Below are 498,944 nucleotides of genomic sequence, written 5' to 3'. Positions count from 1 at the left end.
GACAATTTGTAAATAAAACTCTAGTATTTTACAACATTTATGTTCTATAGTATATTTGTCCTTATGCTTCAGCCACTTAGCTGTGACAATAAAAATTGCATGAAGCTTCATTACCATAATAGTGTAAATTTGCCAGGTGTTCGACAAGAATTCCAAGGCTTGTGTCTGCAGACTGCAAGTCTTCATGGAGGTCACCAGGTGTGAGAAGATTTGGATGCTGAGATCAGTTGAGATTAGTGCATGGAATGTATCAGGTCTGGGAGAATCTGTGCTATCAAATACATTTTCCATTAATGATATTACCTCTGTGCTCTCTCAGACAAGGGGGCTGCTCATTATTAACCTTTAGGTATTCACATGATTAATTTAAGGCTTATACATTTTTCCCCACACTGATAATAAAGATTGTGGTCATACCAGTGCTTTAATTTTGCCTTTTGGCATTGTCTTCTTGTGGGTTTTTTTGAAGGCTTTCAAGAGGCAATATTCTGAAATACTGTGCATGGAAACAATAAAGTGCTGGTTGTGACTTTACTTTGAACAAGTTCTCCTGCAGAGTATCATATTTAAGTAAATTGCCATCAAGTACAGCAAGCAACACAATCATTCACATTCAAACAGAGCCTTTTGATCATGTTCTACAATGCAATCAAGAATCACATGAGAATTCAAGTACACACCAACCTCATTCAATGCTAACTAGGTGACAGAGAAAGAAGAATTAATTGTGGATGTCAACTAATTGGCTGGTGTATTACCATAAAGAAACAGGCATTAGTTGTATGTAAAAACTGCATATAATTTTAACAGGCTCATATGTTCACCGTGGTCTGCAAATGTATGGTTACTCACAGCTGGAATATTATTAATAGTGTTTCATGTGGGTACACACATGCTCCTGCTCCCCCCATTTTTCTCAGATCAGAAAAAAGTTTTGGAGCTTTTTATCCACAAGGCACATCAAGGTCACCAATTGGAAATTGTTAACTGATAGTTTAATTGGGGAAATGAATAGACTCTGTTGAACTTCAGCCAATAATTTAGCAGATAGATTTATGCAGAACAACAGATGTGGAGGTGGAATCTCTGAAGGAACACATGGTACTGGCATAGAACTATCTCAGCCCCTATTTAAATTACAAGTGGAACAGAAATGTGACAAGGTGGTGAGAATTGATATGATCTGAAAATATCCCTTGGTTAAAAAAAACCAAACCAAACCAAAACAAAAAAAAACCCAACAAAACAAACAAACAAACAAAAGCAAAAAAACCCAAACAGCATCCTGGAAAATAAATCTTTTTCGGAGACAATATTCATCCCAAATTTACACAGACATAGGAGCAGACTGCAGCTATAACCTTAACCATTGCTAGCACCACTCATTTGCAAATAGTATTGTACACTACTCCATTAAGTCACTTCTTCAAATGCTTTTTCTGAAAATTTTTGGAAGGTAATGCTCTTCTTTCAACCCCAATGTCCAACTTGCCTTTTTCAAGTAGCATTGCTGGAAATAATAATGCTATTTTTGTTAAAGTGCATTGTGAAATTACAGTTGTGTTTGATGCTCAAAATAAGTTCTTTGAGACTATGTGGTTCTATTTTACCAGCTCTTTACTTGACTTCTCCAGCAGGCTATGAATGAAATCCTGAACTAATAAGAGTCATAACTGGACTCCCATCAACTCCCAAACTCCCACTGCTGATAGAATGATAGAAGCACTGATTAATTGATGAATAGTGCAAGAATGTAGTGTTGCTGGACCTTATTCTTTCTTTTTTTTTTTTTTTTTTTTACTCTTGGACAGTGTTTGAGCCAGTTTGGAAGCACATGCTTTGAGCTCCATCCTTCAAAGTATAGGAAGGCAGTTTCTACCATCCTGAATCCTACCTGGAAATGACCATGAATGAGGGATACCCTTCATTCTTTCTACTGGGCAGTGAAATAAGTTTGTAAAGGAAACTACCCATTTACGCTGTGCTGAAGTGCATCACTCCTTGAAATCTGCTGGAGCAGCCAGTTCCTATGATTTAGTGAGTTACCTGAAAGAAACCTATCCATCACTGCTCTCCTCAGTAGTTCTTTGCTTGTTGGTGTACTTGTTTGATTTAAAACTCCTTACAGTGGAATTTGCCTACAGGCACAAGTCAGCATGGCCTGAAAACACCACAAGTTTTATTCTTCACTTCCTCCTGTTGTTGGGAGAAGAAATTGATGTGGAATGAACAGCCTGTGGTAGCCTGACTCTTGTTGTCCATCTCTAAATGAGATTGGGAACATTGAGTCTGTGCATATAGAAGATAACTTCTTAAGAAGTTCCAGGACTCCCTTGTAGCAATGCAAAATCAGCTCTGACTATGGGGATAGGAGTGGCTCTGCTTTTGTGGAACAAGAATAAAACATTTTTTTAGGATGACTATACATTCCTTTGCCATTTAGGAATGACAGGTATGATGTGGAAGATAGAGTTTTCTAGTAGTTTAGATATCTAGTTTAGATTGCAGTTCTTCTTGGCTTTACTTTATTATGTTTGATGTAGGCTTGTTTTGGTGAGGAAAGGAACGAAGTGGGCTCTATTCAGGTTGCACTGAGATAGGCATTTCTCATCACAGCTGAGCTTAGTCACAGGCTACCTCTTCCCTGTTCATCTTCATCCACTTCCCTCAGTTCTTAGCCTACCATCCTTTAATTCTTTGCTCTCTCATTGCACTTGGAGGAGGCAAAAAATGACTGGGGTTAAAAAAATTAATGGATCAAAATTGTCCAAGTGAATTGATAACTTTATGATAGACACATCAGAAAGACTTTATACACCGTTGTGGGAGTAGATTTTAGGTAGCAATACCCATAGGAAATGGAAGGAGGAGAAGCTGAGCATAGACTCAGGAACAGCTGTAGTAGCAGGCTTGACTACAGCTTAATTTCTGGTTCAATGGGTTATAGAAGACACATCACATCTCACATTGGCACTGGATGTAATCCCACTGACATTGAAGGGAAGAGGACCTGATCTGTGAATGATGCTGACTTCACATTAAACCCTGTAAAAAGTTAGGGCAAACCAGATGTTTCCTTGGAAATAAATGTAAATATGAATTTAGCTGACATTTCAAGATTCAGTGATGAGAACTTGTTAAAGAACAGAATAGCATGTTTCACATTAGATCTGAAGTGTATCTGGGTGTGTCTGCAAGTATATATGCAGCCGAAGGAAATGGGGACATAACCGTACTTTCTGTTGGGTGCTGCAGAAAGAGAAAAAGGTCTTGATTGTTCTGTTATCTTACTTTTTGGCAATTTCAAATATTGCAAACCTTGATGTGTGTTTGGCTCCCACCCTTGGCCATCACACTTGATTTTGAGATTGGATGAATTTGACATTTTATACACCTTTCCTTAATTGTGCAAAAAAGTTTTTACCAATGTTTAGTTAAACATTTTGTTCCTTATTTCCAGGAACAAAAATACCTTATTTTTAACAGTACATTTTTTTTTTTTTAATGTATTTGAACCCTATCTCTCTTTTTGTTGTGATGAAAAGTTACATTTCTTGCTTCTGAACTGAGTGTCAGCTAAAGCAGGCCACTTATGAATAGTCCATCTATTTGCTCATCATATTGGTGAGCATCCTAGATCCTTTGTGGAACTGCTGTCTGTTTTTCTGTATGAGGAAACCGAATCAGAAGAGTTATTAGACATCAAAGGAATATCTATAAAATATCTGAACTGGTTACATATGTAGAACATTCAGAATCTGTCATCTTCAGGTAATAACAGTGACCTAGCCTTGGATGTCTGTGGCAGAGAGAGAAGCCAAACAGCTGAATACAGTGCTGGAGACATTTCCTGTCTGGACACAAGTTGGTACAACTTTGATCCCACGTTCCAAAAGGTGGTTTGGATGCAACCTCTCTCATGCAGATTCTCTGTAGGTACACAGCAGGAATCCTTTGTGATGGTGGCCAGTCTGTGACACCGCTACTGAAGGGGGAGGAAATCTCTGGGTAAGGCAGAACCAGTGCAGAGGACTGGATGTATTTTAAAGTGGTAGAATGAGCTGGTCAAAACATTAGAAAGATTTGCTACATCTCTTTCTTCAGCCAACCTGGGAAAGGGTTCAACATCCCAGATGTGAAGCATTGGACTTCTGTCATTCTCAGAACATAATTTTTCAAGTATCCCAGGTTCAGTGCTGTTTCCCCAAAGGGTAACACTAGCTAGGGTAAAGCCTTGCATTCCCTGCAGAGATAGAATTTAGTACCCTGGATCTATACACAAGAAGCTTAAAGAAATGAATGAACTTTATTGACTTTGCTTTTTCCTGGTTTTGTTTAATTTAGTTTTAGGAATGTTTTCTTGAAGAATTACTTTGCATTGCTGTAGCTTATATGCTGCCCTGTTAACTGTATTCTGAACCTCTGTAAGCATGATGGATATCAAAGAAATCTGCCCAAATATACTTAATTTTGAACATATAGAAAATTCAGAATTTCCATAAAAAAAAACAAACCACACCCCAACCTGTTTACACAGACATGAGACTATTTATTCTAGTGGGCATTTGAATTCCTTGGCACCAGCACCAATCCCATGCACTGAGGATGCTCTTCCTCAACTCCTCAAATAGGAGGAGTATGTTAAACTTAGCTCTGAGGATCATGAATAGATTTTCCTTGCAGCACCCTTCTCTTTGCAGTTTCAGTTCTAGCTTCAGAGGCAGATGGAGACATAGAAAGAATGAAATCCCCTTCAGTTATAAGAGACTATATGAGATGGTAGAAACAAACAGAGCTTTGATGAGCATGGCAGCAGAACTCATATGAGATGAAGTACATAGCACATCCTAAATAGAAACTGGAATAATAGATCTCCTTCCCTTCCCTTCCCTTCCCTTCCCTTCCCTTCCCTTCCCTTCCCTTCCCTTCCCTTCCCTTCCCTTCCCTTCCCTTCCCTTCCCTTCCCTTCCCTTCCCTTCCCTTCCCTTCCCTTCCCTTCCCTTCCCTTCCCTTCCCTTCCCTTCCCTTCCCTTCCCTTCCCTTCCCTTCCCTTCCCTTCCCTTCCCTTCCCTTCCCTTCCCCACACAAAAAGGACAGGAATATTGATGTGTGTCTCAGTAAGAGGTTGAGCATGGACCTTTCACACTTTGCATAACCTGACAGAACAGAGAGTGAAAGATTAAAATCTCCCCCAAGCAAGGAATGCCCTTAGGAAGGAAGGGATGCAGGGCTAACAGCTATCAGCTGTCACACATCCCCACATCCTTAACTATTGAACCCTGGTATCCTGCAACTTTTCTCTCATACAGCCTTCAGCCTTAATCTTAGCTCCTGCACCCCTGGTTGCCACAAGTCCTCTTCAAGTGCATTTTCTCTTGTTCACTCTACTTTTTAACTTGCTCAAGAGCAGTCATGGGTATCATTGATTTTCATTCATCCTCTGAGTTTTTCCTGGATTTAGGTTATTTTGCTATTGTAACTAATGCCTTCTTTTGTCCCAACACTCAAACAGAAGATGAATAGGTAGTAAGAGTAAGCACTGTGTGAAAGCAAGCAGACTACAGCTTGTTGCTATCTCAGTTTATACAGATGCAAGGTAAGACTCACAGCTCAATCCATAGCAGGACCCAATGTTTCTGCAACACTCTTTTCCATCACTCTTTTCCATTTCTTTCCCCAATGAAGCTGTAGGACCAAGGTACATTAGTAGTGGATGACCTCAAATTTTTTCAGAGTAGTCAGTGTGACTCTCACTCACCTTAGCATGAGAGGAAGTTGAGTGGCGATTTGATGTAACTGATTTGATTTCAGTATTATTTTTCTTTAAACACCTGAAGAGCACATCTCACAACTCCTTGAGTTTACACTAGAATTCACAGTGGTCAGATATAGATGTTAAAACTGTGAGAAAAACAGAAATAATTGCCTAACCCTGGGGTATTTCCGTAATATACCCACTTAATATACTTCACTGTCTTCTTTGTAATATGGAAAATATCTTGTAGAGAAAAGCACCAAGCATATACTGAAGAGTTCATTTGAAATATTTATCTTCAATATCCAGGGTATCATTGGTGGTCTAATGCAGAGGAAAATGAGAAAAACCTTTTCATTATTTTCAGCTAAAGTGGTGACATAAAACAATATGAGCACAATACATAGAAATAGAGTAAAATGTAAGCTTATACAGCATGGCAGTTTTACATTTTCCCCAGCAATTCAGGTAAGAAAAGCACATTTCCAGCTCTGGGGTCCACTTTTGTTGGATGTTGCTGCAGCAACCTCACTCATGCATCTGGGGCTGAATTTGGAAGTTACAATAATCTTCTTTTCCCCATTGATACCAGATATGCTAGAATCATTCTAGAGGCCCACTTTAAGCAAAGGAATCCCTTAAATGAACCAGGTGTTGAAGAGAAATAATTTCACTTCACAATCTATATCTCTGTATCCCTGACTGTAAAAGCTGTATCAAACTGAAAACTAATAAAATTTTACATTCTTTTTATTGTATTATTTAATTGATCACTGTCTTATAGGACTATTAGTTAATAAATCTGACGGTTTCGCTGTTGAAAGAGGATGCTCTGACAAAACATTTCTGTTCATCATAGACAGTGGAAATTTCAATTGAAACTGTTCCTTCCTTTCTTTAAAGTTGCCATCTCTTCATTCCATCTCTGATCAGTCTCAAGAGCCCTCCTCCTTGGCCTGCTCAGAACTGCTGCCAGTGCTTTAATTTCCTCTCACTACTGTAAACACAAACCCAGAGTAGAAGGTTGCAATTTCCTTTGACATTAAAGTCGCACCCCAGCTTTTTAGCCAAAGAAGCTGATTGCCTGTAGGCCTGTGGTCTCACCCTGTGAGGATGTCCAGTACTGAAGGGCCAGTGTGCTTCTGAACAACCCAGTCTCCCACCCCAGCATGGACAGAGTCCAGGCACTGGCTGGGAGCAGAGGGGAAGCCAAGATGAGCCCTGCTGGGGAAGTTGGATAGGACCATCACTGATCCCCTCCACCTCTGCGTCACACAGCTGGTGTGAGGGAGAACAACCTGAAGCACAGAAGGCTGGCATGAGCAGACAAGCTGTGGCTGTTACAGGGAACAGTGTGATGAAGCCCTCACCAGGATCCAGTGCCTAAATGTGAGCCAGGCAGATGCGTGTTTAAGAGACCTGCGGACCTTACAAATTTTCTTTCTACAATCCTCCTGAAGAAGCCAATGCTTTTCCAGCTAGACAAGGGGCATGACCTTACATTAGATCCCACCCAAAATTTCTTTGATTTGGCCTGTGTCAAGAGCCTGGCCACTGTGTTGTGCAGTAAAGCAGCAAGGGCTTTGATCTACTGCTTGCATGGGAAAGAATTTGAAGGCATTGAACTCTTTGTATAAGTGAAGTTTTCTTGGACCAGCCTGAAGGTTTGCTGGGCATAGCTTCTTCCCAGGGGGTTTTCTCTGATGTGAACCAGAACCATCCCAGCTCTAGTTCTAATAACCTAGCATATTTTACTCCCTTTTGCACTTTGACTTTTAACACAATCACCTTTCTAGGTCCCAAAGCAGCAGTGGTATCCCTGCTCAGTAACCCTTGGGGCATTTTCAATAGATGAGGTGTCCTTGAGGAAGAGCAGACCATCCTATTGCCCTCTGGGCTATGTCTAATCTAGAAAAGCTTCAAAAACAAGTTTTGAAACTCTTCTACTGGGCTGGTTTTGGAGATGCTGAAACCATCTCACAGATGCCTTAACTACTGCTAAAATTCTGACTAATTTTTAGTGTCCTACGAAAAAAGTACTTTTCATTCAAGCAAACACTGAAGAAATACATAAAACAGATTTAAGTAAATGGGATAAATGTAGTATTGAACTACAAACTTCATTAAATTTTCATTGTGTTTCCAGGTGTCATATAAAAAAAGTATAACATAAGAAATGGACTCAAGACACTGTGCCTGAAATTGAAACTTTAATTTGCATTTTTAAATTAACTTTAATATTTTTAAAGATTAAAGGCTACTTACAGTTTATTCTTTCTGTCTTTTAAAGGGATTTATGGACCTCCAGGGATTCTTATAAAAGTACAGAGAATATCGAAATTACTAAATTATGGAAACTTCCACTACAATGAAGTAGAAAAGACAGTCCATTCCAGCTTTTGAAAAAAGTAAGGATACTTCTGGTGAGATACAGGATAAAGTTTCTCCAAAACTCTTTAACTTGCATTTGGAAGTGAACTTTGATTGGAGAAGAAATTAAAGAATTAATCAACACATTTTTCTGTACCAATGGCAGTCTGAAACTTTGAGAAGTCTATGTAAATGTTTAATCTCACAATAAGAATATTTTAGCATTTTCAGAGAGGCTGAGGCAGGTTAGGAAAGAAGAGTGTTTGGATCTTAGGTTTTCACATTATTCCGATGAAAAGAGAACTTGAGCTATTTCTCTTTATCATATAAAATATATTTATTTTACTATATGACATCCCAAGATGCTTAGAAGGTGTGTGAAGGGAGTACAACTAGTGAGAAGAGGTCAGGAAAGGCATCTAAAGGGATGAAAGCTGTCAAATGAAAAAACTGCATGTGTTTTCCTCTGTGCGGTAAGTGCATATGCTTAAGAAACCATGCAAAGAAAGAAAATCTTCCTGCAAGCTTTGCTTCTCATATTTGGCTCCAAAGCCAGATTCAAATGTCAGCCAAAGAAAGTACATAAATTCTGGGGCCTGTTCAATGGGAGGTAGAGATCCTTTTCAAAATCATAGCTTTGTAACAGAAATCCATCACTCATGGAATGTACTCCTTATGGTGATAAACATTCTTTCCAGCTCTTTTGTAAAAAAAGACAACTCAAAGAGAGAGGATTCAGCCACTGCACTCTCATACATGGAGCTATACCAAAAGTGGAACTCACAACTTTAGCTTCATAGCTAAAGGGTAACACACTAGCCAAGGTTATCTTGTTTTGGGTTATTGCTTGGTTGGGGCATCCTGATAGATTTGCATAAGTAAATTTAAAATATTGTGTTATATTTATTTTGGAATTCCATGTTGAATAAAATAAATTTCTCTAAAAGGAGTGCATTTTGGGAACTATTGTTTTAATCAGATAAGGTTTTTCTTGGCTAAGCCAGTGTAACACAATAAGCATGGTAACAATGGCTATCACTACCTATCCTGGTTAGCACCATTGCCACTGTATTTATTTAATTGTTCTTGCTACTTTATGGACTTTTCAGTATTGCTAGCAGTGAGAAAAATCACTACCCTGCTGCCAGGGTCAACATTCTTTATGAAAACTTGCTCGGCTTCTGTGAGCTAGTACTTGGCATGTGTTTAAGAGTGTTTTTTCCCTGTCTTTACCCTAATGTTTTAACATTTCTATTGCAAGATCCTTCTAAGAAAACTCATTTTCATTGGGTATTGTTTATCTCAGAAAGTATCCTGAAACTGAAGTTTTAAAGAGGTGTGTGAAATGCAGGTTAATCAGTTGTGAAGATGGACCCAAGAGTTAGCTATAGACAAAGGTATGAAGAATTCACAAATCTTCCCAGCCGGCTCACACATGCTTGCAAAATACAAAACCTTTTATAATTTTGGAATGTTTCACTTCATAAAATAAATGGATTAGAGACTGGATTAAAAAAATGCAATGCTGAGGTGTGAAGTGACGGCCTCTGTGCTGATGGCTATTTGCTGGAAAGCCCACGGGGGATCATCAGATTGCTGTTCTTCACACCTGCCTGCCCCTGAGCAGCCTCGTGGTGTTGGTGCCATGCTGAACTGCCCAGAGTGCTTGAGCAAAGAGCTCTCTTCATGGTGCAGCCACAGCACGGCTATGCCTCAGCTGAGGCTTCCTGGACCAAGGGCACACCCCAAGAGTGTGGCTGGACCTTCCCAGGACTGGTGCATACAATTACTGAAGTCTAAATTCAGAGGGGGCAAGATGTTCCCTGGAGGAAAACCATCATCAGACTTTACATTCAGTGGAGCTAAAATGCTAAATACAGCTAAGAATTAGCTCCCCTATTGTTTCAATTTCATGATGGTACATATATTCATAGCTGTGGTATGTATGTACAGTGCTAGAGATAGACATATATGGTACATTATAATGCTTTATGCTCACATAATTTGGATGAGTAGCCAACCTAAATACAGCCATGGTAGTTTGGTAGATAGTCATCTAATCTGGCTCAAAATACAATTTTGGTCTTAAAACTACTTCATTAAAGTGGCATCTTCTGACTCAATGAGCTCATCTTCTGTGGGTGTTTGGTAGCTTAGCTAGTTACTTTAATGACTGGAGTTGATTTTTGCCAATCATGCTATTGACAGTTCTGCCTGCACTCTGAAGAAATAGGTCTGTAGAAGTGGCCCTTTGGGAAGATCTCTGTAGCTAGCTCAGTAATTTTTAGGTAAATTCACAAGTGATTGGAAACCCCTCCATGCACCTCATTATCTCTGCAGGTTCAGCTATGCAAAAAATAAAACTGTTATTTCTTACAAATGGATCATATGCATGGTAGTCTGTTATTTTACCATTTGCTCTTCTGTAGTAGGTTTTAATATTCCTTGTTAAAAATTTGTAATGGTTCAGTCTATGTACCTCATATGGCTTCCCTAATGGTTCAGTCCTGAGCTGTTTACCACAGTTTTCCCTGCCAAAATGTATGTCGATCCACATGTCAATCCACCTGCATACTTCCCTCGTTCCCTTGTCTCACCCCGTCTGTCAAAGGTAGCACACTGCTTTGGTTCTGGAGTGTTCCTGTCTCTCATCCCTTCTCGGAGCAGAATTGGGTTGTGAGGTTTGCTCCCTCCCCGTGTTGGTTTCTCTTGGGGAGCTCTTACCCTGCACCCCTCCCCTGATGCCTCCTGTTGGTCACAGGCTGTGTCCTCCCCGTGTTCCCTCTACTCTTTAAAAGGATCCCCCTCAGGTTCAGATTTGTCACTTGCTGTGGCCCCCCTGGGGATTAAATCCTGGGAGACTCAGCCAAGTGTCCTTCCCCGTTGCTGTGCCTCGGTTTCCCGTGCTCTGTGCCCGCTGCGCTCCCCACGGCAGCGATCCGCGCCCCGCTCCGGGCTGGGCTCAGCCTCGGGGCGGCCGCTCGGGGTCTGCGCTGGGCCAAGAGGGACAGCCAGGGAGCCTCCGGCCCGGGACAAGGAGAGACAGGCGCACATACGTAAGAAAAAAGCCAAATCAGAACAAAAAATGAAGAAAAGAACAAAAAAAATGTTATAATAAATTATTCACACAAGTAAATGACTTAACACTCTTGTTCTCTTCAATGACATTTTCATTTGAGAAGCTACTCCTCATCAGGAATGAAGTGATCGCAGCCTGTCCTCCGGCTAAAACCCTTACAGAACTGTGTCCTCTGCTGAGCACCATGAACAACATTTAAACAGTGCTCAAAGGTGGAGAACGCTGCTCCATAACTCACAGGTGTGCTTGCCACAAGTGACAGTGGTAAGCAGTTTCTGAGTAAAACTGATTTTCAAACACAATGAGCAGTCTCCTCACACCTGCAGAACAACACACATTGGTTTAATTATCAGAAAGGACAAAGAAAATAACCTTTTTATATTAAAGCACAGAACACTTTCCAGTGCATCTCCATGAGTTACCATCTCTGAACCATTCCCTGGCCTCACAGTATGCATTGTATTCCCATATTTATTTCACATTGTCAAAACAATTTCAAAACAATTTCAATGGAGCAATAACATTTGACCAAATGTAACAGTGGATGAAATCTGCTCTTCACATTTTCTGCACGAGATCACTGTAGATATTGTAAACACATTTTGGGGCAAAATGATTCACAGAAATATAAACAATAAAAACACAAACCTAGAATATATAGAAATATTTTATTATAGGGGATAGGGGTAGATCATAATTAGATAAAATTAAAAAAGCAGACAGAGAAGTGGGCCAGTAATGATGCTAACAGTGCAACTGAATGTATAATCCAGGTGATGGCATGACAGAAATAGACCAAGAAACAGATACATACCTAGAAATGCAAGCATCACTGTTGTGCAACCAGGTTTGTTAGGTTCCCATGGAGACTTGTGTTTCCCCTGTTAAAAGTCACTACTCACTCCTCTCCTGCAGGCATTAAAAACACCTATTACAGACATACGAACACTCAATCAAACACCTTTGGTAATAACTCAAGCATATTAACATGCCAGTGATAGCTGCCTTCAGTAGCATGCTTTTGTTTCAATAATAAGTCCCTGTGGGAGAGGTAGGCATCCTCAGAGTTTTGACACTTAAATTCTGAGTCCTCTGGATGTCTTATTCACAGATGAGTGCAATAAATAGAGAACTATTTCTGTTTCAGTAGGTTTTGGTCAAGCTCCTGACATGCTGCATACTTCATGAACAATAATTCTAACTAAAAGTCATGAACACTTATTCTAACTAAAACTTTGCTCTTGTAAAAGCTATTTCCAGTCCACTAGCCCATGGAATGTAAAGGAGCTGTTTGGATATGAGTCTCCTACAAAGCTAAGGGATTTTTGTTGATCATAGTAAAAGCCCTTAAGAACATGTATGCAGACAGGATGGGATGATGTGCTGTAGAGGTACTGCAGAAGGCAGCAGTTTAATTAAGGTTCTTTTCCAGAAGCTTTCATTCTGCTCGTGTTGATTGGTTTACCTTGTCTGTGTGTTCCCATTTTGAAGATCAGTTTATATAGTTGCTTTCTTCTTGTTCCCTTTTACTGTTCACAACATTTTTCACTAGCTTTGAGTCAACTTTCTTTCCTCCTTGTCATTAATTGAATCAACAGACTTCTTTAAGGTTCTATCCCTCTATCCAAACTTGGTACAAAATATGATTTGAGATTTAGATTAATTAGCACCTTCTGCAACAAAATAAATAGTAGCATTAGGCAAAGCTGCTCTGATGAAAACAGATTTTTACTCCAGTTCTTTTAACTGCTATTTCACTGTCTGTGCAAAAGTTTGATTGTCTCTTTTGGTAGATTTCAAAACAGAATAAAAGTAAGAAAAAATTACCTCTATTCCAGGACTATAAAAATTGACAGAAGATTTATCTATAAGCAGCTTGTTTTTGTAGGTAAAATTCACACAGATGAGCTCTTAACTTAAATTCATAAGGTCTGCTTATTTCTTTAAGCCACAACTTATATGAATTATTATTGGTGCCAGGTACCTAGAGAGAAAATGGAACTTTCCCCTCATGATTGTTTTAAAGGCAGAATAACAGACTAGGAGCAAACCACTCCAGCTCTACTGCCACAGAGCTTCTGGGTTTTTGGAGGAATAATTTTGGAGCAGTTCACATAGTCATCCACAGTGGAAAAAGAAACATACTCATAAATCCAAAAAACCAGGGCAGCTCTCCTAGTCTCAACGGGTGGTAGCAGGAGGTGGTTCTAAAAGGAAGTAAAATGCTTTAGTTTATTGCAAGAGTCCTTTTAATTTCATGCTAAACTGGGATGGAGATGTATACCTAACTGAGGCTGCAGGGATCTACATTTAGAACAATCTTTGATGAAAGGAAACCAAATCCCAAGCTCAGTGAAGTCAATGGCAACATTCCCGCTGACTTCAATGGGAACAGGAGGTAGCCCAAAATCATTAGAGAATTACTAAGAAGCTAAATTTATTTAAATGCAGATATTACAAACTTCTGTTTGAGATGGCTTTTCATAGAAGAGATTCCAGTAATGGTAAGAGCTGACTTTGATATTTCCATTCTAGCAAAAGTATTAGACAGCTATTCAGCTCAAAATGTGCTTAAGTCATTAAAAAAACCAGGATACCACACCCAGTTTATAAAGCACAGATTCTTAATGAAGCCACTTTTTTAAGAGCTCAGACTGATTTTCACAGACAGGACTAGTTGCTAGAAAGCACAGGCTTGAATCTAGAGAGGTTTTTCTTGCAAAATGTATATTGAAAAATCAGAAAACAGGAGTTTGTTGTTGCTGTTTCCACACAATAGTCCATAAATAGTTCAATAGATAGTAACACTCTTGGAAGAGTAGGACTGCTTCTGAAAAGATGTCACAAGGACGTCTACACAGCCCCCAGAAATAACTCCTTTCTGGGCTTCAGGGTTTTTGTTTAGCTTTTCAAGTTTTCATATATTTCCCCAGCCAAAGCATAGATTAAAGTAATTTCAGGACTGCAATTTGAGGGATGCCATAACACTAAATTACACCCACTTAAATAGTTACGTCTCTTTAGCTACAAATGATAAAATAAACGTATCATGTTTAGTGTGTGCACTTAGCATGAAGTCATACAGCAGTTTACATGCAGAGCCTTTCCCAAAGTAGCAGAGGGAAAAAAGTCCTTCTGGAAATCTTTACTATTACACTAACATATTTGATTGTGGGAAACAATAACTCAAATGAGCCAAAGGTTATAGTAGTAAAATAAATGTAGTCAAATGGGAATAAAAGCTGCATCTCGAAGGACAAGTTTCAATCTGCATACTTTATTTTAATTCTTAATATCAATTAATTGTTAAGAGGAACATGGTACTTAAATTATTGTCTTGTGTTAGCTCAACAAACTTCTTTTTTATACTTGGCCTCTCAGAACATATACACCTAATGAAACTTTATTTTTAGTGTCCTTATTCAAGTGGGCTACAACAAAACAAAAAACAAGTGAGATAAGGGGGAAGTAGACACTGTAGCAGGGGATAAGAAAGAGAACAATTGGGCAGCCAAAAAAAGGTTACTCAACAACAGACAGTGAGGACTTCCTCACACTTTACTATTTGGTCCAAGGATAGCAAAGAATATTTTTACTCTTATAAGAACTAACCAAAACACCATCAGAAGTCCCACCTGCTGTTGTTTTAATCTACAGCACAGAATATATTTGTCCCTGGCTCTCCTGTGTCTCCAGTCCATGGAAGATATCAGCTGTAGTTGTATCTATCCCTGAAGCCAGAGCCTTTTTGTCGAGCTCGCTGTTGCTCACACTTTGGGGTTTGCCTGACCAGGTGGCTGCACATATCATCACAAATAACTCTTGCTCCTCTCTGGCTGCTGCTCTCCTGTCTGCTTTGTAAAACATATTTGAAGATATATCAGAAAAAAAAGGGAAGAGAACATTGGAAGAGGATTGATTGATCCTTGGGAACAGTTCACTCCCCTGGCATACTGCAGTGTTAGAGATATATCAGAGTTTAAATGTGGCTCTGAATCTGGATCTGGGTCCCAATTGGGCCAAATTCAAGTTTACATAAGTATTTGTGTTGGGTCATTTTAGTGATAGACTTTTTTGCTGAAATTTAGGAGAAAAACTTGAGTCCATTTCCTCAAGACTGCCCTTGGCTTTTACAGCACTAGTCTGGAGCAACATCCTGATTCAGCACCCATAGCCCCAGGTAGCTGACTGAAACCTATGCCAATCCACAGGGTCCATTATGCCAGATTTTCTCCAAGCATATCTCCAGGATCAGGCCATGCAGAAAACCAGCTGGAGCAACATGCTTCTATCTTTTCTCCTAGATCAGCAAGGGTTTGAGAAAAATACAGCTCTGTTCCTTGCCTGGAGGGGAATAACAAGTCAAAGCAGACGTGAGAAAACTGAAATTTGGGGGCACTAAGGGTAGCTTCAATTTACATGTTGCTTAAATGCATGCTGCTTAATTATCATCGGGAGAGTGAGAGAGGGCTCAGGCATGGCCGTGTGGCTCAGTGGTTACACACTGCCCCAGGAGGCAGGGGTGCAGTGCCCCAGCAAGCAGGGTACGGCTATTAGCAGCAGCTGCGGAGCTGACAGGACTATCGGACACCATCAGCAGCTGACAGGGCACTGGGGAATGCATTTCATCCTGGGAATAACCACATGGCCATGTTTCCCAAACCAAGTGAAAAAACAATAAGAACAAAAAAAAAGGCTAAATATTTCCCTTTGTTCCCTTTCCATGACGTTATAAACTCTTGGATTTGAAAAAGAAAAGATAAAGAAATTTGTTCTGAAGAAGAATGAAAACAGCTTTTCAAAAAAGTCTGCCCAGCTCTGCTTAATGTCCTGGAGACAAGGTTCTCTGCAGGAATGGGAGTGACTGGGCTGGAGAAGAAGGGACACATCTACCAAACCAAGCAGATTGCAGGTGAACATGCCTAAAATTGCCACTTTCATGCCTTCCCAGGAAAATGGGAATGTCCAAACCATGGGTACAGAGGGGAGAGATGCAGACTCAGAGGAAAACCCTTTATGGTGCATGAGCAAGGTGACATTCTCTGAAAATACCTCCCCTGATGATCATAAGAGAGCTTGGGCAGCAGAGGACCCCAGGAGCTGGCAGCCAGCAGGGATTCAGGCAATGGTGATACTGGATTCAAGGAGGAAGGTCTTTGCAATGCTGATGTCCTGCAACTAATTAAAACATAATCTAAAATCATGGTCTTAAAGAAAATGTCATAAATGCCTGAAGTATAGTTAACATAAGATTTTAAAGAAGATAGTGTTGTAGTTATACAAATCTATATTTTCCACATAATTCAGGGCATATTATCTGTTCTCTTCAGTGAACTTCACAGAGTCTTCTGTAATTAACAGCATCTCCAGGTACAGGGAAATTATTAGTATATTTTGTTATTGGTTAACAAGGAGCAGAGAAATATTAATAATATTTTTTTTTTAATGCAGTTCATCACCAGCAAAGGGATATAATGAATCCTTATTTTAACAATAGCCTGACTGTTTTTACAGGTAGTATCCCTCAATAATCATCATTAGTTACATTTTTAGATTCATTACTTCAGTCAGCTTAATACCATTATATCTACTGTAAAAAAGTATCTTGGATAATATATAGACACCCTCCAGACCTCACACAGGTTTGCTTCTGCTGTGAGTCAGGGATATAGATGCTGGAAATAGATGCTAGATACAGATAGTATAGGCATGGACACAACTGAAAACAGAAGCTTGAGGAAATATATACCAGCATCAGAAAACATACTGCATGTGTTTCAAATCTTATCTTTCTTATGAAGTCAGTCTACTGTCCCTCATATGTACATTAATTTGGTCTAAAAGCCTGCAAAGAGAAGAGACGTGCTGTTGCCAGCATTCCTGACAGGGTCCCAGCCATGTCAGGATTGCCTGACTTCCTGCATAGTAACTCCCACAGGCTGCTGCCAGGAAGGTCAGCATTAGCACACTGCTATGGGGAGTTTGCACAGTTATTACTGTGTGCAAAGGAAAAGGGATAGCCAGTGTGATCAATGTGTCCTTCCCCTATGACACGTTTGCCTGACCTAGCACACCTCCTTTAGCAAAGGTTGTGTCACCTATGAAGTCAGGTTGTGAATTCCATTAAGTCAGGCATGGAATTGCCATCATAATGGGTAGTATCCCCTGGAGCATATTTTCCTTTCAATTTCTAGACATAGTTTACAATGTCCTTGAAATACCTTTCATGGAGATGTATACAGAATACCTGGAGGTGATAGGCAATACATAGCTGGGTTAATTCCTCCTATATCATGCCTTGCTTCATTCTGTTTGAACCAAAGATGGGTATATAAGGTTGGAGCTCAGCAGGCATATTTTGCTGTGATCTGATTTTAAAATTTCTTTTGAGCTGTTCAGATACTAGCTGCTGTTCATATCACAGTTCATGATCCATTAGTAGGGGCAACTGTGGAGTTTTCTGGTCCTTTCCCACTCACATCTAGGATTTACAGTGTGTGAGGCTGGGCTTAGAAATTTTTTCTTAGCTTTTTTTGGAGGGTTCTCTCCAGCAGTTTATTCTAATTCTGCAAAGGGATGAAGGATGTCCCAGACCATTTTGAAACATGTTCTGCTGCTCTATAAAGTTTGATGGTCCTATCACCATGGATCCTATGGGGACACAGTGCATAGCATCCATGCAAGTCTCATTATGCTTGAAATATGGCCACACTTGTCTTCATCTTCTTGGTTTCCAATAGGTAAGAGCATGTATTCTGAGCAGAACACCTTAGACTTCCTAAGAGAGTTTTAAACAAAGATGAAATCTAAATTTACAGCTAAACAACAGATATTCTGTGATACATACCGCCTTCTTCCTTCATGTATTCATGAAGATTAAACAATTGTATATAGGAAGATGTAACAAAATGTACCTTAGAAAGTCATTAACACTGCTCGGAGGAATTGTAAGTAGGCAGAAAAATTAAGCAGATTTGAGAACCCACTTGTTGAAGCAGGTTTTTACAACTCAACTTGAAATGTGGCATAGGGCTTTGCTTTATATTTATTTGTGAGGGCTTGGTGAATGCTGTTCTCACCTGTCCATTCACTGAATCCCTGCTGCTTGGTACTAAGAACCACAACATCTTATGTTTACAAACATTGCAAGTCTTGAGATAATTTTCTTCCAGATTCCACGAAGCTTCATCTAAAATGGTTCAGTTGTTATCCCTTACACAAGTACAGTATTTATTGACTATTTTTTGTTCTTTGAAATCTACATTCAAAATCACACCAGCCAGCACATTTAGTAGGGTAAAGAAAAGATGTAGTTCCTGTGCATGGATTGTTCTACAACCCAAGCAGTTCTCTGTTTTTTGAAGGTCATTTAAAAATGAGGAGTGAATAAGAGAAGTAAAAACACAAAGAAACTACAGGATGTGATTCATAAAAATCCCACATCTCCTCTATATGCTCATACAGTCTTCTCTGAAAAAATAAATAAAAGGTTTTGTTGTTTAGTGATGTTCCAGTAAGTAACACACATGCCAGAGAACAAGCAAGCTCAAAACAATGAGCTAAAATTAGAAGAGGCAGATTCAGCATCTGAAGTCACAAATACACACTAACTTTATAATGTGAAGGCATCTGGAAGAAATATAGTCACATGGACAGTCTGGGTGCTGGCATAAGGACTGTAACTCTGGAGATTTTTCCGTCAGCTACAAGCTCTTTGTGGGTCCTCAAAAAACACTTTTAAACCTATCTGTGAAAAGAGGCAATGACTGGCCTGCTTCTGTGGCTGTTGTGAGTATGAAACCCTGGGTGTTTACAAGGATCTTGGATTTTTGTGTTGAGTGCCACTGAAATAAAATTATTTCTTCAAACCACTCAGCTGTAAAAGTGCTCAAAAGTAATTCACTTTGAGCCATTCTGCTATTCAGAGTAGGTCTATTTCCGACTGAAATGGAAGACAATGAGACATGGCATACACTAGTACTGACCATTTGTCAGTACTTCAGTATCAATAAAACTTCTTTTATCACAGATTTTTTTCCTAACTTAAAAAAAAGAAAAAGTTCTGCACAGCAGATGCTTGCTAGCCATGGTCAATTCTCAGCAGACCTTACCAGTTCAATCAATAAACCACTTACACTCCCACAGAAATCATGGAAGACATGTTCAGAAGCAGCAAGGAGCAGCAAGTTCTGCTAAGAGCCTGTGACCAGGACTGCTCTTCCATGATGTGCCATCAAGCAGTAGTAATCAGAGAAGGAGTTACTTACACCTGCAGTGGAGAAAAGGAGAGCAACCATGGCTACTGACAAATCTTGGTATTACAAAGGGGATTCAGGAGGAGCTGTGTGATGCCACTCTAGATTTACCTTTCTGGTTCAGATACAGGCTCTAAAGGAGATAACATGAGCTATCATAGATCAATGAAACTGGGAAAGATTTCATTGCAAGACAACCCCCTACACTGTGATGATGCTTCTTATGAAATAATTTGCTGGACATTTTTAAGGAGAATTGGAGTACACATATTCATTTTTGAAGTTTTTCAGCACTTCTTGCTTTTTACAGATGTTGCTGCAGCTGTTAAATTATGTACTCAACTTCCAGTACAAATACCCACTCCAGGCAGTAGCTCAAAAGGAGCCAGCACTGGTTCCTTCTGGCTCAGGTGGCAGAGACAGAACTGCTACACATCAGATGTAGTGACAGACAATACACATTTACATTTCAGCTAACATAATATATATTTCTATAACACGGTTTTGAAGGGAGAAGGAGATGCAGCTGAGAATTAGAGAAATTAAGTGCAGGATTATTTATGGGTTTGTTTTCTAAGAATCAGTTGCTAGTTTTCCTGCCATATTCAGTAGGTAGAATAAAGAATTGTCTAATTTATCCCTGCTTGTAGGTCAAATTTAACAAGTCTAGATTAATTATAGACTAGACTCTAGATTATCTACAGATGTTCCAATAAGGTTTTAAGACTAGATTACCCAAACTACAGAGAAAAATATTAGACTTTCAGTGGTTGTGTTGCTTAACCCAGCCAAAGTTGAAGAGCAGAATTCAGACAATGAATAGAAAGTTGAGAAGAGAGTATTACAAGTTATGGCAATTATCCTCCTACTCTTTGTTCCTGTGTAAAGTCTGGTAGAATTGCATGCAGTTAGGCTGGGCCTCTGTCACCGCTAGTGTAGATACTCTGAATATGGAAATATGGAATATGCTTTTACCTTGATTGATTGATTGATTGATTGATTGGTATTTTGTTGTTAATAACTAATAAATTTATCACAGATTACTCTTTAATTAAATTAGATAGCTAAAGAATGATGCAGTCAAATGCTATAACCATCTGAATGGTGTAAAATTATGTTGTTTGTATATAAAATATACCACAGGAGAGGTAATTTAGGATCTTACCAGGGTTGTTCTATTCAGTTATTAACAATCTATGAAGACATTCTTGTGACAGCCATTAACAGGTTGGGTATTTTTCAGCGATATGTGGACAGAGAAGTTCAGCCAGAAGCAACATACAAGCTAAGAATATAAATTTTGCACAAAATCTTGGATCCATGCCCTTATTCAGCTTCTAGTAAAGTACAGAATATAATTTTGGGTTTTTGTTGAACCTGTTCCCTTTTACAGGCAATCCCAGAAAAGGAATTATGAACAAGAATTGTGAAACCCTACTTTACAAGTCTCCAGGAGGCCTGTATGAATAAAGTACTGTACCTGCACACTGTGTCAGCAAAGGTAAAAACTAAAATTTCCTCTTTAAAAAGAAACAAACAAAAAGTATTTCTAGCACACTGAGACCAAACTCCATAATTTTAATATCCTTCTCCTTTCTCCAAGGAAAGAGAAGGAAACAAGAGAGAAGAGCAGTGGCACAGCACATACTCACTCAGATTTATCTCACTATTTACCCCTTCTGACAAAGAGCCATCCAACTCTTGCTACTCCTTTTAAAGCTTCCAGTGGAAAGAAATATTTTTCCTGGGGAGGAGGGTCTCCAGGGGAAACAGGGAAAAAACATGAGAGGAGGAATCTCAAAGAATTCACTCCCACCCATCTACAGGAGATTCCTAGAAGCATTTTTAGTATGAAAGTTTATAAAAAAAACCCACTCCACTTCTCAAAGGCAAGGTCAAATCTGGCAGGTTGATTTTAAAGCAGCAATGGTGTCTAACTGGAATCTCTCACAAGGTTGGAATGTTAGAAGTAGACCCAGGAGAGAGGTTTTAATGTACAAAATGCAGGTGAGGCAGCCAGAAAGACATAATGAATGCAATTTATCCCAGGGTTCTGCAATTTATCACAATGGAATCACAGGAAACAAGCAAAACAGAGAAGTAGATAGACTGGATAGATTGAGATTCTCTGTGCATGGAACTTCTTTGAAATAGGCCAAGGAGATTACATATTACATCTTCAGATTTTCAAACAGTATTTTATTGATGGAATAGAGCTGTGTGTTTGTAGGTTTGGGGTCCTTTTCCCCAGAAAAGGAAAAGATGTCTTATTCTGAAGAATTAAAAAAAAGCTAAAATTATAGGATGCTGGTTTTCTTCACTTTGGTTTTAATCCCCTTCTGGAGCAGCGCTGGATACGTGCCAGGAGGTAGGGGTTTCCATGTGCAAACAAAGAGCCTGTACTTCCCAGCTAGCCTCCTCTCTGCTCAGTTTTCAAGTTCAGGTGCATGAAGTTCCAGGCACAGAAGCAACTTCAATCTGTGAGCTGCTTTTGACAATGTGCAAGTGATCAAAATATGCTCACAGCAAACACACTCCTTGCTCACTCTCCTGCTGTTGTGGGTGCCTTTCCCAAAACAGGTCTGTTCTATCAAGGTAACAGCTCTGAGTTTTACAGCAGCAGCACTGCAGCAATACCACGACCCAGAGCATTGCTGCAGAGTGCTGGGTATTCCCCACCGCCCACAAAGTAGGGGCCTTGCAGCTTTCCAAACAGTGCATGTACTATTTAAAGTGCTTCACTGGGAGGAGAATTATGTGTTCTGCAACGCCTCAGGACAATGAGCCAAAGGAACTATAGAATATGAGCTTGGTGTTAGAGCTGGAGCTCTGCAATGCTCTGCTTTGTGTGTGTTTTAGCCTGCTATGTAACATTACTTTTACATTAACATTTGTGGTTCCTTTTTTATGCGCTCCAGCTTCACCATGCTTCACCCTTTATATTTTAACAGTCAGAATCCTATGATCCAACCAGGGTGGCATGTTCAAAGCTCCTCTTCTTTTTGACACTGATTAAAAAATAAAACAGGCAAAAAAAAAACTCCTCAGAGTATTGAACTAGCTTACTTCAAATAGCTTTTATTAACACTAGGACAAGACTATAGCCAAAGAATTATACAAAACACAAAACAAAAAAGATTTTAACAACTTGGTTGAAGACTATTTCACGCCAATCCAATGCTCATATATCTACAATCAACAAAGTTCTGGAGCACAATATTACTTAACATTACTCGTTGGATACTTGCAGATACAAAAATGTATCGGGAGTAATAACAATGGTTCCTTTTACTCTTATGGAAGTTTTACTATTGACCTTTAAAAATGTTGCCCTTTGGGTCAGTCTCACTGATGCTTTATCCCTTAGAATCTGCTCTGCTTGGAAAGACAAATTACAGATAAACTTTCACAACTCTGAGCAAAAGGACTGGTTTTTATCATGGAAACAGATAGCAACATCAATTTCCTATGAAAAAAATAGACATTTCAGCTGTGTATCCCTAGACCAAAAATTCAGTCTTGTAAAAACCCATGGCAGTAAGCTTGCTTTGAAAGCCTTAGTTATGACTTCACCAGGTATTGCTTTATGCTTTCCTACTGCATCCTAACTTGGAATAGTAAGCCAATCATGACATTTAAAATAGCAGTAAACTAAGCAGCAAGAGACATGAGTATGAACCTGTTCCCCTCACATGTGACGTATACATGCTCAGGAAGCCAGTAGTACAGATCCAGCAGAGTCAATTTTCTTCCACACAGACTTTTCTAGGGGCAGAACTGGAACTTTGAAAAAGGTATGTGAGGGCATGTTCAGATCTTTTACCTGGGCAAAATATACAGTTTTGTGCAGCTGAGTGCAGAGTTTGGGTTCCTCCTCTAGCTGCCTCCCAATTACCTACAGCCTGTTAGAGGGATTTAAGTGGTCTTTGAATCAGGACATCCCATGGCTCTGTTACTGCATATGTGCCTCTGGCCATGCAGGCATACCATCAAAAGGGGGAATGTGTAGTGATCTTGGCATAGAATTCCTCTGCCCACATAGTACCACACAGTGCCACTGCTTGCATGCATCACTTGTCTTTAGACCATATCCACAGAAGCTTGTCTTTGTCACAAATCACAGCCCCAATAAATGACAGCCCAGCTCACAGTGTGCTAATTGATATCCAAAGAGCAGCATCTTTGATGGTGCAGAACAATTTATATTTTGCTGTAAACTATGCTAACATGCTGAACCACACAGAGCATGGCACTGGAGCTGGGTGAAGGATTGTGCAGAAGAGACATAACTGAGAGTTTTTGAACATTCATCCTTTTTGGTCTTCACTTTTTGGAGTGTGGGATTTACTAGTGATTAGAACTGAGCTAGTAACAAGATCTCATGGGACAAAACCCTTTCGGATCAAGTGAAAAAATGGCATTGTTAAAATCAAAATGGGCTTCTTTTGAGGTTAGAGAGGAATGTAAGTTTCACAATTTCTTTTTTTAACAGTCAGCAGACAGCCAGCTAAATAGTACTCTTAAAATACTGCTGCAGTTTGGATCTGTTACAAAAATGAAGCATTTAATTGCTGCGGGAAGTGACAAAGATAAGCTATTCTCATTCCCACACCAAGGGCAGGGGAATCTGTCAGAAAACAGACTTCTTTCAGATAGTTACAAGGGTGTTACAAGGGTGAATTCAATTACAGGTACAAAAACAAAGCAAGTGACAAAGAAAGACCTTAAATGATAATTTAGAACCCAAACTCCTTCAAATCCAGGAAAAAAGCAAGTAGCAGAAACTTGATTTAAGAGAGAACCTTTTCTGTGGCAGGTTCCACACACCACATCCCCCCTCCCCAGGTACATATTCTGTTTTACTTCCACATGGAGTCTGTAAAAAAAAAGTACAATGGTTCACAAAGCTCTATTGTGACCTTTAAAAATAAAACAACCATGGACTGCTATGCTTCTGGAAAGGCCACTGCTGAGGAAAAGAAAAATTCCCCTATCAGTCATGTTATGAAGTGTCTGTGGGCAAAACATTTCTTGGGCAAATGCACAGTAAACACATCAGCACACATGGTGGCTGCTGCTGCTGCTGCTGCTGCTGCTGTTACTTTGGAGAAAAAATAGCCAAGTCAGGTTCACATCTGCATGAGTTTGGGCATGCTGGTGGGACAGGGGTGGCATTTCCCAAAGAATAAGTGCTTGCTGAGCACCTCCTTGCCCCTGCAAGCTAAGAGGAGTTTGTTGTTTCACAGCCATCAGTGCCTTTGGAAAAGTGCCCTCTAATTCTTTGTCCCAGACACATTGCCCTGAAAGTGTCCCGCTGTCTGTCTACAAAAATTAGTCAGTCTCTACATTCTTGTTCTCTACAGGACCTCTGGTGTTGGCTGCAGCAAAACCTTTCTAATATTTCATCTCCGGTTATGACTCTCAGCTTTTCATAGAGACTGCATTTAGATAAGACACCAACTAAAATACCACATGCTCCAGAGAAGAGTTTGTTTTGCCACTTATATTCAGCCTGCAGCATGTTGTTGACTTTTTTGCAAAGTAAAGGCATAGCCATCTTTATTTGCATAACATTTTCCATTTCTTTTATGATATTTATTTAAGATAGCTAAATGATTTTACTTTTCTCAGATTCACTTAGTTGGAATTAGTTGCTTCATTTGCACTGAAAGAAAAATTATGAAGGTTAAAAAAAGGGAATAATTCTGTCATCTTTATGCTGGCAAAATTCCCATGAACTTTGATTACCCACTAGAAATGTTGCCTGAAAAGAGATCATATAATCAAGCTGCAAATTATATTAAAACCAAATGAGCATAAGCAGAATTCCTCCACAGAGTCCAAAATGAAGTGCAAGACACTTGTGAAAATTTCAGCAGTTCTGAGATGTGCTGTTCAATGCTGTTCTTACTCCAGCCGAGGTAAGAGCCTTAAGCTAGATAAAAATCATTATTTTCTTGATCTCCCTTGTCTCTTTTTAGGTTTCAGTTTGTACTATGAACTGAAGGACCTAAGAATACAAGAAAAGTACAAGAAAAGCATAATACAATAAAAACTCAATCGAGCTTAATACTTTGTTCCTAATGCTAGACAAGAAAGTGAACTGGAGCAAGCATGTCACTGGGAGCTGCTGCTGAGGCATCTCTTTCTGGTGGTTGGTGACTGGTGCAGGGGCAGAGTGCAAATTACTTCAGGCTTCCCCCATGAGGCAAAGATGTGCTGCCAATGGCAATGGCAGCCTGGGGTGGAGGACCGTGGGATGTGCTTCTGCCTGCCTGCAGCCCTCCCAGCACCGGGAGCAGGCAGAGGGTCACCCTGGCTCTGAGTGCTCCCTGCTGCCTCCTCAGCTTCACCTTCCCCATGGAATCACACACAGAAACCACCCTTATCCCATCTTGTTTATGCATTTCAGCTCAGCTTTAGATGTAATCTAAGCCAGACATATTTTGGCAGCAAACTTGAAATATCTGGGACTGAATTTTCAGAGTTGTCAATCTCTCTAGCCTAGTGGGAAAGGTCTGTGGGAGACATGAGACTTTGATGTTTCCTCAAAAATCGGAATTTTTACATTTGAAACACGCAATTTGCGCATCTTTCTGAAATTCTTGCAATCAGTTGTTGAATCCAGTTAAAACTGGGCATTTTTAACAGTGTCTACGTGAATATTTCTCTAGAACTATGACTAAAATTGCTGGAAAATATTTTAACTCCAGTCCATGGGGAGCTATTGACAGTAATAAAAAATACTGTGAGAAGAAAACAGCAGCAAGTGAAACTGCCCTCTCAGAAAGCCCAGGTCTGCTTTGAAGGAAGTGTTGATATTCACCATAAGCCTCAATCATTTCCCAGAGGGCTGTGAGATGCCTAGGAATGACATAATCAAAAAGCAATGGCGTTCTTGACTTAAAGGGGAAAAGAAAAACAGGGCCTGATCCATCTCCCATCAAAATCAAAGAGGACTTTGCTATTGACTTCAGTCAGAACAGAGTTCTGGACACAATCTGTGTGCAGATTATTAGCACACTTGTTTATCCAAATGATCCTAACTTCAACCAGCAGCATGTCTAGATATCTGCCAGGGACTACATCTGTACAAATGTAAAAGTGTGAGTTTATCATGTGGTTTAATTCAAATTATTCTGGTATTTTAAAAGCATTTTTAGCTAAAAAAGACAGCTTTAGCTGATTTGCACCCCAGAAGACATACTTTGATTGGAAAGGCTTGTAACTCACATTTCAGGTTGCAATTCATATACATAAGTTCATGCAAGCTAAGGACACAAACAGATTTTAGGGTTAATTTTAAAACAATGTTACTATGCACTCAATTAAAATTTTGCAGCCATGATTTCAAAATGTGAAAAGCTCTACAAATTACCCAACTCATCAGCTATAGCCCTTGGTTTCCTTGAAGGGAAATTTCTTTGATGACCATAACAAAATTGCAGTAAATGGCAAGTAAGATTGCCATCAGGAGTCTGCTGAAAATGCAGGAGGAACTCCTGATTGCTTTAGTCATGTGAACAACCCCTTCAGAACAGCCCAGAGTCAGGCAGGCAAGGTGGCTTACACCAGGAGTTAATTTAGCCTGATGGGACTCTTTGCATTACTAAAACGAGCATGGTTTTGGCTTGTAAATGGGGGGTAGAATTTTATTTCACTTTCTGAGGGTAAGAATTTTATTTCCCTTTCTAAGGGGCATACATTCATTTCAGAGTAAACCTTTCAGAATAAAAGTTTACTCCACATTATAGGAAATGACATCCCTTTTTTTAGATTTCCCTTTTCAAAGCATGCCTCAGATTTCTAACTTGTAGCGGAGAGCTTTGGTATAAGTAATAAAAGTCTTTAAAATTAAAATGCTAATCGTAAACAAACCCAAATGCATGAAAGATATAGTCTGACTGCGTAACAAAAGAGAATTATATAATTCTATTTGAGTGAAATCTTTCATCTTTGATTTACAGGTTTGAGTCTGCCTATAACTGAAACCATATTGTTCCATATCTTTCATATCATGGCCTTCCCCAAAATCTTGTTTTAATTAAGGTTCCTTTCAGATTTCAGAATAAAAAGCATGACAGTCTTCACTTATGGCTTTAATATATATCCTTTTTTTTCTTTTTTGAATTTGGCAAATACATGAAAAATGAACATCCCTTGCTTTTAAAAGCTGAGCAAGCTATCAAATACTGCAAGCTGAATACTTCAATGTATCTCCTGGGGTTCATTAGGTGAGAAGGTTGTAAACAAAATAAAAGATACTGTAGCAGAGTTTTGTTCATTTGAAATACTCTTACATACATGCCCCATCTCTCTCTCGCTCTCTCTGACAGTAAGGCAACACGTGTAACAGTTTAAGCGTTCATTTTCAGCTAAAGGCACAACTCTATGTTACGTTCTCAAACATGGAATTAAACAGCTAAAGTCACATTGCAGGGAGATCTTGCTGCACTTCGGGGATCTTAAATAAAGCCTAAACCCTTTGAAGCTTCTTAAGCAACATCAGTTCTCTTGGTGCAGGACTACGTAAAAGAATCAGTTTGTATTCACATCGTGACCTGTAAAAAACACTCCCACACAGCCTCCACAGAAACACCTGAGCTTCAAATGAGCTGCACGCAGTTACTGAAGGTCGCTGCTTTGGAGTCAGAACGCAGAAACATTTCAGAACAAACTAAAAACACGTTTGAAAAACTATCCATACTTGATCTCTGCTGCACATATGGTGAGCGCTACTGTCAACTACAGAGGGTACAGCACTTTTTCTTAAAGGCAAAAGATCATTTTAGAGAATCGTGAATGTGTGTTTATGATAGAAAAGATTACATGAAATGGGGAGGGATGGCCAGGAATACGGAAGAGAAAATAAAGCACCACCAAGCACAGTACTTCAGGGGATTTATAGTACAATAAGAAGTGCTTTCCCTTTAGCTAAAATCCCTCATCATAATTTAAACGCTTTTCACTTATTCAGCTAAGAATTCATTACAGGAGGTTAAAAAATGGCACATAAAATAAGGGTGGGTTTTTTTCCTTCATTACACGGAGCAAAGAAAACAAATTCTATTAACAATTTAACACGGTATGAAAAAAATTATCCAGTAAAAAGTGTCAGAAAGTGATTCACGGAGTTCACAGAGTATGTTGCTGGCTGTTGCATTTCTCATATCTATAATCTATCATGTAGAATTTTGCAATACTCTATTTCACAATTTGTGTTGGTGAGTGGGTCAAACAGCATTAAAAAAGCATGCTCTGGGCTCTTTCTCCCAAGTCCGTTTTACTGTAACTCTAGAATTGTGGCAGTTACATTTAAGGAATCTTTCAGGCTCTTTCAAGTCCATCCAAAGAACAAGTGAAGCTGCTACTCCGAGTTTTGTGCCCAGTGTTTATGTTCCATCGGATCTGTGCCACCCAAGAAGCAGACAAGACATGTCTGAGGGTGCTTTGGGGGATACACAATGATGTCACCCACAGGAAATATCAGGGAGGACTTGGCACTTCACAAGGCTGGCTCTTCTTCCATGGGCTCACCAGCAGCTCTGTAAAAATAAACAGGCAATCAGAATACGGCACAAGAGTACACAATGACATTGTAGATTTCCATGCATAATCAAAGCTGATTTTTCAGCTCTCTCAGATGTTTATTTGTGTTATTCAGCTATCCATAAATAGAGTTTCTTTCCTAGGAAGTATAAACAAATGTCAAGTGGAAAAACATTTTAGATCCAAGCAATCACTGAAAATGTTCCTGTTTATATTAAAATATGTCAGAATATTTTATAACATTTTGCCCAGAAATGTACATGCTTTGTGTCAACAGAATCAAATAATTTAATGAAAAAAATAGCTGTGATACTTTTATTTTGCAACCTTTTGCAACTAAAAATACATGCATTTATTTTTTTTCAAGCAGGCCCACACCATTAAAGTAAAATTGTTCACTAGTAGCCAAGTAGCATTCCCTTTGAGGTTCTTCTTCAGTCCCCTAGTTTTTGATTTTGTGTTTTCATAAGCACATTGCCTGACTGCCTGCAACTTTTGGGACTAAATCCTGAACCTGATCAGCAGATTACTATCAAAGAAAAAGGATCTAATAATTATATCAAATCAGGTTATATCTGTACCTTTTATATGGAAACCTTTAGGAAATTATTATCTTAGGCAAGATGAGCTCTCTAAGACAACAAATAACAAAATGATGAGGACACATATGCTGAGCTGATGTCAGGTCTTGCAATTCCTCATATCTGTCAAGCTACTACACCTGAAGACTATGATGGCAATTATAAAACAAGAAGCTTCTGAGATCGTGGAGAGACTTCCCTGTTGAAGGGCAAAGAATTTGGACATAAACCATTTTTCATCTCAGTCTGTCAGCCTTAAGAACTACTTTAAAATAGTAACTTCAAACAATTTTGAAATCAGGGGAGAAAAGTAAATGTAAATTAATAAATTAAATGTTTACCAGTTAATTCTTGTAAGCCAGTATAATAACTGGCTTCAGTAAAACATTCCTCAGAAAGTACAAATTCATGAGATCCTATGGAAAAAAAAAAAAAAAATAATGGGGACTTGCTTGGGCTTTGACAGTTTATTCAGCAAGGAAGCCAGAGAATTTTAAATGAATCTAGAATTTATTAAAGTTTTTCCCAATGAAAAAAATCAGCAGTATGTCTTTAAATTATTTTATACAGAAGGCAAGGTTATTGCTTTCTGATTTGGAATGAATTTGGAAGTATGTTGAAAAATATGTCAGGTGAATGACACGTGAAAAAGATGATTTTTTTCAGACTAATCACTTTCCAAAGCATATAGACTCTAAAAGATGATTAATCTATAAATCTACAATCTTTAGTTCCTCGCCACATGGTGGAGGATGTTTCCTATGTACGGCAACCACTGTGGCTCCCTCATTCCTGAGCAGTGAGGTGAAGCCCCCTTGCACTCCCTCTTTTCCCCCTTTTCCTTTGTTCTGGCTTGCAGCACAGAGCACACAGTGGCAGCCAGGGTGAGATGGAGCCCTGCCTGCTGCTGAGGGCTCAGGTGCAATGAAAGATCCCACACCAGGTGAGGAATTCACACCGATGGGGTGTGCTGCTGTTGTGCCGACCACACGCTTCCACTTTCTCCAGCCACTTGTGGGAGACCTGAAAGTCCTCTGGCATAACACAGAGGGTCAATAAGCCTTGGTAAACATCCAGAACCTTATGGGTCTGTCTGGTAAGAAGATAATCTGGAAGCAGATGACAGCTCAGTTTTTAGGTTCTGCAAATGAGAAAAAATATGTGTCAATAGACTTCAGGTGGTGATTGGCAGATCAGAAGGAGTGAAGCTCTGGAAAACCTCTGGAAGTGAGAGCAGGGGTTTGGACTATTCATAAGAACCTAGGGAAGCAGTACATGCAACAGTCTGTTCATGTGTTTAACTTCTGGGATTGACATTCTTATGAGTATAGTACAATTGAGGATCTTATTTAGGACTTCTTTCACAGGAAAATTTTTCACTGACAAAGGTGCTTCTGAGGGCCAGGAGTGGCATTTACTGATCTTGAGTGCTATATTCTAATATATTCAAATATATTCCAACAACAGGCCAAAATTTTTCACCAACCAGAGCATAAGCACCAATAATAATTTTTATATATAAGTGCCAGATGCATTAGGAAAGGGAGATAAAGTTAGATTGCCATGGCAATCCAGCTGTTTTCTCACAGTGTGGGTACTCTCACACTCTTCTTCAGTCTCCTTTTGAAGACTTAGGTGCATACTTTAACTTCATTTTATTACTGTCAGAGAATCCACTGTATTAATCCAATGGTTTATCATTAAAAACATTTATTTTTTATGAGATAATGGCTCAGGCTAGCGTCTTGTGTGAGAGCCAGTATTGTTTTGGGGCCAAAGGACAGAGAGAAAAAACACTGTAAATCCCATAGCACTGAGCAGAGAATCAATATATACCCAATCTGACAAAATCAAAAGTTGTCAAAAGAAAAACCGAGGGGGCAGAGTCTGACAGGCCAAATTTGTGTTACTTCAGCTTTGTCACTGTGAGTTAGGTCAGTTCAGTCAGTCCTCCTGTAGCTGACAGGAAGTTGGCATGAAAACATAAACCAGGCAGAACCCCCATCCCACACTGTATGCTCGGAGCACTTCCTCGAGATGCAGCTGTGAGCTCAGGTCTGATCTAAACCAATTCCATGCAGTCAGCAAATTCAGAAGGACACCAATTGAGATTGTAATGATTATAGAGCCACAACTGTGATTTTTCTCTAAGGCTTCACTGTGGCTCATTTAAACTGCGAGTTCTTAGGAGCTGAGCCCTCCTGCATTCACTTTAGTGTGGTGTGCTGTGAAGAGTGCTCATCTTTAGCTCTCTGTATGTAGAATTCTGACTATGGCAGAATTAAATAATCTTTTAGCAGTTAATGCTAAACAAAATGATGCTGTTTAAACCTTCAAAGAAAATGAATAGATGAGGCAAAAATCCTACCATATGGATAGAATCTAGCAAAACGCGACATCTTAAATATTGTTCTGTGGCAATTAAGAATAAATGTTATTTATGAGAAAATTATTAAAAGTAACTTATACTTACAATTTTTCAAAAAGTAGGATTTAAGAATATAGATAAACTCTGTACATCACCCAAAAAAAGGAAATCTTCCTCTTAGCTTATTTTTTTAAATGAGCATTACAGAGAGTCCTCTTAGCTAAATTATCACACACACAAAAATAAAAATTCAAGGTATGTTTCTAAGGTATAAACTGAACAAAAGATAGATTTTTCTGGCATGGTATGGCTATTTTATGCCATAATCTGTTCCTAATTTAACTCAGCTGTCTTGGGGAAGATCATAGTCATTGAAAAGTGATCCTCTGGTAGCAAAGAGCTGGGGAAAAATAGGTACATTTCTATATCATGAAGGTGATTTGGGGAGTGTCTAAAGACATTATATAAGACATCCTGAGTAAGTGTATATCCTAGTAAAAATGGACTTAGTATGGATCAAAGAGAAAGGAATTGAAAGTAAAAAACTGTCCTAGCTTAAGAGCAAAATAAGGTAACTACATATACAGCCTCAAAAGAGGAAGTAACATCCAAGCAAGGAAAATGAAATAAAATATAAACTCTGGCAAGTTAAATGTAAACCCTCAATGAAGCAAACTAAAGGAAAGTCTGAAAAGCAACATATTAAAAGCATAAAAGCTAATAATAAAAAGATCTTTCAAAATACATCAGAGAAAATGATCAAAGCATAAAAGGAGCATCAAGGAAGGTAGACCACAAAAGTAAAATGAACTATTTATATCTGGGTTCACTAGAGATGTGTCAGTGAGATTTTATTACTTGCAGATGAGCTATCCTAAACTGAATGAGTGTTAGAACAAACTGATACACCAAACATTTCCAAATTTCTAAGTGCAGATGATATTTGTCTGCTAAGTTCCAGGGAAATATGATTAAGATGTTGTTAAAGAAATAGCTATTGAGCATATTCTACAGCTTAACTCAGCAAGAGGTAGAGAAGGCAAGGAAAGCAATTCCCCTTTTGGAAACCACAGGAGGTACAGTAAGCCTGTATGGCAAAATTGAAAGCAGCTACAATCAGTGATGCAATTAGTAGGCATTTAGGTAACAGTCATTTGGGTAAGAGTTAGGTCTTAACACTTATAAAGATGGCAATCCTTCCAAATTTATTAAAAGTTTCTGAAGGAAATTAGGGAAGGGGGATCAAGTGATTTTCCTCTGCAAAGAAGGTCTTCTGACAATTTTATCCAAGTGCTTAGAAGAACTCTGGTTGTTGAAAGAAAGTCCTTTCACAGATTAACAGTACATCAAAAGCAGGAATCACAGAATAATATTGGTAAATTTTCGCTATGGAGGAATTCTCCAGAGCATTTAAAAAAGAGTAGGCAGACAACAAGTAGATTTAGGTGATAATGTTTGCTGATGACACCAAATTGCCAATACCACTCAGCTCCAAGGCCCATAGCAGCATTTCTGTATGGAGAAGAAGGCAAACAACACAAACACAGAATACACAAAATGAGGGAGGACAGCTTTAACTGTTGTAACAGTGATGGCTATGACTGAGAGCTTGGAGTTAATGGTAGAGGAGCAGAAAGCCACAGAAACAAAACATCCCCAGTATTAGCTACTGTGCAAGTTCACAATGTGTGAAAGCATGCAGATTTTACTCCATCTCAAAGAAACTACAAAAAGCACAGAGAAGAGCAAAAATCATCAAAGGTAAGAAGTTATTTCCATACCAGCAGGAATACAGAGTCTTGAGAAGCTCAAGCCTTTAAAACCAGATACGGGTCAAAGATTATGAGTAAGAACAGAGGTGGTTTTCTTTCTCCCAGTACAAGACCTAGGGGCTTCCCAGTGATTTTATTGGTTAATAAGTAAAAGCAGTGTGATGCCTGATGAGGTTGTGGGGTTCACTACCCAAGTGCTTACCCAGAGGTGTAAGCTGGTTCAAAAAGGTTTTGAAAAGTTTATGCTTGTGTTTGTATCCTTAAGGCTTTTACACAGCATGGGTCAGATAGAGCAGTTAAGGTCTATCAACTCACCAGGGCAAGGCTGGCTCTCAGCCTCCTCTACTCCTCGTTCTCTTCCTTAGGAACCCACCATCAAAAGATGAGAAGGGGATCAAGATAAGGGTTAGGCTGACCTGGGAAAGCTGCTCTGCAGCTCCTGAGCCTGGAGGAAATTGTAAGTCCTGTGGGGTATGGGCAGGTATGTGCTGTGTACTCAGCACAGCTGAAGTAGATATCCAAACAGTGAAATGCCAAGTGAAGCTTTATGAATTGATAGACAAATATGGCAAGTGACCCTAAATGGTAGCTAGATGTACCCCATGATTCAACCATTTGCTCTAGTATATCATACAATGCAATTTGACTGAAACTGCAACTGGTAGCTCTGTAACCTTAAGAATAAAACTTATGCTTTGTTTTCATTACCATTTGAGTAAAATCTATGCTCAGCTGAACCAGAGCCATAAAGTAAAATTCTGATAAATGTCATTCTCAAGATTTACTGCTTCCTTTAAAAATAGTAAGTGTAAAAGACGTCCCTTTTCTTTTTCAATTTTAAGAAGAAACATACAGAAGACGCTCCAAGGTATCAGGGACAGTAGCATACTGAATATTTCACAGCATGATTTCTGAAAAAGATGTCTGGCCAAAGAAAAATTCTAATCGGCTAAATCTGTATCTCACATAGGGAATAAACAGTTATCAACACACAAAAGTTCTGGTACTTAGAAATGTTTTATAGGGCATGCCTGTTCCTCTAATTGCATCTCTATTTAAATCCCTGTTAGCACCATACATGTTTCCTATCCTATCCACAAACTTTTTTTTCTGTATCTTTACTCTTCCAAAGGCTATAATTGAGATCCAATTGGACCTTAAGATGCAGAGTTCTGTTTTGGTAAAATAAAACACCAAAAGCATAGAAGCTTTACATGTTTTTCTTAATTTACTCTGCCAGAGAAAATCAAGTAAAAAAATAATCGGCACTGTCACTTGAAGAAAAGAAAGAAAGAGAGAAGAAAGAAATAAAAATACTTTATATGGGCCTTAGCCAGGAGCATTTTATCCATCAGTGGTAAATGAGTCAGATATGAGTTGGCCAGGAAAAGAACTGCTTTGCCCAAAATCTGAGTTTAAAGTGAGTCATCTCACTCCAACACCAATATATCCTCCAACATGACTGGCCAGAGTTTCCCACAAAGAGACTCTTGCTGCTGCTCTTCATCTGGAAGCCTGACCATCTAGAGCTGAAGTTGACGGGATCTCTGCCATCGAATCAGTGAAACAGGCTTAGAGTTGCAGGCGAGAACTATCAGCCTGCTGACCGTGGTGGGAATTAAGAGAAAGCAAATTGACTCGTGGTAGAACCTTTCAGGCTGCCCTGACAGCCACATGCTTCCTGTTCTGCTCCCACCCTACCTGTCACAAGCAACTTTCCCAAATGAGCACTCAGTGCAAAAGCTTGCAGCAAGCCTTCAGAAGGTGACCCCATCTATACCAGCAGGAGGAAGGGAACAGCTTCTAACAGAGCTTGAGACCCCACATGACTCCTCACATCCCTGCTGCCCTCTGTTTGCTGTAGGAAATGGCTGGAGAAGGTGCGTTGCACACAGGGTCCTTTATTACAGCAAACATTAAAAAACATTAAAAAACAAAGCTGAACTCGTCTCTACATTACTGCTGTTTGTGTTGGTATGTACCTGACACCTATGATGGTGTGCTTATGTGAAATGAATTAAATTATATAGAACGCAAAGCATGCAATGTCACAGACTCCCTCCCTGGACATTCCAGGATGGATTTTCATTCACACTCAAAGTACAGGCAGCTCCTCTCAGGTTCCCTCACAGCTGAGGACCCTCAAAATTCAACTTTCAGGGGGATTACTTTTGATTCTATATTGTTCCTTACATTCAGGAAGAAAACAAAGATAATGATGCTCAGAGGCCTCAGAAAACCTAACGATCAATTTTGGTCCAGTGGGACAGCATTTTTCTTGTCTTGTCACACTCTAATGGCATCTTGGCTTCATGTGACTTCTTTGAGGGTTACAAGTGTAGAAAGAGATTTCAGGACACATGTGTGTGAAGGCTTTATTTTTTTTTTTTTTTTTGTGCTGCTGACAAATGTCTGCAGCACCACAGAAGATATTCCAAACAAAGTCATTTTTCCACGAAACAATTCACCACAATGGATTCATCCCTAGAAGAGTCCAGAACTGATGAAGTGTAATGAATCTGGCAGCCACATGAATTCCACTTGTGCACGTTTCAGTATATTTTTGCCACGTTTCTCAGCACTGCCCTGAAATTCTGCTTTCAGAATGGGTAGAAACTGTTGCAGGTTATCAGTTGGTAGGTAATAATTACAGTAATTAAGTGTGGTGTTAGTCAAAGGGTTATTTTGTTCAAAGCATGTAGGAGTAACAGTTGCTCTTGGTAGTCTTGTGTGGAGGCACATAGCAAATAAAATTTTTGGTTATTCTCAGCAATGCAAAAATACACAAAATTAACCATGGCCTTTTCCAGACAATTTATAGCTTTATTTCCAATACTTAACTAAAATGATTTATATTTCATAGTGATGCACACACAAGTGGGAATTTTCCTGTCCCTAGCTAGCAGAAGTGTCTTGTAACTGTCAGAAACTTATATGAAAAACTACATTATTCCTTAGTTGAGCACTGATTACCACAGGCACACATCTAAAGTACATCTTGTGTTCATCATGGATTCTTCTCTAAGCTTTAATGAAGTTGTCTGCAATAATCCTAGCACAAGAATAGCCATGGCATATTAAAATATAATTACAATTGGAAAGGTAATTATGAAAATACTGTGAACTTTACTAGCTAGCTCTACTCTCTGTGTGTCTCTTTGAGCCATGCCTCAGTTCTTTTGTCAGATGAGTGTTGCCACTGTTGTGAGGGATGTTCACTGCCAAACACATCCATAGCTCTGTGCATTGCACTATTCCCCTGGGTGCCTATCAGTTTAGTTCTGATTAAAAGTCACAACGCAGGAGGAGAGAACTGAAGCAACTAAGAAGCAGTCACAATGTAGGAGCCATGGATCCTTCTGGCTCCACTCCCACCACTGCTGTCCCTACCCACAGCTCCCTCTTTTCTACTGCTGTTCCACAGCCTGAGGAGCTGATGAGTCTCCTTATAAGGCATTTTAAATCTTTCCTCCCCGCTCCCCTGTTTTCTGTGTATAATGGAACCAAGTGGTTCCACTACATTTTGTGTCTTTCTCTACTGGCGAAGACCAGGACTGTTTGTCCTGAAAAGAAAAAAATAGGAAACTCCAGAAACTTCTGCAGTGGCTTTTCTGATTAGAGATGACACAATATTTGATGGTTAGTGTGTTTTTTTTCATGTGTAATTGGCAAAACATACAATAGCATTTACTGCATAATTTTCTTAATTTGCAAGTTGAAAGCAATCTTCATTAATGTAAAAAGCAGATGACGAGCTGGAAAAACCAGCATTCTCATTCTTTGCTGGTGTGCCTTCATATCAGTACATAGAAAATGTTGCCTCTAATCCTGGTCAGGATAGCTTTAAATTTTACACTGGCACTGTTCACATTTCTTCCACGGAAGTAACTTCTAATGCCTGTCTAATATCACTTAATAATGATTTAAGTCCATCATTATTAAATTTATCTGACTGTTTGTTGAATGCCTTCCTAGAAAATTGAAACTGAAAGAGATTTTAAAAGCTTCTAATGAGAAGAATATGGTTGATTACACGTGACCATGTCTATTTACCTCATATGGATATTGTACTTTTTATGAAGTAGCAAGAATTAGAAATGGGAAGAAAACAAGGTTCTTGTAATAATCATGAACTTCAGTACAGAAATAGAGATACCAAAGCCAAAAAACTGCTAACATCTCTGCTTCCAGTGCTAAGTGAGAGAACGGAAACCCAGTGATGAAAAATTCCAGGTATCTCAATTAGCAGGTAATTTTGAAACAACCCTTAGTCCTCCTTTTCTTCTTCATTTTACTTGGCTGGAGGGAAAACCTTGTTGTCCATAATAATTTCATCCACTTACCTGCTGCCTTCCTGAGGAATACACTGCTCAACATCCACTGACAGAGAGGCCATAGCTGATACTGTTTCTGTCTCCTCCCTTTCTTGCTTCTGAGACTCAGCCAGAGCACAATCCACTGGCACAGAGTATGGTTCCACTGACTTCCAGTACTTGCCTAAGGAAAACACACATAATAATTTATGGGAATTTTAGCTAGCATGGTGGTACAAGAACAGTAATCACTTAGTTCAACACTGAGTGATTATAGTTTAAAATCTCTGTGGTGTAAGCAGTACAGTTGAAATTTCAGACTGCAGTGAAGAGGTCTATTTCTGAACCTAAGAATGCCAAGTTGGAAAGTGCTTTCGTTCCAAGAGCTGTGTCACACCCTTCCCCAGAAGGTAATAAACTGGAGGAGTAACACACACAGTCTAATGAACACAGATTGTCAGGAAGGCTATTGGCTTTGTCTACACAAGGTGGTGGGAGTTCAGAGCAGGGTTAATGACTAGAAGCTCTGATAGAGCACACAGTTGATGCAGAGACAGCAAAATGTAGAAAAATGTACATTGCTGTACAAAGTGCTCACACAGCACTGTCTTGAAAAGGAAAGAAGTCAGAAATGCCAGCTCAGACTGAAGTGGTGTTGCCAGAACAATCAGGTTTGTTAGTCCTGGATGTTCTTTCTCCTCCAACCTCAGGGCGTGTACTAGAACAATAATTTAGTTAAAACTTTCATATATGAACTGGCTGTTGCTGGAAGGCTGCCAGGTATCATAAGGGATAGAGCTTTCTGGTCTGCTATATAAAAATACAGCAGTGGATTAAAAGCATGAGTATTTTCATATTTCTGCCTGCAACAGAAGAAGCTCATCAAGCTATGCAAAAAATAATGGTAAGTGACTCATCCTAAGCATATAAAATATCTGCTATAAAGAAATAGCAGCACGGCTATTAAGAAACTGTTTGATTATTGGAAACCACATGAACGAGTATGAATTTACATACATATTTCTTAACAGTCCAGTAAAACACTGAGCACTCACTAATTGCCAGGTGGATGACACCTGGGGATTAGGAGCTTTGGGAAGTCTGGGAGCTCTGGACCAGAGCTTACTCAGTGTTTAGCAAGAAGCTTTCAGCAGCTGCTGCAGAGGTTGGATCAGGGTACTTATCTGAGAATTAGACAGAGGGTTTCAACAGCTGTGAAAGAGAGGGGATCAAGCAGGGGACCTTTCCAAGGACTAAAAGGAGGATTTTGGCAGCTGGGCAGCAGGCTGAGCTGAGGTGCTTATCCAGAGGGTAGCTGGAGGCTATGACAGCTGGGAGGCCAGGCCAGCAGTGGTGCTGCCTGTGCTGCAGAAAGGCTGCTGAAAACTCCCTCTTTGGTAACACAGCTCTCTACACAGTTTCAGGCTTTTGGAAGGATGAACTTTTCCCTCCAGTGAGAAAGCAGCTGTCAATAAAGTCTGAAAATGTCTTTATTCAAAAACATCATTGCAAGATGAAAGCCCAAGTCAATCTTCAAGAACAACAAGTGAGCATGGCCAGAGTGTTTCTTTGAACTCTAATAGTGTGCACGTTTGAGTAGTTAGCAGAATCTTTAAATAACAGGGACCTTCTGGGGATAAAATGTAAAGTGTATTAAGTATCCTACAAAGTTGAGATTAAGTGTTAGGAGGTTGGCTTTGCTCCAAAAACATGAAAGACAGAGCTAAAAAGTTATGTACATAACAGTAGGCTCAATGATTGGAGCCTGGCAAATTTTATAAAAACAAGACAAAAATATTCTCTATTATTACTGTGCTCAGAGACCATATTCTCTATTCATTAAAAAATACACTAAAAACAAACAAAAAAGTTATATGAGCATTCCACAGTGTTCTCACAGATCCTATGTACAAAAGTCAGTCTTTGCAATATACACCCAATTCAAACCCTATAATTTATGAGCTAAATGTTCACAGAGTGGGTGGGGCTTTTGTTGCAGAAACAGATGTGCAAGAAAATCAAATCTGTTGGCATGGGAATAATACCCCCTCTTGCCTATAAAAGAAATGAACCCATGTTCACTGCTGGAGTTTTCAAGGGCTTTTATTCATAAAATAAAATATTAGTACCCAGCTACCACTGTGTTGCTCTCCTGCAGCAACAATAAAACAGCATCAGTGAGGATTGCTACATCACATTTGTTCATTCACACACAAGCTTGCACACCAGCTGCCCCAGAATCCTGACTTTCTTGTAACATTAAAACTCAGGGCCAATTCAAGCATATTACTGGGCTCTCTGCACCCATTTAACTGCCCTTCACTCCCAAGTGGTTGGTGGTGCTCTTTGTTTCACCACATTGAGAGCTGTGTTATGAGAGGGGCTTCAGCGATAGAGAGAGCAGAGTCAGGCCAGGAGGCAGGTGGCAGCCCATATACTGCAGTGGAGGGTCCTGGAGAAAGGAACTACCTGGCAGGGTGCTTGTGGGGGAAAAGTTTAAGCAGTCACAATTAGAAATAGCATCCAGGTAGCAGCAGGTACCTAGTGAAAACAGGGCTCTGTGGTGCTTCTGAAAAAGCAGGTTTTGATATGTTGATAGGTTTTTCATTAAAATCAGAAAAATGTACTTAACAAACACCTTGGGTAAGCAGAAGACCTTTGCGAGCTTCTTTTTATCCAAGACAACATTTATTTGCTGCACACAAAAAAATACAGGCCTTGAACGTGTGTTCAGCCAAAAGATTTGCAGGCAAAGAGTTATGGAATGGGGAGCTGATCACAGCACACAGCTGCCAAGGAACTTTGTTAGGAGGTATGCTGTGGATTGACAATTAAAAGAAGTCAAAAAGCATTGGCCTCAAACCAGTCTCTGGAAATGCCATTTCTACTGTGCTCTACTGGAATGTGAAACTCTACCAGCGCTGTTACATTCATTGAGAAGAACTTGGTGGAGCTCAAGGGAAAGAATGAAGCATACTGCTGGTTTCATTCATACAAAACTTGAGCAATCATGGATTGCAAGGAAAATCAATGAAACCAAAACAGTCTTCTAGGTATGCTTTGGCTTTCAGCATGAAATTGTGCTTAAGCCCCCCTCAAAGATTTGTGTGAGGACTGACTATTACCAGGAAATAATAAAGGGAATATTTCTGTAACTCCTATAGGCATTTGTAATTGCCTTTCAAAGGTTTGGACATGCTGTACCGTGGCTTGCTTGAAAAACAATGTTTGGGGTTTGTATTCTGCTATTGAACAGGATTGTTTAGAAGTAGCCTATTACATGGGTGTGGAAACTACTAATTCCAAATTTGTTACATTTTCAAAGGAGCTTTGGATCATTGTCAATACAAAGCATTTATACAAATTATATTCTAGTTAGAGAAAAAAGTTGTCTCTTAGTTTCTAAGTATTGTAGCTTCAAGGTTTTGCGAAAAGCACAGAGGAGGGGCTTATTTGGTATGAAATGTTGATAAGATTCATTATTAAAGTTGGGTCACAGAAACACAAACCCAATATCCAAAGGCATTGCCATGATCCAAACAACTCCAGCTTTCTCAGTACCTCTTGAGCTGCTAACAGCCTAGTGCTCTCCAGCCTGCCTAACTCTCTAAAATATTGAACAGATACTTCTCTTAGATCTAAGTATGCATCACAAAGCTGCACTGAACTTCCTCAGGGCTCCTTTCTGTCATCCAAACATACCCCTTTCTAATACTTGGTCTCTCTCCAGACAAAATGAGGTAAATATAACTTTTTAGGTAGTTGCAAGAAAAGGCAGAATGTTGTGTTTAAATAAGTCCAAACTCTGAGCAGCCTGATTAAGGTTTCAGAACAGCTCATTGGACTGCATGACTGTATCAGTTCAGCTGAAACCTAATTGTGTTAGAATTGAGTCATTCTGCAGAGCTCTGGACTATGTTCTCAGATTTACACTGTGTATTTCTTCCTAAATCCACAACTTCTCTCTCAAGAGCCATCATTTGTGTGTATTCCTACTCTTCTCTTTGTCTGTTTCTCAATTCATCCTTTTTTTGGTTTGAGACCCAGTTTCTATTACATACATATTTTATTTCAAGCAGAATTGCATCTCTGTTCTTTGTGTCTGTGGTCTGTGTGTAGCATTCTACCCTTATTATAATTTGCAAATCTATTCTATCTTGCACAGTACAGGAATCTCCTTAACCTGCTGACTTCTTCCAGACCATTAACAGATTATTAACTGTTAATTAGGGGAATTTCAACTCATGAGCTACCCAGGGACATACCACTCAGTACAAAGTACTTATTGGAATATATTATATACAGCTGATTTAATTAGAGCTTTTCCATATCTAGGTGTCTACGGGATATGCATGATGAATTATACACCTACAATATTTGTCACCTTGCAACTAAAATCAGATGGAGAAGTACTACATGAACTGAATTGGGCATGGTGTCCCTTTTGAAAACTGCATTTATTTTACGTAGATGAATCCCAACCACTTGTGGTTCATCTCAAATGAAGGAAAGCATTTGTTATTCATTTGTTATTCTAAAGGAGACAGCAAACAGTAGAACTCAGGAAGCTCCCACTGGCTCAGTAAAATGGCAAAGACTAGAAGATTAGAGAATTTAAGGGATGTGTGCTCAGTTGGACTAAAGCAATTGATGGCGTGAAGTTCTTCAGTGAGCAAATGCCTTAAAGCATCTGGGTAGTTAAGGGTTGGGGTCAAAGCCCACAAGTGAAGAAATAACGTACCCTCGGTCTCAGAAACAATAAAATTATGTATTTTTTAGCACTGTTCCATAGATCAGTGCCCATTTGGATCTTTTTAACTTTATCTCAAGCTCATGTGAATCTCAAAGTAAGTACCTTGTAAAGGGCTGCAAAAACAGAATTTGACAAACTATTTGTTAGAGCTCTGATTTACCTGTCTGTTCCTGTCCCTCACTGACAAACATCTATTTCATCCAAGCTGCTCTGGAATGAAAAGATTTGGGAATATTCAAGAATAGGAAATGTTTAAATAATTTTAATGGGTTACTTTTTCAAGGCTAAATGTGTGGCAGAAACAAAGAGATGCTAAAAAACAAAATAAAATCATATATACATATATATATATATATAAATATTAGACACAGCATGTCAATTTATACATTAAACATTCTCCCATGCTTTTCTCTGAAACAGTAATGTCTATGACTTTAATAATAAAAAATGACCCCAAACCCATTAACCCACCAACTCAAACTGAGGAACATACTTTGAATTTCAGTGGTCTTTTTTAAAGAAGCTATTGCATTCATATTGGGGATTTGGTGCACAATATCTTCCGGGAGAGGCTCCAGCTGAAAGAATAGAATAGAATAATATAAATATTCAATAAGCCACAGGGATATAAAACAAACTGAAATGATCTAATCCTCAGGAAAAGCTCAGCCCAAGAACTGGTTAATATGTTGCTGGTATCAGTTCTAAATGTATAGTCATGATTTTGTTTTCTGTTTTCCAGCCATGTAATTGAATTCCAAGGGGCTTTTCTATTGGCTGCAAGACTAATCTACGGAGTCTCTGAAGCAGGTGCATGTCTGTGTATTATTCATTAAAAAATGCTAGTTATTTGTGTAATTTTTGTAGGTTCCTTACAAACCAAATTCCACTGCGTCTGTATACACAGCTGGGCACTCCAAACAAAACCTTGCTGAAGCCACACTGGAACCAAAGTGTGCACTCTATTATCTTTATTTTTCTAGTGTTATTTCACCTAACCATCTTTAACATTTAAAGGTTTATAGGGGAAAACCATAAAACACAGCTGCTTTTACTAGCTTAACATTAATTTCAAATAAAGTAGTAAATAAAAAATTGGTTATGCAGATTAGAAGTAAGTTTCCATAAGTAAGTGTTTTACAGAATCAGCTGCATTTTAATTTCCTAGTTTTAATTGTATATTCTTTGAGTAGGACTGTACTAGCAGAAAGAAGTGTTTAGTTACTGCATACTTAATTTTGCCCTGCAGTGGATAAATATAAAAAATATACTGTATTTTGAATGTTACCCACATCTGCTTTTTTGTTCACCCTCCACACATTTTCTCCTAGGAAAAAAAGGTAAAAACTTGTTTGGGCTAAATGCTTCTCCTTGCAGTGTAACAACAATATTCTCCTTGAACTATGCTAAGAGTCATGAAACTCTTCTGCTTCTCACATGAACTGCCATGTCTGGGTGTGCAGGCTTGTGGCCTGAGAAGTAGCAACTGTGCCAAGGTGGACAAAACCCAGCAAATATCAATACCAATCTCTCCTCTCTAAAGCTAAGGAAGTTCAACCACCGTTGACAGGAGACATCTGTATTGCAGACAAAACTCCTTTCTTAAGTATGCCTGGGTCTATTTTAAACTAGGTCAAGTGAAGCCCACCCAAGGAGTTTCCCTTGCAAAGTTAATAGCTCAGTAGCCATCATATACTGTCCTCCAGGTTGCTACCACTGCATCGCTACTCACCAGCTAGATAAAATCAACTTTGATCCAAGCACACACAGTGGGAAGTAACTGCAGTGTGGATACTCCCTCAGTGGTGCTATTTTAAGCAAACTCAGCTACAAATCCCAAAACTTCTGGGATCCTGCCACTACAATCAGCAACGAATGCCTGTCAGCAATAAAGACATTGCAAATATCACCAGTCCTTTGGAGTCTTGGTAACTATAATGAATAGGGCTGTTCATGTCATTATTTCCTTAGAAGCCCATATGGGATTGCAGCTGGAAGATTTTCTTCTGGCTAGAAACAATAGCACTATGTTTTGTTTTCACATAGCATAAATCAGTCCATTCTGCTCAGTGAGCAAGCATGCAGAGAACTGCTGGTTGGACCTGACTGGGTCCCAGCGCTGCTTGGTTAACAAAGAGAGCAAAGTGCAAAGACAGATTCTTCCTATCTAGTACGTATTGTGGATTAGCACAAAAACAGCAATTACAATGCAAATAATATTTCAGATACTTCTGCAATCCTTGAACCACATCTACTTTATCATCTTCATAGGTGGCTCTATTTGGTAACTCTTTCAGGTGCCTGGGGGGAAACTGCGTACTTACAAAAATGCCAACCAACAGATCAAGCTTTACAAATTTTAGAGCAACAATCTATATAATAAACTTAATATTCCATACCTTGACTTCTGCACATAAATAGCATTTGCTTTATCTCTAGTCATTTTCTGTTTAAAGTAATCTACCATTTGGCAGAAAGAATAAAAAACCCTGAAGTTCTGTCTGGTCATGCTGGGTGCAGGAACACATAAGGGGCAGCAAAGAGTAGTTTAAGGTTTCATTGATTCATTCTGTTTCATTGATTTCTGAATTCCTAAGGCTTTGATGACCAATTCACTTGCCTAAACAGAACAAAATAGCTCCAGGCCATAGCAGTAGGAATAATAGTAAAAGGTATGGAATTGCCAGACTGCAATATGTGAGAGCTGTGTCTTGGTTAGACCCTGGAATACAAGATTTTTTAGGCAGACCTTTTGTACTAATTATATGCAGACACTTTGTACTAATTATTATGATGGGAACAACTGATGTAAAGACAGATGAGATTTTCTATTAAAAGGTGGATATTTTGTTGCACTTCATAAAGCTGGAGTTTTGCAAGAGTCAAAACCCAAAAGGTTTTATTTTCCCTAATACATCAAAATCACCTCTTTATTTATCAGTATAGTTGTTTTTTAAAAACAAGTAGGCTGTATTTGAATATCTAGGTATATCAGCTGAGTATTCAGAAATGGAAGATGTATTTTTAGAAATCAGAATAAGCTGATGAATCCTGAAAAGAAGAAAAAGGTAAAACATCCAATACCTATCCCAATCATTACTCCATCTGCTAGCACTACTAACAATTTTGTAGGTGATGTGAAAATGATGGGCATGTTTGATCATTTCCTTAACTCTTTTTTTCCACAAAACTTTCATTTTATATTCCAAGCTCGGCTGAGGCAGGCTCCTAAGCCTTTCTGTCTCATCCTTAAGTACAGCCCAACAGACCTTGTACCCTCTCTCATATCAGGGAAATTTTATCAGGCTCCACAAGTGAGTTCATTACATCATATACCCTGCATAGCCCAAAATGAAGCTCTATTACTAAATCACTGCAGAAATAAAAACAGTGGGTTATGGCAGCTATTTCTATACCCTTTGAAATGAGACTGCCTGCATTCAAAAGGAGGATTCTGTTGGCAGTTATCCACTGGTTGCATACAGCTGTATAGACACAGAGGTGTCCCTGGAAAATATCAGCAGTTAGACCCAATACTGAACAAAAGAAATTACTCTACATCATCATCTTCCCTCCTACACTTACTGGCATTCAGATCATGAAGGCTATTAAATCTGGAGGCTAACAGAAAAGAAGCTGAAAAGAGCACTGGAAATATACCATAAGGAAAGAAATCTTTCAGAGAAGAACAGCTCCAGTCTGCAGAAATAACCAAACCACTGGAGAGACAGTTTGGACCAAACACAAAGGGTCACATTTTCAAAGCTTTTACATGGCTGAATCGGGCATTTGTGTCCAAGGCAGAAGATTAATGTAGAAACTGAGTCTACTAATAATTTTCAAAATAGGAAAAACTTAATGGGCAAAAAATCACTTGGTATGCCAAAATTTGCCAGAGGCATATCAACAAATGTTTGAAGAAGGAATTAATGATGGAAATTTAATGGAAAGGGATCTGAATTGATCCTTGGGAACGTGGTGAGAATCTGAAACTACAGCAGTCTGTATTGAGCTGAAAATTCCAAAATTAGCTGTGTTGTCTTTAGCACTGTCATGTTTTAAAGTACCAAGATTAGCTTCACTGAAGAATGTTCCGGAGTGCAGTTAGAGATTACTGATAAGTGAGGCAAGTGCAAGCAGAAGGAAAGAAGCACTGACAGCCTGCCAGAAGCAGAGGAAGGGGAGGAGGCAGGCAGGCTCCTCAGGGATCCCAGGGCTGCAGGGGGAAGAATCACAACCCCCCTTTCTTGGTTACACTATGTAAAAAACCTATCAGCATAAAGACTGAGCTTTGTGGCTCTTAATGTTGCCTATGACTCCAGAAGAGCAAGTTCCAAGATGTCACAGGTCCTCTTATATTATAGTATTCTTATAGTATAGTGTTATCTTATTATTATTATAATATTCTTATATTGTTCTAATAGTGTTCTTATTGTAGCAATTTCTGCACTCTCTATTTACATATAAGAACTTCAGCCGGTATTTTTGTGATCAAGGGTTACAATGCAGTAGGTAAACGAATCAGATTTCATCCAGGAATAAGTTCAGACACAAAGGGTAATTAGGGTCATTAGCACCTGTCAGTCCCTGAAAACCAAGTAATATCTTGGAATTATGTAACTTTGGAATCAGAATATTCTCCGATTCCTTGGCCAAACTACTACCTGACTAGCACTGCTACCCTTGGGAACTTTGTTGTCACCATGCTGACCTCTGGCACACACATTGCTCCAGTTTCCTATCCCATTCAGATCCCTATTTCTAGACTCTGAGTTTATGCAAGCAGCAGTTGACAGGTGTTTTAGACTGTGTGTTAATTTTTTTCTACTATTAGAGTCAGATTAACAATGAGGATATGAAATTGTGAGCAAGTTTACCATGCAATTTAAAATTGATCCCAGGCCATATTCAATTTAAAATTGATCCCAGGCCATATACACTTCTATGAATATTTTCATTTTGGAGAGAGAAATGTTTACCTGTTCCGGTAAATAACCCCTTTTAATGCCCTCTTGGCAGAGCTCACTGCCTAGCTGGCAAACAGCCCCAGATTGACACTGAATTCCACAAAGGAGAAAATGCCAACTTTTCATCATCAGCAGGAAAGCTGTAAAGTACAAGCTTTCCACTTAAATTACCATCCCCTCCTAAATGCCAGCTCAACAGATTGCAAGAAAGAAGCACATACTTCACACTCTGCAAGAAAATTGTCCGGTGTAAGTTTTCAAGCATGCTTGGGAGCCAACCAATCACAGTGCTTTGTCAAATTCTGCTTCAGACTGAAATTCAAGCCAGAAGAATATTTACTAGAAGATGTTAAATTTAGTCACTTAAAAATGTTTTCACACTTGGGGCCAAATTCAGCCTTGGCCCCAGAGCAAATGAGAACAGACGTGCATCCTCTCTGCGCCTTGGTTGCAGGGTCCTGCTGGGCAGAGGCACTGTGGACTGCACTTCTCTGCTTCCTCTGGGCAAAGAAGAGCCTGACCCCATCTGTGACTAATTATCACTTGTTACAGACCACAGAAAACTGCTGTGCCATGGGGAGCTAAGAGACACTGTCCAAACCTGTAGGCAGATCAGAGGGACCATGATGTTAGACTGGCTTCTGTGTCCCGTGGTGATATCACACCTGGCTGCTTTAAAAGGGATGGGATGAAGGAAGAGCTAAATCCTCAGGTTTTGACTCAAAGGGTTTTGTGCTTGAAGACTACTTCCCTACTCTTTCTGGCTGAAGAAGAATCCCTATACGAATGCAGTTATACTGGAAATAAAACTTAGGATTTAGCATACTGGACTATACAGGATTTAGCATACTGCACATGGAGAGCCCATGCCCAAGGACTTCTTAAATCCAAGTAGTGCCTCTTCAAAAGTAATGTGGAGGAAAGAAAGCAGAACATGTACCCGTACATGTCTCGAGCAGCATTACTCGCCACCACCAGGGACCAAAAGTCATAGCAGAGCTATTTATAGCACCAAAGCTAAGATAGGCAAAATAGGGTGGAATTTCCATACTACACAATGGTGATTTTGGGGGAAAAATCTCAATATTCAACCGAATTTGCACAGAATTCTTAAAATAAAATATAAATATTTATATTCAATGGCTTTCTTAATTGAAGTAATAGGTATATATCTATATACAGTTTGAAAATGAGGTTTAAATCTATATAATCAATGTGTGAAAAACTGTAGAATCTTTTAAAGAATGTCACAATAAGTGAAAGAATTTAATTTTCAGCACACATATCATAATCTCAAAAAGGCTTAAAAGCAATGATTCTTTTGGAATTATCTGAATCCATCTTTTCCTTTGTTTTGACAGATGCTCTTTTAATGGACCAGTTCTCAAATCATCTTGAGAAAATTCAAGCATATTTTAAGGCAACTGATGGTCATCTTGGATTTTCACCTTCCAGAAGGTTTTCCATGTTTACATTTTGGATTTCAAGGGAACCCAGCTGCTTAATCTCTTCTCACCTCTTAGGAAGATTTCCTTCCAAAGAGATAACCTACAGTGCTTCTAATTAGGTCTGCAAATGGTCAAATGGATTTTTCTCAAAGTGACATGAAAACTTTCTGCTTGTAAACAGAAGCATGGAGCAGAAAACCTAAGATATCAAAAGAATTTAAAAGTAATTTTTCATGTGAACTTTTGAATTAAAAATAGATCTTTATGAAGTTTATCCTTACTTCTATAATTCCTTTCTTAGTTTAATTATTATTTAAGAATATATTCACAAACCAAACCAAACTGAGCCATTTCAGATACTATAGAGCGCCTTCTTTCCAGTTGCTGTCAGAAAGGGTGTGGATCTCCTCAAAATTCTGTATTATTTATACCAGTCTTTCCATGCTCAAATTATTTAAAGGAAATTAATTTGATAGAGGATTATTTTCCTAGTGTATTCGTTCACTTTCTTCTAAGAGAAGAGTGAGAAGTTATCTTACTTAACAAATCACTAAGCTATAAGCCATATATAAATTAAAATATATCTCTTTTGGATGTCAACCTGTTTTCCTTCTTGGTTCTCTGAGAGAAACTACGAAAGAAGCCATTTTGCACTTGTAAATTTAATGTCACCTCTTAGGTAACATATCAGACCAGCACTCCCTGCAAGTTGGAAGTTGTAAGTTGCGGCTAGTTTTAGAATTTTTTTTTAAGTGTTATTCTGTTGGTAATAGAACACATGAAGCAGTGAATTTCTGTATTGAAAAGTCCTGGCCAAAAACAACAAAAGAAAAGAAAAAGTTTTCAAAAAGCTCTGCAAAATGTTTATGAATTCTAATCCTCAGCACATGAATAAATACATCTGACAAACTGCAGGGTACCTCACAAAGGCCTTTCCCAACCTTTCTAATTTGAGTTCAAATGCAAGTGTAGTATTTAGAACTGAAGTTAATCTTGCCAATGTTTTTTAACTAGGGGTGCAGCATATACCATTATTTGTAAAATGAAAGGCAGATAATAAGTTAAAATTATCCTATTAATCGCCTGTAAAGAATTGCATTCAGAGAAGAAGTAATTTGTTGTTTAAAGAAAAAAAAAAATCTGTCCTTGGCAGAACACGCTTGGACTTTGCTGTGCAAGTTCAGGAATAGTATGCTGAAATCAAGCAGCACATGTGCTGTGGGCCATGTGGTGCATACTGCCATAAATCTATTTCTAACTGCTAATGCGGTATCAGACTTTCTCATTAGGGTCTCCTTCTTGGCAACATCTTTACTTATTCTTTTTAGCTGATGTCGGTTTCTTGTGGTACTCTTGGTAGCAACATCCTCTCTGGAATACTTTTCTTCACAGCCATAACACATTTTGTCTTTGAAATTCTGCTGCACCAAACCACTTGATGCACATCCCAGAGGACAATGTTGTTAGCAAAAGGACATGAGAAAAATGCTTATTGCTTGAGATGTTTTAAGTTATTAAGGACTATGTTCTTTTACAAGTGAATTAAAAATGATTGCATGTAGGTTTTTGTAATCATTCTCATTCAGTGAGAGCAGAAATAGTAGTTGGGTTTGATACAGTGATAAAACAAAATAAGGCAGTTTCCATAAATGGGTAGCACCACCAAATGGTCATAACAGGATAGAGGGACCCAGGCACCTGCACAGAGGAGGATACATCACACCATCAGCATAGAACCATTCAAATTAGTCCCACAAAGGTGAAAACTTCAGAAAATGGGTTTAGAAATGCTATGAAAAGCCATTGGTGTTGTTACTATCACAGGGAAGATGACAACAGAAATATCAATGAAATATCAATGAGAGTGCTCTGGAATGGCAGCTGATCAGGAATGCAATGCTATATTACTAAGATTTTCAAATGCCTCAAGCTGGGTTATGTAATTTATATTTCAGTACCAAAATAAAAGATCTAACACTGAGCTGAACAGCTTTTTTAGTAGTATATACCACCATACTGGAAAACATTCCTTATGGATTTTGTCAAAGGTGACAGTAGATAAAACCCATTGAAACCTTTATATATTTTTTTCTGATGTCTGTTTAACATTTCTGAGAATATTTTTTAAAAAGCTAACACTATATTCATTATATGTATAATGTAAAAAAATAAGCATTGTTGATGTGTCATAAAGATGAAAGGCAAAGGTTTAAAAGAACACTTAAAAAATTCTTCTTCCCAACATCCATCAGAAGACATGTTACTTCACCTTATTCACATAGGTAGGAAGCCTTGAAGTGGAAGGGAACTGGCAACTAGCCTGCAATTTGGCACTAATGCATTTGATTGGAGAGATTATATAGCTATTAAGACTTTCCCTGAGGGAAACAAAGTAGCACACTCCACTTTATAACAAGATCTTGCAAAATTCACAATTTATGGTAAAGGCTTTTGTCCCTTTGTAAATTACTTTGTCTGCACCTTCAGCAATTTTTTTCCTTCTCGCTGTATTTATAGGATAAAAGATATTTTTTAATGGACAGAAGAAATATTTTCACTAATAGGAATCCTTATCTTGCATTTGTATACATAAATAGCACATATGCATATTTACTTAATCTTACAGTCTCCTCTCAAAAATTGTTAGCATATACAGTGTTTGATAACTCTTGGAAACTCCATTTCAACTGCATACAGATCAACCTGAATCTTCCTTCATATATATTTTTTAATCCTATACACATTTTTATTAATGTTTCAGAAGTGAAGTGTCAAAATACTGCAAAATGTGTGCCTTTGGAATATACAGTTTCTGAGATTACCAGTTACCTTGAAAAAGTATTTTTTTCCCCATGAGAGCTACTTAAAAGGTCCATTCCTAGTAGTTGATATGTGTACCAGTGACTACCAGTGATGCCAAGTCACAAGACATTCATCACATCACTAAAAGCAATTTGGAGGTTTTAAATATTACTCAGAACTGGGAATAATTTAGGCATAAACTAAAGAATTTGTATAACCATCTCATTTAGAGGTATTTATGCAACCAGGCCTGTTCATTTCTAAGACATATTCAAATTTCATGGTTTTTATACCAAACAAAAAAAGGACTGACACTATTGTAACAATATGTACTAAAAGAATAGCAAAGATAGCAGCTTCAGCAAAATTTGCTCATTCTCTCCACCTGCTATGATTTATGTTTTACCTCATTTCCTAGGAGGGCATTTATACAGGCTTCAGAGGCGTCACAGATGGCAGTAAGGTCATGGCCTCCCTCCAGTGCCAGCACCACGCGGCCGTCCGCCAGCTTCAGCAATTGCTTGGTTAGGTGACCAAAACCTGGAATTCAAATACAGGAGTGCAAATAATTAAAGCAGAACAGGAATTGCAGGCATGTTTCATATCTGCTGCACAAGAATGTCGAAAGCTCTGGAATACTGTACAAGGAGCATCACATATACTTAGTCCAGTATCCTGTTTCCGACCATGGCCCTCACCAGATGATTTGGAGTTAGTATACTGTATTTTTTATGAGGCACATGTGAGATAATATCCCTTATGCTTATCCCTCATTGCTGGAAATTAGTTGAAACACAGGGATGTCTCTCCTCTTACCTTTGTTAATCATAGTCACCTTGGATTCTCTTCCTATTTACATAGTAGTGTGACATATAGTCATGTTATTTAGAGAGATTTGATGTAATCCTGGTCACTTATGGCATTGATATGACAAATAACATTTGCAGTTAAACTACGGTGCTATAATTAAAAATAATTGTGCTTTCCAAATGGGATGATGAAGGGTTTTTTATTTAAAAATTACTTCTTCCTTTGTATTTGAGGTTTGAGAATAATATAAAATCATGGACAGAGAGATAGTGGAAACATATGTTACCTCTTAGCTGCATCTTGAAGTGTTTTTAGAAGCAGTACTAACAACTTTAATTCAGGGTTTTGGAATAGGTCGAAACTGTCTAGAACTTTGTAGCTATCTCTACCAGTATCGCTCACTCCTGACCAACAGTACTCTAAGAAATTCTGCACCATAGCCAAAAATGATGGTACTCCATTTTCTGTGGTGATCTGTAACTACACAGACATTACCACAAAGTTTTCATCTGTGATTCAAGTAAAGTTAATTTATTATATTTTTGAAGACAAGAAAAATTGCATGAAATATGTCAATTTAGACTGAAGATTTTTGGAAAAGTTTTTGTAGTAGTTTCCTAGGACAGCTATTGTTTTTGTTTAACCTCTTTCAAGTAAGAAATTATAAATAAAGATTTGAAACTATTGATGTTAAATAAACATCACATCTTATTCTTTTTCACTTCATCTGTACTAGTTGCTCCATTGATGGTCATCACTATTCATTCCAGTGCATTTCATTTCCTTAAATAAAGCATTAGAAGGTACCTCCTAAACCCTGGAGTTCTATAAAGACAGGAAAATCAACATTTTCACTGTTCCAGTGAAGAAGATCACCAAAAATTAAAACTGAAAATTACATTCATATTTTCCAGAGAAATTTTTCAAACTCATGTTTAGCTTTGTTTTCATCTCAGGACATAAAATGGACATCTTTGTTAAGCATATATCCAACTGGTTTTAGAATAGGAACTTTAAATATATCAAATTGGGGTTAGCTGTACAGACATGATAACCCCAAAACAAATAAATCCTCTGGTTCCTATACTTAACATATAGATGATCATAGAAACATCTGAGGTGTTTCCCTGAGCCACTGCCCAATCTTCTGCACCCTAAAAGTGCCGCAGTTTTGATTCTAGCAAAGTAACTGCACCATGGTTAAAATTATATAAAGGGCTGACTAACAAACAAAACCTTAAACTCCCATTTAAACTCAGCCTTCCCTCATGAAAAAAAAAAAAAAAAAAAACCAACAACTCCTCCCCCGCCACCCCCCACAAAAGACCAAATTTAGACAGGATGATAAAAGTGAAGGAAGGAGTGGAATGAGGGTAACCTTTGATCTTTAGCCAATTTCTGTTCTCTTTTACCTACAGAAATTATTTCTGTCTGCATGTTACACATGAGATCTTTAGGTCTATAAGAAGAGAGTGCCAACAGTGTAAAGTGAATAAAAGATAGAACATTTACAGGAAATGAAGAAGAATGAACAGGCACAGGCTCCCCACATCTATCTATAATTCACCCTTGGAGTGTGTGAGGAATCCAACAGCACTTTTAAGATGACATTATCCTTTGTGTTATACAGATTCTGTACAGGAAAAGCTGTACCATGTTTCCCCTGCACATTGAATTTTGTATTACTGCAAATATTGCTATCTCCACATCATAATCTTCTGAGGTTTGTAGGGCAATAAATGTAAAGACTCTTGCTCTGCCTTTTCTTCATTTAGACAACCATACATACTATAACCCATATCATTGTTACAATATTAGTTTGTCTGCCTGGTTTCCTGATGATTTTCCTAGTATCAGTGCTATAAGAGTCACCCCTGACTTGAATCAGGCTACAATGAGCTACACAGAAAGCATCTTTCCAAACAGTGATCATGGTAACAGGGTAAACTGTTTCAACCCAAATTAACATGATGGGGCTTTTCTTCAGTATAACTACCATGAGAAAGTAAAGGTGACTTGCTAGAAAGTGAAAAAATAACTTTAGTCAACAATACCAACATCACCAGTGACTGAATGAGTTATGGAAATGCTTAACAAAGAAACTTGGATGCCGTGTCACTGCAGCAACCTAGGAAAGATGTTAGCTTCCTCAAGGAAATCCCCTGGAGTGCAGAAATAAGAAAATAGAAAGAAAGGAATCCCAGTGAAGTAATAGTTTTAAGATGGGCTGTAGTTCATGCCAGATAATTAATGAAAACAAGAAGAAAATAGTAACAAGCACCATTAAAAGAATCCTTCATCTCCCCTGATATAAGGAGATCAAGCACTGGCCAACTTAAGGTGAGAAAGGAGTCAGACAAGTATTTAGAATCCTGGGCCTTCCAACTCACATGAATATTTAGAAATCAGCATCAGTTCTTGGCCCTTCTACTGTACCTGCTGTAATCTTCTTGTAAATGTGCTCAGTGATTTGCATTTCAGAGAAGTGCAGTATTTTTTAAATTAGGTTCATGCAGTGTGCCAGGAAATTGTGAGAATGGTTTTGTGCCAACTATTATGTTCATAATTTCTGTAATTTAAACATTAAAAGTTTCATCAACAGATGAAACAACTTGCTTCATCAACAGATCCAGCATTTCGGTATCCTGGGTAGAACTTGCAATATCATTTATTATATTTATAATAAATTATATATATTATTATTTATTATATTTATTACTTGCATAATATTAATTTGCTATCATCCTATTAAATATTATTATTAACCTTTGATATCTACAAGAAGCAAAACTACTAATTCTGAAATTCCTACTCACCAAGTGTTCTATACTTTCTTCACCAAAAAAAAAAATAGGGTGCATAATGTACATCTAAGTAGAGAAAACTAGATTAAGACTGTAACCATTATAAACCATATTATGCATTGGAGAGCTAATCTGTATACAAGCTGTTATTAGCCAGCCTTTGAAGAAAAAATACAAAATTTCAAACTAAAAACATAACGTGAAATTTTTAATTATACATTTTCCCCTCCTGCAGTACTATTATTGGAGGAGGAGATACAATACTAAGACTTTTGTAAGAAATTGTTCTAGTGTAGGAAAGTGGAAAGAGAGAAAATTATTATTCTATTATATTAATGAGCAAGCAGTTAGGCTGTTATTGAAGGACACAGTGTGTCACCTGAATTACCATCTAAGTAAGTAATTAATCTTTTAGTGGACTGATGGACTGATGCCCCAGTAAGGATCCTGGCAGTTTTTTCTGTTTGTAACACACAAGCTCCCCCCACACTCTTTTTAGTTCTGCTAAGCACCAAGGAATGGCACGGGTGAGATTTCTGAAGCCTCATTTGACCAAAGTCAGTGAAGTAACTGTATTCTACTTGGACTTACTGAAAACCAAAAAAAAAAAAAAAACAATCACTTTTCTTTTGTTGTTTTTGAGATCTCCTTACTCTGATAACCTGAAATGGACAGTGGCAAGCAGAAGGCAGGTAGAACACCTCTTATGGAGGTCAGCTCCCCTCAGACAGGCTCCTTACACAACCGTGTGTTGTGTTACGTGTGCTTGAAGTAAAGCTAACCAGTTAGGTTCATATGGACAACTTTCCATTTTGCAAAAAAAGCATTTGAGAATGAAGACAACTTGTGAATATTATTCTTTTTGCATCCTTTCCTCAGCAGACAGGGAAAGGAACCATATGGATGGAGTGAACTCCCCACCAGCACCACAGCACCTCTTGTTTGTATAAACAGGCTTGTATGCAGCTCAATTTTCCAGTAAATGTGCAAACATACAGTTAGTGGGGACTAAACCTGCCTCAGCACAAGAGAGACCCCTTCCCCGTCCCCCATGTGCATAAGGAGAGCAGATGTCTCCTGTGCAGTCATTTTTGGGGGATGTTAAGCTGAACAAAGGCATGGTGCTGGCCCTTGCTCACTGGAGATGGCTGGTGAAGGAACAGGAACACATCAACAACTGAAAGGTTGGAGAAGCTGTAGAGTTATCATAAGGAAAAACCATCGGCTTTTTCAGCGTCAGCAGTGGGCCCCAACAGCTCTTTTGGCTTCAGTGTCTTAAAAGCTACAACCCAACCCTAAATTACAGGCAGAGCTCTGGTGAGCTCCTCTGGATACTAAGAGCAGCCTGGAGAGGAATACATGCAAAACACAAAACCTCCACAGTCTCTGTCCTGGACCTCCAAGCATGTATTTAACTATTATTTACCATTGAATCGTGTCATTACTCTCTAATTTACTTGACAATGTGTTTTCCTCTCATTAAAACTGTTGCAATGATCACTGCCAAAATTCAACCCACCAGTGTTCCGTGCTCCTTCCCTGTGGCTCCTTCGTGACTATTTGATTAATTTTCATTGATATTTTTCCAACAATAGCATCTAAAATTAACTGGGTCAGTTTTTACATAACTTCCTGAGTCACCAGGCTACGTGTCCTAAATAAATATGTCCATGCAGAAGTCAAATGATTATTTACCCTTACAGCGCTAGCAGGAGCTGAGATATTGTACAAAGCTTGTGTTCTATGATAAGAGAACATATTTTATTCTCAGCTCTTAATTCAGGACCTTTTATTCAATCAAAACTTCATTTGGATGAAGTCAGAGACTTGACTCAGTTGGCAGGACATGGCCGCGAGTGAGGGGGAAAAGGAAATTTTAACGCCAAATACATTCTTATGAAAAACATTTTCCAAATGGCTAAAATTACAAATGTTAGTGTTGAGGTACCTGAATTTAAATGGTACATTTGGCCTCCAGGCATTAGCTGCTGATTTTTGCTTTTAATACAGGACGAGGAAGCTCAGTAACACTTCAAATTACATGTCTCAAGCAGGTATTTAATTTATATTAAATTAGACAGTAATTGTATGTTAAATAAATACCAATAGTCTCAGGAACACATTTTTATGGAATAACAATTTATGTAATAGATGTTTTTATTGCATGCCTGTTAGGTCTACAGTAATATGTTTTTCTTAATTAGCTGCTCTTTAGCTATTACACAGAACATAACTTACTAAATCTCTATATATATTCAAGGATACATAGGATACCTCTTTGAAAGTCAAAAACTGCAAACCTGTTTTGCTACAGGAAGAGGTGACCTTGCAATGTTCAGTAAGATGGTATTTTCAACTCCCTTGAGATATGAATTCATCCAAGTGTGTCATACAGTCCATAGCATTTTCTTAGTCCTTCACGAGGGAGGAACTTTTATACCTTCACCACACAAGGCAGCACTGTCCACCAGGCAAAATGTTTCTTAGAGAAAACATATGGAGGAAGAACACTCCCTCAAACTTTTCTCCCAGTTAATTAATGGTAAAAATAAAAGGATGGCATTTCTTTTGTAACTTGTATTATCAAGTTTTAGGGATTCCTCACCCTCCAGAAAAGGTCATGGTAATGTACAAAATAATTATGAAGCTTTTAGAATTGCTTAAGTGCTGTTATGTGGATTCAGAGGGAAAATATTTAACCACAAATTTCAGCTGCCAAAGTCAAAGCGGGGACCTTTGAATATTCCCAAAACACGCTGTTTGGGAGGATCTTTTTTAGCCCTGTTCTCACTAGCTCTTTGCTCTGTGTCTTTCTTTCTTCTGTTTCCTTACACTCCCTTAATATCTGCCCCTTCTTATAGCTGGCCCATGTAATAATTTTTTCACTGTCCTGCTATCCTTCCTCTCTTTTTTTATTTGCTTCCTATTTAGAAAATCGTCTACTAAGTGAAGCCAGACAGGATGCAAGATGATCCAGTCAACAGAGATCTTCCCACTTTTTTCAAGAAGCAGTAGTTGCTCAGCATCAGAAAGCAGAAGTCAGAAGAGGGAAGGTATAGGACTTCATATAGCAAGGTGGTATTTCAGAGTCTTGGATTCAGATCTCCCTGAAAAAGGCTGTTGCTTCATCTGTGAGGTGAGGGGTTTCTCCATGGAGTTTGGAGAGCTTTTCTTTTTTCCTGAAGACTAAAAACACTTTAAAAGGGTTCTGTGGAGATAGACTAATCAGACTAATAATTATCTGTGAAAATCTGTCCCACATACTGTGAAATCTGCCAAGCTGATAGAGCATGTGGTATTACTGTTATCATAATAACTTCTTCCAAATCTGATCAAGTTGCCTGATTAAACTGATATACAATATATGCATCTGATGTTACAAATTACAGATGATTATATCTCCAAATCTGAGTCCAGACTCAGTAAGGGGTTGGCTAAAAAACAAGACATCTGATAAAAAAATAATTCAAAGTATGAGGAATTTATTTCTAATCCATGCTGGAATGAAAATCAGATACTACTATTGACTATCCAAATAAATCAGTAAGCTTGATTAAGTTTGGAGAAGTTTATTATAATGCTACTGCCTATAAAATCAACTTGACACATTTTTAAAATATGTGGGGAAATGTTTCTGTTGTTATACATGAATAGCTGAAATGTGGACACTGAGTTATAACTGAAAACAATCTGATGGGAAGATCTAGTATTATTTCTTTTTTTCACTGATGAAAAGTCAAGTCAGTTATTGCTGAATTGACCCAGGAGGATAACACAAAGGATCTGATTTAAACCCCATCACTCAGAAACTAAGAACTGACTGCCATTTTCTGAAGATGGTCTAATATATTCTTCCAAGAAAATCAACATGGACTATAGGATCTTTCCAACTTACACAGTTTCTCAGGGCATACAAATTAAGGCCCTCACTTTATTTTCAGTCATTTACTGACCCTACCACATCAACATATCAGATTAAATTAAAAGCTCATTCCTTAGCCAGTGTTAATCAGCATATACCATTATCTAAAGACCCAGCCTCCAGATGTGGACCATTCATCATTCCAAGGCGAGTGACACACTTACAATGAGCACATCAGGGAGAGGTTCTTGTAGGTGGATAGACTTGAAGTATACACTCTATTTCCTGACCAATTTGGCAACAAATTTCCTGGTGAACTCAGTATTAGTATCAGAGGTCTGGTGCCCCTCAGGATTTGGATCACATTGTTTAATAAACATCATTTTATGAAATCAGAAGGGAATAAGGCACTGTGTTTCTAAGGGATTACTGTACATCTCATATAGTTATTCACTCTCCCTCTGGCCCTGTGCCTGTTAACCCCACCTGACACATGCTATAATCACCCAGAAATGCACTGCCTGTCACCACTTATTGAAAAGGTAATGTGTAAAACTCGCTAGAGGAAATGGTATTGAAACTAGATTTGGGGCCTGACTCCTTACAGTCTTCTGTTTAATTACAATTTCCAAGTAAAATACATTGAGCAGCTTTCTATTATATTGTTCTGTTACAAAAACATGTAAGAATTAAGGATGTGATTTCAACCCAGACAACAGCCCCTATGTACCTTTTCATACTATTAAAAGGACACAAAAAAGCCATGAAATGGTAGAATTGTAAAAGCAGCTGTAGCTACCATTGGAATGACATAGGTGACTCTATCCAGCCTTCTCCATGAATAGAGAAGTTATGTCAGAACTTTGTCAGTCATGTTATTACACAGCAGAGCTTGCAGGAGCCTTAACTTGCTGGGAGTACAAGAAAAGGTGGCAGGGAGCTGCACAAGCTTCAGGTGAAGGCAGGAGTGATGACACTTTGCTGTCATGCACAGCACGTGGAAATACGTAGAAGACATTTTTATTTTCTGGTCTCTTTGTTTCCACAGAAATTCTACCACACCACCCCTCTCTGCTCTGCCCTGACCCCCCCTCCCACAAATCCCCCCAAAATACATATGAGAATAAAAGATTTTCTTAGAATTTTGAATATATCATCCCTGTCTTTCCAGTTGTCTAACATACAGTTATCTGAAAGAGTCTTTCTGTGAGATTCTGCAGCCAAGTTGTGACCCACCAATTACTACTTGAGAATTAGTGGTTCAGAAGCCTTATGGAGTTCTTTACTCAGTGGTTTTCTACATTTTCTTAGAGATCTTAGAGTAAGTTAAAGCAATAAGCTGATATGGATGACATATGCCTTCAGGTGGTTGAGCAGTCAAGGAGTACAACTTTCTGGATTTTCTCAGAAAGAGGAGCACAATCACTCCTGATTCTGCAGGATCCATATATAAGCAAATTACCACTATCTCTGTTGTTACCATAGCATGACAGCAGTATTAAGGGAAGCTGGAAAACCTAAAATAAATTGTAATCTTCATTGAACAATAGAAACATCAAAACAAACAATGGTATTTCTGTGCTATACCCAGACCTAAATCTAGCTAACTAGTGTCAGGGTAATTTGAGGACTCCAGATGTTGTTGCAGCTGCAACAGTCACCTTAGTCATTCTCCTTAAAAGTGGGAAGTTCACAACAGGGCAAGAATCAGCCATTCCACATTGAGATACTGTTTCTTCAGCAGCAACAGTTATTTCTTCTTCAAGGGAAAACAGTACATCAGCTTTTTTAGCTGGAGACACTGAAAATCTACTACCAGAATGGCTACTGTTTCTCCCTCCAGAGTTTTTACAGCTAGAAGTAAAATAACCTGCTGCAGTGGCTCAAAGCTCTCTTGGGCTCTAGAATCTTAGCAAATAAAATATATCAAATTGCAACATCAGGATTGAATTTACTCTTTGCTCTCATGAAAGCTGAAGATCCACAGTAGCTGAGAGTTTGGGCAAAAATTATCCAAACTTCATAGCAAAGCCACTTATAAACCCTAGAAAAGAAAGACATTCAAATGTCTTACTACAAATAAATAGAGATAAACAGGGAGAAATATCAAATTCAGAACAGTTCCACTTATTATGACATGAAGTGGTCACCCCAGCAGAGGATAAACTTTTTAGTCATTCTCAGTTTTGGCCAAATTGCTGATTTAATTTCATAAAATAAGTGGCCATGGACCAAAATTTCCTCACTGTTTTTTAACCTAGATTTTAGTGGTAAAATTTATGTTGGGGGAAATTAATTAATTAGTAATATTAATTACTCATGAGAGATAAAGATGAAAGAAAAAAGGGACATAAGAGAATTGGGAAAATGATAAAAGTGTTTGGTTAATAAAAGAGACTGTTATTACATAAGAGGATAAATAAATATACTTGTGGCTAATAGACAATAAACATATGGAAGGATGAGCAAGAGAAAAATGAATGTGAGTATGAAACTAAATACTGTCAAGGAAACAGATTTTCTTATAACCATCAGAAAGAGTCAGAAAGTAAAGAGAGCAGAGTAAGTTTATGATCTTATTTTTACAAGGGGATGCAGAGTATTTCTGAATTTCTCCCACAGATATACTTTTGTATCCTTTATTTGAAGAGAAAGGTGAGAGAGTGCCCCAGTAATATGAACATGGAAATCATTAAGTGAACTCTGGACTCCTCAGTGATAAGTTGCTAACTAAAAAGAGGTCAAAACACAGGCAGCTGGCACACTGCTGGGTGGCAGGTTTGTATATGTGGGCAAAAGTGTTTGTGATCACACTCAAAGCATTGAAAACATTTAAATAAGCAGGTACTTGACAACAGGCTGGCCTCCCTAGGAGCAATCATATGCCATTCATTCAGACATACTACCATACTCTCACAGACACAAAATTTCCTGAACTTATCTGGACTTGAGGAACCAATAGCTATTGCCCTTTCTAACCTTTTAGCTACCTATATATCTTCCCAGATCATGCCTTTTCCTAATGGGTCACCACAAATAAACTGAAACTACCTTTCCACAAATACAAATCCTTAGAAGCAGTGGAAAAGGTGGCTTCTCTTTCCCAGATTATGTATAATTCCATCACAAGCTGATGAGCCTTGGCATATACCTAGTCCAACCTGGAATAGCTCAAAGATGGCCTATAAGTCTCTTTAAAAAAGATAAAAAACAAAGAAATTGTTTTAGTTTCCTTGTTCCCAATGTGAACACAAAGAATAAATCTTTGCATTTATTATAACACTTGCAAGGACTGAATGCTCATATCTCAGAAGAAAATATGTCTGAAGACAAGTGCTTGCATATAGATAAACAAAAAGCAATTTCCAAATTTAAGATTATTTTTGGCAGTGATAGCTATTAATAAAAACCATTTCTTTAGAGCTAAAATCTATACAAATCAGTGCAAGATCTGGATGTTGCCTATTCAAAAGGTGTGAAATCCAACACATGCAGCCAGCAGGGCTGATACAGGTGTGATTGAGCAGGTGTGTGGTTGCAGGCAGAGAAGGTTGTAAAAAAACAATTTTTTTTTTCTTCCTATCCTGTTTCAGATGCCAAAAAACCAGGCAGGAATAGTCCTTGTGACCCCTTCAGGCTACGATTTTTTACTTCTTGCATTCTGTACTGGGTCTTCCTGTACTCTCACTAGGTCTGGAAATGCTCAAGAGAAATTTGCTTTGACATGACTATTACCTGTTCTGTATGACAGAACATATAATGCACATAAATATTTATGCATATAATGCAAACAAGTAAATATTTATATCAGTTTGGCTCAAATTTCTCATTGTGTGTTTTCATGGGCAGTTGCAATGCATAAGTGACTTGATAGCTGATGTTACACATTCAAAGATAGAAAATAAACCATTCATTTAATGTGAAATTAAGATTTAAGAAACAAGAAATTTAGGGTACCACAATGCCAGTTTTTTCAACCACAGAACTTGGGTTTTAAGGTTGCTTCTTGGGTTTTAAGGTTGCTTTTAATTATTGGAATGTGGATAGCAGAAAAAACCCTGATATACAAAGGACAGGTAGAGGAGCATTTATTTCCTATAGATTTTAGCTTTAGGCAGAAATTAAAAAGCTAGCATTTACTGCTGGCTTATAGTTAAAACCCAAACTTTGCCCTCTCTAGGTAGAGGAAAGCAAAGGTCCAGAACAGTAGATGTTCATTTAATTAGCATCTCTATCTTACAGCATATGCAAAAGGGGTCCATTGTGCAAGCAATCATAAATCTCTCTTGGTCTAACTTCAGAGCAATTGACCTTACAACCCAAATTATGTTCCTTTGTGCACAGTTTTTGGATGCATTTTCTGGATTTACTGTTCCAAAGAAGGAGTGGGTAAACAATTTCAGGAAAGACTGAAGTGAGAAACTCATTCATCCTGCATATGGATAAATGCTTGTGCCAAACTGGAAAATTTGTTCTGGAAAGAGTCTCTACTGATGCTACTTTCAGTGGTTCCAGATTCAAATTTTTCATTTATTTGATTTTATGTGCTGTTACTATCTTAAATAGGAATAAAATGAGGAGAAATGTCAGCTTTTAGCAGTTCATTGGACAGCAGAGAGTATTATAGGGAAAGGTAGTGACACTTTTCCAGTCCAAGAGTATTCCCTTGTCAGTCATCAAATGACTGCCACCAATAAAACATTCTGCAGACCTCTTCAAGAAAAAGGCAGAAGCAGAAACATAGACAACATAAATGTAACTTCTATGTGTTCCCACTATAACTGTGGAGTGTCTTAAATTCTTGATATTTCTTCTTTCTATAAACAAAATTTCAGGCCACATCCTGAAAAGTTCAATATAAAAAGCACACATATCACTTCCATACATGTGCTCGAGGTGGTGTTATATGGAAACAGTGATGAACCCTTTCCTTGATGAAACACTATAAAGCCTTTATCACAACATTTATCAAAAAAATGTTATCTATATGAGCAGTGGTCATTAAAAATCTCAGAGTAACTGGCTCCAAGATGAATTTTGGCAAACTGAATTCCGCATGTTGGAGAGGCAACTTTAGTACTTAGTATACACCAAAAAATCTGCAATTAACCCTGAAAAATTCTTTTGGGGTTAGCCACTCCTGGAGGGCTCTGGAGGCACCACTAACAATCTCAGGGACCTGGGCTTTCCATTGAGATATCAGGATCAGCTGGTTAAAGCTGGGGCAGCCCAGAGTACCTCAAACTCCCTAGGATGTTATCCCTGTCCTTCTGTAACATCTAAGTATGGTCAATATTTTATACAGTAATGGAACTGATCAAAGTAATAGGAAATTAATAGGTCAGGGAGTGTAGCCCTGTTTCATGTTTGTAACACTGTTTGTAAATATATGTTAGTATTTTGCCAGATTTCATCTTAGAGACTCCCAGCACACTTTGCCTTCCTAAACTTAATTATCTATTTCTTACTAGTGCTCATGAAATGACATCCTATACTATCTGTTCTCTTAATGTGTAATTGAAGCAACTGAAAAGGAGTAGGGATTAAATAAGATAAAATGATAATAAGTAAATAACCAGTTCTCTTGATCGCACAAATATCCAGGAACCTTTGCCATGAAATGCCACTCCTCAGACATAAAAACATAATAAAATAGGAGACATAAGAACATAAATTAGAGCCAGTGACTATTTCTTAATAAGAATTCAAAAAAGGACACTAGCAGGGATGGGATGAATGAGTCCTAAAAGTCAAAGAAATGTTTATGAAAAAGAACAGCATTTGCATTCCTATTTGCTTGGGCCACTTGCCCCTTTTGTAACCCGATAAAATAAGTGAGTCAATACAAATCAAGATGACTTAGTGGAAGAACAGCAAATGGCCATTGTAAAAGTAGAGGCCAGAGGAAAAGGGACGCCACAAAGACCCCAGTCATGCAATTTTTTTTGCAAGCAGATTTAATGGGTGTGCTGTGGCCAGACACCTTTAGAGTCAGACATGCCATTTCTAAGAGAAAACAGCAAGTTCCTACGCAAAGTATATTAAAAGGGAATGCTAACTCAACATGTTACAAAGTTTATATTTTGAAAAGAAAATAGTAAAAGACTTGCACAAACTATTTTTCATGAGAATACATCTGTTCTACAACCACTTTTTATGTGATAGACCAGAAATGCTATTCCTTTCTTCACAGATATACTACCTTGTTTTTATCAATTTACCCCGAATGTAAAGGAGCCTTCCAGAAAACAGCAAATAAACTGAAAGATTATGCAGTCCATATAGACTATCTGACAAATCACTGGAAAGTTTCATTTTCCCTCTCGCCTGTCTGACAAAACTGCAAGACAGCCAAATACAGGTGTTCAGATATGTTCAGACAACACTCTTTTTTCTTTCTCTCTTTTTAATATAATATTTTGTCCTTTACTCTGGTGAAAACATTATGGTTTGTAAAGTAAGATCAATCAATAATTCTAATTTTTTAAAGCCTTTAAAGTAATTTTTTGAGAAATATGGTAGTTTAGACAGCACATTTATTTAGTTTTAATTTTTGTGCTGTCATACATCAGCACTGAAGTCCTGATTTAGAACACATGCAGCGTGCCTTTGAAGTTTTGGCTGTTTTTTAACAATGGCAAAAAAAGATATAAAAAAATTAAACAGCACCAGAAAAAAAAAAATCATAAAACAGGGCTTTTGTGCTCTTGATTTATATATTGTTTTTTATGTCTGTTTAAAAAAAAAAAGCTTTTTCTCAATAATCTTTCATGGGAAGCTTTGCTCTGACATACTTTCATCTAAGCCTTTTCTTCTGTGCTGACCTTTCTTATTTCTATCCCCCCAAGTCTCTGAATCTTTCTAATATCTTTCCCATTCAGTAGCAAAATGAGTTTATTGGAATTCTTATGAAAACCAAAAGAGTAGAAATTGTGCAAGTGATATGCTAAACTGATATTTTTTTGATGAAAGTAATAAATATTCCAAGTAAACAGGACCTCCAAATAAAACAGCTATTTTCTTCTGGCGCTCGTTTGACTCCCCTTCTGGGCTGTATATGTGCACTGGTACATGTCGTTGTCTTTTTGGCCAAGTTACACAACACTGTTTTTTTTCTAAGGAAGTGCATGAAAGCTGATAGTTGCCATTGTTCATTTTTATCCAATGTGTTGTAATGAATATGAGCCAATGCCATATTTATTTGTTCTGTGGCCAGCTTCTTTCTGATTTTTTCTCTCTCCCTTTCAGCTCCAGGACCAAATTGTTGAAAGAACAAAAAGACACCACAAGTCACTTTATAGTCTTTCTTCTCCTTAGGGTCTTCTATTCCTTGGAAAACTTTAGTGCATTAGTTGTGTCATCTAAATGCACCAACACTAGGTGCTGTAAAGAAGGATTTTAATTGCAGTTTACCTGAGAAACAGTTTCTAGATGGACCTAGTCCTGGAGGTGTCCAGAGGTTTGAAGAGTATTAACCCCATCCCAACCATAATTCTTAATTGTCAGCTCAAGTATATGTGTGTACATTACCAATCTGTATGTGCAGAAGGGTAAGTGCAGGGTATTTATGATAGCTGAAAGAGCTGCAGGAGCAAGGACTAGCAAGGCAGCTAGACTTGGAGAAAGCTTCACACCTACATGTTGGGAGTTTGCTGAGGATCTCCTCACTGTGTATCCACTTCCCTTACATTGAATATTGCATATCCCTATCTGCACCCCTTCTAAACTACTTCTTACTGCTAACAGTGAAATGACAACTGCACCTGAGGTGAAAGTCCTTTTTTTATTACAGATCATTCATGTTAGTGCAAAATAACAAAACCAACAGAATCTCCTATCACCAACATTGACAGCTGAAGTTATGTCAAAGTGGTTGCTCCCAGTGAAGTGCAGTGGTAAGCTTACTGCAAAGACACCTCTGAGTTCCACAATACCATTCTTAAAATTCATGTAAAGAACTTGTGTAGAAGTTTCTGTTAATATTGGAGATTCTGCAGTTCATTTTATTTTTAGGGGATTTAACTACCCATTTTAGCATCCTGATCTGTATTAAAAGAAGTCTAATAATTTCATTTAATTTCATATGCAATTTATGATATTTTTACATATTGAAACAGGATGGGGAAAACTCCTTGATTTTAATATTTGTCAAGATTCTTCTTTCCTACCTTTAAGTAAGGAAAAGTTAGCTGTCTTGCCTCTGCTACCCCTCCAGTCTATTTACTACTCAGTAGGAAAAGAGAAATATCCCCAGGAAGATCTGTTGCACCAATTTTCCTAAAAGATGGTCTTTTTGGAATTAAACACCTCTTTACACTGCCTGTCACAGACAAATCTGGACTTAATAACATGTTTAATGTCCAGAAAGCCAAACTTTGAAAGAGAAAGCTCATTTATGGATCCAAAAGACTATTTACACCCAGGAAGATAAAATATGCTTTCATCTACCAAGGTCATGCATGCATACAGCATGCTCAGTGAGAAGCTTCTCAGGTAAATATGAAATTAAAGATGAATGCATTTTAGCTAAGTAATCTATGCTTCTGTTAGTGCCTCAATAAAAATTACTCCAGATGGAGATTTTGTAGGTTATGGAGGCCTACTTTCAAATCCTTGTGTTATTTTAGCAAATTATAATACTAATATTATCATACAGTATATTAGTATATTAATTATATTTTCTATATAAGAATACTACCTAATATATTTCTAATAATCATTCAGATTTCAAGCTAACAGGGGTATTTTTAGACAGAAACCATGGAAATTATATAGAAGTTATGTTAGCTCTACTTACAGTACATATAATCATATTCGTTAATAATAATCTGCTTAGCTTTAGAGCCTATTCATCTGTGAATGTCTAGTATCATTTCCTGATTCATAAAAGTTGAAAATAATTATATGCACAGAGAATTTCTATGTGAAATTTGTTCCATTAAACCCAGTGATACTTCCTCAAACTACACAAAATATTTGCTATCCTACCAACCCACTGTACACCTTGCTTTCTTTGTCTATGATATAAATAATTTGCTCTTTAAAGCTCTGCTCAGTACTTAGTTCAATCTCTCCTAACACCCTTTTAGTTCAGTCTCCTGTCCCTTGGATATACTGGCACTTCTCTGTTAATAACATGACAAAAACTTGGTAAGTAGTATGCATTTACCAGGGTGGCTATTAGATATCCCAGAAAAAGAAGGGAATTTGACCATTTGTCCTGGTGTTTTCGAAGTTAAACAACTTGGTCAAAAGAATCATTCCAGCTCACATGTCTGATGTCCAGCCTTCCCATTCTCACACCTGGGATTTCCCAGGCTGAAACACTGGAAAATATCCTCCTCCAACATGAATTAATTTGTGCTCTCAAGCCTTTTCTTTCAGATTAGCAGTTGATGTATGACTAAACAGTGCTGCCATAAATATCTATATTGCTTCAAAAACGAGACATTTGAAAGAGGGAAATTATTCCCTCCTTTAGAGAGATAAACTGAAGCAAATGAAAATCAAATCTCAAGATTCATTCTTCAGTAATGAAACCTCCACGGATCAATCTCCCAAAGGCAGTAAGTGGTAAAAGTCACTGAGCTGAAGCTAAGACAGAAGGAAGAGTTCAATGACATAGCAATATAATTATAATAAAATTGGTCAGAAAATATTCCTATAGTAATGAGAGGCTTTTTAACTGAACTTATTTCATTATTTCTGAGTTACTAATTTTGGATCAGTTTTCTTAAAAGCTAAGGAAACATACAGAGGAAATCAAAATATTTTATAGATACTCTTTCTTTCACTACTTTTAATAAAGTAAAAACAGGTACTGAGAAAGGAGAGTATTAGCCAATGGACTAAATTAGATACTTGAGCCATGATGACAAGAGGAATGGGCAAATTCTGAAGAAAAAAGTTGCTCAAGACATAATGTTTGACATCTGGTTTATGATGCTCTAATTGTCAGTAGTCAGCCAAAGCCAAAAGACTGCTAATTGTCTTCCAGATGGAATATATCTAGAACAGTGCTGACTGTTTACTGAACTAAATATATTCTCTGTTTCTTCTTGAACTATACATCCCACCTAGGAATAGAAGATTTTTTTTTTTCTATTTTCTCTCTTAAAAGTACTGAGTTTAAGTCTGACAGGTTCTGATGGTCAGTGTACACCATACTAAAGTGGTTATGCTGTAAGTACCCTTGTTATGGGATAAGATGGAGAATTCCATTAAAATAAATTTAAAAATTTTCTTCCAGTATAATGAAACATAATAAAAAAGCAGGTAAATAATTTAAAAGTATTGTAGAAAATTTTATGCAAAAACACAAATCAATAGTATCTTTCTTACTTTTCCTTTCTTTTACTTATATAATGCAAATTAGAATAAGGAAAATTTTATTTTGTCTGAATGAAAGACACTTCTTATTTTATGTTCTAGATTTTAATATATCTTCTCTTCTCCTTTTTTGCTCTTTGTCCTGCCTTTTTGTTTTTCTTTTCCTTTTTTTTCCTTCTTTTTCTCTTTCTTTTTCTTTTTCTTTTTCTTTTTCTTTTTCTTTTTCTTTTTCTTTTTCTTTTTCTTTTTCTTTTTCTTTTTCTTTTTCTTTTTCTTTTTCTTCTTTTTCTTTTTCTTTTTCTTTTTCTTTTCTCTTTCTCTTTCTCTTTCTTTTTCTTTTTCTTTTTCTTCTTTTTCTTTTTCTTTTTCTTTTTCTTTTTCTTTTTCTTTTTCTTTTTCTTTTTCTTTTTCTTTTTCTTTTTCTTTTTCTTTTTCTTTTTCTTTTTCTTTTTCTTTTTCTTTTTCTTTTTCTTTCTTTTTTATTTTTCTTTTTTTTCTTTTTCTCTTTTTCTTCTTTTTCTTTTCTTCCTTTCTTTTCTCTTGATTTCCCAACTTTATTATGTCTGTGATAGAGTACTAAATTTGGTCAGACTCAATTTCCAATTCTTTTTTGAAAGCACTACATAAAAACTTATTTTCATTAAGTGCCACTGGGATTCCAGCACCACATAACTAATGAGAGAATTCAGTAGCTTCATGTCAATGTGATGCCTCAAGTTCAAAGGGGACAAGGACATCCTGTTTGGTGTTTTGTTTCACTCAAGCCATTAAAACTGCACAGACCCTTTTAAGTGTTTTTTAAAGTAATCTTCTTTACTCCCAATCAGTAACCTAAATCATTATAAAAATAGTGTTCATTTAGGTAATCTTCAAATTTGTAATGTGATTTGGAAAAAATCCTTCAGCAATTCTCAGTGAATTGGAAGGAAACTGCTGGTGGATGTAAACATTTCAGAACTATTACTTTTTTCCCTTAAAGATCCCTTAAAGATCTTCAGCTTTTGTGACTTCGATGTTTTTCTTCAAAAAGCATGCTGGGAAAATCCCAGAGGTGTCCACTGCATGTGGGAAAAGATGCACCCAAAAAGAGCCAAAATAAAAAAATGGCACATTTCAGGACATGTGCACTGTCTTCATGTATGTTCTACAATGCTACCATTGGTGCAGTTAACGTCACTAGAAAAATAATGTTTTATTCACACAGTGACATAAATGCCACAATTTTTTTTGATAACTAATTCCTTTGATGTAACATATTTATTAATTAAATTACAATTTTGAAACAGCATCACATCACTTGATAAATGGATTTTCTTTACTGTTTTCGCCAGGGTTTGATTCAGGTTTAAGAATGCTGCTGACTCAAATATTTAAGTGAATGAAAAATTATTTTGATTTGCTCATGTTGGCTTTGGACAAACAAAAAACAGAACAGATTCCACTCTGCCATTTTACTTCTGTGGTAACATGCTTCAAAACATTGGAGTTAATTATGCAACTATTTCAAAGATGATTTGACAAAATTTCTTGAAATTCCTGGTAAATTTGTTAGGATACAGCCCAATCATATTGAAAAGCAATTTTACTGCAAAGCTGTTTCTGTAGGAATCAAAAAGATGCTACTATAACTTTCAGTGAAAACAAAGGATTTCTAAGACTACAGATACTACCTTCTTAAAAAGAAATAAAAATAGATACAAATAATAACAACTTCATTTGATCTTTTAGTCAATGCCTCTTCTCTACAAGTAAAAAAGAAACCCAAACCAATTAGATATTCTGTAATTTTTTCTAATGTTTTGGATAAATGAAACTCTTTAACAGGAAAAACAATAATTTTGTTTATTTTGAAAGGAAATCTATTATATGAAAAATTTTAAAACAAAACAAACTTGGGAAGATATATCAATTTTTATTTATATTTATTTATATCTCAAATTTTAAACTGGTAATTTCTCTTGACAAAAAATACTAGGCAAAGCATAATATTTTAATACATAAAAATATTATGCAAAGCAATATAAGTTATTCTTTGCAAACCAACTTTGCTTAATAAGAAGAAAATTATTAACAAGAACAAACAAATTATGCTTGGCTGCAATCATAAATACAAACAGAAATTATATGGCAATATATGTCAGTCATCTGGTTCCTATACAAATAAATTACTGAATTCATATCTGATGTTAATGAATCATATCAGAAAAATAATTTTGAAAGCTAGCACATTTAAAACCCGGGTATTTCATTAAAGGACATATTCCACTATTAAATGAAACTGCTCTGTTTTATTTTTCTTTTAGAGAATGCTAATCTGTTTAAAGTAAGTAAAAAACATTTAGAAAACAGCTCTCACAAAAAAATTACTTCTGAATGGAAGCAATGTCAGATACTGAGAGGAATTTAAGGAAAAGGGATAAGACTGTGGATCAAAGGAAACAAATATGTGATTAATTTGCCATCATAAACAGAAAATATTAAGTAAGTGAATTTTTTTATTAACTAACAATACTTTGTTGTTCTGGACAGTTATCTTATTTTAGTTTCTTCTTCCAAAGAAGATCTTTCAAGATCTTTCCATTAGTCCATTTCAGTGTACATGAATCATAACTGATGATGGGGAGAAAATAATGAATCTGAAGTAAATAAGTTATTAGTAAATTCACTTCAAATGGACATATTTTACAATAGAACAATTCTTATTCATTTTCAATTTAATTCTATAAGATTTCAGGAAGATTTAAATAACAGTGTTCTAATGTAAATATGCTTTTGAAGAGTTTTTAGTACGTCTTTTGTACCATAATTATATTTACAATCTCTGTCCCTGTAAACATTACTTATTTTAGTAAATCTTAATCAGGTTTGCGGGGTAATTTTAATCAACAATAGACTGCTTAAAGGGAGTAAAAGCTTGTGGGATTAGGATCTACATTCTAGCATTTCCAGAAATTTTATGGCAATTAGTTGTTATAAGCAAGAACAATTTCTTTAGAGACAGTTACCACCCCCACCCCACAAAACAACAAATGAAGGTAATAAAGTGCTGAAAAAAAATAGGGATTGTTTTTCATGTGCCAGTGTTGGCAATTTGCATCATTTTCTTGCCGATTTCATAGTAGTTAGTGTTTGCATATGCAGCTATTATAATCAGGAGATTGCAATTGAATACGAATGTTTCATTGATAAAAAAATGGCTGCAGAGAAAAGCTTAAAAGATGAAGGAAGATATTCTGGGAGTTCCACAATAAAAGAAATCTGAGAAGCATTTTACTAACTCTTATAATAGTTATGAGGCTTGAAGCAGAGTTTTTTAACTTCTAAAAATGGTAGTACTGATATTCTATTTCAACAATTAATAAGGTGTGGTGATGTGACTTTTTGAAATTACCACCATGAATTAATGTTTTAGTTTAGTCACATAGGTTAAGCACAAAAATTTCCCTTTACCCAGAAGTAATTCACATACATTTTATAACATCTATTTCAATAACTTATTTTCTTTGTGACAATGGTACCTTGAACATAATGTTTTAAATCTTATTTTATATATTTGCCTAGGTAAATTACCCCAACACAACAGCAACTAAGACAATTGCTGGGATCAAAGCTAAAATACCAAGAAAATCTCTTCAGATTACTGAAGAATTGCTGGTGCTGATACCAGTCAGACCTAAAGTGTACTTGGTACTGGGATAGTGTGAAAAAGATGAGTTTGCAGACTGAAAAAACAGATGGCCCCTTATCACCCCATGGGGCTAAACACACAAGAGCAAACTTCAGAGACGCCTTACCTTTACCTTGTCTATCCCTATCAGGAGAGACTGTTATATTAAGGGTTATTGCCTCTCAAGCCCTCCCTGTGATCAGCTTTTGAAGTCCATGGCCAAGAGGCCAGTGTGAGAATATCACCTCAGATAAGAGGTGTTTGCTCTGTGAAATATTCAGGACAGGAATCCATGGAGCCCGTGATAGTTCAGCAGGGAACCACAAACTCCAGCTAATATCATTTAATCCCCTGTTGGTTTGAGAACTGCCCGCCATAAAAAGCATAACTGGCTGTTTATTTGTGTAGGCAACAGATAACATCTTAAAGTTACAGTCTGCCTTAAGTAGTGGGGATGTGAAGCCCAAAGAAATGAACCATCCAAGCTCATAACCAAAATTGTGTGTGCTCTCTTCTTCTCTGCCTAATGAGATGTAAACATTTTGGCTGCTGTCACTTTTGGAAGACATTAATCAATCTATTGGTTAGAAATCACAAAGGATAGTCGGTCTTTAAATTACATGCCTTCTTTTATAGCATTTTGAAGCTGTGAACAATATGTTAAAAATTTTCCCATGGCGCAACCAAGTAAATACTTGTGGCACATTTCTATTTATTACAGAGAATGGTTAAATTCTAAGACATAAATCATGCTCTTCTACTAAAGACTACAAATTCCCAAAGACAAGACTAATTCCCAATGCAACGATGCTATAAAAGATCAGACACTTTGTCATGCAGAAATCCACATTTGGAGATGTCTTTCATCAATGTTCTCTCAGGATCCAATCCTGTAAAAGGCATGGGCAAGTTACTGAACACTGTGTCAAGCTCCACTAGTTTCAAAATGGCCCTAAAAACTTATATTTAATTTGCCCTATTTAAATTGTCATTTGGCATGATTAATACTGCCCAAGTGAGAAAAAATACTTTGTTCTTTCCTTTATTCTACTAAATGACAGCCTCTTCATCTGAATAAGGAAAAAAAGATTTCATAAGCTTAATTTCAAAACCTAGTGAAGGTATGACCAATTTTGCCTTTTTTGCATCCCTCACATAAGTTATTATCATTAGCCAATGTTGTTACTGTAGCATGGAAGAAAAAACATCAAGAGGTAGGTGAAGAGATAAGGGAAGATGACCAAAAAGGGAAAATAATTATTAATGGTTCTGTGGATTCTCTTTCTTTTCCATTGTAATCTATCCTCTGCCCTGTCCCCAACAACTGCCCTAAATCAAGGAATAAAAGGAATGGGCACCTGATGCATTCTGCAGCTGGATTGACACTGCATAGCTGAACATGCTGTACAGGTGTTTTTTCACTTGTACCAATTAGTTAACTAGCCAGCAGACAGATCTCTTTGAGACAGGAGTGGGAATGGAAACGGAAATATTTCCTGGCTTATTTGCAGAAAGGAAGGACAAGTAAAAGTGAATAAGCAGGTCAAATCAAACCTTATCTACTAATATTTCTAATTTCACTCCCTTTCTGCTTAGGTGGACCCTTTCTGGAAGATTTACAATTAGCCAGACAGTGTTAAAAGTACCGGGCAATAACAAAATCAGTACTAAGATTTCTGAATCCTTCAGATGAGTTTTATGTGTACAGCTAGACATTTTCACATGGCTCAAGCCCATAGTCCACATCACTGACATATGAGCACTTGCCAGCATGTGAAAGGTCCTTCAACTAAACACCAGAATTTTTCTGAATTTCTCCAAGCACTAATCCCTTTTTAAACGAAATAATAAAAAAATAACTTTTCCTCTTATATCTTCACATTTGCCTTTTTATGCTGTGTCCTAAAGAAGACACTAATTTTATACAGTGAACTCCAATCTCTCTTCCACAGGAGCCAACGGACTACTCTTCCTCAACGAGCGCAATTTCTGAAATTTTCTAATTTCATACCTATAATGTAAATGTAGTGTACAAGCCAATAATGTACCAGATCCTGGATTCACTGACAAATAAATCAGCAACATCTGTATTACTAGAGCAAATTTAAGGAGTACAAATGCAGGAATAAATAAACCTAATCTGATTTAGGAGGCTGAGCAACCCAATGGCTATGTTCAAATCATAGGATATGATACAGCAATGACTGCTGTGGGTTACAAGGAAAAGGGAACTAAAATACTTAGAGCAAATCCTGTGAAAATAATAATGTCTAAGGGTTGGTCACCAATTAATTTATCATCTATTTTGATGTCTTTTGGATCATACCAAACTACCATTTAATTAGTATTCAAGAAATCACCCTATAGAAAACCCAAACTTCGTTTTTAGAAGCAAACAATGGAAAGCAAAGTCTTGAATGCTGCATTTTCTTGCTGCCAGCCACTGGGTATCATGTAGTTACCAAAAGACAAAAGGGACAGAAAGAAAATATCTGATACCAATGAGGACACTCTCCAGTGAAAAACTATCAATGATCAGTGCTCCAATTCATCTCCAATGCTGTTAGCTCTGAGTCAAAAGATGAAGATCTATCCTGCTGGATAATCATTCTACAACCTCAAGTACCAGAAAGATAACTAAATTATGTTAAAAAAAAAATAAATCTCTGAACTCAGGAGAATTCAGAAAAGAAGGCAGCTGTGGCAACTGAAGTAATTTGTTTACTGCTACCATAAATTATGCTGTGTAATCTCTTCCTTTCTCTGCTGTCTTTGGAACACATTGGTCCTTCCATAATCAGATTCAGCTTCAGCCCAATAGAAGTCTCTTCATTTTCGACTTTGTTTTTTGATGGGTTGATGAGTTAATGCTCCATGTGTTTACAGAGAGATTGACAAGAAGCTGACCTGGTGCGTGGTAAACAATGGACAACTCAGAAGGGGAAGTGGTGTGGAACCACCTTCTTGTATGGCAGGGACCTGCTTGAGCAGCTATACCAGCTATAAAAGTGCAGTCAGAGGCAGTCAGTGCCAGGCCTACCAACATCACAGCTTCTCGTAGCTGAGTCAAAAAAGACTTTCTCACTTGTGAAGAGATTAGACATGACATTATAAAATACTGCAATTTTTTAGGAAATCAAACTGTGTTGAAACAGCTACCAAGCTACTACTATTCTCTTTAGTCAGCCGTCAATTTGCAGGGACTCCTTTTTCCTGCCTTCCTTTAACATATACCTATTACATTACCCCCAGTAGTCCCAGTCAGCACTCTTGGAGTCAAAAGTCAAGGAAGACTTTCAGACAATTGCAAGAAAGTGAAGCTCCTACCCAAAGACATTCTACCCAAAAAATTCACAGCCAGTCCAAAGCTGTCCAAGTCCAGTAGATATTAACAATATTATCTGGGGACTCCTTTAGAAATGAAGTACTTCCAAGAAAAGAGCAAACAAACAAAACCCCATAACAATGAACATATATAGCCTTTTAAAATACTTTTAAAATACTTTAAATACTTTTAAAAGTAAGGGATCTTTAAATACTTTTAAATATTCAGAATAGTCAGATAGAATGTTTTAGAAACACTGAAGCTGGCACATGGGAAACTTTATCTCTGAAACATATCTGAAGTACCAGGCTTCGACCCTGAGGAGTTCTGCATTTGAATTCAGTGATATGCAGTTCTAGCATTAGCCTTTGGTCTGTTTCTAACCCATATACTATGAACAAAACACAGTGGGAAATTGAGAAGAATTCCAAGATACAGTAGGACAGTTGTGAAGACTCAAGAAAAGATGAGTCATTGAAGAAAAACTTCTGCATGAAGCCTTTGGTGTCTGAGTGTGCTATGGCATACCTAATTGGTCTCCTTTAAAGCCTTCCAGTGACAGCTGGTACACCATGCTAAATCATTTGTTTCAGCAGTCACCTCTTTATTACAACTGTGTCCATTACTTCTGAATCTGCTTGTGCCAAGATGCTAGGTATTTTAGCTTTTTATAGCATTTCATGTTACATTTAGAGATCTTTTTATCAAAACTCATTACTGCCAGTGGAACTGGAACTGAAATGTGAAGGGCAAAGCAACAGGAAACCAACAGGCCTCCAAGTTCAACCTGGTCGCTCTTACTAGTATCCTGCAAAGTATCAGTTCCAGCCATGAGAAGAGAGTCCTCACAGAAGAGCTGCTGGCTATGTGCAAGTTAGCAGTCTCTCTTATACATTAATTTCTACCATTTATGCTGACATATCCTTTGGAAATAACCTGGGCTCATGAGAAGGGAAACTGCCAAGAACTTCAGTACTTTTTACTTTGGTCCCACTTGAATGGAGTGTAGTACAAGACAATGCAGCTTTTGATAGGTTAAGGGAGTTATTGCAATTTTCTCAAATAAAAACATTAAAAGTTGCAAATCAGCTTAGATAGAATCAGTTATATTCCAGGCACTGGATCAACTTTTCATTACAGCTTTGGCACAATGAAAGACAAATATCCCAACAGACAAAATATCATTTACTCTTTAAATGCCCATAGTAGTATCCTTTCCTACTGCTAATTGCTGATTCTATTTTGCACTTTGGTGTCAAATAGCATCTTTGGAATAGGAGAGTAAAACAACAGGAAAACTCCAGTAAATCATCATAGCCCTTAACAAACGCAGTGCTTCAGGAGTTAAGTACCTTGAAAAAGGTCTTCATTCTTGTTTGACACTTCTCTATTTACCTTATTCTTTTTATGATCGCGATTTAATGAGCAATTATGTAGAATATTTACTTGAACAGTAAATTGATCTCAGTGGCTTTAGTGCAAGCATTATTCTAAGGGCTGATCTCTAAAACAAAGAGAAAGTACTTCATCTCAGGATAATGTTACATGGAGATATTCACTCAGCAGAGCTAAATTTAAAAACAGTTCACTTACAAGATCTAACAACTTGCAAATTTATGATCAGATCTGACAGATACTCTTGTTCACTACACAAAATTCAACTACTTGTGTGATAATACTATATATTTTAGCAGACAATGTAAAAATTAACTGTAAAATAAAGCACAAAATGTATAAGTTCTATCTTCAGTAGTCCTATCTAAGGATCATCATAACAGGGAAGACTAGATTCATATTCTTTAATCATCTCATCACTATTCTAAATATAAAATTTCTTTATTCCCTTTACTTCTTCTACCATTATTTTTCCTATATTTTATTGTCAATACAACTTTTATTGCTCCAGTAAAAAAAGTGAATTTTATAAAAATATGTTTTGATAATACATGTTACATGGTGCTGATATTTTGTGTTATCTTACTGAAAAAAAAAAAAAATCTAGTAAGAAAAAGAAACCATTGGTCTAGTCAGGAACTGAGACATATTTTTCTCTCACCTGATTATACTTTACAATAAAATCAAAGGACTTTTACAGTCTCTGACCTAAACAAAGAGATTCCACACACTTCAATAGTTACTCAGCATAAGAGCTGTATATGAGAGTTCCAGCTGCAGCACCCACCTTCACCTCACATTTTGGGGAACCACTTAGCCAAGCAACAGGGACTATTATACATGCTAGTACTGACGGTGGACTTGACATTGCAAAAGGTATTCCTCTATTTCAGCTAATGAAGTTAAACTTGAGTCATTACAGAAGGGGCACAGAAAACAAAATCTGAGATAAGTTGCCTGAATATTCCTGACAGAATGTACCAGGTATTAGAGAAGCTCCTGAGCAAGAGTTGGCACCTTTAACTGATGCAAGACCCTGGGCCAAGAAGACTACCAGAGAAGTTTAAAATGATATTTGCCTCACTTTCTTCTCTTTGCTTTTTGATGTTAAACTTGGTGCAGTTTCCATAGCATAATGCCACAGGCAAGGCAGTGTCTGTGAATAAAGATAATATTTTTAGCAGACAAAAAGTTTTTATTTGGAAAAACAAAGTCTTTTTCTGACACAAACCCTTCTGAGGGGGGAAGACCTTCTTCAGGGCAAAGCGATTGTGAATTCAAAGGTCTACCTGTTTCTAATTATGCTAGGTGGCCTTTCATCAGTGTTGTCAATAAAGCTTGCCTTTCCTTACTAAGATATTAGGAATGTAGCTTGTACCAAAGGACTGAGAACTTCCCAGCAGCAACAAGTTCTGCCATATGCCATTAGTCATATCAAATCTTTGAAGCCCTTTTTGTTCTTAAAAGAATAAAAAATCCATCACAAAGTTTATGCACATGGGTTGAGTACATATTTCAAGATGTGTATGTGTATGTAGGTGTATTATGCAAGCACCTTTTGAAATCATAGCACTTCATTAAGAGAGAGAATTGGCACAAAGAGCTAGCATCAAGAAAAATGTGCTTGTGAAATCCTCAAAGTTGGGGTTGAAACAAATGTTTTATTTCATGTTCATTCTGAATTCTACATTGCACCAAACAAATCTGTTTTGCAGACAGGTAAAACGTAGTTAAATATTGCTTAGTTTAATGAAAACTAATCAACAGATGAGGAGGAATTGCAAAGCCACTGAAAAAATAGGGAAAGTGATTTTAAAATTGCAATAAGATAGGGAAGATTTAAACTTCCCTTACAATTTTTTTTTAAACACTATCTCTTTTTAATTTTTTTTAATGGGAAAAAGACCATTAATGATTTCATTACTTAATACAACTAGAGATAATTAGGAAGTGAGATATTTCCAAGATCTGCTATCATCACTGATCTCAGTTGGCCAGATTCTACTCCACAGCCTTCTAGAGGAGTTGAGAGTCACCTCACTGTGAGAAATCCTAATACACATAACAGACTCACTGATTTACAGTCAGCTATAAATATATATATGATTATCTTGTTGCTGATATGTTTCTTTACTTATGAGAAATGGCAACTCCTCAGTAAATAAGACTGTATGAAAACATAGAAAAAAATTAAAATTCTGGGTTAAAGAAGATTACAGTTTACATTTCTCAAGCTGTGCAGATTTACCAGATCATTTTTTTTTTTTAATACAATTGCCTGCTATATGGTTAATCCAAGGCTATAACTAGTTCGATCTGCTATCTTCATCCAATGATTTTTACTTTGTAACATAGGACAATTGTTTGACAATAATTGACAATAAATTTAATTAAATTTTAATTTTTTCTCTTAGATTGTACTCTGAGGGAAAGACATAAAAAATTAATTACCAAGTATCTAGTGGCTTCTAAATGCTCTTTAAGTGCAAGGTTAGTAGCTAAGGATCTATCTTCTCTCCTTTGATCTCAATCTCTCCCTAATTTGTAAAGCTTGTATTAAATCATAGAAATCAGAAAATTCAGTGTATTAAGTGCACGCAAAGTGCTAAAGATTTATAAAGAAACAAAATTTACAGGTTCAACTTTATTTATTGGCATACAATTTCTAATTATTACAAACAAATTATATTAAAACTTTGCACAAATATCTATTTTTAATGTTCAATATGAAAGTTTGTCTTTGGACCTTTTTTTTTTTAAATAGACTGTTCATTTTCCTACATACCACATATAGTATATTATGCTCTAAAATAGTATAATGGAATGTGGAGAATTTTGTTTTGGGGAAATAATAAATTCCCTTGGCTCTGTAAAAATGGCTTTATTCATCCCTCAGGTGCATGATCATTATCTGAGTCTATCTCAGTTTTTCTCTTAATTTAAACAAGAGCCACCTACACTGGCTTTTTTTTTTTTGTCTGCAAGCAAAAAATCACCTTTTTTTTTTCTTACAGACATATATGCAGAAGTAGTGTGCAGCCTCTAATATTAGAAAATGTATTGAGATTTCTTTTAAAAAGTTATGAAGAGTGAATGAATGAATGAATGAATGAATGAGTGAATGAATGAATGAATGAAAATGAACACTAATTCTGATTTCAGGCAGTTTTCTTTGCTGCAACTTTTAGTTAAGTTGTTGAAGTTGCTATGCCAGAATATTACATATTCCAAAGCATTTTGCATCCTTAAGGGACATAGAGAATACCTTCTCAGCAGCTAAATACAGATAGTTATACAATGGTTCTCAACAGAATATCTGATTTAGTACTAGCTGAAAGTTCCCCTCCCTACCACACAAGCTGATGGAATGGTGCTGCTGACCAGGAACCACATATAGATAAAAACAGTGAGGAAATCACTCACCTCTTCCTGCAAAATGTTTTACTAAAAATCTGAATACACAAGGAAATAATACTCAAACATGCACACCACCTGCTATGTTTCTTTCCTCTCCAGTGTAACCACTGCATTGAGCTGAAAAGCTGTGCTAAAGCTCAGTATGTCTTACTTGCAGCCAGAGAGATATTCCATTTCCAGCCCATTTGTGCATTAGCACCTGTGTAAGCGTCTTTGGGTGGACCCTTGCACTGCACTCTGCATTCTGCCTTTTCACAGCACACCACTATGAACAACATTCTGTTCCTTCATCACTTTCCCTGGTATTCAGGGGAGCCAGTTTAGCATGCAGTGAAAATTAAAATAAAACATATGCATATCTGCCCTGAACCTCCTGAGGTAAACAACAGCTTTGGTCTATTGATCTCTAACAAAAGGCAGAGGTTAGAAGAAAAAAATCCTCCCAACTGGAGTCCATTTCTGCAGTGTTTTAAATGCCATTAAGTCTCATTGACTTCTGCAGACTTTTCCCAAGGCATTTGACATTAGTAGCAGAGGTCCATATTTAATAGCTGTTGAAGTAATATTATAGACTGAATATACTGAGTAAAAGTGGATATACTGAAGAAAATTATTCACAGCATTGCATTAGGAAACCATTTTGTGTTGTCTCATGTAAAGCAATTGATATATAGCAATGTTACAATGCACATTCTGTACAGAGAGTTACTACATCACCCAGCCTTACTTAACATCCCAGGCTCAGAATCAGCTTGGACACAAGGTCTGGTAACAGCTAGTGATTTTGGAGTGTTACGAATGAGATATATCAGACAGACCTGTCTCTCAGAAAGTATTAAATCTCTGCCATAAGCACATATTTTGAAAGACTGAAATGGACATCCAAATATTGAGACCCAGCAGAGTAGTCTTTTAGAAAAATTTGGCCTTCATAAACACTGATGTAATTCAGGATTAATGCCACGGATCTGAAAAGATTACAATAACAAAAGAGCAATATGAGATTGGATTTAGGCATCCAAAGTTTAAAATCTCCAATATATATTTAAAGAGAAGTAACTTACTCCAGCATTTGGAAATTGGGGCCTATTGAAAAGCATGAAACCTCTAAAATGTTATTTGAATGCCAGAAAAGTAATACTTTAGAAAGTCAAGACAAAAATGCCAAGAGGAACATAAAGGAGTAAGCCAGAAATTCTAACATGATTGCTTCCACCTCATCCATGAGTTGGGCAAACATTGCAGCTCTCCAGGCATCTCAGGGTAGTAACTGCTGGACAGTCCCTGTCCTCAGTGACACAGCTGTCATCTCACAAAACAGAAACATAGATGTGAACTGGACTTAAATTCCCAACTAGGAGAAATTCCAACTCAGAAACATGTGCCCATGACAATACCTACATTTAGCTGTGACTTTGTACCCGCCCAGCGGAGGGTCGTGGCCTTCCACAGCATCGAATCCTGCTGACACCAGGACAATTTCTGGATCAAACTCATTGGCAGCTGGCATAATCACAGTTCTGTGGAATGTAAAGAACCCAATGTGAAAAAATTAAAAGCACTTTCATCTTCATTATATAAATTGTCACAATCAGAAAAAAAACACAACACAAGATATTTTATTTTCATTAAACCAATCTTCATGGCAGCTGTTCAAGTCCAAGGCTTCAATCAATTCGTTTCTATAATCACTCTTTTTTCTTTTCTATGACTGAGAATAAAAAGGCAGGTACATGTGAAAGTCTCTAATATTACTTACACATCTGTGTCTGTTTTATCCTGCTGCCTATAAAAATTGCCTCTTCCAGGGAAGTGACTAATGGTTTACAGAGAGCTCACAAAGCCTGACTGGAAACCCGGACTGCTCCAGTTAGTGTGAACTTGGTGTAAATTTGAACTATAAATTTCTTTTGGGAAAATGTTTGCTTTCCAAACTTTTTTTTTTTACTCCTTAACATTTTTAAATGTTTGTCGAGGTGGGGGGTGACTCTAGCAAAGGAAAAACATGAAATTCCCTTAATCAAATCCAGACTATGTTGTCAAGCCTTTCCAAGGTCAAGCATAACAGGAATGTGACAACCACGAACCAGTGACAGCAACCCCTGCTGGTGTCAGGAAGATAATTCAACCTCTTACAGTCACAAAGATTCCACTTTTTTAACCCCTTCCTTGACAAACTTATATGTGGCTATTTTATTTCTTTGATTTTGCCCTACTCCAATCTCAAATCCTGAAAGTTGTATTGAAGGAGAACAAAAGCCCCTGTGTTCTGCACTTGCAGATACTTTCTTTCAGGCTGACTCCAAAGGGAAGGAGTAAGTGTTCTTGCATTGGTTCAACAAACACTGAGCCTGTAATGAGTGTGCTCAATCAGGGGGACATGGCGAACATTAAAAGGTAAATACAAATATGAATGTCCTATCCCAGAAAAATTAACTCTAGAAAATCCCAATTGGTCTACACCGGTCAGAATCTGAAGATTAATTTTGTGTACGTGTAATGCTATCTGTTTAAGTTCAATGTTTATTGTTTATTTGATAAACAACTTAATTCAAAGAAATAATATTTTTGTTGAAAGGTTTAGGTTTTCTGAGAAAAAAAAAGACTCATTAATGATATAAACAACTCTCTAGGTTTTTTCTTTAGTTTTGTTTTTAACCTATGCATTACAAACTTTATTTTGTTTTGTTTGCCTCAAAGACAATTTTAATATTAGGAAAAAGTTCCTTTTACTTGTTAATCACAAAAAAACCCAGAATTAAGATGAAGCAAAAAGTCTTTGTCAGAGAATACAGCATTTCAATGAATACAGTTTTTCATTAAAAAAGGATAGAGGAAGCTTAAAAATTTTTTGTGATTTTGCTGAAATTGCACCACAAATATCTACTGGCAAAGTGATATAAGTTGTGAAATATTCCTTTTTTTACAAGTCATTAGTAGGCCTCTGCTGAAATATGGATTCCAGTACTGAGCATCACACTTTAAGAAGGACCTAGACCAACCGAAGAGATCAAAAGCAAAGAAAAAATCTTCCAAAAAATATAACTTAAGCGGATAAATAATATAATTCTCATTATTTGATTTGCATAACATGGGAGCAAACATGATAAAAGTGCACAAATACATAAGCTGTTGCAAGAGGAAAGAAATAACCTGTTATGTACCCTATGGACAGGACCTGAAGCAAATGCAGCAGGAAACCTGTAGTTCAGACATTAGAACAAGCTTTTAAATTGAAGGAATAAATAATAATATAAATAAAATATTTAAGAATATTGGAGACTCTCCATCTCTTGTAATTTTTTTATAATAGCTAAAACAAACATCCACCAAGCTTGCTACAGGTTCCAGCTGACATGGCTTGAGGCAGGTGGTCAATCACTCCTCCTCCAAGCATTTTTTCTATTGTTCCATGATGTAGAACTCTCTAACGCACAAAGTACACATATGAATACTTACATTAGACACTACAGTGACAGAGCTTTTGCAGGCTAATCTCCACAAAGCTAGGGAACAGTATCAGGAATAAAGGTCTCCTATGCAACCACATCTTATGTACATACCTTCTGATACTCTAATTACAAATTCATTGTCTGAAGCAACACATACTTCCCAAACTTCCCCACGTCTGCAACACATGTGGCATGGATCCTGATTACTGATGAGGACTGTGGCTGATACACAATCTTCATCTGTCCCCATAGCACCATACATCTTATAGACTGAAAGAAGGAGGGATCCTATGAAAAACCCTCCCTATCTGCAGCCACTTGAGCTTTTGCCCTCCTCTTCTCCATTTATATTTCCTCAAATTCAAGTCAGGCTCTGCTTTTTATTTCTTCATGTCAAACAAAGTGGCAGCACCACAGAGAACAGCACAGACTAAGCTCAAGAGCCAGACAATGGAGTGTGTTCAGTGCAGAGAAGCTCTGCAAGCTCAAGTTGCTGGGCAGTAACAAGCTTCACCAGCCTAACACACAAAGAAATTTTTGAGAATCATATAATTTGGAACATTGGGAAAATCGACCACACTTCTACCACATTTCAAGACCTTGCTCTTAAGTGTAAAGATGTCAGCACATTTTTTAATAACAATGGGGCAAAACAATGCATTTGATCCTTAATCTCATTCACAGAAGCAGCAAAAATTATTTAGACACAGTTTATTCAAATTTTTTGTCAAATAAATATGTCTGACATTAAAACTGCCAGCCATACTGAATAGCAATAGGAAAATTATTAAATACTGAAAGCAAGGTCTTTTGACACAAAGAACCAGGAATAGCTATTAACACCATTTTTAATAGTGCTGAACAGGAAATAGTAGCACATTCATAAATCTCTACAGAAATGATATATAGGAATCTCAGCTCAAGAAATGAGAAGGCTATAACACTAATAACTGGAGGTGGCATTTAGAATTCAGTGTTCTGTTACTGCTTTCAGTATTACCTGAATTCACTTTACCAAAATAACAGCTAAGTGTTTTTTTTTATGAAAGAAAGCATTTTTTTCTTTTAAAAATGTACACAGTTTCTGTTACATTTCACCAGAAAAATAACATCCTACTTTTGCTGTATTACTGTCTCACAAACTAAGACAGTACTTTGCTACTGCTACTTTGCACACAATGTACCAGAAGAGCTAATCTGTATGCCCTGTGCTGTCTATTTCTTTTTCATCCTCCATAGTATTAAGGGAGGTGGAATTTCAGAGCTCATCCATCTTATACTGTTCATCATTTAATACAGAAGAACCTCTAAGGACTTTTCTTTTTGAAAGATATAATGGAAAACTAAAAAAAAAAAACAAACCAAAAACAAACAAACAAAAAAAAACCACGAAAACAAAAACCAAAACCAAAAACAAAAACAACACACAAAACAACAAAAAAAAAACCAAAAAAAACCCCAAAAAATAACCTCTTTACTAGGATAGCAGACTTCCCTCCTCACTTAAACATCTCAGAGTGTCCCTAGTCCTTGTTACAGAAGTCAAGGCTACTATTTGGTCTTTCAAAAAGATGACAGTCACAAGTCTCTCAATTGCAAAGACCATATAGACCTTTGGTTCCTTAATCTCTAATCCCATCTCCTACATTAATCTACAGGCATTTAGGTGGTTACTCTTTTGAATAAATTCTATTATATACCCACTCAGAAAAGAGCAAATTAACATCTGGAAAACAGCATTTTGGTTTGGCGTTTATGTAGGTAGGACATCTGTAATGTTTGTCTAGCCTTGGCAGTAACTGCTTTGTGGCAAGAAACAAACATGAAAATTCTTTCACAAAAATAAGAGATACTTTCCTGTTTTATGAAGTTCTATAAGGAATGGTATACCCACACATTTTTAAATATAGTCCTAATTTCACCAGGACATACATAAAACCTTTTGTCATTTGCCACCTCTTTAGCACCTTCATATGAGTATCTGTCTTTAGGAAAATCACAGAAACATAGAACCACCTTCCCTGCCATGGGCAGGGGCAACAAATGTTTTGGGGTTGGTAGCTGTATAGAAAGCCTACAGAAAGCAATATGAAGATCACTTCTGGGAGCAGAGAATCATCAGACCCTGTATCTTGCATTTTTGATCTCTTCTACACTCTGGAGGGCACAGCAAGGAGTAAAAAGGAGGAATCATACACTAACTACCTACTCAGGATCTCCTATGACATGTCACTTTCCTTCGCAGCTGCCTAAGAAGAAAACCCTCTGAATCTGATCATAACAGGGTATGTTTTTTTTTTTAAAGCAGGCAAATAATATTGGTAATACACTAATACATATTCATGTTACACTTTCCAGATTCCTCAGACCAGCCCTATGCTCAGAAGTTAGGCTGCAGCTGGCAGGATTTGTCACGGTATGAAGGGTCAAAATTCTACTCACCAGAAATCTTTGCAAGGGTGCACCAGCAGCCTGCATTCAGACCTTGCCTGGAACACTGATTATCTTATGCCCAGCAGGAGTAAGAAATATGATTTGGCTTCTGGCCATGGGTCACCAGACAGGTACAGACTGGGGACTGGCAGGCCATGACTTCTTTTTGAAGCCAGTCGGGCTCCAGAGCTTATCAGCAAACTGAAGTTAATGTTAGAATCCTTCTCTGACAAAACAAGCAGCTTTTGTCAGAAGAGAAATAGATTTTATTCTTCCACTATGACTCACACTCTCCTCCACTTCCTTCTCCAAAGAAAATAAAACACATAAAAATGATATTTCTTTTCTGTGATCTGAATAATATCGAAGCATAAATATTTGGTATATCATATTCACCTAATGATGACAGCAGAGTTACAGGGACATCTTGCCTGGCTGACTGTTTCTTTCTTTTCTCATTCATTTTCATTAATAAACATGTCAAAATCTGAAAGCTTGATCAGCTGCATCACAGAAGTTATTTATCTAAACCTTGCAGTTAGAGTGAAATTGTGTCTTCCAGATCAACATAATGCAGATTCTTCTTTCAGACTGCTGGTACTGCGAATAGAGCATGTATCTGGGAAGCTGAAAAGATTTCATTTTGTCTGACTAGGGACATTTCCCCAAAGAATTAATATGTTCCATTTGGGTATGCTGCTGTCTGCAGAGAAGCCAAGGGATGGTTTCCAGTTGGGTGCAGTTCTAGAGAAAACATCAGGCATGTGATCCTCCCCTCCCTACCAATCTGAACATCAGATGCAAGACATTAAAGCGATTCTACCAAGGGACTCTGTTTCTTTTATTCTTCTATTCTATTTTTGTACATTCAAAGCACATGGCTAGGATGCTACCAAACATTTGTTCTCCCAGAAGAGATTGCAGAGAAGTACCCAGTGCAGAAATGACTCTCTAAGCACCACAACACAGAACTGGAAATATCCAAAGAAAGCTAACTTTATGCAAATAGCTACAATTCTTTTGCTGTGTTCTTAATTTAAAAAGTAAACTAGCAGGAATACCAGCCTAGGACAATAAATTAACAGAAAAATAATCCGTGTTGTTCTAAAACTGCAGATTGGAACAGTTTAGTAACATAAATTATCTGCTCTTTCCCTAAAATCCTCCAGTGCTTTTATTGAGTGATCTCAAAGTACTTTGAAAACACTGAAAAATGGAAAGGTTCATATCTTCAGCTGGTATAAATCAGTATAGCTGTTTCTGATTGCATATTCCTCTAAAGCAAGCATTTCTTTACCCACTTCACAGATGAACCAGCTAAAAGCTGGTAAAAGCCTTAAATAAGTTACCCAGTTGTTTCTTGAAAAACCCTGAGAGAAAATGCAGAAGACTCTAAAGTGCATAATTTCAACAAGTAAGGGAAAAAACTATAAATGCACTATTATTTGTTCAGTTATACCAGACTTGTATTTTGCAAGAATATAGATATATACAATGCATTAGTGCTATTATAGTGGGGATTTAGCCACCAAATGGAGACCCAGTCTGTTGTTTGAAAGAATGTAGGTCTGCCTACAGTTTCTCAGTTCCACACCATGCAAATAAAATAGTGTATCAAACAATCACTATGTTGTCCTACCTTAAAATTACACAAGGTAAAGTAAGTTGTTGAATGTTCCCTGATAAAAATAGATCAAAAAGCATTTAAAAGATTGCCCCTATAGGTATATAGAACTTACAGTATCTGTTATTTTTATATGTTGCTTGAACATGTTTTAATGTAACATAGTATTAAGTAATGCCTTTTCTTACAGAAAGCTACACAGAATTTCTGTACAACTCGCACACAATTCTTTGCACATTTTTCTGCATCGAGTTTATAATAATGTCTTTCACTAAAATTTTGGTTTAATTTCACAACATTCTTTTGTGCCAGTTCTGTTGTCAGCCCAAGTTCATCAAGGCCAAACTTGAGAACATTCCCTCAAAGCTCCTTGATGACTATCATCTGACTATCAGCTTTGCCCTGGATTTATCCTCCAAGGCAAAAAAAAATTCTGCCAATTTTGTTTATGTATTAGTTTCTAAGGCATATATTTTATATAAGTTTTATCTTTACAACCTTTATTTTCATATCTTTCCTTTTATTCTTCTAGGTTTACTTTTTACATCTTTTTAATAAATGTATTCCTTTCCTATTTTTTTTTAAGAACAGTCAATATTCCTGTCCTTACTTTTATTTTATAGTTAGCTTACTTGCTTTCTGGAGATACAAAATATATTTTTCTTTATTTCTTCAAGGGGCAAAAGGTACCACATCAATATGAAGTCCTCAGTATTGCAAATCATGTTCATGTCACTGGGATTTGCATATGGTTTTGAATTTAATCACATGCCAAAATGATTAAAGGATCAAGGTCTTCCATGGATGCATCCATTTCAAGACCATGGATAAAATTTGCAATTTTAAATGTCATAATTGCAGGAGTATCTAAGTGCCACTGAATGAAAAGTTTAAGAAGCACCATTTGTTTTTTTTTCTTGCTTGGTTTCTTGATTTTTTTATGGCATTTGCCTACATTACATTTCAGAGCCTAAGGCTATTATTTGTGGGTTCCTTCTTAAATGAATAATTATTTTGGCATCTTTCAGGTAACTTCCTGAATTCTTGCAGCTGGAACTGCAAAATTTTATGCAGTCAAAAAGTATATGAAATATTGTCTAAAATATCTGCTCATCTTTTTATTTTTATTATTTAGAAAGGTGGTTACAATGTAATTATGACTATGCTGCATTTGATCTATAATATGCCACAGTCAGAGCCTCTGAACTAGTACAAAAAGGACCAAAATAAGGAAAACTTAATAGACAGAAAAACTATGAGAAGTATTACTTTGTTTTTTTCAGAATGCATTTAAAATTTAATAGCATAGTCAAGTAAAATTATCCAACTTCTTGAAACACAGGTAAAAGCATATATACATGTACTATGTACACTCATGTACATATTCAAAACAGAGTAAAAGTCAAAGTCAAGTGGTAATAGGTAAAGGGATTGGCTAAAGATCAAGGTAAACAAGCTTGTTCAAAAATCATGAGCTTAAGCATGTCTCAAATAAGTATAGCTTTAAAGAAAAGGTTACATTAAAAGGCAAGTATCAAAGGAAAGTTTGCAAATATAAAGCCTTCTATGGAAATATAGGCCAAGATAATACCAACAACAGCAGGACACAGACCACTTTCACCCTGAAAAACAGAGTTCATAAAATCTCCATTTTCTATATTCTTCTGTCTTCTCAGACTCTTGTGGAAGCACTTACATGATGCAAAAAGCTTTTTACCTTTTAGTTACTTCTCAGATTGCAAATAAAACTGGTTGGTAACATGCCATTGTTGTGAACAATTTATTTACTGAGTTCCAGTTGTTAGCTAAAGGACTGATGTGGCTTCCAAGAACTGAACAACTGAAGGTGATATATGAGAGGGAGGAAATAGAGATTTAATTTGCAAGACAGGGTTTAAAATAAAACACAGAATAACCTAAAATAGTATCTATAACACTGAGAAAGCAAAAATGCTATAAATATGGAATCCCACCATTTAAAGCCAATTATTTTTCTATCAAAGCCATTCTAACTTGTATGGGAAATGGTACTGACACATGCATACACACTGCCAAATTTTACAACCAAGTGTTGTTTAGGATATCATTTAGCTTTCATGATGTAACATTTTTCTACCAGAAAAATCGATTCAATGCTCATTACTCTGTTTTATGGAAGAAAAAGAAAGTAAATAATTAGAAGTTTTGCTGCCATAAATGTAATAATCACATTTAGGGCTAAGTCTTTTGTTTTAAAATTTGTATAGTTGTTTATAAAACATACTACATTCTTATCAAGGCTGAAAATACTACAGTATTTTCTATAACAAAATTAATATAAATTTTGCCTTTTAACTAAGTAATTTGTCTCATCAGTATTTTATCACAAAAGACTTGGCCTAAAATGTTAACATAAACGAATCATACTACTAAAACAGTTCACTGCTGCCAGTAATCTTAATAAGATTGCTCATAGGAAAGTTCTGTAGTATCAGAAATACTTAAATACAGAGGTAAAAACTTGCCTCGATGAGTCACATTTACAGAATTCCAAAATAAATGACAGCATGACACAGGCTCCAAGGAATTTCTTACATCTACAGAAATGCACATTATTTTGAGAGTATTCTACATATCAGTGTATTTTAGAGTACTTGAAATTTTTAAAATTACTTAGCCCTCTAAGAATAATATAAAAGAAAGGAAAGCCTAGTACATATTTTACTGACATTCCACAGGATGGTAGAACTGGGGAAAAGAAGGAAATGGTGCTGTTTTGGATAAATTAAAAGAAGAGGGCTCTAGAATATGAGTTTGTCTCTAGGTCCAGCATCTACACTCCTTGTTTATGAAAAAACCTTTAGACGAGCTTTTCAGTGGGGGTATAGCATACACTTCAACGCACAGCAGGAATGAAGAACTTATACTACCTAACATTTACTTTTATTGATTATACAACAGCTTAGTTTGCAATGTCAATAACCTGCTTATGTCACCACAACTGATTATTACTTGACACGTAATTACTTGACAAGTAGTTTTCAGTTCTTGAAAAAGTGAGATGTGGAAGAAAGTGACTGAAAGGAAGGTAAATTTGATTTAAAAATGCCCGGACAGTAGAATTGGAGTGGTAGCATTTTTCATGGAAGCAATAGGTTGAGTGAATAAAAAGACACAGAGATCCCTTGGAAAAAGTACTTTAACCAAGACATTCTCTTCATTTCTAAAAAGTGTGTTTTTTTCCTTTTAAATGAAAAGAAAAAACTCCATTTTCTAGAAATCAAATTATTTATCAAGGTCATAGCCATTTGCAAAACCATAATTTTCAACATGCTGTATTCATCAACATGGTTGTGAATAAAAAGTACATGAAGTTATCTTTTTTTTTTTTCTCAGAGGTCTCCACATATTTTATTTTACAGATGCTTTCTTGCTCTGTATTTATTTTCTTCCATATACTCATAACTACTTTTAATGATATTTTCTCTCTGGTTTTGTATTTTATCATTAAGCAGGAAATTCACAATTTTCTGTATAGCAGCTGCTATTTTAGTCTGTATTGTCACTTTTCCTGTTAAGTAATGCTATTCAGAAAATTGCTCATATGACTAGTATATTTCTGATATTCTGAAGGGAAGATGCAGACATATGTCATTCATCCTGTTTTTTGCCGAAGAGCAACATACACTGGTAGACAAGGAACATACCTGCATTTTCTTATGCCCAAACTAAATTAACCAAATTAACAAGTGCCCCTTGATCTTAATTGATACTACAGGCAGGATATTGATGCTACAGGCAGCAACAGCATTCAACATTTCTTTATAAATAAACACAGGTATGTTTGTCTACTCCATTCTTGGCAGAGCCTTGTCATTGAAGCTGGGGCCACTTGTGACCAACTAATTTGTCAAACTCATTTGGACCAACTCAATACATCTAGCATGTATTTAAACAGACCACTTGGCCTTCTTCTGATAGCCAAAAATACAGTTTCCCTCATATAATAAGGCTTATTACAAATGCAAAAACTTAGTACAAAAACTTCAAGTCTTCTCACTTTACCTAAATTGAATGCCACTTAATGGAAGCCATACTGATATAATTTTATTGAGGATTTAGAAGAAATATGTAAGGTAAACCAGAAAAGAACTTTTCAATCCCAGCCCTTTCCTCCTCCCTCTTCCCTCCCACTCTCCAAGAAAATTCTCAGAGAGAAATAGAAGAGATGTTTGTGGGACCAGGGGGAACACTCTCACTAATGCAGTAATCCCAAGGTACCACATGGTGTTACAAACTACAACTTTTTCTGGTGCAGTTTCAGCTACTGTTTGGTTAGAAATGTGATCTGGTGTTGGGTCTGTGTAGCTTGGAGGAATCCTGTCTCTTTTATACTACTCTATCCCTGTTCTTCTTTTACACTCATTTTACTCAACGAAATAGAGGAAATCTGATAGACTTCGAAGACAGAGAAAATTGGATGTCAGCACTTAGAGATCAACTGAATTGAACGTGACTGGAAGGACTCAATTCACAAATAAAAGTACCAGACTTGTTCAGGGAGTATCATCAGGTAGGCTGCTTTAAAATGAGAAACACTCTTCTGCAAGAGGGTTACACTTAAAGACTGAAGCCAAAGAAATGGCCGGAAAGAGCTAAGGCTTAGGGAAATATGGAGCCAAATATGACATGTTGAGAACAGGAATTTTTTTCTGGTTTCAGTAGTATGAAAAAAAAGTTTTATACATAAGATTCAAAGGGAAGCATTTTCATCTAGAAAGAACTTTAAATATTAAGGAATCAATGTCACAAATAAGAAGTTTAATAAAATACAAAAATAGTAAAAGAATCTGCATTAAAACAATATCTGAAACAAAACCCAAGATGATCAGAAGATACTGTATCAGTTTCAGAGAAACTCAAGTAATAATAGTACAAAAGGATATATATTCTATTCATGGGCACAATGAGAAAAAAAGATATGGAAAAAAAGGAAAAATAAAAAGCTCCAAAAAGGACTGCGCATAACACCACAGATTTCTGGAATAATATGACTCCTGCATAAATGTTTCACTGTCCTGTTTTTTTTAGTTAGGTGGGGCTTTTTTTGTTTGTTTGTGGGTTTTTGGTTTATTTTTTTTCTTGGTTTGGTTTTTTTGTTTTTGTTTTTGTTTTGTTTTGTTTTGTTTTGTTTTGTTTTTTTGCAAGGAAAGAATACTGAACAGCCAAGCACTTGGAATCTCTGACTGAAAAACAAAATATGAAAATGTAGGTACACTGCAATGTGATTTAATATTTTCTTTAGGTTTCCATTGACTTTATGGAACCAACATTTTTCCTAGCAGATTTTATTTGACATCTGCAAAAGAATTGCAGGGTCTTGTCTTCCTAGATCAATCATAACTCTTTCAGTGGTGTATACAGAAGAAGCCTTTTATCTGTGCCAGGCATTCTACAGCACAGAGGCAATCCCACTGAGCCCAAGAGAGTCATATTGACACATTGCTGTTCCATTTGCCAATACACTCACAGCAACTCCTCATGTTGTCAGGACCTCTGAAGAAGAACTGAGAAAAAAATCAAGGTGAAGTTTGGGATTTAACTGAAAAGCATCTAAAAATTACATTTTGACATTTTTGAATTTGTCTTTCCTCAATGAACTTATGTCCCTGTCCTTCTCTTGAAAAACTGAAGTGCTCACAACTCCTTTAATAATTTTTGGATCCTCTTTGGAGTGATAAATTGGATAGTCGCCTCAACAGCACGAAACAAAAAATAGTTTTTCTACCATATGCTACAGCAATAAAAAAGAAAGCTGTTTCTCATTATTGGCTGGTCCATCCTCATATAGTCAGTTGTCTTGGAAACTGAGATTGATTCTAACTTCAAGAAAATATAAGAATGAATTGAATCACATAGTACCTTCTTTCAATGTCGATCTCAACTTACAGTGTTGGAACTAGCAACAAAAAACATCCCTAAGCATGATTTCCAGTTCTAAATTTATTTTTGTTGCACTTCTCTCTCAGAGTGAAAATCAAAACAATATAATAACTTAGACTGGAAACTTCAGTAAAATAATTGTTAAGTTTTAGAAAACATTGAAATAAATGTAAGTAAAATGTACATTCAAATCTACCTCACTTAAAAATAAAACAAAATAGTGCGTCTAGGTTTGATATCTGGATGACACAATATATAGGTATCATGTAATTCAAATTCTTCACTCTGTCCAAAAAACTGGATGTTTTACTGAGGCCAAAATATATTTAATAAAACATTAATTTTCCAAGTATTTTAGAAACACCATCAGGAGTTCATAATAATTTCTCTAATTTCTCTCCTAAGGGTCTGGCTTTAGTCAGCTTTAGCTTACTTACTACAATTAGGTTACCATTACTTTATGAAATACTTTTGCCATTCCTTTACTTGAAATTGTCAACAGATCTTGAAAACTGTTCAAGGGACTAGCACTTTTCATGTTGCTACCTTTGGATTACCAACAGTCTCCAAAACACTGACCAATAACTTTTGACAGTGAGTTCTTCAATTCCAGTTGCCAATCTAGAATTAAATATATGAAATTTTACACTAGCTAAGAAATTTGGCATACTATTCTCATCTACTATTCATTAAAATAACCCTTGCAATATGAAATTACCAAACTGTCATAGGGAGATTTGCAATTACAGTGAAAAAGGAGGATGTTTTTTATAATTGCTAATACATGGGAAGTTATCCAGTATACTTTTAAGTTTAACCTCAAGAAAGGTTGGAAGACTCTTGGCACCTAAGCAAAAAGAATTTGTCAGCCTTTCAACATGAACAGCTAAGGAAAAATCACTTATTAATATCTGTACTTTTTGTACTGTGTTGCTGTAAGACAGCTCAGTCATTGGAAGAAAAAACAGGATCCTAAGTTAGTATAATGTCAAGAGAATGTACAGAATAGCTGTTTATATCGTGACTCAAGCTGCAGTTCTAATTTCAACACTTTCTGACATTTTGAATTCATAAGATCAATCAAATAATATCTAAAGTTTATTTTTTGTTTTCTCACTTATTGGCTACTTCAGGTCTTTTTCCTATTTTCCTATCTGCACAATTCATGGATACTATTAGTGAAAAAGGTTTACAATTAGTTCCCTCTAACATTAAATTAATAATTTGTATTTTTTATATTATTTACCCAAGTTAGATTCAAAAAGATATTAAAGTGGCAAAAATATAATTTTAAATTTCATGTCATATCTCTTAAATTGTTAACAATATCTTTATTTAATATCTTGAATTCTAAAAAATCTGAGCTTTTAATTGGAAAACTTTAAAATTAATTCCAAGCTCAAACATCAGTTGGTGTTCTGACTCTGGGAATACTGGCAACCTGTCAGTCCAAGTGAAAACCCCATCAGGAAGGAAATAGTTATCTTTGAAGAGACTTTATTGTGGAATGAGAACTGGTAAATCTTACTTGGTACAATAAAAAGTAAGCTAGCTTTCCCATTACCTCGTTGCAGTGCTTTCTCTACCAAGAAAAGCAATTATAGAGATGAGGAGTATCAAAGATGAAAGAGTGCGTAAAAATAAGCTCATGCTGCCAGGGCTGATACATTCATCTCCCTCTGGCTGTACTCCATTCTCTTAAAATTCCATTGAATCCCCAAAGAACCCTAGTCTGGTCATGGTAAAAAAAAAAAAAAGGTTAAAAAAAAAAAATCACAAAAAAAACCCATGTGACTAAACCAACAAATTAGAAGTACTCTAGCTTGTAATCTAAGATCTCCTTTCACCAGGATTGCCAATTATTGATTATTACAGGTCAAGAATGTTTAAAGAAGCTGCTGCAATTCTAGAATATTAAGTATTTCTATAATTCATGCAGATATTGTACAGTTAAAAAGCATTTAGAATTAAAAACCACTGTTATTTCAACAGCTACAAGGTAAGGTACACATGCAACTTCCAACTTGGCTCTAATTACAAATAAATCAAAATCCTGATAAGAAATTTCTTCAGACTTGTGCTCCCTTGAACAGCCCCTACATTCTCTCTTGAACAGCCCCTACATTCTCTTTCCGTAAGTTAAAAAATTAAATTATTTTTTTAATTCACAATCCCAAATAATTGCAAATAATTATTTACTACTGAGGGAATGAAAATTATGATTGGATCATGCTAATTTGAGGGAAAAAATAGTGTTCCAGCCTTGGCTTTTGTTTAATTTGTTTTACATGCATTCTTGTTATCACTTCATGTTATACATGCATATTTAATATAGATTCAATTGTAGGCTCTTTATAGCTTTAAAAGGAAATATATATTAGCAAAGAATAGACCTCAATCAAGGGATTTGAAGTTTGGTTCAAATAAACATGTACATTTTTTTATGTCTATTCCATTCTAATCTATACAAGGTCACCAATACTATCTAAAAATCCTGTTATAGAATCTCTCTTTCTAATGTCAGGATGAAAAGATTCACAAAGTTCTGCCTTAACCCATTTAAGATCATGTTAAAAGTTGTTTTTTACTTTTTATTCCAGAGTTGGACTGAGGCTAAAAGTTTCTTTTGGTGTTTTATCCAGAGGAGTTCCACCATGTCTTGTGTGAATCATGGTAGTCTTGTCTCTCTCGCTTCATTGGCTTTTTGTCTTCCATCTGTTTTCTCTCATCTTTTCTTCTATTCTGCCTCATCTACATTCTCCTTCTACTCTGGTTTATCTCATCTTCTTGCTCATTACTGTTAGTCCAGCCCTCTATGATCCCCTTTACTTCCCAGTTATCTCAAAGAGGAGAGAATGTATGAGACCCAAGAGCTTACTTCTGAGAGATGATGACCACTTTAACTTTTATTTTGACCTGCAAACTTTGCTTTTAATGTAGTTTTAAGACAATCCTGGATGTCTTAACTGACCTAAGCATATTAATTCTCTGAATGTTGTCTAAGGTATATTGTGATGTTTTTCCCATAAGCATAAATTTCTACAGCACCTATTTGTGCTTTTCACAAAAAACTGTAACTCCCTAGTGTCCTACCTGCTCACAGGTTAGCACAATGTTACCTACTTTACTAATGACTGAAGGGAAACTCCAAATATTTTATTTTTTGATCTTATTGTATCTGTTGAAGAATACTCATGAAAAAAAGTTAAACACACATTTAAAACCTTTTAGAATCACAAGTCAAATACATACATTATTCCATCACTGAAAATGGCTTAATGTGGAGGCTTAATACCCTACAGCTATCTTTGTGACAACATGAATGACACAACTCCCTGCTCTAAAGCAGAAATCTAGCCACAGATGATCAGAGCTATCATTAATCCTTTAATTTAATTCAGTCAGAAACTTCCAGCTTGAAGCTATTTGTTTTCCTTCTTAATAAAGAAAAATTCTCCACAAATGTCCATAATAGTACAGCAAGTTACTGATCTTCCAGAAGATCAGAAGATCTCACTTCCTTGGCCTTCATAATTTCTCACATTTGTGCATTTTACCTTGCCATCTCTGTGATCTATCTGAAGAAGCAATGCCAAAGACACATAGGCAAGACCATCACTTGAGCATCAGATCCATCATTTATAGGGTTCATTCAGCATAATTCACAGAATTACTTGCACATTTCTATGTCTCAGACTTGGGAACACTGGATGGACACTTACCTGAACTGCCAACTCCAGTAAAGTCCCCTATACATGGCCTTTTCCCTTGGGACAGTTTCCACTTACAGTAAAAGTAATGTCCTCCAGGTGAACATTCCTGAAGTAGGAAAACCCCATTTATCTTACCACCTCTGCCCTTGTGCCAGCAGAGAACTGCATCAGCCAAAGCTTTCATTTCTCAAACTCTGCTTTTCTCCTCATGCCATCCAAGGAACTGTTTTCAAGTACTCCCCCAAGGAGGGACAAACAATAATGTTTTTGCTCTTCCCAGTGTCAGTGGAAAACTCCCTACAAATCAGCACCCTCCTGTGCAGGAAATTTCTGGGAACTCCAGAGACTTCTACAACTTCACAGAGGTTATAAACGAGGTTTAGAGATGTAGTTTGCATGTTGCCTAAATACACTCTCTTTCTTTCCTATAATTGCAAAAAGTTTGAACCAGAGACTGGAGAAAGGACTGTACCTCTGACAGATGTTAGGTGATTTTAATTTTAACAAATATAAGTAGCAGTGTTACACCATGTCATTTCACACTCCATGATGTATCAAACTTATTTTTGAAGACTACAACTTTTAAAACCGAGATGCTTAATGTGGACCTCTGTCATGGTAAGAGCTGCTAGTGAAAGATGCAACCTGTCCTTCATGCTTTCAGAGACACTCTGCTCTAAAGGCTGGTATCTGTGCCACAGCCAAAGCAGTGTTTATCCTTCAATGAAATGCCAGAGTCATGAAGCTGAGTAATTTGGGTCTGCTCTGTTCATAAGTAGGTACTCAAGACAGCATTTTTGGAAGGCAGCCACTGGAGTGTACTACATTACAGAATAAATCACACTGAAAAGATGCTCCCTGTCAAGTTGGAGATACTTTTAGAAAAGATCAGTTACAGAAACCATCATATTTATGTGACTATTTCTACCTTTGTTAGTGACACAAGCTTATTTCACATACCCTGTAAGGTCCTAGATGAGTTCCCTGAAGATTTCACACTGATCACAATACCACAGGCTCTTAAATCTAGTGGAGAAGTCTCATTTTTTATAGTACAATGAAGTACAATTAAGGCATGATCTTCCTCTGACAGGTCTGAAATGCTCTCCATCCCAGCTCCTTAGAGAGTGTGTTGAAATTTAGCCATTTAAAAGATCTCTAGCAAGTGTTTCAACTGTTCTGAATGCTCATAAATATTATCAGCTCTAAATTTCTGGAAAGGGTCCCTGTTGAGAGGCAGTTCCTTCAGGGGTATACAGTGCCACCTGACTAAAACATAACCTCATCCCAGGTTCTTGTTCTCATGTATTTTGGCCTAAGTGCAGCCAACAATCCTGGCTACAGAAGGTGCAATGCAAGGATATAACAGGAAGTGTACAACTAAAGTTGTAAACCTCCCACTTCATCAATAAACTGCAGGAGACACCTTGCCTAGGAATATGACAACAATGCATACTGCAGCTAGATGCAAAAATATGTAGGTTTGAAATGAGTCAATGTGGATACTGAAAAACTCTTGTCAGGGGACTCAGGTTTGTACAGGCTATTTTTTACTGCTAAGAAATGGGAATTTATGTCAGCACAGTATATTTGCCTCTATTACAAAGCTTCTTCCAGCCTGAAAGACTAGTTTGGGGACGGACAAACTACTTACAATGTTTTTTCATTGTTCAGTCGAGAAAAAAATCAATCAGCATGGGTAGCTCATGAGAATTCTTCAGACATTGCATAGGTAGCTTAAAGCTGGACATCTTTTCACTTTCTTTGCAGGTATAGAAGTATAATCATGCTCTGAAACACTTGCTTAGAATATTCTTAACCATAAGCAACTGATTAAACTAGTTTTCCCTCAAGTATGTAAATAAATATTAACTAGAATAGAGATATATTTAACCAGGAACAGCACCCAAATCCAGATGCTGATAGCTAACAATATACTGCAGGAGTCTCTATGGGAGTTGAGGGTCTAAACTCCCACTGAGTTGCATGGAGGCAAAGATTCAGTTCAGTTACCTACATTAAGATATCTAGTGGCTTTTGGGATTTGGGGAAGTCTTTCTGGCCACCTGCACAATGTCCCAGAGATTCTCTGCTATAGCTATCAGCCACAGCATTAAACCTCAGCTTCTCCAGTGCACCTCCTGTGGCACAATTTGTAAGGTTTTGGAAACTGAATCAAGGTCCTAGTCAGTACAGACAGTGAAATCTAGGAAATTATTCAAACAGACAATGCATATCCCTGGTTAAGGGTGAGTCCCACAGCTGTCTCAGTTGGACTGACCCAACTGAGCTGTATCACCCAGAGCTGCACAGTAGGAAAGCAGACACCTTGCTGACATGCAGACGCCTACATTGCAGAGATACGGTTGGATTTCTGAATTTGATCCTCAACTTCTCTCTGTTTATATAGTAGTTTTTAGCCATAACCCAGTGTGAAATGAGAAGCCAAAAATTACAATTTCTTCAGTATTATTCAGCCATTCAAGCTAAAAGCTTCCACAGAGAAACCATTCTAGGAAGCCTTCCATTAACACTGTTCTCCATTCGGTCTCAGGGTACTGGGGCAGACAAGGTGTCCTGGGAACAGAGCAGAAGAACTCAGACTTCCTTTTTCAAATATAAAGTCATCTCTCTTCATGTTCAGAGCAGAAAGGACATAGGGAAGTGAATTGGATCTGTGTAATCAAATTTTTGAAATAAGATCTGAAAATATATGGCTGCGTTCCACATTTTCCTTTAGGGTACTAATGCAAATTATTTCTACACAGCAGGCTGAACCTTCTGCTTCCTCTCAACAAGCTTGTACACTGCTACTTTTCAGTGCAAAAGTCATAGTCAGATCTGGGGATCTAATACTATTATACTAACTTATAGAAACACTTACCTAGAGTTTAGTAAAAATAAGAGTTTCGCAAACAGCATGGGCAATACAGGACTTAGCACTTCATTAATTACACAATCTTTACACAACCTGATATGCCACAAATTATAGTTACAGAATAGAGTCCATTAAATAAAAATATGTGTTTTTTCATTTAAGTTTTGTATATTATTAGTTCATTTCTTCAGACATCAAGGTCAGGATTGACTACTGATCGAAAATAATGCTTCATATTACAGTTAGAATTGAAGTTCACTTCTGAAAAAATATTTTAAGCACAAAAATAAATAGAATACAATGGGAAGTCTTTTTAAATTTTTAAAGAAACATTGAATTTGTGTGTATTTTCCTGTGTTTTATTACAACACTATCAAGCAGTGTAGTTATTTCAGAATACTGTACATATGAGTTGAATTAAGGAAACTGAGCTATTAGGAGAAAATATGCAACTAAAACCACTGAGTTTTTCTTAATCCCATTTCTGACCTTGTTAACAAGCAGGTGCATGACTTCACACTATAACAAAGAACAATAAGGAAGAATGCTGTCCTCATTTTTCCTCTAATTGTCCTTTTCTCTAAATCATGATAGTTCCCATTGGTTTTATGCAATATTCAACAGTATTACCTTTTGTTCATGTTTATTGTAGTAATGGAAATAGGAATACAATCTTTTGATCTCCCACCTCACACAAAAGTAATCTATTAGAATATAGCATATGACACAGTATGAGAAATGTATCCCAGCTGAATTCCTTGTCCAAAAGAATTATGTACCTGTGGCATCCTCTGTGAAAGTTCTCTGCAGTGAATTATTCCTATTGTTGGTACTGAGTACAGCAATGAAAAAGCACTGTCAAAGAGCCACATGTATATATCTTAGGTAGATAATGTCCTTATTAACTCTTTCTCTATTCTTTACCAGGGTAAAAGATGTCTAAAAGCTATCTATAATTATATAAGCAGTTATAGCAGCCAGCATCCAAATAAATGTTTTTTATGGCACTGATCTTCAAGTTACCCTCTTGTTATCAAAGAGTGTAAAAAACAGGTAATGAACAACAGAACATAGTCCTGCCAAAATGTGTGCTGTGGTCTTTGCATCTAAAAGTGACTTACTGAACCCAAGTGGTTCAATTTACCTCTTCTGTACACATTCTAAAATGATACAAAGGAAGAATAATGAAAAGCAGAATCAAACTCTACTTTTAAATCTTAAAAGGAAAGCAGATGGATTTTCTACCTGAAAACATTTACAGGAAGGCAAATGGGTACACACAAGGATGACATCTAACAGCCATTTTTAAAATATCTCTCATTTTAAAGATGCAGCAAATTCACAGAAGTAGTGAAAGTAATGAAACCCAATATTTACTCTTTGCTCAGCCAGTGATTTCCTGTGTGGTCTATATAGTGTTTGAAAAATATACAACAGAACACCATTACATCAGATAATGGCTACTTTATGAATATTTTTGTTAGGCTTCCTTTTATTAAATTGCAGATTTAAAAGCAATTGTAAGCAAGGTGGAAATTATTAAACTGCACAGTCCTCAGTTCCCCACATTAAAAAAAAAAAGACCATTTTTACTAATAAGCACTGTACTTCCTTAAAAGCACAATTGGAAACTTTAGAAATAAGTGATTTAAGCATTCAGGGAATTTTTTCCTGCAATAAAATGTTTCCTTAGTCACTATCCACTGCTTGATTTACACCATCCACGTGACCTTAACTTTACAAAGTTTGTGGGCAGATGTGCAAAGGTCAAATTAAATCACCAGTAGATTTTATAATTTTATTTATTTTATTGAAAAGATCATTAGAGGTATGTGCAAGGTATTCACTTGATCGCTAATACATCACCTAATCTCACTTCTGCCAGTCAAAAAGTCTTTTCTAACATACTATAATATTATTATACCATCATATATGATCCCCTCAATCACATTAGCCTCTTTAAAATATGATTGCAGCTGAAAGTACAGCCAGACAAGGATCATGATTTATAATGATGGGCTATGATTAATAGTCCAAACTACCTCTTAGAAAGCACAGTATTAAAAAGGATATTTGTGGCACAAAAATTTGTGTCTTGTATTTTACATTATAAAAAATGACAGCAACAAAATCTTATGTTTAATAAAGATCAGAATGTCTGCCCATCTGGAAATATTGCTTATAGGAGCCCTCATACTCTCCCACTATGATACTTACACCACTGTTTTCTCACAAAACAATCTTTTGTATTAGAAGGGAAATTATTGTTTTCCAATAATTGTGATGAATTATGATGATTTCAAAAGTTATTTTCTCAGCTCAGAAAGAGATTCATTAGTGCTAATAAAATACACATCGAGATATAACCAGCTCCCTGTGATGCTGGCTACAAATTTAACAGGTTAAAATTTCACAAAATGATGATAAAAATATTAAAACCTGCTGCCTCTCTTTAAAGCATAGAACCAATTTGCCATTCTACTAACATAAAACATGTTAACGTGACAGGCCATATGAAAGAGAAGAAAAACAAGAAGCCTTCAGGGTTCTTAAATATGAGTCCTTTGTGTAAAAAATTTTTGAGCTACATATACATACAATTTTTTTAAAAACAAACATTATTTACATATATTACTTATAAAATATATTTATAAATCTAAATAATTATTTAGATTATTTATAAAATAACACAAGGTGGAACTATCTTGATCTACAGAAGCCTTCTTTATGAAAAAGAGTTGCCTTTAAGGAAAGGGCTGAATACTCTGTGGAATGTATGATTCTAATTTTTATGAAGGATTCCCAGACATTTTCAAGATTTAAGAAACAGAAACACTCGTTCCATGAAAATAAACAAAAAACTCATGCAAAATTTCACAAAAAATGTACAAGCAAAAATCCAAAGTAAAATCTCACAGAGTAGGTATTAACAGGACTGATTTTTCAGTCCTTTTAATTTGCCTCCTGAGCTCATTGAAAAAAAATGCTTCTTATCTTGATCTGAACTGTGGTCCCACTAGAAACTAATTTTCATCAATATTTCTTTTATTAAGTGCTAGTGTTGGTAATATGAGATCTGGCACAGATCGACCAATATTATATGCTTTCATTATTCTCAGGAGGCCCAATCCTGCAAACATTAATGCACACGTGTAACTTTACTCTGGCTAGTAGCCTAATTGACTTATTAATGAGTTAATATGTAAATATATTCATTTAAGCAGTTGCAGGATCTGCCCAGCGTTCCTGACAGCAGTCTTCCCAGGCACCTCAGTGGCCTCAGGCTATGGATCCTGAAGTCTGAGAGACACCTCTCCTGCTACAGGGTGTCCAGATCTGAAAAACAATCGATGCACAAAAGTTCAGCTTCTTCTTTTTCCAGCAGCACCACCAGCTGGAGCAGCGAAAGAGATTCGGACCAAATTCTGAAAGCAATTACCCTGAAGAGAATAATTCAGAACTAACATTGCTAAAATACCTCAATTGTTGTGTGTCCTAACAGTACTTCACAGGAGCTTTTCTGTTTTTGGAGAGCCTGTTACAAGGTACCCTGAAGATATCAGGCTAGCTGCAAGGAGTCAGTTCCATAGGGTGTCAGGTCTGCAAACACACCATAGGGGTTTCCTCACTTATTCCCACTTCAAAGAAGTATTAAGAACAATTTCTCTTTATTACACTTTTTAACTAGATTTCTTTCCCCTGTGATGATTAATTAGGCGTTTGTTACAATTTGCTTTCTTTCCACCTCTAAGAATAAATGTACCCTTCTGCTAATCAGACACAAACAAAATGTTTTGAAAAGTAATCACTTGCTAAAAAAAATGGAAATTTGGCTTCTGTGTTGTGAGGAATGCACACACATAGCACAGTGAAATTTAACACGGGTAAATGATCTGACTACCTCAAAGTGAAGTTTTTGCCTTCCTACAGTGGCCTTTCACCCTGCCCTTTCCTCCAATCTGAGGAGAGCTGATGTTGATGGAACATATAATGGCTCCTTTCCTGTGTAGTAAAGTCAGCAATAAAGCTCAGTAATTAAGGTGACTGGGGAGGCCCAGCCCAGCAGGCTAGTGGTGTGGCGAACACTTTCAGAACTTCAAACAATATCAAAGTCACTGAAAAACGGGCCTAGTTCAGGACTGGTTTGAATTAAACCTCACTTCCACACGCACTTTTCAAATCCAAGCTCAAACAAGAAAGCCAAGGCCTTCTGGATTTCATTAGAGCCAATTATCTTATCTGTTTCATCTCAGGCCTGACCCTAAGGCTGGCAAACAGCTATTCAGTGCATTTGTGTGGTTGTTTGAGAAAGCCTCCAGCCAGCCAATGGCCTGAGGAACCTCTAATTAAAACACAGTTGCCCCCTGCCTCTAGTGATTAAATATTTTCAAGCTTTTGTAAATAATTTTTCCATTCTTTGCCCCAAGCCTCAGAGGTCCAATACATGCAGTAATTTATTTAGTTTGTCAAAGAATACTGCTGGAAATAAAACTATAATAGAAACTTAGGAAACTCTTATATCTTGCCTAAATTCTGCAAGTGACATTCTACAAGCTTGCGCAACGTATCTACTGTTTCTTATGTAATTAAGCCTTAATAACCTCATTGTGTTTGAAGCAATACAGTGTACAACAGGGCCTAAATTTTTTTGATAATCATCATGTTTCCTCAGATGTCAACAAGATATGTATGCTCATGGGCTTCATGGGATCACAGATGCTGCAGATGTGATGCTGAGAGATATCTGTGCTTCTGAGATGGATGGACTCTTCTGAGAGGCTGTATCACACTTCAAAATCCTGTTTGGGAAGGACTGAATCCTACCAGCAGCTTACTTTTGAAATTGAAGAACAGCTCCAGAATACAGATCCATGTCACCCTGTTCCAGATAAATACTAGTAATTAAAATTTGCATGAAAGACATCTGGGCTAGAGAACTTACTCCCTCCATCTCCCTTTCTCAAGCCCTGGAAAGACGCTGCCTTTCACATGAGATCAGAGAGCCTGATTCTAGCTTGGTTCTAGCCTTGATACCTCACAGTGATCCACCTCAAGTCATCCTGTGCCTCCACGTGGCCAATGTCACCAGTATGGAGCGTGTGCATCTCTCATGCAAAATGCAACGTGACAGGGAGAGGAACAACTTCTAACTCCCAAACTAACCTCTTAACTCCTTATATCTTAGTAGTATTCTTATCAACAAGAACAAACACATTTATATCAGTAAAATGCATTGGAGGTACTGTTATGAACCAAAACCAATCATATAAAATACTACACAGAATTAATAAAAAGATGGCTCATGTCTATGTATTCTATAGAGACTTGGGGAACAACAGGCAGAAGCTGTACATGCCAGAAAAATAGAAGCAGTCTTAGCAGTAAAGGAATTTAATCACTGTCCAGTTTTGTGTGAGGTGATAAAGCAAAATAGAAATGTAATAAAATATTTCAAGGAAGTTAATGAACCAGTCTTGTAGCTGTTTATGAGAATATCCTACAAGTATGAACTTTATCACACAAAAGTTCAGAAAACCTGTACCTGGTATCATATGTAAAATGAAATTCATAACAGCATTCTGAAAATGACACTGCAATAATAAACAAAATGGCTGAAACTTAGAAATCACTTTTGGTGGTTGGAATGGTAATGCATTCTGTATTTCAAAGACATGCTACAGAAAGAATTTGCAAAATTTAGACATTGCTGTGTTGTGACTTCCAACAGGGAAGGTCAAAGGTTACATAGGAACTTGCCTGACTGACAGGCAGAAAAATGGTTTTGCCTATAGAGAGTGGCAGTAGTAATGACTCGGGGATAAAAGTTTGGTAAAATTGAGCTTCAACTAAATGCAAATTTCCTCAATTAGTATATAATAAAGTTACTATAAAATTTCATGATGTACAGAGGAAACATACCTGGAACAGAGAAACCATTGGTTGACAAACAATAATTCAATCTGCATTGTGAACAAACCGCCCTGCAGAAAACCACAAAGTAGAAGATACCAAGACCAAAAGCAGAATGTCAAGAAATAACTGAATAAACATCAAGAAGGCAAATATTGATTCTTCCAAAAGTTAAAGGAGATGTTTTGTGTTCAAGTCTGGGTGGAGACCAGGGACTATGCAGTACAGAAGTCAGGGAAAGATAAGTTTTCAAGAAAAAGATCATAGGGATAAATAAAAGTGGATGACACACAGGCTAGGAAAAATGAGGGTAAAATATAGTCTTTGAGCTTTGGCTCTAGGAAGGATTTATGTTAAGAATGGTTTCAGAGGAAGACTGAGATGCTCTTTTGGAGGAGGTCCAGAATCAGAGGACAAACAGCAATATGTACACTCAATGGTCTTGGGGATGAAGAGGGAGAAAGGAGAGAGGAAGATGGAGAGAGAAGCAGTACTTTTCCTTTACAAAGAATCATGATTGTATTACAAGAGACAAGACCCTATTGTGAGGGGAATGAGAGGTTAAATAGACAAATAAGGGAAGAGAAAAGTTTATGTCCCAGGAAGATCAGTAGATGAAAGAGCATGAGGGCCTGGTAACATGCAAAAGAATTTTAAGAAAACTCAGATGCTTCTGAGCATCTGAGAAAAACAGGTGAGGAACAACTTTGTGATCAGAGGCATATGACAGAACTTTGGGAAGAAACAGGATGTTACAGAGGCTATGGAGAACTTGATAAATGATCAAATTATGACTCCAGGAGAGAAATGTGAAAGTGGAAGAAGGGTGGAGGAGAGGAAAAGAGTATTACCAATCTTGGAAAATTCTATTGCTTGGTACTATTGGAAATGTATTTGAAATTTTTTGATCTTTCTGATCTCTTCTAATCTACTAAATCCCAAGTGCTTCTAATCCAAAATTTGCTTTGCAAGATGACAAAAGACAGCATAAAGAATTCTAGGTTTGTTCAGCAAGTTTTATTATAGAGGCCAATGACTGAACTTAACACAGAGCAAATCAAAACTGACTGAAGAACACTCATCTATGCCATGGTTTTAGTTGCAGGGGCAGTTAATACTTAGCAGTGGCCCATCTGATGGAAGAGAATGAGAATGAAATCACTGCATTCTTGATTAGGTTGGAAATTAAAGGGTCTTCAAGCTATTACAAACCCTGCATTTATTTTGCTGGTTTTGCAGTTTCTAACAAGAATTACACTGAAAATGATGGGCAACTTTTTGAATTTTTTTCCTTTCTTGAAAAAAAGTGAGGCAAATTATCAGATAATAAATTGTAATTTTCAGATTCATAGGGAATCAGTTTCCATAACGAGTTCATCACACAGAAAGTGAAGCACATGCAAATGAAGCATAAGGAACGAAAAATCCCTGTGACAGGAAGTGAAGCACTTTCTGAGGTTTAACAATATATTCTTAGAAATACATTCTTTATCTGTACATCTTGATTGAAGAGGTAGGGAGGTTAGACTGGAGAGGGTAGAAATTAGCTCCCACTCTCCTACTAGCCAAGTAATTCAGAACTAGAACACTAACTTTTTCAAGAAATGTACTTTTTTTACTAAAACATAATCTTCTTGTATATTTGCATCTCCTTGATATTTTTCAGAGGGAGACTCCTTTAAGTATGAGACAAAAAAAAAAACCCAGAACATTCCAAATAATTTGACAGCAAAGGCATAAATTTCAGATATGATGAGGAAAGGTTCAATCCTGATTTGTAGGAATGGGGGACAACAAACTGTCTTCACTCTTTCACACTGTCACAGAATCATCAGGTTGGAAGAGAACTTCAAGACCACCTTGTCCAACTGTAATTCCCACACCACTATAAATACTCCTAAACCATATCCCCAAGTGCCACATCCCTTCTGCCTCTTCATCCCCAAGAACACTTCCAGAGACGGTGACTCTACCATCTTCCTGGGCAAATTATTCCAATGCAATTTAAAGCCAAATCCAATCCCAAAGCATTGGGATTTTTCACTTAAAATTTTCTAGCTTCCAAGAAGTGATGTCCTCACCAAAGGGTTAGACATGAACATTGTCATAAAAGGGTTTAAAACACAAACACTTAGTTGTTTTCTTGGAAACTTCCAGTAGTTTTGGTTTTGTTCCAGTGTAGAAGAAAATCACATGTCATAACCACAGACAGTTGCTGCTTACTGGAAGTGGTGGTTTTAGTCTTCTCTACTTTAGTAATGCACTCCCTGAACAGGAGGAACACCAAAATCTAGTCAACTTACTGACAGTGCAAAAAAGAACCAAATAAACTGCATCATCCCTTCAGCCCTCTTCCTTCAATCTTCTGATAAGCATGTACACTCCTACATGCATGACACAGGAGAAATGCATCCCCAAACAGCTATTTTTGACCTGGCTTATCCTGTGCTGTAATTCTGTAATTTGTTTGCTTTCACTTCCCTTTTTTTTTTTTTTTTTTTAATAAATTAATAATCTTGGTAACTTTATTTTAACAGCTGATATAAATATCACTGAAAGGCTTGTGGTAGGTAAGCATATGAATCAGCTAATAAGATCCTTTAAAAGCATACTTTGTTTCAAGGCATAACAACTCATGAAACTGCTTGTATATAATCTTAAAGATTTGACTGCCTAATTAGGTTAAATGTAGTCACAGTATTTAAGATAAAATCCTGCCACATTTACTCAGTGAAAATTCTCTGATTTCACAAAGTCATTTAACAATGATTTTTGTGAGAAGCTACTATTTTCTGTAAGTAACAGCTCTCTATCTTAGCTATGAAGTATGGTGTTGTCCACAACAGAGGTCTGCATAAACTAATGACACAAATGACAATTTGCTTCTAAATCATAACCCTAGTAGATGTGATCACAGGACAAAGACCCCACTATGCCTGAATAAAAATACACACAATAGTAAGTCACTCTACAACTAAGCATTTTTCTTATACTGCTTGTAAAATTAATGTCTCAGAGCTTGAAGTCTGATGGATTCAGTCACACTGGGTAATGACTTACTATCCAAGAAGATGCACTAATTTAGTGGATTACTGATGGCCCAAGTAGTACTGCTAATACCACATGATGACAAGTCATAGAAGTCCCTGAATTTATTCATTAGACATCTATTTTTGATACATTTATGTTTTCATAGTTTCAAACATCTCGCCACAGGACTAAAGGCTGACTTCAAAAAGTAATGAAGTACTTGGAGTTAGGGCTCCAACAATATCCAGTAACAAGAATCCTCCTCATAAGACCTTGCAGCACTGAGCAGAGTGCTATTTGGCATCTCACAAGCTTATAATCTGACTCTTGCCTTTTCTATTTTTCTTTAGAATTACTGCAGCTTTATTTTCTAGAATATTTTTTCTATGAAAAATGCATATTCCTTTTGTGCAATTATTGTATAGGTTAAGTGTATCACAGACACACAAAATTATTTGGATAAAAAATATATCTCCAAGGAATTATTTGTGCAATAGCATTGAGAATATCTATAAGCACAGACATGCCCTGGAGGTACTCACACAAACTAACACTGAGACACAGGTGTGTGAGCACACCAGAATCTCACAATACTTCTTTGCAATCCTGCTTAGATTTGAAAGCAACAAAAATAAAACTCCCGTTTATTTGTCTTCTTTAAGTATTACAAGAAGAATAGTGGAGATCTCATTAGCTAAGCTAGCTAAAGAAAGCATGAATAAGAACTATGTAGCTAAAGGCCTCTGTTTCTGCTGTTCTTGAAACAACACTTCTGTCTGATTCTGGATAATGGGCTTTTAATAAAAATATCCACCAAAGGAAAACAATTAAACAATACATAAAGCACCAGGGTGCAATCTAGTGGTTCTGTTACAGTCTGGAGCTGTTCCAGCAGAGAACATGTGGATATTTTTTACAGGCTGCAGTGTAGTTCTCAAAAGTTATTATAAAGCAACAAATTTAAATTGGGACTGGACATCTATACAATTACTCAATGTTGCTGCAGGATTTTTAATTCTGATCTAAAATTTATCCTAATGTAAAGACCACAGATATTTTGATTTTTAGGGTAAAAGTATCTTCTCCATTCTTACTGCTGTTTAATTTCTTCCAGGATGTTTTTGATGATATTTCTCAACTTTTCCATCAAAGTATATGACAATATGGCAATTCTTTATCCATACACCTCTATTCTTTCATCTTTCTGGATTGACAAAAATTGGAAAATTGTTATATTGGAAAAGAGTTCAGATACTTTGCAGTACTTTGAAACTACAGACCATGTATGGCTTGGGGTTTTAATCAAATAGTTTTTAACCTGAAGCACATAAACCTGACACATGCCATATTTTATTATCCTTTCTCCTCCACCCCCTACTCTGCCATGTCAATAAAAGAAACTGTGCATCTGTAGAAAAGTAAGCCAACACTAATTTAATTTCTCTAATGAAAGGTTTCACTTTTGTAGTTCCAGTGAATTAAAGGAGCACCATATACAGTTTTAAAAATCCCAGTACAGTAAAGGTGAAAATTTAGCGTATTTCAGTCAGAAGAAGTTAGAATTTCCAAATAAAAGTAAAGAAGTAGGAAGAACAAGAGGTTGCAGGTTATAAACACTGTTGCCAGTTTTAGATTTATGGTGAACTTTGAAGTATAACGAAACGCTGAAAAGCTGTTTATACCACTGTTTCAAATGCTTTTAACTCTGCTTCTCCATTTCCTAAAGACTCAATGCTCAAAACAGTTGTCAAGGGAAAAAAAAAAAAGCATGAAAATTTACCATTGTTCCAAAGCCTTCATTACCACACTCAAAAAAGAATTCTGAAGTCACAAATCATCAGGATTATTGAATGTTTGCATATGAAACTAACACTCAAAGCAGATTTAAAAATTATTCGAAGCAGACTTCTACCTTTGTTAAACCTCTTCAAAAGAAACTGCTCAGGCACTCCTAAATTATCTTTCTATAGCTGATGGTACATCTTGATTTGAATTCTCCGAAGACATTTTCTATGACAGAAGGGAAAAGAGAGACACATCTCTGCTTGAAATGAGCATCTTTTAAAGACACCTGGTAGAAATGACAAGGTCAGAAATTAGAAAATTATTGAAATGGTAACTTATAACTGCAGAGTGCTATGGGTGTCTGAAAGCAAACTATATAGATTCATACAAAACCATTGTTTAGATTTCCTAGAGCATCCATGACTGTGTTCTGTGTTCTGTTCAGCCAGATTTTTCTTCCTAAATGCATTGCCCTTGACAATGCAGAAGGACTGTGGATAACACCAAGTATAAATAACATCCACCTGCATTTGGGTCAATCATTATCTGCCTATCATACACTACTCAGAGAGTCTGCCTTCCTTTATACACAGTAAAATTCTGAATGTATTTCTGCCAACAATTAGACAAGAAAAATAACTATAGTTGAGATAACTTTTATTTTTATTCCAAAGCAATATATTGAGAAATAATTAGCTTCCATTAGTAAAGATAAGGATGGCATTTGAATAGTTCTGAGGCTACTGTGAATAGAGTTCACTGATAACACAATAGGTTAAAGTTCTGAATATGTTACTGGAGTTTACTTCTTTAATTGACTCATGAGGCTGAGTAACTAACTTGCTTTTTTTTAACTCCTCCCATGCTTTTGTCTTTTTATCTCTTTGAAGAGATATGAAACATTATCAAATATTTGAATCGGCAACTTGCAACTTAGTCTTATTGTATTTTTTAGACCTCATCTAGTATAATATAGCCCCAGCAGCAGCCTCTGGAAATTACAGTCATAAAAAATTAATAGCATTAAGTTATGGGTATTAAGAATCATTATTTAGAAGAACTTTATCTCATACTCTATTCTTGGTGGAATTCATTAAACATCACAAGACAGCACTGTACTATGACTCACTTTCAATAGTTAGGTACAGCTAGGACCTGACTTTTGTCTTCTGCATTCTTTTGTTATGTTTATCAGAAACCAAGGTTTCTACTCAGAGAGTTACACAACATTGCAGAGCAGTAATGCCAAAGACAGCCATAATAATATTCAAAATCATATAAATTGATGGTTCGCCCTCATGTGGTGTATTTAGCTCATTTCCAGAAAATAGCCAAGCCTCAGCAATGAGCAAGTAAAGTGATTTGGCAACTGGATACATTTCTAAGTGAAGAGGGATTGAAAAAGACCAGAAATACTGTAGTTTGAGAGAAGAAAAATAGGAAAGGACATTACACAGATCATGCAAATGTATTTAAAATAATAAATGTGGGTAGGGAAGAATGTGAGTTTCATCTACACATGTAATACATAAACAAATGAACGTTTAATGAAAGTGGAAGACTAGTGATTTCAGCTAAAACAAAGAATTTTTGTTTTTCAGACACATACACATAAAATCATGAAATTCAATACCAACAGCATAAATGGAACTTCTAAAAGTTATCTCAAATTCCTTACTCAACAAAAAAGTTTTAAAAGTAAAATTTACAGGAAAATTAAATTAATAAATAAAAATACATGCTATGTATATTTCTATTAAAAAACATAAGGCATATATAGCAATATACTGTTCTTAGCATTTATGAGTTAAATTCTAATGTAAATAGTAAAGAAAAACTACAGTCAATACCTATGCTGAAATAGACTTAACAAGGACAATATATATGAAAACATCAAAAGTACTTTTACAGAGTTTTTTATTTGAAATGTCAAAATTAAATGTCATGAGATCTGGAAATGCAAAACTATGGAAAAAAAACAAATGTTATACATCAATGCAATATTTCAAATGAACTTAACTGTAGCCTGTATGGCCACAAGATGACAAGGAATATTTCTGTTAATATATTTGAGCACAGACCAGAATACAGACAGTTTTAAACATATTGATTTTCTCCCAAAACAACCACTAAGGACTGAAAGACAGGACGAAGATTTTCTGCACACCTTTGTTTTCTTTGATTTTTATATTTTAACACACGTAATTTCAACCATGATTTTAATTTTGAACTTTTTTTAAAATTATATTTTGGGGTAATTACAAATGTATTTTAAATAATGGATATAGCTCATCCTTAACTCTGCCTTATTGCCACCTATTTCTTTTGAATTTGCTCCCCTTCTTAAATTAAAGTCAAACACGTGACTGCTAAAAGATAATATTATCATGAGCTATTGTTAATCATTCCAAGAATCACACACACATACATGTTTCATTTTATGCAAGCTTTTATGGCCAGGTTCATTAATATGCTGTGGCTGTTTTATGCTACTCTGGAGTAGTGCAAAGCAGCCAGAGCATACTGGCTGGTTCAGCTAAATTTGCAACTCCTTTGTTGAATAAAAGCAGTGCAAAGCAGTTGGAAGGCACAGCCCAGTTTCCTTCTGTCTCTTGCTTCTCCTTCACTCTTGTGAGCACTCTCATTTGTTTCCATCGCCTCCTGCATCCTCTGTATTCCACTTTACAGAAACACATCTCTCCTGTCCTCTGGAAACTCCAAGTACACACAGAGACATATGTGCATGTACAACACAGATCTGAGCCTCTTTCTGCTGCCTGCTTTACTGAGCACATCTGGTGTAATGTGGAGCTTATGAAAATAATTATTTGAACATTACTAGTCAACCATTGCTCTTATTTTTTTTTAGAACTGTTGGCAGAAGAGAGTGGATTACATCCTCATAAACTTGAGTGTAAAATCATCCTCCTAGAAAACAGCCACCATATCCTCTGGCTTTCAAAGAGATTAAAGCAAATTTAACCTGAATAGGTGGAAGTAAATGATGAAACAAATTCTCTAGAGGGATACTTCAGAGCTTAAAAAATAATGGAAAAGAGCTGTGCATTTTTGTTATCTTAGGAGAAGAGATGCTTGTCCTTTAGAAAAATGTCATTATTTGGAGGATTTTTTATAGCTAGGCCAGTTCCTTAACTATGGTAAACATCAAACAACACTTTTCTGGCAAAATTAAATGGCACAGTGATTTGATTACTGCAATTATTTTCGATTCTACAGAGAGTTATCTATCCTACATTTTCTGCTACCTCCTTGTAGTTAACACCAGCAAACTTATTTTCTTAGTATAAATAAGAAAGAAATGAAAACATCTTTTATAAATGAATGAGCAGTCTTCATCTTCAAATTAGCTACAGCCACTAAAATTTGACTTTGCAATAGAAAGACTTAGTTCAAAAATATAGTACAGTTTTCATGTAGGACTGCAATCAAAATGGCAGACACAAAATGGCATCACAATTTTTCCTGTTTCCAACTACAGTCCCAGCGCAGCCACTCATTCAGCATGCCTTTGAAGTGATTACTCTGAGTTCAAATTTTTCTGCATTTTCACACATGAAAGTTGTTTTTTCTTGAAGAAATAGAAATATTTTCTCAAACGGTTTGGAGGAAGAGTGAGGTGGAATATTATTCAGTCCTAAAACAATTTACATAAAATTGATTTATCTGGTTATTTATACGGTGGGAAATAACTAGTATTCTCTACCTGCATGTATATATGTATGTGTGTAAATGCTTCTACAAATATATTCTGACTTACAAACTGATATCAAGTACATCATCATATATAATAGCTGGCTATTGAACTCTAGAGACAGAAAAGAGCCTTGGTCTCTTTTTCTGTGGACACTATCATCATCAGAAGGATCTCTGCTGTGAAATTTGACAGTTAATCAAGTAGTAACAAGCTACCTAGTGTCAAGGCTGGTGACACTTCAAATTTGTGCTTGGCGCAATTCTAGGATGAAGTTAGGGCTCTGCTGGTGAGAAAGTGAAAGCTATGTGTACCCACTGGAGATTTTTAGATTATTTTAATGCAAATTTCTCAGTTCCTAAAATCTCAAAGGATTAGGCTCTGAAGCCAGCCAGTAAGCAGGAAGCCTTGGCTTCTCTCTAAACATACTCCACTCATTTGCGAATTTACTCACACTTTGGTTACAGTGGAGAGGACCTTCAGCAGATCCATTCCTGTCTTCACTAGGGAATGAGTGTTGCCCAACCTCTCTGTCTACTGGTAGGTATAAAAAGAAATTATCTCCATTTTCCCCTCATTTTTCTCTTAAGATTGAAGATGTTCAAAATTTGCTCTACATCTTAGTTTGGACCTTCTCTGTAAGTCTGTCTATAAAAGCATGTAATCTAATTTAAAAAAAAAAACAAAACACAAACCAAAAACATATCATGCTTTTCTATCTCTGAAATTCTCTTATTTTCTTAAAAATTTACTTGTAGACAGAAACACCAGAACAAGAGCTGATTTGTTGGGGGAGCATGGCAAATCTTCTATTGATTTTCTGGACTTTTCTGGACTCTTTCCAGTCTGCTGTCTCATAATTCTGTTCTGGCTAAACTGAGAACTTAGGCTATATCATGTGTGACATTTTGGATAATAGCAAGGATAACTTCTGGCCCATGGATAAAGCGTCTCTTTACTAGGAGCTGTAAATTTACCTACCACTCAGACCAGATCTACAGAAACAGCTGGTCTATCCTAAGTAATTCACAAATTTTTGTATCCACCCATCTTAGTTCCATGCTGTTTCTTTCAATGATCCCCATTCAAAACTGTCATACCAGTCATACTAAATCCATGTCAGCAAGACCTACAGAGGGCACAAAGCCTGTGATCAGGTCAAAGGGGGCTGAGACTGTAGGGAAACATTTCCTGTTGTTGCTTGGAGAAAAACATTCACATTCATTACAACATTAATCACAAAGTGAAATGGATGCATTTCAAATAGCAACATTAAATTTTTCACCATCAGCAATTTTCCAAAAGGAGATTCTAAACTTAAATTTGACTTTGCCTTAAAAATATATAGTCAAGTTTGTCTGCATATGATTAATCAGAGTGTAGTAAGTTACATGAATTTTATTTTCCTGAATAGTGCTGCTTTGCTTAGGAACAGAGACTGACAATCCCTCTAACTCAGAAACAGAGTAATAGACATAGCAGCAATGCTGCTCCAAGCAATTTACTAGTGTGCCCTAAAATAGAACTGTGAAGTACATATTTGTAAATGCACTATTAAACCCAGGTATTTTTTATCAGGATAGAAGAGGTACCAATTATGGTTACAGTCTCAGTATGCGTGTCTTCTGTTGAATAAACTGGGACCACCATTCTCTGCATCGTTAGATGGCCACATTACCTATATCATTAATGGGATGGTTTGGATCCAAACCAAGAATGTTGGAGTGGAAATACCAGATATATTAGTATCAGACATGAATACCAGTGATTTCAACCATTCAGTTCCCTAACTTACGTAAAAATCTCATGGAAGTATAGGAAATATCTTGGAAAGAGCTTGAGGCACTACTGAGTGTAGAAAATTTGGAGCCTGACACTTACCATTTGTTTAGACTCTTTTTAGATACAGACAAAATTAAAACTTTTTCCACAATAACAGTGGGATACTGTGAATGTGTAAAGCTATTTCTCTGACTAGGGCTTAGATTCTGATTTCAGGTGTGCTGTTTATTAGAAACTCTGCATATTATTTCATGGGCTGCACAGAAGTTCTTTGGAAAAAAACACACACACAAAAACTCCAACAAACAAAAATAACAGTTTCATGGATTTTTGTGGTGCATTTTCTATAGAGTATAGTCAAAAACTGTATAAGGTAATTGCACCATTTCAAACTAAATTACTTGAAAGAGATTAGAGATACACATTGCTTTTTTCATTGCCTTTCTTGCATATCATTATCCTTTAAATGAAACTGCTTTTCAGAGGTGTAGCATTTGCCCAAATTTGAAAGATGAACCCTACACCTTCCCTAAACTTCACTAAACTCTTCCACTGGATTGTCTTATAGTGAAAGGAAATGGTGTATGTAAGACAGGACACTGAAACTATAAAAGATAGTGTTTTGGACTGTTCTTATCTCCACTGGTCCCATGAAAATAAGACTTAATAGATTATGAGGCATCATCTTATGAAGGAATAAAATTTCATTTATGAATGAGTTATTGAGAATATTCATTATGAGTGAGTAAAGATAAATACAGCATGCAACATTTCCTATCATTCTTATTGCAGTATATCAAAATTATTTACTTTAATTAAGTAACACTTTACTGCAATTTGTAGAAAAAATACTAATGGTCAAATCTGTGAACATCATAATGGATTTTTTAAGTGAATGAAGAACACTGGATTTGGACCATACTTCATATTGCTTTCTGTCTGTTCTACTGGCATGTAATTGTGATCAATGTGAATGTGAGCAGTAATTTTCTTCTGCCTGGTAGAAATACTTACATTTAAATTTTATGGGTAGAGAAGTAAGCAAGCTCAAAGTAATTTTGCTAGTATGGCATAATAATGAAAACAAAAGTAGCAAGTTAAATAATTAGGATTTTTTTTTGTTGATTCTGTATGTATGATCACAACTATTAGATTACCCATTTTTTAATTTACTAAATTCTCATATACTGAGATTTCAGGATTAATTTCGTTTCACCATGGATTACTCTCCTGGCTTTTAATATTACATTAGCTTATTCATGTGCTTTTGTTCCACAAACAGTTTTCAAGACTCTTAAATGGTACCAACCTGAATGCTGTGAGATACTCAACATCACCCATAGGAGGATCCAAGCCACCTGTCCAAGCAATATTTATGTTATACCCTTCACCAGGGCCACTTCCAACCTGAAAAAAAGAAATAAAATGCCAAAAAGAGAGAAAAAGAGGAAAAAGGAGGAAAAGAGAGAGGGAAAGGGGAGAAGAAAAGATTTCTCAAATGTGCATTAGAAACAAACATCAAACAACATGTCAGATCAGCCTTGTTTGACAAGGACTGCTCTGGGTTATGCACTTGTTCTCCACTGGTCCCCTGCTCCCAGTAGACAATTTGGTAATCTGGTGTAATTTAAAGAACCAGAGAAGGACAAGAAAATTAGGGGTAATCATGCAACGCAATTACCTGAAAGATACAAATAAAAATGGGGCTCTAAAGAAATAAACCTAACCTCATTTGGGGCTCCACTGCCGGGGAAGAAGTTGCCTTCATCATAGCGATGGAGGGAAACATACAGGATGCTGGGGTCAGCATAAAAAGCCTGCTGTGTACCGTTGCCATGGTGAACATCCTAAAGGAGAAAGAAAACAGATGACAAATGTAATAATGTCCAACTCAGTGTAGAGAGCTCAGTTCTGCTTTCTTTTACACCCCCCTCCTCTCTCTCTCTCAGTTTCTCTCCCTCTCCCTTGCCCTCCTTTTGTCTTTCCCTTTCCCCCTCCCTTCACCACCCCATACTTCCTGAACTTTCAGGCAAATTACTCTTTAATGCACTCATTTTTTAAACTGGCTTCTAAAAATCAGGAAACCATAGCGAGCGTGCCCTGGAGACTCCAGATGAGCAGTCATTGAGAAATCCCAGTCCTTTTGTACAATTAGATATTTATACACCGGCTCTTTGTACTCCTTGCCTCAGTGATGGAATCTAGCATCCTGTTTTATGGAGGAATTTTATGACTTATTAACTGCCAACAGTTCATAACCCCTCAGGCTTAATTAACTAGCCTCATTGGCCTCTGAAGAAAGACTAATGTTTAAACTACAAACTAGTATTTTGCAGAAGGATCTATGGTTTACAGAGCTTTTTCACAATTCTTGACAGAACACTAAACATAAGAGTATTCATTGATTTGCCAAGTTCCACTATTGAGGTCAAAGGCTCTGCGACCAGCTGAGTAAATTGGCTTTCTTGAAACATTCAGTTCTGTTCAGTCCCTCAGCAGTTAGATCCACATCAAAAGAGATGCCAGATGCAGAAAGGACTTCATACTTCATTTTTGCAAAATCATGACGGCAACAGTTGAAGACATAGGAATATGATCTCATTAGCTATTAAATCATCTGGCAGATAGGATGGTGCCTTCCACAATCAAGGAGTGACCTTGGTCAGTCTCCATATTTCAAACATTATATAATGACAGTGAATAAAATTCTGTCTTTAAATAAAAGGCTGACAAAGAAATGCTGACAGTATATCTATAAAACAAAGGCTGATGATGCAGACATTTCCTTTTTTTTTTTTAGTTTGTTTTCACAGTTCACTACTATTCTATGTGGTTAGACACATAATAATTTTACAAGTGAAAATGGAAAATCCACTTGCCTTTCAGTAAAAGAAAAGTTTTAAAAAAAATGTTTCTTCACTAGCATTTCTAAGAAGCTGAAAAATTATAGATGTTTTTTATTTTCCTCCTTTAAGACATCCCTTTTAAATTTCTGATTTAAAGAATTAAGGGGGACGGACAAAGTGTGCTGAATGGCAAAACTGTCACTGTTACCCAGTGTGTATTTACTTTACAAATGCTATGAGGTCTAAATCCAATTTAGTGTCTACAAAACAGAAATCACATTCTCCTCACTATGCCTACTCCAGGAGGGCTAAAGCTGTACCTCAGGGTGTGCACTGCCAATAGCACAGCAAGCACTGGACATTGCTTGTCCTCCTTGCCAGCTGAAGCAGCCCATGAATTTCACTCACATTATTCAGAACTCTACATTGATTGGGTCCTACTTGTATTGCATTGTGCTTGACTTGGACCTCCTCTGGGACCTCTGTAGTGTTTCTTTTCTTTTCTATGTTAAAAGTACTTGAAACAACATGAGGATGGAGTTACAGCACAACTGGGACTTAATGCCAAGGTTAAATGTAACACATGAGACATGCAAAGGAGAACACACTGGTATGAGGCTGTTGAAGATTTCAAGGCAGCCAGTCTAGTGTTAGATGGTTCTGACTGGCAAATGAAGTAAAATCTGGCATGCAGCCTAATCCCAGAATCCCATTCAGTTTTCAGCTGTGAAAGAGTTAATTGCATCACTCCAAAAATTGACTCAATTGGTTTACTCCAAAAAAGACTCAAATCCTGCTAACATAAATGCAAGCATGGGTGATCCTGGAAAGAGGATTTCAACAACCTGACAACCTATGCTGGGCACATAGATAGATCTGCATGGACACAGTAGAACTTACTTCGCTATTTTAATAAGTCTTTCTTTTCCATACATATTTGGGGCTTTAGACATATTCTTTCTGTAACAGTTTCCAAAACAGATGGAAAAATGTTAAAGGGGCATAGAGATATTTTTTTTTTCCTTATTACTTTTTAAAAATTATTCAAATATCAAGTTAGATTTCTTGTTTAAGCTTTGATTTCACTAAGAGCTCTTTTTTGAAGACCAGTAACATCTCTGATTAGACAAAGGAATGTGTTCTTTAAGACTGAGGATGTTAGCATGAGAGAAATGAGTTTGTATTCTGACCTTAGTAGATAAAATATATTCAGGGTATATAAGTCAGTTCAAAACCAGAGATTTATACAAATGGTGGAATGAGGAAAAAAATCCTGTCAGATAGGTCTTTTATTTTACTGTATAAAGAGATTAAATAGATGAAGGGAAGACTGACAATTAAAAAGTTAAGAATTCATATTGAAGACATGTAGCAGCTATGAAGACTACACTTAATTTGTAACTAGAATACATGTTAGTGTGTGGGATTGGATATTACTTTTTAATATTTATATTGTAATAACATGTATAGCTGCCAACTTGCATGAGGTCCTGCTGTGCTAGTCACTATCAAAATATAATCTTAAAGGTTAATTTCAAGTCTAACATCTGTAACTCCATTCTTTCCTTCAGATGCTCCAAACTCTGTTGGTGGGAATAAAGATGTCACTATTAACTTGTTCATTCATTCAGTTTGGCCTATGATTTATCCATAGTTTGCATGCATAAGAAATTTTCCGTATGAACTTTTGTACATCATTGCTCTGACCATGGAGCAAACTAGGGACTGGACTGCAACTGCTCCAGGAATGAAGTCATCTGTGTCAGCCATATATTTCTTCCTTTTCACCCACTGAGTTATTCTGGTCAATGGGACAGTTGTTGCAGAAAGGCTGAAAATTCCCTATCTACTTTCTTGAGTAAAGATAGGCAGCTTCATAGGTAATCATTTGCACAGGTAATGATTTTCACATTTAACATTGCCTTGAAAAACTGAAGCTGAATTTCTAAGTGCTTATTGACTAAATATATAAAAGGGAAGTGTTTTGGTTTTTTTCTCAACAAGGCAAATAATAACATTTACAGGCAAAAATACTTAAAAACATTCACAAACTTTGAGTAGGCTTTTCCTATTAAAAAATGAGAATAAACAGAGAGTTCACTTTTGACCAGAATTTACATCAATAAATGAAAGATTCAAGTCAGCAAACAGACATAACATACAGTAGAAGTTTATAATTCTGGCAGTTTATGTTTCTAAATGATAGCAGAACAATCTGAGAAATATTTCAAAATCATTCTAAGAATATTTAATCTACACATATACTTAGTCTGCCACTCATTTTTCACTCACCATTCCTTCTCCCACACTCCCCCTTTCTCTGCTTCTCTTCAGCAGTCAGTACGCATATTTAACTGAACAAAAGTGCTAGATGGTAAGGCCATGACTCCACAATAAGATTTAATTATGAGTGCAGATATGAACAAGATTTAGACTATTAAGCCCTGCACTTCAAAAACCCTTTAACATATTTTGTCTTTAAATCTTTTATCACCTGCAAAAATTAATTAAGTGCAGATGTAACAGGTTAGGTTTTGATGCCAGGGTTCATTTCCTGTCTATGCTTTGTCAGACACCCTATTACACCTCGTCTTGAACTGTAGGAAAACAAAAATGGTGCTCATAAATCAGCATTCAACTTTCCTTGGGCTGTGCATTGGGCTGATCCTTTGAGTGCAAGGCAGAGCTCCAATTCATTATTCATGAAAATAATATAGCCAACATGCCAAATGTCATCTGCATTTAAATAATCCATTTGTTAAACATATTAAGTATTGTGTAAAAATGCCTTCTATTAAAATACAAGACTAATCCAATAAAATGGATTTTTAATCACATAGGTTTTCTTCAGGGAACCACCAAAACCTGGAATACATGACTAGAAAACTTCTTGGGCAGAATGACCTGTTGATTTGTTTAATAATATCAAAGTTACATAACAAGTCAAATCATTGCGAACTGAGGAAGGTGGTCAATTTTGTTACCAATGCAACAACATTCTTTAAAGAATATCTGACTACTTGGAGTTTCTATTCTGTAGGGAAAAGTAAACTTGTGTTCTGTAAGGTTATTTTAACAGTGGAAGTATCAATTCATTTAAGGACCATAAAAGTTGCCCTGATCTGTGCCTTCTTCTCATTAAATTGCAGTTAACACCACTAAAGTGAAACATAGATGTTTATAGCTTCAGTACTGCCATCCTGGCTTTAATGAGTTCCCAAAATCAGAGGAAATGCACACCTTTATTACCTGTAGGTATTAAAAGCAGGAAAGTTGGACTTATAAATACAAATTCATTATCTTTTATCTAGACGCACATCGAGTGTGATGCTTGCCAAGAATACATACCAGATCTACAATCAATATCTTGCCTATATTTAGCTTGTCTCTCAAGTATTTGGCAGTAATTGCAATCGAATTAAAAAAGCAGAACCCCCTGTGGAATAGAGAAGAACAGAAATAAGAAAGCAAATCAGTCAGGGAAACAGCTATAAATAATGTTCAGAGCATTTTAAAAAATGCTATATGATCTTTGAGGCCATAAATCTGCTTCTGGGAGTACCTAGAAAGCCTTTTCAGTCATCTGCTAGCAATTACAGTTCTTCAGAGACATGCACAATGCAGGTGATTGCCAGTAACCTTAGTGCTCCAAGATGGGCAATATTCCCTGGTACTTACATGGCTGTTGATTCTTCAGCGTGATGGCCTGGGGGCCTTACAACAGCAAAGCCATTCTGTAAGAACAAGATAGGTTTTCAATTATCAGCTTAAAAAAATACTTGACTCAGGGCAAAACATAGCAGCAGGCAGATGGGATTGAAATCTATTATAGCCTCTTGAGCACTTCTTCTATCCAATCACCCTTTCATAGTACTGCCAGAAATAATACTGTTGAGAACAGTTGCAAATAAGCTATATAAATACACACATGTGCATACATACATACACACACAACATGATCTAAAGAGGAGGAAAAAGGCAGAATGAGAAAGCCCTGTTATGAATTCTGCTGTTTAGAATTCACACTTAAAACAAAGGTCATCTAAGATCATGTAATCTTAATTTGCTCTATCTTGAGATGCTTCAAAATAGAAGTAACTTAAGGTATATATTTTACATGATTAGCCATTGTTGACCTTACCTCTGTATAGACTAAATGATAAATTCAGACCCACACACACATATTATTTCTAACAGCAGAAAAAGAATGACAAGGAACATCCCATATTTCTGCAAACCATAAATTACACTTGGGAACCTGCTATGCTCACAAGTTAATAAATTCCCTGAAGTCAATTTCTAGCACACTTTTTGGAACTGTATGTACATTTCACAAAGTACAGCACTAGGGTCAGTGATGACAAAGGAATTTTTTGCCTCTGGAGTCATTGAAGATAAAAGAAAAATGGAATCTTCATGCTTCCAGTGTGGGTATGGTAAAGAGAAAATCTAGAAGTGCTGGCAAGGTAGCTCCATTCAGACAGTCAGATTATATGTTCAAGAAGCAGTGTCTCATAAGGTTATGTATAATATAAAATTTCTCTGACAACAGTTACATTCAGGAAAACACTACTACATCATAGTACTTCCTCTTTATTTCAACTACCCAAGGTAGTCCTTCAATTCAGCTATATATATGCCATCAAACTAAGACAATTGCTATATACATAAAAATACGAAATTATAATCTGTACGTGAGATATCTGCCCATGATATCTTGTATTTTCACACAGCTTCACACAAACACTAGATGTATATGTATGCCTACATGACCAATCAAGCATTGTAATCTCAGTAAGGAGAGGACAGGAAGAAAAAGTTTGTAATATTTCTGTATTTTATTCATCAGTATTAAAGTATTCCAGTTTGATATATTAAAACTTGATAAATGTAAATGTTTCAGTCTTCTCTTACCTGAGAAAAACATAATAATCTCATAATAATAAAACATAAAAAAAACATAATAATACTAAACTCATACTGGTGTAAATACAGAGGAACATGACAGTTAATAGTCACACTGGTTCCTGTGAATCTGTTTATTTACAATCATATGAGTGCATGGTTTGTGTGTACCTGTGGAATTGTCTACCTATGTTGCTTCACTGGGATTTATTTATAAACAAATACTACCATGTCGTCTTATTTAGTTTGCTGCTAGATGTAATACAAGCAGCAGCAGCCGAGTTTTGTGGAGCATGGCCAAAGTTCTACCAGAGTACAGTAAACTTAAAGTACAATACCAAGGGACTGCATATGTAACAGTGGTTCTTCTGGCCACCTTTAAAGAATCTGAGGGATTTGATATCATGACTTATTTTGCATAAGTATTCAAATAAAAAATACAAACCCAAACAAACAAAACACAACAACCCAATAATGAAAGGCACAAAACCGATATATGTTAGTATTCATGCAGGCATTCCTGGAGATGGGATATAAATTTCCCATAGATAAAGTACACCAGAGGAAAAAAAAAACCAAAAACAGACAACTAATTTGCAGAAGTAAACTAGCTTTAGACTCTCAGCTAAAACTGTATTCTCTATCCTTCAGAGGATTTTTTAACATTTTCTTCTCACACAAAACATGACTTAGAGAAGAATTTGGCAACAAACTCTTTTGTAGCCCTTATGAAAAAACAAAGTATGCTGATGAATGTCAGGATAATGAGCTGAAAAAAGACTCAGCAAAGAGGGCATTACTAGAGAAAGAGCATGATGCTACCTGCATTTTCTTCTCTTGATATCTTTAGGAATTTGGAAAAAGTCCATGAAAGGCTTACAGCTGCCCCTGCTCAGCTAACAGCTCATTATCATCTAACTTTATCAGTATTCCCAAAAGATCAATATAATTAAGATGATTATCTCTAGGAGGATTTCATGGGGTAATATAGAGATAGAAAATATCAGCACTGCTGTTTTTGACAATATGACAGTTACAGTGTAGGCTTTTCTTCTGTTCCCTTTGACAAGACTCTTTGGAAGCCCTGTTTTATTACATATAGGTAATTTCTGGAATCAGAGCTTAACTATTACAGTTTCACCAGCACACAGGATATTCACAACAGGGTTGTGACCACAAAAAAGTTCAGTATTCACATGGGAAACTTTCTTATTTTAAGAAATACTGAATATTATAAGAAATACTGTGCATATGTTACACTGATGATAAAACACATAGTTGAATTATACCAAATGCTGAAACCTAGTTACCATACAGAATTATTGGCAACTTTTGTGTAATTGATAAAGTATTTAATTTCTCCTACTTGCAAACTTTGCATGAACACAGCATACATTAGTACAATGTAACATGATTTTTTATTTTATTTAGGCAATTTTAAATACCAGACAGTAAGCTCAGTAGACAGTAGAACAGTAGATGAAAAAGCAAAAATCTGCTTTAAAGATAGAAAGACTAACACAGAGCAATATGGTGAAAATGAAGCCAACACACATAAATTCAAAGCGTTTTTGTACAGAGCCTTATTTATACTAGGATACAGACACCTTTATAAGTAGACAGAACATTAAACTGACTGACAGACATGAACATTAGAAAAACGATTCATGTCTGTGCCATTATGTGATTACCTTTATTTAAATTTGAGGATTAAGAATAAATCCTGAATAGAGATATTCTAAAATCTGTGCATATTTGTACAACAAAGGAAGAGAAGTCTGCCCAGACTCAGTTTACACAGAAGATCGACTGCAGATAAACCTGCTGAGTTGGACCTTTAAAGAAAACTAAGAAAAATGTTGGTCTTTTTCCACAGTCAGCTATGTATTCTCTTCTTTCATGACTCTAGATAGATAGTTGGATGCTTGATTTCCAAGAATAGAGGTGTACATCCTACTGTGGCCTTCTTGCCGTTAATGGTCAAGCTAATCCCTTTCTGTGATATTCTGGGCTACAGTGTTGGTCTACATCAAGCTCGGGCATCTACTATGCCTCTCCATTAACCTTTCCAAGATAAGTACTCAAAACAATACCATAACATGAGTGGACAATCCAGGGCTTAGAACTGACTATCTATAACAGAGTTCCACTGGTCTTTCTATTACATTACCTCCATAAAGGAGGTAAAATTAGATGCAGACAATTTTTCTCTAGGGCAATACGTGGTCTTTGTGCCAAGGTGTGAATGATTCCACATGACAGTCTTGAGGATCTTGTTCTGCCTAGATTCCAAGTGAACCAAGAGTTACCTGGACAGTCAAGTACTCCAGGTATGATGAGAAGCCTCACTGAAAAGCAGCACATAGTAGTTTCAGCCTGGTACTACTCTAGTAAAATCATCTGGCTTTTTGTAGACTTCAAGAAAAGCCAGTGCCACACAAAAAATAGCAACAAACCACAGCAGATACTCCAAACGCACTTACTGGAGTGCTTACCCTCCCTGATGAATGGCATAGCCTGGGATTGTGTTACAGCATGTGGCACTGATAAGAATATGGTTATCTTCTTCCTGGTAGCAGTTGCAAGTGGATTCTTGTAGGCAGCCAAGACTTAAAGAAGCCCTGATGTTTGTTATTGTAGGTCTTGGCTACACCAGAGATGGCAGAGTTAAGGATGGTACTAAGGCCACTTTAGGGATTATAACTGCCAGCTACACTGCATGGATCACCTTTTAAATATAAAGAAATTAGGTTTTATATTACTTTATAAGGATATTATTTAATATATATGTAGAATATATAGATATATACACATATTCATACATATATATAAGTATATATGTAACTCAGTGGATATAAATTCTGACAGGACAAACTGATACATTTCTGTCTAATGATGTATTATACATTTCTGTATAATTCTCATTCTGAAATGCATGCACATTGAAGCAAAAAAATAGAACCTTTCCATTAAAAACAAGTACTGCCTTATTTAAGCAGTGGTAATTTTAAGAGTTAAGTGTGAGATAGGTTAAGGGATTTAGACACGTATCAATTAAAAACTTCTAACACCTAACCTTAGGAGCAAGTTGAGCTTCAAGTGTGGAATTCAGACCCCCAGTTAGTTACCCGGTCTCCATCTAAAATAGACAGAATAGGTGAGGTTGGAAGTGACCTCAGGAGGTCATTCTGCTCACCTCCCTTGCTCAAATAGAGCTGCCTACAGCTAGTTGCCTAGATGTATGTCCAGATGGCTTTTGTATATCTCCAGGAATGGAGACTCTACAACTTTTCTGGGCAAGTTGTTGTATTGCTTGGTCACCCACATAGTAAAAGGGTTTTTTCATATGAATCCTCTGCTCTTTAAGTGCCGATTGCCTCTTGAATAGATGGCATAGATGTCACTGCTCATTAATACAGGGGTTTACAACTTAAAATACAAGAAGACCTTCAATTTCTAATATTAATTAACAATTTTTTGTTTTTGAATAAAAGCTGAGGAAGAGCATGACCCCAGACCTATTGTTAGAAAACTTAGGCTGAAAAGATGTGTCTCAATATCTATTTTATGGACCACATAACCTAAATACACAAAGTATTAGCTCAAATTCATCCCCATGTTCAAGAAATTGAATCTGAGCTATGCCATCCATCAGGGAGGGTAAGTATGGGAATGAGTGGTGTAAGGCTGAGGCAATCCTTGGGCACCTGTTTGGGGCAATTTTACAAGCTACAGCCAGAGCTGTAGTCACCTAGAGCTGACTAAAATTTTACAAGCCAGAGCCAGAGCAGGAGTCAGGAGTTGGCCCTGGGGGTCTACGAATGCAGTGAACAAGAACCTGTGATTTAACAGAGCAATATTAGCATATAGATTTGCCAAAAAACCAGTAATGGACATGAGGGAATACTATTTTGCCTTGCAGAGGAAGCTAGTAGAGGCCAAGTACACAGAAATGGACATTAAATACTTAACTTTGATGGAAACAAAGAGTTCCCTGTCTGCTTTCCTGAAGGCCTAAGTGGATACCATCAGAAAACTTACATGAAAAGCTGGTGCTTGCAGACTAGCTCAGATACAACCATGATGGCCTGTTTAGCCACAAGTAGTGTTAACTATATTGGGAAAGAAAGCAGACAAAAGAGTTTTAGTACAGAGTGGTCATGGAGGTAAGCCATGTACCACACATATAATTAAAGTTGTCTGATTATATGAAATAATAACAGTCATCCAGCTATAAATATAACCATAATTGCTGGGATAGAGTATCTAAGAGATGATTTAATATGAAATTTTGCAATTTTTCTAACTTTGTAAAAGCAAAGAATACAAACTACTATCTAAAAGATTCCATTGGTAACTTTGAAGACTTTTATCAATAATATCTTTAACAGTAGTAAAATAAGTATTCATTTGTTACTGTTTTGTACATGTATGTATTGTTCAAAATGCTGTGGATGAGTGTGGAAAAATTTCCTCTTTTTGTGGCTGTCTCACATCACTTTTTTTTCAATTTTTTTTCAAGCAAAGGGAGATTTTTATAGGGCAGAGGGTGAAAAGGTAGAAGCAAGGGTAGGGAAGAGCTTGCAGGAGAAATACTGTCCAGGAGGCACCTGGGCACAGAGCACATTTCATGAAAGGAGATTTTTGTGGGCAACCAGAGGAGCTGTGTGGGGTTTTGTATTGCTTAGGTAGCCATAAAAATTTGCTGGTCAGAAGCTTCACCAGAGGAAGGACACTATGGGACTAGGGAGACATTTATTTTCTGCTATTTTTGCTTATTTTGGCTTTAGAATGGTATTTTTTTTTTTTTTTTGCAAGAAAACTTAGCAATAGAGCTGTTAAATATAGCTGAAAGATTTTTATTCAGAATACTTTTAAAACTAGAAACTAAGAACTTGGGGGGAAGATGAGGTTGATTAAGCTAATTCTGTTTATTTGCTGGAATATCACTACTTACCACATGATGATTCCTCCACAGCCCTGGGTAACAAAGGCCTTGAGAACAGTAAAAACCAAGCGCATTTGGAATGAGAGCTTCAAGTTCAATTTAAGTCATCTATGGATTGTACAAAGACACCAGAATGGCAATGACCGAATTCAGGAGGTTTACTTTGGTTTTGATTCAACCTGACATATCAGAAGGAACAATCCCCAGGAATGTATCAGATTCTGGTTCAGGGGAAACTCATTTCAATTGCTTTCATTCTGTTAAATGACCCTTAGCTACCAACAGGGCAACTTTACATGTATGTTTGTGTGTGTGTGTCTGTGTGCACACCCACATATGATAAGGTAGAAAAACAGCTTTTGCTTCACTTGATTCAGCTGAAGTGGATATTCAAGACAGTCTCAGACTTTTAACTTATGTGCCTTTGCTCTTGAGTGTTCTTTATAAAGATTGCTTCTTAATTCACTCAAACTTTTTTTTTTCTTTTTTTTTAAGCAGGGAATAATCACACAAATTCTACCAGCTCCTGACAGTGTTTTGTGTAGGTCTCTTCTGTTTCAAGTTTGCCAGATTAAAAGATATACAGCACTACATATTTCTATCACAGAAAACAGTGCTACCATCACCAAAATTTACATATTTAAAAGATATGTAAAGTAAACTAGACAGTAATCCTTATTATAGGTTCTGTATTCGAAATACTTAATTCTAACTTATAATAGTACTGAAGGGGTCATCTGAGGCTGAAGAAAAATGTTTCAGCAATGTTCCTTTGTATTTTCAACAGTTACATGTTCTGCCCTGGCAATGAGTTATCTATGATGATTGAAAGTCATCTCCCATTGGGAGAATGACTCCCATCTCCCCTTCAGTAACATCTCCCAGAAAGAGGTTTTTATTAGGTATACTCTTTTTAAATTATATTTTTCATCGTTATAATTTTTATTCCTGCCAGCCAATTCAAAGACATTGAGGACAGACAAACAGAGAAATGTACAAACTGTTATCAGAAAATAAATTAAAACACATTTAATTTTCACAGGAACAAATAACATTTTGGAGGACTTCATTATTCAATGAAATATTATTACTGCAAAATTATCATACTAACCTAACTGAACTCCAGCTTTTTAAATGTAGTATTAACCATTTCATAAATACCTAATATTTATGAATATTTATACCAGCAACAAAACAGGTGCTGGCATCAGCATGAATAATTTGGTTAGCAAAATTAAAATATCAGCAACCTAAACTCTTTCAGGAAAAATAAAAACAACAATTTCACACTCTGAGTCCTAAAGATAAGATTCTTTACAAGTTCTAACAGTTACAAATGAAATCTGAAACTCAGAAGATCACAGATGCAGAAACTCTCCTTATTTTTCTCCAAGACTTTTCTAATGTGTGGTTTTTAGGACAGATGCAGAGGCAAGGGTAGAGTCTCCTGGCACACAGCTGCTTATGAGTGCAGTAGCACAGCAGCAAGGAGGGGAGTTGAACTGAGCTGAGCATTGCAATGGATGCAAGGGAAGCACCGGGCCAGGCAATAAATGAGACAGATGGCAGGATAGCACCTTACAGTGCCACATCCTGCGGCAATGAAAGAGAGCAATGAGAGCCTCAGGAGACACTTCCAGGAAAGAAATGCTCTCTGCATTTTTTTGGGCCCTCTTTCTGAAGATGAGGTCATTAAGCAGAGGTTAGAGACAATGATTTCCAGGTTCATGAGATACACTGCATGCAAGAAATCATATGCTGGGCACTACCTCTATTTCTTCCACAAGCACTAGGGAATATATCATAGAACTTCTTTTATCTGATAAAAATATTTGTTGGATATGACTATGGTGGAATTCTATTCACCCAGATCCATACACTCCCCTCTTCTAGAAATCTGTAGTCAGGCAGCAGACTATTAGAAGCTTTCTAAATTAATCTGTTTGGGAAATGAGAAATGACCAAACACAGATACATAAAAACAGACAGGAGAGGTGTGGCTCTGATTCTCCATAACATAAATATCTCATTGTGCATCATCAGCTTTCCTAATTATAAACAGCTTGAAAAAAGTAACCTTTCTGCAATAATTAGGCTCATCTACTGTAACATTGCCAAGAACACATTAATCAGACATGTAAGTAAATTAATGAAAAAAGGATAAGCATAGCATTTGATTCAGTACAACATCACATTTATAGTACTATATATTTCAGTAGTGGTGTGATTCTTTATTCTCTATTAAATACTACCTCAAAAGTGGATATTAATGATTGTTCATTACTTTATTAAGCAGATCCACAGAATGCTTAATTTTAACAATTGTATATAATTAAATAAAAAAATCCAGATTAAGATTTCCCAGAGAAGCGACAATTTGTCTTAATTTAAAAAACAAAAACAAACCAAACAAAAACAACAAGAAGAAACCAACTAAAACCCCCAAAAAAACACCACACCAATCTCCCCACACCCAGAAAAACCAACACCACTGTTAATTACTATTGTGGCTATTGTTTTACCTCCGCAGTACTGCCATACTGATGTTTTTCCCAGTGATCAAGGAGATCAAAGAAATCTGATGTCTCACAAGGGGTTTGAACTACAGCAAAGAGAATTCCTCTTAATTCCTTGTCAGTTTTTGAACACTGTCCAAATCAGATAAACAACATCTTGCTGTTCTCAATGAGACATGTGTGCAATGGGACTGATAGTCTCAGGAAATTCAGAATAAAGTAAAGAATTTTTTTGCCTTGTATATGAGTTTGACTCATGCCCAGCTCTGCAATGAATCTCCCAATTGTTCTGCAGACTTTCATGGTTTATTTTGCAGTCTCATCTCTTTTCTTAGCAACACGTTCCTATAGCTCCAACCTACTACTATCACTTTGTGCCACAGCAAGCAGTATCAGTAGAGAACATGGAATAAGCATAGACATTGAAATGTCCTGTCCTTCCTGAAATGAACTTTGTATTGTGTGGATGTGTCAGATCCACATCCACACAGGGCACTTGATGTTTGTTTCCACACTCTAGCCCAGCACTGTTGTAAAAAATGTGTGGTGTTTAAACTGATTGAATTGCCACCGAACTGCCAGACCACCATCTGATAGCGATCCACAGTGGTAGACATCCATGGTGTGTTTCTCTGCTGCGCTCATCTTGCTGTTAACATGATGTAGAGCTGTTATAGCTTGCATGCAATTCTTGGAAGGTGCTTTTTTTATCATCCAAAAATTCTGAGGCTGTAGCAGATCATTCCAGATTCCCATCAGAGCTTAATCCTCCCACTCAGTACTCACAGTACAGGCCCCAAATGGTTGCTTCACATGCATATTTGCTCAATGAATGCACATGAAAGTGGGTAACTTCATCTTCTTCCCCTTAGATTTTCACAAATACACTACAAAATTGGTATTTTCCCTAACAGAAACAGCTGATCAGATAAAATGCAGGAAGATGGAAAAGGAACGTGTAAAGGCATAAAGGTAGACTGAAACATACCGATCTATGGGTCTAAAATCATATGGAGATTGTAGAGAACTCCAGAAAACACTGCAAACCGCCCCCAGTGCAATTCACTATATGAGAGTATTGACAGCAACTTGCTCGCAAACCCTGGGTTTGAATGGATGCAGTGACAACGCAAACAAGATGACTGTGCCAAAATAGCTAATGTCAGGACTGTTGCATTTACAGAACTTCTGCTAACATGCTTTCCTACTGACAGTCAGGCATTAATAACCTTTCCATAGCCTTAAATGAAAAATACCACATGCAGATTGATAGTTCATGCAGATGCCATAGAGGCATGTAAATCACTGGGCTTCATGCTGGAAGTCTAGGAGCAGGTTAGATAAACACCTATGAAGAATGGCAGGAATATTCACAACTCTCTTTCACAGTAAATCCCTTCCACTTCTGTTTTTCTGATGATTTGGTTTAAATCAACTACTGGGCATATTGAAAAATTGCCTTTCCTATGTCTCAACTTGCAAGTTGCATGAGTCTTCAGCTCCCTGCATTGTAGAAAAATATTCTATTTAGGAGCAACAATAATGTTACATTAAATGACAAATTAGTTCTAAATATAAAATACCTGGTACTAAATATAAAATATTTGTTTACAGACTCCTGCAACACCAGTAGAAAGAGAAGTCTCACAATGGCTGATGAGTCTTTTCAGCTGTCTTTCACACACTTATTTAAGCAAGGGCATTCACATTGTGTGAGACACACCACAAATGTCTAGAGGTAAGTGGTAAAGATTCCACAGTGGACCTCACTCATGTCAAATGCACACAGGAATAGCTCACTATTCTTACCAAAACTTGCTTTTAAATTGCCTTAGACACTGGTGTGTGTCCTACAGTTTCTAAAGGTAAGAACTAGCTAAAAAATTCTTCTTCACGTTCATTATTCCTCTGTGTGGAACAGTGCACAGTGAGTTACATCTCTTACTATGCAAAAAAAAAAATCTTAAAGGGGATGAAGAACCCATCAGAAAGGATATACAACAGGATCCCATATAATGCACCCTACCCATGATCTGAGATTTCAAAGTTTGTACATTTTGTGTGGTACCTGGCTAATGATTTCAGTACCTGAACATAAAAGTTCATATAAATATAAAAAATATAAAACTGCATTCTGTGATGTCAGAGCTATAATACTGCATTTCACCTGACTATGCTGTCATTTATACCCTGATACAATCTATATCTAAATACATATATGGATGAATGTATGTACCCATTCCCAAATAGGTAGCTAACACATTTCGATTGAAATAACAGAAATATACAGGAAGAAAGTTTTCCAAACAGAATTTGTAATTTTTAGAATTCATCATGCAGTGTTAATTTTAAAATATTTATTTCCATCTTGATTCTGGAAATAGGACTGAATCATTAGTATGCGGACTGGAAAGCGAATAAACAGTTTCATTAAGGAGACATGTTAGCTCCAACAATGTTTATTGGGGCAAGCCTGCGCTCCGGCTGCATATGGTGTACCTTTAAATAGGGCCGTTAAAATACCAAATAAAATGTCAAAGTCTGTCAGGTCTGGAGCTTTTATAAATTGTTTAGACTGGGGATAATTTGGGTTTCGAACATCATGCCTCGCAGATCCGGCGGCGCGGAGACCGGAGGATGAAGGGGCCCGGGAGGAGCAGGGGCACGGCCGGGCTGGCAGCCGGGCACCGCCGGCCCATCGCCTCCTCGCCAGCCGCGCCCCCGGCCGCCCCCTCGCCGGGAGGCAGCCCGAGAGTACGCACGTGACTGAACAACCATATTAAAAAAAAATTAAAAAGAAATAAAACTTGACTTCAGAGGGAGCGCCGCCGCCCGTGGCCGGAGACGAGCACGGACTTCCCCTCGGGCTGCAGCACCTCAGCGGCGGCAGCCCCTGCCCCGGCACACCTCGGCGGCTTGCGCGGAGCCGAGCCCCGCCGCCCCCGCCCGGCCGGCGCTCCCACCCACGGCGCGCCCGGACCTCACCTTCAGCTCCCGGGAGGCCACGCGCGCCGCCAGCTCGATGACACAGCCCACCGCCATGCGCGCCGCCCCGGCCGAGTGCAGCTCGTTCCAAACGGTGTCACTGTCCACCTGAGCAAACAGCCGGCCCCGGGGGCAGGCAGGAGAGGGAGAGCATGAGAGAAAACAAACCCGTGAGGGAGGGCTGGCAGCGTGACAGCCCGTGTACAATAACATCAGTCTTCCGTGCTGGCCGGCTGAAGGGCCTTCTGGACATGGCTTTGCTTATGCTTTTTCTCTGCACGGGCTTCTCCAATGGAAACACATTCCTGTCATGCCTCGCTGCCATTCCCTGTTTAGATTTCTCACTACAAACAGTGCTACATCGGCCCGGCCCGGCCTGCTCGCCAGACGCTCCCTAAGTTGGCTGCAGAGGCGACGGGGACCTGCCAGCCCCCGGACCGTCGGGAATGTCCACCGGGAATGTCCACCGGGAACGAGCAGCCGCTGCTGCCGCAGCCCGGGCCACCAAAGCTCATCAATGGCACATCACCATTTCTTAAACAGAGTAGTAACCTCTCGTTTTGCCTTCCCAGGCAGTTGTTTATAAGCGACTGAAATTAACAATTAATTCTTTCCAATAATTTCAGCAGGCACTTCTGCTATAGACAGAAAATGGAATTATATGAAGCAAGACCCTTGCTGTATCTCCACTCTCGATGAACTAATAAGTTTTAGCTGGAAGGCTTTATTTTGTAACAGATGAACGAGGGGTTTTAAAGCAGAGAAAGTTATCTTTTGCATCTCTAAATGAGAGAGTGTGACATGTGAGCCATTACATTATAAAGAATATACTTACTATAAACGTGCCTAAGCAGCACTGCTCTACAATTTCAATCAGTGCGCTAAAACTTTACTTTTGAAATCTGTTTTAATGAATATTTATTTGCAGAAACTTATCAAAACACATAGGTGAGAAGTTGTATATCCCTATATATACTATGTATTACGTAAAGCAGAAAAGATGGTGTTAAATAGTCTGAGAAAGTTATCCAAAGAGACAGCCAGACTTCCTCGATGCACCATGGGAAGTGCATTTAATTGTAGCATACCGTACAAATTTATCATGAAAAGAAAAATGGTTAGAAATAGACAAAATACTGTGGCAGATGCTATTTGGATGACTTCCAAGCACACTGAGACATGTTTTCAGTTTGAACCAGAAGCTTCTGTTCCTAATTCCATTAAAAAAAAAAAAAAAAAAGGAAAGAAAGAAATCAAGTAATTGAAAATGGATGCAACTGCTACTTGACTCTAGAAGTTCAGAGGAATTTCTCTGATTAGTCATTTGAAACAGAAAGAAGCTTGATATAAGCTTGATCTTCTCTACACCTGTCAAATTACTTTGCCATTACTGTTACAATAATATTATATTTCAAGCTCTTTAAATTATCTTATTTTTCAGTATTCTGGACCTGATTTTTCTATCATTTTGATCAGTTTTGTGTGCATGCAGCAGAACTAATGAAAATAGTTTGTCTTTGCAGTAGACCTGAATAAGAAAGCTGCAAGTTTAGAATAAACTTTGTAGTGACAGCACACTGTTTTCATCTGAGAAACTCAAAATGTTGTACAAACTCAATTAAGCATCATCAGCTTGATATGGGATGATTTATTATACTTGTTTTGTAGAATGGTAGCTTGAGACTCAAATAACAGTAGGTTTTCAAAAGATGCATGCTGATCAATACGTAATAAGAAACAAGAAAGAAACCAAGTAGTAAAAAAAGTAATGGCATTAGTTACATTAGGCAGGCCTTTAAGTTATCTTTCTGTTGCTTTAGAGGAACTGTGAATCAAATTTCACTTTTTAAGCTAATCATGAGATAAATAAGTAGAGGTCATTGGTTAAATCAATTTAATCAAACCGTAATAAAGTTTGAAAAATACTGTGCAGTATTTTAAATAAGGAAGTATCAGCAAGAGGGCTGGGAGGGAGTACTTTCTTACTATTTTTATGGCCAGCAAATTAAGCTTAACATGAAGGAGTGGCTGATGAAAATGATTCAATGGCAGCTGCTATGTACACCAGGGCATGAGCAGGAGCAACCTGCATCCTCAAAGGGACTATGATTCATTTCCAGGAAGGCTGATTAAGTTAACATTGTAACCACAGCTTGAGAGTACCCACCCTTAAGACAGTTGTCTGCTCTGAGGCATGAGACTGCAGTCTCTCCATCCGCTGAATGCTGAGCATTGGCCAAGGTACAGCATTTATCATTTTCTGCTTTCAGCTGAGTGTGAGGAGACTGAACTGGGACAGTAAGACCAAGTATCTTCCACTGAAAAAATTCCCTCAGACCACTTGAATGACTGCTACCTTAATTTACCTGGACTGGTAGAAAAAATGGGCAATCAGGAAACAGAACAGTGTTTCCTGAGAAATTTTTCAAAAATGACCACCTAAATGAACACAGGAAATTTAGGATATTTTAGCTAATCTCTTGGGCATGGTACCTGTAATGAGTGGTAAAGTCTTAAAGCTAGGGGTAGCCACTTGAAGCTGCATACTTCAATGTAAAGTTACTATAGTACAAGAAAAGTAACATAAATACATTAATATTTACCTTTAAAAGGTAAATATTACAAACTTAGGTGTCAAATACTATTTAATAGTCTTGCAGAATTAAGACTGAATTTCTGAGGAACATCTCATGAAGAACAACCTGGAAGAGCTAGCATCACACAGAAAATGCTTTAGCTGTAACAACTAGAAAATGCCATCTCACTCCATTTTATATCTTTGTAAATTCTACGTATTCCCTTAAATGTTTCAGGTGTTTAAACAGAGATTTTCTTTTAGTGTTACTCAGTGTTTACTTTGTAAATTGCTGTTGAAATACAGTGGTATAAATGGCAAACCCATTAAAATTACAGCTACTGGCTGGCCCATTTGTCAGGCTGTATATGAAATGAAGCTCTAAAATCCTACTGATATGCTTTTCTTTATTTCTGTGAGATGAAATGATTGGATTTTGAGCAAGTAAAGGGAATAGGATTAGACACTGTGGTTTCTGGTTCTAGTGCATGTATATATCCCATATATCTGACAGCCTATCTATATGCTGACATGCATGAATTTGTGACAAATGTGATGCTTTCTGAATCACCGACTATGACAAAGTCAGATGGAATTTCATAAGAGGTTATTTTTGTTCAAGTGCTTTGAAGCAGCCAAAGAATTCAGTGAAAAAACCTTTCTGGATTAGGATTGTTACTCAGACAATATTAGACTAAATGTACAGAAAATACAGAATTTGTAGCAGAATCTTAGCCTTTTTTTCTGTTTAATTATGTTTAATATTTAAATATTATTTCCATTAGGAGTCCTTTAAAAATTGTCAGGATAGAAGAATGTTCTGAATTGAACCAAATGAAAAAAAAATTTAATGCATCAAAACATCAGTATTGAACTATGAGTATACTACAGATTTTGTTACCAAAAATCCTATCGCTGGTACAGTTCTTCAAAGCAGAACTGTGCATGATAATGCCAAGAGCCAGAGGACATGAGCCCTATCTTAACACTGACTTCCTAACACACATATGGATTTACTTCACTCCCAGTTTCCTGAATGAACACTGTAGGTTGCAGGCTTTTTTCAAGCACATCTACTATAGCTCAATCATTGGCATGTGTAGCAAAGCTAATACTCTGCAAAGCTACAGATGATAGAAATTAAGCTACCTGTCCCTGAAGTGGATGTGGAGGCATTAAAGAGGAAAGGAATGACTTAAGTAAAAAGAAATGTAGGTAACTTCTCCTGACTGAATGAATTAATATTTCAAGCCCCATGTCTAGAAATTCTCTGTTTTGCACTACAAAAAAAAAAAAAAAAAAAAAAAAAAAAAAAAAAAAGAACTTGATATGAATGCTTCCTCTAAGAAATATCTATGTAATAATGCAACTTTAGCAATGAAGACTTTAAGCATACTCAAAACAAGCTAATAGAAAGCTTGTACTATAACCCCTTTTGGGCTGGAAAATTTATTTTAAGGAAGACTGACTGTAAAGTTTGAAAATTACCAGCTTATGCTCTGCACAGGTTGTGGCATATGTGAAAATGGTGAGGAAAGATACAGCAATATACCTGAAGGAGAGATTCCTTACTTCAATATCTTTCTGAAATCACTGCAGTTGACAAAACTGGAAATGTTCCTTGTCCTACTGTTTAAATTTAGCTGGAATCTACCTCAGGGGGCAAAAAAGGAGTGTGGTTAATAATCCTAAAGCATTTCTAAATAATTGCTTTTTTGTTTACATGTCCTTCCCAGCTACAACACCTCTTCGTTCCTCATCTTCTATTAAAGTCCTCTTTTTCCAGAAATCTCCTGGGATCTGCCAAGTGGGCATTGCATCACAGCTCTGCTGACCAGAGATGCTCACAATCTGACTAACCTTTCTGGTTTTTACACCCTGCATGATGTATTCACATGTGTGAGTTATTTCCTAAATTATTGGTAACTCTGAAGTTGCCTTGAATACATCCACAGTGAAAACTATATGACAATATAGCCCAAGCTACTGCTTTGGGATGAATCTAAAGCATCCTAGAATTTTTCTCTCCCCATTCCTCCTCCCACCCACAAACACACATCTTTTGATTTAATGTAAATTCATTTTCTGCAGTGGAATTCTGATGTTACTCCTAAGAGGAATTAAAAATACATTGAATTGCTCATCCTGCTCTAGATTATCTGCACAATTGTTGCTATCATTAAAATCAAAACCTGTTCTCTTAGAGATACCATACATCCCCAAAAGAGACACTCATTTTTTTGACAAAAGGTCAAAAATGCAATTTGTCATCTAGTTGTTCATGGAAACTTTGACCTGTGATTCTGCTTGGATAGCAGTCATCGTATTCTATGTGTCCAATATTCTGGACAACAAGAAGTTCTTTACAGTAATTTGAAAGGATTCTTTGCTCTTTCTTTAAAAGAGTAGAGATTGGTCTCAACTGTTCTTGGATGGAAGTTAGTTAAGTATGCATTTCAAATGATACATTTCAGCACAGATCTAGAAAAACAACTGTGTTAAAAAAAAATCTATCCTTTGATATAAGTGGTTCTAATACTGAGAAGTAAATTAAGTCTGGTCAGCTCACAATAGTGTAGCTATATGCAGTAAACAAACTGATTAAGAACCTGAGACAAATAATACTGGATAATACTGACTGATACTGAAATTTTAAAAAATCTAGATGTTTCAGAGCAAATTCCTGTGTTTTAGCTTTAAAAGCATTCAGAGTCTCACACTCTTTCACTTATGCCAGAGTATAAGTGTTTATGTTTCCATTGCTGGGGTTTCTTGAATATACTGGCATGAAAACAGAAATTAAATATTTTTCTGAATTGTTTCAATCTCTAAAAATTGTGTGGCATTTCGGTATCACTTCCAGCAAGGAGTCTGTCATTCTTAGAGGCAGCTGGTGCCAGCTAATGCTGCCACATAAGTTTGCAATATTTGCAGCTTCCCAGGTGTCACGCTCATAGCTCTCACCTCCCACTCTTACAGATGTCCTGGTGATCATTCATCACCTCTGTGATTTCCACCAGGAAGCAAAAGTCCTCAACGTGCTTCTCAGCTGCTGTTTCATCTCACCATGACTAAAGAAGCGAAGGTGTGCACATCATCTCCAAGGAACAACTTCTAATGAATGGCCTGTCAGCCATGTCACTCGTTAAGGAACAAAGGAAAAGAGGTTTGCATGGCTGACGTCTTTTCCATAAATTCCAGATACAGGAAGTGTGTAAAAGTGTACTACTTTAGGAAAAATATGTACAGTGTGGTTCCTTTATTTTTACTGCTATTGCAGCTGAATCAAGGATTTTTTCTGTCAAAGGCATTTCCAGCTGTTTTGATGTAAAATGCCTACCATAAAGAGTACCCAGAATAGCAGCTTTGCATATTTTCTTGCCTACCAGTGTGATTTACAAATTATTTGTGAAGGGCATGTGATCTTTAGGCTCCAGCAGGATGAACAGTTCAAACAACCCTCACAAATCATTGCTTAAACAAAAACCATGGAACTCCTTTAGTCTTGCATTGACTTCTGTGTTTGAATAATTCCAGTAGGAGAATTTATCAGTAATAATATTTATGGAAAAGGTCTTCTAAAAATAGTTTCAAAGGCTATTAGTTCTAACCCCAAAAGTGTCTTCCCAGGCTTTCCGCAAGAACAAGGAATGTGGGCAATACACAAACCATTGGATGTTAGGATACTTAACGTCTTTCAAATTTTACCTGCCAATAGTGAAATAACATGAAAGAACAATCAAAATAAATTTTCAGAAAATATTAAGTAAAAAATTTAATTATTAATTAAATATTGAATGGCTAGTAGAGATAGTGATGTTGGTAGTCATCCCCTGATTTAAATGCAGCATGCCCTCTGTAAAAATGAAATTAATCTTAAAGTTTGTAAAAAAAAAATTCAATGTGAGGTCTGTATTGGGAAAGAAATAGCTTTGCATTCAAAATGAGAAGCAGAAAAAAATCAGGCTACGTCAAGCTGAAGCTTGAATACAACAATATCTCAAAGAGAAATAGCTATACTTGGTTTCTCTCTTAAACTAACTTTTATGACAGACATCCAGAATCTCAAAGGTCTCATAAAGCATATATTAGACACTGTAAAGGATCTTAAAATGTTAGTGAAACACTGATGTGTGGATCATTGATAGGGGCAATGGAGGGAGGATAGTGTGGATTAGATGTGGATTAGATCTTGTTTTTAGAAAAAACTCATAAATAAAACACTTAGGCCCAGATTCAAGTCTCAGATATGTGGCATATATCACCAGATGCTTGTAAAAAATGTTACCACACTTTCAGGCCTAGCCCTAAGTAGTCTATTAATTTAACTTGACATTTGTTTTAGTATTTAATGGGTTAGTGTGTGAAAATGCATGTGCAACTGCCTTCTTGTGTTTGATCTTGCATTTTCCAGGGGTTTGTAGACAAGGAGATACAACAATGTATAGTTGGTTGTAATGCATACAGTTACAGAAAATGCAACTTCTTTGTGCAACATTCAAGCCTTAGTTTTGAAAAGTTACATCATTTACCACTGACCACATTTTTATTCAAACATAACATTTCATCTTTCTGCCTGGATGTAGATGATCTTTATGTTGGAGGCCACTGTGGGACTACACTAGATCCTGGTGTTCATTCAGATAAACAACACATGAACATTTAGTCTTCAGAGAGCGCTTCTGTCCATCCAGGAGTTAAATTCTGTCAATAAACACATTATACATTTTTAAAAGTGCAAATGTGAATTCTTCTTTAATTACAGAATTATCAAATCCATATGTGTGTATGTGATAAATTCTGGGAAAAATGAATAGTAGTAATAGTAGTAGATTGGATATGGTACTATTCCACTATTTATGCACTTAACATACCAGTGGATATTTTTCTATCTCTATCTCTATCTCTATCTCTATCTCTATCTCTATCTATCTCTATCTCTGTCTCTGTCTATATCTATATCCATATCTATATCTATATCTATATCTATATCTATATCTATATCTATATCTATATCTATATCTATATCTATCTATATCTATATCTATATCATATCTATATCTATATCTATATCTATATCTATATCTATATCTATATCTATATCTATATCATATATATATATATATATATAAAATCTATATCCATATCTATATACTATATCTATATCCATATCTATATATCTATCTATATCTATATGTATATATCATAATCTATATCATCATCTGTATCATCATCTATATCTATATCAACGTTTTTGTTTTGGCAAATACGAATCTTCTTTGCATAATGTTTGCCTTTGGCAACACTATAGTTTTTAGAAAATGCAGAAAATTAGGTAAGGCCTTTAAAGATCTAGCTTTACAGTAGTTCATTAATTTCCCAGTAATTTTCTGTGTTCCATATAATGTATATTTATTTAAAAATTTAATCTGGTTGAGTAGCAAGGGGAAACCATCCTTTGTTAAAAAGGGTAAAAAAAATAGTTTGAGACACCAAATTGTGTATTTGATGTGTTGTGAGATTACCACGTCTGAGCTTTTTATCCTTGTCTGCTGCAGTAAAAGCAGCCTGGAACTATTCTAGAACATTGTCTTGTGCCTGCAGCAATACCAAGGAATTATGTCTCTCAGCTAAACAGTTTGACCTCTCACAAAACATCAAGCTCTGTGGTAGATGCCACAGGGCCACCTCAGTGCCATGAAAGAACAAGAATTGGATTAAGTATATGCCCTGTAATGTGAAGAAATTTTTTTGGGGGCAATGGTGTTGATATGATAAATGTGGCATTCTCTCCCTGCCCAGGAGATGCTGATGCACTTCCCAAAGCCAGAGATGGTTTGTGTATCTCAGTAAAGGAAGGGTGGCTGTTTTCTGCTGTGATCAAGATTCATCTTATCATACTTGTTTGGTTTTTTCCCTAAAATCAGTGTGCATAAAATTTGAAACTTAGTTGTTTCAAGTCTCCGTCAATAAAGGAAATCAAGGCCCTTCAGTCAGTTCTTCTGCTCTTAGGTAGAACATCTGCTCTACTGATGCACGTGGCTTTCTAATGCCAGTACATAAAGCTGGACAAGGGAATCTTCAGAGACCTATTGTTCTGCACTGCAAGTTAATTAAATGTTAGTTAAATGTTAATTAAATTAATTCTTTCTATTCACTATTTTTTCTTTAGACAAACTTCCAGCTCTGGCAGGGTTCCATCCCCAGTGGTCTTAAATTGCCTTGGAGTGGTACCAGGGTAGCCTTATTGATCACACATTTTTGTTGACCTTTGCAGAAAATATCACAGTCACACCATATAACTATGAGTCCTACATAGTCTGCAAAAGATGTCAATTAAAGTATAATGTGCCTGTTTTTTTGATTAAATCTTGGTATTTCTTTAGGGGTGGTATAGCTGACAGTTTTAGGAAGTAAAGAAGCCCTTAGTTCCTGGGAGCCTTCTGTAGTGTGCTCCAAAATGTTGTAACTGGCCAATTTCAGTAGGTTAATGAGTCAGGTAAATAATTTAAAATATTTGATGAATACATTGGTAGCATGGTATATTAATGATTTCACAATGGAAAACTTAATATTGAGTAGATGAACTTATAGGAATTTCAGATTGCTTTCCCAAAACTAGGAAACAGACACACTTTTTGTTGAGATGATTATATCTATTGTGGTCCAGCCTGGAATATAGGGAAAAGGCACAAGTTAATTCTAATATCTGTATGGAGGGGTTGGTTCATGTCAGTGCCCAGACTATGGACAGTCTAATTTATTTACTGACACATTTGTGTACAGGTATAAGGAAAGATACCTAAGCAGCCCAGAACCTAAACTTGCTACAAGAAGACAATGCCACTGTTAATATTTTCTTGATTTTTATGCTGTTGTACCATGGTAATGGAACCAGTGTGGTACCATTAGCTCTTACAGAAAAAAGAGGAATGAAGAGTCATAATATGTAAAGGCTGAAAATTCTTCCTGGGCACAGACTGAGAGAATTGAGGGGAGAATGAGAAGCAGCAAAACCCAATTTGTTTCTTGGATAACGTACTAAACTTGTGTACTAGTAAAATCTTGGCTTTCTTATTGCTTTTCTTCCTGTGTGGTCAGGACAAAAAGCAGCACTGTCAGCTGCCATAGCAAGGAATGGCAGGAAGGAATTTAACATTCAGAAAATACAAATGGTTTGTAAGTTTTATAAATATATTGATAGATTCTATAACTATAAAATTCTTCTCTTGGTAATTACAGGCCAAATTTCTGATATGAAAGATCCAAGTCAGTCGAAACAAGACCAGCTAATCTCAGCAGAAGATATTGTTTCTGTTTTACTTCTGTAACAGCAAAATTAGAGGAAATGCAATGGACATTCCATATTATTTACAAGCCATGCTTAGCTATTCAGATGGCTTGATATTTAGCCCAAGAGCCACTCTGTTTAGCTCACTAAACATTAATTTTTCTGAAATCTGTTTTTTTGCAGGGCAGCTTTCCCCCCCAGATCCTCCTCTTGCAATTTAAAGTTCTGACTACGCGTTACAGGTTTGGAGCAGTGTCTTTGGTGGGGAGGATGGGGGGAGAGCAGGGGGGATTGGATAAGTGCCCAATTTTATATGATAAAAGTGAAATTCTCTTCTGTCTGCAGGACAATCCCCAGGGAACAACGTATGAAACCCAAACTTAAATAAAATCATATCCTGTTTGCAAACATCATATTCCCTTTGCTTCTCAGTAATCTGGACCCATAAACCCCAGCACAGCTTGAGAGCCCATTCCTCATCTAAACAAATGCCATAAGCCCCTTTATACTTTTACAACCATGTCAGAAAATAATATTGACTGCCAATAGTGATGTGATGGGAGTTGCCTCCTCTGAGCCATAAAAGAAGCAGTCTGTTATCAATTTCTCTAAATGCATCAAGGGAATTATGGGTCGGTTCAGTTCCAAGTTATAAATGACAATTCAAAAGCCGCAGAAGTGTTTGAAGCTGGGAGCCGATGATGACATTATCATAAAAGCCTGCTCGTCTTTGCTTTTGTGGGGTTTTTTGCCTATCAACTGGACAAAAAAATATGGCTGAGAAATGACTTCAAGATTTCTTCACACAGCAGCAGGTCAAACAGGCAAGAAAACAATCACTATTTTTAGTGACAGACTGAGACAAGGAGATGAAACTTACTCCCATTAAAAGTAGATTTCTGCTTCTCTTATTGTCATTTTCACAGCACAACAAGAGAGGAATTGCAATAGATGGATACATTGGTCAAATGATCAGTTATAGCTCTAGTGGCTGTTTACAGATGAAAAATTGTGGAACGGTCTGACAATTCACAGAACCAAAATGTAATTTGTGATTACTCTCCCCACTTGGCCACTTCACCTGTAATCTACCCACCTCTCCTGGAAAACTTTTCACATTCCAAGACTCTGACCAGCTGCAAGAAACCTTCTCTTTTTATTAAAACTGCTGGCCATAGATCTGCTAGTCTCTCTCCAACACAAAGAATTTCATCCCTGCGGTATTAGAATTCTTTAACAACAGTTGGTTCTGGAACAAGGTTAAGCTTGAAAGAAAAAAATAGACCATAAAAAGCATTATTGCAGGCGGGAGATCCCATACTTCAATGGATTTTATACTCCTGACCCTGAATAGTTCTCTGATAAAATATTAACCATCATTGAAAGAAAACCTGTTATGGGCAAATTTAGGATGCTAGTTTAGACAATTCTTTTTTTTTCTTGTCTCTTTGTAAGATAAGTTCAGTTTAGCTATACAGATGAAACAGATTTTTGCTCTTAGGTAAGAGAACTAATTACTACTTCTCTAGTTCTTTATGAAACAAAAAAATTTATTTGATTTCTCCTGCAAGCATAACATATATGAAGTCAATGACTCTGTAATACTCAATCCCTAGCACTACTTAAAAGAAAATTCACATGGATTTGTGTTCACAAAATTAGTAAAATGTAGTTTTACATACTTTTTTTCATTGCTACAAAAGATTTAGTGGAGTGATAGTAAAGGATCAGAAAACACGAGTTATGGACACAGACTGCCTCTTGTTTGCTTTTCAAAATTCTTGAAACAAACTTTCTTTCACGGTAACTGTAAGTAATGTCCAAAGAAGAGGATCCCTGGTGTTTGCTGCAGTTTTAGAACAGAGATAAGAAAATCAGTAATAGAGTAGAATTCAGGGTACAGAAATTACTTGGACTTTTGTCTGTGAACAATATAAGCCCATCAAGTCATCCTGTCTTCAGTATTTAGGCAGTCCTATCTTCCATTCCTTGATCCAAGAGCAGTTATTATTCTGTTCAGTAATTCTTCCACATCAAATTTATAAGCTGTTTGTGGAACAGGACCTCAGAACTGGGACTTGGAAGTATTTATAATTGTATGTAATAGGTAGATCATAGCCTTTGGTAAATGGGCTTCATCCTACTTATGGATAAAGCCTTACTTGTCCAGGTCTCTTTCCAACAATGGCATCACTTCAGTGCATGGTGTCGGGGTCCCCAACCAGAAATAATATTTGATCTCTTGTGTGATAGCAACACTCACGAAGAAATGGGGTCTCTGATATTAAATCCAACCTAGGAGTGTTCAGAACTGAGCCTAGGTTTCCCGTTCCCTGTACGAGTAGTCGATCCACTAATCTATTTAATGCTAGAGCTGCATAATAACAGCAAGGTCCCCATATGGTTAGAAAATAATAGGATCAAAGAGCTCTGAAAACCCTCATGCAAAAGGCAATCACAAAGTCTCCTGCAAGAATGCAAGTTTTTCTTAAAAAATTTTTAAGAATTTTTTGCTTAACACTGTTATATTCTGTAGCAAATAAGTAATACTGCAAGCAAGGAGGAAAAATATACAACAAACATAAAAAATATAAAATTCTTCCATCCCTCCTGAAAATCTTTGCATGAACTCCACTTCCTGCTTTACATTGATTACTGCTTTATAACTTTCATTTAAGTTGAAAGCTACTAAGTATCAATATTTCTTGCTAATTTCCACCATAATTTCTGAAAGTAAGCTTAAGAATTGTTTACCACATAGTTTGAAGCAGCTCCCTTTCCTGGAGCTCATCTTAACCAATCGACAGCTAAATATTGCTGAAAGCAAGCTCCTAATCTGATTATTTACCTTGAAAAGGGTCATAACCCATTCTTTTAAAAGAGCCCCACAGCAAGCCTGACAGTAATCATATATAGAAAGGCAGACCAACTAGAAAATAAATAAATAAAAGATCCATTTCTACAACATGGTCTTTAATCCAATTTCCATGAATTTAAATAAGAAATAAATGAAACAGACTAGGAAAAAAAAAAGTGTAGATGAATTTAAGTGCTTAAAGCAATGAAGTTGTACTGAGCAATTCTGACTTCTGTTAGCTTTAGAATGAAACATATTGTCATTAGTAGAAGGATTTCAAATCACATCTCCAGTCATCTCTTGTCTCAATAATCTGTTTCATAGAAAAGTCTTATCCTTTACCTTTTAAAGACTGCTGTAGTCTATTTTACTGTCAAAGGCCCTCAAATAGATTTTTTCAAGAACTTTTACATAATCTTTTTACTCAAAAGCCTGAACATCCTTCCCTTTAAATGAATTAACTTTTTGTTCAATTATCTCTGCATCAGCAGTGTGAAAAACTACTTTTTTTACACACCAGTTTGTGCATATATGTGTGCATACAGTATTTTACAGAGGTGCATGTGCAAACACATCTACATATCAATGTGTAATGTTAGCTGAACTACATATAGAAATGATGCCCAACTTTCCAGATTGGCAAGCTGCTAGTCACCAACTTCCAAATTTTAGGCAAAATCTTCAGCAAGCTAAGTCCAAGGTGGAGGAGCTGAAACAATTATGATTTCCTGATTATTTCTTTTTTTAACTCATAGACCAGAAATCCAACAAAATTACAAAATACTGAAGGTTAAAATGTTTTGTTTTTTTTCCTTGATTGAGTTAAAACCTTATAAAATGAGTATTTCTTCTTCCACAGAAACATACTAGTATGGTATTTATTCCATACTAGTATGGAATATATCCTTTGTGAAGAATAAAGGTAAATAAAACTGTATAAGGTAGCAGCGAAAGTTGACCTCTAGAGATTATGCCTTTATGTCTGCTCAGACTTTCAGAGAAGATACTCAGAGAATTCACTGAGAAGCAGTAAAAGGGAAGTAAAATATACATCAGCCATCCAGCCCACTGATACCTAGAATATTACCATTTCACTTTGATATTGATAACATCAGTAAATAATGGAACCAGCTGGACCAAAAGCACGAAATACTTTTGTGTGAAAAACTAATTTATGCAAAAAATTATTTCACATTTAATATTTAATATTGACGTTACCTTCACTACAATTTACTAGGAGCATGATACAGGTATCAGTAGAAATTCTACATGGTTTTCACTAATTTAGCTTTACTCTTTTACCTAGTGTTGCAACATGTTTCTTTCTGCAGATTTTTGCTTACTGTGTCCTTATATGAGTTTGTCTTTCAGGATGAATCCATTTCAAAACAGGGTATAAAAATGCTCACATAATTTATTATTTCAATACCTAAGTTATTGTCTAGCAGCTAGTGAGCCCTTTTCTTGCTAAATGTTAGTGTTGGCAACTTTTTTGTCTTTTAGAAAAGTGCGGAGCCATATTTGCTTTTCAACAGTACATGAAACAGCTCACTGTGCTATAACAATTGTGCCGATGTTATTTTCCTCAAGAAAAGAGTTCATGTAAAAAACCCGAAGTGGGATTACTAGAAATGGGCACATTTACACAAAATTTGTTCCTAACTCTTCCATATGCCTCTAGTAATGTGCTGTCTTCCATGTCTTTGAAAACACGATGCTCATGTTTCATCTCTACATTTTTTATCAGCTTCTGAAGACTTTGAACTGATAGTGATAAAGAATTAACCAGAGAACCCATATGTTGTGTGCTGTCCCTTCTGTGAAAAAAAAAAAAAAAAATCTACTTACCCCAAGTCCCCCACAAGGCAACAAGGAAAAGAGTTTTTGAGACATGTTTCCTATATATTAAAGAAAAAAAGAAACAATAAGCATAGTTTATAAAAAAAACATTAAATACTGGAACAGTATTTCCTTATTCTTTGCAGTAATTGAGATTTCAGTATTATTATCACTATGAAAATGCCAGATAATAGTACAAAAAATAATCATAATACTTAGAAATCAAATCAGCCATGGGACTTTTAAGGTACTGTTATGCAACAGTGAAAAATCTTAAGACTGGTAAGTGATAATTTCAAATGAATAATGAATATAATGATCAAAATTCCACAGAAAATCACTCTGAACTAGGGTGACTAATCATCCTGATATCTGTAGCTGATAAGCAACTTGACTAAGCTACTCATCTCAGCTTTTTATCCAGTTAGAGGAATGAGGCAGGCACCTCCATCCAGCCTACATGACTGATGGGATGAATTATGCTTGAGAAGTACCTGTTTCTTTTCATTGACAACAGAGGGAACCACATTAAGTTTACATAGAAGTGATAACTAATTTCTTAGCTTTTGTGCTCCAAAAGAGTATATCCTTTGAAAATTGCAGCCTTAGTCTTTATATCTATGTAAAAATTATATTTTCTTCATTTACATTACATCAATGATTGCATTAATATTTTGAAAATATAACTTGAAATATAATTTTTTAGTATTATTCTGTAAATTCATTATACTAAAGGGAACAAAAACTTAATAGGTTTTAGAATTTAGTTTCCAGCTAATGTACTCTATACATTAGCTAATATGATAGGGTTGACCTCGATATTTATATTCACATTTTATTCTTTTTTTTTTTTTAATTTTTTTTTTTTGGTACCACTAAACTCACGGTTTGTCTTGATAATGACAATATGAAAACCAGTAAGGATCTAAGGATTTGATGCAGTTCCTATCCCTGTCTGAAATCTGATCCTAAGGCAGCTGTGGAAGAAAACATAAGCTTTTCCCCACCATATCACAGAACTGGCTTTGTAATTTTGCCATCTGGAGGAAACATTAGATAGTGAATCACTGGAGTTACCTAGAGGAGTCACCCATTGTTAGGGAAGGGGCGAATGCTGCAGTTACTCATGTTTAGCAGGTGCCAGTGAAATGCATAAAGACAACTCTAAGCCATCATCTTTGAAGTATGAGAGACCAGACTGCAAGGTCTGGGATGAGGAAAGTGCTTTACACTTCGAGTAAAATCCAAGATGCATTTTTACCCGACTAGAAGCCTTTGATCAGTTTGCACAGTGTGCGAGAGAAGCCAAACAAAACCTCCTGTGGAGCTACCAGGGGAAATGCAGGTGCAGCAGCTATGCAGAGTGTTCTCATACTGTGAGTCCTAATGGCCCCAGACATGCAAGGAAATGTTGGCTGCAGGAGATTGTCAGAGGTGCAAGTTGGAGTTTCCAGATTTCTTGCTAAGGAGATCCAGGGACCAATTTTTCACTTTTTACTATGGGGAAGATGAAAATGTCTCAAGCAGATAACTAAAAAAATTAGTGCTGTTAAAGTGTCAGAAGACATTAATGGAAACATAAGATGTAATTTGAGATAAAAAAAGGAATTTTTAGATTATTGAATGACTAGACATTTTTTCTTAAATTCCATGGCAGAGTTGGGACAGAAGAGACAACAGATGAATTCTCATTTATCTGCCTGCAGCCAGGCACATTGTGCATGGTAAACACTATTAAAAACAATAAACACAAAGTAAAAACAGAAAAGCAGATGGTGAGGAAGGACACTAAAATCAATCATGAGATAGTACTAAAACTGGGGAAAACAAGCACGGAAGCCTTTTCAGTGTATCAAGAAGCTTGCTGGAATACTCGCTTCTTATTTCATGATGGCTTAAAAATAGTAGTTGCCAAACTCTGAAGAACAAAAGAAACATTGAGATTTCATTAAAAGAACAGTGGAGAAATATTGGACTAAGAGAAAGTGAGACCATCACTTAGCTAGCCTCGCAAAAAAGGAAAGCTCACAGCAGCTTTAGATTTCACAACAGATTTGTCATTCAGATAAATGAAAATCAATAGCAAAAAGATACTCTGAAAATGAATTGGAGTGAGATTTTCCCATGGTGTTTGAAGTTGATGTCCCAGAAGATATTAGGATACTTTAGGTAAGATAGAAGACAAAGTCTAGATAATCAAATTTTTTTGACTTTGTGCTAGGGCAGAGTTTGTAGTCACCAGCCCTTTAAATTCAGCACAACCGTTTACTGATAGAACTAGAAATGTTCCTACATTTGTATTCCAGAATATCAATGCACAAAGGCATAGAAGCTAGTTTGTCAAATTAGGTGCTGAGGAACCCATCACTGACTGAGGTCAGGCTCCTACAGAAGTCAAGGAAGCGGATTGGGGAGATTGATGACTGGGGACTGAGAGTCTGATAAACTGAGGAAAAATGATGAGTAAAAGCTCACTTTCAAAAGAAAAAGAAGAGCTTCAGACAAGGCAGATGCACTCCTCCAACAAGGAATGGGAAACACACATGTTTTCTGAAGCATAAGTGGTGAACAAATGGTGCTTCTGTCTTTTTGGATGGGTAGAGGAGTAAAGAAAGGGAGATTAGGTCCTACTTTTCATTAGGAGGCAAAGCCATCATTTGATGGAATCATTTCTGTAGAAATTGAAATATTTTGTGAGACAATGTTGTTATTGATGACTTTTTATAGGAAACATTTTCTTTAGATATTTTTCCCTTGGTACATGTATATTGAATTTCTGTAATATACAAAGATGTTAATGTCAGGATTGGTTAGGTTCAACCTCAACTGAAATGGGGACAGCAAAATCAGGACTGCATTTTGGAAAGATGTAAGAGTCAATTAGGTTCCTTTATCCAAGAGTTTGGAAGCCCAAATGATTAGAGCTTCCAGCCAGAAAACAGGCACATGCAGAAGCATGTGGGAAGGGTGTTTTATTGACTTTTGTCTTGGTAAAAGGCCATGTGAGATGCAACAAGAAAATATCCTAGAAATGGAGAGAGAAAAGGGCAGTGAGCCAAGGATACACTCAGAATATGTTCTAAGAGTGTGATCTTGATATAAAATTAATGAGTAAAGGTTTTGGACTAAAGTGTCTAATAAAAAAGGCAAAACATGTCCAGTAAGAAACTGTGGGCCAAGAAATTATTTTCTGAGATTGGCTAAACAAAGCTTTCTGCATTCTGAGTACATCACAAACACAGTCAGGTCCATTCCTTCTTAACCTTGTACCTGCAACTGCACACTGCATCCCAGAGGCTGCTCAGCCACTGAGGTCAAACATCTGAACAATATTTTATATCAATGTATGTTATATTAAATAATGTAAAAAAGAAAATAAAAGTAATTAAACCAAAGAAAATTGAAATTAAATGCTTGACTGTAGCAAAAAGGAACAATTTAACAATGTTGATGAAATCAAATAAAAATGTTTCAGATTTAATTGGAAATTTATTTCAATTGGAATTTTAGGAATTTAGAACTTTTTCTTGAAAGCACCTTTTTTTAAAGGAGGATTTCCTACTTAGAAATTCAAGCTCCTGAGAATCTATTATACTGTAAATATATTTCAGTTTTAATGCTGCCTTGACTAAGAAAATGTATAAACCTATATTACATTATGATCTTAGGACTTCCTGAAGCAAAAGTCTGCCTTACAGAAGAAACAGCATAAGTTTCCAAAGCAAAATAATTGCTATGTATTACTATAATTGTGGCAACAATTTCTTTTGACGGCTAATGTTATTTTTGTTTGGGTTAGATTTGATGACATTTAGGAAAAGTTCCACATTTTAGAAGAAGTTTTATAAAAATAACTGAGAATTAGAGTGTTGCATCCAGTGTGCTGGGATATAAAGGGAAGGATTTCATTCAAGGATTTTCATGCACTAGATTTTGTGTGTTTCTGACAAGTAGACTTGCTTCATGCTACACTAATGGAAGAGCTCATTTTAACCCTACTTGTGTGTTACAAAAGATATACACTGAGCATTGGCTGTGCATGAAGATATTTTACGTGGAAAAACCTGTCACTTTTCTGTATTCTGTACAACCATAGGTGCATTTCATATGTTAATGTATTTTCCCCTGTGTTGTTCAGAAAGATACCATATCCTACACATTGAGAAGGCATTAAAATAAAGTTCACTTATTAGCAAAACTTAGGCATAGTATCTGCAGACAGGGCTGAAATAGTTGAAATAAATCAAATGAGAACAGCAAACAAACAATTCTGACAAGCAAGTGTAAGTTAAATTCCTAATTTCAAATCAAAGAATACAAGGAGGTAGAAAACCAACTGTGTTCAAATTTGCCACTGTTCTCCAATGGAGAACAAGTTACAGTAAAAGGTTAACACTGATGGTTTTTGAAGCAAATGAGGAGAAATTCATATCACTGCTTTCCATCCAGTGTATTTTGCTAATCTATATTTGGCTTCCATTGTAACATTCTCCTTGCGCATAGCAATGCATTTGGAAAAAGTGAATTTTTGTCACACTGCTTGCCAAGTGTTTTAAACTGACACCAGCTATGACTAATGACAGTGCTGGAATGTGCTGTTCTCAGTAGAATAGAGAAGCCTGTACAGACCTAGGAGTTTCCTGGGGTCCAGCTTCTGTCTGTTCAGTGGGCTGGTGCCATACAGCAGTGAATGATGTTCAGAGTGAACCAGCTGTATTTCCTCCAGACTGGCTTTTCGACCTCGAATTCGCTGAAAGAAAACAGCAGAGGCCTACAATATTCCACTGACAATATTTAGGGAGAAAAAAAAAAAAAAGTAAAGGTCCGAAATAACATTTAGTATGATTAATAATGGGTTGAAATTGCGTCATGCAGGAATGTGACACTGATTTGTTTATTAAAGTAATGCTATATGAAAAACAAATGCGTGTGTGCTTTATCACAAAATGCTTCACTTTAGTCTTAGGAGAGTTATCTTAATACAGAGTTTCACATAAAAGAAAAAGAAAATATTCTGACTCTTTTCTACAGAATGTATCAAACGATACAAACCAAAAGATGAAATATATTTTAAGTAAGAAATCTGGCTAGAAAAAAACCTTGATTTAGAGAGCAAAATATTATTCACACCTGTAAGCTGCAGATGTGTTTGGAATGAGGATTAATGTTTTTTGCATCATTACTAGTACTTGTGATTTATGCTGCTAGGAGGAACATGATCACAGTGAGGAGAGACAGGGAGAAAAAGAAAATTAAACTTTAAATGCTTTAGTAACATATTTGTGTATGTTTTTAAATTTTTACTGTGTGATAATAACAATATACACACATGTGTGATCCTGTGTGATTAATATTTTTGCTGTTACACATGATGACTCACTCACTTTCTTATATTTTTCTAAGTGAAGTTTGTCTTTTTAACTGGGTCTCCAGCCTGTACTTGCCCCAAAGCAAGATGTAAAAAATCTGGGACATCTTTCTACAAATCAGTTTAGGAAGGAAGAAAGATAGGAAAAAAAACCAAAACTAACCCTTTCTTATTTGGCATATCTGTTACTTTTGCGTATTTGGAATTACAGCATATCATAAAAGTATTTATTTCTCTGCTTGTGCTAGTGCTGTACAGCCTTTGCAGATACAGCAAAATAAATCAGATTTTATTCAGGGTTGGGCATAATAAACAGCACTGCCAACAAAGTTCTGGACCCAAGATCATCTTTCCTTTTGATATTGGATAAAGTGAAGAGAAAACATCTTAATTCTAAGGTCTTGGGCCCTATTTGCAGACTTGGTCCTTTGAACACTGAGAGGCAACTCTCTCAGAACTTAGACTGCATCTGACTCTCAAGGTCTACAGATGCACAGTTACAGCAGTTATCTAAATAAATTATCCTATTTTCAACTAGAATGATTTACCTGCTGCAGAAATGCATTTAATTCTAGTTTTCTTGGAAGTTAAATTCTTATTGTAGCCTACACCTTGTCACAGACATCTCCTCTGCACTAGGAGAGGAAAGCAATATTATGAATATTAAAGAGAATGTGCACTACAGAAAAGAGGAGATGCCTGGGGTCAGAAGAACCATGCACAATTTATATTGAGTTAAGCAGTGGGAATTTTTTCTGACTAATCAGGAAAAATATCCTTTGAGTTAGAGCTAGATGACTGTGGAACAAGCTCCCCCTCAGGGAAATGGTGGAAGCCCTATTTCTCGCGGTGTTTAAAACTTGACTAGACACAGCAGTGGAAAGAACATTTTAGGGAACGATCCAAGAACTAAATGACTTAATAAACCCTTTTTCATCTGTAATTTCTTCAAGCCTCTCCCAGTCTCACATGAGAATTTGTAGCAGTGCACTCATGTCCTTTTAACACACAGTTGCACAATCAAAATCAGCACATTATGTTACTTCATGGAGTCAGTAAACTCTATAATGGTTCTTCTGGGTCAGATAAAATATTTTTCTTCACAAGTGAGGTGACTGGTAACATTTATTCCTTCATCCATTCTCATTAAGGTCCGTGTTTCTAACAAGCTTCTTTAAAATGGATATACCCAATTCTCCACGGCAAAACTGGGAAGGGAGTCTGGCTTCTAAGACAGATAAAATAAATGTATAAGAAAAGTAAAAAGGAATTTTATGAAGGTCACGCCAAAGAACCTTGAGCAAAATACTCACTTTCTGATCACATATTTTCTACAAGGTATACAAAAACTCTCAGACATGTTTAAGACAGTTAATTGTCTGGCTTTTTTTAATGTGTTGTTAAATGGCATGCCATATCCCTTTAACTATAAAAAAACCATACAGCTAGCCATTATTTTTACAATGGGGTGCTATGTGATATCTGGTCTGGAAGTGGTCTCCCAAAATGTTTTGCCAACAACATATCTCCCACCCAATATCACCAGTCAAATTCTCTAGGGTGAGAAGAGGTTATGCAGAAACAAGTTTGGTGCAGACATCGAGTAGCACTGAAGAGAACACCCCACTCCAGGCAGCTCCCCACAGTGAGGTCCTTGGAGTGCTGCCATAAGCTGGGCTGGCAGAGCCCAGAGCTGCTCCTTCTCCTTGGCTTCTCCAGCTCTCAGCAAGGACATTTACATTCTAGACATCAGGAGGAAAGGGAAGGATAAGCATTGCACATGTCTGTGCTGTTTCTGCATTCTCATCTCCTCATTTCATGTTCCTTTTACCCCATCCTTGCAATATCTCTGCATATCAATCTCAACTATCTAAAGCTCTGCACAGAGGAATAAAAGTGCATTAAAAATTGCCTGTAATAATTTCTAAGAATAGTTCTCACACAATGATGTCAGGATTTAGCAGATCTAAATCTCTGAGCTCTGCCAGCTCAGCTGATGGCTGCACTTCAAGGACCTCACTGTGGGGAGCTGCCTGGAACAGGGTGTCCTCCTCAGTACTACCTGATTTCTGCACCAAATTTATTTCTACATAACCTGTTCTACCCTAAAGAATTAGATTGGAGAATTAGCTTATGTGTTAAGTCTGTTGCCAGTCTCTCATGTAACTTCAGTTATGCAAAGTGATCACTTCGGCTCTCACTAGCATGAGTTATCAGACAACAGAACATATGCATTTGCATAACTTTGCATTTACACTTTTAGCCATGTCTTTTTTTTTAATTATTATTTGGAAGTGTCTACCTTAATTTTCATTGACGGTGGTAGTATCAAAAATATAAAATGTAGCAGAAAATTGGCATAAGCCCAACAAAAAAAGGAGAAATAGCATGGGAAAACAAATGAACAGTATTTGCTTCATTACAGAGAATTTGAACAATACATCCACCCACTTACTACATCCTTGGTAGAAGGCAAGTCATCCTTTTCTAATGTGTATGACAATTTGTGTGTTGGCTTTGTCCTCTGACATATGTGGCTCCCTCATCAACAGAAACATTTATATATCTCAGGAGAGTGAAATACTTACACCTGAGTGCTTTGAAAAATCAGTCTAGAACTTGAAATCCATTGTCCCCACAACCAGAAAATGTTTTCACCTTTCACAGAATTTAACGTCAAAATCTGGTCCTCTTTTTAAAAGAGGCCATTAAATTTTCACACAGTCAGCCTCTATTAACATAAAGATTTTTGGTTAGACTATCAGCAGAGTAAACTCATGCACAGGTAGAGATTCAAAAGGTCAAACGTGATGCTGGCTGTTTCTCTCTGCTAAACTAACATGAATTGTTACACAGATTAAGGGTATTTCTCACTCGGGTCTCTTAGTGTAATGTGTCTATTGCCTGTATTGAAGCTTTTTGTATGAAATTCTCTTAGGCTATCAAACTTGCAAACAAGGTATTCAGATCTTTTCCTGTCTTCCTGAGATTTCTCATAGTTGTTAAATTTTCTTTTGTTTTCTAAACCACGCACAGATAACGTGTCTTGTGCCAGTCAGTATACTCACATCGCTTGCTTTCTGCACCTTGTGGGAATTTCAAGCACACCTCTGACACACATGCATCCACAGAGATGCATTTATTCTTTCCACATATTTTTGTCATTTAGTGCCTAATACTCTTAAGATTTAGAGTGATTTAGAACATGTTAAACACTCTAAATATTTTTGATCTTTAGAAAATACTTTCTTTTCCTCCATTATTTTATCTTTAGTGGCAAACTGAGGTTCAAAGACTGGAATTTTTCAAATGTTTCAGTTTATGTAATCTGGCAGACTCAGCTTTAAATTCTTTCCTTCTCTCCCCTTCAGTCCATGAGATGCGGACACCAGGAGGTGTAAAATGCCTCCCTAATCCAGAAATTGCCAAAATTCAGAACAAATTCTAGGCTGAAAACAAAAGTGTTGCTGGACCACAGTCCCTATGGGAAGTAAAGGTGGGGCCACAAAGCAGAACCATGGATATATTTTCTTTTCTCTTCTTAAAGTGTGCTGATCACTGTAACCTAATGTCAGTCATGTGTGCATAAATTACAGCCCCCAAGGAGTTATTTGAATACTTCCTCTCCCTAGAACAAGTGGAAAGTAGACAACCTTACCAAAACATAATTCAGTCCTTTTATTGTCCCAAAGGTAGGGCAGCTAGGCATTGCTCTTTACCAAGGGAAAATTGTAAAAAAAAACATCATGGAGGTTTTCATACCCATCATTGCATCTTTTAGCTGAACCTGTCTGCATTTGATAACAGTCTATTCTACATCTGTCAGCCTTTAACAAACACCAAACAGGCATTTCAACAAACATACATAAAACTTTGAAACTAATGTAAAAATACTGTGTATTAATTTTGTTTTTCCAATACATACATACCAGAAGTATAAAAAAGTTCACTGTGGATGTGGATGTGGATGTGGATGTGGATGTGGATGTGGATGTGGATGTGGATGTGTGTGAATTACTCCATTCTCCTGCCCTGAACTCAGTCAGGGGCTGGTCTCTCAAATCTGGCTCTCTGTGACTGGCAGAGGTTTAAATGTATTTTCCCCTTTGTCTTGAGGAATCCAGTGGAGGAATTAATCTATCTGTTTGGAAGTAGGATGTGATTTAAAAAATAATCTGACAGCTAGAACTAATTTTTTGGTTTTTAGCAAAAGTCCTCCAAACTGTTATTTGAATAATTTTAGAGCACAAGTATCTATGGCTAGAAAGACAAAATACAACTTGGAAAAGCAAGTCCTCCTGGCTGTGTCTGGAACAGTAAACTAAGCAGTGCCAGGAAACATTCCCAGGCAGAGTAACACAATCATATGTACTATTAAATTGCTAAAGTGGTCCTTCGTACTGTTTTGGCTGAGCAGCAACTAGCAAACTCCCAAACAACTTCTAGACATGGTTTGGTCACTGGCAGGGGCTAGGAAGCATTCCTGGTAGCATGAGCATGGGCCTTTCCATGCCAGTTGGCTGCAAGGGTAGAGAAAACTATCAGACACATTTATTTTGTAGCAGATACACAGCTTGTGTACCCCATTCAAACCTTGTTACAATTTTGCCAAGTTGTATTTTAAAAATAATTTGGGGTCAGCATGAGTAATATGTACAGGTATACATAAAGGAAATATATTAAGTCTAGATTAGTCAACCTAAATTAATCTATGAACTGCTGCAAGCATGGTGTTAGCCTTGGTCTGTATGACTTTCATCATCCTGAGCCAAGTTAGTTCTGAACACTCAGGCAGTCATCTCCCTGTTACCAAAGACCTGAGCTGTGTGAGAGGACTTAATCCACACTAAAGGGTTTAGGAACCACATAAAGCTCCCTGTTGTAGATAACAAGGGTCATAGAGATACAAGTTAATTTTCATATGGGTTTTGTGTTAGGGCTTGAAAATAGGGAGAGCCCCCTAAACAAGCCTGTGCCCAGGATACATACAGTGCAAGGTAAAAAAACCTGAGCTACCTCTGACTGAACTAGTTTTCATCCTAAAACTCCTTATCAGACAAAGAGTGGGACTGCAGCCCTCCTGTGGGACTACTGTTTTAGTTAGAGAGGAAAAACGTTTACCATTAACTACAGAGGATTTCCTAAGTGTCTGCTGCAGGTTGCTGTTGCTAACCTGCCTTTTAGACTTGGTGTATGAGGTAATGAATGTGGCAAAACCTGACCAGTGACCTCCCTTCTTCTTCTGACTGTGGGAAATTATACTGAGAAATTATATTAAGAAATGGTAGTGTCCATGAGGGGGCATTCAGAATTCAGCAGAAGTGATGGTGAAGTTGCCCATGATCCTTTCACTATGCACTCTTGGTGTGGTATATTCCAGAAGGCAGCTTGATGGTGGCTTTTTATATCTTGGATAATGCAGTAACCACTCCTTTAGTGGCACAAGTTATCTATTCAGCTGAATGATTTTTCTTAAGAAACAGCATACCAACGAAGTGTATCACTGTACCCTTTCTTATTTTGGAAAGTGAGCAGTTTTAAGCACTTGTTTGATGTCACTCACATGCAAGATAATTTAGTGAAACAAAGGACAGATTGCATCACCAAATATAATTCTGTCTCTAGCTACATAAGAGAATCTAGATAAACACTATATCTATGCACCAGCTTCACACTGAGAGTCCTTAATTTTATCATCAGGGTTTACATTTTGACAGCTCATTTCACATTCCAGCCTCAATTCAAAGCACACAGTTGGGGGTCAAAATTAGCTGAATGCAGCTCGACGTGAAGTGACTTCTTTCCTCTCTCCCCCCTCCTCACTCAATTATGCAAGACCTAATAGGCTGTGCTGCAGATTTTGAAATTTTAGAATTGCAAGAGGAAACTTTAAATCTTCCAGTAAACTCTTACACTGCATGCATCTCAAACTGAGGTATATCACTTTTTCATTTTACACCTTTTACAGAGCCACACAATTTATTGTTCAACAGCAGCTGTCTGTTAGTGAAGAAAGCAGTACATAGTAGCACACTGCATTTTACTTATTTTCCCTCTTTTATCTTTTATTTATAATACAGAGTCCTGAGTCAAGAAGGTAACTAGGCTTTATTTTAGTAAAGCACTAAATATCCAGCTGCATGTTTAACTTAATATTGAAGTACGTGATTTCCCAGTGAAACCACTCATGATAGGTGGCCTTAAGGGCCTTGATGAAGGAAAGTCTTCTTGAACACCAAAAAAATTATCTAAGCTAAAAAAAAAAGGATTAGCCTGTTAGAGTGCTGCCATCTAGTTAGATGAGTGTATACAACAAATCCATGTACAGTGCTTGCAATATCTCACTGACCAGAACACTGAGTTACCTACAGAAGATCTTTTGGGACAGTCACTAATAGCTATTCCAAGGGATCTGTGGAACCAGTACCTTGGGGTTTGTAAAAATATAAGTATATAAAGAAAAGTAATTAAACAGAACATGAGAGCCATGAAAATTTTGGGATCCTGAAGAACACTAGCAAATTTTTGCTGAGCTTTGTTAACTTGTGCTGCAATGCAGTAACCACTTGCGATTACCACAGGCTTAAAAGTTGAAGTTGACAGTGCTTCAAAACTCACAGAAAGCAGGGAATGGTAAGAAAAAGCTACTTTTATTTAATCCAAATCATATATGAGCCTCACAGACCATATGTGATTGAAGTATAGTTTAATATGCAATTTTTTGAGGGAAATCATAACAGAAAAAAAAATACAAATTTGCTATTGCCTATAAGATTGTTCTTGAATGTCTTGGGGCTTCACATGGGACCTGATGTATACCAGGTAAAGGAGGATGCTACGAGAAAAGACTTTAAAGTCTGAAAAAAGACAAGATGCAATATGCTTATGGAGTGACACAAATTATATTTTAAAAATGTTCTACGCTACAGAAATAATTCCTTAGCTGCTTGAAAAAGTTAAGAATCATGCTGTTGGGGGGACTGCACTTAATGTTTGACAACTGTTGTCTAGTTCCTTTATAAAGGTGAGGAATAATCATGACTGGGTTTTATATTCTAATGCATGTGGATGCATGACACTGTGTAAATTATTTTCTGAATGGGAAGTGTGTTTTCCTGTTACACATTATTTTAATATTATCACTTAAAGCCAAATAATTCCTAAAATAAATTACTCTCTTATTGCAGAAGTAAAACAGGTGTAGGAGTTAATAAATTTGCTATTTACTTTAGCAAGTCAGGTATCTGGTCTTAGTTTTCAATTACCTCGCACTTGTTTAGCAACCCAGTTTCTTGCAGCCTTGACCAGATGCTTTGGATTCTTCCAGCGTGTTCGGGGTGATTAGCGTAGTTCCCACACATGCACTGGTGCTTCAGCATCAGACTGTCATACACAACACCTTCAGCACAAAGACAGCACAATAAGAAACAAAGGAAACAAATGCAAGTTATACTGTTCCCTGTCATGCATGCTTTAGCAAAACTGGATTTTATTTGACAATTACAGCAAGATAAAAATTCCACTGGATCATGCAGGTTGGAAAAGACCTCCAAGGTAACTGAGTCCAATCTTTGGCCTATCTCCACCTTGTCAACTAGACCAGACCACGGAGTGCCATGAACAGTTGTTTCTTGAAGAGCTCCTGGGATGGTGACTCCACCACCTCCCTGGGAAGTCCATGCCCATGCTTGACAACCCTTCTGGGGAAGAAATTCTTCCTGGTGTCCAAACCTGAATCTGAATGTCCCCTGACACAGCCTGAGGCCATTTCCTCATGTCCTGTTGCTGTTTGTCTGGGAGAAGAGACCAATCCCTACCTGGCTACAGCCTCCTTTCAGGCAGTTGTCGAGAGCAGTAAGGTCTCCCCTGAGCTTCCTTTTCTCCAGGTTAAACAAACCCAGCTCACTCAGATGCTCCTTACAGGAGTCACTTTCTAGACCTTTCACCAGCTTTGCTGCCCTTCTCTGGACCTAAATTTCTTTTTCCTTTGTGAGGCTCTGAATTTTGATTTATGAGGGGAATCTTGTGATACCAGTAAAGCAAAGATTATTTCTCAAGAAATTATATTAATAAGTACAATTAACTGTAAAGAAGAAGGGGAATTGGGTGATGTCTTTTGAAGGATTTTATAGCTAGAAAAAAAGTCTTACTGAGTCACTTGTTTTCTCTTTCTCTAGTGGTTAAAGTTAAAGCTGTTAACCTATATACAACAAGAAAATGTTATGCATAGAAGTGTAAAGAATATAATTTAGAGAAACCTTTAAAAATAAATTACAAAATGGCAATGGCACTCTGCAGTTTTACTGCTTGACTAAAACTATATTAATTCCAGATCTCAAAGCATATCAAATGAATGTTTCAGAGAGTTGAAACAGTGGCAGGCAGAGTCCTTTTTCATTAAAAAGAAAAGTTCCACCCACTATTCTTAGGATCAAATCCTGTTGTTTGACTGCAAGTGCAAGGTACCTTTTGAATTTTCTATGGTCATTTATGCAAGGACAGAACAACTTTATACAAAAAAAAAAAAAAAGCTATCAATATCACATTGCTCTGTTGCTGTGTATTGGGAGCAAAAGAGAAATTTTAGTGAGTCGGCTCAAGCTAAATTCAATTTTCAAGGCTTTCAAACCAAGTCTGAAACACTGAAAAATGATTTTCTGTATTTACTTGTTCTTTGCATTTCTCCTAGACATGTCTGGAACAAAAATTATTTTCCTTACCCCTATAAGGACCATTTTCATTTGGGAAATATTTGGCTTTTTTCTTTCCCTTACAGTTGAAAGAGACTCTAATTAACTATTTCTCCAAGCTGCAATACTTGGCATTCAGCACATCTTTCTTGTGTGCCACCACTACTGGGGATGCCAACACAGTTCTGGGAAAATTGTATTAGCCTGCTACTGAAAAGTCAGCCAGTTAAGAAAATACAAAATTGAAGTCCAGATTCAACAAAATATTCAATACCACCCTTATTTAACAAAGTTCTCTAATGGGTATTGAACATCAACAAAGTCTTTAAAAGCTTTTCTGAATGAGAGCCTGTGTACATCGTGGGTGATTCAAAGTTAAGGTTCTGAGATAATTCAGTTAGAAGCCAGCCAGAAGTTATGCTGCTCTAGAAATATTTATGCTGCCATATTTCTTAGTTCATGCACTTTACAACTGATCCTTTGGGATCTTGGTATTTAAGCCAAAATGAGAATATACTTATGTTAAACATAAGGAGAATGCAAATATAATACCTAACTGCAGTATGACTAAATTTATGCTAAATGATTATCTAGCAAACATAATAGTTCATTAGTAATATTTTTTTATTTACTTTCTTGTTTTGTTTTCTTTTAAAGAAAAAAAGAAAGAACCAGTGAAAACCTGGAGCTAATAAGCTAATGCAGCTTAAAATATCTGCTGGCATTGTCAAAGCAGTTAATAATTTCCTTTCTCTGCAGTTCCTCACTGCTCTATCATCAGGTCTTGTAAGTTACTTGGAGGTATGCACACACATAAGTGCATGCTCACATACCTCACTTTCCTTTTCTTGGCACTCATAGTTTTAACTTCTGCAGTCTGTTGTCTACTCAGCTTGTCCAGTTTGGCAGTGGGCATTATAGCAACAGATAAGAAAACATTTCCTCCCATCCCCCTGACCCATAGGGAAGCTGTTTATGTGCTGACTGTACAAGCATCAGGACTTTCAGAAGCTTTCAGGTAGGACAGGCTGTTATATTGAATGGATTTGATTAGAAATGCTTGTTAAACATTAAGAAAAATTAGCTGAAAGTTGAAAGTTACTTCTACATGTCATTCTTTCAATTATTTTTTTATTCTTCTTACTGGAATAGTCCAAATAGCAGGTAATAAAAATAATATTAACAAATAAAAACACATATTGCTATGTTTTTGTTATACAGAGTTAGGTGTAATAATGACACTTTTTGATTACTTCTATCAGGGTTACAACCAATTTCAAAGTTGGTTGACAAAAACTTCTTTTCTTAGCACTTTTCCAGAAAAGTATATAACTAAAAGTGTAATTTTATTGTATGTGAGTTATTTTATCTGAATCAAAAATCAGTTTAGTAAGGTCAGGTCAGTATTGCATGGCAGAAGAATCTGCTCCAAACTTTTAAATACCAAGATATTCACACCACTGAGTGTAAAATTTGTTTCTAGGAGGATTAATTGATTTAAGAATAGACTTAAATATATGCTTTCATTTATTGCAAGCATTTAAATTGATTTAGGATGTGCAAGTGATTCAGATGTGTGGCTGCTGATCATACAGCACATGTGCTTAATACAATACCATAATGCAGCAGTAGAGTTTACTGCTAAAAATAGCCTGTAGGATTTCCCTAACAGGATTCAGCCAATAATCTCCCCACCCCAACATGAAAAAAAAAAAAAAAAAAAAAAGAAGAAGAAGAAGAGAGGGAGACAACTGTTTTCAATTGCAGACTGCTGTGAAATATTAATAAAAGATGGTTATTCTGTCTCTCTAGAACAAATGCCTACAGCCAGATTCTGCTCTCAGATTCCTTGTGTAAATCTGAGCAGCTCCACTGAGACTGGTGGATTTATTCTGGATTTACACCAGTATTACTGAGGTCAGAATGTGGCCCTGAAGACAGATGGGAATAGTGCCACCACTGAACCATATAATGATAGAGGACACAGGACAAAAGAAACTGAATTTGCTTCAAATCAGTAAAAACCAAGATTTTCCTGGTGGGGACTCCCTAACATTCATTCATTTCCAGAATACTTTATTCAGGTCAGATTCTTTTAATAATATTTTAAACAGAGGGGAGAACAAGGGACCTAAAAATCATTGGCTAACAGCATGCTTTGAAGAAGATTAATTGCCCTGGAGAATAACAGTACCAATAGGAAAACCCAAGGGAAGAATATTTAATAAATTATTCCAACAAAAAAATCTGAGCTAAATAATGTCAAGTATTCTGTAAACTGCCTAAATGAAAATTAAGTGGGCTTTATTTTTTTCCACCTTTAACTCATTATCTTGTGCATATACTGTGTATATATTGCTTAGCTCTCACAACAATCACTGTTCTGATTCCCTTCAGATATTTGGCTAAAAGCATTTTTCTCATGACTCACAAAAATACAGGCTCAGTTTGATGTCCCTGTAATAATCTGCCACAACTGTTTTCCTCCTAATTTTTCTCTTCCAAGAATATAGTCTTTAAATAGGGAAAACAAACAAACAACAAAAAAAAACCTAACAGTAAATAATAATTCAAGGCTGAGACATGTTATTGCATTAATTTCTAGAGTCTGAATTTGACCTTGCCTTATGGTGGACCAGACTTTTCTCCCTTTCCACACACACATTCCTTCCTTTCATGCTCTTATAACTAGTTTGCTACAAGTAGTTTTTATAAGTAGTTTACTTCTGTGCTTTTTGCAAGTAGTTGCAACTGTTGTGGACAATGGCTGGTTGTATCTTGTGCTCTCTTAAGGGAGAAAATCATAGAACCATAGGATAGCTCAGGTAGGCAAGGATCTCTGGAAGTTTGTAGCCCAACTCTGCTTAGAACAGGTCAGCACTGTGATCAGACCACATTCCTCAGGACTTTCATACTAAAGGATTTTTTAACGGCCATATAAGAATAAATAAAAACTGTGTCTGAGTTTCTTTCTTTCAAGTAATCAATGAATAAATGGCAGGGCATCATCCAGATCCAGAAAATAGTATGCACAGATAAAGTTATTCTGTACCCTATTATCCCATATGTTAATAATACACAGATTGTTTTGGGGTTTTTTTTCACATAAACTGTATTAGAACTGTTGATATTGCAAAGTTTCTGTTCATTGTCTCTCCAAAAGTATCAATCTCAACATAAAAAATAGCTCTATTTTCAATGTACTCAAAAGCTGGAGTGATAAAGGTTTACATGTGTAAGTCTGTAAGCCTAGACACATGTCAGGGAAAAAGATTTCTTTAAGAAGAAAGGAAAGGCTTAACTGTGAATGCAGAGCTATGCGCTCTGCAAGACCTGGTCAATCAGCCAGGGGGTAGTGGCTATTAGCATAGATACAGCTTGCAAGCAGGTACAGCACCACCCCTGTACCTAGGGGATATAAAACAACTGAGGGTACAGAGCAGAGGTGGAGAAAAAAAAGCATAAAGTTATAAGACAGATGAAATAGGAGGATTTAAATTTTTTTCAGTAATGAGAAGAGATTTTTACCTTGAAGGAGCAGTGAAGGGGGAAAAAAAGATTCAGTAAAACAAGAATCAGGGATTCAAGAAAAAGATGTTTCATATTTTGAAAAAGGAATTCAGTGGACTGATAATCTCAGTTGCAATAAGATGGCCTTCCTTCCTTCCTTCCTTCCTTCCTTCCTTCCTTCCTTCCTTCCTTCCTTCCTTCCTTCCTTCCTTCCTTCCTTCCTTCTCTTCCTCTCTCTTTTGCTCTCCCTCTCTTTCTACTAGTGCTCATATAGCAATTACTAAAAGGGTAAATTTTGCCTCTCTGCTTGATCTGTCTGCATTTCCACTGATCCTATCAGGTTTCTTCATGTTGCATCTCAAGCTCTTTATGCCAGGGATGTCCCGTTGCCATCACCATCTCCAATCAGTGTTTGTCATACACAATTTAATTCCTTCTCTTCTTTTCCATCTCAACTTCACACTTTCTTTCTTGATTAGTTCCACTAATGCCATGAGTCCACAGATCTATGTAACTCCCTTGACCCTACTCCCCTTACTGGGGATTATAAAAGGAGATGTTGGTAAACCTTAGCAATGAGCCTAAAGCAGCAGCTTTTTGAAAGAGACTGCAGGTTTTTGGTTTTTTGTTGGTTGTTTTTTTGTTTGTTTGTTTGTTTTTTTTTTTTGAAACTGCAGATTTTTGAAAGGGACAGTGAAGCCTACACACAGTCAGCTCACTTTTGGTGTGCTCTGCAAATCTTAGAATGAGTTTCCAATGTTTTGGGAACTCTATGAACACAACTAGAAATACAGTGGTCTGGTTTAGGAATCCTGTGTATACACAGCTGTTCTTTTTAGAGAAACTTATGGAAAGTGAATTAGTATGTTTGTTTCTGTACAACCCAAATGTTTGTTACACAACAATAATAATACATTTTTACTAATAGCAAGGTCACATTCTGATAGGAAAGATGGGAGAGCACACTGTCTCACACAGTTACATGCAGTATCCATCAAGGACTCCATCCTACATAAATTCATGGTCATGGCCTGAAAATATGCAAACTTTCAGGGCATGGGAAGTTCTGCCAGCTGAAGGAAATACACTTCTGACATAAACCTGCATAAACAGTAACTGCAAGTATTTATTTCCCTCTCTTTTATTTTTCTTTGTGCACAAAGTGAATCTTCACTTCTGACCATGTTCTAATCTTATACTGACATTCAGGGTTTTAAAAAGATGGACCCTCATGCAAAAATAGATTACCCACAATAAGAAATGAAGTTTCTGTGGTCATTTTCCTTCCTTTGACTGAAGATTTTTGAGGTTCTAATAATTTGCTTTGGACAGCCCATGCTTCCTGAGTGACTGCAATGCCCAGGACCTAAGCATACAACCTGCCTCTGTAGGCTCCACACAACTGTTGAATGACACAGATTGTAGCCATCAGCAATTAATCATAGCTACAGCTTTGCTCTTTCTGTAGAGAAAGAGACCTTGAAGCAAACACTGATTTGTCAGATGAAGACATTGAGAATTACATCACAGTTTTCCTCCTTACTGGTGGTCTTTCTTCAACTGATTGGTGGTCTCTTTAGAAAACAGGCAATGAGAACACAAAAAAAAGAACCAGAGAATAGAGAAATGAAAGAAAAAGCTATAAATTACTTAAAGGCACCAAAAATGCACCTGTTTCTTTATTGCTAGAGCTAGTCAATGATAATAATTTATGATTGTGTGAATATTAAGCCTGTGATTTATCAGCTGCAGTGGTTGAATTGGTGCCAGTATAGCATCATAAAATAGAGGAGCAATACTGCTAGAACTGAACGCATTGCTGCAGGAGGTATTTGAGGTATTTAAGTCTGTTGATCCCACATGAACAAATGCATTTGCCCTGCCTATTAAAAGCAATCTCTAGGGAATCCTACCAGTTGTGTAGACATGCTGGCTGGGCTGGTCCATGTCTGGGTGAGGTAATGTGGAGTCAGTGGGGGAAGATGGGGTCCTGGAAAGTGGTCGATGTTTATCTGATCCTGCCATGCCAACTGTAGCCATCTGAGCCTGGTAGATTTGCAACTGGTGGACATGCCGATGTGCCAGGAACTCCTGTTTCCAAGAAAACAGCACAGTAGAAAGAAATGTGAGATGGGATCAAGTAAAACACTGAGGGAAACATGTCAACAAATTAAGTTCATTAGGTCAGGGCTGTAATAAACAGTGGGGACCCCCACCCCCCAACTTGTACCTAAGACTCACTCAATAAATCCATTCAACAGATGTTTTCACGCTGACAGTGTGGGTTACTGACTTTGCTGGAGAGTAGGTGATGGCAGGCAACCTGTCAATTCTCCCTGACAGGAAAAACAGCTTCACTTGCAAAGGCTTATAAAAGACAAAGTTTTTCTATTATATTGAATATGTTATATGATGTTAGAACATGCATTTTATGACCCCACACAATAGAATTTAAATTTTCCCACAGCACTGAAAATGAACTGTGATGTTCTTACTGCTCAGTACCAAATGCACTGAGCAACTGAGAGTCAAGTTTCTACAGTTAACTCAGTTCCCAGAGCTCCCTGGAAAGTAGCAATGATTTGCATATAAGTTTTCACAAATTGTTTAGAAATTCAGGAATTGTCACGTGAGATCCCACTTAGGAACCATCTTTTTTTGTCATAACTGCTGCTGGCTGTAGGCAGAGGCAAATACCTCAGGGAAATTGGAGGTGTGAAAAGAGTACAACAGAGTAGAAAAGATTTTCTCTTCTGTTTTATCAACAGATGGTTACTTTTGCTGACATGACAAAGGCTAAAACCCTGTGAAGCCAGGAGGAACCTGGCTCACTCCACAGAGTAGGATTGCTTCTCAAACCCTTTCCTTTCTATTTTTCTTTTTTCTGTGCATATAGTCCCAGAACCTCAACCAAAAGTGGATGCAAGAGAAATATTTTCAAACCACTTAATATGAATTCAGTTGAAATTCATACTTGTGACTTACAATTGCAGGCTCTTTTTATCGTCACATGGACTCAGTATATATAAATGTAGGAGCACACACACACATGATATAGATATAGATATAGATATAGATATAGATATAGATATAGATATAGATATAGATATAGATATAGATATACATACACATACACATACACATATACATATACATATACATATACATATACATATATATGTGGCTTTTTATTTTCTTTTTTTTTTTTTTAATAAGCCCAGTAACAATTAGCATTGCTGTGTGTGGTTGCTTGGGACAGCAGCTCGGAGGCCTGGCTTGGTCAAGGAGAGATTTCTGGCTGCTCAGAGAGGTGAAGCTGAGTTCAGGCTGTGTGGGAAGGCAGGTGGGAGTACCCCAGCCCATCACACACTGCAAAATAAATCGGCAGCTCATAGGATGTGAGAATGTCTACCCTGCATGTAATAAAAGAGGCTTTTATGCAAACAAGTGCTCATCAATAACAGCTGAAATTATTTTAAATGCTTTCAAAGGCAGCCCCAAAACCCACATTAATATCTAGGATCACTACTTCACTGAAAAGACATAAGGTCATGGGAAAGGTAAATCACCTGGGACCTTGTCATAAGTGACTAAATGAAGAAAAAACATATGAGTAAGCAAAACGAGGTTTTACAAGAATTGTCTTGGTTTAGAGTCATTGAACCATTTCCCTTCCTTTAAATACAGAATACAGTCCCCAACGTTTCTTATTGTTTTTTTAATGTTCAGTGGCAAGATTGTGTTACATATTCCAGGAAATATCTTGAGTTATCTGAAGAGGACTGTGTATCCATCTATGAACATAATAAAACTTAACAGTCAGGAATTTTTTCCTGATATCTCTTTTTGTTTAGTTTTGCTAATAATCTTGATTGTGATAAATTTTCAAATTTTCAGAGGAGATTTTTTTTTTTGTCCTCATAGGCATACATATCTTTTACAACCTTTTCAGGGAGTGTATGTGATGGTAGCAGCACTGTCTGATGCTCATGTATTCACAATCTCCTGCCTACTCTTCTAAACTCCCAGCTGAGGAGTTTGGAAGAAGCCAAACTCCTGCCTGCAGGAGCCATTCATGGCACAGAATGTTGCTGCCAGACAGGAAATCAGTGGAGTACTGTTTTTTGTGCTGCTCTCCTCAACTTATATGTTGTCTTCATTGCATTAATTAAATAGTTGCTGTCTCTGTAGTTCTTTGAGGAAGGGAATTTCTGATGTATCTTTAAATGTTTATACTAACTACTGATAATTCATTAATTGAGTTCACTTTCCTGATTATCATTAGAGTACAGAAGACAAAAGGATTTGTTACCTATTGGAATATTCTTCAGGCTAGTAAAGGTGCGCCAGTGGATTGTGGTAGTCTTGATCAAACAGTATTACTTAAACGTATTTCTTAAAGGAGTCTTGGAAATTCAGCTGTCAGCAAGGGCAGATTGATGCTGTCTCTGTTAGGACTTTTCTCAGTGCTGGTTGACTCTGAGCTTTGAGGCTTTAGAGCTGCCTGTCTTTTACTTCCAGACCTGAACTTCAGTTTTGCAATATCTGTTCTTTTTTTTTTTTCAGTGAAGCTGCAAGTTTGCCGTTCAGTCAATGTCTAAAACATAATCTTTCTAGGTCTCTGATCTAAAAAAAAGTCAATTTAAGTGGGTTTTTTTTTTTGTTTGTTTGTGGTCTTCTGGTTTTGTTGTTTGTTCACTTGTTTGTTTTGTTTGTTTAATGTTTTTGTTTTGGGGGGGTTGTTTTTTATTTTGTGGATTTGGGGTTTTTCTACAATGTCTTGAAGAAGAAGAAAAAAAAGTCTGGACCATCACAAAACTTTGGAAGATGTGCCTGTCTTTGCTTCTAAAATGATTTTGTGTTTGTGTCTATGCAGTCAATAGAAACAATATTTTTCATGCAAACAAATTGAGATTTTTTTTTTTTTATATGAATCAACCTATGTGAACATCACCTAAACTAGACATCTATTTCAGCAATTTGTCAGAGACCAAGAATACAGCCTATTTTTTCTCTCCTGCATTTACAGGTTAAAGGGTGTCCTATTTATATCATTCTCCCCTCCTCAAATGAAACCAGGCACATACTGTATTTGACACATATTTATCAACATAATCTGCTCAGGGAAGGCTAAGAAATTTGTGAAGGTTCCATGGACATTGCATGACACCTGCTTTAATTTCTGAGGACACAGAAAACATTTGCCTGTGAAAATCTTTTAAAATTTGTTAAAAGTAGAATAGTTTGTCTCACAAGGCTTACACCAAGGCTTACATCCTCTCGTGGCATCCAGGTCCTTTACCTGTAATATTACAAACTGTAGATATCAGCAAAGTTTAGATTTGTTTCAATTTTAGTCAAAGTTTTAGGTTAACTTCCTGATTAGATTTTATTTTACAGACAACAGGCACTCATGAAATACATATATTTTTTCCAGCCACCTACATATTTATGCTGTGAGCATTTCTGGTACTCTGAGTCACAGACAAGTGGATTAATGCAATGAGTAATGTGGATAATCAACACACTTATCTGGCTCCCCAAATGCCCACCTGGCCTCTGGAAGGGATTAAAGGAACACAATGAATTCATCTTCAGGTTTTATGTGTTCCAGCCCTGCAAACACATGTCCATCTCTCCAGCAATATGACAAAAGCAGTATTTGCACATCTGCAGGGCTAGTGATTTGTGTGAATATATTTGGAGCATTTCTTAGGTAACCTGAGCCCTGTCTACCCGGCATGAAGCCTGCTAGTTCCAGGTGCCTGAGATTAGTTTATTAGTAGAAGCAAGCAATTAGGGCCTCTGCTGGAGCTAGTGGAGGGCCATCCATCCCCTTCCACAGAAACGAGCTCAGGCCCTAAGTAATTATTTTGAGAAGGAATTTTAGAATCACTATCTAAAGAGAAGATGAGCCTTTTGGGAGCATGGGAGGTAAATATTTGTTGTTTTCCTAGTATTACTGCAAGGTTTGTTTAGCAGGGCTTTGGATTAATTTGGGTTGGTGTGAAGATTTCTTTAATGTAGATGTGTGATTTGTACATTTTGGCACTTAACATTTTGTAAATTCTTAGGATTTTAATGAGAACTGTTTTCTTATTTATACTGGCTCTGAGGACTGAAATCATGTCTATGTTCTATTAGACTGTTAGACAGTCTATGTTGGAGGATAAAGCATAGGTGAGTTATCTATAATTTAACAATCCTTTGAACTGTTATATTTTGCACAGAGAAAAAAATATGTGGGATTCACTCATAAAAGCTTTTTTGCCTCTTAGCAATCTGGTTTTTAATTTAATATGTTAATATTTAGTTTAGTCACAGCTAAATAAATCTGAAGATTTGTATGTCTGTAGCATAATCCTGCATGTGTATGGGCATATTCACACCTCTCTTCAGGGTTTATGCTTTGGCTTTTTTCATTGTGGCAGAGAATTTTTTTTCCTCTTAGGGATAGCATATTTTACATCTCCTAATAATAAGATTACTACTCTCATATATTTGTGGCCAGGTTTATATCCCTCTGTTGTTGTGCCTTTGATGCATTCTGCTAAAGTATGAAGAGTGTTCTAATGTCTATTAACTTGAAAAGTTATTCATGTTTTGCCAGTCCTGCCTTCCTCTCCCAAAGACCTTAAGCACTACTAACCTTACAAGGCTTTTCCTCTCAAAGCATTTTTGGTGGTCTGTTTGCTAATTTCCACATTGTTTTCAGATAATTACCCAAAGGATGGATAATTTCCTGAAGGGGAAAGCTACATGCAAATGCTTCAGAAAGTTTCGCCCTAGGTAAGGATGAAAACAAGACCTGCTGCCTTTCTGACCTTCCTCTCTTTCCTTCTTTTGAAGGATATTTCTGATGCCTTGTCTCACCCCATGGTTCCTGTTGGAGGTTTTACTCCTTAGCCCTGTCCAGACCCCCGTAGCAACATGGGAACAGAGCAACTTCAGATCCTGTCACTTGTCTTCTCTACCACCCTCCTAGGTTTTCTACCTTCCCTGTGTGTAGGGAATGCTGTGTTATCCATCCTTTCCAACATCCTGTGCAGTTGTAGCTGAATGCATCCAAGGGGTGCCCAGGCCAGCCAGTGACTGCATCCAGCAAAAAGACCTCAGCTTGCAGCAGAGCTCAGTCCTGCTTTAAGGTCCCTGTGAAGGCAGTCTTGGCCCAAACTAAGACAGTCTTCCAAAATCTGACTGAGTCAGAAATTCTGGTCACCGAGACACTTCTCTTTCAACCCAGATGTAGGTAGTTAACAGTCCTTCAGAAATATCATACAATATATTAATAGTTTTGACCTTGATTATCCTCAGAAGTGACAGAAAAAAAAAAAAAAAACAAAACATAGAAAGCAATTAATGCCTGTACAATGGAGTTTGTTCCTTGGGACAAAAAACTGTGGCTAAGTGGAATTTTTAGCAATTTTCACACAGGAGTTTTGTGAAGTACTGTTTTGCCTGCTGTCCTCAAACAGAACCATAACTAGTTGCCTTCAGAAACCAAGCAAAAATAGGTCCTGAGGTCTTAAAAAAAAAGAAAAAAACACCAAAAGGGTGTGAACAAATGTGAAAGTGTAGGAAAGATGTCCCTCTGTCAATATGTGCAACCTAAAATAGAAGTTAGTCTGAGATATCCTTGAAAATGAGTGTGTTGAGACATCTTTTTAACTGCTCTGTCGCTAGGAGAAAACACATCACCAAGAAGCCCAACCAGTTTCTATTTTTTGACAAAACCACATGTGCAACCACCAACTTCCATGGTCATCACTTTCAAAAAACCCCGGTGTCACCATCTGAAATACAGTCAACCACAAACTCGGAATCAGCATTTTTATGAAAAGTAAGTAAATTACAAGTATGGTTACAGACACATACATTGAATAGGTAGAAATGGATTTAGAGCAAGCAAAAGCATAGATGGGAAGAAACAGGACTGTTAGTCTTGAGGCATCTGGATATATAAGGTCCCATATTATCAGGATGTTTATAGAATTTGGATTTCTCTTGCTGTAATCCAAGGACCATAGTATTGAACTAGAAAAGGGGTAAACAGAAATGAAGTCTTATCAGCTGACTCTTATGTGCAGATACAGAGGAGTGGGATGGAAGCTATGACCCAAAACTGCCTGGAGTCCCAGGCAGAGATTTGCCTTGTGCAGCAAGCTGCTTCTCACAGCAAAATAAGCCTATGCCCTGTGCCTTACCCTTGCCTTCTGAAGGACTGTGGAATGGCTTATTCCAGCTGCTGCCAAGGTAGAGCTTAGTATTCAGACTGGTCCTATTGCAGCAGCAGCCCAAGGAATGGTTATCACCGTCAACCAGCTTTGTTTTCCCCCTCTGTTCCTGGAGCTGCAGAGCTGCTGCTGTAGAGGTCCCTGCCCATTCCTACCATCCTTCCCTTCTAGCACAGGAGCACCTTTGGGGTGACAAAACGTGTTACAAAAATTACAACACTTTTAGGCCATGAAATAGGGCTAGAGCAAAGACTCTTAATGGGATAGCAAGAGTGTGCTCTTCTATCGAGGCACATAGGAGAGGATGCATTTTGGACATGGGGTTGTATGGCTAAATGTGCAAGTCCATGCTGGAGTTGCACCCCTTGCCTCTGGCTGCAGGATGTAACAGCAGAGTCAGGAGCCTCCCTTTTTCCTCTGCTGTTGCACAAGGTGGTGGATGGGCTGCTGACCTGTGTTTTTAAAGGGAGAGTGGGTAAAAGTTACCTTTCTTGGATGGAAAGTTTCTGGAAGCCTGACCATCTAAACGTGACCCATGTTGCTCCCATGTAAGTGAGGAATCAAGGTGGTTGCAGGGTTTGAGAAGTTTTCAGCTATCTTTGTTAAGACATATGAACCAAGCAGTCACTATGTTAAAGCTTGATTAGGAAGAAAGGAATTATGGAAGTGACAGAAAAGGTTGTCCTAAAGTCAGAACACTTTTACTGGAGGGAAATTCCAGGAGTCCAACTGAGCTGCTGGATTCACTTCTGGTTCCTGCTCCTGTGAGACCTGCCTTCTCTGCTCCCAGCTTTGGCAGGTACTTGACTTCTGTCACTCCTGCTGAAGTGCTGACTGCAGTGTGCACTGCACTCATCCAAAGAAAATGCAGCACCTCCTCAAAAGCTTCACTCCTGGCTGAATCTTTTCCTCACTTTTTGACTCTCCCAGATATTTAATACAAATGTATAAATAATTGGGGATACAATAAAGGGGGGGAAATAGACCACCTGAATATCCTGTGGGTTTTTTTATTCTTTAAGGAAACCTCTGAAGAGGTTTCTCATTACTTTATTTCTTTAACTAGAAAAACATGACTTTTCAGATGTCACTTGGTGCTTTCCAAAAAAAAGATGTGGAAGTGCAGAAATGAATGCAAAAGATAATACAGTTTTTCATGTGTCTTGCCCTAACTTTCAGTATTAACAAGAATTTTCCTCTTTTACTATGATATGAAGAATAAGTAGGTTCTATAATAACATTTATTGGTTACAACCACTTAATCCCAGTAGCTTTCTGAAATCAATAAATTGATATGTCGGCCAAAACTAATTAATGATAACATCACCTGTCCCACATGTTTCATTGCTCTGGGAAATGTCACCCAATTCTCTTCAACAGTATTGGCAAATCAGCTTAGTGTTACTTTATGCAGATCATTTCTACCACTTCCATTTTTCTGCTCTTCATCAGAACTACTTTTCTGAGCATATTTGTATGATTTATTTTTCAGTGAAGAATCATTACTTTCGCCTTCAAACAGAAAAATAATATTCTCCAGGCTAAATGCATTAGCAGTCCTGCTGCAGATCTGTGTTTTCTGCATATTTCAAGAGATTCTGCTTTGGTTTTATAGACAGTTCCAAGTTCAGATTTTATTGTAGAATTAATGAAAATTACTGAGATCTGACATATAAAGAGAAAATCTTGGAAACCCCTGTTCTTCAATATAGAGCCGAGACACACTAATACATCGGTGCCTGAATATGAAATCATGAAGGTGTATAGATACCTCCTCCCTTGTGTGGAGGTACAGTGAGATCAGAGTGGGGAACACCAGTGGACCATATGGTCAGCAAATATTAGAGCCATCACTGGGGTGTTTGACCAACTCTGTTCTCTCTGTATAGAGCATTTCTGCAGGTCATTGTATCTAATGCACAAGGCTGGGGGATTAACAGATTTAGAGCAGCCCTGCCAAGATGGACTTGGGGTGCTGGTGGATGAGAGCCAGGACATGACCCAGGAATGTTCACTCACAGCCCAGAAAGCCAAATGTGTCCTGGGCTGCATCCAAAGCAGAGTGGGCAGCAGGGCAAGGGAGGGGATTCTCTGCTCTGGTGAGAGCCCACCTGCAGTGCTGTATCCAGCTCTGGGGTCCCAGCACAGGAAGGACATGGATCTGTTGGAGTGTATCCAGAGGAGGCTGCCGAGATGATCAGAGGGCTGAAGCACCTCTCCTGTGATGAAAGGCTGAGACAATTGGGATTGTTTAGCCTGGAAAAGAGATGGCTTCAGGGTGAGCTACTTGGAGCCTTCCAGTAACTGGAGGAAGCCTACAAGAAAGTTGGAGAGGGACTATTCACAAGAGCATGTAAGGACAAAAGAGAATGGCTTCAAACTGAAAAAAAAAATGTAAGTTTAGATTTAATATCAGAAAAAAATTCTTTACTGTGAGCGTGGTGAGCCACCAAAATAAGTTGCACAAAACTGTGGATGTGCCATCCTTGAATGTGTTCAAGACCTAGTTGGATGAGGCTCTGAGCAATCTGGTCTAGAAGTCTTTCTCCATGGCAGGGAGTTTGGAACTAGGTGACCTCTAAGTTCCATATCAACCCAAGGCATTCTGTGAGTCTGTGACTTTTACCCCTCTGAAGATTTCAGAGAGATATATTGCCAAATCTCACACCTTAATTCAGCATGGTTAAAACGCCCGCAGACTTCCTTTCTCCAACACATATGAAGTAAGAAATAGAGTTTCTTGTAAAATTGTGTATATATGCACACACTTCTGCAGATATTACAAGATATTTTAAAAATATTTTTTTACAGATCTCTGCTACACTATTCAGATTTTGGAACACAAGGAAATAGTGATATACAGGGAAATGGTGATATAATTTGAGACTACAAAATAAAGGATTTGAATATAGGAAGTATGCTGCAGATGGAAAAAGAAACAGTCACAAAAATCCTTTCAGATCTGCTCTATACATTTAGAATTCTACATAGTTGTAGAATGCTCTATACATTTGTAGAATAAATATATTTCTACAACAAACAAATACAGCTTGTTTGTTGGTGGGGTTTTTTTTAGTTTTATTTGGGATAAGATCAATTTATTTGTAATGTGAAAAAAAAAATTGAACTGAACATCAAATATTTCCCACTTTGTTTTCTCAAAAAAAGGTTTGCTGCTTTTAATAAGTGGGAGAATTTCCAGAATGGGCAGATCTAAAATGGAGGAAAAACTCTTATGTTTTCTGATTTAGGAACAACTAGAGAGTTAAAAAGGAACAAGGAAAATGTTATGTGGTAGCATAGCACAAATTATATAATGCAGACTGTAAAACAAATTATGCAATTTCTTATTCCTTAAGTAAATCTCCAAACTTGAAATGCAGAATAACATTCAGTAGATACCATATTACTTGTTATATTTCATGGGAAGGGTAAATTAATTGATCTGAACTCGCCTCATTGCAATGTACTTCAATTGGGGCTAGATTGCTGTTACAAGGAGGGATGTGGAACACTGTATGGGACTAAAAGGAAGAAGAGAGAGGGAGCAGTATTACAAAAATCCAAACACCTGGATAGCATAAGGTCCTACCTCTTCCCTGCATACTTTTTTTTATTTTTTTTCCTTTTTTTTTCTTTTTTTTTTTCCCTTTTTTTTTTTCCTTTTTTTTTTTTTTTTTTATAATGCTTTCCACTTTAGTTCTGGTTTAAAATTTGGAAGCTGTTTTGTTTGTATTTTCAACTATAATTTCTTTCCTTTGTACCTTTTCCAAAAACTGAATGTTTCATGTGCTCACATTAATCCTCAAATAGCATAAGATATTACACAGTTGCAAGAAATTGAAGCATTAAGAAAAAGTAAAAAAGTATACTAGCTGGGGAGAAGTGGAACAATAAGAACACTTGTCCCAGTGTAGCCCTTCTGGAAGGTGGTTCACTGATTTGCTCACACTACATAGGGATCTCAGCAGTGCATTAGCCAGTATTTTTCTTCCTCTAGAAGAAAGATCTCTCCAAAGCCCAGGAGTAACTTAAAGAATCTCAATACTTAAAATACCAAAGGACACAAAATTACAGGCCAAGCAATAGTCTGTATTTCTCATCTGGGCTCAGTTACTCCCTGCTATGATCTATGTCCTTCCTGAAACAAAGCACAATAGTTTTAGGTATGCTAATTAAAATTTTTAAAGCTGCCTACATATGGAACAAAAATAGCTTTCTACTTTACACCATGGCTATATGTTAGTTTTTTTCAGAGGATAGCTGCTTAGTACTTAGAATTACTATCTCTTTGTTTTAATGGCCAGAAGAGATAGACGTGTCTCAATTAATATCTTGGGGAAAGCAGCCCTGAAGATCAACCCCATTGCTGGCAAAGTCCCTTAAAGCACCTCCCTAGTTGTGGTCTGATGGCAGCTTGGGAGGACATCCACGTGCTGGAGATTGTCTTGGAGCTAGTGGCTGAGCAGGAAGACCAGAAGGAGTGGGGAAGAGTCAGATGAGCCAGCTGGGATGCACAAATACAGCATCCTGAGAGCTGTGTGGGTGCAGTCCAAGAGCAGAGGCCTTCCAGTAACTCCAAAGGAAAGATCTGACGGTCAGTGGAGAAGGCAACCTCCTCCAATCATAAGTTATAAAACATTTAGCTCTGTTTTGGATTATTTATGCAGATGTAAATCTAGATAAACTAAAAGGGAACCAAGAAATTTATTGTGGGTTTTCACTGAGATATCTAGGAGAAGGATTTGTCACTTCAATGGCTGCATCTTAAAGCGTTGACCACAAAGGAGGGAGACAGAATTCTATACAGCTACACAACACTCATAAAAAAGGTATACTGGAAAATATTCCACCAAATAAATAGCTACAACTTTAACTGTATCTAGTGGAACCTGGGAAGACAGAGTGGAGGAATCCTGAGAACCAGTCAAAGCAAAATGTTAATTCTAATTGTTGTATTTAGTTGGCCTTGTGTTGTGACAAGTTTGTTATTATGCAGATTTCCTACCTGCCACCTTCTATGGGAGGATTTTACAAAGTGAAGCTATGCAGACAATTCCCCTTGCTTCTTACCTCTTTATTTGTAATTATGTTGGCCCTGTGTTCACTCAAGATAACATTATAGCTGTCCCCAAATGCTCTCGATCTGGGGCCTGTGACAAATGAAATCTTTCAGTGCCTGGAATATTTTTTTTCCCTCTGTTGCAGAAGTGTAGCTGTTAACATGCTGAAAACAAAGCTGTGCTTGTTTATTGTCTGACAGTAGGTTAGTAGGTGTTACAAATTTTCACTGGTATGATTTTGTAAATGTCCCTTTTTTTCTTCAGATGGATATATAATATAATATATTGTTTTTAGGGTTTTTTGTAGTGTCTTTTTTTTTTTTTTTTTTTTTTTTTTGCTGGCAATGTCATCTTTCCTTCTCTGTAATAAATTCCAAGTATATGATACATATATATATATATATATATATATATACACTCCTTGCATGATACTATCCTATTAAAGATTATAATGAAAATATAATCTGCCACATAGAGAGTGTACTTGTGTGGAGAAGCTAAGGTGTAGATGTTACAGATCCAAAGTGCACAAGGATTGGAAATCCTGATTTTTAAGTCTTTTTCTTAACCACTGGATCAGTAAAAATTGCATTGTATCACTAATATTTTCTATTTCTGGCTTCACATCTGGTTTAATTATTAAATAATGCAGCACTGTGGCTTTCTGTGTTTCTTATTACAACTGGCAGCCATAGTCAGAAGCTGTTTTGGTTTGATGGTGCTGGATTTTTTAAAGGATAGGAGAAAGAGGTTGGAGCAATTGACACTAAAATATCACAGCTTTTAGGTACTGCTCAGACAAACTAAAGCATCTCTATATGTTTAAGCTGGGTGCAAAAGGCTCTGAGCAGACTGGGTGAGGAGAGGGAGGCTGATCATCCCTATCACCCACAATGAAGCATTGTGCAAAGTGGTGAAAGAGCTCATGAAACTTTGCAGCTTCTGTGTCTTTGAGGTCATTGTGATCCTTAGTCTTGCTGGGAACATCCAGTCCATTTTCTTCCCGACCTCTGGAAGCATTAAACCTACTCAGAGAAACCAGGAGGAAAGGTGATCCCATAACATGGGTGCACGCATCATGATGTATGTGCACATCGCGCCACAGCCGAGCTTCGGGGCCGCTGCAGGTCCCAGGAGATGTGCTGACAGCACTCCAAGCAAGGCAGTGCCAAAGCACTCCGAATAGCTGGCACCCCACATCCATGCCATTGCATTCAGAAGGGGCTGGAAGCCATCCCGGCCACAGGGGACCTTCTGAAAATGGTGCAAAGGTGGCCTGAAAGCTTTGAGGCAGGGCACAAGGCACTGGGTGCTGCCAGCCCTGCAGTTCTAGTTGGAACTCTACAAGACAAGGCATGTTGGAAGGTTTCTTCCCAGGAACCACAGGGGTTAAACCTGACCTGATTGCTGTATCAACAGATATGCTAAAAATGACAGATTTAGCCCTGAGCCCAACCAGAGAACCTAACACTGTCCAGAGGCCCAGCTACAGGCAGTGAGCTTCTCAGCTCCTTTTCCAAATCCCCCTCTGACTATGGGTATTGGGGTTTCTCTTTCCTACTCTATGTACAAAAATGTAATTAGAGCAATTAAACAACAGCAACATTCAAAAAGGGAGAAAATATGTGAGATTGGGGCTGAGCTTTTGACTCTTTCTGACAATTTTAGAACTAGACCTGGTTTTCATCATAAAAGTTCAGATTCACATATCCAAGTGGTTCTTTGACCATTGAAATGTGCTTTACATATGGATATAATTTAATTCATAAAAATCTGACGGCTGCTACCTGGCCTTCTTTGCTTATTTTTAGTCAGTCTACAGAGAACTTAAAAGACTTTTACTGTACAGTAGGAAATAAGAGACAGGATTGTTTTTCAGTTTTTCTCATGTGCATTGTGAGGTATCAATCTAACCTATGACCAGGTCCTTTTTTGTCCTTTTTTTTTTTCTCCAGCCTGGATTTAAGCCCTGCTGACTGTTTCTTTCATATAGCAATATTTGCCAATGTCATAATGCAGCACACCCTATGTGTATTACACCCTTAAGAAGTTCCTGGGCCTAATTCTTTCTGGGAGAAGGAATCATGCAGTTGCAAGACTTCAGTAAATTTTATATAAAACACTTAATTAGCTAGAGAATTCTGATTTTAGGTACATCTAGGAGTTTCTCCAGATAGAAAACCCCAGAAAATGCTTTGAAAATCTGGATTCAATATAAATTCAGGTGGAAGCATCTGCTACCTCATTTAATCTGCAGCCTTTTGTGTGTGTGACAGTAAATGGTTACTGAGCTCCTTTTCAGAGCTGGATGCATTTCTGGACTAATACCTGTAATACCTGGAGATTCAACATATTTCAGTACAAAAAGTGCTATGTAAAGTTACCTAAGCTGATATGACCAAACCCCTTTTGAAAACAAAGTTTTGTTACTTGTGCAATGACTGCTAAGAGCAAAATTCATCTTGTTACAATGTAAGTAATACACTCCAACCTCATGTGGTAGGAAGGAAAACACAGTGCTAATTTATGAGTAGCTGCCACCTGAAGGCAATGAGATTTTAAGCCCATTAAATGAAAAAAGACCAAGAGAATACCCGAGGCTAAAGCTAGTTATCATTATATTTTAGTTTCTTTCACTTATTAAACTGTTATGATTTCACCCAAGGAGTTTTACCTTTTCCCCCTGATTCCCACCCCCCCACCATCCCCCTGGGAAGGACTGAGCAAGGGATGTGTGGTAGTTAGTTGCCAGCTGAGATTAAAGCCTGGCAATATCACAGGCATCTCTGGGTGCCTAGGTAGCCCTGGCCAGGAGAGGGAACAGAGACTGTCCTGCTGCTGTGGGCAGCTTGGGGTGACCAATACACATACTCTGTGCCTAAACCAGAGGTGTGAGTTTTCTCACCTAGCGTTTGCATTTTAATGGAAAGAAGGGAGTGAAAAGCCCTGAGCAGGGGTCTGTGGCTGGCTCCTTTCAGCTGTGAAATGTTTGTGTCCCTAGGGGCTCTCTTCTCCCCAGGGGCAGGGGGGGTGTGAGAGCCTCTCCTTTTCATTTAAGAGGGGTTATAGGGCCATGCTGGCGAAAGAGCTGCACCAGGGGCTGAAAGTCCCGGGACAGGTTTGGGTCCAGTTAGGTTGCTTTGGGAGGATTTGGATCTCTGAAGATGTTTTGTTTTCATTCTTTGAATTAAAATTTAATTTAAGTAATTGGAATACATAATCTGTCTCTGAGGAATGCTGTCCTAATCTTGTCTCTTAGACAAAAAAGCAGGATTTTCAATTTTTATCTGTTACTGATCAGCTGTATGAGTTAACACCAGTCTTCTAATGTCTCTGAGCCTTTGTGTCACCTTATCTCATCCTGGCTTTATCTCTTCTAACCATGGAGATTTCAAGTAGTTTGTCCTTTGCAATGACACAGTTCAGTGCTCAATGCTAGGGATACTTGGCTGCAGTTGTGGAGTTAAGGCACATAATACTTAGTGAAAATCTACCTCAAAACTCCTCTTCCTTACACCCCCCTTCCCCCCCAAAAAAAATTAAAAGGAGAAAACAGTGAGTTTTGGCTTGTTTCAGCATGGTACATAGGGGTCCAGTTATATTTCATATTAAAAAGGAAATTAAAAAGGTAAATATAAGAAAGAAGAGCAAAAGAAGAAAAAGTGAGAGAAGGAAAACTAGATGGGAGGGGTATAGAGAGAACAAGAGTCCAGCTTTAAAAAGCCAAATCAAAACTCAGACTGTGGATCCAGGTACGAACATTCTTATCACCTGGAAATAGAGCACCACAAGTGTGGTGCTGGATATTCATACAGTATGAGGTTCAGTTAAGAAACTCCTGATGCCCTATGCCATTATGCAATAATAACTTCTATAAAAGCTTTTAAATTTAGATTACTTTTGTTGTAATATGAAGGCTTTTGAAATCTGTGGTTATTTTGGAGGGCTTTTGTTCATTGCTCTAGTCCACTGTAAAGCAGTATATTACATACCCTATTTATTCAATTCCTCCCAAAACACCCCAGCAATGAATTTCTGTAATGTGTGGTTGTGGTCGCCCAGTGGTCAGACAAAATCAGCTGAGAAAGCAGGGCTGGTCGTGCACCAGCTGCAGTGCCTGCCTGTCACTGGCCACAGTCACTAACCTTTTTGGGAAAAGTCACTTCCATCAGTCAGGCCACTACAGGGCAGTGGCCGCAAGGCAGCAAAACACTGCTTGGAATAATTCTTTGCAGATGCCAGGAACCGGAAGTTTCAGGGAGAAAAATGAAAGCCATTCACTCTTCCAATGACACAAGCCTTTGATACAACAAAGTCAGTTGGACAGGGAGCTCCAAGGTCAGGAAGGCACGTAAAGATTGGTGATTAGAGAAATACTATATCAGCAAAGTGTGGCAAGCTATTAAAAGAAACTGTAGCTTTTATGATTGTGCTGCTGGAGCTTCCCCAGGGCTATTTATATTAGATATTGAGTTAAGCATAACTTATTTAGTCTCAGCATTCCAGAAAACATTTTGATGTCAGCTACTGAAGGAAAGTAAACACAAAAAGGAGGAAACAGGGCTGATCCCAAACAGATAAAAATTTTATAATTTAATTTTGTGAACCCATGCATGTTAGAGCATTAAGAAAAGGAATTTTTAAAAGCTTGATTTGACTTAAAACTTGGTTGATAGAGGTATTTAGTCACTATGCAGCTGGGGGAGGATGGGTGGAGAAACGGAGATGATTTATCACCTTGAGTACTTGCTACACCCTAACAAAGCATGAACGCAGTTTTCTGTAGGCATTTTCATCTAGACCAGATTTTATGCACATGTGCGGTTCTCATCTAATGCTGTGGACTTGTGTGTATGTTAAGCCAAACTATTTGCTTAGCTGGGCTGTTTGCCCAGTGGATGTCCTGATGGCTGGTGACAAGGATTTGCCTGCCCTGTAGCAAGCAATTAACTCTTTGGGACTGTAATTTAAGAATTGCTTTATGGGTCTGGACTTTTGGACACTAAGCAAAGAATAAAAAAACTGATCTAGAGGCTGGTAATGTCTGCACAGATATTATGTCTCAACTTAGCAGCTCCAGTGCAGGAATCATGCTTGTTTATTTCTGTAAGAATAAGTCAATAGATCCATTGGGGAGTTCTGCTCATGGGCTCTTTATTCTCTCAGAATAACACTGTGGACCTGAGGAAATCACAGGTATGAATATAAAGTCAGGTGTGGTTTTCTTTGATTTGCCCATTTATTTAAGACTGAGGAAGTGGGAGTGCTGAAACCTCAAAGTCAAGTACAGCTCAACCCCCTTAATACAGGGGAGACACCTCTGCAGCAGCTCCTTGCAGAGTATTTTTTTCCTGCCATCTTGACTGTGCTTTGATTCCTAGATTTATTTTTTAAAGGTGCTTTTAGGTGGGAGGTTAGCACTTACAGCTTTGTTTGAGTTCTGCAGAAAAAAAAGTGTGAAAGAATACAGTAGAACTAGCATAATGTTACAGGTATCACTCAGTAGATGTTATCTGTCTGGAAATACTGTCCAAGAAACAATTTGTACTTCCTGCTGCCTTGTCTGACCACGTGTTTTAATGTCATATCATTTTGGATTTCGGCAAGATACCAGCCCTTTCATTTTCCTTTATCTGAGTAAAATATATGGTTTATAAGATTGTGAAGACCATACTTTTGTGTTTTTCTTGATTAGCATACTTCCTATTCCATGACCTCTTATTACTGATAAAGTTTTTCATTTAGATTGTGTAATTCTACATTTTTGTGTTTGAGTAAAAGAAAACTTCCTCTTCCTTCTCACCTAGGTATGTAATTTTTTTGTGCTAATGTTTTCACTGCAAAGAAATTATTCACTTCTACAGAAATATCCCAGCTCTAAAGGTTACATAGTAATGACCAGTTCTCCCAGACAGAGGATCATATTCCATTTAGAGTGCATATTCTATTTAGAGTTATGTCTTATGTTCTTATGTCTGCTGGTTACCAAACATCACAGAGAAGATTTAGCAACTAAGGCTTTATTTGCATGCCCTCTGCCTAAAACCATACTACTTAATACAAAAACTCCCCACAGATAAATTTTTCCCTTAATTACTCAGCCTTGCATACTAGTCCTAATTCTTGGCATATTTAATACGATGATGCTGGGGTATAAATTCTTTATCTCTTAATTTTTTCTAATTGTCTACTTTATTGCACTTTCAGGCTGTCTTTAAAAACAGTATTTTACTCAGAAATACTAGCGTATTTTGCACGTTCTGAAGATAGATTTAACCCTTTTTGGGACCCACAGATAAAAAGGGAAAAGGCTTGTGTTGTTGACTATTTGGTTGACAAAGATAATTAATGGCTCAAGGAAAAGGAAACAGAAATGTGTTTTACCCTAAAGCTAGACAGAAAACTACTACACAAATTTAATAGAAGAATTTAAGTTTGGCTATGACTGAAGGACTAGATGAGCCAAAGAGATTTGTGATGATAAGAACATAAGAAATGCCTTACTGCATTAGGCCAGTCTATTGTGGCCCGTAGTGTCTCAGACAATAGGAGATGCTATTTGGCAAGAGCTCATGACCATTGTTACTCTGTCTCACTTATTCCCCTCATACCCTCTCAGCATCCAGAATTTCTACACTGTAGATGTTAAAGGCACATCCCTCTCTCTTTCATTAATATCTGCTTACAGCCCTGTTATCCATGAATTTGTCTAATCCTATTTTGTACTGCTTATTCTCACATCTTCCATGGCAGCAAATTTCAAAATTTCACTACTCATGGTGCAAAGGAAAAACAAAAAAACAAGCAAACAAACAAACAAACAAACAAACAAAAAAAACCACAACAAAAAACCCTAAACCCACCACACCAAAATGTTACATGTTTTTTAACTGATCTCCTTCTAATTTCAGCAAAAGTTCCCAAAGCCCAATATTTCAGGATTTTCTGAATAACAGTTTCTCATCCACTTTGCGTGCTTCCCTCTTGATGTTGTGAATGTCTTGGTACTCTCTAGCAGAGTTAGACGTATTTACCTAGAGGGGTCTGTGCACTTTTTTGGCCTCTCATGGTGGTAATGTGGCCCTGGTTGTCAGTTGTATAAACTACCTTTCTCCTCAGCATTGTTGAAAATGGTCCTTTAATTGGTGTTTGTGCTGCAGCTGCCTGGTAGATGACACGCTCAGTGGAGAGAGGACACTGCCAGCTCCTGCCAGGCTCCCTCCTTGCCCCAGCATGCCCCAAATCTGCCACCTCTTCTCCAGGCCAAGGGGAAGCTGGCAACCAGACAGGGAACTCTTACTATTTAGGTGATATTCCCTAGGGAAGCATTTGAGCAGTGCATTTTAGTTTTATTTAAATGTTTAAAAGTTTCTGGTTTATACTGCTATGGGTTTGCCTGTATAAACCCCCCACATTTAATGCAAAGTAACATATGAGTTTTCCAAATTGTTTCCTCTACACTTCTGCTTCTATTTTTCAAAATCTTAATTTTGTCTTTCTCTCTCTCTTCTTCCCTATTCTCCCCACTGTGAGAGGATGGTGTATCTTTGCACAAGTCATTGGTGTGTCTGTGTCAGTACTTGCAAGCAGTATGCAGTAAAACTTTGACTATAATGCAGTTTAGACAAGAAATAAGAGACAAAGCCTAAAGACTGAGGCCAGCACCAATCTTAGTGGTTTGATATTAAATATATTGCCACTTTCTAATATTTTCAACTAGGAAATAAATCTCCTTTCTGTTGAAAGAGAGTTCTGCCTTTGAAGATACAATAACGTTTACATAAATGTTAAGGTCTTCTTTAATGTAGCTTTCATTATCTCCTATGTTCCCCCTTTCTCTGAAAGCTGGAGTGACTGATGTCAAGATCAAGGGAGTCAATCAATGTAGATACACTCCAGGACCCGGATAGAATATAAATCACCCTTACTCCTAACCACAGTAGACACCTAACTGAAGGACAGAAGTTTACATACTCACCATCCTTATGGGGGAGGCTAAATTTCCCAGCCACTTACCTCAGGACACCCCTCATTCATTAACCAATTGGGGTGCCTAGTATCACTTATCAAATAGGCTAATCAAAGTTTGAGAGAAAACAGCTCTTGACCATTTCTTGCCCTTTGAGCACTCCAGGGCCACCTCCTGCCCCTAGACTTTTATCTAATTAAAGTTAAAGAGGGGAAAATTAATCCATGGAAGAAAATGAGATAACAGCCACCACAGCAGACCATCCCAGAACATGGTTTGGCTTTCATCTACTGCTGCCTGACAATTAACTCTTCAGCAACACAGGAACCCCATTTCATGGGAGCAGAATCTGTCCCTTCACACAATGATGGGTGTTGTATTTTCATTTCTCACTGCTCCACGTTGCAGTTCCTCTACTTGTAATGGGTGAGGGTGAATTAAAAAGGTCATCCTTTACTTTCCCTCTCTCAAGCTTGACTTAGTGCTGTTTTCACTTGCAGAATACAAAAGTGAAAACTGTAATTTATTACAGTACCAGCAATTCAAGATGTTTTGCTTGGATCCTGTGCTTGCAATTGGTTACCAACATTCCAGCCTTTCTTGCTTTTGTTGGCTACAAGCTTATAACCCTCAATTTCATTCTCTAAATCTGTCTTTAAGAAGACATTTCACAACACAGGATTGTGGGTTTTTTTACCTAGGAAAAAAATGTGGAGTGTCCCTTTTCTAGATTCACTGCCATTTTTGTGGCACTACTTGTGTTCCTGTTTGGTGTTCTTTTGTTTTAAACTCTTCTCTTTTAAACCACCTGATGGTAAACTTTTTGAATCCCAAAGGATTTTTCTTTAGGATCACTTGAACTTTTCAGCAGCTGAAACTTTAGCACTGTGAATAGCAGAAATAAGTTAACTCTGGTAACACAGCAGTTGTTATCTGCACTGTGAATGGAGAAACTGGTGTTTTATGGGGTACTTGGGAGCCCTGAGCTGTGGCCATGCAGCAGCAGCAAGTTCTGCTCCTGCAGCTCCAGCAGCACCTGCCAGCAGCAGCATTCTGGGGTGTGGGGGCAGCTCCAACACGTCGCCCTCGCTGGCATTTCAGGCTTTGGGGCACCGAGGGAGCAACAGCAACTAAGTTCAGCTTTTTTTTCTAAAAATACTCTGATACTTTGAAGGCTGCAGTTATACTACTAGAATTTTAGCCGGAAGCATTGGATTATAAAGTTTGTGGGATGGGCACATATGGCCAAAATTAGAAGTGCTGAGGAAATCCCACTTAAATTCTAGCTTCTCAGTGTTGTAACCTGCACCTTGAGGCACCAAATGGTGGGCAAGTTAAAGTAGCCCAAAGTAACCTCATTTGGACTCTTTTTTAGACAATAATAACTGTTTTAATTATTACATGTCTCTTTTGCTTTGGAATGGATCACTGTACTGGGTTTAGTGGGGTTTTTTGTTGGTTAATTCGGGTTTCTTTTGTAGCACACTTTTCGTTGCATTTTTTTAAGCCTTCAAAGACTATGTTTATCTATGACACTATAGCCAGCAGTAGACATTAAATACCCTACAAGACTAACCTTAATATTGTCAGTACCCAGTTCCTAGCACTTCATAATGGGCATTCTGCAACATAGTTAATCACTTGCAAATGGAAGCTGTAAAAGATAATAGGGTTCAAACCTTTTCATTTAAATCAAAAAGAAGCCCTACTCAAGCTTCCAAATCTCTTCCAAACTTTGGGAAAATTTTAGTCCGTATCAATGTCTAAACTAATATCTGGCCTTCCCTTTAGCTACCCGAACTAATCCATCAGCCTGACAATTTAGAACTATGACCTGCAGCTGTTTGGTTGTGGAAGGGACACTGGTAGGGCTTTAAAGAGGGATAAGCGAGGCAGTGAAAATGAGATTCAGTAATCCTCCTGTATTTTAGGTATTTTGCACAGGGTGGGAAGGAGCTGAGGCTTTTGCTTGCTCCCCCCATGCCAGGCAGCAGCAGGGGGATCTGGGAGCTCGCTGGGCTGCTGCCCACTCAGCGCTCCCATGCAGGCAGGTAGCAGAGGGGTGTTTGCCAAATTCCTCCTGCAGCTGCACTGTCAGAGTGGGGAGTTCACCAGGACCCAGTTAAACTCAGATATCAATTAATACCAGCTGCTTTACTCTGCAGGGTGGACAGGACAAACTAGGAACTGGAAAATCTGTGATAGGGAAATACATTAGAGAGAACAGCTCTGTACTGGCAGGGGGATAGGCTGCAAGCTGTAACAAATCTTTTCCATCTCTAGTTTCTACATATATAATTTATATAGGGCACTGAAAACTAAAATTGTCGTGAACTTTGGTCACTATCCACAAGAGACAGATTTGATCCAGTGACCCAAAGGCAAAAGGTTCTGTATTCTATTAGCAGCCCCGTGCAAATGCAGTCCCTCACCAAGGTTTTTATATCAATAACTAAATACCAGTAACCTTTACAAGCTATGTGGTAACATTTTCAGTCTCCCAATTCTGAGTCATTTCCCATTCAAATGGAAATTTGAGTTTTGTCTTAAAAGTGTAATGTCTTCAACATTTTGTTGTTAGATATTAAGGGATTCAAATATTTTAGAAAGAGAGGAGAAGAAGAGTATGTGTTCAGACTGTCTAAAAGGCATTGCCCTAGGAGAACACATTAGGCACCACTCCTACACTGCTTTTTCCACACTCCCTTATGTCTGATTGTGAGAACAAATTATTCTCTTCCTTTTTACTGGCAATTGGACATTTTCTACTCTATTGCCCGCTGGAATGTCCCTTGGAATTTCAGATAGGGTCCAGAAGTTAAGTCTTGATCTTGATACTATTGAAACTTGTAAACAAGATAAAAGTATTTCTACACATATTATTTTGAACATGCACAAACATGTGTGCAGACTAAGAAAATATAGTGCTATTTAATTTCTATTAAATGTAAAAATGTGGAAATAACTCAAAATAAGTTACATAAAATAGCAGTTGGAGGTCAGTATTCATGTCAGAGGTGGTCTTGTTCTATTTTTTTCCCCTTCTTTTCCTTTACCTACAAGCCAAACACCACTAAGCCAGAAACCACCAACCAGAACAGTCTCACAGTAACAAGATATTAATAGCCCATGGAAAAATCAACATATAATTTTATATTACAGTACTTACTACAGTCCCTGTATCTTTTTTAGTTCTGACCTAACTGTAACATATGAAAAGGCAGTGGAGTGACATGAAAAAACTTGTGCTCATTTTCATTTATAATACATTCAAAATACTGCAGGTAGTTTTTCGTATTATATGTTTTTAAGGAACTCTCTCTTCATTCTTTTGGAATAGAGGGATAGGAATTTTTCATACCGATTTTAGTATTGTTCCTTCTTGTTTAAACAAATCTATCAACCTTTAAGACACAAAGAACTTTACAATAATCCTCGGTCTGTAAAGTACCTTTGGGATAGTGATGCACCTCCACCCTGAGTCTATGGGCCTGCAGTTCCCCCTAGGAGTTATACAGGCTTCTCTCAAAAATGAACTCTTTTGTCATTGTTTTTGCATACTGAAGTAAACAAACAAATGTTTTTGTTAGATTTTGTTAGATTTGTAGAGAATACATTTGCATCACCTGTATGGATCTCCGAGGCAGTGAGCCCCACACTTACAGGCAAGTAGGTGTCTTGAAAGTAGAGGCCTAAGCATTTTTGTGCTTTTACTTAAAATTACTTCACAGAGGTTCCTGTCTGTTGTGATGGTCAATGACCTGAACTGTCTTGAAGCATGCTTAATGCCTAAATTCTGCTTCTTTATATCTACACATGCTTTATTGTTTGCTGCCACATGATTTACCTTTGTCCCTTTTTTCACACATTCTCTTTAGCATCAGTGATTTCAAATCTCTTATTGCTATAGTTCCTACTTTTTATATCTCCTAGTCTTCATACATGAGCCACAGATTTGTTGGTTTGTTTAAATGGTATTGATTAATCTCTTGATGTCAAAAATGCCAACTCCAGCAACAGGAAGAGAATTTTCTGGTTAACTTGAAAAGACCTTAATCTGCATTTGCCTAGCCTGGTTTCCTTGTAGAGGTATGCAAACTGTTTAGCAAACTTTCAATCAGTGTCTCTCAGCCTTTGCCTCTTGGAAGGATTGACTCTGGTTCAAAAGTGCAATGCTCTTCCCTGATTTCAGGAGTGTTAAAATAGCAGAAAAAAACATGAAGCAGAAGAGGAGGAATAGAGACACAGCTCCTCCAAAACCTCTCACTCTAACAATAAAAAGCGAGCTTGAAAGGAAGAATCCACTCAGCAGGCAGGATTTAGAGGATGTTATACATATAACACCACTCTCATAGGCAAGCCAAGAGCTGCACTCAGCATGCAGAGGTAATGCTTTAGGTCAAGATAGAAATATCAGAACTTTCCAAACATTTTGGATAGTCCAAGTGATGCCCTGGAGCCCGAGCTAATGTGAATGCCTACTGGGGCTGAATTTCGGATTGCTCGTAGGACTCCATGGGTTTTAAGGATGCTTTGCTGCTGTTTGTATTCTGATTTTAAAATGAGATTAGACACTTGGGAAAACACTGTGTTAATCTGCTCCACAGTGATTCATGCTGGTCATCAGACTGAAGCAAAGTCCTGCTGAAAAGCTTTAAAACCAGGCAACAATATTGGAAGCAGAGCCAAACCAGCAGTGTTATTTCTAAGGCTGAGGGCTCCATTCCAAAACTACTGTCTCCTTTTTCAAGCAGCTTAGTCTTCAAAAGAGGTCCATTTAATACTAAAAATTACCATGGTTTGGGGGTCAATAAATCTTTTTTTTTTAAGTGATAGACCACAAAGTGCCCCATGAATTGATCTACTTCCTATTGCCATGGAGTTTGTCATCTCCTTTTTTTTCCACATACCCAAGTACTTAATTCTGCTCTCTCCTTGAAACTTGGAGGATTTGGGTTTCTCCCACTCCCAAGATAGTTATCGTTGGCCAGTGCATCAAACAACTTGTCTACTGAACTCCAGCCACAGAAGAAATACACCACCTACCAAACCAAAGGCGCCCTCTTCAAATCACAGTCCCTTTTGGCATCTAGTTCCTCTCATACCATTATACCCAGAGCAAACTATAAATCTTTTGCCTTGGACTCTACTGGCTACCTCAAGTGCATAAAACCAGCTATTACAATGATCTTAGTAAAATGAGCAACTGCTAGAAAGGGATTGTACTGTAGGTGTAACACATTTCACAGAAATAGTTTCATATAGCTCCAACTTTTATTTTTCAACATTCAAAAGCTTTTCTCTAGCAAGCTTGAAGCTATTTCTTTTTTGTATTTGCTGATTTTTTTTCTGTTTCTGTATCTTTGCTTTTTTTCTCTTTTTTGATAATTTGTTGTGTTGCTTTAGGGTTTTTTCATGGTTTTGTTTGTTTGTTTTTCCTTTGTGGCCTTTGACATTCCTTGTGAGCTAAGAAACATACCTTACCGTTGCAAGAAACATCACCACATGGTTCTGTGTAGAAGGACCTCACCGTTGCTGTGTTAGATAAAAAGTAGATTTGAAAGTGCCAGACAAAGTTAATATCTATTGAGAACAAAATCTCTATTGTCATAGTGCTTTCTTTAATCCTAAATAGTGTTGTCTTCAGATTATTTTAAAAGGTGTGGAGAAGTAGTAACTCCTTCTAACAACTCTTTGCCTGAATACCTGTGCACAGAAGGGTAACTTCTTTTTTTATCCTTACTGAAAATAAAACTGACTTCTTCACTGGTATATGCTCAGTTTAAAATTGTGTTTTTGAACTGCATTGCTCCAGACTATACATTAGAGTTGAGAGGATGATAAAGTCTGTGACATGGTTGATTGTTCTAATCTGTTAGTATGGAAGCAGAAGTTTCAGCAAGGCAATTAAAATGATAAGCTGAATGCAGGGACTTTGGATTATGTGGCAGGGCTTTCACAGCAGCTATCAAAAGGCACACAAGTGTCCTTGCAGCCATGAAGGAACTTCACAACAAAGGTGTATTTGGCTGTTTATCCCCTCCATCAGCAGAGAGGAGAGGGGACTTTATAAATACTTGGTTTCCAGGGCTGTGCAAAGCTGCATAGGTTAGTTTCCACTTTCTGAATCTGGCTCACATCCATTTGATTACTCACACACTTTGTACTTTGCTGCCTTTCTAGTTACTTGGGGCAAGGTATTTTTTTTCTGCTCCATGTCAGATCCATCTAACAAGAATTCCTTTGATACAGGGCAAGAATGGAACATCATTAAATCATAATTTCTTTTCCAAAAGCATAGCAGGTATAACCAAGCTGCTTTTCTCCTAAGCTTCCCTCCCAGCCCTGAGAAAGGGAAGAGAGTAGCCCCACAGTATGGCATTTCTTGGGCCACTATAACTTAAAGAACTTTTGTCAGAAGGAGAGAACAAAGGTGCCTTGAAAAAACTTTATCTCTCCCCTTTCAAAAGCAATGCAAAAGTTCACACCGTGTGCTATTATAATCAGATTGAGCAGGGAATTTTTCCCTACTGAGACAGTATGTGTATCAACAGGGTGTTTTTACTGCATCAAGCCCCAGATTCTGGTCTGAAGGTGAGCTGCTTTCCTGTCTTGCCTACCTTTGAATGCTCTAGCTAAAATTCCTGTAGCTCATGCTTAACCAAAAATATAGTGGAGAACTTTTTCCATTCCTAAGCAGGTTTTGCTCAAACATATCCACTGACAAATTTAAGAAACTGTAGGAAATTGGTGAAGAAGAAGCAATTCACATAAATGTCCTGTCTAAATGAAATGTAAAAGCACCAGATTTGCAGAGGAAATCAAAGTCTGAAAAAGTAATTACACTTGTTTAGATTAAATGCAAGACAGCATTTTAATAAACAAGCAAAACCTTTGGCTAACATCTTACTTCTCAGCCTTTCTCTTATTTTATGTTTAAAATTAGCTATATTTTATCCTCAGATCCATAATCCCCAATAAATTAACCTATCTAAATAGCACATGTGCAGGATAAAGCCATATCTTTGATTTTGATTACTTTGCTTATGGTTGCAATTTAGGTAGTCTCGATTCCAGTCATTGCTGTTTCTGTGGACTTGAGCAGGCTTAAACTGTGGAGAAAATTTCAGTTCTTACATGATCTAGTTAGGTTGTTGGCTGCAAACAGATAAACATATCTCTTTTTTGACGACAAATTACTTAAAAACATAATTTTTCAAGTATGGTGCTGTTTATGGTATATTGTTGCTCTTTTATAGGGAGGATGGACTTGCACTGTTGTAAGCTGGAAGAAATTACTTGTGAGTGGGAGTGGTTTTATTTGTAAATTCAAGTCTCAAACATTCTACAGAACTACAGGAAACATTGCATTAACTGAACTATTGCATAGAGACAGAAAAACTGACACTTAAGGCCACAGAACTTCTTGAAACCCAACAAATCAGCAATTTGACTTCTGTCTCTTATGAAATATACTTGATTTAACATAAATAGCTTATTAGCAAAAAATACCTTTCTCACTGATCTAGCGCTAGATAGACACTAAATAGACTTCATATGACTCTAAAATGTCATTACACTTTACTAGCATTTTTTTGTTTAAAACAGAAAAAAAATACTAAAATTGAGTTCTGATAGAATTTGAAATGGAAATGGAGAAAGACCGTCATTCCAAGGCAAAGAATCTCACTTTCTCTGCTTCCAGGGCACCTTCAATAGGAGTACAGAAGTACATGGCTAATGTGGTAGAAGATAAAGATGTAGCCAACCCACATTGCTACAACTGTGGGAGATAAGCACTAAAATAGTTGAAAAATGAAGCAGATTTATAATATTTCAAATTTATATTTTTAAACCAAAAAGTAATTCTTATTTGTAGTTTGACTAGGTAGTGCATTGTCGCAGTAACACTTGACAAACTGATTTTGAAGACAAGTTTTAGTATAGCCCTTTAAATTAATCTTTAAGTATATCACATAACACATGTATTAGAGTTATAACACATATAGAGAAAATGGGTTATTAATCATTGAAATGAGTCTTAGGAAAGCAAGATGCTGGTTGACACAGGCACAAATAAAAACATATCTGAAGGTGCTTGCTATTACTCGACTTACATATACTCATGCCCTCATGCATGCAATTTAGAAGCAGAAATGTAACTTTGAAGGATCTGTTTTTCAAGTAGTCTGGAGCTTCTGGATTTCTGGAAATCAAGCTTTTTAAAATGTGGGATTCTTTCCACACGTCCTTCTGGAAAGTTCATTCTTCCTAATTCAAACCCACAGCAGCCGGTGCCTTATGGATATGCGCGACAGCACTTCTCTGCCTCTCTCCTCCTCACCCTTTGTCATTTTTGGACTTGAATAGTGCAGCATACTCTTGCCTGACTTCTCAGAGGGATATTTTTCTCCCTGCCCAGTCTTTCCAGAATCACACTACTGAAGCCAATACAGTATCTTTTTTGGGGGGGAGGGGAGGAGATAGGGGATAAGGGGAATGTTCTCCACAAACTCCAGCCTATTAAATTTTTCTTGGACTTCCTCTGGTTTCTTTTATGTAGACCTGCCATTGACACTTGCTAAGTTACAACACCCTACAGACTCACACAGTGAATAATGTTTTTTCTATAAATGCAAAGACACTTATGCTGCTTGTGTACACCTTCATGTACACACCTAAATACCTATGTGTATCTGCACAAAATTCATCAAAATGTATACTAGTGAAGGCAATTCCTGTAAAATGTTCTTTTTGAAGTCCACTGCTTGAGAAGCATGTAAATATATGAACTGCTACATGAGGAGACTGGAATATACGCCCACACCTGTTAAGTAAGTGGGAAGTAGTGTCATCTAGTGGTTAGCTCAAAGCTAAAGGGGACAGGAGTTGTAATTCAGCACATAGTAAACAATACTTTTAATTATTGCATTGCTGTGCTGTGAACCTTAGAGGAAATAAGTGTTACCCATTATATATCTCATTGATTCAGCTAGAAAACAGAGAAAAATAAAGCCAGCTAGAGAAATATCAGAATCAAATAAACTGTTAAGTGGACATTTTCCTTTTATGCATCTCATAAACATTTCCCTCTGATAATGCAGACTTCTTCAGAGCATATTCATAGGCCACCGACCCACCCTCTTCCACATTATATAGATCAAAAACTACTGTGGCAGGATGGCACACTACTGTATAAGGAAGTTTCATTTATTGATGAAACATACTAACTGAAGTATATTCATTAATTTCCAAAAATATGAGTTGGCAAGTCTTTCTATATCTAGTAATACCTTATAAGATGGAATTTGTTTAAGAGATGGCTCTTTATTCCTTCCTCTTCTGACAATATGATTTTTAGAAATAGCGTCCTCTACAGCCTTAAATACTTTTAGCATCATTTCTGGTTGCAGGAAAAAGTAGAGTACTAGCTTACAAGTGAAGGAAGTGATGGTTTTAAGCATATACTTAAGGTGAAGTGTGTCATTAATTTCTCTGTAGATTTGGAGTTTATAATATGAATGGAGTACTCTATCTGCTCTTCAGATTTTGTCTAAAGACTTAAAGGTGTCACTTGCAGATATTTCTTAGATAAAAATAACAGTATAGTGTTAACATAAAAGCTAACTTATACCTGGTTGCAAAAGTACTGGTATAAGTATTTGCTATGGAATCTTAATTGATACCCATAAAAGTTTCATCTATTGAGATGAAAGAAACAAAAATCTACTGGAACTGTTGAATGAAGGGCTAACCATATTAGAAAGGAGCAGTTATAAACAGGACTTTTCCAGCTGCCCTTGCTAATAGGCAATTCTAAAATAACAGTGATGTGTGTCTTAGGTTTCTGCTAACAAAGCTGATTTCTGACCAGAAGGCTAGAGTATTCTTTTTCATCTATTAATCCCTGAAAGTGACAGTTCTTCTTCATATCCCTAATATTTCCTTTTCAGCTCACCAAGGCCAAAATGTCATCTTTTCTTGTAAAACAAAAAATCAAAGCCAAATGGTTAAAATGCAAAGTTTTGGTTAAACAAACAGTCAGTATTTCAGTGGTTTTATCTGCAGCCTGCAGAGCAACTAAACAAAGCCAAGATATTGTCCATCTCTTTGACAGACAAAGAGCCTCAGAGGTCCAGAATGACATGCCTGGGGCTGGCACGTGATTAGAGTAATTAAATTAAATAGCAGGAAACATGTTTTCCATATGCCATTGCCTGGCCACACACAAACTGTAACAGTAAATCTTTTATATTACATTGGTTCAGGGAAATGTATAACCATTCTAAAAATGCATGATGCCCACAAAAATAAAAAGGATATAGTAGCATATTCAACAGGCACCCTGGCTTTGGTCACTGGTCTAAAGTGCCAAAGAAGTTGATTCCTTATTTATTTATTACTAAAGGTGCAGCTTAAAATGCTATCAGCATGTGAACATTCTGGATTTATTGGATTTACAGTGGAGGGTAGTGCTGATGCTCCAAATCAGGGGCGGGGGGGGGGGGGGGGGCGGGAGGAGGAAATTCCTCCCAGTAAATTGAAGTGAACATTTTGATTATCTTCCACATTGAGATCATAGCATATTGCTGTTGGTATTTTACAAGAGTTAGGCAAGCTGTACATACTCAAATCATGTATTAGAAAGGAAATTTTATTCAGTTCTATTTTCCACAGCAGTATCAACTCAAATTTCTTTGCTTTCATAGCCAGTTGTTAGAAAAGCCAACATGTTTATCCATGCCTTAATACAGTCAGAAAAATTGCTAGTCAGTGGGATCATCTGTCATCCTTGAATTTACTTGTCACTACACTATTAAGATCAACTAGAACATTTGCTAATCTATTTCCAACTCATCTTTCAGTGGTTGATAGTGCCAAATCAAATCTCTGGTATTTCTGTTGTGTAATGATTTTGTACAATAGGGAAAAGGTTGCAAATCACACTGGAAGAAGCTGTTAATCAGTGAGGACACATTTAAATGCCCAACCCTTGGGATTTTTAGGAGATGACATACAGAACACTTCCTATTAATGAGAAACTCTGAAGACTGCAAAATGTTCTTGATATGGAGATTATTAAGAATTCAGAGAAAACCATTGTAGCACATGAAAATATGTGCACTGAAAGTAAATTAAAAATGTAACTCACCCTTTTCTGATGAAATATATATTGGATAATTTCATATGCATTTTAGGTATTCCATCTTCCCTTTATCTATCTCCTTGACCCAGAAATCTCAGAGATGAAACAATGGTAATGGTAATGGTAACTTCAGTGTTTCTGATTTCAGATCCACCACTGAGCTACTGTATTAAGTTTACAATTGATTCTATTTAATTAAAATAAGACCATCCAGCTGGAAAAATAAATGTCAATTGATTTTTGAAAAGTAGTGTAAAAGATGATTAAACATTGATACTCTTGGTCCAATCTTTAGCAGTTATGGTATTTCTCAAGTGATTAAAGTGTGATTCAAGATATGATCAGTATGGAAAATTAGAAATTTAGACTTTTTTCCTTCTATTCCTTTGAATGCTTTCTTTAATAACTAATCTCCATTGTTTGATCTGGAAAATTTGTGTTTAACAGTGAATCTAATTAAAGGAGACAACAATGACAGGACAGCAAAGACTAACAACTCATTTTGGTAGTAGCTGAGAGAGCTATTCTTTTTAGCCTTTTTTTTAACTATCTGAACTCTTCCCTGAAAGTGTTGGTGCATTTCAACTTAACTTATTTAGCCTGAACTTTCTATATAGTGAGTTAAACCAATCACTTAAAAGGCAAAGAAATTAACCCCTCCTATCATTCAGCCTTCTGAGAACAAGAAAAATGGGAAAAGTACTTTGTAGCAGGTAGAAATCTGGAGCCTCTGGCTGAAGTAATGTCATCCTTCCCAGGAGAGGACAGAGTTGCTCTCTGAGCTGAGCAGGGCTCTCAAGCCCAACTACCAGATGTCTGTAACATGCTTCACTGCTTCTGCTTCACCTCCTCTGTCTCCCATCAGCATTCCTTACCATGCCATCCTACAGCATTGCCTGAGAGAGGAGGACACTCTTGCATCTGCCCTTCTTGCTCCACAAGTGGCCTTTGGCCTCCAGCCACTGCACCTTCCCTGCCTGGAGCCAACCCCACCTGGGCTTGGCCAAGCACGTGTGGAGCAATGGTAACTAAAAGCTCACAGCCCTTCCCAGGAAGATCTCTTACACCTTCTGATTGTCAGAAATGGGACAAATCTGGAGAACTTGCCAGAGTTGTGGGCTGGTACACCAGGGGATATCTACATGGATAGGCATGGGAGGGAAAAGGGTCTGGAGAAGCTTCTGGGCAGGAGTTAATCACTGAAGGGGAAAAACACTGTGGTAGCTTTGGGTATAATTGCTCTTCTGAGCAGCTCTGCCTTTCACCTTTTGGTGCTTTTCCAGCATTACCCCTTTAAGGGACACAAGCTTTATGCTGTGAGGAGCCTCCATCCCTATGAACCACCACAGCTGCTTCAGTGGCATAGAGAAGAGAACTTGGTAGCATGTCTTTACTCTTATAATGCTATCCTGTACCTAGACCTATGAAATCCAGTCCAGTGGATTCTGCCAACATTAAAGAAACTCAGTTTTGCCCTTGGTGATGCCCTTGGTGAACTACTCAGACCAAAGGGCTTGGACAGTTTAATTTTTTCTGTTCTAGCTTTTATTCATGGTTCCAAAGAACTGCTGTAAGCCTTGAGGATCTCCTCCAGTACAGTGCTTCTCACAAGCTGTGCAACACAGGGATTGAGCACAGCACCAGTATTGGCTGCTAGTTGTTCACTGATGATGCCAGAGCACTGTAACAGAGATCTGTGGAGAAGGCGATGCCTGAGGAGTGAGTCTGGTTTCTAATAGAAGTCAAGTTCTAGGGCTGCTTCCCAACTTTTCCTTTTGCACAGAGTCTCTGCTGTGCAATCAGCTGCATAAAATCTCCTTGCTTTGTTAGGCCCAAATTCTTAGTTTAATGGATGAACTTTTAAACACAGAAGAGCAAAGTACAGATATATATACATATATATATATACATATACATATCTAGGTCCTTCTTGACGTCAATTTCTGTTTCATTTATGGGATTCTGCAGGTTTAATGCAACTGATCCCAGTGGAATTGTGTCCCTGCTTTCCAAACTGCCAAATCATTCTCCAGTTATAAAGCCCTCACCAGAAAACTCTTTTCAATACTTAGCGTATGTATTATAGCAGAAAAAGGAAAAAAAAAAATAGGAAATGTCAGAACTTCATGAATAAGAAGTTGCTGTGCATCAAACATTAACAGCCCTGTCTTGTGATTTCCTTAAGTACTAGCTGAAGTAATCATGCAGTAGACATAGTAGTGCTGATCCTGGTAAAACAGCTTAGTAAAGATCTTGGTAAAGATCCTGATCCTGGTAAAGAGCTTCAAAACTTTTTCTTATCTAATGTACCTAACCCACTCTAAGTAGCTGTCTCTTAGTTCATATTCATTCTTTGGGGATGGCAGTAAATGTGCACAGCAGTAAGATAGAGAACAAAAGACTTACTTCTACCACTGACCAGCTAGGTTTTACAGTGTCTTTTCAAACTCACTTGTCCTTTCAATGATCCACTCACTTGTTGCCTCTAGGATTGGGTTCTGATGACCAAAATTATGAAGGAGACTACGTTGTGGAACTGTTTCTCAGTTGTGACTACCTGCATCTCACCTTTACAGCAGCAGCTTCACAAATGCTGTGCTCCTGTGGGTCTGACATCCCACCATGCTGAACCTACTGCATTCCATGCCAACTGATTTCGCAGCCTTGAAAGCATTTTGAAAGACACTAAAAGAAGAACCTGAAAATTAAAATTACTTGATGGGCTTTGAATAATTTTCTTTCATTAAAAGATGGAGGGAACAGGCCAGAGAGGTGAAAGAAAGGATTACTTCTTTTACAGGAGGGTCCAGGCTACTATAACAGTGACATATAATGGTATCTAACTTGAAAGCAGTCAATGGACTTGGAAAAATGAGCTGCCTGCCTGGTTAGTGCATTATCCATCAACACAGGTGAGGAAAAGTCCCCACGCTAATTCTCAGTCTCTTGCCTGTGGGAACAGATCTTGCTCCTGTTCTTTTTTCTTTCTGGTCCTTAGCTGCCTGCATTTCTGTGTTCAGAGCCTGCTTGAGAAGGGATTGTTATGAAGAAAAAATTGCTCACACAGCACAAAGGGCAATGCTGTGCATATTTGAACTGAATAATTAGCATCCTTAGTGAGACCTGCAGAAAGGACCAAATCAGAACTATGGATGTCAGGTGCCCCTGGACTGAACCTGGGCTGATGGCACCTGCATTGAGAACTCCCATTTTATTTCTGTCAGAAATGGTGGGAGATTTGAAGCTCTCTGTATAAAGAGTGCTCTCTGTAAAAAGTCAGTCGCTTCAGAATACTGAAATATATGCAGAAACTTATGGGAAAGTATGACAAAAGACCTCTACAAATTTAGATAAATGGTGAAAGCCAAGAAGTTTTAGCAAGTAAGGAAGATGCCAAGAGATGGGCTGTTGGGTTTAGGTTCCTTTGATATCTTAAGACAAGGTGTCAAAATAGCTGAGAAATGAGGGAAACCAGTCACCACCTGTCCTTGTGTGCAGTCAAGTAGTTGAGTGATGGAATTATGGTCTCTGATGTGTAGTAACTCTTCAGCTTCTATATTCAGTAGAGCAAGACCTAGGAGAGCAAGCCTTAGAAGAAGATTGTCTCAACAGGTGTCCCTCTGTGCACAGCAAGAGAGCACTTTCCAACTGTGTTTCTGCTCTGTGCCCCTTCTGAGTCTGTTCAGTAACAAAGATCTGCCTTAAAAATCTGCAGACTGCCACCTAAAAACTATCATGCTGCTCTTATTGATGGGAGCAAAAGGAAAAGACTAAGGAAGGAGTATGAGACTGAATCCTCCATGCTGTACTAGCTGCTTTGCAGAGAACTGAGCAAAGCCTTCTCAAGCCCTTGACGTTGCTGCATTGCTGCAATATCATAGCTGTAACTTTCACAAGCTCCTTGCTGAGGAAATACAGGCAGGATGAACAGAAACACCTCCCTGGTCTCCTGGGGATCCAAGGGTCACAGGCCAGAACATGAGAGGAGACAGATTATGCACTGCTTTCTGCATTAGAGCACCTATGTCTCCAAGGCATTTGGGCTGAGCTGCACTTCCAGGACATTAAACAATGTAGCATTATGAAGATTTAGCCAGCAATATACTGAGGAGTGCATTAACTCACTCTCATATTTTAAAGGAAGGAGAAAAATGAAAACTCGTGCATGTGGACATACAAATGTCTAACAGTAAGAAAGACATTCTGAGGTCAAACAGAATTCTTTCCAAAATGAAGCATTTAAAGAAGCAACTTTCCAAGAACACATAATCCTCTTCAATGACAAAATTGAAGAAACTCTGTGCTGTTGGATACAGGAAATGATAAATTGCCAAAGGTTTGAAATTATTATCATCTAACTGTCAAAATATGCAGTGATAATTACAGGGATACGGACTTGGAGGCTTTTGATTCACGCTAGTTATGTATCCCTGATTAAGGAATTTTGCCTAGTGTTGCCCCAGTGCTCTCCTGATGTTCTGCTTTCTCTGACAAATGGAAGCATTAAGAAAAGTATCAAGGTGCTATATCCTAGGTATTTGAAAGAGGCAAAGAAGCATAAAATCTCTTGGATCTAAAAATAAAAATAAAGCAGTGTCAACATTAACCATGAAGGTATCAATAAAATGAAACAATTTTGTTACACTGTAATGCTATGTAGTCAGGCAGGAAATTCAGTTAATTAGTATTATGATAAAATAAGAATTATTGCCTTCTGTAACTGGAATTTTACAATAGGAAACCAAAAAAAAAAAAAAAGGCAATTAATAAAGTTAATAGATTTGAGGCTTCCTTAAAAAACAAAGAATCATTTTCCCATCTAACTGGGGATAGGCAAGTATAGTAACTTGGGAAAGAATAATTACTTATAATTATTCACATTATTATGCATTTTCACATAGAATTAGCATACAAAAAAGAATTATTTTTCCTGTAACACAGTTTTTAAAGACCACAGTTAGAAACATGATAGAAATGAACAGGCCCTTTAAGAATAAGGCTGAGAACAAGCAGGCTAAATATTAAGAGGCTTTCCTGCATGTAGATGAATGAAAATTTTTCACAAAACAAATCCAACTACACAGCACTCCACCTCCTTGCTCCTATGTTTGATCCCAGAAATCATAGAGCCAGCTGGTGTTGTGTAGGAGTTATAGGGGGACTGTGCACTCACAAACTCGAGGAAGGGCAGGAAGGTGCAAAGTTAGTGTCCCTTACTGGCTGCAAAGTTAACAGCAGCCAGTAAGAGACACTAAACAGCTAAGGCAGCCTACAGAAAAAGAGATGAATTGAGCTAAGACTGCAGTGGCAATCTAATTTAGGAGGGAGGAGAGGGGAGGGCAGGTTTATTTATAAGTCTGACATTGTTCAAAACTTACATTTCCATTTATCCTGTCCTTCCCAGCACTTCTCAAGGGCAAAAATGCTGTAACCATCCTGGAAGGATCAAGTGTGCAGAGAGATGCTTTTAACATTATATCCTCCAAACCATCTGCCCTGTATTTCAGGATTATGTACCATTAACAGTGAACATAGTTACTTCAAGATAGCTATGGAAAATAAAGTAAAAAAATGCAACAAAACTCCATGATCACATTCAAAACATCTTATTCAGTTAATTAAGGGGGTGGATCACTTACAAGCAATTATCTGGTCTGTCAAAACAACTCTAGTGACCAAGGCCCCCTTTATCACAGCAAACCACATTGCTGAATGATTTAAAGTGACTAAGGGGACTCCTTTCAGCTCTCAGCTGCTGCCTAAGTAATCCTTGGGTGGCTGAAACAGATGTGTGTGCCCACAGGTAGCCGGGGAAGTTGTCCTGTACAGGCTAGATGAGCTATGGGGCCACAATCAAAACAAGCAGGAGTGTGACACTCAGGCTAATGGGGACAAGAAACTGGCACATGCCTTAAAGATGCACCTTCCCAGTCCAGTGTGTGTGAGTGAGAGCACGGCTGAGAACCCCAATTTTCTGCTGGCTAAGCAGTTTCAGCTAATCCTATTTTAACCTTTAAATCTTAATCTAAATTAACCTGAATTAGAGGAGAAAAAAACTAGCAAATTCAAAGCACAAAACCTATCAAATAGAGCAGTAAAATTCCACAAAAATAACTTATATTATTCCTCTAGCCCAGAGAAGATAATTTCATCCAGGATGCTCTTCTGTTTGCCTAAGAAGTAAGTCAGCAGATGATTTTCTAAACTATATTCTTCCACCAAGAAATGAGGTACAGAAGCTCCACTGCCACCCAGATGATGGGAACTGCATAAGGAAATCAGAAACTAAACAAATAAATGAAAATCAAACAAACATTTCTTAAGTAGATAAGTAGGACATGCTGCTAGCAGGACAGAACACAATAAGGAAATTAACTCAGCTTAGCTAGTTTTGCCTGCAAATTGTCAAGTGTTCATAAGGGGGAGAAATAAGTAAACATTTTTAGATTGCTGCTTGGGACTAACGATTATAGATTTTTACCTCAGAATTCCAGTGAAGATAAAAACAGGGTATAGTTGGCTTAAGTAACATGGAATAAGTCTTAGTGATCTTGATGATAATGAAGATGGAATGAAGAGAGTGCACAAATGAGAGGTGGTAGTTTCTCAAGTGCTTTTGCTGAATCATTCAGCTTTTAATCCTATTTTGTTAATGCCAGAAGACGACAAAAAGACTAATGTTACAGTATCTATATTCCAGTAATGAGTGTCTGAGTATGTAAGTATTATGATGGATTTTCCTTCATTTATTAGCAATTACTGATAAAATGTCAGCTATCAGCTATACTGGCTTTATTTTTTGGACAACGAGACAGAATAAGCATATACACTAAAAAAAAAAGATTCACATCATCCTGGGAAGAAAATAAGATATGTGAATTGTATTGTATTATGGTTATTTTCTTCATTATGGTGCTTTGATGCATGGTAAATAATTCAGAAAAAGATCTAGGTGCAGTCACCAACATAGCAATGTTGTAAATTGAAAACATTTATTCTAATGTTCTTCTAATTCTACCACAGGTATTTAAACAAAAGGGCACTAGATAAAATCCCTGTTATGAAAGCATGATTTACTTAAAGATATACAATTCTAAATTCACTACAAACAATAAGGCAAGTAGTACAATGCTATATTGTTAATACTTGTTTTAAGCTTTCCTCAGCTAAAACTTGACCTTTTATCTATTTTTGGGCATTGTATCGCTGATGAAACATTACACTGCTGCTACAGCAATGAAAATAATTTAATTTGATTTACAGAACTATTTATTCTTACACACTTATGTTGTTGAAACATAGACTTTATTTTAGTTAAAGTTATACCAGAATCAAAGCTTCATAAAGTATTTGGAAATTAAATGAACAGTTATAAAAACTACAATGCAATAGTTTTCTAAACTCTTTTGGTAGTAATAATTAATATACTGTAGCAACAGTATATGGGATTGTTTTCCAGTACAAGCTCTCTCTCTGTGGATCCTAAGCAAAGTTCAGGAAATGTCACCAAGTTATGCAACATCTTCTCCTGGATTAGGGCAAATTTGGGAGAAAATCATCTTCATGGAAGTTCTCTACATTGGGACTTCCCTGTCTCATACAGTTGCAGTTGCCAAGTACATGGAGTCCCTCTCTCCCAGCTTATTTACAGGTGGGCTTTAGTTTTGCAAAGGTCTTGATGAATACCAAAGTGGTCAGTACAAACACATTTTCAGATAAGGGGTCAAGGCAGCTTTTAGAAATGTAATGTAAATGATTACAGTTTGTCTGAATTTTGGATAATTATAAGCTGAGGAACTTGGATTCACTTTTATCTTTCCTGTATGGTATGATCACATGTTCAAGACAAATGCTGTGATGGGAAAATGAGCATGCATCAATACTATTCCACATTCACTAAAACTTACAATGGCTGATGTAGGATAAAACAAGAGACCAAAAAGAAAGACTTTGTGTAATTATTGTAAGAATAGTGTAAAAAAAAAAAACCTTACTCCTGAATGTTTAAATTGTTTTGACAATGTGCAGCAAACATATTTGATTGTACAAAGTAAAACCACCACTAAATTACCAAATTTACACAAAGTCAAATATCTGGAAGGGGATCTTTTAAAAAAAAACTTTATTTGAGAAAGGAAAAGACTTATATCAGAAGGCAAAAAAAGGGAACATACAAACAGAATATATTTACAACACAAAACAAGATCACCTCTAAGGGTGTAAATTATAATAAATACAGTAGATTTAAAATGTAAGAGACAATAATCAATTAGAAATGTGGTTGTTTAAACCCAGTTTTCCTTTTCACTGGTTCCAGGTAGTTTCTCTCATTTTAATTTTATCCAAATTTGTAAGATTCTGAAATTAAAGTACACTAATGTATTGGGGTTTCTCACCTGAATGACATTATAAAAATATCTTTTGTCTTCTGTGAATACACGTCTTTCAACTGATATTGTACAAAACTCTTCTCAATTGCAAATTTCTCCCCAAATGTATTTTAAAAGATGCACTATCCCTTTTTGATGAAGCTGAAGTCAGACTTCAAAGAAAATTAAAAACATATAGAATGGGAAACACATATTTAGAAGTTTGTTTGGAGATCTTCTAGGAAAAAGGATAATGTATCTTTAGAAGTTGCAACATTTTAGAAGAGATTGAATAGTATTAGAACATAATGTAAACAACACATGCTAATAACATATTTTAGAGCAATTTCTACATTTGGCAAAACAACTATCTCTTTTGAAACCAGATACTGCACCTTAAAATACCTCAGCTTTAGAAATATAAATATTTTTAATAGAAAAAAAAACCTGACAAGGAGTCCAGGTCAGTTTGGGATTATCCATATTAAAGGGGATCTTAATACAATGAATCTTTAACTAGCTTAACAAAAGTAAACCTATAAAACAAGGTAAACATATCAAAAGGGAATATGAAGGAAATGTTTCACTGGAAAGCTTCCTTAACAATTTCCCTACTCGCTTTGTTATTTTCTTTGACAATAAATCAATTCATAGAGTGCCTTTAAAAACAGAGGGAGCGCTGCCCCGTCCCCCCTGCCCCGCATTCCTCAGCACATGAATCACTTGGGCTTCCTGTTTCCATAAGGCATTTCCTGCCCCCCCCTCCAAAATCACTTTTCTGCAGGAGAACAGCAGGGACCTGACAAAGTATGGACTTAAATAAACAGGGCCTTCCACTGCAGCCAGCCTGGCTCTGCTGACTGTGAGGGATGGGCCGGGATGCAGCTCGCGGGCTGCACACACGACTGTGCCTTTCAACGCTCCCAGGCAAGCTGAACCTGCCTTTTGTCAAGGTGGCATTTTATGCACAGTTGTTATTTTAGGATTTGTCCATGAGACTCCATTGTAAAGGTTATGAGATATTGTAAAATTAGTCTTCATTAAAAAAAAAAAACAAACAAACAAGTGATTGGATATCAGATGATAATGATAACAGCTCTGTGCTTTTCGTGCAATGTCCTAATAACTGACTGGAGCCACCTAATGCTGCATTTTGCTTCTCACCAGTACTTGCATCTGCTGCATTTAAGGACGTCTCTGTGGACATTATTATCAAATAAGACAAAATGAAAAGTTAACCAAGCAGTGCAAAAAAGAAAACAATGCAATTTTAAAACAGTGCCTTGCCTTGCCTCTTTATATCCACCTTGTACTTTTCTCTAAATTAACTTTATACACCAGCCTGAGACCACCAAGATAGCAGTCAGTACCTGTCTACTGGGGAAAAGAATACCCTAACATTAACAGTGTTCAAGACTATAGTATGATACAATATATACAGACAGCTGAAAGCAGAAGTCAGAGGATTCAAAATCAGAAGAATGTTTCATCAATCAGGTCTGGAAACTAATTCCATCAATTGCTGATCTCAACAGGCTAGGTGATATGAGTTCTCTTTCACTAGGACTAAGCGATGTAAGATAATTCTGGGCTAATACAACATCTATCAGCTATTACTCAAAGATTTATGTAGCATAATTGATTGCAACAGATATCTTCTCAATTAGTGGCCATAAGGATGAGCTTCACTATGTTTTCAAGTGTACATACAACACTTCTGCATTTGTTAAATTCTTTGAACAGTAAATCAGGATTTACTAGCTCAGTGAATCAGAACACAATTGCTTATGAAAGCCTAGAAAATGCATGTGATGTTCAGATAATAACCTTAATTACAAATCCTGGAGCTAAATCTTTGCCTATTACCTGTTGCATAAAAGCAGCTTGCTCCCCAGATTCCATTTGCTGGGTTTGAACATCCTCATCACTGTCCAGTGGCTCCTCTTTGACTTTCACAGCCCCCACCTGCTGTCCTATTCTTTCATCCACACCAGCACTGCTGCTCTCAGCCCTAACGCTGGCACTGCTGGAGGGAGCTCGCTCTTCCTGCATCGAGTGATCTCCATGAAGTTCTTCTTCAGCTTCCTCCAGGTGACTGCCAGGCTGCTTGAGCTGCTCAATGGACTTAGAGAGCATCTGGAAAGAGAAGAGGGGAACAAGTACTGACTCCTTTCACTAATGCCAAACACCAAGAAGTACTAGATCTGCATGGATGAAATGAAAGTGTCCACAGCAAACCCATGTAGCCATGCACCATCACAACACTGATATATCCAGAAAAAAGAACAAAAGTCCCTAAGCAAAAGGCCACTTTTTATTCTGCAGCAGAAAAATACCATATTTATGGATAATGAAAAACATGACACATCTGTTAGACTGTTACAGCTGGTAAACTGGAGAAATTAGTCTTCCTTCATCTTTATTCAAACATGAATGCAGAAATACCATCTTATAGTTAATTACCCACAACACAAAATCATAAAGGAACATTAAGATATAAGCAAATTAGTTATCTGGTTAATATTTTGTTATAGGTGAATTAGAGAATTTTCACACAAACATCTCTATCAGTTAAAACATGAAGGCACTGAAAGCCAGCAAAGGAGAAGTGACAGAGAGCTGGTGTGAGTCCCCTGTTCTGTGGCACAAGAATACTACAAGAACGTTTGTGCATGACTGGAAGGACTACAGCTTTTGTGGTGCACTATACAGGTATTCCAGTCCCAGCAATGATGATATAACACAGCTCCCAAGGCAACACCAGCTCTAGCCCAGTAGCTGCTATTTTAAAGCTCTGCAGAAGTGCCAGATGCCTGAGCTTTTCAATCATGTGCAGTTTGTGTTTTGCTGTTTAAGATGAAGCCAATGCATTCCAAAATACTCCAAATATAGTCCAAAGACCTAAACTGAAAAAAATCCCCACTGTGTTGAAAGAACCAGAAATCGGATATGCGAGTAAGAAGTTGCAATGTCGAGTGAGTAACTATCATTTATTCAACTGGCCTACTCAATTTCAAGTAAATACTGTTTTGTATCATCTAAACCAAATATCTTGAGAGGGGAAAAACACCTTTTGCCTTTACTTTTACATATTTTCCTCTTCCCATCTGTCTTCCCCAACCATCAATTATGTCTTTCAAACTGAGTTTTAGCTAGTGTTATATACTCAATTACTCAGTATATGAATGGCTGCAGGATGTCTATTTTTGTCACAAACCATGAACCATCCCGTTTCATTCAGCCTGCAAATGCATATAGAAAAATGCCAGGTTGTCATGTAAACTGTGTGCAAGAAGCTGCAGCTGGATTTAGGAAATCTCATGAAGTTCAACAAGGAGAGTTGAAAGATCAATTTATACAATTCCAATTGATGCTGTGATGCAGAGCACCAGTAGAAAAACAAATTTCTAAGAGGAAGCCTGTCTGGCTATTGTCACAGCAAACCTTCATTTTTGAGGTGTAATGGGAGTTTAATGGCTTACTAAAAGGAAACAAACAAAAAATCCCTCTTCATCACCATAGTAACTGGGAAATCACAACATGAGTACCCTGCATGTTGCATGCCCTTACTACTTCAACTGCTGTGGAGAGTCTCCTTCCATTACACAGCATCTGAAAAATTTCTCAGATCAAACATATAGATCTTTTCCAGTTGTTTCTCAGGGGATGACACTGACCAACAAGTTTCTAAATCTAACTACATTTAATCAGCTCAGGCACACCCCTTTCACAACATTATTGTTGTTATTATTATTATTATTATTATTATTATTATTATTATTATTATTATTATTATTTAACCACTTGTGGGGAGCCTTCCCCACTCCTCAAGCAGGAGGAAGAGAAAGGCAGGTAAGGCTGCATGGCTGGCTGCAAGTGAGCAAATACAAGCTGAAACATCTGTGTGACAGATAATCATATAAACTAAAGAATCACTAAGGCTGATCCATCTGTAAACCATTCCCCGTGCCAGTTACTTGACACCAGGTGGGTTTTTCTGCAGGGGAAGCTAAGAGAAAATGAGTGCATGCCCACAGCAAAGTTAAGACACATATTTAGCTCATTATTGCTCTCCTTTCTTTTATGAATTTTCACTTTTATGTCAGGCTCTTTCTTCTTTACACTGCTGTATGGGTACAGGTCTGCTGCTGAGCTTTCTGAGGCAACACATGATAGACTACTGTATAGAATCTATATATGGATCACCTCTGAAGGTGGTGATCCATATATAGATATATATACACTTTTTGCATGCAATCAGCTAAGAGAACAAGCACACGTAATGGGGCTGCAGAGACTTAGAGTGGAATTTGTGTGCATTTCAATTTGCTGTGTTCCTGTTTCAGACTCTTCTTCCATGCTGTAGAACTCAGCAGGTGATTTGCTCCAGATTTAAGCAACAGGAGGAGATAAGCAAATTACATTTTCTAAAACTCCATGAAATTAAAGTCTTTATATATTTACTCAGTAGAGTTTAAAAAGTGCATTCATACTACCTTTACTACAGAATTTTATTAAAAACATCCTTTCCACTGTGATTTTAACTTAGCCTCAGGCAAGGGGCTATGAGGCATTAGAGTCATCTTCTCATATGATGGAGCATGATCAAATTGCATGGATGGAATGGGAAGGAATGACCCAAAACCTGAAAATCCCTTCTACTGCTCAGACTGCTAAGCTACGGCCGACTGCTTCTCTGTATCACCACAATGCTTTCATATCTATTCAAGTTTTTTTTTTAAAGACAGCTCAGCTCCATCCTATTCTAGTAATTATACTAGTAACATTACTGGACACTTCTCCTAAGTCAGAAACATCTCCTTTTAAATTATATCTCCTAGTGGTAGTACTGTATCTGGAAACATGTGAAGATAGCAGTTTAGAGTCAGTACTTCTATCTTCTCTAAAGATGGGTTACACAGCAGAAAATGAATGAAATGCTGCTCAGGTCCTTTCATTGCACAGCTGGATACTTCTGCTCACACTCAATGTTTAAACCTTTAACTTTAAACCCCCACTTACCATTTTTTTTTCCTGACTTTTTCTGTAGTTACATGGAGGGGCTTCTCCTAATTTTAATGCATCTATTTTTATTTTGAAAAAGTGATTACTTAATCTGAGTTTTGGTGGAATTATGTTTAAAAATAATAACAGAACCATAGTTTTGTTATTTCCCTAATAAAGTAAGGGTTGCACATATTTGTTATACTTTACCAGTATATTTTACCGCTATCACCTATTCCATTTTAAGTGGCCACTAAAAAAATGCCTTCATGCTAATATAACCTATATATTTTTTTTTTTTTTGCTTTTATCTTCAGGAAATTAAGCAATAAGGGATATGCATGACTCAAAGTAAATCGTATCAGCAGGAGAGGAAATATTTATAGATATCAACTCCTTTGTATAACTGCAAGAGTCTAATCAAAGAAAAAGACATGAAACATATCCTAACCTGTTTGGTTGTAGAGCAAAATGGAAGACTAAATAATCCGGTCACTGCAATAGACCATTTTATAAGTCCTTCAGCTGCAGCCTACGTCATTTTCTCCTTTGAAATTATATGCTCTTGTAAAATAAAATGTTTTAAATAAGATGTCTTTACAAAGAGACAAAATCACTAAGTCCTGCAGCAGCCAACCAACATGTTTCCATCCTTGGTTAATTGTTCATTTTAATACATGGCAGTAAGTTCTAAGAACTCATATATATTCTTACAGAACACTTTTTCTCCTTCTCCTCTATGGCAGTCAGATTGCCAGCTATGTGTGTTGTACATATATTGTTAGCTGCAACTGAAAACAACTTGGGTCCTGCTGTCTCTGTTACTCATAGTACCAATATTTCTAAGGGATATATTTATCTTTCAAAATCATTCTTCTGCATTATGGCTTAAACATTAGTTCTTAATAAAGGAGAAAATGCTCTGGGCATTTTCCAGTTCCAAACAGACAACAGTTTCTTTTTGTTTTTACCCAAATAATCCCTGCTATTAGCAATATTTGAAAGATTATCTCTCACCTATAGAAGATGCTAGTCAGATTTATGAGCTGCAAAGCCAAAACCTCAGTGTAATATGTTTAATGGAGCTAGATTGATTTACTACTGCTGAACCACATTCCATAAAACATCATTCAGAGAAGTGAATGATTAATCTAGAGTTAAATGTATCTTTTCAATATTCCTGTTGGCAATAAATAATAGTTATATTTTTCTATCAACATAAATTTATGTATTATTTTTCATCTTCTTTTAAGAGATGTTGGTAAACTGAGAACACCATCCAAGTACTAATGAATATTCATTTCCTATATATTTTTTTACTTCACAGGCTTTCCTGGTCACCAATTCCTCATACAGAGATGCTTTAAACCAGCTGACATCCTAGAATGAGAACTGAAATTCAGGTGTTTCTTTTATAAGCCATAACATTATCTATATACCTCCCATACTTTAGAGCACACACCAACTGCCCCATTATTTTGCCCTTTACTTCTCCAATACAGAGAATTTTACCATGGAAAACAAATTGCCAAAGTGCTGTGAATACACAACTTAAGAACACAAATAGGGCTCCTGAACTGATCAAATAAAATCTTGGACCCAGTGAAGACTTCAGCTTCAGTAGTGGCAGGCCTTATTCATCATACATGGCAAAAATAACTCCTAAAGACAGAGAGCTTTGTTCATGTACTCTTCACGTTATGATTTCTGAGATTTTTCTTTAACACAGACTTCTGCTAGGGGCTTTGCATTTAGATTAGTTAAATCAAAATCCTTAGTTTTTTCTGCAAGTGTCTGGGTCAAAGCTTTCTAGATACAGATACACACAGTAATATCAAGATTTAAAGTTTTTTTTATTGTAGAAGTGGTCCTTTGGTATCCAATTGCACTAATTTTAACTGGGGTTTTGGACTTTGGTCTCCCCTTATTGAGCAGAATGAAGATCTGCAATGGTGATCAAAGGGTGTTATGAGGAAATAAGCTGTCATTTGGACAGAAGTATATTAAAGCTGACAATGGCAAAGCTGGTCTTCCCTAAGACAAGCTGAGTTCAGGTTACTTCACATTCATTATTAATTCTGGGACAAGGGTTTTTACCTACTTTTGGAAGAGATGTCAACATTTGCAGAATGTTTTCAGAAGGTCAGTGTACTAGATCCCACAGGTATAAATGTCAGACTTCAGTGGAGACATATACCATTTCCCACATCAAAAGCAAGGCATCTGACAGCTGAGCAGAAATAATCCATAGGGGATCTCCTCTTTGCTAGTAAGGACAGAGGCACGCCTTTTGGCCACGACTTGTTTCTTTTCAGAATGTAAATGATCCAGGGGAATCCTTTACCTCTGACCTGTGTTAGATTTTGCTTGTTATCACCCTCACAGCAGCACTGGCTTGCTGCTGAAGTATATTTTTTCCTCACCGAATTAAAAATAAAAAAAAGTCTTTTTTTTTTTTATTTTAATGCAAGATAAATACAAGAACAATGGGGTGAGAAAAAGGTGGTTCTCTTTCTCTTTTTGTTGTTATACCTATAAGTCAGCCAAAGAGATCAGTCCAAAACTAGTTATCAGGGTGTGCTGACACATGCCCTGTCATCTCAGCTGAGGGCAAACACTCAAATTGTGGGTTCAGTGGAACACTAAAGACTTAAGGACTTAAAGACCTAAACATAAGAAATAAAATGTTAAGGGAAATAGAAAACAAAAAAGAAGATATTAATTTGCTTTAAGACCTTGGTCAACTAGCATTTCACAGTCTTAACAGTTTAAAATGGTCCTTGTCTTTTATTACCAAAACTTTTAGGGTCCTTGATTATTCCTTATTAAAGAAATACTATATGTACTTATACCTCTCTGCAGATTTCATTATATAGTCCATGAATAGAAGAGTAAAGGACAGAACAACAGAAAAAACAAGTTCATGTATTCACTTAATACATGCCCAAATCTATCCTAAGAAATAAAATATTTAGTTGCTTCCTATCTGGTCTAGAATATCTGCTGTGTAAAGTTTCAAATAACTATAATTCTGCTTTTCAGAGTTTGATTGTAAACCTGTGCAAATTATGTAATGAAAAAATAACTTCTACTGTGAACAGAGCCATGTTTTAAGACTGAACAAAGCATATTCTACCACTCTAGAAGAGATCAAAAATGTAGTAGTCTTATGTAGTCACAGGAATTCAATCTGAACTTTTAGCTAAAAGGTTAAAGACGATACCTTTAAATTCACTATTTAAAAGCTACTCCATGATTTGATCTTTTTTTTCACTCTCTTGTCTATTGGCTACCCTTAAATTCCAGTTTATAAAAATTCAGGTTCTGCAAGTACCTAAGGAACACCCCTGGCTTTCTGTGTCATCACAGAAGGACACAGAAAGACAGACACATGGTTAGAGCAGTGACATTTTTCAGCACTGTTCTTCAAAATGGTTCTTCTGAGCATGGAGAAGAATCTAGATGCTACAAACTATAAATTCTGATAAAATATACACATCCTCAGAAAACCCAGTGCTTCTCTGGCTGCAACGTGATCTCATTCCTCCTCAGGCATTTGCTGCTCTGAGGAGTTACTGTGCTCCTGAAGAAGCCTGGTTGCTCTGGGAGTAGGAGTAAAGGAGACTGAGAAGTTCTTGGGGCAAAAGTAGGTATTGGAGGTTCAAGGGAGAGAGAGGCCCTAGGATAGACTTAAATTTCCACTCTGCATATGTATATGGACTATACTGTACAGAATAAAAGCTAGATTCATCAGTTTTGTCTCTTTATCACAAAGAACCATGTGAGAATGAAGGCATAGTTCAAGAATGAGAGGGAAGTATTCTCATTAGCATGTGTTTTCACTGTAGTTCAACTGAAACAAAAGTTTTTACTGAAACAAGCATTATCACAAACCAGCTCCACTATTTTTCCTTCCTTATCCCATCCATCTCTGGTAAGATGCAATGCATTCCTCGTCCTACATGACTAGAAATATATGGTTATGTGCTTTAAATTTAATTTTTATGCTGTGGACAAATGCTCATAATGCCACATCACATACCCCTAAATGCCATGGTAGAATTTATATCAATAACCATATTAACTAAGAAAAACACATCAGTGGGGTTCTTTGTTTTGTGAGGAATGCATGACTTGATGGGTCTGTAGTACAAAGACTCAGTACTTTAGCAGTTAAAAAGTCTTTTTAGACAATTGAGGGAAGGTGAAATATTTTCAAAACCTGAGGCTACGAGATATGCATATGCCATCTTGATTAAACATATGGAATGCATACTCAAAGAAAAGCCAACTGGAGTCCTAGTTGAGTAATCAAAACACCCAAGCTGAGAGGGGTTAACATGCAAGGATCAGCTCTGAACTTTGAAGTTTTCTGGTCTTCATTTTTCCTAATTAAGACAAGATTTAATAACCAAACCACTGTACAAAGTATGTACTTAAACTCTAGGTTTGTTTCTAATTTTGTTGGGAATTCTTAGTAGATTCCAAAGAATCAGTAATCCCTGGGAAATTCACCCAGTAAGTAAGGTGGATTGATTTTTTTTTTTTTCCTTAGGAACAAGAATTAAACGTCCACTTTTCAACTTTTTTTCTTTGACATTGCCTCTTATATATAGTTATTGAATAACATTAAAACAAAGGAAGACAGCTGAAGATGTACAATTAATATCTTTGTAATACTAGTGCAGCTTCAGAAAACAACTTGTGGAAACCTGTGTGCTAAGTGCAAAAAAATGTTCTCCAAATTAAAAGATGCAATTACTTGCATATATTAATATCAGAGCAGGTAGCAACTTGATTTTGTTGTAAAAGCATACCTCCCTGATAAATCTATTTAGAATCTGTTCTTTTTAAAAATGGATGGTCTCTTTTCTTCGTTCCTTTGCCCCTGCTCAGAATAAGGTGGAGGGAATTTGTACTACACAATTCAACTCTGTGTCACATACCAGCAATGGGACATATTTGTCTTTCTCCTTAAATGGTCATTTTATATCACCATATAGGTAACAAACTTTCATGTTACTCACAGAGAAAAGTCAGTTTGATAAACACTGATTAAAAATTTGTCCAGATGTTAGTAAGCTTCATATATAAACCCATCCATTAATAAGCTGATTTGAGTTCAAATGAGTTACCTATTTATGCAACATTCTGGTCCACAATAAGAAAAGTTTCAACACAATTCAAAAGCAGCAAGTGGAGTCATTGCTGCAGCTCAGAAGCTCACATCAATTTTTAAGACATAATTTACCATTTAACAGGTAAAACTGTAAGCAACTCTATTTTGTTGACTTGTAGCCTATTTCAGAATCTTAAAATTAAGATCCAAAGAAATGTATATATCAACTATGCATAAACAAAAATGATACTCCTGCAAGAACCTCTCTATTGTCCATGATGACATGGCACCAATAACTAATCTTTGTTGTTAGTTTTCACCTTTAAATTTATTGGAAATTCTTTACTTTGGGAACTCACCTTATTCATGTGGATCTGCTGCTGGTACTGCTTCTGCTTCTCCAAAAATTGCTGATGTTGCTGCTGGATGACCAGCTGGGCCAAAGTACTCTGAGGAAGAGGAGCTGACTGGGTTCTGTTCAGTGGCCTGTGACGAGGCAGTTTGTGGGCAGCTCTTATGCCAGGTGAGACTCTCTCCTTTGCTGCTAAAGGAGACTGTGGATGAAGAGGAACTGCTCCTGAAAAACAGGGACATTTCACTCCCCTGTGAAAAACAACAAACTAATAGTTCTAACAGGAAAGAAACTTTCAGTAAGAAGAGGGGTGTGTGTTGCAGAACTCTGCATCTGCACAGATGCAGTGGGATGTGCATCACGTGCCTCGCCATGCTGGGAAGTTCAGCTGCTGCAAAAGAATGTGATGAAGTAATCATTTTCTCTTTTCTGTAATCATTCAGTTCTCTCAGGCTAACAGACTGGAACAGAATCACTAAAAGGGAAAACAAAGATTCTGTCCTTTTTTCCTCCACCCTTCCATTTTTCCCAAGAGTTAGGATGTATGGCATTTGTATTACTGCATTTAGTTTAAACCAAACACAAATGCCATTAAAAACATCTTAAATAAGTATTGCTGGAGCTTTGATCATTACCAGTCACAAGAAGTTTTTGCTGTCTCATTTGTTCTTTCAGTAACAGATGCTGCAAGAGAGCTTGGTGGCTGCTGTTTGGCTTTCCTTCCAAAGCAATGTGAGGATGAGCTGATGATGGAGGAATGTTTCCTCCATACTGTCCAGCCAAGGCCACTCCTTGTCTTAGCGACGGGGTCTCCCCCTTCTGCTTTTCTTTGAATGACGACGAAGACTGTCAAAGAACAACAGCATTGGTTACTGTTTTTCAGAGAAGTAAGTGGCCATTTATACCTCTGGTTGATTAGATGGTCTTATGTCTTCATGAACACATACAGAAGAAAAGGTTAACATCCCTAACTTACACTTTGACCATGAGATGAAAAGGAAGAACATGCCAGTTAAATGTAACACTGTGAGAAACTGAGTACTGAAACCAGTTGAAAAAATAATCAGCAATAAAAGCCAAAGCATAAGGAATTACTAGTTAGAACATTATTAATGCAAGGACAGGACCTATCCTTAAAATCCTAAAGGCCTTTGCACAGCCTCCTGCACAGGAAACAAGAGTATCAGAGTAAATAGTTTGAATTGAGTTTGAAATTGAGTTTGAAATAGGCAAGGCTTGGTTTTTCAAGAAATTCTCCATCACACAGCAAGTCAATCAGCAAAACAAAATAGTTACCTGTAGCAGTGGGAAGCTATTACTTTTCCTGGAGCACTCCCTGACTCCCTGAAGGACAGCACAAATATAAGTTTTACCCTTTGCAAAGTAAACTTGTACAATTAAACTCTCATCTACAGAATCATCAAGAGCTGTTTTATGTGTGTGGCATTTTGAAGTGCCTTATAAATTGCACAGTTATTGATTTAATGCTTTTGGAAGTTTTGGCCCTTCATCATTGCAAAAGTACTTTATATTACTTTGTTCTTTGCCTATTAAAAAAAAAATCTTGAAGCGGTAGTTCAAGCAGAATAACAATTCTTACAGCAAGAATAATAACCTAACAGAAATATGCATGTTGAAACTTGCAGATAACCACTTATGGTAAGTCATAGTAGAAACAGTATCTCTGATAATATGAATTCCATTAAATTCTAAAATAAGGTTTTCACCAATTTTTTTTTTTTTTGTGTATGCTTACTTCACACTGCTATCCCCCTCCCCTGAAAAACAAACACTAAAGTAAGCTTTATATTCAATTTGCAACTGCTTGTTCTAGTAACAGAAATAAACATTACTTGTATAAATAAATCCCTTTGTTTTTTCTAATGCCAAAAGTAATATTTGGTGCTAGTTGGCCACATCAAAACCTTGTAAGCTTTGAGTGAGCAAATGAAACATATTTTCATTTCGTTTTAATGTTATAAATTTACTTTGAAGCTAGTTGAAGCTAGTTATATTTTTGTGAAATAGCTAAGAAAATTTTGATTATATCCTCTGAGAAAATAAGCATTACTTTTCATGATGTTCAATTTTTCCATCCTTCAAAAACAATTTGCTAATATTTCTAGAGAACTGATTTCAGGCTTACAGAATTTTCTTTGCAAGGTTCTGTACCTGATAGTAAAATGTTAGATTGCAGCAATATATTACTGCTAAGAACAGTAAATATATTGAAATAACCATAAAATAGCATGGAAGTTTGACTTGAAACTACATTTAGCACTGCAATTAAGTAGCATTATTACAAACCATTGTATAGATTCAAATTTTTTTAACCTCCACTAAAACCTGTGCTTACAATTCCTAATTTCTTCATAGAAGTTACCCACTCCCACACTGTTGTATAGAACTGCCACATATCATATCAGTCTTATTACTTTGTTGTTGGAAAGCAGGTAAATTTTCACCTGCTGTACATTTTGAAAGTAGCAAAATTTTCGGGTATTTTACTGAGATAGAGGAATACTACATTCTTCTCCTACAACATTCCAGCTCAGTTTCATTACTGGAATCTCATAAAAACGTTATCAGTAGAAATTCTCATATAATCTAAACATTTATAATAAAAAAATCTCCTTATATACTTTTTGCCACATCTGAAATCTGTTATCTGGAATAAATGCAATGCATGTGGCCCATATTTAGCTAAGTTCCACATTGGCACTTATTTATTTGAGATCAAGAATGAACATTGCTTTCAACTTGTGCCCAATGCATAGAGAGGTTCCAACTCTGGTTCCTACTCTGAATTGCTTGTGTACCATAATGCTAACAATATAAAGAGAACAATCAGAAAGGTTTTCTGGAAGCAAATGTATGCAGGAAGGCTTGAGACTGGTCACTTACACTGATTTGAGGTTGTATTGCTGGAAGGCCCAAGGTAATGTTGGGCAGAGAAGGGGATGTGTACAGACTCAACAAGTTCACCGATTCATCCTGTATTAAAAGGCGTTGCTGGGAAACCAGGTGCTGAAATAAAGGGGAAAACCAACGAAAGTTAATCTCCAAGCTTTTTACCTTGGTTATTTTATGCTTTTATCCCAATACACAGAAAGTCAATTATGTGCCAGTCATTGGTTTGCAACGCAACGGAGTTCCAGAAATGGAAAATTACCGTCCCTGTGAAAACACTGTTGACAGTTCTTTTCTTAAGAAAACAGCTGATAAGTGCCTGGGATTATTCCTTGGTTAATAAATCAAATTTCCATGGAAAGCTGAAATCTTGATTCCTAGATCAGTTTATCAACTTCTCCTCAATTCAACATCAGTTCTTCTCATCAACTGGACAGTCACTCCAACAAACTCAGTGGGAATTTATCCAGTGAATTCAGGATTATATCCAGCTGAATCTTGAATATGGATGTATTAAACCTTCACCACAGTTGTTATGACTTTAGATGTAAGTACAAAATGTGGTTTTGTTAGCCAGATTATGATATGGATATGTTTCAGGCACATTATTTACTTCCACTAACATGAAGATTCTGTGTAGAAAGTAAGGCATCTGCCATTTAAAATAGACTATCTCTGTCTGCACATATACAAAACCAGCATCCTGTCATTCTTTGGTAATGAGATACCCCTCACAGCTTTCCTAATGTGTTCAAGTTAAAATATTTAACAGTTATTTTGAAGACTTGTGATATAGTTTTCAAGGACTTGGAACTGCTGATATATTTTAAATTACTTTAAAATAAAACCAGACATTCTACAAAGATCACCCTTTTTATTTCCATAGATTAATTGGGAAGAAACATAAAAAGATTACCACATCAGGAATCTTTTTGAAGCCTTTGCTTTTCTGCTTAAACAGTGATATTTTTCAACATGTGGTCTAGTATAGTTGCTTGAATTATATTTTCTGTTTAACTCTTGCTTCCCTCCCAGAACTTTGACTCAATGAGAGCTACAAAGGTCTTATTAGACTTAGGAACTCTGGCATGATATGGTCCCCAAGGGAACAACATCCTTGAAAAAGAATACCCTGTGTAACAGTATGACACAGTGACTGCTTTCTTCCCAAACAAAAAGCATATGGGACTCCAATAATAGACCACCTCCAAGAGGGATACTGCACACTCGGGCTTTGACTAAAGTAAATATAATAACTTGTCAAGCATGTTGTGGGGAGCTGTGGATTTTCCCCCGGACAAACCTGGAATATCAATTAACTCTGTAAAATAATTCGTACTAATACAATGCAACTTCAGACCATCAATGAAAAGTGGTTAAGCACAAAAACACAGGATGTTATTCCAAAACATAACCTTCCTCAAACAGTTTGTTTGGAGATACGACCTATCACGGAGACAATAACAGTAGAAGTCTATCTCTGTAATTTTCTTTTGGTACCTAGGGAATGTCAACAGATAGCGTAGAAAACAAAGAAGCTCCACTTGTATGTTACATTAATTCCTGGCTAACAGTGTCTTGCCTTGATAACATCCACCTTTGACCATGAATAAATCCAAGTATGGTTTTAGTATCAAGACTGTGGAGATATTATGGAGGGACTCTACAAATATTTAAGTGCAAAAGGACACTCTAATGTGCCTCCTAGGATATAATCAAATTTGTAGCAACTACAGCACCAATACAAAGCGACTTGAAAGATTTATGTTTAATATTTAGATTTTGGTATGCTACTTTTATCTTCTAAGATCTGAATTAATAAAAATAACAGTGACAGGGTGTATAGCAGTAAAACACACTACCACACTAAGTTAGAGCATGATTGTTTCATCAGGCAGAAGCAGTGGTGCTATTTACCAAAACAGTTTAATGTAGAAAACATAGGTGTTTATTAGTAAAAGCATCTAACTTTAATTTCTAATACTGATAATAACCTATCATTTTCATTTGGGTAAGTGTTTGATCTTTTAAAATATTTTCAGGTAATATTATCCTAAGCATCAGTTTAACCTCATGTCCCAAAAAAATGTAGTAGCCCACCTGCATAAATTAGGGTCCTCTGTACATCACAGAATCCCAGAATGGGTAAGGTTTAAAGGGACCTCTGGATGTTATCTAATACATGATCAACAACACCTTGCAGTGGTGGCACACGCAGGAGTCGCCAAGAGAGTCATTTGGTAGCACAACAGCTAAGCCTGTCCTTGTCCTACATGCAGCCATGGGGGTTTGGACTGGTGCTTAAATTGCTCCAAAGAGCAATGTGCCCTACTTGCTCCTCCATGTACCCACTCCTTGGGTCCATAGATCCTGCTTACTGATACTTAAAATAGCCCATCAACAGAGTTATCCTCTTTCTTAAAATAGAGTACAAGAACTTAGTGTAACAGTGCATGATGATCACCATGTAATCATGAGCAACCATGCTCTGGTCGTGCTGAGGGACCTGCTGAGAGGCAGGAATGCCTACACATGCGTGTTTATATGCACATGTATAGATTAAGAGAAGACAAAATGGTTTAGCTTTAATACTTGTCAGTTGTGGAGCTAATTGTCACAGCTTTCAATATTCACAATTACTTAACACTTGCCTTTCTTGAAGCTTTTGGGATGATCTTTGAAAAAACTGATTTAGACTCACTTCACATATACTTGACACAAACCTCATCAGCTGGTCAGAAAACTACACATTTCTCCACTGGCTTCTTACAAATATCACCTCAAGCAGCTGAGTATTAAAACCATGGGGCTTTGGAGTTGTACAAAACAAATATGTGTTTATCTGTCACATATGTAATTTATGTCTCCTGTATAATCAAGTGTTATTCCAGGAAATACTGCTTTCCAAATCACAAATAGAAGAAAGAAATTGATCTGAAGCCCAGTTACAACAACTAGAAACTTTCCATTGCCTTCAATGGCTATTGACCGGGCCGCGAATGCCTAAAATTAATCATTTCACATGACTAAAGCAGGTTGTCCCTCTGAACTCAAGGGACATGCTGTGCAGGGGCTCAATTCTGCTTGCCTTTCTCAGGCAAGTAAGATTTAGCCCCAGCACAGCAGGTGACCTGAAAGAGTATGGCATGCTACAGGAGACAAATAGCTACTGCGGTGAACCTTGATGATACTGGAGAGAACTGTGCCTAATAAAAACAGGATTTTATTTATAAGGTGCAATTAAAATCCTGAGTTCAACTTTCAAGTTTCATATAATGAGACTAGTGTTTTAACAAATGGTAGTGAAAGTACCATTAAGGGAACTGTGATAGTCAAAGATTATCTGCAAAGCTGCAGCATGTGCAGTGCACCTTTGCTCATTCAAAAAATTGTAATCATCTCCCCACTAGACTGTCTGCTCCAGAGAGCAAACCAATTAAAAGTCTCAATATTCCAATGGATGTGGTAAAAATAGTTTAAAAATCTGTTTCATTACTGATAATGCTCTAATTCTGTCCATGCACTGGAATGTAATCATTTACAGTACTGACTCATGCTTTACTGGTAAATGACTCTGTCACAGCAACCTGTTTTTCCCCAGCAAAAAGTGTTTTATTTGCTGCCATGAAAACCGCGGCTATCCACCCACTCAGATATGAGCACAACACTTACTGCAAATGTCACAACAATGATTATGAAACAACAGCCATGTGAGTCATATGGGATTACAGAAAAACAAGTGATATTTTGGGTGATTTTGGGACACTCAGTCTATTATTAGAAACTTCTGTACTTTGTGAATCAGATTAAAAATTGATTACCTGTATAGCCTTTGAGAGCTGGTTAACACTAAACTAGGAAAGAGATCTGTAGGAGTTTGGCTGCTGTTAAACTACCAAAGAAAATCCCACTGAAATAAGAATCACTGAAGCTGAGATTTATGGAAAATGTTTGAACCCAGAGGACCACAGTACTGAGAGTCAAGTAACAAGAGAGGTAAAGAAATCCCCAACTGGATCCAGAAGTGGAAGTCTGTAGTCTCAGCTTCTTAGCACATTTCACCAAGTGAGGTGACTGACACCAGACTGCAGAGTTCAACTTCTAAAGGAACGTTTTAGGCTCCTTTGAGCATCTTTGAATGTAGGTTGGGGTTATAATTTTTGATGTCTGGCACAGAAGTGGCAAATAATATGCAATGTAATGTTCTACTAGCAAACAGAATATAATTGCTGGTTCTTGTTATGACCTTTCCAAATCTCCCCAGAGACCAACCTACATGTATTTCTGATGCTGCAAGTGTCCAGGAACTGTAACATGCAAAGTCATGAGCACCACACGTCATTCTGAGGCATTACTGCCCTTCCATTTTGTAGAATCCTCAAGTTAATAAAAGATCCAATTGGATAAGATTTCCTGTTTCATACAGCACATAATAACATCCACATATTACCAACTCCTATCTAAAACATTCCCAATAGTAAAACACACAACTTAATTCCACTGAACTAGGATCTGATCTAATCCTAATGATGGATCTTACTCTGCATCATTAAAATTTCTTTGCAATCACATATGGGGGGCTATGAGACAAGACCACATGTTAGCCATCAATACAATTTTTTTTTCTTTTTGGTTACGGGCCAGAGAGAGGCTACTAATCAGTGTGCAGAGGTCACCCACCTGCCCCCTGGATCATAGTTCACACACACAATTAATTCATTATGGGGAAAAGTCACTGCTGGAGGTTGAACTGCCCATTCCAGGGTTTTTTTTAGGTGAATGTCCTGCCACTGACCTGGAGAAACAGCTCCATTAACTAAAACTCTGTTAAATCACATTTTCTTACGCAATTTTTCTAACACAAACAGCATAAAACAATAATTAATAGAAAACCTTGCCACCAAAAGCAGGAACTGCGGTAAGTATAGGCTGGATATAGTATATTGTGGAATTTGAGTCTCTCAGTCAAATTAGTTTACTGTCCCTTTACAATATTGCCATGGAAAGCATGACTTGGGCATGTCATCTGTGCTAAATGAGGTTTATCACAACTGATTTACCATCTGCATTCCTGTTGTTATAGGCACGTACGTATGAAACAGAATAAGGAGTAGTTAAGATTCCTTCCGTTTACAATCTCACTTTACAAAACAAGTATTCAAGAATTCTGGCATGACATTTACGGTGGTTACTGCCCTGATAAGGAAACTGAGATACAGTAAAATAAAAGGGAGATGTGACAAGGATTTAGTCACCTAACTCCAATACTGTGATTAAAGAAATGTACTTCAGCATTCATCTGAACCTGGGACTACCATAGGTCTTATGTGTTGGGATAACCAGTGTCTAGACGGCTGTTTTGTATGCAGGAGTTCTTTATCAGCATTCAGCACTGAGCACCTCTTTCAGGTCATCCCAAAAGGTAATATTCTGTAACCATGTTCCTTTCACAGCTTCCTCCACTCTTCCCATAGCACTACTGCTGCTTTTCCCTGAACTTCTGTTACCATAGAGTCTACTGAACATGCATCTCATACATAAAAATATATCACATATATAACATACTGTGGTGTCAGCCTGTAGTGTCTTGGTATCCCAATTACTCTGCTTGTGAGTATGATCAAGTCAAATTTTCCATCCTCTTCAGTCTAGAAACCTGACTAATTATCTACACTATAATGAGTCTTACCTCAGCTTGAATATTAGACGGCAAAACTGAAGTTTCATTTTCTGTTGTACTGCTGGTCGGACCATTGCTTGGGGAACTGGGACCTGATCCAGGGGAGCTGCTACTGACTGAGGATTCTGAAAAACAGATTAAACATACATGAATTCCACTCTGGAAAGGTACACTTAATCTTGATTAATTATACAATCTTTATAGCATAGGGCTTTTTTTGCTGTTGAAAAATATCTATTGGTTACACTCTTTACTTCCATTAAAGTCTCTTGATTCATCTTCCATTTCTTTGGTTTTCTTTTTACAGCTAAGAAGGGAAGATACTCTTGATCTTTCCCCTTCTGAGCTATGTCATATAAGAAGAATTTAGTATTTATTTTTTCCCACAAAGATGGTTATGATACTCAGTATCAGGCAAAGACACTGACACAGAGCTTGTAATGAGTAAAAAAAAGAAACTCATTCCTTTTCAGTTGTAAAGAGTCCTGGCTCTGTGAGAGATAAGGCATACTGTCATCCTTTCTGTCAAGGAAGGGTATGAGCCCATTGTGGAACAATCATTTCATACACAAGTACTAATGGCAAAATACACACCTTCACTACATCTTTGGCACAAATATCAAGGAGTGTCTTTACAGTATGTAAAGACACTGAAATATGATTTGAAAGGCTACATGCTATCTTGATTTAAAATGTCCCAAGTTCTGTCTAAGACAAACGGGGAAGAGGATGACCTCGTTGTATGATGTTGTATTTTCTAAAACTACACTGATATAAATTATATGTAGGTAGTGGAAAGTTAAAAAGGTTAAAGATGGAAGAATAATCTATTAGTGGAGGTAACTGTCTTTCAAGGGATAGCTTTCAAATTAAAGCATATTAAATTTGAAAGCAGTCAAGTAGTTGAAGTAATTAATGTCTAAATGTGCCAGCAAATATTCTATAGCCACTTCTTTGCTTATTTACTCTTTATGCCTTAGTTCTTATGCAAAAATATGTTTTCACTTTGACTGACATCACAGGAGGCTTCCTAGCTGTTACTTGGATCTCTTACTCTTTTATTTACTGAAGTGACTCCATACCCAACTATACTAATTGGCCATGTAGAAGTTCTTCCATTGTATTTTCAATCTGTATCAGAGAAGTGGAGACACACAATATTTTTCTCTCATTTTTTGAAAATTAAAATAGTAGTTTTTGTACAAATAGATATTTAAATAAAGAGTTATTTTCAATTAAGAGAATAAAAAGCAAGGGGAAAAAAATTCAGGCAACAATGTTTAACCAGGGTTATGAAAGGTCTAAAATGTCATATAGTCAATAATTATAACAGCAATCTGACAGGCTTCAAGTTGTCAGAGCTAGAAAGAGAAGACATCTATTTTAATGTTTCTGCTCTTTCAATAGCATCAGGAAAAGCCCTCCAGTAATAAATATTTCACTTTATACTTTATTTTTAAGAGTGAAAATGGTAAAGAAATCAGCTAAAATTAAGGAAGTGGATATCAAGAATCTCATAGAGGCTTCAGCAAATGGAATTAATAAATTAGATGTAGAAAAATTAAAATCTGGAAATAATTTATCAGGAATATACTTAGTAACTTTCATGCTTATATTCACATCTCTGTTCCAGTTTCACACATGACATACTGTGTAAAGTTGTCACAAGAATTGCACGTACAGGGACACCAATATGTTTATTCAAGTTGTATTATAATTCCATCTTGGCGTGACATAATTCTGATATATGAAGTGAATTCAGATATATGTCTTATAGACTAGTAACAGTTTATTGCATAAAGAAATGGCCTGATCAGTTGAAAAAGCCACGAATCTACTAAATATCAATGCAAAGTCAAAGCAAGAATTGTCAGAGTGAGGCCAACTACTGCAAATGCTTATTTTGTTTAGCAAACAGTTTCAATTCTGAAGTACCACCACTTTTCAGTGAGCTGTGGCAACTGATACAGAATTTCCCCATCCTTACTCACCTGTCACCTCGAAAAGACGCTTCTTGAATGAACTGACATTTCCATCCTTCCTCCTAAGTAAAGGACTGCTTCTCCTTTCTGTCACCTTTTGTTTTAATCTTGAACGTACCTTCAAATTGGGCTCTGAAGCTGGAAATGAAGAGAAGAAAATATGTGACTATAAGCCCAATTCCTGGCTTGTGTCAGACACCACTGACCCTGTAGGACCTCATCTGGTCCAAGGGGGGCTTGGGGGCAGAGATTTTACTGCTCAACCTTCTCAGTCATTCTGTTGCTCCTCATACAACTTCATTTTAGATTGGAAGTTAGGAAAGAGTTGAAGAGAGCTGATGTGTTTGGGATCCCAGCATTTTTCTCATTCCACTGCAACTTTGAAGTTACCCATTAATTATTGTTACTACCATATGTATTAATAATAAATTAATGCATATTTAATTTACATTATTTTTATCTCTCTTGTAGGTGAAAACTTGGAAAACACATCTTGGAATTTGGAACGTTATAACTGTATTAAGGTTAATTGCAGAAACAGAGATTAGCCTCCACTGGCGCCTTTTGATTTCTCTGAGAAATATAAATTACGACAAGCCTTGCTGGCAGAACATTTCTTGGTCAGTGATTTTAGGCCCAGAACTTTAGTGTTTTCTGAGTAACATTCCAAACAACTAGATTTATGACAGTGTCCTAAGAACATTTACAGAGAAAAATATATGCTCTGAAAATGAAGAAGTAGGGTTGATTCCCAGAAAACCTAGGATTATATTTAATGCACCTTGGGCAAGGTCCACCTTTGTTTTCTTAATGGACACAGTCTTTTCATATGAAGGCCAACTCTGCTGTGCTTTTTATTTTATAGTTTTTTTAGCATGATAAAGTGTTTCATGTAGCCATTGATTTGTTCTTCAAATAAACTCTCTATTAAACAGACTGCTAAGAGCTAGTGAAAGACAATTATGGAATAGAATTTTTTTATATTTCCCTTTCTGGAACTGAGGATTGGCTTAGCAATATCTCAAAATAGAGAGAGCTAAAAACTGTTCTCTCTCCTATGCACAGACTTAAATCCAGCCTCAAAGAAAGAGCAAGAGTTAGCAAAAAACCAAAATACAATATATCTTCACTCAATTCGGAATTACACCATTTGTCACTTTGGGGCAGGAACTCAATCCTACACTTCTATTACTAGTCCCTTCCCTCATGTCACATTGCACACCTTTTTTCCTTCTGTCCCACCTTCTCCCTCAGGGATGGGGAGGCTAGAAATGGTCATGGGAAGGCAAGGGGGGCTGCACCTCACTGCAGAGCTGCTGCGAGCAGCAGTACTTGCTGTCACACGCTGACCTTTGTCATGCACTGACTGCATTGCACGTGGCAAGGGCTGCCCTCTGAAAACCCTGTGCCTTAAATACATTTCAGACCAAGACTCATAGGCTAGAACAACATTGGAAATTTTTAATAATAAACCTATTAACTAGAAATTTATTTTTATCAACTACTACCGCTGTTAAGGTGAATGGTTCTTACAATGTAGGACAGATGGCTTGTTTACTATCTCAGATACCATTTGCAATGAAAGTGAAAATATAAAATATGATAACGGGCTATGATTTCAGTATATGCTATCACCACAGAACTCACCAGGTGTGATGACATTTAAAAGAAAAGGTACTCACTCCTTTTGCATTTACATTTATTTCCATTTCTACTAGTCTGTACTTTTAAAATTCAGGAGAATATGTCTGTACATATAATGTCTGTGCATCCATGACAGATGAATGTGAATACAAATCCTCTGCAACACTCACTGGAGAAATTCTCCACTTCTATGTAAATGTTTCATGCACAGTCACAGCAATTCCCTTTCTATTTTTACCAAATTCCCATCACATTCTGCATCTCAATCCATCACATAAGCACAGAAAACAAATTTTAAAGTCAATGTATGTATTTATGAGTCATCCAAGGAGATGCATGAAAAATGGCAATAATTTTAAAATGGAAATAATAAATTTTAATATTAAATGGCATGGAAGATAGTGGTTTTATAATTATTTTATAATCATATAATAAATATTTTATAGTGGTTTTCTAACTATTTTATAATTATAAAATAAACCCACAATACAAATCAAAGCTAATGTTTGAAGAGTGTTTGCTTCAAATTCTGGCTTTCCTGAGTTTTCTCCCCGAGGCAGTGCCAGCTCCTTACATGGCACTTACTAGAACTCAACAGCTAGCAAAATGAATTCTGGTTTCAGTGGAAAAAAAAAAAAAAAAATCTAAGCAATTTGAGGATATCTGGTCCAATGAAAAAAATATAGAACTGAACACTGGTGTTTTGACTCCCAGCAGTGGCTGAGACATTGGCTTAGTGTGTGACTGTAAAGAACACTGAACCATCCTGCTCCACCAAGGCTGGGGCAGAATTATTGTTCACTGCAAAAGGTATGGATCACAACAGCAGCCCTATGTGCTTCAGTGCACTCCTGCATAAGGGCAGTAATAAGACATCTATAATTATCAACTCTCTTCTGACAGTTAGAAAGGCAAAATTAAGTATTTTAAGCTTCAAATATGAAGCTGTGGATTGCAATTATAAACATATACATGTATGCACACACTGACTGCCTCAAAGCACATACATAAATAAGATCATTTAGAAACTGTTTTATTCCTTTAAACTCTGAAATGTGAATGTTAGCAATGTGAAAAAAGTGAAAATAAAATTTTCAAACCTTTTTTTTAAATTAGATTGTTCCCCTAGTATTTGCAAGAAATTTGGGAAGTCTTAGTAGCAAATGGCCCAGAATTATTATAATTAATTTGCCTTATGTTTCAAATGAGTATTTGGCTCAGTACTTTAACTACAGGCTCTTAGAAGTGGTTTTACAGAGGGGTAATGTTCAAAATAACTGTTTTGCATTAGCCACCCAGTAAGTATTTTTACTGCACATTATTTGCTCCTTTGCTTAGCTTAATTAATTCATTGCCACGGCTGACTATGTTCATCACACAAAGGCATTCTCCATGGGGAAATTTGTCACATGGGGAATCAATGCCAAGAAACCTTTGAGGCAAAATATTTACTCCCCAACTTGTTGCAGAGTAGCTTTCTCAAAGTAATACAAGACCCTAAGAAGTAACATTTTTGCTACAGTAATGCCACAAAACTATTGAAAATTCCATCAGGGAATCTATATGGTGATTCAGCCACGAACCAAGACACTGATTCAAGAAGAAAATTAATGCACATGGCTAACTTGCTATATGCTAAACATCCCACTGGGGTCCAGAACTCAAAACTAGATTCATTCTGCCCCATATAGCAGATATCCTGCATCTCACCTTCCTGAGGAAAAGAGGCCGCTCTAAGTGCTGGATGTGTGGAATGAGTTTGATGACTCCAACTATAGTGGACTGAATCATCTGACCAAGGAGCTCAAATGCCACAAGAGAAAAGCAGGAGCACATGGCCAGGAATGTGCCATGAGGATGAGGAACACAGCATAGTGAATTTTCACGGCAGCAGTGTGGTTGGTTGGGCTGTGAATCTAAAATCTTACTAAGATACAATATACAGCCAATATTGGTTTAGTTGGTCTCTGTTTAGCTAACCTCTTTGCTTCACAAATCTTTGTACTTCTATTATGTTTATGTCTTGGTTCGACAAGACAGGAGTCTGTGAAAGAGGGCAAAGCCTCCTGTGCAATGGAGAACGGCAAACCCCCCTCCCTCTGAATTACGAGGATCTTTAAATTAAAAGGCTCTCAGGCAAAGATATGGGAGTGGGAGTAACAATTCTTTACTAGGAGAAAACTAGACAACAATTTAAAAAGGCAAATGCAATCGGTACAAACAAAACCAGTGAAAGGAAAAAAAGTCCAGAACCTGCGGGGTGCCAGTATCAGTTCTACTGGGACAATTTGCTTCCCTTGCAGTGGCTGGTGAATTGTAGCTGCAGTGGTGATCTCTAGAAGGGTATAGTTTCCCTCTGAAGATCTGGTGGCAGTGGGGCCGGTCTTCCTCTGCGCCGGGGTTGCCTCTGAGCTCCGCTGCCGTCGCCTCTGCGCGCCGGCTGCTTCGCTGCGGGTGCCGCCGAAGAGAGAGCGAGAGAGAGCTGCTTCCCTCGGAGTCCCGCGAAGAAGAGGGAGAGAGCTGCTTCTCTCGGAGTCCCGCGAAGAAGAGGGAGAGAGCTGCTTCTCTCGGAGTCCCGCGAGGAAGAGGGAGAGAGCTGCTTCTCTCGGAGTCCCGCGAAGAAGAGGGAGAGAGCTGCTTCTCCCCTCTGGGTGGGACCCCCTTCATTGAATCAGTCGAAGGTGTATACACAAACCATTGTCTCTGAGAGAGATAACAAAAAACCTGTCCAACCGGTTCGCCTTCGACAGATGGCAAATGGAATACAAGCTTATCTTACAACCCAGGACATTATCCACCCCTTATTCTATTTCCATCTGCACACCATGAAATCTTACACCCAGTTCTCTCTTAAGACCAAGTTTCCCTGTGGTACACAGCGGGTCTCCCCATCTTCCTGCATTACCCACCAAGTGTAACCAGGTCCTTGAGCAAAGACAATCCCACGAATGGGTTGGTCTTTGCCTGAGGTGGGATTAATCCAAACAGTTTTCCCTAAAATACCTTTCATATGTACTACAGGGACCTTATCTCCATCTACTGCGTGTAAGGGTTCTGACTGAGCAGGGCCAGCTCGATTGACAGACCCCCGGGTGTTGACCATCCAGGTTGCTTTTGCCAGGTTAATTTCCCAGTTTCTAAATGTTCCCCCACCAAGTGCCTTCAGGGTTGTCTTAAGGAGTCCGTTGCACCGTTCAACTTTGCCGGCAGCTGGAGCATGATAGGGAATATGATATATCCATTCGATACCATGTTCTCTGGCCCAGGTGTTGATAAGGCTGTTCTTGAAATGGGTGCCGTTGTCAGACTCAATTCTCTCAGGGGTGCCGTGTCTCCACAGGACTTGCTTTTCCAAGCCTAAGATGGTGTTCCGGGCAGTGGCATGAGGTACAGGGAAAGTCTCCAGCCATCCAGTGGTGGCTTCCACCATGGTCAGCACGTAGCGCTTGCCTTGGCGTGTCTGGGGCAGTGTGATATAGTCAATCTGCCAGGCCTCCCCATACTTGTACTTGGACCACCGCCCACCATACCATAGGGGCTTCACTCTCTTGGCCTGTTTGATGGCAGCACACGTCTCACAGTCATGGATAACCTGGGAAACACTGTCCATGGTTAGATCCACCCCTCGGTCTCGTGCCCACTTGTAGGTGGCATCTCTGCCCTGATGACCTGAGGCATCATGAGCCCATCGAGCCAGGAACAACTCCCCCTTATGGTGCCAATCTAAGTCTATCTTTGACACCTCTATTTTTGCTGCCTGATCTACCTGCTCGTTGTTTCGGTGCTCCTCATTAGCCCGACTTTTGGGGACATGGGCATCTACATGACGGACTTTCACCGTCAGCTTTTCCACCCGAGAGGCAATGTCTTTCCATATATCAGCAGCCCAGATTGGCTTTCCTCTACGTTGCCAGTTGGCCTTCCTCCACCTTCCCAGCCAGCCCCACAGAGCATTGGCTACCATCCATGAATCAGTATAAAGGTAGAGCTTTGGCCACTTCTCCCTTTCAGCAATGTCCAGAGCCAGCTGAACGGCCTTGAGTTCGGCGAGTTGGCTTGATCCACCTTCTCCTTCGGTAGCTTGTGCAACTTGGCGTGTGGGGCTCCATACGGCTGCTTTCCACTTCCGGTTCATCCCTACGATGCGACAGGAACCGTCAGTGAAAAGAGCGTAGCAGGTCTCTTCTGCTGGTAGTTGGTTGTATGGTGGAGCCTCTTCAGCCCTTGTCACTTGTACCTGCTCCTCATCATCAGTGAGACCAAAGTTTTCACCTTCTGGCCAGTTCGTAATTATCTCCAAAATCCCAGGGCGATTCAGGTTTCCAATACGGGCGCGTTGAGTGATGAGGGCAATCCATTTGCTCCATGTTGCGTCAGTGGCATGGTGGGTAGTAGGAACCTTTCCTTTAAACATCCACCCCAGCACCGGTAGTCGGGGTGCCAGGAGGAGTTGTGTTTCTGTGCCAATTACCTCCGAGGCGGCTTGAACTCCTTCAAAGGCAGCCAAGATTTCCTTCTCTGTGGGAGTGTAGTTGGCTTCAGACCCTCTGTAACTTCGGCTCCAGAATCCCAGTGGTCGGCCTCGAGTCTCCCCAGGCACTTTCTGCCAAAGGCTCCAGGACAACCCATGGTTCCCGGCTGCAGAGTAGAGCACATTCTTGACCTCTGGTCCCGTTCTGACTGGGCCAAGGGCTACAGCATGAGCGATCTCCTGCTTGATCTGGGTGAAGGCTTGTTGCTGCTCAGGGCCCCAGTGGAAATCATTCTTCTTTCGGGTAACCAGATAAAGAGGGCTCACAATCTGGCTATACTCAGGAATGTGCATTCTCCAGAAACCTATGGCACCCAGGAAAGCTTGTGTTTCCTTTTTGCTGGTTGGTGGGGACATAGCTGTGATCTTGTTGATGACCTCAGTGGGAATCTGGCGCCGTCCATCTTGCCATTTCACTCCCAGGAACTGGATCTCTCGGGCAGGTCCCTTGACTTTGCTCTTCTTGATGGCAAAGCCAGCTTCTAGTAGTATCTGGATGATCCTCTCACCTTTCTCAAACACTTCTGCCGCTGTGCTCCCCCACACAATGATGTCATCAATGTATTGCAGGTGTTCTGGAGCCTCACCCTTTTCCAGTGCAGCCTGGATCAGTCCATGGCAGATGGTGGGGCTGTGTTTCCACCCCTGGGGCAGTCGGTTCCAGGTGTACTGCACGCCCCTCCAGGTGAAAGCAAACTGAGGCCTGCATTCTGCTGCCAGAGGAATGGAGAAAAACGCATTAGCAATATCAATGGTGGCATACCACTTTGCTGCCTTGGTCTCCAGCTCGTACTGGAGTTCCAGCATGTCCGGCACAGCAGCGCTCAGCGGTGGAGTCACTTCATTTAAGCCACGATAGTCCACAGTCAATCTCCATTCTTTGTCAGATTTGCGCACAGGCCAGATGGGGCTGTTGAAGGGTGAGTGGGTTTTGCTGACCACCCCTTGGCTCTCCAGCTCCCGAATCATTTTGTGGATGGGGATCACGGCATCTCGATCCGTCCGATACTGCCGGCGGTGCACTGTCGAGGTCGCAATTGGCACGCGTTGTTCTTCCACCCTTAGGAGTCCTACTGCAGAGGGGTTTTCTGACAGTCCAGGCAAGGTGTTCAATTGCTTAATGTCTTCTGCCTCTACAGCGGCTATTCCAAAAGCCCACCTGAGTCCCTTTGGGTCTTTGTAATATCCGTTCCGGAGGAAGTCTATGCCTAGGATACACGGAGCATCTGGGCCAGTCACTATAGGGTGTTTCTTCCACTCCTTCCCAGTCAGGCTCACCTCAGCTTCCACCAGAGTCAATTGTTGTGATCCCCCTGTCACACCAGCAATGGAAACAGGCTCTGCCCCCACATGTCCCGATGGTATCAGAGTACACTGTGCACCAGTATCAACTAAAGCATCATATTTTTGTGGCTCTGATGTGCCAGGCCATCGGATCCACACTGTCCAGAAGATCCGGTTTTCCCGTGCCTCTCCCTGGCTAGAGACAGGGCCCCTCTAACACTGGTTATCATTCCTTCCCTGGGCATACATACTAGAGGTCCCTTCAAGGGGGTCTGACAGATCGTACCCACAAGCTTGGTCACGGGAGGTTGAGGCTACCTTCACTTTGGTGGAACTCCCCCGGTTAGAGTTTCCCTCCTTGAGTTGACGGACCCGTGCTGCCAGGACAGAAGTGGGTTTCCCATCCCACCTCCCCATGTCTTCCCCATGGTCACGCAGGAAGAACCACAGATTAGCCCTTGGGGTGTACCCTCTCTCTCTAGCTGGGGATTGTTGGGTGCTGATTCTGGGGCCTGTGACTCTCACGGGTGCTGTATTAACCTTCCTTATTTCCTCCCTCATCTCCTCTTTAAACTCCTTAATCACAGCTGAGATATGAGCCTGCATTGGGCCATTAATCATACTCTCATAATTTCTAAGTTTGTTGGCAACAGAACCTATTGTCTCCCGGTGGGTGTCAGCATTGATCGTTGCAATGAAGGTGGCGTATTGAGATGGCCCAAGATTTGCCAGACTCCACAGCATTTGTCCCGTACACCTGACCTTGTCAGGATCATTATTGTGTCGTCCATCCCTCCCAAAGAGTACCTCCAATACTGCCACTTCTCTCAGCTGTTGGATCCCTTCCTCGAGGGTCTTCCAGCGCATTCTATGATGGTGCTCTTGCATTCTCTCTCTGTGGATAAACCTCTCCCTGACACTCATTAAGAGCCGCTCCCAGAGAGAAAGGGACCCTGGTTCCCTTACAAAAACCTGATTTATACCTGAGTCCTGGGTCAAGGGTCCCAAGTTCCTTGCCTCACCACCGTCCAGCTGCACGCCTGTACCCATAAGATCCCAAACCCGGAGTAGCCAGGTAGCATAAGCCTCACGCCCTCGTCGCACAATGTCTTTATGCAGATTGCGAAGACTTTCGTACGTCAGGGACTCGGTGATGATAGCAATCTCTGGGTCCCCTGTGGGTTGTGAGGTTCCTCCATTCCTGTCCCTATCTGCAGGGTGCTCTGCTTTCACCTTAGACTTCCTTGTTTCTACCGGGGCCACTGCTGCTGACCGTGACTGCCTTTGTGGTTCAGCTGGAACCTGGACAGTTGTAACATCTGTGGGTTCCACAGCTGTACTATTAGACTGTCCCTCCTCAAGGCAAAGGGCCGGTTTCTCACCAGCTGGGGAAATGCACTCCTTCAGCATCTCTCGTATCTCCTTAACCAGAACCCTCACCCAATCTGGGCGGTTCATTTCTGAGGTGGGCTGTGGGGCAGGGTCAGGCTCTGGAGCAGCAGCATCTCGAGTCTGTGGTGTAGGTGTGAGGGTAGTTATCCAGGTTAATCTTCCCTTATCTCTGAATGCTAAATATAACAGGACTATCAGCAACACCACCCATTGTATGGTATCATTAGCACTTAGAAAGGATCTTAACCCTTTGAGAACTGGTGGAGCAGACCCAAAAAGATGGTTAAAAGGTTGAGAGAAAGTTTGCCCAGGTGCTATTTCCTCGCAGTAGGTACCGTTATTAAAGTAACCCCAAAAACATACAGTTAACGTGTGATAGCTATGAATCCATGTACCTGCCTTCCAGAGGAAATTAAAGATCCATGAATTCCTCACCCAATTAACCCAGAAGCCAAACTTGATAACAGACACCGTAGCCTTAGTTATAGGACCCATTTTTAGATAAGGGTCTGCAAATGGGAAAAGTATAGCTACGATCACATGCCACCCAAACCAAGGTAAACTAGACCACATGGTGATGCTGAAGATGTTTTTACACACAACAAAACCAAATTACTTAAGAACTGTTAATCCTTTTTCCCTCTCAATGCCCTCGGGCCTCACGTTGATGCGCCAAATTCTGTCTTGGTTCGACAAGACAGGAGTCTGTGAAAGAGGGCAAAGCCTCCTGTGCAATGGAGAACGGCAAACCCCCCTCCCTCTGAATTACGAGGATCTTTAAATTAAAAGGCTCTCAGGCAAAGATATGGGAGTGGGAGTAACAATTCTTTACTAGGAGAAAACTAGACAACAATTTAAAAAGGCAAATGCAATCGGTACAAACAAAACCAGTGAAAGGAAAAAAAGTCCAGAACCTGCGGGGTGCCAGTATCAGTTCTACTGGGACAATTTGCTTCCCTTGCAGTGGCTGGTGAATTGTAGCTGCAGTGGTGATCTCTAGAAGGGTATAGTTTCCCTCTGAAGATCTGGTGGCAGTGGGGCCGGTCTTCCTCTGCGCCGGGGTTGCCTCTGAGCTCCGCTGCCGTCGCCTCTGCGCGCCGGCTGCTTCGCTGCGGGTGCCGCCGAAGAGAGAGCGAGAGAGAGCTGCTTCCCTCGGAGTCCCGCGAAGAAGAGGGAGAGAGCTGCTTCTCTCGGAGTCCCGCGAAGAAGAGGGAGAGAGCTGCTTCTCTCGGAGTCCCGCGAGGAAGAGGGAGAGAGCTGCTTCTCTCGGAGTCCCGCGAAGAAGAGGGAGAGAGCTGCTTCTCCCCTCTGGGTGGGACCCCCTTCATTGAATCAGTCGAAGGTGTATACACAAACCATTGTCTCTGAGAGAGATAACAAAAAACCTGTCCAACCGGTTCGCCTTCGACAGATGGCAAATGGAATACAAGCTTATCTTACAACCCAGGACAGTTTAACACTTTGGAACAAGTCATAATCAATTTACACTTGGAGAAAGTGAACATATATTATTTGAAAGTGTTTTGTTGCAAAGAAAACAAAAAGACACAGCTATTTTCTCTGAAGGCTATCAAAGCCCATGTCACTGTTCTCAATGGGAATCAGCTGGTACCCATTTGAGCGATCCACTTCAGAGGATTTCAGGAAAGACAAGTCTGAAAATTACTTTTTTATGTAGATGTAGCATAATTTGGAATTATAAGATGTTGCAGCAATATGGCTTGTTCAGTTTTGTTGCTATTAACTGGCTTAATCTCTTTGTAGTGCTAGTAATTATGGACTGGTGTTACTCTTTAAATTATTTTAAATGGGGAACAGATATGAAAGATGCAGAAAGGATTAAACAGCAGCAGAAGATACATAGGCAATCAAAGGATTGGTTACCTAGCATTTTGCTATGACTTGTAATTATGTCTACAGAAGAACTTTGGCTGTAGGTGAAGGAGAAAAGGTGTCTGAGTGAATTTTATCATATTTTACAATGGTTTCATGGAGGAAGAAAGAACAAACTGTACTGTTAGAAATGGGAAATATACAAGCTTCCATGTAGGTATACATTAATTTCATCGCATGAGCTATCATTGATAGGTGAAACAAACTAGTCTTTCCTAAGAAACACGATGCTCAAATACAAGCACAAGAGATAGGAAAATGATTCAGTGAAGTCATTACATCCTATACTCCACTTTGCTTAATATTAGCAATTTGCAGATACTAGCATTAAATAATATAGCCTGAGGCCAGATTGCTCCCAAATGAGCTGAGGTTTTCTTGAAAGGGCTTTTCTTCACTATTTCTTTTTATTAAACATACAGAGATATTTAAGAAGAGGAATGAAAATTCTTTTTGCGCATAGGGAGAAGACATATATGAAGAGAATGTAAAAGACAATAATGCAATAGTTTCTGATGGTTCCTGGAACACAGTAGTACTTTTGTATCAGAATAGTGTGTGCCAACTTCAAATCAGCATTTAATGAAGCCAGGCAGGAAATGGGGGATGGGAGAGGTTGCATAGCAAGCAGGTTCTCATCTTGAGGCTAAAGCCCTATATAGGAAGCCTGAAGAACAGAAAGTGAGCTTTTGTCCAGATTCCAAAAAGCTCTAAAGTGAAAGCATTTCCTTTTCCTCACAAGCAGGCTGACTTAGAAAAGCTGTGGGGCAGTCGAGGTAAATGATGCTAAATATGGCTAAAAAAATTCCAACACTAGCATCAGCAACAGCAGCAAAACTGACATCCTACTCAAGGAAGATAAATTGTCCACCATGGCCCAGGCAACTGTTATCACTATGATCCTTTTTAAAACAGCAACCCGAACTTCCATAAGATAATTAGGTCACCAAAAAGACTTCAAGATCTTCAAGCAAATCTTCACAGGTATTCTCTATTTCTTTAGCTATAATTTTTTTAACCTGTGAAGACTTGTATGTACTGATTTAAATATATTCTGTACTGTACTCCATGCAGGAGTTTGGGTTTTTTCTGGCTCATATCTAACAAGCATCAGTAATTGAATACAAGAAATCTGTTTATTCACACCACAAAGGTTGCTATTTTGAAATATTATTGTACTAGAGACTCATGTACAGACAAGGATTTTGTGCTGAACAACACACAACCATAACACTCCATGCCTAAGATAGCTCAAAGTTACATCACAAAATGATGATGTGTGGGTACAGGCATCAGAACTGCAAAACAAACATTAAGATGGCACTGGATAGCACAGTGGGGGTATTGCCAGCACATGACTTCTTTATCCTTTGTCATGTTTCTTTCTAGCACTCTGACAATTGAATATTTTCAATAAGATACTGCATGTGGATAATGAGATAACTTGGAGATTTCTGTTGTGATTTATCCTGAAGCAGGAAGGGCAGAATTGGAAAAATCACACTGTGAACAGATCCTTATTTTGTTGGGCCCATTGCATAGCTCAATAGGTTCCTGGGTGCTGTGGGCTCCCAGTCACCCTGGCAATATAAATAAATAATGAAACAACCTGCCTGCCTATGCTATGCCAGGGTCTGGAGACCAAGGAAAAGGTCAATCCCACATTAATACTGCAACAAAGTCAACCAGAACAGTCATATCCTAAGAAGCTGGTCTGAAGGCTGTTGGACCAGTTTCCCCTTCAATTGAGGCAGGCAGAATCAAATGCACAAGACAGCCCTAAACACCACCAGAAAGCGTAAATGCAAAGATAATCTGGGCTTCCTCAGCAACTGTGGATGCAACCAAAGCCTGGCAGAACGTTAGACAGGCAGAGAGACACAGGTCAGGGACAAAAGCTGTTTCCAGTTTCCTCAGCTGCTTTGTGAAGACTTGTGAATGGGTCCTGAGAGACACAGATGATCTCACAGGTCTCATAGCCTTTACAGCATGCAGTTCTCACAATCATGTAACTATTCTCTGCTCTGAATGAAGTTTCTGATTGCTGCTCTGACTTCCTGTAGGCAGCAACCATGTTTCAGCCACCTCCACATGATTATATAAAGAATAGGCAAGATGGGTGGTACCTCTTTGTCTTCATACATGACTGACTGACATCGCTGTAGAAGGCCACATCCTAATGGAAGACAATATTGGGCAACGTACATGTGGACATTCTCCCAACTGGATGACAGACTAGAAGATGGTAGTAATCTGCATGTAGTATAATTCTGTGGGTTCAATGACTTCTCAATTCTGATGATTGAAAATGCCACTTCTGAAACAGTTTTAAATTAGATTAATGAGAGTGAAAGCTATTAACATGTGCCCTCTAAAACTCTTCCAAGAACTTCATGGATCTAACTGCTGGGTGGTCCCAACAAGGCAGGAGAACCAGACAGAGCAATACAGGATGGAGATGCTTTGTTTTTCTGGCTTGCATCACCTAATGCGTTTTCAGGATCTACTGAAACTGTTTCCTGTACAGCCATTCACTTTATGGGGAATGCTGGTCATATGTGAAACCCTTTAGTCCTTTGCTTTATTTTACTTCTGTAAAAGGTAGAATGCTTTATTTTTTCAGACTAAGGTAAATATCCGTGTCCTAAATAAAAAAACAGGTTTAGTGAAACACATGGTAAAAGAGCTAATTAGATTAGAGGGAATCTTGTAGCCCTTCTGCTCTCTTCAGGCTAAGGAAACCAATTTAACAAGATTAGAAATTTTTCATTAATTTTTTAAAGCAGGTTCGAAAATTAAATAGTCCCTGAAGATGCTTTAAACATCTAACTTTTATTTGTTATTCACTGCAGTCTGTATGAAACATAAAATATTTATTTCATTATCCATGCAAACAAGTTATGTATGCATGGATAATATGTTATCTTTCTGGGCACAATTTATTGAGTTAGATGTAGAAATTACTTATAGTACTGCTTGGATTTAGCCAAAATTGAAGATCTTGAATATCTGAACAATATGATGTATTATTTTCTGTTGATATATGTTCTTCATGTAACCTATAAGGCAAAAAAACAGGCCTCTCAATAGAATTTTTAACTAATTCTGGTTTTTAGCAAAGAAACAGCATCTCCTTGCACCACAGGGTTATACAGCAGTTTCAAGAAGGCCTCATGAATCTTCATTGCTTCTCAAGTCTGCTGAAACCATGACATTTTAACTGCTATGTCAGGTTCATCTTAATCTTACAGGCAAAATAATATCCTTTTCCAATAATAAATAGGGGATTAATAAGCAAATACTACTATACTGTCTTGAACCATAGAATTAAGGAATAAGGATAGTTTAAAATTAATTTTCATCTTCTCTCCACATCGTCAAATTCTGCAATTTTATTACACCTTTATAGCACTTTCTGGATCCAACTCGCATCTGAGTTCTCAGGAGATGTAGACAAGAAAAGAAGATGAAACAAGCGCTTGAATAGAGGGTATTATCCCTCATTTGAATGCTAATAATTCAATTAATAAATTAAGATACGCATGACTGACAGTCCTTCTGGTTAGGTCTCTGCTGGTAATTCTTACTCTTTCTTGTGACCGTCTACGCCAGTCAGTTCTAGCTGGGAAGAAGTAATGGGATTAAAATATCCTACTTTCTGCAAATATAGCAAATCCCAGTCTTCAGTCTAAACCCTCCTCCAAAATCCACCAAATCCCAAGAAAAAAAATATTCTGTTCAGTGAAGAACTGTCACAGATAATTTCCTAGGCCCTGAAGCCAAGGCTTTTGCCATGGTCACCATTTGACCCCTAGATACATAGTCTATTTTTTAAAGAATAATCATATTCATGATTATGTTGTTCCCCAAAACACATAAAAGAAAGAACTGGTTCATAGGGTGTTTAAATCCCCCTGATTTTAATCCAGGAAAATATCCAGCAGTGATAACTCATGTCAGGCAGAATGTACAGTCCAATATTTCATCGGCCTTCAGAAATTCATGATGAAACACCATTACCTTCTCCCCCAGTTTAACAGGGCATCAGTATCATCAGTAAACATGAGCTGGTTAGGTCTAGACTGCTGAAACGTACTCTGGAGTTGTCCAAAGGCAACAAGTTGCCAAGAAAACAAAAGCAACCAAAATACTTTCCTAGCAGATGAGAACCATTGGCCAAGTTCATCTCAAAAGTAGGAAGGCAATTCAGCATCACTGAAGAAAAATGAAGATAAAATTGGCTCCAAAGTTGTGTGGGCATTCAAGACATGTTTGTGTTCTTGAACTTCTGTAGGCAAGGCCAACTTTGTGAAAACATCTCTTTATGTTAAGCAAAGTGAGAAGAAAAACCCACATCCATCCTATACCTTCACACAACCATACAACCGTACGGAATTAAAATAAATTTACTTTTAGATAGATTCTATATGCTCTGGGATATAATTCCAGTCCTCTACAACCTAATTAGCTAAATATTCAATGTAGCCTTCCATCTGGTAGAGTAATTTAACAAGAATAATTGTGCACCACCATAACTCAACGAGACACTGAGGAAAACCATTGAAATGTTATTTCCTTTCCTTTGGAAGAGAATTATGTACAATTTCAGCATGCTTTGCATTTCTAACAGTGAAAGCCAACGGGGAGGTATCAGTCTCATTTATATTACTTTCCCATGAGAAAATCAAAAGCAAAGTACAAAGCTTATGCCTTTGCTCATGAATGGCTCTGTAATACTCACTTGGCTTTAGCCACAACATCTTATTTGGCAGCTAAACCCCTTAATTAGAGTTGTGGGTTTGAATAGATTTTTCAGTGAAACTATATTTTGCAGAATTTTGGAGAAGTGCAGTCTTTACTAACCGATATCTTCTATTTTGGATGACCCCATACCATGTGATTTCCACATTTCACTTCTCTGTTTTTTCATCTTTAGATGATCTTGTTTACTTTTCTAAAAGTTTTCAACTGTCCCTGCTCTAGATACAGTGGAAGAAAATTCCTTGTCCTACTGAAATCAAACAGGACAGTTTCTACTGACTTCAAAGAGTCTCAAATTTTATATGGAGTATTTTGCAACTTATGTATCCAGAGGGAATAAGCTTTGAAATCCCCATTAAAAACATTCCACTTCATTTTCAATGGACATTACACTCTTAAAATGCTTTAGATTTTAGGACTGCTCCCTCTTGCTTATTGAAGGTGTTTCTTTAGGTTCAAAAGTCAAAAACGTGCCTAGTATCTGTTTACTTGCTTATCACAAAGTTGTGCAAGGTACTTCTTAATGCTAATTTATAAAGCATTTTTGAAAACATAGTGTAAGAAAGATTTTATGTTCTCACATGAAGCAGAACTTCATAATTCTTAATTCAATTTTGGTTATACACTGATCAGTAAAAGAACTAAGTATTTTGATCAGGATTGAATAATTAGTTTAGTTATGAAGAAGGGCCAGTAGCATCATAATTACTGGCAAAACAGAACATGATGGACTGGGATTTTTTCTAAAAGAGAAAGCCATTGAATCCAGAAACTGAGTAAATTTTCTACCCACTCACAAAAAACTTGCTTTCTGCAATTAAAAGTAAGTGTTAAATAAAATACATTAGAGGAACAACCTTCCACTGATGGGAAGACTATGATGATCTTCATGAGAATCATTCTGGTGATTGCTCCTGTTGAATCCTGGTGCAGGCCCTGACAGCTTTCATGATACCAAAGCACACCTACACAAATTCTTTGCTCTTTGACAGCGTAATTAAGCCTACCCTAGCACCAATTTTTATTTAGTTTTAAGATATCTCAAATAAATTTTCCTCTAACTTGAGCTCAATCAGAATGACAGGACATCCCTCCTCAGCCCTAGCTGGGGAGGCTGCAGTGCTCTGATGGGCTGGAGACAAGAGCAGCCCCACACAGTAGCTACAATCACATCACATTCCCTTGGAGCTGCTGGCTTCCTGGGCCTGGACACTGGTTTGGCCGGCTCATTACGTGAATCCAGGAGCTTTGCCTCCGATTCACTCTGCAAGTGGAAGTTTTTTCTCTTTCTAAAACTTCCTCCCACATGCTAATTACATGCTCTGAAGTTATTGATACTGAATTTAGGAAGGCTGAAAGTATTTGGTGATTAATGGGAAGACGAGTCAAGATATCTGTCCTTCTCACTGTGATAAGTACTGATTTCTTCTGGGCATATTACCTAGTCCACATTTGTTGAGATGGTTCACCAACCCAGAAAAACAAGAACTCTGGACAGGCAGGAATGCTTAGCATCCCTGGAAAATGGGATAAAATTAGGAGAATCATATGTTTGCCTCATTTCCTTGCTTCAATAAACAAAGTGCCTCTCCCATTTATTGTTCTCTCTCATAAATTCAGAGAAAAATAGCACTTCTCTGAGCTGGACTTCCTCATTTTGGCAGACATGGTAATTGAGGGTTTGGGATAGTCTAAGCCTTTTTCTTTAAATGAAAACCAAAAGAAATCCAGCTTATTCATATACTGTTACATCACAAAAGAGTGTTTTCCTAGAAAATGCAAACAGAAAATTTGGTGGCGCAAAAGGGGGAAGGAGAAAAACCTTCACACACAAAATGTTTTTCTTCTGATTTTCAACTGCTCCAGTAAATTACTGAGTCACTAAGTGCATGAAAAACTGTAAGGAAATATTCTAATTAATTTCTTTTCTTAAAAAATTACATCTGCTGAGTTCTCATTCAGGAATCTTTCATTCTCATTTACACAAGAGCTGCACTGTTATTCTACTGCCTAATCAGGTTAACTTAATATGGTTTTTAGAGAGTGATCATCATGGCTGTGCAGGACAGCCTTCTTCCTCTCTTTCACCACAATATTAAACAATCCTTCATCTCCTCTTTTTTCCTGTATGGAATTACACAACTTCTCCCAAAGAAGAACCTTGTACTATTTGTTCTTAAAAAAAAACCCCATGCTATGCTTCCATTGATTATGCTTACAGTTTTTGGAAAGTGAGCTACAAACACCTTCTGAAATTGTTACATTGTGAGAGATCTTCAGATCCCTAAGCCCAGTGCAAGTCGTAAGCATACAACTCCATCTGCAAAGAAAGAGTCAACTGGCACAAAACCAAAATAAATAGAAATGCTGATTGACATTCTCATTCTTCCATGATTGTGCTAAACTTGGGAAAGACAAAACAGTTCATACTTGATATGATGATGTCCCCAGGAATTTCTTCCAATAAAAGCCAAAACATGAAATAAAATGCAGAAATTCCACCTACAGCAATATTTTTAAAAAAGTACACAGCTTCGGCCTGAGACTTAACCCTTGTTGGAACTTACTTGCTTTTGCTGGTTTACATCAACACTTGCATACAAAAAATGAAATTTTAGAGATTGGAGAAAATGCAACTGTTAGGGCCACTTGCCAGAATTTCTACATTTTAAAAAGGTAAAAGAAAAAAATAGAAAAAAATTATTTGAAAAGCTCTTCTACCCTACAAAACCTATGTTGTTTTGTATCCTCATACAGAGGATAATATTTTCCTGGACAGAGAGTCACAGAATAGAGGAGCACAACAAGCAAAAGTTCCCCATTATTAAATGATCTGATTTTCAAAAGTACATGGCTCCCATCAGAGCTCTTAAAACAGTCAGTATGAATTTCAAAAGTGTTCAGTAATAAGGAGGTATTTTCAAACCTCTCTGGGTAATTTAGATGCATTAGTCTCATTGAAAGTTAATGATCCATGTGCTGCTCAGGCTTTTGGGTGCTTTGCAGAAAACATTTTAAAACTGGTAACCATGGTGCAAGTTTTGGGGATTTTGAAAATTTGATCTTATGCTGTTTACACAAAATTCTGCTCATAGCTACAGATGTGTAGCTTCTCATGGTGTATTTATCTATCCAGTGAAGCAATAGCTCCCCTTGCTCTGTTCTTTTCAAAGTCTGTCAACACCAACCATCTGAATGCAGCTGTGCAAAGAGTTGCATATCCTGGCCTCTAGCCCCTAGGACAGTCCCAATCCTCCATGTAGCTAAACTTTCTGAAGTCCACTGCTGACAACTTCTGCTGCATCTTGTACAGAAAGGAACAATTCACATGGCTGAGACTTGTTGAGTAACCACAGTCACTGCACTAGGATGTTAACTCTGGTACCTAAACACTGACAAAGCAAGACTCTTATGTCCTCCCCTATTTATCTAAGCATTCCACCATTCTAGATACTAGAAGAGTAAAAGCTGCAGAAAATATTTTCCTTTGTTATTTCGGAAATAATTTTTAGGAGATTAAAAAGAAGGACTGATTAAGCAAAGATTAAATGGATTACTGTACAAGAAAGTAAGCAAGCAAAATTCATGATTTACTATGCCTGTGTGACACTTGGTGTTCCCTTAGCACTGAAAAACACATTAGGATGTCAGGGAAGAGTCATTCAGCTTTGTTTCCCATTAAATCTGATCTCAGAGTACCTGATTCAATCAGAATTATCTTACATTTTAACAAAGTGAGAGAAGAGAAAGATACCTCTGTATCTTATATTATAAAGATTTTTTTTTTAAGTAACCTAGAAAGCAAAACACAGCTGTAATTAAAAGTCACAACAGGTATTCCTTTCTTAAGGCTGAAAGGAATGTGGGGTCTGCTTTCATATGAATTGCTGACTTCACGCAGGTTCAGCACCACAGAGAGTTTGCCAGGAGCCAGTGGCAATAAGCGCTCATAGCCTAAAGGGAAGGAAAAGAGGTTCACCCCTCATGGCAAAGGTCAGATTTCTGCAGGCTTACAGCCTGTCCATATACATGAGTATTCGTGGGACATCTTTGTCTAGTAAGGTCCCGTGAGGATGACACAGGCTCCACAATGTCCCCTCTGCCTGGAGGATGGCCCTGTAGCCACCCAGATCAGTTTAGGGTCATTTGACTTGTGTCGATTTGGTTCCTGTTGCTTTTACACTCAACCTGATGAACAACCATTGAAAACTTTGTGGGGATATTGCTAAGACTGGAATTAAACATCTCTAGCACACAGAGAGACTGGATATGTAAACAGGATATTAGCAGTTGCTATTTTCACGGATATGGAGAGATATCAAATATCCTCTGTTGGTAACATACAACATGCTGTACACTTCATTTATATTTGCTTATCAGAATCACTATGTCAATGTCATAGAAACGTTTATATTAATGATTATATTAGTATTTGTCTATTTGTTCTGTAGATATCTTTTCAGAGAGTCATCATGTCCTTTGTTCAATTTTGGAACTGAAGCACTCCATGCCCAAATATTTGGAATAACATATAGAAAACATCTGGATTTAATTATATTATAGTCCTCTTATGCAGACAATGGGAATTGAATTAAGGAATATTTTGAAACCCCCACAGAGATATAAAAGTATTAGCAGCTGCACGAGAACTTTACTGTTACAAAGTTTGAAAATGTTTTGTTTTACAGATCAACAGGCTGACACATCATAAATATCAATCATAATGTTTAAGATACATAAACATGGAAGAAAAATTAAAGCTTGCATTTCAAATACATGTAGATGAATTTGCAGCATTCAGAAGATGAACAAAAGGATGCATCTTTTTGTTCAAAAAATGAAAATGTATAGTCTATTGACTTAGAAAATATATGTTGTACAGTGGTACTAAGCAGAGAACCACATAAGGGTTTATTGTGTTGAACAGCCTTAACAAGATTTTATAGAACCTTATTATATTGCCACCATATTGTACAGAGAGTAATTCATCTAGAATAAATTAGCATTTTGCTTTTCATGCTTCCATTCCTTTGAAAATATTTGGGGATATATTATGAGCTTAGAGAGTCTGCCCCAAAGTATTAGATACAGGCTGGATTTTCTCTCTGAATATCTTCTGGCTCCAAATGCCACTTCTTTTCAAGTCAGTTTTGCAGTTAGTTTTCAATCTCCCAGTGGCAAAATCGCATTCAAAGGCTGTTAGCACAGTAGGGGGTCAGACTTTCTCTCTGAACGTAACTATATCACTCAACAGCAGACTCATGCAATAAGCGATCTAATGTTTTCTTTTCCTTTCCCCCCCTCCTCTGAGTGTCTCCCTGCATTCCTGGATACCAGTCACTGCACCAAGGTCCTGAGGCAACAGCCACATGGACTCCACTGCCATCCTAGCTTTCTTTATGGTGCAGAAAAAGCTAAGTCTGCAGTTCACCTGCTGTCAAGATAATCTATTCAATTGTTAGATCTTCTAAAATATTCTAAAACCTTCAAAAGAACATTTTCTATGTGTCAGAAGACATGCAAAATGGGCACAGAGCAATGCTGATAATGGCAAGGTCACAGGTTCGATCCCTGTATGGGCTATTCACTGAAGTGTGGGACTCCATGATACTTCTGGGTCTCTTTCAGCTCAGAATATTCTGTGATATGCATACAAACTCTGACAATCAATGACAAAAAATGCAATATTAATCCAATTTCTCCTCTTTCCACGATTTCCCCTCAAAATGCCCTGAAAAACATTGTCTAAAAAGCAGAATACCATCTGAAGGTAGATATTTTATCTATTAAGCAGAGCAGAGAGAGTTATTAAAGCCAGAAGAAAGGCAAAGAAAATAAAGATCCATGAAATGATGATTTCTTTAGAAACAAAATTTGTCAGAACTGAAGCCTGCACTATCTGTCAGCACTGGGAAACGCCAACTCTTGGTACCATGTGGCCAGGCTGACCTTGGAAATATGCAGTCTGGATCTTTGAACTTGCTCATAGTATCATCTTGAACTTGTGGAATATGATATATGCCTTGCTAATGAACAGCCTGGTAAAAATAAAGGGTGGGAGAATTGCTGGGCAAGGGGCTCAAATAAACAACACTAACTCACCCGTTTTACGAAGTGGAAAATCATCCTTAGCATCCTGTGCTCCTGGTAAAGTATATTTGTATGGTGGCGAGGCCCCACTCAGGGGTGGAGAGCTTTGATCCAGTGAGGTATGGTGGGCAGCCCTGCAGCAGACACAGAGGTCACAAATTAGCTGTCACTGAGGTGACCAGCAGTAACTATTCTCACATGTTGTACACGTCTCAGCTGTGTTTATGTTCTTGTTCGTATAAGTGTGCACAAACCACAGGCTCATGTAACCACTTTCACTCTTACAGTAAGTTATGGAACTCCTTGGGATTCCCAAAATATATTTTTTGCACTCATTACAGCAGTCACATAGGATAAGATTCATGTTGATCTACAGACAGGGTCTGTCTCCAGTTTGGGGAATTGACCAATTCAGGTGGTTGCTTTTTAATATGAATCAGCTGACACACAGCAAAAGCCACTTAAGGCTTGTTTTTCACATACAAATAGATGTATATTAAACAAGCCTTCTCTATCAAAATGCGAGGGATTTTCAGGAAAGAGGTCTTGTCTAAAATAACCAGAAATATTGAATTATTATCTCTTGGATACCCCCTTCCCCAAATTATTTAGTGGACAAGGTAAATGAAACCTTGACTTTAAGTTCAATTTGTAAATTTTGTGAGCACACCACTCTGCAGCATGTAGCACACATGTCAGCAGAGAAGCTTCAAGCTGAAGAGTGTTTTCTGACAACTGCTGGATGAAAGAAATATTGTGGTCAGAGATTTCTGAACAACCGCGTAGAAATTACATCATATGGCTCAGAAACAGGGGTTGGTTTTTTGCTTTTTTAGGGGGTGGGGGGGGGAGGATTGGTTCATTTTTTTATCTCAAGAGGGAGAGAGGGAAAGGAGAAAAACTTTCAAACTTTGTGTTTAGCTAAACATCATTTTACTTGGCCTTTTAGAGACTCTGCTTGTCTTTCCAATGCAGTGTGATTAATCAATAATATGTCTCACTCATGAGAAGAAATACTACTTTCTGTAGTGTAGCAGAAAGCATCCTCTGCAGAGCTCCTCATACTCGGTCATCTGAAAAGTCCAGAAATCTTACATATTCAAGCGACATTTACACATTATTTAGAAGGAAAAAAAATAACGAATTACTGTATCTCCACGAAACACAATGTATATATTAAATCATTTTACCAAAATGCTCTGCTTAGCTCAGAACGCAAACTCCAAGGGCCAGCCTTCATCAATCCTTTTTAAAAAGCATAAGTAAAAATGGAAATCTAGTGTACCATATGCATTTCTGCTTGTCCTATTGAAGGTCAATGCGAGCATGACATTGAAGTCTCAGAAACGCAGAGTTAATTTTGTTGGATTCATTTATGTGGGGAATAAAAACTTCCAAACTGTAAACTCTTAACATGTGAACAGACCGTTTGAAGGACTCAACAAAATCACTTGCTTCCATGGTCTAAGCAGATTCTCATCAAGGCCAAGTTATCATAAGAATATATAGTCTGGATGCTAAAATCCATGAGTCAGAAAAGTTCAATGACCACTGTCTTTCTCAAAATCCTTGTGAATTACTAACACCATTCAAGCAACTTCACTGGAATCAAAGCAGCATTTCTTCAAAAGGAAATGTTTTGTGATTGATTCAAAATCCAAGTAAGACAAATACAAAGTTGTTCTAACTGCAAAAAATTAAGATACTTGGAAAAGTGACAGGTATTGTTGTAAAGTTTGTGATAGCAACAGCTATAGATGCTACAGATGAACCAGCTGAAATAAAAACAATTATACAGATTTTTGAGAGTGTCTTGTTCTGTATAGTTCTCATCTCACCACTAAATACTGAATACTCCTGAGTTCAAACAGAAGTATAATACTTATGGCTTTTTGTTAATCTTTGGGTTGAACTGCTGCCTTGCTCTGGAGGCAGACTCTCAACACCTCTGCTGGAAAAGCATTCTGCCAAGTTTTAGCTGATACCTCAACAAGAGAAGGAAGCAGCTTAATACTGAACATACGTGTACCAGAGCTTGGGGTGACGGCTCATGGAATGATTCTTCCCATTTGCTGGAGAGTCTTTTGTAGCTGATTTACTTAACAGGAACTCTTGAAGTTTCTGCTTCACTTCCGTACTGGCCACTGCCCCTAAGAAACACAGAGTTAAATGCATCGTATCTTTACTTTAAAAAAAATACCTTTTTAAAGAAAACAAATCCCAAAACAGACTCTATGCCTTACTGCTGAAAGTTTTGTAAACTATAAACTAAATATTGTTGGAAAAAGTCAAAATGAGATAGCATTTGTATTAAATGCTTGTCTTTGGAAGCCTGAAGCTGGCTATGACCCAAAAATCCAGTGAAGTCATAAGGAATATTTCAACAGTAGATGAGACCATTTATCCAGGGCCAGATGTATCTAAAGAATTTAAATTATTTCCTGATAGTCTCCAACAATCTCAATACAAAACCAACAATAGAATGAAAAAGACAGTAACAAAAGCTCAGTTTGAGTTTTTAGTAATGAATGTTTTTTCTTTTAATAAAGTAATAGTAGCAACACAGAGAAATTGTCCTCTGAAATTGTCCTTGGGTATAAGCAGAACACTGCAAAAAGAGCAAGCAGTGGGGCTTTTAATTGGAGCCCCTTAAGAGCCTCTACGTGTGAAGTCTGTGAGAGTGGAGACACTGCATTTTGACCTCTCTTAGTGGCTAGCTCAAAAGAGAACAAAAAGTAGAGCATGTCATTGTAAGGTTAAACTGCCAATTCAAGCTTGCAGCATGGGACATGCTTCTTTACTCATAGCCAGAATAGTGTTCATTGAGGAAAAAAAATTATGAGAACAAAAAATCATTTGGTCTTCTATAATCAGTGAGAAAAAAAGGGATGACACCTCATTTCTTTCAAAGGTGCAGCACTAAGGCATTTTTGATACTCTAAGTATTTGGTTACCCAGCCCTGACACACTACAGCTGAGATGCTGAGCATGTCCCATGTGACCCACTACCCAAAAAATACCTCTACTACTGCTCTGCTTCATATCCCAACTCCCTGCCTATAACTCCCTTCCCTCCTCTACTCATTAAAAAGATCATCACCACCAACAAACTCTGGGGCTAGGCCTGGAGGGGTCACAGGCTGCTTGGCTGGCTGTTGCATCCTGAACAGCCACCCAGCAAGCTCCAATTGAGAAGGGAACTCTTGAGGTCACATCTCTGCTCGTCCTCTGGCAGGAGCACTAATAAAGTCTAACTGTTTATATGGAGGCTGATATTTTTTATACTACTCAGAGGAACTTTTTATTCCTGCAGCTTCCACACCCTCATATTTCTAGGTCAATAAGGTGGAAATTTCTTAATGAGCTCATTGTTCTTCAAAGAACTAGAAGCACCATGGACACCTTAATTTCTAAAGCGTATGACATGGTACACCAACAGCTGTTGAAGTGATATCCTTTTCCAGCCAAAGGAAAAAAAAAAACAAACTCTTTTCTGCTTCGGTCTTTGTCAGTTAAATCTTGTGCTTATTTAGGAAGGCAAGTAATAGTACCTGTTTGTGGCAGCTTCATTTTGAATATCTTCACACTATACTTCAACCTGATTTTCAAACTGACATCACTTAAGAGAATTATTTGTATCTGTCTCCCTCTAGTGAGCACCAAATCCTAACAAACCTTTTTAGTTATTTTCTTTATAGCTATATATAAGCTAGAAATAACTCTTGGTTATGCCTTATGAAATGCCATCAAGAACAAATACAAGACAGTTTGAAAAAGTCCTAGCAAAATATTTAGGAGTTTCATCCTAAGATATTCTTAAATATTTCAATTTATTTTCAGTCTTGGAACAATGCTCAACAACTAATTTATTTTTTGTTGTTTTGTAGTGCTTTCTGTATTGAGAAATAAGCTCTTCAGAAAGTTCTTGTGTGAAGATTTACGCTTTCAAATTTCCTAATTTTTTTATACAAAGAGCTTGACTCTTGAGATGCATATCTACAATTCTGTAAAACTGTGCTTTCCTGCAGTCTTCCAAGTCTGCCAGAAATGTGTTTCTGTGGGTGCAGTGGGTGGCCCTGCCCTTCTCAAAGCACAGTCTTGACTTCTCGACCTACGTATTTCACACAGGAATAGGCTTCCTTCACATTTCTGCTCATAGTTCATTTTGGCTGGGAGAATGCAAAGGGGAATAGATTCATTTCTTATTAGGATTCATGGTACATTGGCTCTTACTTTCTCGTCCTCTTTCTTTGCCTCGGAGGGGAGGAAGCTGTTGCTCCCTGCGATGCCTCTCCAGTTCCTGCTCTTGTCTTTGCTGCTCCAGTTTCTGCTCTTTTTCAAGGAGTTCTTGCTGTTGTTTAATGGCTAGTAGTTCCTGTTGTAACTTGCACAGAACAAAAAGACATGAGAAAGTGCAGTTTGCAATATTTTCTAGGTCAGTCTGGGTTATAAAACAACCCCCTTGAGTAACTGAGGATCAGTGCTTGCTTTTATGCTTACTCTTCTTTTCATCTTTTAACTGACTTCTAAGTGGCATAGTGCATTATTGGCTGTCACCAAATTGAACTTTAGTGTCAGGTAGCAGCCTGCTGCTCTGGTTTCACTTCTTTCTCTTTTGGCAAAGATGCCTGGAAATTTCACATTGTTCTTTGCCTGTGCATCACCCAATTCTGGTTGCTGTGCTCAGCTGCATTTGTCAGCTCTGTCAAGTGGAAGTTTAGCACAGCAGCACAATGGCAAGTAGATAAGAGGGAAAAATGAAATGAAAGGCAAGATCATCAATTCCTGGTCGAAATCTATTATAGCAATCCTGCCATAATGCATGCAATCCCATAAATCATTTTCTTTCTGTATTATATGAGGAAACTCAGAGAAGAGTGAAAACACTATCACGGTCTGCCTCCATTTTACAAATGCAAATATTATGCATTTGCCTATCAATTTGATTTGTGGACACAAACTCAAACAGTAGCCCAAAAAAAGCAGTCTCTTTATATACTGAAAACAGTATATACCGAGAAACCAGCCATATTGAAGTTCAGCTGAAAATCCAGGTTGTAAAATAGGTAGTCTGATCTTTTGTGCATGTGCTGGCTTCATGAGCTCAGTGACTCTCACAGTATTGCCTTGGTCTGCTGTGAGCAAGTCCCTGCCAGCAGTTTTACTTTAAAAGGCTTTTATCACCCCAAAACAGAGAAAAGAGCACTCAATCACCATCTCTCAGTCACAGCAAACCGTTCAGGCTTGTTCCCTTTCTGTGTCTGCTTAAGCATATTGACTTTGCAGATAAAGCAAGGGATAAATGAAAAATGTTGCTACCTTAATGTGCTCCTGGAGCTGGGCCTGATGCTGGCGGGTCAGGTTTTCATGCTGCTTCTGGAACTCTGCAATGAGCAGTTGTTTCTGAATCTGCTGTTGCTGCTGGATCAGGAGCAGCTCCTGCTGGAGCTGCTTTTCGCGCATAATCGGGTCCACCATGGGAACCATCATCCTGAGATCCGTCCGCAAGTCTAAGGGGGAGATCGGCTCCAGGCCCACGGGAACCTCCGACTTCACATCCACTGTGGGAAGAAAGCAACAAAACGTAGGCATATTAAATATAACGGGAGAAGGAGAATAGAGAACATTCCTACTGGGAAAAAGACCCGTTTCACTCAAAGACTGTTTCAATGTGCAGACCTTTCAAAACATTTAATGCAATCTATGCTGTAAGCATTCTTCAGCACTTCCTTTCCATTCTCTGCAAAAATTCCCAGATTAATATTCTGCTAAACAGATTATCACACAACCCAGGTTCTAAAACCATGTCATAACCCAATGGAGCAATATTTAGTGAAAATCTCCTAGGCACTATTGATGATACACAATAAACTTCCTCAGCATTATATGTCTTGCAGTTCCCACTGCACTGCAAGAGATATTGCAAAGCTAGTATGTAGATTTTTTTGAAGATACTGTTACACATTAAAAGCTGCTCAGTGCTACATGGCTACTCCATATAAATATACCTGGAAAACACAGAGTAATAACATATAAGATGGAGAAATAATTTGATACACAAAATGAGAAGTTTTAATACAGCTTTTGGGAAAGTGACCACCATGCACAGCATAGCATAGCATAGCATAGCATATATATATAGCATAGCTATATATGGCCTGTAAGAAAATGAATTACTTCAATTTGTTGTAGCAATGTTATAAATTCTTAATCCAGCATTAAAATACTTAATGGAGGATCCTATATTTTCTCTCTCCTAATTTAATTAAAAGGCAGCAGAACAGAGTGATTTGATAATTTCCACTACAATACTTGTAAAGCTCTGGTTTTCACATCAAGTGAAGAGAGTGAGTGTAACTTTATCTATTTCAAAAGAACAAAAGACTAACAAGCAGCATATCTAGAAGAGGAAAATAAATAGCAGCTGAAGATCTCTGCTAAAGCCCAGCAGTTCTGATTCCATCCACAAGAGGACAGTGAAACACAAACACATTCAGTTTAGTTCCTATTCCTCTGCTATCTTCACTGGAAAATAAGATTATTAACTGAAAACAAACATGCTGTCAGAAATTACTCAGGAACAAGATTTTAAGCATATTTTCTCCTTTTCTCTGCTGCAGCTGTATTTGTTTCCAAGAAGAAAACCAAAATGAAACAGAAATATTCCAGTAAGCAGAGGCAGCAAAATTGAAGCAGTATAAGTTGAAACTGCAGCAAATGGAGAGGACTGAATTCTAACTGTATGATCATTAGTAAAAGATTTTATAAAAACAAGAGAAAAGACACTAAGTTTTTTCTACTGATCACACTTGTTTTATTCTCAAAATTCTGAAAATATACATTTTTCTGGGCCTTTTTTACAAAATTCTAATAACTGTGATTGTAAGCCTCACAGTATAATTTGGCTTCTTAACCCACTATCCCAACAGAATGATTGTGTCTGAGTGCTTACTTTTGTTCTGAGACTAATCACTAAATTATAAAAAATCACCTTTAACATACAAAAACTACTCTTGATTATAAATAATTGCCACCGACCAAGAGAAACGGACAGGCAAACCCCCAGCCTTTCATCCCATTTATTCAGCAGCAATCCACATTCCATTTGTCTAGACTAAATATAGCTGCGTTTATACAAGAAATCAATAGTGCTTGCAGAGAGCAGAGCAAAGACATGAATATTTCATCAAACCCAGAGAGAAATGGCAATCAGCAAACTGACAGCAAACCGTGTAGGCTGACTGGCCTGCCAGATAAGTCTCCTGTACTTGGACAATGGCTCATTGCCTGCAAGTCACAATCTTATCATCAGCACTCTTCTATTTTTAACATTAATTGCATTGTAGGTGACAAAGGTTTATCATGTTTAAAGGGGAGAGATGGATTTTCTTACATCTTCTTTGACAGGATAATAAGCCTTACTAGTAGCAGTAACTGGAGCTCAGCAAACCCTGCAGGTTCTGGTTCACAATAGTGTTTGCAAACTGAACCCTGCAGGGTCTGGTTCACAATAGTGTTTGCAAACTGAACCCTGCAGGGTCTGGTTCACAATAGTGTTTGCAAACTGAGCCCTGCAGGGTTTGGTTCACAATAGTGTTTGCAGCTTATTTTGCAGATACCAGCTGAAAGTCAACCTTTACAGGTCTGCACAGTGATTCAGGCTGATTATACTTCCCATCTTGCACCAGCATCACATTTCTTCATTTTCAGAGAACATGAGGGGAGACCTTCAGATTTTTTTTAACAATGGAAATTTCCTTTCACTATTAGTAAAATCTGCAACTCAAACCAGGCTCAGTTTGGTAAACTACACATTTTCTAGAATTTTCACACACTCAAATAATAAATCTAGCACTGGAATATCTATTTTATCAAGTTGATCTTAACTTCATTCCTTAATGTGGGAGAAAACAAATATTAGGGTAGTTCTAGACTTGAATCCATAGAAATCAATACATAATATTTAATACAATTTCAGTGCCAGTGTTTACCAACAAATAAATACAATCATTTATTTCCTGTCATAAATATTGCTAACAGTAAGGTTACCACTAAGACTCCTAATAACTGCTAACATAGCAAATATTAACTTTTAGGGGTAATTACTATTTTAAAACTGAACTAAGTAATAGTCAACCTCATCAGTTAAATTATTCTAAACAAGTAACTGTTAGATCACCAATCAAACTGAATGGTTTGCTACTGTCTGTTTCACAGTCCTAATGCCATAGGCCCTTTACATTCTTACTTGTTACTAGCTGACAAGAAAGACACAAAGCAGCTCCATGGAGCTACATCAGTGTGAAAAATGAGTAATGGAGCAGAGAATCAAAATCAGCGTCTTTAAAAGCATCTTCCCTCCACCACCATGCCATTGCAATTTTAAGTGTCTGGAGAGCACAGGTGATACAGAATCTTTACTCTCACTGGGGCTTTTTATGTTTTTTAACCACATCTACACAAATATATCTATCTATATACATATTCTACAGGTAAAAAAATAATGTCCTAATTAGTGCCCTCAACTTCAAACATCGCAAGGAACAGTGGGATGCAGGATCTAAGCAACCGGATTCATAAAAATGTTAGACAAAGAAGGAAAGGAATGTATAATGAAAGGAAATATTAATCAGAGTTTGATAAAGGCTAACTTCACTTATTCCTCAGGATTTTCATATCACCAATGGAGTAAAGCTGTGGCAGGCATGGTTCAGACCCTGTCCTCACTCTCTCTACTGCAGTCCACAGCAGATCCTTCCCAATAGCTCTGCCAACTGCATAGCAAGCCTGGGATTCCTCTCTAAGGTTAAATAAAGACAAACTCTCTGAGCTCATGTCAGCTGCGGTGAATGCAACAGCAGACTGCAGAATATTAACTAAAAATGTTACTGAAAGCTCAGTGATTCCAGGAAATATGCCAAAATTTGAGTAGAAAAATATTTAATTTTCAGTTACAACACATTGCAAAAGGCATATGTATTTATTTTTCCTATAAATACTAAATTGCCTTTATCTTGAAACATAACAGCAAAAATAGTCTTAGAAGAGTGTCCATATCAATTATACTCCACAAATGGCACTTCCCACAGGGCTTTTGAAATTCTGTGGAAAGAAAATAAGACACTTGAAAAATTGCATGCTTGTTGAGTGATTTAGATGCTTGAAGCATGTGTAAAAAGAGGTAAAGGAGCTTGGTTTAACCCTCAGGCTTTGCATTTTGAAACCATTCCTTACAATGGGAACACTGAACAACTGTTAAGTCTTCCACTAAGAGATGGCATTTCAATCTCTGTTTCTGGTGACTGGTTTCAATTCCTGGTGTATTAGGAACACAAGTCTTTCAAATCACAAATGCTAAAGGAAAACATCAAAAAATAAAGCAGCCCACTTTCTTACCACCATCTCCCAGGACGGGCAATTTTTTTTTTTGCCAGCAGCTACCTTTCTTGGCAAACATTTCTGCCACCTTTAAATTCAGGAACTGAAACAAGGAATGCTGTCATCAGCTGAACACTTGTCATTCCTGATTTAAGATGCAATCAAGAAGAATTCTAGTAGACTTGCTTATAGACCATCTTGTCTAGTACATTTATGATTCTTACATAAGAGGAACTGTGTGGACTGCTGGGACTGCAGGGATCCAAGTTACCCTTTTCCCAAAGGAATGTCTCAGTTACACTGTTGGGCTGGGACAGTAAAAAAGGCTGGAAATAGGAACAGGGCATAAAGCTGGTGAGCCGCCTTCTCCTGCCTTGGTTGTTCCAGGCAGACTTACACAGAAGAAGCAGTTAAGGTTTATAAAGTAAATGAAGAGGACTACAGAAGTTGGAACACTAAAATAAAACAACATCTGATAAAGACAGATGACAAGTTTCTCCAACCAGCAGTATTTGGTAATAAAAACACATTGCTGAAAACACACAAAACCCAAGTAAAATCTAGAAGAACCAGTATGAAGAGAAATGGCCTCACCTTACCCCAGACAGCATCTTGGTCAAGTATTACAAAGAAAAGAGAATTAGAGCTTATACCAGTGCTATTCTCTTGAACTCTGCTCTACAAAAAAGACCCCAAAGTTATTATTAACTTGTACAGTACTTTTCATAGATTTCATATGCTTTTCATAAAATGAAAAAAAAAAAAAACCAGAATAATTTTGCACATTTTAGTGTAAAGGAAACTGTCTCCATTTGGCCTCTTCATACAAGGAAAGTAAAACCACTTTTTGGAGAATTAGCCATCAGTCAGTCATGACATAATCAGAGCACTAAGGAATTTACAGAAGAGTCCTAAATGCTGAGAAGTGTGGAAGATTCACCCCCTCACCAATAAAGATAATACTTTAAATTTACTCTACAATTTAAACGTAGAATTTCTTTAACTAGATTTATGTGCCAACTCATTCAGGATTTGAAAAGCACTCATACCTGAAAAGCTATAATAGTGTCTTTGAAACAGATTGAAAAAAATCTTTGAAAAGACTGAAAAGATTAAATACCGTAGGAGGCTGAAAGTTGCAGGAATAAGGAACAGAGGGTAAGAGGGAAATTTTGGCAAGCATGTGAGCCACAAAGTAACCGGCAGGAGATGGGACAGAGAAGGACTATCCAGGCAATAAGATGTGAGCAGAAGATGAAACACAGGAAAAGGAGTTAAATTCCTGCTCTGAGAAGCTGCATTAAGGGACCCTACTCACTCTGCAATCTAAGAGCAGCCCTGGCACAGTGATAAGGTGGCAGTGAGGCCACAGTGTGAATAAGGAGCTAACACAGGAGCGATGTGTCCGTGGTGAGGATGCTGGGAAACTAAGCGAGCAAAGTGGTTTTGAATAGCCATGACTAAAGAGACTGGAATGAAAACTGCCACTGAACAGCAATTGTTCAGTGTTCAAGAGTGCAGAAAATGTCCTAATCTGGAGCCTGTTCCCTGGAGGAGAGGCAGCTGGCAGCTTCCTGGGGGAAGTGGTGCCACAGCAAGACCTCCGTGGCAGACAGCAGGAGTGAGAAGCTGAAATGTTAAGAATAACTAGTGACATCAGAAGTACAAGTCAGATGATCAATAAACTGTGAAAGGTTAGGTTACTTCCCATGGGATGCTTTTATCATTTCAGCTCTGGTCCTAAAGTCTTGTACCTCAATTCTCAGCTGGCATAATCTGTCATTCTTCTGTTACCTTCAATATAGGCAAAGCTTCTTTATGCCACCTGAGAAGCTAGATGCAGAGTGCCTCTCAAGAGAATAGGGATGAAAGAAGACAGCTTTCAGAGCATCTCATTTTAGCATGAGGACAAAAGCATCCAGATTTAGGATGACACTAATAGAACTTTTTTGCAATATATAAAATAAGCACTTTCCCCACTATCTCAATTATGCTGGAGAGTGCATCAAACTGAAAAAAGCATCACCTATATTTCACTGAATATTATTAGATATTTTTGATTCATTATATATCCTCAATCTTACACTGGATTTTGGTTGTCATGGGCAAGGAAAGCAGAAAAACTGCAATTGAAAATGGAAAATTTCTTTCAAAGGTAGCACAAGAACTTTTTTTGGCAGTTAAGTACTCAAGTGCATTTTGCAGTTTTAAAACTTTCTCACTTGGAAAAAAAGAAATTGAGAAACTAAGACTTTTTCTGTATTTTCCAGAGTTTTTTTCTTGGATTATCTCTCAAGAGTCAGTAATTATTTTAAAAAGTACTATCACTGAATCAGAAGTATAAGTGAACTGTCAAACTTGATGAGGCACTCAATTCAGTTTATAGTATTAAGGAGAAGTGTAATAAATTAAACTAGAAAAGTATTCCCCTTTGTTCAGAAAAAAGGAATTTTATCATGATTATACCTTTTCCCTATTTCTTTTAAGTGTTTGCATGCATGTCATAATGAGAAGTAAAATAAATGCAAACAGCAATCTGGGCTTTGATTTACCATACTCTTATTTCCCCAGGGCCTGGAAAGGAAGCTCAAACAACCACAAACGTCTAAAATATCAGTGAGAGGCCTTGAAATACCAACATTGAAGTTACAGTTAGCTGGCTTTTGTAAAAAATCAAAGGTTTTTTATATTGATTTACTAAAATCAGATTCCTTCTCTCCAAATACACTTTTGAATCAAATACTCATAACAAGCAGAAACATAAATGCCATCTAACTTGTTATCTCCAGAAAGCTTTTAAATGTTAGTGTTTGCTGTTTCTTCTATACTGAATACATGAGCGAAAGTTCCACTTATGAACCTGACAGAGCTCATGCAAATATCAGGCCAACCACTTCTGTCACAGGAATAAAGGCAAATGTGCCCAGTAAATCACATCAGAACGTGAAACACTTTTAAACTCAAACCTGGGATGATCTGTTATCAAGATATCCAAGCTGAGCTATATTTGGGTTTCTGAGTTACTTTATTTATATTTCACCTAGAAGAACCCTTACATACACGTTTCTCTACACCCATCAGCACACACAGGCATATCTTCACTTTCCAGAATAAGCCTTTTTGATATAAGGAACACTAATACCCTAAATTATAGATACTACTGCTGCAGGCAGGATAAAAACAGGGCAAAGATAAATGCACATATAGTTAAAATGTAGAATTTCTATGTAACTTTATTCTCAGTTCCAAAATCTATGATATACTGATGATTCCATTAGATAACAATAATAAATCAGTGTTTGTTATGGCATCAGGTTAACCAATTAGACACTAATGTGCCCTCTGCATGGTATCTATGCACAAAAAAAATTGTCAGGGAGGAATGTAAAACAGCGTTCTTTTGACTGTGGATCTTCTGTGCAAAAATCAGTACCACTGCTAGTGAGAACCCTGTGAAGATGCCAACTCAGGTTCAGTTTGGCAATACCACCTAGGGGTTAAAGAACTATGCAGGTACAGTGTCTCCAAGTCAGCAAGTACCAGCTTATCAGTATCTTCCAGTACTTCAATATAAACTCAAAATTAACTATTTAAATTGAAAACATGTGACATAACTGTCTGTGCACTTGCATACATACATAATTCTAACATCATATCCTGAAATGTTAAGAAAAAACATGGAGCAGACACAATACAAAAGGTTCCTCTCACCTCCCTTTTTAAAACACCTATAATGATTGATGCCACATCCACACGAGAAAGGCAACATGTTTTCAATTGTGTCTCTATCATTCCACATAAAAACACCGTGGACCAAGTGTCCCAGGGATGACTGAAAGGCCACCATGGAGGGTTCTAGAGACTTGCAGTCTTTGCCTCATCACTGACCCGGAGGCAACATGAGGCTGCTACAGAGGGTACCAAATACATCCAGAACTTAGGATTTCACTTACTTTTCTTTCATCTCTTCTCCACCCGTGAATGCTGCAGGCACATTTGTGACATTGTTGAGTTTGCATTTGCTGAATAATTCACAACAGTGGGGCTACCACTATTCTAATCTCAAGGTGATGACAGAGAGAGAGGAGAGGGGGGAAAAAGCTCTTTCTTGAAGTGAGGATATCAAAACAGCTACCATTTGGGCATGCCAGCAGGTATGTCCTGAAGTATCATAGGGCAGCATGCTCCAAGAAAGTAAGACAGTGGGTGGAGGTTTGCTGAACAAGTATCCCCAAATAGCATTGCTATTTCAGGGGTGTGACAGCCAGTGCTCCAAACAAAACCCTTGGAAGGCAAGATGTAGGGCAAATCTTTCAAGGAACTGTTGGCAACTTTGTTTTTTTAGGAAAAAAGATGACACCCCAAAAATGCACTGAAAACAGTACCTTCCAGTTCCTTTTGTTGTGGTTGTTGTGGAAGTTTGTGTTCCCCAAAACACTACAATTATTAGGGGTTTGGTTTTTCTCCTTTTTATTGCATAGAAAAATCTAGCATTTACAAACTTAACTTCTTAGGCTTACCTGTCTTAACTTATTATACCCAGGAAATCAAGAAGACCTTATGTAATTCCAGTGTTTCTTATAAATATTTATGGAACATCCTGATCTTGGACAAGCATTGGGCTAAAAATGATGCTGATCCTAAGCACAGCAACAGGGAGGACTGAATATAAACCTCCTCCAGAGGAGGTGAAGAATCCAACAGAAGGATATTAATGCCTTTTAAAGAATCTTTCTAATGAGCTAGTAAATGCCATGCCAGTTGGAAAGTGACAACACAATATTACTTACAGTGCTAGCTCAGAAATAAAGTTCTTATGTATTCTATGCAGAATTAACAGTTGCAGATATTTATTAGCAAAGACGCATGTGTTTGTATTACACATTTTTTCCTATTCTGCTTCCCCTTGTACCACATTGCCTTGAACTGCAGCACACTCAGGGGACTCTCTCTCCCTCTTCTCACATAAAACACCAAGCATATTTGCACAGAGATTGCAATAAAATGAATAGATAACACTAAATTACTGGCTTGCTGTTTTTCAGAAGCCCACCTGCTGGGTCACTGATACGTAGCAGCAGAAGAATTGACTCCATGCATAGAGAAAACACTGTTGGTAAGGCAGGGAAAATGAATGGCAACGATATGGTCCCAGGGATGATGCAAAGCAAAGGAAAGGTAGGGTTTATTAGATGCAGGCATTCAATCAGCAGTGGCAGAATATAAAAAATAGAAACAATGCTAATACAGCTGATGGGAATATTAGGCAGCAGTCAAGCCCCAAAGTTGGATGGATAATGATGTCAGTAGGCAGAGAAGACAGGCTGCTCTACAGAAAGTTAAGGAGGAGTTACTGAGGAAGGTCCCCCTCAGCTTGATGAAAGGGCTGTGAAGGTTTTAAAGGTCATAATCCAATTTGTTTTCTGATGCAGATAGAGTATGTCTTTTAGGAAACAACTTTGACTACCATGCAGATGGCCTCATTTCCATTACTGAGACCTTATATAAGGCAGGCACTCCACTAAAAGAGATTATATAAAATATATGGAAAGCCTTATGAACTCACAAGCAAGGAAATGCCAATCTTCTAGGATGCTTTCTTATATTTTTGTCCCATTAATGTGAAGACAGTTGTGGTTTTATGGAGTATAGATCCAAACCATAATTATTTGCAGTAAGTAATCACAAAAAGTCTTGCTCATATTTTGCCATTTGAGATTTGGGGGAATTACTTGAAAAGCTGAGACAGACATCTCAGGTTCAGAGCTGCAATCCAAATGTTGAAGAATTACTCCTTTTATAGTGTCTTGGCAAAGATAAACTCTAAGATGTTTACTTTTGAAATAAAATAATGTTCTCAAGCTGAAAAAAAATTCCAAGCTAGGTATAAAAGACCTTGTTCATGTGACACACTTAGCATCATCACTACTAAACTATTTATCTAAATTTCACCTTTCCAATTTTTTTCACTTTTCACCACAGTAAATGATGTCAAGCCTATTTTATTCATATCTGCGTTTACTTTCTTTTGACAATCTGCTTTGATTTCTTGAAAAAGGGCTGTAAATCTGTGCTTGGAATTCAAAACATTGCAATACCAACTGGCTACTAATGCTACGCTGTATGAGAGTAAGAAAAACTATTTCTATGATTTTTCATAATGAAGTAACACTAAACTTAGAACATATTCTTCATGATTTGTGCTCTCCAGAAAGGAGGGATCTATGAAAGGCTCTCTTTGGAATGCAGAGATTTGGTTTCAACCACCAGAGGGAGTCAATTCGATGTTTCAGGACAACTACAAAATCAGAATGAACAGAAAAAAGCACTAACAAATATCACTATTTAGTCCAGATTTATGTGGATACCATATGAAAAAAGAGTTTAATTTTGGTTCTTTTCAGTGAGATAAGAAAATCACCATTTTCACTTCAATTGCTCATTAACAAAATTCCTACTAGTATACTTTTTTTATATGACTTCAGATAAACAAAATTTTAAGGAATAAAAATATAGTATTTTATGTAAGAACAATACTCATATTTATACTCAACCCACTTCTCTTTCTGAAGTTCAAGACACTGCTATACTCAAAAGTCTTTTTATCAACTGTAAATACAGCAGGTTTTCTTCAGTTTATTTATAGTTCAGTCAACTCAATCAGTAAGTAGAATTATGGATTTAGTATGAGTAGTACAGGAAACAGACATTTCTCCTTACTCTGACATACATTTTGTAATTTTTAAGAACTGGAAAAGCAAGCTATAGAAATTAAGATGAAAGCAACTTTCTCAGTACATTAGCTAGGGGTATTTTCTCTGATTATTATTCTAAATAAACACTGAAAAACATGATTCTGCATTCTCTAATATTCCAGACACTAATATAATACTTCTAAAAAATCATCTGTGATGCCAAAGAAACATTGAAAATTTCTATGCAATTTTGATGCCACTAGGCAAGTGCAATTCAGAAAACTGAAAAAGCCAGAAGTTATTACCCATATTTGTTTTTCCACATCTCAGCAGGTCCATTTTTCTTACTAGTTGGTTGGTCTTTTCTCTTTTCATCTCATCTGATATGCAGAAAGTCAGTGGCATTTCTTCAGTTTCAAATGATAGAGTCTTTCTCAAGTAAGTTTTGCAAGGAATTAAATTTCCTACTAAGAAGTCTACCAAAATCAGTGGGAACTCTTCTGAAATTTCAAACTCAAATTTTAGAAACCCATAGATCAGGCCTGGAACAGGCACACTACACTAATGGAGTCAAGCACTAGAAATTACTCCTCGAGAAACTCTCTGGGTCCTTTGAGAATCTCAGCCTAAGCATTTAAATAAATCCTAATCATATGGAAACTCCAACCCCCCTCCACTTAACACATTAATCACTCAGAGCAGAAGTTCCCTTCTCACCAGACCTAAGATGAACAACTCTCAGCACATTTAGTCTTGTTGACTGAGCTTTTGAACCTGGCTGGAAACATCATTACAAGATAAAATTCTGCAATACAAGAGGCAACGTGCAAGTAAGTGTTTAAGTTCTGCACTCTAAGCAGAACTTTTTAGTGATCAATGAGATGGCATTCCATGTTATGGAATTATTGCATCAGACATTGCATATTAAGGATGGGGAGAAAAATGAAGTACAATTTATTGAAGGTTTGCCATGGAAAGGCTCTAGTATTTATTAATTTTAAGGTGAAGCACTAAGAGTAGGCTGGTTACCATAAAGAATTTATTAATGTGTTCACTTCGACATGAGGCAAACTGGAACCTAGCCTGAATCGCCCTCATCAAGGTTCTACCCTCATCAAGATACTGTAGAAGGCTGCACTAGCAGCAGTGTAATTCAGTAAGTCCTTCTTTCAGAAATGTTTTTTTTTTTTTCTCAGAAATGTGGAAATTCTTCCTGACTGCTTCCCTTCTTAAGGTTTTTTATATTTGTACCATGCACACTCATATCTTAGGGTTATGCTGGTAAAAAACAGGAGCTTATTTCAGCAAATGAGGTTATTTTCACTGATTTTTAGATGTGCTTGTCTTTGGGTTTCTTCCAGTTAATCAGGATTTGGTAGTGCATACCTGAACTGAAATTTCTACACTATTATGGATTTCCCAATAGCCAGCCTTGGCCAAGCACTCTCTCTGCTGACCGTAAATTTCAAGTCATTAAATGAATGCTGAGACCATGATAGCATCCATAAAGCATGTTTCACACCATGTCCTAGGAACTGAAGGTGCTGAATACACCCCATGAAGCCGACTTCCCCCTGCTCACCAGCAGAACCCATTATTAACACAAATCCCAGAATTAACACAAAATCTACACAATCATGAGCTATTCATCACTGTGGACAGAAGAACTCTGCAGAACCTTCAGGAACAGTAGGGTCTGGACATAGCATAAATAGGGAGAGAATGATCAAGTGGCAGCCCCTGTGCAGGAAAGGATGTCTGGAAATGCAGCTGACGGAGATGACATTGATTTCACTCATTCCAAGTACATAAGTACTACTCTGTCAATTGAGAGGTATGCACCTGATGAAACATCTCAGAGAAAAGCTAATACCCAATCCTATTATATTTCAACACAAATCAGTCCCGAAGTGACCAACGAATGTTCTCGGTTTAGAAAGAGCTAGCTTATTCACCCATAAAATTCCATTTCATTTCCAATCGCATCTACATCTGCCAAATAAAAAAAGAAAATTGAAGTTGCTAGTCAATACACATGAAAAACAGCTTCTGACCTTAATTGTCTTTTGAATACAATTAAAATGAATGGTTCAACTTCTGCACCAGAGATGATTAAAAAATAGTGTATGTTCTTTTTTTAAAAAATATGACAACAACCAAATGTCACAGCCCATTATCATCTTTATTCATCCATTTCCAGAATATGTACCATGTTTTATAGAGTTGGCTCCACCTCATCTTAGGACATTCTGATAGAAAGCTGAGACATATGTCTTTTTCTGAAAAAAAAAAAAAAAACGTTTTTCGGTTCTAAGAATTTGCACAATTCACTTCCTTGACAATGTCTATTTAGAAGAGATCTATTTATTCCTCACCACATTCACAGTTCCTGTTTCTAAATGAGACTCATATTAACAAAGGCTAGAAAGACACAAACATGACTAAAGAAACCAAGACTGTTTTTTCAAATATAGGTACAGTGTTTTTTCCAGAGGGGAAAAAATTCCAAAACCTTCAAAGATGGGCCTCAATGCAATTTACCTTTCAAGACTTTCTGATCTTGCTGAAAAAGAGTAAACTATAAGTGTGTTTAAGATAAAATTAGTAATTGTAGATAATTGTTCATAAATAAAGGTCAAAACTGACCTTCTTCCAAGAGACAGCTCTGTAACTATTTCATGATAAATGATTGTCTGTTCACGATTATTGTCACATTGGATTACAAGCACTTCTTCCTTCCTGTAATACAGCAGACATCATGTTAAAGTAATTTCAAGATGATATATGCTACTAAAAAAAAAACAACCCAGAGGAGTGAAAGGAATCCACTTTCCACAAATTCATTCTGTGCATAGTTATTACTCTTGTCTCATTATTTTCTGCTTAAACTAAATTACCTATGTCCTCTTTTATACTGCAGTATTTTCAGGGAAAAAAACCTCAAATAATATGCTGAAAGAATATGAAGATACAGCACAGACAGTAAAAAGAGCAATGGAACTGTGGAAAAAACTCCAGCCAAACACAACCATGTTTAAGGAGATCATGTAGCGAAATTCAGATTTTTTTTTGTGTGTGCTTTGAACAGATGGTCTGTATTTGCTCCTACCCATGACTTTATAAGCTCTTCACCATCGTCTCCAGGTACTACTTTTGACTATGGAACATTTGCTAGTGCCTCCTCCCGCTGTGAAACGCCACTGGCAGGGTCATTGAAACAGGGGTGTACGTTGGCATGGGCAGGCAGAGCTGTTCTGATCCCTTTCCTGCGGTTTCCTTTCCCACAGTAGGCTACCCAGTATTCCAAGGCACGTCCTGAACCAGTATAAACTTCCTGCAGAATGGCTGTGGTTCCATTCCTTAGCCCAACCTAGAGCACCAGGCACTGACCACAGTCTCTAGAGTACAGATGTATCAACATGCTACTGCAGTTGCTGAGTAAAATGATTAATGTATTGAAATACTTGTATTTGCTACACTATGTTCCTAACCATTTTCTTAGGCTTTATGAAATCTGTAGTTTGCAATAAAAGATTAGAATAAAACACAACCCAAAAAGGTCTTTTTGTTCTCAAAAGACGAACTCCATTGCATCCCTGTATGCCATTAAAGTGAGTAATCTACTTGAAAGTTATATTAATTTAGAAGTATCTTGAAAAAGAGAAACCCTTGAAATTTTGTTCTATTTAGATTTTCTGTAAAACTACATAAATTTTTATATTGATCTTAATTTTAATATTAGTTTTATTTTTCTATTAAAACATGCTACAAACTGTTTATTCAAAACGTAAAGAAGCATTGGGGTCTGCTAACATAAATCAATCCAAGTAAAGAAGAGCAACTAAGAAAAAAGTAACATTGACTTCATTTAAAGTTTACATTTTTGTTTTATATATAAATATATATATATATATATATATATATAAATATCTATATATACAAAGAGAGCTAGAATAAGAAGCAGACATTCTAAGGCCCCACCAAGAGCTGCAAAATAAAGAATCATTTGGATCATAGTAGAAAAGAGTATTTCTTCTTACATAATGTTCCAGCTAAGGGTTAGGATGGAAAGCTAGAGAAAAATGGTTCAAGTATAACCATTATTAAACCCAAGAAGAGCTTAAAATTACACCTCAGGGAGCTAAGCTGCTTCACGCTGTGCATAAGCTGCACATCTCCTCTCGCAGCAGTTCCCAGCAGCCCTCCCAAGCAGGGTGCAGACTGTAACAGATCTGCTGCCATAATCCTCTCCCCGGAGGAAAGGAAGAGCTCCCTCATCTTGCTTTAGGAAAGGAGATGAGACACAGGCTGTAGCCACTCTGAATAGCTGCTGTTTGAGTCTTAAAGTGACAGTCACATGAGATACAGCCAGTTTAATAAGCCTGATTGCCTTAATAAACCAGTATTTATAATCAGAGTCCATGAGAAGCAAGTGCAAGAGCTGTGAAACAAGAAGGAGCTGAGTAAGCAGGGACTGCAAAGAATTATTTCTTCATGGATGAATATGAATCCTACACCCCACACTTAGCTAGTAAAACATAATCCTGTATTTAATACAATTAAGCCAATTAGCACCATATGAACACTATTTAAAAACTTGAGCTGGACAGCCCAGTGCCTTGGGAACAGCCTTCATTCAGCAATGACAAAACCACTCTTACATTAAGCAGAACTTTTGCAGCAGGTGAGGACCACTTCAGAACAAAAAATAGCCCATGATAACTGATGTTGACAACTTCCAGTAGCAAGCTCCCAGCCATGTCAGTGACCTCTCAAAGACAGAGCCACCAACATAAACCTAATAATCTTTAGCTAGTTTCAAACTAAGTAAAGAAAACCATATGGCAAGAAAATTCAGTCAGACAACCACAGGACTGCTAAACTGCTTTCCTGGGGTTATCTGCCACTGGGGTTGTGTACTAGAGGCAGTGGGGTGAGAAGGGGGTCTGAACTGGTAGACAAAGCTCTGCTCCCCCACTGACACACTGGTTTTCCTGTTGAACCCTCTTTTCTGCCGGACTCACCACTGGATGAGTGGATGGATTATGTGGCAGGAACAGTCAGGTAAGGACAGCAGTGAAAATCATGTTCTTGGTCTTGTTGACTTCTTTTGGCCCTCTCCCTGCACTTTCCTGCTTACAGGTGGTTTTGTGGCAGCAGCACATGTAGTAAGACAGAGGAATGATCAAAATAATTTCTTCATTTCCTTCAGGATTCATAATGGCATACAGTAAAAACAGTGAGGTGGAGAAGAAGAGAACATGAGAACCTCACAGACTTTAATGAGAAAGAATAATGAAAAAGGGCAGCCAACTCCAGGTCTAAAGCTGGTAGCTCTAATGAACCTCTGAACCATGGTAGACCTTGAAATCTGTGTGTGGACTGAAATAATCCATGTCTGCCAACTGTTTGCCAATATCCATGGCCTTGTTGCCAATATCCTTCTGTTATGGCTTTTACACATCTTAAAGGACAAGGAGTTTTAAGTTTCTCTTCTGTCAAAATATGTAACTAAGGATCACAAGTAAATACCTGTTGCTTTCATTCTTACAGATTTTGCTAACATCTTTTGGTCAACATTGTCTGACTGCTAAACCTTACCAGAATACTCACTGTACAACAGGTGAGCTTAGCCCAACAGACATTTCACATGATTTTGCTGACCTATGATAAAGCAGATAATTTCAGAGAGAAAAGCTTAAATGGGTGAAAAGGCACTGAGGGAAGTCATGCATTTAACCACACTGCATTAAAAAAAAAACATACATGCAGAGATTTGTAAGGTTTTAGAGTATTTACAGATATAAAAAGCATTCAAAAGAAAATCTGTGTCTTTCATGTTAATTCCTAACCTTTCTCCTGTCTCCTTTGACCCATGCTCTCAGCAGAGTCCTGCTTAGAGTCAGTCTGCCACTACTCTGCAGGCAATGCAGTCCCCTAAAAGTAATGCTACTTGGCACGTTCAGAAAAGGTGGACTGGCATGTACCAATGGCCAAGCTGCAGCCTCTTTTCTGCTCTCTGCACTTTTCAGGGACAGAGCAGAGAAAGACAGTGACAAATTCACAGGCAGAAGCCAGTAGTTATTCACACTGCAAGCATACTCTCCCTCATATGGTTATTTTGCAATCTCTCTTATCTGGGAATGTATATTTGAGCACACACATAATAAAACCTGATTGATTACACTGGAAATCTTCCTGGTGTTACATCTTAATATTTAGATTGATAAATAAGAATTTGCCAGCTCTTGAAATCATCCTCTGAAATGCATTCCTGGATTTTAAACTGCACCTTTCAACTACCAGTTTAATCTATTAATGTGTTAGGACTGCAGTTTTTGTAAGCATTGTAATCCTTTAGTCAGAAATGCTACAATTTCAGTCTTCTCCAATGCCACTTTCCCTTCTGAAAACCACCATACAATTTGCTTTTCAGATCATATTAATTAATCCATCATTGGATTAAACTGCTGTCATTTGTTATTTGTTATGCTGTTAGCAAACTGCTGGGTTTTACTAACGTCCATGTAGTTTGTGTACAATTTAATATCATCTCCATTACAAAATGCTTTCAAAGCTTAAAAAAATGGTCTTTAATCTTAAAGTCCTGTTGCATGGCATGTTTAATTTATAAGCACTTTCATCTGTAGTCAGTATTTTCCTGTCACATTTTTGTTTGTAATTTTGATGGCAAACTACAGGTAACAGAACAGTTAGCTCTACATGAAAGTAAAGACAGAGCAGATATCTTCTGCTTAGACAGGTATGCAAAAGACAGCAGAAATTATGTACAATTCAGAGCACAACAGCTCTTTGTGGATAAATGATGAAAGATTCGGTTTCTTCCAGTGAATAGTAAGTATGCATAACAAATAGCTGTACCACTGTTTGGTTTGTGGTTTTTTTAAGAATGCACCACAAAATAGGGAGAAGTACATGGCTGGTATCTGTACTCTTTACTGACCATTTCAGTAGTGTTTCTATAAATATGGCACACGAGCAGCTATAAAGAAATAGATTTAAAAATAGGTCAGAGGCATTAGGAACAGATTATACTGTACAGGTGGGAAACAATGATTCCTGGCACAAATACAGATTATGTCTGTGTTCAACATGCAGGAAGTCTCCATCAATACAAATCAGCTGCCACCAGTGCTGAATGAACTCCTGTCATTGCAGAGCACAGCATGAATCTTTGACACAGCTCTATTTCCTTCCTTGAGATATTTCTATCTCAACGGAGTAAAAAGTCAGAAAACAGAAACATTTTTAATGTGGGTTGTGTGAATAGACCTGTGATGTATGCCTATAATAAAAGACTGTATATTCCTGATAATTATTGCTACTGGCTGGGAAACTACACAGAAAAGAGAGACTTTCTTTTCCTAGAAAACAGTCATAGTTAGGGAAATTCAGGTATACAATAAGGCAAATTTTCCAAGGGAAATCTTGTTTGTCAGTGCCAAAGAGCACAGTGTGGTTGGAACTTCTTGAGAACCTTAATTGAACAGCTCTTCTTTGCCCGCCTCGATTGGCATGGGCATCAGATAGGTTGTGACCACCTCTATCCACCAATGATTGCCAACTGCTTTCATAAAAGGCATAACAGAAGAACCATCCTGGCTGTCTGCCTCCACCTGAGATTCATCTTTTGGACACGGCATTCTTCGGTACTTGTTTTGCCAGTTCTCTTTAAAGGAAACACTAAGATAGGAGAGTATGGTGCCAAACCAGCCACAGGAAAGCAGTCACATACTTGCCACCCTTTTTACAGATGGCACTGTCTTTAATAGTTCTAAATATCTTATCATTCTATAAAGATCAATATCTTGATAATCATGGAAAATATTACATATATTAAACCTCTGCATCTCTCAGTTACAGAGTTTCAAAACAGCAGCTTTTCCTTTGCATTTAGTAAATTCTTCCTCATTCCTTCTGCTTTTGCTTTCTGTAAGGCAGAAAGAAAGGGAGAAGGGTGATAAACCTGTACAAACAGTACTTTCCACCACTGCAATGTCCAACGTAGCATACACAGACAGACTTCCAGAGGAGAAACTGAAGCTCAGATTTGGATTCAGAGTATAATGTAACTTTATTCCCCTTTGGTTTGTATATGTTTTGTTTTGCTTTGTCAGGAAGAAAATAAGGAAAGAATATGCAGAGCATCAAGAAATCAGTGTTTTCCAGAGAACTAAATCTCAACAGATGTCTAATTTACACCTTAAATTCCTAACAATCAGTTGAAATCGGCTCTAGATTGACTGCTACCACAGATTCATATGAATTCACAGAACAGGTCCCATTAGGCACACCTCTTGAAAGAGTAAAAAGGTTCTCCACATGAGTTTCAGTCACTGGCCAAAATGCCACAGCCACAATCCTCAGCAGAAAACCATACAGGGGAACGAAGAAACAAGAAATACTGCCAGACATCAGTTGCCAGTTGAAAAGTTGTGGAGACACAATATTTTCCTTCAAAAATGTATCTTCATTCATGTGGAATCCAACTGATGTGCTTTAAAAGGCTCTTCAGCAGAATTCTTTGACAGCTGTAATAATTCCATTTAATGAAATATATTGGCTTTTTTGGCTATCACTACTAACTATTCATACTGCTAATCATCTTAACATTTTATTTCCTGAGAAGCAAACTGGTATAGAGAATGTAACAGAAAATGTTAATCAATTGCACAGCTATATATTTAAATAGGATATGGCTATTAAATTAGATTTTAAATTGGCACTAACTTCAAGTAGACACTCAAGAACAGGAAAAAGTAGTTTTATGGCTGTTAGTCTACATCAAACATTGTGCTTGTTTTTTTCCAAAGGGCTTTTTTCTCTCATCTGTTCCCCAATTCTCACCACATTCCCTGCACTCAGCTTCTAATTCTCAGTTCCTAGCCATCAATACAAGCTCAGTGTTCCAGTTTATCCTGTCAGGTTTTTCTCTTTCCTACCCAGGGAAAGCAAGAAGAGTAACTGAGCACAGGAATGACAGATGTCCTTTCTGTACTTGGATCCAGGTTCAGATTCAGCCTACAGCAGCCAAGAACCAAAACAGCTGAGCTCTGAAATGGAGCACATTCAAATGTAGATGAGATGGAATCTTCAGGTTATCTACACAGGTCTACAACTTCTATCGCACAGAAACTGTGGTTTTATCAAAATCTTTATATTGGCCAGATCTTTACAAAATAAATAGATAAAATGTATTTTCTAGTGCGATAGTACTAGTATGTTCCCGCCACAACAAATTCCAAAACTATTGCCCCTGAATCTGTACAGTCCACACGCTCTTAAAGATCAGCAGAAATTTTAATATGAGCACTGTATGTGAGCCATGGCAGCAAAGTAGGTAAGGTGACCCTTTATGGGTTTGCTTTGTTCTTCCCCTGCCATTGTAATATCACCAGTCTCTAGTAGCTTATTATTTATTTAGCTCCATGGTCATCTGTGGTTTGTACTATTGCTGAATGTGGGGATGAGCTACTGTAAAACAGTCTTTGACTAAGCAGATGATCTGAAATCAAGGAATAGAATACAAGAAATTAAAAGACTCAGAATAACTGACTAATGAATATAACTCAGACACCACAGAGATCTTAATTTGGCAAAAGTAACACTTCATTGAATTCAGTGAAACCCTTTCACTGGGGAAGATGAATTGTATAGAAGGTGAGATGAGAACCTAGAGAAATATATTTGATTTTTTCAACCTAAATTTGGTAATTGCTATATAGAGGTAGGTGTGCTTAATCTAGATGAAAATCTGATTTCCATAATTCCTGAAATTCTCTTGCAATATACATTAATTTATTCTTTTGGGAAAAAATTTTTGTCATTGGTTAAAATAAAAAGTAAATTCCAACATGACACAGAGAAGCAAAATCCAACATATTTGAAATCTCTCTATATATATATCCCTTAATATTTATACTTATTTTGGATTTAATTTTGAATGTAATTAAATCCTTCAAATATCTTCAACTAAAAAACTAAGGGCATTTATTTTCCAAAAGCACACAGCAACAGAAAAAAAATCCAGAGGAAATGGATTGTATTGATAGTGCAATTGAAACAAAGCTACTCTTATGAAACATTTATTAGATCTCTGTGGATACAAGTTAATACATGGCATCAAGTTACAAAATTGTGTAACTTGTAGAAGCAATCTTGTTTCTAACAATGAAATGTTTGGCAATGTAGGATGCTGAAATTCTCATCTTTTGTAGCAAGAATTTAGCTGGCATAAATCTTTGGAATCAGCCTGCATCAGATAAAACTTGAAAATTTGCAGCATCAGTGAATTTTCTCACAAGATGTTGACAGTAAGAGCTTGTATTTTCAGCAGATATGGGTAATCATTTCCTCCTAGTCAAAGAAAAAACTCTGCACTTCTGAAAATCAGGGATCTAAAAATATTTTGTGAGAAGTCCTCTATTCTTCAAAGGAATAAAATCCACTGAAGATTGATTTAGTTGAAATGAGTAACCTCTATAGACAAAACTTATGTGAGGGAGTTTCCCAAGCAAGGAGACACACAATGTTAGTTTCACTTCATGATACCAGTACAGCATTCCAGTACAATTCCAAAGCAAAATTATTTGTAGTCCTATTAACCTGTTTAAATAGAATTTTTAAGGGGATTTTTTAATTTTTAATTTTCTGATAGAAAGTTAATTTAATCTTGGCTCATTTTATCCTGGAGTGAAACCACATCTTACTCAGTTACAGAATACACAGAAAATTTACTGCATATTTATAATGTGTCAGAACTAATGAAATCAGTGAATATCTAGTTGCCTAGAGCCAGATAACAGGGAGCTCTGCTGACTGAAAAGGAAACTTTGCCAATCTGTGCCACCTTTAATATTTTGCTAGATAAAGGAAAACAAACTGGAATCCACAATCCCTCCACTTTGCAGCAATATTAATTGGCTTGCAAAACTATTAGTGCTGGTGAGTGATGACTAACAATATGAAACAAATTTAAAGCTTGAGTGCTGGAGTCCTCTTTTGCTCTTTGACTACATGCCAGGCTTTTCTCTGCTTTCTGAACTAAGAGTCCTCCTTGGATTTTTGACCTTCAGGAGTATAGTAAGCCCAGAGAAAATAAAATTTCTTGTCTTCCATATCTACATTTACCACCAGCAAACACCACTAGATCATGAATAATTCTGCTATGATCCTAAGGCAGATGACAGTTCAACACCAAAATACTTGGGGCACTAAGTATTAATGCCACTTGAAGCTGAGTAACCTCATTACTCATTCTGATATGAAAAGGTGTAGAGACTCCAGAGCCATAAATCCAGAAATGCTTTCAAGGGGATTTGGAACAGTCATTGAGAGACCTGTAGTGAAGTTTCACACTTCCTAATGATTCTACATGATGACAAAATATACAGCTACTCCTTTTATTCATTTTCCTTTCTCTTTCATTAAGAGCTCAGTAGCTGTTTGCTCCACTGTCAGATTACAGCTTGAAGACCTATGCTAGTTGAGAGAAGTAAGGAACATGATATTCCCCACAGTCTGTGCCAACCTCCCTGCAAGAAGTCCATCGTTCTGAGTCAGTCTGCAGAAGGTAAGTAGTAATTTAATCACCATGTTCATTCAATTGCTCCTTCAAATTTTTGTCAATTATCTTTATGTCAGATTTTTTTATCTTAATATTTTTATGTGGCAACTGCAGATTCTGAATTTTCTTCCAAGGACACTGGAAAGTCATTTCACAGAGATCAATAACAAAGACAGTGTATTTTGATTGGCATCAACAACCAGGTTAAATTCATAATGGTGTTCAAGTGATGAAGATCTCAAGATTACTACCAATCCCCTGAGCTAACCATACATTCCTCTAAAATGAATTTACTAATTCTGCCTAAAACTCATTCACGTTGCTCACTTTGGCACTATTTTCAGCAGATTGCTTTACATTATGAGCAATTTCTAGATAAATTCTTCCTGGATGTCTTATTGACTAGACAGCACACCTGTATAAATTCAAGCCAGGTCTTTGCATTAGCCATGATCTTAAACTGCTGACTGGCAGAGATCCCATTCCTTTCCTTTGAGAGTGCTATATGCAGGGTACCTCTTTAAATTCCATTTAGCCTCCTTTCTTTTAAGCTATGTAGGCTGTTCATATCCTTTGTACTACAAATAGAACAGATACAGTTAATTGAAGGCATCCCTGCTGCTGAATTTAGCCTGCTAGTCTGGTAGTCTGAAACTTCAGAGGAAGTTCCTATAACACAGAATGAAAGGCTACTTTAATTTCCTCTGACCCCATTACAGACCAAAACTTTTTGATAGCAAGGTTTTGGTTTTTTTGATACAATAGGAAGAAGCAGTTTTACCCTTCCAGCATTATGCCTCTAGCACTCCCATCAAGCAGAAGCTGGATATCTTACTGGTATACAAACACCAGCTTACAGGAATTGTATCAGGATGCAAAAAATTAGAAGGAATAGTTTGATTTTACAAACTGAGACTTTTAATTCACTTTCAGGAAAACACAGATAATATATTAGAATCTGAGGCAGGTTTTAAAAAGCTTGAGTTCCTTAAAAGATCTTGGATGAGCAGTCAGGTATCAGCAGTCATTTGCCTTCCAAGTGTTTTTGAGAATCCTAAGGTCCTTCTCACACAATTTTCTTCATGCTTCAATAATTTTGTAATGTGGATCTTAAATAATGAAGAAATTGCAGTGTTTAAGTGCTATTTTACCACAATAAGATCTGTTAAAAAAAAAACAAAAAAACAAGCTCTTTGCTTGCTTTTACACCTAGAGGAGGAATTCCTCTAACCTTTCTGTTTCAATGGGACAGTTGAAAGGTGGTATATGTAGAGCTCTTCTGTAAGTGCTCAGAATACACTGGAAATGTGCAAGCACAACCTCAGTTGTTGGAAATATAGTGCTTTCTTTGCTACTTCTTCATTTATGTATAGTCACTGTTTACCAGATTGAACCACCCTGTCTTATACAGTTTACTCCTTCCTGAGAAAACAGGAGTTAGTGCTAGTGAACCTGCTAGTATATATAATAGGCCAAATAACCTCAAAAGCTGCAGAAGGAATTTACCTTATAAAGCTTGGTACAGCTTTTCTTGAAAAGCGTACTTTAATGCTACTTTGAAGTATTTCAATACCTCTTTAAGTAGCAGGGTATTCAGAAGCCTGGGATTCTGATAACACTGTTTCCATTTTAAACTCTATCCTACTTAGAATTTCTATTGCTGTGATGTTTTACTCTTAAGTAAGAGTGAGTTTGGAGTTGAGTTGACCTCTTTTCTCAACTGCTCTTGCAAATTTAAGAGAGAATTTTTTGAGACTGGGACTGGGAATACATAGCCATTTTATGATTCTGGATTATTTTCTTTTGCTTCAATTGCTTAATATGCTTCTGGAAATATTATTTTCCTAAGTCATTAAACTGTAAACTGCACTGGTGTCTTTCAGGAATTGGGGAACACAATGGGAAAAATGTTACATGACCAAGTTGTTTCATTTAAAAATGCACTTTCCCTGAATGACCATTAATTACTACTTCCTACATAAATTTCCTGAATAATTACATACACACCACATTTATATAGGTGAGCCTGAGCAAGGCTGATGAATTTGAGGTGATTTATTAAAGCAGACCTCAAAAAGGTCTTATGCTTAATACTGTGGGTCTTCTCCAATGTGAGTTTGCCTCTGAAGTGGTGAGCTGTAGAAAGTTTTGAGAAGAGGGGAGAAACAACTACCTAGACCACATTAGAAGCAAATGACAGCATAGCAGTCACTACATACACTACATTCTTCTTGTCTGAGCCATAAAAAAGTTGCGTCCCAGTTTGAGGATTTTAGACACACTAGCTAGCTAGCACACTTCACTCACAAGGTGTGGAGGAAGGGGCTGTCATCCAGGGCTCTAAAAAAAACCCCTTCTTTCAGAAGAAATGCATACATATTTCTGTGATTTCTTTCTTCATGGATAACCAAATACATTTAGCTGCACAATACCTTGAACATAAACTGTGGGGATTTGTTGTCTGTTGCCCTCTGGCACCACTCTCAATCTTGGGTGGACCCAGAAAACCAAAAGAGCAAAACAAACCAAGGCACACCAGGGAATTTCCAACCGTGCTGCGACTCAGGGATGGGATGGGTACGTTTTCTTTTAATGAGGGCTGAATATTAGTCACATCTTTGAATGTTGTTCAACACTGCAGATATTGTTGATAAAACAGAATACTTGCTGTACTAAAAGGACATTTATAGAAAAATTAGCACAGATGGGGTAAAATTATAAATATGTTGTCTGGACATCTGTGTCATTTATACTGAAAATCCTAAAATGAATGATAATTATCCACATTTAGTGGAGCAAATGAGGAAAGCTTATTCACTGTGTAAATAATACAGTGCTTTGGACCCCCTCCAGCAAAACTATATAGGCAAAAAAAATCTTCAGGCTTGCACTGGATACTGATTCTTATCTAGCCCAAAGCAGCACTGGCTTTCCCCCATGTTGATTCCATAAGAGTAGGATCGATTGACCAATTCATTGGATTGCATCTCAGTATTCCATACACTCATTTAAAAGCACAGAAATATGAATGATTAAGCCTTTAAATATTGCTGTCAGTTTATAAATATTTAAGAAATTTATACAGGGCAATAAGAAAACCCTAGAAAAGAGACTAAGGTCTTAATAATATTAGCTAACCCAAACTGTCTTAACTCCAAATTATACATTGGCTTTCAGTTCACTAGTGGTGCTCTCAAATCTGCATTTTTTTATGAGGATATGAGGATAGCCAAATTTTCTTCTAGTATTTACTTTCCCAGTGTTTTCTGCAGCTGTAAAGTTACAGAATACGCAAAATAGGATAGAAAGACTTCCTTAGGACTTTTAAATTACTGTGTATTGTGCATTAGGTTTGAGTGTACTTTCAGTTACAAGCATTTTATTTATCCTTTAGGGTTATGTGTCCTTTGAGCTCAATGGTTTATTTCAGAAATGGCAATAAGAAAAATGACAGGTGGAGTTCATTTCAAACATAACTCTCTCCCTCAAGACAGCAGTTTTCCTATGGATGATGGGTGGCATCCATTCTATTTAAAATGGCTTATTCTCATCTAATTGAATTCCAGGTTGTTATTTTTGTCAAAAACAAAGGTTTTCTGTGTTCCTAAAATAATTAGGCATGATTGCAAATCAAATTATCTAATTTCAAAAGCTTGTTTCCCTCTCGGAAATGTCCATCACCAACAGACTACAGATGACTAAGACTTGTGTCATCCGTGACTTTATTAGGAGAATATTCTAAGTCCTTCACTTTCCCTGTAATCAGAACTATAATTTCTGCAGGTTATTTTAAGATCAAGCTACAGCTAAAGCAGGAAACTCAATTTTATTCTGAGCTCCAGACATGTCGACACAGCAAAGCAGGGCTCCAGTTTTATAGGCTATCTTCTTACATAAAGCCTAACACTAGTATTAAATTCAAGTTCTCTGTGAGATACACCACACTGACTACTATCAGACAGCTCTCTATTTGTGGAATGAAGTGTGGCACAAATGTTTGTTTTGATAATCTGTTTATAAGCTACCCTTGTAGAAACAATACAGGCTCAGTATGGCCACGTCTTTCTCTCTCATTTATTTTTAAATGAATAAGAAAAACAATCCTTTACCCAAATGGAAGAGAAGAGATAACATAACAGCAGCAATGTGCCCTCAAGTTACCTAATAGCAAGCTCAGAGCACATGTTTCCATTTAGCTCCGCAGCTTTGTTAGTGGTATTTGTTTCAGTAAAATTCCAGTAAGTTACAGAATTAATTCTATGGAGATAGACTTTACTCTTAATTCTGCTAAGACGGTTAATAATGATTGTAAGCTGTTACACGAACAGTATAAAGAAGGTGAAAACAACCTTCACCCTTAAAATATAAAAAATATAAATTTAAAATGTAAAGAAATTTTAACAAAAGCTTTGGGAGGACTTGCAACACACTTTCTAAAACTAATGTGTGATGAAATGTAAAAGCAAATTAGCAGCGACACTGCAGCCATGAGGTTTTCTTGAGGCTATGGAAAAAATAGAACATTGTTAGTACTCCACTACTTTTCAACAGCCTGAAGTGGGCCTCACAGCTAAAATGTCATCTCACATTTGATTTCCTATTGCCAGAATATAACTTAATTAACTCTTTTTTGCCAGTTCGATGTTTGCAACTCACTAGAAAATAATTCCTTTTCTTTAATGTCTTCTCATCCTCCTCAAAAAGGGCTTGAGGTTGCTCGCAGTATATTGATACTGTGATACAGTTACATCCATGTACACACTACTTTCTGCAATGTTCCTTTCTTTCCACTCTCACTTTCTCATTTTTCCCCACTAATGAAGCCTGTCTCCCACCTTGTTCTCTCTCTTAACCTTTACTGTGTTTCACACTGACATTCCATTCTGCACTGTGTACCACGACGTACACAAAAAGGAGCTGATGCTAACAGAATTGCTTATGAGTTCCAACTGCTCTTCCCAGTTAGAACCCACCCAAACATTATCCTGCCTCTCTTTCTACCTTTCATACCTGTGGTTTATTGTCCAAATTCATTATTACTATTATAACTGTGATTATTAATATTGTCATAATTGCTATTAATAAATACTTTCATACTACTGAATTTTGTAACTAATAACTAGATTATGCCCCAGTGGGAAGTCACCTGAATGTGAAAGGGAGGGAAAGAACAAAATGCAGCTTCCTCTTCTCCATGTCTCTTATCTTTCCTCTGCAGCTCAGAAAGTGTAATTATCATAAGGCATCATGACTGTAGTTTATATCATGAATTCAGATTGGTGATGACCTTTGAAATAATTCCTCTGAAATTACAAAAATCAGGAAATTAAAAAAATTAATTCTAATCACATGGGGTATAAATACGTGAATGAATTCCCCAAGTCAAGAATTACTCCAATTACAGTTTATATAAAGGATTTGTCAGTCTGATTGCTTTACTTTGAAAGAGTAGCATTGTCCATAAATGAGGCTGACCTGTGTAAAGCTATGAGACATCCTTGTAGTCCAAATATCAGGGAGAAAATTTGGGCTATGAAAGAGCTTGTGTGTTTAAGTTAGATGTAGAAGTATATGTTATATTGATTCCATGCTTGTTATCTAGAATTGTCACTCTTATGTCTCTCCCATTACAGAAATCTCTGTGCCAATGTAAAGGTTTCCAGGATGAGCAAGTGAAAGAGTGAGCCAAGGCTCTTCCACACAACAGCAAATTATATACTTGGCTAATAAGAGGCCTTAATTTCATTACATGATGATCTGGGTAGGTGATCAGAGAATGTAGAGGGGTGAATTTAATCTGGTTACTTCATTGCACAGTTCAATTTAATTCAGAAAGCTTTGAATAGTGACTGCAACAGAACACCTGTGGCTGTAAAGCAAATGGATTTTGTTACCCCTGACATGAGCATCACTAATAAGGAACATTCCATTGAGTTTCCACTCATACCCATTCAAAGGAGTACATTCTTCCAGGTAAGCCATGTGTAAGCCCAAAGCTTTGACGTTCTGCATAAAACTAAGGAGACAGAGAAGTTTTTTTTAAAAAAGACAAACAAACCAACAAAAACTAGCTAAGCGAAATCTCTTTATCCTTATCCCTCCTTAACACCTTAACATTTATATTTGTCAGACTAAGTGTTTTGGCTGCAAGAAAGCCTGATCCCTCCACAGTGTTCAGGGAGAGGGGACAGAGAAGTGCCAGCTTGGAGTGTTCTAGAGGAGCACTGAAGCATTCAGAGTTCCTCTGTTCTGTCTCACTGTAAAAATCACTGCTGAGCACCAGAGGAAGATTTTGAGGGTCCAGCTTTCATTAATTAGGGATTCTAAGATATATAAACAGTATTTACATCTTTGTAATGCAGACAGCTGCCATTTTATTTACTAAAGTAGAAAAAATTTCTACATATCCAAACTGCATAGGTAGTGAACCACTGTTTCTCTGTACTCCCGACTATGAGCAACATGGTTACAAACACAGTCAGGACATTGAAAACTGAGCTGATTAACTGGGGAGAGGCTGACAGTAAATAATTTCTCCATGACTGTTTGAAAATTTTCACCTAAGTCTCACAGGAGAAATATTATAGCTTCTTTCTCCTTTCCTCCCTTCCTCATTCACTCCACTTCAGCACTACCCTGTTCATTACAGGCTGTTATCAGCTGATAACTGATAGATATTATACTTAAACTGCTGGTTTTTTTTCATTCTTGTTGCAACTTAGGAAGCTACCGAGAAATGCCACTGAGAGATTAGAATTTTCTAATTCCTGGGTTCTCACAGAATGAATCAGAAATGTGGTAGTCACTCCAAAAACACTGGAATGAGAGCTTTTGTTATCCTGAGGTAGCAGGTGTGGGATAAACCTGTGGACATTGTAATCAAAGTGTACAGTGTTTGGCAATCTTTTTTCATGGTTAATGCTGTCTATCCTTTCTTTAAGTTCTAGGAGCTCACTAGATCAAGTGCGTGAATTTCACCCACCTGCACAACTAGCTTAGTTCTGACATATCCCAAGTTCCCAATTTTGCAAGCTTCATAAGCTTGAAGATTCTTTTTAGGTGTTTTAACTCTATTGTCAGATAATTAGGGATTCAAAAGCAAAGTATCCATAGACATTTCAATAACTTACCCAAAGATATTCTAAAACAAAGGAGAACATGTGAATGAATACAGAGTGATACTATTTGTATCCAGGATATTTCTGAAATTGTAACAGTGAGTCAGCATACCAACAGCTTGAATGTTGGAGAAAAGCCACTAGAAACAAAGTACCACTAAAGATAGTTCACAAGAACTGACAGTATTTCTCAGAAATATTATAGCACAAACTTGTTTTGTATCAGTTGCTCACTCTCAATAATTTTTAGCTGAATAGGCTTTAGCAAAATCTAAAGGACTGATATTTTGGAAGAAAATGTTATAACTCTGAGAAATCATATGTAACACTTTCACAAAGACAGACAGAGGGCTCAGGTAATTATTCCTTGTCTGTAGTGAAGCTCACTTCACTCCGCATGAAGATAAAAAAATCTTTTACCTCACAAAAATATTCTGTTTTTTAAAAGATGAAAAAATGAATTAAATATTTTTTATATTAAATACTTTACTAAAACTCTAGTCAGACTAAAAAAATTAAGCCCCCAAACCCTGCCTTAAATAACAGTTCTATATAAAGTAAGCATGCTGAAACCTCAAGCCCTTATCTTTTTAATGAGGGCACCATGAATTCACAGATATTCAGTATGCTGGTATTTTAAATGTTTGTTTTAGTTTCTACCCATAACACAGCAACAACAACCCCTTATGCTTCACAGAAGGTGTTGTGTGAATATATTCATATTTAGAAAAGTTCTATAAAGTGGGCTCAGGAGGAAATTAATAAACTTAGCATCCTGAGCAGGGTACAAGCAGCATGAAGTTAATAATGCCTGTAGCCAGGCATGAAACCATGAAGTTATGGAAACATTTTCATCTTTCATCCACTATGGCCATAGATGAAAGTTCAGTAAGAAGAAAATGTGACAGGATAACACAGCTCCTAATCCTACTGACTTCTTACACTTTGTCCTTTCTCAGGTCCTTTATTCATTCTTTGCCACTTCCATCCAAGCTGCGCCTGGGTCCTGTCCTTCCCACCTTCCATCCAGCCTCATCCTTCCCAACCCATTCCATGTTCCCCATGGCTCTCAACCAGACAGGGCCTCCTTGGTCAATCAGTTCCTCCCTATTCAGTTTTCTATTTTTTCTCTTCTTTCCCTTATGCTTCCAGTTTCCAGCTGGCCTTTCATCAAGGTCTACTTGTTACCATGCATGGAGGGGTCTGTAAGACAAGCTGAGGTATACAACAAGATCCTGCCTTTGCTTGAGGCACCTAGAATTGCACCAGGGCTGCTTTTGGGTGCTCTGCCTTGAAAACCAAGATCGATAAAAAAGACAAGAACACAACATGCTAATTGAAGGCAGAAGACCTTGACACAAAGTAAAACCTGATCTGCAATTTAAATTTGGCCAACAAAAATAGATTCGCACAGTGAAAATGAAAATTTGTCTTTCAGCCACAGGTATCACATGCCAAGTTCCTGATCTAAACCACCAGAGCATCAGAGTTTCATGTTCTAGAATAAGGCAGTTAGAACTTTTCAAGGACAGAATAATTTATTTTTGTCTAGCTCCTTTCTCAAAGGTGGTTGAAAAGTTTTAGTCAAAAATGTCAGGAGGAAAAAAAGACACATTTTAGCAGATAGTTAAATAGCATTGTCAGAAGCTTCACAAATATTTACTGCTATTTCCTACAAAAGTATAAATGTTGGTAGCACAAAGTAGTCTGAAAATCCCAAAGATAGGCTGATTTAAAAGTAAGCCTTATAATTTTTGACCACCACTACAACAAGAATTCTGGTCTATTCTGGTATAAAATGTGGCATGAATAGACAAGGAAAAAATATCTGAACAGTAAGAATGAAAGAGTTATCAGCAATGAAAGAAAGAGTTACTAGTTCTTTCATACTAACAGACGGTTAAGAACAAAAGATAATTTATGGGACTTGATAACCATTTCACCTTACTATCCTAAAATGCATTTTCCCTTGCCTGCTGAAAAGCTTGAGTAATCCAGTTCCAGGTAATTGGCCACTAGTCTGCTCAGTTTAAGGCCTCATACAACTTGAGAGTCCTGTTTCATAACACAAAATAATTTCACTAATTTCCTTGTAAGCACGAAACCAGAATTTCATTTCCTCTCCTGCCTAAAGTAGTTCCTCAAAAAATTTGCCTCTGCTTTAAGGAATATAAGCTTTATAAAACACTTTCAAAGGCTGCAATCAAGTTTAAGATGATGATGAACATCCAAACAAGTTACCAATGCCACTGAATAAAGCCTTTATTAATTTGAAGTCTTGAATACAAAACTTTTCAACATGCTAAGTTAGAGATCTAGTGATATTTATTGCAGCAGCTGAAGTGTAAGACTTTATAGTTTTTCATAGCCATTGTAATCATTCTTAGACAGTAATAATTTTAAAAAATTATTACATAGTATTTTAATTTCACCTAAATCTTTAATCATAAGAAACTTTTTCTTGATCTGATACTTCCAGAATCTGTCAACAAAAGGTCTTCTTTATAACAGATTTATGGGGTGAAGTCCAGGTATAATACAGGTATTTGTGAAAAAATGTATAGGTGTCTATGCATCAGAGCTTTATACATAAGGTGTCTGCCTTCTTGGATCAGAACCCAAAGCAGTTTCCTGTTGAGCTTACAGTGTTAAACAGACATAACACAATATTGTATTAATAGCTTTACTTATCAAGAACTTATTTTCAGATTTATAAAATTGAATCAAGTCTGTCCCTCTCCCCACAATGATCTCTGGGTGTCCTGGGGCTCCTGCCAGTGGCGTGATCCTGCTGCAGGAATGAAACTGGGACGACGGCTTTCATTTACTTCCCTGCTCACTTATAGCCGAGCAGCTTCAGCAGGAGGGAGCTCAGCAAAGCCTTACTGCCTGCATCACTTTCTCACTTCTCACGCAAAAACAACGGCAGTGTAGGCACAGGTGCCAGAAAAAAATGCAGAAGAATATATAGTTTTGCAGAGGCCTCAGGCTCAGCTGTGCACGGCAGCCCTGGGGCCTCCATTCTAAAGATAAAATATTTCCTGAAAGACTGAAGAACATCAGCATGTGATTTTGTTCTTTCTATAATAAGTAAGAATAATACTTAATTTCATGCTTCCCTTTTCAAGTTCATAAAAGTATGTGAGCCTTCACAGATGCGTAACATTTGATTTTGGCCCACATACAAGCAGATGAAACTTCAAATCAGAGAGTAACTTTTTCTGAATATTTTTCCATATATAAAGACAAGCAATTGAAAGAAAATGGCAATTTAATTCCAGACTTTACCAACTGGCATCAGATATAAATTAAGAACCTTAATTTTGGATCGGCAACAAATGTTTAGATTTTGGACAAGGTGGATATTTATTCATGTCACAGTGAATAAGTAACCAACATTTTTGCACTATTTAGTCAAATAAAAGTCAAAACACCAAGTGGACAGGAGCTGACACCCATCTACTAAACAGACAGTTTTTCTATACATTTTATAAAGCAAACAAGAATGCCCTAAGGAACACTGTGAGAAAGTGACTGTTACCAGTATAATTGAGAGCTGTTCACATGTTCTGACAAATTATCCAAATAATTTGAATTAATGCCACAATCTGCATAGACAAAATGAAAAGAATTTTGTCCCAAATTATAAGTTATCTTCTATTCTTTTTTTTTTCCTCATTTGGTGACTTCTCCCCTCAAAAAATATGTTTCACCATGCTAAGGTAGAATCCAAGCCTTCCAAAGGTCTTGTGATTAAATTCATAGCTTTGCATGAATGGAGAAAGAACAAAGGGAAGAAGACAATAGAAATCAAAATTAAGAAAAAAGTTGACTTAATTTTATTTAACTTTGAAAAAGTCAGTAGGAAACTAGGGATACTGTCAGTCAAGAAGATGAAATAAAGTGAGAAGGATTTTTATAGTGTAAGACAGATGCCTCTTGGCAGAAAAATATATTAAAATATTTATGGACAGTGCATTCAAAACATAACAAACATTAAATACTGAAATACGAAATAACTAGACTTTTGATCATATTGAATGATTGAAAATCTGATGGGCTGCAGAATGCTTTCTTTATTCTTTCATCTGAAAAATCAAAGTAAGCATGCCAGTGCCATCTTAATAATCTTGGGAAATTAAGAGTAATATTTTCTTAATTTAATTTAGTCCACTCCAATTTTCAACAGGCCTCAAAGTTATTTTAATGCACAGGGGCCTCATAAATAACATAAATCCTACACACATAAGACATTCTTCAGGCCAAAGAATCCCAAGTCAGACAGATTATTAACACTTTCACCTCATTTCCTTCATGATGGGAGAATGTTTGTACAAGGACCATTGTGTAGCTGTCATCATGTCCCAACACTATTGAGTTTTTCTGACAGAATAAAGCAATGCAATTCAAGGAAGTCCAAGCAGAGACATCAGGCAGCTCTGCTGTCTACTATATGGGTCATCCTGAAGAGAAAACCATGAGAAACACCTTTTATGGCACATGAGTTACAACCTCCCCAAGAAGAGAGACAGAGTCAAAGGTTACAGAAGAAAAGATCATGACAAGCCATGTGAAGAAAGAAAAATTAAGAAATCGAATATTTTATACAGACTGAAAATACACAACTCTATACTGAAGTTTTCATAAATTAAACAGATCTCTTGTTTCCTAGAAATCTAATTTCTTAGAAAAGCTGGATCTTTCCCAAAGTACATTTGTTTCATCTAAGTGAAATTATTGGTACCCAGGAAATTGTCAGTATTCAGACACTGGCATATACAATCTAAAGACCACGGAGTGAAGCAAGGCAAATTGCTCCTGAAGGTTATGGTGCCTGCTCTGCAGAGGTGAAAGATCAAATTACCACTGCTTCATGAGCTACAACCAGCGTTCTCTTAAAATCATATCTCAAATCCAGGAAGAGCACCATACCTCCAGAGCCACCTTGCATGTGGGGCATACCAGATTTCAAAGGCTGGCCTTTGGGTGGGAAGTTATTCTTCCAGTGCTGTCATCTAGCAAAGAGGCAACATGGGTTTGGAGTGTGGCACAAAAGGGTTGACAAAAAGGGGTGGTAGGTCTAAAATCAAATGCTGTCCTCTATCATAGAGGATATTAATTTTCTCTATTATCCACATGAAATAATATTATAATTACCTTATTAAGATTATTCAAAGCTGCAAAAATTAACAGCTAAGAGGTACAGAGGAAAGACAGGGAAAAGAGCTAAATATTCACTAAATGGCTGAGAAATTTAAGGCACGTGTTCTGAGCTATTATACACTAAACCCAGTCCAATATTAATTAAAAACCTCAGGCTCAGGTGTGCCTAAAAGCCTATAATTCAAGAGGAGACTGCCTGATTTAACAGCAGTGGGAATGTCTAGTAGTGCTAATGATGCAGGAGTATAAGGCTATTGAGTATGAAATACTGGGCAGGAATGAGTAGACATTATACTCCCCTTCTTGCAAAAATACAGACACTTATGTATGTATGCCAAACAGGTCTATGTTACTTGATCAATATTAACTCAGACAATATTTTGTATGGTTATTGCACATAATAACTAAAACTGTAAGTCCCTCAAAACTGTTATTGCCCAGTGGATTACATGCTAGACAAGCAGAGATAAAAACAGCTGCCGTATTAATTTAACAGTGCAACGCTTCAGGTTTTTGTATTGTTCTCATGACATACAAAAGACTATTGAGCACTGAAAAAGCCACAGTAAGTTAGACCAAGAAAGTAATTTGTAGAGGTCCAAATATACCTGTGCTGTTTGTCTCTTTTACTAAATTGATTTCTCCCTCTTTTACTCACTTACATACTCTCAAGCATATTTGACACCACCTTGAAAGAACTGGAGTCTTTCAAGTCTCCTGCATTGTTCTTGATGATAGGTGTGATATGACTTCTTTTACCTGGGTTACACTGAAACAATCTCATGCAAAATTTTTAAATCAAAAAATAAAATGTCCAGCTCCAAGAAGCCCCTCAGACACATTATAAGAAAGGAGGAACCAAGAAAAACACGTCCAAGTGATGACCTGGACTAGAACCCTATTGTTTTGAGAGATCTACAGCTGTAGGCAATGGGATAGTTACAACACTCCAATTTATGCTGGGGCTTGTGCTATGTCTCCTGGCTGTATCAAGAGTTCACTTTGGACCATGCCAGCACCCAACCTACATAAGCCATTGCATGCTACTGAAGTCAGCAGTACCCAGGAAATGCCCCGTGTTCTGACACCATCATGTACAATTCACACAGCAACTTGAGGTTACAGTGCTCAACAGCCACCATCTCATCTAGGCACTGCTGAGAACAGAGGAACTTCTTCCTTCAGTCCAGAACAAATTACAACAGGAAACTCCACTACTTTGATGAAAACAATACTACTTTAAATTCAACTAATAAATTAGGTTATAATTTAATAATAATATTTTTTACCCTTAATCTGGCTAGAGATGCGCAATAATCTTGGAAGGAATGTTCATGAGAAATTTAACACATACCATGAAATGTGGGCATTATAAAATGTAACAGGTAAGAAAATAGAAAAAACCACTTGCATCACTAAGTCTAACCCTGTGAATTTTGTAACACAACTTCTCTAGGAGTAATTTTAATCTGTAGCCAAATAGCTGCAGTTGGTGCTTCTGGTTCAGCCTCCTACCTTAGTTATTTATGTTTCTGCTCTCCATAGCTCTTACTGAGACAAAAAAGTTCTAACATCTAAACTATTCTTTTCTTTGCTTCAGGCTACTATTCCATGCTATACCATCTTTTGAGAACAAATAATTCCCTTCCTTCATTTATATTATTACCTTGAAGTTATTTATAGCCAGTGCCCACGTCCCTTGAGCTCTCTGTTATAGGCTATAAATATAGCTCCCTTAATCCCTTTTCATATGTTTTATCCTCTAGTATTTATATCAGATTTGTAATCTTTATATTTTCTTTTCATTTTAAACTCTTCGGACCACAGCTACAGGCAGGATTGCAAATGAGTGGTGAAACAGCAACAAAAAAATAAGTAGTTCATTTTCAATATGATCTGTTTATACTGCTATAATTGTGAACACACGAGTGAAGATTGAAATGCATAAACTACTGTAATTGCTGTAATCTCCCAATACTTTTTAAATTAGTTATTTTGAATGTAAAATTTCTAATGTTTTTTCTTAGCAAAAATTATTCTAGCCAAATGAGAGCCATGTATGTAATTTTAAAAGAAAAAAAAAGGAAAGATATTCTTTGCTCATATGTTCTTTAAGAAACTGTATCCCCCATTAGCAGCCACAACTGAGCCAATTTTTGTTTAAACTTGATTTGTTTTAATGCTATAGACATTTAGGGAACAAATCAAGTTTGATGCAAACTGATTTTTTAAGATGCAGTTATGAGCTTTGAATTCTAATTGCATGCATACTTTGAAATACAAAAGCATAAAAAATTCTTTCAAAGGGTTAACAAGATGGTGACTGAAAAAGGGCTGGGATTTTACTGGGGCTGCGACACTTGGTACCATTTAAGGATCTGGTCCACAGACTTCTCTGGACTTGCAAAACAGCCTTCACAAGGTGTCTCACTGGAATTTGTGTCCTGTTCTGTAACTTTATGTGAAGTTACAAGAACTGCATAGCTGATCACAAACTGTTTTAAAGATAAAAAGCAGAAGGGAAATAAACATTATTTTTGAATTTTGAAAAGGTTATAGTGCAGTGAGGCAACAGTAATTGCTATTTTAATAGTAGTCTGAAAAGAAGAATAATGGAAAAAAGATTGATTGGGTTAAAACCACAGATGAAACAAATCTCTTCAGGATATTTCATGGAAGGCTCTGAGGAATGCCAGAGGTCCTAATAAAGCTTTGTGATATGGAAACAAAATACAAGAGTTCACTCATTTTTTGCACGTGCACAGTAATTTCTACTGTGAGGAATGAGCAGAATATACCTAACTGTACTTCATTAACCTTAATATAACCTTAAAAACAGATGGTTGTCATTGCAGACAGCTCAGTGACAACATGTGGTCAATGTACAGCAAGATCCAAAACTGAAAAGTGCTGAAAGCAGGATAAAAGTAAATTTTCATACTCATCAATGAGGCTTTGTCATCGGGATTATTCCAGTTCTGTTATCCCCCTCTCAAAGGGAGTCATACAAGAAACAGGAAAATACTAATTGGATTTAAGATGATTAAGAGCTTGGGAAGACTACCATAAGTAGAAAGAGTCTGATTTTCATTTGCACGACTATGCATTTTTTTCATGGAACACATACTATTTATATCCACCTCAACATCCATCCATCTATAATGGAAGAGGAAAACCATATTATAAATGAGAATTATTTGCATAACTACAGGCCTTCTGGGGAGTGCAAGTAAAGGTTACATAAAAACAAAGTAGATTTAGTGCAGAAATGTAAGATTAATATATACAGACTTCCTCTCCTGCAGAAAGTAACTATTGTCTTTCAGGTAGACTTTATAACTGCATTCTGAATCATGAAGTTTAAGCATCTGACTGTGCTTATCTGAGGAGAAAGATGAGTTTTCTTCTCTCTACTGAGGGTTTGGACAATTAGTCAAACACCACCTCCTGAGAGCTGGACACAACATGTTATTTCCTATGCGATTGTCACTAGGGCACAGTTTGTGGCTGTCACCAGTTCAGATGAACAGACTTTCACAGCAAAGCAATAGCAGTGAAAAATTTCTCTCCTTTCAGATCTGGCATCTTCTACTTTGGCTGTTACTGTGAGAGCACAGTCGTTCTGAAGGGTTTTGATCCAAAAAAATATGTCTGTATAGCCTAGTGCCAGCCACCAGACTAAAACTGTGCCTTCAGCTTGAAACTGCACTCAGTAAGAAATTTATAGCAACAACTGGGAAAATTATATGGTCCTTTTGATCTGTGTTTGCCAACATGTCAGCATGTCAGTTAGTTATTTTATGGTTTTGGTTTACATTGGGAAGTATTTGATAACAGTACCTGAGTAGTGACCAGGAAACAGCATCAGACAAAGGAAATTTTTTTCTCCCATAACTTGAATTCTACTGATTTCCAGTTGTCTAGGAAGTCTAAGAACATACCAAAGCACACTTAGGTTACAAAACTAGAGGATAGGAGGGACTACAGTAAGAGAATGTTTGGTAAACCATTTTCTCAACAAATAAAGAATGGACCAGAAATTGAGTCCAAGAGCCATGAAGGTCTTCCTGGACCAGACACTGCACTAGTACTGATACAGCTTTGAGACAAAGACAGCTACTGGTTCCTGTACATTCAGTTTTGGTGCAGGTTGCTAAGGTAAAGATAGATATCATAGTTATCATATTTAATGCAAAACAATGTACATTTTTAGGATTTTTTCCTTTCACATTAACAGATAATGCGTGCCCCATGGATGATGAAAGTTAAGTTATTGACAACTTCACAGGACAAATTTAGCAGAAATTATACTTAATGATAAAGTGCTATGTAGTTCGCTGGAGTGTAACAATGTGCTAATTAAGTGTGAAATTTTAGGCTCTGTCCTGCAAAATGCTGAGAGAAGCAAGGTGAAATCTCCAGATGATTTTCCAGGGGCCACCGTATGCCATAGCTGAAGCTGAGAGGAATGGTTGTGCCTCTCTTCCCCACTCGTGGCCCCCCTGACCCCAAGGATGATGCCCTCCTTCCCTGCACTGCGGCACCCACTGCAGTGGCACGGGGGTCTGGGGGTCATGTTTTTAACCAAGATCAGCTCTTCATTCCACCAGCCCCAATGGACACGTGAATACCACTGTTGGTCCAAGTGATGTGACTGTCCAGCAGAAGAATGAGGGCCCAGAAGAAAGGAATAATTGATATTTCTACACTCACTCGTGTCTTTCTGAGTCTGCAGAACAACACTAAAGACTATTTGGCTGCTAATGTTTTAAAACCAGCCATATGCCTAGATCTCCTAATCACTACCAGAACAGACCTGAAGTATTATGCCCTAGAAGAAATAAGAAAGACAGGTCCTTAAGAATGAGTTTCTTGGGGACAAACACGTGCTGCTGCACACCTTTGGGTACGTGCAGATGAAGAAGTGCAGACAGATGAGGAGGTTTATGGAATGTGCATCTGCCTCTGCTGGGCTACTAGGCCTGCAGAAGGAAAACCACTTTGCCTCAGACACTCATTCACCTGAGTGTCCTCAGTGAGGAGAGGCAGAGTAAGACTGGTGATAAGGCTATATATATATATATATATATATATATATATATATATATATATATATATATATATATGTACATACATATATATATATATGTACATACATATATATATATATCTTTGTAAATGCATACCAGTGACAAGTAGATATGGATGACCAGTAACCAGAGAGAGGCATTCTTTCTTAGATGAGGTTTCAAATGTTTAGCCCAAGGGTAATTGTTTCCTAAATATGCCCATTCCTAACCATATAATTTCTAAACAAAATAGCTGTGCCAGTTTTAGTATCCTTAATCACTCATAGCATCACCATTACTTAATTCAGCTACATTAGCACTTCTTTATTTCTTTGCCTATGTCCTTTTGATTTTGGCATTTGTAATTTCCCTTCTTAGTTAGTTCTCCAGATGCCCCATTATCACCCTGTATACACTGGCACAAGAAGAAAAAAACCAAACAAACCAGAAAATAATCAGCACAGAGCTCAGAAAATTGCCTACTAGGTCAAGAAGAAAAGGCAAGACAGCAGTGGTGCAGCTGACACAGGGATGGAAATTTATGGCAAAGCTCTGCTGAGATTGTTCTGCAGGTTCTCCAGGAAAGCTGAGCTGCATTTGGAGGAAAGGAGTTAAGGATGGTGAGATGCAGCAGAATTTGCAGTATGTGCATAAACAAAATCTGTGTCCTATACTGCTCCCTCTCACAAACCTCATTCTCAGACCAAGAAAACAGAAAAAGAATGTCTACAATGGCAAGAAAAATCCCTGAATACTAGCTTATGTATCATTACAGGAGTAACACAGCCCTGGGTTGTTTTTAAAAACAACCTGGGTTGTTGATTCTAAAATATTCATACTTTCCCATGTATTCTTCATGATGGCATTAGAGATTTCTTTGACAGAAACTTCTCTCATCTCAGTTGATTTCTTTCTTAACTGTTTTCAACTATATTTTTCCTGTGTTCATGGACAGTTAGAACTGTGCATCATAATCTCCTGGTTTCCACCTCCCACATAGTTCTCTTACATCTTCAGAGCCTTTCCCACCCTCCCTCACAACAGCATTTTAACATAGGAAGTGCTTGTATAGCTCATTTATGCCCTACTACTCCATTTATAAAATTCTCTCCTAAGTTCTTCAAATCTTTCTCTTCTGCCAGTCCTTCTTTCACACTCCTTGAGAAAACCTAACTAAAACTTACTATATCCTATGGAATTATTACTGTGATAACTACTGGCAATACTTAAAACAAATGACAGAATAAAGCTTTCTTCCTCTTCTGAATTAAATCCTTAAGAAAAAATAGTGACAGCAAATAAATGGATGCAAACTTTCAGAAGTGTGCATGGGAACGAGAGGATGTCTTTTTGGAGCTTGGAGCAGTTTGAGCATATGCATGACACAGGCTGGAGTGCTACTAGACCAAGGTAAAATGCTCTCCTGAATTTAGGTCCCACTAGATTTCAGCAGCTGCTGTGCAAGTATTTTTAGGATAAGCCTTCTGAAACATCCTAGAAATTTCTATATAGTCCTTTAACATTATGTGCCTACATGGAATAAATATATGCTAATATAAAGACAGTAAAAATACGAATACTGATTATTTTCCTTTTGCTATTTCTAACACCATTCTGTGCCTCATACTAATTCCATCACTATTTATGTTAGCATAACGTCTCAAAAAATCTAGCTATTTTACTTTATGATTCTTTGTGATATTGCAATACATATATTCTTTTAAGCACTCCAAAACTTCAAGGTCAAATTCAAATTAGAATATAAAAAACTTGAAGAGTCCAGGAGTTTTTCATTTTTGTGTCTGTAAAAAAAAAAAGACTTCAAGAGGCTTAGGATAAGTACACATTTTCAACCAAGATATTTATCTAGAGATCAAGCCAGTAGATGTAGGGAAGCAAGAACTTACTGTCTCTGAGAAAATGGAGTTATGAACAGGTAAATAAAAAGGCCAACACTAACATTTTACTAAATTAATACAAAACTCCGAAGAGTCTCTAGGTAAGATTAAGCACTACACTAACAGTCTGTTTTCCCTGCTTTCTTTCATATTGTTACTGCACAACACCAACAAGGAGGTGGCCTTGGGCACCAAGAAAGAAAAAGGAAACTTGGATTAAGAACAGAACAATTGGGGGAAAATATTAAATTAACATTAAGCCTGCTCATGATTCCATTCCAGACTCCACTGAAATTGAATAACTGTGGTTCCTCCCTGTGGCATGCATACCTTCAACCACAGGGATCATGAAAGAGGAACAATAGTCTTTGACTGTAAAAACATGATTTATATATTTGGTATTTTCAAAGAATTAATTCTGTTACTTCTCTTGTCTCTCTTTGATGATATTCAGTCTTATCACTAGAAAGAACATATTAACATCAGAATAAAGCAACCTGCATTTCTAGCACATTTATCTGCAAAAGGCATGAATTCTTGGAGCTCATCATGTTTGTATACTCCACAAACTGGAAGGAGTTTACAACCATGAGACATCAAACAAATAAAACAGATGTGTTGGCTATGTTCAGATTTTACTAAATGCCAAAGTACCTTTACAGTCATGCAGAGAACTGCCTGGCTGACAAAAAAAAAAAAAGAAAAAAAAAAGAAAAAAAAAAAAAGAAAAGAAAAAAAAAAAAAAAAGAGCTGAAAGAGCTGCCTATTATATAATAGGAGTTAAACCAGCACTGGTTCAGCCATGCAGAGGCTGCCACTGATTTTACAAGCCTGTTTACACCAGTAACATTTTAAAGTAGAACAAATCAGGTGCCCCCTGATTACATACAAAATCTGCACAAAGACAGAAACATACCATTTATTTAGAGCAAAAAGCTAAAAGAGGTGGAATTCATTAGATAATTATAATCCATTAATATTTCCCTTTTTTGTCAGCTGCCTGCTTCCTGAGCAATAACAGCAGGCAGAGGCTGTACTGACACCCAGCTGAAGATCTGCTTCTTTCCTATTTTTGTGGCTCTTTACTAAACTGCCACTAAAAGCTAAAAGCTTCCTCCTAGTTATACATATACAAACACAAAGATCCCAGTGAACTTCCCTAGGAGAGAATGAGCCTCACTGTGTTCTTGAACAACAACTCTGCTTCAGATTTAAAGTTTTTCTACTGAGAAGAAATGTTTGTGTAGCAATCATGAAGAACACTTTAATAAATATTGTCAATTTGCTGAGGCTTCCTGTTATGTCTTGTGAAAATCACATAGAAGGCTACTTGTACAGCAGACATCACTTTTATGTAACAAAACTAGATGGGTCCATTTTGGAGGAGCTTTGTGCATATGTGACATATTCACACTGAACATAGAGCTTGACAGAGCCGACCTCTAAAAATAGCACCTGGTTATCCTTGCTCTCCTCAGCAGCCACAAGCCCATCTTAGCTCTGTCATTTGGTGCATCAATCTGGCACCCCTCTCCCTCCTCCAGAACAGACAGAAGCAGTGGTACCTGGTGATATCTTATTGTAGGAGAGGTAAGATGTTTGCATCTGCTGCAAGCACACATTTTAAACAATATCCCTGCCCCTCAGCAGGCAGTTATCATGTTGTTTTGGCAGCAGGAAGGAATCTGTGGTTTTTCTTGAATGTTGCTCTTCTTTATTTAAACTACCAGAAATAAAGCAAAAATGACAGAATGCTCTGTCTATAAATAATCATTCCGGTGTACAGTTATATTAGGAGGTAACTCAGATGGCATGATAACGCCTAACAGGCTAATCTTAGACCTGTAATGCCATAAGATGAAAATAACTAGGCTAAGAATAACTGACCCAGAGGAGTCAGCCTGTTAAAGAGATCCACAGAACAGGGCATTTTAGATTTTTATGTGTTTAATAATAATATCTGCCAACTAGTTTCTTTATGGTATTTTGTATTGTACCCAACATGTAAAACTACTCCCCAGCAGTAGTTGGGAAAGGTTAAAATGCAACAACATCTGAAATCTCCCCATCATCTCCACCAAAACCTGAAATGAATGTGTTTATTTTGCAGACTATCTAGCTATTCTGCTTTTTCCCAGCCTTTGGTTTCTCTGCAAAGACAGTGCAGAGGAGAGGGGCTGGGCAGTCAGCACAGAAACGTGGGTCTGGCAGCAGAAGTATTACAAGCACACCACATATCGAGAGCAACCTTAATGAACAAAATGTATTCTGCACATAGTTTTATAGAAGGGAAGACTGGCTGGAGCTGTGTGCTTGAGTGCAGTGCAAACCAATACATGTTATAAAGCCAAACAGCTAAAGCAATAAATGACTGCAATAAAAAGCTGTTTTCCAATAAAGAGATTTAGTTCAATACACTGAAGAGAGGGGAGTAGTGTCCTAGCATCAGTACTAGAGAACATCTGTACTAAATGCAGTGTTTATGGCCTCTGAAAAGCACTGAAAGAGGTTTTGAAGTAATGTTTCGCATAGTTTTTTATTTACTTTCCAGCTTTTCTAACTTGCTAGTCTTGTCAGTCTTGTACTTTGAATTTCAGGCTTTTCTCACAACCTATAAATATACCTCCTAACACAAAACAAGACCATCAGGTAACCATACAGCATGAGAAGCTGTGACTGGAATTAAAAAAAAAAAAAAAAAAAAAAAAGAAAAGGCAATGTTATACCATGAGTTGTTACAGCATTAGACACATGAAATTTGAAACATTGATCTGCATTCAATATCAACTCAGAACATAAAAGAGAAAAAGCAGTTTCCTTTCATTTTACCATGATTTTGTTTAACTGAATTCACAACCAAAGTTTTCTCCAGAATATATTGCAGGGCAGAGCCTCTACTCAAAATCACAAAATCACATAACCACATAAGACCTGCAGGTCTATGTTGTCTGTTTCTTCTCATTGTATTAACTGTATATGACTAAGGCCTTACACTTCCCTAACAGCTAATTAAAATACTTCTGCTACTACTATGAAGAACCAGATTATCTTTTACCTCACCTTTACAAAAGGCATCAAAAATGCCACTCTGCTTGTTCTCCAAAACTTCCCTATACTGAATTTCCACACTCAATTTTTTCATTACTCTGAAAAGAACAACAGAGCACAGCACATCTATTCTCATTCTTTCTGCTCTCTCCAAAGTGTTGCTGCCTAAGATACCATAAATGAAACATTTGGTATCTGTATGAAGTTTATGTTACCTGACTGAGATATGCAACTATGTCAAGTTTTTCATGAATATCAGAGCAAAACTTATATGAACTTGCTTTCTGCAGGTTCTCCACAGGAAAAGGTGAGCAGGTGAAGGTTTTGTTCAGAAAAAAAAAAAAAAAAAAAAAAAAAATTAAAAAAAAAATTGGGAGAGCAAATACCAAAGAACTTTCCCTGAAGGCAATATAAATCCATGAGTAAAGTAAACCACATATATACAAGGTCATGCAGACACATGATAGAGACAACATACAGGACAAACTGTGCACACTGGGGTTTACTGAGGGAAGATACGTCATGAGCTCCTGTCAACCCACGTACAGCATGATATGTGCAGCAGTAATTCTGTCATTTATGTTTGAGTGACACACTTTACATTTCCTGACTGGTGCAGAGAATAAACATTCACTACATCCACTTGCGACACCTGTGAAATTGAAGGTATTTTACAAGCCTGTAGGTAGGTGAAGACAATCAAATTAATCATTCTGAACTGTTACATTACCTTTAGAAGAGTTTTGCTCTATTGATTTGTGATCCTGGTAGGTATCATTTACTGTGTTTCACAGAAGGATTAGCTGACATAAGTAAGATTGTGTAACTTGCTCAGGTCACCTGTCAACTCATTGACAAGCCAAGCTTTAAGCTTGCTATCCCCTTGAACTCCTAAAGTCCCACATCTACAGACACCTGGATTGGGTAGGTCCTTCCTTCTTCTTCACATATAGCTTTGAGCATCTATTTGAGAAATTTAGTCCTTCACTGGTTACTTATTAATCACATTTTAATGAGTGTTTTTCCCATGGACTGTGCTGCACAAAATGCTTTTTTTCAAGGACTTAAAGTTTGTTACCTATACTGGGGAATGATCAGAGGCCAGCTGAATGTTAGGATCCACTGTAGCACTGCAGACACATGGAAATTTAGTGTTTTTTGTGTAAAGTAAAAGGGACAGAATAGATAAATAGTTATTCTAGCTAAATAAGAGGCTTTAGACCCCAGATTTATTTTGTAAATGTGAAGTTAAAATAACTATGGTATCAAATAAGAATACATCAACATCATTTTCTTAAATAAAGATGCACAGCACTTGCTGCTGCATTTTAGAGCAACAGTACCATATGGGAGAATTTAGTTGAGTCTTCTCAAGACAGCTGAAACTGCTCTCTGCAGTAAGGTGTAGGTGTCTGCAAATTACACAGCTTCTTGAGTCAGCGCCGATCTAGATTGCTCCATTCATAATTAGACTTTTGATTGGTACCTATCCAGATCATCTCATTCATAGTATGACTTACAAGCAAGGATGGAGACAGACAGGCAAGGCAGTAATTGGGGGAATACCAGGAGAAATTATTCTCATGACAGAAGTATTTCCTATGCCTGCTCTTGTCAGAAATTTTTTAGACATTTTGCTTTGCAAATGCAATCCATTGACCAGTGAACCTGTCTTCTTGGGGATCTCTCCAGCTCAGTTTAAAATCACTTGCATAATATATGTGCAATGTATTTGGATACCAGGAAACCTAAAAATCTGACTGTTGTTGGCTGTTTTAAGTTATTCTTTAAGTCTTTGGAGCAAGTACATCAAGGGTGCAAGGCACAAACATTTAGGGATCTGCTATTTTCTTAACTACACACAACTTTTTAACCAGAATATAAGTCACAGACATTTAAGCGAAGATAACTAAAGGAAGAGCATTGTGAAAAAGAAAATTCAAATTACTTTTTCCGGCTTCTCCAAATGCTAGTGCATACTGTCATACCCTAGCTATTTCTTCCCTATATGCATCATAAATGGAAACAATGAAAAGTTATCAGAACTGATCCTGCAAGATGCTGAACTTGTGGGAGATGAAGGTAAGCAACAGCAGCACCAGGCTTTGAGGTTTCATGTGACATGAACTGAAACTGCAGACTATGTATAATGTCAACTACTTGTAGTCTAGTTGCATATTTGAAAGGCCAACTGAAACACAGAGGAATATTTTATGTTCCACAGAATATACATACATACATACATACATATATATATATATATATATACACACATATATATATACACATATATATATACTTAAACACCTTTTATCTGGATAATGTTATTGAATAAGCTTTTGTAGGGAATGTTTTTAGTCTAAATCCCACCTCTACTCGGCACTGCAGGAGAAATGGTGTATGTTGTATGGACTTACTGAATGTACTATCAGATACAAATCAACAGTTACATTATATTCTTTTTTCCAATGTAGACAAGCTATAAAATTACAGAAAATCATCTCTTTGTCTTGAGTTTCAAATTTAAAAATTACTATTATATTAGTTTGCAGTTAGAGGGTAGCGTAGTGAGATAAATCCCCTAAATTTTCACTTGTGAACCATTAATTTCAACTTGACATAGTACTAGAAAACTCCAACAGCAACAAAGGCCAAAAAGAGGGAGAAGACACAATCAGCTTTATCTTGAACCAATTTAAAAGCACTGGACACCTGTTGAGCTGCTCAGGAAAACTGAAGAAATGCAATAAAGCAAAGCAACATTTCTTGAACAAGAGGTTGACACTGTAAATGGCTTTGCAGAAGAACTGTAATACTTCCAGGAAAACTTTTGCTCTTACCCACAGTCTTTGCTAGAGCTTTGTTGTTCATAATTATGAATGCGCCTTCACCTGATTTGTGTCCCTGACAAAAGAGCTGAAATTGGTGATCAACAACCTAAAATTGTATGTAAGAAAGGAGCAGAAGTAAAACTTTTAGCTCTTTTTCTATAAAGTGGGAAAATAAACAGTTTTTAAAAAACAAACAGACATAGGCTCAACAGGTGTACTGAAACAGGTAATATGTGAATAGAGGTATGATCTACATACATAATTATCTTTAACAATTAAGGTCATTCCAGTTCTGGGAAAGAAAAAGAAAAAGAAAAAGAAAAAGAAAAAGAAAAAGAAAAAGAAAAAGAAAAAGAAAAAGAAAAAGAAAAAGAAAAAGAAAAAGAAAAAGAAGAAAAAGAAAAAGAAAACACAAACTAAGATTAAAATACATGCAACCGATTCATCCTGTCTTCCACATATGGATCTCCTATAAAACTAACACTTTCTGAAAAACAAAGTAATGTAGGGTTAAATAGATACAAACTGGAAAACACTGTGCCTTAATATACAAGAGTTTAATCCCAATGAAAACTGTATTGGAATTAACTTTAGGAGAGAATAGGCAAGAGTGGACTACATGAGATGTTGACATTTTTAGCCCATCTAAATTAAATGGCAACAATTCTTCCAAATTAATTTATCCTCAGTAGCAGGTCTCAAACAGAGCTAGGAAAGAAACTAGAAAACACAGGGGTAGCTGGAAATACATGAGGAAACATACAGTGTTCTTTCTGAGCAGCTTTGAAATACCTTCATGAAATAACACATCCAATTTACATCTCAGTGAGTTGTTACATGTAACTAGCATGGCCAGGTTCACAAATATTTTTAAAGGAACAAAATAAACCATGCAGTCTAAAGACATTTTGCAGTAGCACTGTAATGAAAACAGAAATATATTGGTATAAAACTCCCTTCATATGCAAACTAGAGAAAAGGAAACTCACAGAAAGAGCAAATCCTGTTTACAATAGACATATGACTAGAATTTCTTATAAGGGGCTCTAAATGCAGCCTCCTGACAAGGTCTGTCTGAGGAAGGCTCTTCCTGTGAACAAGCCTGTACCATGAGCCCTATTTTGCAACCACGCAACAAAACAAACAAGGAAACCCAAACTCGACTTCAGCTGTGAGTATTTTGCTGCGTCTAGAAAGCAGCAGACCAAAGGAGACAAATTCCTTGCAAAAGCAGCAACTGCAATCAAAAATACTACCAGAATTATATAACAAGAACTTAGGCAAAGCCCACAAAAAATAAAGTCACTTCTTAAAAGGAAAGGTGTTTTCTTGTCATGCTAGGCTGTACGTTCCCGGTCAGCCACTCAAGTCTAAGGCACGGAGCTGTCTCTTACCTGAGCTGATCATACTGTGCATTCTTTGCTGAGCCAAGAGCTGTTCACGTCCAGAAACCCCATCTGAGGAAAAACACGATTCACTCTCGTAAATTGTCTGCAGCATATTCCAACTGGTCTGCACTTCAGCTACACAAGAGATTCATCACTGCACTTGCACATGGGCGTCGGGCACGACCCTCTGCGGTCCTACCTCCTTCAGCGAGGGTTGTAAGATAATATGCTTCGGCAATTAGCAGTGTTTAAGCATTTGCACAAGTATCTATGAGGAGAGGAAAAGCCCAAATCCACCGTCGGCAGCCCCCGCCCGCAGGAAGGGAGCCGTGAGCGTGCGGGGGGCTGAGCGCTGCCGAGTTTGAGCAGTTGCGTTCGGGCAGCCAGCGGCAGGTGGAAGAAGAAATGAAGAAATATCTCTGCGCTTTGGGCTTCCTGGCAGGGCAGGGGTGGGGGGAACTGCCTCTAACAAACCACCAAACCGAAGAAGCCACCTTTCCAGGGAGCGGGAGCCGCGGGAGGTTTAACCGAGGTGACCCCAGCCTAGCCCCGCGCTGCCGTGCCCGCGCCCCTCTCGCTCCCGGCCGGCTGTCCCTCTGCCAGGCGGCTGGGCGAAGTTGGCGGGAGCGACAGCGATAACTCATTTGCATTTGAATTGACACCCTCCTGGCCCAGCGGCGGCAGAAATAGAACAATGGCCGGCCTGAGCCAAAAATAGGTCAAGCATGGCCGGGTGATTGGAGCCTGCATTAATGCGTTTAAAAATACCACAGCAAACACAGCTGTCCGGTCCCCGTCTTTCAAACTGCCGCCCGGCCTCGGGCGCAATTAACCCCTTCCCCCTGCCCAGCCCGTGTCCCTGGGGATACGCCAGGGAGGAGGCAGGCAAGGCAGGAGTGGGACAGGGACGGTCCGCGCCCGAGACTTGCGCCCCTCTCCCTCCTCACCCTGCCCTGGGGAGTGCTTAGTGAAAAGAGAGCAAAACGCCACGGCCTCTGCCCGTATCGGTCCTAAAATAACGCTGGGAGGTTTTGCTGGCGATGTGGTTTCTGCCTCGCCCACGCGCAGCCATCCTGCCGCGCTATTTTTGCTGCCCGTTTCTCTGGCTACGCCACAGTTGGCTTTGGCAGGGAGGGAGCCGGGCGGCCGCCAGCTCCCGGCAGGACCGCAGCCGCCGCCGGAGAGGCGATTGCCGCAGCTCATCGGCCCGGGGCGAGCAGAGGAGGGGCAGATGGCAGCGCGGACCGGGCTTTGTGCGTGCAGCTATAAGCAGCCTTTCCGTATTTAGCATGCTTCATATAATTCTTATAGTAAGTCACCGGTTGTGGCACAGCATGTTAGATATGCTTACCGACTATGCGCTATTCGGTTGGCTTGCTAAAATTTGGAGAGAGGCTGAGTAGTTCACGCTTATTTTTAGAAGCATTAGGCAATTTACACAGCGTCTTTTTCAGTTCTCCAAGATGATGTGGTTTCAGAAGAGCAGCATTTGACAGCGTATCAGACAACAGCACCGTGCTCCTCTGTGGTTTGACAAGTTTCACACATGTGAAGCCCATTTTTCATACTGGTATTTCAAAAGTTGCATCTCATTTGATCATTAATATACCAACACACAGATTAGTTTCATTTCAGTGTTACAGACGGTACTTTACTTCTCAGAGTCCTACCCTGCCTCACAGCACTTCTTATACAAGTGACCAAAGCCTGTTGCTATCTATATGGTACAGCAGCTTGACTACTGTACTACTCTCCTACCAAAATTATAAGTCTGCTCCCATGTTCCTGCTCTACAGGAGCAACAGGGGCCCCTGGGATGTGATTCCTCACCATAATCAAGAAGCCAACACAGAAGCCGTATTGGAGCTTTCTAGAAATCTATAGAATTCTCAACCATCAATATAATATTTTGCTCCTGAAGACAAAAAAATTTGCCCAGTATCTGGGGCTCTCTTCTGCCTTTTGGTGAAGAATCTTCTGTATGCTTACATGACAGATCATAGCTAAGGGCAGCATATTTTTTAATATACTTACAATTGTGTTACTGAAGAAAAGATTCCGAATAACAAATTATTGTGACACTCCTGCTATGTTTGGCTACTTGATGGCACCTAGGAAGTCTGTGGCTCAAGCCTTCCCATCATTCCAAACCCTTTCATCTTTCACGTGCCAAATCACCTGGTCCTGCTGAGAGTTAAGACCTGCCCCCTGGACAGGGAGAGACTCTAACAGCAGGCAGCAGCCAGGGTTTTCCATACAGAATCCTCAAGTTTGTAGCTATCACTTCTTGCTATCCTGCTCTCCTTGGCATCTCTCTTCCCTACTGAGGAAGCAGGGAAGCCCTGCAGCTGGCATTGCACCCAGCTCGGCAAAGGGGCATGAGCAGGGACAGGTAGGGTGCTGCAGTGCAAGATTGCAGGTGAGCACAACACATACCACTGCATCATTAAATGCTGGCAATTTAGTATCATAAACATTTTCTCTGGAAAATAAAAATACTCTATTGTTTTGTGGGAAATATGTGGCCTTTCCACAGTACAGGGAAGTTTAACACAGTGAAAGAGGCATCACTGGCAGAAACAGAAATCTCCTCTAATGCAGAAAAAGCTTTTTATAGACAGGAGTAAATAGAAAAAGTGGAATTGCTTCATGCCCTTCAGCCAAACAGAACATGACGCTGTTTGGTGATTCAGCGCCTCAAAATAATCAAGTTTCATATTACAGGGAAACACGGGAGGAATAAGTTAAAAACAGGTCAGAACATGGAAAACTGTGGAGTGTGGGATCTGGTATTAGGTACCCGTATGTGTTTATAACCTCTTATATATGTAGCTGCATTTTAAAAGATAATGTTCACAGCTCTAAATGACTTAAAATACTTCAGTAACTAAAAGCAAACTACTCAAGAGCAGAAAATGTACATTTTGATATTTAGCTGCAACTGTTCTTAGTTCTGAGGTACGTATTTTAAACTGACAGACATAAACTGACATAAACTGTCTTATGTTCACTAATTCACAGACCATAATAACTACAGCATTATGCTTTTTACATTTTAGACAATACATAAAAACTATATACAAATATTTTACTTATGAAATCAGTCACCACAAATGTAAGGGTTTTACAACCTGAATTCTTCCTACTTGCTTTGACATAGTATAAGCCTACTTTGGTACATGCTTAGGTTTAAAACACATGTGTAGATCCATCCCTTTTCAACATGATATTTAAGCACATGCTCAAATTCTATTGATTGCAATAGAATTTAAGCACATAGTTAAACACTTTGCTGAGTCAGCCCAGACTTTAACTGCACAATCACGTGAATTTAAAGAGCTCCTTAAGAGTCCCACAGGGGAAGGATAAAGGGTTCATGCCTGAAGAAAATCTGGTTTTTATTTTTAAAGCTATGGATGTTATAAAGTGACATTTTCATACAGGAACATGAGGGGATTTTTTCTGTTTTTTAAATGCATTTCCTAAACTTGGAGAAATTTAATGACGCTGGTGGTGAGGGTAAACTGCTGAAATGATTTAGTGCTGCTGAGGTGACTCTAAATGCAGTTAGCCACTTTATAGAAAATGTAAAGCATGTTAGTAGCACTGTGATCTCATTATAGCATTTTCACAATGTGTTTCTCTTATTTTCCCTCTGAGTTGTTAAAAACAAATAAATATAAGGAAATTAAATCTGGGAACCACATTACTGCAACATTAAGACTAAGAAATTAAGACCTCAAATTGGAAAGAGCTAGGATTTCTACTGCACTATTTACTCTGCAACATTATAATTAAGTAATACTTTTGTCTTTTTTTCTATTTTTTAAATTTTTATTTTCCTTTCAAAGTACAAACAGTATATTACTGATTATTTTTAGCATACCTCATTTCTTACATGTTATTCTGGAGAATTGTCTTCATTAATATTAATAATTTAGTTTCAACTTTTGCAGTTTTCTTACTTGTAAATTAATACTTGCATAGATTTTTTAATCAGATTGCTCAGTTGTATCACATAAATATTGACCACATTAAAAAAAGAGATGTTCTGTAGATTCTAGTCATATGCTTAAATGAGGACATTGCAGTCTTACAGGTGTCCCATTCAACCTTCTTTCAGTCCCTTTTTCATTTGGCAAGTGAAAAGGCAGGGAGTAATAACATGCATCAATGTCAAGCAATTCATAAACAAGTGGGAGCTAAATTAAGGTAGCATGAGTAGAATTAAATTTGGCCTATTTCAGTACTGAAGGTTTGAGTTCTAATCTTTGCAGCCTAAAGACTTCCTAACTATTTTTGTGAATCTAATCACTGGGCTTAAAAAAAAAAAAAAAAAAAAAGGAAGAAAAAAATTAACTATTGTATAGAACAGATGTTTCTGAAGCCACAGTTCATTAGATACCATTAGTACCACGTGAAACCCAAACATCCAGCATAAATTACTACAGCTTACTCTAGAGGATTAACCATGTTAATGAACAGCAAAAGACTATTACCACAGAGAACCAGATGCTTTGGGAGCAGCAAGAAATCAGGGGAGATGCTGTAATGGTCTGGTCCTGCTCCCTCTTGGAACTAAAGGACCATATTCCAAGTCCCTGGAGGAGTTAAAATGGATTGGTTAGTCCATGTGCTTTGGTTAGAAATACAAAGTACAGGAACGTTTCCAACCAGTTCTCTGTGTAGCAAGACTTGGCGTTACCTGTGCAGCAATACACGGTACTTTTCTTTGCAGGGCTGGGAAACCATGTGATGGACATTTTTTAAGTGAGGAGAAAACTGCAATTCTAGTGTTTTAGCTCAATTCAAGCTTCAAAGGAATTTTCTGGGACAAAGAAAGGCATATCTGTAGCTTAGGGGATTTTGTGACAAACAATGGGAGAGTAAAACTTTACAAAGTTCTGAGGATAAGAAGTGCTCTGTAAGATAAATGTATGGCTCTCTTATCATCTCTTGTATAAGAATACAAAGAGTCTTGCATCTTTCTCATGCAAATTAGATCAGGGGTTTTCTAACTAGTTGATGACATCACCCCCCTTTCTCCTCTTAAAATACAATTTTTTTTTGTTCACATAAATAAATCTACTAGAAATTAAGTCTCAGATTCAGGTCAACACCTCAACAGCACATAGTTGATTATAAGCACAAGGCCTAAGCTAAGCATATGCTTAAAGGCTTCATAAATTCAACTTTCCTGAATCACAAAGCTCAAGTAATAAAAATACCCTAACACTAATATAGAGCTATGGAGTAAATAAATATTCAGGTTAGGGAAAACATACAAAATTAATTTATTCTGTTGATAAAGGTGTTTATCAGGTTGGAACTAAAACCCCCATGTTTTGTGGTAAGACTGAGGTAAATTGCACATAAACACAAGCCAAAGAAACATCAGATAAATGACAAATAAATGCCTCAGACCAGCAAAGCACTTTGTCCCTTTTGTGCCATTAATGAGTTTAGAGGAGACATGAGCAATATGAGATTTCCTGGCTCTTCATGGCTATGCCCACTTTCCTTAGAGACACTGGAGCTGTGCCTGCTGCTCCTGACTCCACCAGGCACACCTGGGTGCACATGCACAAAGGAACCCTGGAGCACATCACCTGGGACAGCTGCCAATATGTTCAGCATCCTCCAGGCATTTCAAGCTTGTTGCACACCTAATGAGCAGGGTTTTGCACTGCATGGGTAATCATGGGTGGTCTGGCAGGTCACATCACCTGGTCACTGTTCCTGGACAATAGACTACTAAATCCCTATGGCTGGAAAAGCAGTAGGAGCACCATCTCTAGCTTGTAATATATGCCCAGGTTTGAGTGACTTTTTTTGGCTTTAAGACAAGAAATGTAGGCCATGCATGCTGCCTGGAGAATTGAACTGTGGAAAGCAATGGCAATGCAAAGGATTTGGAATCATAGCAGAAGTCAGCCATCCAAATACAAGCTCCTAGGATTACACCAGGATTAAAAAGGCCAATAAAATCCTTGGAAATATAACACTGAATAATAGCAGTGAGATGATGTACATTTCACACAGTATCTTGGGGTACTGTAACTTCTCCCAGTATAAATACTTGAAAAAGAATGCTGAAAAACTGAGGATGACTAGACATTGCATATGCATAAAATGGGTTGGGAAAACCTTTGAAAACTGGAAACCTAAAGGCCTGTGATATTAAATTTATTGATGAAGCCCAGGGGTGTCTTGTCATTGTCTACAATACACAGGGCAAGTCCAGTGGTGTAATAAAATGGTCTTTCTTTTAAGAAATAAGGCCTTAAAAAAAAAAATCAATTGATTTTAGAAAAATTTGAGCCAGAGGTGGATATACATTTTAAGCATGCTTCAAACACTGCAGTAACTTCCAAATGAGCTTTACATCAGTATTGACCATGTCTCTGAAAATAAAATTTAACAGTTCTATATGTCAAACTTAAGGCAAGTCTTGTTGTAGAACTCCAAGTCAGGTCTTATCTCTTAAGGCTAAAAAAGCCAGATCATGAAGGTGGAATTATAGACTTGTTTTGCTTGAAAAAGATCTCTAAGATCATTGAGTCCAATCCTTAATATAAGTACATCCAAGTCCACCAGCCAGTTCCCACTTCAAGTACCTTCAACACTGTTAAGAACTACTAAGTATTGCTTAATTGATGAAATTGATAGAATAATACATTCTATAGTAATATATACCAATCTAAACTAATTATTCCTGCATCAGAAGTAATTGTATTATTTGAAATCATCCTCTCCTGAAAATTAGAGGCTTAATATTTTTTAAATTTTATTTTATTTTTATCCAAACTATGTTTACTTTCCTATGATACTGGAAAAGTTTTTACAAGAGTAGAACAATGGAATGCACTGTAAATAACTTGGGAAAAAAGCCTTTGGGGAAAAAAAAGAACCCACAAAACGTTTGTTTCATTTTGCTATTCAAAGCTGCCCTTTTACATCAAATAATTGGATTTCAAAAATAGGGTTTTTCTAAATACAGGCTTGGATTTGTGAAGTGATGAGGTGGCTTTACATAATATATTACAAGCAGATTATAAAGCTATAGTAGATTTATAGCAGATTTATAATAGATAGATACCAATGCAGATTTTGAAAAAAAAATGTTTTCTTAAATTTAGAAAAAGTTTAAAAACTGTCACTACAAGCCATTGGAAGCTTGGGCAAGAAAAGCCATTTTACATACAGCACTAAAAAGGGCCTTTTTAATGTGTGGGCCAAAGAATGGACCTGAGATGCCAGACCATGTGCTCAGCTGTGGGCACACACCAGTTTCTCCCACTGTGCTGCCTGCTTGGATCTCCTTCCTCTGCCAGCATCTCCACCCCTCACAGGGGAGCATTCAAGCATATGGAGAAACAGTGTTGGATGCACAAACATTCCCCTGAGAGCAGTAACAAATTGACCACTGCTGAGCTCTGAAAAGGTCATATCTCATACTGGTCAATAATGTTGTTATGAAACCGCACAAAATCCTCACGGTTAGCTGGGTCAGGATGGCAACAACCCTCTTCTGGGCTTTTTTCAAAATGTTTCAGCAACTCTAGATCCAGTTTTCATCTAATTTTCTTCATCCTCTTGAACTTGGATGAGGAATAGATCTGCAACCCAAAATGTAATCAATATTCACCTCCTTGGGAGCTGATTTTACACTGCTACTGAATTTGGGGCAATGTTAAAAGGATGAAACTGTGACTTCATTGGGTAAACTGTAAATATTTTGCCTGACTTCAGTAGAACCAGCATTCCTTCTGAGGAGAAATATGATCTTAATTTTCTGGAACAAATTTATAGATTGCAAAAGAGGGGGGAAAATCAAAATACAATTGAAAGCAAAGTTTTATAACTCTGAAATGGAAATTACAACACATTCCAAGTAAATATAACCTCTCCCTTTAGCTAAGCAAGCCACTTTGAAAATCCCTTGAAAATCTTACTACAGCTACTTACTGCAATTGAAAATACCTTTACACTATGTAAAGGCAGTATGTACTATGTACTATGTACAGCACTGCCAAAATATGGCACAAACAACTTTTGTGAATACAGGCATCCAGCTGGTAATCCTAAGGCCAAACCACCCCTAAGAAGGCTTTTAGCTATCCTTGAAGCTGATTTAGCCAAATCTTGCAATGTTCAGTTTGCTAGGCATGGATCCCACAGAAGGGATGGAACAAACGGAGAGGGAAGCCACAGCAAATGCCCAGCAAAGTCACACCTCAGCAGGCAGATGTGGGCAGCTGCAGCTGCTGCTTCCACGTGTCCTTCATCTGCCCCATCTCTGGCTTAAAGCAGAAAGATGTGGGTGCTCAAGCTCTCAAGGACAAAGGGACAAGGCTGGTCTCAAGCCCAAGTTTCCTAGAATGAGAACTGTTCACAAAAAACCTGCCAGATTTTTCTGAGCCTCAAACTACTGTGCAATGGCTAAAAAATTGCACAGGTCAACACTGATAATTTGCATTAAAAGCATGGGGAAGCAGGAAGATAATACACTGAATCCATGTTTAGACAATACTCCCATTCTAACCAACTTCAATAAGATATATTTATGTCTTGCAAAGAATCTGGGAGGGGAAAGCTCTTGTAATAACTTCAACCCTAATTGCTTCTGGGAAAGGGCAGTCCAAAAATGAAGTAATAAGTGAAAAGTAACTTGCTAGTGCTGGAATCCCAATGCCATGAGCAGAGAAGACAGACTATTTTCGATGACCTTAAGCTTCTGACCATTCAAAATATCGGGTCAAACTTGGGCTCAAGGCCTGTTCTAAAAATATCATAGCAGTCATCTGTGCACTTCATACCTTGCTGATTGGTAGTCAAGAGCACAGGGTGGCAGGGCAGGTGATAATGGCAGGAAAACAACACCTTTCAGCCAACAAATGTGAGGATCAGCACTGCCACAAGCCAGGTCTCACACAAGTTGTCAGTCACAGTGGACTGGTCTGTGCATGCTATGATTGCACTTCATTTCCAGTCCCTTCTCCTCTTGTTAAAGCACTTGCCAGTGAAGTAAACTGCTAAGTACATTTCAGTGCTAAGTACAGACATTTGGATTTTTTAAAATCTGAATATAATCCAAACAAAGTGTTATGATTAATCTATGAAAAAAATGAGTGCATTTTCAGCAGCCCACAAAATAATGCTATATGCAGGATAAGTGGCAGTCTTGGCTAAAAGTATCCAGGGACAAAAGGTAGACAAATCAAGGTGGCATGGACCAAGTCTACAGGAATTAATAAAGAAATCACAACCCAGATTATCTTTAATATTATTGTTCATTTTCTCTCCTTACCTCTGCCAGAATTCCAGAAAAAAAAACAATGCTAAAAAGATGGAGGCAGAAAACTTGGGCAACTAAAAAGTGAACATACAGTTAGCAAATTGTTTACTTGCCGTGGATTAGCAGCTTTCCACATCTCAGAAGACAAAGGATGATAACTAAAGCCAAGAGACTGGTTTTGGATTATCTGAAAAAGGGGTGCAGCAAAATTGGGCACCACCTTAACTAAAAATAGATGTTCTGTAATCATAGGGCTGAAAAAAACCCACATAAGTTAATTACCAGTGTGACAGGCTTAAGTTTGGTCAAGCTTTATTTTTTAATTGCCAGTAAGAATGTTTATAAAAATAACATCCTTATGTTTTATAATATTAATTATCTTACCATTCTAAAAAAATGCTTGTCTCCATTTTTGGACTATGCACATATGTGACCACCTTGCATTTAAGGAATAATTTATTTGAAGTAACACAGCAGAGCTGGTTTTATTTAGAAACTTCAAATTAAATGCTACTGTAAGCTATTTAATTACACTATTTTCTTTCAATCACTATTTACAGGCATACAAAGCATATTTCTCATAAAGACATTATATGTATTAATCTCATATGTGTGTGTGTATAAAAAATTAAACAGATTTAAAACACTTTCAGCTACTGGTGTCACACACCACAGATGAAATACTAAAGCTCAAGTACATTGATGTAAACAACAAGAATCTAAAAGGTATCTAAGCAAGTGTCTCGCTTAAAACATGTGATGATCGAGTATTTTATTGACTTGGGCTCTAAATCTGTGTATGTACTTTTGTTCATTTAGTGTCCTCTCAGATGCAGCAGAAAGCCTCCAGCAATTCAGAGAGACAGTATGCTATTCTGGGACCCAAAAGAGAATAAGTTGAGAACTTGAGCAACTAACTATATCTGCAAGGGGAAATCTCCAAGGCATACCTACTAAAAAGAATGCCAGGCTGGAAATACACCAGGATGGTTGCCAACAGAAATATTTCATCAGTCAATCTTTTACAGTCCTATGGCTTCCATTTCATTTTTTTTTTTTTGCCAACTTATTTAGCATTGCAGGCACCAGCAACAAAAATGTTTGGGATGTGCTTTAATTTTTCACACTCTTTTTCTGGAACTTGAATGTTTTGTGATACTTTACCTTCTGATCCAAAGACCACAAACTTGTCACAGGATGCCACAAAGGGGTTTGTTCATATGACTGCAGTGCAAGGAGAGGAAAGGACAGAGGTGGTCAGTAGACCATTAGTGGCTGTGTAGCTCATTCAGAGTGACCTGCAGCTGTGGAGGGCTGGATTGAATGATCATAGTAACTCCTTCAGTAATTTCTTCTCAAGTGGTATTGGAAAATAATGTGTTTCTCATGCATGAATCTGAGAACAGCCATTTCTCCAGCATCCTAAATATGACCATCTTCTAAAAAAGACCATGTGTGCCAAACAACATATTTTTGGAACATTTAAATCAAAACAGCTCTTGCTGCAGTCTTGGCATGGCTGCACTGTTGATCAGTAGAATGGTATTTACTCAGATGGGACACAGGTTTCACTGGCAACATCATGTTAAGGAGTTTCTTGTGTGCTCCTGCTACTTTGATGACCTTGTTCTGATGGCAAGATTTTACACATATTTATACACGTAATTTAATCAGATCAGATCAGTTTTCCAGTACAGCTCAAAAACCACAATTATAAAAGGCAAGACCCCAAAAGTCCAAGGATAAAAACCAAGAACTTTTTATCCTTATGAGATCCTCTGCCTCATCAAGCCATAAGCACAGTGACAGAAATTCAAAGGACTCCTGACAGTGCTATACTAATGCAGAACTCTTATTTCTAACTGATATGACAAGTATTCAAGAAGATTTGCATATCGAAGACATTGATGAATCACAGAAAACCTTTATGGCCGTGCTAAAATATATATTTAAATATTTATATAATCTACCTAACTGACAACTCAAACTAGCCACCATCATTTGAAGGCATGCACAAAGCCAACAGCAATCAAATGTCTTTTGGACACTATGGGGTGAAAAAAAAAAAATCTTAGAACTTGAAACAGGATGTTTTTAGAGCCTCAAGGTTCTAACAATTTGTAGCCATGTTGGTATAGATCTAAATTATATTAGTTAAAGAAACAATTATGTTCTCCTTTGAAAAGGAGAAGAGTATTCTTTAATTAGATTCTATACAGAACACACTATTTTCTGATGATGCAGAAAAAGGAATATTGGGTTAGGTAATTTCTACAAGACTTCAGCTGATGCCTTCACTTTTCATAGAAATTCAGATGAAATTTAGGTTACCTTAGGACTTAAACTAGCTAATGGACTCTGGTTTGCTCTGCATCTTTAAATGCTTGTGTGCAAAACTCCCTCACCAGCCTGTAATTTCCCTGTCTCAGAGGAGGCAGCAATCAGTGCACCATTTATGCACAGAGAAGACAAAGGGACATTTTTAACACTTCTGGCATCACAGGAGAGGCTGATAAACAATCCATATCATTTGACCACCTCATTTGATAAGGTTCACATTTATTTTCATTGTCTTTGGAAGAGAAAAATGATACACAATAAGGCTTGTTATGTGCTATTCTGCTCAACACACAGACTTGAAGAGAATTAATTCTGTCCATCATTACAATTAATAATATAGTTTTCAAATTTTCAATTTGCAGGCAAGATATCATATGTTACACCACTCTGCAAGAGGATTGAAGCCTTGTCACCTTGGAAAGTCACCTTGTTTGTGAAATCAGGTATCATTACCTGATTTCACATACAACAGAGCAAACCAGCCTGAGCATGGCTTGCGCCATTCACTGTCATTCACAGCATGAAATAATCTATTTCTGACTCTCATGGATGACCAGTTCCCATATTTGACAAAGTAACATTTTTTTCTCTACCTGAAGCAATGTAATTTTTCACTGGCAGAAAGCAAGACTGCAGCAGTCCTAGTTTGGCAATACCAAGAAGAAAATTTGCTTTTCATTCATGTAGCTACAAGATACATACAAAACATTATTGGAATTTTTTGACCATATTTTTTTTCTTACAGATTTCTACTTTTCTTTTGATAACATTCAATAAGATAATGTGACATTTAAATATCTATGTATTAATCATATATTTCTTAAAAGTACCCATGAGAGATGATTAATCAATGTTTAAAAAAACCCAAAATTTCTAGGATTGAGCAGTCTTGAGTCGCAACTGCTGATCACAGATTTCCAGTGATCTGAGATCCCATACACCCTATGTTTCAGTTCCCCATCCGCCCAATGGGAATAAATAGCAGTGTGTTCCAAATTATTGTTTAGAACATAAGTGCTTTAAGAGTGCTTAGACATCATGGAAGTGGAGAATATACACTTTCTTTAGGCTAAAATACTTCTGCCAAACTATTTCTACTGCACACAGTCAGTTAGCAACTGGTAATCTGCATCCTTCCACAGGAAGTTGGCAGCACTGGTTACTACCCATGGCTGTCAATGCTCTGTAGAGTCTACATTAGTTCAGATAGCTGATAACTACCAAAATAAAATTGAAAGTGATTTCCCTAAACCACAAGAGTAGATGTTTTTTATTCAAAAGCTAGAAACGAGCAGAAAAAGCCTCTGCTTGCTTTCATATTTCAAAAGCTTTTTGATTTTACCTGTGCTCTCAACTTGTCCTTCTCTTCAGAACATTTTATGTAGTTCTGTAAACTACAGAACATTGCCACTTGCAGAATTGCAAAAAAAAAAACAACAAAAAAAAACAAACCAAGCTAAAAAAAATTTATGTCTCTCTAGATTCCCAGGCTTACAATTTACTGCTATTTCCATTAACAAGGAGAAACAAGACAGTTTAGCAACAGTTGTGGCAAGCAGCAAATCTCACTCATGTAGACACAAAATGCTTTGTTCTTAAAGGAAAAAACCATCAATCTGAGCTCAAGACAATTAATTGAAAAAAAACAAAAAACAAAGCAGCAAATACCCAAAAACCAAACGTGTGCCTTTGAGTAAACATTTCTGCCATTCAATGTGTTGTACATTGACGAGTTAATAGATCAACTGAAGGATCTTTCTTCCCATTCAGCTGAAGATGTGGCCATACACACCCTGCTCCTTCTATTTCATATCCAGCCCAGACCTGTCATGGTCAGATAGGTTGGGCCTATTTTTGGAATAAGAATATTTAAACAATGATCGACTATGATATATTGTCTCTGCTCTCATCAACATTAAATTACCCAGTCCTCTTGATACCTTTCTCATGAGTTTGGAAATTTCATTTGCAAATAGGGTAAATATTTCTGTTAGGATGTTCTTTTCAAACTGACCAGAACAGTCTTTATATTGTGGGACCCATTTATAAATGCAATCCTTTCCTTCTTTGTTTTCTATTCCCATCAAAAAGGCTGGTGTTTTCCAAGGGAAAAAACAGTAACTGAGGACCATCTCTTCTACAGTTTTCCTTCCTTGTATTAGTCTTTCTTCATTATTGCACAAATATGACTGTCCTGCTCTTATCCTTTAATTCCACCTTTCATTCACTGATAAAATAGTGACTCCCTCCATGCTTCACTTAGTAAAATCTCAGACAAAAGACACTTTTGAGGTTTGTCCCATGTTGTTCTCTTGTTTGTGAAGAAGTCTCCCAAAAGATGGCTTAAAACTCTCCTCTGTAAGTTAATACAAGGATTTGAGTTCCTTTGCTCAGAAAATCACTAGCATTACCAGGAAATATGGTTCCCAATCTGACAGAGCATGGACTTTATACATACAGCCAAGATACTTCTAACCAGACTGAAAAAATTACTTGACAGAGCCTTGTTGTGGGGATGATAAACATAAGGTGCCTCCCATCAGATAAAAGAAGACGTTGTGGCTTTGTATTGTCATTGTACTATCATTACCCATTGCTCCTTTCCTGTACTGCCAGGTGCTGGCAGATATTTCACAGATTTGCTGACAGCCTGTGCTTCTGCAAGAAAAATTCTTCCACTGGTCTGCTACCAGCTAAGGAAATACCCTGTAATCTTTAGAATTCTTATTTATTCCAAACCCACTAATTCAGATTTATTTGTATTTATTCGTATTTATTCCAAACCCACTATCTTCATAAAGTTTTAACTCTGCTGAATATTGAACTCAAAAGAAGATGCAAAGCATTCCTTGAAAAATGGCTCATGTCAAACATTTCTTTTCATGCATAAATGCCATTCTTTTCATGCATAAATGAATGCCTCTCATTCACCTTTTTTTCTCTTGTATTTACTTTCTATAGTTTATGCAAAAAGTGTTCCACAACCTCTTCTCCCAGAAGCTTCTGATCACTAATTTTTTGTTTTAATCTTTATTAGTCTGTATTTATCACTATATTTCACACATTTGCTTCTTCCTCTTTGATCCTTTAGTAGTCATTGTGCACTGCAATTTCTTTACTTATTAACAGCTTGAACATTCTTCATCAAATCTAATTCAGAATGTGTTCTTTACTGCTTGTTTTCTTATTGTACTTGTAAACTTTCATCTTTCCTCTGTCTATAGAGATGCCACAGGATTTGTTGTCTCAACTACTGAAATTCTCCATCTGAGTCCTCAAATTCAAAGTAAACTTCAAACACAGACAATTTTGTCACATCTTGTTAATTTTTTTTTTTTGAGAGGACAATGGTGGCCATAGTATTCAGAAATAATTTCACATTTTAAGTTCCATTGCTCTTAACCTTATGTCTCTTTTCCCCTGGAAATGTCTAGCTCTTTAAAAGCTAACAAACTGGTAGAGACCTTTCTTGTTTTTCCACTTAAATAATAGAGGTGATTCTTGAATTCAGCATTTTCGTGCCATAAATTGGTGCAATCCCAACTGAGAGAGAAAGCATCCAAAAAGTGTAATTTCTATTTGACTCACCATGTCAAAGTTGTAAATTGTCCTTACATCTGTAAGGGCACCGACAACATACTATAAGGTTTGTATTGTCACTACTTGTAATCTCTCTGAAGGCAGCTTTAGCCTTTGTTATATGGAAAACAGAGAGATATAAAACTGTATTTTTGGCAAACATGAAACATTTCATAACATGAAACATTCCATAACAGAAAACATCCTTTCCACTGTGCACAGAAAGGCAGATGCACCCTGAATAGAAAAGGAGGAGTGGAAGGTGGTTGCAGAAGAGTGACAATTATTGTGCAACCTGGAAGTCTGCTAGAAAAACAGACACAGAAAAAAATGGCACTTTGGGAAAAACCACTTTGTTTATCAGTCTGAGACTGAACAAGATACAATGACTTAAAAGCATATGTTCAACGTCACCAAACAGGATGAGCTTGCAAAGCATACAGCAAAGCTTTCTGAACATATCTAGGTCTCCAAATTTCAACCATTTCTTCAGTTCACTATGGATTCTTTCCTATTGAAAAGATTTAGTAGATACTAAATCCTTATATTTTCATTTCAAGAGTGTTTCTCTTCCTTTTTTAGCTGAATATTGACAAATATCAAGCAGTAGAAAGATAAACTGCTCAAGGAGAAGATATAACATCAGCATACACGTGTTTTTTTTTTAAAAAAAAAGCTCATCTGAGTGATTCAGTTTGTTTTCATTATAAAATAAACTTTTTAGAAGCAAAAATAACAAAAGGGAGTGAGGTCTATCATTCTACCAGGACGCTGAGCCCTGGTGTTTACAGGTGCTTTATACCAACTAAGCAAAAAATAGCAAAGAAATTACTAGGTTATATAAAAAGAAAAGCTTAAAATAACTGTAGTGAGCTAATGTTAGAGGTACGCAGTGAAGGTTGGGTCATGTCTACAATGTACCATTGCCTTCAGCTGTAAGATCTCTATGAGCTCTACAAGTACACTAGTGGAGATGGTGTGAAAAGTATCACTAAACCTGGTGTCAAGCCAACTGTCCCCTTGTTTTCCATATTTCTATATTCCAAATAACTATTATGTCAATTTTCCACTCTATCCTTATTTTGGGAAAATCCTGACAGTTCAGTTGCAAAAGTTCCTGGATTGCTTTGTTTTTTATTATTTATATGAGACTAAAGAAACCTTTTTAAATCACCTCTTTGGAGATTTTCTCATCTTTGTTGTTTTTACATCAAATACAAGGCTAAAGATATGGCTCTTGCTGTCTTAACCTCTTCCTCACATATATGGTCACATCATGTCACAAAAGAGGGTGTCACATCTAAAATTAGAAACAAATCTCAACTGTGATGATTTTAACACTGAGTCTAACCTTGAGAAATGCTGAGTGCCTTCCAAGAGGTGCAGGAAAATGAGTTTGAGGGTTCTTGGCAGTACACAGATTTTGCATGCAGAATAGCAAATCAAAAGCAGCAAATTGAAAAAAAAAACAAAACCCAAACACATCATCTTACCCCCCCACCAAAAAAAATCAACAAAATAAAACAACCAAAAACCAAGGAAAAAAAAAAAAGAAATAGAGATTGATTTAGGAAAGGTACTGTGGAAAAATAGAGTAGAAAGTGACAGGATTAGTGCTACCCTTTTATATATAATACTCAGGGAATGTTTCTCTAAAGACTAATGTACTCTTAGTTTTTGAAATTATTTTCAAAATCTAAGCCAGTGGCTGACAGGACTAAACCTGCTTCAAATTATATTAAGCCCTGCAGATTTGACCCACAGAAAAAATAATGACATTGCATATTAAAGATAAGCCTTAAATGACCTTATTTACTTCACTATACCACCTGACAGGATCGATGAGATCACTAGCTATTTCTAAATTATCCCAGCACACAAAAGGAAAAAGGGGGGAGGGGAAAATACTGGAATATGAAAAAAAAAACCCAAAGTCAAAACAATGAAAAGAACAAAACACTTACTAATTCTAGCAACTTTGCAGTTGTTTGAATTACACTTCACATTATTTTCCGTTGTCTTTCTACTCAAGTAGAAATTTTCCACACAGCTAACTAACCCCATTTGCAAATTAATCAGCATGATCCATACACCAGATTAAAAATAAATATAATAAATAATAACCATAACATCATTAATCAAAGAAGACTGATTTCACTAAATTTAAATCTTTAACAGTATCCATTTTAAAACTAGTTAAATTGTCTACAGTTGTGGGGAAAGCAATTTTATTTACTTATGTTTAAGTGGGGATGTGTGGTTGCATGAAGCATGATATTTCTTTTGAAAACATATACTGATGGAACATTTATGACAGACAACATTTCTACCCTATAAAAGATGTGCAACGTATCTTACCATCACTCTTTCTATTAAGTTTTTTTACTTCAGATTACACTGCATCAAAACCGTTCAAATGTAATTATTATACACTTTCTGACAAGAAGTGTAAAATAATTGCATTTGAATATCAGATGTCCAAAGCTCAAAATGTCTGACTTCCAGGAGAGAATGTGAAAGTTGCAACTGTATCTCATACTCCTCAATAAAGTAAATTACAGGGCCTGTGTTTTTCCTGGTAGAGCCACTGGACTTTCCTGCCACTGGCTCAAGCAGCTCTGGAGTCCACCCCTGTGTCCCATCCTAAAGAGCACATACAGCCAAGGGTGTATATGTCTGTCTCACAGCCTAAGGTCCACTGAAAAGTCAGGAGATATCTGTGTTTTATTTTGCTTTAGTGAACATTTATCATGACCATTATCACAGTGAATAGTGAGAAGTGCTGAAAGCTGTTGCAATACAGACAAAGAAGGAAAACCTGAAAAATCAACAAATTTAATTACTTACCAGAATACATATTTCATAAAGCTATGTTATATGAACTATGTTCTCAAAGGATGTGGCTCACAACTATGGCAAGATCTGAGTTTTCATTCAAACTATAAAGCTTCTTGTACTAACACTGGCAATTTATCTGAATTTATCTTGTGTTCACTGCTAGGGAAGAGGAACCTGCAGGAGAAAAGCTTTGGTGGAGATGTTTCTGTTTCAGCTTAAAAGTGGCACAGACGAGATGGAGTCAACTATCAAATTCTAACTATTTGTGTTTTCCCAAGGCAAATGTGCAAATTCTTCAATCTCCTCCCTGCACTTGCAATTTGACTTGAAGGATTAAGACTTCATATTTGTTGAATCCATAGAAAATTGCCTGCTGCCACCTACAATTGATAACTCCAAAAATAGAATAAAATTGATGTCAAAGGGAAAAATTGACTGATTGGGAGGTGGGAATCATTAAACAAAAAGAGTAAAAAAGTTATTTATTTCCTTTGAGAGGTTGCAAATTAAAATTCACATAACACTTAGCAATGAAATATGTGTTCAATACAAATGTCTACTTTTGTTTTCCTACCTAGAGATAAGAGTTGACAGCACAATTGTTAGTTGAATTACTGCTTCAATAAAAATCTGCCACCATAAACAGTTCTGTTACAAATAATAAAAAAAAGTGAATTGTTTCTTACTGTTTCAGAAGTTTATCAAAAACACTAAAATCAAACTTGACAATTTATTATTAAAACTAAGTAGAAGGCATGTATGAATCTGATTTTACCATGTTATGGCATTTCAAAATCATAGAATCATAGAATCAGAGAATGGTTTGGGTTGGAAGGGACCTTAAAGAACATCCAGTTCCAACCTCCATGCCATAGAGACAGATGCAGGTTCCTGGACCAGGTACACTGGACCAGGTTCCTCAGGGCCCCATTTAACCTAGTCTTGAACAATCTGAGGGATGGGGCATTCCCAAATTTTCAGGGTGACATGTTTCAGCACCTCACCACCCTCAGAGTGAAACTCTCATCCTAATATCTAATCTAAACCTACTTTCTTTCAGTGTGAAGCTATTCCCCCTTGTCCTTTCACATGCTCTTACAGAAGTCCCTCTCTACCTTTCCTGCATCCTTCAGGTACTGGAAGGCCACAATTAAGTCTCCTCACAGCCTTCTTCTCTTCAGGCTGAACAATCTCAATTCTCTCATGCTTTGCTCATACAAGAGGAGCTACATCTCTCTAATCATCCTGTTGGCCCTCCTCTGGACTCGCTCCAATTGCTACATGTTCAATTCCTGTGTTGGGACACCAGAGCTGGATGCAGCACTGCAGGTGGGCTCTCAGCAGAGCAGAGCAGAGCAGAGGGATAGAATTCCCTCCCTTTCCATGATGGCCACACTGCTTTTGGTGTAGGCCAGGGCACATTTGGCTTTCTGGGCTGTGAGTGCACATTGTTGGGTCATGTCCTGGGCCTCATCCACCAGTACCCCCAAGTCCTTCTCAGCAGGGCTGCCTTGGAGTCCCACAAAAGACTCCATATGGAAAATATGTGTCTGGGTAAAACAACTATTTGTGTCAAGTATAATCACCTTCTTACTGTAAGAAAGTATAACACAAACACAAGGCACAATGCTCCTTTGTTGTAAGAAAACAACACATTTCCAAATATATATTATTCCCTTAAAATTATATGCAATTTTTTCTGCAGCATAGCCTCAAGCCATACAAAGTGACCATGAAACCAGGGCCATGGGCTTGAGCTGTGATACCCACTGAGGTAAAAGCACTGTAGCCTGGCATTCAGGTTTGGTTACATGTTTGGCTACATGGCTGGCCATACAAGACTTGGAGGTGCAATGTGTGATGAAATCCAAAGAAGTCACCTGCAGCCAGTGACCAAACCTCAGTATCACCAGTTCAGTACCAGGTGGATCCCTGAAAGTGGAAAAAACGTGTCAAAGACTTACAATACCTGCCAGACCATAGAGCTAGCTCTCCTTCATATTTTTATAATGCAGTCAATTTACAATTCCCAATTTAGAGGCCCCAAGAAAAGGGCCTCTAAAACCAAGCAGTGGATGTACAGATTGCCCACCATTTGACTCATTGCTGAATTTTATGCCTTTCACTATCTCTAAGGAAGCAAATATTTTTGCCATTTCTTGTATATACTACTTATTTTCTCAGTCATGCATAATATACAGCATAGCTGCAAATTCCATGGTAGGAGCTGGCACTGTACCATATAAGCCCATCTTTCATCCAAGTAATCTTAGAGTTCACCTCTCATAAAAACGTCCCACTGTTGCTTGCATGTATGAACAGTTTCATTGCAGGGAAATCCCTTGCTGAAGAACACCATTTAAGGATATTATGAATTCCTAAACATAAAAAGCTGTGGCTTTTGCACAGGCAGACATATATAAAGTCTGATACACCAAAACTTCATAAAAGCAGATGTAACTACAAATAGTAATTGTCTGATCTGAGCAGCCAGGTCCTGGCTGGACCTGATCCAACTACACTACAGCCAAAGGCAACAAGGTAGATTTTTTTTTTTCTCCCTCTTCCTGTCTTTTTTTTTTTTCCCAAAGTGATATTTATGTTAAAGGATAAGAACAGATGAAACAGAAATGAGACACTAGCAAGTGTTAAATCCTCAGAGGCTATAAAGAGATTACATGGAAAAACATCCACCTGAAAAGACACTACTAATGAATCTCACCCAGTAAGGAGAGCTTGAGAACTCAAAAAAATCCTTCAATAAGCTGAAGGTGTATTCAGATGAAAATCACAGAGAGGAGTAAATTAAATATAGGAACACAATAATTGTCCTTCCCACACTAAAAAGTATAAGGATCAGCTAGCACACTGACTTATTAATTCTGCCTTCAAACACAGGAGCAGCTCCTTTCCATAGATTACATAGTCCATTAGGGACTGTCCACTCCCACCTGCCCTATTTCATTGCTTCCAAGGATGCAGTGGGCATCTACAGGCGGGTCTACATGCAGCAAAATCTTGTAGAGCCAAAAAATAGGGTACATAACTCATAAAAAAAAAAAAAAAAAATTATTTGGCTTGATGACCTAATATTTACATAAATAAAAATAGATAAAAATGGAAAGTCTTAAATATATATATATTTACACACACGTATATGTGTGTGTCTGTGTGTAAATCAAGAAAAAGTAAGGATGATATTTTTTTTCTCTGAAATACAGCTATATTTGGCACTGTTTGTTCAATCTGTATGTAAATAGATTTTATTCTTCTAGAGTTTCAAAACCTCACAAATGTAATAAATCTAATGTAATCTGAATTAAGTGTTTGCAATGTCACCTTTCAAATAAGCTAAACCCAAAGACAAAGTAAATTAACATTTAACAAGTTTTGCTAAGTGAGCCATCTCCATTCATTTAATGGCATCCCAAACCAACAAAAGGAAAGATATGTCATCATAACATTATACTAATAATTAACTCTGATGCTATTAAAGGCTTGTGCTTGAAGCTCCATAGGGACAATGAATCATGTATGTACATTCTAGCCAGAAAAGTAGTTGCTTGGTAGCAAGAATGCTCACATCTGCTGCAAAATAATTACAGGAAAAAATATTAAAGACCAAAGAAAAATAAAACAAACCAAAAAAGCTCCTTTGTAATCCCTTAAATGTAATTCAGAGACTTGTTGAATTTCTACCAGGTGTTAGTAAAGAATTACCTCTCTATTCTGCATTTCTTGGTCATAAAATATTAGCATGGTTTGTAATATTCTGAGGTGAGATAAGGGGATACAAGTGCAGATTATGACAGAGAAATAATTTGGTTTTATTCTGCTCAGAGTTGTACTACTGAGTTTAGAGGGATAAATTATGCCTCATATACACCTGTATATAATCAAATCTAAGAAACACGAAAGTCAACAAAATTTTCTCAAATAGTAAAATCCACAAAGTTGTATTTAGTGGATTACTGAATCTAAAAAGGAGACAATTTCCATAAAATGTCCCATGACAAATAATCTTGAAACAAAATAATTACATTTGGCTATTCCATCTTCTGGCTGATGGAATTGCATCCATCATGCAGTATTAATGTCATATAAGCTTATCACAGATTCCTTGCATACTATCTCTGTTTATCCCTACATATTGAAATTGAACAGTTAGAACTTTAGTTAAGAATTTATTTCTTCATATGCACATATATGTATGTATATATGCATATTCAAACATATGGAAATGAAAAATGAAATGCCTAAAAATGTTGTTCGTAATAGGAATAATTACTTTAATCTCACAAGTTCAAATGAATGCTTGAAAAAAGACATTAATCTTCAGCCTAAAAAAAGAAGGCAAACATAGAACTGTTCTAAAGATACTCAAACAACATATAATTATTCAGTAAATAGCTTCTGAGCTTACTGAGTTTTGGGGACTGACTCATGACTTTTATTCTGGGTGGCAATACAGCCTCGCCGTCTCATGCATTTCCTTAACTGGACTATGAAGTCAGAACTGAGAAATGAAAGGTTTAAAGATTTTCTCACACTTAACCAGGAATGACAGTGAGGACTAGCAAAACAGGTACAATTTTCTCCTGCTTAGAATATATTTTTACCAACAGGTAAAATTAAATAAAATAATAAGCAAACTAAAAAAAACAAACCAAACAAAACAGAAGAAATAAAAAAAAAACCTTGCCAGAAATAGTAGCACAGGGACTCTTCCACTCCTCAAAGAATGTAGTTTATTTTGACTGAATTAAATAGTTTTAAATAGTAAGTCCTTTTAAGCAGAGTTTAGATAAAACCCTATTACATAGTAGCTGATTAAAATGGACTGTCTGCTATCCACAAGTACAGTTTGGGTCACATATTAGAGCATCTGTCATTCAAAAAGAGGCTGAGAGAGCTGGGAATGTTTAGTCTGGAGAAAAAGAAGGATTAGGGAGATCTTGTGAATGTATATAAATACCTTAGTAAAGAAGGAGACAGAGATGCTCAGTGAAAGGACAAGAGGCAAGGAACACAAATTGAAATACATCCAATTCTGTCTAGAAATAAGAAAAAAATATCCCCCATATACTGCAAAGGTTATCAAACACTAGAACAGTTTGGCAGGACAGCTGGTGTATTCTCCATCTGGGGAAATATTCAAAACCTGACTGGGCACACTCCTGGCAACCTGCTGCAATTGAATTTTTTTTTTTTTTTGGTTGGTTGGTTTTTTAATGGGAAAAATAAAACATCTGTGATTAAGTCAGAATTTACTGAGACACCCCATGCATGAATGGTCCTCTGTGCTCACACTGAGATCTTCCATTTTTTTGTGGTGCCCCACATGAATCAAGAAATCACCTGAATACCTTTCATTGCAAGACGTATGCCTGAGGTCTACACTTACAAGTTCATGGGTTTTATACTTTATTTTGTAAGTAATTTATGATGGTGGGTCAACCATAGACAGGTTTATTTAAGCAGCCTATTTTGGTGAATTTAAACACATAGCTAATAAATTCAAGCCATGAATAGACTTCCTGCTCCACATGTATTCCTGCTGGGGTCCCATTGCAATCCAGCCACTGGTGTTCACAGCCTGCAGAACTCTTCTAGCAGAAGATATTTTTATTTAAGGGGGACACCAGTCAGATGATCTACTGGAATGTCTTAGATGATTTTGCCCTCAGTGCAGAAGTTGGACAAGACCTTACTCTGGCAGTTTTGGAACTAATGAGCCCTAGATGGAAAGTAACAAGCCTCTGGCACAGATAAAGTAGCTTTCAGCACAGTGTCCTGTAGAGCAGACATGGGCACCACAGGCATTAGTTAAACCAAAACAATCTCACGTCAAACAATTGTCACTGTTGAGGCAGGACAGGAATGAGAAGACTGACTCAGAAGGCTGTTGAGAGTAAAACTCCGATTTATTAAAAATGCACTGCTCTTTTATACAGAGCTTCATGAGGACCAACTTCATTGGTTCTGAAGTGAAAACAACCCACAGTATTGGTGCAAAGTGCTTGATGCACAGTGATAGAACTTAACTATAAACAATGTGAAAAACAAGAGAGATAAAGAATTATTTACATTCTTGTCCACCTCTTTCCCAGGCTTCTACCTGGCTAGAAACCCTCGTTTCTCTCTTTGACTGAATCTGAGTCCCACAAAACAATCTCTCAGAGGTTTAAATTCAGGCTAAGTTCAGGTGTAAAGACCCTTTTAACTCAACAGACCTAAACCTGGACCCTTTGCACTTCAGTGAAGAAATTGCCACATGGATAATCACTTTCCCTGAGCTGGCTTGAAGCATTCTTTTGTAAACTATGTGTGGGGATAAGAGCTTGCTATCTTACAATAATACAACTTCATGTAAAGTCCACAAAGACTGGAGGAGGAAAGCTCAGCAATTTTCTGAACTGATGCAGGGAAACTGTTCCCACAACTTACGAGCAATATTAACCTTCTTTTATAGAAATGCTGGCACCAGTAATTTTCAAATGTAAAGTACATATTGCTGTTTGGAGGGGGAAAAAAAAGAAACCATAAAACAAAACCCAACAAATTTCCATTAAATACTTGGAGGGGGGAAAACTTAAATTGTTTTGGAACTTCTATACACAATTCCATTTTTGGGGAGAGAAAATTATTTTTTTTTTAAAGTTTACATTTGTTTCTAGGTTTTGTCCAGCAAATATTTACTACAGCCACTCTAAGAGCCAGAAATTTTTTTTATTTACTTTGTAGCATTGTAACATCTAGCTAGGGATAAATTGTGCACTAGCAGCCAGAACTACAAATACTTACAAAGTAATTTATTTTCAAGTGATGTACATTAGATTAAAGGTAGGAGAAAACTGAAAACCTCAGTACTGTTGTCATGCCCCTTCACCTTACCACCCCTCAGTCTGAACTAGACCTGCTCATTGTGTCCAAATGTGTCAGCAGCAGAATTATGCAAGGCCATGGCTTTGTTGCACACCGGGAATCTTGATTTTTGCTCCAGAATCACCAAAGTTAAAAGGCCTGGAGCTGGTTTCCATCCCCAACATAGACTTGGCAGCAGATCTGTCTATTTGTATTCCATTCCCTAGGACTACAGGCTTTGGATGCCACTTGGAGTCCAACACATGCTGCAGTACCCAACGTAGCACAGCTGCCTCCATCACCACAGCTGGGCACCCTGCTGGCAGGGACAGCAGAGCCCAGGCTCCCAAATCTTTCTTGCTGCAGTCTCTACACTGCAGGTACAGAGGCTTCTCCTGGCCAGGGTGAGCTGCCCATCCTAGAGGCTGTGTGTGTGCATGTGGTGGTGACCAACAGCTCCATCAGGCAGCCTCTTCTGTGAGCTCACCAATACTCCCAGTTAGACAGCTGAAGGCATTGAGCACTGAGTTCAAGTTCAAATGTATAACCTCACCACATGAATGAACTTGTAAGACACCACAATTATTTTTAGGACAGAATTTTTGGAAGATTTCAGCATTGGTTTAATTCTATTTCCACTGACTTCAGTTCTGCTATTCTAAAGACTCTACAGTCATAGCATTATTGAAGACAACAGGAACATGGTAGAAGTGACATACTATCTTAAGCTATGCCTCCTTAATATTTCAAAAATTAAATATATTGCTGAAATAAAAATGTGTCATTTAATACTATATTTTTTCTTCCCCTCTTTTTAAATATTCTTTTCCTACAAATGTAGATATAAGTTTCACTGAATTTGGAAAGTCATGAAGACATGCTAGTTTACACAAATTTGAAACCAACCTCAAAATACATCAAATTATTAATAAAGATGCCAGACTTCACTCTAATGAGAGTCATGAGCTTTTCAGCTACAAAATCAGTATCTGATCATTCCACATCAATTGGACAAATATAGTGAAGAAAAAGACAGCACACCATCAGTTCGGGTATAAATAGCCTCTGGTTCACCAAAACCTTTGTGGACAGCAATAAAGTATTAAGTGGAAAGTAAAGTAACTTATGGTAATTAGATTTAGACTGCTAATTAAGGAAAGTTGTGTTTCAACACTAATAACTAATTTTACCTTCTGTGATTAGTGAAAGCTGATTAGAAGTAAGTATGTTATCTGCTGGCTCTGACATGATTATTGTCTTTCTGAAAAATGCCTAATTAGTTTTGCTGCAACTACAGATTTCTGTTTAACAGGCATGCTCAGCAACACTGCCAATCATTCCATTGCTCATCCATTATTATGCTCTCCTATAATGTGCAAAACTCCTGTGTAGAATTCAGGAACTTCTTCTGTTGTACAGTGTGAACCAAATTCTTTGAAGGACTGAAAAGCTGTGGATTTTGGATGTGTTCTCATACATAACAGATGTAACTATGAACTCACATTTTCACAATCCCAGTCAATAATATCACAAAAATATGTAAAAGTTAAAACTTCCAGAGGCTTCCCTTGATACTAAAATTTGATTGTGAAAGATGTAGGTAAATATGGTTACTATGAAATTACCTAGACACAATTCCATTTAATTTCATTCACTCACATGACAAATTATTTGATTGCTCAGACTAAAACATGAATGAAGATTAGACATAGCAGCAGATAGGACAGATGGATCTTTAGAGCAGTTCTGGAAGGGCTGATGACATCTCCTGTCCAAAGGGTCTTTGACAAACCCCTGGCATCCCACAGCGCCTAGATAGCAATTCCCCATTGAGAACACGCCACAAAGTTCCTCACAAATGGTTTTACTAACTGAATAAGACTAACAGGTTCATCAGAATTAACAGAGGAAAAGAAAGACTTGAAATAGTTTAACTAAAGATATTATGTTCTTAAGGAAGGCAGCAGCTGTAGTTCCTTCAGCTAAATTTTTTGCTTGTGCATATATTGTTTTTTCACTGTATGGTTACCAGCAGCACAAGAATTTCATCAGGTAAATATTGCCAGGAATTCTCCACCATCAATGTAAGGCTACTACAATGCAAGGCCTCAGTAAACAAGGCAAGCTCTGCCTTGTTTGTGCAGCATGCATCAGAAAAAATTAGTCCCCTCTTTGTTTATTTAAAGTTAACAACTTATTTCAGAAATCCTACCAATAGCATAAAGTAATAAAACTAATTTCAGCTCTTGACATAAGGGGAGCAATTCTATTCTTCTAAACAGTATTTCCAATTTAACTATGGCTGTTCATGGTCCCTGAAAGAATTCAACAGAGTTGCTGTGTTGTTCTCTTTTTAAAGTAGCACAGAATCTCCCAAGGACAAACTTGCTAACTTAGATGTCAAGCTGATGAATAAAGTAACTTCCCTGGGAAGGGAGCACCCTCCAGGAAAACACTGCTGCAGCCACAGATGTTGCTTTGCAAAAAAGATCACAGGAGATGCAGAATCATTTAGTTATTTAAGTGAGGAAGCTAAGTGAGAAAGTGGAGATATACCAGGGGACACATTGAGGATGCAGTTTCTCATATCAGCATGACCTAGTATAGATTCTCTTATCTCACTGACAAATGGTTTTCCAGAAAAATATGATAATTGTTGCAATATTTTTTCTTTTCCCTCTGTTCTCTTTTTTTTTTTTTTCCCCACATCTCCTCATACTAAGTTTCAGAGAATTCAGACCACAATTCACAAGCTTTATATTCACATTTCTGTCTGTGCTGTTCTTCCTACAGGTGAAAGGTTTGTAGTTCTCATTCAGGTGAGCACAGAACATGTTAAAAACGCATTTCAAAAGAGGAAAAATACACTGCTTTTCTAAGTTTTATGTAGGGCTGTGTATGGGCTACTAATTTACATGGCAATTTCTTACTTACCTAGAGATTTCTACAGCTGCTTTATTGAGTGTTCTATGGGATTAGACAGGGAATCTTGAACAAATGAAGTCTCTTAATAATAATAATAATAATAATAATGCATATGGACTAGGTCAGTTTTATTATTTGGGGTTTTCTGAGATTTAAATGAAAACAGAGACAGGCCTTGGCTCCTGCTTACAAACATCAGAGCCCGTTATGTTTATGCTTCTTTTATGAAATATTTTTAAGTTAGAGAGCAGAACTATCCCCATAGGCTATTTTTCCTTCAGGTGCTCTGTCTAAAATCAATGATTGAAATTTACAGGAGAAAAAAGACCTTTTGTAATCTTTCCAGATCCCAAATGGGTGACCTCTACTACAGTATGTTTTATTTTCACAAACCAAGGTCCAACAACCATGAAGGGCATGTGAGCCCCCATAAACCCTACACACTAGTTCCACTTGAGTGAAATTAAGGGAAACTGGCAGGTTTGCTGAAGCACAAAAAAACCTTATTTTCTTGTACTAATTTAACAGGGTATCTGAGACCTTCTCCTATATAAAGTCTGTCTCCTCTGCCATCTGCTGGAGCCCTACAATACAAACCCCAAAATACCATACTATAACATTCAAAATCTACCACTTATGTAAATTAAACTGGGCATATAATCTAATATTCATAAAAAATATTGTACTCTTATCAGGCTGATCTAGCACAGCAAGCAAGCTTTGATCTTGGATGTAGCAGTTAGGTCAGTGTTCCATATCACATAGATAAAATTCTTCCAGGCCTTTCAATAAATGAACATTAAAGTTACTAGTCCACATGCTAGTCTTTTTTACAATATATAACCAGTTATTCTAATGTAGTTCATAAAGTTACCTGAGATGTATCAATTTGTAATGGAGTCCAGACTATTACATTATGTTCTTATGTGTTTTTAAAACAAGAGTCTAAAACAAGTTTCAGAATTTGACAGTTCCATACTATCCACATGCCTTGCACCTCCCTGTAAAAAAAATCTGCACATGCTGTGTCATGTGAAAATGCATTCTGAATAATACATTTCAGGATAATTTTTACAGGCATGATGTAGATTGCAGTAAATCAAAACAGATTTTCCTCTTCCTAAGCCATTTCAGAGCTGATCCCATATCAACAAAGAGAGGCTTCAGCCCCTTCAATTCCCAATGACTTTACCAGAAACTGACTACAACTCCAATTAAACCATGATGTTGCACATTCTAGAATAGGAATAGAGTGAGTTATTCAATGGTTTCATTATATTATCCTGTATTTAGCTTTCACAGTTGCAAAATAACTTAATCTGTTCCTTACCTCAGCTGTTTGCCTCCCATAATTTTCAAGGTGTGGGGGAGCAAAAAATAAATAAAACAACTGAGCCGGCTAAGAAATTTATTTTGGAGAAAAAATCTGTACAAAAGGAAAAATTATTTTGCCTAGAAAAAATCCCTATCACTAACAATTTTATTACCTTAGAATCAACACTCCCACAGTCTTAGAAATAGGTAACAAAACTTGCCAGAGAATATATTACTTGACCAGAGAATGTCTTTTACTGCTCCTACATAATCAATCTTTTGTTGTTATGGATCTGACTAGTACTATTTAAATACAGTGCAAGAAAAAAAAAATCCTGCTTTCAGTAGACCAATAACAAAATAATTTGTTGATCACATACTAAAGTAGACATGCTTTATGACAGATATGGGCACAGAAGACCTCTAGAGGTCCCTTCCAGTCTGTATTTTTCACTGTTTCTGTTATCTGAAAAAGGCCCACCTAACCCACAGCTGCCTGGGACTCTCCTTGAGCTCACTGTTTGGCAACGCTGCCAAAAACGTGAACCAGAGCATAAGACTGTCTGTGGGCTACAGGCTATGGCTGTCACCAGTGGAGTTCAGCAAGGGTAAATTAACATGGGCCCTGGCCAGGGTCTAGGCAGTCTAAAGCCTGAGCATTGTGCCAAATAGCATTTTTCTTTTCCCAATTCCACATCTCCCATGCTCAGCTTGGAGACTGTCACCTGAAGGAATACTTCTTGTATTTTTACTGAGTTAGGAAGCTTTGTGTGAACGAGGAAAGAAACTGCAAGTCTTCCTCTTGATTACAGAAGCCGAACATTTCCTGAGATCTCAATTTTCTCCTTGCCCTTTTACATAGATCCCGCTAAAGTCATTGACCAGTGATTCCTGAAGTCCCAGGGAAGGAGAGAGCCATGGGTCAGCATCCCATAGCTTCCATGTGAGACATTTTCCCTCTGTGTGAAAGGCTAAAGGCATGCTGACAGAGGTTGTCGGGCCAAGCCTCTGCCCAGGGCCTAGGGAGCCTCTCCTGTGGTGTTTGCATGTCACCATTTGCTGACTGGAGCAGGCTGTAAGAACTTCTCTCTCTAGAGGGCAAAGGAAAATTAATGATCTTTCCATTCCCCTTCCACTGGCATGAGACTGAGTAGAGTGAAAATCTGACGTGACACGCAGCAGTCTGCAGCCAAGCAGTGAGGATCAACAGGTCTCCTCCCTGTTGCCAGCTGTCTCCCTGGTGGTGGCACTACCCCAATGTAACCTCCACCCTAACAAATTCTAAGGGTAGACTTCCTAAGAGAGGAAGCTTACCCTTAGAATAAATTAAAGGTGGTTTAAGCTAGCTGTTTGCACAACCATTAACACACAGCAAGAAGAGAGTAACTAACAACTCTGCCTTTGAGCTGTTAATTGTTGGGGTTTGCACTAGGTTTATTATTTAGGCTGATTGCAGGAAGGGAGCTCATGTTTCCTCAGGAAAACTGCCACTCTGTTATGTGAGACATCAGCCTTTAACCATGGTCCTCCTTTGAAATAACAAGATTCTCCTCAATTAAGTGAAGGACAGAACCTGGACATCTACCTCAGTATTGTGGTTGCCCAATAGGTTGAGGCAGGCTTTTGAATTATCAAGTAAGGTGCTAATGCAGGAGAGAGGAACAGATATTGCACACCAAACACTAGTATTGCCTAGTGAGTAACTGGAAAAAGAACATCACAGAGCTCCCTGCTCCTTGGGAGCTTGTGCTGGGACTCCTGTCCCTCTGAAGAGAGTAGAATCTGTGTGCCCAGGATGCTGCTGGAAGAGCTCAGGAGCTGGACAGCAGAGTAAGCAGCTTTAACTGCATGAGAATGAGACCTCTCTGGGACACAAAGTTTAAGCCAAATTTATCATAAGCAACACCTGGGGTTTTTACTGTTTTCCAACTGAATGTTCTTATATGATTTCCCTGGGGTTTAAGTTTTGATTTTCTGCTGAAGGAGATATTTGCAATGGAAGTAGAATGAATCTGACCTGATACATAGTGATACTATTACTGAGTACTTTGAGAAGCAAAATTTTTCAGGTTGGGTAGCTATATTGCTATTTTAGATAGCCTCTGAGGATATGTCTGAACAGCAGAATGCTCTGCAAGTCAGAGCTATCCTGTCTTAATATAGCACAACCATGTTCTTCTCTCAGGACAATCTGGGAAGAACAGTGCAGAACATCTTATTATACAGCTCTTGGTAGACTACCTAGATCAACCAGAACTAGTCAGAGTAACTCACCAGCAGTGCCCTGAGTTTGAGTTGTCTAGCCATAAAGTGAAATATACAAATAACACAGTCTCATCTTTTAAGGCCATTATGTGACAAAAATAATTTGTGAAACACTTAGGTAAAATAGTCAATAACCACTACCAAAAATACTAGAAAACACACAAAATTCTGTATCCATTGCAGGATTGAAGGAAAGGTGGGAAATTGAGCTTTGCCCAAAAAAGAAAGAATGAGACACCTTTACAGAACCACCTATACAGCTAGATCATCTATCAAGTATTACAAAACAAGCCACATTGTGTAGGGGAGGGGGAAAAAGAGTCATGACAATGAAAGTGAAATGGCTATGCACAAAGAGAAAAGGTGGAAAATTAAGGGTATATAGACAATCTAATTGCAGACTTATTCTGATGTTTCAACATGCCGCGATTTTACCTCTCTTTCTCTCTCCCTTTTTTTTTTCCTCAATTCCATGTGGGTATCTCTCACACACACATTAAATACTGAAATTTATAAAATACATTTTCTAATTAAGAATTTCCCATTCTACCTAACTATAAATTTAAAAGCAGCTGTCTTCCCTCAGATTTTATAGCTCAGTCTTTTTTTAAATCTATGTTCATATACCAGGTTTCTAAAATGAAGCTAAAAAAAACCCCTAAACCTATTTCCTTTGTTGAGATATTACAGTCCTCCCTATATGTAAGAGTAGTGCTCTATTCATCTACAACATGACACCTGGTTCTGCAATGGTTACACAAAGATGATTATTTATAGACCAGGGAAGCACAAATGTCCCTCCCACCTCTCCCAGTATAAGGGTCACAGAGCCCTCACCTGGTACTAGATTCAACATGACAGGTGATAACATAGAAGTAAAAATAACTTGTCAGTATTTCCTTCAAAGTCAGACAATTACCAGTTTAAAAACAGGGACGATCTGTTCTTAATTACAGAAGATTCCAAAACAACAGAGCACAAACACCAGCACAAGTACTCTCCACCAGACACGTATGTATGTACACACAGAAATGCACACGCACATTACTGACACGAGTTTATTTTGGTCAGAAAGCCACATGAAGTTGAGGCTAACATCAGTTTTAATTAAAATCAGCTCAGTAAACTTGATACTGGATTTCCAGTACTAAATGGAGGCTTACAGGGCTCTAATTAGGATATAAAGGCTCTGTTCCCAGTGGAACAGATCCTCAGTAAACCCCTCTGCTAGTCCATTATCCCCAGCCCAGCATGCGTCATTGGTGCCTCTGTCTATTTTAGCCTTATTAATGGTGTTTAGGCACATCCATCAGTGAATTAGCACAAACTGGTCTAAGGTTTCAGAATGAGGCAGCCACTCACTTCCACCACATCAGCTTTACCTCTCATGTTCCAGAAAAATAAATACCTCTGTAGTTTCCTAAGTAAACTGCTCTAGATATGTAGCAGGTTTTACAGGAACAGACTGCATTTCAATAACTTTATGCAGCAAACAGGACAGGGCTTTTAGACAGCATCCAGAAACTAAACTGAACCATCTAGGTTTTGAATTACAAGATAGACATGCTCTCAGTACAGCGCTTTATCTTTTACAAACATAAAGGAGCTCAGAAACTTAAAGTATCCTTTTCTCTTGCTCTTGCTCTCAGGCAAATTACAAACATAAAACCAGACAAAGAAATCTTTAAATACTAAGACTTTTTTCATCTCTTTTCTTTCTCAGTATACATCTAAACAGGCATTACTCCATTTTATTACTTATTCAGTTACCTCTGCTGTTACCCAGAGAACTCCATTTTGACAGTATCCTAAATCAGAAAAAGTTTCATTACCAAAAACTCTTATTTCTAAATTTCTATAACAAGTGACTATCAAACCTCATAAAGAATTTCAGTACTACTTGTTATTTGTAACAGCATTACTGGATTAGTCATCAGGAAAAAGATTACTTGGGCTGCACTCCAAATGTTTATCTTAAAATGGGTAAAATACAGGAATGAAATAAATATAAGGCAGATATCGATTTCTGAACCTGAACACATTAATTTTTCTAAGGCCTGCAACAGTGCTACTGTCAGGAAATTTTACCACCTCAGCCACTCCACTTAGTCATACTATATGGACAACAGCCTGCCTAAGAAAATGATTAAATCTCTTTGTATAAAATCAAGACCTTAAAATTAAAGCCAAAAGGAAGAGGAAACTGTAAATAGCCCATTACCTGTGTCCTGCAGTTCTGTAGGTGACTAAGGTTAGACACCACCAATTTAGGTCATTCACAGCTGGTAAGCTCTGCTCTCAACATTATCTAATACAGTTAAATGGACTCAGTTGATTAGCTGGTATCCACATCTTCTTGAACCTTTTGAGACCTTTTGATACATCAGTATCATGGAGTGATCCTCCTCACTTGCCAAAATGAAGGTTTGTTAGGATAGGTAAAGAAAATGTTCTGAGAGGCCTTTTTCCAAGGCCTTCTTTTATAATTACATTGTCATAATCAAGCAATCATTTTCCATATATTAAAAGTACAAAGAAACCTGACATTATGCAATCACTTTCTTTAATCTGGGAGAAAGGAGTTTGCCTTCCTTCTATTCTTGTCAACTGATCAAACAAATCTTGATTAAATAGAACATATGTTATATTACCTAGTCTTGTTTTAGCTTGGTTTAGCTTTGTAATAGAAAGTACATCTCTCTAATACATCCATATGCATATTATTTTTCTTTTTCTTTCCCAAAAGGTATGATAATCATGCCAGCATGATTTGGAGAACACAGAAAAGCACAATCTATTAGACTACCCTGAAAATGAAAACCATCTGCAAAGAAGTCTATTCCAGTGAGGATCGCTGAACCTGGAAACAAGAAAGTGTTGTTGGTTTTGGATGGTATGAAAATCTTCTATCACAAAGAAGGTATTTCTACTTTCTACAAGTTTTATCTAGTAGCAAAAATTCCAGCACCCTATTCTTCATGACACTACATCATTTACTTGGCAGATAAAACCCTTCACATTCATGGGTAATTATTTATATTTTAGCTCATGCCCATGTTTTTACATTATCCCATTAGGAGTTTGTAATAGAAAGGAAAATCATGAAAACTTTTTAAGATATTCTAGGATGTAAAGCTTTATTTAAAAAGAACAAAACTGCATGTTGACTGCAGTTTAACTGCTGTAGTTTTTCCAAGACCACTTAGCAAAATAGGGGAAAATGCAAAAGAAATCAGGTCTTTCTGATTTCCAGTATTTTTTTCTATTCACCGGATAATAGTTAATTCCTCTACTCCATTTCAGAAAGCTACCCATAGAATATTTCCTATAATTAGCTGAATTATCAGCTAAAACCTTGAAGGATCATTAAGGAATATATTAATAACAGAAGTAAATAACAAAAAAGAAAATTATCATTTGTCATTGACATGTGCCTCCATCATATTTGCAACTTTTAAATTTCACTACTACTTGATAAGAAGTCCGTTCTTACAGGAAAAGCCCAAAGTGAGTACTAATTTAAATATTCTTCAGGAAGCTGGGGAGCTTTATGTCAGTTGAGCTTTGCCTTTTTATCAGTTCTTAGAATAACACTCAACAAAGCATTCAGACACGAAAAAAAGGAACAATAACTAAAGTGTTTTTCTAGCTGCATTTAACACACAGAGGGATTGTTGAAGTGTTGGATGGATCCGATCAATATAACTACTCTATTTAGTACTGTGAAGCAGTCAAGAAAAAATGCTGTGAACATTTAATTACTACCAAGAATCCAGAGAATCTAAGACATTAATTTTAAATATTCAATTACCTATTGAACAAAAATCTATTAGGATGCTGTCATGAGCATAGCGGCTGCTTGTTAACTCTCCGGCACAGCAATAAAACTTGGGCAATGAATGTAATTGTACTAGGGATCAAAGAGCTGAGCTCCTACTGAGAAGCAAGTGTATACACTGCCAATATTTCATCATTCAGAGTCACTTTCCCTCCTCTACCTAATATGAAAGCTATAAAAACAAAACCAAAAATCCCCTCAAACTGTTATTGTTAAAGCCAAAAACTAATTAGTCATTGCTTCCCAAAGTGTTATGTGAAAAGTCTCTAGAAATAATGGGCTGCATTCTCAAATTTTATAGGTTTACTGAGTCTAGTGTTCTCTGGTATTTCCTGTTTCCCTTGCTAGGGAAGATTGAGTCAAGTTTACAAGTCATCTTGAACAACATGCAAACTTTTCAATAAAGGCAATAATCTGTAGATTTATAAAGCATACAGTTAAAATAAAGACATGGGTGGTAAACAAAGGCAATAGCAAGAGCTTTTATGTTGCTTTTAGAACTAAACTTCCCAGCACCTTAAATGTTTTAGCAGCCTATGATTTGCCATTTCAGTAAGGTTTGGTGATGCAGTTTTGTTTTTCTACTTAAAATATCTGAGCTTGAAAGCCTAAATACATCATATTACAGCAGGGGGAAAAGAAAAAAATTATAACACATCCATTTACATCCAGAATATTATTTCTGTATGTTAACGTATACATAAGATAACAGCTATAGCTGCTAACAATATGGGAAACAATGAACAGCTTTCCCTCTCTTCCCTTGTGAGACATTTCAGCAGATCTCAAAACATGACATATATAAAGCATTCAATAGATCCTTGAAATGCCTACATATGTTACTTTTCCAAGCTATGAACAGTGTTCTGAACAATTAGTGATGAGGAATCACCTTATTTCTTGGTAGCTTCACCTACAATGAAAATGGGGTTAAATGTCATGACCCTTGATCAAAGTCCCAAGATGATGATTCAGACCCTTGGCCCCATTACTGTTAATGGAAGTTCTGCTATTGACTTTATTATGTCAGGATTTCAACTCCTGAGATCACTTAATTGTCCCAAACATTTATCACCTTGTTTCTGTTTTACAGCAGAACTAAAAGCATGTCCAGAACTGCAGCTGTAATGTGATCAAGCACTGCTTTAGTGGGGACCCAAAAGAGAGAAATACCATCTTTCAGAAAAACAATTCCTAGATCAGCCCCTGAATTTGAACATAATCCCAAGCCATTTTCACTTATGACATCTAACAGCATCACAGCCCAAGTGTGTATTGATGTACTTTTTTGTTTATTTTTATTTTACAAAGTCATTATGAATATAAGCTACTCAAGAAAATGTACTCCCAACTCAAGATAAATTAAAACTTTCTCTATATCGCTGTCCAAGTGTATCTGCCACCTTTCTAGTATTGTTCTGTTCTTCATCCCATCATTAAAAAGACTCTCCAAGGACTGTGTTCAAGGAGAAAATGCTTTTGATTTACTTAATAAAGAAAATAAGTGCATCTGTATGCTTAGTTACCATCCATATTGTTGATAAAAATAATAGCATGCACAGATTCTTTTTTTCCTAAATCTTATTGTATATTCAACTTGCCCAGGCATAAGGCACTGGAAGTCTTGAAGACTGTACTGCCTCTTATGGTAGTGTGATAGAAACAGCAGGATTGTACTGAGCAAAAAGTTAGATGAAAAGAAAAGAAGAAAGCTGGGCAGTTGACCTGATCCAAGCCCAAAAGAGATCTGTTGGCAAGGCAGATTTTTTTTTTTTTGTATTTGCTGACTATTAAACTGCACAAAAAGTATCTGGAGTTAGTAAACTTATAATATATATAACTTATACGTATATATATTATATAAAATAAAGTTAGTAAACTTTAACTTTGGATAAAAACTGGCTTTCTACAGTTAACCTGTGAATTACAAAGGTGTCTTTACACTCAAAATTAAACTCCAGTTTTTAATAAACGACCCTTGACCTTAAGACACCATAGGAACATGCTTAGTCTCACCATATTATATATAATGTGTTTTACATACATGATACTCTTAGGTAAATTCATGAAAGCTAGAGATCTAAATTTATATTGAGTTGATTTTAACTTCTTAAAAAATGGATACATCTGGATGCAAATGAGGGACATCAGTTGCAGTCCTCTTGTACATGGTCTTGAAAAGACCAGTTTACACAGACAAAGTAGAATTTACTCCTGAATCAGAGCTGCCTCCATTCAGTTATCTGACATATTATGTCGGATAATAGGTGACATAAAAGGGAGAAAGCCATAAAATACCTATATATTGTTTTTAGCACCTGGGTTTTAAACACGCATAAAAATGAGAAAATATTTTTTAGAAGTTAAATCCAAGATACTTGTTTTGAATAAACTGCTGGGCTCTGAGGTTACTGGGTTGAAAAACTAAATAAGAACATTATTTTTGAATGTTTCAGCAGCCGAAATCTGTGATTTAGTAAATTTCTTTACACTCACCCAGTAGTTCTGCACTATAAAGTTACTTTCAAATTTATCCTAATGTACTTCTAGCAGCCAGTCTCCACTGCTTACCACTTATTCGACCTCTTTCTAGCACATATCATGTTATAATACTGAAATTCTTTATGCTTCTAAAAATAGCAATGCAGAGATTCTGAAATGATTAATGATAGTTAGGACTGTTGAGCTCAATGTAGAAAAATAAAACAGACTATACAGCCATCCATCTCCTGAAACCTGGAAGATTACTTTTCCTGTTCTGGGGTGAGGATATTAAATTTCCTAAAAGCTCTCCTCTTACAAGATTGTCAGAATGTCAACGGCTTCATCCAGCATTTGTTCTAACATATAATATTATACATAACTGCCTATAGGTGCCAAAAAACAGGCAGAAATTGAAGGGTGGTTTTCTAAAGCTATAAATAGGAATGGCAGACATGAGTTTATTATGAAAACTTGAGACTCCTAAGACTCAGGAGATCGCCATCACAGCCATGTTCTTGCAAAGCATTCTTCTGTTTAAAGTACTCAGAGATCCTTTACCTTTCCACAGCAGACTACAGCCCAATCTGCTTGAAAAATCTCATTAAGGACTAGACTGCTACAATAAGTGTGTGGAATTTTTTTACTTCCTTCATAGTGGTTACTAATGAATTGCTTAGAATTAAAACACTGATCTCTAAGAGTCAGCATATGTGTTCTGCTATTAACAAAGAACTTTGCACTATCAGATAATTAAGAGGATGAAAGCAAAGCAATACCAGTGCTACAGTTACAGTGCTATTACCAGAGAATTACATATACACTATGCTGAAGCGTGATCATAAATCTTACTGAATACCTCCACAAGATAGCAGAAAGACAGGTGAGGTAGGCACACTCAGAGTATGATTCAGACCACCATTTTTAATTGAGTAGTGTAGGAAAACAGAGCAGACTATCCTGGAGCAGATGCCTGATTTTCAGATGGTTAAAGTGATGCAAGCTGAATTGTGCTCTGTGCATCTAAATGCCATGTTTTTCACTCATTCCTCTGACTCAGAAGGCAAAATTCTGCTTTCTAACCATATTAAAAGCAAAACTGACTACAGTTAAAGACATTACACATAAAGAATATATGTCCAATTCACTTAGACTGAGTCTACCTCAGTGACGAGCTGCATGCCAGATGTGTCTTTCCTATTCTAGTTTTTCAAAGAAGAGAGTCACTACCCTCCATTTCCAGCACTTAAGCAGAGGGGGGAATAGTGAGCAGCATGGACAGCAAAATTCCTACTCCTTGGATGGATAAGCAGATGTAAAAATTGAGACACACAACCTGCTGTGCACACACCTCTCATGGATCAGAGGACAGAACAGAGAGGACAGAAAGCCCTCTCTCAGAGTGACAGTATTTTTCCCCTGGTCCCCCAGTGTTGCAGTTCATCATGCAGAAATAGCACAGTTCATTATGAACAGGATGAAACCACTTGACAAAGGAGCCAAGAACTTAGTCCACAGCCTATTTAAATTCACAGCATGGAGATTTGGGAAAGAGTAATTTCTGTATGGGTATGAAGCAACAAAAGCATTCAGGGCTTGATGCTGAGAATTTAAATGGCAAAACAAATCAGGAAACAAGCCAGGACTGTTGATGTGTGGCAGCACATGAAGTTCTCTTTCATTATAAATTTACTTGGTGTTCATTGCTGGTAATGTGCAGGTGATATTGCACTTGCCTAAGAGCTTTTTTGTAATAAAGGACTGATTTTACATACTATTGAAATGATAATGATGCTACTGAAAGCAACCTGAAGGACAACAAGCTGAAAGCTATTATTGAAAGAACAAGATACAAATGTGTTCCTTCTTCATAGTCAATACAGCCATTTATCATTCAAGGAAAAAATTTTACTCCTCAAATATAAGGATTTATAATGATCCTAAAAATCTATCATTTCTGTTCCAACATCACCATATTTGAAATTCTCAATATTTCTTTTACAGGTCTTATAATTTCAACATATTTTAAGCATCAGCAAGTGTACATGGAATACGTTTCTTTTACTAGACCTGATTTTATAAGGAATAACTAAAGAGGAAAAACCCCCAAATCCTTTAACTTAAATCTGGTTGAACTCAAATAACAAAAATAATACATTTTCACTTATTATTTGCTTGATAATTACTTAAATTGATACAATAAATTATAAATTTAAGGCTTATTTTAAAGTTCATTTATAAAATTAGAATTGCATTGATAATTATGTAATTAAGCCAGGCAAGCTTTAGGTGCATTTACATGGCTTTTATAACAATTCAAAATGAATTAATGAAACTCTTGTAGCTTTTAAAATACAGAGATAGCAAGTACAATTCTTGGAAACACTCATAAGCACCTTTATGCATATAAGCAGTGCCTTTGAGTTCTATTCATGGAAGTGTTTTCAGGAATGAGGCCCTGTGGAATAAATGTAAAAGTGGTACTCTATTTTCTAGTATTAAATATAGCTGAGGAGTGTCTAGCTTTTGAATAGCCATTTTATTCTTTCTGTCTATGAAAGCCAGTGCTTTGTTGGTGGCACAATTTGGAATTTCTGGAACACATTCATCTAATAGTGGGAGTTGTTCTTATATTTATGCCATGAAAAATATATATCTTCTTTCTGAAGGAAAAGCATTACCCTCAAATTTCTATTTGCATGAAGAAACACATATCTGTAGGGTCATCCTTGCACCTTATCTTTTTGTTTCAAGGTAACTCTTTGTATTTTTTTTATCTTGATGGTGCTTCGGAAGCAGATTATTCTGCATTGAGATGTTGGTTTCCTTAATTTTAAAAATTTTTTTAATGTACTACTTGCACATGCTTTTCTGAAGATCACAGAGCAAGAAAAAAAATATGTAGCTATATTTTGTATAGATTCTATGTGCTAATGCATGAGAACTCTCCTTCCAATACAGTGACAGTTCACAAGTATGTTTCAATAAATTTCTTGCTTTTTGGTTTGTAGCCATTGAATTTTAAATTACTAAGTAATATTAAAATTATGAGAGCAGAATATTAATCTTGTATTTGAATTTAAATGAGAGAAATGCTATGCTTTACAAACAAAGCTATTTCATATACTAGATTTTTTTTCATTTTCAAGGGTTATTTGGAGACACAGTTTAAGTCCTTGCTGCATTTAAAATAATAAAAATTTTGAAAATAAGAGAAAGATAAAGGTCTTTTCTATAACCAAAATATCTTGATATTTCCATCAAAATATTCCTATTTCATTCTGGAATTTCCATTCTTCACATTCCAGGTTACTGTTTCCAATATTCATCATCAGAATTTCAGTAAAGACAAAAGGGAACAAAGTGAATTTCACAGTTGGTTCAGTGACATGAAGAGTTTTCCCAGCAAGAAACTTGCTGTGACACCGCTATAGTGGGATCAGAAAAGTGAATTAATTCATAGAAGTTATGGCGGGCAGAGTGATGTGTACAAACAACAGCAAGATTTCAAATTTTCATGTTAGAATTGTGGGTGTTTATTTCAATGTGATTAGGGAGAGAAGAAGGAAATAAATGTACAAATCCCATTATTTTTTATAAAAAAGGCTGTCCTGATGGATATGTATACTTATCTAGACACATGTGAAACACTTTTTCTGACTTTGAAGACTTCTTCCCTATTGGATATTCCCTATTGGAGGAGACAAAGCCAAACACTGATACTTCTCTCAATTGAATTTCTTTCTGCCAGGCAACCTGGGGTATTCCCAGACTCAAAGAGTCCTGAAGGGACATCAAGAAGGCCCAGACACCTCAGTGAAAAAGATCCTTGAGGATCCTCTCCTCTGGGAAGATCCTGCCCTAAATTTCAGAAATTGATACATTTAGATGAGTGGGGCTCAGTACAAGCCTCCTGAAAGAGGAGTTTTAAAGCTCAGGGCTGTCTTGCTTCCTGGTACACCCCTTCACAAGTGGAAACATCCTGTGTTCTGCAAAAGGGCTGTGCAGCCCCGGGACCAACACAACAGAACAAGAACATTCTAAAAATCCAAGTATAAACCTCTTCAATCTTTGCCAGTAAACACCTACCTGTCTCCTGAAGTTGGGCTAATATTGGCAAGACCACTGTGGTCTTTGTGAACTATTCCAAACAAACATATCTTGGTCTTGACACCAGGAACAAAATTAATATTAGAAAATAACAAAACAAATACTCTCAATAAAAATGTGTGGGATACAGTTCTCACTGAATGCCTAAGCTACATATTGCAGGAAATATCTCTAAGGATATTTACCTTAGATGAAGAGAAATCTACCAGCCATATACTAGAAAAGATGAAGTTGTGAGTGGATAAGCCAGGATGCCTGTCTTTGTTCTATCTTAATTAGAATCTATATATCTGACTGAATGTAACATTAATTTAATTAAACACTGTGCAACAGACATAAAACCATCTCTTAAGAGGAAACCTTAATTGCTATTAAACAATATTAAGAAACAGTATTTTATTTAAAAGAGGTCCAGTAAGGTCATTGCAAATGCTATTCACTATTTTTATCCTTCATTAATAATGCAAATGGTGTAAAATCTGAATTACAAAGCTAAATGAGGTATTAAGATTGTTCATTTAAAGCGAAACAAAATAGTTTCTAAAATCATCAGCTCAAGAAGGAGATAAAGTTGTCTTTGGGCAACTTTGGGCTTTGAAGAAGCCTCAAATTGCCATGTCTTGACCCTTGAAGAGGAGGACTTTAACCACCTGTAATCTGCTGGAAGAACAGCACAAGTAATCCAGGAGGTTTCTGGAGGACACTGGAGGCCACTTAACACAGGCAATTGAGGAATGGACAAAGGCAGGGGCTCTGCTGGACCTCATACTTACAAACAAGGTTGGGATGGTAAAGATCATGGGAAACCTTGGTTGGTGAAGATCATGAGAAACCTTGGCTGCAGTGACCACGAAATCATGGAGTTCAGGAGAGGAGAACCACTAAGACACTTGGGAAAGTCTGGAGCAAAGACTAACCAACCCTAGAAGAGGATCAGGTTAGGGAAAGGCCAATCATTACCAGAAGACCTGGTAGGATACACCCAGGAGCTCTGAGGGAGGTGGACAATGTTAAGGGAGGTGATCCTTTCATTCTGCTCCACATTGGCAAGACACATCTGGAAGGCTGTGTCCAGTTCTGGGGATAAAGAAAGTTCCTCAGTATGGGAGAGACAGGGACACACTGGAGTAAATCCAGCAACAGTCTACAAAGGGCCTGGGGCCTCTCCTTTGAGAGACAGAGATCTGGGACTGTTCAGCCTGGAGGTGAGCTGGCTCAGGGGAAACGTGGATGTCTGCAAAAGTCTGAGCAGGGATGGTGTCGTAAAGATGGAGATGGGCTCTTCTCAGTAGTAGCAGTGAAAGGACAATGGGCACAAATTAAGTACAGGAAGTTCCAGTTAAAGATAAGAATACACTTTTTTTCCTGCGAGGATGGCCAAACAGGGGAACATAGTGGCCCACAGAGGTTATTAAGTCCCCATATCTGGACATGTTCAAAACCTTATTTGACTTGGCCCAGACCAACCTGTGGTAGGCAGCCCTGCTCTGAGCAGGGAGGTGAGAGTGTATGATCTCCAGGGGTTCTTTCCAAACTCAACAGTTTCATGATTTTGTGACTCTGTGAAACACATTGTAGTATTTTACTGTAGTTGGAGCATGCAACAATTCTACCCTTTCACTTCCTATGCTTGATCATGCCAGTATTAAGGAAAATGGCCAAATCATTGACAGTATTTTGTGTAAAAGGGCAAACTTAAGCTCAGAGCAAATAAGCACATTTGATACCGCAATGCCTTTGTTAAACCAGAGGTACCACAGAGCTAATTATTTTTGCTGTTCTTATCCATAAGCATTACATTTTTCAGTGTTCACAGAGAAAAACTTTAGTTAATGAGATCCATAAAGATTCTTTAATCAGCTTATATTGTGAAAAAGTATTAAAGTCTCTACTTTCACAACAGGCACATGAAATATAGAGTTTTATGATATATTACTAGCACAGGAACTCACCTCCCCCTTTCCCCTGAACCACCTGCAATTTTTAATAGTCATGTATCACCAGGGTACCAGAAACCCATAAAAGTTTAACCTGGCAATTAACAACTGGGTAAAGTTCCAGCCTTGTTGAATATTTTGATTACTTCCAAGAGCTTTTCACAAAATACAAAAAATATTTCCACAAAATTTCTAGCCAGAGTTTTAATCTAATCTACAAAAAATTGGGTCGTAGGAGAAAAATATAAATGTATTATATAAAAAAAAAGTCATAAATTCTTTAATACGACAGTAGACCTGCCATATCCAGCTCTGGATAAAAAGCAGTTGTTTGTTAAGAGAAGGTGGAGGGGTGGGGATTAAAGAAAAAAATTAGAGACTTTCATTCTAATATTTCCTCTCAAGGGGAGAGAGAAAGTAAGGGCAGAACTCACCTATTCAATACAAGTTAATCAAGATGTGAAGCACAGTGCAATAGTTTAAAGTGTATTTTATCACACTCCATTAAAAAGATAATGACATCAAATAACATTACCTTTGTTTTCAGCAATTCTTTTAAAAACAGCTAAGAATGTATCAGCTTTTGAATAATTTTCAGGAATACACAAATTGTAGCACAAAATAGTTACAGTTATGTAGATCTATGTGGAAGCTACCTACCAAAGTATACATTTTTTGGCACTACCATTGTTAATCACAGATCTTTAGCACTGAAATATACTACAAATAAGGCTAAAACACAACTAAATCTCACAACAATAAAAAACCCAAAAAACGTAGATCCACCTCTGAGAACTTTAATGATAAAGTAAATTGGCAGGAAAGAGGTCATAGACAATATTGTTCGCCAGCTGTAATAGGCAGCAACTCATATCCATCACTGGTGCTAAATTTTTGCCTTCACAACCCACAGTTGCCTGTGAAGGCAAAACACCTTCACAGTTTTGCAGGTGAATACAGCATCTCCTATATATGAAAAGCATGAGGAGACAGCATAAAGATGACCATTTGGAGCAAAACAAGCTGGTAAACAAAGCTGTTTACTGTTCAAACTGTTCAAACAAAGTGTGAATACATTTTTGGTACTGGAAGATGGATGTCATGAATAAGTGGGACAAAACAAAAGGAGAAAGTCTAAGTTAGTGGGATGTGGCTAGAGCTGCAAGCCTGGAATTGCATGTAATTAGCACAAGTTATCTGGGGAGCTATCCAAGAAGAGTATGAAAACAAATTATGAAAAGGGAGCTAAGTGAAGAAAGAAGCCATAGAGTGCTTAGGGCATAAGTCAAATAACTTGTGAAACAAAAGAAAACAAAAAACAAAACAAACAAACAAAAACCAACCAAACAAAAAACCCAAAATGAAACAAAAATAAACAAAAAATAGAGGTCCTACAGGCAATGGGATGAAACTAAACAACAAATGGAAAAGGGGTTGCATTTACACATCTTCCTGCCACAGGGATGCAGATACTGCAGACTGACTGCAGGGTACAATGAAGCACATGGCTGCATTCACAGGGGACCTTCAAGTTCAAATGTTGCAGTTAAACCTTGCCTTTGGGTCAAAAATTACTTGAATCCAGGTTGTCAAAATGCTGATATGATGCAAAATTAGCATATGCAATGTAGAGAAGCTAATTAATAGCCCTAGACAAGTCCTGGAAACACCCTGAATGAAGATTTATGTGATTTCTAATGCTCCAGACAACTTGATGAAGGTGTATAGTATTTATATGAACACTATGAATCTAAAAATACGAAATTTACATAATAAAAGAGGAGCAATTATCTTCTTTACCATGAAGTCCTGTATTGGGACAAGGGTAAGCAGTTTTCTTAGAGTCTTAGCTTTGAACAGATTCTACTGTACAGGAATCTCAGCTTGAAGTTTTTTTTCCCCTTTCTATCCCTTTCCCCCCAGTTTTCTGCTTCTGCAGAAAATAAATATATAAAGCTTCAGATCCTGATAAGTGTTTGGCAATGATGAACTACCAAGAAATCCGAAAGAATTATTGTTAGGAGTTTTCAAACTCCTGTGAGTTTTGTCAGGCCAATTTACAGTCTAGATCTGCAGGTTACTGTGCACTGACTTCTAAAACATCACATCTCAGAAAAATGCCATCCATTACCACTGAAAAGAAATATTAACTGAAATACTACCCAGTTATGCTCCCTTAACTGATCACAAACTAGCTGAAGAAATAGCTGTGGACTTTATGGCATACTCAAAGCATCATCCAGCTTTTTAAAACAAAAAAACCAAAACAAAACAAAAAACAATTACAACAAAATCTAACTCCTGACTAGTCATTTAGTTTCTTGAGTTAATTCTTTGTGTCTGTGTTTGTGAAGATTATAATAAAATAAATATTTATACTGAAAAGAAACTCCAACCAAAACAAACTAAAAAATCTCTATCAAAGCCCATAGGCCAAACATTTTCAGACATAGGCTATAAACCGTAATTGAAAACATATTGACTTCATGCTATTTTTATCTACTGTAATTTTTGTTTCATTATTATAGAGAAAAAGGGGATCAAAATCATTTACAAGTGCAGATTAAAACAATACTTTACAACAAAAAATGCGAGGGAGTGACATTTTGGTAATAACCAATTTATAACTTGATTCTAGATCTACATTCTAATATCAATCACATACTCCACTACTAGTCATCAGGTCAATTCACATTCCAATAAAAATAACAAAAATCACTTTGCATTCCCACTTTGTAGGAATGGTATTTTAAGAATTTCTTGGAGAGATTCTTGGCTTCTCAGGAAAGAGCTCTCAGAAGAATGATTAAAAAGGAACCAGCAATAATATTTATTTCTGATTCCCTAGATGATCAATAAAAATGTTAATTCAGAACTACTTATTCAAGTAATTTTAGATAATTTTTCTCAAGTTTTAAGGGCTTAGCAAACAGTATTAATTTTCACCTGTAACCACAATAACTCTACATGCAAAGGATTTACTACCATTCTTTTTATTATTTTCAGTTTACATTGCCAGTGTACAACATATGCTTGATTCAGAAGTCCTCCCAAGTTCAATTGAAACAATCCTAATATCTACCAAAGAACACTGAAAAAATATGCCAAATAACAACTTTATTTACTCCAAATTAAAACAACTTAGATAATACCAATATAGTAGTGAAATACAACATTGTAGAGTAAAATAAAACCTAACTTCTACCTTCTACTCCTCAATTTCTAATTTATACATTACACAGGATGGGAAGGTAAACAAAACTGAAATTTCAATAATGCTTATTTCATTAGGATGATACCATGAATATTAAATCGTTTACTTGGAAAGGAAACTGTCTACCTGAATTCTGTCTTGATTTGTGGCAGTCCTTGATATCACTTCAATTTAGGCAGAATATGGCCAAGAAACACAGCTCTCAGTGTAAAACTGCAAATTAAGGAAGAGAGACTGAGCCATGCCTGGTGTAGGTCACTCCTAGGGATCAGTCTGCTCAAAAGGTAGCACCTTCTACACTTATGTGTTTCCTCTGTTTTGCTGAAGATGGGGATTTTCCTGATTTTGATATGCATATCTTGGATCATTTATTGCATTTTATGTTCACAAAGGAAAATGGGTTATTCAGCTTAACCATAACATGGCCAGTTTAATAACTGTAGAAATTGCCACACACCAGTGATGTGACTTGTCATTTTTCAGCTACATAAAAAGTGAAAGGAAAAATAAATCTACCTTTTATAACCAGTTTCTAACATGAAGTCATTTATGCCTCACTCTGCTGAGACTGAGTCAAAGACAAAGAAAAGCAACTGCATTAAGTTTACCAGTAGGTTGCTTTATTGAAATCTATAAGGTGAAATTTCTTAACAATCAAATCATCATAAAATATGCTATGTATTTATGATAAATTCAACTGTTACTGAACTCCTTTTCACTGTAACACCACCATTGGAAGCATGGGATTTTGTAGATTCCAAAAAAGTGTTTTTGTAAGGTGATGTTCTACTAACGGTTAAGTTGTATTTTCCATTAAAACCCCAATTTCCAGGGGTTTATTATTCAGCCATAAAGATCTGGAATATGGCATGTAAAGACTAAATTCAGAAGCATTTTTTAAAATTATATTTAAGGGAAAAAAAAGACCAAACACTCGTGTTAGCTATTTTTAACTTAGTAACGCTTCAGACATTCAAAGAAATCCCACACCTGCAAAGATTTGAGTCTGGATCTGAAGCACTGACCCCAAAAGCCAAAAATAATCTAAATAACCTCTTCAGTGACCAGCTGCCTGACCAGCTCAGTACTCCCCCTCATGACAAAGCAGAACCAACAGCAATATGGCAGCCTAAGCACTGCAGCACTATTTCCAAAAACTGCTCTTTTCAGTCATCTTCGTGAATATTCAAATCTTCTCTCAAATATTCCTCCTTTTAGGTGTATATTTTTCAAAACTGCAATTAAATTAAAACATACTTTTCTAGTTTATTTACAGAAAAAGAAATGCATGTTCCACTTTGACAGCACAATTTCTTTTTTTTTTTTTAAGATATCAATAGCTCTTGCATTAAAGTTAAAAAACTATTTCAATGAACTTGTCATTATTTAATTTACATTATTAAGTTATAATGATGCAGGAACAGAAGTCCGGGGTCAGAGTACAGGTTTGCTTAGCTCTGAGCTCTGCACCCAGCCTGATGCAGTAACTCATGTACACATAGAAAAGGCTAAGAATAGAAGAAACATACTGTTTTCCCAGCCTCCAACTATTTTCAGCTCAACTCCTTGAGCCAGTGTTTCTAATATATTTAAAACTATTGTAAGAGTAAAAATTTCATGCAAAAAATTCACTAATTTTCTCTGGAAATTTTGATTCTGTGAATATATTTTTTAGGTTTTGCACATAAAATGCTAATGATTTATAGTAATTCAGTACAGGTACAATGAGAGAATGCTATATGCATGTGCACCAGTATATGACCACACATACACAGTAACCCAATGTTAAAAGGTTTGATTAAAGATTAAAAAGGCAGGAAATACCAGATTAATCTCGAGGGCACAACTTTCATTTTAACATCTTTATGCACAGCTGCTATAACCACACCTCTAACCACACCTCTGTGTGCTGGCTTTTTCCACAGAACTTCTGACACATTTGCTCACAGCAGTCATTGCTCTATTACATCTTTATCTCTCTCCTCTTTGATCATCATGCAGTCTATACTCACACCTTATTCTTTGCATGGAACAGCAAAGTAGATAGAAAAAAATTTTTTGCAGGCTCTTGACACTTCCTTACAGGTTTTCCTCCAATTCACACTGCAGCAACATGCTCAGTTTTTAGTTTTGTGTAGTCTGATAAGATGGGCAGCAAAGTACTGATCCACTGAAGCAGAATTGCAGCAGTAGAAGGCTGAAAATAAAGAGGAGCCACTTGGTTGCCCATGTGGGACGTGACAGGTGACATTTCCTTTGTCTTCAAGCAGTGGTTAGCATTGCATGGCACCTACAGCATTCCAAGCACAGTTGCTCTTCATTTCACCTGCAGTGAAGTGTTGCAGTGGATTTTTCTTCTGTCCCAGGCTCCTCATCTATTCAGTCCCAAGCTGCAATCCTGCAGTCACAGTGCCAGTGTTCCTGCCCAGGACATCACTGTGATGCCTCTGCTCCCCTTCAAATGTCTTGCTCCTTCCAACCCTTTGGCTTTCAGCTTGTGCACTGTAGGTCCGTTAATTTTCCCTGCTCTAGATTCCTTTCTCAAGAAGTTCCAGTGTGTTCAGAAAAACCTGAACCCTGAACAGATTTTTCTACCTGTAAACCCCTAGTGTAATTTCCCATCCAGGTGACCAAAGTGGTCGCCAGAGGCAGCAGGAGCACAATAGCAGGAGAGTCCTGCCCGCCCCTGGGATTCGGAAACAGAGCAGTGCAAAGCTGTAATGCACACACATCCTCTATGCACCAGCATTTGCAATGCCTTTACTAAAGTAACAATTGCAATACAGAAAAATTGCAGAGGGACAGCTTATCCTACTTAAACCCTGTGTTTAACTAGTCAGTGCACCTGCTGTTTAGCATTAAGTAAAATGTCAGTGTAAACAAAATCTTTCCCTCACCATTTTTAAATGTTCCTCATTGCATGTAGTGCTGGTGCCATACAGTACATGCTGATGATTTACCTGCAGCTGTATTTCAGTCAGCAAATCCTTCCCTGCCTGCAACACCCAAACATATCCCCATCATTCTGGGACAAAAGGGGATGGCAATGTAAATCCTTAAAGATTACATGGCCCCTTGTGAACGGTTAAGTGGAGATTATTTAAAAGACTTAATTACACAGAAACCTGACACACTCCTTTTTAATGGGCAGGCAGACTGTTGTTTATTTAGTTTTTGAAATCTAGTCTAAATTGGGCCTTGAGAAAGAGAAAAGTACCCTAGGTTTCAATTAACAGATTGTCTTCCACTAGTCAAGGGATAATCTGAGCTTTACAGAAACACACATAAGAAGTATAAATAAAGCGTAAGTACTTCCTCATATTGTATATAGTTTTGCATCAGCCTAGTTATTCTGTGGTTCATCACTGGTATTAAAAATCTACAAGTATAAACTAGTTTAGAGGATATTAACAAAGCATTACTATCTCTTACTATTTAGAAGTCATTAAACCTTTCAATAAAGTCCAGTTTATAAACAATGGTTTAGAAAGAACATCATACAATTAGGAATAAATAAGACAGAGGCTTTCAGAATGCAAACGTGCAGCAAAAGGAGTGTGTCAGTTGAGAGCAACAAAATATTTGTATAAGAGAGAGTGATACTAGTTAGTAATATCTGTACCAAATTGGGAAATGTTTTGACTGCAACTATGCAAATTAGTGACTGGAACTGTCTGCTTAGATGTACTGGGATATATTTGTGACACACATGTTGTGTCGAATGTCTGTTAAGTAAAAAAAAATTTTTTTAATAGAATAAACAAATTTTTAGTATCAGAGAGAAATACTTCAAAATATTTTTTTAATAGTTTTCATTCATAATGACATAAAAATTTATTCCTGTAGACTGAGCTACTTCACTTCCAGGAAAAAAACCCAAAGCAATATTCTTCAAGAAGTATTACTGTGTTACTAATGAGAATGAGGAGAATTAAAAATTAAGATAGAAGCTAGTCATACAATAGTGATTTGCTATTCAAATTGACTAACGCTTTGGTCCAAACAAATGAAACATATTATTTTCTCTTTAATGATTAGCATGGAGGAAGATCTGCACACTGCTCTCAGCAGCTGGAAGTAACAAGAAGGAACTTATACATTTAAGCAAGAAAAACTCAGGTTGCTACCTGGCAGGAATTTCTGAGTTTGCAGTATACTTCAGGGTCAACAGAGGGCAGGATGATTATCTACCAAAGATTCATGAAAACAATTGACAAACTTGCTAGGTCCTTCATGCATATTCTTTTAGCTTCCAAAGTATACATATTCACAATACTGCAAACAAAAAGGAATACAGGTCCCCACTTGCAAGAAAAAAATATACATAAAAATTACCAATTTTCTTTGCCAGGTTAGTTTCTAATTGTACCAAATTGTATGTGCTACTTTGGCTTGTATGTATCTATGGACTTTAAAAAAAGTGTAGGGAAAGTTGATTTCTGCTTGAAAAAAGTACACTAATTGAAATCTTATAGAAAAAACTAACACTTAATAGCTTTATAAATCCTAATGATTTCAGGAAACAATTAGCGAGACAAGCTGTCGCACAGTCATTGCACTGCAGACTTGCTATTGTGAATTCAAGATTTCTGCTCTTACGCTAAATCTGTCTGAAATTTTCCAGTGACATTTAAAGCTTGATGGGAAAAGACAAAGAGTTATCATTTTAGCCCTGTTGCCTCAAAAATGAAGGCCAAAATTCCTGTATTTAAAACTACTTTTGTTGCCCTTGACAGGATAGAATTACAAATTTTTTTATATTTTTTGCTATTATTTAGGAAAACGGTTTTTTTAAAGAAGTTTCATTTATAATGCACGCTCAGCTTATTATTTTTCTTCAGTTTCACATTATAATTCATTAAACACTTCACTCCTTCAGTTCTCTGAGCAGCCTTCCATCCATTTAGAATCCCCATTGTTCTTGAAAAATTACATTATTCTCTCTAAGAAGGAAAGCAAAGCTGTGGACCATATGGTATCTCCACTAAATTAGTAGACGTTTCACTGATGGCAGTGGAAACCAGAATTCATCTACCCTAAAGATTGCATCTGCATGTCATTGTTTTGGATTAAACCACAAATGAAATAGCAGTTAGATTTGATTGGTTAATTAAGCCTGGAGGAGTAAAAAATCGTTAATTTAAAAAGAGAGTTATTTGTTGCTCTCTCAATTATCTAGTGATAAAAAAAAAGCAACTGATGATGTCCTAATGCTGATTTTCACCACACACCTCTCAGAAAGCTGCACTATTAAGAATTATTTGCACCGGTAAAAATGTAACCTGCCTTCACCATGGTGCTATGAAATGAATAAGCACTCAGCAGCTAGTATCAGAAAAGCAAATTTAAAACAAATTGGCATGTACAGAATTCCTCCAGTAGAATTATCCACCCCATCATGCCACAACTGTAAGTACTTCTGCAGGGACAGGTGTATTATGTCTGAGCTTGAGCTCAAGAGGAACCAAACTGCCTTTGAGGGTCTTTAGGGTGGCTCCAGAGTCCTGAGAAGGTCATTCTTGCAGATCAGCAGAGAATCCTGGATCTACCCAAAGTCCCCAGCCTGGCTCAGCAGACACCTGGGATTAACTAGGAGTCATGTGAATGACAAGAGCCTTAGGGGAAGGGCAGGTCCACCTTCTCTGTGGAAGCACCAAGCTCATCTATCTGCTATACTTGTGCAGCTTGTCCTTGGCAGAAAGCCCATCAGTGGGCAGGATTCTTTACTTGACACATCATCCCAGGCACAGTTCAACCGAAAACATAAATATTTTTAACTTGCTGGCTTGCCTTACCTATTAAAAGCAGGCTGGAAATTCCCCAGCATGTCCTTGAGCATGAGAGGTGCCTGAGGCAGCTGCTGTGGCTTCACCGCTGCCAGTGCGCACCGTGCATGGCCCTGGAGGCTGGCATGGTGCCCTACGCTGCAGGTGGCCAGCAGGGAGACACCTGCCACCCTCACCTCGCTCCCAGGACAGGCTCAGCCTCAGCCACCACATCCAACCACATCCTGGTCCATTGCTGAAGGCTTTCTCAACAAAGTCAAGGCATTGAGCCTCCCAACAACACAGTTGCACCACTTATGCCCAGACACAGAAAAGACTGACATACTGGGAACAGAAAATGCATGGATAGTAATAAATAAATAAATAAATAAACTGGATATAATATGGTGAAGATAATCTATTTTCATGTTTAAATCATTAATTTTTAAATTATATGAGACTTCTGTAAAACCTACAATGAAATACTACTTAACTAAATGAATTCACAGCAGATAGGTCTCAGACTACATCAGGGTTATGGTTATGGCCATAAATTGTATTAAATGTTTATGAGTTAGTTGAAATATTGCAGGCAGGATCTCTTTTTCTTTTTGCACTGTAGGGTGTACAGATACAATGTAAAATCCTGTAGATACTTAGGAGATTGTGGGTTTAAATATGATTATTTATTGTTAGATCAATTTATTACAGCAATAGTTAGGGGCCCCACCTGAGATGCGATTACCACCAAGAAAGGCTCTTTATAAAACAGAGTAGGGGCAGAAAACTCAGACCCCTCTTGAATGGAGATAAAACAGATGTAAAAGTCAAAGAATGGGAGAAGCAGCATGTTAGCTCTGTAACAAAAGTCAAGAAGTGAAACACAGAGATGAGATGGCTTAACAAAAGCACTTAGTAAGAATCTACAGAAGGCAGAGGGGTACTTAGGCCATGGGCCAGCTTGAGTTTTCAACTGATGCAAGGGAAAGAACCTGAAAGTAGAAGTGGACTAGATAATGTTCCTGTTTTAGTTAGAATACCACACTCAATAACCTTTCATTTTCATTCCTCTCTAACCAAACGTCCTATCACAGTGTCACAAACTGGAAGATGCTGCTTCAGAAAAAGCACCTTTTACAGCTGTTGTAAAAACTGTCCTAGGAGTAAAATTTTCTAATTGTTCTGGGTACATGAAACGTAGGCCAAAATCCAAATATAAGCTACTAAGACAACAAAAACTGCCGCAAGTTTAGGAATATTTTTCCAGGTTTTGTTGCATGTGGCTATGCACTCAGTGAATCAAAACATCCTACAAATATGTTTTTGATCTGATGAGGTCATGATTGATTCAACCAAGCAGTTATCCATCAAATCCCAGTTTTCTGAAATAAACTTTCACAGGGATATTCCTCTCTCCTGCAATTCTCAATTATGTAGATACCATATTACAGTTAAATTAAATGCACATTTAGCAAGCTTGGTGTTCAATTACTTGTGCAGGAACAACTTGCACAGTCTGGTAAGTTACTCTTGTTAATTATGAGTCCACTCATAATTAACTAGACATTAATACAAGTGAAATTAGGACAACATAGAAAGATGTGTTACAACTATTTACATTCCCCTGTGCTCCGAACAGAGCATGATTCCTTCAGAAATCTTAGTGCATATTTATATGTTTAAAGACCAATCTAATATATAGACGTGTATAAGGTTCTGGCAGCTCCTGAAAACTTGCATACCCTGAGTTTGCATGCATGAGTTCCCAATGCAAACAACACAATTTTAAAACAGCAGAATGAAGTGTGGAAGAATGTGTTTACAGAAATAAAAGGGAAAATAAACCCTGGTTTATGCAGCCATGCTACCTTATACCACTAAATACCACCCTAGCTAGTAGTCAGCCCTTCAGTGCACCAGTGCTGCCAAGCAGCAGCACTGGTGCTGAGCAGAAAACTGGCCTGCAACTAAAAACTGTCCTTTCACAGGTTGAAGAGGACGCACCACAGCTATGACTCTCTCAATTTGAAAGGACAATCATCAGAAAGCCTGTTATGGCTTTCTGTTCACAACCCAGAAATCAGAAGAGTTCATGTCTCAAGTGTCCTCCCGAAGAAAAGGCAGACCTGTGATATACTCAGGTATTGAGGGTAATAAGAGAAGTGGGCTGACCAGATATCTTTCCCTTTCCTCAATCACTTCTGCAGCTCTGTGCTCCTAGATGCTTCCAGCATGGTCTTCCTACTGCTATAACAGTTTGGACTTCGGCTTCTGGAATGCTCACATGCGATTACCATTTATTCAGTCACCCACAGTTTTCCTTAGCATTAAAGCTGGCATAAAGCAAGTGGCGATTTTTGATACTTTAGAGTTTCAATAACGCTAAAAGAAATATTATTATGTTTGTGTCTGGCACAGCTGTAAAGAATGTTACAAGCAAGGGATGTATAAGGGCTTCTCAAAGCAAAATGTATTGTGGAATTGTATTCAATGGGAAGAGTTGCACAACCCAACAGTAGAGGCTGCAACCAGTTCAATCCAGAATTACACATCTATACCTACATACATAAATAGACACAGAGAAATGTGTTATCATGCTTACATTTTTTCTACCTGTTCCAGAACTGAAAATAAACAAACCTTGAAAAATAAATTATCAATAATAAGTTGAGTCTCAACTCAGAGCAGAGTGCCTCTCAAATGCTTTTAAGTGACTGAAATTAATTTCGAATATTTTGTTACTCTTTTTAAACAGTGGAGAAAATAAATAATTCAGTAAATAGAATCTGGGTCTCATGAGCTCTTTGATAATACTATACCTGTATTAAAGATGTTTTTGGAAGTTCTTGAGTACATTTCCAGTCTGTCAGAAATAAAGACGACTGTCAGATACTTTTATTAATCAGTTGGAAAAGCCAAAACCTCCCAGTGGGAGTCAGAAATGTTATACTGATGTGATTATGAGTCACTGCAGTTTTGGTTGAATCAAGGCCATTTATTTGAAGGTCTGTTGCCCAAAAATGCCTCCTAATTTGCAAAACTCTTCTTTTTTTTCTTTATTCTCTTTTTTCTCCCTTTTTTTTTAACTGGATATCTTATATAAAAATTTGTTTCCATTGCTTTATGCTGAGGAATTTTCTGTTGGCCCTTGTGTAGCATGATGCCTGTAACATCCAAAACAGAGGGCTCCAGGATGTCTGCCATAAGAAAATATAGTGGCTTGCTTTATTTTTGAAGATTAATACAGTTGGCAACTATAAGGACATGAATGACATGATTTACAAGTTAGTGGGCCAGACAAAAAAGGATCGAAAGATTATCTGCAAGCAAAGAATCAACATTTCAAACGGAGGAAATAGGAACAGAAAAGGCTGTTCACAATCCAAATCTTTCCAGCAGTCCAAGGTAGCAGGGAAGAGAGTGCGTTAAGTCCTCTGCGCCAGCTCCCTCTGCAGGGGTCTGGCTGCAGTTCTGGCCAGCAGATTTCACCCCCTCGGAGCTTATAGTTGCATGTAATTCCTGTATCTGAGTAGGAAACAAATGCACAAGAGAGCAGATCACTTCTTATGGCTGGGAAATAAATCTAAGACAAATCTCTTATATTAGGGTTTTTTTCTCTTTAACCCAATTACATTATCTGAACTCAAGTTGCCTGCATTTTTAGTGTCAAACTGGCAGCAGTTGGGAACCTTGCCATAAAGAAGACCCAGTACATTAAGAAGTATCTGAACTCTGAAACAGGTCGGTGGTTTGACCATGGTATGAATAGTTTGTGAATGAACAAGATAAGCTACTTTTCACAGCACCCCTGAAAATCAGTTGTTCCCCCTTTCTGCTTCACAGCACAAGCCTGGTGAGGAACATCCAACGTGCTTAGATGCCTTCCTTGGGTATTGCACTCAAGCTTCTTCCAGACCTGCCCTTATATCGTGAGAGACACTAGAAACGGCACCAGAGCAGGAGCTGAATAAAAGTTTTGTATCATGAGTCCTGAATATTGTAATTCCTTGGCCTTTTTCTCCTAGTTTGCAGGTTTTCATAAAAGACAACAGACTTCTTGGTTGTGAAGATCATATAAACTCCTAGAAATTGCCAGGAACAAGCAGATGGGGAAAAAACCACATAACATGTCTACTGGTAAGTTACAGACCACAGTCTGGAGAATTCAAAAAACATCAATTACTCCTAACTTTAAAAGACTCTTTGAAAGGCATTTCTGACTCCTTCCCACACCAGCCCTAAGGGAAGAAACAACCCTCTCATTCTGCTCTCGGCCCAGCATGGAAAGCGAAGGACTGCTTCAGCTGCACTATCCAGCACAGAAAAGGAAAGGAAAAAAAGCACAATTTAAACCAGGGTGGGATCAGGGAAGGATACTGCAGCCAAATCAAACACTTTCCAAATGCTGGAACAGAGCACAATCCTACATACAAATGAACCCTGCTGGGTTTATGATCTGCACAGTGAACTTTATCAAGGTATCAGTTCAATGCTGCACCCTGTTTACAGATACAGCACTCAAGCCTTTCAGGGGCTATGATAATACTAGGCAAATACACACTAGTAATGACTTCTTCCCAAGGATTAAGTGGTAGCAGTTTGGAGCTGGATATCAGAGATTCTTGTTCATGTTTCCTGGTTTCTCATTTTCTGTACCCAAATGAATATTTTCTAAACACAGTAACTGGAAAAAATGGTCTTTTCGCTCAAGCATTTAAACAGTCAGTCCTCTAGTGAACAATAGCACCAAAGAAAAACAATACTAACTGGATGGACTGAAGCCCGACCAACAGCTCCCCCTACCAGCCAATTCAAAGAGGATCAAGAGAAGCAAAAAACAAAGTTTAGGTTTCAAAAACACTGTGAACTAAAAGCTACGTTGTCCAGTGATAGAAGGAAATCTTAATACATGCACAGATTTTTGTGATGAAAACCTTACACCACAGACTATGTCTCAATGGAGTTCATCTGAGAAGTCACTGAAAAACTGGATTTATCTTTAATGAGATGTTTAAATCTAGAGCATAAAGGTTTTCTATTTTATTTTATAATACGAGAGCTACGTTTTATTCCAGCAGTGTTGGAAGGTAAGTCAAGATGTTGACTGAGTTTGTGATAAGTATTGCAGATTCCCAGAAGCACTTGGGTTCAAAGGGACCTTGGGACACCACCAGCCTAACATTCTGCTCTGCCAGATCAACACTGAATTTGGATTCCATTGTTTAGGGCTTAGTCCCATTGGGCATTGAAAAACTCCAAGGGCAGAGGCTCCATAACCTCCCTGAGTAACCTGTTTCCTTAATTATCTTCACATAGATTTTTACCCTTTTATTTTACATTTCTGACAACTCTTGTTATCTTGCTGCACATCTCCATAAAAATCCTAGCTCCATCTTCATGGCAACATCCTCTTTAGATGTATCAGAAGGCTGCTATTCCCACTTTTATTCCTACCATTTAACTAAAATGGATTTCTTACTTACTAAAAGTAAGTCTCAAGGGCAACTTACGATGGTTTTTTTGGACACACAACACACACATTGTTTGCATTCAGCTACACTCAGAGAGAGAACTCATTTATCACGAAGCTGTGTGATCCATCACGTAGACATCTCCAGACGTCTGAGTTGGCTTAAGCATGTTACACAGTACATAGATAAATCTACCTGTCTTGTGCACACATATCTATTCAGCATACCAGTAGGGCATCTCCTATTTTGCAAGCATTTAATCTGTGATTTGTGCAAGGATTTTCAGTTCTAAAACAGTTTTCAACATTCTGAGCAGCTTCAAAGAGCCATTTGCATTCCTTCCTTAAAAAAACCTAACAAAACAACAAAAAAAAGCAAACACAAAAACCACAAAACAACAAAAAATCACCAAAGCCCAACAAAACACTCAAATGTTTAATCAAAATGTTTTTCTCTGCTTTCCACCAACTGTTTCCCTTATCCTCCCACATATGGTTATATGCCCTGACTCTAAAAGATATATTAATAGTACAGTGTAACAGCAGCAGGCCCAAAGCATTAATTTTGCATCTGAAAATGTGACATTCCCAAACTTCTCAGTGAAAGGTGCAAATAGGTATTTTGAATGCTTAAGAAGATTGACTATGTTGATTCTAAAAGTTCTTATATACTTATGAGTCAGAAATCTATTTTAGTTCCTTTAGGATTATATTTATGACACTCTCTTAAGCCTTACCTTTGAACTAAGGTACTTATACCTTATATAAGCACAAAAATAATACCTCTAATACCATTTAAAGCCTTCTAAAATGTTTATTGGTTTCCCTAATACTTTGTGAGTATATAAAATACTCAATAGTGAAATTGAGTGATTTAAAGCTTTTAATAGCCTTCTAGAAGGAAAAAAAAAAACAAACCTGTGTGTAATTTGTTTGTTGCCTTTTCTCTTGTAAAAAGCATATCTATACCTGAAACTGGTGCTCCAAAACAACTCATAGATATACTGTATGTAAATTATGGATTCACATTTACTGCCACATGTCATTTCTATACAGTACAGACTGACACATAATTATAACCCTAAAGAAACCAGTTCCCAGGTTCCCATGTATGAGCAAAGCACTTCTGCCTTCACAAGCACAGCACAGAAAAAGCACAAACAAAGTGTCCACAGAGAGCATGAACAACTGAATACATCCCATTTTTTTACTTCTTTCCCACCCCCCTCCTAAATAGTAATATATTGTAGAATATTCATGCTGGAATTCATTCAATTGGACATCAGAAACTTGCTGTAAGAGACTTGCTGTAAGAGGAACTTTTGCCTTCAACTCACACAACATTTTTAATTGATCCTATGTAGCTAAAGCCATAGCAGTTAAAACCTCCAATTTTAAACACTGCTAAAGAATAACCTTTTCCTCACTGGTGTAAGTGACTCACTGATAGGTGTTACAGTTCAGCTTTTCCAGGTACAAGAGACACTTGATAACACCTTACTGAACTTTGACTAACAATTGTAAATTGGTCAAATGCAGGGCCTCAAAAAAAAAACATTTATTACTCTAAGAAACTTTATCAGTTAATTAGTTACTAACAATAAGGCAAAAATATTCTACACAACTACAAATAGATATTTAATCATGTATCTGTACATAATTGCTATGTAATCTATATTTTAGGAAACTCCATGATGGGGAGAAACAATTTTTTTCTATTCTAATTAGACATTCTTTTATCTTCTGATCATCTTACTCTTAAAATATTTCACCAAAAAGCAAATTTCTCCACCTGTGTTTGCATTATGTTGTACTTACATTTCACAATATACATGTAGAAATAAACTTTAAAAATAATATACTTATATATGTATATATTACTGTGTGTGCACTCTTATTTATATAAGGGAGTCCACACATTTATTCAGGCATCTCAGGAATGCTGTACAAAAGCCTGTGTGCAGTCTCAAGCACCAAGTCTACAAGAGAGGAAATCTGTGTTTGCTTTCATAATAGTAAATCAACATGAGGGACAGAACAAAACCCTTACTAGTCACCTGCTAGTTACTTTCATGCATTAAACATGCAGGAAATAAACCATCATTAGCCATACAGTTTTATCTGCAGTCCCTCATTTCCCAACAGTAAATAAGAACCATATATATAGCCACAGCGCAAACATTCAAAGCCCTGTGAAGAGCAGAAGCTGTCCCAGCCCAGATGCTCAGCTGCCCCACAGAGCCTGACTTTGCCATTCCCTGCACCTGGGAGCCCCAGGGTGAACAGCCTCGTGTGCCTTAACAGAGTCCTGCTCTCCTGAGGATGGCTGAACACCAGTGAGACAATAGAAAGTGGTGAATGAATTCATTGCTTTGATTTGCTTGTGCATGCATGGCTTTTGTTTTACCTATTAAACTGTCTTCATCTCAAGACACACATTTTCTCACTGTTACCCTTCTGATGTCCTTCCTGTGTGTCCCCAGCACAGGTTCAGTTGACCTATTGAAAGGAGTCCAGAGAATGGCCAAAAAGATAGAGGGGGATGAAGCACCTCTTCTGTGAGGAAAGTCTCAGAGAATTGGGATTGCTCAGCCTAGAAAAGAGAAGGCCTCAGGGTGACCTAACTGCAGCCTTCCAGTATCTGAATGGAGATAAAGAAAGATGGAGAAGGACTATTTACAAGAGCATATAATTATAAGAAAAAGGGAATGGGCTCATACTGAAAGAGAGTAGGTTTACATTAGATAGTATGAAGGAATTTTCACAGTGAGAGTAGTGAGGCACTGGAGCAGGCTGCCCAAAAATTTGTGAATGCCCCATTCCTGGAAGTGTCAAAGACCAGGTCAGATGGGGCTCTGAGTGAGCTGTTCTAGTGGAAAATGTCTCTGCCCATGGCAGGGGGTTGGAACAAGATGTTCTTTAAGGTCACTTCCAACCCAAGGCACTATGATCCTGTGTTCTCCTCTCCCACCCCACTATGGGGTGAGTGAGCAAACAATTGTGTGGGGCTTTGCTGGCTGGGGTTAACTATCACAGATGTAATTCCATCCACAGGAAAGGTTTGTTTTGGTGTCTTTCACACCTGGGACCTGGACAGCATTAAGCACAGGCACTGGCAGTACTTGGGTTGCTGCTGCAACCACTGTTCTCTGCTACTGAGAGCCCTCTGACTGCTGTGCCTTTGTGTGTCCTCTGTTCAGTCCCTGCTCACCACACCCAAGAGATCCTTCTCAAAAGTGATTTATTTTTGCTAACACAATCATTAACTAATTTTAATTTCAAATAGTATGATCTTTTGTCCTGTGATAAAACATAAACTAAAGTGAGCATTCATGTTTAGTTGAAATACATTCTAGAAAATAGAATTAACAAGAATAAGTGAACATAATTAGTCTAAGTCAACAATAGGGCAGTGTTTATATTGGCTGGACCATGAATAGCAAGGATGGGTGTCTATTCAACATAAATAGGTACATGTAAATTCCCGTGTCCTAAAGACATGGGAACTCCCCATCCAAGGTGTCATCCTTGGATGACATCCTTGGATCAGTGAAGTAAGTCATCCACACTGGGTGAGGGTGTAGCAAAGGCAGTACAAGATAGCTGCTATAAACAGGCTTGATTTTATTAGTAAGCTAGCTTTCAACAGAACTGTTTTCATGTACAGGAGGTATTTTAATAAGCAAGTATCATAGACTTAGCACTTTCTTCATATGCTGTTCATGATACAGACTTAGCACTTGTCACTAACATATTTACTATGATATCACAAATAAATGGTCTTAAATAGCAGAAAAACCTACAAAGTCTAAACTTTACCCAAAATACAGGCCTTTATTTTAATGGTCAGGATTTCAGCTTCAATGCTTAATTGCCATGGGAAAAAGCTAGTCTAATAAACATTGAATTCAGTGCTATGTTGAAGATCTAATTTGGTATGCAGCAGCTGAGAGAAGGATTTCAGTGAAAAGTGCTACAGCACACAGACAGAATGGAGAAGAATTCTGCAGCATGAAGTCTGCCAAAGCCTTCCACTATTTTTTTAATTCTAAAGTTTTGGTTTATATCAGACTTGTAACTCTTCAAAATGATTCTCATACTAAGAATAAAAAAAGATGATAAGTGTTAATTTCCAGGAAGTTTTTAAGCTGAAAAATAAATTCCATTCCAAAATGTAGCCTAGTGAATATCAATGGACAACAATAGATATGTTAGCAATTTTTGAAGTTCATTTGCAAGTTCTATAATCCTAAAATAAAAATAATGTATTTCCCAACTTTTTCACCCAGAGATAACTGGAATTTCAAGGAACAGCTGAGGAATGTTAATGATCAATAAAAGAGATTTACTTCAACAGTTCAAAGTTTGCGAGCAGTACCAAATACATCCCTCTCAGAGCTAATGTTGTGTCAGTAACCTGGATTATAGAAATGTCATTTATGGCACTCTAGTTGTCTCTTACTTTTCACTTACAAGAGGTCTAGTGCCAAATAAAATTTACATTTGAAATACTACAGCAGTAGTGTATTTCCTAAGCAATTATACAATTCACTGATTTCCTCAAAGAAATAAAAAGCAAACAGAAATAATCATGACACATGATTATGACACATGACAAAGATACACAAATTTTTGTGAGAAATCTTGTTACCAAATCTCTCAACAAGTATTGGCACCTGAGTATCCTGCAAAACATGTGTTCCTGCCCTTCTAATTTACTTAAGCAGAAGTGCCCCATAAACATCCAAATAAACCTAAAAATTCCAAAGTAGTACACCATTATACTTCTGAATATACCTAGATATTAGCAATGTTGCTGTTGGCTATTAGATTAACTACTCCTCATTACAGAAAACCATTTTGGTTCTGTCTTTCTTAATACTTTTCCTTTGACAAAAAGGAGTGCAATTTATGCCTTCACTGCTGTTTATGCAGTTTAGTTATATATAAAGAGGGAGTTGATAAAAACCACTTGGTAATTATGCTTTGCATAATATTACATTTCAAGATTTGAAAATAATGTGAACATTTCAAAACTCACAAATGCTTGATCAATTATTTTGGTTTAATTAGGATTTGTAAGATCCTGACATTTTTTTTAGAGTAGGTGCAGAACTTACACATATTATGCTTAATTTAACATCAAACCCTAAAGAAAACCAGTTCCAAGTTCAAATATAAGATAACAATACCACTGAACAGGATTGTGAGAAATTTATTTGAAAAGTAGAATCATTGACTAGGTTTTAACCAAACTTAATCTGTGAGTATAGCATTAATTATAGAAAAAATATAGAAATTAATTCCACCATGTCTAGCTGAATTACAAATTACTACCTTTATTTCCAAATTCATTTCAGTATTGATAATAACCACTCATGAATCCTTAATCCACTGGGAAAATAATCTTATTTCTGAAATGAAAAAAAAGTGTGAGGAAAAAAAGTAGATTATTACAAATTGGATTATACCTTTTAGGGTCCCATGAGAATGGTGCACAGAGTTTTAGTTCAGAGCATGAGTGATCCTATTGATTCATATAGAAGAAGTATTCATATTCTTAAGATTTTGTATATACTTCCATAAATTGCTGAAATTTGAACAGCAGAGATATTAAGTGACATGGAAAAACAGCATCCTCACTTCTAAGAAAGTAAACTAGGCAGATGCATATAAGAAACCTGTTCTCTTTTGTTTGTTTGTGTACATGAATATGGTGAAAACAACTTTAAGAATCCAAATGGTTTCCTGAACACATTTCAGTTCTTATTCAGCTGTCTAATTCACTCCAAGTATTTAAATTCAAAATATAGATTAAAAATACTCATCTATATAGCTAATATAAATTAAATATATATACATATATATCATACTTAGGGGGGCAAAAGTATCAGAATAGGCACAACTGGCTGCAGAAAAAAATTTGAAATGTTACACGTAACTCAAAAAAATTCATCAGAGACCATCTCTTACTGAAGGGTAAGGAAAAGACCACATCCTAAACTGAAGATTGCTATTGGAAAAAGAGAAGCAGAGCCGCTAAGGTGAAATAATGTCATTCCACAGCTGTGAGCTGCTTGTGACTCAGAGACTCTGCTGTTTCGAATATAATCCTTTTTATGCCTCAAGCTCCAGCAGGTCCCTGAGCCTTCACAGTGCACTCTCCACTTCCCCACATACGTATGTTCTGAAAGTGTTTGTACAGCAACACAATACCAGCATTAGCCCAATACAAAAACATCCAAGTAGAAAAGTGTTTAAATCTTGTGCCGTATTAAATTAAATGTAATACAAGTAAATGTTTCAGTTAATAAAAAGTCTCTGTAATAACTGTTAATCTTAGGGCATTAATATAACATTTATCATAATAATATTCATTACAGTGAATAAGCTGATTTGTTAATAATGCATATGTCACATGCACTTCAACGGGATTCCTCTAGTCACCAGCACTACAGCCATTATTTTTAAGTGCTTCCAAAAACATTAATGCACAATGTTAATCTGAAATCCATACCTCTGTTATTTTCACAAAGCAACCGGCAAGGTTTGTTTAGGAAATTTCATGCCAAGCTTCAGAAGTGTGCTCTCTAACCTTCTTCAACACATAATTCAAGATAAACACTTTCTTCATGACAGACGTTTCAAGAGATGAAGGAGTGGAACAAAGGCAGAGAGTGACAAGAAGCACAAGTTCTGCACCATTAAGATGAATGGACAGATTAGCTGGAAAATCCATAATGACACGTTGTGCTGGCCGAAGCAGTTCTGTTTATGTAATTACAGCTTTGTTGCTTAAACGAAAGGAAGCTCTGAACAAGGCCTTTACCTTAGCAGCCCTGCCCCAGCACCTCACCAGTGCTTCAGCATCCCCATCCATCAGTGCCAACCACTGCAGTTCACCTGACATCTCATTAAAGGGTTTAAAGTGTCACCTAGCACAGGACTAATGGTTTACTAGCCAAACCATTATGGGCTAAATACAATCCTTATGCAAAATATGCCAAGCAACCTCAGGTATATTGCCAGCAACAGCAAAATAACTCTAGCAATGTAACCCGTCCAACACAGCTGACCCACATCTCTCAATACCCACAGAGTGCAAGACAACATTTTCTGCCTGCCTTTAAAAAGAGGTCTGCCCAGCCTATCTAAAATGCAAAAACTGGGAGTGCAAGTCTTTCTGTGCTTCACTCTAAAAAGAAATATCAAAGCAACTTTGCATGCAAGAAAGCCCACTGTAGTCCAGCCTGACTTCTCAGTATGTTTGCAGCAATACTGAGGACCACAGTGCACATCTGCCCCTAGCCTAATGGCTACTTCTGTTTCCATTTCAAAGTGACATAATTTCCTTACAGCAAAACTAGCATTAGCTTATAACGAAAGGTAACATGTGCACAATATGTGCTGAAAAATATAGGCATGCTGGAGGAAATGCTTTAAAGCAACATAATTTGTGCAGTTGAATGTGGTGATAAGTTTGTCCCTTCTAATCCCAAACTCCATGAATCCATAGAAAATGAGGATCAGATCCAAAATATCCCAAACAGTAACATTAATTGAATTTGCAGTAATCATATCATGCATTTTCACGTCTGCTTCAAGAAGGCATTCTAGAGGCACAGCAAAATTTCTGAACTCTGCAGTCATAGTTCATGGAGATTATATTGTTGTAAGAATATTGGGTCAGGAAGAAACAGCAATTGCAGACACTCATCCCCAGGTCGGCATAAAAACTACTTAAGAGGTAAGGGGGTACACAGTACTTCAGTATATGTTTCCATGAGTTATTCTTTTGCACAATATGGGAAATTCAATACTCAGTCATATCACAGATCAGAATATAAATAACTAAAATTTTTCAAATTTCAAGTCCCCAAAGCAAGTTTTCCTGAGCTCCCATACAGTCTAAGCAGCACCAAAGCTCACCAAGTGCTTTCTTTTGGGTGAGGATGCTGCAGGTGCACAGAAGTCAGTCTGCATAAACCACATCTTCTTTAGTCCAAGGTTTGCAGAGCGTGAGTTGCTCTTTACCCCTGGTCAGCCTGGACACTAGGCAGAACAGCACCCCAGTCACCCTTAGGATAGCTGTGCTCTGCGCATAACTAAGCTGTCCCAAAAAAATTAGGTTTCTGTCAGAATGCAGACATAGCAGCTTTCTTTTCAAAGCATAGATGCCCCAGAAAAAGAGTACGGCTTCCAGATCCTGGCCAAGCTTCCCTTGAAAGCCCAGTTTACAGGAAGCAGAAGACCTAGATCCAGTTTGCTTTTCAGCTGGAGGAGGTCCCAAATGTAACTTCTGCTTTCTGACCTACTTGAATTCACACAGTTTGAGAGTTTGGGTATCACAAGGTAAAAAGAAAGCAAAAAATGGTACCTTGCTCTGGCTGACTGGTGAGGGAAGATCTAGGTCCTGATGCCTAACCTCAGGATTATTTTTACTGTTTCATAGGAAGTTCAAAAACTGTCACAGCCCTATAATAGGCTTTTAGTTTTCTTTCTTTTAAAAAAAATGTAACACAGATTTAAAATCTTGTATCGTACATCTTTTGAACATTTGTTAGGATTTTGAGCAGGGAGACTTTGGTTGCTATAAAATCTCAACAGTCAAAGAAGGAGATAAATATAGCTTGCAATGTGATTATACAGAAACAGTTTGTTCCAGTCATACAAGACTCTTGACTTGACATTCCAATTAAAAAAAGAAGCAACAGAAAAAAATATTTCAGATACATACTTCGGTATTGAAGTCAAGGAAGTATGAAATTTTCTTTTTCTAATTTGAAATAACTGGAACAACTGACATTTTAGCTACAGCAGTTACTTCTACTTCATACTTCTACTTCATAGATTAAATTAGATAAAAACTCTCCAAATGCATGAAGGCAAAATCTTTGTCATTTCATTTACTACATAGTTCCTTACCTTCATCATTCACTTCACAGGACTTGCTATTGGCATAAAAGATCATGACTTCTCACCAAGAAAAAGCACTAATTCCTGGAGAGATATTGATAAAGCTTAGATTTATGCATACAAGTAACAAATGACTTCTCACAGCAAAATTTTCCATAACTCTCTGAATATTTTTTCTGTCAGGAAAATTTCTTCCACTTTGTTGGTCAGGGTTTTGAGAAACGGGTATTTGGCCTGGTGAAGAGTGGGCTGAGCAGTCCAGGCTCTGACCAGATCATCTGGACAGTTTAACACAGCAGGCTACTTTCTCACCATCAAAGTGCATCCCTCTGAAAGAGCTATCGATCCCCTGGGACAAGCCGAGAGCGCCAGTTGCTCTCCCAGTGTCAAATCCTGCAAAGGAAGGAATGCATTCCCGCTAAGGGGAGCCTGCCAGCGCTGAGCTAGCATTTGCACCGGGACTAAAGCAGCTGGGGAAGGGAACCAGTCTTTCAGGAATAAAGAAAAGTTGGCTAAGAGTTCTCCCAGTAAAGGACTGGCACAGATAAAAAAAAAAAATCCTCTCTCTATGCATAGCAAAGCAAATTGCATATTAAAATACCCATGTGAAATATAGATAAACTAAAAATCCTGAGAGCAGTACTGCTTTTAGTAGCTTGATTAAATTACTTTGCTCTATTAACAATCAAAACTCAGTTAAAAAGCTAAAAGTAGGTATCAACTACTTAAAATCCATCTATTATTACATATGTTGAGTTCTCTGACCTCGTTTTGGTTGCTGCCAGGTAAGCCAGGCCAGAAACAACATACCATTTCCTTTTCCAAGTTGAAAGGCATCTGAGTTAAGTCTGTAAAAAGTGCAGCAGGAAGAATCTCATGCTTGACTGTCTCAAACTTTAGGATGCAGTTTAAATTTGCTGCTGCTTTTACAAAAAGAAAAAAGAAAAAGAAAAAAGTAGCTGTAAGGCATAAATTCAGTATTCAGTGAATCTGGCCAAGCGCACACCAGTGTCAGGTTCTGTCATGACAGCACACAAGTTCCCAGGCTGCTTGTGCAGCAAACTGAGGAAGAGGCCGGCTCATTAAACTTTCCATTGGGTTACGAACAATCTGCTTTCCAAATCACAGGGATATTCCAAATGGTGCCATCAATTCAGTTCTCTGTGTATTTATTTGCTTTTAATTAGGGGAGTCTCCTTTATATCACTGCTTTAAGAACTCAGTAGCAAGAAAAAGAAATGACAGGACTAATTCACGTTAGTTTTTTCATTATACCATTTGAGAATGGACATGAAAGACAGCTATCACTTTTGTATCATTTTGTGCTGATGTAAATGAATGCAAGTGTTTTAGATTAAAAATCAAAGGCTTTTGAAATCACTATAAATATTCTTCTAAGGCATAAGATGCTGAGCATTTACTTCCCCTCCGGCCCACCCCAACAAATCTATTATTCCCATTCAAGAAGATCAAAGGTGACTAAAAGTTTTGACCAAGTTGTTTTCATCATCCTTTGTCTCAATAAACAACTGCTGCCCCAGGAGCATCTATGTTCATTTCTGCTTCTGAGATGCAATGCCCATTACTTGCTGAATGTAGTTACGAAAGAACATTTCTCTGTTCCACCTTACTGATACATGGATTGCATGTGGCTGGGTTTTGTGTCCTATCTTTCACAGCAACCCCCCTAGAGAACCAAGTTGTGAGAATGCTACTAAGAACATATGTTTTAACCATTTACTGTAGCTACTACTGACCTCTTTACCTTGGCTTTCTTTAGTACCAGAAGCACAGTACCACCAAATGGCTGCACAAATCAATCAGAAGAGTGCCAGCAGGTAGACAGTGCCATCAAACACCTGTTTATATTGTACCATAGAACACAGCTTAGTGTAAATCACCCTTTGGATGTGTTTAAAATTTACTTTTCTACACAAAACTGTTCTCTTCATGTCTGGATGAGGCCCTCCAAAATGCCTTAAAAATCTAATAAGGAGCCAGGAATTCTTGTGGTTTCATTCCAATTCTGCTACTGACTTGTTGTGTGGTCTTGGAAAAGGCCCTTATCCTTTCTCTGGCTTTTATTTCTCGCATGTGGTGATGTTAATATGCAGTAGAAGCTAAGGCTATATCATATGTGAAGCTGGGAAAACAAGTTGACATACACAATAAAAAAAAAAAAAAAAAAAAAAAAAAAACAAAACAAACTCTAAACTATATTCATGCTCCTAAATGCCATTTTAAACACAGAGATTATTGCTTTCTTGGCAGACAAAAGCATTATTGTGAAAAACACAGGACACGAGTGTAAAATCCTATAGCTACTATATATGTTATTCATCACTGCATGCTTTTCTACCTATGTCTTGGCATGCATTTTGTTGTTTTTCCCATCCAGAAGTGTTCACCCCTACAATCTATTTGGAGTAGGTGATGCACTGATCTTAATTCCCAATGCCTAGCCCATTCCCCTAAGAAGTCTGAACAAGAAATTGCAGGATGTGTTTCATTATCATTATCACACTCAACAAACTGAAGGAGGTACCCCCAGGGACAGCAAAGAATTTCTGGCTTTATGAAGCCATGGTTGCAGCATTCACATGGAAAACATAATTGTGGCAACTTTAATTCCTGAGTTCTGCATTTTACTGTAGATACTACTAATTTAAAATATTAGTCCAAGCCCTACATCAGTTTTTCAATATTATTAAAACTCAGTACAGCATACTGACATTATGTCTAAGTTCCCCACTCTCAACTATGAAAAAAACATTATATGTTCTGGAGAGCCAGTACAGTAAATGACTTAAAGATTTAAGGACAAGAAACACCATCTATACATAGTGTACTAATAATTTATGAGACTGCCTTAAAGAGCATAAGTGATGCATTACAAGACCAAGGCTCAGCAGAATGGCTTCTGAACCTCCCTGAAGCCTGCCAGATGCTGCTGAGCAAAGGGCTCTGGGGTCCTCTCTGAAACACAGTTCTTGTCCAAATGAGAAGAGCCTTGCAGACCTTCTCCTGGGGAAAAATAGCATTTTACCATACTGTCAAATTATTAGATTTCAAAAAATTTCCCACTTTTTTCTGGGGATGAAATGGAAGCATTTAAAGGGAGAAAAAGAAAATCAGCCTTAAACTGCTGAGTAGCTGAACAGCTGGACACTGTGGTGCCATCCCCAGATGTAACCACAGCCAAAGGGGCTCCTGAATGTTCATTTCTCCACTATGCAACCTTTCCAACTGGAGGATTTGTTTTGGGTTAGTTAAATTAGTTCTTTTGCAACAGGAAGGTTGTACTCGATCCATGAGAATACCTGAAGCACTGGATGAAAGTGACCTACTGGATCTATCAAATAGTAGATTCAGGTAGAAAGTCATGAAAACAATGTAGAGAATCATCGCAGCATTTAGATACTTACATAATAAGAAAGTTATTTCCTAGGTACTCCACTAGAGTAAAATTGGCACACAGGGTTTGATTTAAAGAATGCCTGTTGTGCTGTGAGGACTCTCTTTAACCTTCAATGCTCTGAGATGGTATCACAGTTTATTAGAATAGACCCCAATAGGAACCTAGGAAAAAAGGCTAACTTTTTTGTTCCCATTGAAAATTCTTTCATGCATAGTTAACTAGACATTTTTACAGGAATTGTGGAAAATAATGGTATCTGATATGTCATCATTTACCTCAAGGTCCATGAAGTCTAGAACAGAAGTGTAACAAATTTTTAAGGTAGCAAGAATGATGTACAGTATTTCACACTGGCATACTGGACTGAACAATTTTATTCTGTCTAAAAAAAACCTTCTTTAGCTCCCAGGAAAGCCAGCTGGGCAAAGGGACTAATTTCATTATAATTTTCTAATGAATAATAGCATTTACACCTATTTTTTGAAAAAAATATTAAAAGAGAGGATATCGTTACTACTTAGAGGATTTTGCAGCCATTAGAAACCTCTGCAGTAAAGAAACTATGAAGGAAAATGCTGTCCAATGCTTTTAGGGAAATTTGTCACCAAACGTAAGTAATATGCCCAAGAGAGTTCACAGCATCTATAACAATTAGTTCTCAAGTACTTTTAGTATTAATAGAATAACGCCATGCATTTAGAAATATAGATTTGAATTTTTCCAGATTTGGGATTTATGCATTTGGTCTGTTTCTTTTGCAGCTAAAATATCTGCTTGGAAAAGACATAGCAACCTAACACCTGCTGTTCAAAGAAATGCCCTGGAATTTCCTTATTTTTCTAATGCCTTGTTACAGAGCTGGAGCAGCAGAGAGTACATTTGATTTTTCCTGAGATTAAAACAGTGTAAGGTTCCAGCCCTTTGTATCTTACAATACTCTTCAAACAGCAACATCTTGCCTAAACTCCTCTGCAAGAAAAGTAGATAAAAATGTGCACTTGATGAAGACACTGTGTGACTTGCTCCAAGGTCTTAGAGGTTGAAAAACAATAGTAAAATTGAAATTGCACCTTCAGCAGCCCTCTCATAACAAAGCAGATGGCTGTGGCTAACACAAAGTGTAAAACAGGATCTGAGGAAACCTTCATTTATTGCCAAAATTAGTGGCATGCATGTATGTCATGAACAGCCTGTATTGCTTTGAGATTTCATGCTGCTAGAAAGTAGGAAAAACAAGAAAGTTTATTTGTAAAACTATGCATGCATGTCTGGGTGCCTCTACTTTCAAAATGTCACATCATTGTCTATTGCATTATTCAAAGGAACAGAAGAACAAAGAAGTAGATTTGGAGGTGGTTTTGTTTGGGGATTTTTTTTTCCCTTTTAAACAGAAAAATGAGCCTTCTGTTTACAAAAGGATAAAAACCAGAGACGTCTGTTTAAATTATAAGGCATACCTGTGATTACTGTGCAAGTAACAGTCTAAACACATTATTTCTTACATCTAATGTCTGTGTTCAGAAAAAGAGCTGCAACGTACAGCAAATGCAATCCAGTCACTTTACTGCTGTATGAATGCACTAGGACTCAAAGGCTGAAGTTCAATGACACCTTTTAGAAGCTGTAAGATGTGATAAAAATTAATAAAGCCAAGCCTCTGACAAGGCCATTTTATTCTGAGCAAGTGCTTTAGATAAAAAAAGGCTCATTTCACCCTGCTTGAAAGTTTACATTGCAACTGAGCTTTTCCAGCATTAAATCTCTGTCTGGAGACACTCCCTGGGATAATTTCTCTCTTTCAGAAATGGCCCAAAGAAAGAGATGGTGACTTCTCCTGCAGAACTGCCCTAACCCAGTGCCTGGGGTTTCTGCACTGGCTACCGGTGCTTCTTTACCCTGGCTTCCCAAAAGGAAAAAGTTAAGTTTCATAAACAGCAAAGCGTGCTAATTCAAACAAAACACAAGACAGCAACTCTTTTCAGGCAGTAAAGTCCTGTCTGCATATTTTAGCTGTTGCATAATTGTTACCTTTAGCTCATAAACTTCAAGGTCAATTCGAGGTCAAGAGTAGGTGTTTAGCACATGAAGCTCAGAAATGCTGCTAAAAGCATGCTTTATAAATCACTGTATTTTCTTCTCATTTAGGGTATTTTTGTGTCTTGTTTTTTTCTTACTACCTGGTAGGTTTTCATCTGCCTTTATAAAATATACATTAACACAGTGCTTTCAAGCTAAAAGCATAATTTATATATTTGAAATGCAGATTAACATACTGCTATACTCCAAATCTGGCTATTTCTCCTCTAGCACCCATATCACATGTTGCAAGTTTGTTTGCTGAAGAGCAGAGCCCAGCCACTGAAACAAGGCACTATTAATTCAGAGCTGGCATCAAGCATCTAAAGGAATTTAATTATTTTTAGAAGTTAGAGAGCTTCTGATACACAAATTATTAAAAATTGTTCTCCCATATTTAAATAAAGCCATGTAAAAGTTTATACTCAATTCCATTAAATTCAATTGAATTTGTATTGGTCTCACTTCTAGAAATATGCTTTTGTCTTTTAAGTTTTGAATTTTTACTTTGCTTAGGATAGAAGCACACTATATAATGTTAAGCATTACCCAAAGATAATTAGAAGAATACTATGGAAAGTATAGTGCAAAGGGGTTCCCAAACTAAATAATTACTTAAATCTTCACTGACATGAGTCTTCACATAATGGTAGTTCAGCATGGTTACTGGTTCTGTGCACACCCCTGCTTCTATGCTCTTGATAGGCATCATACCGCAAAAAAAAAAAAAAAAAAGTAATTGATGTCCTTTGTTTACATGGCAAAAGACTGCTTCGCACTCAGGCAATAAAAGGTTGTGACAGTAGCTTTTGCATCACTCAACAACAGAATCCAGCATTTGTAACATGACTCAGGAGCACACAGAAGGAGGGAAAAAGTAATTTACTTAGTGTCCTTTAATTTTTTGTGCTGTAATGAGAATATATCAGAATTTATAGCTGCATAGTACATATTTTTTTCCCCAGGAGAAAAGCCTTTCATGACCTGCTCATTTCTGTAGCAATCAGGAGTTACAAGAGCTAAGTCTAGTCATAAACATGGTGTCCTGCTGAAAAGAGTTTGATACCTTTTTGATTAAAAATAGTTCAATGTTCAGTTGTGTTTTCAAAACACAGATAAAAATGCTATACCAACAGAATTTTTAAAAAGCAAACTTTAGTGATGGTCCTCAAAATTAGTTAATTGTTTTTGAAAATGAGGTCATTTATTGTTGATCAAGTATTTTTTAAAATTATTTGATTACATTAAAATTTGGTTTACAACACAATAGCTTATGAAGGTCGGTATGGCTAGAGGAGAAATCCTATATCCTGTGACAAATCCAATAACCATCAGGGTATTTGGTTCATAGAAGTAAAGCATTTATTAAAATATGTTGCTGATTCGCTAGGGTATTGGGAGACTTTTGCTGAGTGCATAGCATGGCATTCCCAGAAGGAGATACATTTTATGGGGAACTTGTCAGCAAACTTGTTCGTGGGATAAACTCTTGGCACAACAAGGAGTATATGAGCAGGTAGTGAGGATTGGGGTGCTAACTACAAAGGATGGAGAGAAGTAGAAAGATGGAACTGCTTTGTCCCCCTCTGCTTCTGCTTATATAGAGAGGGAAAAGGATTTCTTCATTGTTGCTGGACTACGTAGCAAATATAAACATTCATATTCAATACAAATCATACTATCTTTAGTTTTTGAAAAGAATTAAGGTAATCAAGGAAATGTGCTACTCCTGTATTTCAAAACTGAAACAAATGTGATTTGAGGTGGTAAGGGGAACATCTCCCTCAGCACTGTCCAAAGCAGCACACAGCCACCACTAAGTGCTGTGACAGCATAGCAGGACACACAGCCCTCTCCATCATTCAGATTATATTACTGCTGCACATTCCCCTCCTTCTCACGGTTAATAGCTATAAAGTTCAACATGTAAATTGTCAAATATATTTCTGAGTAGCACACAAAGCAGTATGTTTAAAACTCAGACCAATAAAGTAGGAATAAATACTGTATTAAAAGAGAAAAAAAAAATTAACTCTACAACTCCATGTAAGTTTGCTGTTTCAGTTCTAAGGAAGGCTTCTGGCTCCCTCTAGGGGTTTCTACATGTGTCTTTACAGAACACACTTTTTTAACATAACCTATAAAACTATTTCTCTCTTATATCTGGTAAGGGAGATGAAGCATATGATTCTGAAATAACTACACATGTAAATAATACATGTAAGTAACCATTGTGGGGAAGAGATGCTTCTTCTGCTCCTCTGTGGAAAAGGTAAAAGGTATAATTAGCTCTCTTTTTCTATGTCCTAAATGCAAAAAATTCAGCATGCATTTGCTCTTAAATTGCCACAATCTCCTATATGTTTGTGAGAAAATATTTCAAACCAAAGCAATTATGTCCAAATCTTCATAATAATAATCTTCTGACAAACTCTGATGTGAACCATCATTAATTATTTTTTTCTTAAAGTAAAATCATCAGTCATATATTTATGCACTTCTTCCTTCCAAGAGTTTTTTTTAATTACTATTATTCTGAGTGCTGTTAAAACATCATTATTTACTTAATCTTTAAAAGTAAAATTGCAGCCTACTCTTTAATGCTTGAAACACTAAAGTGTTTAGACACACTGCTAGCACATAAGGAATAAACTCACTACCTCAAATTAAGCCCAAAAGTAACATAAGAAAAAACAGTTAGAAAGAGAAGCAATAAGATTGCTTTTTGTAATCTGTTACAAAACATTTATGCTCTCTATTTATATGCTAAACAAGGTAACAAGGCCCAAAAATCTGTGTGCCTCTTCCCTGTGCTGGGCTGGCCATCTATGCTTTGCAACTGACAGAATGCAGGTAAGACAGGGTAATGATGCATCATTAAAAGAAACTCTGAATTATTAGATGCATTATTAGGGCATTTCTGAGTTACAGCCAGCTTCTGGAAATGTCAGCACTGGCTCACCTCCCTGAAGAGTGAGTGTGTGTGGACCGAGCCTGGCCCATTTGTGTGAATCCCTTGTAGAGCCCATCAGCAGAGAGTGTTCAGCAGGCTTTGTATCAGCAGATGGCTGGGGGACTATGACGCACTCGCAGCAAAAGTTTAGTACAAAATTGAGCAGAAGCAGCTTCAAACCCAAGCAAGCTAACCCGTGCAGTGAGGCTAAAGGCAACTCCGGGTACCAGCGCTCCTGTCCAAACGCGTTGCCCAATTGTCCATAACTTGCTCAGTTTGAATCTAACCAAATGTTTGGAAGCCTGTCCAGGGAAGTGCAGCCTCACCTCTGAAACCCCTGAACAAAGTGAGCCCCGGAGCAGCACGGCAACAACAAAGCCATTGCATGCGTGCCCGCTGCACTTAGGGGGATTAGCGGGGGGTCAGGCTCCCATGGCCGCACCTGCAAAGCTCAGTGCTATGACATGAGCTAATGTCCTGCATAAATCATATTCCTTCTGCTTTAAAAGCAAATAAATAGCTGTGCACGTGTCCTTTGACCTTCATTGCTGGGAAACCTATGCAGTTTATCTTTATGGCAATAGACCACGTTAGCTAACCATTGCTGGCGGGACGTCTCTCTACTGTTTTAAGTAGAAATGAAATTCAAAGCTGCTACACCAATAAAGATTTTTTTTTAAATCCTTAAGAAGTAGCAGGGACTTTAGGAAGTGTGAAATAAGGAACCTGAAAAAAATAGAGCAGACTGTATATATGGATTACACACCTAGTACTACAGCAAGAAATGCCTCATTAGATATTTATGATATAATACCAAAAAACTCCAAACCAGAGGTCTGATTCAGGAAGCATATGAGCTTTTCATCTTACTTTATAATACAAGAACAGACAATCAATTTTTGCCTGCCACAGCTTGTATATACTCTATTTCATTTAAATATATACTCTATTTCATTTAAACTCAAGCTCAGATCCCAATTACAGGTTCAATCTATATGAAAACATTGTAAAATCAGTTATTTATTGTTGACCACAAACTTGAAAATATCAAATATGCAATCATATTTGTATAATAATAGTATTTTTAATAAATTATTTTAACTTTTACTAGAAATAATACTATTTACCATAACTTAAAATTAGCAATAGTTACTTAAATATATTTCCTCCTTAGAGGGTATCATTCAGAAGATTAGAAATGCTTAATTTTAATGGGGAGAGTATAGAACTAAAACTTCATATTGAAATAATCTGGGTTTTTTGAATTATAATTTTACAATAGATTCTGTAAATCAGTATCTTGTGAACCATGCATCTAGAAAAATAGCTTTTTGGGTGAGGTGGGAGAACACACAGTAACTAATCTGATATTATCCTGTTATTTACATTGTATGTACTGCAGAGACAAAATGTAGTGCTCTAGCTAACTGTAGAATCCTTTTATGACATCTGGGAGATTTTAAATAACTTCAGATATCTAAGTGAGGAAGGAACTGAAAAAAATCCATTAATTTTAATTATCAACACTATTGATGTGTAATAAACCCATAATACATTTTGATGAAGTGTGTTTCTTATATAGCCAGAATATTTATGGCAAAATAATACAAATAATAAAACATATGTAATACATTAAATAGCAGAATAAAAGTATTTAATAATTAGAAATAAAATTAAAAGGCTGCTTTAAAATTTACTTCTAGCTTTTCAAACTGACAAAAAAAACTCTATTAAGAAATAAATGCCATTCATAATTTCTACATAATAATGGTGTAAAAATTAGATCTTGAATATGCTATATAATTACATAATTGAAAGTACAGCAAGGTAAATGTAACATTACTATATTTAATTTCAAAATCAAGCAATGAGAATTTTGTTTTCTTATGAAAATACAGCTGTGAAACAAGACTGGAGTGAAATATATTCAGGTTTCTTTTGTACATGGGATATAATTTCACTTTGAAATTTAGAAATCCACATTGTATTCCAGAACTACCAATGCTTGCTTGCACAATGCCTTGGGTTAGAGGAGCAGCAGACAGTGAATGGCTTATAGGAAAGGCCCAGATCCTCTCCACAAACAGGACAAAGGAGGAGAACACAAACCTGAGCATGATCAGAATCCTGAGAGATTTGGTATGAAGAGGTAAAATTACTTGTCTGAGATCCTTCTGAACTGCAGTATCCTTGGGAATGCAAATGCAACTATTAGATTTAAACACAAGGCGGTGATGTTTCTGTTTTATTAGATAAATAAAGAGTACATGTAAAATGTGACTTTTCATTACATCACTAAAACCCACTTTGTTCCATTAAAACCCCCTTAATGTCATAGGGTTTTTCTTTCTACTTTTCTTTTTTCCTTCTACAAGATTTCCTTTAAATTAGATTGAAAGCAAAGACTTGATACATAAGTCTGGTGTAGCACAACGAAAAGCACAAGGATAGCTGATAACCTGAAAATCTCAAGCTACCTTCAGGCATGAGTGGGTTTTAATCAGAATTTGGCAACTGAAATGTATTTGCAGCAGTCTATATGCATCAGCTCAGACGGTGGTTTTACTGATAAAAATGAAAAAAGTGACAGACGTGCAAAAGGTTTCCTAAGGCAAAAGTTGTGGGATTGAGTTCTGGATTTTTCCCAATGCTCTTGTTTGAAGATAGACCTGACGGAATTTCCTCGTCTCAGTTTTATAGAAAGATTTAAAAACAAAAGTGGAAAAAACCCCCAGACCCAAATAAACCAACAAAACCCAAAACAAAAAACCAAAACACCATGACTATTTCTGGCAGGAATTTCTTTCTTATAACTTAGTTTGCTAAAGCCAGTCTCATATAAGCTAAATTTAAGTAACTAATAAACTATCCTAGAAGATGAACAGAAAATCTGAAATGACTTCTCATTCTGTAAGTACAAATCAATTTTAATTCAGTACTGTGTAGGTATATAGTTTATATAAGCTCACTTGGTTCAAGATTATGTTTTTGATGGATATGGCCTTCTGTTTGTTCAGCTGTAGAAAAGAGGAATGCAATCCAGGTTGACAGTGAAAAAGAGTAAAGAAAACTTCATAAACTGAAGATTCTAGAATTATGACACCAGCTTCAGATATAAATTTGAAAAAAAAAAAAAAAGAAGCAATACAACTCCTGAACTGAGATGTAAAGCAGATAAATAATCATCAATATAACAAGAGAACAGAAGGGAGCAAAAAAAACCCCAACACCCCCCCAAAACCTACCAGAAAAAATCTACAGATTGTGTACTACATTTTTTTCATCTTCAGAATTTAATTAGCTCCAAAAGAATATTTCCATCCCTCTCTGCCACACACACATTTGTGCATTGACATAAATATGTATTTGGCAAACAGAATAAGCTTAAACTTTAATAAACAATAACTCAAATGTATTTCACAATTTTTTCTGTATAGTAGCAAAATTCATTTGGACTGAGAAAATGATATGTTCTTCCTGGCCTAACACACAGAAGTACTTAAATAAGGCATTGTGTACTTCTGTTCACCCCTCCATCATGTAACCACTCTGACTGGTGGGGACCTATTTCCTCCCTGATTCCCAAAGGCCCAGCAGGGAGCCTTCTACCCAGGGAGCTGAACCTGGAGAATAGACTGGGGCTTGTTCTGACCATGCCTGGAGCATTAATGATGATAATGTACAGAAAATAAATTAGCGTTTTATTTGAAAATATTCAATCAAACAACTAAGGCCAGCAGAGGGACCCATAAGGCAGGAACTCTGCCATAAGGCACGCAGCTCTAATTGCAAGCACTTTCTATTCAGAGGGCAGTTTGAGGATGGTCATCAGGAGTTTTTCACTGTGTCCCCTTCCCAAAGGCTTCTCACAGACTGCAGATCTTTAAGTGCACTGCCCATTGCCTTGTGCTGTTGTTCTAAAGAGGATTGTTTTTATTCCATTTATCTCCCTCACTGCTGCCATTCCTGCTTAACCAGCCAGCCTGGGAAGCAGGGTGACCAAAGGTGGCTGGAGGGTGAGCTTGCTGTCCCGTGTCAGTTTTGGCAGCAGGACAAAAGACTTGTGCCACCACAGGGCAGTTGGTAAAAGAGATGTTGGGTGGCTGGGCACCTTCTCTAAACTGGCTCCATTCAAATTGCTTTTGAATATTTAACTAGTTTTATCTCCATTGATGAGCCCTGGTGTTTCTTACCTGCTGGTCAATGCAGAAGAGCAGCTGGAAAACATCTGTCTCACAAAGAATTATAGAATATCCTGAGTTGGAAGAGACCCACAAGGATCACCAAGGCCCTGCACAGGACATGCCAAGAGACACATCGTGTGCCTGAGAGCATTGTCCAAACACTTCTTAAGCTCTGTCAGGCTGGTGTTGTGACCACTTTCCTGCTCAACCACCCTCTGGGTGAAGAACCTTTTTCTAATATCCAACCTAAACCTCTCCTGACACAACTCCAGGCCATTTCCTAGAGTCCTGTCACCTGTCACTCCAGAGGAGAGATCAGTGCCTGCTCCTCTGCTTCCCCTCATGAGGAAGTTGTAGACAGCAGCTTTCTCCTGGTACTTTCAAAGCAGCATCCCAGGAAATGAGAAGGCAAAAGCACAGACTGAGTGAGTCCTTCAAGCCAAAGCAACACCTAATCAGATCAAGCCATTTAAGAAAGAAAAATACCTACCTTAATACTCCTCTATTCTATGATGACAATGGGCAATAATCTGCATTTCTAACTACAAAATTAGACTTGTCACTTCATTATGAGAAAATTGGTGATACAAGGCATTAGGTAATATTTGCTGTTTCAGCTCCTAGCTTAACCACTAAATGTCATTATGTGACAAGTTTTTAATTTATGTCAATACTGACTGCCAATAGCGTCCCACACTGCAGTTTATCTGGACACTGGAATTTAAGCAAATATCCATGCACAAAGTGCTTCAAACAGAGTCTCCAAATGCTAAGCTATCTGGCAGTGAATTCAAAGTTAGTGTGCAGTTTCAGGCCATGCTAGAAAAAACTCCTCAATTTTGTCCCAAAGAGAGATGAATGACAAAGAGAGGGCAGCAATAATATACAGGCTACTTTATGATTTTAATCTGTTGCAATTGACGTGTAACTTGCTCTCCCCTTTTTACTGTCACAATCATTACTGGACCTCTATGGTACAGCCCTTAAGTAATATTTATCTTAATTTCTTTTTAAAGCAACACTACCAGTTTAGAAATGAATTTGTAGTTTTTCTGTAATTTCTGAGTGGCTGAACTAAATTTCCATCATGACCCCATGACTAGTATTTATCAGAAATTTCCCATACTAATGCCCTTATGAGTTCTAGCAACACCTTTTGACCAGATGCTTGCTCAATATAGATTGGATAGAGCAAATTTAGATGAGGTATGAGCCATGTGTCTTTGACATAAAACTAAAGAAAGTTCCAGACATCTGCCTCAACAGGATTTTGTTCAAAAAACACTCCTACATACATAGTTATAAATATACAGGTTGTATATATTTATTCTAGAACATATATTTGATAAAGATGACCTCTTCAAATCAAACTGGTAAAGTTTGTTGGTGCGAACAAGAAGCATGGAAATGAAAAAGGAAATGAAAACCAGCATTTTGTTCAATCACAGCTTTTGTTCAAGGAAAAGACTACAGCAATGCAAACAAATTGGGAGGATCTGGCTGCTTTTCGTTTTGGGGGTTTTGTTTGGTTTTGGTTTTTTTTTTTAATTGGGTGTTTAATAAAATCTAGAATTGTGCCATTGGTATGTAAAGCAAATTAACTGTCTGTGGCTGCACTTATACCATTAGCATCAACTGCCCACATACATATGGCATGGAAACTCCACACAGCCTTTAGTTCCTCAAACACAGGAGGCTGAATTGTCTCTCTCTCACTGCAGAAAAAAAAGGAACTGCCCCTACGTGGGGTCGGTTCCAGCCAGAAGATGGCAGCAGTAGGTAAAATGATTGCTGACGTTCCCTCATTTATTTTAAATATGTGCTCCTATGGCTAAGGTCAACATTAACAAAAATATTAAAAAGATTGGAGGGAAGAGGGAAGGGGAATGCATTTTTTCCAGTTCACAACATTTACAGTTACACTTAACTCATATATTTGTGGTTTCTGATACTGACTGTTAATTCAACATTATGAATGGCAATTATAATTAACACAAGAGATGTTACACTTATGGTTCCTATGGCAATTCATGAGATAGCAAGTGTGGCTGCCATTTTAGCAGTTGCCTTCATGTCATTTAATGCACAAGGAACTGTTAAATATTATTTTCATTTTAAAGAATACAGTCTGTCCCTTTTATATCCTCCCCTATCTATCATAGAACTCTTCAGACTGGTCAAACAGTTCTGGGACTCCTCAAGGAGTTCTATCATCTCTGGAAGAAGTACTGCAAACTATTCATCTGGCAGTGTCAGCACCACATCTGAGGCTGCTACCACTTTGCTTGGCCATAGTATCACGGAGATGGCAAAGGGAATCAGTCTATATTGAGAACTCACTATCTGAAGAGGGCTCTCACCAGTAAAACATTTCTGTCCAATGCTACTTGCACTATTTTCTCAGCTCTGTGGTTGCATCTAAGTAATTTTCTTTTGCAAGAAATCCAGGCATAACTATTAAATGTAAATAAAATGCAAATATTCAGTGAATATTCAGTAACATTTCAAAAAAAAAGGGAATTTTTTTTTTTAAATTGCATGCAAACATATGACAATTAATTCTAAAAGAATAATGATAGCATCAAAAAGCAGGGCGATCAAGCAAGAGAAAAACTTTAGGCACTACTAAAATACCTTCCCTAGAATAAGTTATGACATAGGTGGAGTCTGTATTGGAAGGTATTTTGGAGATATCATGGTATTTGCCATAGATCTATTGAAATAAACTACAAGCAGAGGAATATGAAAAACTGGATGGCACTTTATCACTGAGATAACAGAGAAGGCTTTCAAGGTGGGCAGTTTTTGTTTCACTTGGTTTTATTTGATATACAAAATGGTGAGTAAAACTTATAAATACATTGAAAAATACCTAAACATAGGAAAAGAGAGAAAGAAAGCTTCTCCAGCAAATATTTTCCAAAATTACCAGGAAGACATCAATCATGCTGTCACCATCATACCTTTGCCTTTTTTCCCAAAACACTGCCTACCTACCATTGTGGCACTGCTGCAGTCCCTTGTCTTGCCACTGGCCCAAGCAACCAGAGCACTGCAGCCAAAACCTACCACAGGTTCTCTGGGGCTGGGCAGGGGACTTTAGAATGTGTAATGATAACCAGAGTGTAAGGCATGACAGTAACTCTCTGTCCTAAATATCAGAGATTAAACTACTAAATAAACAAACAAAAAATACATTGTTAATAATAGATTTTGGTTAGCTGATCTAAAAAAGCTGGGGAAATAATTTTCTTTTCAGCAACTTGTTAACACAGACAAGATTTTTCAAATGTAAATATGCTGAAACATACAGTCTCAAAGAACAAGCATTTTCTTGATTTATTACTACCATATTATACCTTTATTTTGCAAAGGGATTTAAAAGTTACTGGAAGGCGTTTTCACAAAACCTCAGGATTTCTTTCTTTCTTTCTTTTCTTTTCCATATTAAGTTCTTTTAAACAAAGGAAGATGAGATACGTTAAGAATTTATCTCCACAGTAGTCATTTCAGAGGGAATCAAAATTTCAATAGAACATGAAAAGCTACTTAGAAAAGTGTTTGTGAATTTTTGCAGAGGGAAGAAATTATGACAGTTTCTTATTTTACTTTGTAAGAAAAATAAACTGTATCTTTGATTACGGTGGGCTTAAAGCTAAGCAGGAGACATCCTATTTAGTAAACAGGATTTCACTCATTCTTTAGAGGCTTAAAAATGCCATCGCCAAATACTTGACTTACTCAATCAGAATAACTGAAGTAACACATACAAATCATGCCATAGAAAGGACTAATCCACAATCTGCCTCTAAATATTTGAAGTCAAAGTCCCCCACTAGTATGAATACATCACAGAGTCATAGAATTGTTTAGGTTGGAAAAGACCTCTAAGGTCATCCAGTTCAATAGTTACTCCAGCACTGCCAAGTGCACCATCAAGCTATGTCCCTAAGCACCACATCTACACATCTTAGAGATATCTTCAGGGATAGTGACTCCACCACTCCACTGTCCTGATTACTCCAGTGCCTGGTCACCCTTTCAGTGAAGAAGTTTTTCCTACTATCCAGCGTAAACTTCCTGTGCTGCAGGTGGAGGCTCTTTCCTCCTGTCCTGTCACTTGTTACTTGGGAGAAGAGACCGACCAACACCTGGCTGCAGCCTCCTTTCAGGGAACTGTAGAGAGTGATAAGGTCTCCCCTGAGCCTCCTTTTCTCCAAACTAAACACCCCCAGCTCTCCTTATTGTCCTTCTCTGGACACACTCCAGAACCTCAAAGTCTTTCTTGTAGTGAGAAACTCAAAACTGAGCACAGGGTTTGAGGTTTGGCCTCACCAGTGCCGAGTACAGGGGGACAGTCACTGCCCAGGTCCTGCTGGCCACGCTATTCCTCCTACAGGCCAGGATGCCACTGGCCTTCTTGGCCACCTGGGCACTAAGCCTTACCTTTAGATTACCTGTGTAGATGTTGCTTTGAAGGAAGAGGGGGAAAAAAGAAAATATCTTTTTATAATTTTGGAGATTTTAGGTGATAATGAGAAGTCTTAAAAGTAATCTCAGTGCTCCAGATTTTTTTTCAATATCATATCAGTACTAATTTAAAGCACCATCTGTAGGCTTCTCTTCATTATTTGGTGATTTTGCTGAAGACTGAAGATGAATTAATTCCCAGTCATCTACATGACTACATCCAAGATAATGTAATACTTTAACAGTCAGTGGTAAGAGGTTCAGGATACACAGCTAATTTCTAGACTAAACCAGCATACTTCAAAGAGGAATTGAGAGGCAGAACTTCTTTGACATTCAAAGTGAAAGACTGACGTACCATAGGAAATAAAATCAATTAGACTGGGAAAGAAAAAGCTGATCAAAACATGTGAGTGTAAAATGTTAGGAATTTCTTCTTAAAAGATACTACACCCAAAAGGAATAGTCCACTTGTGACCAGAGCACTTAGGCAGAATGAGAAAGGCAAGGCCACCTTTATACAACTAAAACCCATACAATTCCTTAAATAAGAAGAAATACAAACCTCACAATTTTAATTTCTTGCAGATAATGAAGTTATTTGGACTGGCATAGCTTTAGTGTATACTGAAACTCTGTATTGAATAATATCTGTTCCTTTGTGCTTTTTTTTTTTTTTCTTAGAAATAAATATGTTTTTGTAATGCATTCAGCTGAATCTAGCAGGATCTGTCAGAGAAGAGAGTGGTTAGCATGGTTAGAAGTAACAGAAATTGTAATGAGCTGGTTTTGGTAATTTTCAGTGGTACCCATCAGCTAAGGAACAAGTGAGAAACAATTTTATAAATACATTACAGAACTATGAAAAAGAGGACATTTGAAAGCTTGCTGTTTTAACTGTCCCTCATCCAAATTTGCACAATGTCACCTCAAAAAAGTCTGGAGATTTTTCAGGGCCAAGGCAAATCTAGTCTAGAGCTAAAAATCTTTAATTATTTATTCCTGAAATTCCATTTTTATTTTAAATCTGTGCACCTTGAAATAATTCTAGATGCAAAAGGATGAGGAGAAATTTTGAACACCACTTCATTGCAATGGCTACTCTGGTTAACATCTTGGAAGTACCAAATGTTACTTCTTTACAGGAGAGCCTGCTCAGCTCTGTGTTGCCACATGGAAATACAGCTGGCACTCAGGTGCAGCTTGGATATCTTCCAGCCCTGAAGCAGAATGTTCTCACTGCTGAGCAGTGGTTTCCAAGTGGACTGTGGTACAGACTGGTCCACCTCTCTAACACAGTGCTTAGCACATGTATTTTCACCTTCAGGTGAACATTAACAAAATGTAAGCAAGAATTTTAGGCTTATTACATATGTGAAGCCTGCCTGTGATCACAACCAGCAAATGTTCATCAGTGCTTTCACAAGTGCAGTGCACACACCCCCAGATGTTAATATAACCTAAAGGACTTTTCATTTGTCTATCCTAGCACTTTAAAAAGCCTTAAAAACTAGTCAGCTTTAGAAAAAATGCTAAAATCCTCAGAGGCTAAGGTTTCTGGGTACTTGCAGGTCAAGGCAAGGCAATCACCTACTTCAAATTTCTGCAAGATAGTTTATTTCATTTATAGCAGCTAATCTCTTAAATGAACCTCTCAAAAGACCTGCTTGGGTCTTTTAGCACTCCTTTAAACTTTGCCATTCTTCATGACAAATAATAATAATAATAATTCACTTGCAAGTATAAATGGCAGTCTGCACAAAATACATGACCTCCCTATCTACACTGTGCATATACAATGCATTTTCCTACTAAATATCAATTTTTGAAACTATGGCCCTAACATTTCTCAGAGTGTAACAGCATACTTCAGCACCATTTTTATTCTTGATGAACAAAATCTGTGCATTGCACATATAGTTAGTCTGTACTCAGCAGGTTTCATTGTTTGAAAATAGCTCACAGAAAAGATGGAGCTCCGTTTATTTTGAGCTGTGCAATTTAACTGCCTAATTAGATTTCAAAGCCCACTGAAAAACATGATCTAACTCCATTTGAATATCTCCTGATACAGGCACTGAAGTGACCTCTACAAGATGTCAGAACTTCATTAATGATGAACAATTAGAAAATACAACTATAAAAGTCCTAATAAACATGAGGTGAGCATTACAATCAACTCAACAGCTGTTGTGATTTTAGGATTTATGACAGATTTATGCCTTGGTGTATGCTATAGTACATTTCGTACACACTGAGAAGCAACTCCTGCCATATCAACCAGATTTTTTTTAATTAAACAAAAAAGGGGACAAAAATGTAACCCTTGCATTCCTTTTTGAAATAAAGCCTTCAAAATCAAAAGCCTTTGATATCCCATGTGTATTGTAGCGTCCTCTCTCTGATTTCACTTTACACATACACTTGAGAAAATAGTAAAATCAAGGACTAAGTCAATTTAAAAAATTAATGTTGTAACAGCTAAATTTTGTGTAGCAAACAGACTCTAATGCAAAATACAGTGTTAAGTCCCTCTTCTCTCACTACAGAGCATCCCAGGTCAAGGAAAAATTAGTCATCTCAGAGGACAAACCACAAAATTGGTGCAGTGAGCAAGAAACAGCCTAAAAGTAGCTAACAGAAATCCAAGATAGATACCTGTGTGGCTTGATTCAGTTCTTTACACCTAAAATGACTGATTTAATGGAATCTTATTGCCAAGTAGGCGCACACCCAAACTAATCCCAGTCCTTCAGTATGTCAAAAAACAGAAAGAAAATATAATTTTTTTTTTGCCAGAATTTTCCTCAAAATACTTAGAATAAGTGCCAGAGTTTTCACAGGATAGATCCATGAGCCTCAAAACAGCAGTACCCTGAAAAAAAACTAGTGGAAGTGAAGAAAGAGGTAGAGGGAGAGCAAGAAACAGAGAGGGAAAGAGAAAAAAAATAAGGAGTTGCAGTAGCCTTGAAGAAATTTTATTAGGTAAAACAAACCTGGTGAACCTTGAAAATGACAAGACTCTATGATGTAAAGGAAGGAAAAAGAACCACATTCATTTCTACTAATATGACTCAGAGGAAAATTCCTTCCTATCCCAAAAACCAAACCATTAGTCTATCCTGACTTGCCAAGTATCTTTAGATCCTGGCCTTTCCTCCCCTCCTCTCTTTTGGCAAAGTCCCTCAGTTTATCTGTTTTACTCAACCACGTTCCTGGGACTCACAGTTCCCATCCAGCAAAACCCAGCCCCGGCGTGGACGGCCCATAAGAAGATCTGCAGCTAAGCTGAGTTTCCACCTCGGGCTGCCCTGCCTGACCAAGGAAGGGCAGGCAGGGCAAGGGATGTGAGAATGAAATAGCCCTGGGAGAAAAAGGTGTGCAAAGAAGAGGTGCAGGAGGAGACCGTGGTAGGATGGGCTAGGCACAGACTGAAAGGACAGCAGCAAGACTGCACCATGAAGACATCCAGTTTCACCTACAGAACATTAACGCAGCAAAGGACTGGCAGCAGATGGGGAAGTGACTTTATATCTGTCTTTGAACCATGGGCACTAAAGTTTACCCTTTGTTTCTCTTTCTCTTCTCTGTTTTTAACTGCAGGGAAAGCAGAAGAGCTGTCTGATAGAGCCTAGCAGAGGGGGAAAAAAAAACTCCCTAATTCCATTGGCCTGAAGCAATTTATTTTTTCTTTCCTTACACCTCCTACTTGAAAAACTAAGATACAACTCAACTCACTATATTCATTCTGAAGATGAGAAGGAACATACTTGTCCTCTGCTGCTATGGAAATCAATACAACCATTTATAACTGGGTGTAACTCCACACATCTCATTCAAAAACACATACTGACATTACTGTCCTACATGAAAGGACACCATGGCTGTCCTTTCTACAGCATAGCTTCCCATATCTTTCTTTCAATAAAATATCTTCTGAGAAAAGAAAAAAGCCATACTGAGAAAGCAATTGTCACTTAATACTTGCATTTACCACTATTGTAGTGTTGGTTTACAGGAGCAAATGGAAAAGTGTCTTCTGTGCTCTACTATGCAATTTCCAGCAGGACTTTCCTGGTCTTCAGCACCTAAGAGATGCTAAATAAATTCAGAATAGGAAAAGCTCAATACCCCATGAAATGGTAAACAATGTTGGAGACAAGAATAAGGCAGTTTCAAATACAGGGAGAGGACATGAAATATAATATTGGACTGCTATTCTTTTGCTTTTTAATCTTGCTCCCACTGAGAGCCTTTCTGGACTATTTATAGTTATGATTCCATGTGTTTGGTATGTCAACGTGCTCTACAATAATTCTACTAACAATTTAATTACTAAAACCCCTTTTGCCTTAGACTGTTAACATCTGAGATTGATAACAAAAGCACAGGGTAATTAGATGGGGATATTTAAACCAAATGGAATTCATGCATTTATTACACACTTGGTCGCTCATCTAAAATTAGGTAACTAATCTGAATATGAATGATGAGGAATAACAATGATGGGGGAAAAAAACAATTAAAAAACAATACAGAGATAAACATAATGAGTTTTTCTCTTTTTATACATAAGTGCCGTTTCTATTCCTGATTATAAAAGCAGCCTAATGTGATTTCCTCTTTGGTTTATGACTGCAGGCTGGCAGCAAAGCACATTGTTAATTGATCAGCAGAAAATACTTAATTTCTTTTAGTTTATGCTTAGGCTTTGATCTTAATTTCTCTTGTGATTTCTGCCAGGATTGTTTGTCATACTTTAACAAAATCCATGAACCACAGAGGAGATGCTAAGCTTATATCTACGCATTTGCTTATGAATAATCTTCCTATAGTCTGATTTACATAATTTTATTGTTTAGTGGATTCTTCCCATGCAGATATATTACTGCCAGTGCAACTGTACTTACAGTGGTGTCAACGAAGTGTGCTTCTGAGAGTTATACTTTGCATATAAAAATCTGCTCTGAGATAAAATATAGCATATACCAAAACACAGTGCCTCACAGGAAATTCAGTTAACAGAACATCAGTAGGGAAATCAGTTTGGCTATATTAACCTATAGGAATGCAAAACACAAATAGACATTTTTAGAGCATTTCTTAGAGTTTAAGGATCTGTTGGTAGTTCTGTTTATTTTTAGGGAAGCAATGCATGTAGAATTCTGCCCTTGGCTTTGGGATACTTAAGAATTAAAAACCAACATTGACAGTTAATTTTGTTTAGAAAAGTTGGCTTTCTGTGATTAAATATACTGGAAAAAAATATCATCAGGATTTTTTTTAAGCATTTGAGCTATTTTATAGGGATTTTTCCATTCAAAAAAATTTGCTAATTTCAGGACTCCCAGGCAATGATCACACACTAATGACATTATAAAATCTAAAACATTATCAGTGTCATAAGCATACTTTCTGATCCCCTCACCCAGCAGCATTCCTGAGCAAGGACCTAAAGACTTTTCATCAGTTATTATATGCTAGCTCTTCTGAATTACCTTCATGCCTCACAATCTTTAAGGTTCTTCAGTCCCAGGAAAGCCAAGACTCAATATAAAGGGACACGAACTCCCACTGATTAAAATTCCACAACCTTTTTATTGCTCTAGTTTAAGTGATTTGAGTCCCTTAATCCTGAAGGCAGTCTGCACTCAGAGAAGCTGGTACACACTGATGCCAGGCCAGTGCAGCCACTGAAAGGAATGGGCATCAATGAAGAGGAATGATGCCCTGAAAGACTCCTTGAAAACCAACCAACCAACCAACCAACCAACCATCCAGCCTACCTCACTTTCCTCCCACATCAAAGCAAGGCTTCCAGGCTCACTATTGCTTCACAAAACTGGTTAGCTGCAATGTCAAAACTGGCACTGAGCTCAGGCAGCCAGACCCTAGCACAGGGCAATGAGTTCAAGGGTTCTGATTTTCTGTCACTGAGAAAGAAATAAAATGCTTACTCCCTGGCAGCCCTGGGGGTGCAAAGTTAAAGGTCTTCATAGGCCTTGATCTAACTCTCTACCTAAAAGCAATAGCAATTAAGAGTATTTTAATTACTAGTTTTGCTGCACATATAGGGGGGAAAGTGGGAAAACTGAAAGAAAGGTAAATAATTCAGATGTGGTTGCAATGTGCACATTTAGAATGCATAATTAAAATTTTCCAAAGATACAACTGTTTCCACTACAATCCCAGGCTACATTCACATGGCATAATATGGGAAAGCCTCCTTCTTGCTCTTCTTCTGAACTATGTCAGTGTGGTGTCAAGACTGAGTTGACTCAGCTTCAAGACAGTCTAATACTTTGGCAAGCAATTTTGTCAACTCTGAGATTTTACATATAATTCTCACATGCTCTGCAAATAGCCTTCTCACCAGCAACACCTTTGTAAAGATGTTTTAAATGAACCCTATAACTGAAGGCATGAAAAATATTCTACAAAGTTATTCGCAGTAACAGTTAACGCATCAAAGATAACTAAGGAAGTGCTGTAAAGAATGAGACTTACCACCACTGCATCCCAGTTAATGGAATATATCTGATATTTTGTGCAGTGCTTAAATTTATGCAGTCTGGCAGCATAATATGTTAAGAAAAAGCTTTCAGTACTAAATAGAGTTTCATCATGGTTGAAACCAAACCTTTAAATTATTATTGTACAACTGTTTTTCTTTGTATTTGCCGATGCATGCATATAGTTTTGTAATATTTGTTTCCAAGCTTTGTGCATTCCATTTTTGTCAACAAATTTTTTCTCACAAAGGATTTATTTTTCCTATTCTTTGTACAAGTGAAACTATTGGTAGAATTTTCATATTGATAGTGAGTCTCTGTTTTAACACTTGTAGGCCAACAGGGAATTTTGATTCTTCACACCAAAAAAACACTACCTTTGCTGGAAACAAACTGAAAAACCCCAAAGAAATCAATATTGAATCATTCTGGCTCTCAACAGATCTCTCTCTGTGCAATAAGAACAAAATTGTGTAGTAGGACAACCATATGTCTCTTCAGTTAACCTAACCAGAGATACTCAGACTAAACTTGTGATCACTTTCTCACACACACTTTGTTTAAACTCTCAAATGAAGCCATAAGATAAAAAAAAAAAAAAAAGAAAAGAAAAAAACCCCAAGCATTCAAGTGTGAAATATTCCTAGCTCACATGGACTGCAAAGCATCCTCAAAATAAATGTTTACATGCCAACCCACCTACTTACCTACTGGTATTTGTACTTAGCCCAAGAAGGCAAGTGAAAAGCTTGTACTGATTTCAGTCTTGTATTTGCTGGAAAGCTAAGAGAACACAGGAAAGCCTCAAGCCAAAAATATTAAAGTCAAATACCCAGGGGAAAATTCTCAAGTATTTAATGCCACAAACACCAGTTTCTAGTTAGTTTAACTCACACCAAAGCAGGGTAAGCTGGACTGCAGATTTACAGATTTCTGAATATACTCATAGCATTGCAATAATTAGGACAGAAAAGTTCTCCTGCAGGACAGATATGTTTTCACAGACACGTGAATACCTTTTTCTACTCATGTAAAAATTGCACGTATAAAACAAATTCCTGAAAATAGACCTAAACTGATGAAATTGAAAGGTATTTCTGAGAGCTCTGATACAGGCTGCTTTGAAAGATGAACTGAAGTTTCAGCAATTGATCTGAAAACCATTTAAAGCTCAAAACTGAAATTCAAGCAAGGTATAACCTTTCTAATTATGGCAGTACATCACAGCACGGTTTTAATCCACAAATAAATGTCTTATACTGATGAAATACTTCTATTCCTCCTCTTCCGCCTGTGACACTGGTTTATCTCAATGAATGGAAAATGGTTTTTATCTGGCTTGATAGATCTGCCCCACCAGCCAGATACAATTACAGAATCAAGCAATTGCTATCTTTGCTTTTACACAGAGCATTAGAATCTGATATTGAAAGCAAGAATCCAAACAGGAATAAGGAATTAGTTTGATGCTAAGGCTACACTAATATTTAGTTCATGCTTCCCTATGGCCTCAGGAAGAAAGTCTTAATTCTGGGTAGATTTTGGAAGCAATCTGGTACACTCTTACTCTAATTTTAAAATACATGAAGACAAATCATATAATCCAAGTGTTATTATTATGATATAACATATTGTTATAGAGTACTTTTCTCTCGTTTTATTATTTCAAATATTCAGATTATGACATTCACTTTTTTCTATATTCTTTCTTTTAGAATTATCTTTTTAAAAGTATGCAAATGTTTCATTTTACTAATGAATTTGCTTTTTTCTATGTTCTAAAACATGCCAGAATTATTTTTTTTAGTGATCCAAATTAAATGTTATATACATTTTTAATGCTATTCAATTATTCTCTTCTTGGCTAGTCCTTAACCCTCATTTCAAAAATAATTTAAAATTATTTAAGTAAAAGAATCCTACTATTAAGAAATTAGCAAATTATAAGAACTGTCTTTTTGGTCTGGATTTCATTTGAGCGTACTGAATCTTTGTCCTACAAACCTTGATGAACAATAGTGCAAAAATATTGTATGAATTTCTAGTCTAAAAGCTCCAGCAGTTTGAACTGAATTTAAATTATAGCAGTTAGAGGACTGGTTTTCAGGAAAAAAAAATTGAATAATCTCTTTGAAAAAGTTGAAAGTAAAAGTTGACAGCTTTCATTCTGGTTTGGGGTTTTGGGTTGTTGTTTTTTTTTCTCAGTTTTCTGAGGTTAGTGAAAGATTTTAAGCTATTATTAAAAATAAGCTATTGTGAAAAATTGCTTCTCCATAATGCAGAAATACAGAACCTGATGTAGCTTCATGCAAATGAAATAAACATACACATTTCAGCACATTTATGTTAAATTGTACCCATAGATAAAGTACTGAAAATACTGGAGGAAATCAGGTATAATCTAGTCCAAAACTAAATACCCTACTAAACAACAGAAACACAATAGAAAAAAGTAGACCCAGAAAATTTCCCAGCCTTATTTCCTAAAATGAGTTTGTTCTATTCTAATATGCTATCCCTTCAGTTAACAGATCTCAAAATCACCTCCTATCTCCCTGCCAAAATTCACAATCCCCTTGGTTTTACCTATTTTCATGCAGACTCATGTGACTACAACACACATCTCTTGCACCCATTAGAGGCAAAGGCGCATTTGGGAGAACTGATTCTTTCTGGAATATGCATATCTTTTGACAGCACTGAATGCTTATGAATCATGACTTCTAAATCCAGAAAATAAGTTAAAGAAAATTCTAGTCTGCTTTCTGCTAAAAAAGCATTCAAACAGATCTGGAACTAAAATGTCATTTATTTTTTTTAAACAACACTTTTTAATATAGCACAACACAAATGGAGTCTGTCACATTACAAGTCTCAAGGCACTTCATGATTTTAATCAAAAGCTGACAAAACTCTGTCTAGCTAGTTATGACACAGAAAACAGATTTTTCAAATATTATCTTGTGACTTAACACAGTAGGTGAATTTCAAAACAAAAAACAAAACAAGTTCAAGAACACGTTAGCTATAGGGACTGAAACCCTTGAATTCAGGGTTAGAATTTAGCAGTCTCCCTTCAGGGCAAACAGAATTTACTCATAGACAAACTCATGCTTCAGACCACACATAAATCTGTCTTTTGTTACACAAGCTGACTGCTTCCAGAATACCGCTAAAATCCACGTGCTGCATAGAAATAAAGGCTCTAATAATAGAAGTAGTGCACCAAATACATTCAGAAATTAATACAATTTCGATAGCAATACCTCTGTTAAGAGTAGGAGACATTTATTTTTTGTATCTGATCTATACACATGTGCACAACCACCTGCAATATTCTCTAACAACGACAATCTAAATTTCCGCAGAGACATCTTTTTGTTTCAACATTCCTTGCAGAATCAGAACATGATCAGAAAAAAAAAACAACAAACACACAAAAAAACCCCATAAAAAGGTGATATTTTATAATAAGTTCTTTATTATTATTTTGCAAATACTTGGGAAGTGAAGGCTGATATAAAAAGTCAACAGAGTCAGAGAAAGTTTAAGGAGAAAAAAGTATTTAGTCCCAAATGTTCCAAATTGCTTTGTCTCTCTCTCTGTAGCACAGAGCCAGTCAATATAAGGCTTGGAGCTGGAAAGGTAAAAATTCTTATCATCCTCATAATTTTTCCTATCATCCTCATCCCAAATATTTACAAGCTAATATGCAGAGGAGTTTCTTCATGTAATAATACAATAGTTTGTCCTCTGACAAACTAGTATAAAAATGAGAACGTCTATATATGGGAAGAGTCATTAGAAGTAGCTGATTTATGACACATACATAATACTTCTACTTAAAAAAATGGCTTGAGTAGCACTTAGACATATTTGAGTATTGCACAGTGCATCTACTGTTGATATCCCAAATTATGTACTTTTACTCTCTTGCTATGCAAGATCCAATTTTTTTTTTACACCTTTGTTATACCATCATGATCACCAGATACTCCAATTTCAAATGGAAGACCAAAAGAGAATAGATTTGTCTTTGAATCTCATTAAGATCTACTGAGTTATTAACTTGCTTAAGGATATACATGGGCTAATGTATCTCACACAACAACACCTGTGCTACTATTCCTAGGCCTAAGGAAGAGTGCCATAGCCCCAAGACTTTCACACTGTGTCATTACACAGCACCAAATACAGCAGCCTTGCCCTGGCTTGAAGGTAGTAAGAGATGGGGATACAAAGCATTGGGATTTCTGTTTGGTTCTGTGATTTCTTACATCTAGTCTAGAGCAAACATCCCAAAGAGAACACGACTCTTCCTTCTCGTGTTCTCTGTTGAAGAAAACTGCCAGCACTGCTGAGATCTGCTGCTCCTAGCACCGTTCCAGTTTGCATACTTAAAATTCCTAGTATGTAGCAATAATAGAAACTCTTAGTTTCTTCCAGATACTTTCTGCAACATAAGTGAGAAGTGTGTACATATATATATACGCACATATATATATACAGATATATATATGATGGAAAGTATGAATTGTTTTCCCTTTAGTATTCGATCATATATCTAGCATAAATGGGAAAGTAGTAGACATACCAACTAATTATATGGCATATAAATGCAATAAATACATCAAATATGTTTATTGAAGAGAAGCAGTATACTTATGCCACTTTCAGAATCCTTTTCTCACACTAAAGCAATGTTTAGACAAATGTTTAGACAAAATAGGGACATTGACAACATGGCAATTCCGCCCAACCCTTACAGATCTGTGCAGTCAGAAGTGCTTAAAGAGCTCACTGTTTGGAAACCTCATTCCTGTGTTCACCTAACACCACATCCTGAAACATTTAGGTGCAGTTGAAATACAAACACCACTACCTGCATGTTTGTTTAGTCATAGTAGCCTAGAATCAGGCAGAATAGTGGCTGAAGAAATATTACTGTCCCAGCTCTTCAGGTGCTGAGTCTAACTTCAGGTTTTTTGGGATTTTTTTAATCTTACTGTTGGCAAGAAAGCATCTCTTTGTTTAATGATCACTTTGGTAATTAAAACCAAGTAAGTGTGTTGCAATTCTTAAAGACACTATATGAAATCATAAGAGCTAAATGCTCTTCTCAACCCAAAACTTGAAGACAAATCATAGCCTCTGAGAAGGTGTAAATATGCACACACACTAATCTTACCAGCTGGAAATGTTAAATTCCTCTTTAAAAACTAGGCTAATACCCTTGGAAATTGAAGTGTTTACATATATATCCTACTTTTTGCTAAAACCTACATAAAAGGAGCTTCAGAACTCAAAATAATACATTCAGCATTTTCTTGTTGTACTAACAAATTTCCAATTAAAAAACTCTGGTGGTTGTTGTGGGGTTTTTTTAGTCATAGGTCAAGGGGGTTTGCTGGTAAATTCACTTTCTTGGGTTCTTAGTTTGAAAATAATAAAAGTTTAATGAACTTAAATTATTTTATTTCCACAAATGTGTGTATCTAAAAGACTCAAAACACTTTCATTCATTCCTTAATACATGTCTCCTCCAGTCATACATAAAATATGGGCCAGTATTTTTGTGACAGTTTCCTCAGAATTTCTGTCATTCAATTATTATTTTTGGCATTTGTCCAGAATGTTCTGTAACTAAATACCATTTTCAGCCTGATCTTTTAGAAAACAGGCTTATATTTCCAGGTTAGAAGACACAGATAAGGGCATTTACTTTATGCCATTGCTACTTCAGAAGCAGCATTCCATTTTTTTGTGTGGTAAGAATGATCAGCTCAAGTAGCAAGAAAAGTCTCAAAACTTACAAAATTATAAACTTTCTCTTTCCTCTGCTTTCCCCATTTAAGTCCACTACCATAAAAATAAAACACAAAAAAAATCTGGCTTTGGTTTGGGTTTTTTTTGATAGTTAGCACACCTTGATCCCGCACACAGCAGCATGCTGGAATGACTCCAGTCCTTTCAATGTACAGCAGCACTGATGGAACAGAGCTACACTGGAGACTCTCCTTGTCCATAGCCAAGAAGGGTGTGAGGACAGCACACCCTAGAGCAGAAGGACAGCCAGCTGAAGAGAATTTCTGTCAGATCAGATAAGGGAGACCCAAGAGGACTGGGCAAGGATCCAACACCTTTAGTCAGGCTGAACCACATCCTAGCGCACAACAACACCACTGCAGCCAAAGGATGGCACCAGAGCAGGGCACTGCTCTCTCAGGACAAACAAAACCCAAGTGAGCAGGATGAAAAAAGACTGCTTTTCTCATTCTTTAGACTGATTTTCTCATTCTTCCTACAGAAAAGTAAGTTATAGGAGGTCAGGTGTTCCTGTTGTTCACTCCCTGGTCTCCTCATGCACACAGAGGCTGGCACTCAGCCATGCCAAGGCCCAGCTCCATCTTCTTCCCAACTTTCTTATCTGCCCTTCAAAAATTTCTCTTTCTCTGGACTTTGCCAATCATATCCCTTTTCCTGGGACTTAGCTAACCCTTTTCTTCATGCAATCCATGGATTTAACAGAACATTTGTGAATACTGCATCAAGTATGAGTTGCTGCTACTACGTGGCATGTTCACAGACCAGCGAGAGCCCAGAGAGTGCTTGGAAAGCTGCCTGGAAGGAAACAGCCACTCAGCACAGGCACAGCTTCAGAAGAAACCATGTTTCAAAAGCATAAATGCTGTCTTCATTTCCTAAGTATTACAGGAACCAGAGTTTGCCCATTATGAAGTAGCTAAATACTCTCATCTGAACCAGGACAATACCGAATGACTCTACTTCAGACACCCATGTGTGGCTTTGAAACAAAATACTACAAAAAAGCATTGGAAGAAAAGTAGTGGGAAACAGTTCTGTTACAGATTAAGGAGCTGGTACAGACCTATTTTAGGTTTGGCTGGTTCCTTACAACTTTTTACCGCAGGTCTCAACCACTTGTTAAATTAAGAAAATACCTAATTCTGTCTAAAGATACAGAAAGTGATCAAAGAGGGAGGGAAATGAGGGAAATGGTTTTCTCTTGTATTAAGAGAAAAGCAATCTGCTTAATCATATTGCCTTTTTTTTTTCTTTTGTGTGTGTGTGTGAGTGTAAAACAGATTTTTAGCCCAGGAAAGAAGAATACAGCTTATAAACCAGATGTTACAAAGGTATCTTCCTTGCTGAAAACTATTGAGGAAGTGGTAAGGTGAGAACCCAAATGTCTCAGGAGTCTTTTACAATAATATCAGACTTAGCTTTGCACTCCTAACACAAAGAAGAAAATGCCCTATAAAAGGCTGGTTAATCCACTTCATCTACTACATTGTTCATCAAGACAGTGAAACTGTAATCCTAGTAACCATATGGAAATACACCAATTTGGATTCTGAACGAAATTAAAATTAAATAGAGTAATATTGATTCTTAGGGGCAGGGGTGGGGGGAAAGACACTTTAATTCATTAACTTCTGTAGCAATACTGCTTAGGAGAGATTTTTTTTCTTTTCAGCAGCCGCCAGGTGAAACTGGCCATTTTAAAAGGCTTATTTTAGCACCTTGCAAAGGAAGCTGTGAAGCACTAATGAGACAACAATGTGATCTTTAGATAGAGGTATTTATTTAGCAGAGTCTTATACCATCTACCTTTCACAAGCAGGAAGCCCATTCTGTCAGCAACAGGAGCTCCACAATTAAGCATCAGCTTCTTGCCTCTTTTGACCTAATTTTCACTACATTGTTTAATATACCTAGCACCTGAGAAAAAAATATCTGATGCTCAAAGCTACTAACAAAATGTCACAAACACAGTGGGCTTTGCTTCTAGCAATGCTAAGGCAAATAAAAGTTTATGCATCCCACAGGACATTTTTTCCTTACACTTGTCACAAGGCTATATTGTATATGTATTGTATGTTGTACACATTTCTAGGTATCAGTCAAGAAAAATGAAAAAATCGTAAGTTTTTTTACTCAGAGGAATCTCCAAAATCAACCTTTCAGATTTTTCTAGGTTGTTCACATAGATCAAAGTTTTAAATTACTTACCTTCTCTGTTTTAAATTAATCTGAGTAAATGATATATGTCTACAAAACAATGAGCATATTGAATTTAGTTCCAGTTCATTCCAGCATTAGGGAAGTCTAAATGCAGTGTTTTCAAAGATGGCACCTCTAAGTCTTTCCAATTCTTTTATTACCTTAGAATACTTTTCTAAAAATTGAAGCATTTTCTCCTGTCTGTCAAAATATTGTCAGCAGAATAAAGCTGGTAGTAATTTGTCAAAATATTTAATTGCAAAAATGATGTTAAAATCAAACCCAACTCCCTGAGCTCCTTAGAATATGCTGTCAAAGAGATAAAATGTTTTCAGAAGAGTTTGAAGGATTTAGCTATATTCATGATAGAAGTGTTTGAGCAAAAGACTAATGTAAGTAGCAAAATGTATAAATGCAGGTAGCAAACTCTATAGACAGTTAAAATTGAGTTCCCATTTTGTGCCTAAAGCTGGTTTACCATATATAACTTAGATAATGAAAATTACAATAGTGCCTCATGGAAGCTATATATATCTCTAGACAGATTTCCTCCCTTCATTTACACCTCCTGAGGAAAAGAATACAAACAAAACAAACAGAAAACCTACCTGACAACAACAACAGAAAACACTCACACATCCCAGAGAAAACCCCATGACCAAAACCAAAAGAAACAAAATTCCCAGAAAACCAAACATAAAAAAAAAATTAATAAAATAAATATAAATAAATAAAATAAAAAACATTAAGATTTTCAACAACTATCCATTAGGAAAAAGCAAAAATCAGAATTACACCACTGTTTCATGACTCTACTTTCAGACTTTGATATACATATTTTACAAACATAAAGCTCTTAAAGAATATTAAGGCTACAAAATTCAGCATTTTGAAATAACAAAACTTTGGATTAAGGTTGCCTTTGACATATTAATTTGGTTGCTGTTCTTATGTGGATTATAGAAAAAATTTAATTAAGTGCTTCTATGCTTCTTAGGATCCTGATAGAAGGGATGAATGTTACTCATTTAACAAAAAACTTTTATACTTTTTTCCCCTTTTTCACTGATTAAGGTTCTAAAAGCAATTTATCAGACATTACCTACATCCTCCTTTGAAAACAAAATTATTCAGTTCTTCATAAGCTCCCTAAAATGTTGAAGAAAATCACTTTAAAACACATTTTACTTTTTCAACATTCCTTCAATATGAGAGAATCCTCTACACTATGGAGAGGAGCGACCATCTTCCTATGCAGAGCAGTTTTCTCCCTTTTGCAGGTAGGTTCCACTAACCCCAGTTTCACCACGATGCTATCCTCTGCTAATATCTGTGTCTAGCCGGTGTCTCCACCAGCTTCCAAAGCTAACAATCTTAATAATCCACATGGTGTTGCCTCAGCTCCCTATGGATGCTATGTTAGCATGTCTAGATAACAGACCATGTCTTTACCTGCTAATCTTTTCACTAAATTTTTACTCAGCTGAAGTTATTGTTTCTCCAAATACCAAGCTATTCCTGAGATTGAAAATACAGTCCAATTAAAAAAAAAAAAAATAAACAACAAACCACCAACCAACCAAAAACAACAACACAAAAAACCCAAACAAGGAAAAAACAAAAACAAACAAAAGACACAAACAAAAAACCAACCAAACAAAAAATACAGAGACTGTCCAGCATGCCTAAAGCAAGTTCTGTGTGGATCTGGGATCCTGAAGAACTTTTTCACTCCTGTGTAAGACTGCAGGGTCGGGAGTTATTGCATACTATTTAAATGGACCTCAAAGAGCCTTTCCAAGAAAGAGAAATTTCCTCGGTTTATTTCATAGATCTTAGAATTGTACAGAAGTCTTGTTTCAGATCTTGAAACATCTATACCTCATTTGAATTCATCTCAGAACTAAACTGGAGAGTGAAATGGCATTGAAGAACTACTTTTTTGCTTTGTTGAAGACAAAGAAATCCTCAGACATCTCTTTAAGTTTGAACTTTACAAAAGCTTCTTCCATGTGTCAAGACGGGCAGGGTAGATGTGAATGTCATTCCCTGAACTTCCATGCAGAGGGCCATTTCATACAGTATGATTTCCCATATAATCTTTTTTCTCCTTTTAGAAACATTTTTTTTTTAAACTTTCCATGTATTTTTACTGCTATAGTTACATACTCAGAGTCTCTAACAAGCATCTGTGAAAGTACCTGAAGGGTAAAGAAAAATCTGTCAAGAAAAAAAGGTTGGAATCTCAGGTTTGGCTTTGAGAAACACTACTGAGAAGAAATTCTCTCTTTAATTGCACTATCAAAAAAAGCTCCTGGATGATACAACTTACACATTACCCTTTTCCAGAAATACATCTAATGGTGCATGTTTCCACATGCACTATTCCACACAATCTCTGTGCCAGGGGACTGGATTAGTGGGTTTTCTTTCACATTCAGGGGGTGTGGGGAAAGGATGGCAATTAAGAAAGACAAAATAATGCTGAGGTTATTCATGCCAAACAGGTACTCTGAGAACTGCAGCTTGTACATGCCCCAAAATGCCTTCATTTTCAGTGACTGTAGGAAGACAGAATCTGTACCACACAATGTAAGGTCCATGGAAACAGGCTTTGACTTTCAAGCTATGGAAGCTGTCATTCAGATTTGCCTTTTCCCAGTATTTCACTATAACAGTACCAAAAATGACAAGGATTCTTGCTACTGACACATAACTTATCTAATACAGCAGACTTTGAAGAAATGCAAAAAGGCTAATCTGTTTTTGCAAATCACAACAAACATATTTTTCTGTTAAACTTATTCATTCTTATGCATTAATTACTGCAAATAATATTTGAGGGAAGAAGAGGAAAGGGACGTATAACTGACTGAATCAAAAAGCTCCATTTCCCTGAAACCAGTCAGATTTTTAAGCTCTTGGAAAAGCTGCTTATAACTGTATTTCATTTTTAAAAAATCATCTAACGGGACTAAAACAAAATACAGACAATCATGTTCATTTTTCAGCTATATTAAGAAAAAGCCCACCTTATAGAGATATTTAAATATTTTTTTAAAATACTATGTATTGAACTGTTCTCAAAAGGGGGACATCTGAGCAGCAGACTGCCTAGTGCAGCCTAAGAGCTGCTAATCTCCCTTGCTGCAATGGCACACTTTCTGGCTCCTCTTCCAACTTTTCCACCAAGATCTCCTTTTCTGCAAAGCTGCTTTCCAGCCAATTGGCCCCCTCTCAGAATTGGTGTGTGTGGTTATTCCTCCCAAGGCTGATATTCAACCAAGAGAAATGCAAAGTCTTGCATGAGATTCACGTTGTTACATCTCTCCAGCCTGCCAAAGGCCTTCATGAAGCTGCTAAACAGTTCTGACACCAGTTATCAGCCACTGGGGAGTTCTATTAGTTACTGGCTTCCAGCTGCACTAGGAGCTGCAGTTCACAAAGCCTTTGAGGCTGGCAACTCAGCCTGTTTTTAGTCCACCTCCCTGATGTACCCATATTTCATCCATGGGAATGTTATAGGAGACTGTGACACAAAGCTTTCTGCAGTATAGAATATACAACACCCACCCCTCTTCCCTACAGAAGGCTATGAGATTGGTGAAGCATGAATTCTCCTTTCTAAGCCACACTGACTATTCCAACTACCTTCTTTTCCCTCGTATGTCTGGAAGTGATTTCCTCTGTTGTTTGGTCCCTCACTCTCATAGGAATCAAGTTGAAGATGACAAGACTGTAGTTCCCTGAATTCTTCTCTTTCCCACCATGAAGGCAGGAATGACATTTCCTTTCTCCCAAATACCACACCCTTTCAAGAATAATGAAGAGTGGCCTTCACAAAGACGTTGGCCAGCTCCCCGAACACTCATGGGTGCACCCCGCCACCTCCCATGGACTTCAGTACATCCAGTTTCTGTTCCTCAAGCTTCTTCTATTGAGGATCAGTCTTCTGTAACCCAGACAGGTCCCATGCACCTTACTCCTGAAGGTCAGCAAAAGCAACAGGATGGAGAGGACATTGAACACCTCAGCATGCTCCATGTTCCCTGTCACCAAATCCCCTGTGCCAGCCAGAAGTGGGCTGACATTTTCAGTAGTACCCCTTTTGTGGCTAATAAACCTCTGGAAGCACTTCTCGCTGCTCTTGTTCTTAACATCCCTTGCCAGATTAAACTCCAAATGAACTTTGGCTTTGTAAAACTTGTATCTCCCTTTTCCTCTAGAATCACCTGTCGCTGTTTAGTCTTACCTTATGCTTCCCTTTAACGTCAGATTTCTGACAGGACCTCTTTGTTTATCCATGCAGGGCTCCCAGCAGTTTTCTTTGACTGTCTACACATCAAGATGGAGCTTGTATGGGGAGATCCTTGAGAAATCAAGCAGCACTTCTTGATGCCTCTCCTCTCCAGGCCCGTATCTATTCTAACTTTTGCACAGCTTGGTAACAGGGCTGTGCCTGTGTGCACATCCAGTGCATGTAAGTCCTTAATTCCCTGGATGGTGCAGAAACTCCTGAGGGAGCTCTCTACAGAGATGAAATAAAAGGACCTAGTTACAACTCTATCTGCAAATATGTATCTTGACTAATTGCCAAAGGAGCTTCCCACCTGGGAATTTTGATTATTCCAGTGATTCCCCCAGGTATATCCCGCTGTGTCTTGATAAACTCATCTGTTTCAGCATGCTGATTATCATTCTGAATGGAGTCTTTGGCCATTTCAGAGAGATGCTCAGGCAATTTCTGCAGCAGAATAAACCAAACTGCACACAGATAAGACACTTGCAAGTAGACAGTAACCTGTTGCTCTACATGTAGAAATGGTCACAAACAATATTTTCTGAAGTTAAAATTACTTAGGAGGTTATTTGTACATAGTTTAAGATACTCTCTAGCAATGACCACACACGTGCCAGGGAGATCACACAAGAGCATGAGTCAGCTGGGTTGCAAGAATTCAGCAGAATATGGTTTGGGGATTCTCATGCAATCCAGATGAAAACACTGTGACAAGAACCCACCATTCAAGCCAGCACCTGATTGCTTTGTTCAGGAGATCTAATTGTTGTGGAAGTCTGTGTAGCATTCTTCTATTATAGGATACTACCGAAGCATGTTTGTTTCTTTTCACTGTGAGAGTCCATGACTTGAAAAGACATCCTCAATCATAAATCCTTCATAATTATATAATTTTTGTTTATTTACCACTATCAATACTTTCTAGGCACCGTAATGTCAACAAGGCAACTGAAATACAGCCACTTGATTTAGAAACTGCTACTGTGTCAGTAAGCCACAAAAAATTAATGTGATCATAATTTGCATCTATAATGAATTAATTGCATACCTACTTCTAAACATTTCTTTCTGTGTTATGCATTTATACAACTACACTACTATGCTGATGTGGAAATTAAGATAAGCATACAAAATACTTTAAACATACACTTAAAAAGCATGCACTTAAATTGAAAACTTCAAATCTCATTTTTCAATGTGGGAACATAAGCAGATCACTGCTTTTGATAAAAAGCCCCACAGCCACCAGTATGGCACCTGTGTTGAGACAGAACTTGTAACTTGATGTGTGACACCTGAAGAAAATAGGTAATTAGAGAAACACTACAATTATTACACAAATATATACTTTAAAAGTACATAGTTCTACATAAAATACTATTTCTTTCATCCTTTTCTCTACTCATGATATTGCTGACACACAAAACAAAATGAGTAACAAATAATTCTGTAAACATTCCACACATTTTTAAATGGTAGCAGAATACAACAGAAAAATTTCAACATAAATTGCCATAGGTAAGCATTTAAAATTTCCCAGTTAGTGTATTTCAGTTTTAGTAAGATATTGAAAAGCCCTCCATAAAAGTTTAGGTCTCTATTTTTGAAAAATATATGTGTCTTAAATTAGCTTACAAAATAAATCAGGAACATGTTATTGTAACAATCTATCTTGTAATTTATAGTATATTACTTGAAACAATTAATTTGGTATCAATCTAACATTTCCTTCACAAACCTGAATTCAAAAGAAATTATAGCCAAAAAGAAAAAAAAAATAAATAAAAAAATAAAAAAAGGCAGACCAGCTGTATTGTGAGGTACTGTAAAGTAAAAATGGCTGTTCACACACACTGAATCCAGAGATGGACAAATTTAATACAATCAGTATAAAGAATATTTGAGTAAATTCCAATTCTGTCACCTTCTTCCACCACTTTCATTATCTTGTATTATAAAACCCGAATAGATAAAAACATCTGTGGTTTGGGCAGCGTTCAGATGATTCTTACAATATTTCAACTCTTTTTTCAGTTGTGCAAATTGCTTTATGAAATTACAAACTTGAATACTGGAATTACATTACCACAAATAATTATGGAATGTCTTTACCTTTTATTCTCACATCCCTGCAACAGCTGCAAGGATCTATATTTAGAAGAACCTGTAGCTAACACATGAAAACAAAAATTTTCTGATAAAGCCTAATGTTTAGACATTTATTGCTGAACTTAATTTTACAAGAGAACAGAGTTAATTAGATAGGCCTTCAGATGTACTTCAAGACTTGAACACCAGTTCATGCATTCCAAGCTGTTGGCAGGGGCTTATTTATTCTATTAAGGAAAATGCAGTTTTATTAAATGACAAACTACTTTGACAAATAGTCAATGTCAGGAAAATCCAGGAAATAGTGACATTGCTCAGAATATTTCTGTAATAGAAACATCAAGCAAGTAATACTATTTCAAGTGCTTTGATACTGTGCTCATTAACTTCTCCAAACCAGGTAAGACTTTTGTTGCTTACTGTCAGGTTTAGGAACAAATGGCAGCCACTTACAACATCAATTCCCATCAAATGCAATTAAACTGAGGAAGAAACTGTAAGTAGTGTTGACCAAAGTGGCATTTTTAAATATGGTAATATGATCAAAGGGAAATGATAGACAGGCCCCATAGGACCTTTAGAGAATTGGTCATTTTAATCATAAATAAAGGAACACTCTTTTGAGTGTTCCTTTATTTATGATTAGAATGACCAAATTTGTAATATTGATCTGGGATTCAGAGCAGAAAAATACAGTGCAGAGAAATATCTTTTAAACACAGATGTCATTTATCAAGGTGTATGAATAACTGTAATCCAGTACTGCATTCCTTATCCACCTTAATACATGAAGGGAATAAAGGAGAAAGACAGCAAACCAAAAATAAAAACCCTTCTGTGCAGGCTTCTACTCCTTCTCTGTGACTAAGACATCTCTGCTAAGGAGCAGTAATAAGCATTCCAAACATCTGCCATCTGACTGATCACAGTGGTGCAAGAAGCAACTTTAAGGGAAAATTGTGAAATATATCAACGTATAATTGCTATCAACCAGTTTTAAAAATCTGAAAGATGGTACTCTTAGAAACATTGCATTAGGAATGTGAGCTAGAAACTTTTGGAGGTATTCCTTTACCACACATAAACAGCTAGACCAAAAATACAAATAAATCAACCTACAATTTTCTGACCCAATGATAAAAAGCATCAACTGTATGCAACACTGAAAATACTTTTTAGTGTTAAAAATTAGAATTAATGTCTCATTTAAAAGTTATTATTATTAAAATAATTATGAAAAAACAAAACTGTTTGTAGGCACCACACAGAAAATATAATTAACCTGATGCTGCAGAGAAAACAGACTTCAGCTGGCAGGACACAAACTCAAGACCAGCAGGTGCCCAGGGATGCCCACCAACTTAACACAGAGAACAACACAGGGCTGCCCACAAAGTGTTATTAATTCCAAAATGGTGGTCATTATTCAGGGAAAACTGGGAACCATTGCTTTAAATAGACCAAGGACTGAAGGGGCAGCTTTTTATTTTACATCATCAACTTTGCCTCACTCAGTTTTGCCAAGTCTTCACTCTGGCTTTGGTATTAAGCACATTCATCCTTTGCTACACCTACACCACATTGTTAAAAGCACATCTGGCACCTGAATTCAGAAAGGGTTTGGGTGGAACCCCACACCATTAAAAATTAGTTTGCACTTTTGTAGTTTCATAGGCCACTAAAGCCACAAAGGTTACCTTTAATTACAAAAGGCAACATCAAGTATTTATTACATAAAATTTTATTACTCTTTACATGATCTACTCATTAATGGGAATTTATCTAGTCTCATCTCAGGCAAATTCTGGTGACAATAGTCAGATTCTCACCCACCAATGTCCATTTGTTATTCCCAGCTGAAGCAGCAAAGCAGTGCAGAAAGATACCTTTTTTCCAGATTTTTTTTTTCTTTAAAGTCATTAGTTACTCCTTTTGTCAGTCCTGGAATTCAAGGAAAGAAATGTAATGGCGCTGAATTTTATTTCCAGGGAAGCAGCTATTGAATAGATGGAATCAGAAAAATTTAGGAACTCCCTCAACAATTCTCAGATGAATGCTACCTTATTAACAAATGCTCCACATTACAGGAAGTAGGTAAAAGAAAAATGGGAAGTGTGGAGTCCTTTCCAAACTATCCTGCTCCCAGCTTCAGTCTAGATGGACGGCTACAGCCAATGTATGTTCTGTGTGCCCACAGGTTTTCCCTAACTAGGATCATAACCCACAGTCATGGGTCACCTTTGCCTTTTGGGGGCACAGTTGTTTAGGCCCTGCTTAACTACAAAGTGCTTTACAGAACTCAGAAAATAAAGAATATCCAGAAGTCTAATTTTATAATAAACTTTTTTAGGCTCTTCTTGTGCCACCTGACTTCAAAGAGAGGGATTCTTTTTAATCAGCCACTGAAGAATTTGTATGCAAACAGAATTAAGCTATCAGTAAAGCACAAGAGTTGAACGTGGATTCATTAAACAGAGCTGCATCTGAGGACTAAATTAGGCCTAGGGAATAGATGGGAGAAAAAAATTCTATATCTTAAAACGTGATAGGGTCCATTTACTAGATGAGATTACTTTTCTCTACAATACATTACCCAAAGGCACTTCCAAAACTGAGGGAGTATATTACATGGTGCTAATCAGAACTTTTTTCCTAAGTAGGTCAAATGTTGAAAGCAAATCTTGAAATCTTATGCAGTGTTAAAAAAAAAAAAAAAGAAAAATCTCCTGAAAGCTGTACAGCCAAGGTGCTAATCACTTTCTAAAATATAAAAACCTTCTGCATAAACATTAAATGTAGCACTTTAAAATGCACAGTCATACACCTGAGGCTGTTCTTTCACTGTCAGTTTAATTCAGTCTGCAATAACCAAATGTATTTTAATTAGAAAAAAATGCCTTTATTTGCATATGTAGCTGTTTAATTTCAAAAAGATTGACTTGTTTAATTTTTTTTTCCCAGAAATCAAAACATCCCCAGTTCCAAATGGTCAGGCATATTTAGACTTCAGATTTTGTTGTTTTTTTAGAAGAACATTAATAAGACAAAATAAGGTTTGTTTGTTTTTTCTGGTTTTATTTACAACAGGTATATTACACCTTTGAATACATTTGATGGAGAATGAGGCATCCTGGGGAAGGACAGTGAAGGAATTAGCAAAACAAAAGGAGAAATTGCTTTGCTGCCAAACTTCAGAACAGACAATTCTGACTCAGGTTCCAGCAAACACCAGTTATACACTGTCCTGGACTGCACATAACTCTGCAAATTCCCAGATTTCCATTTTCTAGAGCCTAACTAATGATTATCCATTATTATCTTCATGTCTTCTTTCAAAATTCAGAATCAAAGAATATATGTGGATGGGTACAGAAGAGAGTTGCCATGGATTTAAATGGGAATACCATTAACCTCTCTGAAGACATATGCAATAAATCTCTGTGTGCCTCCTGGGCTAACAGATAGTGGTTTAACTGCAATTAGGACACCACAGAACTCATGCTGCTAAGAAATAGGCTCAATTAGCTTAGGCATAGTACCAGCATAGCTTTCTGTAATCTCAGGATGCAGCAAGAATCATGTACCAGCTGTTTGCAGCATGGAAACAGTAAAGAAGCATCTGTCCGAAAAGGACATATTGACTTACTGATGTTAGAGCTATAAAATGAGAATTAGGATTATAAATCTTGCTGAATGGGGAATGATGATTGGAAGCAGAATCAAATTGGAAAACAGACAAAATACGCAAAAGGATGACTTACTAAAGCAGGATGAATGGAAAGAAGTGGGTAACTTCCTGGGGAGTGTATGACTACATTTTGGTATTAAAAATAGGGCCAAAGCATCTCCTAAAACAGGTGAGATTTAGAAGGCCTGAGAGGAGTTGGCACCATTACCACAAAAAAAGTAATTTAGCAATGTGCTACAACCAAACTCCTGCAAACTGTGCTTCAGCAAGAGCTTCACATAAATGAAAGATATTCTTTACTCTGTTCATGGTTTTGGAGGGATTTTCTTGGTCTGTAATTTGGAAAGCTAGGTCTATTATTCAGGGTTTCAGGGTTTTGGTTTTTTTTTTTTGTTTCCGAGAATAAAGAAAAATTCTGGACCAAAAAATAGGTTGTCAAATAAGATGTGTCTTCTGGAAAATGCAATAGAATACCACACTTTCATGCATATGTCCCGTGTCTCTGTTAATGTGATTACTAACAAATCAGAGAGCAGATAAGCAAGATCCTCACAGAGTCACGTAAAACTAAAGACAGAGTCTAAAATGCTATCTTGCAGAAGGAGCAGACTATTGCAGTGGAGAGCACTTGAAGGAAGAGGTTTCTTCAAAAAGAAAAGCATCCTACCTACACACACAATTCAACATTATTGTCCAAATGAAGGTTTGCTTTATATTCTTCACATACATAACCTGCAGTCTATACATGACTATAGGCTATGTGTCTGAATCACACAGCAATAACATAAAAATGTTATTTTTAAGCCCAAGTCAAAGTCTGGAATGATTCCTTATTTCCCCCTCAAGTTAGCTTATTTTGAGTTAATTCAAGGCACCAAATGTGGTTTTGTAAAATAGTATGTAGTCTTCCATTTGTTCTGGTCTACAAGTATGTGTTCAAGCAAGAAAAATAACCTAAGTTAATTGGCAAATAACTGAAGGGAGAACAGTCATCAGCAGACATACTCCAAGCTTTGCCATACCTTCATGGAAAATAAAGCAGCTCTCCTAATTCAATCTTCACACTAAGTATTCTTAGTAGACATGCGTGACATTAGAGAGAGAAGGTTTTGGTTATAAACCATAAATATTCATTAAGGAACTATTGTATGGCCTTTTCAGAAAAATACATGCCTGAGAAAAGATTCTATTCTTTAGAACATTTGCCAATTTATTATTAAACAGCATTCAACTGTCTGTAGCATTTCTAAATGCAGCAATTCTGAGTGAGTACATGAAAGGATAAATCTGGTTCACACAGTCTAAAATCTTCTTCACAGTCTGGGAAAACACTACAACAGGGAAAAAATTCATAAGAAAAAAAATCTTCATCTGTCAGTCAAAGATTCTCCTGGCATAACTTCAAAACTTTACTCCCACTTTGCTATACGTTTTGATATAAAAGTTCATCCTTTCAAATCATCATGTTAGACTCAGCTAACAATCTTGCTAGAATATCTACAAACAGAAATCTGTAAAGAGTAAAAAATGGTTGTGATCTCCCAAACATTTTTATGACCTCACACTTTTAAAATTCAGTGTTTTGTTTATTCCTAAATACTCTGTTCATCTGCCTAAGATAGTTTTCTTGAGGACCTCTTTTCTTCACCCCTATCCCTATAAAGACAGATAAGAAACTGGAATCATAATACCTAAGATGAAATTAATAATGCCGTTCATGATTTTTCCATTAATTGTACTGTTTACTCCCAAATTTTATTCAGTATTTTCTTCTGTATGGAAGCAATATATTAATTCCTGCAAGTTTTTGTCTTATTTTTTAAAAAATGCATATAATTTGCAAATGGATCCTAGGTGAAAGAAGGAAAATCTCCCAAGACATAAAACCATTTCATAAATAAATGGCAGCAATAACAGTTTTTTGCACAACAAAGATTTGGCAAATAGTAAGAAATTAATAAAAATCTACAATTACTCAGATTATAAATTACAGAATCACCAGCAGGATTGTTTTCATTTACAAAGCCAAAAGTAATTATAAATAATGAAATAAGAGCTCTAGTAACAGCCTTGGTAAAGAGTACCAAATTAGCGAGCTGAGAATAATTTGAAAAATGTAACAACACTAAAGAGCCATCAGAGTGATGATAATTGGCAGCATCTGCTATTTCATTTTAACAGTGCATCAAATCAGCTGCAAATATACAGCTTTTTAAGCTTTCTTACAGAGTTGTACACTCTCTGCCTTCTCTGCTTTCAAACACTGACATGCAATAATCATGCTTCATACAAGATTATTTGATGAAGAAATGAGGATTAAAAATAAAATTACTTACTAATATTTATGACACAATAGGTGCTATTTTAAACAGAAAATCAAAACATTCTCAAGTTGTTATTTGACAATTTCAGGATTATACAGGAATCCTACAGAATTCAAAACAATTCTCTTCCATTTCATCTTCCACCAACACTGGGTAGACAATTAGATTAAAAAATAATCAGACTATTCAGTGAATTGTATTATTCAAAATTCTCCATTAACTCTTGAAACCTACACTGTCAAAATGATGCTGCTATTACCTGAGATACAGAGGAGGTAACTTAGAAGGTTCAGAGAAGCTTTAAAATGCTACTACTTCCTATAAGCTACAAGCTCTTCAAATCTGTCTATTTTCAGCTTCGTAACCATAATCATTGCTTTGGACTAAAAAAGAAGTGCTGGGAACCATCAAACCCCACCATTCCTCTAAACTCAGCTGAAGTTTCATTTCCTATAAGCACTCAGACACCGAAGGTGGGAAGGCACCATGGAAATGATTTCGAGCTCTAATCATTGCCCACATGTCCTTTGCTCTTCACAGTAACTGCAGAAGATGACAAATGCAGGCTGGACCTTGCAAGTACCTATGATGGGCAGGGAGGTTACAGACATACGAAACAAAGGAATGTGCAACTGCCACAGACACATTCCAATGGAGCTGCTAATTATCTTCTCCTATAAACTGTGAAATCTGAGACAGCTTCATGTCTTCCACATGCCTCCAGAAACAACTACACAGATAATGCAATATCAAAGACTCCCTCAACCATTCCTCCTTATGACCATCTCTTTCCTATAGAAGTATTATGGGATCAGGTTTTAAAAATATTATCTAAAATATCCAGCATATCTATACTTCACAATATACTAAGTATGGTGACTCATACAATATTTAATGTAGCTGAAAACTTCATTGAGCACTATGTATTTTCTAGTCAGAAGCTGGATTTTAGGGGCTGACCTGACTTATTTGTAACATTATTCATTTTGCCCATGTTTTGGATACAGAAACAGTACTGTTTTAACTAGAAAAATATATCTGGGAAGGGGGATATGCAGCAACCTTTTCCATAAAATTAACACCACATAGCACAGAAATGACATGGGGAAAGTTTCTCTGGAATTATTTTACATTTGCTGGCACATCCTTTAACTTACAAATAACTGCAAGAGGAAAAAAAATTGAACTAAAGGAGGAAAACTCTCTAAGAGAAAGTATACTTGAAAACAGATCTCAAAAAAGGGGGGTTCTTGACTTGAAAGGATTCCTCTACCCCAGTATTCTGGATCCAATTAAGTTCATTAATTTCACTGATAGCCAGTTGAACAGTTAATAATATAAACAACAAGTCTATACCTGTTATGACACTTAACACCACATATTTTGGAATAAATAAAAGAACAACTGCTTTGAGATTAAACACTGGATTGGGAATGTTGATTTGAAACACTGGACAGAATTTGGATCCCTGAGGTTAGGCTCTGGTAACACATATAATTACATGATGGCTTCTTCTAAGACCAAAAATAGATGGTTTCAGGAATAGCACTAAGCATATTTGAGTGCTAGAGAGAAAAGGAAAAAGAATTGACAACCCAATACCTTAAAAATTCAACCACAGATTCCTCACACTGATTGACTAAAATGTCATTTTTTAAATCACTTTCTGCCTCTCATTTTGCAACACCCTTGGTACTAACATTCAAAAAATTTTCCTCTGCACACAGAAGAGCTACGGAGATATTTTTAGCCTGGTTTCCTAAGGAAATGAAACTTATCCGTTAGGCCCTCATCACAATAACTTCTGAATTCATGGAGTGATTTCTGCCAGGTCTGACAGGGTGTGAAACATATTAGATTCCCAAAAATGGCAGCTGGCAGAGGAAAGGGAATGTAAGTAGTGCTCCCACTGTGGAGCTGCCTTTGCTGGCCTTCGGGGAGGACACGGGGGAGCTGCAGAATTGTTCAAGAGTCCAGGTGGAGTAAGGAAAGGACAAGACTGGTTTCGTCTGATTGTCTTGCTTCCTTTAATGTCAGCTGGATGATCACATATTTTCCTGTTCAGTTGGAAATTAAAGTAGCATTGACCAAATGCCTCACTAAAATGTATCTTGTTACAGGTCCACCAAGACCTTGTAAGAACTGTGTAAATTTGCTGAGGATCCAGCAGCAGGGATTGCAATTCAGTGAAGGCTGAAGGAAGGGGTGAAATTTGTCAATGACTGGAATGGGGGCAGCATTTGAAAAACTCCAAGGGGATCTCCTGTAGCTAGAGAACCAGGTAAAAGAATAACAATAGTAAAAAAAAAAAAAAAAGATATACAGAAGCAGAGGACAATATCAAGCATTAAGATGTCTGCAAAACAAGCTTGTTTTGTCACCTAGTAAGACAAAATTACTTTCTAATTATGCTCATATTGCTCAGATGAGGGATGTGGATGGCCTCAAAAAGCAACACTTCCTGCAGCTATTACTGCTCTAACATTTTTTTCTACTGTTAGACTTAACATCCAGAAAGTTCTGTAAGAAGAAAAAGAATTATTCTTTGATGGCTCTTAAAAGGCATCAGCATTAAAGTTATTTGGAAGCCTTTTCATCACAGCACAGCCATATCTTAGAGCACAAGTGGCTGGCAGCCACAAGGTCACTCCCAGCTGAATGATCCACAGTTCAGCATGTTTTCTTCTGTGAGATTCAAATGGAATTACTTGTAATGTTTTTCAGTATGAGATTATAAATAAAACTTTAATTTCAAATCCTTACTTTTTGTTGACCTCATGAAGCTCCTCAAACATTTGGCTAATGTTTTCCTCTTTGTAAAGTAAATATCCAAATATGTAAAGAATACATAGCAGACACTCTGTAAATGCATGCTGTAGAAACTATAGAATGCTAATGTGGATAGACAGCTTGCAACAAAATAACACATAATAAAATATATTAATTAAGAACCCAAGATATAGTGACAATTTTTAATTATGCCTTCCATAGGAAAAACACCCATTACTGGGGATTTTTTGCTTGCTTGCTTGGCCTTGGGCTTTGGACTTCTATTGATAGAAAAATCATCATTGAAAAGCTCCTAATACATTTCAAGCAAAGCTATTAAGTAAAAAAAAATATACTGACAACAGAAGTTAGCTCATCCCACTAAATGACTGCAATAAAACAGATTCTGATGTGCCCTTCCTTAGTCTTGGGGTATATCACACACCACATCAGGCGCATGATCAGCAAGACAAAAAGAAGTAGCTGTAGCAAGTAAAACCCCTATTACAACTTTTGGCTGAATACTAAGAATCCAATCTAATTCCCATTCAGACCAGTAAATACAGGCTACAACCTTCCACTGTACTGCTGCCAAGACAAAAGGCTTGAACTTAACACAGACTCTGTGGCTGACTGACAGTTTTTTCAGCACAACAATCATAAACCAAACTTATTTTAGCTTTGACTACATGTCTCCACTGTAAGATAGACTCACTTCAGGTTATTTGGGGCATTTAAAATTGAAACTATACGATACTAAAAAGTATTTGCTTATTTAGCCTATTATTTAGGACTTTAAATTGTAATAATTATTACTACCAAGACCTGTAACAGAAACCACCAAAGACAAATCTTCCAGACACCAAGAAGCAATAGCAAGCAACATAAATGGCTTCAACTTGTGAAGGACAGCAGAGCACAAGATATAGTACTTGTGAGAGAAATGGATGTTCATTTCTCAACTCATTCAAAAAATATCAATCAATCCCCTTTTCAGACTTTCCAAACTTGCATTGTTGTGTTTTTTCAACTGTTATTGTTATTTTGGTAATTAGCTTGTAATTTGTCACGTAAATATATCCTTCTGACCGTGCATGAAGTTTGTTGCTAAGGCAGGTATGTGTCCAGATTTGTTTACTTTTAACAACACAGATTTTTTTTTTTATGATTAAGATATAACAATACAAAGCAATACATCTTACTCAGTTTTCAGCTACTGAGGATCGCTTCCAGTTCAACTTTCAATTTAGATCTAAAATGAAAGGAACTTACCAGTTAGGGTGTACATGATATCTCTAATGCATCTTATGGTGGTTTAGAAAGCTAGCAAGGCTGTTCTGATATTAAAAGCAACAATGAAGGGAAGTGGTTAGTCAAGTAGCTGGTTCTGTTATTCCCTCCCACTTCTTACAGCAGTACCTATCTCTGTGGGTCACAATTCAGCTATCCCAGTTCTTCATTCTGCTTATTTTTAAAAAAACAAAACGAAAAGGAGTTTGACAACACCTTTGCAGGATTATTCGTGTTTCAAACCAGATGTTCAATACCTATATTCATAATAAATACTAGATACAACATCCAAGCAGTAGTAATCTCTGTTTACTTGGATGGAAAATTAAAAAAAAAAAAATCACAACCAAAAATCTATTTAACAGTAGTTTTTCTCACTGCTGCTTTGACTGAAGATAATAACATTCTGCATTAGTGGGAAGGGAAGAATAAATTATCTGTATATATCATTTATCAAGTTACCTAAGAGTCCAAATCAAGCTTACTTTCAGACAAGGAACAGGACATTTTATTCAGCTACTTATACATCTGTAGCTGACTAGAGGATGCTATCTAACAAAAAAAATATCAGTATTTTATAGTTACTTCAAGTGACCAAGGGTAACAAGAGACAAAATATAAGCAAAAATTATTTTTTTTAAATTAATATGTTTAATTTTTACCTTAAAGCCATATTTGCTAACATATTTTCATACATATGCTGTATGCTTCTTTGTTTCAAGTTACAATCACGTTCTGTGGAACTTACTTCAAATTTCAATTTCACTGCTGAGACATGACTTTTTTTTTCTAATAGATGATGTTTAACACCACACATTAAAGGAACTCTGAAAGAATTGACACAGTCTCAGTGTCCTCAGTAAGCTCCTTTAAACACCAAGAATTTCCACTTTTTAAAGTTGGAAAAAACAAATAAACAAGGCATTTCCCTTTTTTCTGTGCAATAAAATAAAATGGATTAAGATGAATTGGTTAAAGCTGAGACACAGAAAGAGCCCAAGTTATCTTTACATTTGTGGTCTTATGGTTTACGCGGTGTTTTCCTTTGGCATTTGTAAAGTACATCAGAGATCTAGTGCCTATACCCAGAGGTTTGACTACTTGAGATAAATCATAAACTACACCAAAGTTCAACTTCTCTCCCTACCAAAAAAACCCCTGCATCCCAAAGCCAACATGTGACTGAGGCCAGAAGGAGTTGCTGTGCTCCCTGTGTCCCTCTCCATCACCCACACGCCATTCCCAGTCAGCAGGCTACAGAAGCTCTCCTGCTTCCATGAAAGAATGACCTGGCTACACAGCAGCAAGAACATGCCATACTTCACTTTCTCTCACATTTCTTTCTTCCATCCATAGGGATTGCCCATCTAACCCTACAGGGAAGGTACATTTTGTAAGAACTTTCAATGTACCCACAAAAGTCTATCACACATATATTGCCATCTTCTTCCACAGGTCAATTCTAACAGCATTATTGTTACATCTCCCCAGTAACTTGGTATTCAACTGGATATCACCGAGCCCCATTTGCCATAACTTGACAGCACAAAAGATTTTACAATAGGCTTTACAATTAATTTCTACTATATTTAGTTATTAAGTAGACTCTGTGGAATCATGTCATTTATCCTGAAGTGACAAGAAAAAAAAAGAAAAACATGAAAAAAGCAACTCTCAAAAAACAGGATCCTCCAAAACCTGGTAAAAATGTGACTTGTGTAGGTTATTAAAAAACACTTTACTCAGCAGGTGTAGAAATGTGGACTAGGTGATGCTACCGGGTTTTTATGCAATTTCATGGTATATGTAGCAAATACATCACATTGATAAACACATCACACTATTACTGCTGTATGTTTCCTCTACCTCTCTATCAAGACACCGTTCCCATAGTTTCAGTTACCTGATGGTCAAAACATTTATGGAATTCCAACATATGCATTGGAGTAGCTCACACAGGCCGTTCATATCCCTTCTGTAACCATTGTATCTTAGTGCTCAAACTGTCCTTTAGCTTAAGGACAGATTTTCCCTCTTTTGTAATGATGGCACTGGTGGAAAGGAATCTTCGGCTGTGGAGCAGCTTTGGCAGCTATCCCCTACATAGTCAGGGAACCTGGGTGTGGGCAGGTGGGTGCCTTTATCCAGGGACACCTTTCCCTTGACAGGTTGCTCTGATCTTCATTCAACCTTGCCCTGAACACTGCCAGGATGGGGGTCCACAGCTTCTGTGGGCAACATGTTCCAGTGCCTCACCACCCTCACAGTAAAGATCTTCTTCCTTACACCCAACCTAAATCTGCTCTCCTTCAGCTCACATCCATTCCCCCTTTCCCTATCACTATATGCTCTTGTAAAAAGTCCCTCTCAAGCCCTCTCTTTTAAGTAGTGGAAAGTTGCTCTAAAATCTCCCTGGAGCCTTTCTTCACCCAGCTGAACAGCCCCAACTCTCAGCCTGCAACTATCTTTAGCTACTAAATAAACAACCTATTATTCAAACTTCCATGAAAAGCCTTCAACATTTTTCATGAAAATCCACAAATTTGGGGTCCTCAGAACTCATCAGAGAAACCATGTTGGAGATTCTATTAGCACACACTGTGAGTGTCCTCTCATTCTGGCTGCACCTTTCTGCAGGTTATAGGACAGCATGATATAGTTACTTCAATAACAAAACAGAGGTAATTTACCAGATTGCATCATATAAAGAAAATACTACCTTCAGCTCTAGAAGAATTAATTAAAATCTCCTTTCAGTATCTGCTGAAATCTCAGCATTCATTTGTACAGTGGCTTATCAAGAAGTAGTAAATTTTAAATACTGATAGCAAATAAAAATTACTGTACCAGAGGTAGTTCATAAAACTGTTTCCAATGGTCACAATATACATAACTAATATGTATGCCACATGGCAAACATACCAGATATCCAGGCATAAAACAAAGTTTGGAATAGTCAACTACAGTGTCTACGTCTCTAGTCAATCTATTTCTACATGGTTCAAATGTTGCTCTGTTTGGCCACATGTTTCTACTAGGTGAACACCACAACAGCAGAAAAAATGTTTCATTTTAAAAGACAAAACATTATAAACTCAGACATTTTTTACACATTAGGTATCTATTTTTCTTTCAGCATGATTGTTAGTTATGTCATCCCTGCTCTCTTGGGAAATCATTACAGTCGTCAATCTTATGTAAAATAATAACCAAAAAAAAAAATCTAAACTATTATGATCCCCATTTAGACCAGTTGTTATACATTACTGAAATTCCATGAGGAAGTGTAACTTTTACAAATATGGACAGCTTGTTTCATTTCCCTAAGCTGTTTCTTTAAAATATCTTTGCATAAAGGGTGGGGAAAAAAAAAAAAAAAAAAAAAAAGAGCAGAATCTGAAAAACAGTCTTCATATGGAAAAAACAGAAATGGCTTCTTTTAAAAACTGACCTGAACATTTTGATCTATTCAATGGACTGAAAACACTCCTAATTAATTTTACAATGCAAGGACTGCACATTCCAAGGTGTGTAGTACACACTACAGTGTAGCCCTTCAGCTACGCAGAAGACTTGGGCTTCCTGAAAGTTTATTTTTGATAGAAAAATTCTTCCAGTCTCCCTGTTCCCAGAGTCCAGGCATCCTGAGGCCAAGAGCTCCATCAGAGGAAAGCTTGAGAATGATATCACAAGAGATCCAATGATAGCTTTCCTTTTTGGGAACACCTTGAGGCTTCTTCAACACACAAAGACTCTGAGACTAAACAAGAACTAAATTAAACAAGAATGCACTTTATCCTGTGTAGGGTTACACAAGGAGCAAATTTACTTTGCAAAGATGGCTTATTTTCAGAGTCTAGGAGACAAATGTAACTTATGTCTGGATCACTGCTGGTACAGGCCCCTCAAGCTGTTCCTGGATGGAGTCACTCCAAGAAGGTTCAGCACTGCCTCCTCCTTGAGTGATAGTCACTAAACAGCATCTCTCTACGTTCTTTTGTTACTCATGTTCCACAATCAGAAAGAAACTCATTTTGTATGTATTTGGTCTTACATCACAGATCCTAGCTATGTGAAAAGACTCTGTGCATGCTGCAATTTCCAAAGTTATTTTACATGTTTCCTAGATAATGTTTTCTTTTACAGTCCAATATTCCCTTACCTCCGATTATATGATCTGGGCCATTGTTCACAGTTTGACTTAAAGAAGAGATGACTAAAGCAAGATAAATGAAGCTGTCGCAAAGGATTGACATCTGAAGTAAAACTTTTCAGTGAAATTTACTACTCATTCACAAAACATACTTTTTGGGGAAATTTTCTCACGCATCGATCAAAACACAGAGAGATCAGCACCTTATGCACAAGAACCACTGATGACATGTTCTACCTAAAATGCTGTGATAATTATATTTCAGTGAAAATTATGAGTTTCATATTCACCCATAGGCATTTTCATGTGAAATTATACCACCTTTTGTAACATTTTGTGGAACAACTCTGAGTTCTCCATGATTAAACACACATTGTACTTCATGACACATGGTCTAGACACTTCCTTTTATGTCATTATGAAAAAAAAAAATCAAGCAATAAGTCCATCTGTGATTCCATTGCTAAAAATTACTGTCACAGGATGCTCAAAGTGAAAAAACTTTAAACAAAATTAGATCAAACAGGATAAGAACCTTTCCCCTCTTTCACATTTCAGAGTATGCAGCAGATATGAAAACAAGCCAAGATATTAGCATGTAAAAATCAAATTGGGTACTGTTTCTCCTTGAAGACTACACTGTTCAAACAAATTCAGAAGTACTAAAGTTGGCTCCCAAAATCCTCTTAAAATTTCCTTTAACTTCCAAATGACACACTGAAAATACAAAAAATTGCATAAAATGTGTTACAGAACTGGTTCTTGCAGCAGTACTTCAACAAATTCATAGTGATTTTTTGTATTCACTTTTAATCACTACTAAATCTTCAACTCTTAGTTTATGTAGTCTGGATATACCAGTCCAGGGTTTTAAATAACCTAAAAATAGATTCTCCAAATGTGAGTCTGAAAAATTTAAGGAAAAAAAAAAAAAGAAATACGAATTCTCTGGTCAATTTAAAAAGTGTTGACCCGGTATAGCCAGAAAGTTTACGTCTGCAAGAGAAAAAAATGGAGCAGAAAATAACAGACTATAAGTAACAGACTATAAGTCTGTTATTTCAGTGTGGGTGCAGAGAAAGATAAAGTGTTGCTGAAGTGACTCTACAACTACTCTATCATGTTTTTAACATATGGCATGGATGCACAAAGCTTCAAATGAGGAGCATTTTGTGAGGAGCTTTTTTTAAAATCACAGCAATAAACAAGTAAAATAGAGTACTAGGAACTTTTCTGCAAAGGGAGCACCATACAAAACACTTTGTTCTCCTTCATTAAAGAAAAATGTCTTCCAATTTCTCTCCAAACTCAATATTCCAACTGTTGATTTTGGCCAGAATGCCTCAACAAGACTTCTCCCTAAATCTCCAGATTTCACAGTTATAGTGGCTGGTGATATTTTTGTATTCTCTTGCCGTCTTGTCTATAATTTACCTATCATTTAAATTTCCAGGCTCCATATGAAGCATTAGGCTGAGATCTGGATATGTATGAGCTATTCCTTTGCATACTTAGTTACACAGAAAATAAACCAGGGTACGTAGCCCAGCCAGGAACTGCAGAACATACCAGTAAGTATACATGAAATAGATCCCAGACATACAGAAAGATCATGAAAATTACTAGGATTTTTTTATTTTTTACTTTAACTTTTATTTCTAGAAAACAGCTCCAAGCACCAAATACAAATTTGTGCATTAAAGTTTTAACAGCAGAAATACTATCTTACCTCCTATACTTCCATTTTTTGGCACTATTTTAGATGCAGTGATGCCTGCTGGCTCAGAGAAAAGTGATCCCTCTTTCTCAGGGAATTGTAAAGGCAAGAGCTAAAGCTACTATATTTACTTTGCCTGAATACTCTCAGAGTACAGAGAAAATATATGGGGAAAAAATCCAGAGGGAAAAAAATCTCATCAGAATTTCTTTCTTAGCTTTTTCTCCTGGTTTCTCAGTAATTTTTTGTCTCAATTTTGGTACCTTCTCCTTTTGGAACAGTTTCTCCTCATTCCTCCCCAGGAATAACAACACAGGTACTTTATAGTACCATGAGATAAGGCTGATTATTCAATGATTAGGAGAGAGGGAGGAAGACAAACAGGTTAAAAATACATAGAGTGATTACATGACTCCCAAATTCTGTATGTTTCTCCTCTGCCAACACTTTTCCTCTTCCAAAACAGAAGTTGTGAATGATCATGCCTTTCTTATAGATAAAAATTAGCACGTAGATTTTTGAAGCACAACTGGCTCAGAAAAGACAAAAAATATTTACCCCAAAACCCAATAAGATTTTTTTTTGTCAAGACTATCCTAAAGTCTAATACATTCTAACTGGTTCCTTCTGAAAAGCAGAATTTTAACAATGAAGGCTTCATTTTACATAATACTTTGAGGCTTTCAAAGCTCTATCAGCTCAGTCTATTCAGTCAGCTTTACATTATGCAGAGCTTGACGTGGATTTTATTTGGTAATGCCTTAGGTTCTAGTTATTCAACATCTAACTGCAGCTTAATCTTCTAATCTCTTGTTCTGCTCATCAGTATGACTTTTACATATGCCAATCTCTAATTGTTTAGGGGGAAGCTTAAACAAAAAACGCAGATGCAGAAGCATTTAAAGGTAAAGACTTTAAGGGACTTGGTGCACACTACATATATTTATAAAGAAGTTAATCTCTTCCACGAAATAGAGCAACTTCTATGAGGAAAAGTTTTAATCCTCAAAGCAATACTTCCTATCTTCTAAACAAACTTTTGACGAACCATGAAAAATTTTAAATGATGCTGCACAAATGATGGTACCAGAATTGTTTTCCAGTGTCTAAGCATAAATACCTAACTCCTTCCTCAAGTCACCTGAAAATCTCTTTCAGTGTTGTCTTAGTTTTTAATTCTAACAGGAGACAGCTGCATTTGGCTGTCAGTGTCTTTAAATAGTAAGCAAACACCATGGCTTTGCAAGGTACCTTTCTTGTAAGAAAAGAAATCTCTGCAATTATCACTGTGTGGTATCCTGTGTATCAGTGTGCACTGAAATATAAAAAGTGTCTATTATCTGTACTGCTACAGACTACAAAATATGCACCCCTAAGGCAGTACAGCAATTTACCAATGATAGCGCATCTTTAAATAACTATGTTAGAAAAATGAGCATTAAACAACTTTTAATGGCTGCATCTACAGAAAACTTCATGGCACTAAGCCACAGATCTTTCTCATCTGAAATTTATATTTAGATACATAATTTCTTTTATCTGTATACCAATTTCTCATTGTTACAGAACATATGCTCTTCCTCAAAATAACTTGCTATTTTTATACTATTACTCAGCTGCATACTTCCACAAAGCTGCAAGTGTTACTTCAGATAAACTTAGTGCCTTTTTGGCTAGTTTCCATGTTACTTTATTGACAGAGAAAAAGACTACCTAATGAAGCCTGTACCTCCTCCACTGAATTTGATTTTGCTTTGGATGAGAGCAACAGAACCAGTTGTGTATCAGTTCCCACTTGAGTAGAGGGGATGGAGGGGAGGAAAAAATACAAGTTTTTGCACATTTCCCCTCTGGTAGAAGTCCTTCAGACAGGAACAGTGTCATATCCTACCTCCTAGTAACTCTGATGACTTCTTCTGTTATTTTAAGTATTTCTGAATGGAAAATAGTAGTGGTCCAAATTACACAATCTCATCAAAGGGTAGATGAAAGAGTGTTAAATATTCACAAGTTTTAACAGTACTGTTCACAAATATGATAAGCACCTTTCTAAGCTTTGATATGATACACAGCTACAGCTACTTAAAATTCCAAATGTTTTCAATAAATTTCCATTGCCTCACTAATTGCTATTCAGATATTCTGCAATTCTTTTTAATTTCATAGCCATGCTACATACTACATCTTCCAGAACATTTTTGCATCAGCTGTTATCATTAGTACACCAATGCTACTTCCCTCCCTCAATCAAAAATATGACTGTACAAGACATACAACTCAGCAACAAAAAAGTCTTATTTTATCTTCAGAAGTAACTTATTGCAACCATAGAGATATGTGGGGTTTGCTATGTATTTCTTAAAATAGAGACACCCCACACACTTCATATAGAAGTAAAATATTTCAGTATTCTTCAAAATGAAGCAGCAGCTTGTTTCCTAAGAGATGTAAAAAACAATTTGACAGTCTTATTCTCCATTTTCATCATCATGATAGATTCAAATTTGTAAAGAAAACCAGGAATTTAGCAGGACACATTAGTACTGGCTAAAACCTAGCTGATTTTCATTCTAAGTATGCATACACTTCTTACCAACCATTTATTGCCTTCTCTTCTGTCCTAGAAAACTATTTTACACCACATCACATGAAGTTTAATCATATAAAGTAATACATTCTCATGCAAAAAAATCTTATTTGTTTAATCACATTATTTGTACATAGTCTACTCAATAATGTTAAAGTCTACAGAACCAGAAATTTATCATATAGGGATGTAAATAGTTTCTAATCTGAAAAAAAAAAAATCTAAAAATAAAAATAATTTTAACCCTAGAAATGTATTGAATCCTAATTTTATAATATTTTAAGCCTAAAATGGACTTGCTTAACTTGGTGACTTTGGGCCACTGACCTTCCTCTATAACTCTTCCCTCAGGAAGCTATAAAATCTCTGTCCTGAAAATCCATTTGTTTGAGGACTTTCTGAGAGGCAACGAATTACTTTCAAGAACTGCTTAAAGCTACAGGAATAAAAAGTTTTGCAAGTCTAAAAATTGAGTGTAAATGAGCTTGCTTCATCACAGAGTGAATGTTGTTTCTGGGCATCCAACATGAATAAACAATCTATGAAACACTGTGAATTTACTTTTCCTTGAACACATCTTAACACTTTTTAATCTGTTTTTCCTATAATCCTCAGACATGGCAATTATTATCCACAGAAAATAATCCTAAATTGTTTGCGACCATTAAGTAAAACTGCCAGGATCCAAATGAATTGTAAGGGAAGCAACCTCCAGCTGGGAAGCACTAAAAGATCTGAGAGCAGGAGTATGTCTTCAACTGCTCCAGGAAAAATAAAATGAGAAGGTCTGACCAGTTATCCTGGGTTGTAAGATAAGCTTGTATTCCATTTGCCATCTGTCGAAGGCGAACCGGTTGGACAGGTTTTTTGTTATCTCTCTCAGAGACAATGGTTTGTGTATACACCTTTGACTGATTCAATGAAGGGCTGAAAAAATGTAACACCGTGAGGGGTCCCACCCAGAGGGGGGAAGCAGCTCGCTCTCTTCTTCGCGGGACTCCGAGAGAAGCAGCTCTCTCTCTCGCTTCGCGGGATTCCGAGAGAAGCAGCTCTCCCCCTTCTTCGCGGGACTCCGAGAGAAGCAGCTCTCTCTCTCGCTTCGCGGGATTCCGAGAGAAGCAGCTCTCCCTCTTCTTCGCGGGACTCCGAGAGAAGCAGCTCTCTCTCTCTCTCTCTCTTCGCGGGATTCCCAGAAAAGCAGCTCTCGCTCTCTCTCTCTTCGGCGGCACTCGCAGCGAAGCAGCCGGCGCGCGGAGGCGACGGCAGCGGAGCTCAGAGGCAACCCCGGCGCAGAGGAAGACCGGCCCCCACTGCCACCAGATCTTCAGAGGAAAATTATACCCTTCTAAAGATCACCACTTCAGCTGCAACTCATCAACTATTGCAAGGGAAAGCAATTGTCCCAGCAAACCTGATACTGGCAATCCTCAGGTTCTAGACTTTTTTTTTCTTTCACTGGTTTTGTTTGTACCGATTGCATTTGCCTTTTTTTAAATTGTTGTCCAGTTTTCTCCTAGTAAAGAATTGTTACTCCCACTCCCATATCTTTGCCTGAGAGCCTTTTAATTTAAAGATCCTGGTAATTCAGGGGGAGGGGGGTTTGCCGTTCTCCATTGTACAGGAGGCTTTGCCCTCTTTCACAGACTCCTGTCTTGTCTAACCAAGACAGAATTTGGCGCCCAACGTGGGGCCCGAGGGCATTGAGAGGGAAAAAGGATTAACAGTTCTTAAGTAATTTGGTTTTGTTGTGTGTAAAAACATCTTCAGCATCACCATGTGGTCTAGTTTACCTTGGTTTGGGTGGCATGTGATCGTAGCTATACTTTTCCCATTTGCAGACCCTTATCTAAAAATGGGTCCTATAACTAAGGCTACGGTGTCTGTTATCAAGTTTGGCTTCTGGGTTAATTGGGTGAGGAATTCATGGATCTTTAATTTCCTCTGGAAGGCAGGTACATGGATTCATAGCTATCACACGTTAACTGTATGTTTTTGGGGTTACTTTAATAACGGTACCTACTGCGAGGAAATAGCACCTGGGCAAACTTTCTCTCAACCTTTTAACCATCTTTTTGGGTCTGCTCCACCAGTTCTCAAAGGGTTAAGATCCTTTATAAGTGCTAATGATACCATACAATGGGTGGTGTTGCTGATAGTCCTGTTATATTTAGCATTCAGAGATAAGGGAAGATTAACCTGGATAACTACCCTCACACCTACACCACAGACTCGAGATGCTGCTGCTCCAGAGCCTGACCCTGCCCCACAGCCCACCTCAGAAATGAACCGCCCAGATTGGGTGAGGGTTCTGGTTAAGGAGATACGAGAGATGCTGAAGGAGTGCATTTCCCCAGCTGGTGAGAAACCGGCCCTTTGCCTTGAGGAGGGACAGTCTAATAGTACAGCTGTGGAACCCACTAATGTTACAACTGTCCAGGTTCCAGCTGAACCACAAGGGCAGTCACGGTCAGCAGCAGTGGCCCCGGTAGAAACAAGGAAGTCTAAGGTGAAAGCAGAGCACCCTGCAGATAGGGACAGGAATGGAGGAACCTCACAACCCACAGGGGAGCCAGAGATTGCTATCATCACCGAGTCCCTGACGTACGAAAGTCTTCGCAATCTGCATAAAGACATTGTGCGACGAGGGCGTGAGGCTTATGCTACCTGGCTACTCCGGGTTTGGGATCTTATGGGTACAGGCGTGCAGCTGGACGGTGGTGAGGCAAGGAACTTGGGACCCTTGACCCAGGACTCGGGTATAAATCAGGTTTTTGTAAGGGAACCAGGGTCCCTTTCTCTCTGGGAGCGGCTCTTAATGAGTGTCAGGGAGAGGTTTATCCACAGAGAGAGAATGCAAGAGCACCATCATAGAATGCGCTGGAAGACCCTCAAGGAAGGGATCCAACAGCTGAGAGAAGTGGCAGTATTGGAGGTACTCTTTGGGAGGGATGGACGACACAATAATGATCCTGACAAGGTCAGGTGTACGGGACAAATGCTGTGGAGTCTAGCAAATCTTGGGCCATCTCAATACGCCACCTTCATTGCAACGATCAATGCTGACACCCACCGGGAGACAATAGGTTCTGTTGCCAACAAACTTAGGAATTATGAGAGTATGATTAATGGCCCAATGCAGGCTCATATCTCAGCTGTGATTAAGGAGTTTAAAGAGGAGATGAGGGAGGAGATAAGGAAGGTTAATACAGCACCCGTGAGAGTCACAGGCCCCAGAATCAGCACCCAACAATCCCCAGCTAGAGAGAGAGGGTACACCCCAAGGGCTAATCTGTGGTTCTTCCTGCGTGACCATGGGGAAGACATGGGGAGGTGGGATGGGAAACCCACTTCTGTCCTGGCAGCACGGGTCCGTCAACTCAAGGAGGGAAACTCTAACCGGGGGAGTTCCACCAAAGTGAAGGTAGCCTCAACCTCCCGTGACCAAGCTTGTGGGTACGATCTGTCAGACCCCCTTGAAGGGACCTCTAGTATGTATGCCCAGGGAAGGAATGATAACCAGTGTTAGAGGGGCCCTGTCTCTAGCCAGGGAGAGGCACGGGAAAACCGGATCTTCTGGACAGTGTGGATCCGATGGCCTGGCACATCAGAGCCACAAAAATATGATGCTTTAGTTGATACTGGTGCACAGTGTACTCTGATACCATCGGGACATGTGGGGGCAGAGCCTGTTTCCATTGCTGGTGTGACAGGGGGATCACAACAATTGACTCTGGTGGAAGCTGAGGTGAACCTGACTGGGAAGGAGTGGAAGAAACACCCTATAGTGACTGGCCCAGATGCTCCGTGTATCCTAGGCATAGACTTCCTCCGGAACGGATATTACAAAGACCCAAAGGGACTCAGGTGGGCTTTTGGAATAGCCGCTGTAGAGGCAGAAGACATTAAGCAATTGAACACCTTGCCTGGACTGTCAGAAAACCCCTCTGCAGTAGGACTCCTAAGGGTGGAAGAACAACGCGTGCCAATTGCGACCTCGACAGTGCACCGCCGGCAGTATCGGACGGATCGAGATGCCGTGATCCCCATCCACAAGATGATTCGGGAGCTGGAGAGCCAAGGGGTGGTCAGCAAAACCCACTCACCCTTCAACAGCCCCATCTGGCCTGTGCGCAAATCTGACAAAGAATGGAGATTGACTGTGGACTATCGTGGCTTAAATGAAGTGACTCCACCGCTGAGCGCTGCTGTGCCGGACATGCTGGAACTCCAGTACGAGCTGGAGTCCAAGGCAGCAAAGTGGTATGCCACCATTGATATTGCTAATGCGTTTTTCTCCATTCCTCTGGCAGCAGAATGCAGGCCTCAGTTTGCTTTCACCTGGAGGGGCGTGCAGTACACCTGGAACCGACTGCCCCAGGGGTGGAAACACAGCCCCACCATCTGCCATGGACTGATCCAGGCTGCACTAGAAAAGGGTGAGGCTCCAGAACACCTGCAATACATTGATGACATCATTGTGTGGGGGAGCACAGCGGCAGAAGTGTTTGAGAAAGGTGAGAGGATCATCCAGATACTACTAGAAGCTGGCTTTGCCATCAAGAAGAGCAAAGTCAAGGGACCTGCCCGAGAGATCCAGTTCCTGGGAGTGAAATGGCAAGATGGACGGCGCCAGATTCCCACTGAGGTCATCAACAAGATCACAGCTATGTCCCCACCAACCAGCAAAAAGGAAACACAAGCTTTCCTGGGTGCCATAGGTTTCTGGAGAATGCACATTCCTGAGTATAGCCAGATTGTGAGCCCTCTTTATCTGGTTACCCGAAAGAAGAATGATTTCCACTGGGGCCCTGAGCAGCAACAAGCCTTCACCCAGATCAAGCAGGAGATCGCTCATGCTGTAGCCCTTGGCCCAGTCAGAACGGGACCAGAGGTCAAGAATGTGCTCTACTCTGCAGCCGGGAACCATGGGTTGTCCTGGAGCCTTTGGCAGAAAGTGCCTGGGGAGACTCGAGGCCGACCACTGGGATTCTGGAGCCGAAGTTACAGAGGGTCTGAAGCCAACTACACTCCCACAGAGAAGGAAATCTTGGCTGCCTTTGAAGGAGTTCAAGCAGCCTCGGAAGTAATTGGCACAGAAACACAACTCCTCCTGGCACCCCGACTACCGGTGCTGGGGTGGATGTTTAAAGGAAAGGTTCCTACTACCCACCATGCCACTGACGCCACATGGAGCAAATGGATTGCCCTCATCACTCAACGCGCCCGTATTGGAAACCTGAATCGCCCTGGGATTTTGGAGATAATTACGAACTGGCCAGAAGGTGAAAACTTTGGTCTCACTGATGATGAGGAGCAGGTACAAGTGGCAAGGGCTGAAGAAGCTCCACCATACAACCAACTACCAGCAGAGGAGACCTGCTACGCTCTTTTCACTGACGGTTCCTGTCGCATCGTAGGGATGAACCGGAAGTGGAAAGCAGCCGTGTGGAGCCCCACACGCCAAGTTGCACAAGCTACCGAAGGAGAAGGTGGATCGAGCCAACTCGCTGAACTCAAGGCCGTTCAGCTGGCTCTGGACATTGCTGAAAGGGAAAAGTGGCCAAAGCTCTACCTTTATACTGATTCATGGATGGTAGCCAATGCTCTGTGGGGCTGGCTGGGAAGGTGGAGGAAGGCCAACTGGCAACGTAGAGGAAAGCCAATCTGGGCTGCTGATATATGGAAAGACATTGCCTCTCGGGTGGAAAAGCTGACAGTGAAAGTCCGTCATGTAGATGCCCATGTCCCCAAAAGTCGGGCTAATGAGGAGCACCGGAACAACGAGCAGGTAGATCAGGCAGCAAAAATAGAGGTGTCAAAGATAGACTTAGATTGGCACCATAAGGGGGAGTTTTTCCTGGCTCGATGGGCTCATGATGCCTCAGGTCATCAGGGCAGAGATGCCACCTACAAGTGGGCACGAGACCGAGGGGTAGATCTAACCATGGACAGTGTTTCCCAGGTTATCCATGACTGTGAGACGTGTGCTGCCATCAAACAGGCCAAGAGAGTGAAGCCCCTATGGTATGGTGGGCGGTGGTCCAAGTACAAGTATGGGGAGGCCTGGCAGATTGACTATATCACTCTGCCCCAGACACGCCAAGGCAAGCGCTACGTGCTGACCATGGTGGAAGCCACCACTGGATGGCTGGAGACTTTCCCTGTACCTCATGCCACTGCCCGGAACACCATCTTAGGCTTGGAAAAACAAGTCCTGTGGAGACACGGCACCCCTGAGAGAATTGAGTCTGACAACGGCACCCATTTCAAGAACAGCCTTATCAACACCTGGGCCAGAGAACATGGTATCGAATGGATATATCATATTCCCTATCATGCTCCAGCTGCCGGCAAAGTTGAACGGTGCAACGGACTCCTTAAGACTACCCTGAAGGCACTCGGTGGGGGAACATTTAGAAACTGGGAAATTAACCTGGCAAAAGCAACCTGGATGGTCAACACCCGGGGGTCTGTCAATCGAGCTGGCCCTGCTCAGTCAGAACCCTTACACGCAGTAGATGGAGATAAGGTCCCTGTAGTACATATGAAAGGTATTTTAGGGAAAACTGTTTGGATTAATCCCACCTCAGGCAAAGACCAACCCATTCGTGGGATTGTCTTTGCTCAAGGACCTGGTTACACTTGGTGGGTAATGCAGGAAGATGGGGAGACCCGCTGTGTACCACAGGGAAACTTAGTCTTAAGAGAGAACTGGGTGTAAGATTTCATGGTGTGCAGATGGAAATAGAATAAGGGGTGGATAATGTCCTGGGTTGTAAGATAAGCTTGTATTCCATTTGCCATCTGTCGAAGGCGAACCGGTTGGACAGGTTTTTTGTTATCTCTCTCAGAGACAATGGTTTGTGTATACACCTTTGACTGATTCAATGAAGGGCTGAAAAAATGTAACACCGTGAGGGGTCCCACCCAGAGGGGGGAAGCAGCTCGCTCTCTTCTTCGCGGGACTCCGAGAGAAGCAGATCTCTCTCTCTCTTCGCGGGATTCCGAGAGAAGCAGCTCTCCCTCTTCTTCGCGGGACTCCGAGAGAAGCAGCTCTCTCTCTCGCTTCGCGGGATTCCGAGAGAAGCAGCTCTCCCTCTTCTTCGCGGGACTCCGAGAGAAGCAGCTCTCTCTCTCTCTCTCTCTTCGCGGGATTCCCAGAAAAGCAGCTCTCGCTCTCTCTCTCTTCGGCGGCACTCGCAGCGAAGCAGCCGGCGCGCGGAGGCGACGGCAGCGGAGCTCAGAGGCAACCCCGGCGCAGAGGAAGACCGGCCCCCACTGCCACCAGATCTTCAGAGGAAAATTATACCCTTCTAAAGATCACCACTTCAGCTGCAACTCATCAACTATTGCAAGGGAAAGCAATTGTCCCAGCAAACCTGATACTGGCAATCCTCAGGTTCTAGACTTTTTTTTTCTTTCACTGGTTTTGTTTGTACCGATTGCATTTGCCTTTTTTTAAATTGTTTTCCAGTTTTCTCCTAGTAAAGAATTGTTACTCCCACTCCCATATCTTTGCCTGAGAGCCTTTTAATTTAAAGATCCTGGTAATTCAGGGGGAGGGGGGTTTGCCGTTCTCCATTGTACAGGAGGCTTTGCCCTCTTTCACAGACTCCTGTCTTGTCTAACCAAGACACCAGTGTAGGTGTTAGGCCCACATTTGCCAGAAATAAAACTATACTTTTAAAGATGTCCTATCAACATTAGCTATCCATAAGCTAATTCTGCAGAGTTTTCCATATTGGTTACATGACTCCTGCGAAGGAGAGCTCCATGTGACACGGTGTGGATGCAAGGAGCTCTCCGAAAGAAGCTGAGGCTGTTCACTGGGAGGCGGGGAGGGACAGCAGTAATGTACCGACCTTCTGGTTTCCTTTTCCATACTCCACAGCATTCCACATGCTGCTGCTAAGTAAATTATTTGCCTTACTTAAAGCCATCAGAACAAAAGCAAAGAAGTGTAGTCATCATGTTGATTTAGTCCTCAGAAATCCACTCTCTCCTGCAAACCTATTCTGGCAATTTCTCTGCCTGGGCATCAGCTGCGACACATCCTGGCACAGCAGGGCCACTATCACTTAATCACTATCATTAAAGCACAGCAGCCATGCAGACATGGCTAAGCTGGAGTATTCCCTGCCCCTCTCTGTCTCCCACTGGGAAATCAGCCTGTTCTCTTCTCACAGAAGCATAAGGTTAACACAGTACGTTTTTGCTGCTGTAGTAGTGCTGGCAAGCAGAATAAGTCTTTTCAGTACTAGACATTAATAGGTAGTTAAGAAAAATTTCTTTTACACTGTTGTCTTTGCTGGTCGTATTATGATGAGGAAATAATTTGCCATCAAAAAGGGAACTCAAAAATCCATTTAGCAGCCTATATTTGTCTACATGTACATGAATGATCTTGTAGACTAAAATGAGTCCACCTGTAAATTCATAAAAGAGTAAAAATAAAGAAAACAATTGAGCAATGTTACCTTGGTATACATCAGACATGCCTGGACCAAAGCTTGGTTTGAATTTAGTGCATTTGTTTGAAAAAATAAACATAATAAACTGCATTTTTTAAAAAAGTATTCTGGTCCATAGTTTGAAAGAGCTAATATTTTGTGATTTAAATTATTCATTATTCAAAAGAGATGAAGCTGTGCATCTAACAGAGCCTTCAAATACATTGATAATATTTTGCCACTTTCCATTAAGTGAAGATGAGCCAAGATCAGATTATACTTTTCTTCTTTAAAAAAAAATTAAACTACAAAACCTCTCAGTTTAAGAATTAGGAAGCCAACAGAAATATGCTACAACTTCAGCTGGCTGTTAGATGAAATATAAGGTAAGACCAACGTCTTAGCTTTATCAGTATTCTCAAGCAGATGTCCAAGGAAAAGTAGCAACAGGACATACGTGATGCTCCCCTGAATAGTCTTCAAGAGTACAAACCCTTACCAACGAACTTTTTGAGGCAGATATAATTGTGATATGCTAAAAAACCTTCAGGCACTTCTCCTTGAATACTTGTTTACAATCCCTGTAGACTCAGGTTTAAAAAAGAAAAAAAAAAAAAAGTCCCTTCCTTTATTTTGAACCTGTTCCCTACCAGCTTCCCTTGATGCCCTTAGGTACCCACGGGAAGCCCAAGTTGGAGCGGGCTCCTGGCAGCACCTGTGGAGCCATGGAGAGAGGAGACAGCTGGAGCAGGTGTGCTGGAACCCACCTTGTTCCTGAGGGACAGCACCCAGGGCAAAGGTACTCGCATGAAAAAGAAAATTAGGAGCGAAACTGAGCCTGGAAGAAGGGAAGGATGACTAAAAGGTGTTTTAAAGGTTTAGGGTTTACTTTCTTATTATTCTATTCTGATGTAACTGTGAATATTTTAATTTCTCCAAGTGAGTCCAATTTGACTGTGACAGTCACTTGTGAGTGATCTCTCCCTGCCTTTATCTGTGTTTTCTCTCTCCTGGCAAGCTGAGGAGGAGAGGGATAGAGAAGCTTTGGTGGGCACCTGGTATCTGTTAGGATCTACCCACCACAACTGGCAAAAGATCTGGCTGTGTTTATGGATGTCAAAACCCTGACATCTGACACCTGAAATGTTAATTTGACCAAAACCAGACTGTTAAATACCTCCAAAGCTGACTAATTCCATGTACTTGAATTATCAACAAAGCCAAACAAAACAAACAAACAAAACCCCAACCAAACAAAAAGCAACAACAAAGAAAACCCATTAGAATATTTGAATCGTTATTTGATTCACCTTTCTGGGACTCAGTCTCCTGGTTTACTAGAACTGATCTTCAGGGATTTTGTTGTCCAGCTCTGCTGGCTCCTTAAAATTCTGAAAATACAGCAAAACTCAGATTCTTATAAGACAGCACTTCAGGATCTTTGACTCTACATACATTTTGGCCTCCTATGAAAATGAACAATTCTTCAGATAAGAGCCTGGTCTGGTTACCTGACTGAAAATATGTACTGTTTCAATCTCTATGTTACACATTACTGTGATTGCATCTCTTATGTTGTAAAAAAAACCCGAACCACAAACCCAGCATACTTTATATTTCTTGAATATAGCTTTTTAAAAGCTTGTAATGTAAAACAAATGTTTCAGGAAATTAATATTGCTTATTAAGGAAAGCATCTTTCTCACAGTCCTACATTCACATTGAAATAATCCAAGAATTTGTCAATCACAAACTATTCAGCAGATACCAGAAACGTAGTTTGACATGCAAAGAAGTATTAGGAGTTTGAATGACACATTTATTGATAAAGTATGAATATATTCATTTTAAGTGTATATTTCTATATCACAAACTAGATTTAGTTTTCCAGATAGAGAAAACTAACTTTTTGCAAATTCATATTCAGCCCACTGTTATATAACCCTGATCAATACTGTTAACTCCTGAGAGTCTTGCATTTTTTAGTAAAGAAATAAAAATAGTACATAGATGTGTCAAAATTCAAACATTTGAGTGTGATTATGAGTATAATTTAATAAGTAGTTTATCTCTTCAAGCATCCAGGAGACATATTAAATGCATGTTTAAGAAGTATTTGCATTTCTTTTACCTTTAAATTTTTGACATTTCTAGCAGATTAAAATATAAGTATGCAGGAATTGAAACATGAAAACTCAAGCCCTGTGAAACCATTTTCCAACAAAATTATTTTAATTTATTCAGGATAGAAATGCAAATAAATCTTTTGAACACATACTGAGCACAGAAAACTGCAATGAGACTTCAATATGATTATTATAACATGAGGGAGAATGTAGAGAAGTATTACTGTGGCAGCTTGGAAATGAGAATTTCTAAGGCTACAGGCATCAGATAAGCACCAAGAGGGGTCACAACGCCTTTCAGTCCAGGAGTAGCAACAAGACTTTACAAATATCAGAAAAAAAAGCAAAATATTACAACTTTTCCATCAACAAGCAAAATACACAATAACATGGGTTTAAAAAAATTGAAATTATAAACTATTTATGATGTAAGAAAGATGAGGGCCACAGGTATGTCTTAATGTCTTCGTCTGGACTATGAAGACCTTGTGTGTCTACAACTGTGTGAGCTTTCATGTACCATCATTCTGCCCCTTTCTTTTTCCTCACAGAGATATTTTATGTAAAAAAAGAAAAAAGACCTGTCAGATGCATCAGATGTTTTATTTCTGTCTGACAGGAAAAGTGGCAACAATCATTTATTCAAATATGCTAAGCTTTATAGAGGTATACAGAGCACTCGGAAGCAGACATAGAATGAAAAGCTACTGGTTTTAGTACACACAAAATTAATATGTTCACACAGACCATCATTATTAATGAAATTAGCTACAAATCAAGTATTAAAATACCAAATCAAACTGTTGAAAATTTAATTATTTAGCATATATAGAAAAGACCAAAAAAGGGATGCCACTTTCCTCTTCCATCATAAACATAATATCTTGATTCCCAGAGGTAACAAAGAAAAATCCCAAACTGATTTTTAGTGGCATTTCCTTATTTAAAAAATTCAATATTATTAAAGAAGTATGGAGAATTTTTTTTTTGCTTAAAGATACATATTAGTGGAAAACTCTAATTAATTAAGAATTTATTCCAATGTTAGTTACTTTGAAGAGTAATTAATAGCTACTCATCAACCCTAAGTAATATTAAAATAGGTTCATTTACTGAACCTCACAGACCTATTTCTTCTTTTTCTAATTTTTTTTTGTGACAAATGATATGGAAATCACTCAGCAAATTCTGTCATAAGATCAACATCCTTTCAAACACAAAAAGGGAAATGTATCACTTTAAAGGCTGTAAGGAAAGACAGAAAAAAAGCAAATAACTGTACACTTCAACAGATACATGGCACAGGAGGGAATATATTGCCAGATGGAATAAAAAGCTCAGCACTTTTACAAGAACTAGCCTGAGACTCTCATATCATCTGTCTCCTGGTCACTAGGTATGAATAAATATAAATAGATATAATGGGTCCTCTTGATTACAAATACCAACATATTTTAAATCAAAAAATTATGCCTTTGTTTACAGTAACATAGTGAGTTGAAAACAATCAAAAAAGTCCAAACAACTCAATCACCAAAAAACCCATGTATAAAAGCAATTCTAGACATTTCATCTTAAATGAAGAAGAAATTCTAAGTAATATCAAAATATTTGAAAACAATCCAGACTTGCTTTTAAAAAAGCATGGTTAAACTAGCTTGATCCCATTATGGATACTCATTCTGGATTAAATTAACTCCATACAGTTTAGGTCACCTCCAAAAAAATTAATATAAATTAAATTAAGGAAGCTAATTTTAAAAGCATTCCGAACAAGGATTTAGTGCAATTTAATGAATCTGCTTCAAATCCGGTTAGTGTATATTAATTTTTTGCCTGTCCTTGTGTAAACCAACCCAAAGATCCTGGAAAGGTTATCATGCAGAAAAACCTGGCTAAGTTTAAGAGCACACCCCATAATGTATGCAATACCCTCTATAATAAGTGTAAGCCTTTATTACAGCTTTTTTTTTCCTAATTTTTTTTTTTTCAAAGGGGACATTTCCGTTTAAATTAATAAAGTTTGGGGTTTTTTTCTGAGGTAAATCCATTTCTATCTTCTTGTAACAGTGTTAAAATGAGGACAAGGATCTACTTTTAGACTAATATTAAAAGTAATCACAGAGGAAGATTTCCAACTAAGTCTAGAAACTTTCATAAACAACCAGCATTTCCACGTTTAAGGAAGTTTATTTTTATTAGAAAATTCAGCATTTTCCAGGAAAACACAGGTTTTTACTCTTAAAATCTAAAAAGAAAGGGTGCAGTATGTGAAACCTGTAGATATTTGCTGGTTTTAGTGTTCAACCCTTATTTATATGCAGGCATAGAGCAATATTAAACATGGAAAATTAATGTTAATTAAATTTCATGTACAAATTCATGCGGATAGTAAGATACTTCAAAATTATCTATCTTTTACAGGGAAGACCAAGATTACCTGGTTTACAATAACTCTCAGGCCATGCACACCAAGAAGTAAAGGAGGAACAGAAGGTTCTGATTGGCAGGGAAGGGTAAGACTCGCTCCCAGGAACCTGCCTGCACTCATGCACCAAGCATGATCTTTCAGGATTGGGCTTCCATCCCCAGCTGCCTGCATATTGGGCTGCTCCTGCAAATGCTCCTGAGGATATTCCAGTCAAAATGTACCAGATTAGCAAAACCCTAATATTTAAACTCTTGACAGCAATCTTCTGAAAGGCATGCAGTGATAGGACAAGGGTCAACAGCTTAAAACAAAAGAGGACAGGTTCAGAGTAGGTATTAGGAAGAAATTATTTACTGAGAGGGTGGTGAGGCACTGGAACAGGTTGCCCAGAGGGGTGTGGATGCCCCATCCCTGGAAATGTTCAAGGCCAGTTTGGATAGGGCTTTCCAGTCTAGAGGAAGTTTTTCCTGTGCTAAAAACATTGGAATTATTTTTTTTTCCTTGTGATGCCATTTAAGTGAAATATTTAGATATTTCATGAGGCATTTCTAAAGGAAATTACTTGAAATATTAGAAGTTAGCGCACAATCACCAAATTCAGAAGTCAATTATTTGCTCTAAATTTGGTCAAAAGCATGACTACCTGCTTTTCCTTCCCTTAAAAGTAACTATCTCCAATTAGTACTGCAAATATCTTTACTGGTACAACATACATCTTTGCTTATACGCATTCTGCTGAACAGCGCAAATAATGTAAAGCTAATTATATGTCCAGTCTTAATCTCCTCCACAGGTAGGTGTGAAAGGGAGGAAAATAGTAGATATGCATCACATTTTCTCTTCTACAAGATTCCTAACAAAGGAAACACTGAAGCCTTAGCCAAGGAGCTCGTGCAATCTTATTTCCCCTTCCCCTCTTACTCTCTTGTTTAGGAATGGGTCTTAATTATCCCAAGGCAAATACAGTAGTAGCCATTTTTAGGTCACTGACAAAATATTTAAGTGAGAAAGTCTGGAACAATCAGATGATCACAGAGATTTTCCTACAGCTGGGATGATCTAAATCCAAGCACTCATCAATTTAAGACTGAATGTCATGTATACAGCTACTTAAAAATTCATCTGCACAGTTTTATCACTTCTGCTGTCAAAAACTAGTAAATTCTTATAATTTGATTTCAGCCTAAAACATCTTAGAAACTGACTCTAAGTGTTACTATTTTAAGAACCACTTGTAAATTGAACCTGCAATCCTGCTCAAGCAAGGACAGATTTGCAAGTTCTTAAATCACTAGTAGTTTCAGCCAATAATCAAATAGAGCAAACAGGAGCAATCCTTTTCTTTTTTTAAAATCAATAATTGCACTCTCAAAGCGCTTTTAAAAGTTAATTTCATACTGAAATATGTCCAAATAAGCTTGTAACCTAGAACTCTGTTTGGCATCAATTAGTATAAAAAATTACAGGCCACAAAGAACTGATTAAACTACTTCTTGCAGATAAAAAGAAAAAAATCTCATGACTCATGGGTATGACAGGTGCAAAAGAATTAAAGTAGAGGAGAGAATGCCACACTACCAATTTCAGACAGATTTGCATTGCAAATATATTTAAATATAAGCATTTAGGAAAATAAAACAAACATCTTACCAACCCACCACTAAGCTAGTTCAGGCAACTAGTGTTACCTTCAGAAACAGGTTGGAACTTTTGTGTGGTTTCCCATGGGAGGCTTACATTTTTAAGATAATGACAATTTGCATAGAAGATACTGAAATTGAAGAATTCTGGAAGATTGGATGAAGGAGAGGAAGAAAAATTTTTATTGAATAGAATGAAAACATCACAGAGAAAAAGGCATTTCATTCAGAAAGTTCAATTATTCATTTAATCACACCTAATAGTGCTAAGATCAGGAAAAAATCCTAGAATATCAAAGGAACATCAAGATTGTAAATCCAGTTATCACAGAAACTGTTAAACACTGATGGGAGAAGGACGTGGAGAGATTTAATCACTCAATATGACTACTTTATGCCAACTGCAATTAATTTGTATCATCTACCTATAAAAAAGCACCTTTATAAATCCCATCTATCAAAAACCTTCGCTTAAACCAAGACTCATTTTCTGGCTCTTCCGCACAACCATCTTCATCTGGCATTCTTGCTTAGAAAGGATGAAAGCTGGTCACTTGCTTCTCAAGTTTGTAGGGCTTGGCTTTTGTTAAAATAATTCCTAAAAGGAGCTACTTCCTCCAATGCATCCCACCTGCTTTCCCCAGGTTTTCCTAGAATCATAGCACCAGTCCAGCTATGGAAGTACGAGACTGAACAGCAATTTATACACACACGGCTACAGTGGTCTGAGACTCTCCAATTCCACATTAAGCCCCCCAGATGCAGACCAGTAGACCTCAAGAACAGAGTTAGGATGATCCTGCAGTTTGAGGTATTTGCCTTTAAGCCTCCCAATCAAAGCATAATCCCCCACCCCAAGAGGCTCCAAATCAAAGAAAGCAGACTTGAGCTTCAGTTTCCCACTTCCTAGACTAATCACTGAGCTACCTAAATGTAGTCTGAACACAGGACCCTAACAACAGGGTGGTGAATTGTGGAAATTACCAAGCTTCAGAAGAGGTTTTGGTTTTAATACTATCAGTTAAATAAGTGTGCAAGAAAGCCTTCCTGGAATCCTACAGGCTGTTGTTTGATGTGCACTTGCCAGGTATCATTCTGACACACTTCCTCTGAATAATATCTTATCCTGAAAACTGATTTCACATGACTCCCAATGATCACTTCACTATTAATTTAATTTATATCCTTCTTCCCTTGCTTTCAGTGGGATTGTTCCCAGAATAAGAGCTTTCCTGTACAAAGATGTATAGTCATAATCCAGCTCCTGCTGAATACAGCTGTGAGAAGTAATTGTGCGTGCCTTTGAGTTTGTTATGATGTAACCTTCCTTTGGCTTACCCACATGGAGAAATATTAAAATAAATTAACATTTTACTGGCTCTGTAATTAGAAGTGTCTCTTCAAAACAAATATGTTTATCAAACAGTTTGACTAGGAAAATACATTACTGTAGCTGCAGTTACCCAAATTACATGCTGTCTAAAGCAAAAAGGGCAAAAGCCATCTGGCTCCATATAACTTATATTTTCTAGACAGCTTGCAGCTGGTTCTGATTAAGCAGCATCTCAGTACTCCCAAAGATCTATTTTTAACTCTGCAACTTTATTTTTAGTGCTCGCACATCCAAGGCACATGGTGTTTACATTAATAAATGAACAACCGCCTACAGTTAAAATCTTTGTGCAATTCTTGTGGCACAGTCACTGCGCAACATGGATGGATGGTTAAATAAATCATCATGTGTTCTAACTAAGGAGACCTTGTGCACCTCCTGCCTCTCTACAGGACTGCAGAAAGCACCTCTGGACAGCTGGAATGGCAGAAAGAAGACAGAAAGATAACAGGATGATTTACTTCTCAAGTAACATTGGGTGGCATGCCCAACCCCTGACCAGAAAAGTCTCTTTTTTTTTTTTTTTAATGTGGAATAATTATCAATATACAATTCAGCATGACTGAAATGTGCTGCTAAAGCCCTGAAAATGTCAGAACAGTGGATGATGCAAGTCCAGGAAGCATTATCATATTTCTGGCTTTAATAGATAGACACATATGCACACAGAGTTTATACCTGATTTTTGACTGGAAAATATCAGATAATTCTTGTACCATTAAAACACCCCTCTCAAAAGGGTGTTAAACACATGCATCAGAAAGGTTAAATGTAGAATACATTTTGTGATTTTGCTTAAGGTCTCTTATTTTTCATTTCATGGTATAACTAAATTGCCACATCATAACTGGGGAGTGAAGGGAGGCTAAGACAAACTGGTATAATGAAGTCAAACACAGCTAATCTAAAGCTAATACATACTCAGTTTTATAGTGTTAATTCCATTTCGCATGAACTTGCAACTTACTGTATTGCATAGACCACTGTTTATAGGTGACATCCTCCATCTCTGCTCCTTTGCTCTTCCCAGCCAAAGCAGGCAGCTGCACCAGCCAGTGTGAGTTGTCAAAGGGCCCTGCTGGCACTCTGCAAGAGTGTATGCTCCCAGAATTGGTTCTGGGCAGTTATACCAAAAGGACTATTAATCCCAAATGTAAAAGGTTTTACTTCTTCCAGAAACACTTCCCAGGGGTGAGAAAATGCAATGCACAGCAAAAGCAATCCAGATTTCCTTTTAGCATGCAATTAAAGGAATTTGTTCTTCCAGTCCATATCCACTGTGCTACATCATTAATATAAAGAACTTTGAAACTAACGCCAGCTAAACACCTTAGAAACCTATCAGGGGGAATGCTTTCAGGACCATAAAGTACTGACTAGCTGTAAAATCTTAGTCAACTTTGAAACAAATCTCCATTTCAGCATCTAGGCATGCAGAGCACTACTGAGGCTAGTCCCAGTTCCCCTGTGACACTGAGGACCAGTGCCAAGAGGAAGGGAGGCTATTTCCCCAGGAAGTTCTCTCAAAAAATTTCTTTTCCTCACTAACACTTTAGACACATTTATTCTCATGTATTCTTAGGTTTCTGCATATGTCTTCTTTATATACCTTTTTCTTACATTCTTGTTCTTAGGTTCTTTTAATCTAAGCCCAGTGCTTTCCACCTCCATGGCTCTTAACATCTTCACTCTATTTCACTCTCCCTTCTCTATGCTGCTTTTGAGCCCCTATGTCACTGTCCTTCCAAATCTTCTGCATACCAACGCTGAGTTTGCTTAATTTTTCAGTTGTCTGGCTTGGGAGTTTCTTACTGAAAGGATTTATACAGGATAATACTGAATTTTTAAATTCCAATATACTTTTTGGGGTCTGCACCCCAAAGACAGCCACTGCAATTTAGTCTCCCTGCCAGAGAAATGAATGGTGCTTCCACAAGTCTATAGGCACTCCTTATCAGCTATTTGAAATCAAAACATGATTTTACATCTAGCACAGATTCCTTGAATGGCTTAAGGAGTGCACAAAGGAACAAGCTTACTTCTATGTTTTGTGAGAAAAGGCAAGTAGACCCCTCAAATGGTGCATGGCATGGTGCAAGGCATGTTCTAATATACCAGATTGAAAAGCTAAAACATTTATCACAGAAATAACACATGAGAAAGGTGATACAGTACTCCATGTAGAAGCACCGTGTTTTGAGTTCCTCTCTGTTCTTCTACTCTTTAAAAATAGCTGAAAAGAAAAGACAAAGTACCCAGTGGCTATTTCAGGATTTTCCTGACTTAGCTTACACGTACTCGTGAATTTGTCTATAAAAAATCGTCTAGGGCAACTGCTGAATGCTTCAATAGAGAAAAAAAGATATTCATCAGGATCTGAGGCAGCTTTTGAACAATATAAAAGAGTGCTCTTTGCACCCACAGCAACTACTGAAAGCTGAGTTGGTGATATCTAAATGAGCTATATTCACTTTAAGTCAGTAAAGATACACTTCAAGGCTAGAGAAACAGCTGCAACCACCTTAGGGGGAGCTGTGAAAGATATCTGATGTCTGCTTCTTCATGAAACCTAAAGTTTGTATATTGTGCACTGGCCTTTATTGCAGGGTACTGCACCAAAATAGTATTGTTTTAAAATACAGAGTAGGTGCTTTTTTAATACAAGTGATGCGAGTCACACAACACAGAGCATACACAACACTCATTGTCTCTATACCTACAGAATACTTTTTTTTTGCTCTACCATGCCCCAGATCAGTAATCCATTGTGAATTTCTCACCCAGATAAGTTTCCATTTCCCAACACAGGAAAAATCAAGAATACAGACATTAAACTTATGTAAATTAATGACATGAACATTGAATTTTGAAAAATCTGTAAAGTCTTGTAACACATATATGCAACTTTAAAGAGCACTATACAGAGGAAGCCATATGCAAGGAGTTGTCATCTCCATTACTCATATAAAGGCAATATTCTGCAGTCAAGCATTGAGGGATACAAACCCTTGATTAATCCATAATCCAGACAATTAAGAATTACTATATCTGCAAATTGGGGGTTACAAAGCAATGAGAGATTAATAAACAATTAGAACTTGCATAATTTTACTTTCCTGGAAGAGAAACCTTCCTGTCATTTACAGGTAGCACCTTAAGAATCTAAGAGAAAAAAACATGGAGAGATTTAAAAATGTTATCTATGAAAAACTGTTAAAGTAACAATTTAGTTAAGAGAAGACTGGAAAGAACAACTAACAAATGATATCCAAGGAGAAGAACATTGAACAAGTTAGAAGATAAAGTAGCATGGCAGAGGTTGATAGTCCTTGTCTTCAGGTCAGCTCTTAACTACACTTGATGACAAATGGAACTTTGGGCAGGAATTCAGGGACCCTAAAACAGCTCAATATTTGCTTTGGTAGAAACTGCCAAAATGTTAAATCAGAAGTTTTGAACTCAAAATATCTTATGTTTAACTAATGGGAGTTTTGTCAAACCATCTCAGGTTGCCTTCCTTTCTGTCAGAATTTTCTGCCAGAGGGCAGTACCTGAAGGAGACTCCCTTCTGGAACGCACATTGAGGTTGACAACATCAACATCCTGCATCACAACCCTTAGAACTACAGTCATCACAAACATTAGATATTACCTCAGGACTTCTGACAACTGCCCAGCTTTGTCATTATTAAAAGAACAAACAAACAAAACCAAAAATCTAGATATTGCATGACATCAAAGTCCTCCTCTGCAGAGACTAGCAGTCCAAAACAACACATTTTTTGTCAATCTCTTTCAGGCCTCATTAAACTTTCAAAAGAAATTCTCAGAGTTTACAAATCTAGCATATCTAAACTGTAATGCTAAACAAAAATAGATTTGACTAGTAGAAATATAACTGTAAATATATAATAAGTATTTTTCTGAATCACACATGGAAACAGGTCATCAATGGGGACTGTGGAACTTATTGTGGTGTTAGCTTTTAAAAGTGAAAATCATCTTGTCTTCTTAGAGATGAAAATCTAAGGAAAAAAAAAAAGCAAACCCTGAGGCAGGTTGAAACCATGAGTTTTATTGGTTCAGCAGGGTTTGGATCCACCTAAAATGTGCACATCATCATCTGAAGTAAAGTATGTCATACACCCCTTCCTGATTTAAATTATACCTTGAGCTCCCTTTAGACATGTGTTTGCTAAATGCTACAAAGCAGTGCTTAATTTCTAGATTAAGAACAGATTAAGATATTCCATACACTCCAACATTCTAGATTTTGTAATGAAGTTTTGAAATCGCCACCAGCTTCAAAATTAAGGTGCAACAATATAGTCTTTTTTCTTTTTGTGAGTTACCAAATCTGCAAATTACCTGTTATAAGTGTTATAATTATCACTGCAGAACCACTTATTCTGCAGAAACACATCTGCCAGAGACAAAATTAGGAGGTGGTGTGTGGGTGTGAAAACATTAAAAGTTGGCAAACATGCCTTTTCTAGGGTATTCAATATAACCAGTATTCATACAGCTAACCTAATACATGAAGAACCAAAAATTTTTTATTCATAGTTTAAGCTAATTTTTTGTATTATGCAACATTTTAGAAACATAGCCTTACCAAATTATAGATGCTATAAATTTATATAGGTAAATATTAAATCTATGATCTTTTAACAAAGCATATTTCACATATTCCTAACGGCTTTGCATTGCATATATCTTGATGAATATGAACGACTGCCAGGCGGCAGCCAGATGCTCAGCTACCACTTTAAAAGTGATATGTATCACTTTAAAAGTGGCTGTATGATGTGACTTGGTAAGTAATTACATTCATTTATAAAAATGTTCACTGAGCCTCCAAATTCTGCATGGACAGAATAGGTAATTCTTAAAATCCATAACCGAGTAATGGCCAGTAAAGTGAAGAAGTGTGAAGAAGTCCTTAGTACTTCTCTCCAGCTTTACCTACGGTTAAGCAGTCCCACAGTTATGGAGGCTGACCATGCTTCTCTTGTTCAAGGATGACTCATGATGACTTCTTTCCAATGTAGTACATGAGTTAAATGTACTTTTTCTCTCCTCTTCCTTCCTAACTTTGCCAGGACCATTGTGTGGCTATGTAGCAAACCACACTGAGGAACAAATCCAGGCTAAAAACAACCCTTACTTTTCGGAACAGCTGAGCCTGGATTAGTTCCTGAATCCATGTCATCCTGTGACCACACAAACAAGTATACCTGGCACAGCTGAGCAGTCAATGAGAAGAGTGAGAACAGGCAGCCAGTTACTAGAGTTGCTTATTCTGGCATTATCACTGAAAAAGACTTGCCAAAATGTAACCTCCCTCTGGCGGCTCTTTGAACTATGCAGCTCCACTGGTCTCCTGTCCTGGAGGTGACACTGTCCTGTCTCCACCCCCCACACAGCAAACACACAGCAATGAGGCTTGACACCCCATCACTTGGTAATTGAAGTGAGAGAGTTATCTGGTGGGCCAAAACACTCAGGAGGTAAAGTGTGTTTGCAGCAAAGCAGAAAGCATGAACATCTCCCACACTACTTGTGTTTTCAGATAGAAAGAACCTTGCTAATAATGACATTGTAAAAAGATTTTTGTTTATCTGGATACTGCAACAGCAATTCTCCACATGGAAATATGAGAACTGAGAGACGAGAATTAGTAAAACCAACTCATCTGCCAAATAGAGTACAACAATGAACCACTTGGAGAGGCAAAACTTTTTATTTATAGTCTTTGATCCTATATTAATCAGGATTTATTGAAAACACAACACCCTGAACTTTCCCCCCAGTGCCGCCCTCCTTAAACATATCAGACAGTACATTAAAAGAAATATCATCTGTAGAAGAACAGATTATTTGGTATGACAAGACTAAGAATGGTATTCAGATGCTGGGGAGAGGGAGAGAAGTAAAACAAACCAATCAGGGGAAAAAAAGTAAAAAAAAAAATTAAAAGGAACAACAAAAGTAGATGAACTTATCTAGGATCTTACCTACTAAGGATTAGGATTCTTATACTTGGCACAGTCCAAGGAATATTCTGTATATATGACAGTCCATCTGCCTAGACAGAAAATTCAGAGAGGGTAGTGAGCCCCCTCCTTCCTCCAATAATTTAAAAATCTAGGCCTTGGACTATATAGAATTAGAGCACAGAAAGACACATGTCATCTGTTGAAATGAGATGGGGAAGGGACATCTCTTTAGCTGAGCTTCAGATTCTGACTTGATTCAGAATTACACACAATTTTTGTTCCTTGAGAAAATTCCTGTACTTAGGAAAGGCATTACAGGTTATGCTAAAGAGTTACAGGTTATGCTAAAGAGTTTGCTTCAAGTAAAGGCAAGCTTGCATGAGGCAATGCAGGATGCTCCCATCATGTAAGCTTCTAGCAAGCTCAATGACTTCAGGATTAGAGACAGCAAAGTAATAAAAGCAGAGCTGGTTAAATATTTCCTGTGAGATGGGAATCCAAACTTCTGAGTTTGGAGGTTTTCCAAACTCACTTAGAGTGATGGCAGACTTCTATTGAGTAACAACACATGAAAATTTTGTCATACACTTAGTGACAAGCAAAAAAACTTCTAGGTGGCTGTTGGGATTCATAATTTGTAATGATGAGCCACATGAGGAATCAGCCTCTCCACTATTTTCCAGCATATTTCAATTGCTAAGTATCAACACTATTATAACACACCATATATTCACTCTCTAGAGAGAATGCAATCTTCTGATTTGCTTTTCTAAGGTCACTGAAAATATAAACATATACATATACCTATTTAAAGTTCACTAGACTCCAATGAAAGTATAACTGCACCACCTTGGTTTAATGAACTACTAATAAGCAAAAAGGACAGTGAAACACTGTGTTTTGCCACTGAACAATACATTTTATGGCTCCTTCTAGAGGTGCATGTTCTAAGCAAGCACTGAGGATTAATTACATACTTAAAATTATGAAAAGTTTTCACTTCTAATTTAAAAAAGCCGCTCTAAAGAGTCTTTACAAGCTTTATAAACATTTCAATATTTATTTTCAGAAAACTAATTTATCTTTTAAGGTGCTAATGGTCAAAGTCAAACCTGTGCTTTGGCTACACAGACCAACAAAACAGTTATCTTGAAAGACAAATTTCCAGACAAGAACCACTCAGCAGCCAACATTAAGAACTGACTCCTGAAAGAAAACAGCAATATAGTTCTAATTGTCAAGCATAGCATCTGTTTGAAGAGATAGGAATCTTTTATATATGTATAGGTTAAAGTTTGTGTGTATGTATCATCTTAAAGTACCACAAAGTTATACTAAAAATACCCTGCAGATTTGTTTTCTCCAGTAACCTGAATCTGCTGAAAGTAGTAACTGATCTCACAACCCACTGTCTAGTTGTCATTATTTATTAATTTAAAATCTGAAAAATTAGCATGCAAAATAATAGAATTTCATGAACACATGCAAGTATGAAAGCACAAATAAGAGTAGAACCATGACACTTTAATGCTTTAATTATCAATTTTCACTGTAAATGGTGCAAATTACTTCTAAGCGGAAGGAAAAAAGCATAGTAAGTAACTCGATGTATTTACAAACAATTATAGCAAGTGAACAAGATGATGCTTTCTCATCTACTGCATGCACAGAGCTTTTTATTCATTATTTGACAGTCTTGTACATTAAATCCCCAGTGGCAGAACACATTTTGAATCTAAATTTTTCATTCAAACGTGTTGGGATTTTACCTAGAAATACCTAGATAAAGATGTCAGGCTTAAATTACTACGAGAAAAATACAGAAAGAGTCTCTAAACAGCAACATTTTTTACATTTCATAAGGGAAAACTTAAGATTTATGTCAGTCTGAAGCTATTTTGGAGTTCTTTAAGAAGATTCAAGAGGTCAAAATCCGAGCTGCACATCTCAGTCATGGCTTTGCATTAAAAGTTAGAAAGAGCAAGGAGTGCTGTGAGGCAAGAATCCTTATTTTACACACATTATATTAAGGCTGAGATTGTAGATTTTCTTTTCCTTTTTCATATCTTAAAGAGCTGCAGTACTGTCATACATAAACAAATAGATATAGATAACATATCTATTAATCCTGAATCTTATTGGGTCATATTCATTGAATTCTCCATATATATCTAATCCAGCCTGTGATGCAGTTCTTTTTTAATCTAAGGAAAAATTATCACAAAGTCATCACAAGGAACAAATGTATTTGATTCCTTCAGTCTACAGTCAGAAATCTGAAAAAGATCCATGCACTCGACTTCAGTGGAACTTAAACACCTCCAAAATGGACCTATGTGTGAAGAAGAGGTTTTAGCCTTCTGCTATTTAATTTACTTCTTTGTTTTGTACTCAAAATTATCTTACATCTTTTTAACAAAAAGCTGACAAAATACATTTTAAAGTAAGATACATGATTATTCATCAAAATAGTCATCTGTTCACAGCATCTACTGCTGATGTAGAGATAGTTATGGGACTGCAGTATAAACATTCAATGCATTTTAATTTTAAAAGAGTAGTGAAAATTGCATTTTGGAACTTCTTCTATATTTAGTCTTTGCTAATATGAGGAAAATTATTTATAAAAATGCAAAGAAAAGCAGAAGAAGAAAACAGGGGGAGTCAGCTTTGCAGTGAGGAAAAACAAGCTATTTCTCATGAGGAACAAACAAATGCCTATCAAAGAAATTCAGAATTAAGATGACAGAAAAGTGATTCAAAAGTAGGAGCTGGCAGAATTTACCATACGGCTCCTTTCTCTCCTACTCGGTTTATTAAGAAATATCACTTTCTGTTGATTATGGCAGCTCTTAGAAGACACTAAAGACCTGAAAAAATATGTAACGTTGTTGAAGAGTAGAAAAGTTTGGACAGTGATTTGCGAAGTATTATATATCCAACTTGGATTACAGTTCAGTAATTACAGATAGATAAAAAAGCCGATTTCACCTGGGTGCTTGTAAGTAAACCAGACACCTTTTGAACTTATCTTCAGCAGCAGGCATGTTGAAATGCTGCTGAAAGCCAGGGACAGCAAAAAGCTCTCATCAGCTTTCCACAGCAGCCTTTCACCTCTCTTCAATATTAAAAGAAAGAAACTGGATGTGTGGTTTTCCATCAGGAAACTGTGATACCAAACACTGCTATTGTAGCATTAGTTGCATCTGGAAAACTCCCATAAAGATCAAGAGTTTCAGGTATTTTCCCTTCATAATCAGTGCCATGTATTAATATCACTTGTCACTCTACCCTAACAGAAAATTATTTAATGACCAACTTTAGTGGTTTTGGTGTTTTGTTTTTTTAATAGAACTTTTTTCATGTAACTATTCTGATATTGCATCCTTTCCAAGGGCTGGAATCCTTGGAAACTGAGCTGGTAGGCATACAAGAGATGCAATCTCTAACTGCACCACCATGTTAATAGAAGATATGTTTCAAAATAGTAGACAGAGAAAACTCAAAAATACACCTGTGAGTATATCAATTCAACACTGGAGAGTATTAATATTGTTTTTAAAAAAGTCTCTCTCAGAATTTGATGCTAACCATTCTCTATAAGAGCAGGTGCTGGACCAGTTTAGTCCAGAGAAGAGAAGGCTAGGAGGGGATCTCATTAGAGCATACAAATATCTTAAAAGCAAGTGCCAAGAGATTGGAGCCAGACTTTAGTGGTGCTCAGCTACAGGATGGGGAGCAATGGCCATAAACTATAACACAAGAAGTTTCACCTCAACATGGGGAAGAAATTCTTTGTGTTGAGGGTGGCAGAGAACTGGAACAGGCTGCAGGTCATGGAGTCTCCCTCTCTGGAGACATTCAAAACCCATCTGGATGATTCCTGTGTAACCTGCTCCACATGACTCTGCCTTGGCAGAGGGATTTGAATGGCTATCTCCAGATGTCCCTTCCAATACTGTGATTCTGTGAAATAAATATTTTCTCTTTCTGACCAACACTTTTTACAGTTTAGAACATGCAGTGGCTACAGAATGTAAACATTTCCTTAATGATCTAACCATTCATAACAAGCAAAGCAAACATTTCCCTGTTGAGAATCAGCATTCACCTAATAGCTTTACAGATTAGCAAGAGCCTGGTCCCTGAAGGTTCAAAGAGCTGGGATCAATTTAATAGGCTACAGAGTTGTTGCAAGTAGATGTTGCTATGCTGGAGGTTCCACATTCATTGCATCATACAAAATAAGGAAATACTCGTGCATTGATTTTACAGACAAAGTCTATCCAAAAATGTTCCTCAGGTTGAATAAAATAATTTTTGCTTGTTCCATATAAGGTCATTCAATGGGCTTTCAGACAATTTAGATTTGAAGACAAAGCAATTCTAAAGAAATTTTTTTTTTTTTCAATTAGCACATCTCATCATAAAACCACAGAAATTTAGCACAGTGTGCACAATCCTTTCTACAGCATTTCAGAATTTTTCATTGACAGAACAAGCCATCCATGAAGTGGGCTGACGTATACCATTCATCTACAGAGTAGTAATGCTTTAGCCAGTTTTCCTCTTGGTTTTTCCTCTCCCTTTTTTTTTTTTTATATGTTTATCTTATGTGTAAACAGCATGTATGAATGTACATACACAAGCTATATATATGCGGGCTAGATATATTGTAAAAAAAAAAAATTACATTCACCATTTTGTTGTAACTTACAACCATGACCCAAAATATCAACATTTATCATATATTATGAAGATTTTCACAGGTCTTAAGTACAAGACACACAGATTGGTATTCAAATGAGATAGCATCCTGGTGTTACACCATAGAAAAAAAGGGTTATAAATACTGTCTGTATACTGCATGTGCTTAAAGTGTCCTGCTTAAAAATTATTTCAAACTGCCCTAAACACTGGATGTAACATAATATAGCAACCTATTCCCTGAAGAAATTCAAAACTATCAGGAATTAAAAAGAAGCACAAATCCGCCAACTATAACACTACTGAACACTCAGGCTTTTGCCATTTAAATTACAAGCCATAAATACATGAACTGCCTACCACAGGCTCATCGTCACAGGAAGAAGCTGGTTGAGCCATGGGCAATTCATTAATTTTTCTTTTGAAATACTAGGGACACTTGTAACTACTGGAGCATCTTACAGGTGAAACAATTACAACCTGATACATATTTTAGACCTAAGCTGGAAGCTGAATCATAGGAATCACAGAGTCATAAAATACTTTTGGTTGGAAGGGACCTTTAAAGTTGAATGGAACTGCACTTCCATCTCTTTGTCTCATAAGATTAACCTTCATAAAAATCAAACTCTCTGAGAAAGGAAAAGTAGCAAAAACAACTGCAATGGGACAAATACTTTGGCCATGTATGAAAAAATATGCACACTTGAAGAGGACTGGAAAAGGGGAACTCAGTTACTATGGATGCAATAAGAAAATTTAGCAATGTTTATCTTCTAAGAAATTCCAATCAAGTATTAACTGCTCAGAGAAATGGAAGGCTTCTCCTACCACTCTAATCCAGTCTGCACTGGGACTGGGACTGCACTGGAACCAGAAATTTCAGTGACTTCCAAAAGGCGACAAAGCACGGTACAAAACACATCTCTGCCTCGCTCAGCTGGGGGACAGAAGAGATGCCACATGGCAACACCCATCCTCCTCCGGCTCATGGCAGTAACTTTAAGCAGGATGTAAGACTAAAGTAAAATTAAATCCTGCCTCACTGCTGTTCCACTGAAGGAAAGAAAAATGAGGATCCCAAGGCTGACACTGCCCTTGAATACTGCATTTCTGTACATGCCACAGAGGTACAACAAATGGTTGGTGAAGCAACTCAGTTTTCAGAGGCAAACTCTAATGATGGGGGACACTAAGGAGTAGATTTGCAGATATTTAGGCACCTAACTCCTACCAAAAGTGATGTTCCTGAAGTATCTAAATACCTTTATAAGTAATCTGATTCTACTGAATGTTTTTCCTTCCTTGCATTACATGTAGCCTACAGAAACAGATAATAAATATGCACTCACATTAACTATCTTCTTTCTTCATACCAATAAGATTAGTGGAAAATTTAGTTTCTTTTTCTGAGAGCCAATTAAATTTTTGGCTCTTTCCACAGACTGCACTTAACACAAAAGAAACATCAGAAGGATACCAAATCAGTTGGAGTATCTTGGCATTTGAACTGTATGTTTAGGGAAGTACAAGATTATTTCCTATTAAGCACCGCTGTGATAAGATAAAGATGTGCCTTTCTGCTGAATGCCCTGTTGTGCTCTGTATGGATAATTCACTGCATGCACCAAATTGCACTATAAGAGAAAGAGGCCAAGTGTGAAACTGAGCTATGTTTGACTCCATTTGATATAAAAGCTATTGCTAGTTTTAATACTACAATCAACAAATCTCAAAAAATGCTCACTGAATTAAATTTCTATGCAATAGGGTATATACAGATAAATGTAGCTCACAAAGTATTACAGTGTTTTCCCTGATGCTTTTATAGGCTGTTTTCACAAAACCAAAGCAGTCGTAAAATAAGCCACCTGTAAAGGGTTATTTTACCAACAGTACTAGGAATAGATATTTCAAGTGTGGGTGAACAAAGTGTGAACCATATGGGACGCTGCAGAGATTTGAATTGGGGACTCTCACTCCTCAAAAGAACTGAAGTCAAGGCATGTTCCATATGCAGCATTCTGTTTTCTTGGAAGTTTAAACAGCTACTGATAGTTCATTTTCTATCAAGTGAACCTGCAGTTCAGTGACTCATTTTGCAGGCACCGGATAAAGTAGGTTCAGAGACCTTTGTTAATTATACGTATTTAAAGGAGAAAGTTCTGCAAAGATTGCCTATTATGGGCAAAGATGACTTTGGAGTTAAACAGAAAAATAACAGGATACTATTTGAAGTTTTTCTTTAAAAGAAGCAAAGGTAGAGAATAAATTAATGTCTAATTACACATATTAAAAACTAAAATATTACAAAATGCCCATTCATGTCAGATAATGACTAATTAGTTTCTTAAGAAAAACAAAAAATATTTTAAGTGTACTGTAGTATTATCCTGGCTTTAAAATTCAGCTGTGATAAGGTACCCCCAAAATTGCCTTTTCTGCCTATACAGCTATTGTCCTGTTTTATAACAAGTATTGCATGTAAGTCATTTGCCAAATTAATTTCATCAACACAAAGGATTATTTATTTCCTAAGAAGGCACAGTTTTATGCAGGACTGAGGAATAAATATGTACAAACTGACCTGGTGTTGTGGAGCTCATTGTTCTTAATGGAATGGTATCTTGTTAAAGTGTAAAGCAAACTGTGGCAGAAGTTGTCCAGATTTTGAGATTCTTCTGGAAGTGGGGTGAATCTGAGCAAAATAAAGAAGAAAAAAACACCTTTGACTATTTGTTCACAATAAAATATTTTTAAGAGAATATAATTATATCAAACACACTTAAACAGAAGAACATTTGAAATTTCTCACCCCAAAGGTTCTTTATATATTTTTTTTGCTGCAAATTCAAGCACTTATGACCACTGAAAACAAGACTAAAATTCAAGAAATCCTAAAGCTTCAGAGCAGCTCAATTGGAAATTTGCATAACAGCCTATCTACAGTCACATAGGAGCACCAAAAAGTAAAGGATTAATTGTGTCTTTCCACAAATATCTGGATTAGATCTTTACATATAAGAAGTAGCCAATTCTCAGTTCTACTCCAGTCAGCATCGAAACATGAATGTGCAGAAACTGATCTGCATTGAAAACAGGAATAGCTACTATTTCCTAAAGCTCCAGTGTTTGAACAGCTCATGAATAGAACTGGTTGAAATAATTAGCACAGCTGAAGGGATCTCCCATGACAAGCTAATGACATCTCTGACACCACAGAGAGCGGCTAATGGTGTGGGCTGCTTGAGAGTAGGGCAAGGTAGGTTCTGCAATTTGGCAGAAATCCTTTCACAGCCCTTGGCATTCGCAGTTCAATACAGAAGCAGAGGCAAAAATGTTCCTCTAATACTCCCAACTGCTGAAAGTTTAAAGCTATAGAGAAGCTTTCAGGGAACTAAAATATATTTTCATTCAAGCACGATATAAACAGCATAACGAGAGAGAAGGTTGTAGTGCATTATGACTGTGACTATCCTATTCAGCCACTGCTCCTGAAGTATCTAAGTAGTCAAAGATATTCTTAGTGCTGAATATTTTAGCAGCTTTTGTCACTTTTTTTAAACTACCAACTGCACATTTAGTTTCAAGCTGAGCTCAGCCAAATTCGAGATAGTAAATTACATTTTAACTAAGTATAATCATTTAAATTTAGCATCATTATCATTCAAGAAAGGAAAATCACATATTTTGATAAGTAACTTCTGCTTTTATGCCCCCTAAAGCAAGCTGGACATAAATTGCTCAAATAGGCATGATATTTGGACACAACCAGCACTCTAGCAGACAGCACCTGTAAAACCAAAATTCGTTATACTTAATGAAAATCCTACTTTTTCTTCCTTGCCACATGCAGCAAACTTCATCAAATGTCACATGGAACCACTACAAAACTGAACAGACTCTACCATTAAGCCCTATCCAAAATATGCATTTGGGCAGATCCTTACTTTGGATAAGTAAGGATCCACTGCAGCAGGCATATAGCTGCAATATTTATCAAAAAAAAGTACAACCAATACACAACTCAAGAGTTCTAAGACTCTAATTAATTTCACTTATCTCATTATTATCTTAGCAGCTACACAAATAATGAAAAAATATTTTCCAGTGAATCCAACATCCATTCATTCAATATCCAGACTCAGTTGGGACAATGTGGTTTCTCTCAGAAAATAGAAAGTGGATACTGATGCACGACTGTGGGCTTTACTTTAGTGAGTTTTCAGCCTACATTTAAGGTAAACATAATATTTTTGGGCATTAGGAAAATTCTGGGAATAGGATTTGACAATACTCTAATATTTGAAATTCATTTATAATCCCCATAACTGAAACTATAATTTTGTGCAAGTTTGCTTCATTTAGACCTCCCATCTAAGTACACATTTGAAGCTCATATGAGAGCAGAGAACACATGGTCAGTTCCAATTACACTCTCAAATGGGTAAGCTTTCTCCCCACAAGAACACACTTCACTTTTTTCCCCCAGCAAGACAATTTCTAATAATAGGGATAGTTGTGTGAGACAGAAATCAGTAGATATGATTGTCATGCTCCTGTCAGTGCAAATATTTCATTTAAGTAACAATCTGTACCCAGAACAGTGGTCCCAGCAGCCCTGTACTGTGTTATGGATACCAGCTGTCTGAAACTGTAGAAATAAGCTGCTTCCTAGTTCTTCCCTGCTCTTCTGGAGCAAGGAACATTTACCTTTGAAGAAGAATCAGGTTAGGGAAGATTTAAACAAGCTGGCCACACATAAGTTCATGTGACCTGAGGGGATGAATGCTCCCACAATTCTGAGGGACCAGGACAGCATCACTGCAGAGTCACTCCCAGAACAGCGTTGAAAGGTCATGACTATCAAGGGAGGTTCAAATAGATTGTAGGAAAGCAAACATCTCTCCTGTCTTCAGGAAGAACATGGAGAATACAGAGAACCAAAGGCCAGTCCACCTCAACTCAATGTTTTGGAAGGTGATTGGCCAAATAATCCTGGAAACAATTTCCAAGCATGTGAAGGACAGGAAGGTGGTGGGAAATAGGCAGCCTTTATTTATGAAGGAAAATCATGCTTGGCCCACATGATAATTTTCTACAATTAAATAGTTAGAAAATAGATGGGGAAAGAGCTGAGAATACTGTTTATTTTGATTAAAGAAAAGCTTTCAGCACTGTTCTCCAGAAGACCCTCACAAACTATGAAACACAGGAAAGTGGACAGAAAAGTGGACAGCAAGGTGGCTGAAAACAGCCTGTGCTGCCAAGCTTTAAGGGTTGTGATCTGCAGGCCAAAGTCCAGCTGGATGCCAGTCCCTTCAACGGAGACCCCAGGGGTCAACAGTGGTGCCAGAACTGCTTTTCATTAAGGACCTGGCTCATGGTACAGAGCATAACCTCAGCAATTCCACAGACGATTCAGAATTGGAAAGAGTGGTTGACAGAGCAGATGGTTCTGCTGTCATTCAGAGGGACTTCAATGGGCTAGAGAAATTTGATCTACTGAATGTGTGTGCCAAGACTGGGGTGGGTGGCAGGGAAAAAAGTGAGAAACAGAAAAAAACCCAAGATCAGAGGAAAATGAGGTGCTTTATTGCAGAGTAGCTAGGTAAAAAGCAGTAAACATAAGAGACCAAGACTGTTCTCAGTGAGCCCCAGAGAGAGAAGAAAACGCAATGTGCACAAACTAAAATGTGGGCAATTCCATTTAAACAGTAGAAGATACTTTTCCCCCGTTATCGAGGCCAAACATCTAAGAAATAGGCTTCCCACTAAGTTTTTTGAGTTTCCATCCTTGGAGATTGTACACAGTCTCAGGCAACCTGCTGTAGCTGACCTAGGCTAGAAGAGGGGTGTGGACCAGGTACCTCCTCCACTGGTCTGGAGATACTCTTGTTATTACATGATTTTTCCTTTTCAAGATCACCAAAGACAGCATCAGCATTGAATATTCAATGCAGTTAAACCTAGTGAGAATAATTCCAGTATAAGAAAGTGTTCTGCTGGGATTCCCATAAAAAGATTTCTGTTAAGGAATTTCGTAAATTCAACTGTACTGGTAGTCTTATATTTAATGAAGTGGCAGTTGGCATCCTTCCTGATACTCTATTTCCATATATTTCATGTAAATTCAAAGCTTTCACTAAGCTGAATGTTGTTGTTCAGGTTCAGTTTTAACGACTCCTTATAAATATGATACAAGGCTCACATTGTCAAAGCTCCCATTTAGAACATGAAAAATTCCACATCACCATGTACAGAATTATATTCACAACACAGACACTCTCATTCAAATACATTTCTACTGATAAGCTGTCATTTTTTCATTTCTTTTCTTTTCCTGAAGGAATGTTATAATGCAAATTAGATACCATGAACTACAGAGCCACATTTTTTAATGTTATATCTGAAAATTTAAAAAAAAAAAAAAAAAAAAAAAAACAAAGCACAGGCCATTGTTCATTAAAATTTCATGAGGGGCACTTTGTTCATTAGGAGATGAATTTGTACTCCATCTCCACCCACAAAAAGCAGCTCACAACTCCTCAGGTCAGATCCTGAAGATACTAAGCTAAGGTACAACAAGGACCTCCAGGATTTAGGATAGATTAAGTGCACTTCCCAAGGCACTACACTTTAACATTTCAACACTAGCATTCTAAGGGGTTTGGGGTTTTTTTAACTACATTTTAACTGAATAATAATTCATCCTTTACTCATTATAAACTTGACATTCTAGTCTACAGCACAATATACAGCAAATTAATTTCTACCTTCATGTATATCACCAGAGGTGATGTTACACATTAGCAACTTCCATTTGCTCATCCAGGAACCATAAACCTTCCCCTTTTTCTTCAAAGAAAATTCAACAGTTTCTATTCATATCAGCTTCAACAACTTTCAACCTTTGAAATTGCTACAAAAGAAGAGTGCAAGATGGAATGTAGGTTTTCATGCCCACCAGCCACCACAAACCTTATGTTTCTCATAACTACATTGTAGATACAGTATTTTCTAACACAAATAAGCATTACAAGTTGACACTATCCCTTCAAACTCTCATCTCTCACTATGTTGTCCCAAAACAATATTCACTGACTCCATTTTTTCTATCTTGTGGCTACACTGCAAAATTCTTCTGGGAATTGAGTTTCTGAGATAGAATGCAACAAATTAACAGAATTCAGATGAAAAAAAAATATATTTCTACTTCTATTATCCCTGTGCCCAAGATGAATTTGTCATGAGAACTTCTGAAATAAATTCATAGTTTTCTCAACCACATCCTGAAGGTATCTTCCCAATCTTTCTCTTCCAGAAGGACTTTTTACCTAAAATACCTCTATTTGCAAAGGGGTATAGAAAACCATTATGAAAGATTTTGTGGATTAAAATATAGAATTATACACTTCATTAAATTCTGAACATGACAGGTCAGTACCCTTAATAATACACCTAGTTGTTTCTCTGCTGCATATATTGTTTCAAATTGCTTTCAGTTACTTAGAAACAAAATTGTTGTTTGGAATTGAGATGAAAATGCTGGAGGCCATTAAGTGGCACAAGTGCTCAAGTGTCAGAAGAAATATTCACTTCTCACACTTAACAGCTCGTGTGTTAAAAAACCAAACACATAAAACAGCTCTAAGAATTAGTACAAATTCTGTTGTCCAATAAACAGTTCAGCAAAAAGCTCAATTAAAATAAATATGAAAGCTTTAAAACAAAATGAAAAATAAAAAAACAAAAGAACAGTAGCTGTTCTTTCTGGAATATGAACAGCATGACACTTAAAAAGAAGAATACATCTTTCTAAATGAAATATATTTTTCAAAAGAAAAATGTTGAATAGATATTCATACAGGACCTAATGAAAATCACATTAAGACACCAAGCTATAGATCTTAGAAAAAATAATAAATCTACTACAACATAATGACCGGAAGACAAATCACAATGAACTTTTACTGAGGTGATTTGCGCCCATATAAGCCAAATCCAGAGTGCCAAATCAAACCCTTCTAACCTTGTATCAAACTTCTAAATTTGATTAGGAAGTAATCTGACATATGGAAAACATGGTAAGATGTTAAGGAACGGTGTGAATTCCAAGACAAAGTACTTAAAGACATCAGTTCAGAAAGCAAATGGCTATTATAATGGGTTTACAAATGTTTAATAAGTTGAAGCTAAAGCAAAACCAGGACATTAGCAGCACATGCAATCATGCAGTGAATACAGTGCAGATTTACTTGCAGTAAAAAGACCAAAGCCTAGTCCAGTAGACATTGGGGTATATAACTGCTTCCAGTGGGAATTTAGTGGTTTCACAGCAAAGCCTTCAGAATCCAGAGCTCAGTGCAGAATTAAGTATTTTACCATACAGTATTCGGGCATCTTACTCTTAATTAGGTATCTACTTAAAGACTTTTGAAGTCTGTAACAATTTTGCAGTACATATCTTTGAAGGTAAAGTATTAAAGAACCACTCCAGCAGCAAGTACTGGAGTATCATACTCTTTTCATTTCCCCAAAGAACTAATTTTTGATGTGCCTAACAGAAAAGTCCATCTCACAGAATATGTAAAGAATTCTCAGCTATACTTCTAACATGCAAATATTTATTTTAACCAATAAGTGAAATCACTGCATTTTAGCAATTACTCATATGCCATATTAAGCAGTGTTAGACCTCACACATGCTGTGAGCACATGGCTCACACAGTTGTGAGAGGCTCAGACTTCTGTCCAGTAAAACAAACCCTCCTTCCTGAAACATTTTAAACCAAGCAATAAAGCCATACAGCTATTTCAACAATCTCTTTTACATTCACTGCAGACTACAGAGATAAAGCAAACAAGTTCTCTGAAAATCAAGAAAGATGATGTCTTCCACCAAAAAAGAATCCAAGGCCTCAATCAACAGGATTAAATAATGTGCTGCTAAGCTGCTGGCTGGACTTCTGCTATGCCAGTTACAAAATTGGCACAAGCTTCTGCTCTGTTTCCCAGTGAAATCAGTTAGAAATACAATATAGCTTAAAAAAAAACCAAACAACCTTTCTTTCTTTCAACCTCAATCAGGATTTGGAACTTGTTCTCCACAGAAATACTGCAGAAATACTGCTGTAGCTTAAGTTGTCCTGTCCTCCTTTTTCATGCCAGCCCCTTGTCTGAATTAAAAAGTGAGCGCATCCAGATGTGCCCTCCCAAAGTAGAACTGATGTACAAGATTTGGCCTGTATCAAGTACAACCAGGCAGTAGGAGATACCACAGAAGGTGAGGGACTGGCCTACATGATGCTTTCATAGAAGAAAAAAATGAGACAGGCCTGTTTGGGTCTTCATTTTGATTTTTTTTAATTATGCCTGATTTTAATTAGTACTGAAAACAAAAACAACTTCTTATAGAGAAAAAACAAAATTAAAATTCAGAGTTCATGAAGTACATAAGTAAAAAAAAAAAAAAAAAACCCTTTTTCACTGGAACAGGTTGTCCAGATGTCATCTCCATCCTTGGAGATATTCAAAACTCAAGTGAAAAGGGCTTTGGCCAGTCTACTGTAGCTGACTGTGCTTTGTTCACTGTGATTGAATTATAAAATTCCTAGAAATGCTTTCCAGCCTCAGCCATTCTGCCACAAGACACTGAAGAACACACAAGACTCATACAACCTACAAGGACTGTTCTTTGTGTAAGTGGGTACAGTCCTCTCACCTCATGCATGACTGTGGAGAAACTTCCACCAGATGAATACAACGGGGAGAAAGAATCTGTCTCTTAAAACTGCTCAAAAAGCTAGACAAAGTGAGCCACAACAAAAAGTTACAGAGCCCAGATTACTTTGAAGGGAATCACAAATTCTAAGTGTCTTTTATTTTGACTCTTATCCAGCACTATCAAAACTAATTATCTAAGCTCCTGGCAAGAAACCATCAGACAACTCATGCACTCAATTTAGAAATGCTTTCTAAATTTTTTAATTTGCCTTTGAAAAACTTTAAGTGAACTTCTGTGGTAAGCAAAGGCAAAGTTAAGTGACAGCTGAGTACAGACTTACAGGAGCACCGTGAGCTCTGCTCTATGGAGCTATACTGTGCATTATTCAGAGAGCATATCAGGGAGGTCACACTTCAATCATCAGTAATTTATTATCAATCATCATTAATAACCTAATCACTGGCAATTAAAACAAAAAAGAAATTAAAGATCCCAAAACCCACCCTTTCAAGTAATGTGAAAACAAACAACCCTGCTGTGCATACTCTTACCCATCTCTGCCTGCTGTGTCTCCAAGAACATCTATTTCCCTAAAAATGCCTGAGATTAAGTGTAATTTTAACCCATGAAAACTATTAACAATGTGTTACAGTAGAGGGATGGAGAGAAGGATGCAGACTGTTTATTCTATGTCTGCATACACATGGAATAATTAAAAAATGCTACCAAACACATTCTCAATAAATAGTTGTACACAAAACAAAAAAATTACATAGGTAAGCATTACATCAGAATATAACTTTTCCCACGGGTTCAGGTAAACCAATATAGTTCAGTGCACTAGAACTACAAGCTTTCTTTCAAAGGGACAAGAAGTAGACCATGAACAGAACACTTCTGCAACCCTTTGAGCATATGATATGTAATTCACAGTACTTCTTTGGTTTATGTTTGCCTTTTCACCAGATGAAAACTAACTAACTCTCTCTCAACCCCTTCTTTTTTTTTTTAACTGAATTTTATTTCAGCTGTTATTGACCCTGTTGCATGGTGTGGGACTTTATATACAGCCACTCATTAAGAACTAGAGATAGCAACACAATTTTCCTCTATTCTTTATTTTACTCTATCTTTTCACAAAGATAGACAACTAGTTTATGTTTCTTATGTTTTGAATTTAATCTGAGATGCACAGCATCTGAATATTTACCATAGTGGGACTCAGTAACTAGAAGCTATCAGAACATCAAAACTTCTTTCACACAAAAAAACACTTTTGCATTTCCGCAACATTGTACTAGTTTAGAATAACAGAACACCTCTCATGAAACAAGAATTATCAGCCTCAAAGAGATTACTTATCTAGAAGGGAAAGCCCCCAAAGGCATTTTCTGATGGCTGGCCTGTGATCTGAATGGTTCTCTGAAGGAATCAGTCTTGCTTTCCCTTCCAGCTGTTAAAGAAAACTTGAGAATATGTGATGGTTAGGTTAAAAATAAAAAATATAATAAAATTTTACAAGAGCAACTTCATGTATAAACTTCCTCTGACATTATAAAAGTTTAATTTGGAATCCACAAAAATTTACTTTCAGTAAAGTTGTTTGAATTCAGTAATTTTTTTTTTCTGATTTTATGACAAAAGGACATACTCTCTCCCTCACCAAAACCTTCCTTGGTATGCAATGATCATTGTGACATGATGTGATCAAAAGCACTTGGGAATATCACCATTGCCTTTAAAAAGGCTAGAGTGAAGTTATATCAAAATACCCCTGAAAAATCCATATTCTTGTTAGATTATATGTTTACACATAGATATTAGAATGGATAACCATATTCAAGAGCACCTGATTTGCAAACAGTTCCTTTAGAACACAATACGTCTCTAAGTTTTGCTTTAACACTTGGTTTGAATGAATCCAGACAAACCTCAGGATAAATCAGCATAATATTCTGCTGCTCTCCAGCCCTTCCACAGAGACTACAAACCTCTCTTTGGTTTCTTCTGAATCACTTTTTTTTTTTGCTACTTCCATAAAATTATAACCTAGCTGTCCAATCCAGGATTTCAACCATTTAGTACAACATTCAATGCTCTGTTATTTAAAACTAACTTAATTTACTAAATAACTAATCTAATTTAATTTAAATCTAAAAGTTATCAAAACCTTTTTGAAATGTCAAATAGGGAACAGTATGCCTCAACAGCCTTGAACTAGTAAATTTCTGTGGGCTTCAAAACACAGGTCTCAGACATGACCTTCTCATGTGCACCATTTTCTATCCAGTCTCAGATGCATTACTTCAGTGACAGGCATATTCAAAAAGCTGTACAAGTGTTACTTCATCTACAGGTAAGTAATTGTATTAATATATTTCTGATTTTTGGGAAGTCTTAGCCACTTATGATATGAGGCATCATTTCAGGAAGAAAAGTATTCTGAAATACATTCTGCTTTTTATCACTTATTAGTCTTAAAATAGTAATCTGAGAAACAAATATTTGAAGAAACATAAAGCAAAGAACTTCAAACCTGCAAGCATATACAGATAGTAATCCATTTGGATTGTCAGTAATTCTCACTTGTATGTGACAAAAAATTTTCCAGAAAAGTGGATATTACAAAGGAGTAAGCTACAGAAAATACAAACTCACAACAATTTAAGTTTAGGTCAGGAGTCCCCAGAATACAAAGAAACAGACTCACCTCCAAACAGGTGAAACACAGTCCAGGAATCATGGCAATCACCTACAGGAATTAGTCAGCTATTTCCATTATGTAATACAGAGTCTCCATGTGAAAACATCATTTTGTGTGCATGTAGCACTTGAAAGAATTCCTCCTGCAAAGACCTTGCAAACGGGACAGAGAGGAAAACAGGGCATAGTGCAGGCACCAAGCACAGTGATGATTGGAGATTGATATCCTTAAGATTTTTACAAAGTGATAAAATCACATTAATAAGAGAATTGACACAGGAGAGGGTCTATAGGTACATAGAAGCTATCAGCAAATTTAGAAGGAAATAGAAGCAACTTCTCCATGTAAATTTTTCATAGTTGTGATTCATTACATGAGATGATTGATGTCCAATGTTATTTCATGCATTAAAAGTAACTGAGATGAGTCAAAATTTTCCATTTAAATCTATGATGGAAAAGTGGGCTTATCTGCTTAGCAGCAAAATGATTTTTGTCTTTATAAACATAAAGATTCCTTTAGCTTCTGTTGCTAAACAGTCAAGTAGTTTTCTGTTCACTAAAGAAAAAGCTTCAGTCAAATTTTCCTCAGGAAAAGCTATAGATGGCCAAAGAACATATAAGCTTAATTACTGTATGAAAACTTACCCCACAAGAAAAGCTACTTTTTGCTGTCATTGAAATTTATCAAAGATTTGACAAGTTTGCTTTACACTAGCTTCTAGATACATTAGACTCCAATTTTGTCTTTCCAATTTTAAAGAACTATTATCACAAAGTCTTTAATTGCTAAAATCGTTATTTGCAGTGTTTGGTAAGTAACAAATGTAAAGCTTGTCTTACAAGAAAGTAAACCTTTCACTGCAGCTGATGCTTTGAAGAACATTTACACTAAGTGTCCTCTGACAATAGATTTCTTTACTGTAGAGCTTTACTTGATTTCACAAGACAAGGATTAATTCTAAACTGACATGTTTTAAGAGTATGATTCAGCAGAGACTAAATGATACATGGAAGTTTGATTAATACTTTGGCATTTTCAGCAGTGGAATACAAACCAAGCAGTGGAATACCAATCAAGAAAACAGACTCTCTGTATCAGGCAGTTAAATTGGATCACAGGTTGAAGACTGAAATTTATTTTCATGCTCAATTAGTTTTCTGTGATTTCACCAAGGTTACTGGGAAAAAATAAACTATATATTTGATAATTTATAAATTAATATTAGAGTACATCTTTCCTACTAGAACTTGACAGCAATGCAAGAGACTTCTGAATGCAGCTGGGTGATCAATTCAACTCATAAATCAGAACTTTTATGAAAATTCTGACCTCCACTACAAGAGTGTATTTAGCAGTAGGACAAAATAATGACTTTCATGATGTTCATGAAACTCATGGAAAGTAAGTCTTGCAGGAGAGGGGGAAGTTCAACACAACCCACATTCTGAGCAAGCTCTTGTCCACTCTTGCTCAGTGTCTGAGGGTTGAGCATATAAAGTAAGACACAATAAACAAAATCAACCATCTATCTTTTTGCCCCCATCAGACATATGGATGTATATACTTGCAATGATTGTCAATGATTTTTTTTTGTACCTACACTTAATTACAAGGAAGCTTACACCTTTGTAAATATCAGACATAAATATCACTATAAGTTCCAAAAAAATTTTTAAATTTATACCTAGCAACAAACTACAGGTAAATCTCCCAATCTAATAAAATGAATTCTGGATCCATGCCCTTTTGCATCTAGATACATACATACAAAAAATAATGGACTTCTTATCAACTGACTCAGTTTCCCTTCTTGTTAGGATTACAACTGTGGAAGGTACTCATGCACCATCAATTCAGTTTTATCTGTGTGGGCTTCTTCCTTCAACACTCAAATTCATTTTTGAATTACAGATTTCAAGACAAAGAAAAATCACCTCAAGATAAAATCACAAGTTTCTTGACTACTTGGGGTGTTAAAAAAAAATAAAGAAAAAAAAAAAACCAAGAAAATACACACAAACAAAAAAACCCAAAAATCTTTCTAGGCCCATACAAAAAATGTTGTACTTGATTCTAGTGAAAACAAAAGCACCACAAGCTAAACCAGGTCTGAGGATGACTCAATGCTTTTTCATCAACCCTGACTGGATGAAAACAGTTGGAATTAAAAACTTGATGGTTTTGGTGAACACTTGCAATGCAGAACATTGCACCTGCCATCACAAATACATGAAACATACAAAGATGTTGCTTGAATATATTAAAAGCTTAGTTATTTTTCTTCATATTTTTTCAGCATCAGCATTCTGAATATCCATTTGTGAGCAGCCAGGAAAGAGACCTGAGGGTCCTGGTCAGTAGCAAGTTGAATTTATATATCAATGGTATATCCAAGAAGCCAAAAGGTTCCTGGAGAGCATCAAGCACAGCATCAACAGCTGGTTGAGGGATGTGAACTGTGTACTAGTTTAAGTACCTCAGTATAAGAAGGACATTAAGTTATTAGAATGTATCTAGAGGAGGGGACCAAGATGGTGAAAGGCCTTGAGGACAAGACTAAGTCTTGCCTTGTAAGAGCAGCTGAGGTCACCTGGTTTGTTCAGCTTGGAGAAGATGCAGATGTCAACCAGTCAAACAGAATCACAGAATCATTTCATGCTTCAATGAGACCATTTCTCTTGTTGCTACCTCTAAAAGAGGTTAAAGAATAGCTAAAGTTTGTTGGTTTGTTTTTTTTTTATGCAAAGAAATGAGTACTCATCCCTTTCTTAGCAGGGAAGATACATAGCACTAAATCTGTGACTTATCCAAATCCATCATGTTAATCACAAACTTAAGATAATGCAGTGTTTTTGATTCCTGCTGCATAACATTAAGAGGCCAATAGAATTTGAAACTGAAAGACAAATATGTCGTCCTTAAAAAATTACTTTCAGGTTGCAGAAACAATTCTAAGTCCAACCATCACTTGTCAAACTAATATAAACAAAACTAACATCAAATAAATAGGACATTGCTTAAGCCTTTGGGACTCAAAGGAAAGTGCACAAATGGTTCAGCAAAGGCAGGGAGGCAGGAAGGGACACAATAAATGGGGGAAGTGGAACAGAACTGAGCTTCCAGAACATGGCTGGGGTAAGGAATGTGGAAGGTAACTTTCCTATATTGTCTATGTAACTTCGAGCAAGAGGGATCTTCCAGTAGTAAGGAAAAAAATAAAAAAACCAACCAAACACCAAACAAAGAAAAATGCCACCAAAAAAGGAGTTATAGATTGTCATTCCAAGTACAAATATTTAAGTAAATTCTGCATGTACTGAAATTAAGAGAGGAGCACATGTACAGTGCTTGTGAGTGCACCAGAAAGTAAAGGGGGTTTAGGAATTTACAAGATATTCAGTATAGAATTTAACAGTCCACTTTTTCCACTTTTAGGAAAATCCAAGTTTTAAATTGAGAGAAACACAACTTTTTTTTTCTATATAAAAATCAGATATGTATCCAAATGAGCTGTCACCTCCCATTCAAGCAAAAGTCACTTTGGTAACCATACTTCCATAGTAAAAGAGACATTAATGAAAGCAGCCCTATATTTTTTCCCACAAAAAGAAGCATAAGAGTATATAATTAAAATTTTATTGTTACATTTGGATTTGCTGCCAAATTCTTTTAGCAAGTAAGTCCAGATACACAAACAGGAAAAGATTTTCTGTTATTTTTACTGGCAAAGTCCCAACAACCTGTCCACAGTCCACAACTGCTCATACAGCTGCATACTTCCTGCTGCAGACTCCTCACTGCAGATACCTAGTTCATTTTTTTTGTTACAACACCAACCATACAGAAATTACAACTAGAAACAATTTCAACACAAGCTGCATCACTATGTTTGAGAACATTATGCATGTCATACCACAGACTGGTAAATAAATATCACATTGAAATATTTTCCAGTAAAACCAAGGGGCTTTTTACTTAGTATAAAGATATTACTATAATTTTTATTTTATTTTTAAACTTTAATAGTATGGTAATTAAATTTTTCTTGACTTTCAGACACATGAATACCCTCATGGTTAGATTTGTCTAAACAGAACTACACAAAGTAAAAATTTGAAAGAAACCAAAACAGAAAAATTTGCTGTACCTAGTAAAAAATGCCTAACCCACTTAGTTACTAAATAATTAAAACTATTTATTTAATAAAGACAGACAACTTAAAGGTACAGACAATCATAATAAGAAAGCTCTTTGTTCAACTATGCTTTATTGGCAATATAAAATTTGAGCTTAAAGCAAGTAAATTATAGAACAACTCCACTGTCCCACAGCTGGAAGAAACTACTTTCCTCATGAACATAAAAATCCCTAACCATAAACTTGTGGCTAAAATAGCCCGTATAAGACCGGATGAGGTTTCCCAAAAAATGAATGCAGTCACGTCACCTCCTTTCAAAACCCACTCAAATTTTGCCTGAGCCAAATCTCAGGTCATTTCAGGCTCCAAAAACAGTAACAAGGCAAATGTAGCTTTATTTTCAAGCATCTCTAGGCTAGCACAACATTGAGTAAGACTAGGAAGACATAGCCAGCATTTGTGACTGAAGATTTTTCCAATTATTGTATCAAGTATAAGAAAATGAGTGATGTAGTGAAATTGAAACCAAAATAAAAATGTAAAGTTACTTTCTACTTGCCTACAGAGAGACATTTATTAAGTATTCAGCTATTTTGGCACTAGTTCACAACCTGACTTCCTAGTAAAATGAAGAATTGGCTTCATAGAATTGATATTACGACATATGAGGAAGTTAAGAGAGACGTTACTGCAGACCATCAGTATATATAAGGGAGACTTACAGGAAAGATCAGAAAAGCTTTTTACCAAGACATGTAGTGACAGGGCATGGGCAATGGTTTGAAACTGAAAGAGGGTAGGTTGGACTTAAGGAAGTAATTCTTTATGAAGAGGGTAATGAGATGCTGGAAGACGTTGTCCAGGAGGGTTATGGATGCTCCATCATTAAATTTAGGTTGGATATGGCTTTCAGCAACCTGATCTTGTAAAATATGTCTCTGCCTATGTCACTGTCACAGGTGTTGGAATTAGATGATCTTCAAAGTCCACTTCCAACCCAAACCATTCAACAATTCTAAGCCCACTTTTACGAACATTTTTGAATAAGCAAAAAGAAAGACTAGTTGATGCTTCCACTAATAATCTGAAGTTGTTATTTCAAGATGTTGGTTTGAGATTTAGTACTGACAAAACACCTAAATATTGATAAAACAGCTACTAATATGAAGCAAAGTCTTATCAGTTGTTTATTGTTTTTCTGCACTGCTACAAGAAACTCTACAAACACACAACTGAACCTATTCGGATAAAAGTTAACAGCACACAGCCTTTTCACTTTTCAGGGCTAAGAAAAAGCTGTACAGATGCTGCAACTATGCAGCACATGCATTGCACTAGTCCATTAATACTGTTTAATCACCTTGCAAAGTTTGGATTTTTTTTAATGCCTAGGAAAATCAAAAAGAAGGTCCTCTCTCACCATAACTGACAAAGCCTTATAAACCTGGCATGTTATGTATTCAATCCCTCTTTTTTAGTAGAACTCGGAAGAATATCCATTTCCTAGAGGCAGGTAAAAAGGTTCAGTTGCAGCCAGTCAAGAAAAAATTGCCCAGAAGCTGCGAAAAAGAACAGGAGACAGAAGAGGACATGGTAAGAGAACTTGCTAGGCTGCCAGAGATGATGCAAGGAACTGAACTTTACCCCAAGACATGCCTTCAGCTAAAATAGCCAGTTACTATGATAAAGAGACAAGGTAAAGAAGCACTAAGTAAAAGTTAGAATGGTTTACAGGAAAGCAGAATTTCAATTCAGAAATAAATGTAAGTTTGAAAGCATCATCTGGGAGCAAGGGGAATAGGAAAAAAAAAAAACAAAAAAACAAAATAAAGAGCTGCAAGGCAACTCAGGAAGTAGGCAAATCAAAGAACTCTTGGTTTCATGTACTTTTTAAAATTTAAATAGAGCAAGATAGCAAACATTTCTACTTCAGCAGAAGTGCCAAATATATTTATCAATGCAATAATAAAAATTCAGTCCTGCTGAAATATATAGGAATGTCCTTCTGCTTCCATTCAATAATATTTTAATATTTATTGACACAGTTCAAATGCTGGGCAATAAAAAAAGTAGCAATATTTATCACCTCTTTCAAAGTTTTATTTTTTTTATTCTTACCTTAAGAAAAATGAAAGGTCTTCTGGTGCAGACAAAAAAAAATGTGCCAAGACCCAAGAATAAGTTTTTTGTCTTTCTTCCTGATACTGATAAGATACCAGAAATACAAGGGTTTTTTCATGATGCACCACATATAGCAAGGAAATTAGGCATGATGTTCAGATAGAAAAATGATAGAATTTCTTGACCTTTTTCAAGTTAGGAATATCTGCTAGTACTGTCAGTAAGAAAGACACCTTTTCCATGGAATGAAGATATTTTCACTACCTTTGTTTAGGTACAGAAGTCAGAATTAAATGCCAGCCTCTGCCAAAGAAAGTATATTACAGACTATAACAGCTTCTTTAATTAAAAATATGTACTATTACTGTTTCCTATTTTACTATTACTGGCCAGAGTAAAACCTTCATCCTGAAAGAGTGGCATTTAAAGCTACAGCTCCACTTTCTCAAAATGAGAAAGAGCTTTAGTGTTATACACAATCAATTAATTCAAATAATTTTGTTCCTTGGGTCATGCTTTAACAACTTTCCCTAATTCCTCTCTGTACTGGCACATTTTCATTCATAGACAATATATATCCAAACTGTTGAGTGCCCCAGGTGTTCATTCAGCACCACTTCCTACCTTGGCTTCTCTAATCTGTTTCAACCATGAAAATATTTTGCCTGGTTATCAATGTCAACATATGTCCATCGACAGCAAAAGAGTAAATCTGTATATTAATGTAATTTTTTTTCCTGTAATATGTTTTCACATGTCTGTCCATCTATTTATTTGCTAATAATACATCTAAGATGATCCCTTTTGGATGCTTTTCCCAGCTGCCCATCTGTTATTCTGATTTTTAAAAATCCACTCACTTCAACATTGCCCATTGCTGTCACCGAATGTTAAGATTTGCCTTGCCCCATCTAAGTTTTTTTTTTGTTGACTACTGTGCTTCCACTGTTGCTGAAACATATGAATATTAAAAGGGTTTGTTCATCTCGCATGACTCACATTCATCACTTAAAGAAAAAGCATAAAAGAAAACTGAAATCCAAAAAGTAAATCTAAGAGCTTGTCATCTAGATATGTCATCGTTATTCTCTTCAACAGATCTTTTTAGTTTAAAAAAACAGATAAAATTCTCAAACAGTGCAATCTTTGTTTTGAGCACACAGTTTCTACCAAGATTATTAGAGAAAACGTATTTAGTCTCCCTATATTTTAAAAAACTGAAATCACTGAGTAAGTCTTCAAAGAATACCACTATAATCAAGCTGACAGGAAAAGATCAAAAACAGCAGGGTAAGCATCTTGAAATTTAGGCAGGTACAGTTCTACTTCTACAGAGAGCTGAAGTCTAGTATCTGCCACAGGTACTTTGAAAGGCATCAGCCTGCAGTTGCTCTGTTACTTCAGTACATGCTGAGGAGGACTAAGATCTAAATTATGAAATTGAAATTTTAAAGGACTAAATTTCAGAATATATGCCTAGGTTTAACAGACACATTTATCTCTGATAAGATAAATTCACAGTATATAAGAAATTCAGATACTGACTGTAACTTGCTTACTGCATGCCATTTGCTAGTGCTAGGTGTACGACAGCTTTCACCTATGTGAGTATTTAAAATAAATGTGAAAATCCATGAACATAAATTGTGCAGAGAAGAAATTATTTCAGTACATATGAACAAATACATTGTATTCAAAAATACTGCATGTATGTATATGTATATATCTGTACATAATAATGTATTATTACATATACTATATGTTATATTCTTGCATATATTGTAATATCATTACAAGTATATTGTAATATAGTTATTACAATAATATATATGTGCAATAACTTATTTAATCCTTTCCACCACATTTTAATAACAGCTCAAAACTTTTATTTAGCAAATGTGGCTTTGCCGCACACAGTTTTAGGCATACATTACTGCTGAGACTGTTTCTTTCAATTACATTAATTTGATTTTTAGCAAGTATGACATGTATCTTAGAAAGAAGAAGTTCAGTTTAAAGGCCTGTGAATCAATCCAAAGAAGCATTGGCAGCTGGTCAGTGGAGGTGATTCTGCCCCTTTATTTCATTCTCATGAGATCCCACCTGAAATGAAGCATTCAGTTCTGGGATGCTCAGCACAGGGAGGACATTAATCTGTTGAAATTACTCTAGAGGAGGCCCAAAAAGATGATTAGAAGGATGGAAGTGATGCCTTGAGAGGCTGATCTGGAACAGAGACTAGACAGAGCTAGGAGAATAAAGTAGATACTTATTAAAAAGCCTTAAAGAACACACTTTGGGCAGTACAAGAGCCTGGCCTGGGCTACACCCAAGATGGACCCAAAAGAGTCACAAAATGGATGATAAGTCATGAGGTCTCATACTTTCATAAGTTTTGGTCCATTTGCAGATTGGAGTTAATTGTCCAATCATAGCTTTAGGTTATGAAGTCCCATCCTCCTTGTTTTCTCTTTTTCAGTCCCCTGTTGTTTATACTCTTTGACCTGAAGCTCATAATGGTTGTCCTTGGTCTCAAACAGGAAAATAATTGTTTTGTCTTCCTACTCTGTGAAGGGAGCTTATAGATACTTAATATGAACCTCAGAGCTACACCCCTAGGCAGCACAAAATCTGAAATATATCAAAGCTAAAACTTAAAGGCATCAGAAGACATCTCCTAGAAGGAAATGTGGGATAATTAGGATTGTTCAGCCTGGAGAAGAGAAAGCTTCAGGGTAACCTAACTGTGGCCTTCCAGTACCTGAAGGGAGCCTATGAGAAAGATGGAGAGGGACTTATTACAAGAATATGTAGTGACAGGACAAGAGGGAATGGGTTCAAACTGAAAGAGTGTAGGTTTACATTAGACATTAGGAAGAAGCTCTTTATTATAAGGGTACTGAGGCACTGGAATGGATTGACCAGAGAAGTTGTGGATGCCCCAGCTCTGGAAGTGTTCAAGGCCAGGCTGGATGGGGCTCTGAGTAAACCTTGTCTAGTGGAAGGAGTCCCTGCTCATGGCAGGGGGGGTTGGAGCAGATGATCTTTAAGGTCCCTTCCAACCCTAACCATTTTTTAAATCTGTGATTTTATAAATCAAGTGAAAAAGGTGCAGTAGTCAAAACTGCAGCTATGGAAAGAGTTCTAAAGAAAATACTGGGCTTACTAATGATGAGGAAAAAAAGTCTTCATGGCCTTGTGGAGTGAGTACCTGAGAAGAGAAATACCTATGAGTGTTCTAACCACAAATACTGAAAAAGTAATCCAGCTTGGTGCAACAACTCAGAGAAACAACTGTGATATAAAGGCAAAATGCTGTGGAAATTGCTCTAGGGAATTGTGACCACAGCAAGAGTTCTTCTACAATCCTTTCAAGAAACAACATAGCACAAAGAAGTGAGTTAGGAGAAAGATGCTTGCTAAAACAGGTAGTTAGAAAGAGGAATTTGAAACAAAAGTTGTATTTTGGAAAAAGCATTCATCCAGAAAATTAAAAGTTCACTTGGAAGAAAGAAGTAAAGCAACACTTTCTTTTTAATTGGTTTACATGCTTACTGTTTATTTCCTAGTAACTGTAGGTGAATTTTCTCTTATAAAACTAAGAAAACTGTTAAGAAGAGTCTTAAATTATTTAGGTGCATAAGTCTGATTTAAGCTCAGAAAGCTTTGTGCTGTCACTTATCTATGCCATTTTTAGAGGCTAAATTGTGGCCATTTTTCATCTCATAACCTGCATATCAACATTTGATGGTGTATAAAATCTAAATGAGAGTTGGCAGAAGGGATCTATAAATGCCACAGGAGAAAGGATTACTTGTTATGATAACTCTGAACAGAGAAAAGAGGATCTCTTAAGACAGCAGTGTACAGCCCCTTGGAGCTACAGAGAAGCAGCAGAGACATTAACAAGTCCTTCAATGATGGTCTCATGGATGTGAGATGTTCCATAACACTTGTCAAATACTTTGTGTTCCCCTAATTTCTAAAATGTTCAATTTGAGAAGACATACATATCCTTTGAAAGGCAGCTTTCTAGAAAAAAACATTCAAGGAAAAATATTTAAAAGGTTTGTTGCCACATTGCCAAGCCATCATATTTCACAATCCCCCCCCCTCCCCACTTCACAAGCCTCTACCAAAGGTCGTGTATGAAAATGAGACAAACAGACATTTAATTTCTAAAGGAAATCCCTTGGCGCAGGTCTGGATACTGCAGATTTTATAGCAAGGGGACATCTGGGAGCCATATGTGACCACATTTGGAAAGCCACATGTGGATTTATAATTCACTAAGATGCCATACATCAGGATCATGAATAATGTCAGGTGTTCTAGGAGAAGGAAACATCCTAAACTGAAGTTTATAAAAGCTCAGCATCAGTAAAATACAGAAATGGTGAGCACTTCATGTAACACTTGCCCCTTCCATGAAGAACACAGAGAGGCTGCCACAAATCTTAGTAGTCAATCCTAGGGTTGCCTTCAGTGAAGGACCAGAATTACTTTCAGATTACCTCTTCCTGCCTCAGGACCTTCTTCCAGACCCATACCAGAGGCACAGCATAGAAACAAATTCACCAGAGGCATCAGACAAATTTCCTGGATCTCACTGATTTCCCCTAAGATAACAAGGAAGAACTAGATTAAATTTGTGTCTACAGCTACTAAATCTTGTCAGTTGGGCAAAAAGGAAATTGAAGGATAAGGATATATATGTTCTGCCTAAAGGATACATGATCTTTTAGATACTTGCTAGAGAACCTGATTGAGCAGTAAAAATATGGAAATTGTCACCTGAAGAAGTCAGAACAATCCCTTTCCACATCTCACTCCTAAACTTGTTCTTACATGACAATCATCTCAGAGATGCCAAAATACAAGTACATGCTAGATACATGTACAAGTAACTTAGTCTGATTCAACAGAATAAAAAGCCAGATGTGAAAGGTTACACATACCCATTTGCCAGTCCTAAGAATTAGGGGAATTCAGATCTATCATACCACCTGTATCTAACAGGAGGAGAAGACACAAGCTTTCCCCAGCTGCAAGGAAAATAATTGTCACAGCATACATTGCAGTTGAGACAGCCACGATACGCAGTCACACCATACCACTCCAGAAAGCTGCAAGCATTGGCCCTTCTTGTTCTTTAGCCCAAGCTTTTATACCCCTCATGTTCATGCATTGCACCTGTGTGCCTTCTGTTCCCTTTGGTGATGGGTCAGTACACCTGGGCACTCCATGGTTCATTGCTTTCAATACTGTTCACCTGCTTTTCACAGCTGTAGCCCACTGGGGATGAGGCTTAGCTGCAGCCCCACTCCCCACAGTTAGCACAAACTGTGCACCTACAAATAATGACTTGTAATTCCACTATGCAAGATAGGCAACTAAGCTCTGCATTCAGATACTACAGTGGCCTCCAGAGCACAACCCTAGAGACTCCAGCTCTCCCAACATTCTTGTTCTTTACTCAAGTTGTTGTCTGTCACTCAGTAGATGCTTCTCTACTTAAAAAAGAAAAATACCTGAAAACTTCTTACATTGGAGGACATCCAGGCTTGATTTCAGACCAAACACAGCCGTCCTACTTCTGGTGTTGGTATGTCAGCTCTCTCCTGGCAATGAGTGGGACAGATTATCAAGTGAAGCAGCATTGTAATGAACAAACAGAGCACACAACTGTTCATTTCAAGTGTCCACTCCATGGTGAAGGAGGGAACTTGAGTGTCTCGAGCCACTTATTCAGCTCATTCTAGAAATAAACACAATAAAGTTGGAGCATTACCAAGTTGCTTTAATTTTTTCTTCTCTCTAGGTCTCCTATCCAGTATGTATTTCACAGTCTGGAAAGCAAAACATCACAACTACTGTCTCTTAGTACCTGCTCACTTCCTCATATTTTAAACACCTCAGACATTGTTTAGACCTATTTTCCTGGTCATGAGCAGGAAAATGATCAGACTCCTGTTTTGAATGTGTAACATGGGCAGGACCTGGCCAAAACTGCTGACTGTCCATGCTAGGAGCACGTGCTCATGATGCTTAAGCATCCTTCACTATAAAAGTTGAAGGATGGAGCACCAAGTATGGAAGACTCTTGAGAAAGCACTCATGCCTCTCTTTATTCTTTATTTTCAAGTTTTATACTTGGCTGGTCCAGAATTGTGTGCTGTGAGCTAGTAATCACTTGCATGCTAAGCAATGGCAAGGGTGCTGTTCAAGCTTCGCTGTTTTCAGTCTGTCAAGACTGTTTGGCCAACCGAACTGTTTGCTGGTCATCTCCTTCCTGCCAGCAAAGGCTGGCTACAAAAAGACATTCACCTGTCCTATAACTGGACTTCCATAAATATTACACAAGAAGCACTAGAAGTTGCAGGCTGAGTGGTGGTTGGTGCATGTTTTACAGCTGGGAAGAATTCACTTATCCAGCAGGTTTTGGTGATTTGGGTGCTGAGCATAGCAGGACTTGTCTCATAAAAAGAGCTTTTTTTCTTTTTTCCTTCTGCCTTTGTCTCTCTTGATTCTGAATCACCAAGAGGCCCATAATCCAAAATTCTACATCATTCAGGCCAGAAAGAGGAAAAAAATTAAGCCAAGACTTGTCCATGCTGGCTGCCTGTGGTTGGTAGAGGACTTTCTGTTCAGAGCTGCGAGACTGACTGGAACTCAGGCTGCCACAAGGAATGGGAAAAAGCTGTGAGGAAAAAAAACATAAGGAAGAATACCCTTACTCACAAAAGGAAGAGCCATCATGCATTTGAAGGTCTTGTACCAGCACAGACTGTATCAATATTGGCTCAGTGTTGTCCCCTTATTGTGTATGAGCAATACCATTGTAATCACCCATGGTTTCATAGTCACCAGACCAATATAACAGCCAGCTGTGTTCTCTGGGTAACATGTTTCCTCTCATCACTATTTTAATCAGATATTTTATATTGGGTTTGAGAAGGGACAAAGATACCTTGCAATGCTCTTCTCCACAGCATATGGTGCAATGCAGTACTCAGAAGAAAGAAAATAAATAGTAAATTAATTGGATTGTTGGACAATATAACCAGCACCTTGCATGCTTAAAAATGCTTAGCCATCTTGATGAGCCTACAGGAAGTTGTCATAGCTTGGGATGTAGCCCTGAGCATCTAGAGGATATAAAGTTATAAACAAGTTCCTACTTGGTGTTACAACTAAGTATAATTTCCCCACAAATAAACTCAGATTCATCATTTTAGAGTGGCATCTAACATTTCTCCATGCAGGAAAATGAATCCCAGTCTTTATGAACAATCATGCATAGAATTCTATGTCTTAAACACAGTCACAGTACTCTATCTAAATAGAATGTATGCCCACTGGACATAGTAACAAGAGGATTATTGGAATCTGAATGAGAAACAAACATTCTTTCTGCATGAATCATGCTGCTCAAACAGCAGATTTAAATTGACTGCATTTCAAATTATGGTAGAGAGGAATGAAGAGCTACAGGTTCTATAAGGGCACAACTTCACTCTAACTCACTATTCCAAAAAGTGAGATGTTGAATGTGCCTTCTTTCTTTCAGCTTCTTTACTGAGCTTCTAAGTGAGTTATTCAGTTCTGTTATCCAAACTGTCCCCAATGCTTATAGACACAAAAAATCTGCAATTACCTTCTGTGGGCCAGTACTAAGAAAAAAGGGAAAAGACACCCCATTCTATAACAAAATGGTAGATTTTACAACCTTACACAGAAATGAGGGCTCTCCTGTTGATTTTTTCTTGTTCCAGGAATTATGCACTCAATAGTGAATAAATTCTATTATAATACTAAAACTAATTTATTTCCATTGGAACATGAAAGATTTTTCCTTCTAATCAGGAACTCAGCACCAAAATAGAGTGTGCCTTCAAAAAAAAGAAAGAAACAATCAGGCTTTGCTATTATTTGATGTCATTGTCTATCCAAGCATAAATTATTCAAGTCTGTATATTATATACGTTTCCAGCACAGTCAACATATATGTATTCAAATTACAAAAATGTGATTTTTTTTTTTGTTTGGGTTTTTATTTTTCACTTTGAGACTCTCTTTTTTTGATCTTTCAGTACTTTTCTCACTCATGATACATCTCATAGATATGTGAAAGGGATTTTTTCTTCTAGGGTACCAAAGGTGTTGGTATGGCAGGCAAGATGGAGATAGAGATTTCTTCAATTACATGTTCACTTCCCATTGCTCTCCTGTGATAATTCTCTATTAGAGACAGTGATTCCAGCTGCCATTAGCCAAGATGAACTTGCCTAATCCAATTGCCTGTGTTAGCCTTTATATCAAACTCCAAAGCTTCCACTTGCTTCCCAGAAATACTTCCATTTAAAACATTAAGATTTTACTGGCTTTATCCTTACATGCAATTTTTATTTGTCCTCTTTTTTTGCACAACTGTAATAAAATAGGCAAAGCTTCTATTAATTTTCAGATGCATTGCAGAAGAAAAATCAATGTAAACTAAAATAACAGAATTCTAATTTATTACTATTAGGAAATGAGAACCACAGCATTGAATAACATTGCAGTTACTAGATTAAAGAGTCTCCTCCTCTATTGCAAATTGAAAAAAAAAAAGATTTTTTTTTTTTGCTTAATTTACCCTTTATTTCTTCTAGAAGCACTGGTTTTATTATCTAATCAATACAATTTTTAATGACTGATGCAGAATGAAACATAGCTGGTTTCAAGTACCAAGTGCTATGCCTGTCCATATGCATTACAGCTTTACTTTCACTTTAAGCAATTAACCAGCTGCAAAATGGTCAGAACCAAGTGAAATCCTCATTCAGAGAGAATTGTTTCTTCAGCTATCTACTACACAAAAACTGTATCTACACTTCTACTTCTAGGAATGCCATAGCCAACACTATTCTATTCAACCAGGGTAAATGGCAAAGGATTCAGCTGTAGCAGTCATCTTTTAGAACAGAGATACTGTTAGTAGTACCTTTTTTGTAACAAATTATGAAACTTTTCTAATTCAGTATTACATAATAAATTACTGAAATAGATAATAAAATAAAAAAGGCGAAAAACCTTGAGGTTAATTTTCTATTCATGCTAATCCCCTATATTTAATTACTGGTTTCTGACAAAAACTTCCTCACCAAAATGGTTATTTTCTTTAAACAGTGTTTTTTTTTTCCAGAAATTTAATTTTTACAGAGAAAGTTCCACGGAATTTACATTATTTTTTTAAATCACCCTTATAACCTTACAAGAATTCAATTACTATTAAAATTCTGGGGCCTGTATGATGATATGCAGTTAGATTTAATTCAGTATAATTAGACTGAGCCAATAGCTAACACATTTTCAACCTGACGCAAGTCAGATTTTCTCTTCTTTTCCCTTGATACGTGTCAGCAATAACAGTTCTGTTAAGATCAGTAGAGTTAATTATTCCTTTGCCTATGTGAAGCAGCAACATTACTGGGAAAAGTCTGTAGACAAGAGAATAACAGCCTACATACGAAAATCTGATAGATCATTGGGCCAATGTACAGTAGCTGCTTTAAGGATGAAAAATAATTGTCTTTGCTTTGCTTTATGTGTGCTTAGCACATAGTCCACATCCTGTTATGATGTTGGACTTAAAACCCAATTATGAACAAAAAAAGATACACATATTAGACCCCAGTTCTGGCCTTGCCTATCTGTGCATTTCCCATTCACTCAGAAATTCACTCTTCTCATCCACATACCATAAATGACAAATTTTGCTATTTTCATCATATTGACTTCAACATACTTGGTGCAAGGAGCTATACAGGGTTATTTTTCACAGAGGTGAGTAATATAAAATGACCATATACATAATGCAGCAATGGGAAACTAAAGATGAGGCAATCCTATGATATTTTAAGAAAACTACTTTAGGTTACATATCACATAGGTAATCAGTTTTATGCAAGATAATCACCCTCAATCAGAGTAAGCAAGCAGAATTTAAAACCTTTTTAAATGTGGTTTACTTTTAATTTGTTTTGATTATATTTATGGCCTTAAAATACAAAAAAAAAAAAGCCTTTTTTAATTCTCTCTCCTGAAATATTTAGACTCAAATCACTGAAAAAAATCCATATCCTTTCTCTTAACATGATAATGGATTTATTATGTTGCTTCATTATCTACACAGAAGTGTCTTTTGAGCTGACATTTCTATGCATAAAACCTAAATTATGGTCCAAATGTCAGCTGAAAAAGACTCTCAGTTGTGGCTCCTGCTGTCTCTCCCAGCTCAGTCTCTTTTTACAAAAACAGCAATACAAACACTCTACAGAAATAAAAAGATTGAGGAAAAATGATGCACACAGACTCCACAGGCAACCAACATCCCAGCAACTCTCTCCAAAAGCACGGATGACCATTCTGAGGATAAGTACATGTGAAGCTGTGTCAGAAATGACACTCAGTTTGTCACTACAAAGTCAATTCAACAAAGCCCTTCCAGATTTTTCACAGGCATTGTATACAGACTCGCCATAAAAATTGCAGTGAAATTGTGGAACCAGCTCAGTTGCTACTCTGTGGCCTAAAGAAAAATTATTTCATTTGCTAGACACCCAGAAAAATCTCCTACGCATACCAGCACACTCTGTTTGCATGTAATCAGAGTACACTGAAGAAGCTACAAACTTATATTTAGGCATCACTAAGGAAAACTAGTGATGGAGGGAGGGAATAGAAGCATGCAGACAGTTTGATGTAGGGAAAATGTACCCAAAGTGCATGCCAAAATCTGCTAAATTTATTTAAAGGTAATTTGGAAAAGATGGCAACAAAGAATAATCAGGAATTATCTTTTATACACTTTCTTATCTCCTCCACTGCTTTGACTGTCTGTCTAAATTGAATCAGCTTCTATGATTTGCCTTAAGGAAGAACAATTAACTGCTGCTAGCTGCAGTCCCAGATTCCATGCATCATGCCATTTCTGCTCCAGCTAGGAAGGAAATGAATATATTACAGTCTTCCATGCATGTCTTCAGTAGATCTCCACCTTGAACAGGACTCTCACAAGCTCTCCTCTTAATCTGATCTGTTTCAACAACAAACAGCCCATCAAAGTGAAAACTTCACATGCAAAGGTGACATCCTGATTTCATTATAGTCAATTGCAAAATTCCTCACACACAAATAAAATCTATGATGTCTTCAGTCAAGGTCCTAATACTGTTAATATTAGTGTCACCCTCAGCAAATTTTTAGATGTCATTTCCTTTCACCTTCTTTTGAAACTTGAATTTTCTTCATAATCTGGATCAGTATAAATGATGTGCATTAGCACAAGGAAGAAGAATGGTTGATCAGCTCTCAAAAGTCCTAAAGGAAGTCTCATCACATTAATAGGCTGATACTGATCCAGTACATGTATCTCACTAAAATGCTACAAAAACCTAGGGTTGCACACCCATTAATCACATTAAACCTGTCCCCTTTTTCACTAGTTTCTGAAGTTAGTAAGTGGATTTTTTGGTCAAGAGGCTAACTTCACTTTTCAGTCAAAAGGAAGCCTTGAGCCCTTGTTCCAACTGTTGTAAAGATAACAATATTTAACCATATTTTCATAACAGAATTTTTTTTTTTTTTTTTTTTTTTGGATGAGGTGAAAGCATACAGCCAGATGGAGAGGAAGACAAGGTATATATGATGGCATAGAATAAATGAGCAGTTGAATATTCCCTTACGTGGTTTCTTCATTCACAGTCTTCATAGGAGACTAATATGTTTGAAATAGGAGACCTAGCATCCCTAAAAAAATTTACTTATCTTTTCTTTGTTACACTCTGTTCAACAGTGCAGAGTGTCCACCTTCAAGCACAGAATGTACATATGCAAGAGGAAGGGACTGCTAGGCTAGTACTGCAGTGGATATCCATAAATTAAACATACAAATTAAATCTACAAATGAAAATACCTTTCTCTGATTCATACCTTGGCTTGGATTCCCCCCTGAACTATTCACTCTGGTAGGCTGTGGTCCTGATTTCCACAGGATTGCATCTTGACTATGTCTTCACTCTATTCCTGTGGATGAGATTCAACTTCAGTCCCCTGCTGCTTCCTAATTGCTCTGATTTTTATGGAAAGAAAACTGAGTACACTGAGGCCAAAAAGAATCCTATGGCAATCTCCTTCAAGATCCCTGGTGCTGATTATGGCAGTTAGGAGGACAGACCTAAACCACATTAGAGGACTATGATGTGTTTCAGGTGTAGAAAATTATTTTCCATTTCAACTCACTGATCTTTCAATTTATAATATGTTTTCAGAGCATATATAGAGTAATTATTTATATCCCAACTAAAACAGCTTCAACTCCAAATGCAATATCAAAAATCTGCTTAACTAATAGTATGACTTTTTAATGAATGTTGATTATATTGACTGCCAAAAGGGGAAACACAAAAGATTGGAATGGCAACTCTATGTATTTTATACTGTCCACAGATTGCTTTAGATCTAACCTATATATGGACAACTGAAGAGCTATCAATCTATGAAACAAATGAATAATTTACACATTTTATGCACCAAATAATTACTATGTGCATGCTGCTTATTTCCAGTTCTGAATTAGGTTAAATTTTTTCCTTGGAAATCTTACATTCATGCCTGCAGTTCACCCACCTCTTGTAAAAGCAAGGTTTAGGTCAATAGTTAGATACCCTGGAGACTTAATGTTAACTTGTCAAAATTTTGAGTAATCAGAATTTTGTATAATTAAATGCCTAGACATACAAAATGTTTGTGTCACATAATTTTCTTCATATGCTTCTATAAAGGAGATATAATAATGCATATAAAGTGTTTTAAAATAAAATTCCAATATCAAATTATTTGCCTACTCCAAAATAACATGATTCAAAAACTTTCCTGAGAAGAAATATCAAATTAACTTTGTTTTCACATAAGCTGCAATAACAAATTCTTAAAAGCATACAGTAGCTTGAATTAATTTTATGGTTGCAAGACAGTAAAGTTCTCCCTAATGTCTCATTCCTGGATTGTTATAATTTGGTGCTATTTACTGTTTGGTAGATTTACCAATGTGAAGTTCTTTGTATTCAGTTTACTCAAGCCCTAGACCTCATCTGGAATACTGCATCCAGTCTTGGTGCTCCAAATAACTGAATTAAGCTTCTCCAGAATCTGTCAAAGTTGGAAAGGGCTCAAGGACTTGCCCAAATGAAAGCTGTGAGAGCTGGACCTGCTCATCCTGAAGATGAGGCAGCCTTAGCAGGGACCTAACACCAGCCTGTCAGTGCCTAGGAAGAGCTTTACCAAAAAGATGGAGCCAGGCTCTTCACAGGCACAAGAATGAGAGAAAATACTCATTAATTGAAATTAATAATTCATTAATAACTCAACATAAAGAAGAAAAAGTGCTATCAGGCTAAGTAAGTATGGGGTATGATTGTTTAGAGAAGTTGTAGAATTGCTTTCCTTGGAGCTTTTCTAGGCAGAATTGAACTAATCCCTAAACAACACAGTCTAAATTCTATGTTGACTCTATTTTGACCAACAGGTCCCTTCCAACCTTTGTGATTTAGTGTAATAATGAGCATTACAAAAAGTATCAGGAAATTAAATTTTCAGACTGAGCTTAATACAATTAGGACACATCACTGAAGCTTTTCAAAAAAGGAGATGAAGTATTATGACCTTTGGACTACAAAATAGAGAGATTTCTGAGGGCACATTCTGATCACATTTACTGAGAAAATCTAAATTCAAACTGAAAAGCATATAGAGAAGGAAAAAGAGATATCTGGTGGAATAGAGATATTCTCCCATGAAAATAAACCAGAAGAGTAAATTCAGGCTGACTTAATAAATGCTCAGCAGATGTATGACTTCTCTTTGACCAAGAAGTAAAACGAGGTAAGTAAAATTAGGGTTATCAGACAATTTCTATTTACATAGGTATAAATTGACCATGTACCAATCTATTCACCTAAACTTCTCCTTGCAAGTATATAAACATCTCTATGTCCCTTCCTTGCAAAGTTTATAGCTGGCAACCAGCATCAAGACCAACAATAAAAGTTTATTTAGGGGAAAAAGAAGGCAATGGGAGAAATAAAAACATAAAATGGGGGAAAGGTAACTGTAAAAGCAAAAGGAGAAAATTAAAAGGGGAAAGGGAAAGCTCCAGTGGCTAGTCAGGAAGACACCTGCCAGGGTTTCCCCATTAAGCACCCTTTCCCAGGTGTCCTCTCCTGTTTATCAGGTGGTGCACCATACTACTTTTCCCACAGAAACCACATAAATTTCCCCATGGTCTGTTCAAATTCCCTAATGCCTGTCCCCTGTTATGATGCCATTAGCCCTGAATGAAGTAGTTTTTGATCAGAGGCTGGTGTTGCAAACTAGCTAGCTATTATTGGGGAAAGCTGGGCAAATAATTGTCTTCCTCCTAATGCAAACTAAAAGCTGCAAAAAAAACATGCAAGTAAAGGCTGGTGAAAGGGCTGGACTCTTACAGCAGTGTCAGTCACCTCCCTGACATAAGAGCAGTAGCACAGTATGGAGGCACAAGGCTATGAGAATAACAGTATGGGACCAAGAGCATGAGGACAGGAAGGCAAACACTGCCTAGAAGCTTTGGTGAAGGGTGATACAGCTGCAATGGAAAGGCAGCTGCAAATGGAAGATCCTTGGTGCTGTAAAAGGCTGAGGCACAAAAGGCACTGTGCAGCACCACTTCCTTTATGAATAAGTTCAGGCTCAAGTCTTCACATATCTTGTATGCACACAAAATTGGCATCCTTCAGGGCTGCCGATTTATCTTGTGCACTGCATCACCTTTTCAAAATACTCTTTAGATGAGATCTTCACTTCTCTTGCAGGTTAATAGAGCATGGAAACATAAGCTGGACTCTGAACATGACAGTGGAGGCTCATCCATGCTCAGACTAAACCAGAAAACCAGACTCAAGTCTGAATGAAACCCCAAGAGTGACAGTCATCCATTCTAGAGAAGGAGCACTCTATCTTGAACAGAAATGAGCTAAAAGACTGAGCATCTCAGAGCAGGAATCAAATGAAGAGATATAGAATCCATCATCTTCAATCCCAAAACTGAGGAACTGGGGACAAATAAAAGACCTTACTCATACGTAAGGAATCATCTTCTTACCAGCACTTATGAGCTACCTTCACTGAAAACCATTCCATCTTCTTAAACAAAAATAGTTTATAGTTATGCAATAGATTTAAAACAAATTATCCTAATAGTTGCTACAAATCATAAACAAACTTCAACAATGTATCATGGTTTGTGAATGACCAATGTTAACATTATATTGAAATATACCATTAACAATAAATTACTGGAAAATAAGAACAAATTCCTATTACCTTTCCATCTCATAATCAACATCATACATTGAGTTAATGCTAATTAATTCAAGTAAACATCTGCTTGAAGGTTGTGTAACAAAAGTTTTCAATCACTTTTCCTCATAAATAAATGTCTAAATTTCATATCATCCTGTCCACCTTGACTTGGTGAGAATGCATGAACAGTAAAATCTAACCAATCCAAAGACCTGTTCAGAATCCAACACCTTTTCCCCAGATGTCCAACAGCAAATGTATAAGGAAAAGTGAGGAAGTGCAATGCAACCATTGCATAATCTGAAGCCTCCAGATTATTTGCTGGTTAGGGATGTTCTGATTCAGAAGCATTATGTCTCTGCTTTCTAGCCTTTATTTTTGGGGTTTTTTTTTCTTTTTTTATCTAGGAATTTGTCCAAATCTTTTTTTTTAACTCATGTTAACTTTTTGCATTGACAAACTTATTTGGCAGAAAGTTATACAATTATATTTTCTACAAAAATGGAGAAGTAGGGAGCAGTGTGGGTATATCCCCACAGGAAAGGTCTAAATTGGGCTCAAAGTATTGAAACATTAATTTTGAGCAGTAGTTAAGCACTATTTCACTGTAATTTTTTAGCTTCTTGAAGATGAATCTATAGATTAGCAGGACAAATAAGCTTTGTAATTTATTATTAAAGTTGTAACAATAAACTCAACACTAACACAGTCTTACCCAGCACACACTGATGTTCACAATATAATGAATTCGTTACAAGTTATACTGAGTGACGAAAAGATTCTTCAGTCATGTATGATCATCCTAATTTAAAAACTCAAAACCAAAAGGAGAAAATGAAAGGCGATTTCATCAAGAAATGTCAGCTCTAAATTGCCTTACTCATCTATCAGTTTCAGCAAACAATATAACAAAAACATTAAGTGATTCAGCAATGCAACATTCTCTGCCTATTTATCTGGAAATCATAAGCTTTGAAGCATGACAAATATGTTTTATCATAGAATAGCCTAATGTTCTGTCTTTACATGAGCACTAGCTTTAATTTAACTCAGCAGATGTATTATGTACCTTCTTAATTGCAGCAACTTAAAGAACATTTTCTTACTTTTGAGGAGACTGGAAACTCTGATGAATACTCATGCCTTCAATTTGAATTTATATGGAAAGTTCATGTAAACAGCATGCTTATAGCCACAATACTTCTATTGCAGTTTCAATACACATACCCTTAAGTAGCTTTAAATTAGTTAGTCTGAATACTGGTGAATATAAAACAATAATATTACAAACATTCTGGTAAATATGTGCTTAATTTACCAATTTGGAGATGATTAGACTACATCCCAACTCTTTTGTCATTTTTCATTGGTTATATTTTTCATTCACAACAGGATTTGATTACTTTCAAAGCTACATTTCGCCTACTAACCATCAACTGAATACTAATAAGCTAACTACTGCAAGTACATTTAGGTATCATCAGTACTCATGGCAGTATTCATGGTAACCCATACCAGGATTCATACAATTTTCAGGACAGGTAAACTTAAATTTGATACATATTTTCAGTATGCAAGTAATATTTCTAACAGCAAGTTCTATGGGGTAGAACTTCTGTTTCAGGTAGTAAGATGAAGAACTGAAAGTTATTTTCCAGTTTACATGCTTTTCAGAAAGTATATTATTTTTATAACTGAATCTCTTTTTAATATTATTTTTATCAAGAAATTAGAAAATACATATGCCACTTAATTATAGAATTATCTTTTTTTTTTTCCACAGAAATAAATTATAATAGGAATAACTGCTCTAAATGAAGCATGTATCGACTTCCAGCAGTGAAGACACTATTTTGCTTTTGTTTTTAAACTGCTCTGGGAGCAGGAAGATGCTGGTGAACTGAAGATACACAGCAGCTTACAAATTATTGTTCCCATTTAGTCATGTAGACCAAGTTTCATTTGTGAAAAAGCAATTTAATGGAAAACCAAACACTACTGTTTTCAAAACTAACATTTTAAAGTCAGATTCAAGACATTTGGGTGTGTAACACATTTACACAGACTTACAGAAGAATCTGACACTGAGACCAGTGCTTTGGATAGGCTTAACTATGGTGCTGTGTTTGCATCAAGATGGTCACCGAGAAGTATAATGGCATTCTTTTCTATTTTTTGGAAGTCTGAACTGACAGTGACATTTTTTTTTTTTAAATAGACAGCTATTTCAATATTTGTATGAAAAGACTTGCACCAGTGGTACACCAACATGACTGACTGCAGCTTTTCTCTGGAGCCATGACATGTTTATTCCGAATGTTTTGGATCACATCTTTGCCATGACAATGAAAAAGAGCTGCTAAAATAGTGTATTATTTGCATCATTCATGGTAGAAAGTTCTATGCAGATAAGACATAGCTACTTTACACAAATAACAATGCAACTTAAATGTATGAAGGGATGGAATTGCCTTCCAAGACTGCTCCGGTGTTATGACAGAGAACAAGCTGGCATCTCTTTGTGAACAAAGTAGGTGTTCCTGGTACAACACATATATGAGCTGGGGCCACTGATACAGAAATGTGTTGGACACGAGGGAAAATTTAGAGACACTAAGCAACAAGATAACTTCAAAAGATACAGGGATGCTGTTGCGGAGCTAGGTGTGTGAGGAGAGAAGATAGGAGTAGGACAAGACATTTGAGTAGGACAGGAAATTTGAAAACCTTAATGTAAAATACTTTCTGTTTTTTGTTCATGAGTTCTCATCACAGCTACAGGTCTTTGTGAGCTTGCAAATTAAATGCTGAATAACTGTCACAAAACTATTCTTCTGTCACAGAAAATAAAATGTCAAGGAACTAAAGCTGACAATGTTGAAAGACAAATGTTTAAAAATCCTCAGTTTCTGTGTCAGAGCTTGTTCTATGCTGTTTGTGACAGAGCATCTCAACAACTTTTGCATCAAAAAAGCACATTCATGTATTTTCATATGTCAAAAGGTCTCCACAATCCACCTCATTACTTCTTCCTCAAAGATTGGCTTGTTTTAAATATTTGTCTACACTTAAATTCTCATGTTGTTTAACAGGGGGTTTAACATCAGAGCACTTAAAAATATAAACTGCTGTGGCTCAGGATAGGTATTAAAAAATGAATACGCATTTTGTGCATTATGAGTAATACCTGATTTTTTTCTATAAGAGTGATAAGCATGAATGATTACTGATTGCTATAATCTTCCATTGCATATCAAAACTCAGACATTTTAGATGAGTCAAAACAACTGTACCTTTGCTGGAAACTACCTTCCTCACGTCCTGCGCTGCCGACCGGGAAGCTGCCGGCCCGGATGCACACACCGCTTTGCCACCGTACATACAATTATACAAAATTCTGGCCACCCACCCGGCACCGGGACGGGACGGGACGGGACGGGACGGGACGGGACAGGACGGGACGGGACGGGACGGGACGCCCCCGCCCTCAGCCTGCTGCCTGCTCCGGGCAGTCCGGCACCGGCCGGGCGGCGGTGCCCGGGGAGGGCGAGCCCCACCTGCTCGGCCGCCGCGGGGCAGCTCCCCCGGCGCCCTCCGGAGCTCCGCGGTCCTCGCCGACCGTGGGGAGCCGGCACCGCCCGCTGGGCTCCAGCAGCCGACTCGGCCACGGCCCCGCAGGACGCGGGGGTGGCAGAAGATCCCCCGGACCCAGAAACGCAGCACCCGCCCGGCAGGGCAAGCGCTCAGGGAACTGCTCCTCCACTCACCCTCCCGCGAAGTAAAACTTGCCAGGGGCGGCTGCATCCCCCCTCCCCCGCCACTTGCCAGCCCTTACACGGTCCAACTTTCCGAAACCTTCCCGAAGGTCCCAAAAATACCGCCGCGGCAGGTCGAGGACAACGTCCGGGTGGCGGGACCGGCCGGCCCCGCACTCGCTGCCGCCGCACCGGGGGCCGGAGCGGAGCGGAGGGGCAGCCGGCCGGTGCCACTCACCTTCCCGCTGCTCCGCCTTATCTCTTCGCTCGCGGGCTGCAACTTCCAGCGCTCCCCGCAACTGCCATCTTCCAGGAGCGACGGGGGAAGGAGCGGGGCGGCGCAGGGAGGAAAAGTTGCGGCAGCAGCGGCCGCGGCGGCGATGAGGCGGCGTTTAGGGGGCGACTAGGTGGCGATTAGGTGGCCATCGCGCCGGCGGGGCGAGCCTGTGCCGTGCGCGGCGGGCGGGCGGGGCGGCGGCGGCAGCTGGCGCGGGGCTGCGCGCTGCGATCGCCGCCCGTGGCGACGCGGGGAGGATTTGCTAAAAATAGCGGCTGGCTGGGCTCGGCGCGGCGCGGCGCGGCGCGGGGGGCGGGGAGCGGCCGGGCTGCGGCGCTCCCCGCCGCGGCCGCTGGGGGCCGGGCGGGCCGGGCCGAGCGGCGCCGCCGCCGGGGCAGCGCCGGGCGGGTCCGGGCTCGGAGCCCCCGCGGCTGCGGGGGACCGGCTGGCGGCGGAGCCCTGGGCTGTTCCACGGCACCCTTGCCGCTGGTGGGCTCTGTCCCCTCGGGCTGGCACACCTGCCTGCCCTGCCAGCCGAGGCACGGCGGGGTGGAGCGGGGACGCGCGGCCGGGACGGCACCGCGCTGCTTCCACCGGCTCTCGGCACCGGGAGAAAGGAGGTGTCACAGGCCGTGAATGTGATTCTGTGTCCCTGGGCTGTCACAGCCGGGATGATTGCACATTTCTCTAGTGCTGCTTCCATCTCATGGTCTTCTTACCAGTCTCACTCAATATTTCTCCTCTAATATTTCACTTAGGGGATGCCCACCTTTCTGAATGCACACTCAGTCTCTTTGGTAGCGATCAAGAGTCTCCAGAATTCTCTTTTCCTAATACAGCTTTATACAGCATATATAGCACTCCGGTCAATGGAATCGGTCTTAGCCACATTTATTTCTAATCTAAATTTTTTTGATAGATCTCTTCATTACTCTGGAGATAAAGTGTCACTTTTTATTTCTTCTCTTCCAGGGAAAGATTAGGAGTTTAGTTCTTGGATATGTAAGCAATCAAAAAAAAAAAAAAAAAAAAAAAAAAGCTGTCTTCCACCTAAAGTGGAAGTTTCATGCTGCATTTTAATTGATATTTTATTTTTTTTTGAGATTGATTCTATTTATTCTTTCTAGAATGCATTGCTTTCAGATGTGCTTTTCAGAAACAAGTGTTTCAAATTGTTATTTCCAAGACTGGTGAAGTTAGAAAAAAGGCGAAGCTGCTAAAAAAAAGAGGTTTGGAATTTGGGCCTGAATGGCATTTATTGCTCAAGGAAGAAAACAGATGAAAATCAAGTGTGGTAAGCAGTGGTTTTTGTGACCCTCAAAATAAATCTCACTTCTCAAAACTAGAAATATAGCTGTGTCTGAGTATGTTTCAACTTGGAAAGGAATCTCATTTGTTTGTTTTGGTTTGTGTTTTAGTTTGGGAGTCAGTTTCAGTGGCATTGCTGGATGTTAAGTCATGGAGTGCCGTGTGACAGATCCAAGTCCAGACTAATGAAATCACACAGCACTGTTTCCTTGACAGATCAATACACTTCAAACTGATCCATAACTTTTGTTTCATTATATACTCTTGCCCTCTGTCTACTCAAAGGAAGCATCAGCATTATAATTAGGTTTCAAAAGACTAGTCACCATTCTAATGATATATTGGGAACTCCTGAATTTATATTGGAAAATAACATCTCTGAGACACCTCCATGTTTGGATACTGCTTTGCTTGCCCCACTTATTTCCACTCAGTGCTAATAAATATAATAAAGTGGTGGTGCATGGTAGTTATATTCACCAGGCTTTATCTTGCTTTTGCTATATCTACTCATGCTGTTTCATTTCTTCATTATCTACTTCTAATCCTACAGACCAAAAAATGATTTATAGGCTTGACTGACTTGCTGAAGTGAATATGTGCAGTTCTTCATTCAAATGTAGCATTCCCTATGTTATCACTGTCTTTCTGAGTTATTACAAACATTTACTGAAAATCATGGGGATGACAAAAGAATGTGCTGTGCCTGCATTATAAGCTTAATTTATAAAACTTGAGATGGGGTATGAAATCCTTAAAAGATTTTTATCCCTAAAAAGAGACACACATCATCCTTGAAGCTACATCTCTGCCACATTGTGAACTGGTGTCTACTGACTTTGAAGGCCATTATGCCCTTCATATATTCTCTAACTTACAGTATATACCAGATTTCTGAATGGAAAAACTTGCAAATTTATCACACAGATCATTAGAATGGTCATTTTTTGGGAGGGCTACAAAGAGTTTTGGAAACGGCACAGAAAAAGAAAAATTGTCTTCCCCATGATTCCTTACTGTACATAGTGCCAAGTGAAAATCCTAGGAGAGAAAACATATGCATTTTTCTCTTTTTTTTTCCCCAGTCATATAGAAACACTGAAAATATTGAAAACTAATATACATAAAACACTGTAACATTCAGTAAACCATTTGACACATATTTAGTATGGTTAATACTGTGGACAAATAGCTTTTGAAAAGTCCATGCTTTCACTGGAAGCTAACTTAGGTATTAAAAAGGCCCTGAGGTATAACAGCTCATGCAGTACCCAAGACACATCAAGTGGTGAGCAATTCCCTCACTATGATACTGAAAGAGAACATCTAGGATGTTCTGTACTGTGTGACCATTAAAAATTAAGATGGTATTCAGCTATATCCCTTTCCAATCCAGTTCATAAATCACCATTTCACAAAAAGTGAAACCAATCAAGATGAATCCTTGAAATGAAAAACCCTTGGACATTTAACAAGATCAAACTGGACTTCCAATGTACATGTGCTTAAATTGTGGGTCTGAGTAAGATCGTTTTACTGGGACTTTGCACTAAGTCCTTCTTTAAAATTTTAAGATTTGTCTTCCCAAAGAAGACCATCAAAATTTGGTGCAGTGAGGGGATGTAACTTATTTGTGATGTCTGTTAGACTGAGAATTAGTTAAAAGCTCTTATTTTAAGTGTGTCTTCCAGTCTTTTAGCAAGTACCTTGCTCAGTAGCTCATAAACATTTTCACATGTTTTAGATTTGGTATAATTGTTGATTTTGTTTACAGAAAGTGATTGGGTATTTTTCCTGGGAAAAGATCAGCCATTTAGCTGATCAGTTTTATACAATTTGTAAATAACCTAAGTAAATTAACATATAATCTAAATAAATTAACACAGATGCCAAAATTTTAAAGATAATAGGATTTTTCAGTCTAACATTTAAAAAATGTTTTATATATACTTAAATATTTTATGATAATATATTTCCCACACACTGGAGATCATTTAATGTGTGATTAGCTCTTTCAGTGCCTGGGCTTTCAGGAATGTGCACACAGACCTACATTCAACAGGACTATTCAGGTGGTTAAAATTAAACATGTTATTATACATTTGTTTTAGTGCCAGTGGTTAGCCAATATTTGGAAATTTTTGGGCTTTTTTTAAAAAACATTATAAAATCAAGTGGCGTTTGACCCTGACCTATTTGTATGCACAGAATATAGACATATCTTGTTCCTGTGAATGCAGTACATCATGAAATGAGTGACCATACTGGACTGCTCACTCAAAATGCCAAGCCTGCACACAATCATGCACCCAAGTGATTCTTCTAATCACACAAGCAAGGGTGTTTAAGTGCCTTCCTAATGCTGTGGTGAGCAGCACAGAACTCACAGTCATGTAAAAAGGGGCTCTAAATACAATGATTGAAAGATTTCCCATTAGTTTTTGGACTAACTGGAGCTGAAGCTGTATCCTCTCCTTGCTTTCCTATACTGCTCTTGATCCTGAATCCTCTTCTGCCCATATCATAAACATCTCTGATTGTTGCAGTTTTGCCTGCTTTTTGTCTAAATACTTTTTTCCCATTTTTAATGTTGCCGAACTATCTGGACTTTGTTTTGAAGACATTGGTATGTCCCATTATACTGGTGCAAGGGACCCCTCAGGTATCCTAACCCTGCTCTGATCCCTGACCTTGTCTTCTACTCATTCTGAAGCAGGTGTCTTTCTCAAAGTCATCTGACAATATACTCCAGTGATAGTCTTATCTGGAGTTTTGTTCAGGCAGAGCAGCAAATTCCATCACTCTGTCCCTGTTTACATATGCGTGGTGTTTTTTTACTGTCTCCTTGATATTCTGATGTCCTTGCTTCTTCCTGGCATAAATATGTAGTTCCAGCAAAAGAGTGCATTTGTATTCACACCTTATCTTGGCTTGCAGACTGAGCACCTTTTTCTGTCTTATGCTGATCCCCAGTTTGGAAGGTAGTTTGTATTTGCCACAACTAAGCTAGCAGGCATTAAAGTTTTCTTTACTTACCCTGAACAACCTGTCCAGATTGTGCTTGTTCAGATGGATGCTTGTGGCAGGTTTTGTTAATGCATGTATTACAATTAACTGCAATAAAAGAAAATATGTGATTCTGAATGAAAGAGTGAGTCTGAAATCACACAAATCTTTTTCACTATAATGATTCATCAGTAGGATTTCTTTATGATTTATCTTTTTTTTGTTGTTATTATTATCCCACGCTCTGTAGTGATGA

The 498,944-nt window shown here is 37.4% G+C and overlaps 1 protein-coding gene and 1 long non-coding RNA gene across 24 annotated transcripts; one reads left to right on the top strand and one right to left on the bottom strand.

Annotated features, from left to right (window-relative positions):
- Positions 1-22,517: 22,517 nt before the first annotated feature.
- HDAC9 (histone deacetylase 9) lies at positions 22,518-494,612 on the bottom strand. 22 transcript variants are annotated; one of them, XM_077787599.2, is made up of 28 exons: positions 494,336-494,611; positions 458,853-458,963; positions 305,797-305,859; positions 256,935-257,176; positions 255,849-255,999; positions 253,639-253,765; positions 251,628-251,749; positions 230,030-230,158; positions 228,048-228,163; positions 222,353-222,475; positions 220,745-220,792; positions 220,084-220,294; positions 219,456-219,673; positions 210,840-211,109; positions 170,106-170,283; positions 163,258-163,391; positions 155,254-155,374; positions 150,634-150,683; positions 136,063-136,170; positions 124,387-124,442; positions 124,057-124,144; positions 119,590-119,709; positions 119,172-119,269; positions 83,023-83,141; positions 52,419-52,552; positions 43,289-43,373; positions 38,073-38,226; positions 22,518-29,004 (listed from the first exon to the last, which is right to left on the bottom strand). In XM_077787599.2, the coding sequence occupies exons 2-28, from the start codon at positions 458,869-458,871 to the stop codon at positions 28,965-28,967; spliced, it is 3,324 nt and encodes a 1,107-aa protein (XP_077643725.2). In that variant the 5' UTR covers positions 458,872-458,963; positions 494,336-494,611; the 3' UTR covers positions 22,518-28,964. The 22 variants fall into 22 exon arrangements, 20 of the variants coding, with proteins under 20 accessions (XP_077643725.2, XP_085429251.1, XP_085429252.1 ...); XM_085573125.1 differs by lacking the exon at positions 494,336-494,611 and adding an exon at positions 494,178-494,316; XM_085573126.1 differs by lacking the exon at positions 494,336-494,611 and adding an exon at positions 480,490-480,509.
- On the top strand, positions 171,330-180,005 carry LOC146768167 (uncharacterized). 2 transcript variants are annotated; one of them, XR_014953246.1, is made up of 4 exons: positions 171,330-174,126; positions 174,908-174,981; positions 175,876-176,032; positions 177,137-180,005. It is a non-coding gene; the product is annotated as an uncharacterized LOC146768167 (long non-coding RNA). The 2 variants fall into 2 exon arrangements; XR_014953245.1 differs by having other exon boundaries at positions 175,876-180,005.
- Positions 494,613-498,944: the final 4,332 nt, after the last annotated feature.

The sequence above is a fragment of the Lonchura striata genome, chromosome 2 (assembly GCF_050655825.1).
Source record: "Lonchura striata isolate lonStrDom1 chromosome 2, ASM5065582v1, whole genome shotgun sequence".
NCBI lineage: Eukaryota > Metazoa > Chordata > Aves > Passeriformes > Estrildidae > Lonchura > Lonchura striata.
This window is presented reverse-complemented; position numbering and strand designations above follow the sequence as displayed.

Coding starts and splice junctions, on each gene's coding strand:
- HDAC9 (XM_085573122.1), bottom strand. CDS start 306,993: ATGAGCTGCGGCAATCGCCTCTCCGGCGGCGGCTGCGGTCCTGCCGGG. Junction 228,164..230,029: donor GCGTCTTTTCGAGGTGACAG/GTGAGTAAGGAT, acceptor TCTGTTTTTCAG/AATCCTCAGTCAGTAGCAGC. Junction 219,674..220,083: donor GCAAAAACTTCTTGTGACTG/GTAATGATCAAA, acceptor CCTGTTTTTCAG/GAGCAGTTCCTCTTCATCCA.